Source organism: Taudactylus pleione, unplaced genomic scaffold (assembly GCF_031769625.1).
Source record: "Taudactylus pleione unplaced genomic scaffold, aTauple2 ptg001990l, whole genome shotgun sequence".
In the NCBI taxonomy this organism is placed as follows: Eukaryota; Metazoa; Chordata; class Amphibia; order Anura; family Myobatrachidae; genus Taudactylus; species Taudactylus pleione.
Genome location: NW_028286386.1, coordinates 3,083,896 through 3,660,611, shown reverse-complemented (window position 1 = coordinate 3,660,611; position 576,716 = coordinate 3,083,896). Strand labels below are relative to the sequence as shown.

The following is a 576,716-nucleotide window of genomic DNA, read 5'->3' as shown; positions in this document are numbered from 1 at the left end:
TACTTTTTAGGTTTTTTTTAAATAATGCTTATTAGTATTTTAGTACACTATTCTTATTTCTGCAGCATCCAGGAGAATAAAAAACTTCTACATATAAGTTCAATTAAAATAAAAATACATAACAGTGTTTGAGATGTGGTATACTGGTGTTTTACAGGTGTAGAAGATGACTCTAAAATGTTAGTATCATCCAATATAACCAAATCATTCCATGTAGGTAACAAATAGTCACACGTAATTTGGTACCTGATGTACCCTTACTGACATGATTTAAGATACAAATAAGGGTAAAATGAGTAGAGGTGAGCGGGCCCAGTTCTCAGAGAACTGACAACAGCCAAATTTAGGGGATCCGAGTCGAACCGAGTCCGAGTTCGGAATCACTTTGGGGTACCGAGTAGAACCGAGTCCCGGTTCGTATCTTCCCGCAGTTCAGAACACGGATTTAAAGGATGAACTCTGGATTTGGATTGCATGTAAACAGGTCAAAATTACGTCATTTTAGCTGTTTTTTTTTCTTTTTTTTTGAAAAAAAATACAGATTCAAAACCAAAAATCATGAGGGTAGCTTTGCAAAACCAAAACACGTCGATGAATCCAGAACCAAAATCAAAACCAAAACACAGGGGTCGGCGCACAGCTCTAAAAATTAGCCGTTTATTTTGAGGGTGAAAAGTAAATACTCAAAGTTGTTAAGGGAGTTGTCCAAATGTAACAGTAATAAGGCAGCACTTTAATGTGTACACACAAGGACATTTCACTCTCAGCCAAAACATTAAATGTCATTCACACATGCACAACTGCTTCTTGTCATTGTAGAGTGGGAGCATGTTCCAATGCATGCCAAAATAGGAGGCTTTGATCAAAATAATACCCTTAATTATTAAATTAGTTAATATACCCTTAATATCAGAATTAAAACCTTACCTGTAGTGGCAGACATTATATTACTATGGGCACATAAGGTGCTGTCATTAATGGCTATAGCACTTTGAAACCTCATCATCTGCTACCTTGGAAAATACTTTGATTAAGGGACCACTCATATATTATGTTTGGATTTATAATACCAACTAATTTTAATTAATAAATTATACTGAATTATAATGAAATGCATAGTGAAAAGAAGAGAGTGCTGCATTACATACAAAGGGCGGGATGAATGATGCATCACATTTGGGATCTAATGCATCCCGCCGCTCTTCGCATGCATGCCAGTGTTGGTAATGCCGGTATGCATGAAGGAATGTGCAAAGGACCAGTCTCTCAGTAAGAGTGACCCTTTGTGAATGAGGGACTTCTGGTTCTAAGACCCAGAAGCCCCTCAGGCGTCCTACTGCACATGCACAGAAGGACGCATGCACCGCAAGCAGCGCTGGAAGGGATCCGATTGGATACCTCTCACAGCACTCTCCCAATAGAAGCTCAAAGGCTTCTATAGGGTAATGCCAGTTGAAGATGGCGTTACCCACTGTATCCAAGTTACGGAATTCATCTCATTCCAAGGTTTGGTGCATATGAGAAATGTGGTCAAACCCACATTTTCGGGGTTTGACCGCATTTCTCCCCTTGCAGTGTCCTGCCCATAGAGTGCAATTTTTTTTAGAAAAGTTCAAGTGCTACTATTGTTACAAGATTGGACACAACTAATTTGAATGCAAGCAAAAGAATGTAAATCCTATGCAAAGTAAGAAATGTAATGGCAAAGATGAATCGCAGTCTAGTCACAGAAAATATTGATGGTATATCAATTCAGGAGCAACATGGCATTTCAGCTGCAATGAGGAGTGTTCACCATGTTAACCAAATGTGACCCTATCACAATCATATGGATTGGCAATCAAGAGTTTATAGATACAAAAGTTGTAATATTTAAAGCTTGCTTGAAAATTGGGATTTGAGCAAAAGTCACAGAAAGAGGTGCTTTATGTACCAGGGATGGGAATAAATCTTATAGCCATCAGTGTCCGAGAACAGAGAGGCCACAGCATTCACTTTGCTATAGTAAAGTGCATTGTGTGAAACAGGGACCATAATAGCTATAGGTACACAGTCAACAATTGTACTTCCTTGATACACAGCACTGCTACACGATGATGACAACTGAGTCACAGTCACTAGAACTCTACACAGAAGATTTGGTCACCTTGGAATACGACAGTGTCCAAAAGCTACGGATCAGAATGGTCACAGGAATATCAGTGACTGACACAGCGAAACATGTATGTGAGACCTGTTTTGTAGAAAAACAAAGTCTTCAGCCATTTCCCAAGTCAGTAAGCAGAGCTACAGCACCACTTGAATTAGTACATGCAGATGTGTTTGGTCCAATGGAAGTAAAGTCAGTAAGTGGATACAGATACCTTTTTGACGCTCATAGATCATAAGAATGACACACATATACTACGTCAGAGAAAAGTCTGAAGTAGTAAGGAAAATTGCAGACTACAAAAGATTTGAATAGAATCAATCTAGCCATAGACTCAAAATCCTGAGATCTGATAATGGTGGAGAATATCTGGGCTGAGAGGTAGAATTCTTCTTAAGAAAATATGTAATAGAGCATCAATTGACCATTGCCAATGCTCATAAGCAAAATGGTGTAAGTGACTAGTAAACTGTACACCAGTGGAGAAAGCAAGATGTATGTTGAAGGATGCAGGCCTAGACAAACAGGTTTGGGTGGAAGCAGTGTCCAAAACAGTTTACCTCAAAAGAAGTTATCCCTCTACTGCTCAAAAGGACGAAACACTTACTGAAGCTTGGTCAAAGAGGAAACCAAGTGTAAAGCATCTCAGAACTACAGATTACGGAATCCAAGTAACTAAAAGCTGTTCAAGTTGTTAGGAGCCGCAGTGGCCAGTGCGGCATTTCACTACCTCCTCAGGTCCTGCTGGTTGCTAGGAGGTCTGAATGCCAGTATCAGTAGCTGCTTTGCTAGGAGACCAAGACACACTGTATGTGCTCATAGACTGCACAGGAATGTCTGCAGCTGGTTTTTAATTGCTGGGATACTCAGTTGCTCTCCTATGTGCATCATCACAAATGTAATTTGTTTAACATGCAGGGGATGGTTTGGTCTGTGTGTGTGTTAAAAGGCAGCCAGCCTTTTATCACCTTACTTAATATTGAAAAGTGGCATTTTTTGCAGTTACTATTTACAAACTACCTCTTTTTATACAACTCCTTCTGTTATTGTCAAAAACCACAAGTTTAATTATACAATTTCATTGTACTTGCATATTGTATTCTATTAATCCAGCATTAACCCTGTGATCACATAATTATTGTATAAACCTCTACTACCCTGAGTTTAAGACCTGGCTGTATCTCAGTACCACTGAGAGCACATCTCTCTTTGGGAAAAGGGCAGTTTTTATAGGCATAAGACCTCTGTAGTGTGGTTGTAGAGGTTTTATGCAATTGTTCAGGTGTATAATAACACAAATCAAGAGATGTCACATTCAAGGAAACAGCACAAGTTACAGAAAAGCTGGAATCTGATACGTAAAATAAGTATGTGTCACTGGATATGCCAGGAGCTGGATATGAGTCTGAACCAGAAGATACTAGCCTGGCAATTCAGCCACAGAAAATGTCTTCTGCAAGATCAAATATCCAGAAGCCAAAGTCAAGATCTGATTGTTGTGAGTGAAAGTCCAAGATAGGCAAAGGGACTGTGCAAGATTTAATAGTCACAAGGGTGGAAGGCATCAAAAATTGTGAGAGTGACAGCAGTTCTGAGTTTGTGAATACAGAGACTGTTGTGATAGTCCATGCTGTCAGTGAAGGGACCTTTGCTGATGTGTCTACTAAGAAGTCTGGATCGAAGTCACATGATATGTTGATGTTTTCTACTGTGTTTAATCCTGCTTTTTATTAGGATGCTACAGAAAAGTTTTAATTTAATGTCTGTGCAACATAGGGAAGCTTGTAGCGTGGGTAGGAAGGTGTTTTGAGGATGGTGAGCGCTATTGCACAGACTTCATATTACTCCTCCAGATATGACACCCCACTCCACTCCATTCAACCAGTGTGTATAACAGTGAGTAGTACAGCTGTAGCTCATGCAACATCAATAAACCACTCCTCTGGTCAGGTAACTGGGCTGTTCATTGTCTCAGGGCATCTGCTGGTGTTCACAGTAACAATGCTACATCATCCAACCTGTACACACATATTTCTAAACCCCAGGAGGAGCAAAGGTAACCTAGCACCAGCAGTGGGTAGAGCTGTGTGTGTGTGTTTGTATGTGCATGCATGTGTGTCCGTGTAAAATACGCTACAAAAAAAAATCCTGAGTGACAATAGATACAACCATGGGTGAAGACACTCCCTTTGGGCGGAGCATGGCACACCATCTCGGCAGTGCAGTGCATACTGATGCTGACTATGATCTTCGTGAAACTAGTTTTCAGAAGTTGGCAAGTATGACCTCACTTAGGACCTCATTCAGAGCCGGTCGCACAGTGTGCGGTCTGTCTGAATGAGGGGAGGACGTCTTGAATTTTCAAGACGTCCTCCTTTGCGGTGGTAAGGCTGTGGGTTAACACCCACAGCCTTACGACCGCCTAAGGTGATGGTCGCGATGGTCAAGACCATTGCGACCATCGGGGCTTACGACGAGACCCTAGGGTAGGGTCTCCCTTGTCGTAAGCCCCGGAGAGCTTTCGGCTCTGTCTGAGCTGGAAGCTCTCCACTGACATCACTAGTGAACGCCCCCGTTTGGACTGCCACCCCCCCGGCCCCCCTTCCAAATGGGGGGGTGGCAGTCCACGGGGGCGTTCACTAGGCAGTCCACTAGACAGCTCTCCCTCTTTGGATCGAGACCCGCTACGACCGGCGCTGTCGGTCGTAGCGGGTCTCACGCATGCGCACGACGGTGAAGGCGCCGTCGTGCGCATGCTCTGTGGGGGGCCATCGACCCGGTCCGAGCGCATCGGCGCTAACGACCGGGTCTGAATTACCCCCTCATTCCCATGTACAAGGAGTACAAACTTCAGTCTATAATTGCTTTTTGTCTGAAACTAATAAAATGTGTTGGGTGACTTCCATGATTTCCAGCTTTATCAGATGATTAGCACTATACCACACTAATCAGGCAGTCTGAACAGAATAGAAGTTTCCCAGCTGGAGCAAACTATGCATCCATAAATCTGTTATGGATGTGTATGTGAAATTATTGGTAATGTCTATTCTAAGCTACAATACGTAACTTTGGTCTCTCAGTCGGAGATCTAACAAGACTTGGAGAAAGCTATAGTGAAGAAGTAAACCAATCAGCATCTAACTGTTCTTTATCTAGTACATTTATATATATTATTTTTATTAATATAACTCTATGGGGTTTATTTATTAATCAGGACTACCCCTTTCTCTGGCTTTTTTGCTGTCTACCACTAGTTAACTCCTCCCTCACATGTTATTGCTATGCCTCTTTGTTCACTGTGTACATCCACTTTGGCAGATGGTCACGCCCCTTCAGCAAGCCTCTACTATTGCATTCACCCGTGGACCCTCATGCCCCAGTCCCAGTGGCGGAACTAGTGAGTAGTGGGCATAAGTGCAAAAATATGCTTTGGGCCCCCTGCCCGCCACCCCGCCCCCACTGTGCAAAAAAAAAAAAAAAGGAAGACTCAGTTGGTCACAAAGGAGGTAGGGAGTCAACCAATCTCAGGCAAAATCAAAAGTACAGGGTTTTTGACTCACTATTGGCCCCAAAGTTTGAAAGTAATTTACGTAATTTAGTGAAATTTGACACAGCCCCACCTCAACGAACAACGCGTATTTATTGTCCAGACGTACTGGAAAACTGAGACGATAAAGGCTCATATCGGCACACAATACACAGACACAATGAATGTGGACACCTCAGTACACAACACAACTGTCAGGAGCAGGAATACCTACTGACTAGCAGTGGGGGCCCAGAGGTGGGGCTGCAGCGCAGTCCAAAATTCAATGGGGGAACCACACCAACTGCCATCCTCACTGACATCCTCACTGGCAGTTGGTATGGCTCTCCTATTTGACTTTTGGACTGCGCTGCCTACTAGGGTGGTGAACAGCTGGCCTGCAGTTTGCGCATGCGTGAACAGCTGGCCTGGATGATAATGGAGAACATTTTCAACACTTGCTGTGACTTCCTCATGTTTCTTGTATACCAAGGAATGTCAAATTTCAATAAATTACATCAATTACTTTAAAAGGTATAAGATAAACTTTGGGGCCAATAGCGAGTGAAACACCCTGTACATGCAATGTATGGTTCAGTAATGAAGAAAATTGTTCCCACCTCTCCAGTATTATTTCTGTATACAGTGCCTGATTAAGGGCCCCATGAACAGTATGTCACTGAAAGCATGCTTTTATTGTGTGGTTTTATTCCTTTGAAATGACATGTTTTTGTAAATGAATAAAAATGCATAATTATGCATAAATAATCAACATTAAATGCCATGATTGCCTCCAAAATAATGACTTTGACTAGCATTATTCAGTACAAAATTAGAAAAGTAAATATCATGTTTAGCATAATTAATCAAAGGTAAATGCTCTTGGTGTTTGTGTTTGGTTGTTGGATCCTGAAGAACAAGTTACTCCATACTTTTCTATTGTAGGAATATTCAGCTTGAAACTGTGCAACAGTGACTATTAGAGAAAGTTATAAATCCTGAAAACATATTTTCATTTGTGTTTTTTTTTTCTTGAACCCAAGTTCAGCCCAAAGGCGTCAGACATGGTCCAGAAGGGATCAAGCTCAGCAGGAAGATGGGGAACTAGCTAGTGAGTTTGCATAACATGACAAATGTAAACATATTAGAAACTGGACTTTAACTAATGTCATGCCCCACAGCTGCCACTAATAGGACATGCATCAGACATCTAGCCTACAGCTTTTTATAAAAAAAAAGGATTATTAAAACCAATTATTCTCTATGGGACCTATTCATCATCGGGGACCGTATGGTATTAAGTATCCACCTCGCTGTGGGGGATACTTAACACCGTAGCAATTTATCATTGCTCTTGTGCGGGGACAGCTGCTCTGAAAAGCAGCTGTCCCCGTGATTAGTAGCGCAGCTACTGAAGTGGCAGCGTTACTTACCTCTCACCAGTTACCGTGCCCAGTCCCCCAACACCGCTTCTACACATGTGTGACCTGAGGTGACGCATGCACTAAGCCTCCGGGAGGCCAGTGAAGAGGTGGCGGAGGGATCCGCTTCCCCGGAACTCCTTCCCATAGGAAGGCAATTATTTTACCCTGCCTAAAAGTTGTTTAAAGTTTCTTAACTGTGATTCTATGATGTATTCACATCATTTGTGGTGTTCATCCACTCATTGTATTGAATACTGTCCATGGGTCTGATTTAGAGTCGTATGCAAAAAGGCCACATTATGTGCTTGAAAATAGCCACGGATTTCCACCTGTACTCAGACTCGCCCACCTCTGTGTGACTGCACCTCCCTTATACATCCGCTGGTGAGAGTAGCCGTCATCATTATCAGCACTTCTGAAAATGCTGTATCTTTACGTATGGGCTGCATTTCCGTTTACGCGCTCACAACATGCCCACAGCCAATTTAAGCTAAGTTACACCCATTTAAATGTAGATGTGATAGACATCTGTGGTGCTCTATAGATCACAAATGGCACAAATGCATCGTTATGCCTCGTTTGGCCTTGTGAGTATGGGCAGTGCAGCTGGTGTCACTTTGGGTGCGACTCTGAATCAGGCTCTATGTCTATTGCATTCAGTCACTGTCACATCCTATTGTCTTTTTACATATTACTGCTGTTTGTGAATTGTGTGCGCAGTAGCCGCACGTGCATCAACAAAGTAGTGCCAAGCGTGCGCCTGTGTCATAAGTAAAGGGCCGGCTGGCTTGACCGTTAAGGGTGCTGTAACCCCCGAAAGTACACTCCAGTCCAAACCAAAAAAAAAATTATTTTCTGTGTTTGTGAATTGTGTGCGCAGTAGCCGCACGTGCATCAACAAAGTAGTGCCAAGCGTGCGCCTGTGTCATAAGTAAAGGGCCGGCTGGCTTGACCGTTAAGGGTGCTGTAACCCCCGAAAGTACACTCCAGTCCAAACCAAAAAAAAAATTATTTTCTGTGTTTGTGAATTGTGTGCGCAGTAGCCGCACGTGCATCAACAAAGTAGTGCCAAGCGTGCGCCTGTGTCATAAGTAAAGGGCCGGCTGGCTTGACCGTTAAGGGTGCTGTAACCCCCGAAAGTACACTCCAGTCCAAACCAAAAAAAAAATTATTTTCTGTGTTTGTGAATTGTGTGCGCAGTAGCCGCACGTGCATCAACAAAGTAGTGCCAAGCGTGCGCCTGTGTCATAAGTAAAGGGCCGGCTGGCTTGACCGTTAAGGGTGCTGTAACCCCCGAAAGTACACTCCAGTCCAAACCAAAAAAAAAATTATTTTCTGTGTTTGTGAATTGTGTGCGCAATAGCCGCACGTGCATCAACAAAGTAGTGCCAAGCGTGCGCCTGTGTCATAAGTAAAGGGCCGGCTGGCTTGACCGTTAAGGGTGCTGTAACCCCCGAAAGTACACTCCAGTCCAAACCAAAAAAAAAATTATTTTCTGTGTTTGTGAATTGTGTGCGCAGTAGCCGCACGTGCATCAACAAAGTAGTGCCAAGCGTGCGCCTGTGTCATAAGTAAAGGGCCGGCTGGCTTGACCGTTAAGGGTGCTGTAACCCCCGAAAGTACACTCCAGTCCAAACCAAAAAAAAAATTATTTTCTGTGTTTGTGAATTGTGTGCGCAGTAGCCGCACGTGCATCAACAAAGTAGTGCCAAGCGTGCGCCTGTGTCATAAGTAAAGGGCCGGCTGGCTTGACCGTTAAGGGTGCTGTAACCCCCGAAAGTACACTCCAGTCCAAACCAAAAAAAAAATTATTTTCTGTGTTTGTGAATTGTGTGCGCAGTAGCCGCACGTGCATCAACAAAGTAGTGCCAAGCGTGCGCCTGTGTCATAAGTAAAGGGCCGGCTGGCTTGACCGTTAAGGGTGCTGTAACCCCCGAAAGTACACTCCAGTCCAAACCAAAAAAAAAATTATTTTCTGTGTTTGTGAATTGTGTGCGCAGTAGCCGCACGTGCATCAACAAAGTAGTGCCAAGCGTGCGCCTGTGTCATAAGTAAAGGGCCGGCTGGCTTGACCGTTAAGGGTGCTGTAACCCCCGAAAGTACACTCCAGTCCAAACCAAAAAAAAAATTATTTTCTGTGTTTGTGAATTGTGTGCGCAGTAGCCGCACGTGCATCAACAAAGTAGTGCCAAGCGTGCGCCTGTGTCATAAGTAAAGGGCCGGCTGGCTTGACCGTTAAGGGTGCTGTAACCCCCGAAAGTACACTCCAGTCCAAACCAAAAAAAAAATTATTTTCTGTGTTTGTGAATTGTGTGCGCAGTAGCCGCACGTGCATCAACAAAGTAGTGCCAAGCGTGCGCCTGTGTCATAAGTAAAGGGCCGGCTGGCTTGACCGTTAAGGGTGCTGTAACCCCCGAAAGTACACTCCAGTCCAAACCAAAAAAAAAATTATTTTCTGTGTTTGTGAATTGTGTGCACTGTGGCTGCACGTGCATCAACAAAGGAGCAGCGCCAAGCGTGCGCCTGTGTCCCATAAGTAAAGAGCCGGCTGGCTCATTTCTTAAAGGGTGGTGTAACCCACAAAGTGCACTACTTTCCAGCAAAAATAAAATAATATTTTCTGTGTTTGTGTGCGCTTTAGCCGCACGTATATATATCAATATAACATAAATGGAGGACCAAACTTTCTCCGATAAAAATAAAATAGGGAAAGATCAAGAACCACTTCCTCCTAGTGCTGTTGCTGCTGCTGGGAGTTGTTCATCATCCCAGAGAGGAAGTAGGAACATCACTACTTTTACTAAACAATTGACCCTCCAACAGTCCCTAGCGATGAGGATGAAGTACGACAGCAGTCATCCTGAAGCAAAACGTATAACTGAGGCCTTGACTGCTATGTTGGTGTTAGACGTGCGTCCGGTATCCGACATTAGTGCAGTGGGATTTAGACAATTGATGGAGGTAGTGTGTCCTCGGTTCCAAATCCCGTCTAGATTCCACCTGCATCCTCAAAGCAGCAGCGACAAGCGTGCGTCTGTCTGTTAAAGGGTGGTGACACCCTCAAAGTGTGCTACACAAACAATTAAAATATTGTTCTTTTTTTTTCTGTCTTTGTGAATTGTGTGGGCTGTAGCCGCACCTGCATCCTTAAAGCAGCAGCGACAAGCGTGCGTCTGTCTGTTAAAGGGTGGTGACACCCTCAAAGTGTGCTACACAAACAATTAAAATATTGTTCTTTTTTTTTCTGTCTTTGTGAATTGTGTGGGCTGTAGCCGCACCTGCATCCTTAAAGCAGCAGCGACAAGCGTGCGTCTGTCTGTTAAAGGGTGGTGACACCCTCAAAATGTGCTACACAAACAATTAAAATATTGTTCTTTTTTTTTTGGTCTTTGTGAAATGTGTGGGCTGTAGCCGCACCTGCATCCTTAAAGCAGCAGCGACAGGCGTGCATCTGTCTGTTAAAGGGTGGTGACACCCTCAAAGTGTGCTACACAAACAATTAAAATATTGTTCTTTTTTTTTCTGTCTTTGTGAATTGTGTGGGCTGTAGCCGCACCTGCATCCTTAAAGCAGCAGCGACAAGCGTGCGTCTGTCTGTTAAAGGGTGGTGACACCCTCAAAGTGTGCTACACAAACAATTAAAATATTGTTCTTTTTTTTCTGTCTTTGTGAATTGTGTGGGCTGTAGCCGCACCTGCATCCTTAAAGCAGCAGCGACAAGCGTGCGTCTGTCTGTTAAAGGGTGGTGACACCCTCAAAGTGTGCTACACAAACAATTAAAATATTGTTCTTTTTTTTTTGGTCTTTGTGAAATGTGTGGGCTGTAGCCGCACCTGCATCCTTAAAGCAGCAGCGACAAGCGTGCGTCTGTCTGTTAAAGGGTGGTGACACCCTCAAAGTGTGCTACACAAACAATTAAAATATTGTTCTTTTTTTTTCTGTCTTTGTGAATTGTGTGGGCTGTAGCCGCACCTGCATCCTTAAAGCAGCAGCGACAAGCGTGCGTCTGTCTGTTAAAGGGTGGTGACACCCTCAAAGTGTGCTACACAAACAATTAAAATATTGTTCTTTTTTTTTTGGTCTTTGTGAAATGTGTGGGCTGTAGCCGCACCTGCATCCTTAAAGCAGCAGCGACAAGCGTGCGTCTGTCTGTTAAAGGGTGGTGACACCCTCAAAGTGTGCTACACAAACAATTAAAATATTGTTCTTTTTTTTTTGGTCTTTGTGAAATGTGTGGGCTGTAGCCGCACCTGCATCCTTAAAGCAGCAGCGACAAGCGTGCGTCTGTCTGTTAAAGGGTGGTGTAACTCTCAAAGTGCTCCAAAAAATAAAAAACTATTTTTTTAATGTGTTTGTGACTTGTGTGCGATGTAGCCGCACCTGCATCCTTAAAGCAGCAGCGACAAGCGTGCGTCTGTCTGTTAAAGGGTGGTGACACCCTCAAAGTGTGCTACACAAACAATAAAAATATTCTTCTTTTTTTGTCTATGTGAATTGTGTGGGCTGTAGCCGCACCTGCATCCTTAAAGCAGCAGCGACAAGCGTGCGTCTGTCTGTTAAAGGGTGGTGACACCCTCAAAGTGTTCTACACAAACAATTAAAATATTGTTCTTTTTTTTTCGGTCTTTGTGAAATGTGTGGGCTGTAGCCGCACCTGCATCCTTAAAGCAGCAGCGACAAGCGTGCGTCTGTCTGTTAAAGGGTGGTGTAACTCTCAAAGTGTTCCAAAAAATAAAAAACTATTTTTTTAATGTGTTTGTGACTTGTGTGCGATGTAGCCACACTTGCATCCTCAAAGCAGCAGCGACAAGCGTGCGTCTGTCTGTTAAAGGGTGGTGACACCCTCAAAGTGTGCTACACAAACAATTAAAATATTGTTCTTTTTTTTTCTGTCTATGTGAATTGTGTGGGCTGTAGCCGCACCTGCATCCTTAAAGCAGCAGCGACAAGCGTGCGTCTGTCTGTTAAAGGGTGGTGACACCTCAAAGTGTTCTACACAAACAATTAAAATATTGTTCTTTTTTTTTTGGTCTTTGTGAAATGTGTGGGCTGTAGCCGCACCTGCATCCTTAAAGCAGCAGCGACAAGCGTGCGTCTGTCTGTTAAAGGGTGGTGACACCTCAAAGTGTTCTACACAAACAATTAAAATATTCTTCTTCTTTTTTCTCTTTGTGAATTGTGTGGGCTGTAGCCGCACTTGCATCCTCAAAGCAGCAGCGACAAGCGTGCGTCTGTCTGTTAAAGGGTGGTGTAACCCTCAAAGTGTGCTCCACAAACAATAAAAATATTCTTTTTTTTTTCTGTCTTTGTGAATTGTGTGGGCTGTAGCCGCACTTGAATCCTCAAAGCAGCAGCGACAAGCGTGCGTCTGTCTGTTAAAGGATTACATCGGTGACAGCATCCAAGTAGGCATGTCAGACAGTCCGTACCTGTACTGGCAGGAAAAAGAAGCAATTTGGAGGTCCCTGTACAAACTGGCTCTATTTTACCTGAGTTGCCCCCCCTCCAGTGTGTACTCCGAAAGAGTGTTTAGTGCAGCCGGGAACCTTGTCAGCGAAAGGCGTAGGAGGTTGCTTCCACAAAATGTGGAGAAGATGATGTTCATAAAATGAATTATCAACTCTTCCAGGGAGACCAGCCTCCAGAACGTACAGAGGGACCTGTGGTTCCAGCAGGGACGAATTAATACTCTGTGAGGATGAGGATGTACACACTGAAGAGGGTGAGGAATCGGTGGATGAGGAGGATGAGGATGACATCTTGCCTCCGTAGAGCCAGTTTGTGCAGGGACAGATAAATTGCCAGCTTGTTTTGTGGGGGCCCAAACGAACCAATCATTTCAGCCACAGTTGTGTGGCAGACCCTGGCGCTGAAATGATTGGTTTGTTAAAGTGTGCATGTCCTGTTTATACAACATAAGGGTGGGTGGGAGGGCCCAAGGACAATTCCATCTTGCACCTCTTTTTTTTCTTTGCATTATGTACAGTTTGGGGCCTAGTTTTTCAATGCCATCCTGTCTGCCACTGCAGTTTCACGCCTAGATGGGTCACGTGTTTGTGCCGCCCACTTGTGTCGCTTAGCATAGTCATCCAGCTACCTCGGTGCAACCTTTTGGACATAAAAACACTATTGTGAGGTGTGAGGTATTCAGAATAGACTGGAAATGAGTGGAAATTAAGGTTATTGAGGTTAATAATAGCATAGGAGCAGAAAAACCTACAAATTCTGTGATTTTAGCTGTTTTTATGCTTTTTTTAAAAAAAATACAGATCCAAAACACAAAACCCAGAACCCAAAACACGGAAGGGTGGTTTTGGCAAAACCAATCCAGATCCAAAACACGAAGAAAGATCCAGATCCAAAACCAAAACACAAAACACGAAAAGTGGCCGGTGCACACCCCTAATTTATATATATATATATATATATATATATATATATTTATACAGCTCTCTATCCATCTCTGTCTACAGTGTATATATATATTATAATTAGAGTTGAGCGGGTTCAGATCTCAGAGATCTGAACTCACCCGAACTTAACGATCCGAGCCGGCTCGGGTTTTCCCGCCTGACTCAGATCTCAAAATGAGGCAAAATATCATAATCCCACTATCGGATTCTTCCTGGTTTTGGATTGTATAAAAGGTCCCGCAATCGCTGCCTTTTTCATTCTGGCTGTGGAGAGTGAAGAGGAAGGAAAGGAGCTGTAATGGCTGTGCTGTGCTGTTGCTGTGCAGTTGCTGTACAGTTGCTGTGCTGTTGCTGTGTGTTTAAGGGGCTGGCTACTGTTGTCACTTGTCAGGGGCTGGCTGCTTAATGTCCATCCATACTGCATAGGGGCTGGCTGGCTGTTGTCACTTGTCATAGGGGCCGGCTGGCTGGCTGTTGTCCACTCCGTCCATACTAGGGCTGGCTGCTGTGCTGGGCTGTGCTGTGCCTGTTGTCCATAAGGGCTGTGTTACTATATATTCTAGGAGCTGTGCTGCAGACAGAAGAGAGGGGCTTCAGTGGCTCCTGTGCCATAAGGGGTGCTGCTGTGTGGCCCAGGGGATGCTCTGTACATCAGGGGTGCTCTTCACCCCCAGTGTGAAAAAAATAAAGAAATTATTTTTTTTTTCTGTGTGTGTGAGTGCACATTAGCCCCACTTATCACCAGCAACGTAGCTGTGCAGGGGTGCTGCCTGTGTCATTTATCAAGGGGCTGCTGCCTCATGCAAGGTGTTCTCCCCCCCAAGTGCCAAAAAAAAAAATCCAATCAATCAATGTGGTTTTTTTTCTGTGTGTGAGTGCGCATTAGCCCCACATATCACCAGCAGTATAGCTGCGCAGGGATGCTGCCTGTGTTGTTTATCAAGGGCTGCTGCCTCGTTTAGGGTGCTCTCCCCTCCAAGTGGAAAAAAAAAATTAATCCAATTAATCAATGTGTTTTTTTTTCTGTGTGTGTGTGTGTGTGTGTGTGTGTGTGCATTAGCCCCACATATCACCAGCAACATAGCTGCGCAGGGGTGCTATCTGTGTCGTTTATCAAGGAGCTGCTGCCTTGTTCAGGGTGCTCTCCCCCCAAAGTGCCAAAAAAAATGAATCAATCAATGTGGTTTTTTTTCTGTATGTGAGTGTGCATTAGCCCCACTTATAATCAGCAATGTAGCTGCGCAGTTGTGCTGCCTGTGTCATTTATCAAGTGGCTGCTGCCTCGTTCAGGGTGCTATCCCCCAAAGTGCCAAAAAAAATCTAATCCAATCAATCAATATGTTTATTTTCTGTGTGTGTGTATGAGCATTAGCCCCACTTATCACCAGCAACATAGCTGTTTAGAGTTGCTGCCTGTGTTGTTTATCAAGGGGCTGCTGCCTCGTTCATGGGTGCTCTCCCCCCAAGTGCCAAAAAAAAAAATTAATCCAATCAATCAATGTGTTTTTTCTTCTGTGTGTGTGTGTGCGCGTTAGCCATGACATCACAAACGCCTCAGGTGAGATTTGCATAAACATTTTCAAAATGTGAAAATAGAAGATATGGTTTCAAAAATGGAATAAAGTGGACAATGAATCCCCAGTCTAAAAGGGAGTGCAGCTGTAATTTATACACAACACAGGATGGGATGACGATATAGGCTTACGTGATTGTATAATCTGGGGTGATGTATACATCATCTTCTTCCACACAGTATTAATTTGTCCCCACTGGAATCCACCATTACAGGTGCCTCTGTAATTTTTGCACTTAATTGACAGTAAAGGTCTTTCTCATAGAATTTGTAGTTCATTTTGATGGATATCATCTTTTGCTGAAAACTCTTTCTGAGTACACACTGGAAGGTGGGCAGCTCAAGTAAAGCAAAGGCAGTTTGTGTAAGTGCCTCCAAATTGCCTCTTTTTCCTGCCAGTAGTTCTTTACATCTCTTCAAATCTGTGTCCGTTGGGAAGACGAAACAATATCTTCATCCCTTCTGGGATGAAAATCCACTCCCAGCAGCAGGAATTCTCAAGAAAGACACAACATAAGACTTAAACCTTAAATCTGAAATGTTGCATCTGCTGCTCTGTTCCGCTTGTCCACATATCTGCTCTGGTTAAGTGGACAGTGGGTACAACGGCAGTTTGAAGGCCACTAAATTTGAGCATGTGGTAGGGAATATAGATTGTAAGCTACACTGGGGCAGGGAGTGATGTGACTGGATAAATAAAGTGCTGCACTTTATAAAAAACTGGTAATAAATAATAAATAAATAACTATGTTTTTTTTTTATGTCCCTGTACAGATTAGTAAATGCTTTTCATGTGGAAACTTTGCAAAGGATTATTTAACAGTCAATTGTTTTGGAAAGCACTAACTAGAAGTCTTCCTGATCCCCTTCTGGGATGAGAAAATCCACTTCCAGCAGCAGCAGGCATGGTGCTCAAGGATTCTTCTGGGGCAACGACTAATGTGAATGAGTAAAAAAAATTTTGTAAATTCCTCCACTGCTCCCCTCCCCTTCTCCCTCATAAATTTACTTCTGAATCAAAAAAAAATATTTAATTTACTACCAATCAACCCTTCCTCTCCCTGCCTTCAACTACATACATACATACTCCAACTCCCTCAGGCCTCTCTTGAATAATAAAAACATTTGTTTCCTGATGTGCCATGTTGGAATTTGAACTGCCATGTGATTGTGCCGCCCACTGCTGCCACTTAGCTTAGTCAGCCAGCTAGCTTGGTGCAAATTTTTTGCCTAAACTGGATGAAAACAATATAGTGAGCTGTGAGGTGGTCACAATTGTCTGGAAATGAGTGGAAATAAATGTTATTGAGGTTAGAAATACTGTAGGAACAAAAACAGGCCCATTTTATGTGATTTTAGCTGTTTTTATAATTTTTCCAGAAAAAATTCAGATCCAAAATCAAAAAACAAAACACGGAAGGGAGGTTTTGGCAAATCCTATCCAGATCCAAAACCAGAGGTGATATAGATCCAAAACCAAAAAACAGGGGTCGGCGCACATCTCTAATCTGTATATATATATATATATATATATATATGCAGGCCCGCCAAGAGCCGTGGCGGGCCCCGGTAATAGGGGGCGTGGCCTAATTGCAGGAGGCGTGGCCACACCCCCTCGCCGAGAAAAAAAAAGATTTGCAGGGGAGGGGGGGGGCGCTCTGAGCCCCCTCAGCCCGGCGCAAAGCCAGGGGGGGCGCGATCAGAGTGATCGCTCCCCAGCACAGGCATAGGAGACTGCTGTGGCTGCTGCTCAGCAGCCACGAGCAGTCTCCAACTGCAGCTCAGCACACGCTATGTGCTGGGCTGCTGTAAGGGGGGGAGTGGCGCCAGACCCGGGCCCCCACCGGGCCCCTCAGGAAGCCCAGGCCCGGGTAATCTGTACCCGCTCCCTCCCTCTCGGCACCCCTGTATATATGTACACTATAGATAAATCTATATATGTATAGATAAAAGAAGAAATAGCTTCAGGCACTTAATGGAGTGTAATGCAAAATGTCTCTGTAAGGGGTTACAACGCCATGCAGCTGTTCTATTAGGTAGCAAACCTAAAAGGAAAAACACTAATAATGCTAATGAACATTGCTGCGAATATAAAACCAATAAAGAGATGCAATCCTGCCCATATAAACACAAACGTTATCCGTTTGAAGAAATCCCTATGGGAAGAAATGCATTAGGGAAAGAAACAGATTTGTCTGCAATTCCCAGCTTATTCAGCATCATCCAGTCTTATTGAGGATCCTTGCAACTGCCTATTGCTCCACGTCAGGAGCCAGCGGCACTCTGACACCAGCACCATATCTTTAAGCCGTCCACCACCTGTATACGCAGCTACCTATGATCCACGACAAGAGTTAGCGGCACTCAGAGATCGGCACTCTATCCTTAAACCGCCCACCGCCTGTTCACAGTGCGGTGTTAAGAACATTCTGCGGAGCCTTATCTGAGCTGCTGCGTCCCTGCTCCATAATAGTGGACAAGGTGGAGGGGTTTAACATAGGAACTCCACGTAGTTCCAACCGCCATATGTAAGATGCTGTAAGTTACATTCAAGCAGCAGTCAGGGCTAACCTATTCATAAACGGCGGTTGACGTCAGTACAAACTGCCTGTTTTCACTATATACATTGAGCAACATAGGAGCTGATTGTCACATTTTTTCACTATAAAAACTATATATACTAAATTATCAGTGAGTATACAGAACGTTTGTTTTCATTTTTCCAAAAAGTGACTTTATGCCTGCAGCCAGACTTGGCTATATGGTTATTGATTATACTGTCTAAATCTTGATTTGGCTGTGGCTGGCACAGCAGAACACATTTTTTAAGCGCATTGATATGTATATTTTTTTCCAGTATGTAGATATGACACTTTTTCCAGTATGTAGATGTGATACAATATATATACACAATAGATTGACTTACGCATTTTTTACCAGATTTTTTATGTCGTTTTATTTTATTTTAAACATCTGTGCATAATAAACAATAAATGCTATATTTTGTGATTATATGGGCACAATTGCATCCCTTTATTGGTTTTATATCCGCAGCGCTGTACTTTAGCATTATATATATATATATATATTAGGGGTGTGCACCGGACACTTTTCGTGTTTTGTGTTTTGGTTTTGGATCTGGATCTTTCTTCGTGTTTTGGATCTGGATTGGTTTTGCCAAAACCACCCTTCCGTGTTTTGGGTTCTGGGTTTTGTGTTTTGGATCTGGATTTTTTCTTAAAAAATAAAAAAAACCCGCTAAAATCACATAAATGGGCCTTTTTTTGTTCCTACGCTATTAATAACCCCAATAACATTAATTTCCACTCATTTCCACTCTATTCTGAACACCTCACACCTCACAATATTGTTTTTAGGCCAAAAGGTTGTACCGAGGAAGCTGGATGACTATGCTAAGCGACACAAGGGGGCGGCACAAACACGTGGCCCATCTAGGAGTGGCACTGCAGTGGCAGACAGGAAGCCAATCAGCGTTATGGTGCCCATTTGCATGTAGCACGAACCCGGGAGATCCGTGCTACATGCATCTGTGTGATTGGCACAGAGCAATGACAGGTCCGTGAGACCCGTCTGTGCTGCTGTAGTAAAAAAAAAAAAAAAAAACCTGTGTAAAAAAAGAAAAAAATGGCGTGCACCCCCCCAAAAAAGAGCAACCAGCCCCGGGCATTAGTAACCCAGTGCTGGGTGTGCTTAAATACAGGGGACAAACGACGTAGGGGTCCCCTGTACTTAAGCACAACCAGCACCGGGCTAGTCAGAACCAGCGCTGGTTGCCAAAATACGGGGGACAAACGACGTAGGGGTCCCCTGTATTCTGCGCAACCAGCTCTGGGCTCTGATCCGGTCCTGGTTCTGGAAATATAGGGGACAAAAAATGAGTAGGGTTCCCCTGTATGTTCCAGAACCAGCACTGGACTTTTTCTAGCGGGGGGCTGATGCCACAGCCAGGGGAGCCCTTTCACCGGGCCCCCCAGCCGCAGCATCAACCCTGACCGCTAGTCAGCCCAGGCCGGGGATCCCTGGAGAGCTGGGGACCCCCCCAATAAAGGGGTCACCCTCTCCAGGGCACCCCAGGCCCAGGCTGATAGCCCGGGGCTATCCCCGCCACCCCTGGTGGCGGTGGGTGGCGGGTTGATTGTGTGGTGTGGTGTAAATAAAGAATATCAAACATTGTCTTTACAAGTAGAACTGCAAGTCCCAGCTAGCCTGCCCCGCATGCTGGTACTTGGAGAACCACAAGTACCAGCATGCAGGGCATTAAGGGCCCACTAGTACCTGTAGTTCACCTGTAAAAAAAATGTTTAAAAAAACACAGGACACACACACCGTGACAGTATAAGTTTATTAAACATACATACACACACACACATGTACACATACTCACCTATGTAACCCTGTAGCATCGGTCCACTTGTCCGGTAAAGTATCCATAGGGGACCTGTGAAAAAAAACATACTCACCATCTCCTATGCGAGGTTCTGTCCTCTTCGTTCCAAAGTAGGCATCCCCGGACTTGGCAAAAAAAAAAAACGAAAACGCGATCCACGAACTTAGTACCGTTCTATAGAACGGTACTTCCCGAATGAGAGCTTAGCGGCGGGGTATCACCATGGAAACCCCGCTGCTAAGCGTTCATTGGCTGAGAGAGGTCATCTCCCGTCTCTCAGCCAATGAACGGCTCCCTCCATTGTAGTCAATGGTGGGAACCGCAGGGTAAACTTTAATAACCTTGCGGCTCCCAGCATTGACTACAATGGAGGGAGCCGTTCATTGGCTGAGAGACGGGAGATGACCTCTCTCAGCCAATGAACGCTTAGCAGCGGGGTTTCCATGGTGATACCCCGCCGCTAAGCTCTCATTCGGGAAGTACCGTTCTATAGAACGGTACTAAGTTCGTGGATCGCGTTTTCGTTTTTTTTTTTTTGCCAAGTCCGGGGATGCCTACTTTGGAACGAAGAGGACAGAACCTCGCATAGGAGATGGTGAGTATGTTTTTTTTCACAGGTCCCCTATGGATACTTTACCGGACAAGTGGACCGATGCTACAGGGTTACATAGGTGAGTATGTGTACATGTGTGTGTGTGTATGTATGTTTAATAAACTTATACTGTCACGGTGTGTGTGTCCTGTGTTTTTTTAAACATTTTTTTTACAGGTGAACTACAGGTACTAGTGGGCCCTTAATGCCCTGCATGCTGGTACTTGTGGTTCTCCAAGTACCAGCATGCGGGGCAGGCTAGCTGGGACTTGCAGTTCTACTTGTAAAGACAATGTTTGATATTCTTTATTTACACCACACCACACAATCAACCCGCCACCCACCGCTACCAGGGGTGGCGGGGATAGCCCCGGGCTATCAGCCTGGGCCTGGGGTGCCCTGGAGAGGGTGACCCCTTTATTGGGGGGGTCCCCAGCTCTCCAGGGATCCCCGGCCTGGGCTGACTAGCGGTCAGGGCTGATGCTGCGGCTGGGGGGCCCGGTGAAAGGGCTCCCCTGGCTGTGGCATCAGCCCCCCGCTAGAAAAAGTCCAGTGCTGGTTCTGGAACATACAGGGGAACCCTACTCATTTTTTTCCCCTGTATTTCCAGAACCAGGACCGGATCAGAGCCCAGAGCTGGTTGCGCAGAATACGGGGGACCCCTACGTCGTTTGTCCCCCGTATTTTGGCAACCAGCTCTGGTTCTGACTAGCCCGGTGCTGGTTGTGTTTAAGTACAGGGGACCCCTATGTCGTTTGTCCCCTGTATTTAAGCACACCCAGCACTGGGTCACTAATGCCCGGGGCTGGTTGCTCTTTTTTTGGGGGGGAGGACGCCATTTTTTTCTCTTTTTACACAGGTTTTTTTTTTTTTATTTACCACAGCAGCACAGACGGGTCTCACGGACCCGTTAGTGCTCTGTGTCAATGACACAGATGCAAGTAGCATGGATCTCCTGGTCCGTGCGTGCATCTGTGTCATTGAAATACACAGCAGCACAGACGGGTCTCACTGACCCATCTGTGCTCTGTGTCACTGTCAATCACACAGATGCATGTAGCACGGATCTCACGAGTCCGTGCTACATGCAAATGAGCACCATAATGCTGATTGGCTGAGAGCCGTGACAGACGGCTCTGTCAGCCAATCAGCACTTTGCCCATTAAAGGCAAAGGCATTTTTTTTTAAATGGCCGCTCGAGGCAAAACCTCGAGATCCGACAGCAGATCTCGAGGTTTTGCCTCGGGAGAGGGATCCGGGGCAGACAGGGAGATCCGAGCTTGGGCTCGGATCGCCCCGGATCCCCGAAGTTCGGGTGGGTTCGGTTCTCAGGGAACCGAACCCGCTCATCCCTAATATATATATATATATAGTGATAGTATCACTGGCAAAGTGGTCTGTGACAGGGACATTTATCCCAGATTCCTGTCCTATGTGTTTAAAATCCCCAGGAGAAAGTCTGCAGTGTAGCAGGCTTGAGTTTCGGCTTTTTGAAAAGCCGGTTTGGGACCTGGGGGTTGTGGGTGAGAGGAGAGGGAGGGCTCCACCCACGGCCACTCCAGGTTTTGGTTCTCGCAGCCTGGTAACAGGTTGTTAGGGTTTCCACCTGAGAGTGGCCAATATAAGCCTAGTGTGTTGAGGGCTGATTGTCTCACCTGGGAGAGCAGACAGGGAGTTTGCTCAGAGACACTTGAAAACCTATCTGTGAGTACTGTGCTGTGCTTTGTTGCTGGCGAGGGCGTTAGGCCCTGCCAGGTTCGGGTAGTGAGGGAACTACCTGTGAAGTTAGTGCCCCGACAGGGCTAGGATTTATATTTATGTTTTCTTTATGTTTCTGACATTGTACAATAAAGACTGGCGCCGACCAGCTTGTACTTGCATCCAGAGTGGTGTGCTGCTTCCCTGCTGCTGTGTGTGTGTGTAAGGAAGGAGTCCTCTACCCAGGAGAGGGACCCCCTAGCCTAACTGTGTCACAATATGGTGGAGAATGCGGGCAACCACACACACTAAAGTTGCAGCAAGAGGAAAACTTTCCATTTAAAAATTAAAGGGACAGACACCCAATTTGTGAGTGTGGAAATAACACTGTGTCCTTGGAGTCCCATAGAGGAGGCGTCAGCCAATGCTCAGAGAGGCAAGGTTCAGCTTCCAACCTACACCCCAGGACAAAATGGAGGACATTATTAAGGCCTTGCTCCAAGCTACAGCAGCTCAGCAGGAATCTACCAGGGCTCAGCAGGAAGCTACCAGGGCTCAGCAGGAGACTAACAAACTTCAGCAGGAATCCGCCAGGCAACAACAGGTCGCCATTGAGGAAACCCGCCAGGCCTTAGCGGAAAACAGCCAGGCCATAAGAGAGGTGGTACAGCACCTGGTCGCCCGACCCAGAGATGTTAATACTGGTCCTCCCACCACCACTCACTCCATACGAGCCAGTCACTTCCTCCAAAAGATGACTTCGGGCGATGATGTGGAGGCCTATCTCGCCGCATTTGAAAGAACGGACGAAAGGGAGAGTTGGCCCAAGGAGCAGTGGGCAAGTCTGGTGGCACCTTTTTTGTCTGGGGAGCCACAAAAAGCATATTTCGACTTATGCCTGGCTGATGCCAAGGACTATAAAAAACTAAAACAGGAGATCCTAACTCGCTTGGGAGTCACCACCTTTGTTCGTGCCCAACGGGTCCACCGTTGGGAGTTCCATATGGACAAGCCTCCACGTTCACAGATGCATGACCTCGTCCATCTGTCCTCAAAATGGCTACAGCCCGAGACGCTGACAGGACCACAGATCGTGGAAAGGATCGTGATGGACCGGTACCTGCGATCATTACCCGCGACTCTGCGCAAGTGGGTGAGCCATGCAGACCCTAAGTCCGCGGACCAGTTGGTCGAGCTAGTGGAGAGGTACGTGGCGGCTGAGGAGCTGAGGAGTATGCCCCACCAAGCCCCGATGGCGCCCCGGCGAACTCCCACCGACACTGGTAAGACTGTTCCAGGGGAGAAGGGTGCTGGGTGGTGAGATGTACCTAGGACTGAGGGTGTAGAACCTGGAGACAGGCCTGCCAGGCCAGGAAGGTTCTTGCCCCGTAAACGACTAGACATTAATATGATTCAGTGTTTCCCGTGTGGTGACTTCGGCCATATTTCCGCTAATTGTTCACTTACAACTGAACCTATGCAATGTGATACTGCTCATGTCTACCGCAGGGGGTCTTTCTTTGCACAAACAGCCTGTACGGCTGACCGGCAGGCTGAAACTGATAAGCACATGTGTGTACTCACTGCAGATGGCAACCGAGTAGAGGTACTGTTAGACTCTGGTAGCTTGGTGACACTTATAAAAGCTGAGCTGGTGAACCCCTTGCGGCGTGAGGGGAAAACTGTTGGTGTGACCTGCATACATGGGGATACTCGATATTATGTTACTGCCGAGGTGAACATCGAGACACCATGTGGTTCGGCTATAGTTTCTGTGGGTTTGGTGCATGGTCTGATGTACGATGCAATATTGGGGAGAGACTTTGCTCACTTCTGGAAGTTGTAGGAAAGTCGTTTTCTTCCAGAAGTGAACAACCCCGATCCATTTGAGAAGGTTGTCGATGTAGTGGAGGAGGGAGTTTCTTCTGAGTCAGAGTTATTCCCTTTTTCTACTATGGTTGGCGAACTAGAGAATGCGGAGCGTGACGGTGGCCCGCCAACTGATGTGCCTCCCATTGAGGTGGGAGGTGTTGTTGGGCCAGTTGATCGTCTGCCTGATTTAGAGGTCAGAAGAGAGGTCTTTGCCGTGGAGCAGTTGAATGACCCTACTTTGGTAAAAGCCAGGGAGAATGTAAAAGTAGTTGATGGTAAACCCATAGACCCTGATAGTCCTTTGTCCTATCCCCACATGGCAATGTGTCAGGATTTGTTGTATCAGGTGACTAAGAAGGGGGAAGATGTTGTGGAACAACTAATAGTTCCCAAAGCCTACAGAAGAACAGTGTTGGATCTGGCCCATGGTCGTATAACGGCAGGCCATCTAGGGGTAGAGAAAACCACTGAGCGAATAATGCAGAGGTTTTTCTGGCCCGGGCTTCATAAAGAGGTATCTGACTTTTGCGCATCCTGCCCTGAGTGTCAGTATCATGCTCCCAGAACACATTTTAAGGGTCCACTAGTTCCAGTGCCTATTATAGAGGTGCCGATAGTAAGAAAGCACCTGGAACCGGCTCAACAGGCACGGCAGAGGGTATACAACCGCAATGCTCGGTTACGCAGCTTTGCTCCTGGGGACAGAGTGTTAGTGTTGGTTCCCACTGTGGAAAATAAACTTTTGGCTAAATGGCAAGGGCCCTTTGAAATCTTAGAAAGAGTGGGACAGGTCAATTACAAAGTTTACCAGCCGGGGAAAAGAAAGCCGGAACAGATATACCATATAAATCTGTTAAAGCCCTGGAAAGATAGAACGGTACTGTCGGCCGTCCGAGCCCCTCCAGTAAGTCCAGGGCCCTTAGTTCCCGAAGTGACAGTGGCAAAAACCCTGTCGGCAATTCAACAATGAGAGGTCAAGGAGTTTCTGGTCAGAAATAGGGTGCTGTTCTCTGATGTACCTGGGAGGACCTCGGTCGTTAAACATGACATCATCACTGACCCAGGGGTTAAAGTTAATCTAAAGCCCTATAGGTTACCAGAAGCACCAAGAGCATCGGTGTCGAAAGAAATTAAAAATATGCTGGAGTTGGGGGTTATTGAAGTATCACATAGTGAGTGGTCAAGTCCCATTGTGTTGATTCCAAAGCCCGACGGGAGTGTGCGTTTTTGCAATGACTTCCGAAAGTTAAACAGTGTTTCAAAATTCGATGCCTACCCGGTGCCACAGTGGAGAAGGAGGCGTTGGCCATAAAGTGGGCGTTAGAGGCTCTCAGGTACTACTTGGTTGGTAGAAAGTTCAAATTGATCACTGACAATGCGCCTTTGAAGTGGATGTCCAAAAATAAGGACAGTAATGCGAGAATTACGAGATGGTTCTTGGCATTACAAACTTTTAAATTTTCAGTGGAACATGTTGTCACGCGTTCATTGTTTGGGGGCTTCAGTTGTTCCGCCCCATAGGTCGAAACAAAGGGGGGGGATATGTGATAGGATCACTGGTAAAGTGGTCTGTGACAGGGACATTTATCCCAGATTCCTGTCCTATGTGTTTAAAATCCCCAGGAGAAAGTCTGCAGTGTAGCAGGCTTGAGTTTCGGCTTTTTGAAAAGCCGGTTTGGGACCTGGGGGTTGTGGGTGAGAGGAGAGGGAGGGCTCCACCCACGGCCACTCCAGGTTTTGGTTCTCGCAGCCTGGTAACAGGTTGTTAGGGTTTCCACCTGAGAGTGGCCAATATAAGCCTAGTGTGTTGAGGGCTGATTGTCTCACCTGGGAGAGCAGACAGGGAGTTTGCTCAGAGACACTTGAAAACCTATCTGTGAGTACTGTGCTGTGCTTTGTTGCTGGCGAGGGCATTAGGCCCTGCCAGGTTCGGGTAGTGAGGGAACTACCTGTGAAGTTAGTGCCCCGACAGGGCTAGGATTTATATTTATGTTTTCATTATTTTTCTGACATTGTACAATAAAGACTGGCGCCGACCAGCTAGTACTTGCATCCAGACTGGTGTGCTGCTTCCCTGCTGCTGTGTGTGTGTGTAAGGAAGGAGTCCTCTACCCAGGAGAGGGACCCCCTAACCTAACTGTGTCACAATATATACATACATATATTTATATATATATATATATATATATATATATATATAACAGTCCACGACCATACTCACATCATCAGCTACTTTGAATTTTCTGGGGTGTCACCCATGGCATCCACATGGGGAGTCCAAAAACATAGAAAAAATGAGGGGCACTCACCAGTTTAGCACGTATAGAAAATATCAATATTTATTCCTCACATAGTCCATGAGTAAACAGATCAAATCTCAATGTTTCGGTCCCATCCGGACCATTTTCAGGAGATACAGCAATACAACATCCACAGCAGTAGTCAACCAATCCTTGCGGATCCTAAATTTACGTGCTAAACTGGTGAGTGCCCCCCATTATATATATATATATATATATATATATATATATAAATATACTCTGCTGCATTTGACACTGTAGACCACCCTCTCCTCCTGCAAATCCTTTACTCTCTCGGTTTACGTGGCACTGCCCTCTCCTGGCTTTCCTCCTACCTCTCTGATCATTCCTTATCTGTGTCCTCTAATGACACCTCCTCCCCCCACTTCCACTAACAGTAGGAGTTCCCCAAGGTTCTGTTCTTGGACCTCTCCTTTTCTCCCTGTATACATCCTCTTTAGGTGAACTCATTAACTCCTTTGACCTCCAATATCATCTCTATGCTGATGACAAATTTACCTTTCCACCCCTGAGCTCTCCCCCTCGCTCCTTACCCGTATCTCCAACTGTCTCTCTGCTGTCTCTTCATGGATGTCCCAGCTCTTTCTTAAACTTAACATGTCTAAGACTTAGCTGATCATCTTCCCACCCTCTTCCATTACATCACTTCCCACAATTTCATTTTCCATTGATGGCACAACTATCTCCTCTAGGCCCAAAGTGCGCTGTCTTGGAGTTATCCTAGACTCCTCCCTCTCCTTTAAACCATACATTCAGCACCTCTCGCATTCCTGCCGTTTCCACCTAAAAAATATGTCTAGGATTAGACCTTTCCTCACCCAGGATGCCACTTAAACCCTCATCCACTCACTTGTCATCTCCAGATTGGACTACTATAACCTTCTCCTAGCTGGCCTCCCAGTCTCTCACCTCTCTCCACTACAATCTGTTCTCAATGCTGCTGCTCAGCTCATCTTCCTCTCCAGACATTCTACATCTGCTTCCCCTCTCCTTCAAGCCCTACACTGGCTCCCCTTCCCCTTCAGATGCCAATTCAAGGTTCTTACACTCGACTACAAAGCCCTCACCAAATCCTCTCCTGCATACATTTCTGACCTTCTCTCCCTTCACACTCCCGCCCGTCCAATTCGCTCAACAAATGCATGCCGCCTCTCTTGCCAACTGATTACTTCCTCCCACTCCCGCATCCAAGATTTTGCCTGTGCTGCTCCCTACCTTTGGAATGCTCTCCCTCTCCCCATCAGACTCTCCACCTCTTTACAAATCTTCAAATGGGCTCTCAAGACTCTTCATCAAGGCCTTCCAGCACTCATCCTAACCCACCTCATGCTCTTTCCTCCCTATCTTCCCCTTCTGCATCACGCCTGTCTGTCTGCACCTCCCCTTTAGAATGTAAGCTCTCATAAGCAGGGACCTCTTCCCTCATGTGCTCCTCTTTACATTTTCTTCTACTCTTTACTCCCCATAAGGGCACCCAGCTGCTTATTGTGAGTGCTTTAATCGCTATTGCAGCAATGTATATAAATCGTGCCCTTGTCCTGCACTGTAATGTACTGTAAGTTACTTGTTTCTTGTTTACCTATTAGTTCTATGTACTATGTAAGGCGCTGCGGAACAGTTGAGGCGCCATATAAATAAAGGATAATAATATATATTGTGATAGAAGCACTGGAGCAGTTTTGAATGGCTTCTATGTCTGTCCCAGATTCCTGTCCTATGTGTTTTAAAACCCCCAGGAGAAGACTGTTTGGAACAACAGACTAGAAATGTCGGTTTTAGTGAAAAGCCAGAATGGGTCCTGGGGGTGTGGATGTGAGGAGAGGGAGGGCTCCATCCACAGGCCACACCAGGTGTTGGGCCTTTCAGCCTGGTAGCACGCTCGTTAGGGCTTGCACCTGAAAGTGGCTCAGATAAGCTGGATTTTGTGATAGCTGAGTGTCTCATACCTGGGAGGGTAGGCCCGCAGGCTGGTTTGCTCTGAGACACTGTGTGATACCACCTGTAAGTACTGTGGATGTGAACTTATTTAGTCTTCTGTTAGTGAGGGAAGCTACTGTCTAGTTAGAGCCCAGATAGGCTAGAATTTTTGTTTGTGTTTTGTTTTATTTTTGTGTCCAGTACAATAAAGACAGGCTCCGACCAGCTTGCACAAGAAGCCCAGAATTGTGTCCTGCTTCTGCAGCTGCTATGTGTGTAAAGAGGGAGTCCATCTACCCAGGAGAGGGACCCCTATCCCAACTTTGTCACTATATATATATATATATATATATATATATATATATATACATATATATATCCACAAAGACGACCAGCACTCAGAGACTTTCATAGACGTAAATGTGTATTAGAAACAGGCCTGTTTCTAATACACGTTTGCATCCATTTAAGTCTCTGAGTGCCGGTCGTTTTTGTGGAAATATTGACATTGTATTCTGAGCACCAGAGCACATTTGCATTTATTACAGGGAGTGCCAACAAAATTTTGTTGTGTGTATATATATATATATATATATATACACAGCATATATATATATATACAGCATATATATATATACAGTATATTAAAAACAAATGTCCTGACTGACTGACTAAGTAACGCACTCACTCATCAATGCCCAGCCCAAACTTTTGGACCTAGAAACAAGTAATTTAGGGAGTATATTCCTCCATGATGTAGGCTCCCATTAAGCAGAGATTTAAAAAAAAATTACTCCTAAGGGAGTGAAAAGAGGTAAAATGTTTCCTCTCTGTGCAATGTCCTGACTGACTGATCAACACCCTGCCCAAAACCCTTTACCTAGGGAGTAAATTCTTTTCATGATGTAAGCACCCACTAAGCTGGGATTTTTCTAAATTTGACCCCTTAAACGGTGAAAAGTGGTAAAATGTTTACTCTTGACCAAGGTGATTGGGTGACAAAGACACCTGTCCCAAATGCTGTGGGACTGTAAATTCATTGTCTGAGACGTGTGGCAGCTTCAGAGGTGAGGCTGCAGCATGGTCTAATATTCAAATAATGGAGCCACACCAAATGCCAGTGATGTTTGGCAGCATTTGGGGTGACAGTTGGTCTTACTCCCCTATTTGAATATTGGACTGCGCTGTAGTCCCACCTCTGAAGGCGCCACTGCTAAGGACTTAACACTTTAACCAGGTTTTCCATTTGGATACTTCACTTGCTTTGTATTTGGATTTTTAATTTTCTTGAACATGGCAATTGAGTTTGTTCAATGTTACAGGAGAGATGGAGCCTCAAACCATTGTCCCTATCACAGGAAGCAGAGCCTGCCTGTTCCTGTCCCTCTCTTATCTCATGTATGACACACAGCTAATGACTAGGGAGGTGTGTGAACTAATTGTGAGACACGTGATGGACAACTGGGAAGAATTCCCCGTCATGTCCCAAGACAGCAAGGGGGACAACTACATTAGCTCCACTTAGTTTTTCCTTGACATGTCCCAACCCTTTACTTATGATGGTTTATGCGAACTGGTGATGTCTGGGCAACTGTTCGAGTTAGTTTTCGAGGTTTACGGCAATAGTGTGCTCTATGAGAGTTTCGGTGCTGAACATCCCCCCATGAAGATATACCCCTCAAGGGCCATTGCGATGTGTACCTGCCACATGAACATCAAAAGGTGTGCACCACACCACCCACCTCCAGCCCAACTGCGCCTCACACCTCACGCAGGCATCACCTCTTCCTGTCCCTAAGAAAGCTACTGTCAAACGACGTGTCAGATACAACCATGCTAAAAGGAGGAAGCGACTTCGGGATGCGGCAAGGAAATATGTTCAGAAGATCCTACAGTTCACCGTGCTGCGGTGGCTAAGTAATGGAAATAAAAATTGTTTGCAAAAAAAACATAAAAACCTTAAGTTTCTTAGTCTTGATATTAGCACGCTTCTTTAGTAAAATAAACTAAGCATATAAGTTAAGATGAAAATATCTAAGGTCTACCTAGGTGAAAGCGGCTACATCAGCTAATCATTTGCGGGCCATACTAAATTATCAACTTAAAAATGTGCATACAGTCAGGTGAAAAATATATATACAGTCAGGTGAATAAATATTGGGACATTGACAGAATTTTCATATTTTGGCCTCTGTTCACCACCACAATGGCTTTGAAATGAAACAAACAAGATGTGCTTTAACTGCAGACTTTCAGATTTAATTTGAGGGTAATTACATCCAAATCGGGTGAACGGTGTAGGAATTACAACGGTTTCTATATGTGCCTACCACTTTTTAAGTTCTTGATAAAAGTCGCCAGACTGAAACGTTGAACTTTGACCTGCTGTGTCGTGAGTCTTCTTTATCAAAGTCCTGTGAGTGCCGCTGTTATTTTTTATACATGTTTGGTATTTTTTCCATTGGATGGCACCCGGGCAATTATTGAAGTTTTTGTGGAGTGCCGGCCAGTTTTGTACTATATATATATATATATATATATATATATATATATATTATTTACTCAAATACATCATATATATCATATAATACATTTTACACAGGTGGCCAGGTCTGTGTCAGTAGGTGTCAAGATCTTCAGCCGAGCTGTGCCACTTTCAACATCCTGGGCGGCCACAGTGTGTAAGTATGAGGACCCCCCCACAGACTGTTCCTTTATTCCAAACCAATGTAATGTTGCTTTGATTCCTATTGGAGAAAACCGCTATATAAATAAAATTATCATTATTATTATTATTTCTTGGTGCATGGATTGGAACACTCTTTTAAATAAAATAAAAAAATCAAAGAATTTGATAGAAAGAGCTCGGGTTTAATTTAAACACATTTATGCTACATAGCTAAACTCCTATTTTTACACACACACTGAAAGACTATTATTTAGCCTTGGAATGGTATGTAGTCAGGAAGTCAAAATCCCAACGCCTATCATTATCCACCCACCGAAATCCTGACGCCCGGCATACTGAACAAAGGTAAGGCGGGCGCCAGGACCTCTTAGCCGTAGTATAGGGGGGTTAGGTTTAGGGACTCTCAGGGGGATTTAGGGTTAGGCAGCCCCCCGGGAGGGTTAGAGTTAGTTTAGGGGAAGGGGGGGTTAGGCTTAGGCACCCCCGGGGGGTTAGGGTTAGGCACCCCCCCGGGAGGGTTAATTTTAGGGTGCGGGGACAGGGGGTTAGGTTTAGGCACCCCTGGAGGGAGGTTAGCGTTAGGCACTATGGGGGGAGGTTAGGGTTAGGCTAGGTTCATTTACAGTAGTAGTTATATATTGCACTTGGGGCCTTTGTCTTGTTTGATTTATACTGTTGTATATCTGCTGTACACCCCCCTCCCCCCATTTTGTTCACTCTTCTTCCCTTGTTTTTACTTTATGTAATGCCTGTTTGAAAACTAGTAAAAATGTATTAAGTTAAAAATTTAAAAATCATTTACCATTGCAATTTATCAATAAAGTATCTGTCTGAAAGTGACAAAAGTTCCACGAAAGATGATGCTTGTCCATGAAAGATGATGTTTTGCCTCTTTCTGAGACACGAAATTTGGCGGGAAAGATCAGAATTTGGCCGGAAAATCCAAACCGATCCGAACCTGCACATCTTTACTAAAAAGTGCCTCATGAGTTACAGGATCTACAGATAATGGATGGAGCTTAAATTGTGCAGAGGTTGTGATTATGTTCTTACCTGACCTTATAAGTAAACACACAAGACTCACGTTCATGTGTCTAACCATGGGATTATCTATAATGGATACCTGTGTGTGGTGCATATGGGCTCCTGGATCCAGGGGGGCCCATACTGCACACCCTGCACCCATAGACTATACCTACTTCTCTGCTGGGGAGGCACAGAAATCACTGGAAAAATGTGCTGTAGAGGAATTACTGGGAAATGCTACTGCTGCCAGTGTGCCAGAGAACTGCACTGGAAATGGTTCCAGCGCCATTGTGGCAGAGAATTGCACAGGAAATGGTGCCAGTGCCATTTTGCCAGAGAACTGTGCTTGCACAGTCTCCTTTGGCACAGTGTCAAAGTCTACTTAGTGGTTGTTCCGGCGAGAAAGGGGGGACTCACATTGACACTGCACATGGTCCCTACCTTTATTAGACAGCCACTCTCTGTAACTGTTTCCTTGGTTTCTGGAAGAAAACTATTTAAATTAAGCCCTATTTCCTGTTAGTAGACATATAGGAGTATATCATATTTTCCACAGCAGACACATTTATAACAGAATCTAGTAAGCATTCAGTCCCCTAGAATCTAGGTAATCTCTAAACTCAGGATTTAAAATCCTGCACAAAACACATTTATTATTTTTAAAACTAATATTATTTTCTGCTGTTTTCATCTTCGATTTTCGCAGAGACAGCAGCACATTTTGGATCAATAGTAATATGTTTTTAACCTAAATCAAGAACATCCTGGAAAATGAGATGCAGGTGGATGTGTGTACAGGAGTGTGAAAAATAGGAACCTGGAAACAAGACAATAGGTGAACAGAAGCTCTGCTTGCTGGAAATGCATTGGATTGGGAATAACAGAGATCATTTTGGACATCCTCTAATTAAGATGATGTCAGTCTCAGTGGTATGAGAAGCATGTCACGGACATCTGATTTTCTATTGTAATGCTATCAGCTTAGCAGTTGTGATGAAATGATTTTGCAGTGTTGTACAGCTGTAGGTAAAGGAAATAAAATGACAGCTTGTTCACCTAGTTAGGGGAACAGGGTAGAAAACACTTAACTTATTGTTCATTAACCACTGTCCTGATCCAGCAATACCAGCAGCTGGAAAGCAGGGTATATACACAATCACTTATCTGCTCAATCATCAGTCATGAGACAGTGACAGGTGTATGTGGCTTTAATGGTGCTAACACACTGCATGGGTTCAATTATCAGCAGGTGAATGTACTCTCTCCATCCTTCAATGGAGTAATTGGCATGTAATCCAGCCCCTGTGCTGTTAAGGGGGTTCTGAAAATCTGGTTGTGAATGAGTTAAATCGTCTGCTCTTTCCTTGAGGCAACATTTTACTGTACACATATATATATACACCAAGTAACAGCTGCAGAATGTAATGTCTCTTGTACATCAATGAATTTTCTAGGAGAGGATAGACGGGTCCTTTGTCTGGCTTCCTTCCTCACGATTGCTGCTGCCTGCGATTCCTGTGAGAAAAAGAAGGTCTGGGGGGAAGCCATTTATGTTGCCTGAAATTTGTTTCCTGGCTATCAATAGAGTGCGCCAGACACAAGTCGGGCATTCGCCAAGCAGCATCAGTGGCAGTAATACGTGCCCAGCCCGCCCTCAGTGTGTTCTTCTGCCATTCTGCAACTAGACAGGTTCTGGCTGCAGTACCAACATTAGAGTAGCAGTAGGTCATAAAGAGGAGAAAAAGTAATTGCTGTAATATTCAGATTAACTAGATAAATGCTGCAAGCTTAAGGCACATGGGAAGACTGCTGTATAAGGTGTCAGTGCACTCAGCACATCCATGTGAGATCCACAGTGTTCAGAATTGTTCTGGCATTTCATACCAAGGTCATGGATAGTTTTCCAGATGCTGGTCATCCTTATCACATTAAATGCTGGTCACTGTGTCCTGTATTGTCACATGGCTGCCTAGGGCCATTGTTCCTTTTTTAAATATGTGTTTATACCTGGTGTCTTGTTTCTACCATAGTACAAGGGCAAAGTGACAGCTTTATGTGACCCATTCACGGGCAACTGGGCACATCCAGGTCAACACCAGGCTAAACTGGACAGGCATGTAGATGTGATTTATCCTAATGCCTTCCAAAGTATCTGCAGCTCATACTCACTGCCTGCATTGTAATGAACGTTTCTTTGCTTTCAGCTATATGATGTAAATAAATTGAGGACAGTAAATCGTTTTTATGACAACATTTTCTGTAAACCTAAAGTAAACCGTCCATGAGCCTCTGGGTACAACTCGGAAAGAGTAACCCCATCTGTGCTGGCACTGACAGCTGTCTGATGTAGCTTTGAGATTTGATGTACTTTGTTATGTCTATCGTAGACTTAATAATTCACAAGGTATTAATGTGAACTACAGCATAGCTAGTTCAGGTGCAAACAACTGTCATTGCTATATTAGGAAAAGAATCAAATAAAATAACACAGAAGGCATCCATGTACATCCTGTATGCGGCACTTTGTTTACTGTACGTACATTATGCAGAGAAGCGACTGTAGTGAGTGGAATTAGGGCCAAGCAGGAAATATATTTCCAGGGCTACTTGGGCTGGGCCTTAGTGTAAGGCAGAAAGGAGATGGGTGCTGTTTTACTCTACACCCTTTGCTCAGTCTGGCAGGAGGTAGTGATGGCAGACTTACCTGCTCCGTAACCTAACGCCTGTTAACTGAAACACCTTAAACATGACATCTTGGTGGGAGCAGCTGGGAGGAGGATTGTGCCAGACTGCTCCCCAAATCTCTCTACACCCCTCACCTGCCCCTCCTGTAGTCAGCCATGTGTCTCATGTCATTGATATTCAAAGCATTCTTTTCATCTACTGTATCAAACCAGTTTCTCATCCAGTTTCTCTGATACCTTCAAATAGGGACCACGTATTAATATTTCCCACACCCTGTGGATTGTACACAGATGAACAAATATAAGCCCCCTGTAACTCTTCCACAACACGGTGACACTGGTCTTCTCAATATCCCCAGCATGTGCATCCTCTTATTACAGGGCTATTAGGCAACATAAAGAAGAACAAAATTACATTCCTTTTAGCTAATTCATTGACAATGCCCCTCATAGACCTTCGTACAAATAGATGTCCTTGTCAATCCTTTATGCAATTTAACCTACACGGAAGCAAAGGGATTTATTAGGCAGCTGCTATAAAAGACAATGTTCAGCTCAATTTCACTCAGCGCTGTCTTCTTCTTGTTTGGTTGTTACAGTATATTTGCCAGGGACTTTCTACATAGAAGTAACCCTTTACAGTACGTCTCCCTGTCACTGAGATACAAAATGTTGTTTATATTACTTTATATATATTTAATATAGAGTATATATGTAATACAGCTACTACAATCCTACTGGCAAGCTTAGAATATTTTTACCACCCTGGCATTATACTAGAAAGTCTATTTTTATAGGATACTTCTGGCTCTGTCTTATATTATATTATATATCAATACAAAATATTTTGACCAACAAGATCATCCATCCAGAAATACCCAAGGTAGAACATAACTTAGTTGGTCTGTGCCACACGGTGCCATAAGGTTAATTGAGTTGCTGTATTTGGGCATGACAGTAGGTTGGAGAGTCGTTATTTTGCAGCTGATTAATGGTGTTTGAGAGCCTGTGTGCAGACCTAGCAGCAGCACACATAGATAGGGTTCCAGCTCAGTGTGGATGGAAGGAATGAGGCTGCAGAAACACTATATGAAGGCGCCTACACAAATACTTATTAACAAACTGTGAGATAGGGAGCTTTGCTCTTTAAATGTCACTGCAGCGGAGAAAGCTAATCATGTCACTCACATGAGAATGTCATTGTCATGACAAACATCACATGTATAGGCATTTATAAGCTCACTTATTGGATGCTTGAAATATATATGAAATAGAGGGAATGAACAAGGATTAAGTCATTGCTGGACTGCAAGATGACTTTTGGGGATAGATATAACACACAGAGAGGGAGATAAAGTACAGTGAACGAGAGGGTGGTACTAAATGCACGCACAGCAGTAGTGACAGACATGTAATAAGCAGAATGGGGACACGGACAGGGGCACGGATGGTTAGGCACCATCAGATGCAGAATAAGTACAAAATAACCAGATAAGCTGACAGGATATACAAAGAGATGGATAAGATGACTGAGATCAGCAGTTGATCAGTAGATTGTGTGGGTTTATACTGCAGCTACAGTGACAATTAAAGATACAATATGTACAATTGAAAGAATTTTGACAACATTAGTTTTCATATTCTCTCATATTATGCAGTGTCTGCACCATCGCATACAGATACTAGGGGCATATATGGGAGCAGGCTCACTGAAGCCCACTTGTGTCCAATCTTATGTGAACCAATCACCTAATACCTGATCACCTGAGTGACATCTACAGAGCACCTGTCACTAAAGGTGCCCACACACATACCGACTTTTCATCCAATTTGGGCGATTTCGACAAATCGTGACGACAGATCATGTAAAAAATGGCCAAATCGTGAGTTTCTACTCTTGATCACGATGCCGATGCGCGTCCCCGCTCGTCGTACCTCGCATCTTCAGAGCTACCGTGCTGTAGGGCAGATTAGGCAATCTGGGATACAATGCATTGGCTGCAAGATAGATCTTTAGTCAGATTGGACATTTTTAACTCCAAATCGTGATCACGACTGCCTGGGGAGAGTTCAGGGAGAGTTCAGGGGAAATCGTGTACATCGGCTGATTGAGAGCAAGTCGGTATGTGCGGTAAGGCGAGCTCAGGGAGGACAGAAACCTCCCGTGGAGAAGAAGGGCAATAACACACAGTGAGGGCAGCCATTTTGTGCCACATCCTGATTGAATATTGATTCAGCCCATATATGCTGTAAATTTTTGATACATCTAATAGAAAAGCGGTGGCCTTGTATGTGGAGGTGCTAAATCGTACACACTATAAACAGACGTTTACTTTATGCTCAGGGAGGTTGTTGGGGATAATGGGACCAAGACTTGCAGTTTACATCAGAGGAAAGCAGCCTGTAGCTCTCCGCCTGAACTCATACTTGCCGACAATCAGCTCCAGCCTTCCGGGAGGGAGCTGATTGTTGGCTAACAGCGGGGGGCGGGGCTGGCCATTGACTGCAAATTGGGGGCGGAGCTGGGGGCGGAGCCACACGATCGCATCATCGTGGCCCCGCTCCCTCTTCACAATGCCATTTTTTCGGCATTGTGAAGCAGGGGGCGGGGCCACGATGTCGTGATTCAGCGCGAATCGCGTCACTTGCCCCTCCCGCTGTGGGGATTTCTCTGTTATTCTGGGGGGAGGTCGGGAGGGTCACAGGCTTCCGGGAGGCTTGCCTGCCTTTCCGGGGGGGCTGGGAGTGGCACCCGAAAATCGGGAGGCTCACGGCCAAATCGGGAGGGTAGGCAAGCCTGGCTGAACTACAACTCCCAGCACCCGTGCTGTTTGCCGGGCCTGCTGGAGGTTGGTTGTCAACAACGGATGGAGTGTCTCACGTTACCTCAGCCTGCTTTATGCACGGTATGTACCATGTAAATATGTATGTATGTGACCAATATACACTACTACTTTTTGTATTAAACATATTTGCACTTTATTGCACACATCCTGGCAGGAAGATGCTCTGTGTTGCTGCTCATATTTCTGGTCTCTCGCATGACACCCACCATCTACATTATCCAGTTATTCCACTTAGAGTCACCAACATACAAAGGACGCAGGCATTTATTGAGCTTAACCATTATTTATAACAGCCTATCAATTCACAAGAGTCCTTTGGCAACCAGTTGAGGTGTTGGGGGGAGCAATTAAAAAAAAAACTGGGTAAATTTGAAAATCTACCGTGTTTTGCCCACCCAATCAGCTTGGTGGTTCAGAATTTTTTTAAAAAAATGAAAGGGGCATAAAGGAGATGCTGTCTGTGGCCTTAACAATTTCTGTACATTTTTGGGATTCATCAACCACAAGTAGAAGATTTCAGTGGCTGTGGCAGTGCAACTTCCAACATGGCACATCTAGGAAACAAAAGTTGGCACTGCAGGGGCAGAGAGGATATCAGTTTAATAAACTTTAAAAATGTTTGTTGTATATGTAAAAATACAGTCAGCAATGCCCCAAACAGAGCACAGTACTTCTATGGATACACTGGAGTACGGCCTGCAGCATCACAGTACTTGTATGAATATACTGGGGTACGGCCTGCAGTGACACAATACTTATATGGATACACTGGGGTACTTCCTGCAGCGTCACAGTACTTGTGTGTTAGGGATACACACTGGGTTACGGTCTGCAGCGTCACAGTACTTATATGGATACACTGGGGTACAGCCTGCAGCATCACAATACTTGTATAGATTAGGGGTGAGCGGGTTCGGATTTCTGAAATCCGAACCCCCCCGAGCCCCCCCGATCCGAGTCCGATCCGAGTCAGGCTCGACTTTTCCCGCCTGACTCGGATCTGACATCGAGGCAAAACGTCATCATCCCGCCTTCCGAGTCTCGCGGGTTTTGGATCCTATATAAGGTACCCGCGTCGGCGCCATTTTCTCACTCGGCTGTGGACAGTGAAGAGGGAGGGTGGGAGTTAGTGCTGTGTAGTGTAGTGTAGTGTAGTGCTGCTGTTGTCCACTACTTCAAAGTCCATAGGGGCTGGCTGTGTTGTGCTGTGCTGCTGTTGTTAATAGGGGCTGTGTCCACTACTTCAAAGTCCATAGGGGCTGGCTGGACTGTGTTGTGCAGTCAGTTCCAAAGTCCTGTGCAGTGTCCCAGTCCTAAAGGGGTGCTGTAGTGTTGTCCAGGGGGTGCTCTGTCCATCAGGGGTGCTCCCCCCAAGTGCTAAAAAAATAATATATTTTCTGTGTTTGTGAATTGTGTGCGCAGTAGCCGCACGTGCATCAACAAAGTAGTGCCAAGCGTGCGCCTGTGTCATAAGTAAAGGGCCGGCTGGCTTGACCGTTAAGGGTGCTGTAACCCCCGAAAGTACACTCCAGTCCAAACCAAAAAAAAAATTATTTTCTGTGTTTGTGAATTGTGTGCGCAGTAGCCGCACGTGCATCAACAAAGTAGTGCCAAGCGTGCGCCTGTGTCATAAGTAAAGGGCCGGCTGGCTTGACCGTTAAGGGTGCTGTAACCCCCGAAAGTACACTCCAGTCCAAACCTAAAAAAAAATTATTTTCTGTGTTTGTGAATTGTGTGCGCAGTAGCCGCACGTGCATCAACAAAGTAGTGCCAAGCGTGCGCCTGTGTCATAAGTAAAGGGCCGGCTGGCTTGACCGTTAAAGGGTGCTGTAACCCCCGAAAGTACACTCCAGTCCAAACCAAAAAAAAATTATTTTCTGTGTTTGTGAATTGTGTGCGCAGTAGCCGCACGTGCATCAACAAAGTAGTGCCAAGCGTGCGCCTGTGTCATAAGTAAAGGGCCGGCTGGCTTGACCGTTAAGGGTGCTGTAACCCCCGAAAGTACACTCCAGTCCAAACCTAAAAAAAAATTATTTTCTGTGTTTGTGAATTGTGTGCGCAGTAGCCGCACGTGCATCAACAAAGTAGTGCCAAGAGTGCCCCTGTGTCATAAGTAAAGGGCCGGCTGGCTTGACCGTTAAGGGTGCTGTAACCCCCGAAAGTACACTCCAGTCCAAACCAAAAAAAAAATTATTTTCTGTGTTTGTGAATTGTGTGCGCAGTAGCCGCACGTGCATCAACAAAGTAGTGCCAAGCGTGCGCCTGTGTCATAAGTAAAGGGCCGGCTGGCTTGACCGTTAAGGGTGCTGTAACCCCCGAAAGTACACTCCAGTCCAAACCAAAAAAAAATTATTTTCTGTGTTTGTGAATTGTGTGCGCAGTAGCCGCACGTGCATCAACAAAGTAGTGCCAAGAGTGCCCCTGTGTCATAAGTAAAGGGCCGGCTGGCTTGACCGTTAAAGGGTGCTGTAACCCCCGAAAGTACACTCCAGTCCAAACCAAAAAAAAATTATTTTCTGTGTTTGTGAATTGTGTGCGCAGTAGCCGCACGTGCATCAACAAAGTAGTGCCAAGCGTGCGCCTGTGTCATAAGTAAAGGGCCGGCTGGCTTGACCGTTAAAGGGTGCTGTAACCCCTGAAAGTACACTCCAGTCCAAACCAAAAAAAAATTATTTTCTGTGTTTGTGAATTGTGTGCGCAGTAGCCGCACGTGCATCAACAAAGTAGTGTCAAGCGTTCGCCTGTGTCATAAGTAAAGGGCCGGCTGGCTTGACCGTTAAGGGTGCTGTAACCCCCGAAAGTACACTCCAGTCCAAACCAAAAAAAAAATTATTTTCTGTGTTTGTGAATTGTGTGCGCAGTAGCAGCACGTGCATCAACAAAGTAGTGCCAAGCGTGCGCCTGTGTCATAAGTAAAGGGCCGGCTGGCTTGACCGTTAAGGGTGCTGTAACCCCCGAAAGTACACTCCAGTCCAAACCAAAAAAAAAATTATTTTCTGTGTTTGTGAATTGTGTGCGCAGTAGCCGCACGTGCATCAACAAAGTAGTGCCAAGCGTGCGCCTGTGTCATAAGTAAAGGGCTGGCTGGCTTGACCGTTAAGGGTGCTGTAACCCCCGAAAGTACACTCCAGTCCAAACCAAAAAAAAAATTATTTTCTGTGTTTGTGAATTGTGTGCGCAGTAGCCGCACGTGCATCAACAAAGTAGTGCCAAGCGTGCGCCTGTGTCATAAGTAAAGGGCCGGCTGGCTTGACCGTTAAGGGTGCTGTAACCCCCGAAAGTACACTCCAGTCCAAACCAAAAAAAAATTATTTTCTGTGTTTGTGAATTGTGTGCGCAGTAGCCGCACGTGCATCAACAAAGTAGTGCCAAGCGTGCGCCTGTGTCATAAGTAAAGGGCCGGCTGGCTTGACCGTTAAAGGGTGCTGTAACCCCTGAAAGTACACTCCAGTCCAAACCAAAAAAAAATTATTTTCTGTGTTTGTGAATTGTGTGCGCAGTAGCCGCACGTGCATCAACAAAGTAGTGCCAAGCGTGCGCCTGTGTCATAAGTAAAGGGCCGGCTGGCTTGACCGTTAAGGGTGCTGTAACTCCCGAAAGTACACTCCAGTCCAAACCAAAAAAAAAATTATTTTCTGTGTTTGTGAATTGTGTGCGCAGTAGCCGCACGTGCATCAACAAAGTAGTGCCAAGCGTGCGCCTGTGTCATAAGTAAAGGGCCGGCTGGCTTGACCGTTAAAGGGTGCTGTAACCCCCGAAAGTACACTCCAGTCCAAACCAAAAAAAAATTATTTTCTGTGTTTGTGAATTGTGTGCGCAGTAGCCGCACGTGCATCAACAAAGTAGTGCCAAGCGTGCGCCTGTGTCATAAGTAAAGGGCCGGCTGGCTTGACCGTTAAAGGGTGCTGTAACCCCCAAAGTACACTCCAGTCCAAACCAAAAAAAAATTATTTTCTGTGTTTGTGAATTGTGTGCGCAGTAGCCGCACGTGCATCAACAAAGTAGTGCCAAGAGTGCGCCTGTGTCATAAGTAAAGGGCCGGCTGGCTTGACCGTTAAAGGGTGCTGTAACCCACAAAGTACACTCCAGTCCGAACCAAAAAAAAATTTATTTTCTGTGTTTAGCCGCACGTATATATCAAATCGATATAACATAAATGGAGGACCAAACTTTCTCCGATAAAAATAAAATAGAGAAAGATCAAGAACCACTTCCTCCTAGTGCTGAAGCTGCTGCCACTAGTCATGACATAGACGATAACATGCCATCAACGTCGTCTGCCAAGGCCGATGCCCAATGTCATAGTAGAGGGCACATACAATCCCAAATGGCAAAGTTCAGGAAAATGACCTTGAAAAAGACATTTAAATCAGCTGAAGAGAAACGTAAACTTGCCAATATGCCATTTACGACACGGAGTGGCAAGGAACGGCTAAGGTCGATCCCTAGTATGTTCATGACTAGTGGTTCAGCTTCACATGACGATGGAAGCACTCCTCCCACTAAAAAAATCAAAAGAGTTAAGCTGGCAAAAGCACAGCGAAGAACTGTGCTTTCTAAGAAGATATCACAAATCCCCAAAGAGAGTCCAAGTGTGGTGGTGGTTGCGATGCCTGACCTTCCCAGCACTGGACGGGAAGAGGTGGCTCTTTCCACCATTTGCACGCCCCCTGCAAGTGCTGAAAGGAGCACCCACAGTCCACTTGCTGATATGCAAATTGAAGATGTCACTGTTGAAGTACAACAGGATGAGGATACTGGTGTAGCTGGCGCTGAGGAGGAAGTTGGCGAGGAGGATTCTGATGGTGATGTGGTTTGTTTAAATCAGGCTCCGGGGGAGACAGTTGTTGTCCGTGGGATGAAAAAGCCCATCACGGTCATGCCTGGGCAGAAGACCAAACATTCCACCTCTTTGGTCTGGCAATATTTCTATCCAAATCCGGACAACAACTGTCTTGCCATATGTACCATATGTAAAGGTGAAATAAGTAGGGGTAGGGACGTCAACCACCTAGGAACATCCTCCCTTATACGGCACCTGCAGCGCGTTCATAAAAAGTTACTGTCAAGTTCAGAAACTTTGGCTCAGACCGTAAGCAGTCCAGGGACACCTAAATCCCGTTGTCCTGTTGTATCCAAGCGCCTGCAAACCACACCGTCAACTCCCTCCTCGTCAATTTCCTCCTTAGTCAGGATCGGAAGTAGTCCTGCAGGCCATATCACTGGCATGACTGACTCTCCTATCCGGGATTCCTCCGGAGGATCCTGCATTGCTACGCCTACTGCTGCCGCTGCTGCTGTTGCTGCTGCTGCTGGGAGTCGTTCATCATCCCAGAGAGGAAGTAGGAACACCACTACTTTTACTAAACAATTGACCCTCCAACAGTCCTTAGCGAGGAGGATGAAGTACGACAGCAGTCATCCTGAAGCAAAACGTATAACTGAGGCCTTGACTGCTATGTTGGTGTTAGACGTGCGTCCGGTATCCGCCATTAGTGCAGTGGGATTTAGACAATTGATGGAGGTAGTGTGTCCCCGGTTCCAAATCCCGTCTAGATTCCACTTCACTAGGCAGGCGATACCGAGACTGTACAGAAACGTCAGAAAAAGTGTCCTCAGTGTCCTGAAAAATGCCGTTGTACACAATGTCCACTTAACCACGGACATGTGGACAAGTGGAACAGGGCAGACTAAGGACTATATGACTGTGACAGCCCACTGGGTAGATGTATCACCTTACGCAGCAACAGCAGCAGCGTCACCAGTAGCAGCATCTCAGAAACGCCAGCTCGTTACAAGGCAGGCTACGCTGTGTATCACCGGTTTCAGTAAGAGGCACACCGCCGACAACCTCTTAGAGAAACTGAGGGAAATCATCGCCCAGTGGCTTACCCCACTTAGACTCTCCTGGGGATTTGTGATATCTGACAACGCCACCAATATTGTGCGGGCATTACATCTGGGCAAATTCCAGCACGTCCCATGTTTTGCTCACACAATAAACTTGGTGGTGCAGAATTTTCTGAAAAGCGACAGGGGCGTGCAGGAGACGCTTTGGGTGGCCCGAAAAATTTCTGGCCACTTTCGCCATTCAGCGACTGCGTGCCGAAGACTGGAGCGCCAGCAAACACTCTTGAACCTGCCCCGCCATCACCTGAAGCAAGAGGTTGTGACGCGGTGGAACTCAACCCTCTATATGCTTCAGAGGATGGAGGAGCAGCAAAAGGCCATACAAGCCTATACATCCACCTATGACATAGGCAAAGGAGGGGGTATGCACCTGACTCAAGCGCAGTGGAGAATGATTTCCGTGTTGTGCAAGGTTCTTCAGCCCTTCGAACTTGCCACACGTGAAGTCAGTTCAGACACTGCCAGCTTGAGTCAGGTCATTCCCCTCATCAGGCTTTTGCAGAAGCAGCTGGAGAAAGTGAAGGAGGAGCTAAGACGGAGCGATTCCGCTCGGCATGTGGGACTTGTGGATGAAGCCCTTCATTCGCTTTGCCAGGATTCCAGGGTGGTCAATCTGTTGAAATCAGACCACTACATTTTGGCCACCGTGCTCGATCCTAGGTTTAAAGCCTATGTGGTGTCTCTCTTTCCGGCCGACACAAGCCTGCAGAGGTGCAAAGACCTGCTGGTGAACACACTGTCAGCTGAAGCGGAACGTGACATGTCAACGGCTCCTTCTTCATTTTCTCCCGCAACTGGGGCTGCCAGGAAAAAACTTAGGTATCCTAAGCAACCCGCTGGCGGTGATGCAGGGCAGGCAGGACCAAGTTTGGACATCTGGTCCGGACTGAAGGACCTGGCAACAATTTCTGACATGTCTACTGTCACTGCATATGATACTGTCACCATTGACAGAATGGTGGAGGATTACATCGGTGACAGCATCCAAGTAGGCATGTCAGACAGTCCATACCTGTACTGGCAGGAAAAAGAGGCAATTTGGAGGCCCCTGTACAAACTGGCTCTATTTTACCTGAGTTGCCCCCCCTCCAGTGTGTACTCCGAAAGAGTGTTTAGTGCAGCCGGGAACCTTGTCAGCGAAAGGCGTAGGAGGTTGCTTCCACAGAATGTGGAGAAGATGATGTTCATCAAAATGAATTATCAGCTCTTCCAGGGAGACCAGCCTCCAGAAGGTACAGAGGGACCTGTGGTGGTGGATTCAAGTGGGGACGAGTTAATACTTTGTGAGGATGAGGATGTACACACTGAAGAGGGTGAGGAATCGGTGGATGAGGAGGATGAGGATGACATCTTGCCTCCGTAGAGCCAGTTTGTGCAGGGACACATTAATTGCCAGCTTGTTTTGTGGGGGCCCAAACGAACCAATCATTTCAGCCACAGTTGTGTGGCAGACCCTGGCGCTGAAATGATTGATTTGTTAAAGTGTGCATGTCCTGTTTATACAACATAAGGGTGGGTGGGAGGGCCCAAGGACAATTCCATCTTGCACCTCTTTTTTTCTTTGCATTATGTACAGTTTGGGGCCTAGTTTTTCTAACTGCCATCCTGCCTGCCACTGCAGTGTCACTCCTAGATGGGTCACGTGTTTGTGCCGCCCACTCGTGTCGCTTAGCATAGTCATCCAGCTACCTCGGTGCAACCTTTTGGACATAAAAACACTATTGTGAGGTGTGAGGTGTTCAGAATAGACTGGAAATGAGTGGAAATTAAGGTTATTGAGGTTAATAATAGCATAGGAGCAGAAAAACCTACAAATTCTGTGATTTTAGCTGTTTTTATGCTTTTTTTCAAAAAAATACAGATCCAAAACACAAAACCCAGAACCCAAAACACGGAAGGGTGGTTTTGGCAAAACCAATCCAGATCCAAAACACGAAGAAAGATCCAGATCCAAAACCAAAACACAAAACACGAAAAGTGGCCGGTGCACACCCCTAGTATAGATACACTGAGGTATGAACTGCAGCATCACAGTACTTATATGGATACACTGGGGTATGGACTGCAGCATCACAGTACTTATATGGATACACTGGGTTACAGCCTGTAGTGTCACAGTACTTATATGGATACACTGGGGTACGGCCTGTAGCGTTGCAGTATTTGTGTGTTAGGGATACACAATGTGGTACAGCCTGCAGCGTCACAGTACTTGTATGGATACACTGGGGTACGGCCAGCAGCGTCACAGTACTTTTATGGATACACTGGGATACGGCCTGCAGCGTCACAGTACTTGTAAATGGCGCTGATCACCAGGGGGAGGGACTTATATGCAATCCAAAACCTGCGAGAATCCGACGCGGGATTGATGACGTTTTGCTTTGTTTTCGGATCCGAGTAATACGGAAAGACCCGAGCCTGACTTGGATCCGGTTCATATCTGGTTCTCGGAGAATCGGACCTGCTCATCTCTAGTCCAGGTTTTCTGGCCTCCCAGCCAGGTAAGAGGCTGCAGCTATAGTACACAACATGTGCTCCACTGACTGTACCAAGTGCGCAAACATCCCAGGTCTTCCCAGGTCCCAAATGTATGACCAAGAAGTTGCTACAATTTGAGATCCAGACAGGACAAATGATTTTTCACAGTGTCCTTTAATACCAATGGAGGCAGAGAGGTTGTAGGTTCAGGAACTGTCAAGACATGCCAGAACAATCCCCACCTTATATTTTTTAAATTATGATTCTGCATAAAACGCGATGACATGTAGAGCTATAGAATATCTCTAGTAGACTTTTAAACCAATTAATTTTTATGACAAAGAGTCCCTACAGATTGGTCAAAATATTGTCTATGTCCTGCACTAAATGTCAGTACAATGCCTCGGGTCACATGTTTAAGTCATTTGGTTTAATCACCAATTATAAAGATCCCCTTCAACAGAAGGGTCTGCCTAGCCATTTAATCAAATCTGCCTAAGGTCATCAACATATTCTGGTCATAATGGACTACACTACCCAGTATCTTGAAGCAATCCCATTATCAAATACCTTAATTAAGTCTACAGTTAGAATTAGTCAATGCCTTTAGTTAAGTGGGAATACCAAAATAAATTCTAGCTGACCAGGATTTGTTCGAGATGACCCACCTAACGACCTCAATTTACCATCCTCAGACTAATGGTAAATAAAATGATGATTTAATAAAACTGTAAAAGAGTGTGCTAAAAAAGGTGGTAAAAACTGGGAATATCTGCAGACCCTACAAAAGCATTATTAAGCCTGTATCCCAACTGCAGAAAAGGATTGCTGCTGTAATGTTGATACAGCGAGAGCACATGGAGCAGGTCAAACAAACTCAATAGAGAGTGTACAATCATGTGCTAAGCTTTGCTCCTGGCACCGGCCAGGAGTCATTCTTTCCATTCCGGCCATAGAAAGTAAATTTTGGTAAAATGACCGGGACTATTTGTGATCTTAGAGAAAGTTGGTGAGATAAAAGCCATGGGAAAGAAAACCAAAACAGATTGATAGTTAAATGTAATAAAAGAAAACCCTGGGAGGAAAGGCCCTGTCTGGAGCTCAAGAGCATAAATTCAAAGGGGCATAAATTTACTATTTCAAAACCACAGAAAACGTAGTGACTTTGAAGAGCGCAGCATAGTAAAGTGTTTGTCATGAGGAAAATTTAGATATTTTATGATATTGAGATATTTTTGGTTGAATAAGAGCAATTCAGCGTGATCTTATCACTGAGCAAGCAGTTAATGTTATCCCAAAGCCCTATAGAATGCCCAAGGTTACGCGAGATGATATATCCAAGAAAATCAAAATGATAGTCAGCAATCAAAGAGTTATTCAAAGAGTGAGAGTCAAAGATTGGTTAAACCCCATTGCCTTAATCTAGAAACTAGATGGCAGTTTATGCTACTGCAAAGATTTTCATATACTTAATGGGGGTTTTTTTATTTGATGCCTAACCTATGTCCAGTTGTGAATTATATATTTGTTATTTGTTGTTTGTTTTTTCAACATTAAATATTTATTGAGAATATGCAGAAAATAATATTATGGGGTACAGAAAAAGAGAGAATGATATATTTGAAGAGTGGTTACAGACCTCATACTTTATCACTTGATTTAATAAAAGGTTACTGACAAGTGCCATTAACCCACTACTGTGAAAATACAGCCTGCTGCTGGGTCCCGGCAGTCACTAGGAGACCGGGATGCTGGAGCATGGCATAACTAGCCACTCTCCCAGCTGTCACTAAGAGACCAAGACGTCTGACTATTGCACTTTGCATCTTGGTCCTGGCTGGTTCTAATCAGCTGGGACACTCTACATCACAGCTGCAGTGTGTTTATATCTAGGGGTCCTGTTCCTGCTAGGGTAATCTGATTGGCCTCTGTGTGTGATATAAGGCAGGTAGGGCTTAGCCTCCTTGTCAGTTATAGTTAAATGCCTTGGTATTAGCATGCTGATCCTGGTGCCTGGTGAAACTCTCTATTGTTGGTGTCCTGATTAAATTATGCCTATTCAGTCTGGTCTATGGTCTCCTGTCCTTTGCATCACTTTTTGTTAAGTATTGCTTTACTTAATATTGGAAAAGGGCCATTATCTGCAGTTACCATTGTTTTTACTACACTGCTTCAGTTACCATTGTCAAGCCACCTGTTTATGCTATACAGCTTAGGTTGTTATTTTATAACCACCTGTTTAAACCATATAGCTTCAGTGTATTCACATATTGTATTCAGCTACTCCAGCCTAAAATCCTGTGATCACTTGTTTAATTGTATAAGAACCTACTTTCCCGAGTCAAATCCTGGCAGCTTCTCAGTACCGGTGAGACCATCTCTCTATATGGGGAAAGGGCAGCTGTTATAGGTGAAGTGTGATTCTAGGGGTCGTTCAATTAATTCAGGTGTATCATAACACCTGTTCCTAGCCAGGACTCATTTAGTTTAGTGTTTCCCAACAGTGTATATTTTCCAGATATCCTAGTGGGTACAGAGGTTTATTCATTGCAGGCTGAAACATTTTAAAATATCATAGGGGTGGCGCAAATTATTTCTGTTGTGATTCTGAGGAGATCTATTAAACCTACACTGGTAGGTTTTCCGGAGGACTGGAGTTGGGAAACACTGGTATAAGGTTTAGCATTTTGGGTTACACAGGGCCCCAACCACATTCCAGAGAATATTGGCTATGATTTTAAGAACCCACAGAAACTTTAATGCCATCTTTTTGTGATGATATAATCATACATAGTCTAAATTGGCAGTCACAAGCAGTATTAGATTCCATCCGAGCAGCCAAGTTGACTATCAGCAAAAAAGTTTTGTACTGTACAGGGATAGAATATGCACAGTCCCTTGGGAACAACATAGGAAGAAGTGTGGTAAAAGCTCTACGTTAAAAAACAGAAGCTATTCAAAGCTATACCAGACCGATAACTAAGAAACAAGCCTTTTTAAGGATCACAAGATAGTATTGAAGGTTTATACCCAATTTTGTCACCTTAGCTTCCCCTCTGACAGACCTTACCAAAGTAAAACAGTCATGGTATATATTTTCTAGGCTTTAAAAATGGCTTAGTGTAATCAATTAGTGCAAATGTTTATTGCACAAACACCTTTGAGGTAGGTATAAGGACAGTCCTGTCCCAGAATTAAGATGGTGAGGAGAATCCACTGATCCATCTCAGCAGAAAACTAAATTATCATGCCAGGAAATATGCTGGTGTAGAGAAAATGGTTGCTAATTAAGCGGACATTATAAATGCTTAGATATTATCTCTTAGGGAGACAGTTTAAACTAATTACTGACCACAACACTTAGAGATGGATGTACGAAAATAAAGAGAAGATCAAGCGTGTTCCCATGTAGTTTCTGGTATTACACAATTGTAAGATTACTGTAGAACAGAGGAATGGACCTTAGCTAGCGAATGCTGATATTATTATTATCCTTTATTGATATGGTGCCACAAAGGGTCCGCAGCTCCTTCATTGTGGAGTTGTTTAGGGTCAATGTGTTCTGCCCCTAGGCCAAATCAGAGAGAAGGAATATGTGAGAAGCACTGGGAAACTAGAGGTTAGTGAATTTGAATGTCCCAGGTCCTGGATTTCTTTTTTTTTTGCAGTATGTTACTTATTCAATTTACTGTGCATTTAAACAAGATGAGACCTATACCCCTTTTACACCGGAGCTAAAACCCGGGTTATTGCAGGGTTAACCCGGGCAGCTCCCTGGTGTAAAAGGGGAGAGGGTTGGATCGCCGGGTCGAGTGACCTGGCAATCCAACCCAAATAAATAGCATTGTTTAACATGGGCGTAGCCCGTGAAACCCCGCTGTGAGAACAGCACATTCCGGGTCACGATGACCTGGAGTGCGCTGCAAGCCGGCCAATTGGTCCGGCTTCAGTGGCGCTTGGAGAAGACGTCATCTCCAAGCGTCCACTTTCACACCGGGAAAGCCGGGTCTATGCAGACCCAACTCCGGTGTGAGCGGCGCCGACTCGGGAATATCCCGAGTCACATTAATTAATGGACTATGTCGATGATGCACATATAAATGATCCACCAGCACTCATCTACTAGCCAGGACAACAAAAAATCGAATAAAAGCTGCCTGAACAACAGAAGTAAAAGCAGATATTGTTGCAGTTGCGTATAGTTACAATTACGAGTGAGACATCCACCACTTAAAAAGGGGATTGTTCCCACTCGGTCTAAAGTTGCAAAAAGAAAATAATGAAAGTTGCTCAATCACTTTATTATTTATATTAATTTTAGGGTATTAGTGCACCATTTATATACAGTTTTTGTTTGATAACATATGGTTTCTGTGTTTTTCATCACCAAAAGTCAGTAATATATGGATGTTTTGTACCAGAAAGTGTATTGTTATTTACTCTTTGGGAATGCTTTAAAATTATATTGTAATGGTGATTAATACTTTATAATGTTTTTTTTTTCTCATTATCCATATACATTTTGAGAATATGATTTTATGGGCATTATATAACTACATCATGACTGTTGTGTGCTAAAACATGGATGATGGAAGCGCTAACTAAGCTCAATGCTGTGCTGTCCTCAGTAGATGAGAAACTTATTGTTTCAAAGTTGGGCTTTACATGTGCTAAGTGTTATTTGACCAAACTAATCCCAAATCTTAACCTACTACAGATTAATCTTAAGGCCAGTGGTTCCCAAGCTGGGTGCCATGGGGCACTTGCAAGGATGCCACAGGTTGCTGGTCCAGTATCAAATTATTTACAGTCAATGTGATATGCTAAACCAGTGCTGGTGCCTGACAATTATAAAATATGGACAAACAGAAGTGAACCCTGTCCACCACCACATAACAGAACCTAGGGATGACATTGAAGCACAATTTACTTAATATAATCATTTTTTTCTGAATTTATTATATTATATATTTTTCTGAAACATTTGGTCTAGGGGTGCCATATAAAAAATGCTGATACCATATGGCGCCGTGATTCAAGAAAGTTTGGGCACCACTCAGGGGCATATTAAGAGAGGAGGGGGCCCATATGCATTCCCTGTCTGGGGCCCCTCCTCACTCCCCTGCGGCCGGCAGCGGACTGACAGCAGCAGTAGACTCTAGGCACTAGTCTGTGCCCAGAGTCTACTGCGCATGCGCAGGTCACTGGGAAAATATTGCAGCCGCCATTGTCCCGGCGATTTCCACACTGCGCATATGCAAAACGCTGGGAAGTGGCCGTGCCAGCCATTTTCCAGGTGTTGTGTGCAGGGCTGCTACAGCTGATGCGGGACTTCGGAGAGGTATTACAAAATATAGGTGCAGGGTGTGCAGTGTGGGCCCGCTGGACCCAGGTTCCCATGTGCACTGCACACCCTGTACCCATTATAAATACGCCTCTGGAACCATTGCTATAGACTGGACATTGGCAAAAACTCTAATCAAAAAGTCTTGACTGTCTGCCTGATTCTGAGTCAGATGCAGAGTGGCTGTATTTGTGTGATACCGCATAAGCTAGGTTTACTATCATATGCTAAGGCGTTTCTGTAGGCTTAATGCGAGGATGCATGTGGCTTCATGTAGGAACCGTCCACTATTTTTCCATCCACAGCCGCAACCATCACCATTAGTATTGGCACTTGCACCTGCCCTATGTTTTGTGCAAGAGATCCATCAGAAACAGGCAACGCGTGACTCAGAGTAGCACGTAAGTATAGCTACACCCTCATGACTCCCGCTGCACTCCCATGAGACAGGTCTTTTGCGCGTGGCTGCAATATTACCGCTTAGTTCCTCCTAGTACAGAAACACCCATTTCATGCAAAAAGAGAACCCGCCAAGAACATTGTGACTCTGAAAATGCATAAACATACTTCTGCACGTTTGTTGAATACTCGCGGTATCCAATTTTAAAAAAGTGGTTGCAGGGTTTTCAGCTCTGAAAACCCTGTGCCACGTTAAATTTTTTTTTTTTAATTCTGCACTTACCTGCACAGGGGTCTCCAATGGTCTCCGCGGTTCCCGGAGACCTTCCCTCTATCTTCTCACTGGAGAGGGGGCTGCTGGGAGGCTCCAGGGGCTGGCAGGAGAGGCAAGGGCTGCTGGGAGATGTAGTTCTCCCAGCACCCATTCCGGGGGGGGCACACAGACACTGGAGGGGCCACACAAACCGGGGGTCACACACACACACACTCATGTACACACACATTCACATATACACACTTACAAACACTCTCACACACTGACATACTTACCCTACTGCAGAAGACCCAGCTTCCGACGCTGGTTGCAGAAGACAGCGCTGCAGAAGGTAAGTAATTAAGGACTAATTAAGGTAATTGGAAACTTCCAATTGCTTAAATAGTCCTCAGGGGGGTTACCTCCTGGATGCCAGAGCAAGTCTCGCTGATTTTTTCTAAAATGAACGATTTTAGAAAAATTTCACGCTTGCTCTTGAGGTGCGTGAATAACAATCTCCCAGCGCGTAAAAAAAGAAAAATTCTGCACCTATTTGAATAGCAAAAAACCAGCACCTGCAGGAAAAACCTTGCAGGTGCGGGGTTTTTGCTATTCTCCCACCCAATTGAATATGCCCCATATACCCCTTTTACACCGGAGCTAAAACCCAGGTTTTTGAAGGGTTAACCCGGGCAGCTCCTTGTTGTAAAAGGGGAGAGGGTTGGATCGCCGGGTCGAGTGACCCGGCAATCCAACCCAGGTAACTAGCAGGGTTTAACACGGGCGTAGCCCGTGAAACCCTGCTGTGAGAACAGCGCACTCTGGGTCACGACCTGGAGTGCGCTGCTAGCCGGGCGATTGGTCCGGCTTCAGTGGCGCGTGGAGATGACGTCATCTCCAAGCGACCACTTTCACTCCGGTAAAGCCGGGTCTATGCTGACCCGACTCCGGTGTGACCGGAAGATCCCGAGTCGGTGCCGGCAAAATTTCGGGTCTGATCCGGATAGGAACTTTGGGGGTCATTCAGACCCGCTCGCGAGCAAATTTCGCTCGCCAGCGGGTCGATGTTGTGATACAGCGCATGCGCACAACGGAGGGAGCTCCGTCGTACGCATGCGCGAGACCCGGCAAGCGACGAGAAATACGTCACTCAGGGTCTCGCACTAAAGGGGGTGTGCTGTCGATGGTGACTGACAGCACGCCCCCTTTGGTGGGCATGCAGGGGGCGTGGCTGCCAGACGGAGACGTTCCCATGGGAACGCCTACCGTCTGAGTCCTGCCCCACTGACATCAGTAATGATGTCAGTGCGAGTGACTTTGGCTCTGATAGAGCCAAAATCACTCCTGGGCTTGCGGCAGCGAGACCCTACTGCAGGGTCTCGTCGTAAGCCCGATGGTCGCGATGGTCTTTGACCATCGCGACCATCATCATGGACACTCTCTATAGCTGTGGGTGGTCACCCACAGCTATACGAGCGTCCAGGAGGACGCTCCATTTTCATGGAGGAGGGCCCTGATTCAGAGCGAGCGCTCTGGTCAGAGCGTCCTGCTCTGAATCAGGCCCTTTGTTCCAACTCCGGGTCAGACCCGGAATTTAGGTGGAAAAGGGGAAATAGAAAGAAACACATTTTTCTTTTGTCTAAGGTTCTCTTGTGGAAACTTGATGTATTCTTGTTTGGGATACATTTGTAAATTACCCCTTCTTTACTGTAGTAGGGAACAGTGACATCTTAACTCATCTGAAGAGACGCCAATAAATCAAGTTCTTTTTATTTGAAAGTGACAGAATGAATGAAATAAAGCATGTTTTCTGTAATAGTCAGGGCTGGGGTAAACGCTGAGATGAAAGTAAGGTACAGAAGCATGGAGATGGAGCTGAAAGGGTGATGTGTGCAGGCAGACAGTAATCCATTTCTTCTGTTATGCAGATAAACAGGGCTGAGGTTTCCCAATCAGTATCATTTATGCTAATCTGTTTTTAATTGACTATTTTGTCTGTGTCCGTGCTAATCCTGATAAGTGATGAGTTGTGTGTGACTCAGCTCACAGGTCCTGTTAGTGTGGCAGACTGTCCCTCCCATGGGACACACGGCTCGGGCAGGATTATGGCTACCAGACATTTATATCAAGACTCAGCGCAGTAGTACTGCCACACAAAGCTTTGTCAGCAGCCAAAGAATAATTTAGCTACTTGTTTAGATTGTTTGGATAATGCAGACATGCTACAAACAATACTTACGGGCATATGAAATTGGGTGCAAGGTTTAGCGAGATATAAAAACCTTGCGCCCCTCGCGCCCAATTTTATATTACCACCGGTATGCGTGCTATCAATAAAAATAAAGTGGTTGCTGGAATTTCAGAGCTGAAAACCCTGCGGCGCATGGAAAAAAAAATACTTACGTGTCCGCGGGGCAGATATACTAAGCTCTGGAAAGTGATAAATTGGAGAGTGGTAAAGTAACAACCAATCAGCTCCTAACTGTAATTTTTCAAACACAGCCTGTAACATGACAGGTAGGAGCTGAGTGGCTGGTAGTTTATCACTTTCCAATTTATCACTTTCTAGAGCTTAATACATTTCCCCCCCATCTCAATGGGGAGGGGGCTGCTGGGAGGCTCCGGGGGTGCTGGGATGGGCAAAGGCTGGTGAGATGTAGTTCTCCCAGCGCCCTGTACAGGGGGGTGTACACTCACACAGGGGGTCACACACACCGGAGGTTACTTACATACACACACACACTCACACTCACTCATACACACTTACAAACACTCACACACAGTCAATACTAATTAGCTAATTGGAAACTTACAATAGCTTAATTAGTCCTCAGGGGGGTGCAGCTGACGTCCCAGAGCAAGTACCGCTGATTTTTCCTAAAATTATCAATTTTAGGAAAAATCAGACTTGCTCTGGAGGTACGAGAAAAGACGCAGTGATTTCTATGGAATTCACAGAGTCCCATTTTCAGGCACCTTGAATAGAAAAACCTCGGGGGTACTGGAAAAACTCTGCATTACAGGGTTTTTCAAATATCCCGCCCACAAGTGATATTCCCCTTAGTTCAAAATGGCCACTTTGTCTGATTACTTATTCTGACAAATTCTGTGCAATCACTTGTGGTCTGGAAACCCTGTAGTCTTGGAGATTTAAATACCATTTAGAAAAAAAACACCTACTTGCGTAACTGGTTCTCATTTTATTTATACAACCTTTACCTGATTTCTCCTTTGCTCTTATTCAGATCTTAATAACTGATGATTATCATGTGTCATGGGTGCTATCAGGAGGGGTGGACTGGGCCTCGTGACTTGGTTGGGGGAGTATGTACTGGATCACTTTGATGTTTTGGGCCCCCTAATTCTTTCCTGGTGCCCAATGGTGTAACATTCTAACTTGCTGCGGACGCTTGAGCAAATCAACATTGCTCCGGCGCAGAGACAGCTGATCCGAAAATCAGCTGTACTTGCAAGCGGCTTCACTGCTCCTTTTTGGAGCAGTGCATATTTTCATTGCTTCTTTCTCTATTTTGTGGCAATAGCGACGGAGGCCGATTTGACTGCTTTCCATTGCACACATTATTTATGGGGTCGTAGGGTTTGATAAATAAGCCCCTGATTGAGCAGTGAGCTTACATCCTGACCAGACCACTACAAAACCTTAATCTGCACAACTGAGTGCACTGGTCTTCAGCCTGATGGCGGATGGCCTCTCAGTATTGGCTGCCTTCCAGTATATCCCCCTGACATGCTTTGTGTCCCTACTATTGGTACTCTCTCCAGCTTTCACCTGTGTCCCTGCTGCTATTAGTAGTGTTGCTACTACTATCTCCCCACAGCTATCATATGTGTCACTAATACTACTAAAAATTAATAACCAGCTGTCATCTGTCCTTAGTACTACTACTATCCCCAGCTGTTATCTATGTCCTTACTACTACTATTACCCCCAGCTTCAATCTCTGGCCTTCATTCAGAGCCGCTCGCTATTTGCGGTCGTTCGTTCTAAAACAAGGGGTGGCTATTCAAATTAACCGTTCGCTAATTGCGGTCTGTTCATGCCTCTAAGTCTGAACGAGCGAGCAAAACTAGCGGTTGTAATTTTGAAAAATACGCCCCCTTGCCGCTCGCACCATACGTCATGTCCGCTATTTATTAGATTAATCGAGTACATCGAACAGCGTATGAACTGCTCGCTGTTCTTGTGGCTGGTTTTTTCAACCGCAATCATGCGAGCAGTTCTGAGTAAAAAAAAAACAAGTGACGTGGTCAATGACGCTGCTGTATTAATTATGCACTCCCTTAAAACGCCCGTTTTGACCTTTAAGCACGCCTGCGTTCGAAATCCACACCCCCGTTTTCAAGCACCTTCCCCTGTTACCACCCACATATGCCTCCTTCTGTCACTCAAAATAGCAAGCATTCGCTATATAGCGAACAAACGATTTTCGGCCGCACTGACTGGTTCGCGCATGCGTATTAAAATCCGTACGCATGCGCAGATGTGCGAACATCGGATCAGAACGAACGAGCGGCAGCTTACGAGCGGCTCTGAATCAGGGCCTCTATCCTTACTATCAGTATTATCCCCAGCTGTCATATGTGCCCTTACTACCACTAATAACCCCAGCTGTCATCTGTGTCCTTACTACTACAATTACCACGAGATGTCATCTGTGTCCTTACTGCTACTATTACCACAAGCGGTCATCGTCATCTGTGTCCTTACTACTACTAATACCACCAGCTGTCGTCTGTGTCCTTACTACTACTATTACCCCAGCTGTCATCTGTGTCCTAATTAATACTAATACCCCAGCTGTTATCTGTGTTATTACTACTACTATTACTCCCAGCTGTCCTCTGTGTCCTTATTACTACTATTACCAGCAGATGTCATGTGTGTCCTTAGTACTACTATTACCCCAGCTGTCATCTGTGTCCTTACTACTATTACCCCAGCTGTCATCTGTGTCCTTACTGCTACTATTACCCTCATCTGTAATCTGTGTCCTCACTACTACTATTACCCCATCTGTCATATGTGTCCTTATTACTACTATTACCCCAGCTGTCATATGTGTCCTTACTACTACTATTACCACCAGATGTCATCTGTGTCCTTACTACTACTATTACCCCATCTGTCATATGTGTCCTTACTACTACTATTACCCCAGCTGCCATCTGTGTTCTTATTACTACTATTACCTCCAGCTGCCATCTGTGTCCTTACTACTACTATTACCCCGAGCTGTCAGCTACTACCCTCAGCATAACCTGTGTCCCTTCTACTAATACCTGTCCTTACTATCAGTATTATCCCCTGCTGTCATCTGTGCCCTTACTACCACTAATAACCCCAGCTGTCACCTGTGTCCTTACTACTACTATTACCACCAGCTGTCATCTGTGTCCTTACTACTACTATTACCACAAGATGTCATCTGTGTCCTTACTACTACTATTACCACCAGCGGTCATCGTCATCTGTGTCCTTACTACTACTAATACCACCAGCTGTCAGTTGTGTCCTTACTACTACTATTACCCAAGCTGTCATCTGTGTCCTTGCTACTACTATCCCAAGCTGTCAACTATATTCTTACTACTAATATTACCACCAGCTGTCATTTGTGTCCTTACTACTACTATTGCCCCCATCTGTCATCTGTGTCCTTACAACTACTTTTACCACTAGCTGTCATCTGTGTCCTTACAACTACTATTACCACCAGCTGTCATCTCTTTCCTTACTACTACTATTACCCCATCTGTCATATGTGTCCTTACTGCTACTATAACCCCATCTGTCATATGTGTCCTTACTACTACTATTTCCATCAGCTGTCATCTGTGTCCTTACTACTACTATTACCCCAGCTGTCATTTGTGTCCTTACTACTATTACCCCATCTGTCAGAAGTGTCCTTACTAATATTATTAGCACCAGCTGTCATCTGTGTCCTTACTACTATTTCCATCAGCGGTCATCTGTGTCCTTACTACTACTATTACCCCAGCTGTCATTTGTGTCCTTACTACTGCTATTACCCCATCTGTAATCTTTGTCCTTACTACTACTATTACCCAATCTGTCATATGTTTCCTTACTACTACTATTACCCCCAGCTGTCATCTGTGTCCTCACTACTACTATTACCCCATCTGTCATATGTGTCCTTACTACTACTATTATCCCAGCTGTCAGCTGTGTCCTTACTACTACTATTACCCCAGCTGTCATTGTGTCCTTACTACTATTACCCCCATCTGTCAGTAGTGTCCTTACTAATACTATTATCACCAGCTGTCATCTGTGTCCTTACTACTATTACCATCAGCTGTCATTTGTGTCCTTACTACTACTATTACCCCATTTGTCATCTGTGTCCTTACTACTACTATTACCACCAGCTGTCATCTGTGTCCTTACTACTACTATTACCCCATCTGTCCTATGTGTCCTTACTACTACTAATACCCCAGCTGTCATCTGTGTCCTTACTACTACTAACACCCCATCTGTCATCTGTGTCCTTACTACTACTATTACTACCAGCTGTCATCTGTGTCCTTACTTCTACTATTATCCCCAGCTGTCATTTGTGTCCTTACTACTACTATTACCCCAGCTGTCATCTGTGTCCTTAGTACTACTATTACCACCAGCTGTAATCTGTGTCCTTACTACTACTATTACCCCATCTGTCAGAAGTGTCCTTACTAATATTATTAGCACCAGCTGTCATCTGTGTCCTTACTACTATTTCCATCAGTGGTCATCTGTGTCCTTACTACTACTATTACCCCAGCTGTCATTTGTGTCCTTACTACTGCTATTACCCCATCTGTAATCTTTGTCCTTACTACTACTATTACCCAATCTGTCATATGTTTCCTTACTACTACTATTACCCCCAGCTGTCATCTGTGTCCTCACTACTACTATTACCCCATCTGTCATATGTGTCCTTACTACTACTATTATCCCAGCTGTCAGCTGTGTCCTTACTACTACTATTACCCCAGCTGTCATTGTGTCCTTACTACTATAACCCCCATCTGTCAGTAGTGTCCTTACTAATACTATTATCACCAGCTGTCATCTGTGTCCTTACTACTATTACCACCAGCTGTCATCTGTGTCCTTACTACTACTATTACCCCATCTGTCCTATGTGTCCTTACTACTACTAATACCCCAGCTGTCATCTGTGTCCTTACTACTACTAATACCACCAGCTGTCAGTTGTGTCCTTACTACTACTATTACCCAAGCTGTCATCTGTGTCCTTGCTACTACTATCCCAAGCTGTCAACTGTATTCTTACTACTAATATTACCACCAGCTGTCATTTGTGTCCTTACTACTACTATTGCCCCATCTGTCATCTGTGTCCTTACAACTACTTTTACCACTAGCTGTCATCTGTGTCCTTACAACTACTATTACCACCAGCTGTCATCTCTTTCCTTACTACTACTATTACCCCTTCTGTCATATGTGTCCTTACTACTACTATTACCCCATCTGTCATATGTGTCCTTACTGCTACTATAACCCCATCTGTCATATGTGTCCTTACTACTACTATTTCCATCAGCTGTCATCTGTGTCCTTACTACTACTATTACCCCAGCTGTCATTTGTGTCCTTACTACTATTACCCCATCTGTCAGAAGTGTCCTTACTAATATTATTAGCACCAGCTGTCATCTGTGTCCTTACTACTATTTCCATCAGCGGTCATCTGTGTCCTTACTACTACTATTACCCCAGCTGTCATTTGTGTCCTTACTACTGCTATTACCCCATCTGTAATCTTTGTCCTTACTACTACTATTACCCAATCTGTCATATGTTTCCTTACTACTACTATTACCCCCAGCTGTCATCTGTGTCCTCACTACTACTATTACCCCATCTGTCATATGTGTCCTTACTACTACTATTATCCCAGCTGTCAGCTGTGTCCTTACTACTACTATTACCCCAGCTGTCATTGTGTCCTTACTACTATTACCCCCATCTGTCAGTAGTGTCCTTACTAATACTATTATCACCAGCTGTCATCTGTGTCCTTACTACTATTACCATCAGCTGTCATTTGTGTCCTTACTACTACTATTACCCCATTTGTCATCTGTGTCCTTACTACTACTATTACCACCAGCTGTCATCTGTGTCCTTACTACTACTATTACCCCATCTGTCCTATGTGTCCTTACTACTACTAATACCCCAGCTGTCATCTGTGTCCTTACTACTACTAACACCCCATCTGTCATCTGTGTCCTTACTACTACTATTACTACCAGCTGTCATCTGTGTCCTTACTTCTACTATTATCCCCAGCTGTCATTTGTGTCCTTACTACTACTATTACCCCAGCTGTCATCTGTGTCCTTAGTACTACTATTACCACCAGCTGTAATCTGTGTCCTTACTACTACTATTACCCCATCTGTCAGAAGTGTCCTTACTAATATTATTAGCACCAGCTGTCATCTGTGTCCTTACTACTATTTCCATCAGTGGTCATCTGTGTCCTTACTACTACTATTACCCCAGCTGTCATTTGTGTCCTTACTACTGCTATTACCCCATCTGTAATCTTTGTCCTTACTACTACTATTACCCAATCTGTCATATGTTTCCTTACTACTACTATTACCCCCAGCTGTCATCTGTGTCCTCACTACTACTATTACCCCATCTGTCATATGTGTCCTTACTACTACTATTATCCCAGCTGTCAGCTGTGTCCTTACTACTACTATTACCCCAGCTGTCATTGTGTCCTTACTACTATTACCCCCATCTGTCAGTAGTGTCCTTACTAATACTATTATCACCAGCTGTCATCTGTGTCCTTACTACTATTACCATCAGCTGTCATTTGTGTCCTTACTACTACTATTACCCCATTTGTCATCTGTGTCCTTACTACTACTATTACCACCAGCTGTCATCTGTGTCCTTACTACTACTATTACCCCATCTGTCCTATGTGTCCTTACTACTACTAATACCCCAGCTGTCATCTGTGTCCTTACTACTACTAACACCCCATCTGTCATCTGTGTCCTTACTACTACTATTACTACCAGCTGTCATCTGTGTCCTTACTTCTACTATTATCCCCAGCTGTCATTTGTGTCCTTACTACTACTATTACCCCAGCTGTCATCTGTGTCCTTAGTACTACTATTACCACCAGCTGTAATCTGTGTCCTTACTACTACTATTACCCCCATCTGTCATGTGTGTCTTTACTACTACTATCACCACCAGCTGTCATCTGTGTTCTTACTACTACTATTACCACAAGCTGTCATCTGTGTCCTTACTACTACTATTACCCCATCTTTCAACTACTACTCTCAGTATAACCTGTGTCCCTTCTACTAATACTACCCTACTAATACTAACCCCCAGCTGTCATTCTTACTACTTTTCCCATCCACTTGATACCTTTAGTTCTACTGCTACCCACCTATCATGTGTCCTTACTTCTACTGCTACCTACAACCACCTGTCATGTATCATTAGTGATAAGCACCCACCTGTCATGTGTCTCTACTCCTACTACTATAACTATTACATATCTGGTGGTAATAATTAAAACAGTTATTATTTGGATTCATTTGAATATTTAAAGGTCTTTCTTAAAATAAATTATTTTATTTTATATTTATTAGCCAATTGTTAATTGGATAACAATTTTTAAATGTAACCAAAATCCCAAATCTGTTTTTATAATTCTACCAACTCATATGTACAGAGAATGACAAAGTGAAGAGGTAAGTTAACCTTTACCACTCTGGGAGAGTTTTATACATTATGGTGAAAATGATTTTTTTTTATTGCAGTCATAGGTGGCAATATAAAAATGTTCCTTATATCCAGATAAAGTTTATGTGTTCTGTATACAGTATTACAAAATATTTTAAGGATGGACCTATGCTTATGGACCTGTTCTGTGTGCTGGCCCTCCAGTCCCTGGCTGATAATATTTCAAGTGCAATAAAAATGTGAACTGTAACAGCAAATACACGGGCAAACTGTTATCTTACTATGAGCAACAGTTGCCACACCTTATCTCATTCAGATTTGGGAATAGAGTAATAACTCTTTCACACCAAAATCCCGGGTCCGACCCAGAATTTTGAACACGGGTCAGTCCCTGACGAGAAACAGGTCAGTCCCTGTTTACAATGCAATTTTGACCTGGATTATTCCCGGATAGACCCCGTTCACACCGAATCCAGGTCTGCCCTGCTAAACTTGTGAGATCATAAAAATTGGGTGGTGAGTGTTCCACAGACGCCAATCAGCTCAGTTTAAGCATGACCCGGGTCAGATAACCTGGGTCGGACTGTTCACACTGCACCGTGACCTGGGTCATTCCCATGTCCAAAACTGGTGGCTTACCATGGTTGGATTCCCAGGTCACTCGACCCAGGTTATTTTTCATGGACCTTTTCACACTGAGCCACGACCGAGGTCGACCTGGCAATAACCTGGGTTGTTTCGGCAGTGTGAAAGGGGTATAAGAAAGAGCAGGTAACTGTGCACCTGGGTAAAACCATGCTGCACTGCAGGTGGGACAGATGTAAAATGTGCAGAGTTGTCCAAACTGCAATCTATATTGCAGTGTAAAAATAAAGCTGTGCATTATTTGTGGGCTACATGCAACAGCAGCCAGTATTTATCTCGCATGCAGAAAAATGTATGTATTAGTATTTGCACCCCTTGTATTGCAACATGGTATGTCCTGTTACACAGTTATTTGCTCTATCTTATTTTATTCACCAAATCTGAATCAGAACCCTAGGACACAACTTATCAGAAAAGTATAATGTACCTCCTTAGAGGTGGTGCCGTAATGAAAGACTTTGAAAAAGTCCTGCAACATCCTGTAAATTTGAGAACACCTTCAGGTTTGTGCTCCGCTCTTTATAGCTCATGTTAATATCTTGTGTACATAGCAAAATCTTGTCATAGTGATTTAGGCTGTTAATTCCAATTAGATAGTTCTGCATAAGGAATGCGACCATCTGCCAATAATCTCCGGCAAGAAAATCTTCCTTCAAAAGAAGCCATCTTGCTAAGAGCAATAAACCAGACGCAACAGTTGTGAAAGTAGTTAACAGTCAAAATTCAGCTTTTTTGTCACACCACACACATTTTGCTGCAAAAATGATCACTCGCATAACTATTAATAATACTTATAATAGCAGTCTGTTATCCTTGCATCAATACATACTAATTAAATGTTCAACTTCTTTCCAACCATATATTAGCTCCATATACAGGGCCATACTGAGTACGGTGCAACTGGTGTCCCTGCCCAGAGCTCAATGAAAGGGGTCACCACAGATGCTGCCCTGATGGTGCCTGAGCCCACCTTAAGATGCACCAAGCGCCCGAAGGAATATCCCGCTGATGTGAGGACACATACACTACCTGGCTTCCTGTTTCCAGCTTGCTATTCTCTGCAGTACATGTGACCTCATGACGTGTTACTGATAGTGAAGAGGAGCCGTTCAGAGCAAAGGGAAGAAAGAAGACAGAGGAGAAGAATTACAAGAAAAATAAATAATAATAATAATACAGGTTGAGTCTCCCATATCCAAATATTCCGAAATAAGGAATATTCCGAAATACGGAATATTTTTAGCATGACTGAGAAAGTGAAACCTTTGCTTTCTGATGGTCCAATGTACACAAACTTTGTTTAAAGCACAAATTATTAAAAATATAGTATAAATAACCTTCAGTCTGTGTGTACAAGGTGTATATGAAACATAAATGAATTTCATGTATGTACACAAACTTTTTTTGATGCACAAAATTATTAAACATATAGTATACAATGACCTTCAGGCTATGTGTATAAGGTGTATATAAAACATAAATGCATTCTGTGTATATATTGGGGTCCCATTCCCAAGATATTTCATTATTTTATGCAAATATTCCAAAATACGGAATATTCCGATATCCAAAATACCTCTGGTCCCAAGCATTTTGGATATGGGAGATTCAACCTGTAATAATAATAATAATAATAATAATAAAAGATAAGCAGACATTAGCCCTTTAGATGTTGAGGTACAAGTTGAGGGTGCCATGGGTTGCTGTGGTGCCAGAGAGAGGAAAGAAAACAGAAGGAGGGTGGCTGCACTTGTCCTGCTCAAGGCCCAAAAATATCCAGCTATGGCAAGTCCATTGGTATCAACTTTTTGCATCAACTCTCCTCACTCTTTGTCATAGCAAATAGCTGTCTTCACCCTTTTCTGTCAACCCTATTCTGATCCATACCAGTATCCACACTTTCCTTATCACCAATGTAGTTATGTTTTTCATTTAACACAATTAAACATGTTTTGAAAGTTTGAAAATACTCTAATTTAGATGTCAATTATATATTATCAGTCCACCATGATACCTTAGCGATAGGACTTCCAGGTTTATGACCTTTAAGTCCTCTGTGCATGCATTGTATGATGCACGCGCCGCAGTGATGTTGGGAGGGATCCGATTGGATCCCTCTCACAGCACACTGTGATAAGAAACCCATAGGCTTATATTGGACAACACCACCTGGAGATGGCGTTACCCAACAGGTCCAAGTTGCAGAAAGCTTTGCTTTCTGAAGCTTGTAGCATATAAAAAATGCGGTGAAACCCCTCAAAACTGCATTTTCAAGGGTTGACCGCATTTTTAACTTTGATGCATCCCGCCTCCAGAGTCAAGAAATTCTGAGAAGTCAAACCATACAAACATCTGACTTGTCCGTTACCAGGGACACCAAGAGGGAGGGGGAGCGCGTACTAATTGCCCTAGCCTGGGCTTGTTGGAGGGCCCAGGTTTGACGCCGCCCACTCACCTTAACTGTCAGCAGCCCAGCACACTCTGTTGTGTGCTGCGCTACAGGAAGACTGCAGCAGCAGCAAAAATCAGCCTGTGGGGGGGTGCGATCTCCCCTGGATTTTTACCAGGCTGAGGGGCTCTCAGTGCCCCTTTTCCCGGCGCGAATAGTGTATTAAATATATAGTGTATTAGTATATGTTTTTTCCTAAGTGGCATGGCCACGCCTCCTGCAATAAGGCAACACCCCCATCAGTGCCCAAGCCCGCCAACCCCAGCTGCAACTATTCCATCTAATTGGAGCGTAAGAATCTGGAATGAGGAGCAGTTTAGATATGGAAGAATATTCTATAAAGAAAAAAAACAATAGATCAATGTTCTGTGCTCAAAGACATTCTTGTGTTTATCCCACTTTTATGTTACTAAAAATATTACTTATGCATTTCCAACAAAACGGCAAATCACTGACTGCTACCAATTGCAAGTTGTATGTTTAACGTTAGAAACATCTGGAGAGATGTGTCCCATCGAGATTGATGGAGGTGTGATTCCAGCGAGTTTGACTGTGGTCATATTGTATTATATATAGCAACTTGAAACTCACAGAAAATCCGCACCAATGTTTTCAAAATCGCAAATTATTACATTTCCCCCTAATTTCACTCTGTCATGTCACTCCCACTTTAAAAATATTGCATGAATATCTCATACTATCTGACACTCTTATCACCCATCTATCCCTTATTCAATCCACAAAAAATGCTCCTCTGATCACTGCGGCACATCTGCCACGCCACTTTGCAAATCTCTTTACTGGCTCCCGTGTACTTCAGAATCGAATTCAAATTTCTCACACTGACTGCATAGTTCTTTAAAAGCCCTTATCAACACTACCTCTTCCTCCTGTATACATTTAAAATTCCATCTCCCTTTTACTCCCTTAGATCTACGTCTGACCTGTGCCTGGACTCATCATTGGTGGCCACTTGTCACTTCCACCAGAAGGTTTCCCACATGCCACTACCCACTTATGGAATTCCCTATGATAACTGATCAGACTCTGCAACAGTCTTCAAATCTTTAAATGCTCTCTGAAAACCCATCTCTTTTTTACAGTTTACCCTATTCCCATCTACTGTATACTACCCACACTAATGCACACTAACAATTGTCCAAATCTCCCCTGAGCAACACTTATTCCACTCTGTACAGATGTAAATTCCTCATACACTATTGCTGCAGTCGTGCCATACAGCACCTCTCAGCGTGCCAGGTCCTGTGCAACTCGACTTGCGCCGAGCATCTATTTAGTGTAGTTTTGTCTCAAAGATGCATCTAAAACACAAACAGATGTGACAAACCGCTTCAGGAGATTGCACTGATTCATTTCATATGCGACTGAGTGCAACTGAGTCTGAATCTGTATACCAAGTGCTACGAAGCAGCAGCCACAGCTTTTTCCATGCCAATTTCCATTGTGCTTTGTATGCAGATCCAGTCGTATACAGATTGAGATTACTTTACTTTCTCGTTTGGAGTTCAGCAGACCATACATGTGTGAGCAGAAGCGTCAAGAGGGCTTAGGAGTGGGTACTAGTTGCCCGGGCTTATTGGAGGGGCCCAGGTCCGATGCTGCCTCTAAGAGGGAGGGGCCCTCTTACCTGTCAGCAGCTGGGCTGCTGTGGGACCAGGGAGACTGCTGTCGCAGAGCAACAGCAGTCTCCTCTTCTCTGATTGTGGGAGGGATTGTTCACACTGATCATGCACCCCCGCCTGGATTTGCGCCTGGTTCACAGCGCCCCCCTCCTCAGCACACAGCGCTACGCATAGGGTCTTTTCTTTTATTTCTAAGGGGTTGTGGCCACTTCATCTGCGATTAGGCCATGTCCCCCATAGTAAGGCTCTCTATGGCCCTGTGTGTGAGCGGTCATTGCCAGGTAAGGATCATATGGGTACTCTCCTGGTGAATTGTGTGATCTGTAGCCCACAGGCTACAATGGATAACATCTTTAGCTACCATGGCCAAGTTCTGAAATGCTTTGCATTATGGAGCTTTGTAAATCTTACACTATAGCAGACATCATAGAAACCTATGGGGGCTGCTATTGCAATTGGAAATGGGTGATTGCAGCAGATATCTCCAATAACTGCTGTGGTACAATCTACATATATCCTGGGATGCTTACATTAGGAGGGAGTATCCATTTGGGGGGGATTTCCTGCAAAATGATTTTAACAAAAATGCCCCTATACCATGGTTGTTAGACCAATTGACTATGTAGAAGCTGAGTTTTGATACATATTAATGTATTCTGTTGCAAGCAGGAGTATTATGTAACTAGGGATAACATTTACATCAGGCATGTCAAACTCAAAATGCACCTATACAGTGCCCCTGTAGTTGTGCCCATTATACAGTGCACCCTGTAGTTGTGCCCATTATGCAATGCCCACTGTACTTGTGCCCCGTATGCAATGCCCACTGTAGTTGTGCCCATTATACAATGTCCTCTGTAGTTGTGCACATTATGCAGTGTTCCCTGTAGTTGTGCCCCTTATGCAATGCCCCCTGTAGTTGTGCCCATTACGCAGCATCCCCTGTAGCTGCGCCCATTATGCAGTGCCCTTTATACAGTGCCCCCTGTATTAGAGCCCCTTATGCAGTGCCCCCAGCAATGCCCCTAGCAATGCCTCTAGTAGTTCCCCTTATGTTGTGCCCCCAGTAATGCCCCTAGTAGTGCCCCTTATGCTGTGCCCCCAGTAATGCCCTTTATGATGTGCCCCCTCCCAGTATAGAAAAGGCCCCACTCCCCTGTGCAGTACTTACCTTTCTTCACGCTAGCCACTGGGCACCGCTCAAGTCCACGCCATCAGCACTCCTACGCAGACGCTGCTGCTGACTGGATCTAACTAGATCCAGACCAGCCAGCGCAGGCTCCTCTCATCATGGGTGACATGGGTGATGTCATGACGTCACCCGCACACTTGCGCACAGGCCTGCCAAGAGCCGCGGCGGGCCCGGGTAAATGGGGCGTGGTCTAATTTTGGTAGTGTGGCCACGCCCCTTTGAGAAAAAATGAGGGGGGCGCTCTGAGCCCCCTCAGCCCGGCGCATAACCAGTGGGGGGTGCTATCAGCTTGATCGCTCCCCCCACAGGCATAGGAGACTGCTGTGGCTGCTTCTTAACAGCCACGAGCAGTCTCCCAGTGCAGCCCAGCACACAGCAGCATGTGCTGGGCTGCTGTGATGTTGGAGGGGGGGGAGTGGTGCCAGACCCAGGCCTCCGTTGGCCCCTCCAGCAAGCCCGGGCCCGGGTAATTAGTACACGCTCCCCCCCTCTCAGCACCCCTGCTTCCACACTGCATCACTGGGAACGCTGGCCTCTGAAGCGATCAGAGGCTTATTTAGTCTCTGATTGCTTCAGAGACCAGAATTCCCAGTTTTAAATACAGTAAACACTGCCCGATCGGAGCAGAGCTCTGATCGCGGCAGGGGTGTGGGCCGCATCATATATGTATTTGGGCCCACACTGCCGGCCCGCATAACATGCTTATTTGGACTGCAGGCGGCCCGCGGGCTACGAGTTTGACGTGCCTGATTTACATAAACCATATTAGAGGTAGTTCCAGTAAGGGGTGGCCCTTACTTGTATGCTGTCTAAAGGGACAACTGCGTACTTGCAATGGGCAGCATAATACTGTTTCACAGTGCTGGTTTCCTGGGAACACATCTAATAAGTGCCTTGTTCGTGTGGAAATTGTTTGCATAGATGCTTCAGTTTCCTTTCACCCTCAAAAGATATAGCAATATTAATTGGCTTCTGATGAAATATATACTAGTGTGTGTATGTGTCTGTGTGATACATTATATATTCCTTATATATTCTTTAAGTTCCATTGGGGCAGGGACAGGTCTGAATCGTTAAATATTCTCTGTTTTACTCTTAATATGTATGCCCTGTATAAATGATAATAAATAAATTATGTACTTGTAATCTATTATAGAAAATTACTATGAACATGTTTATTTATGATATGGGTTGTTTAAATAACATAATATGTATATATTTTTGAGATGTGCGGGTCCGGTTCTAAGAGAACTGACAACTGACAGGGCCGTAACTAGGGTAGTGCGACCAGGGCACCGCAGGGCAGGGGGCGCTGTTTGGACCTGTCAATTTTCCTGTTTATTATCATTCTCACTTGTAGCTTCCTCTTCTTGTATCCCCAGCATCTCCTGGCCTCCCCTATCTCTTCCATTGCCCTTCCCCATGAGGCCATGACCCTTTTTCAGGTGCATCTTATGTCCCTATATAAAAAATGGGGGTGGGGCGCCAATGCTCTTTCTGGCAAAGGGCACCAAAAAGTCTAGTTACGGCACTGTTTAAGGGTGCCAAGTCCAACTATGGAATCACTTTTGGGTACCGAGTTGAACCGAGTCCCAGTTCTGATCTTCTTGAGATTCGGAACCCGAACTTAATAACAGAACTTGGGTTTTAGATTGCATGCTAACAGGTCACAATTAGGTAATTTTTAGCAGTTTTTTATTTATTTTTTCATAGATAAAATATATCTATGAAAAAAATATAGATCCCAACCAAAAAATGTGAGGGTGGTTTTGCCAAACCAAAACCAAAACACGAGGAGGAATCCAGATCCAAATCCAAAACACGGAGGTTGACACACATCTCTAATATATTTAGGTATTATCAGAACTATGTCCAAGGTAATTACCACTGATTAATACATTTGCATATAAATTAGCATTGCTTTAAATTATCTTCATTTTGATAGCAACCAAAACTTGACAGTTGCCTCATTATAGGCACACCCCCGGGTCAAGTAATTGTGCGTAAAAGGGAACTTCGTACATGTTTTCTTTCTCTTAATACAAGTCTCCTATAAATAATGTGATGACTTGTACGTTATCATTATTACATTTTTGTTGTCGTATGAAAAAAGTAATTAAATATAAGGATATATTTAAAGCTTCCATCACCCAACACAACTAGTTTTGTGTGGAATAAGTTAACTTAAAAAAAATATATACACTTTTACTGACTGATGCTTTATGGATCAGGTTATTCAGCGAATCAATACATCCATTTAATGGTCTGACCAGGTTTGTTAAAGTCCCTCTCTCATGAACTTCCCATACAAGTGAGTGAGAGTGAGAAGATCAAGGCCCTGATTCAGAGCCGGACGCTCTGACCAGAGCGCTCGCTCTGAATCAGGGCCCACCTCCATTATTATGGAGCGTCCTCCTGGACGCTCGTATAGCTGTGGGTCACCACCCACAGCATATACGAGCGTGCAGGTTGATGGTCGCGATGGTCTTGACCATCGCGACCATCGCCACTGCGAGCCGAAGCCTGCGGTTGAGTTTCTCAACCGCAAGGCCCGGAGTGATTTTGGCTCTATCAGAGCCAAAATCACACCCACTGACATCACTAGTGATGTCAGTGGGGCCGGCTTCTGACGGTAGGCGTTCCCTTGGGAACGCCTCCGTCTGGGAGGCACGCCCACCAAAGGGGGCGTGCTGTCAATCAACATCGACAGCACGCCCCCTTTGATCAGACACAACGAGCGAAGGAAAGTCCTTCGCTCTTCGCGTCTTGCCCATGCGCATGACGGAGCTCCATCGTGCGCATGCGCAGTGCACACCATCGACCCACTTGCGAGCGGACAGCCGCTCGCGAGTGGGTCTGAATCAGGCCCTAAGTTTGCAAGCAGAAAAAGGAAAAAGCACCCTGACCTACAGTAGCTGAATGTGGCCGGCTAGAATAAGTTTAACTTATGAACTGGATATTGCCAATGATGTGTACCGATTGCTTTCCATGATAGCAGTCAAGACAGTAGTTCTTTCACGTATAAATTATGCTGGCTAAAAAACTAAAAACTATGCAATATGTTGTTCGTACAGTAGACGAACAACATCAGATAATGCATCTGTGTGTACAGATGGTATGTCTGTGACCTACCTCATTCACAGACATATCAGGTCGGCCGTGCAGCACAGCTGATGCCAATATAACTTGCAGATATATCGATACGTCTGCCTGTGTATATGGACGACCCGCCGACCACACGTACACTGGCCACAGGAACCGCTGACATTGATATCTCAACTGGGTGGACAAATTTAATTAAATTATTGAGCTACCGATTGGTAAGTGTGTATAGCTTACCAAATTGGCTGCTTGGTCGGCAGGACGGCTGGTCAACAGCTGGGTTGCTTTAGTGTGTACCCAGCTTTAGTATATAGTCTGTAACGTTACATTGTTGCAACAATGTTATATCTGTGTGTAAATCAGCTAACCTAAAAGTGAATGTGCCTGTATACTATGCTGTAGGGAAGCTTTGGGTACATGCTTAGACCACTGTTACATGCAAGATGAAAGTAGATTTTTTTTAACAAGCATTGTCTTTAATGTCTATGGCCCTCATTCAGAGCCGGACGCTCTGAGCAGAGCGCTCGCTCTGAATGAGGGCCGTCCTCCATAAAAATGGAGCGTCCTCCTGGACGCTCGTATAGCTGTGGGTCACCACCCACAGCACATACGAGCGTGCAGAATGATGGTCGCGATGGTCTTGACCATCGCGACCATCGCCAGTGCGACCAGAAGCCTGTGGTCGGGGTTTTCGACCACAAGCCCTGGAGTGATTTTGGCTCTATCAGTGCCAAAATCACTCCCACTGACATCACTAGTGATGTCAGTGGGGCCGGCTTCAGACGGTAGGTGTTCCCTTGGGAACGCCTCCGTATGGCAGGCACGCCCCCGGTACGCCCACCAAAGGGGGCGTGCTGTCAATCAACATCGACAGCACGCCCCCTTTGATCAGACACAACGAGCGAAGGAAAGTCCTTCGCTCGTCGCATCTGGCGCATGCGCACGACGGAGCTCCCTCCGTCGTGCGCATGCGCAGTGCACACCATCGACCCACTTGCGTGCGGACAGCCGCTTGCGAGTGGGTCTGAATGAGGCCCTATGTGTATGAGCCTAAAGTAAGAAGAATAATGAATTTTCTGCAAATGATCTTATCAATTAGAAGCTACAATATCATTTTAAACATATTAAAATTTTTGTTTATTTTATGATTAGTTTTGCCTATTTTTTCCTTTTTTGGTCTGGTTATAAAACTCATACAGATGAGTCTACTATACCTATCCTTTTTGCACCATATGGCACAAGACACTTCGTGTGACTTCAACGCGCCGCCACAGACAGTGATTCCGGGGCTTCTGACGGGAGGCGTTCCCTTGGGAACGCCCCCGTCAGGGAGGCACGCCCCCGGCACGCCCACCAAAGGGGGCGTGCTGTCAATCAACATTGACAGCACGCCCCCTTTGATCGGACACAACGAGCGAAGGACTTTCCTTCGCTCGTCGCGTCTGGCACATGCGCACGACGGAGCTCCCTCCATCGTGCGCATGCTCAGTGCATAACATCGACCCACTTGTGAGCGGACAGCCGCTCGCGAGTGGGTCTGAATCAGGCCCTATGTCACCTGCCTCCGGGCAAGGCAGGTGAAAAAAATCCCTGATGGTGTCGGCTTCCTGTTAGCAGCCCAGCACACTGCTGTGTGCTAGGCTGCAAGGGGACGAGGGAGACTGCTGCCGCTGAGCAGCAACAGCAGTCTACTCTCTTCTGCAGTGAGAGGGAGTGTGATTGCGCCCCCCTTAAATCTGCCCTTGGCTGAGGGGGTCACGAGTCCCTCTCCTCAGCATGGACATTGTTTTTTCTTTTTCCTAAGGGGGACGTGGCCACGCCTCCTGCAATTAGGCCACACCCCCAATAAATTCAGAGTCTTTGGGACTCATTGAATTATCTCGGGGAATCAATGAGCGGGCGATAACGGCTAAATGAATTCCCCCTTAAGTAGTTAATAGTATACTAAGTGGGTGATTCAGCAGTGGACAGAATTGCAAAGCTACACGCAGGCAGCTTTTCAATTCTGTCCTTGCAAATGTGCAAATGCAGCAGGAGATATATGACACCCCTGCTGCATTTGCAATCCCATTATTGCGACCAAGGTCACAGGCTAGGATCATCATTGCGACCGATGGGCCGCCAGCCAGCCGAGTAAACCCCAGCTTACTCAGGCTGGCCGGCTTGTGAGGCCAGTAAAACTGCATCTGTCAACGCAGTCCCTGGCTTTGCCACTCCTGGAAAACAGGGCGGACACGTCCCCGTTTCCGGGAATGTCAGCCAACCCCGTTCCGGCACACCACCCCTTAAATGTCTCTGCCTTTCAGGTAGAGGACTCGAAGGGGCTGCTTGCGATTATGCAGGATCCATTCTGCACACTACTGTACTTATTTTTTGTAGCAAAGGAATTGATATAAAGTAGCATATTAAGCATAATCATGTGTGGCGTGAGTCACTCATAAAGAACCTCTGTCTTTTGCCTTTTACCCAGATTACATACTTTTTCTGGAATTTTGTATCTTAATTCACGAATAGTTTACTAAGAGCCTGATTCACTGTTCTATGCAAATCCGACAGTTTGTGTACTACACAGATCAGGGTTGCCATCAGAAATTGTGGGGCCCAGGACTGACAAAATAGGCAGGGCCCCTGGGTCCACCTTCCCCTTCCCCGCTAAGTCTCATGAGTCATGACTTACTTTATCACCTTGAAGAATGCTCCTTCCTTCTGGCTTCTTCTCCTCCAGGTCTGGCTGGCGCTGCTCCTCACGTGCCGCCGCTCCTCTGACCTCTTCCTTCCAGCGGCATATCATGAAGTTATGCGTGCTGACTACAAAGGAGGGGGAGTAGTGCAGGCTATGCAGCAGTGGTAGGAACGGGTGCGGACCCCTTTCTGTTCTGCCAGTGTCCGGGCCCAGGACTCTAGTCCCGGCAGTCTTCCCCCTGATGGCAGCCCTGACACCGATTGTGAGAGATCTGCGCATACACAGGATCTGTTCTGCACATGTGCAGGTCTCCCTCTGTGTGATTGCTCATAGTCCCATCAAGCTGCAGCCTGCCGTTTAGGGGCGGGGAGTGGGCAGGAAACATTGCAAAGTGTAACCCATAGGTTACAACGGCTAATACCATATTCAGATGGCATTACCTTAGGGGGCCAAATCTGACTGTCACATTGTGGTTCTCCAAACCCGCTTATATCACCTGACCCTGTCACTGTTCCTCATAGCATGTTCCTGCAGTTCAGAACTAAATGTCCTTCAACAGTGTTTCCTGAGATACAGCACGGCTGGGACGCGGCCATATTGTAAAGCATCATACTGTTGCTCCTATTCCCAAACCCCAACATTCCACATGAACTTTCTAGCCAATTTGAAGTGCCCTATTTAAGTTCCACAAGGTCACTGGTACATTGCCAGTACAACTTGTGTCACTGCTAGTTCAGTGGTTCCTTCTGCTGACTTCATCTGTATGTCCCTCTCAGAGTGTATCCAGCATTCCTGCATATCTCTCTGCACTTTGCTAGTGCTCTCCCGTGGTGCGTAGCCTTACCATACATAAGTGTGCTCCTGCATGCATTCACTTAGACCTACTGGAAGCCTTGTTGCAATACCTGTGTATCACAACTTGTAGCAACATCCTGTAATTTCTTGCACCTACCAACCCGCAAATTTATCGGTTCCTTCACCAGTATATTCCTGCAAAGAGCTACCATTGTCTGCTAATTCAGTGCAACTTCCTAACTACACTTCTTTGTGCTGTTACTTCAGCTAAACTAAAGCTGTGAGCTCTCACCTATGAGTAAAAACATAATTTGTGTATCAAGTTTTACCTATAACAGTTCTCATCAGTTTTGCTTAGTGGTACTAGTTCTGGGCCCACAACAAATACAGAATCTGACACTGACAGCTACACAACCTCCTTAGAAACATATGGGGGTTGCAGCTGCTTTCAGAAATGGAAGGACCCTCCTTTATACGTTGGGGTGATACTTATTATTTGCGCGTATCGTCCCAAAACTGGTGTTTTCTGGGAATATTCCGCAAATATTTAATGATAAATAGGCCCCATAATGTAGTATACTGCCATATTATTACAATCAGTTTAGAAAAATCTTATCTAAAGCCTAATGTGAGTCATCGTAAGGGTAAGCCTTGGTGGGGTCTTTCATTGGGCTAAATAAAAAGAGTGATAATGTTGAATTTGTAGCAGTCTTCAAAGTCTACAGCACTACCAACCTCAGATGTAAGATTTCTCAGACCGATGCATGTAGTTCCTTGATAGACCACGGCCCATACACAGAGTCAGCAAAACAGGAAGAACTGAAGCATGATGGTACAATTTAATGCATGGACAAACTTTATTGAGAGTTTATCATCAGGACAAGAAAAACAGAGAATCTGCTGAATTGTAGTGGAACCAGAATGACATAAAGGAAAAGGCTAATTAATATGCATTCCAAAAAAATGAAGAGTATGCGGTTATAAAAATGAACAAAAAAGAACAGCATTTCCTTCTTTCATAGAGAAATATTCTGACATTTTATTTATTTGCTGGTACATTGGAATTAGATTTGAGTGCAGTTATGACAAATTTTGAGAAAATCAAATTTCACCATGGAAAAGATAATTTCATAGAGGTGCTAAATTAGCGCAGTATGATCTTCGAACATGAACAATATCCATGGGTGGTTGGTTGGAGCTGGCCCAGTGGGAATTTTAAATCTTTAATAGACAAAGATGGAAGTGATCAACAATCCTTTACCTGGATATCCCACAAGATGGCCTACAATAGCATTAGAATGAAGGATGGCATACAGAAAAGTAATGCAGCATATATGTAAAAGGGCTGGTTATATGCCAGGGAAGACATGAAGAGGTAGTTATTAAAGGGTATGTGAGTAATAAGTGTGAGGGGAGCTGGAAGGCTTTAATGAACAGGTGTGGTTTCAAAGCACATTTGAATCCCTTCAGGCTGGTAGACATCCTGATAGGATGGAAGAGTGTTCCAAAGTCTTGTGGGAGTATAGGGAGGTAATGAATAAAGAGGTAAGACGATACTCAGAAGATGCGATGGAGAGGTGTGGGGGGATGGGGTGAATTGAGATAGGTCATTGGTGTAAAAGGGGGATGGGTGTTTTAATGCTTTTAAAGCAAGAGTGAGGAGATAAAACTGAATTGGGGAAGTGGAACCAATGAAGGAGTTGAAGGAGAGAAGAGGTTGAATAATACCAATGAGACAGGAATGCAAGACTAGCAGGCGTATTATGGATAGATTTAAGAAGTGAAAGGTGGGAAAGTGGAAGATCAGAGAGTTGTAGGTTGCAGTAGTCCAGATGAGAGATGACAAGAGCATGAATAAATGATTTTGGAGCCTCCACAGTGAGGACAGGTTGAATCCTGGAAATGTTGCAGGTAAAAGCGACAGGATTTAGAAAGAGCATGACTGTGGGTGACGAATGAGTGAGAGGAGACAAGTTGGACATCAGGCAGCCAACTTGGGGGGACAGGTGAGAGAAGGGGCGTAATTAGAACTGTTTGGGCCCCATAGCAACATTTTTAAGGGGCCCCCCTAACTTAGGTCTTGCACAATGCCCATAGTAGTTCCCCTAAAACATTAAATACCCACTATAGTGGTGCCCCTTATGCAATGCCCACTGTAATGGTGCCCCTTGTGCAGTGCCCCCAGTAGTAATAATACCCCTTATAGTAATGCGCCTGGTAACAATGCCCCCTGGTAATAATGCACCTAAAAGTAATGCCCCCTGTAGTAGTGCCCCTAGTAGAAATGCCCCCTGCAGTGCCACCAGTAGTAATGTTCCCTGTAATTCCCCTTGAAGTTCCCCCAGTAGTAAGGGCACCTGCAGTGCCCCCAGTTGTAATGCTCCCAATAGTGCCCCCAGTAGTAAGGCCCCTGTAATGCCCCCATATGACACCCCCAGGAGTAAGGCCCCTGTAGTGCCCCCATATGACACCCCCAGGAGTAAGGCACCTGTAGTGCCCCCATATGATTCCCCCAATAGTAAGGCCCCTGTAATGCCCCCATTTGATGCCCCCAGTAGAAAGGCCCCTGTAATGCCCCTTGTAGTGCCCCCAGTAGTAAGGCCCCTGTAATGCCCCCATACTATGCCACAAGTAGTAAGGCAGGCCCGTAATGCCCCCCTGTAGTGCCCCCATATTATGCCCCCAGCAGTAAGGCAGGTCCCTGTAATGCCCCCCTGTAGTGCCCCCATATTATGCCCCCAGTAGTAAGGCAGGCGCCTGTAATGCCCCTGTAGTGCCCCCATATCATGCCCCCAGCAGTAAGGCAGGCCCCTGTAATGCCCCCTGTAGTGCCCCCATATCATGACCCCAGTAGTAAGGCAGGCCCCTGTAATGCCCCCATATTATGCCCCCAATAGTAAGCCTCCCCCACCGCACACCGACATACACACAAACAAGAAAACAATACTTACCTTAAACCCCGCTCCAGTGCCTGCTGCTGTTCCGTCCGTCCCCGGCGCCCGCTCCTCGGAACTATAGGAGTGACCTCATGACATCACTCCTATAGTGCACTGCGGGACCCGGAAGCCGAAGCTCTCGGGAGTGAGCTCCGTCCTCCGGCTGCCGCTGCTGCTGGCGCCAGGGGGGGGGAGAGAGAAGAAGCCGGGCGCCCGCTGGTAACACAATCTCAGCGGGTGCCGTGCAAATGGAGGGTGCAGGGGGTGCGATCGCTGGGCCGGTGGGCCCCTTAAGCCACCGGGCCCCATAGCAACCGCACCCCCTGCACCCTCCATAGTTACGCCACTGGGTGAGAGGATAGTGTTAGATACATACAGAAAAAGGGAGGTGGGAGGGAAGAGGGACCCAATTGCAGGCTGCAGCATTAATTTATGGCTACTTTGAGGTTAACATCATTTTGGTGTAGTCAGTAGACTACCGTATACATATTTGGCTTCATGTAGAATTGTCCAACTCACAAGATTAAAAACTACACTTTTCTGTGCAATGCAGTAGAAGAAATACATCTCAATCTATATGCAGGTGGAGACGTACACCCTTCTTACCGCACCATGCTTCCTGCAATATAGTGATACACTTGACAGATGGGATACGTTCATTATTCTAACACAGGGAATGCCAGCGCTTAGAATACCGACGCCTGAATCCCGACACCTGTCAGAATCCTGGTGCCGACATCCTGAAGTTAAGTAGCGTGGCTGAGGGGAGGGGTTTACAGTTAGATTAGGTTTAGACTAGAGGAGGGGGAGGTTAGGTTCAGACACCAGGGAGGGAGGGTTAGGGTAGAGAGAGGGGGTGAGAAAGGATATCTAGCGACAGGTGTCGGTATCCTAACAATGTCGGGATGCCCGCGTCGGGATTTTGACCGTTGGGATCCCAAGTGCCGGCATCCCATACCCACAGGGCTGCCATCAGAAATGGTGGGGCCCGGGACTGACAAAATAGGCATGACCCCCCCCAGGTTATTAGAATCAGTCTCTGCCCAGCTTTTTTCCCCCACTCCACTCCCTCCTCTTCCCCGATTATTTGATCCAGTCTCTGTCTACTGTGCACAGCATTTTTTTTTTCACTTACCTTATTTCCTTGAAGAAACCTTCTGCTTCTTCTCTGCTTCTTCCCTAGCACTGCAGACACTGTTCCAGCTCCTCTCGATTAGCGGCTCCTCCTATCTCATGCTCTCCCTCCAGCGGCACGACGCGACGTAATGACGTCACACGCGCCGACTTCAAAAGAGGAAAACTTAATTGACCATAGCAAGCAGGCGGTGTCTATCATGTAGGTTGGTGGAGGAGAGACCCGAGCGGCGCCGGCGGCTGGTCCCCTTTTCTTCTGTTTGCAGGCTGTACAGTGATGATAGCGAGCAGGCCCCGGCGGGCCCCCCCTTCTTCAGCCAGGGCCCGGGCCCGGGACTTCAGTCCCGGCAGTCCCTCCCTGACGGCAGCCCTGCATACCCATCCCTGACAGATATTTTTTAACACAGCAGGTTATATAGTAGAATGGCTGAACTCTGTAAGATGTTGCACTATAGTGTTAGTAGACAGAACTATTCGTTTTGCAGTTTTTTGCATTTCTTAATACTTCAGGAACAAAACGTATGTTTCTGAACAGGACGTATTATAAATATTTCTTCACCACAAAGAGGATTTATATTGTATTCATTTATTCAATCTCTGATTTTTATTTCTCAAAATAGACCCCTTAGATATTTTCTCCCCCACAGCAACATATTTTCATGTCAGGGAGCTAACCAAAACAGCCTAATCTTATTCACAGCTCCAACATTAAAAGCTTTGAAAATGAGGGTTTAACAGGAAACATCTGGCCAGCCCATAACTACGTCAGTGTGATTGTACCAGTATAATAAATCTATCGTGCAGGCACAATTATGGGTCATCTTGCACTTTCAGTGTAAGCTCTACATTTTCAATTACAACATTTGACTCACAAGTTGCAAAAAGATAAATTTAGCTTTTATTTAAAGCAGAGTATTTTGCTTGTAGGTGCATTTTAAAAGGTTGGTAAACCAAAATATTTGAGTATACAGTAAAGGAAATGAATATGTTTACACACAATACCCCATAATGACAACGTGTAAAAAATTTTTTGAGGTTTTTGCAAATTTAATAAAAAAAAAAACTAAGAAATCACATGTACATAAGTATTTACAGTTTTTGCCATGAAGCTCAAAATTTAGTTTAGGTGCATCCTGTTTCCACTGATCATCTTTGAGATGTTCCTACAGCTTAATTGGAGTCCACCTGTGGTAAATTCAGTTGATTGGACATGATTTTGAAAGGCATACACCTGTCTATATAAGGTCCCACACTTGACAGTGCATGTCAGAGCACAAACCAAGCATGAAGTCCAAGGAATTGTCTGTAGACCTCCGAGACAGGATTGTCTCGAGGCACAAATCTGGGGAAGGGTACAAAAAATATCTGCCGCTATGAAGGTCCCAATGAGCACAGTGGCCTCCATCATCCGTAAATGGAAGAAGTTCGGAACTACCAGGACTCTTCCTAGAGCTGGCCGGCTGTCTAAACTGAGCGATCGGGGGAGAAGGTCCCTAATCAGGGAGGTGACCAAGAACCCGATGGTCACTCTGTCAGAGCTACAGCATTGGAGAGAGGAGAACATTCCATAAGGACAACCATCTCTGCAGCAATCCACCAATCAGGCCTGTATGGTAGAGTGACCAGACGGAAGCCACTCCTTAGTAAAAAGCACATGGCAGCCCACCTGGAGTTTGCCAAAATGCACCTGAAGGACTCTCAGACCATGAGAAACAAAATTCTCTGGTCTAATGAGACAAAGATTGAACTCTTTGGCGTGAATACCAGGCGTTATGTTTGGAGGAAACCAGGCACCGCTCATCACCAGACCAATACCATCCCTACAGTGAAGCATGGTGGTGGCTGTGGGGATGTTTTTCAGCAGCAGAAACTGGGAGACTAGTCAGGATAGAGGGAATGATTAATGCAGCAATGTACAGAGACATCCTGGATGAAAACCTACTCTAAGCGCTCTTCACCTCAGACTGGGGCGACGGTTCATCTTTCAGCAGGACAACGACCCTAAGCACACAGCCAAGATTTCAAAGGAGTGACTTCAAGTCACCTCTGTGAATGTCCTTGAGTGGCCCAGCCAGAGCCCAGACTTGAATCCAATTGAACATCTCTGGAGAGATCTGAAAATGGCTGTGCACAGACGCTTCCCATTCAACCTGATGGAGCCTGAGAGGTGTCACGCTTGGCGCTGGGGGAGTGGAAACTCTGGGTCCGGGTTGCGGAAGGAAATGAAGGCGAGGGGCCTGGATATATGTTCTCCTCATCCACAGCTCTCGAGTGTTGACGAGACCTGGGCAATGGTGCGGAGTCTAACCCACAGGATGGTGTTCGCCAGTGACCCCTCCAATCGGGATTTGGGCTTAGCTGCACCCTGTGAGCAGGTCGCGGTCCTTTGACCAGGTACCCGAGCTCAGTGGGAATTGGAGACACAAATAACCGTGGCCCTAATAAGAGATGCCTAAGGTTTAAGGCACTGTGGAGTGATCCACAAACAACGTAAAGAAGTCTGGCAATACTGTAGCACAAAGTTCACTAGTGACACGTTTAACACACAGGCAGATATGGTAATTCACTGTTGTATGAAGTTCACTAGAGGCTCGTTTAGCACACAGGCAGATGGTAATTAACTGTTGCACCTGGTTCACTAGAGACTTGTTTAGCACACAGGCAGATGGTAATACACTGTTGCATGAAGTTCACTAGAGACACGTTTAGCACACAGGCAGATGGTAATTCACTGTTGCACAAGGTTCACTAGAGACACGTTTAGCACACAGGCAGATGGTAATACACTGTTGCAAGAAGTTCACTAGAGACACGTTTAGCACACAGGCAGATGGTAACTCACTGTTGCACAGGGATCACAGTAACGTCTTGGCACACAGGCAGAGATGGAACACACTGTAGAGGAAATAGAACGCCAGGAACCTGGACCGGAACTCAACTAGGGACTAGGAAACAACTGTTGTTCAGGCAGTTTGCAGAAAGGTGGAAGCAGGCTATATACCCCACAGAACCCTTTGATAGGTGCACAGCGATCAGCTGACGCTCACCTATCCCAGGCCAGAAGTACAGTCACATGGGCCGACTGACATGGCGGCGCCCATGTCCAGACGGAACATGGCGGAACCCCGAGTCCAGACACCGGACCGCCCGCAGTCCCCTACGCACGGGGAGAATGCTCAGCGTCCTCTCAGCCGCCGCGCCAGCTGCCCGACCGCCCGGGAGATCAAAGGAAGCCGGAGAGGAGGTAAGGCCGCGCTGATCCCCGGCAGAGCCCTGACAAGAGGTGCTGCAAAGAGGAATGAGCAAAACTGCCCAAAGATAGGTGTGCCAAGCTTGTGGCATCATATTCAAAAAGACTTGAGGCTGTAGTTGCTGCCAAAGGTGCATCAACAAAGGATTGAGCAAAGGCTGTGAATGCTTATGTACATGTGATTTCTTTTTTAACATTTTTTTTTTTATGAAATTTGCAAAATTCTAAAAAAAACTTTTTACACATTGTCATTATGGGGTATTGTGTGTAGAAGTTTGACGACAAAAATTAATTTATTCCATTTTGGAATAAGGCTGTAACATAGCAAAATGTGGAAAAAGTGAAGAGCTGTGAATACTTTCCGGATGCACTGTACAGTAGTGATTGCTGGTGGCTTAATTATAAAGCTTACAGTGGTCACATTTCTGAAGTACATTACACAGACCTATGTTACTATACAATAGTGATGTTATCTCTTTTTTTCTGCTACGTTCCCAGGACTCAGTTACAGCATTGATGAGAAGAGCACGCAGGAAGATATTACATTCATTTTCTACCAATGGCTTCAAATATAAAGCTTGGATTCACAAACACTTTTGCAATTTAGATATCATTTTTAAGTATTGGCTTCCTGCGACTTCACTGCTGTAATCTGTTACTGGTGGATGAATACGATTTTCAGTCACTGCTTCATGTACAATTGGGCAAACGAACAATCCTTAGCTGTACATAGAAATGAAGCAATGAAAATTAGATTTGTGGTTTCAGTGCAGAAAAGACGTACGTGACTTAATCATGACACATTTCCAGGGCAGTACACATAACATTTACCTGCAGCAATTTTGAGCTCTAACACCCAGCACCTAATTCTGGTTCCCTAGACAGGATTGAAATCATGGAGCCATAAATCCTGCCCCATCAACACTAGCCATTCCTTCTTCTACCTTTGCATCCCACATAATAATATGCAGAGAACTTGGGGCCTGATTCAGAGTTGGGAATATAGAGAGATCTCACTCTCAACTGATCATCTTGGTGAAACCATGCTGCACTGCAGGTGGGGCAGATTTAAAATGTGCAGAGAGATTTAGATTTTCGAGGGAGGTGTCCAAACTGACATCTAAATTGTAGAGTAATAATAAAGCTGTCCAGCATTTGTGGGCTACATGTAAAAGCAGCCAGTATTTACCCTACATCACATGCAAAAAAAAAAATGATGTGTTTACACCGCTTGCATTGCAACATGGTTTGTCCAGGTACACAGTTAAGTGCTATCTCTCTCTCTATTCCCAACTCTGAATCAGGCCCTCAGTTACATACTCTCCAACTACTGATCCCATACCTGCCTCTGAGAACAGTGATATATAGAATGGATGTTGCTCAATCAATTTAGTGACTCATCACAAGTGCATGTAAGGGAGAGCTTAATCTATACAAGAAAGAAACAAAACAGTTTCTGCTAGCACTCTGCAATGGACCAGCAAAAGAGATTTGCATCCTAAATAATAATAATAAAATATTAATAATAATAATAATAATAATAATAAAATGCAGAGGACTTGGGGCCTGATTCAGCAAGGATCGCAACTGCTAAAGCGTATGCAGATGGCCGATTGTTTCTCACTGTGCATGCGTATGCATCGCAGTGTGTTGCGTGAAGGCACCACTGCAATCGGGTCTGCGATTGCCGTGACTACGCAAACCCATCGCAGAGTGATTGACATGAAGGGTCGTTTGGGGGTGGTGATGGGGGGGGTGGTCGCAGAAACGCCAGTGCATTTGAACGCCATTGCAGGGGCGTGCATAAATTAGCCACTGCGATGGCCTGAGCTCTCACTGCGTGCAAGAAAGTCAGCAATTTAGTGGTAGGGTCAGACCTGCCTAAAATGTGAGTGGCTCCGATGTACTTCGATGTTACCAATGTTTTGGCTGGATTACAAGGTATTACGGATGTGCGAGAGGGGAAGTGGACATCTGCATGTCGTCAGTGAGAGAGCTTTGTGATTGCAATTATTAGCATACTTTTACAGCAGAACTGCGTGCGCGATTGCTACCGCGATTGCAATAGCGATCCTTGCTGAATGAGGCCCTCAGTTACATACATTTGCAAACATATGGTAAGCCACCAGCCAAGTCTCTGCTCTGGTGGTCCTACAGTACATAATAATAGCACTACCTGGAGGCACCCCAAAATCCTCCAAAATGGTACTACAAGGATCAGCAGGCATCATGAGGGTAGGGTGGGGGTTGCGGGCCACACCCGGGTGTCACCTTCGGAGGGGGTAACACCAAATTGCCGGCTCCTCTGCAGTGACAGGAGCCGGGTGCTGCAGTGTGACATTCTCCTGCAGCACCCGGCTCCTGTCATAGAAAAGGAGCTGACTGTGCTGACAGTCCAGTCTCTGGGGGTGGCCCAGTATTTCCGGCGATGCCAGAGTGAAGTTATCGGGATCCCCCGTGAGGCCACATCCCTTTATTTTAGGCCACACCCCCTTTTTGGGCGCAGGCCTGCCCCCGGTGCGCAGGGAAAGTCAGAGTGAGCACCGGGTGTCACCAGACCCGGTGACACCTCTGCTCCGGCTACTGATCCCATACATGCCTCTTAGAACAGAGATACACAGAAATGGAAGTTGCTCAATCAATTTATTGGCCCATCACAGGTGCACTTAAATAAAATAAAAAAATAGGCACTCGTGGGACTAATCTTAAGCTTTTCATAGAAAAAGCTTTTTTAACGAATTTATGTGATACTTATAGATTTTTGGCTTCTGAACACAAAAACGACTCCCAATTTTGCATGTCAATTCACATTTTTCTGCAAAATATGTATTTACGAATAAGTAGTTTTTTTCATATTCTTTAAAGTGATAAATGTATTCTGCCTACATTTATTATAAAACATTGTCTTAAATTAATTCAATCGGTAGTATAGAACGTTGCAACTCAGTTCTTTTCATAAAACTTCCCCCGCCCAGTGCCAGATTAAGGTCCACATGGTCCTGGAGCTGAAATTTACAAAGGGCCTAAACCCCATACTGTCTAAAGGAACATTGCACACACACAACAACTACAACTACAAGGTGAGCTGGCGAAGGTGGAACCAAATACAACAGATGCAATACAGTTTTGCCCTGTGCTGGCTCATTTAAACCCCTACCACCTACCCCTACCGCCTACCACCACATACACACACACAGTACACACTACACACACACAGTACATATACAGTACACACCACTCATACAGTACAAGTGATTTAAAAATTTTTAGACAATGTCAAGCATCCAAACTACAAAAAAATGTCAGGGAAATGCTTAATAGTTACAGAAGTTTTGGCTGCAATATGAGTTTAAAGGTAAATTTTTTGAATTCCCATATTGAGCATTTCCCGAATAATCTCGGAGACTACAGTGAAGAACAGGGTGAATGGTTCCACCAAGATGTTAAAGATATAAAAAGAAGATACCAGGGTCGTTGGGACATCAGCATGATAGCTGACTACTGCTGGATGATACACAGAGATGACACAGAAGAAGTTTATAAGCAAAAAGCGACATAACGAAATTGGAAGTCAAAAAAACAAGATATTAATGATTTTTTCAATAATTATGGTTTTGTTTCTATTATTGTTTGATTTTATTGGTATTTTATTATGTAATTAAGACAAAAACACAGTGATATCATCTACACTACTTCATATTTCACAGTATATATGTCAAAAACAATTAAACTTCTTGTTTTTTCTTAAAAATGTATGTAACCCCCTTATAGGCAAATGTGATATGGTCATTTTTTTTAATATACTATTTCATGATGTACACAGGAGTATAATTAAGAATATAAAAGTATTTTTAAAAAAGCTTTCAATACCTTAAATTTTGCAGACCTGTGTAATTGGATAGTATGTACCTGGTTTTACAGTCCCTACTTTTTTTCTAAAGTGTTGTTATCAAGTATGTGCCCTCCTCCATGGATCACACAACTGTAGGGTAATGTTGTACTCTTCATCTGCAGTTTTAATGACAGTTTTATATTAGAGATGTGCACCGACCCCCGTGTTTTGGTTTTGGATCCGGATCTCCCCTGGTTTTGTATCTGGCTTGGTTTTGCGAAAACCTCACCCCGTGTTTTGTTTTTTGGTTTTGGATCTGGATTTTTTCTTAAAAATCATAAAAACAGCTACAATCACATAAAATGGGCCTGTTTTTGGCCCTGATTCAGACCCGGACGCAAGTGGCCGGACGCACGTACGGCGTACGAGGCGAAAAATGCAAATACAAGCGCTCGCTCGTAATTTCGTACGCAGCTATTCTTCCACCCCATAGTCTACCAACCCCTCCTCTAGCTAACGAGCGAGCCAAATTGCGACCGTACATCTCCAATTGTGCATGCAGGGAACGCTCGCACCAGTCCAAACCGGAAGTGGGCCTGTCAGTTTTCGATTACCTGCTCGTTCATTCTGCATACATCTTTTAATCGTATCATGCCAATCAACAGATCAATTAGCTTAATTGCTCTTCACCTTTTTTTTTCTTTTTTTTTCAGTTTCAATAAACTTTACTCTTGTCCGTGTTTGTTTTTTCACGCAGAATACGTACGGTTTAAACAATGGTTTCCTTTATCCAAAATACATGTTTTGGGCTTTTTTCATATTGTTTTCTGTGTTTTGTCTGACGCATATTTTACTTGTTTCATTTTTTGGTTTAAATTAGCTAATGCATGTCACTGCATTAAGCCAATCATAACTCTCATTTTTTAGCCTGTCGAACACATGACTCATACATTAACCAATAGAATGTTTCCTGTTAATTTTCCAAATACATTAGCCAATCAAAATTATTATCTTGTCTTTATTAAAACTGTTTTTTCATAAATCCACCATTGCCATCATGAGAGCCTCTGCGTTCACCAGGCGGGAGCTTCTCGTCCTGACGGAGGTAATGGACCGGCGGATAACCAGCCAGCCTCCCCCCATCAGCAACAGAGAAAAGCGATCCGCCTATGCGGAGGTTCGCCGCCGCCTGCGCTCCTTCGGCTCACGCCGACAGATTGGCCAGCTGGAGCGCAGGTGGTCTGATCTCCAACGACGCACGCCACGCTTGCTGGCATGTTTTTGCCAGCGTATAGCAGAAAGTAAGTTTTTTTTATTTCGCTTTCCATTTTTATTTTGCGGCACTATCTGTGTGTGCATGTTTTCATTCTTGCCCTGCTTGTTTATTTACTACATATCTGCGTGTGCATGTTTTCATTCTTGCCCTGTTTGTTTATTTACTACATATCTGCATGTGCATGTTTTCATTCTTGCCCTGTTTGTTTATTTACTACATATCTGCGTGTGCATGTTTTGTTTTTTTTTGTTTTGTTTTTTTTTATAAATTTATTTTTGCGGATGTTTTCAAGGTAAAAAATTAATCATAACTTAAATTGTTATCCATCATTTAGGGGCAGAGCGCAGTCTACGCCGGCATCGGCAGCGACGCCGTCGGCTTCGTCCCCTATCTCCAACTCCCAGCCAATCCTCCTCTCCCCACCCTACCCCTAATTCACCCTCAAACCTAGCCGGGCCAGACCCGGACGCCCATCCCTCTCCGATACTTCCCATCCCTCAAAATTCCCCCTCCCCTCAACCCCCCTCTCTCTTTTCATCACCCTCCCCTCCAACCACCCCTCCCTTTTACACCCCCTCCCCCCCTTCAGAAATCACCCCTCCTCCAACCGACCTGCATTTGCCGACCTCCGAGGAGGATGATGGTGGTGCTACAAGTCCAGGCGTCATTGGCAACGGTATGTTTCCCTTTTTTTTTTTTTTTTTTTTTGGGGGGGGGATGTTATCCTTTGCCTGTGCATTTTTCAAATTTTACTTATTTATAATGTTTGTTCTATATATCTTGATTTTAAAATGTCTATGATGTTTGGCCCTTACACATATCACACATGTCCAAACACTCATACTTGTATCTCTTGTTTACGGTACCAAAAAAAATTAGTTTTTCAGCGTACTTCTCAGTTATACCTTTTTTTTTTTTCAGAGTCATTTTTTGGAATTTACTTTGGCCAAGAATGTTGGCTTTGAATTGTAATGTTTGGCAAAATTGATACTTTTTCTAAAGTTGTATTTCCTTTGGAAGTTGTTGGTCAAACAAAATTTCGGTTTTTTTGTATTAAGCACCTCAATTTTTTAACCCACAGAGGACCAGAGGCGGCTGACGGAGGCAGCAGCATGTGTGCAGAGGCTGAGGGGCCATGTTATAGGCATGCTGGTGGTCCTCGATCACATGGCGGAGATCCTACTACATAAATTTTTTTGTTTTTGCCAAAGTTGGCCATGTTTTCTAAAAAAAAAAAAAAAAAAATTTCGTTTAAAGGCTCATTCCTTCTCTGTAAATATTATATTGTTTAACCTTACATAAGTCGACTAGTACAGAAAGTATTTTAAAGTAATGTAACTTAGATTCTAGAAAGCTGAATTATGTAAGCTGGCACATTCAACACCTAACCATACTAATAGTTTGTCGGGTTTTTTTTTTTTTTTTTTGGGGGGGTAAGGTAATTATTAAATGAAACCTGTTTAGGCCGAGATTAGAAAACATACTGATTAAACATAATACCTTTGGGTGTTTGTTTTGAGCCACTAAGCATGGTAAAATACTGCAAAATTTAAAACATTACAGGATTAGCCCTTAAGCAAGTTTACCTTTTTTGAACACGGTTACACTTGCATGTAATTTAGAAAGGAAATCTTTTTTTTAACGTAACCAACATTTATTTTCTCAAAATTAAGAAACACAAAGTGATTAAGGGCAATAAATGCACACAGTGAAAACACTCATCAAAAATCAGCCTACACACAAAATATACAAAAACAAAACAATCAAGAACTGTTTGACGAAGTAGCATGCCATCATGATTCCACAAATGAGTTGACGACAATTTTGGTCCAGAAGTTAAATCCAATGTGTCCACATGAAGTCATTTTTGACGATCAGGTAGTAGTCATGGTTTTCCCGAAAAATATTATGGAATAAAACACACAAACAAAACAAAAATTAAATTTGTTAATTACATTATTACATGTCTACATTGTGTCATCTCACTTCATTTTGGTCAATAATTACCTGAAAAAACGTGCCACAACATCATCACGTATGGCCCCCCCATATGCAGACCTCCGACCAACCTCGGGGGGGCCATCCTCAGGCAAGGCATCCTCTGGCTGCATTTGGACACCACTGCTTATGGCAATGTTGTGAAATATCCCACACAGGACCACAATTTTCGAAACCATATCCGGCAAATACATGAGCTCGCCACCAGAGTGGTGGAGGCATCTGAATCGGCCTTTTAAAAGGCCGATACAGCACTCCACCACTTGCCTGGTGGCTGTAAGTGCGGAATTATACTCACTTTGTGGCCCTGGTGTGGGAGCCAAATAAGGAGTGAGCAGCCAGGGCGTGCAAGGGTAGCCACTGTCTCCTGTGAACAAGAAATTACAACATCAGGATCACTGTTATCAAGCTTTGCATTACTTTCTAAAAAAGGTCTACACTTACCCAGAAGCCACGCATCACCAGCTTGTAGGTTGTTTAATTTATGCCAAATCCCTGATTGACGGATGACGAATGAGTCATGTGCACTCCCGGGTAATTTTGCATTCAGGGACAGGATCTGGAGGGAGGCATCACATACCACCATTACATTCAGTGAGTGATAGTGTTTCCTGTTCCGAAAAATGGCCTCCAGCCGTGCTGGAGGCTGAAGTGGTATGTGAGTACCATCCACAACCCCTATGATGTGTGGGAAGCCAGCAATTTGGTAAAAATTGGCCTTCGTCACACTAAGGGAACCCATATCCAAAGGCATTTGATTAAAATAATGGAGGTGCTTGAAAAGGGCCTCCATCACTGCCCTCAGGATCCTTGAAAAGGAGGATTGGGAGATCCCCGAAACTATTCCCACTGTGGTTTGAAAGGATCCTGAGGCACAGAAATGTAACGCCGCCATAAATTGCGTAAGTTGTGGTATTGCTGTAGGACTGTCAATTTGCCGCTCAAGATCACTCTCTTTTAATGAGAGTGTCTATGAAGATTTTGGGTGGAAGACGGTAGCGCCTTAACACCTCATCATCGGGCATTCCAAAAAGGGTGACACATGTTCTATATATCTGGGGCCAAGCACGCCTACGATGCCTATGCCTGGGACGAGATTGAGGTTGGTCGGCTTCTGGCAGCATGTCCACAATAATACGACCTACATCAACCTGAAATGGTAAGAATTGTAGGTAAGGTATGTTGCCCCCCCAAAAAAACCAAAAAATACTTATCTTTACAATACAATCCAAAGATGCTTACATGCCGGGGTATTGTCATGATTTCAAAAACCTACATTTCAAAAGACCATAATAAGTTTAGATTTTGTGGTGGCCATTTTGTAATTTTTTTTTTTGAAAATGCACAAAAATAAAGGGGGTAAACACACATTTCGAAAAATAGGAAACCGAGATTGAGAGAACTTCCACAATTTGCCCGAAACAAAAAAAGCCAGAATTTGAACGCTAAATGGTTCGCATTTTTACAAGGGGAATCAAGCCTACAAAAGTGCGCTAAATGGTTCGCATTTTTACAAGGGGAATCAAGCCTACAAAAGTGCGCTAAATGGTTCGCATTTTTACAAGGGGAATCAAGCCTACAAAAGTGCGCTAAATGGTTCGCATTTTTACAAGGGGAATCAAGTCTACAAAAGTGCGCTAAATGGTTCGCATTTTTACAAGGGGAATCAAGCCTACAAAAGTGCGCTAAATGGTTCGCATTTTTACAAGGGGAATCAAGCCTACAAAAGTGCGCTAAATGGTTCGCATTTTTACAAGGGGAATCAAGCCTACAAAAGTGCGCTAAATGGTTTGCATTTTTACCAACCCCAAAAACCCAAATAAAAACCGTAAAGACCACAAAATATGCGAAGAACAAGACATGAACATTTAACAAACAAGTTAAAATCAAAACTTACCAATACACGATAAAGAAGTCACAGAACAAAAAGGTCGTTGGGGCACAGCCAAAAGAAACCTACAAAAATCAAAAAAACAAAAAATTAATTTTTAGGCCAAACCAATAAAAAAGGAGAACCATATTTTACAAAAGGATGAGGGGAAAAAACTTACACAGAAAAAACACCACAAATAAAAAAAACCACACCAAAAAATGCGAACGGAAAGTAAACAAAAAAAAACGCCTCTAACACAATCCAAAAATCCGCCAAACACAACTCCCTCCAACAAACCACTCTGAACAACGTAACCTCCAACAAACAACAACCGCCACCTCAACTCGAGGCGCCAAAAGCCATAAATAGTGTTTCTTTTCCCGCTCAAATTAAGGACGGATCATAGGAACGCACAATCAATTATGCGGTCGAATAATAAGGACGCAAGTATAAATACGTCACGGAAAAAAACAAACGGTCTGATGTAGTTCTTGGTTTGGCATGAAAAATGGCTACAGACCAGCCAAACAATGGGCAAGAGGCGGCCGGTAAGTATTTCTCACATTTCTAATCAAGGCTGATTTGGAAACAGAATATAGTGAAATTCAAATTAATTTAATGTAAATAGGTGTTGAGGATGACATGGAAGAGGCTGCTGGGCCCAGTATTCCGGCCAAAGCTGGCAAAAAGAAAAGGCAGCCACAGTTCACAAGAAAGGAGATGGAGGTTTTGGTTCAGAAGTGTGTGGACATCCTGCCACAGGCAGACAGGAATATGGGTGTAAGCCAGAAGTGGAGAATGTGGGAGGAGATAGCCAGTGCTGTCAATAGGGTGGGTGATTATGTCCGTCTAGCCCGGGATGTCAAATGCCGGTAAGTAAAAACTTAAATTAGAAAATAAAAACAGGGAAAAAAAATGCAGGAATAATGCCTACTTTTTCACCCACAGATGGCAAGACTTCAAATATCGCCTTAAGCAAAAACTGGCTGACAGGGCTAGGCATGCAAGGGGGACAGGTGGGGGTCCCACCCCTGTGTCTTTGGAGCTGAATGATTTGGAAGAGCTGGCACAGGGGTGTGTGCAGGATGTGGAGTTGTTTGGCGTGTCCAACATGGATACGGACATGCCAGACTTTGCGGCTCCTCATGTTGTCCCAGGTAAATGTTGTGATGTAACCAACTCTGAAATGTTATTGTGACAATATGTAGTTTCTAATGTGACTCTTTTCTCTTTTTTCACACAGAGACACAGGCGGATGAGTCTGCTCCAGAGGGGAGCCTTGGCCGCAGAATTTCGGCTGGCTCTGCAGGGGAGGAACCAGTACATCCGGCTGAGGAACCTGCAGAAGCCAGTCCAGGGCAATCCCCCTCGCAGGCAGTGGCACTCCTCACAGAACTCAATTTTAAATCGGATTACCATACGGAGATTCTGCAGAGGATGGACGCCAGTCTGCTATGGGTGGCTGAGGCCCTGGAGCAAAATGCTGTGGCCAACGTGACCATTGGTCAGGCCCTGGCTGAAAATACCAGGGCCAACATCAGAATCGCCACTGCCCTGGAGCAGCTCGTTGGTGGAGCCGACCTCCCTTCCTGCCGGAACATCAGGATCCTCCACCTCTGGCACAACAACAGCCATTCCTCCAAATGTGCCTAGCCCTGTGCCTAGTCCAGAGGCCACAACATCTGCCTCTGGACAGGCCAGCCAGAGGACATCCCGGACCCGGTCTGGCGCCGACCCTACCCCAGCTAAACGGGGGAAAAAACGATGACAGCACTGGCTAATTTTCCCACACTCCTTCTGTGCTTGCCCCATATTCCTTTCTGGCCAAAACTTCCCTCTCCTTTCTTGTGAATTGTTTTTAATTTGTTTGTTTAAGTTGCCCAAACCTTTTAATATGTTTGTCCTAATTATTTGTTATTTGTGTCTAACACTGGCCAAAAAGTGTTTTGGCAAAATGGCCCCGAAAACGTTTAAAATGTGTGTGTAAAATTAAAAATTTGAAAAATGAGCTACATTGTATTGTGACATTATTTCATAAATGGTTTACAGTTAATCCTGGCCCACAAGCCAAAAACGACCTCCAAAAAAAAAAAAAGGGTTTTAAAAATAAGGGCTCTTTAAGGAACACTTTAAAATTAAAAAAAGGATGCAAATTCTCCTGGCCAAAGCAAAATGGTAAAATACACACAAACATGATGACATTATTGTTACAATAGCACAAAACCAAAATAAAAATAAAAAAAACATTCCTACAAATGTACGCTAATTGATTGTGTAATCCTGAAATTAGCAGCTGTGATTTCCACCTGCGTACGGTTTTGTGCTAACCAAAAAAACTCTTTTCAAAACACATTACAAGCTGGTTTTCAATTCAAAGTTGATTGTTTTTCTGACAAGCCGTGATTAATCGATGAAACATTGTGGAGGCCCAGACCGGAAGACAAGGCCATCGCCATTGTGGTCGAGTAATCCACACCCCAAGCTGTGCGAGCAGTTTGAACGGAAAGAAGATCAGCCAGTGACGTATGACTTGGTACGAACACATTTGACATTCGCATCTGAAAATTTATGTACATCCAAAAAACGCCTCGCCATGCCTGCGTTTTTCCATCTCCACCCCCGTCAACGCCCAAAAACGGCCTGTTCTGTTAATTGACATGTCACTTCCTGTTCGCAATTTGACGAACAAGACAAAAAAAGCTCACAATCTGCCTTACGCACATGTGCAGTGGAACACCGGCGCATGCGTGGTTTCCTAACATCGGAACGCAACGAGCGTACTGATGCTAACGAACGGCTCTGAATGAGGGTCTTTGTTCCTACAGTATTACTAACCTCTATAACATTTATTTCCACTCGTTTCCATTCAATTTTGACCACCTCACAGCTCACTACATTGTTTTCATCCAGTTTAGGCCCAAAATTTTCACCAAGCTAGCTGGCTGACTAAGCTATGCGGCAGCAGTGGGTGGCACAAAAACGTGTGTTCAACTTCCAACATGACACATCAGGAAACAAATGTTTTTATTATTCAAGAGAGGCCTGAGGGAGTTGGACTATGTATGTAGCTGAAGGCAGGGACAGGAAGGGTTTGGTAGTAAATTTAATTTCATTTTTTTATTCCAAAGTAAAGAGGCATTTACGAAAAAAAAATTACTCATTCAAATCAGTCTGTCACGATCCTGACTAGTTTGTACCTTTTGTGACTTACCTCTGCCAGCTGCTCCATGGATCTGTGTTTGTAATTCTCCTGGGACATATGCTCTGGCTGAATCATGCTGGCTGTAACATCTCTGTGTGTGCAGACTGCTCTACCCCCACACTGATTAAACACCTGGACTCTGCTCTGTGTGTGAGCATTGTTAGTCTTAATTGGAATCACAGGTGTGGTACTGATTCTCAAGGGCTGCAGAGATGATTTCTCCCTCTGCATGTTGTGCCTTGCTCCACTCTGAATGCCACTGCCAGACCACCTGTCTGTATCCACCAATCGCTACCAGACTCTAGGTATATAGATCCTCCTCTAATAGCACTCTGTGCTTGAACATCTAGTTACGTCCCGTGGTGTACTACTTGTGCTATAGCTGTACCTCTGTGTACCAGTATGACCCAGGCTCCTGCTGGTTCCTAGACCAGTGCTATCCGTAAGCCTGCTGCGCTCAGCTATCCACGCTACCATTCCTCACCTACGGCTCCCAGGCCGCTCCAAGTAGCTTCCACGCTACCTGCTTCTCCACACGGCTCCCAGGCCGCACCAAGTAGCTTCCACGCTACCATCTCTCACCAACGGCTCCCAGGCCGCTCCAAGTAGCCACCCAGCTACCAGCGTCTACCCACGGCTATCCAGCCACTCCACATAGCCACCCAGCTACCAGCGTCTACCCACGGCTATCCAGCCGCTCCATGTAGCTACCCAGCTACCAGCGTCTACCCACGGCTTTCCAGCCGCTCCACATAGCCACCCAGCTACCAACGTCTACCCACGGCCTCCCAAACCACAACAAGTAGCTTCTACGCTACCATCCATCTGCAAGCCCATCTACTAGTAACCCGACCAGCTTAGTCAGCCTACCTGCCGGTCCCAGTCCGGTCCCTCCAAGTTGCTTCTGGTCTCATTCCAATGTCTCCAGTTTCCAGTTCCAGTCACTCATCACCAAAGGCAGTTCTCACTGCTACCCACTTCTTCTAATAAAAGAGCTATTCATGTTACCCATGGTTCCAGTCCAGCCGGCCTCCAGTGATTCCAGTTCATCACCTGATACAGGTAACTCGCAGACACCAACTGTGACAGTATGTTCAAGCCTAACGATGGTGGCGGATCAAGCACCTAATCCTGGATCAAGTGCTTTCCATAACCTAATCACTCATTTGGATTCACAGGAGGCGGTACAGCATCAAGTACTACAGCTTCTGCAAATTCTGACCGGCTAGATGATACCCAAATCTTACCTGAACCCCTAACTACTTTCCATCAACTGCTGGAACAGCTACAGGCTCTACTCAGCAAAATCTTTCAGATCATTCCTGAATTTCTTAGAGCTACCTCTGTCTCAACTAAAAACTCTGTCTGGGAAACTCTAAGAACCAAAGATTCTTCCATGCCAAGTAAAGTGAGACATCAAAGTTACCCGCGCTCCAAGCTCTCTGTGGCTGAACGCCAGCAGCGTAAAGATTTACATCTCTGTCGCTATTGTGGAGCTTCTGACCACTTTATCAAAAGCTGTCCCCTTTGCAATTCCAGCAGTATAACTATGTGTCAACGTCTCAATGCCTGTTCTGGTCCCATCCTGGACTCTGCCTGTTCCGGTCCCAGCCCGGATTCTGCCTAATCCGGTCCCAGCCTGGATTCTGCCTGTTCCGGTCCCAGCCCGGATTCTGCCTGTTCCGGTCCCAGCCCGGATTCTGCCTGTTCCGGTCCCATCCCGGATTCTGCCTGTTGCGGTCCCAACCTGGATTCTGCCTGCTCTGGTAGGGGACTCCAGTTGGCAACCCCAGGAAGGGTCTCCAGAGTCTCAACCCCAGGAGGGTCCTCAAGTCTCGTAACCCAAGAAGGGGTTTTGAGTCACTCACCCCAGGAGGAAGTCTCTGTCCTCGCATCCCAAAAGGGGGGTTCATGTTCCATACCCCAAAAGGAAAAGTCGAGTCAGCTTCCCCAGAAGGGAATTTTGGGTCCCATACTCCAACAGGGAGTGTCAAGTTCTGTACTCCAGGAGGGGACCTTAAGTCTCTCACCCCAGGAGAGGGTTACAAGAATTACACCCCAAGAGGGGGTTTCAAGTTCCGTCCTCCAGGAGCAGATTTCCACACTCTTGGTGGAAGTTTCCACTGTCCTGTCTAAGAAAGAACATCTATCAAGTTCGGCTGAATCATCTAATCATCATGTTAAAGAATTTCTAAGTGGTTCCTTCTCAGTTCCTGAAAAGAATGCTGTAACTCAGGATGATATAGTGTCCATGACCTTCGATGATGATGTGTCCCAGTACACCATATTGCTTAAACATTATGATGCCCTAATGAGAACCAATCCAACCTGTGGTATTACTCCCACCAACATTGTCCTGTTTCTTTTTATGCACTTTAGAGGTAAAGCCTTGGAGTGGGCCAACCCACTCATTGAGTCCAAGGATCCAATTCTACAAGACATAATAGCCTTCAGTACAGCTCTGCTTAAAGAATTTGCTCCTATGTGTCCGTCTCCAGATACCCGTTCTGATAAATAATCTAGAGTTATTTCAGCACCTTCAGATATTAAACTCGCATACACCGCTGTTCTCCCTTCTCAAAATCATATGGTACAGGATCAATCAGTCCGAAAGAAGAAGACTCAAAGAACTTTTAGAGACCAACAACATGATACCATGAGAGTTGGTTGTGTTTCCCTCTGCCCATGTCTGGAGTCCTCTAGGTTTTCAAGTCATGTTAACTCCTCTGATGTTCCTTTGGACATGGATTCTGATTCTGAATTCGATCCTGTGCATGACAATACTCCTTTCCTCGACAACCATTTGGTATCAGACCATGCTCTTCCTAGTAATACGTTCTCCCAAGAATTACCAGTAAAAACTACTTTGCTGAAAAAGGAAAATTCTTCAGCTACTCTTCTTAACACTATGCAAATTCCTCTAGGGACAGAGAGATGCTTGAAGGGATTAACCTTTGTGATTGTGGGATATTTGGAGTCCATAGAAAAGGAGGAAGCCAAGTTGTTAATTGAGAGTTATGGAGGTAAAGTTTCCGAGAAGATATGCAGTAAAATCGATTATCTCATTATGGGTCGTTTCGGTGGAAAAACCAAGCGAGAGAAAGCAAAGAGTCTTGGGGTCAAGGTTATTAAGGAATATGGCTTGTTTAAGTTGATTGACATTATGCTCTCCAAGGAAAGATTTTTTGAGCAAATTACCTCAGGAAACAATTTTCCAAACACCTTCTAGAGTTCTCAAAGTTTCAAGTTCTTGAAGATATCGGACAGGCTCAGCCAAGGTTTTAGAAGTTTTCCTAGTTGTCCTGGTGTTTCGAGTTTCGAGTCTTTTGGAAGCTTTCTTGTATTTCTGAAGGAAGTTTTGCCTTGGTGTCCGGAGTCCACCCATAAAGAGGGGGGTACTGTCACGATCCTGGCTAGTTTGTACCTTTTGTGACTTACCTCTGCCAGCTGCTCCATGGATCTGTGTTTGTAATTCTCCTGGGACATCTGCTCTGGCTGAATCATGCTGGCTGTAACATCTCTGTGTGTGCAGACTGCTCTCCCCCCACACTGATTAAACACCTGGACTCTGCTCTGTGTGTGAGCATTGTTAGTCTTAATTGGAATCACAGGTGTGGTCCTGATTCTCAAGGGCTGCAGAGATGATTTCTCCCTCTGCATGTTGTGCCTTGCTCCACTCTGAATGCCACTGCCAGACCACCTGTCTGTATCCACCAATCGCTGCCAGACTCTAGGTATATAGATCCTCCTCTAATAGCACTCTGTGCTTGAACATCTAGTTACGTTCCGTAGTGTACTACTTGTGCTATAGCTGTACCTCTGTGTACCAGTATGTCCCAGGCTCCTGCTGGTTCCTAGACCAGTGCTATCCGTAAGCCTGCTGCGCTCAGCTATCCACGCTACCATTCCTCACCTACGGCTCCCAAGCCGCTCCAAGTAGCTTCCACGCTACCAGCTTCTCCACACGGCTCCCAGGCCGCACCAAGTAGCTTCCACGCTACCATCTCTCACCAACGGCTCCCAGGCCGCTCCAAGTAGCTTCCATGCTACCAGCTTCTCCACACGGCTCCCAGGCCGCACCAAGTAGCTTCCACGCTACCATCTCTCACCAACGGCTCCCAAGCCGCTCCAAGTAGCCACCCAGCTACCAGCGTCTACCCACGGCTATCCAGCCGCTCCACATAGCCACCCAGCTGCCAGCGTCTACCCACGGCTTTCCAGCTGCTCCACATAGCCACCCAGCTACCAACGTCTACCCATGGCCTCCCAAGCCACAACAAATAGCTTCTACGCTACCATCCGTCTGCATGCCCATCTACTAGTAACCCGACCAGCTCAGTCAGCCTACCTGCCGGTCCCAGTCCGGTCCCTCCAAGTTCCTTCTGGTCTCATTCCAATGTCTCCAGTTTCCAGTTCCAGTCACTCATCACCAAAGGCAGTTCTCACTGCTACCCACTTCTTCTAATAAAAGTGCTATTCATGTTACCCATGGTTCCAGTCCAGCCGGCCTCCAGTGATTCCAGTTCATCACCTGATACAGGTAACTCGCAGACACCAACTGTGACACAGTCCTTGCCCCAGAAGAATCATTGAGCACCATGCCTGCTGCTGGGAGTGGATTTTCTCATCCCAGAAGGGGACCAGGAGGAATTCTAGTAGTGCTTTCCACATGAAAAAGCATTTCCCAACCTGTACAGGGACATTAAAAAAACATAGTTAGTTAGTGGCCTCTAAACTGCCACTTAACCAGCACAAAGATATTAAGGGGTCCATTTAATTTACTAAAGTGAGTTTTTTTAGAAGTGCGTTTTACAAGTGATGTTGCCCATAGCAACCAATCAGATTCTACTTAACATCAGTTTCTACAAGATAATAGCTAGAATCTGATTATTTTCTATGGGCAAGCAACATCACTTCTAAAACTCACTTCTAAAAACTCCCTTAAGGTCTTACATTGTGTCTTTCTTGAGAATCCTGCGCCAACTTCTGCTGCTAGGAGTGGATTTTCATCCCAGAAGGGGACCAGGAAGACTGCTTTCCAAAACAATTGACTGTAAATTAATCCTTTGCAAAGCTTCCACATTGAACATTTCCCAACCTGTACAGAGACATAAAAAAAAACATAGTTAGTTAGTGGCCTCAATGTGCCACTTAACCAGCACAGATATGTGGACCAAGTGTAAGATCTATGATTTAAGCCAGTGGTAGTCAACCCTGGTCCTCCAGAGCTACCAACAGTGCATGTTTTCCAGGTCTCCACACAGAATCACAAGTGTAATAATAAATAATTAACTCCACCTGTGGATCTTTCCAAATGTGTTGGTGAGTAATGAATACACCTGTGCACCAGTTAGGTGGTCTGGAAAACATGAACTGTTAGTAGCTCTCGAGGACCGAGGTTGGCTACCCCTGATTTAAGGCCTTACGTTGTGTCTTTCTTGAGAAATCTGCACCTGCTTCTGCGGCTAGGAGTGGATTTTCATCCCAGAAGGGGACCAGGAAGAGTGCTTTCCAAAAACAATTGACTTAAATAATCCTTTGCAAACCTTCCGTAAAGGCATTTCCCAACCTGTACAGGGACATTACAAAAAACATAGTTAGTTAGTGGCCTTCAAACTGCCATTGTACCCACTGTCCACTTAACAAGATAAGGTATGTGAACAAGCAGAACAGAGCATTAAATGCAACATTTCAGATTTGTGGTTGAAGTCTTAGGTTGTGTCTTTCTTGGGAATTCTTGAGCGCCATGCCTTCTTGCTGGGAGTGGATTTTCATCCAAGAAGGGATGAAGACATTGTTTTTTCTTCCCAATGGACACAGATCTGAAGAGAAAGAGATACATATAAATAACTACTGGCAGGAAAAAGAGGCAATTTGGGGGTATATTAATATACTTACTAAAGTTTCTAAAAATGAAAAGTGTTCATGTTGCCCATAGCAACCAATCAGATTGTAGTTATCATTTCTCTATTGCATTCTAGAAAATGATAGAAAGGATCTGGTTGGTTGCTATGGGCAACATGAACACTTTTCATATTTAGAAACTTTAGTAAATAAATATACCCCTTGGAGGCCCTTACACAAAACTGCCTTTGCTTTACTTGAGCTGCCCACCTTCCAGTGTGTACTCAGGAAGAGTTTTCAGCACAGCCGGGAACCTTGTCAGTGATCGGCCTGAGACTACTTCCCCAAAATGTGTAAAAGATTATATTCATCAAAATGAACTACAAATTCTACGAGAAAGACCTTTACCGTCAATTATGTGCAAAAATTACAGAGGTATCTGTAATGGTGGATTCCAGCGGGAACAAATTAATACTGTGTGAAGAGGATGACGTATACATAACTCCAGATTATACCATCACCCAAGCCTATATTGTCATCCCATCCTGTGTTGTGTATAAATTACAGCTGCGCTCCCTGTTAGATTGGGGATTCATTGTCCACTTTAGTGGTTGTGAGCTCCATTTTAGTCCATATAATCAACACACCCCGTACACATCTCCTGACCTGGGCTACAGGAGGAGCACCTGCACTCTGAAATACGGTTGCATGGAGTTGCCCCTCTGCCTCGCTGAAATTCAGATAGAGGGGCCATGGGTAGGGACTGGGAGTAGGATCACTATAATCAGAGAACACGGTTTTAGCTGCTTTATTCCATTTTTTAAACCATATCCTCTATTTTCACCTTTGAAAATGTTTATGCAAATCTCAGCAGAGGCATTTTGTGATGCCATGGCTAACGCGCACACACACAAAAAAAAAAAAAACAGATTGATTGATTGAATTCATTTTTGGGGGCATTTGGGGGGGAGAGCACCTGAATGAGGTAGCAGCCTCTTGATAAATGACACAGGCAGCACAGCTCCCCTGCACAGCTATGTTGCTGATAAATGTGGCTAACCCGCGCACACACAAAAAAAAACACAGATTGATTGATTTAATAATTTTTTGGGGGGGCACTTGGGAGTGAGAGCACCCAAACGAGACAGCAGCCTCTTGATAAATGACACAGGCATCACAGCACCCCTGCGCAGCTACGTTGCTGATAAATGGGGCTAATGCGCACACACACACACAAAAAAAACAGATTGATTGATTTAATACATTTGGGGGGGCACTTGGGAGGGAGAGCACCCGAACGAGGCAGCAGCCTCTTGATAAACGACACAGGCAGCACAGCTCCCCTGTGCACCTACGTTGCTGATAAGTGTGGCTAACACACACACATATAAAAAAAAAATATTTTTCACTCTGGGGGGGAAGCACCCTGAACGAGACAGCAGCCCCTTGATAAATGAGACACAGGCAGCACTGCACCTTTACGCACCTACGTTGCTGATAAGTGTGATTAACACGCCCATGGATAAATGACACAGGCAGCATATCTGCGCACCTACATTGCTGATAATAAGTGTGGCTAACGCACACACAGAAATAAAAAAATATATTTTTATTTTTTCCACACTGGGGGTGAAGAGCACCCCTGATGGACAGAGCACCCCCTGGACAACACAGCAGAACAGCCAGCCAGCCCCTATGGACAACAGCCGGCCAGCCCCTATGGACAACAGCCAGCCAGTCCCTATATGGATTATGGACAACAGCCAGCCAGCCCCTATATGGATTATGGACAACAACCAGCCCCTGAGTGACAACACAACTGTAGCCAGCCCCTATGCACAGCACAGCTCCCAGCTCCCTCCCTCTCCACAGCCGGAATGATAAATGGCGGTGATCGCGGGACCTTTTATACAATCTAAAACCCGCGAGAATCGAACAGCGGGATGATGGCGTTTTGCCTCGTTTTGAGATCCGAGTCAGGCAGAAAAACCCGAGCCGGCTCGGATCTGACTCGGATCCCCTAAGTTTGGGTGGGTTCGTATCTCTGGAATCCGAACCCGCTCATCTCTATTTTATATTGATGTTAAAATCTTCTTAATGATGATTTTCAAAAATAATTAAGTGAAATGGTTAAAGGCAATATGTTGTGTAAGTAGATAGAGTTCATGTGAAACCTTAATTTTATGCAGTGGCTTAGATAGATGTGTCACATTTGCTGCCCAGACAGAGGGCCTGATTCAGAGGGTTAGGGGTCTGCATCTGGGCAGGACCCTTTCTGCGCATGTGCAGAGCGGGTTCTGTGATCTCGCTTGCAGACCGTCCAAGCCGCAGCATGATTGACATGCTGCAGTATTTGGGGGGTGGACCGGGAGGGACGAGGTCAGGGTCTGTGTCAGCGGACGCAGATTCCTGGCCTGTTGTGTGACCAGGCACCGGCAAAGCTGCAGGAAGCTTCAGCTCCTGCAGCCTGACCAAAGGAGCAACCCAGCGATGGAGATCCCAGCCTGCGATTGCGGTCGCAGTGCTGGGATCACAAATGCAGCAAGGAAGTGCCTGACACCTACGTCTGCATTTGCACCTGAAATGGACGGATTTGCACAACCGCTCTGTAAATCCGTCCATCTCTGAATCAGGCCAAGAGTGCGTCCTATCTCAGAGACTCGCTATGCTCAGCATATAGTATATGCGAATATACACAACATTTTACTGCTAACTCTGGTTCAGCACCTTAATCCTCACCTACAATCTTACACCAGTTTTGTGTTTTCTTATTTCAATATGTTTGCTGATAAAAATAAAAATGTTTTACCTTGGCACTCTGCAAGGAAGGAGACGTCTCTCAGCTTCTGCCACCTCTCTAATGCTAAATCCATCTCTGATCAAAACACATAAACGTATAATATTGTTTGTCATAGTGTTCTATCTTCTTTTTGTTTAAATGATTGCTTTCTTTTCCTTAGATGTACAGAAGAGCACATAAATATCCAGTGCCAAAACAAATCCTATGTACAGTGCTAGTAGATTTACAATAGCCAATTCAATCGCCTAATACCTTGCCAATAACATTATCCCAGGAATCTGCAGAATAATAAACCTTCATAGTCAGACACTTGTAGGAAAATTTGGTCTGAATTCAAGTGCGAAGCAGCGGTTACATTGTTCATGCTCATGCAAATAAAGAATTGCTAGTGTGCACTTATGTCTGCTATGGCAAAGCCGGCAGTCCTGTCATTATTTATGGAAGGCGGTGTATAGTAATGTTTTTGTGCTTATTGTGCTGATGCTATGGATGTGGAAATTATGTGTATGTAGTGAAAGTTCTGTAAACAGAAATCCACGTATGTTTATTTAAAGTAATTACAGTAATACCTGTATACAAGATTTCCACATTTCTCAAACATAGCTAGAGAAAGGCTAAGAACAAGTAACTAGTGTTTCAATAGAGGCTTTTTTATCCCCTTGTCAGCAAGAGGTAAAACATTATTGGAAGCAATTTCAGCAGGTAAAAGCATACTCACTTCATGCATAAATGCCCCATTATCACCAAGCAAATAGCACAAGGAGGGAAACAAGTACAATTGTCCATTACTATGGTGAGATTTGTCATTCTTTTGTCGTCCATTAGGAAAGCCCAAACTTTTTAATACACTTTTAGCCTCCACAAAACTCCACAAAATTAAGAAAAAAATAAACCTTTCTAAAAATAAAATAGATAATTTAGGGATGATGAGTGTTTGCGATATGCAGTAATATTATGGTAACCCAAGATCCAAGACTTTCCTACGCACCTCTATGGGGTGAAATCTGTGATGTTGGTCGTCACAAGGTGCTGGAAAAATGGTCGAAATGTTGGAACCTCACAGACATTGCCACTAATTATAACCCCCTACGGTTTATGAGTTACAGTATCTGCTTCACTTACATACCATCTTCAGTCAAGGTCATTTACACAATCCTTAAGTATATCAGATACCATGCCATACCTATGGAACTCCTGCATGATCATTCAGATTAAAGGGGTATATTTACTAAAGTGAGAGTTTTTGGAAATGGAGATGTTGCCCATAGCAATCAATCAGATTCTAGCTATTATCTTCTAGGGAGGTGCTAGACACTTTGGAAATAAACTGTGGTGCTTTATGAATTTCAGATTAAATCCACATAATTTAATTGCAGCTAAACTAAGGGGTATATTTATTTACTAAAGTGAGAGTTTTTAGAAATGGAGATGTTGCCCATAGCAACCAATCAGATTCTACTTAACATTTAACTTGCACCTTCTAGAAGATAATGGCTAGAGCAGAAACTTCATCTTCAATAGCAAACATAAAATAATTTCTGTAAGCAGGAGCTGCACTAGATCCCATTGCACAACCTGCACCTTGCAGGCAATAGCCACCGTCATAGAAAAAATATTTTTGTCACAGTTGCAGAATTGTAATTTTTTTTTTAATTAAAAATATAATCCATACAATGGTTTATGCATTAACATTGGTGATTTGGTGGCTTGAAGGCCTAGATGGTGAAAGATACACCGTACACTGGACCTGATTCAGACCCGGTCGCTAAGGAGTGATCTCTCGCTGCCGGGCAATTGTTGCTCAGTGCGCATGCATATAATTCGCAGTGTGCGTGTGCAAGCCAGTCTCAGCAATGGGGAATTGTGCGCTCGTAGCACACAGACTGCCCACTACTTTGAGTGACAGATAGTGCCGTTTGTGGGTGGTATCAGGGGAAGGTGCTTGTAAACGGGGTGGGGTGTTACGAAAGCAGGCGTGTCAGGCCAACAAAACGCTGTTTAAAGTGCGTGCATAATTAGCAAAGTAGCGTCATTGTACACGTCACCTGAATGTATTTCAGCCAGCACTGATCGAAGTGCCTGCGGTGGGTTAAGGCAACCTCAAGAGCTGCGAGCAGCTTCGATGGCTCTCAATGATACCGATTAATCAAACAATTCCAGGAGATGACGTGTGTTGCGAGGGGAAAGGGGGCGTCTTTATACACTTGCGAGCACTCAGTGCCGTAGCTCGCTAAAACATAGAGGTCATCCTTACACCACGCAGTGCGAGCATTTAATTTAAATATCCGCCCCCTATTTGCCAGCGAGCAGCCACATCTTGCGAGCAGGTCTGAATGAGCTCCACTGTACAAATTGCTGACATCCACAGAACATGGCCATGTCTCTGCAGGAAGGTCCAGTAATGGCTGTAATTTTATCAGTAGATCAGTAGAAAATTTAAGAAATATATTTTTAGGCTGTATACATGGTTGGATAGGTGAATCTAAAGATGCATACACACTTAACGATTATTTGAACAATTTAACTATAACGACGTCGTTATCATTCAATTGTTGAAAAAATCGTTCAGTTTCTGAGTTATAACGATGAACGATCATCGTTCATGCGCGTTCCCGTTTGTAGTTTGTAGTTCATTCTGACTGACCAACTAAACGATTTTCATTAAGGGAAGTTACAAAAATTGTTTGTAGTTCAAAATATCGTTCATTACACTTTAAAAAAATCTGACAGATAATCTGACAGATAATCTGACAGAAAATCGTTCAGAAAATCATTCAGAAAATCGTTGGTAACAAAATCGTTGTGTGTGTATGCAGCTTAAGTAAACTAGGATTGGATGGAATAGTGAGCCTCTTTCTGATACGAAAGGCCGTTCTGGTGGTTTTAGCACACTTTTGTGGACTTTCGTGAGTGTACATAACAATGTTTTGATGGGAAATTGAGTAGTCAGTGGTTTCTGAAGTACTGTGTTAAAACACAAATGACATTTGCTTGTTGAAAAATACTTGTATCATCCAATTCTCTTTTGAATTGTGAGGTGGGAATCAGATGGCATTGATCTATATGTTTTCACCTTAGACAGTTGGTACAATCTCAGATTTAACATTTTAAAAAAAGAACCTGGCGCTAATTGAATAATAAAAAATTAGAAATAAATAAATATAAATGTATAACACTTCAGCAGTAAATAATCAGTGTGCTTGTGGTTGCACACAAACACCTGAAAACCAGGTGTTCCACAATAATAACAGAAGATTGGGAAGATTGATGTATATGTGCCGTTTTAGATTATTGACTGGTCAATTCAATTTATTCAAATGTTATATTTTGTATAACTATTGAGCCACTTTTATCCAAGGAGCTGATAATTATATTATCACAACTTCCCAGACCTTTCAGAGCTTTACGATCAGCTACTGATTAGTTGATAGTTACATACAGAAGGATTTAGCACTCACCATGTCCATCAAGAGAATTTTTTTTTTTTTAATTACATACCACCACTATCAAACAGGAGACAGTAGCCAATGTTTCAGTGATATGTGGGACCTTTTTTAAGGTCAACAGCATCACAATAAACACCGACAGTGAAGATAAAGACAATCAAATACACAATAGATGTCAGTGCGTTGGGCCCTACCGACCAGGTGTATTTCATTATCTCAGCATCCACGTGTACATCGGGTATGCACACTCATCACACCACATACCCAGCATGCAGTGCCACATGCTGGAACAGACATCAGGAATCGCAACATGCTGGAACGCACATCAGGAAGTGCTGCATACTGGAACGCACATCAGGAAGTGCCACATGCTGGAACGCACATCAGGAATGCAGCCACTTAATTGCGTTGATAACATAATCACGCATATGCATTCCAAAACAAAAGGCACATATATGTTCTACAATGGAACGCACGTCACACCATAACACATAAATACCAAATACAATATATTAATTGAAAGTAAAATTAGAATAAGGGGTATTCTTAACCCAGTGGGTCATCCCTAGGTACAGGAGTGCAAACATTACAATATAACCACAAAAATGTTTTTGAAAATATTTTTCTAAAATAAACAAAAACTGCCAGAACCCACTCAATATTTTAAAAAAAGGGTTGGCTATAGAAGTAATGTAGAATATACATCTAGCTCCTTAACGCATAGAGGGTCTGATACAGAGCCGCTCGTAAGCGGCTGCTCGTTCGCTCTGAGTGATGTTCGCACAACTGCGCATGCGTATGGTTCGCAATGCGCATGTGCAAACCAGTCATTGCGGTCGGAAATCGTGCACTCGTAAAACAACGAGGGGCTGCTAATTTGATTGACAGAATGTACCGTTTGTGTGTGGTAACAGGGGAAGGTGCTTGAAAATGGGGGAGTGGAGATCCGAACGCAGGCGTGCCTAACGGTCAAAACGGCGTTTAATGGGAGTGCATAATTAGTAAAGGAGCGTCATCGACCACGTCACTTGGTTGTCTTTTAGCCTGAACTGCTCGCAGTGATAGCGGGAAGTAAATCCTACCACAAGCACTGCGAGCAGTTCAGATGCCTTTCGATGTTCCCGATTGATCTAATAAATAACGGAGATGACGTGTGATGCGAACGGCAAAGGGGCGTCTTTACAGAATAGCGAGCGCATTTTTCGGATGCTCGCTCAGACATAGAGGCGTCAACACACCGCAAAGAGCGAGCGCTCAATTTAAATATCTGGCCCCTTTTTAAGAACGAGTGTCCGCAAATAGCGTCCGGGTCTGAATCAGGCCCAGAGGTCACTATAGTTGACAGCTGTTTTTAAGTAATTGGGCAGCATGCACTATAGTGTTTCTTTGCGGTCAAACCTCCGAAAATTATGTTTTCGGAAGTTAGGCCGTTCACCGCATATGTACCAAGCCACGAAATGCGATACATTTTACGGTGCGTGCATATTTCTGCGTATGCGCAGAAGGATGCCAGGGGGACTTCTGGTTCATAGATCTGTAAGTCCTTCTATCGCAAAATACAGCTCTTACCGGGAGAGCTAACTGTGATTTAATTCATGCATACCTCCGTTATTTACACTGGTATATACATGTGATGAGTGGTGGGATGCATTGTATGCAAAATGAGATGCTTAATGCATCCCGCCCTTTATCTCCTATAGAAACTTTTTTTGACATCACTAGTGTATCGTGTCACCTACTGTAGTAGCAGCTTTTAATTCCTACAAAAACAATAAAGTCAAAATAAAATGGCAGAAAAAAAAGTTCACCAGCACCGAGCACTTCAGGGATTTCTGTAAAATCGTATTGCTCAAAGTTAGCAGAACAGTTAAAAAAATAAATTCAAGGACAGTAACGATTAGGGCATAATATTGTAGATGTTTTGATGTAAAATCATATGTCCACTTGTATTGTCCCTATGTATTGCACAGTGGACATCGTGTATTACAAAGATCCATACTGTTTCTGGAGAAAGATGAGCAACATGATAAGAACAAATTGGAACCATACCAGACACTTGTTTTTTTAATTTTACCTTAATATTTTGCATAAAAATACTTGCACAGTTAAAATACTGTTCAGGATAATAGGGCAATCTTTTATGTTGCTGATGCATGTTATGCACTCAACTGGATATGAGTATACCTTCTTTAGTTTTACAGTTTAAAAATAAAAACCTTTTGTGTTTTTATAAGCCCTAAAGACTAATAAAAAAACATTTTTTTAAGAAATCTTGCATTAGGTTTTCATAATTCATGCATAAAAGGGCTAGCAAATGCCATATATATTTTCTCATACAAGGAAAGATAAATACTTAAAATGTATACTGCAGAACCACCTACTGTAAGAAATTATTGTATATTTGTGTCTTCAGTTCTTTGTCTAGGTCATAAATCCTTATGTTCTAACAATGCTTAAGTGCTAGTTTTCTGTCACCACCTTTTACAGGGGCAGGGGTGGCTGCCAGTCTATGACCATGCACCATAGGGCTTCTGGTAAGTGTGTGGTACCCCAGACCTGGGTGTACTCACTCATGTTGGGTCCTATATATGTATCTGTATATATGTAAATACTGTATATATAACATGTAAATACAGCATGCACTATGTATGTGGCCAGTGGCGGAACAAGAGAGTGGTGGGCCCAGGTGCAAGAATATGCTTTGGGCCCCCTATGCAGTGCCCCCAGTAGTGGTCCCCCTATGCAGTGCCCCCAGTAGTGCCCCATATGCAGTGCCCCTATGCAGCGCCCTCAGAAGTGCCCCTTATACAGTGCCCCAAGACATGGTCCCCAAAAGCAGTGCCCCCAGTAGTAGTCCCCCTATGCATTGTCACCAGTAGTAGTGCCCCCTATACAGTGCCCCAGTAGCGGCCACCCCCTCTATACAGTGCCTCCAGTAGCGGCCCCCCATACAGTGCCCCTATTAGCGGCCAACCCCCTATACAGTGCCCCCAGTAGCACCCCCTCTATGCAGTGCCAGTGTCAGTGCCCATGCCCCTTACACACACACACACAAAAAAAACATAACACCCAACTTACCTGAATCCCCGCTCCTGCCGCGACCGCCACTGTCCGCTCCTCCGGCCCGATCTGCACTATGGGAGAGACATCATGACTTCTCTCCAATCACCCGCTGTAGGAGGAGCTGTAAGACGGGGCTAATGACTCAGTGGACTTAGTGGACTCAGCAGCCAATGAGAGTCTGTCTGACACTCATTGGCTGCTATAACAAACACACAGCCACCGCTGGTGGCGGTGTGTTTGTTACTGTGTAGTGCATTCTGCTCTCACTGTGGTCTGCACTACACTTAAATACTGTGGGATCCGGGGGACACTGGCAGCGGATGCAGCGGCTATGGACCCCTGCACCACAGTGGGCCCCAGTGCAAGCCACCGGCTGTACCACCACTAGTTCTGCCACTATATATGGCACAGAATGGTTAATATGGAACCATATTGTAACTGACTGTTAACGTGATTCCCCACCAGAGTCTGGAGACGGTTACCCATATACATATGTATACTGGTGAAGGTGGTATGTGGTGAGTCGGCAGCAGGTCACATGATTCAGAACCTGCTGGAAGCAGCTGGAGGTATATAAGGGGGACAGCTAGGAAAGTTACAGGGGGTCTCGCAAAGGACAGTTAGTGAGAGGAGACCCGCGCTGATACTTACCATCCCTGGGAAGTTAACCGGCAGCTGTCAGCGTAGTGTTCCCGGTAGTAACAGTGGAGCTGCATCATGGAAAGACTCACTGCCCTCTGGCAGCTGAATGACAGTCAGAGAAGGTGGAGCCAGAGGCGGGCAGGGGAGACCAGAGCCAGCCTTCCCCTCACAGACCTCAGTGACAGAAAGTAGCTGGGCGGTTCCAGACTGCCCTCTTACCTTGCTGATGGCAAGGCGGAGTTTCGTTGGCCCCAGACAGGCAGAGGGAAGCAGCTGAAGAAGCAGGTTCAACACAGGGGAGTAACAACAAGGCGGGGACGTCAGTCACATAACCAGCTCCTTCAGGAGAGATCTGGCACCGTTCCACACTCTCCTCATACACTTCAGCTGGCAACCCAGACAGGGTATAGAAACTGTGTCAGGGAGCAGATGACTGTCCCAGTAGCACCAGTTGCAGCCTCCTCTCACTTCTAAAGACAGCTGCATAGCCACATAGTAAAAATTCCAAGCAGGAGCTTCATATTGGAAAACTTGACAGGGGAAAACTAGTCACACCTCTAATTTCTTCATTTACGTCTTCAGGAAACCATTGCAAGGAACAGATTAAATATAGTTCTTCTGTTGCACAGATACTTTATTGTTAGTCTCAACAGTGATTTAGTTGACTGTTTTCTGAAACATAAAGGATTTTAGTGCTATTGAACTGTAATTCCCATTGGAGAGCTATTAGCAAACGCAGGGAGGCCTAACTTCAGTGCTAGGTTGCAGTTATTAAAATAAATACAATGGAAAAGGCAGATTCTTTTGATCAAACCAACCCGGCAAAGTCTGGCAGTAGATAACCCCTATTGCACTAATTTGAATATTAATAAGTAAAGAGTCATCCTCTAAAAAGCGCACCACCTGTAAAAGCGCTTGATCTTAAAATTGTCAATTTGTATGCTTGCAATACAAATACATTGGTCCAGAAGAGAATTCCTGGTAAAGATATCTGCTAGATGAAGACTGTGCACTATAACAAGTGGTTTTTGCTCACCTTTATTCTTATTGTTATATATATTCTGTGAATTATACCATATTGTATAATTTTATTGTATGACTGTTTCCTGAAAATATTCTCCCTGGCACCTATAGTAAGATGACAGTAACTCTGGTGAAAAGTATTAGTTATTAGAAAGCCAGAGCTGGTTTTAGAGGTACACGTAGCAGAGTAGGGTGCCACATAGAGGAGGGCGCCCTGGCCGCAGCCTGCAACATGTAAATTAAAACTCGGGGGCAGGCGGGTGGTAGTCAGACTGTGTTACTGTGACTCCTTTGGTTTGTATGAGCCAGGCGAGTCGGGCGACTTGACGTCATGACGTCACATTGCAACTGCTGTGTGCAAAGAAGGCTTGGGTAGGCTGCTGGGTGGACACCATGGCGGGCATTGGCGTCCCGAGCCAAACCTGAGGAGACTACTAGGCAATTGGCAGGCTCCAGACCCTTAGAAAAGTAAGCCCCCCCTAGTCCTAACTCCAATAAAAAAAATAAAAAATAGGCGGGCAGAAGCGTGTACACTGTCTGCGCTAATGAATTAGCCAGCCTTTAACTGCAGGTCAGCTTGTTTTGCTATTTTCTTTGGTGTTGGATTTAATGTGGATTAAGATTGGCACAGGAGGGGCACGCCACTGTTAATTCACATTATCTTTACCCTTTTAACCATGAGGTTCATACCTCAAGTGTATGAGCCTGTACTGCACCAAACTTAATCCACATTCAATCCCGTTTGCAAAATTTCCACTGCTACAAATACTTATATATAATATCTGTGAGCTGTACATATATGTGTGTATATATATATATATATATATATATATATATATATTAGGGGTGAGCGGGTTCGGATTTCTGAAATCCGAACCCCCCCGAGCCCCCCCGATCCGAGGCCGATCCGAGTCAGGCTCGACTTTTCCCGCCTGACTCGGATCTGAAATCGAGGCAAAACGTCATCATCCCGCCTTCCGGGTCTCGCAGGTTTTGGATCCTATATAAGGTACCCGCGTCTGCGCCATTTTCTCACTCAGCTGTGGACAGTGAAGAGGGAGGGTGGGAGTTAGGGCTGGCTGGGCTGTGTAGTGTAGTGTAGTGTAGTGTAGGGCAGAGTAGTGTTGTGCTGTGCTGCGCTGTGCTGCTGTTGTCCATAGGGGCTGTGTCCACTACTTCAAAGTCCATAGGGGCTGGCTGTGTTGTGCTGTGCTGCAGATGTCCATAGGGGCTGTGTCCACTACTTCAAAGTCCATAGGGGCTGGCTGGACTGTGTTGTGCAGTCAGTTGTCCATGGGGGCTGTGTCCACTCCAAAGTCCTGTGCAGTGTCCCAGTCCTAAAGGGGTGCTGTAGTGTTGTCCAGGGGGTGCTCTGTCCATCAGGGGTGCTCCCCACAAGTGCTAAAAAAAAAATATTTTTTTTCTGTGTTTGTGAATTGTGTGCGCAGTAGCCGCACGTGCATCAACAAAGTAGTGCCAAGCGTGCGCCTGTGTCATAAGTAAAGGGCCGGCTGGCTTGACCGTTAAAGGGTGCTGTAACCCCCAAAGTACACTCCAAACCAAATAAAAAAATATTTTCTGTGTTTGTGAATTGTGTGCGCAGTAGCCGCACGTGCATCAACAAAGTAGTGCCAAGCGTGCGCCTGTGTCATAAGTAAAGGGCTGGTTGGCTTGACCATTAAAGGGTGCTGTAACCCCTAAAGTACACTCCAAACCAAATCAAAAAATATTTTCTGTGTTTGGGAATTGTGTGCGCAGTAGCCGCACGTGCATCAACAAAGTAGTGCCAAGCATGCGCCTGTGTCATAAGTAAAGGGCCGGCTGGCTTGACCGTTAAAGGGTGCTGTAACCCCCAAAGTACACTCCAAACCAAATAAAAAAATATTTTCTGTGTTTGTGAATTGTGTGCACTGTGGCTGCATGTGCATCAGCAAAGGAGTAGCGCCAAGCGTGAGCCTGTGTCCCATAACTAAAGAGCCGGCTGGCTCATTTCTTAAAGGGTGGTGTAACCTACAAAGTGCACTACTCTCCAGCAAAAATAAAAAAATATTTTCTGCATTTGTGTGCGCCTTAGCCGCACGTATATATCAATATAACATAAATGGAGGACCAAACTTTCTCCGATAAAAATAAAATAGGGAAAGATCAAGAACCACTTCCTCCTAGTGCTGTTGCTGCTGCTGGGAGTTGTTCATCATCCCAGAGAGGAAGTAGGAACACCACTACTTTTACTAAACAATTGACCCTCCAACAGTCCCTAGCGATGAGGATGAAGTACGACAGCAGTCATCCTGAAGCAAAACGTATAACTGAGGCCTTGACTGCTATGTTGGTGTTAGACGTGCGTCCGGTTCCGCCATTAGTGCAGTGGGATTTAGACAATTGATGGAGGTAGTGTGTCCCCGGTTCCAAATCCCATCTAGATTCCACCTGCATCCTCAAAGCAGCAGCGACAAGCGTGCGTCTGTCTGTTAAAGGGTGGTGTAACCCTCAAAGTGCGCTCCACAAACAATAAAAAAATTCTTCTTTTTTTTTCATATTTGTGAAATGTGTGGGCTGTAGCCGCACCTGCATCCTTAAAGCAGCAGCGACAAGCATGCGTCTGTCTGTTAAGGGTGGTGTAACCCTCAAAGTGCGCTCCGCAGACAATAAAAAAATTCTTTTTTTTTCTGTCTTTGTGAAATGTGTGGGCTGTAGCCGCACTTGCATCCTCAAAGCAGCAGCGACAAGCGTGCATCTGTCTGTTAAAGGGTGGTGTAACCCTCAAAGTGTGCTCCACAAACAATAAAAAAATTCTTCTTTTTTTTTCTGTCTTTGTGAATTGTGTGGGCTGTAGCCGCACCCGCATCCTCCAAGCAGCAGCGACAAGCGTGCGTCTGTCTGTTAAAGGATTACATCGGTGACAGCATCCAAGTAGGCATGTCAGACAGTCCGTACCTGTACTGGCAGGAAAAAGAAGAAATTTGGAGGCCCCTGTACAAACTGGCTCTATTTTACCTGAGTTGCCCCCCCTCCAGTGTGTACTCCAAAAGACTGTTTAGTGCAGCCGGGAACATTGTCAGCGAAAGGCGTAGGAGGTTGCTTCCACAAAATGTGGAGAAGATGATGTTCATAAAATGAATTATCAACTCTTCCAGGGAGACCAGCCTCCAGAAGTACAGAGGGACCTGTGGTTGTAGATTCCAGCGGGGACGAATTAATACTCTGTGAGGATGAGGATGTACACAACACTGAAGAGGGTGGGGAATCGGTGGATGAGGAGGATGAGGACGACATCTTGCCTCCGTAGAGCCAGTTTGTGCAGGGACAGATTAATTGCCAGCTTGTTTTGTGGGGGCCCAAACGAACCAATCATTTCAGCCACAGTCGTGTGGCAGACCCTGGCGCTGAAATGTTTGGTTTGTTAAAGTGTGCATGTCCTGTTTATACAACATAAGGGTGGGTGGGAGGGCCCAAGGACAATTCCATCTTGCACCTCTTTTTTTTCTTTGCATTATGTACTGTTTGGGGCTTAGTTTTTCAAACTGCCTTCCTGTCTGCCACTGCAGTGTCACTCCTAGATGGACCACGTGTTTGTGCCGCCCACTCGTATCTCTTAGCATAGTCAGCCAGCTACCTTGGTGCAACCTTTTGGACATAAAAACACTATTGTGAGGTGTGAGGTGTTCAGAATAGACTGGAAATGAGTGGAAATTAAGGTTATTGAGGTTAATAATAGCATAGGAGCAGAAAACCCCACAAATTCTGTGATTTTAGCTGTTTTTATGCTTTTTTTCAAAAAAATACAGATCCAAAACACAAAACCCAGAACCCAAAACACGGAAGGGTGGTTTTGGCAAAACCAATCCAGATCCAAAACACGAAGAAAGATCCAGATCCAAAACCAAAACACAAAACACGAAAAGTGGCCGATGCACACCCCTAATATATATATATTTTTTTTTATATATATATATATATATATATATATATACTTACACATAAATATATATATATTCTCTGTATATATATTCTCTGTATATGTATAAGCAACAGTACGCCCGGTACTCCTTTAAATTGTGACAGAAACATCCCGGGTGCTCTTCCAGCAGCACTTGAATGCAGCAGTAGACAGCAAAAGATAAAGGAAGGCACTCCGGATAAAAATTGAATAAAGGTAATCCACACAATTAGTGTAAAGTCAACATTTCAGAAGTACAGCCTCTTTTATCAAAACATCATATATATATATATATATATATTAGGGGTGAGCGGGTTCGGATTTCTGAAATCCGAACCCCCCCGAGCCCCCCCGATCCGAGTCCGATCCGAGTCAGGCTCGACTTTTCCCGCCTGACTCGGATCTGACATCGAGGCAAAACGTCATCATCCCGCCTTCCGAGTCTCGCGGGTTTTGGATCCTATATAAGGTACCCGCGTCGGCGCCATTTTCTCACTCGGCTGTGGACAGTGAAGAGGGAGGGTGGGAGTTAGTGCTGTGTAGTGTAGTGTAGTGTAGTGCTGCTGTTGTCCACTACTTCAAAGTCCATAGGGGCTGGCTGTGTTGTGCTGTGCTGCTGTTGTTAATAGGGGCTGTGTCCACTACTTCAAAGTCCATAGGGGCTGGCTGGACTGTGTTGTGCAGTCAGTTCTCCATAGGGGCTGTGTCCACTCCAAAGTCCTGTGCAGTGTCCCAGTCCTAATGGGGTGCTGTAGTGTTGTCCAGGGGGTGCTCTGTCCATCAGGGGTGCTCCCCCCAAGTGCTAAAAAAATAATATATTTTCTGTGTTTGTGAATTGTGTGCGCAGTAGCCGCACGTGCATCAACAAAGTAGTGCCAAGCGTGCGCCTGTGTCATAAGTAAAGGGCCGGCTGGCTTGACCGTTAAAGGGTGCTGTAACCCCCGAAAGTACACTCCAGTCCAAACCAAAAAAAAATTATTTTCTGTGTTTGTGAATTGTGTGCGCAGTAGCCGCACGTGCATCAACAAAGTAGTGCCAAGCGTGCGCCTGTGTCATAAGTAAAGGGCCGGCTGGCTTGACCGTTAAGGGTGCTGTAACCCCCGAAAGTACACTCCAGTCCAAACCAAAAAAAAAATTATTTTCTGTGTTTGTGAATTGTGTGCGCAGTAGCCGCACGTGCATCAACAAAGTAGTGCCAAGCGTGCGCCTGTGTCATAAGTAAAGGGCCGGCTGGCTTGACCGTTAAGGGTGCTGTAACCCCCGAAAGTACACTCCAGTCCAAACCAAAAAAAAAATTATTTTCTGTGTTTGTGAATTGTGTGCGCAGTAGCCGCACGTGCATCAACAAAGTAGTGCCAAACGTGCGCCTGTGTCATAAGTAAAGGGCCGGCTGGCTTGACCGTTAAGGGTGCTGTAACCCCCGAAAGTACACTCCAGTCCAAACCAAAAAAAAAATTATTTTCTGTGTTTGTGAATTGTGTGCGCAGTAGCCGCACGTGCATCAACAAAGTAGTGCCAAACGTGCGCCTGTGTCATAAGTAAAGGGCCGGCTGGCTTGACCGTTAAGGGTGCTGTAACCCCCGAAAGTACACTCCAGTCCAAACCAAAAAAAAAATTATTTTCTGTGTTTGTGAATTGTGTGCGCAGTAGCCGCACGTGCATCAACAAAGTAGTGCCAAGAGTGCGCCTGTGTCATAAGTAAAGGGCCGGCTGGCTTGACCGTTAAAGGGTGCTGTAACCCCCGAAAGTACACTCCAGTCCAAACCAAAAAAAAATTATTTTCTGTGTTTGTGAATTGTGTGCGCAGTAGCCGCACGTGCATCAACAAAGTAGTGCCAAGCGTGCGCCTGTGTCATAAGTAAAGGGCCGGCTGGCTTGACCGTTAAAGGGTGCTGTAACCCCTGAAAGTACACTCCAGTCCAAACCAAAAAAAAATTATTTTCTGTGTTTGTGAATTGTGTGCGCAGTAGCCGCACGTGCATCAACAAAGTAGTGCCAAGCGTGCGCCTGTGTCATAAGTAAAGGGCCGGCTGGCTTGACCGTTAAGGGTGCTGTAACCCCCGAAAGTACACTCCAGTCCAAACCAAAAAAAAAATTATTTTCTGTGTTTGTGAATTGTGTGCGCAGTAGCCGCACGTGCATCAACAAAGTAGTGCCAAGCGTGCGCCTGTGTCATAAGTAAAGGGCCGGCTGGCTTGACCGTTAAGGGTGCTGTAACCCCCGAAAGTACACTCCAGTCCAAACCTAAAAAAAAATTATTTTCTGTGTTTGTGAATTGTGTGCGCAGTAGCCGCACGTGCATCAACAAAGTAGTGCCAAGCGTGCGCCTGTGTCATAAGTAAAGGGCCGGCTGGCTTGACCGTTAAGGGTGCTGTAACCCCCGAAAGTACACTCCAGTCCAAACCAAAAAAAAAATTATTTTCTGTGTTTGTGAATTGTGTGCGCAGTAGCCGCACGTGCATCAACAAAGTAGTGCCAAGCGTGCGCCTGTGTCATAAGTAAAGGGCCGGCTGGCTTGACCGTTAAGGGTGCTGTAACCCCCGAAAGTACACTCCAGTCCAAACCTAAAAAAAAATTATTTTCTGTGTTTGTGAATTGTGTGCGCAGTAGCCGCACGTGCATCAACAAAGTAGTGCCAAGCGTGCGCCTGTGTCATAAGTAAAGGGCCGGCTGGCTTGACCGTTAAAGGGTGCTGTAACCTCCGAAAGTACACTCCAGTCCAAACCAAAAAAAAATTATTTTCTGTGTTTGTGAATTGTGTGCGCAGTAGCCGCACGTGCATCAACAAAGTAGTGCCAAGCGTGCGCCTGTGTCATAAGTAAAGGGCCGGCTGGCTTGACCGTTAAGGGTGCTGTAACCCCCGAAAGTACACTCCAGTCCAAACCTAAAAAAAAATTATTTTCTGTGTTTGTGAATTGTGTGCGCAGTAGCCGCACGTGCATCAACAAAGTAGTGCCAAGAGTGCGCCTGTGTCATAAGTAAAGGGCCGGCTGGCTTGACCGTTAAAGGGTGCTGTAACCCCCGAAAGTACACTCCAGTCCAAACCAAAAAAAAATTATTTTCTGTGTTTGTGAATTGTGTGCGCAGTAGCCGCACGTGCATCAACAAAGTAGTGCCAAGCGTGCGCCTGTGTCATAAGTAAAGGGCCGGCTGGCTTGACCGTTAAAGGGTGCTGTAACCCCCAAAGTACACTCCAGTCCAAACCAAAAAAAAATTATTTTCTGTGTTTGTGAATTGTGTGCGCAGTAGCCGCACGTGCATCAACAAAGTAGTGCCAAGAGTGCGCCTGTGTCATAAGTAAAGGGCCGGCTGGCTTGACCGTTAAAGGGTGCTGTAACCCACAAAGTACACTCCAGTCCAAACCAAAAAAAAAATTATTTTCTGTGTTTAGCCGCACGTATATATCAAATCGATATAACATAAATGGAGGACCAAACTTTCTCCGATAAAAATAAAATAGAGAAAGATCAAGAACCACTTCCTCCTAGTGCTGAAGCTGCTGCCACTAGTCATGACATAGACGATAACATGCCATCAACGTCGTCTGCCAAGCCGATGCCCAATGTCATAGTAGAGGGCACATACAATCCCAAATGGCAAAGTTCAGGAAAATGACCTTGAAAAAGACATTTAAATCAGCTGAAGAGAAACGTAAACTTGCCAATATGCCATTTACGACACGGAGTGGCAAGGAACGGCTAAGGTCGATCCCTAGTATGTTCATGACTAGTGGTTCAGCTTCACATGACGATGGAAGCACTCCTCCCACTAAAAAAATCAAAAGAGTTAAGCTGGCAAAAGCACAGCGAAGAACTGTGCTTTCTAAGAAGATATCACAAATCCCCAAGGAGAGTCCAAGTGTGGTGGTGGTTGCGATGCCTGACCTTCCCAGCACTGGACGGGAAGAGGTGGCTCTTTCCACCATTTGCACGCCCCCTGCAAGTGCTGAAAGGAGCACCCACAGTCCACTTGCTGATATGCAAATTGAAGATGTCACTGTTGAAGTACAACAGGATGAGGATACTGGTGTAGCTGGCGCTGAGGAGGAAGTTGGCGAGGAGGATTCTGATGGTGATGTGGTTTGTTTAAATCAGGCTCCGGGGGAGACAGTTGTTGTCCGTGGGATGAAAAAGCCCATCACGGTCATGCCTGGGCAGAAGACCAAACATTCCACCTCTTTGGTCTGGCAATATTTCTATCCAAATCCGGACAACAACTGTCTTGCCATATGTACCATATGTAAAGGTGAAATAAGTAGGGGTAGGGACGTCAACCACCTAGGAACATCCTCCCTTATACGGCACCTGCAGCGCGTTCATAAAAAGTTACTGTCAAGTTCAGAAACTTTGGCTCAGACCGTAAGCAGTCCAGGGACACCTAAATCCCGTTGTCCTGTTGTATCCAAGCGCCTGCAAACCACACCGTCAACTCCCTCCTCGTCAATTTCCTCCTTAGTCAGGATCGGAAGTAGTCCTGCAGGCCATATCACTGGCATGACTGACTCTCCTATCCGGGATTCCTCCGGAGGATCCTGCATTGCTACGCCTACTGCTGCCGCTGCTGCTGTTGCTGCTGCTGCTGGGAGTCGTTCATCATCCCAGAGAGGAAGTAGGAACACCACTACTTTTACTAAACAATTGACCCTCCAACAGTCCTTAGCGAGGAGGATGAAGTACGACAGCAGTCATCCTGAAGCAAAACGTATAACTGAGGCCTTGACTGCTATGTTGGTGTTAGACGTGCGTCCGGTATCCGCCATTAGTGCAGTGGGATTTAGACAATTGATGGAGGTAGTGTGTCCCCGGTTCCAAATCCCGTCTAGATTCCACTTCACTAGGCAGGCGATACCGAGACTGTACAGAAACGTCAGAAAAAGTGTCCTCAGTGTCCTGAAAAATGCCGTTGTACACAATGTCCACTTAACCACGGACATGTGGACAAGTGGAACAGGGCAGACTAAGGACTATATGACTGTGACAGCCCACTGGGTAGATGTATCACCTTACGCAGCAACAGCAGCAGCGTCACCAGTAGCAGCATCTCAGAAACGCCAGCTCGTTACAAGGCAGGCTACGCTGTGTATCACCGGTTTCAGTAAGAGGCACACCGCCGACAACCTCTTAGAGAAACTGAGGGAAATCATCGCCCAGTGGCTTACCCCACTTAGACTCTCCTGGGGATTTGTGATATCTGACAACGCCACCAATATTGTGCGGGCATTACATCTGGGCAAATTCCAGCACGTCCCATGTTTTGCTCACACAATAAACTTGGTGGTGCAGAATTTTCTGAAAAGCGACAGGGGCGTGCAGGAGACGCTTTGGGTGGCCCGAAAAATTTCTGGCCACTTTCGCCATTCAGCGACTGCGTGCCGAAGACTGGAGCGCCAGCAAACACTCTTGAACCTGCCCCGCCATCACCTGAAGCAAGAGGTTGTGACGCGGTGGAACTCAACCCTCTATATGCTTCAGAGGATGGAGGAGCAGCAAAAGGCCATACAAGCCTATACATCCACCTATGACATAGGCAAAGGAGGGGGTATGCACCTGACTCAAGCGCAGTGGAGAATGATTTCCGTGTTGTGCAAGGTTCTTCAGCCCTTCGAACTTGCCACACGTGAAGTCAGTTCAGACACTGCCAGCTTGAGTCAGGTCATTCCCCTCATCAGGCTTTTGCAGAAGCAGCTGGAGAAAGTGAAGGAGGAGCTAAGACGGAGCGATTCCGCTCGGCATGTGGGACTTGTGGATGAAGCCCTTCATTCGCTTTGCCAGGATTCCAGGGTGGTCAATCTGTTGAAATCAGACCACTACATTTTGGCCACCGTGCTCGATCCTAGGTTTAAAGCCTATGTGGTGTCTCTCTTTCCGGCCGACACAAGCCTGCAGAGGTGCAAAGACCTGCTGGTGAACACACTGTCAGCTGAAGCGGAACGTGACACGTCAACGGCTCCTTCTTCATTTTCTCCCGCAACTGGGGCTGCCAGGAAAAAACTTAGGTATCCTAAGCAACCCGCTGGCGGTGATGCAGGGCAGGCAGGACCAAGTTTGGACATCTGGTCCGGACTGAAGGACCTGGCAACAATTTCTGACATGTCTACTGTCACTGCATATGATACTGTCACCATTGACAGAATGGTGGAGGATTACATCGGTGACAGCATCCAAGTAGGCATGTCAGACAGTCCATACCTGTACTGGCAGGAAAAAGAGGCAATTTGGAGGCCCCTGTACAAACTGGCTCTATTTTACCTGAGTTGCCCCCCCTCCAGTGTGTACTCCGAAAGAGTGTTTAGTGCAGCCGGGAACCTTGTCAGCGAAAGGCGTAGGAGGTTGCTTCCACAGAATGTGGAGAAGATGATGTTCATCAAAATGAATTATCAGCTCTTCCAGGGAGACCAGCCTCCAGAACGTACAGAGGGACCTGTGGTGGTGGATTCAAGTGGGGACGAGTTAATACTTTGTGAGGATGAGGATGTACACACTGAAGAGGGTGAGGAATCGGTGGATGAGGAGGATGAGGATGACATCTTGCCTCCGTAGAGCCAGTTTGTGCAGGGACACATTAATTGCCAGCTTGTTTTGTGGGGGCCCAAACGAACCAATCATTTCAGCCACAGTTGTGTGGCAGACCCTGGCGCTGAAATGATTGATTTGTTAAAGTGTGCATGTCCTGTTTATACAACATAAGGGTGGGTGGGAGGGCCCAAGGACAATTCCATCTTGCACCTCTTTTTTTCTTTGCATTATGTACAGTTTGGGGCCTAGTTTTTCTAACTGCCATCCTGTCTGCCACTGCAGTGTCACTCCTAGATGGGTCACGTGTTTGTGCCGCCCACTCGTGTCGCTTAGCATAGTCATCCAGCTACCTCGGTGCAACCTTTTGGACATAAAAACACTATTGTGAGGTGTGAGGTGTTCAGAATAGACTGGAAATGAGTGGAAATTAAGGTTATTGAGGTTAATAATAGCATAGGAGCAGAAAAACCTACAAATTCTGTGATTTTAGCTGTTTTTATGCTTTTTTTCAAAAAAATACAGATCCAAAACACAAAACCCAGAACCCAAAACACGGAAGGGTGGTTTTGGCAAAACCAATCCAGATCCAAAACACGAAGAAAGATCCAGATCCAAAACCAAAACACAAAACACGAAAAGTGGCCGGTGCACACCCCTAATATATATATATATATATATAAATGTATAAGGCTTTGACTTCGAGACCACATGCCATAAATTTTTCCCAGCTCGCACCTTTGGCGAGCGCAAAAGTACCCCATGGTGTGCTGAAGACAATATTAGCTTATCAAAACAATTGGGCTCAGGCCTGCTCTGAAAAAAGCTAATTGTTATCAATGGCCGTATTGGAAGAGTTCAACTCCATTGTACGATCCTTCGGCTATCAACCAGTTCCAGAGAGATAAAATTTTACTTTTGAGTCTAGTGTGAAACAATTTTAAATGTTTCCTTGGTAACATTGCACAATGCTGTGATACTATGTATCCGTTATGTATTGCTGTTCATTGCTTGAAAACTATCTTCTCAATAAATTGAAACTTTCCTTTAGGATCAAAAGTGGTGATTTTCTCTGGCTGTGTATTCCTCCTTACCTCTCTGACCATCCAAGAAGAAGAAAGGAACCTGTTCTAACGAGGGTAAAAGTGGACAGTACTACACCAAACTTGAATTACACCTGTGTCCATTCTCAAGGAAATGTTTGGCTACAGGTTTATTAATGCTTCCAGCGGTAAAGGCTTGATGCACTGATGAATGGTGGTTAGCTATCCTGCCATGAAAAGGCCTAGACGTGAGGCCTATATACACTAAGGCACAAGGACATGTCATCACTTAAATAACAGTCACTGGTGCACTGCTGCACCTGATTAGATTGCCTGTAAATACATAATGTAAATATAGAAGTTAAAACATAAATCACCACTTGTAATGAAGCTTACTCCCCACATTGTACTTAACAAAAGTCCTGTACCTTAAAAGTAGAACATCACTAACAAACAACCAGTACCCTCCCAGAGTTCCTGCATAGATTAAGTAAACAGAAACAGAATTTTTTATTTTTGAATAAAGGCGTCTGCTTCCATTGCAGCAAGAGATCCCGTCATGTGCGAATTTGTAATTTATTCCTGTGTCTATTTATAAAAAAAGATCTAATAAAATAGAACAAGGTTTTACTGACTTCATGTCAGCACTCTACAAACGTTACAGTGGAAAACAAGGTATTTGGAAACGCTACATCTGCTTTACAATGACTCATACTTGTCAATATCGGAAAATATTTCTAGGGAAACTTTGCTATTTGACAAGTGAACCTGTATATGCTGTATGAAGAACGCTAAGTCGTATGCTAAACAATACGAGTCACGTCTTAATAATACCATTCAATTACTCACAATACTGCTGACCCAAAATGACAAGAACACTGGACATACTACAATTCTACTACACTGTATACACCGTGTTACACCTCCCAAACATGACAACATGACTAGACATGATCTTTAATACAATTCTACTAGCCTCTATATAGACATAGCGCCTGATTCATTAAGGGTCGCAACTGCAACAGTGCTCGCAGTTGGCCGATTGTTGCGTACTGCGCATGTGTCTATGGAATTGCCAAATTCCAATTTTCTCAGAGCCCCAGCACTAACAAAGTGTCTAGTACACAATCCAACTAATTTCTCCTACTTCCTCCAACATCGCTATATTTATAATATTTGGATATTGGATTATTTATATCTTGTGTTATTTGTATTATTATAGAAATGCCCAGTTTTTATGTCTCTGCTTATATGTTTTTAAAGCTTTCAACATGGACTCAACCATCTGAGAATTATAGCAAATTATCAGATATAAAGTCTGCACTGGCTTTGGTAATGTATAATGTATGCTAAATATGTGGATATTTCTCTCTCAGAGTAGAATAATTTGGCAATCTAACGCCAAATGTTACCTGTTCTAAGTTATTTTTCCGATCATATGGATTTCGGTATGTTTTGTCGACAATCACAATGTCAACAGTCATTATGTATGTTATGTACAGTAGACACCATACTGTTGACGGGTACAAGGTGTACCTTCAGCTCAAACCCTAACCCTATAATTTCTACAGTCAACATTTCATATATTGTAATAATTTTATAAAAATACATTTTTACTGTGTCGACATTTTGCAGGTGTCGACATGTTTGATGTTGACATTTTTACCATGTCATCATTATGACATTCTACATTATGATGTCGATCTTTTGACTGTCAACATTGTGATTGTTGACAAAATGACTACATATCCATCATATCTGTTTATTTCATATGTCATTGTACCACCAGTGGCTGAAATGCCCTGGGGCGTAGAGAGCACTGACGATATTAGGGGATGGGGGAGGCATGACCAAATAATGGGGATGTGGCCACGTCCACTATGCACAAAAAGGAGGGGACATTCGGCCTGGGTCCTTTAAGCAAGCATGGCCCCAGGTAATTAGTACCCCCCTTCTCCTCCTGGCGCTCTGGTAATGTCTGATAAAATGACGGGAGTGGTGGTTCCCAGTATTACTCCAGCAGTATCAGTAACAACAAAAAATATGCAACTAGTAGTATTAATGTTTAACTAGGGAATCTCGGCGGTAACCGCCTTAGTTATGGAGGATATTATGAAAATTAGTTACTGGATATTATGGAGATAATAGGGTATATTTACTAAAGTGCAGGTTTATAGAAGTAGAGATGTTGCCCATAGCAACCAATCAGATTATTATTAATATTTATCTAGCACCTTTTAGAAGATAATAGCTAGAATCTGATTGGTTGCTATGGGCAACATCTCGACTTCTATAAACCCGCACTTTGGAAAATATACCCCAATGAGTCCATAATTTGTCATAAAGAGTTCTGCTAAATATGGTGGAACAACCACAATGTGACAGCAGTCTGAAAAATGGGCATAATATATTCTACCAAGAAGTGTAGGGAACCACAGTTGCATATTGCACATCCTTAGGACCCGTAGAGTAGTACTTGGGCGAATATGTCATGTCCAATACAAGCAGCATATCAGTTGATCTTGTTATACGTTGGTTGTCATGATAATATTTTTGACTGTAAGATTTTTGAACTGCATGCTTTGGGCAACCTTTAAGGGTTCCACCATGTCAACGTCCTTGAAGCCGGTGTTTTGGCCATGTTTGGTGTAAACAGAGTGTGGAGAAGTGAATAATGAAATAACATGGCTGTCGGTGATTGAGGCATCATAGAAATATGTCACTCATAAAAGTCGTCCTTCTGCTATTAATATATAGATAAAATGTCTATTGTGTTTGTAGTGCCTAGAAATATGTCCCCAATAAGTATATCAATACTCAGTTCCTAACTCCTGTTGCCGTATCCAGTCAATTGCCTCAACTAGTTTCCCAGCCAGTTACCTAACCTGTAGTAGCATTTCCCACATCGTACATCATTGCAATGAAAGTCCCTGATCCTAATAATTATGCAGAAACAACAGTTTCTACATGATTAAATCAATTCTAAGTGTGATGTAAAGATTTGATACAACTAGCAGGCAATTATAAACTAACAAAGAATATCCATCATCATAGGAGTGCGCTCGATGTGTGCAGGATGTGTGCCCGCACACCCCTTAGACAGCCCCAAACTAGACCTATAAGTGTCCTGCCCACATCTCAGCCAGCTCCCAGGGAAGTGGCAGCCTATTTTTGAATCCATGATGGCCAATGTGAAATCGCTGTATTTGAATAGAGCAGTTTCACATCCTGCCTCTTCTATGGGAGCAGGCTGAGAAGTGGGGACTGATGCCGGGCCATCCAAGTGTGTAGTCTATGTCCCAGGGGTGTGTTAATCTATTTCTTGGAGGGCTGTAGTCTATGATCAGGGGATGCTATATACAAGAAGGGGCATGGTCTACGTCTCTAGGTGCTGGTGGGCGAGAAGTCTGTTCTATGAGGGGAGGGGGGTTCTATGCTCCAAGGGAAATGGGGGCTGGTCTATGTTCTTGCCAGTCACCTACACATGCTTATGTCCAGCATCCTACCAAGTGATATGAGATCATTATCACTGCTCAGTTTACTATTGTCTCTCACCCTTCCTCCTCCACCTGCATGTAAATAGGGCGTCTACTCTCATATTCCAGGTTGCAGGGGAAGCACAGGAGTGCCTCATCTGACCTGTATAATACCAGTTCAGAACCAGGGTTCTAGCAACCAGCACCTCATTTCCTTTGTTCCACACTAATCCTAGGATTGAAGTCCTCAATCAGAATTCATCGCTACGGAGGATAATTGGGTCTCTTCCTCTTTGTATACCTTAAACATGAAGAAGATGAGTCTTCCCAATTGGTCCAGACAGACAGCAGCAGTGCAGCATCCAGAAGTGAAATCACCAGGCAAAACCCCTGCACTGCAGAAAAATCAGGGATAGTGGAAGACCTCTCCCAACATGGCTGCCAATAATTAAGGGGCATCCACGTAATAAAGATGGGGATCCCCTATTTGAAACTATGGGGCTTCTTAGTACTTATTGTCTAGTGATCACCGGCACTATGGAAAGCATACATTTCCTGTACATGGTTACGAGGGAACTACGTGTCCTATTAGCCCCATAATTGCTCCTCTACACGTGGGGCACTCACATTTGAAAGAGGGCAGCACCATTTTTTAAATTATGTGGACTCTTAACAACTATTGTCTGGTAGTCATCTGTGATCATCAGAGGTGGATATGTGTGTCAAGCAGGATCTACACATTTTGGCTTCATGGCTAGTTTTTTGTTTTTGGAAAATGCCCAAAAAAATGCTACAGGCATTACTAGTCAAAACGTAGATGTACTAAACACATTTACTTTAAAAAGTAAAACAGTAATTTGGAAATAAGAAGTTCTCAACAAGACTTATGAATGCAGGATACTAGACTAAATATGTGTAGAATATGATCTATGAGTTCAGTATAAATATATATTCCACAGTACATACTTGTAAGCTTTATATAACAAATAACATTTGCATTTACTTCACTTTGTTGAAACTTTTATTTAAAAAAAAATAAAAAATTTTGGTTAATTTTATTTGACGTGTTAGATGGAGAAAAAAAGACTAATGATATTTTCTAAAATTGTATTATCTTCTGGAAATAACAAGGTATAATTTGTGTGGGTACTGCAGAAAATAATTAGTGACATTAATGTTGGAATGTGTTAAATGAAAACCTCGAAAAATGGGAAAATGAGAAAACCTTCAGTAGCAAAGGGGTCAAATATTTTTTGTTTTGTTAAGATAAAAGAACATCACTAATCTTATCTAATTTACACATAACAATTAACAACCCTTTCCATTCCAATTCCTAAAGGTGGAATAAGTCACATGTGATAGACTTGCTGACTTCGATTGTCCAGAAACAGAATGCTTTGCACTGACAGAGGTTTATGCTATTTATAGTTAGAATATTTTTGGCTTTTGAGGCAGGTTCATGAAACAGAACATTATGATATTGTAGAGAAGCTTTTCTGAACATTCTCTGCCATAGCACTTGCTGTGCTCAGGCACTTTGTAATGCCTTAACCCATTTGCTATCTGAGGGGACTGCAACACATTGCAAAACAAGGATAGAGGATTGGTGGAGGGTGAAATGTGAAAGTTCTTAAAGCATATAAAGTTCTGGTAGGAACATCTCTTATTCTTCCAGGAGATATAATGAATTATTAGTGAATAAAGCAAGAAGGCAGACATCCAGGCAAAAAAGACAGGATAGCAGAAAGAGAAACCAGTCAAATGGATAAAACCAATGAAGGAGAAGAACATATTGCAATGAGACTGACACTGAAAGGATAGAGAGAAACAACAAACAAGAATAACAGAAAACTGAGAACGTTGAGGTCTCTAATATATGTGCTGTAAAAATGAGGTACATACATGAAATCAAATTAGCTCTTTAGATGTTATCAATGCATTTGCATGCACTTTACATGTGTTGGGTTTTTGTAGTACTATCTATTATACTGTTGTGTTAATACATAAGAAATAGGTTGTGCTAGTTTTTAATTGCAATGGGGGCATTATCTCTAACGCGAGTCCCGGTCATTGCTAGGCGGCCGGGACGCCATGTCTCATTGGCTGCACTGGATCATGGACTCACTGGTTGCTAATTGTGATCCCTGGCTGTGGCTTAGCAGCTGGGATGCCGGCTCTACTTGCAGCAATGCAGCTGCTTTCTATCATGACAATTAGGGGGCTGGCTTCTCTGCCTGCCTTCCATTGGTGCAGGTTCTTGTTAACAGACAGTCAGCACCACCCATTCCTGCCAGTGATAGTTTATACATTGGTGTAACCTGCTGCTCTTCTTCCTGTCACTTTGTTTCTTGGAATCTTCTACTGCCTGTGTCCCACAGTGTGAAGTGCTCCTGGTTGTCCTATACTGTACTTGGTTTGTCTTTAGCCCTGTCTCCTCTGCATTTATTATCTAATAGCTGATCAGTCTCTGAGCTATCTCAAGTCCATTCACCTCTGCTGCATACACCACCTGCAGACTACTCCAGCTTTAGGCCTGCTCAGTGGTTGTGTCTATTTCTGTACTTTTTTTCCTCTGTCCAGCTTTGTGATGAACTCTTATGGCCTTACTACCATTTCTCTCTGTTGAGGTCCCAGTCGTGCCTCAGTAATTGTCCTGTATTCATCTTCTCCAGTTTATCCTGCTATCTCCTGATAATTATATAAGCTGCTACTTTCCGGGAGGTTAAGACCTGGCAGCATCCTAAATACCGTTGAGTGCATCTAACTCTAAGGGAACAACGGGCGGCTGTTATAGGCAGAAGTCCTTCCTAGCATAACTTTTAGGAGGAAATGTGTCCATATAGTATGTTATATGTGCAGAAATAGGGAACATAAGAACTGCACATATTTTAGAAATAAAGAGTTAACACATACGGTATTGCTGGAATTATGAATAGCTGGAGCTTCTTTTGGAAACAAGGTATGGATAAAATGTATACTTTATTGAAAACATTCTTGAAAGAATATAAAATGCATAGCCTGATACTACCGTATGCTACAGGAAGCAACAAAAGTATTTTATATTGAATTCACATAAGTAAAATGCACTAATATAGCCAATTTTCAAGAAAATAAATCTACTTTTGTCAAGGAAATATATCTAGAATGAAAAAAAAGGAAATTGACAAGTAAATTAAAATATAACTAAACAGAGAAAATAAAGTGGCTAATTTCAGACACCAGTCAAATAAACTGCTAAGCATATAGGGGGTTTATGTACAGTTTGAGGCAACTATACCCAGAAAAAAGATTCACGCATGAAAAAAAGCATTTATATACTGTACATATGTGCAGTCGAACACAATTCAAGATGCTTCCAACTGTTCATAGCTAGCATTGGCGCCATGCGTAGAGTGAGTCAGGAGTAACAAGTATGTATTCTTACACACCACAATAGCATAAAGTGTAGAGATGCAGCTTAAGAGTGTTAATAGTAAATACAAAAGTCGCATTACCTTACATATAGACAGTTAACTATTACCTTACATATAGGCAGTAAAATAATAATATAATGATGTATTATATACAAAAGGGAGAATTGTATCTTGAGATGTTTATAACTTAAATGTTACTAAAAATATATTTAAGTCTAATTTTCAATATAATGATATATTAATACAAATTAAATTATATACAAACACTTGCTGTTTTCCCTTAAAAAAAAAAAATAATAATAATAATAATGTTCTTTCTTGTAGCCTATATCAATATAGTAATGTGAATAGATTACTGTGGCATCATATAACACAGCAGTCACACTAATGATGTAAGTACCGTCAGTCAGACTGGCCAATCTGCTAACCTACTGGCAATCAGGAGCGATTAGCTAGTGCTGCTGATTGTCTTCATCATCATTGTGTCTTGCTGCCCCAGAACTTGCAAGATGTGCCTTCTGACAGGTGTATTTGCTCCCATCACATTCATGAGTTTATGCCCTTACAGTACAGCTTACATTTTCTTGCCTCTTCCATCCACCATTCCATCCTCCAGTTGTAAGGAGGTGTAAGCACCTAAAGATGCATGCCATGATTTTTTAGGATGCATGTGCCATATGCAAGCTAGCATTTTAGACAAATAAAAATTATGTACATCCAACATAAGCCCCCTAATACTTACTTTCTAACATTACCATTGTGTTTGATGTGCTTTACTGACAAAAGCCAGCTTGATATTCTCATTCAACATGTACAATAATACACCCGTTTTTGGTTTGGAGTGCCTCCTCAATCAATGTAAGTGTTGTTCATGTCGACCATTTTGTTTTGTTTGGTTTATTTTTCTGAATCGGAGCATGTGTTTTTCCAGATTCTTCTGGAGCTATTCTGATTTTAGAGGATGACAGGGGTGTAACCCACCATAGAAGAGATGTGATCTCTCCAAATGGGCATTGTTTGAGAAGATTGTCCACTGGTTTGAGTTAATCAGAAACATGGGCTATTTGGTCTAAAACTGCTTATCAGAATTATTAGCAGGTATGTTATAGCATATGTCCATACTAGTTGGAATACTGCAAGACTGCAATTTCATTATTTTAACTTTGGAGGAGTGATTGGGCTTAACCTTGTAAAAGTATACACGCTGTACAAGAAGAACTTCTATGATGGCATTAAAATACACGTTATCTACATTATCCTGAAACTGATCCTCATTGTGGACACTGAAGCCATACAGGAGATGAAACCTATAGTAAAGTAGCCAAAAGGGCCGTAACTATGGGTTGGCCAGGATGGCACTTGTCAGGTGTTAGTCAAAGTCTGATCTTTAAACTCGTATTCTCGTATTCTGGTAATGTTTCCTAGATGTATGTAACAAGATTTAGGCAAATATTGAATGTGGGGAGCAATGGACAGTTTTGAGAGAAAAATGATACCCCTTCTCCCTACCCCTAACCCTCCCTCCCTGGTGCCTAAACCTAATCTCCCCACCTAGTGTCTAAACCTAACCTCCCCCTCCCCGCACCCTAAACCTAACCCTTCCCCCCTTCATTTCCAACCCTAACCCTTCTCCTAGGAGGACCCCTTTATTTGATGCAGACTATGTGAAATGAATAAGAGGTCTCCTAGGCTGTGTCCTGTGTGTTGTCATTGAAGGCAGTCTCATATGAAACTTGGAGGGTATGGGAGGTCAGAGATGGGGTAGTAATGTGAGAAAGAGTGGAATGAGCACAGGAGACAGCAATCTACTGATTTGTAAGGAGACAGTCAGTAGTGGACTGTCTGGAGAGGAGAGGAGAGGAGAGGAGAGGAAACTGTGCTTTCTTGTTTCTTTTGTATGTCATATTGTGATTAATGCTGAAAGGAGAAGGAGCCAGAGTCACTTGATCAAGAGCCATTGTCAGGATTTTACTAAGATCTGGTGCTACTAGATCAATAAAAAATAATGAAACAATTGGGCAAACGTTGTTGTAGATGCAGAAAGGTGTCAGTTGTTGAAATTTAACAGAACCGAGATGAGTATGAGAAGGCTTAGTGCTCTAAGGACAAACTAAATTAGCCGCAGGTTGATCTGCATGCTCTGTTCCCCTGGGTAATGAGCACAGAGATATTCAATTACAGACCCATGATCAACCCGCGATCACCTCCGAGGCTGCAGATAACGCTCATTTATGCTCACACCTCTGGATTTTACGGGCAGAAATAAGTTGAAACACCGCGGCTAACTGACTTGGCCTCTTAGAGTGCAAAGAAAGTAAAGTGGTGTAAGAGGGACTGCGGTTTAAAACTTGATGGACTGATAGAGAGCAGGTTGATATTATAAATGTATTATATAATATGCAAATTAAACTGTTTATACTGTTTATGCAACTTATTTTCACATGGGTTGTGGATTTTAAACTAAACAGACGTGCTGTGTCCAGTCCTGTAGCCATTTCTGGTGCACTTTAAACGTTTGGGGCCTATTTATCCTGCATAAAAAACATTACATTATACTTATAAGTAGGGATGTGCAGGCTCGGATAGGTTCGAGTTTGCACGTGGAGTTCGGATTTTTCCCTCCAAAAAAACGGAACTTAGAAAGAGGCAAAACGTCATCTTACATGGATGAACATCATCATTCCTGGACTTTTGTCCAGGAATGATGATGTTCGTCCATGTAAGATGACGTTTTGCCTCTTTCTGAGTTCCGTTTTTTTGGAGGGAAAAATCCGAACTCCACGTGCAAACTCGAACCTATCCGAGCCTGCACATCCCTACTTATAACCCCACCCCCATCCATATATTCCCTCCCCTATTCCTAGTATCAATGGCAGTAGTCTTCATCGTGGGACTCCTATGATTATTTCCCATGTGTAAGCCTATACATCAAGTACTGCCACAGAAAGCAGTAAAACAAATGATAGAAAACAAGTGTTTTTCTGCAAAGTAAACACTCTGGATAAATTTGGGGTGCATAAAAATGATTGTAAGTAGATATTTGTATTATTCTGCATTTTTTTTAAATTTCACCCCAAAAATGACATGTAATTTTTGCCCAAATTAAGCTAATTCCAAATCCACAATGCACCAAACATTGTGAGACTCCCAACCGGAAGTTCTGCATTTTCATTCTTGTGCAACTGTGGCACCATGCTGATGAGCGCGCTCCACGCTCACTGTAATAAGGAGCCAGAAAAAAGGAGAAGGATAAGGGAGACCACACTCCCTAAGGACTCGCCACCATCAGCACTCCTGGTCATCTGGTAGAAAGCAGGAAGATGACTTACAGCACCCCCAGCACTCCCATTCATCAAGGTAGAGAGCGCTGTGAGGACCCAAAGGACATTGCACCATGGAGGGTAAGAGAGTCAGTCCCAGAGGGATAGGATGCTGACCTCCTGACCACTCAATCAATAGCCAGAAACAGTGACTATCAAATAGGTGCTCTGCACCATCAGCACGCACAAATCCTATAATTATACTGACGAGGTGTTCACACTGGTGGAAGACCGTCAGTAATAGAGAGTACATTCTAAGACTTTGCTTAACATGAGCAACATTATTGTTTTTTTAACCCTTACCTAAATTGAAGTAATATCTTTACACTCTTGGTTTGATCTTTTGCACTAAACTATTTAGACACAGTAGGTGTGATATATACAGTTAAATAGATAGATGGATAGATAGATAGATAGATAGATAGATAGATAGATAGAAATATATTTCCACCTACCATAACTCTGTATCTACGCATATAAGCAGAGCGCAGGCATTTAAACCTTTTGCAAAAGCTTCTAAGGACTAATTAATCATAAAGAGGGTTCTGAACCAAGTACATTTGTACCTTAAAATAGGGATTTTCACCAACTTTTCACCTGCTCAGGAGGTCCCAAAAAAAGAAGACATGTTAACTCCTATGGAGAATTAGCGCACATTATAATTGAATTATTCCAATTCGCATCTTCCATGAAAAGTCAATTTTACATCCATTAATGGGTTATTGCAGCTAACTGAATTCAGTCCTATGAGTGTCAATAAGATATATTGTCATAGTTGATCAACTTCTATCCTAAAAGTTGCATGCTCTTTGAGAAAGGTATTAGGAAAGTATTTCAACACAAGTATAAATTGATACCATAAATTCTTCCTTTTAATTGTCTTTTTAATGACCTTATACAGTATTTCTCTTTGTATTTCAACTATAATTATATGAGTGAATCAGTTTTTAAATATCCCATGCATCTTATACCAGGATACAGAAACAGTTGCTGCCAAAGTTAATCCAATAAGTGGCTGTCCCAGCGAATGTAAAAACCTGTACTTTTGCCGCTGATCAAAGTGACAAAAGCTCACACTTTTGGTTTCTATCTATATTCGCACAAACAGAGTTGGACGGAAAGGAGAGTTCTGAGGAGATCCCTCTTCACAATCTGGTAGCTCTTACCATTGACAATTACCTGCTATCGCCCTCTGCAGGTGACGCTAGCAATTGGAGACAAGTTACAGAGCTTTGTATATTGCAGAATCACAACTGAGTATGCTCCAGTTATGTCAATAATGCATATCTCCTGCATACACAAATGATAAATAGGCACAATAGAATAACCATGTAGAAACTGCTATTTCTGCATAAGCTTGATAAATAGGGTATTAAGACCCCATGGGGCCCTAGGCCCGTCAGTGCTTTCTTGGACCCTAGGCATGAGCCTATGTTTACGGATGATCTGGCTATGGCTGCTGGGACATCTTTATGCTTTGAGTGTCCATGGTCATGGAACTGCTCCTTTACTGTATGTACTGTAAATTATAGATCTTCTGTATCTATAGCAAAGTGACATAATTCTGCAATGTGCTCCAGGCTAGCACTAAGTTCACTTTAGACATATACTGAATTTTATATTTATAGATCATTTTATGATTGTATTATTTCTTAAATAATCTCAATCTGGTAACAAAAGACACACACACAGGATTAAAATAATGCCGTTCAGTATCTGCCAACAGAATAACACAAAAACACACAGTGAACAGAGCATTTGTCATTCTTGTGCAATGCAGTCAGAAAATAAAAAAGAACATAAAGCCAAAATATAACATAAAATGTTTGAAAAACGATCTATTATGTGATGTAATGTCAACACTTCTAGTTATGTTCCCTTGCTTTTGCTTTGCTTGCAGTTGAAAGTGATTTAAAAAGTTATTAGATAGAGCAATAAGATGAGATAGCAGGAGCAAAGTTACTTGACATCCATTTCATTATATGTATTTTTTGTCTCCTACAATCACATTTATAAACCTTGCTGGTTCGCAAAAAAAGTCTGCCTGGAAAACTTGCATTGCACAATATGCTAGAAGCCATTAAACACTAATATTAAATAGTAGAAGCAAGCAGCAGTGAAAGAATGGAGTCTGCTGGCATACACTGTGTTAGGTATGATGAAGGTCATACAGAGTACACCCTTATGGCTGTCTAGTTAAGGAAGACGCACACCTTGGCGCCTATTGTATGATAAGTATATGTGTTCAGGTTCTTGAAGTATGTATACAGGCTGTAGAGAGAAGGGGTAATTTTATTAATCGGATAGATTAAGCATCTCTCTTTCTAATTACCAGTTTAATTAACCTTGGCACGCAGTGCTATCAGCTAGTGAGGGAGCCACTGTAAATTTACAGCTTACAAGGAAAAGAGCTTGGTGCATAGGGAGTGTGCACTAGCTGAAACTGCAGGCACAGCACTAAGGGTTAAGAGCCATATACAACAATCAGCATAGATTGTCAACTCTCGAGAGCAGGGACCTCTCCACCCCTTTTATTTGTGTGTGTCAGGCTATTCATGAATAATTATGCACGTTACACTCTCTTCTCTCTGATCCTTGCATCGCGCTACAGCATGGAAATTATGCCGCTGTATAAATAAATCATAAACAATACTTGTTATCGTTTATTCGTAAGGTGCTACTTTATTAGTCTCAGTACAATGTGGGAGACAAACGACGGGGATGAGCAACATAACAATATACATTATAATTAACGTGCTGTCAAATTCATTTACACCTCGATAGTGGTTTTAGATGGGAAATCTCATCTCAGCAGTATTTCTCCTAAGAAATAAATGAATGAGGAGAGATGCAGAAAGCTAGAACTACAGAGCACCCTTATATCGATGCCTATATCCCAGCCTAATACTGACCCACACAGATCAGGTTGTTGTCAAATGACCAGATATGTGTACAATTAGTGATACACATGTAGGGCTCAGATTTAAAAGATTTAGGGACTGATTCAGAGCCACTCACAAGCGGCTCAATGTTTGGCCACTGCGCATGCGCCGTGCCCGGCGTGCGCATGCGCGAGCCCCGCCAAGCGACTGAACTTCAGTCGCTAGGGGGCTCGCTACAAGACGGGGCGGCTGTCGATGGTGAGTGACAGCTCGCCCCGTTTTGTAGGCGGGTAGGAGGGGTGGCTGCACAAACGCAGGCGTTCCCTTAGGAACACCTGGCATTTGTGGGAGGACCTACTGACATCACTACTGCTGTCAGTAGTGAACTTCCTGCTCTTTTAGAGCAGGGAGTCCACTCGGGCTTGCGGCAGCTGAGATCCTACCCCAGGGTCTCGTCGCAAGTCCGACGGTCGCGATAATCATGACGGTCTTCAACCCACTCGCACAAGCTGTGGGTGGACACCCACAGCTTTGCGAGCAGCCTGGAGACAAAAAAAAAATGCCCACAGGCCCTGCGAGCTGACTGCGGCAGCGAGCGGGTCTGAATCAGGGCCTCAGTCATTTCACAACAAGGCCAAACAGCAGAATCACAAGAGGCCTGTAAAGTGCAACTAGTCAGTGACTACAGGGACATAGATATCATGGTAATCCTGTCAACCTGATATTGAGACCAGCCAAGCAGAAATCAGATTGTTCTTTTGGTCAAGAACAACCAAACACGATGACCGGATCTACACATTTGGGTAACATAGCAGAGCCACAATTTGGTTTAGTCTCTGAAGTTGAGTAATAAAAATAAGTAACATGATAAAACACATAATAGATATATTTATATTAAGTCCAGCACTCATTTTGACAAATGTTAAAGACAAGGGGTTGATGCTGAGAAGAACATGCCTGTAGCCCAAGCCAGGGCCGAAACTAGGATTTTTATCACCCGGGGCAAGACAGTAATTTGCCGCCCCCCTGGTAATTCCCCCATAGTAATGCCCCCTTCAGCAGGTCACCTATAGTAATGCCCCTGTAGTAGTGCCCATATAGTAATGCCCCTGTAATAGTGCCCATATAGTAATGCCCCTGTAATAGTGACCATATAGTAATGCCGCTGTAATAGTGCCCATATAGTAATGCCCCTGTAGTAGTGCTCATATGGTAATGCCCCATAGTAATGCCCCTGTAGTAGTGCCCATATAGTAATGCCCCATTGTCATGCCCCTGTAGTAGTGCCCATATAGTAATGCCCCTGTAGTAGTGCCCATATAGTAATGCCCCTGTAGTGCCCATGTGTTAATGCCCCCATAGTAATGCCCCTGTAGTAGTGCCCATATTGTAATGCCCCTGTAGTAGTGCCCATATGGTAATGCCCCCATAGTACTGCCCCTGTAGTGCCACTTACACAAAAAAAACAATACTTACTTTAAACCCCGCTCCTACATCCGCCGCCATCCAGTCCACCCTGGACCTCCTCAGAACTATGGGAGAGACTCCCATAGTGCCCGTGGGGAGAGCCGGAAGCTGGAGTTCAGGAGAGAACTCCAGCCTCTAGCTACGGCGACGCTGCAGGGTAGGAGCCGGACGCCCGCTGGTAATAAAATCTCAGCGGGCATCCGGCTTGGAGCCCCCCTGCAGCGCCGGGCTGGAGGACACTGGCGGCAAGTGCAGTGGCGCACCAGGTGCACGTGTAACACCCCAAATTTATGGGATAAAGCTAATGATAGGTGTAGTAATCCCTAGTTATTCCTTCTTTACAGAGAGGTAAGGAGGTAAGCACCTTGCACTTTGGTAAGCTGTGTTGATAGATTTATTTAAGGTTATTGCAAAGATCATTTACTGTAAATCTTCCTTTACATTTACTTTCACAATACATATAACATCAAATCACATTATAATAACATTTGTATTTTTATTTTACAGGAACTCAGCAGCTCGTGGAATCACTGGATGCACCTGGATCCCTGTGGAATCCCAAAGGTTAGTATATTTGTCAATTCATCCAATCACTTCAAACATAACATTTACTCAATGTAATATTACTATTCTATATATTCTGACTTAACCATTAACGTTGTACTCTAACTTAGTATTACACCGCACTAATAACAATCAGGTAAGTAAAGTTGCCCCAATAAAAGTCTAGCGCTTTATTGTTGGTGCATAATTAGTTACCGGAAAGGTAGGGTTGGTATACGTTGGTGATCACTTACTCTTACTCATTTCTGTATTTGATCACTAACTCATACCTCCCAACATGACCCTCTCCAGTAGGGACACGATGCTCTGGTCCAGGATTCCCTGATGAGAGGTGGGGCTGCAGCGCAGTACACAATTCAAATAGGGGAGCTACACCAACTGTCATTTCACACACTGCCAAACATCACTGGCTGGGGCTCACTGGCAGTTGGTGTGACTCCCCTATTTGACTTTTGGACTGTACTACAGCCCCACCTCTGGTGCCACCACCAATCCTAAATTACCAGGGAAGTCCAGGACCAGAGCATTGTGTCCCTCCTGGAGAGGGTCATGTTGGGAGGTATGCTAACTAGTAACGTCCGATAAGTCTGAATTCCACTGCCGGTGACTCTTACTGTGGCTTAGTTCGGTTTGTGTCAGCTTTCTACCAGCTACCAACTGTCCACGGCTTTTTGGACCTTCTTTCAGGTAACAGCGGAGTGACGAGTCTCTCTCCCTGTCAAGCTCGCCTCCTGAACTGTGCAGTAGCCCTGAATACTGGTCCTTAAACTGCCTCCATTCACTATTGTCCAGAAGGCAGCAGGTCTCACTGGGCAGCCTCTCCCAGCTCTGCTACCGGCAACTCAGAGCTGACCATCGTTGTTCCACTAAGTCACCCAGCACAGCTTTCACCAGGCCAAACGCTGCCTCAGCACTGTGCAATGGCCGGTGAGTCTCTATCCGTGTCCTGGATGCTTTCTGCTGGGACTGTGAGCTTGAGCAGCCAACTGTCATTTTCAGTAAACTGTCCGTTCTGCCCGCACGACCCCCTCTGCGGCCATCCTCAATGTCCACTGTCGCCAATGTCAAATAGTGCAGCGCCGCATGCATATGTGGTACCCCAGAACCTGGGAGTACCTTTGCTGAGTACTTTTGTTATGTAAATGTATTAATGTATTACCCCATGTTGGGATTCCCATATATACACAGTATAAATATGTATGTGGCTTTGTTAAATGTATGTGCCCCCGTCCTGTAGAGAAAATGGCGCTGGCTGCCTTCACTGGACTGAGAGAGCCGATGGGCGCGTGGCCAGGACCAGACTAAGCTGCCGCTATGGAGGGGAAAACTGTCTCTATGCAGACAGCATTGTCGGATAGGGGCAGAGCGGCATGTGCGGTCGGCGGGAAGCGGTGATATAAAGAGACCCGCGGGGGCTGCTGGGAGGTAACTGCCTGTAGTGACAGGATGAGGCGAAGGAGCGTCGCGCTTACCGGAGCGCACTGAGAGAAGCTGCTGCCGGGACCGGTGGATACTGTGAGCAGTCGCTGCTGTACTGAAGAGACTGCTGGATCCGGAGCTAACAGGAAGCAGAACGGGAGGGAGCCGTCCAGTGACCTCCCCAAGGGCTGGTGACTGACAGCCGGGGATCTGTCCGGAGGAGAGAGCGCTGTCCTCCTCCAAGGTACTGAACTTATCACTTACTATCCAGAGCTACAGGACACAGGTCTGACAGTTATATTACACTCTGATCAATCCATCACAGTAATACAGCAAGTTGCAGTAAATAATTTTATACAATCCTGTTAGCAGCTCCTTCCACCAGCAAAGGATTAAAATATAACCTGTATCAGCCGAAATTAACCCCTTGGTCCCAGCAAAAACAAAGAAAAACCTCAGTCAGAATAGCCAAGCAAGTCCAGAAGTGAGACATATTGTGACGTTAAATTACAAACAGAGTGCAGGTCCTGTCAATTTACTAAAAGGAAGGATAGTGTACTATAACTGCATTATAGCAATACGATATACTACAGAACCCAGTACTCTATAGTGATGTCCGGAGTTTAATCAGACACCAGTTTGAGACAAGGTTAATAAGCATCAGCCGTAGACCACTACGATATCTTCAAACCCGGGTTTGCAACATACAAGTCCACAACAACAATGGCAAATAGCATCCTTTATTGAAGTAATATAATTGAGAACATTGTTTCTTCAGAACTAGGATATTGTGAGCAACCTACTTCAAACGTGCATCAGCGAAAGGTTACTGGCCAGAGTTTAAGGGACTCAAGTGAGATAAAAAGACACGCGTATTAGTTTAGTTTAAAACGAAGACAGTAAAGTTGTTGAATTAATTTGTATTTACATGTGCTAGGAGAAAGTGCTAACCAGTTACCATTTCAGCTCCAAGAAAGAAGTGTTCCAGTTCAATAAACATTCTTCAGGGACAGAGTGTATTTAATGTATCTCTTGTAAAACTGTTTAAAAATTTGCCTGTTACCGCATATATTCTTTTTGGAATAAATACAAATTGTGTGAGTATCCTATTGCCGGTATCAAACACTCACCTTCTGATTGGGATCCAAACTATTCAGAGATGGGAAAGCAGTAAGGAAACCCTACATTACGCTACACCCCAACATACTACTCTTAGATTGGTGTTACACATACACATTACATTATATTTAGACACTAGGGCATACTAGCATAAGTGGTACTTTTAGTTTCTGGGGTACCACACACGTGCACCTCCAGCCCTCCCCCCCCCCCCCTCAGCCTAGTTGCGGCCCTGGCCAAGTGTATCTTGTATGTTTTCGTACTGTGCATGTTCTGGAACCTTGTGTACAGTGCACAAGGGCGGGTAATACACAGTCATATGCATTTCAAACACATCTACATTTGCAACTGAAGAGGCGTAATGGATCGTTCTCACATAAGCAACATTTACTGCAGGTGTGTTGATGACACTGTGTACTAGACAGTGTTGGCCAAATATGGAAATGTATACTTTTGCAACTACTGTATATAGGACTGGTGCAGGTGCCATGACTGAAAGAAAGCCAAGCATAAGGACAATTCTAGATATGGGCAATGCACGCAATGTACTGATTTCCATCCATCCCAGCACCAGGCCCAATTTGCAAATGTCCGCTTAAGAGATCACTCATATCATGTGTTTGTAGCACATATACTGGGATGGGCAAATCTCAGCTAAAAAGCCTAAAAATGTACTTGCGGCACTTAACTTTCTGGGTTTATTTCTGTAGATTTCTAAAAATCTCAATGTATTCACTAGCACTACTTTCTATAGCATCATTTTTATTTTAATCTTAAATTCTACATAATCTTGACAACCATGAACATACACATCCCAATCTGAAGTGCAATTAATGCATTTCCTGCTATTTAACTCCATGTAGAAATATCCTTATCTGCACATGCCACATGGCCTTTACATATTCAGTTCAGTTTAATACAGTACAAATATAAACATTTCTCCATCAAACACAACACATACTGTACCTATACGCATTTGGAAATGTTACTTATTGGCATACACAGCATATGTATATCAAATTGCACCTTGCATAACACTTATATTACCATTAAAACATGTAGTTACTGACCAATTGCTTAAGCATATTCATCAACCAACAAATATATATTTTTTATCTAATGGTACTGTGGTTTACTGTCTCATAGGAGATGTATATATATGTATATATATATATATATATATATATTAGCGACCCGCCCCGACTTCACACAGGAGCAATTTCATCTAGGCACAGCCCCCTCCTGCATCACATAACAACCACACCATGTCACTACTGCCCCCTGCAATTCACCACAGCATTCTATATTTCACCCCAGCCCCTTGTATCGCACCACAAGCTTCTGATTCTCACTGCTTTTACCACAGCCCCCTGCATCACAACACAGGCCTCCGTATCTCACCACAACCCCCTGCTTCTTATTCCTGCCCCCTGAATCTCTGCGGCTGGCTGTGGCCCAGCCACTGGGATATGCTGGGAAGGCAAGGAGGATCATGGATGAGAGATTTGTATTGCAGCTACCGTAAGCATCAGCAGCATGTCCCCGGGGCTGGGGCACCTGTGTATATTTCCGCAACCTTCATGTGCAGCCCTCCCCAGCTGCCGAACATGGCAATGTGTAATGTCCTCTTTGCACAATGTACCCTGTATTTCCTGGGCTTCCTGTTGAGCTTCCTTGCCATGGTGCCACTGTCCGAGAATAGCGCTGACTATGGGAGGTGCCTCCTGTTCACCGAGGGCGTGTGGCTGAGCGGGAACATCACGCTGGACAGGGAGAACTTCACATTGGAGGAGTGTTGGCCAGGGTGAGCCTGCAGGTTCAGTGTAGGGATGGACATTGGAATATGATGGTTACTAACCATCGAAGTTTGTGTTCTGATGGTGTTTTTACCATTTGATGGTGGCAGTCCCGTGTTTGCCACCATCAAATGGAAATCATTTGATAGTGTTCCCATGGTTGGTTGTTTTCATTAAATTCCTGATACCTATGCATGGTTCCTTCCTGGCTACTGCATCGGGGCATCTTCATGGATTCGTTGGAGGCTGTCTCTCACTCTCTGTCTGCCTCAGGCTCCTTTCCCTCTCTAGGCTGCTGCTAAGCAACAGGGCTCTCACTTTGCTAATTCAGCACCATGGACAGCCACTCCACTTTAGCTTGGTGTAAGAGTAGATTGTTTTCTGTGACTGCTTCACTAAAATCGGCACTGCTCGGCTCCCTTTTGTAACAGATAAATGGTACATACAGCTAAACCTTCCTCAACCAATGCTGTATAGAATAGTGAAAAACCCCATCAAAATCAGTACAATGGTTCCCAGACCTCAGAATCGTTAACTTATTATATATATATATATATATATATATATACGTAAACACCTTACAAATAATGCTGTACTGTATATCATTTAGAAATCATATTTAATTAAAATTTTGTTTAATTAGAGTAATTAAACACATTTGAAATGTTTAAAATCATATACATTGCTATTAGCTGTCATTGTGCATGTAGTGTGGAAGTTACTACTAATAAATACATTTAATTAAAGCATGCTTGTATGTTTTATTTAATCATTGTATGACTGTAGGATTTATGACAACTACAGTTAGAAAAGAGTGAAATGCGCTGTGTCATGCCCAGTTTTGCTACATATCTGGTGAGAAGTAGTAGGTGTATGTGAAAACTAATTCTCAACATAAAACAACTTGTTTCTGTTTCCAAACTATTTTGTTTTAGCTAATGTGAGTAAATGTGTCCATACTACACAAATGTGCAGAAGCTAAATAAATTATTACACAATGTGTAGCTATATATACACAAACAGATCACTGTGTGTGTGTTTTTTGTACAAATGTAGACATATATTTAGGAATACATTAGGAAAATTGACATTACAATTATATTTTAGAAAGCATATTTAGTCAGACCTCTTCTTCCCCCCTCTTTTACCCTCATTACCCAGATCTGACCTTATCCCCACTCTCTCCCTCTCTTCACTTCAAATCCAACAATCCACAAACTTCTGCAAACCTTCTAACTGTATCCATATCTTTCCTCATCCATGCTTGCCCTTCTTACTGTATGTGCCCCCTGGAATTCCAGGTCAGTTTGCAACAAGCTGACCACAACCGATGACCTCCTGAACTCTAATTCCCTTACTGTCATGCAGGGGCGTAATTAGGTATGTGAAGGCCCCATAGCAAAAGTTTGTAAGGGCCCCTATGTTCCACCCAATGGTGAAAAATGTATATAACACATGTAACTTTGACAAGGATGATGGACCTCCTAAGCTCTGGGCCCCATAGCAGCTGCACGCCTTGCACCTATGGTAGTTATGCCCATGCTGTCATGGAAACCTACTTATCTCCTACTGACACCAGCTCTTCAGCTGGTCTCGGGTGAAGGGGGCATGGCCTATTCGCAGGAGGCATGGCTACTCCCCCTCACAAAAAGTGGAGCGCCAGGGAGGGTGGCTCTGTGAGTCCCCCAGCCCGGTGCAAATCCAGAGGGGGGCACGATCAGTGTGATCACTCCTCACAGACAGAGGAGACTGCTGCTGCTGCTTTTGCTGCTGCTCAGCAGCAGTGAGCCGTCTCCCACTGCCGCCCAGCACACAGCAGCACGTGCTTGGCTGCTGACTGGTAGGAGAGAAGGAAGAACAGTGTCTGACCCGGGCCGTTGCTGGGCCCCTCCCCCCTACCCCCCCTTTTGCACCATTGTGTGGGGCCCCCCTCAACTGCACCTCCCATGTCACTCGCCCAGAACCATCTCTCTCATTTTTCTTCTCTTACCTTTTCCATCCTAATCACCTTTGCTTTGCCACCATTTATTGTCCCATTAGTCCAGTTTCCCAATTTCTTAAAACTTTCTCCACCTGACTCCTCCACTATCTCCCCTCAACCACCTCTACCTCCATCTCCAACCCTGCTACAGCCAGAAGATAAAAGCATGATGGCTCCTTGAGGCCTGCAGGTATAGTGGAGAGCAATGCATTTTATAGTAATGAGTGGTAGTGTTGGTATATAAGCAGGTACTACTGTTATAATGGTTACCATTGCATATTATTATGATGGGCTGTGCAGTTATACTGTAAGTTGCACACAACAGGTTATAACAATGGTCACTGCTAGTGTAAATGCTTTCACTGCTGGCATAATGGTGGGCAAAATAGTATATAATGATAGGCACTGATTGTATAATACTTTTTAATGTAATTCTATAATGGGAGTCATTGCTGAGCTAATTACCCTCTATGGTGTTTATTGCAGCTTGTTACAATGGGAAATAAAGTGCCAACATAATACTTATAACTGTACATTGAGGTAATTGTGACACAGATAACATATAATGACATGAAACACAAGGTAATGAAACGCCTGCCCAAACAAGCTTACAATCTAAGGGCCTGATTCAGCAAGAATTGCTATTGCAATCGCGAACACAGATGGCTGATAATTGTGTACTACTTAAGCATCTGCATTGCAATACACGTGCGCAAATGCTTCATAGCGGCCGCACGGAGATCATGCAGAGCAATCGCAGAGTGATTGACAAGCAGTTTTTGTTTGTTTTTTATCTATTTTTTTTAAGTGACCAGCTTGTGGTCTATTTAGACCACAGAACAGAGCACAGGGCTAGCTCCCTACTTTGTTCTGCCTGTCAGAGCAGAGCAGAAGTCAGGGAAACAGGGGAAAGCCTGGATAATTCCATCTGAAGATGGCGTTATTATCACAGGGCTTTCCCACTTATTTTTTTCACCATTTATATTTAGTACATTAAGATAGATCACATTTCCCATTACAAGTATTGAAGGGATTGGAGTAGTTTTTTACAAAAACAACTCCAATTGTCCTTTAATACTGTACATTCATGTGATTCTAAAATAATGTAAAAAAAAGGGTATGAAAACAGCCTTTTCAAACTATTTTTGTAAAAATAATATTGATATACAGGGCCCCTAGTGCTGATGTGATACAGCCAGGAGAGAGGTTATCATATGTACCACCTCTCTGGTGATTCTCTATACATCTCAGTGCTAAGACATCCTGCGCATGATGTTTCTTAGTGCTGAAAAAATGGGGCAGCATAATACATCTCCTCTTATATCCTGAAAATGGGCAGCTGGTGATGACAGGCAGCCCCTGGCTCCAGGCAGTTGATGATCACAAATACAGCACTAGTTCCTGGCTCTGAGCAGTTGGAAATTCATTTTTAATCCTGGGGAATGATGGTTATTGTATTGGTGGGCCCTGAACAGCTGCATCCAGTCATGTGCATGATTGGGCTTTCCAAGGCCATGTCTGCAGATACCACAATTTTTGTAGGACCGCTTTCTCTCATTCTCAGTGTGAAGCTACCCCTATGTACTCTACTCATGTGCATACACTCACTCCTGGGGGAATATGTATCAAAGCTTGATGTGAGATAAAATTGTAACATATATATCACCAACCAATCAGCTCCAAACTATAATTTCTTAAACACAGCCTGCAAAATGTAAGTTAGAAGCTGATTGGTTGGTGATATATATATCACAATTTTATCTCACATCAAGCTTTGATACATATGCCCCATGGATTCTCCACATTCCTCCTGTCAATCATTGGTAGAAATGCAATCCCTTGAATTCTATTCCTCAATGGTAAAAAGATTGTTAAAAGACTGATAATTTCAAGCATAAGCATCACCACTTCCTTGATAAAGGGGTTGGGAATGTCCTGGCTGAAACAGCTTATCTCACAATAATCTGAAAGACATGAGGACTTCTGATCAAAGAAAGAGGCATATGATCACATGAGAGCATAACCTCACATTCTTCACTTCACTCTATATTCAGCTACTGCTTCATTCTCCAATGGTCATTAGAGTTAAATAATGGGATTGGCTGCTTGGTGACCAACGCATTTGTAGCTATTAGCAGCGGCAGGCAAGGGTGCCTCTCAAGTAGATTTCCGTCAGTTTCAGTGACAGGAGGGGTGGGCCGGGCTTCCTGAGGTCACAGTGCATGGCCATGGCTAAGAGATAGGCAGAGGATGCTACCTGTCTTATCCAATTTTGTTTTATAGCCTTCTGCCTGTCTCTTGACTGAAGGTATGCTCTGCATTATTGGGTATGCTCTCATATCCACTAGAATGTACCTAGCATGCTGATTGGGTCATAGCACCAACTGTGGTCTGTATAATAAAGCTGCTAGAATTTGGATTCTGCATTATAAAGCCACCATCGCTCAAGAATCTGTATAGCAAACCCACCATAAGTCTCTACACTGACTTAGATTTTGGGTACGGCATTACAATGCAATAAGAGGTTTGAGGAGTCTGCACTGTAAAATCACCAGACATTTGGGATATAATATTTTACAGTATAAGGATATCCTTGCATATAAGCCACTAGTATGCATTGTGTTTTGACTAGTAGTCATATGAAATCTCTTTTTATTGTATATTGGTCATTAGAATGCTGTCAAACTATATATAGGTTGAATTCTGGTAAGATGGGGCTGCGTTGTATTTGATAATAGCGCTTTGACCTAGCATTTTTTCATATATCATTTGTTATTTAAAACCACCCCCATTTTACAGAAACTGCATGTAATGTTTTATTAATTCCCCATTTCCATTTTGGCAGTGGTTCACTTGTTGCTCCCTGCCAAATATTTCCATCTCTCCTATAAGTAACATTCCTGAATTTATTTTACCATTTCTTGTTTCTGACTTTATGTCGGAGAACTTTAGAGTACAATTTATAATGTTCAGTTACTGTTTTTATTCAGTTTTAAACATGACTTGTGTATAGCTGCTGGAGGTGCTTGAAGAGAGACTGGTCTCCATATTTGCAAGGGAGGGAGTAGCGCACATCAATGGGGAGTTCTGTGCTGCACTGACACTAAGACAATTGCACAGTAACATTCTCTTGCCCAGTTCTGCATAATACTCATCAGCGGTTAAGGTCGTATCACCCTGGAGTGGACTGCTATTTATTGGTCTGGGCAGAACACATGCAGTGCATAAACTCACCAGCCTAGAAGAAAATGCCCCTAAAAGGTTTACAGATGTTTGCTATCTGTGCCAAGTGCTACAGCAGAAGAATCAACTATTAAAAATTATTAGGGTGCATTTGTCATCCACCAAATAGCTGAAGAATGCTGAGCTGGCTCCTGTTCTAGAGTAACTGCAGTGTGCACCTGTATGGAAAACCTACATTACATGGGGACAATTACAGCAGGTGGTAGATTACTGTGCATGGAGGGAATGGTACATATCCTTGGCCACACCTTTTGATATTAAGCAATGAGACTCTACTACTACTAGCCTACTACAAAACTCAGTATAATCTGCAACCCACAGTTAAGGTTTAGCAGGCTAATATATTTTGGTTTCCAGGAATAATGTTCAGTGCAGCTTATGACAACATGGTCTTGGAAAATTCAGCAACATCTCTAGCTGTTGCATGCTTCAAATTTCCTAGTTGCAAAGTACAAATCCCCTGAGAGCATTTCATTATATACACACAGTACAACAGTATATTTTCCATTGCCTCTCTAGCAATTATGTATCTTTTGTAACATTTGTAATATTTGCATAAACATTGTACATTTCTTGCTGTGAAGGAATTCTTTGCTACCTTTCCTTGCATAAATCTCAATCTTCTCCTGCATTAAATGCACACCACTCCCTCCCTCATCACTGACAGACAGCAGCTGGGGTTAGAATGCCTGCGGCTGCAGCAATCCTGTTTCCTCCCATCAGCATCACAGAAGCTGCCACTTTAACCAGCTGTTGCATTTCCCCCAATCCACCCAACCAGCTGCAATCCAGCCCGTGTTTTTCAGCCTGTGTCTGCATGTCCCTTTCTCTCTCGCTCACTGGCTCATTCTCCTCTCACTGCTCTGCATTGCTGTGGATCCCACATAAGCCAACACTGGAGAGTCCAGAGCAGAAGGAGAGAAGAGATTGTGCATGTTATTTTCTGGAAATTGGATCTTTGGTATGTGCTGACGAACCTGGAAACTGGTCCAGGATACACACCTGGAAAAGTCAGGTGCTGGTGAGGGTCTGGCTGAGCCACAGTGAAAGGGTGCAAATATGGATCATTCAGCAAGACAGAGGTACAGCCGTGCACTGCGGAATGGAGGGAGACCCTAAAATCAGACAGACTTGAGATCTCACTCTCATATTCAGTGACAACTGAACTTCTGTCCTGCAATGGGCTCATGGCTGGGGGACTCCAGTCTGGACACCAGGATGGGGGCAGCATGTTTCTTACTGGTCAGTGGCTTCCTGAGTGTGCAGCTTCCTCCCTCTGGTGAGTCTAACCTTTCGAACTTATATACCACTTATAAAGGGAAGTTGGTACCTTGGTACAGTAGTTACTCATTCTCTAGCAGTGCTATACTGGCTGCCTGGTGAGCCCCTTTCCTGACTGCTAGCCCCCTCCTCTCTCTCACTGCACCGGCTCATGAAATGCTTTTCTCCTCTGATGCTTTAGCCTCTCACCTCTGCTCTCATGGGAAACACTATAGTAACAGCAGGTGTCATGCAGTCTGTCATAGACAAAGAACATTACATCAGGAGCCTGGGAAGTATATGTAGTAGACTGGTGCTTTTTTATGTCATTCTGCCAATTGATGAGTGACAGGCTATTGCCAACACAAAAGTTAAGGTTGGAGCTGGCGATTAGATAGTGGTCTGTATGCTGCTGCTGGGAAATGCAAAGCATTGTAATATAAAAGGATACTCACTATTCATGTATGTATGTAAGTGTGTGTGTGTTTTGAATATTGAGGTATACGTTCACAATGATAAGGGTGAGCCGCTTACATGCATTTATTGCACATTGGTAAGGGGAGCTACGATGTAGCATGGACAGGCAAATACATAAGTACGCATTTTTTAGTGTAAGAAAGAATAAGCATTGCTATCCTGGATGCCCTGTATACAGTATAGTAGGCAACGTTCATATCCTCTGATGAGTGGCTTCCACATGATTATATGTGCAGGAAGGGACAAGCTTTTCTAGATGAGGTCAGGAAGCCAAGGATTCACTTTGCTTTATTACTACTGGCTCATGCCTTGCAGAAAACACTGCTAATAACTCACTGCAAAAAGGGCCTGGAAGTACTGATTTAGTGCAACTCCCGGCCAATGTTTTACTATGTAGGTGACTGCAGACCATGATTTTCAGCGGTCCTGATGCTAGTAGGAGATCTTAATGAAATGATGTTGTGCTGGGCTACAAAATAATGATGTGCACTGGAGACATTGTTTCCTGTATGTGGGTATATGTGACAGCCGCTCAGTACATTTGTAGCTTAGCTCCAGTCTTGCTCCGTCTGTGTACAAGATTGTACGGGTGTTTGGTCAGCTGGGTACACACTACACTGGCTACACGATACTCTTTATAGGAGTGTGGTACTGTGATGTCCTAAAGCATCGTGTTTTGATGAGAGGCTATATAGTGTATACTATACAGTATGATCATACATGCTGTGTATATGGATGTTAGCCTATAGAACCACACAGATTTCTTTATGTTGTAGTTATGTCATTTTTTTATTGTTTTATTTGATGTGTATATTTTACATTAGTGTTGATTGTGTTATGTGAGTGTAGATTGTGCATATTGTGTGACAATTCAGCTTGCCATTGTTTAGTTTTGCTTTATTATGTGTCCAGGGTGACATTATTCTATGTGTGCACGTCTATGAGGGAGTAAGTGGCTGTGTGCTTTGGGTAAATCTTTATAAATGATGATGTTTTGTGGAATATGTTTATGTTGTGTTTTAGCGTGTAGCCAGCATGTATTTGTAAAATTGCAGTTTTATCATTAGAGAGTTACTGAAAGGATGTTTTGGATACTTCATGGTTCTGAATGGGGAGTATGTGTAGATTGTACAGCCATGTACGTGCATTTTGAAGTAGTAGGGGTAGCATATCATTAGGGACACATGTGACCATCTTGTCTGTGAACGTGATGTATCTTGTACTTTAGGTTTGTGCTCAGTGAGGCAGCGATGTGCAGGATGTACCTACAACATAAATATGCTGATGTACATATGTAAATATGCATGACTTATTATGCAGTATGTAAGTATATGTCATATATATTAATCACTGCATCACCTGCACAGTGCATGATTGTAAGTAACACGTGTGATTTCTGTATTTATACATATGTGCATATATTCATATGTTTACTGACATATCTCCCTGTACAGTGTTTACTGTAAAGTGTAGTATACAGTTACACAATACACATAGACACACGGTTCCTATGTGTACATGTGTGTGTCTTTGTGAGTACACATGTATTCTAAAAATGTACTGAGTAAGCACTTAGGACCTCATTCAGACCCGGTTTCAAGCGCTGAGCGCTCGTACCCGGGTTGTTTTGGTCCTGCGCATGCGCAGCGGCCGCACTGCGCGTGCGCAAGCCCTGGAGTGAGAGAGAAACTCTCTCCTCCGAAGCTCTCTACAAAAGGGCCGGCTGTCGATGTTGATCGACAGCTCGGCCCGTTTTGTAGGCGTGGCGGGGGGTGGCTACACAAATGGAGGCGTTCCTCACGGAACGCTTGGCATTTTGTGGGCGGCCGCACTGACATCAGCAGTGATGTTAGTGGGGAGTTTCCTGCTCGATCAGACCAGGAAGCTCCCTGGGGCTTGCGGTTGCCGAGACCCAACCTTAGGGTCTCGTCGCAAGCCCTGCGACCATCACCCTGGTCGGTCGCTAAACTGTGGGTGGTAACGCACAGCTTAGCTAGCGACCAGGAAGCTACACTAAAAAAAAGAAGCGGCCGCCCTCATTCAGAGAGAGCGATCGCTTCTTGCGACCGCCTCTGAATGAGGGCCATAATGTGTTGATCAATCTCTCTCCTTTCTGTAGTGTGTGTGTACATACTGTAGTAAGAAGTGGCACCTGTTCTTAATGCAGATTAGGGTGAAGTCCAACATTTTGCAAAACTGTACTAAACCAGATGTGCCAGATGTGCTGGCATCACACTGTAAGCCCTCCATGATCAGGTCTATGGGCAGTGCTCCAACCATTTACAGTCTCCTGTGAGGATATGTGTAAAGGTGCTAGATTCCTATGTGTTTCCAGAGGTGTATGTGCAGCTAGAAAGCGTGTAAACTAGCATTTAAATGATTAATACAAAACATGTAGAGCTGCTGGATTACAGTTTATGTGGCAAATAAGATGTATGTAAACCCCTATGTATACCACACATGCATACACATTTTGTCAGCCACTATATTTATTTTTTACAAAATTGGGCAATCATCGTACCTCTTGATTGTTCTAAATTATCAAAATCCATCCGGATCAGAGTTGAGTTATCAGATATTACAATTGGTTAAGACTCTCCTTTCCACTGCAAGAGCTGTAATATCAGTGTCCCAACAAGACCTGTGCAGACATTTCTTACATGAGTCATACATCTGCCGCTCATCTTCATCAACCATTCTACTCTTATTATAGAGAAGCATATTCAGCCTATAACAAAAATCATACTAATGCTGAGTACACACTGTATGATATATTGTTCATACCGCCGACAAACAAAATATCGGTCATTGCATCTGCGGGTGTGTGCGCACAATACATCTGTGTACAACGTTGTCCACAGATATTTTGTGACACAGATGCAATCTATCTTGCAGATATATTGTGTGCATCTGCCAGTGTGGATGGGCGAAGGTCCGACCAACCTGTTATGGAGACCACAGGAAACATCGACAACAACTTCACAACTGGGCGGGCAAATTTAAATGCCTGTACAGTTGTGATGTCCGGCCAGTTACATTGAGCGGCCGATTGGTAAGTGGGTATGCTTAACAAATCGGCCGGCCAGCCTTTGGGTTGATCTGTCATGTACCCTGCATTAACAAAAGCCAGAGTAAGCTCTATAAATGCAAAATGTAAGTCTCCAACTTTGTGAATCTCTTTCTCCATTTGCTTATTATTGTACTTAAAACTGCGGTTTTGTCCATAATGAAATAGCGTCTGCCAACATTTTTTTATTTGAGGTGTTCTAGTTGTATTGCTCAGCATAGGGGCACTGTCGTGCGAGTGACACCTGTGACCAGCAGCGTTATACAGACTGGTGGCAGCAGCACCTTCACCCACCACTCACACCAATGTCACTGTGTGTCCTGTGCACAGACTGCTATGTAGCCTGTCCTATTCACCCATCATTCACACCAATGTCACTGTGTGCCCTGTGCACAGACTGCTATGTAGCCTGTCCTACTCACCCATCACTCACACCAATGTCACTGTGTGCCCTGTGCACAGACTGCTATGTAGCCTAACCTATTCACCCATCACTCACACCAATGTCACTGTGTGCCCTGTGTACACAGTGCTATGTAGCCTATCCTATTCACCCACCACTCACACCAATGTCACTGTGTGCTCTGTGCACAGACTGCTATGTAGCCTATCCTATTCACCCACCACTCACACCAATGTCACTGTGTGCTCTGTGTACAGAGTGCTATGTAGCCTGTCCTACTCACCCATCACTCACACCAATGTCACTGTGTGCTCTGTGTACAGAGTGCTATGTAGCCTATCCTACTCACCCATCACTCACACCAATGTCACTGTGTGCCCTGTGTACAGACTGCTATGTAGCCTGTCCTATTCACCCACCACTCACACCAATGTCACTGTGTGCTCTTTGCACAGACTGCTATGTAGCCTATCCTATTCACCCACCACTCACACCAATGTCACTGTGTGTCCTGTGCACAGACTGCTATGTAGCCTTTTCTATTCACTCACCACTCACACCAATGTCACTGTGTGTCCTGTGCACAGACTGCTATGTAGCCTGTCCTATTCATCCATCATTCACACCAATGTCACTGTGTGCCCTGTGCACAGACTGCTATGTAGCCTGTCCTACTCACCCATCACTCACACCAATGTCACTGTGTGCCCTGTGCACAGACTGCTATGTAGCCTATCCTATTCACCCATCACTCACACCAATGTCACTGTGTGCCCTGTGTACAGAGTGCTATGTAGCCTATCCTATTCACCCACCACTCACACCAATGTCACTGTGTGCTCTGTGCACAGACTGCTATGTAGCCTATCCTATTCACCCACCACTCACACCAATGTCACTGTGTGCCCTGTGCACAGACTGCTATGTAGCCTTTTCTATTCACCCACCACTCACACCAATGTCACTGTGTGCTCTGTGCACAGACTGCTATGTAGCCTATCCTATTCACCCACCACTCACACCAATGTCACTGTGTGCTCTGGGCCTGATTCAGAGCCAGACGCTATTTGCGCTCGATCGTTTCGAAAAAGGGGCCGGCTATTTAAATTGAGCTCTTTGCGGTCTGTTGACGCCTCTATGTCTGAGCGAGCAAACGAAATACGCGCTCGCTATTTTGTAAAGACACCCCCTGGCCGCTCGCATCCTACGTCATCTCCGCTATTTATTTGATTAATCGAGTACATCGAAAGGCATCTGAACTGCTCGCAGTGCTTGTGGTAGCATTTTCCTACCTCAGTCATGCGACCAGTTCAGGCTAAGAAACAACCAAGTGACGTGGTCGATGACGCTGCTTTGTTATTTATGCACACCCTTAAAACGCCCGTTTAGACCTTTTGGCACGCCTGCATTCGGATCTCCACTCCCCGTTTTCAAGCACCTTCCCCTTTTACCACCCACAAACGCCTCATTCTGTCACTCAAATTAGCAGGCATTTGCTATTTTGCGAGCACACAATTTCCGACCGCAATGACTGGTTCGCGCATGCATATTACAACCCATACGCATGCGCAGTTGTGCGAACATCGCTCGGAGCGAATGAGCGGCCGCTTATGAGCGGCTCTGAATCAGGCCCTCTGTGCACAGACTGCTATGTAGCCTATCCTATTCACTCACCACTCACACCAATGTCACTGTGTCCTGTGCACAGACTGCTATGTAGCCTATCCTATTCACCCATCACTCACACCAATGTCACTGTGTGCTCTGTGCACAGACTGCTATGTAGCCTATCCTATTCACCCACCACTCACACCAATGTCACTGTGTGCTCTGTGTACAGAGTGCTATGTAGCCTGTCCTACTCACCCATCACTCACACCAATGTCACTGTGTGCTCTGTGTACAGAGTGCTATGTAGCCTATCCTACTCACCCATCACTCACACCAATGTCACTGTGTGCCCTGTGTACAGACTGCTATGTAGCCTGTCCTATTCACCCACCACTCACACCAATGTCACTGTGTGCTCTTTGCACAGACTGCTATGTAGCCTATCCTATTCACCCACCACTCACACCAATGTCACTGTGTGTCCTGTGCACAGACTGCTATGTAGCCTTTTCTATTCACTCACCACTCACACCAATGTCACTGTGTGTCCTGTGCACAGACTGCTATGTAGCCTGTCCTATTCATCCATCATTCACACCAATGTCACTGTGTGCCCTGTGCACAGACTGCTATGTAGCCTGTCCTACTCACCCATCACTCACACCAATGTCACTGTGTGCCCTGTGCACAGACTGCTATGTAGCCTATCCTATTCACCCATCACTCACACCAATGTCACTGTGTGCCCTGTGTACAGAGTGCTATGTAGCCTATCCTATTCACCCACCACTCACACCAATGTCACTGTGTGCTCTGTGCACAGACTGCTATGTAGCCTATCCTATTCACCCACCACTCACACCAATGTCACTGTGTGCCCTGTGCACAGACTGCTATGTAGCCTTTTCTATTCACCCACCACTCACACCAATGTCACTGTGTGCTCTGTGCACAGACTGCTATGTAGCCTATCCTATTCACCCACCACTCACACCAATGTCACTGTGTGCTCTGGGCCTGATTCAGAGCCAGACGCTATTTGCGCTCGATCGTTTCGAAAAAGGGGCCGGCTATTTAAATTGAGCTCTTTGCGGTCTGTTGACGCCTCTATGTCTGAGCGAGCAAACGAAATACGCGCTCGCTATTTTGTAAAGACACCCCCTGGCCGCTCGCATCCTACGTCATCTCCGCTATTTATTTGATTAATCGAGTACATCGAAAGGCATCTGAACTGCTCGCAGTGCTTGTGGTAGCATTTTCCTACCTCAGTCATGCGACCAGTTCAGGCTAAGAAACAACCAAGTGACGTGGTCGATGACGCTGCTTTGTTATTTATGCACACCCTTAAAACGCCCGTTTAGACCTTTTGGCACGCCTGCATTCGGATCTCCACTCCCCGTTTTCAAGCACCTTCCCCTTTTACCACCCACAAACGCCTCATTCTGTCACTCAAATTAGCATGCATTTGCTATTTTGCGAGCACACAATTTCCGACCGCAATGACTGGTTCGCGCATGCATATTACAACCCATACGCATGCGCAGTTGTGCGAACATCGCTCGGAGCGAATGAGCGGCCGCTTATGAGCGGCTCTGAATCAGGCCCTCTGTGCACAGACTGCTATGTAGCCTATCCTATTCACTCACCACTCACACCAATGTCACTGTGTGCCCTGTGCACAGACTGCTATGTAGCCTTTTCTATTCACCCACCACTCACACCAATGTCACTGTGTGCTCTGTGCACAGACTGCTATGTAGCCTATCCTATTCACCCACCACTCACACCAATGTCACTGTGTGCCCTGTGCACAGACTGCTATGTAGCCTTTTCTATTCACCCACCACTCACACCAATGTCACTGTGTGCTCTGTGCACAGACTGCTATGTAGCCTATCCTATTCACCCACCACTCACACCAATGTCACTGTGTGCTCTGGGCCTGATTCAGAGCCAGACGCTATTTGCGCTCGATCGTTTCGAAAAAGGGGCCGGCTATTTAAATTGAGCTCTTTGCGGTCTGTTGACGCCTCTATGTCTGAGCGAGCAAACGAAATACGCGCTCGCTATTTTGTAAAGACACCCCCTGGCCGCTCGCATCCTACGTCATCTCCGCTATTTATTTGATTAATCGAGTACATCGAAAGGCATCTGAACTGCTCGCAGTGCTTGTGGTAGCATTTTCCTACCTCAGTCATGCGACCAGTTCAGGCTAAGAAACAACCAAGTGACGTGGTCGATGACGCTGCTTTGTTATTTATGCACACCCTTAAAACGCCCGTTTAGACCTTTTGGCACGCCTGCATTCGGATCTCCACTCCCCGTTTTCAAGCACCTTCCCCTTTTACCACCCACAAACGCCTCATTCTGTCACTCAAATTAGCAGGCATTTGCTATTTTGCGAGCACACAATTTCCGACCGCAATGACTGGTTCGCGCATGCATATTACAACCCATACGCATGCGCAGTTGTGCGAACATCGCTCGGAGCGAATGAGCGGCCGCTTATGAGCGGCTCTGAATCAGGCCCTCTGTGCACAGACTGCTATGTAGCCTATCCTATTCACTCACCACTCACACCAATGTCACTGTGTCCTGTGCACAGACTGCTATGTAGCCTATCCTATTCACCCATCACTCACACCAATGTCACTGTGTGCTCTGTGCACAGACTGCTATGTAGCCTATCCTATTCACCCACCACTCACACCAATGTCACTGTGTGCTCTGTGTACAGAGTGCTATGTAGCCTGTCCTACTCACCCATCACTCACACCAATGTCACTGTGTGCTCTGTGTACAGAGTGCTATGTAGCCTATCCTACTCACCCATCACTCACACCAATGTCACTGTGTGCCCTGTGTACAGACTGCTATGTAGCCTGTCCTATTCACCCACCACTCACACCAATGTCACTGTGTGCTCTTTGCACAGACTGCTATGTAGCCTATCCTATTCACCCACCACTCACACCAATGTCACTGTGTGTCCTGTGCACAGACTGCTATGTAGCCTTTTCTATTCACTCACCACTCACACCAATGTCACTGTGTGTCCTGTGCACAGACTGCTATGTAGCCTGTCCTATTCATCCATCATTCACACCAATGTCACTGTGTGCCCTGTGCACAGACTGCTATGTAGCCTGTCCTACTCACCCATCACTCACACCAATGTCACTGTGTGCCCTGTGCACAGACTGCTATGTAGCCTATCCTATTCACCCATCACTCACACCAATGTCACTGTGTGCCCTGTGTACAGAGTGCTATGTAGCCTATCCTATTCACCCACCACTCACACCAATGTCACTGTGTGCTCTGTGCACAGACTGCTATGTAGCCTATCCTATTCACCCACCACTCACACCAATGTCACTGTGTGCCCTGTGCACAGACTGCTATGTAGCCTTTTCTATTCACCCACCACTCACACCAATGTCACTGTGTGCTCTGTGCACAGACTGCTATGTAGCCTATCCTATTCACCCACCACTCACACCAATGTCACTGTGTGCTCTGGGCCTGATTCAGAGCCAGACGCTATTTGCGCTCGATCGTTTCGAAAAAGGGGCCGGCTATTTAAATTGAGCTCTTTGCGGTCTGTTGACGCCTCTATGTCTGAGCGAGCAAACGAAATACGCGCTCGCTATTTTGTAAAGACACCCCCTGGCCGCTCGCATCCTACGTCATCTCCGCTATTTATTTGATTAATCGAGTACATCGAAAGGCATCTGAACTGCTCGCAGTGCTTGTGGTAGCATTTTCCTACCTCAGTCATGCGACCAGTTCAGGCTAAGAAACAACCAAGTGACGTGGTCGATGACGCTGCTTTGTTATTTATGCACACCCTTAAAACGCCCGTTTAGACCTTTTGGCACGCCTGCATTCGGATCTCCACTCCCCGTTTTCAAGCACCTTCCCCTTTTACCACCCACAAACGCCTCATTCTGTCACTCAAATTAGCATGCATTTGCTATTTTGCGAGCACACAATTTCCGACCGCAATGACTGGTTCGCGCATGCATATTACAACCCATACGCATGCGCAGTTGTGCGAACATCGCTCGGAGCGAATGAGCGGCCGCTTATGAGCGGCTCTGAATCAGGCCCTCTGTGCACAGACTGCTATGTAGCCTATCCTATTCACTCACCACTCACACCAATGTCACTGTGTCCTGTGCACAGACTGCTATGTAGCCTATCCTATTCACCCATCACTCACACCAATGTCACTGTGTGCCCTGTGCACAGACTGCTATGTAGCCTGTCCTACTCACCCATCACTCACACCAATGTCACTGTGTGCCCTGTGCACAGACTGCTATGTAGCCTGTCCTACTCACCCATCACTCACACCAATGTCACTGTGTGCCCTGTGCACAGACTGCTATGTAGCCTATCCTATTCACCCATCACTCACACCAATGTCACTGTGTGCCCTGTGTACAGAGTGCTATGTAGCCTATCCTATTCACCCACCACTCACACCAATGTCACTGTGTGCTCTGTGCACAGACTGCTATGTAGCCTATCCTATTCACCCACCACTCACACCAATGTCACTGTGTGCCCTGTGCACAGACTGCTATGTAGCCTTTTCTATTCACCCACCACTCACACCAATGTCACTGTGTGCTCTGTGCACAGACTGCTATGTAGCCTATCCTATTCACCCACCACTCACAGCAATGTCACTGTGTGCTCTGGGCCTGATTCAGAGCCAGACGCTATTTGCGCTCGATCGTTTTGAAAAAGGGGCCGGCTATTTAAATTGAGCTCTTTGCGGTCTGTTGACGCCTCTATGTCTGAGCGAGCAAACGAAATATGCGCTCGCTATTTTGTAAAGACACCCCCTGGCCGCTCGCATCCTACGTCATCTCCGCTATTTATTTGATTAATCGAGTACATCGAAAGGCATCTGAACTGCTCGCAGTGCTTGTGGTTGGATTTTCCTACCGCAATCATGCGACCAGTTCAGACTAAGAAACAACCAAGTGACGTGGTCGATGACGCTGCTTTGTTAATTATGCACACCCTTAAAACGCCCGTTTAGACCTTTTGGCACGCCTGCGTTCGGATCTCCACTCCCCGTTTTCAAGTACCTTCCCCTGTTACCACCCACAAACGCCTCATTCTGTCACTCAAATTAGCAGGCATTCGCTATTTTGCGAGCACACAATTTCCGACCGCAATGACTGGTTCGCGCATGCGTATTACAACCCATACGCATGCGCAGTTGTGCGAACATCGCTCGGAGCGAACGAGCGGCCGCTTATGAGCGGCTCTGAATCAGGCCCTCTGTGCACAGACTGCTATGTAGCCTATCCTATTCACTCACCACTCACACCAATGTCACTGTGTGCTCTGTGCACAGACTGCTATGTAGCCTATCCTATTCACCCACCACTCACACCAGTGTCACTGTGTGCTCTGTGCACAGACTGCTATGTAGCCTATCCTATTCACCCACCACTCACACCAATGTCACTGTGTGCCCTGTGCACAGACTGCTATGTTGCCTTTCCTATTCACCCACCACTCACACCAATGTCACTGTGTGCTCTGTGCACAGACTGCTATGTAGCCTATCCTATTCACCCACCACTCACACCAATGTCACTGTGTGCCCTGTGCACAGACTGCTATGTAGCCTTTCTATTCACCCACCACTCACATCAATGTCACTGTGTGCTCTGTGCACAGACTGCTATGTAGCCTATCCTATTCACCCCCCACTCACACCAATGTCACTGTGTGCCCTGTGCACAGACTGCTATGTAGCCTAACCTATTCACCCACCATTCACCCCAATGTCACTGTGTGCCCTGTGCACAGACTGCTATGTAGCCTCTCCTATTCACCCACCACTCACACCAATGTCACTGTGTGCCCTGTGCACAGACTGCTATGTAGCCTAACCTATTCACCCACCATTCACACCATTGTCACTGTGTGCCCTGTGCAAAGACTGCTATGTAGCCTATCCTATTCACCCACCTCTCACACCAATGTCACTGTGTGCCCTGTGCACAGACTGCTATGTAGCCCATCATATTCAAGTGTACGCAGGACCAAAGCACCCCCCATCCCTCACCAGCTGCATGCATGGTGCCACACCTATCTCTTGCATTGATTATGTCAATAAGATTTGTTTTTGTTCTTGCTCAGTTTTAACTTGATGGTTCGAGATGAAAAGAGTGCAGGTAATTTCTAGGAGCCTCCACTGCAAAATGATGCAGTTTTCATGACAATCGGTTCACTCATTTTTGCGCCAACTTGGATCAAACAGACAGACACAACAATCTTATACTGTTAGAATAGATGTATATTCAAAAAGTGTGAGTAATAGCTTCAATATAATAAAATGAGTTATTACTTAGAAATAAGAGGTTCAAAAAGCATCTTAGGCTGCATACACGGTATGATCTGTACAACCAACGATATCGCTGAACGATTTTCCTTGAACCTTCTGTAGTGCAGGACAAACGATATTGGGTGTACACACTGACATATCTATGATAAATATCTTTCAGTGAAGTCATCCTGCCACATCTCTGAACATGCAAATCGTGATTAAATCGTCCAAGTTGGCCTGCATGTACGGACGACCATAGATATCGTTATCGTCCATGCGGGAGCATGTATCATCGGTCGTACGTTGGTCATTCACTGCATAAAAATGAACAATATGAATTATGTATCATTGAACGATATCATTCATATCGTTCATAGATATCGTACTGTGTTTATGCACCTTTAGATTCAAGTCAGCTGTTAAATCCAAGTCAGCTTGTGTTGTGAAAGCTATGTGTAATTTATTTGTTTCAGTAGGGTGTCACTTATTTATTATGATGGGCAAAATATTTACTTTTTTAATTTTGTTTTTCATGAGTAAGTTTGATAATGGTTTGCAAAAATGTCTGGGTGGACATCCGGATAGCAATCACTGAGGTCAAAGGGAGTCCCAGCCCAATTCTCACTAGACCAGTGCTCGAAGTGTGCCGGTATGCAACGGTATGGCATACCGGCACTTCCAGCACTAAACATTTTTTTTTTCAGTTCAGCATGACAGCAGAGCTATGCTGCCCTGACACAGCTCACAAGCAGTCACAGGAGAACAGCCCTTAATACAACCCTCAGTTAAAGTCAGCTGCAATTATTGTGTTGCTAGCTCAATATTAACGCTGATGGCTGGGGGGGAGTTACCATGCTCTACAGTTCCCCCAGCCCCCAACTTTTTTTTTTTACCAGGTCTCAACCCCTGCCCGTCCGCCGGTGCTGCTCTTGCTCTGTCCCACTGCTGCTGCTGATCGATCAGACATGTGGGCAAGGCCTGCACCTTGATTGGCATGCCCCTGTGGCTAGGTCCGGTCCGTATGAGGATGGCAGTGCGCTGCACCCTGTGCATCATTGCCGCCCCTTCCCTCCCCCTTTAGCTTAAATCTTCACTACCAGCGCAGCTTGGTGGAGGACAGGAATCTCCTCCGGAGCCGCCCACGTTGATGCCGCCCTATGCAGTTGCAATGCTCGAAAGTCCATCAAGCCGGCCCTGCCTTCAGCAGACTGGGCTGAAGCTGCAGTGTGGTGGGTCCTGGGATTACCCAGTGATGATGTATACTGCGCATTTTCTGTGTGGCTGTGTCAAGTGCTCGAGTCGGGAGGAAGAGCCGAAGAGCCTGAGGAGCAGGCAGCGCGCATTAAACTAGCTGCCATGGCTGGAGCAGCAGAATGCCGAGCGGAGAGCAAAAGGAGCAATCCGGCTGCCAAAAGAAGGTAAAGTGGACGGGGCCAGAGAGTGGGTTGGTTGTTGAGATTATTACAGGGGCCTGGAGGGGAGACAGGAGGCTGGAATGAGTGGGGGCTGGAGGGGACACATGGGGGAGGCTGAAGGCTGGAATGACGGGGCTGGAGTTGTCAGGGTCTCTGGAATGATAAGTGGCTTGAGGGGACAAAGGGCTGGAAGCTGGACTGACAGGGTGCTGGAGGGTACACACTGCACTACACAGGAGTCTGAAGACTGGAATGAGAGGGGGCTGGAGGGCATAGATGGGGCTGGAATGACAGGGGGGCTGGAGGGTACACAGAGGGCTGGAGGCTGGAATGACAGGGTGCTGGAGGGAACACAGGGCTGATGATGAATGAGTGGGGGCTGGAGGGGTCACGGGGCTGGAATGACAGGGGGCTGGGGGGAACACAGGGGGCTGAAGGCTGGAATGAGTGGGGGCTGGAGGGGATAGGGCTGTTGGGGTCATGGGCCTGGAATGACTGGGGACTGGAGGGGACACAGGGGGCTAAAGGCTGGAATGACCGGGCTTGAGGGCACAGGGGACTAGAAAGACAGGTGGCTGGAGGGGACACAAAGCGCTGTAAACTGGACTGATGGGGCTGGAGGATACACAGGAGGCTGAAGGCTGGAATGAGAGGGGGCTGGAAGGGTCATGGGGCTGAAGGATGGAATGACGGGGCTGGAGGGGAAAGAGGGAGCTGGAATGACGGGGCTGGACTGTTCACAGAGGGCTGGAGGCTGGAATGATGGGACTGCGGGGGACACTGAGGCCTGGAGGCTGGAATGATGGGGCTGGAGGGAACACAGGGGGCTGGAGGCTGGACTAATGGGACTGGAAGGGACACAGTGGGCTGGAGGCTGGAATGACAGGGTGCTGGAAGGAACACGGGGCTGAAGGCTGGAATGAGTGGGGGCTGGAGGGGTCATAGGGCTGGAGGGGAGACGGGGCTGAAGGCTGGAATGACAAGTGGCTGGAGGGGGCAGGGGACTGAAAAGACAGGTGGCTGGCAGGACGGGGCTGGAGGGTACACGGGGCTGAAGGCTGGAATGAGAGAGTTGCTGCAGTGGTCACGGGGCTGAAGGCTAGAATGACAGGGTGCTGGAGGATGGAATGATGGAGGGCTGGAGGGGAAAGAGGAAGCTGGAATGACTGGGCTGGAGGGTACACAGAGGACTGAAGGCTGGGATGATTGGACTGGAGGGGACACAGAGGGCTGGAGGCTGGAATGAGTGGGGGCTGGAGGGGACAGGGCTGGTGGGGTCATGAGGCTGGAATGACAGGAGGCTGAAATGATGGGGTGCTGGAGAGGAAAGATGGGACTGGAATGACAGGGGGCTGGAGGGTACAGAGGGCTGAAGTCTGGAATGACAGGGGGCTGGAGGGGACACAGAGGGCTGAAGTCTGGAATGACAGGGGGCTGGAGGGTATAAAGAGGGCTGAAGTCTGGAATGAAAGGGGGCTGGAGGGGACACAGAGGGCTGGAAGATGGAATGACGGGGGCTGGAGGGAACACGGGGCAGGAGGTTGGTGGGGACACAATTCTGGTTGAACTTCTGTTGTATGATGATGACATTGATTATACTCCTACACAAACAGGAATCTTCCGGACCATGTGATTTTCAATGTGAATAGTGACTACTGATTGAGGACACTGGACCTCATTCAGAGGCGGTCATTAGTTGCAAGCAGTCGCTCTGAATCAGGGCGGCCACTTGCATCCTGAACGACCGCCTCCTTGTCGATCGCTAAGCTGTGGGTTAACACCCACAGCTCTAGCGACCGACATGGGTGATGGTTGCGATGGTCAAGACCATCACGACCATCGGGGCTTATGACCAGACCCTAAGGTTGGGTCTGGGCACTCGTAAGCCCTAGGGAGCTTCCTGCTCTGATCGAGCAGGAAGCTCCCCACTGACATTAGCAATGATGTCAGTGGGGCTGCCCCCCAAACGGCAAGTGTTTGGGCTGGCACGCCCCCTGCCCACCTCCCAAACGGGACGAGCTGTCACTCACCATCGACAGCTCACCCCATCTGCTGCGAGACCCCTAGCGACGGAGCATCCATCGCTAGCCGGGTCTCGCGCATGCGTTCGACGGAGCCGGCTCCATCATGCGCATGCCCAGTGGGGCAACATCGAGTCAGTTGCGAGCACTCAGCGCTTGCGACTGACTGTGAATGACCCCCACTGTCTGCCCACGGAGGAACAATTTCTTCAGAGGTTCCCCATTGCTGAGAAACCACCATATAGGTAAGGTGAAATTTTATTTAGTACACACAAAAACAGTATAGATTTTTTTTGTCCTTTTAAATGGGGTGCCAAAAGGAATATGATAAGAGATACAAGATCCCCCTCCTACAGATAGCTAAAACTGGATTAATGAGGAGTCTGAGGCCCCAGGCAACACGTACCTCACTCCCAGGGCCCACCCATTGGTATCCATGATGATGGATGGATCGCCGGCATGGTGGCAAGCACATCCTTGCTGCCACTGCACATGAAGAAAGGGGAGGGTGTGCTGGTTGGAGGACCTCCCCCTCACATGGAACCAATTTTTCAAAGCTAATGAGAGGAGCTCCTCACCTTCTGAGCAAGAGGTTTCTCTAATGTCCACTGTCAAGGTCAGCAGCATCACTAAGTTCTACTCTAAAACGTTCTACTGGTGCTGCTTACAATTCTGTTAAAGAGTAAACCCAGAGAATAATCATATATCTGGATCTGTGATCCAGTCCAATCATATATCTGTACAATTGTATTGGTGGATTTCATATTCTGTGCATAAAGGGCCTGATTTAGATGTGGACCGTCCAGCTAAAATAAAATGTAGGAAATAGACTCCTCCTGCATGCAGTTGCCATCCCAGTGTAGCGTCCGTAGATGCTGCTTTGGATCCCCATCGCGATCATCAGTCGCAATGTTCGCTGCCCCCTCATGACACGTAGCAACGCCCCACGTGACACATAGCCACACCCATTTTTCACAGCGTGTCTCCATACCCCCACTTCAAAATTCCCACTTCGACCACAAGACCTCAGGAATGACACAGTAGGTCACTTCTATGATGTGACCGATTGTATAAGATCAATTGTATAGCTTGAATTAGATCAAAGATTCCCAAACTTGGTCCTCAGGACCCCACACAGGTCACATTTTCCAGGTGACCCAGCAAGTTCACAGGTGTAGTCATTACTTAGCAACACATTTTTAAAGTTCCACAGGTGGAGCTAATTATTTCACTTGCGATTCTGTGAAGAGACCTGCAAAACATGCACTGTTTGGGGTCCTGAGGCTTGAGGGCCTGATTCAGACTCACTCGCGAACGCATAGCGCTCACAAGCAGGTCGATGGTCGGGCAGTGCGCACGCGCGGCGTGCGCGAGCCCCGGAGCGAGTGAGAACTTCACTCGCTCGGGTCTTGCAGCAAAACAGGGCGGCTGTCAATGTTGATAGACAGATCACCCCGTTTTGTAGGCGGGTCGGGGGGGTGGCTGCACAAACTGAGGCGTTCCCGAAGGAATGCCTGCCGTTTGTGGGCGACCCTACTGACATCACACATGATGTCAGTAGTGAACTTCCTGCTCTATTAGAGCAGGAAGTTCACTGGGGCTTGCGGTGGACGAGACCCTACCACAAGGGTCTCGTCGCAAGCCCGATGGTTGCGATAATCGCGACCATCGCCAGGCCGCACGCACAAGCTGTGGGTGGTCACCCACAGCTATGCGAGCAGCCTGGAGGCGGATTGTTAAAAAAAAATCCGTCCTGATTCAGAGCGAGCACTCGCAAATAGTGAGTGCCTCTGAATCAGGACCTGAGTTTGAGAACCTGTGCATTAGATTATGGTGGAGGAGGCCAATCAGTTTTGCAGGATTCATAGGGGGTCTATGAAACAGAGATGTAAGAAATAAAGATAATAAAAAATATAACTCAAATGCTGCTCCTAATTGGCCACTAGAAGAATATGTTATTCATTGTGTGCAGCATTGTGTGTCACCTACCCATGTTAGCCTTTGTGAAGCTGTATCTGAATGGAGATTACCTTAAAACTGTTAAGGTACTAGTCATCCAAACATTGGGCCTGATTCACTACGGATTGCGATTACACACGCAGGTATGCGGTGAAAATATGCTAATGACTGTAATGGCAAAGTTAGTATAGAGACGCCCAAAGCCAGCATAGAGACGCCCACTAGCACTTTCGCACATCCGTAATACCTTGCAATCCTGCGTATACATCGGGAACATCAAGTAGCATCGGCCCCTCACGCACAGTTACAACAGGTCTGACCTTACTCAGAAATTGCTAACCTCGCCGCACTCAGTGAGTACACAAGCTGTGTACGCCGTCGCAGTGGCTAATTTATGCACACCCAAGTAATTGCATTCAAACGGACAGGCTCACCTGTGTTTCTCCAACCACTCCACGGTCACCACCCTCAAACGCTGACCTGACGTCACTCACTCTGCGATCGCAATGCTAACCTACGCACTGCGATGCATACACATGTGCAGAATGCACCATCAACTGATCTTCGGACGCGGTTGCAATTGCGATCCATGATGAATTAGGCCCATTATTCCTTAGTCCCAGTTAAGTATTTGTGCACACAGATACATACTAATGTGCAATCCTCATATGCTATTGTAAAAATTACAGCCATGGCCAAAAGTTTTGAGAATGACACAAGTATTGGTTTTCACAAAGTTTGCTACTTCAGTGTTTTTAGACCTTTGTCAGATGTTACTATGGTATACTGAAGTAAAATTACAAGCATTTCATAATTGTCAAAGGCTTTTATTGACAATTACATTAAGTTTATGCACAGAGTCAATATTTGCAGTGTTGACCCTTCTCTTTCAAGACCTCTGCAATTCGCCCTGGCATGAGGTCAATCAACTTCTGGGCCACATACTGACTGATGGGCGCCCATTCTTGCCTAATCAATGCTTGGAGTATGTCAGAATTTGTGGGTTTTTGTTTGTCCACCCGCCTCTTGAGAATTGACCACAAGTTCTCAATGGGATTAAGGTCTGGGGAGTTTCCTGGCCATGGACTCAAAATGTCGATGTTTTGTTCCCCGATCCACTTAGTTATCACTTTTGCCTTATGGCAAGGTGCTCCATCATGCTGGAAAAGGTGTTGTTCATCACCAAACTGTTCTCAAGAGGCGTGTTTCCTGTTTATCTGTTTATTCATTTTAACTATTTTGTGTTGCACTACTATCTAGATTCATGCACTGTACTGTTTAGTAATAGTTGCCTACAACTCCTCAGGTGTGGGGGAAGCAAATTAATGTGATATTTATTAACTTGGATCAACTGTACCACTGGCTGTGTAATGGTAAATTAGAATAGAGAAGAGCCCAAGGGAGAGGTAGGCTAAATACAATGGAAAAAACACACACAAATTGTACCCCACATAGCCATGCTCCATATAAAATATTTGGCATCTATACAAATTAAAAATATGGAGGAATAAGATAGGGAAAGAGAGGATGACCAGTGTGCCAGGAAGATATTATACCAAGTAGACAGTACTATGGTGGATAGCGCTGGTCATTCATAAAGCATTTTGTACCCTCCCAGTTTTCTGGTGAATGCCCAGCACTATTCACCAATAAAACAGCCGGGTCAGCACTGACTGACAAGAAGAAACTGGTGTGGGATGAGAAGTCTTCCATCAGCCATGCCAGTCAGCCCCTGAGTAGAATGCAGAGCTATAGGGATATAAGATAGTGCACCTGAAAAAGGGCCATGGCCTTATGGGGAAGGGCCAGAGAAGAGATAGGGGAGGCCAGGAGATGCTGGGGATAAAGAAGAGGAAGCTACAAGTGAGAATGATAATAAACCAGAAAACTGACCGGCCCAAACAGCGCCCCCTGCCCAGCGGTGCCCTGTGCCATGGCACAGGTCACATCACCCTAGTTACGGTGAAAATAGCAATTGGCAGCATAATACGTACATGCTTTCTATCTTGAATCTGTATTATACAAATAGAAAGTAGATTTATTCCAATATGTTATAGTAAGAATCATTTGCTCCATTGGAATAGCCATCATATAACAAAAGTATAGAAGGTGATTTTATATAACATACCTGGTGACAATAAAGGAGAATTAAAGATACCATACTGTTTTGTTTGTTTGTTTGTTTGTTTGTTTGTTTGTTTGTTTGTTTGTTTGGCAGTGCCTAGTATCAGCACAGATATATTCTTCTGTAATTAGGGATTTATGTCTACTATATGACAGCTAAGGTGTCGAGTTTCCAGACCTTGAGACAGTGGCAGTGCCCCTCAGTGATGTCATATCCTGCCTCCAGTTGTGTCTTATCACACCTTGTCACTTACCATGCCTCATAAACTATTATATTGTGAGAGTTTTATCATCCATGAATAAGATTGTTTGGATGGCTCTGTAAAGCGATAAGGGATTATACACAATCTAAAAGATTTATAACATAAAAACAATATCATCAGATTGGCAGATCCCATTATCCAACAAATTGACATTTTCCAGTATTCTAGAATAGTCTCTATAAATAGCTAGCGGCTAAAATGAGAGTTCACTGACTTCACGAAATAAGAAGTGGCCTCATTTAACAAGGTAACACCTATTTTGCATAATTTCATCTCCATTGTAAAGCCGTGTTGTGGAATACATTCCCCATTTTATTAGTGATCTTTGCATATCCATTGTACCTTGTGGAGTGCAACTCATCTTGTGCTGGGCTGTAAAGCTGAAAAGGTCAGTTACAGCGCTGCCTATTTAGGCATTTAGATATTCAGTCTTATTATACATACAGTGGTCCCAATTTCTCCTATATTAGTGTTTGTGTCATTTAAAAAAAAAAACTCATAAGAGCACATCGCACCCTTCTTCGATTCGATTGTCATAATTATTGTTGTTATTATTATTATTATCAAATACTTTGGTATATAATTACAGCGCTGCTAGCCAGATGCATCTTGTTTTAATATTTTGAACAAATTCCATTTAAGGTAAATGATTCTGTAACTTTAGCTCCAAACAAGGGTGTTTTAAAATAATGACCCATTTGGTTATATTCTGCTAAAATGGGAATTCTTTATCTTTGGTTTTTTTCCTCACCTATTCCGACTCATATTAATATTTTGTGTGTTTAACACAATTTTATTATAGTGATATACCGTAAGACTAAAGACACACATATAATTAAACATTAAGCAAGTATAAGTAACATTCATGTCAGCCATGATCCGCTATCCTCAAGAACTAAAAAATGTTTCCCCTTTGCAAAAGATATACCGAAAATCCAGTATAATGAAAGATATTGAGCTGGGGCTTCCAGCATGTATGCAAAATATTAATACTGTAGATAATGAACATCAATTTTATCTAAATAATAGTAAATATTACATTCTAGATGCTGTTATTTAGATAAGGAAATGGAAGTGTGCTTGTTAAATATAATTAAATCGTGACTCCACCCATTGTGTACAGTAACGCTAAATAATGATAGGTTTGATGAGCATTCAACAATGGCTAAACTGCACATTATGTGCTTATTTATATATACAGTGCCATGCAATGCTCCCACTAAGTGAAAATAGCTCTGTATATAGTAAACATGTCACCGTAGAACATTCCTGAGGGAAATTAAAATATCTGACAGACGGTTCACCATAAAGATTGTGCTGTCTGAATTTTTTGCGGGAATCAGTATTCATATATCAAATTCTTTCTACATTTAATAAAATTGTATAAACAAGAAGAATTCCCCATCTCCTACTCATTTTGTACCTTGTCTGTGCTCTTTCACCTACAAAAATGGCAAGAGATAAAATTATGCTGGTGAAAGGTTCTTGGCCATATACATTAATAGAGATTACAGGTACAGACACCTTAGTATGAAATTAATATATTCATCATATTCACAAAAACGCGTTCTGATCAAAATTTTACATAAAAGACAAGAAAACACACACAGGAAAGGACATGATGGTCTGATGCTGCAATTTGAAGTAGTTGGATAAAAAATCAGGTTGCAAACTTGGATCTTCTCACATCAAAGCACAAAACTGTGGAATAGTATCCGGTAATAAATTAGGATACACTGTGTGTATTACGTCATAGACATACACTCTGGTAAACCCCCTGAGGAAGTCCATAAAAGGATGAAACGAGTTGGATTACTGTATTATTGGAGTTCACAAACCCGTTTTATGAGTCCTTAGTCAAAAAGTAAGGATATGGATACCAATTGACTGGGGACTCGTTTTTTGACTTTATGTGGAAAAAATAAAATGTAAGCTTGTTTGTCAAGTTTTTCTATTTTATTTGTTCTTATATGAATAAACATTTTAAATTACTAACGGAGGCCTTTGGACGAGGGTCTATTGCAGTAAAGAGCAAGAGGACAACTAAAACATTAGAAGGAACACTTAGGTGTTATCCTGGTTTCTACAGAGCATCCTGGAGTTACCAGGTCCACCTACAAGAAAGGAATCCCATTGATTTTCTCATCAATCCAGGACTGATCTATTTTGGACTTTTTTACATAACTGGACTATCTGTGAAATTGCATTTAAGTGATATCAAAAAACAGGTCTACCTGTCTAACGGGGTCAACGGAGAGGTGCAGCGAAATTTTATATGTGATCGAGATTGCTTGTATTTATAATTTTTAGCACAAATTAAGGGCTTTTCTGGTATAAAATACAATGAATTTAACTGTAGCTCTTGTGAGAAACACAATAGACCCTTTTAGCAATGGCATAATTTGGAAACGTAATGATCATATTAAATGAATTTGGTAAACTACATGGCTGTCTGTGTGATCAGTACTGCTATCCACAGCTTTACTTCTAGGGCAGAGAATAGCATTCTTTTTTTATTTTACGCATTACCATCTCAATGCTCACCATACCACGTGTCCTTATGTCTTACACAACCACGTGTCGGAGGATGTGGTAACTTCATCTCTACATAAAACTACTGACATAACCACAGCCATAGTCCCCTTATTCCCTGCAATCTACAAATATGTACCTTGTGTTGCTAGTAAATGGTTTAGAGAAACTAGTGAGAATTAGAGACTAATTCTGATTTGTATGCAAGCTTGTCTGCTGACAGATCTTGCGACTTTTAGCAAACTGCTCATGGGTTGGAGCGTGTATATATGACAGAGTAATTAAGGGGACTGGTGTGAATTATTTAACATTTTCTGTAAAGTGCTGTTGGCGCTGTATAACTAAAGTTTATTATTAATAATAATAATAATAATAATGATAATAATAATAAAACAGGGGCACATGTTGCCTTCCCCTACCTACCTTTTAAATCAGTGGTTCTTAACCTTTTTAAGTGCCCATACCCTTTTCAGTTTTCATCAATTTTTCTTGTACCCCTTGTTATTAATGGGGCCAATTTAGTAATTGCAGAATATCCCGCAAAAACATCCAGTTTCTGGGGATACTTGGCCACAACAGATATTCCCCGCTTTTGAGAGCAAAAGTTTCTATGGGGTCTGCTTTCTTGCCAGTATCTAACGCCATCTGAAGCGTTAGCCATTGTAGCCTATAGGCTACTAATCGCAATAAGTACAGGAGAGGGATCCGTAGGAACCTTCCCTGGCACTTGGCCTACATGCACAGTACCGTGGCCCCCCTCCGGAAAGTGAAAGTAAAGTGATTACTTATACCACTTTTACGCCGACCTGAAAATCCCGGGTTGATGCACTTTTACTCAGTGTAAAAGGATCCACCCGGCTCCAGGGACCCGGGGATCCAACTCGGGTAGTTTGCAGGGTTGACCATGGGTCGTTCCTGTGTCACCATGCAGTGTAAACGGCGTGATCATGCCACATGCTGCCTGATTGGCCGGCTTCAGTGGTGCTTGGAGATGACATGTCATCTCCAAGCGTCCACTGCAACCTGCACCAGCCCGAGCATCAAGGAGCAGCGCACCCCCCTGCCCTCCCTACCTCTGGACCACTGCAGAGTGAGGTAAGAGGGTTGGGGAGGGGGGAGGTAAGAGGGTCGGGGAGGGGGAGGGAGGGAAAGAAGTGCTGCTCTCCTGTACCAGAAGAGCCGGGTCAGTGCTGACTCGGCACCGGTGTGAACGTTTCCCGGGTTGGCGTCGTGGTGTAAAAGGGGTCTGTCCCAGGTCTGATCCAGGCTGGAAATGTGTTCAAAAATCCTGGGTCAGACCTGGGACTTTTGCTAGAAAAGGGGTATAATATGATCACTTTACTTTTCCACATCGCAGGGACAGGCTCCTATCGCATATATACATTGATTACAATACAGACTGTAAATTGGAACAAATGATCTCACATTGTAATAAGAAACGGGGGATATGGATTAGGTACAAGATCTTCTCTTTGATAATGGACCAGTCGTGTTTGAACACATATTAAGATTTCAGGAAATCACTCAGAAAGTAGTATGCTGATAGATGTCTGCTGTTCAGATGTTTGGCAGAATAAAATGCAGACCAACCAAAATTCCCCAATAATTGCACGTGCTATTTTTACACTACCACCTGTGTTAACAGCAGACAAGTGCAGGCAGACTGACAGTATTTTCTGAGTGGTTTTCTCTTGTCTCATTACAAATAAATTGCTGCATGATAAAATACTCCCAAAACGAACTGACTCAAGAAGCTGAAAAGCTAAATGATGGCAGAACTATTTCCGTTGCCGAAATATAAAATTTAAATCCTACATTTGTGACTTTAATGTAGTTATGCCTCATATTCCACCAAGGGGCGAAGTAATAATTTTCCGAGTACTGTACAGTGCATTGTAAACACTTTACACACATACTGTAGATGCAACGCACTGTGAAATTTGCCATTGCAAATCGCTGCTTAATACACGTTTCATAAATGACTGTGCTGGGATCTCTTCTCCTACTAATTGCTCCTGTGTCCTAGGGGCTTGGGAAACTGATCAAAGGTCTGTATCTCCTGTGTAGTGTCTACTCTCTCACCAGCTCACAAGCATTTCTGTAAACAAGCTGCTTCAAAATGCTTGAGGAACTTCTCAGCCATAGTTCATTTCATGTCACAGGCCTCCCTTCTCAACAACCCACAGACAATAAAGACCTTTATAATTTGATGTTTGTATTCAGGAAGACAGGATGCTGCTCAGTCTCCTCCTCCAGAGTATTTTTACTGTTCAGCCTCAACTTGCCTCTCTCTATTGACTTTTGATTTTTCTATTTCAATCTCTAGTTTTGTTGGATGCTATGTTTTCTTTTTTTTACTATTTTATAGCTGTCAAAATTCTACTTTTTATTATCTCTAAATACTTGAACAGCATAATTTTGTCTATGAGAGGCTTTACATTAGAACAGGAGTCTTATGTTATGGCTTTAGACCTTAAGGTGCCCACACACCGGACGATTTTAGGCGTCAGAACAATACATTGTTTAAAAACGTGCAAATCGTGCAACTTCCAGGAACAATAACGATCTGATGCACGGTCCCGCGGGTCTATCTTCAGATCTTACCTACTGCTGGTAAGATCTGGCAATCTCCTTAACAATGCACTGGAAATAATTAAGGACGCACAATAGGTCGTTAGTCACATAGCACAGTTTAGCAAGATATCATCTGTCCAGGAGTGAGTGAGTTGAGCGGGGAGTTCAAGGGAAATCGTTGACGACATCTCATCTTTTGCGAGTCGTCCAGTGTATGGGCACCTTAAAACAGTAACGAATAAGCCATTTAGGGCTGGTAAGCATGATACTCTCCACTGTTTTTGCTCTAACTCACTTGTAGCCCCTGGGATGTATAATAAAGGGTTACTTATCACACTAGAGCCCTATGCTGGACTTGAGCTTCTAGTACCACTGTAAAGATTATTGAATAGACTGTACTTTCTTTAGACAGCCATAGCCCTATTCATTTTAAGGGCACTGAAAGAAACAAATTATTTAATCAATTTTTCTTTGTATTAACGCCAGACACTGACTGTCTCCTTCTCCTTTAAACTGTGTGCCAATGATAACCATCAAATGTAGCAGTCTGCATTTAAAGGACAATTTGTACCATTTTAACGTACCTCTACAATAGAAACTAAGTGATGCTAAATGTAAATAATATAAAAAATGGGTGTAATAGAGTTTAAGCAGAACAATTAAAGGTCCTACCTCTTCTGGTCATTCAGAGTTCTTTGTCAATGGCATTTATCTTTTAAATTATGGTTTTCAAAAGACTTTTTAGATATTACAGTCAGTGCCTGTTTGAAAGTGCGGTATAAATAATCTGGATCCCAGATGCAGCTAGCAGCATTACTAACATGAAATCCATCTGCAAGTGAATGTTTATACAAGAGGCTAAGCGCTTGATGGACTCTTACACAAATTGGCTATGTGTACAATGTATGTGTCTTCTATTCTGACAAAGAGATGAGTGGTTATGGAGGTCCCTTATTTCATGTGACAAATATGTCTTGTGTTATATATGTGTACGCTGTAGAGACATGTGAAGCCTACAAGTGCCTCATCTCTACATCACATCTCCAGAAGGCTGACAAGGAATGTGTGAAGATTTTCCCAAGCTATGTTTCTGCAATATAAGTTGGGTTGTTGAAATATTATTTTATTCTCAAAGATCAGTGCTCTGTCCCTTCAGCTATAGGAAAACACTGCCAATGAATGGGATGACATTTGCTAACTCACAAGTGACATTGCACAGATATCTCAATCCATGTGACAAAAGGAATTATGTACATGTAACTGTGATTTTCATGATTTAGCATATAGGTGTGCATTCATAGAAGTTAAATGCACCTATGCAACCCCTAGCACTTAATGGACATAATTGAGATATGCATTGTTGGGTGATGACAGAACCTGTGATGAATTGTGATAACAGATTACTGAATTATTTGTCATTGCATGCTGACTTTCCCAATCTCTTATTGGTTGATTTAATTAAGTACATAGCTCTCCCGATAAGTGCTGTCTTTTGCGATGCCCCCGGATAGAGGGACTTCCGGGTTTAACACCAAGAAGACCCTCTGGCATCTTCTGTGACTGCGCAGAAGGACGCAGGGTGCGGGGGAAAAAACCTTTGATAAATAGGCCCCTTTGGGGCCTATTCATCATTGGAGAATGTGAGCGGTCCTTTTCTGACCCCTGATAGTGAATGGCCCGGTAACTAGAATATGCGAAAACTAATGTTTCCGCACGGTTACTGGGCCATATAGTGTTGATGAATAGGCCCTCTTGTCTGTTAAAATCAACCGAGAACCAAGCAGACTATAATTTCCAAATGTATTATTCAAATTCCCATGTGCCTAACAATCAATGTACATTAAGTGCTTCAACTTATGTTAATGTAAATCGCTAGAATATAAGGTCTTTGCAGAATGAATTTTACATATCTGCATTAAACACAGTTGTACTTTAATGGCCTATTTATCAATATGGACTAAAAAGAAAGAAAGTCCTTCTTAAATAGGCGATAGTTAGCTTCTTCATGCCCAGAATACTCTGTGATAGTCACTGTGGGAGGTTCTCTTTATTAAATAATAGAAAGCCTTTCTAACTACAGTAGATAAGAGATAAGGCTTTTTGATGCTTCATTAGAAAGGCTAATGAGTAATGACTTGTCACAGCTGTAAATACCCTCCTTAGATACCGGGGAGTACAGTGGAGGTGTAACCACACACAGGGGCGCCATGAGGGGAGGGGGGGGGGAAAGCTAATTACTCTGACCAGGCTGGTCTAAGGGGCCCAGGCCAGCTGTAAAAGGGAAACATTGCTGGTCTCCTTGGCTGTACGGTGGCACACATATCAGTTTGTTTTTTATTTAAATAAATTTGGGGTGGGGTTTGGTCACCCCTAGAATTTGGCCATGCCTATCATTTCACCTGGGCACACCATTGCTCTCTATAGCCCTGACAACACACCCCAAGACACTGCAACCATGTCCCCCTCAGCATGCACATCACTGAGACCAGCATAGCTTCCATGTGGTCATGCCCACCCTTCGTACTAAGGTATGCCCAATGTCTCGGCAGCAATGTACATACATTTTACATTTAGCAAGTATTGTATGCTTTATTCAACTGCAAGGAAACCAGGAGATTAGATAACATTTTGTGGCTTGAGATAGCTACTGAAATCACACCCCTATTAGCCCTTACCCAAACCACCAACAACATTTATACATGTTTGCCTACTTTTGAAAAAACATTTCAGGGATACTGTGAAAGCACCACCTATGAGCGCAGCGGTAAAGTGGGCGTGTACTGCTACATGTGAGAGGCGTGTCATAAAACTGACTTACATTCAAATGTAAACAAGCTCTAAAGCAGTTACTAAGATCTACATGTTGATGAAAAGACACTGATACTTTCCAGAAAATACATGTAGCCACAGGGACCATTGGGCCTTATAACCAATGCAGGGAAATTATACTAATGATCCCATTTGAATGTATATATCTCTGTTTTTTATATAACAGCTTCATAATCAGGGTAAGGTGCAATCAGGGAGATTGCTAGATTCTTCAGGGAGACAGGGAGATTGCTGCTATTTCAGGGAGTTGGCAAGTATGCATTTATTTTATATAGGTGCAGGGTATAATATAAATGTCCACTATAATCGTTGCAAGGTCAAACACTAGGTAAAATCTAAACTTGCATGAAGTAATGTGCCTTTTTTATTAATGCTCTATATCTTTCTAACCCACCAAAGCCTGTTGCCTGAGATAGCGGGTCCATTTGGCACACAACCTGAAAGTATAGTTCAGTTGTATAACACAGTAGTATTCTCCCTTTTGTTCAGATTGAACCCCATACTGTCTATTTATGGGTTATAAATTGGAATGCATGGTTTATTTGGCTGATTTTCTTTCCATGCCTGTGCTGTTGATATGAATGTATCTCAGACAAATCATTAGCTTTATTTCTGCCAGTGAATCTCATGCTTTATACAACTGTGCCCAGGAAGAGGGGATAGTCACAAATATCAAGGGAACAGCTTATGCCTCTGCTGATGAGGGAGGGGAGTCACTGTGTGCTTGAGACATCCCCAATCTGGCAGGCAGTCGTCTCTTGGAGTGGGCTATTAACACGGCTGTCATCATTACAGTACATTGTTAATTTATACTTAAACATGAAACCAGCCATTAGCACAACAAGGTTCCCACTAGCTGTTTGATAGGCAATGTCGGATGTTATTGTGTGTTTAACAAGAGAATTGAGTGATGGGCTGAGTGAGGGAACTGTCATCTTGGCATAGTAAATACACAGACCGAGGGGTGACAGCAGTACCCGCAGGGCATTATTTAAGGACAGTTACCATCGGGTGACATGGGCAGACGGGAAATGAGGCAGCCTGTAAAAGCTGGAAATATGCACAAGCTGAAGGTGAAATGACAGCTATCAAGGACAGTTAACACAATAGCAAAAAAAATAATACAGAATCCAGAAACAATAAAACAAAGCAACGGGCTACACAGTGAGAAATTGTCCACTAGCATATAATAATGAACACCCAGAAAGGCAGGGAGAGGGGGTAGGCGAATAGATCATGGCAAAGAGATAAGGACAGAAGCAGATGGCAGTGTGGAGTGTAGTAATGAGACAGCTAATAAAAACTATGGAGTGAAAAACAACAATAAAATCAGCTACATATCATGGAGATAGAGAAATAATGTAAGACAGCAATCAGAGATAAAGGTAATGTAAAAATGGGCTAACAAGCAGGTAGAGAATGATAAGGGAGACAGGTGACAATCACAGGCAGAGATAAAGAGTAGACTGTGCATGGTATGCATGAGAGCTAAAGGACAGTTGCTAATGCAAGACAGTTGGTGAGCACTTAAACTGAGACATCTCATTATTGAGAAAGGTAAAATCAGAATGAATCCACTGCCTGGTCTTGTAAACCAGGCCGGGGATCTAAACCATTCTGAATGTCAATTAAAGGAATGGGACAAGATAGAAGCCAATAGTTAATGATCTCATTACTGTGTGCTGGTTCCTGCTGAATCCAGTTTTGCATTATAATTTCTACACACCAGTGTCAGTGACATCGCAGACTCAAGCAGGAGCTACAAGACCGCATGATCGTGCCCAATATAAATGACAAGGAAGTGATACATCACGTGCGCCTACTTCTGCTATGCAGAGCAGCAGTGAAAGATACATACCTCCCAGCTCTCCAGTGTGTAGAACAAAGATGTCTGATCAGGGTGATGTAGCCCTCAAATTGGCAATGTCCAGCCAAAATCTGAACAGTTGTGGGATATGCTAAAGGCAGGACCTGTGGCTGAAATAGGAATACTCTTTGGCTATGTATTTTGATAGAACGTTCCAGTGATAGGCAACCTTATTATTAAGTTGAAACATTACGTTTATAGAAAGATAGACTCCAACCCACAATAACATACGGTATGAGCAGAAAGATAATTAAGTGTTACACGTTATAATAAATGCATCTGACAATTCTTCATACTTCTGGGTGACCACATTTTCCACAAGTATTGTAAAGTTAGGTGCATTGTAAAGCTGGAGGAGGGACAAAGCAATTCTGCAGAGATGTTTCCATCTGCAGCCGTTGTGCATTTTGCTTTAAATGTGCCTCATGATAGAGAATGTTTTTGAACCCAAAAATAGACACCTTTGCTGCATGTGGATGCATAAAAGGACCTGAAAAATTCTATACCGAACTTTAATGACTTAGGCTGGAATTCTGCAGGTTTTTTCCTGTGGAGGAAGGAGGAAGATAATGTGGTGCCTACTGCACGTCCCTTCCTCCTCTGATCTCTGTGTTGTGCGGTGGAGGTTACGTGATGTGACACTGGCTGCTCCGGGCAAAGAAAAAGATCAAGTTCAGTCTTATTCTCTGTTTTATGATCCATAGAGCTCACCTGCTGCCCCTGCTTTTATCTAATAAGAACTGTGGCCGCGGGTTCTACTCAGTGGGGCATAAAGGAGAGAAAAAGAGGAGGGTCAATAGGGCAAAAAGCAAAGAAAAGGACCAACGGGGCATTAAGCACGACAAAGCTAGAAGTCTGCAAGTGAAAGCTTGGAGGAGCGCATGTGGGATTGTAAGCTTGTGAGACTGGACCTCCTCCTGCTTTCTCTGTCCCTAATGCACAGTCTTGTTTTATTACTGCATTTGTCCCCAATTGTAAGTGCTGGGGAGAATGCTGACACTATAGAAATTTTTTTACTAATAACAATATTAATAATAGGACTATCTCTAACCCATCACTGTCCCAACTTTTCATCAGAACATCCATAGACTGTTATAGTATGCAAAAAAATCTATATTCAATTAGTATTTGGGCCACAATCATGTTGGTATAACATATATGTGGTTCTTTTCAAGTAAATATTTGTAAAACACTACTCCTGAACGTGAGAGAAACAACTTAAATAAAGAATATTTTTTACTTAATTTCAGTGCAAATGCCTTCTTGTTCTAATGTGTGGACTGAGGAAAGGGTTTATGCTTATATTGTAGTCTTGAGAGACATATCTGTTTCTTCATATAGGAGATGCTTTATTTCACATAGTACCTTGTGGAAGTATGGAAGATAAATCTTTCTAGACCTTTATTGAATACCTGCTCAAGGTATACCATAGTTGTCAGTTTTAAATCTGCATCCTTTGCATCCCTGGAAGAGCGCAGCCATTGGAAGTTGCAGGGGGCTTGGCACAGGCAGGAGGGAGGTGCAGGGAGGAGTGGCACCATATCTGTTTTATCGTGGTAATGCTCCGTATTATACAAAGCCATTATTGCTGGCATTGAAAACGGGGGGCAGGGTCACAATGATGCAATTCAGTGCAAATCGCATTATCAAGCCGCCTAGGCTGCCCACTTCACTCAGTAAGTGGGCAGCAGCGGATGGCACTGAGGGGCTGCCGGGAGACTTGCCCACTTTTCTGGGTGTCAGGTAGAGCCACCTGATGCATTTTTCCCAATTTTCCTTATTAAGTAGGTAAAGACCCAATTTGAGGAATCTGTCCAGCCGTCCCAATTTTGACAACGTTGTCACAAGGGCCTGAAAGTTGGAAGGTACAGTATGTCCAATTCACTTCTGCATAGCACAGCAATGTTGAATGGGCTCTGCACACACCTGCTGCTTGTGCATGTGGCCTTGATGTTTTTAGGGGGCAAAAAGGAGACTAAAAATGACCCAGTGCTTCGAAACCACTGGACATACACACATAGCAGGACATGGCCACCTTCCAGTAATGCATCTCATGCCTCAGTCTCATGCATGGGCTGTCATTGTGAAAAGTTGGAGTGATATGCTCAAGGTATTGTGCACTTTCTGCATCATTATACGAATAGCGGCTAATGCAGAGTTGGGAGTAAAATGGACAAGAATGACTCCAAATAAAAGTGCATGGAAAAATTGTGTTCTTCTACTTCTCAGAATGTCTACGCCTCTGCACCGGCAGCATATGTGTCTGAGCCAATACAAGTCAGCACCAGTATGGATAACTCTCACACATGCCTATAGTAGATGCAAAAGATATGTAACCTAACATAGCTTAAGTGCTAGTGTGCATAGGTAATTTCTGCATGAGTACATCCTTACTGAATTCTTTCTATGGGTTGGAATTCATCAAGCATAACATGTTACATGTGATGCATCCCGATACTCATCGTATGTATGCCGGCATTAATAACGCAGGTACCGTATGCATGAAGATAATCTCAAAGGACAGCTCTTCCTGATAAGAGTTGTCCATTGCGAGAGAGGGACTTACAGGTTTATGACCCAGGTGTACCTCTACGCATGCACAGAATGACGCGCGCCACCGGGAATGCTGGGAGGAATCCGACTGGATCCCTCTCACAGCACTTTGCAGAAAGAAGCCCATATTGGCAGTATGGCGCCGTTGCAGTGGTGTGTTTAAATGATCCACTGTGAAACCAAATGCAACATAGCGTGTGCAAAAGTAAGCAATTCCTGAGTAAGGTCTGGGCTTCATCAACTGTCCGATGTTTACTCGATGTTACCGATTATTTCCCTATATTGGCCAAGCATACGGATGTGAGTAAAGGGAAGTGGGCGTCTTTATGTCAGGCTGCGAAAGCAAACATTTACAAGTCACCGCTGATATTAGTAACTGCGGTGCGTGCGTATAAGCATAATAGCGATCCATAGTGAATCAGGCCCTGTGTCTATGTGCAATTATATCACTTTTTTGTTTGTTTCCTTGTTTCCAGATAAAATATCACATATTTATGCTTTGGAAGTGTTTTATTCCAGGAAATATTTACACTTAAATCAACATACTTTTTCCTTAGATGGTCGATACCTACAGTAGACCTTTTTAACATCCTTCTGTAACTATAAACCTTCTGCTTGGGTTATTTATCACTTCCATACTGGAGCAGATCTGGGGCAAAGTGATTGCTCCATATGTATCATAGAACACATTCCATCAATTTCAGTGGAACAATTACTTTGACAAATATGGATCACTTTCCTCTAGATTTACCCACTTTCTTAAATAACATATTAGCATAAGGTATGAAAAAATATACAATACATAATTATTAAAAGTACAAATGGTATGCAGCCAAATAAGTATACTCCTAGGGTTGCATTGTCAGCACAGTTTATGGGGACAAAATGGCCAAAATAAGTCTGCACATATAGTGTATTAAATTATAATACAGTTTATTTGACAATAAAAGCTGTTATATGAAAAGCATTTAAATAAAAAATTCTAAGTAGAAATCATTTTTGCTAAGGGGTCTATTTATCAATCTTTTTTCTACTAAAATAAAGTGAAAATGTTGAGTTTTTGTAAAAAAAAAACCTCCTCCATGCCCTGAAATTCAAGCCAGTGTCACTTGTCTGTTACCACGGAAAATTGTGGCCAGACACAGCTGGTCACAATCATTAAGCACCCGTGGTCGGCCACGGTGGGTGGTAATGCCTGACACCATAGAACGAGGAATGTTGAATGTCCGCACAACTTCGTAAACGGAATGTCCCATCTGTCGGGCACCTACGTCGCCTTGCCATGAGCAACCTGGCTGCTGCTCAAACTGACTCACCAGATGTCAGATTGCAACTGATGCAGGTCTGGAGCGGACATTTACAGGAGGGTGACGCCACCCACCATTACCTTTACATACTGCTATCCCATGATGTAAAAGAAAGAAAATAAATGGTTATAATAGAAAGTAGATAAAATAAAACTCACCTCCATCCAGGGATTTCTGATTGGTGGGCTGCTGTTGAAATCCCATCAGCAGAAGCTGTGTGGTCTCAGCTGTGGTGCAGTGAAAGTCCCAGCCGCCACTTCAATTGAACACACTGATCAGCTTGTCGGGTTACGGGTTTATGAATGGGTGAAGTGTGTACAGTCTTGGCCATCCTGAGACCATGTGCACTACACACCTGCACCCATTATAGGTACGCCGCTGCTACAGGTATGACTGGGAATATCAACTGGAGCTCCATTACTACCTCAAGGGAAACCCCCTAAATATTTCAGACAGTCTAAAATAACTGTACCTATGGCTTGTGCTTACTTCTGTCCTCTACTAGAATGTTCAGGAGACTTCCACATTTTGAAGACGTATCCCAAGGTCCAAGAGAGTAGGACAACCTCCCAGCAGCTCACAGATTTGCAGTGAATCATGTCATTGTGGCTTCACCCTCTGTGCTTTTCCCACAATGCCCCCCACCTATATCTGACCTCCGGTATCTCCCAGAGGGCATATTTAAATTTCAGCAACTGTGGACTGTTGAAATCCAAGTTTTGGAGATTTGGATTGGGAATAGTGGAGGTTTTGGTGTTCTAATGAAAGCATATGACATACATTTGTCTGGTTTGTTATTGTATAGGTCCCCTGTATAGGCTCCCTGTACTGTCACAATACTTGTTTTGTTATTGCCATCTCTGGTTGAGGATTACATATTAACATTATTGACACAATGCTTTACTCTATTAATGTTTAATCATTTTTATTTCATTTATTTTTTGTTATATTATGTATTTGTTCTAATTCTAGTTATCTATTTTTTATTAGTGGAACTGAGAGCCCAAATCTGGAATTTCAATTGCACTGCACATCTCTATAAACAAGTACAGCAATGGCACCCAGCACCCCCTCTGATGAAAGTTGGGAAATATAGTAGCAGCACGTTGGATTGTAGCTCTGGTCTCCTAGTCCATGGACATGGTGACAATTACTATGGTTGCGTCACAGCAGGCATACTTCCTGCAGACCTCCTCTTACAATAAGGGCCATATTCAATTTGAGGCGAAAAGTCCGTATGTCATTTTTGCCAGTTTCACTAATCCCAATATTCAATTTAAAATACTTTTTGCAGGTGCGAAAAGTCTTTGTTAAAAAAAGGGGAAAAGTTATCTCCGCTGAATAGGTGGTGAAAAATAGTACAGAATTGGGGTTTAGGGGTGCAGAATAAAAAAAAAAAGCCTGCAGACTTTGGAATGTCCCTTTAATGTAATCTGTGTCAATTTTCTTTTTAAAAAATGGAGGACAAACTTTAAAACTAGCGAAATTAACTCAGTGGGGTCCCCAAGTATGCTGCAGGTGTTTTCTAGAATGTGGCAGGTAACGTCAGATGGATTTTTGAAGAATTTTTAAAAATGACTTTAGGGACTTAAACATATGCTTGCACCCATTTTCATGTACCTCAAATTTGATGGGACTAGTTATTTTTTCCCAAAAAAACCCCTAAGTGCTATTTTTCACCACTTCAAAATCCGCATGTATGCACCTGCCACGGCTATTTAAAAACCCTGACTACCTTCAGCAGGCCAAATTGGGGGTACCCATAGTGATCCCCCATGTCAGAACATCTTTTTGGGGGGTGACAGCATGATTTCCCCAAAACTGACAGGACTTTTCGCTACTTACCTTTCCGCCGGGTCCTGTTTTCGCCGAATCCTAATTGAATACGGGGATAAGCGGGCACACACCTGATACTTTAACCCTGAAAAAAACGGCGATGATGGCTAAGAGTCCGCCTGCTGACTTTTCGCCTCAAATTAAATATGGCCCTAAATCTGCTATCATTTTTAAAGACAGATAATGGTAGTCTACACAGTGGATACAACCACTAGTCAAAATTATACCAATCCATCGTAGACTAGATAGATACTTGGCTGTTGTTATACCACACATCTTGTATGCTTTAGAAGAGAAATGCATTATGTAAGATAGCCTTACAATTTTTACAGCCAGAGGCTACATACTGTACAACTAAGCTAAATTTAAAATGAGTTTTATTTCTAGAAAGACTAATAAACATTTTAGGCTATGAATAAACTGTAAATTGAAGCAGAGTCTGATAAAGCAAATGAAATATAAGGAAGTATTAGAGAAACTGGCTGATAAGGGCAGACAGGGAGAGCTGGATGGCAGAGGCGACTGCAAAGAGCACAAAGCAATGACCAACCAATACTCTTCCCTCTGTGCAGCTCACTCACATTCTCTGCTGGCTCTAACAAGATAGCATGCTGTGCAAGAGAAGAATGACATAAAAGGGAAAGATAACAGCATTTTATAAACTGAGCAAATTATAAGCAGCTATTGTCTTTAGCGTGGCAAGAAGGTGCACAGCAGACTGCTATTCTGAGTGGCAGGTACTCAAGGTAACCCAAAACTGGAGTGTTATGCCGTACAAAACCAAGAGTCACATGTACAATTTGTCACTGCTGCAAGAGAATAATAAAATGTGCCAGTAAATATAGGGACTAGGGAGGTAATAAATTGTCTGTGTTGGTCTGACTGTGTGGCTTATACCTTGTGCTGAGTTTCTTCCTCAGTTGTGTCTGGTATGCAAACGCTCTCTTCATGACAACAGGGATCTGAGCTAGCGAGTGTCTGCCTCTCTCCCTACTGCCCCTGCTTGCCCTGTCTCCCTGCAAGCTGCTAGCACTCACTAGATCAAGGTGACCTTCAAAGTCCTTGAGGCAAGTATTCTACAGAATAAAAGCTGCAACTCTGCTTCCGCCTGCAGAGCGCCCAAGCCATTAACCCTTGTGCTGCTTTAGCAGAATACAATGTATTTAAAATCAATACATATTCCAACCTCAACAGAGATTACTCAGGTTATGCATTTGGTTTGAATAAATTAGCGTTGCCAGAATAATAATTTCCACTTGGACCTAAATTTTATAAACTGAACAAGTTAGTTTGTGGAATCTACACTGCAAAGAGAACTTCTTTAGAAAATAAAGCCGTTTAATCACAATTTGTACCGAACGCACTCTTTACAGGAATACACAGGTTTCTGCCAGTCTTTGATTTAAAATCTCTTGTTCCACTTCAAAACCTTGGCCTAGCTCATGCAAAGTAGAGCCAGGTGATCTAGTTTCTCTCTTTAAAAGGCTGCCGGATTAATGCTCTGAATTTAGCAGACTTAACCAATTAGTTCCTGGTATTTCATTCAAAATGGTGATCAGAACATAATGGCGATATGATTCCAATAACTTCCAAGTTTTGGTCAGATACAGAAGGCCTCCTTTAGGAAGTGCATTGAATTCACCAAAAAAAAAATACTTTGGTATTGTAACGGTACACCTAGGTCAGGGTTCCCAAAAACAATCATCACCTCCCCGACAGCTCGTATTTTAAGAAATTCTATTTCTTTAAGCAGGTAGGATAATTACTGACCAAGCCAAGTGGATTACATCACCTGTGCATGATTAAAGAAATCTTGAAAACATGAGTTGTTGGGGGGGGAGTATGAGTACCGGATTTAGGAAATGTGTGACCTACAGCTGTCTCCACATACAACTATCAATAAATTGCCCCATTTGGCACACAACAGACTAAGGGGTCTATTTACTAAGCCTTGGATGGAGATAAAGTGAACAAAAACAAAGTCCCAACCAATGAGCTCCTAACTGTCATTTTTCAAACACAGCCTGTGACATGACAGTTAGGCGCTGATTGGTTGGGACTTAGTAAATAGATCCCTAATCCACGCCATGTGTTCCGCTACATAGTTTTGTACTTAAAATGCATCCTATTCACATCAACAAAAGTACAATGCACAAGTATCCAATGCACTGGCACTCAGTTGCATTCAGCTGCTGTGTGCGACTTGGACACTAACCTGGGTAAAAAGGCAAAAGACTGACACAAGTAATCTGTACCATACATCACACCATGCAGCGTACTTGATCGACAACTTTATACCAATTCCACTGTAACAAAAATACTATTTCTAAGTGTCCAGGACTTAAGATGCTAAATTCAGAAATGAGTTCGAAAGTCAAGGAATCACAATGCGTCTCACTCCACATGGCACAAAAAGGATAAGTGTAGGAGGACATCTGTGGATCTTCCAAATAAAGCATATGAAGGTGTACACCTGTTCTTCACCCTCAGAAGATGCCTCCACAACCTAGGTGTCCATAGAGGTGGATAATGTAAAGAGGGGCACTGAGCAAACATACACTACCGGTCACTATGCCATTTTTACAGTTTGTATTTAAATGTTCTCAGTTTATTGTCTCGAAGTACTCTGTAATTAAAACACAGAAGAACAAAACAATTGGAGATAAAATAAAAATGTATTCATCAAAGTAGATACCTTTTGCTGATATAACTGATAAAAACATTTGTGGCATTATTTCTACAATGGGAATCAAAAATTGTGTGATGCTGAGTACTGCACAGCAATGAGCAGGTAACACGGAGATGCTGAATACTGCACAGCCAGGAGCAGGTAACACAGAGATGCTGAATACTGCACAGCCAGGAGCAGGTAACATGGAGGTGCTGAATACTGCACAGCCAGGAGCAGGTAACACCATACTTGCCTACCCTCCCGATTTGGTCGGGAGCCTCCCGAAAATCGGGTGCCGCTTCCGACCATCCGGAAGGCAAGGCAAGTCTCCCGGAACCAGCCGCAGCCATCCCACGCCCCCCATTGCCGGCCACGTAATATGCAGCCCAGGGGATTAGATGACGCGATTCGCGTTAAATCGCGTCATCGAAGCCCCATCCCCCGCAGTACAGTGCCTGTATAACGGGCTCTGAACAGCAGGGGGCGGGGCCATGATGACGTGTTGAGTCGCCACGCCCCCCGCTCCGCCCACCTGCTGTGAGAGGAGTGTCGTCCAGGCTGTCCCCTCCCGGAAGGGACAGCCTAAAGGTAGGCAAGTCTGGGTAACACATAGATGCTGAATACTGCACAGCCAGGAGCAGGTAACACATAGATGCTGAATACTGCACAGCCAGGAACAGGTAACATGGAGTTGCTGAATACTGCACAGCAATGAGCAGGTAACACGGAGATGCTGAATACTGCACAGCCAGGAGCAGGTAACATTGAGTTGTTGAATACTGCACAACAATGAGCAGGTAACACGGAGATGCTGAATACTGCACAGCCAGGAGCAGGTAACATGGAGAAACTGAATACTGCACAGCCAGGTGCAGGTAACACATAGATGCTGAATACTGCACAGCCAGGAGCAGGTAACATGGAGTTGCTGAATACTGCACAGCAATGAGCAGGTAACACGGAGATGCGGAATACTGCACAGCCAGGAGCAGGTAACACAGAGATACTGAATACTGCACAGCCAGGAGCAGGTGACACAGAGATACTGAATACTGCACAGCCAGGAGCAGGTAACACAGAGATACTGAGCACTGCACAGCCAGGAGCAGGTAACATGGAGTTGCTGAATACTGCACAGCCAGGAGCAGGTAACACAGAGATACTGAGTACTGCACAGCCAGGAGCAGGTAACACAGAGATACTGAATACTGCACAGCCAGGAGTAGGTAACACAGAGATACTGAATACTGCGCAGCCAGGAGCAGGTAACACAGAGATACTGAATACTGCACAGCCAGGAGCAGGTAACACAGAGATACTGAGTACTGCACAGCCAGGAGCAGGTAACATGGAGTTGCTGAATACTGCACAGCAATGAGCAGGTAACACGGAGATGCTGAATACTGCACAGCCAGGAGCAGGTAACACAGAGATACTGAATACTGCACAGCCAGGAGCAGGTAACATGGAGTTGCTGAATACTGCACAGCAATGAGCAGGTAACACGGAGATGCTAAATACTGCACAGCTAGGAGCAGGTAACATGGAGAAACTGAATACTACACAGCCAGGGGCAGGTAACACATAGATGCTGAATACTGCACAGCCAGGAGCAGGTAACATGGAGAAACTGAATACTGCACAGCCAGGTGCAGGTAACACATAGATGCTGAATACTGCACAGCCAGGAGCAGGTAACATGGAGTTGCTGAATACTGCACAGCAATGAGCAGGTAACACGGAGATGCTGAATACTGCACAGCCAGGAGCAGGTAACACAGAGATACTGAATACTGCGCAGCCAAGTGCAGGTAACATGGAGTTGCTGAATACTGCACAGCAATGAGCAGGTAACACGGAGATGCTGAATACTGCACAGCTAGGAGCAGGTAACATGGAGAAACTGAATACTACACAGCCAGGGGCAGGTAACACATAGATGCTGAATACTGCACAGCCAGGAGCAGGTAACATGGAGAAACTGAATACTACACAGCCAGGGGCAGGTAACACATAGATGCTGAATACTGCACAGCCAGGAGCAGGTAACATGGAGAAACTGAATACTGCACAGCCAGGTGCAGGTAACACATAGATGCTGAATACTGCAGAGCCAGGAGCAGGTAACATGGAGAAACTGAATACTACAGAGCCAGGGGCAGGTAACATATAGATGCTGAATACTGCACAGCCAGGAGCAGGTAACATGGAGAAACTGAATACTGCACAGCCAGGTGCAGGTAACACATAGATGCTGAATACTGCACAGCCAGGAGCAGGTAACATGGAGTTGCTGAATACTGCACAGCAATGAGCAGGTAACACGGAGATGCTGAATACTGCACAGCCAGGAGCAGGTAACACAGAGATACTGAATACTGCGCAGCCAGGTGCAGGTAACATGGAGGTGCTAAATACTGCACAGCCAGGAGCAGGTAACACATAGATGCTAAATACTGCACAGCCAGGAGCAGGTAACACGGAGGAACTGAATACTGGCGCATTTGAAGGCAGGATGGCATATATGCAACTCTTGAAGTGTATCATGCATCCTATTGTTGCTATATTATTTATTTATGATCTTTTACAAGTGCTACTGTTACATATTATACAGTCTTAACAGAGAGTATGTAATCATTCACATCCCTTACAAGCGTACAATCTATATTTTCTACAAGACAAACACATACTCACACTAGGGTCCATTTCATTAGAAGCTAATAAACCTAACTAGTTTATTGGAGTGTGGGAGGAAAGCAAACCACCTGGAAACTCCCACACAGATAGGCAGGGGCTGATTGGTAACTTAAAGTGGCCTTGGAAAAATTATGAAAGTAGCTTAATGTAGGCAGGGTCAAATGAACTGTAGCCGGTGCCATCACAAAAGTAGATGGGGCTAAAATGCATTATTTCTAGCAGTTAAAAAAATAAATCATGTTACCTATACCTATATGTACCTAAAAGTTAAGAGCATCCCAGTGAGCACCATGAAATACAGAGAACATTTGCTGACCACAATGCAATAGAGATAGCATCCTAATGACAACTATACAATACAGGAAACATCCTAGTGAGTGTTACACAATACAGAGAGCATCCTAGTGACTGCCCTATAATGCAAAGAACATCCTATCGATGCATATGCACTACAGAGAGCATCATAGTGACCATTATAATATACAGATAGCATTTAATTGACAATACTTAGAGAAAAAATACAAGAGTCACATCATTCCCCTGTTAATTCTCATTAAGGTAATTGCCTCTTGCACATATTCTCTGCCAGATCATGTCTCACTCATACTGATTTACCTCCAGATCGTGGCTGACCCCATTATAGAAAAAAGGCTGATCCTCCTCCTTTAAACTGATTTTCAACAATTGACTTACACACTCTCTCTCTGGACCCTCCATGCAGTGTGACTACCAGGCAGCAACTGTATTCTCTGTCAGCAAAAACTATGAACTGTGCTAAAAAAAAAGACTGTGATCCTTGCACATTTACAGACCTATTAACTGTGTTGCACAATTAAAGCCAGCTGGTACAGCTTTTCCCCATCATCCCCACCATGTTTGCTAAGGACTAATTGCGCCCTTCCTTACATATGTGGAATATATAGAATTTTCGTAGTACAGGGTAGATATTGTCTGGTGATAACCAGACAGCAGCAAAGAGGCAACATAATTTCAAATAGGGGACTCCCCTCTTTTAAATGTGGATGCCCCATATGTGCAAGTGTCATCATGGTGGGGGGTGTAATGTAAAAATTAAGTTTTTAATTACGCTGGGTAAAATTGACTGAGCACAGGTTTTTATCAGACTATAGTTCCTAGGGGTCCCCTGAATTTATGAAACCCAGATTGGAGGAGATCTTCCCCCATCGCTGAACTCCATTCTTTTTTTGCAATGTAGGGGTTAATATCTGGTGACCGCACTGATCAAGAGACACGTCTGCAGCTTTAAGGTATATGCAGACAATCTAACACTTCATCTGCACTCTGCAGTGAAGAGGTTATTACAGCAATTGCAGGTAATCTTCTGAAAACAGAACTTTTTGGAAGATTGGCATATTATTTAGTGCTGGGGCTATATAATATAAAGGTAGCTTTCTATGGGGACTGTGGAAATGGTCTTTATGCCAATCTGGCATCTGGTAGCTAACACCAATAGGTTACCTTCTCCAAACTTTTTGTCGTAGATTTACCTTGAGATCCCTCCCCAGCAGCCTGGCCGCAGATGCGCAGTTGATTAGCTGAGTCCAAACCCGGCAGTAATGTAATATTGTAAGCTATAAATTCACTTTTCACCCTTCGCCGATATGAGCTTCTTTAGACGCCAAGAACACTTTGCTAAAATTGGCAATAAAAATTATTTCTAATCACCACAATATAAGAAATGATAGTTTATGGGGCATCACAGCCACAATGATAAATAGGCCCCAAGATCACCTTCAAAAATATGTTCATATCCAAAAAAAATCTTGCTGATCTAGGGTTTACTAATTAATATGCAAATTACAATTGTTCTAGTGCTATTTTATGTGTAAGGATTTACTTATCAAAACCAATCATTTCTCTGGGGATTTTAGTATTCCCTCAGCTGCTGCAGGGGATAGTAATACAAATAAAAATAAGAGATTAAATGAAATAAGACTGTGCTTTATTACTAAGGCAATGCAAATGTAAAAAAAAATCTTCCACACTTCCACCCTGTTGGCATGCATCCATGACACCATCTCGGTAATTAACTATTGTTATTTCCATTGTCAATTTTTATATATGTTTGTAATGCTTCTGAAAAAAAAATAGCCAACTCAATAATTGCATAATTTGCAAGTGGTGTAAACAAGAAATAAAATGAGCGCCTGAAGAACATGTATTAAGAAAATGATAAATGCATCTTGAGTGATTTCATAGATGGCCCAGAACTCTAAAGTGACTTCAGAAAGTCCTACAACTACAGCAGCTGGTAATACCTGCTTATAATACATAGGATTTGAAGAACTGAGGATTTCACTGAGGACATTTACATAAAAGATAAAGCCCTCATACTGTGAGATATAAGGATATTAGAAGTTGCTAAGGAGTACGGAGACCAAGTTCAAGTAAGGGGTGCATAAATGCATAAGAAATAGTTTTATGACAAATGCAGTAAAACATTTTAGCTGCCATTGTATTAAATGACATCTAAAAAACTTTTCTACTAATTATATATTTTCTTTTATATAAAAAAAAGGGAAGCTGCCGGTTGCACAAATGTGTCTTGCAAGAGGATTCTATAAAAGTTCATCAAATGGGGTAGAGGTTTGTGCTAGACTAAGTATAGGTGTATTGTGATGAGTGCAGGGCTGGTGCAAGCTCTGTCCTAGGCAGTGTCATAAATTATTGGTAGAACCTGTTTGGTTACAATTTGTGCCAGCGGTATAAGAAATAGATGTTAGTCCACACAGATGTCCTTAACTAGTATGGTGGGTTTATTTGGTAACAGTAGTGTGCACAGGGTTAATAGCTGTGACAGTGGTAGTAACAGCAGGCATGGGGTAAACAGTGGTAACATCAATAATGGAGGTAGGTAATGGTAACAGCAGCAGGTCTCTACATAACAGTTAGATGGCACTCTACAAAGTGGTGCAAACAGAGTTTGCCCATGCTCACTAGCATGAATGTGATGTCATCCCATAGGCGCGTCACTGTACAGGAGGAGACTGTGCAGGAGCACTATCCTTTTCATTTGTCTCCACCCACTAGGAAGTGTTATCCTCCTCAGGAGTTGCGCAACCACCCCCACTGCTTCTTAGCAGATAAGAGGTGGGGGCAGAATGTTCTGCTACTCTGCAACACACTTGGAGGAATGAGGACATTTTGTGGGGGAAGGGGGGTTGGGAGGTGTTCCACTGCAGAATGTCAAAGAGGCAGTTGCCTCCATGGAATGTGGCATAAAAAAAAATGGTTTCTGAAATTCGTCCAATGGGGACATGGCCATGCCTAATGGAGATGTGGCCAGACCCCCTGTGTGCCGTGGTCATTCACCGATCTCACTTTTACCCCCATACGTTCCCTGCCTGTTGGTAACAAGAGCTAGCACTGTGACTGGAAAGAGAGCCAGCCAGGAGAATATGGAGATTCCTGAGGACTATTTATCATACACTGAATTTAAACAACATTAACTGAATGTTGTACTGCTGTAATATAACATAGATACCAGGGGCATTTCTAGAGAGGAGGGAGCCCGTGTGCAGTCTCCGCCACGGGCCCTCTCCTCTCCACCCGGCGGCCGGCAGCGCACTGAGCTGTGCGTGGCCAGCGCTGGAGTTATAGACTCTGGGCACTAGAGTGTGCCCAGAGTCTATAGTGTATGCACAGGTCACCGGGAAAATGGACACGGCGGCCATTTTCCCTGTACTGCGCATGCGCAAATATGGGAAAATGGACGTTGCGGCCATTTTCCAGGTGTTTTACAGCGCCGGACCCCCGCCCCGACGTTGAACTCTGGAGAGGTAAGTAATATTATGGGTGCAGGGTGTGTGGTGCGGGGCCCCCCTGGACCCGGGGGCCTGTGTTCCCCACACACCCTGCACCCATTATAGATACGCCCCTGATAGATACCCTCCCTTCCTCATGCAATGCGTAGTGAAATTAAGGGGCTTATGCGAGACCTTCACTGGTACCACAGAGTCCTAGTAGAAGCCTCCAATATTAATAGAATTGTGCATGGGGGGGCTGCGCATGACCATTTTAACTTTACTCTTATTGCACATGTGTGAGATGAAAAGTCGTGCATGCGCAGAATGTCTTTTTAAGATCGCAGATGTCTGAGGGTAAGTGTACATACTTCCATCCTCAGCAAACTCCGAATAGATTCACTTTTCTAAGTTGATGAAGTTGCTAGCACTCTGCAGTCTCCATAAAAGGCTACAAGTACGTGGTAAACAATGAAGAAAGAAAATTGACACTAGGGTTGGGCACTCACCTATAATTAGGTGTGACTGATGCCCTCAAATGAAACTGATTCCTTCTAGATATATGTCAGATTGTCTTCAGTTTGAGACCAAGTAATGAAAAAAAAACCCCAGTGTATGCAGTGATTCTAATAAATGTATGCGCATTTGCGGAGCGCATTTTCTGAGCTTTCGCAGTGCGCCAAATACGAGATATTTTCAGATTTTGATTTTAAATAGTAAAAACGTTATTGATCCATTCATTAAAAGAACGGAAGTCCTGGCCAATAATAATGAATGTAACTATCAATAAAGTTTTTTACTATTTAAGGAAGCCGTCTAAAAACTTCCAGCCATCCTTGAAAAAGTGCAACCAATGCATGAAACGCTTTGGGAGCGACCTGCGGGAGGCATAATATTAGCACACATCCTGATTGCATATCCGGACTGGGTTAGGTCTAGAATTGGGTGCTGCAAAGGACCTCTAACATCACACCCAAGTGACCCGCGACCAAAGGGGGAGGGGCAGGGATCTGAACAGGGGGCCAAAAGTGTCCCCTTGCGGGCTCGCCACGCTTCGGGCATGGTGGCTCGCTATGCTCACCACAGAAATATATTCCACCTCTGTGTCTACGTGGATGGTAACATTGGAGCAGTCCAGCGCTGCCAAAGCTGTCACATGGATGCAATGTCAGAGAGGTCCTTTCTCTAGTCTTCAACTAGAATCTAGCAGCAACCAGACAAAAGTTAGGGCTAGTTTAGGTACTTGCAAAGAGGCAATTACCGAAAACCCAATATCTATTCTCAAAAGAGCTACAGTATGTATAAACATATTTATGTTTTATATATTATTTGAATCAAGTAATTTTTATTGAGTTTTAAAACGTTTTCAGACAAACAAAACAAAGACGTCATCAAATCAAAACATGTTTTATATATTATTTATATATGTTTTTATCATTTCAGGTGCCTGTTAGAATATCATATTCACTTCAGTTTAGTCTTCACTTGTAGGAGGCGTCTACGCAACTGCTGACTGTGCAGAGTTGCACTGTGTAAATATGTCTGCCATTTCCAAATCCCCCCCCCCCGCTTTCCTTCTCCCTCATCCCTCTTGGCATCCACCTCCCTTCTCCCCCCTCCCCTTTCACTTACCTTATCTACACATAGCAGTTATTATAAGTCTACTCTTGTCGGCGAGCACGTTTTCTGGCTCAGCTGCAGTAGAAGCTTTTCTCAGTCACTCATTGGCTGGGAGCGTGCCGCACCACACAGTTGGCCTGATTCAGACCCGCTCGCGAGTGCTATGCGCTCGCAAGTGGGTCGATATTGGCCCAGTGCGCATGCGCATGTGCGAGACCCGGATTGCAACAGGCAAACCGTCGCTCCAGGTCTCGTACCAAAGGTGGATGGGCCGGGGGCGTGGCTGCCCAGACCGAGGCGTTCCCATGGGAACAAGTGATATCAGTGGGAGTGCTTTCGGATCTGGTAGAGGCGAAAGCACTCTAGGGCTTGCGGCAACGAGACCCTACCACAAAGGTCTCGTCGCAAGCCCGATGGTTGTGATGGTCTTGACCATCGCGGCCATCTTCCTGGTCGCTCCCTATAGCTGTGGGTGGTTACCCACAGCTATGCGAGCGGCCAGGAGGCCGCTCTGAAAAACAAGAAGGATGGCCTTGATTCAGAGAGAGCGCTCTGTCAGAGCGTCCGGGTCTGAATCAGGCCCCGTGTGCTCCCAGCCTATCAGTGACAGAGAGCAACTGTATCATGACACTCCATCTATTCTACGAGCAGCTGGGAGTGCTTGAGAGGACAAGATAATGCAACTGGAAGCAAGAAGGTAAGTATTATCCTTCTGCCCTCGGCCCAATCGACAGGGTGTTTTGAATTCCATAATACCCGGTAATTAATGATTAAAATCCTGGGTATTTTAGGAAATCAAAAACATCCGGATTGGCTTCCCTACACCTAGCCTCATGTGAGAAATAGCGTTACTCCGGACATTGTGGGGGAAATTAAATTAGGTGCGATCATCTTGCACCGCACACAAGAGGGGCGGTTTGTCGCATTGGAATCTGTCCCCCTCCCCCCGCTCTGCACTCGTACATTTTTGCTAAAAGACCTATGGGGCTGCAAACAAACATCTGTGTGAGTCCGGAGGTACTGTAAGTACGGCAAGATAATCGCACATAATGAAATTTACCCTATGTATGACAGGCATAATAACATTTCAGAACTCCGTACCTTATGCTGTTACTTAAACTACTTTAAGAGCAAAACATACTTTCTTTATGGTTGCATCTTTCCTCAACACTTTCACTTTTAAGAAAATAGCTAGTTCTTGACGCATGTATTATTTGAATATGTTCTCTAATATTTATACATATCAAAACTACACACACATTCGTTCCTGTGTCCTCACTTAGGCAATATCCCCCACAAATCTTCATTTAAGTGATTATTGGTGCAAGCCCTAGTTCCGCTCTTCTGCTCACGACCCCATACTTGAATGTGACAGCGCAATGTCTGTGTATATTTCAGTAATAGGCTTAAAAAACCAATAATCATGATGTGGTGTGAAGGGAACATAGTTTTGATTTGAATTTATTAACACTGAGTCCATAGTCCATGTGCAGTAAGTATTGCAGATTGTCTGTAAGCAGACCTTCTTGGCAAATACTATCTATCCCTAGTAAGACAATGACATAGAGGACATCACACTTGTAATGGCTATAGCACGTATAGACCATGTTATGTGTACCTTAATAAAATTGTATACCTCATGCACTTATTCAACGTGGAAGTGATCATCACAGTGTCATAAAGCAAATTCCATGATGTATATATTTTAGGGGTGAGCGGGTTCGGATTTCTGAAATCCGAACCCCTCCGAGCCCCCCCGATCCGAGTCCGATCCGAGTCAGGCTCGACTTTTCCCGCCTGACTCGGATCTGAAATCGAGGCAAAACGTCATCATCCCGCCTTCCGAGTCTCGCGGGTTTTGGATCCTATATAAGGTACCCGCGTCGGCGCCATTTTCTCACTCGGCTGTGGACAGTGAAGAGGGAGGGTGGGAGTTAGGGCTGTGTAGTGTAGTGTAGTGTAGTGTAGTGCTGCTGTTGTCCACTACTTCAAAGTCCATAGGGGCTGGCTGTGTTGTGCTGTGCTGCTGTTGTTAATAGGGGCTGTGTCCACTACTTCAAAGTCCATAGGGGCTGGCTGGACTGTGTTGTGCAGTCAGTTCTCCATAGGGGCTGTGTCCACTCCAAAGTCCTATGCAGTGTCCCAGTCCTAAAGGAGTGCTGTAGTGTTGTCCAGGGGGTGCTCTGTCCATCAGGGGTGCTCCCCCCAAGTGCTAAAAAAATAATATATTTTCTGTGTTTGTGAATTGTGTGCGCAGTAGCCGCACGTGCATCAACAAAGTAGTGCCAAGCGTGCGCCTGTGTCATAAGTAAAGGGCCGGCTGGCTTGACCGTTAAAGGGTGCTGTAACCCCCGAAAGTACACTCCAGTCCAAACCAAAAAAAAATTATTTTCTGTGTTTGTGAATTGTGTGCGCAGTAGCCGCACGTGCATCAACAAAGTAGTGCCAAGCGTGCGCCTGTGTCATAAGTAAAGGGCCGGCTGGCTTGACCGTTAAGGGTGCTGTAACCCCCGAAAGTACACTCCAGTCCAAACAAAAAAAAAATTATTTTCTGTGTTTGTGAATTGTGTGCGCAGTAGCCGCACGTGCATCAACAAAGTAGTGCCAAGCGTGCGCCTGTGTCATAAGTAAAGGGCCGGCTGGCTTGACCGTTAAGGGTGCTGTAACCCCCGAAAGTACACTCCAGTCCAAACCAAAAAAAAAATTATTTTCTGTGTTTGTGAATTGTGTGCGCAGTAGCCGCACGTGCATCAACAAAGTAGTGCCAAGCGTGCACCTGTGTCATAAGTAAAGGGCCGGCTGGCTTGACCGTTAAGGGTGCTGTAACCCCCGAAAGTACACTCCAGTCCAAACCAAAAAAAAATTATTTTCTGTGTTTGTGAATTGTGTGCGCAGTAGCCGCACGTGCATCAACAAAGTAGTGCCAAGCGTGCGCCTGTGTCATAAGTAAAGGGCCGGCTGGCTTGACCGTTAAAGGGTGCTGTAACCCCCAAAGTACACTCCAGTCCAAACCAAAAAAAAAATTATTTTCTGTGTTTGTGAATTGTGTGCGCAGTAGCCGCACGTGCATCAACAAAGTAGTGCCAAGCGTGCGCCTGTGTCATAAGTAAAGGGCCGGCTGGCTTGACCGTTAAAGGGTGCTGTAACCCCCGAAAGTACACTCCAGTCCAAACCAAAAAAAAATTATTTTCTGTGTTTGTGAATTGTGTGCGCAGTAGCCGCACGTGCATCAACAAAGTAGTGCCAAGCGTGCGCCTGTGTCATAAGTAAAGGGCCGGCTGGCTTGACCGTTAAGGGTGCTGTAACCCCCGAGAGTACACTCCAGTCCAAACCAAAAAAAAAATTATTTTCTGTGTTTGTGAATTGTGTGCGCAGTAGCCGCACGTGCATCAACAAAGTAGTGCCAAGCGTGCGCCTGTGTCATAAGTAAAGGGCCGGCTGGCTTGACCGTTAAGGGTGCTGTAACCCCCGAAAGTACACTCCAGTCCAAACCAAAAAAAAAATTATTTTCTGTGTTTGTGAATTGTGTGCGCAGTAGCCGCACGTGCATCAACAAAGTAGTGCCAAGCGTGCGCCTGTGTCATAAGTAAAGGGCCGGCTGGCTTGACCATTAAAGGGTGCTGTAACCCCCAAAGTACACTCCAGTCCAAACCAAAAAAAAAATTATTTTCTGTGTTTGTGAATTGTGTGCGCAGTAGCCGCACGTGCATCAACAAAGTAGTGCCAAGCGTGCGCCTGTGTCATAAGTAAAGGGCCGGCTGGCTTGACCGTTAAAGGGTGCTGTAACCCCCGAAAGTACACTCCAGTCCAAACCAAAAAAAAATTATTTTCTGTGTTTGTGAATTGTGTGCGCAGTAGCCGCACGTGCATCAACAAAGTAGTGCCAAGCGTGCGCCTGTGTCATAAGTAAAGGGCCGGCTGGCTTGACCGTTAAGGGTGCTGTAACCCCCGAGAGTACACTCCAGTCCAAACCAAAAAAAAAATTATTTTCTGTGTTTGTGAATTGTGTGCGCAGTAGCCGCACGTGCATCAACAAAGTAGTGCCAAGCGTGCACCTGTGTCATAAGTAAAGGGCCGGCTGGCTTGACCGTTAAGGGTGCTGTAACCCCCGAAAGTACACTCCAGTCCAAACCAAAAAAAAAATTATTTTCTGTGTTTGTGAATTGTGTGCGCAGTAGCCGCACGTGCATCAACAAAGTAGTGCCAAGCGTGCGCCTGTGTCATAAGTAAAGGGCCGGCTGGCTTGACCGTTAAAGGGTGCTGTAACCCCCAAAGTACACTCCAGTCCAAACCAAAAAAAAAATTATTTTCTGTGTTTGTGAATTGTGTGCGCAGTAGCCGCACGTGCATCAACAAAGTAGTGCCAAGCGTGCGCCTGTGTCATAAGTAAAGGGCCGGCTGGCTTGACCGTTAAAGGGTGCTGTAACCCCCGAAAGTACACTCCAGTCCAAAGCAAAAAAAAATTATTTTCTGTGTTTGTGAATTGTGTGCGCAGTAGCCGCACGTGCATCAACAAAGTAGTGCCAAGCGTGCGCCTGTGTCATAAGTAAAGGGCTGGCTGGCTTGACCGTTAAAGGGTGCTGTAACCCCCGAAAGTACACTCCAGTCCAAACCAAAAAAAAATTATTTTCTGTGTTTGTGAATTGTGTGCGCAGTAGCCGCACGTGCATCAACAAAGTAGTGCCAAGCGTGCGCCTGTGTCATAAGTAAAGGGCCGGCTGGCTTGACCGTTAAAGGGTGCTGTAACCCACAAAGTACACTGCAGTCCAAACCAAAAAAAAAATTATTTTCTGTGTTTAGCCGCACGTATATATCAAATCGATATAACATAAATGGAGGACCAAACTTTCTCCGATAAAAATAAAATAGAGAAAGATCAAGAACCACTTCCTCCTAGTGCTGAAGCTGCTGCCACTAGTCATGACATAGACGATAACATGCCATCAACGTCGTCTGCCAAGGCCGATGCCCAATGTCATAGTAGAGGGCACATACAATCCCAAATGGCAAAGTTCAGGAAAATGACCTTGAAAAAGACATTTAAATCAGCTGAAGAGAAACGTAAACTTGCCAATATGCCATTTACGACACGGAGTGGCAAGGAACGGCTAAGGTCGATCCCTAGTATGTTCATGACTAGTGGTTCAGCTTCACATGACGATGGAAGCCCTCCTCCCACTAAAAAAATCAAAAGAGTTAAGCTGGCAAAAGCACAGCGAAGAACTGTGCTTTCTAAGAAGATATCACAAATCCCCAAGGAGAGTCCAAGTGTGGTGGTGGTTGCGATGCCTGACCTTCCCAGCACTGGACGGGAAGAGGTGGCTCTTTCCACCATTTGCACGCCCCCTGCAAGTGCTGAAAGGAGCACCCACAGTCCACTTGCTGATATGCAAATTGAAGATGTCACTGTTGAAGTACAACAGGATGAGGATACTGGTGTAGCTGGCGCTGAGGAGGAAGTTGGCGAGGAGGATTCTGATGGTGATGTGGTTTGTTTAAATCAGGCTCCGGGGGAGACAGTTGTTGTCCGTGGGATGAAAAAGCCCATCACGGTCATGCCTGGGCAGAAGACCAAACATTCCACCTCTTTGGTCTGGCAATATTTCTATCCAAATCCGGACAACAACTGTCTTGCCATATGTACCATATGTAAAGGTGAAATAAGTAGGGGTAGGGACGTCAACCACCTAGGAACATCCTCCCTTATACGGCACCTGCAGCGCGTTCATAAAAAGTTACTGTCAAGTTCAGAAACTTTGGCTAAGACCGTAAGCAGTCCAGGGACACCTAAATCCCGTTGTCCTGTTGTATCCAAGCGCCTGCAAACCACACCGTCAACTCCCTCCTCGTCAATTTCCTCCTTAGTCAGGATCGGAAGTAGTCCTGCAGGCCATGTCACTGGCATGACTGACTCTCCTATCCGGGATTCCTCTGGAGGATCCTGCATTGCTACGCCTACTGCTGCCGCTGCTGCTGTTGCTGCTGCTGGGAGTCGTTCATCATCCCAGAGAGGAAGTAGGAACACCACTACTTTTACTAAACAATTGACCCTCCAACAGTCCTTAGCGAGGAGGATGAAGTACGACAGCAGTCATCCTGAAGCAAAACGTATAACTGAGGCGTTGACTGCTATGTTGGTGTTAGACGTGCGTCCGGTATCCGCCATTAGTGCAGTGGGATTTAGACAATTGATGGAGGTAGTGTGTCCCCGGTTCCAAATCCCGTCTAGATTCCACTTCACTAGGCAGGCGATACCGAGACTGTACAGAAACGTCAGAAAAAGTGTCCTCAGTGTCCTGAAAAATGCCGTTGTACACAATGTCCACTTAACCACGGACATGTGGACAAGTGGAACAGGGCAGACTAAGGACTATATGACTGTGACAGCCCACTGGGTAGATGTATCACCTTACGCAGCAACAGCAGCAGCGTCACCAGTAGCAGCATCTCAGAAACGCCAGCTCGTTACAAGGCAGGCTACGCTGTGTATCACCGGTTTCAGTAAGAGGCACACCGCCGACAACCTCTTAGAGAAACTGAGGGAAATCATCGCCCAGTGGCTTACCCCACTTAGACTCTCCTGGGGATTTGTGATATCTGACAACGCCACCAATATTGTGCGGGCATTACATCTGGGCAAATTCCAGCACGTCCCATGTTTTGCTCACACAATAAACTTGGTGGTGCAGAATTTTCTGAAAAGCGACAGGGGCGTGCAGGAGACGCTTTGGGTGGCCCGAAAAATTTCTGGCCACTTTCGCCATTCAGCGACTGCGTGCCGAAGACTGGAGCGCCAGCAAACACTCTTGAACCTGCCCCGCCATCACCTGAAGCAAGAGGTTGTGACGCGGTGGAACTCAACCCTCTATATGCTTCAGAGGATGGAGGAGCAGCAAAAGGCCATACAAGCCTATACATCCACCTATGACATAGGCAAAGGAGGGGGTATGCACCTGACTCAAGCGCAGTGGAGAATGATTTCCGTGTTGTGCAAGGTTCTCCAGCCCTTCGAACTTGCCACACGTGAAGTCAGTTCAGACACAGCCAGCTTGAGTCAGGTCATTCCCCTCATCAGGCTTTTGCAGAAGCAGCTGGAGAAAGTGAAGGAGGAGCTAAGACGGAGCGATTCCGCTCGGCATGTGGGACTTGTGGATGAAGCCCTTCATTCGCTTTGCCAGGATTCCAGGGTGGTCAATCTGTTGAAATCAGACCACTACATTTTGGCCACCGTGCTTGATCCTAGGTTTAAAGCCTATGTGGTGTCTCTCTTTCCGGCCGACACAAGCCTGCAGAGGTGCAAAGACCTGCTGGTGAACACACTGTCAGCTGAAGCGGAACGTGACACGTCAACGGCTCCTTCTTCATTTTCTCCCGCAACTGGGGCTGCCAGGAAAAAACTTAGGTATCCTAAGCAACCCGCTGGCGGTGATGCAGGGCAGGCAGGACCAAGTTTGGACATCTGGTCCGGACTGAAGGACCTGGCAACAATTTCTGACATGTCTACTGTCACTGCATATGATACTGTCACCATTGACAGAATGGTGGAGGATTACATCGGTGACAGCATCCAAGTAGGCATGTCAGACAGTCCATACCTGTACTGGCAGGAAAAAGAGGCAATTTGGAGGCCCCTGTACAAGCTGGCTCTATTTTACCTGAGTTGCCCCCCCTCCAGTGTGTACTCCGAAAGAGTGTTTAGTGCAGCCGGGAACCTTGTCAGCGAAAGGCGTAGGAGGTTGCTTCCACAGAATGTGGAGAAGATGATGTTCATCAAAATGAATTATCAGCTCTTCCAGGGAGACCAGCCTCCAGAAGGTACAGAGGGACCTGTGGTGGTGGATTCAAGTGGGGACGAGTTAATACTTTGTGAGGATGAGGATGTACACACTGAAGAGGGTGAGGAATCGGTGGATGAGGAGGATGAGGATGACATCTTGCCTCCGTAGAGCCAGTTTGTGCAGGGACACATTAATTGCCAGCTTGTTTTGTGGGGGCCCAAACGAACCAATCATTTCAGCCACAGTTGTGTGGCAGACCCTGGCGCTGAAATGATTGATTTGTTAAAGTGTGCATGTCCTGTTTATACAACATAAGGGTGGGTGGGAGGGCCCAAGGACAATTCCATCTTGCACTTCTTTTTTTTCTTTGCATTATGTACAGTTTGGGGCCTAGTTTTTCTAAGTGCCATCCTGTCTGCCACTGCAGTGTCACTCCTAGATGGGTCACGTGTTTGTGCCGCCCACTCGTGTCGCTTAGCATAGTCATCCAGACTGGAAATGAGTGGAAATTAAGGTTATTGAGGTTAATAATAGCATAGGAGCAGAGAAACCAACAAATTCTGTGATTTTAGCTGTTTTTATGCTTTTTAAAAAAAAAATACAGATCCAAAACACAAAACCCAGAACCCAAAACACGGAAGGGTGGTTTTGGCAAAACCAATCCAGATCCAAAACACGAAGAAAGATCCAGATCCAAAACCAAAACACAAAACACGAAAAGTGGCCGGTGCACACCCCTAATATATTTATACAATAATATATATGTGCTAAAGTACTTTTAAGTTAACCTGTTGCTGGTACATACTGTAGTAGCGGCTCCATTTTATGGATCTTGAAAGCAACTCACTATCATTGTCTTCTTTGATACCAATACCGCTATACCAATAGGCTAGAACTTGAAACTAACTGAAATAACATGCCGTAGTTGAGCAGCCTCCCCAGAACACGCACCGCCAACCTTGCCACCTGTCCTGCCGTTGAGAGGAATGTTCAGATTTGAGGGCTGTGTCCCTCCATCCAAATTGGAAAATTGGAACATCTGTGTCCTGATCTGGTTGGGAGGTTGAGGTATGTGCCGCTCAGCATAGCAGAGCAGCGATGATTAGGTGCTGGTATACCAGACATGGGTGAGATTTATCAAAGATTGGAGAGAAATAAAGTGGAGAGAACCAATCAGCTTCTGTCATTTTACAGGTTGTATTTAAAAAAAAAATAGGACAGGAGCTGATTAGTTTGTACTTTATCTCTCTCCAAGGCTTGATACATCTCCCCCATGGGGTGCGTGATGTGCAAGTTGTGCTTTTAGGGGAGGCAAATGGTTTATGAGAGGCAGTCGAGTGCATCAGAAGTGCTGGACTCTCCCCCGTGATGTGTGGTCATGCCACCTTTTTCTTGCTTGTCCAAATTACCCAACAGTAAATGTTGGAAGGTATGCAGTGGAATAGAGGTTTTGGAGGGGCACTTTAAATCCTTACACTTAATACTGCTAACTATGGGATATGGTCCACTAAATGGTGCTTAGCCAAAGGGGCATTACACATCTTTTCATCTGTTTCTTTTTTTTTTTTTAACAGGGATAAATGTCGTTAGAAACAATAATGGCAGACTTGTGCAGAGCTGTTAATTTGTCGGCTGCCTACGATTCGAATACATTAACATTTTCACTCCAAATGACTCCCATTTTTAGTGATTAGAGAAGTATTTGTTTAAAGCATTTGAATGATTTACAGACCCTTGCCTGTGAGAAGCAGGAACAGCTGCAGCAAGCAGAGAGCGGGGAAGCCCTTTCCTTGAAATGTCACCAGTGACCACGACCGAGGGTATGCCTCTTGCTTACAGTGGATGAAAGAGGATGTAGGTGTTGTGTCATGTCTTACTGCCACTCATTAGCGGAGCTATTTCCAGAATCGCAGAACATGCTGTTTTAGGATGTGGGAATTTATTTGCTGTTTCAAATATAAAAATAAATATGTATGATAGCAACTGAAAGCATTGACCTCTATATTTAAAATGTATCTGCTTTGTTATTGCTGCCAGTACAAGGGAGTTTGTTCTGATGCTATGTAGTGGCGGAGCCAGCTTTGACATGCGGGGGAGTGACGTTGCAAAAATAGGTGCCCCAGGTGTTTCAAAGTTGAAATATCAACATCTAAATACATTATTTGCATTCAAACTACATAAATAATTATCGCTGGCATTACATTAATATCCCCACACACATGCCTGACAGAATTCTGCAATTCACATACAGTAAGCAGAGCCTCCAGTGACGGCCATAGAGTACACACAGCATTGCAGTGACTGCCATACAATACAGAGAGAATTGTGTGACTGCTATACAATTGAAAACACATATTTATGACTGTCACACAATACAGAGAGCAATTTTAAGACCGCCATTCAATACAAAGAACGGTTTTGAGATCGCCATACAAGACAGAGAGCAATTTTGTTGTCGCTTATTAACCCCTTCTCAAAAATCATAAACTTTTTCAGTATCATCATAACAACCCCATTCAACATAACTAGTCCCTTAAATCATTAACTCCCTCATCTTAATCATCAATTACTACCCACATCTCCAATTATTCTCATTATTATTCATTAACACCTTCATAACCTCATAGCAGCGAATCAGCTTCTAAGTAACCACCTGCCTTATTCACCAGCACCTTCTCGGTTCCACCTTCCCAGATTGGCGCCCAGCAAAAAAAAACATATTAATTAGCCTCTGGGTATTTCTGCACTGACTGGTGCCCTTCTCAGGTAGCTGCTGTGTCCAACAAATCTTGCATCCTCCCTGGCTACGCCACTGATGCTATGCAGTAATTTTACACATATACAGTACATGATCCTTGGGGGGCAATGACTTACTATTTGTCCTCTAGAACTTATAACAGCACAATTAAATGTATTCTTCCTTCAATGTACTGTATGTGTTCCAGCTATTTAATATAAGGATAAATATTAAGAAATCAAAATGTACAGGTATGTTTCATAAAGAGCCAGAAAATATTTAGCAATAGCACATTGGATGGTACTGTATTTTGAATTTCATATCAGTGTCTTACTTTATAGGTCATCCCTTAAATATGTACATTACTGCTACAAATATGTGACAGGTGTTTTTGAAAAATACATAAAATGGCCTTAAGTGAAAACATGGGGAGTCCTCTGCACTGGAGAACAAATGTGTCCTTCCTCCTGGATAGTGCCAGTAGATTGCAGCCCAATGATAAATAACATGCCCTATAACCAGAGGATACATGTATCTTTAGGTAACCCATTTGGGAAAAGTGCATTTATGTGCACCAGCAACTGATGAAGAAAGAATGCAGCTACATATGGATCAGTTACCTGTGTCACACTGGTATTAATGTACATTAATTAGTGTTGCTCAGGATTTTTGGATTGGGCCACCTTTTGTGGGGTCAGAGGACAAAATGTTAAGACTCAAATAGTGCTATGGCTTGGTGAAACAAAATGTTGCTATGGAATCTAGGAAAGTTTAGTTACCTTTTCTTCCAGTACAGTAAACTTTAACAACTATAAAAACAGCACAATGGGAGTTCCCACCCATTGCAGAGCTCCCCTAAAGACTGACCAAACTAGTATTGCCTTGGTATTGAAAGAGCCATAAAAACAAACTTTAGCCGAAATAGAAGTTCAGCGATAATGAACAGATTTAATTATTCATATCACTTAAGTTTGTTGCTGTGGATCAGAGATGAAGTTTTAATAGAAAATATATGACCTGCGAGATTGACACTAGACTGAAGTTAATGAGACTTATGATAAGGTAAGCTGCATTGACTTTAGTCAAGTCAATGAGATTTGTGATGAAGTTAGGCTTCTGCCCAAATGAGTGAGATCTGACAGTGCTTTACAAGTGAGAATCAGCCAAAGAGATTAAGTAGCAGGTCTAGAATATAGTTCAAGCATGCTTACCCACATCTACTGTATGAAAGGATGACTTCTGGCTTGAATTTGTTTTTGACCTTTCAAGGTGTAAGATGAACTAGTGGCAGCTGTACAATATAATGAAAAGGAGAACTCTCACCCCCTCACCAATCACTAATCATAAAAAGCATGAAAAGAGGAGACGCACAGGCAATTTCTCACATCCTTTCCTCTGAACTGAGTCATGTCAGGATTTAATGGGATTTAATGGTCAATCATGGAGGTTTTGTATTAATGGAGATTGTAGAGATACAGTGTGCTGCTATAGAAGTATTGTATGGTTAAAAGACATTAGTTAGCTTATGCTGTGGAGCAGTGGTTCAGGGAAAGGAAGGAATTGTCCTGGTTCTGCATGAAAACGTTTCAGTAGAGATGCTGAAACTATTCTATCCAGTTTGAGATGTGATTGCACCAGTCTCCTGGCAACATGACCTTGAACATTTGGTCAAATCAAATGCAAAAATATAAAAACCCACTATTGCTTAGACCACCGTGATGTCAATATTATGACAGGTGTTTTACTCGAGGTTTGAATTTGAACCTAGTACAGGAGCTGGTGGTCATCTATAAAAAAAAAAAAATTCTACCCGGTCAAATATTAAGGTTACATTTTATAGCAATTTTTTTAATTATTTGAACAGCGAATATTGTTGTGTTCCAATTCATCATCGAATGCTAGAAATATTGTGCAATGCTCAAGCTTTTTAGTCTAACGTTCTTAAATTTATTGTGAGTTTTTGAACTTTAGAATTGATTTGATGAACAGTCAGGGGAACCACTTTAAAAGAATATCAAGCGTTTCTGCTTTTTATCAAGTTGTGATTTTATCCTTTGGCGTAAATGCACCGAGAGAAACAAAGGGCTCATGCTCAGTTGGAAAGGTTGTAAAAAGCTGCACATACAGTAAATAAAGCATATTTACACCCGTATACTGGTTAGGAGGCATATGAAGATGACTTTACAGTAGGTCTGCACCAGTAGCATATGCACCAGGTTTACTTCAGGGGTACATACATTCAACCAGGTTATAAGTACAAGATCAGTTTTTTTAACATGTTTTGATAACGAAAAAATACAATTGCTATTAGGATTGATTTTAATTAAGTAAACACTCTCTTGAAATTAAACAAATAAAATCAGCAAAACCATTCTAAAAAAAAAACACCCACAAAATCATATAATATAGGTATAAGGAACGTTTCAGAGATGAATAATCGATCAGCCAAAGAAAAAGGGCTAGCTAATGCTGACCACCACCATCATTGGGTATATGTACCAGCCCTCAAGCACCTGTAATTGAAATGGCTACTGACAGGCGGATCTGCCTCAGTTTGATGTCATGTGAACATACCCCTTTTGTACTAGATTGCTTTTGCATGTACTGCCCTCCCCTCCCTATTCAATCTCTGCAAGCACTAGGAGCCGCAAGTATGAACTGTACAAATAGACATAGGCGTAGGCTTTATTGGGATCATGTACAGAACAAAAATGCGTATTTCACGCTAGGTAGTTGGGTGAATGTCCAGCTCAGCATGAGCCCCAAAATGAGTAAACATCTTCTTTAAGTAATTTCTTAATTTATATCCTGGAGATTTTTGCTGTCTAGTATATAGCCGCCAAGAACCACGGACTTATTTATTTTGTAATTGTGAGACAATACCAATTCTCCTTGCCTCTGTTATAGGGAGCAGCCATGACAAGACAGCATCTTTGGGATGCTGCAAGCTCCATGTATTCACGTTCCCTGAAGGGCTCAATGGAAAGTCAGTTTCTGACCTAAATCCCACTACAAGTGCTAGCCCAAGACATACGTGTCAAACACATGGTTTCACTGACATGTTTTTTGCTGACCATAGGCTACTGTCATTTGCCAAAAATGTTTTCTGTGCATAGCATTTACTTGGGATGTATTTTTCCCTTACACACTTGGAGCCCAGATTATGGGTCTACACATGGCAGATTTTTATTACAACCAGACAGTCATTTTTCTTCACCCGTCTTATCTTTTAGTCAGCATTTGTCTTAATTTTCATTCTTTGCATTTAATGTAACTGTGATTATTCTCACATTAGTGCCTACAGACAGATTCTATGATCTCTCTCTTTTATGTACGCAGACTATAAGGTCATTGGTGTAAGGAAAAAATAGATAACAGAGCATTGCTGGAACACTGATACTTGGTGTAGTTTCTTGTGGTCATGGGAGCTCATTCAGATCCGCTTGCAAGATGCGATCGCTCGCTGGAAAAAAGGGGCCGGATATTTAAATTAAGCACTTGCACTGCATCGCACAAGGACGCCCTCTATGTCTTAGCGAGCTACGGCAATGAGCACTCGCTAGTGTATAAAGACGCCCCCTTGCCACTTGCAACACATGTCATCTCCGGAAATTGTAGGATTAATCGGTAACATCGAGAGCCATCGGAGAAGCTCGCAGCCCTTGAGGTTGCCTTACCCCGCCGCAAGCACTGCAATCAGTGCGGGCTGAAATACATGCAGGGGACATGTACAATGACACTACTCTGCTAATTATGCACGCCCATTAAACGGCGTTTTGGTGGCCTGACACGCCTGCATTTGCAGCACAACTCCCTCGTTCACAAGCACCTTTCCCTGTTACCACTCACAAATGGCACTATCTGTCACTCAAAGCAGCGACCTGATAGTGGCTTACGAGCAACCAAAATCAGATCGCAAATACTGGCTTGCGCACGTGCACTGCAAATTATACGCATGCGCAGATGGGCGAAAATCGCTCACAGCGAGTGAGCGCAACTTAGCGAGCGGGTCTGAATCAGGTCTATGGTTCATTTAGTATTCAATGTGAAAATTGTGTGTACTTTTTTACAGGGATCAATGCTCAATATTCCACACATGTTGTATGTAACTCAGACTGAATATATCTTGAGAACAAACTGGGATAGCATCAGGCAGCTCAGTGTTGCACAGTGTCTATACCATATTCTATCAGTAATGAGCGGGGCAGATAGGTACAAACATAGGGCCTGATTCAGAGCTAGACGCTATTTGCGGTCGTTCGTTCTGAAAAAAGGGGTGGCTATTCAAATGAACCGTTCGCTCTTTGCGGTCTGTTCACGCCTCTATGTCTGAACGAGCGAACAAAACTTGCGGTCTTTTTTTGGAAACTACGCCCCCTGGCCGCTCGCATCCTACGTCATGTCCGCTATTTATTAGATTAATCGAGTACATCGACCAGCGTATGAACTGCTCGCTATTCTTCTGGTTGGTTTTTCCTACCGCAATCTTGCGAGCAGTTCTGACTATAAAATAACCCAGTAACGTGGTCAATGATGCTGCTGTATTAATTATGCACACCCATAAAACGCCCGTTTTGACCTTTAAGCACGCCTGCGTTCTGATCTCCACTCCCCGTTTTCAAGCACCTTCCCCTGTTACCACCCACATACGCCTCCTCCTGTCACTCAAAATAGCAGGCATTTGCTATTTAGCGAACAAACGATTTTCGGCCGCACTGACTGGTTCGCGCATGCGTATTACGATCCGTACGCATGCGCAGTTGGGCAAACATCGCTCGGAACGAACAAGCGGCCGCTTACGAGCGGCTCTGAATCAGGCCTATAGTTACCTTTCTGGGGGAAGGGGTCATAAGTTGGTGGGGTGAGTATCAATACAGAATAATAACCCGAGAATCTGTTCAGAACATACCTTTTGTGTGTCTCTTTATTTAAGTACCCTGTTTTATCAGGGTTAATCAAACAACAATTAAAGTCAACTGTAAAAATCTAGGTTTGTTTAAATATGTTATAAGATACTGTAAGATGCCCATACATTGAAAGACCTCTCTCCAGTTTGGCCGTAATTTCATTGGGCACAACTAATAATCTGTGTTGATTGGGATCACCAGTTGGTCAGCTGGTTTGTACTAGGGGTGAGCGGGTTCGGATTTCTGAAATACGAACCCCCCCGACCCCTCCCGATCTGAGGCCGATTCGAGTCAGGCTCGACTTTTCCCGCCTGACTCGGATCTGAAATCGAGGCAAAACGTCATCATCCCGCCTTCCGGGTCTCGCGTTTTTTGGACTCTATATAAGGTACCCACGTCGGCGCCATTTTCTCACTCGGCTGTGGACAGTGAAGAGGGAGGGTGGGAGTTAGGGCTGGCTGGGCTGTGTAGTGTAGTGTTGTGCTGTGCTGTGCTGCTGTTGTCCATAGGGGCTGTGTCCACTCCTCCAAAGTCCATAGGGGCTGGCTGTGTTGTGCTGTGCTGCTGTTGTCCATAGGGGCTGTGTCCACTCCTCCAAAGTCCATAGGGGCTGGCTGGACTGTGTTGTGCAGTCAGTTGTCCATAGGAGCTGTGTCCACTCCAAGTCCTGTGCAGTGTCCCAGTCCTAAAGGGGTGCTGTAGTGTTGTCCAGGGGGTGCTCTGTCCATCAGGAGTGCTCCCCACAAGTGCAAAAAAATAAATATTTTTTCTGTGTTTGTGTGAACTGTGTGCGCAGTAGCCGCACGTACATCAACAAAGTAGTGCCAAGCGTGCGCCTGTGTCATAAGTAAAGGGCTGGCTGGCTTGACCGTTAAAGGGTGCTGTAACCCCCAAAGTGCACTCCAAACAAAATAAATAATATTTTCTGTGTTTGTGAATTGTGTGCACTGTGGCTGCACGTGCATCAACAAAGGAGCAGCGCCAAGCGTGCACCTGTTTCCCATAAGTAAAGGGCTGGCTGGCTTGCCCGTTAAAGGGTGCTGTAACCCTTAAAGGGCACTCCAAACAAAATAAAAAAATATATTTTTTTGTGTTTGTGAATTGTGTGCGCAGTAGCAGCACGTGCATCAACAAAGTAGTGCCAAGCATTCGAATGTGTCATAACTAAAGGGCCGGCTGGCTTGTCCGTTAAAAGGTGGTGTAACCCCCAAAGGGTACTCCAAACAAAATAAAAAATATATTTTCTGTGTTTGTGAATTGTGTGCACTGTGGCTGCACGTGCATCAACAAAGGAGCAGAGCCAAGCGTGCGCCTGTGTCCCATAAGTAAAGGGCCAGCTGGCTCATTTCTTAAAGGGTGGTGTAACCTACAAAGTGCACTAGTGTCCAACAAAAATAAAAAATTATTTTCTGTGTTTGTGTGCGCCTTAGCCGCACGTATATATCAATATAACATAAATGGAGGACCAAACTTTCTCCGATAAAAATTAAATAGGGAAAGATCAAGAACCACTTCCTCCTAGTGCTGTTGCTGCTGCTGGGAGTTGTTCATCATCCCAGAGAGGAAGTAGGAACACCACTACTTTTACTAAACAATTGACCTTCCAACAGTACTTAGCGAGGAGGATGAAGTACGACAGCAGTCATCCTGAAGCAAAACTTATAACTGAGGCCTTGACTGCTATGTTGGTGTTAGATGTGCGTCCGGTATCCGCCATTAGTGCAGTGGGATTTAGACAATTGATGGAGGTAGTGTGTCTCCGGTTCCAAATCCCGTCTAGATTCCACCTGCATCCTCAAGCAGCAGCGACAAGCGTGCATCTGTCTGTTAAAGGATGGTGTAACCCTCAAAGTGCGCTCCACAAACAATAAAAAAATTCTTATTTTTTTTTCTGTCTTTGTGAAATGTGTGGGCTGTAGCCACACCTGCATCCTCAAAGCAGCAGCGACAAGCATGCGTCTGTCTGTTAAAGGGTGGTGTAACCCTCAAAGTGCGCTCCACAAACAATAAAAAAATTCTTCTTTTTTTATCTGTCTTTGTGAATTGTGTGGGCTGTAGCCGCACCTGCATCCTCAAAGCAGCAGCGACAAGCATGCGTCTGTCTGTTAAAGGGTGGTGTAACCCTCAAAGTGCGCTCCACAAACAATAAAAAAATTCTTTTTTTTTGTCTTTGTGAATTGTGTGGGCTGTAGCCGCACCTGCATCCTCAAAGCAACAGCGACAAGCGTGCATCTGTCTGTCAAAGGGTGGTGTAACCCCCAAAGTGCGGTCCAAAAAAAAAATTCTTTTTTTTTCTGTCTTTGTGAAATGTGTGGGATGTAGCTGCACCTGCATCCTCAAAGCAGCAGCGACAAGCGTGCGTCTGTCTGTTAAAGGATTACATTGGTGACAGTATCCAAGTAGGCATGTCAGACAGTCCGTACATGTACTGGCAGGAAAAAGAGGCAATTTGGAGGCCCCTGTACAAACTGGCTCTATTTTACCTGAGTTGCCCCCCCTCCAGTGTGTACTCCGAAAGAGTGTTTAGTGCAGCCGGGAACCTTGTCAGCGAAAGGCGTAGGAGGTTGCTTCCACAAAATGTGGAGAAGATGATGTTCATAAAAATGAATTATCAACTCTTCCAGGGAGACCAGCCTCCAGAACATACAGAGGGACCTGTGGTGGTGGATTCTAGCGGGGACGAGTTAATAGTCTGTGAGGATGAGGATGTACACAACACTGAAGAGGGTGAGGAATCGGTGGATGAGGAGGATGAGGACAACATCTTGCCTCCGTAGAGCCAGTTTGTGCAGGGACATATTAATTGCCAGCTTGTTTTGTGGGGGCCAAACGAACCAATCATTTCAGCCACAGTCGTGTGGCAGACCCTGGCGCTGAAATGATTGATTTGTTAAAGTGTGCATGTCCTGTTTATACAACATAAGGGTGGGTGGGAGGGCCCAAGGACAATTCCATCTTGCACCTGTTTTTTTTCTTTGCATTATGTACTGTTTGGGGCCTAGTTTTTCAAACTGCCATTCTGTCTGCCACTGTAGTGCCACTCCTAGATGGGCCACGTGTTTGTGCCGCCCACTCTTGTCGCTTAGCATAGCCTTTTGGACATAAAAACACTATTGTGAGGTGTGAGGTGTTCAGAATAGACTGGAATGAGTGGAAATTAAGGTTATTGAGGTTAATAATAGCATAGGAGCAGAAAAACCAACACATTCTGTGATTTTAGCTGTTTTTATTCTTTTTTAAAAAAAAATACAGATCCAAAACACAAAACCCAGAACCCAAAACACGGAAGGGTGGTTTTGGCAAAACCAATCCAGATCCAAAACATGAAGAAAGATCCAGATCCAAAACCAAAACACAAAACACGAAAAGTGGCCGGTGCACACCCCTAGTTTGTACCCATGCATGATGCAATTTGCTACCTGTTATGTGTAAAACGGCTTAATTGTCCATCAAACTCTCAGTAGTTATGGTACCTTTTCATTTTATTTCGACTAAACACTTTTATGTAACGCCAATATGTTCCACACAGTGTACAATCAGAGAACTAGAGATAAGAAAAGAGAAGCACAATGAAGCAGAAGGTGTGAGAGCCCTGTCTTCTAGAGCTGTTGCTATAAGGGCATGCGGATGATTGGAATAGCCTGTGTAACCTGTCTATGAGAAGGTACTAAAGTCAGACAAAGTAACGTTGTTTAAGTCTCTGATCTCTAGTTCATTCTACTGGTCATAACTCTGTGACTCATTACGGCCTCGCAGTCCATTGCTTTGCTTACTCAACCCGATATAACTTCCCAAGTCTATTCCCATTTACAGAGATCTGCAGAGCTTTGCTCTCAATCCTCATGCCCTGTAGGTAATTTTGCAGGGCATTGTTTTGTAGTCTAGCTCCCTGTGGAGAAACCTAGAAAATGTGTTTTTACTGGGGTCATCCTTTGCAGAGATAACTGCATAACATTACTTTGCTATCTCTGCGTGATGCCTTTGGGGACTTCTGCAGAATGTTGCTGCTTACGTCTCTCTCTACCTGTATTAAAAGTTCCTTTGTATTTTCTCCCATCATCTCTGGAAAGGAAAATTGTAACATTGGTATTTTCATACAATGCTCATGGTGCAGTGAGTTTCAGGTCTACTATGACACTAAATTCCATCTGTTCCACATGAACTGCCCAACAATTTCCTTTTATTGGTCTCTATAATACTGCATCTCTGCTCATTGTTCCTTTACCCCTTTGTCATACTGGTTTTTACTTTTCAACATTATGTTAACTCTTAAGCTGGTTACACACTTTGCCATAGTGTACCCAGCTGACAGAACGACTTGATGGAACGATACATTGCTCCGTATGTACACGGGGCCTGATTCAGACCCGCTCGCAAGCGCACAGCACTTGCAAGCGGGACGATGGTGGCCCAGTCCGCATGCACGCCGCGCGCCACATGCGTGCGCAAGCCCCGTAGCGAGTGAGAACTTCACTCGCTCCAGGGCTCACAACAAAAACGGGGCAGGTGTCAATGTTGATTGACAGCTCACCCCGTTTTGTAGGCGGGTAGGGGGGGTGGCTGCACAAATGGAGGCGTTCCCGAAGGAACGCCAGCCATTTGTGGGCGGCCCTACTGACATCACTCATGATGTCAGTAGTGGACTTTCTGCTCTATTAGAGCAGGAAGTCCACTCGGCATTGAGAGTGCTGAGACCCTTCCTTAGGGTCTCCTCGCAAAGCCGATGGTCGCGATAATCGTGACCATCGCCAGGCCGCTCGCACAAGCTGTGGGTGACTACCCACAGCTTGTGCGAGTGGCCTGGCGGATGAAAAAAAATAAAAGAACGCCCTGATTCAGAGCAAGCGCTCGCAAACAGCAAGCGCCTCTGAATCAGGCCCATACTGCACAATGTGGTGTATGACAGTACAATGTGTCATTCTTTGCAGCATTCAGCATCATGGCATTGTTCATTGCATCGTCCCACCTGCTGTGCAGCACAGCAGATTGGACAATGCGATGAACGACCAGAGGGCACGCACAATCGGGCGTACACATTAGCGATCCGTACAATATATTGTTCCAATCCGCGTTGGAACAATATATTATTAGACAGATCGCATAGTGTGTACCCAGCTTTGCTATCCTACTACAATCTCTGCACATCTCATTTGTCAATTGGTATGTGTTTATTTATTAATGCATGTTATACAGGAGTTGTACAAGTCAGTCCTCAGGGGTCATTTAACAGCTAGAGTTTTAGGACTTCTCTAATTAAATTTGAGTCTGTCAATAGTCCTTAAGGGTAAGTGTTGGACAGATCTGCTCTCCATAAATTTCTTTTTGTGCAGACTGAAGAAGCAAAAAGTGGTGTGCCAGTATAGGTCATCAGCCAGAATCCATGATCTATGATTCAGCCAGAGGGATAGGGGGCATGGGAATACACATGGAATAATTGTGCAATGTAAAATACACAAATTGGATCTGCTCATGCCAACAAAACAGGACACATGCATATGTGCGAATGCAGATTACTCGCATCTGATACTTGATTGGTAGAAGGAAAGAGGGAGGACAGAGGGCCTGATTCAGAGCCGTTCGTTAGATGTGTTTGCAAATTGTATAGGTAGTGCTCCCGCACAGCAATGCCTTAGCATGCCCAGTATTTCTTAGAGAGCGATCACATGCTGTATGCAGACACCGACCAGTCTGTTTTAAGACGCCCACTTGTGTATGTCATGTTCGGGAAGTGTATGCAACTATTGGTACATCGGATGCTATCGCAGCGCTTGAGGTTGACCATACCCTGCCGCAAGCACTGCGAGCACTTCAGTGTAAAAACAAGCCAGGTGACGTGTACTATGATGCTGTCTTATAAGTATGCACACCTCTATAACGCAGTTGAGATGCTCAGGCACGCCTGCGTTTCCACCTCCACTCCCCCGTTTTTAATGGCCAGCCATGTTACCACCTACAAACGGCTTCCCCTGTCACTCACTCTGCTGGGCTGTCTATGTGCAGCGAGCGAATGCTTTGTGAACTTTCACTAATGTATGCGCACGCGCACTGCGATGCATACACACTTCATACCATCGGCAGCAGTGAGAGTATGCATCTTAGCGAGCGGGTCTGAATCAGGCCCAGAGTACCTTAAGTACTCGTATAGTCAGTACTAGTGTAGCATAACTGCTTGCTACAGATTGAGACCCTCTCAAAGATGGCCTGCCAAAGCCATATCAATTGCTGGTGTCTGAGGACAGGTGCAAATACATACATACCAATGATGATGACACAGCACTAACTAACCACTACAGAGCTGCAGAGTCATCGCTGTCATTTGTTTCACTGATCTCACCAATATTATATGACTTCTTGAGTAGATATTAGATTTTTTTTTACTTACAAGAGGATACAGTAGTTATACCTGCTGCAATCATGAGGTTTTTCTTAATGTCATTCACTAATAATAATACTGTAGTAATAATAAAAAAAATGTATTGCACATAAAAACAAAAGTTAACAAATTGGGTGTAAGTGTATGCGATGTATTTCTGACATAAACCTGACTCAGATACTGCTTGTGCAAAGCTCTGCACATCTAATGCTGGGCACACACTTGGGAATATATCGCTCATTCTATCAACGAGGGATATATCGCGAGTGCATCGGCGACTGTTAACACCAGATATGTCTGTAAATTCCGTCATTCTCTGACATATCAGGTCAGCCTTGCAGCACAGCTGATGCCAGTATATCTTGCAGATATATCGGTGTATCTGCTGTTGTGTTCGGGCAACCTGCCAACCACCTGTACACTGGCTGCAGGAACCGCCGACACCGTCATCACAGTTGTGATATCAGCCCAGACATAGAGCATTGAGCGGTAAGTGTGTATAGCTTAATAATTGGTCGCTCTGATGGCGGATCGGTCCGCTGATCAGTCTTACTAGTACGTACCAACTTAACAAGTTCTCCAAGTTGGTAAGTGCATTTGTTTTCTTAGTAAACGCATTTTGGGAATAATTCAGGGGTGGACGCATCCGCTACTGCGTCCTTATGCTCATGCCGCAGCCAATTGTCGTCCTACTTAGATACCCACCGGATGTGGCGCTAATCCGTCCCTGTGTGTAAGATGCAGCATCAGTCACACCATCGTAAAGTGTACCAGTCCTAAGCAAGAACAGAATCTCCATCACATGGCCATCTATGTCAGTACAACTGTGTGTTTAGACGCAGTCCTTGACCGCGACACACCCGCACTGGCAAGCCACGTCCATGTTACCTCCCAGTAACGCCCACTCAAATCCCAAGTATTTGCGGCCAAATTAGTTCTATGCTTAAAGTTGAGCGCTAGCCATCGGGGCATGTGCACAAGTTGACTTGGATGCATGCGCAGAATGAAAACATCGGACACTTGCGTGTGGCATCGACACGGCATGCACCTCTGAATCAGGCCCTTTATGTCTGTATTATTCTACTTAAAGGCCTGATTTAGGGGTCTGTTCATGGAGCTGAGGAAAGTCCAGTTTTGGGTTAAACAGGGGTTTTCTCTCCTTCTGTTATTCATAAAGCAAGTTACTGTGGAGAAGTTTGTCTCTTCTCCAGTGGTGCACTTGCTCCGTGCCCGAATCACATCACCATACTTACTGTACTGTGAGTGTGATTCATGAAAGAACGCTCCGCTTTCCGTTTCTTTTGCTGCATCGCATTCGCCATCTCAGGATGGAGTACGGAAGCTGCTATGGGGAGAAGAGCAGCGAAAACTGCTGTCTTCCCACCTCCGCCCCATCCTCTCCACCCCCTTCACTCATACTGGCCAATCAGGTGCCTCCCCACCAGTCACTCCGCCCCTTTCAGTGTCTGTGCACTGACCAGACTCTGCCATTTAAGCAAAGGGCAATAAAGAATTTATAGATCTTTTTAATCCATTTCTTCAGTTTAATCAGTCCCAACAGCTGCGGCATATGCTGGGTCGCAGTCACTCTACTGACTACTGATGCCCCCACCCCTGCATCTGCTGTATGCATACTCTATCTATGTCATATCTGTATCACTGTGCCTACCTCACCCCCCCCCCCTCTCCTCGGTCAGCCGCTCGCTCTGAATAGCCCAATAGTTGCACAGAATGGCCACAGTCACAGACACACTGCGGAAATGGTTGTGACTTGCTTGCATTTGAGTCGCAAACCTCCCCATTGCCGCCCACAAAAGCAGTCCCTGCTTGTTCATCGCACTGCAGGTAAAAAGTCGCTTTGAGCGACGCCAGTAATGTAACGTTGACGCATGCGCAGTTTGCAGCTGATATATAACTATAACTGCATTAATATCGGCTTTGCGTACATCTCTGAATCAGGCCTTAAATGCGTACAAACTCAGCAGGATCACCAGAGACTATACTGTATTACACAAATTAACCATGTCACCTTTCCACATGATGAGGTTCATATTGAGAGCAGCTGACTGTAAGCAATTTCTAAAAATGATATCCCAATCAGAATATCACAGAGTGTTGTGGGTTCATTTGCACTACAGAATAAAAAGTAATGTCTTATCCAGTGTCTTATCCATGTAAATTATACAGTAGCGGCAGGGGCGTTTCTAGAGAGGAGGGGGCCCACGTGCAGTCTCCGACACGGGCCCCCTCCTCTCCATCCAACGGCCGGCAGCACACTGAGCCGTACTTATACACTCTGGGCACTAGTGTGCCCGGAGCCTAAAGCACATGCGCAGGTCACCGGGAATTGGCCACTGCGGCCATTTTCCAGCCGTGTTTTACAGCACAGACACCAGCGCCGAGGTGGGACTCCTGAGAGGTAAGTATAATATGGGTGCAGGGTGTGCGGTGCGGGGCCCCCCTGGACCCAGGGGCCCGTGTGCCCTGCACATCTTGCACCCATTATAAATACACCCCTTAGTAGAGGTTATTATGGAACATGGTTGGATGTCATGTTTTTCTTTCATGTATAGGCAAGCTGGTCCTTATCAGCATTGCTTTTAGGTCACAGGGTCTCAAACTCGGTCCTCAGGACCCCAAACAGTGCATGTTTTCCAGGTCTCCTCACAGAAGTGAAATAATTAGCTCCACCTGTGGATCTTTTAAAATGTGTCAGTGAGTAATGAATACACCTGTGCACCTGCTGGGTGACCTGGAAAATATGAACTGTGTGGGTTCCTGAGGACTGAGTTAGAGAACCTCTGTTTTAGGCAATGGTATCAAAGGACAGGCTAGCATGAAAGCTTGCTCTATCTCTATGCTTGACAGAATTTATAGAGTGCAATAGACATTAAGGCAGAGGTAGCCAACCTTGGTCTTCGAGAGGTCACGTTTTCCAGACCACCTAGCTGGTGCACAGGTGTAGTAATTACTCACTAACAATTTGAAAAGATACACAGGTGGAGCTAATTATTTCACTTGTGATTCTGTGAAGAGACCTGGAAAACATGCACTCTCTCGAGGACCAGTGTTGGCTACCCCTGCATTAAGGGCTTAATTCTGAGTAGAAAGTGAAGCAAAAAAGAGCAAGTAATACCTCTTTTCCACCAAAAACCCAGGTCCGACCTGGGTTTTTGGACATGGTTCCAACCCTGGTCAGACCCAGGTCAGACCCATTTACACTGCACCTTTCATCTGGGTTACTCCCAGGTCAGCCCTGTTCACACTGAACTCAGGTCTGCCCTGCTAAACCTGTGAGGTCATTAAAAGTGGGAGGTGACTGCTCCACAGCCACCAATCAGCTCATTTTAGGCATGATCCAGGTCAGATAACCCGGGTTGCACCGTTTACACTGCACCATTACCCGGGTCCATCCTGGGTCCAACCCTGGTAGCTACCTGGGTTGGATTGCAGGGTCACTTGACCCAGGTTATTTTTCAGGGACCCATTTACACTGAGCTGCGACCTGGGTAGACCCAGCAAAAACCCAGGTTTTTGCTCTGGTGTAAAAGGGGTATAACTGTGTACCTGGACAAACCATGTTGCAATACAAGGCGTGCAAATACATCTATTTTTTTGCATGCATGGTAAATAATGACTATTTTTGCATGTAGCCCACAAATGCTGACCAGCTTTATTTTTACACTGCAATTTAGTTTGGACACACCCTTCTCAAATCTAAGGGGTCAATCCTATTACATGCGAAGGGTAAGAGTTGCCGTTGCAACGGACCGCCACCTCGCACCGTTCACAGCCCTCTCCGAGCCCGAATTCGCAAAATTTTGCTCGGAGCCCAATCGAGGTGCGAGCAATTTTCACCAAATCCAGGCTGCTGTAAAGTGCGGCGATGCCGCAATGACGTGTACCTGCGAGATCATCGTGGCTAATAGGATTGAACCCTAAATCTCTCTGCACAGAGCTGTATTAAGGGTTTGGAAGGGCCTGATGCACTTAAAACAGGGGGCCCTATGGTAAAAAATTAAGATCATAGTCAATTCACAAGATAGAGATAGCGAGTTACTAGTAGGTGGTAAGTATTAAGGAGCCTTTCACACAAATTCATCTACAAAAGAAAAAAATATTTAACATGTATTCAAGTCACACCATACTTGCCTACCCTCCCGATTTGATCGGGAGCCTCCCGAAAATCGGGTGCCACTCCTGACCTCCCGGGAAGGCAGGCAAACCTCCCGGATGCCGCCCACCCCTCCTATACCTCCCACATTTACCTTAGAAACCCCCGCAGCAGGGGGGGGGTGACATGATTCACGCTGAATCATATAATTTTGGCTCTGCCCACCGCTTCACAATGCCTGTAATATGCAGCAGGTCACATATGTTGAATCACATGTGCAGCAGGTCACTTATGCAGTAACACCATACATGCCTACTTTCCTGGGAATCACAGGAGGATAGAGATTTTTCAGGTAACCCCCACACCTCCAGAAGAGTAGGCATATCTCCCGCATCCCGCCCACTTCCTAGTGAAGTGGGCAGGATGGGGAGATTTTACCTGGAATTTTCGGGTCCGTAGGGGAGGGGCGTGGCTAAGTGGTGCAACGTTTAGCCCCGCCCCTCCTCACGGACCCGCAAATCACGGGTATTTTCTGTAAAGTGGGAGGGGCCTAATGTTGTCTATCGTCTGGCCCCGCCCCCCGAAGAGGAAAGCAGCGGGTCCCCTCCTGCTGCTCCCGGAAAGCTGTCCAGGAATGTCAGCAAGTATGAGTAACACATGCAGCAGTCACACATATTAAGTTACAAATGCAGCGGATCATAGATGCGGAGTCACAAATGCCACTTGTCACTTATGCAGAGTCACGCATGCAGTAGATTACAGATGCAGAGTCACACAAGCTACCGATCATAGCTGCAGAGTCTCACATGCCGCAGGTCACTTTGCAGAGTCACACATGCATCAGATTACAGATGCAGAATCACACATGTAGCAGGTCACACCTGCAGTGGATCACAGATGTAGAGTCACACATACAGCAGGTCACACCTGCAGTGGATCACAGATGTAGCGTCACACATACAGCAGGTCACACCTGCAGGGCATCACAGACGCAGAGTCACACATACAGCAAATTACTGATGCAAGAGTCACACATGCAGCAGGTCACACAAGCAGCAGGTCACAGATGCAGAGTCACACTTGCAGCAGATCATAGATGCAAAGTCATACATGCAGCAGACAATAGATGCAGAGCAGTGATGTGAGGTCAGGGGAGGCAGAGCCTTTCCTGTCATACTTAGGTATACTCCAGAGTTTTTACTATAAAAATTATAAGTAAATGTCATTTTTGTATTATTCTAATTACTTTTATAGTCAAAACCATGGAGTAAAAAGTGTATGGCAGGTGAGGCACTGCCTCCCATGTCTACCTTTTCCACACATCCCTGATCAAAACTCACCAAATTTCCAGCACTATATACTGCTGCACCTTTGTATAATGTCCACATGTACCCTCATGTTCATATACGTATGTGTAAATCTGGCTCTGATACTAGCCAGTGCCTCCCCAGTCATTTACCTCACCGCACATCACTGATAGCAGAGACACAAATGCATTAAGTCTCACATGCAGCAGATCACACATGCAATTACAGATGCAGAGTCACACATTCAGTGTTGCAAACAAATGTGTCCTGATACACCAAGCCCCAATGTGCCCTATGACGCGATACAGCCGACACATCTGAGCCAATTCCAGCAGTGTAGTATAGCAGCATTATGTTTAAATTTGCATTTTCTTCACACCCCAGAGAGAGGGAACCAGCACTCAATCTGTATCAGAGACACTGGGCTGCTAATTTAAGCGCATAGGAATTAGTTTTATACATGTGCAAGTGCCGCAGACGATGCACAACGGAACTTGGCATGAAAAAATTCTGTAGTCGTGGCATCATGGCACTTTGTACACAGATTCATTCGCACACAGATGTACAAGTGTTGCATATCAAATTAATTTGTGCATTCTCGTTAGGCAGTTTTGTTACATTTATGTGTTTACTTTGCACAACTAAGATGCACATTTGAGTAAAAATGACACTTGGCGAAAGCTGAGTTGCACCGGATCTGGTGTGCCCAGAAGGGCTGTTTGGCACTATTGCAGCAATTGTGTATGAGGAGGACACATCTGTACAGCATACATGCCGACATTTCACTCCCTCCTTCCGGGAGGGAGCTGTCGGGCTTCTCGGCGGGGGGCGGGTCGCAGCGAAAAGGGGGTGTGACCCGGCTATGATGAACATTTTGGGGCGGAGCATGGGGGTGTGGCAGCGCGATCGCGTCATCGCGGCTCCGCCCCCTCTTCACAATGCCGTTTTTAAAGGCATTGTGAGGCAGGGGGCGGGGCCGTGATGACGCGATTCAGCGCGAATCGCGTCACTGGCCCCTCCGCTGCCGGGATTTTTATGGTGAGTGCAGGGGGGGGCGGACGGGTCGCTGGTGCCCGGGAGACTTGCCTGCCTTCCCGGGAGGTTGGGAGCGGCACCCGATTTTCTCGGAGGCTCCCGACCAAATCGGGAGGGTAGGCAAATATGCTGTACAGCCACACATGCAGTGGATCATACATGCACGCAGAGTTTGAGAAACACACAAAAACTTATGGTTAAACTCTTTCTTATAGTGCCGGATTAAGGGAAGGAGGGGGCCCCCACACACATGGCCTCTAACCCAGCACAGCAATATCTGTTGGTTCTCCGCAACTGGCCCTGGATCCCCTTTACCAGTTAGAACTTCTGACATTGGGTGGCACGGGGGTGGTCTCATAGGTGTCAGGTAGCATGGGGTCACATCACATGACGGCACTGTGCAAGCAGTGCGGAGCCGGAGATCCGGCGCTATCATGCCCCTGCTGAGAGTGACTGTGTCGCTGTGTGGAGGGAACAGGACTTCAGAGTGGTAATAGTATCCTTTATTACTGTACTGCCCCTGCCTGGCACAGTGACCTCCCATGCAGTGTATCTGGGGTGCTACTGGGGCAGGGCAAGGGTCTGTGCATGCACTGCAGGAGATCCAGCAAGGACACACTGGTTAACCTGCTGCAAGTCCCCCCCAGAAATATGGTCACTCTGGAGGAGGTGTCATGCCTGCTGCCACCAACTGTGTGTGACAGAGATATGCCCGGCGGTAGAAGGGTTACAGAGGGAGGCAGGGACTGGTAGAGCACACTGCATGAGGTACAATATAAATCTGTCTGCTGTGAGATGAGACTCAGGGCCTGATTCAGAGCCGGACGCTATTTGCGCTCGCTCGTTCAGAAAAAGGGGCTGGCTATATAAATTGAGCGCTCGCTCTTTGCGATCTGTTGATGCCTCTATGTCTGAGCGAGCGAACGAAACATGCACTCGCTATTTTGTAAAGACGCCCCCTGGCCGCTCGCATCCTACGTCATCTCTGCTATTTATTTGATTAATCGAGTACATCGAAAGGCGTCTGAACTGCTCGCTATTCTTGTGGTAGCATTTTCCTACCTCAGTCATGCGACCAGTTCAGGCTAAGAAACAACCAAGTGACGTGGTCGATGACGCTGCTTTGTTAATTATGCACACCCTTAAAACGCCCGTTTTGACCGTTTGGCACGCCTGCGTTCGGATCACCACTCCCCGTTTTCAAGCACCTTCCCCTGTTACCACCCACAAACGCCTCATCATGTCACTCAAATTAGCAGGCACTCGCTATTTTGCGAGCGCTCGATTTTCGACCGCAATGACTGGTTGGCGCATGCGCATTACGACCCATACACATGCGCATATGTGCGAACATCGCTCGGAGCGAACGAGCGGCCGCTTACGAGTGGCTCTGAATCAGACCCTCAGTTCTCCCTCTCAGAGAAACACAGAGGTCTTAAAGGTTTCTCGTTGGAAATTGATGTACTTTGAAATATCCCCATTGTTCCAATCTGAGGGGAATTCAATATGGAGCGAAAACTCAGTTTTTGCGTTAATATCGCACCTATGACGTCATTATCGCAGGTTTTAGTTTTACACTGTATTCAATTTCAAAGACTTTTCGCAGGTTCGAAAAGTCTTTGAAGAAAAACGGGGATAACTTTTCACCACTGAATAGGTGGCGAAAAAAAGTGCAGAATTGGGGTTTAGGGATGCAGGCTTAAAAAAAATTATCCTGCACCCCTGGGAATGACATTTTAAAAAGAACTGTGTCAAAAAAAATTAAAAAAAATAGGGACACCCCAAAAAATGTATTTAAAAATTGGGGTGAAAAAAAAAGGGAAAAAAGTGTTTAAAAATAGGGAAATAGGTTCAGGGCTATTCTGCAAGTATGCGGCAGGTGTATTCTAGAATAGACTTATTAGCGGCAGGTGCATAGTTGCAGAATTTTTAAAAACTTATTTTAGGGACATAAAAATATGCTAGTACCCATTTTCATGTACCCCAAATTTGATGGGACCACCACTTAAAAAAACGAAAAAAATAACCTAAGTGCTCTTCTGCAACACTTCTTCAATGTCGGGAAAAAAACACCTGCTGCGGCTATTTATATCCCCGACTTTCATTTGCAGGCTAAAACGGGGGTACCCATAGTGATCCCCCATGTTTTTACAACTTTAGGGGGGTCCTACAATTTTTCCAAGGAAAATTTCGTAGTTTATCGCAAATCCCACTTCGCCAGGTCCCGTTTTCATAGATTTTATATTGAATACGGGGATAAAGCGCCCGATACTTTATAACTGAAAAATCTCCGATGTGGAGCAAAAAGTCCAGCACAGACTTTTCGCTCCCATATTGAATACCCTTTCCTGTGCACCACATTTCCTCTCATTCTGGGTGATTTACACAATTGTCACACTGTATATTTTATTTATTGAGATTTTATTAATATTCAATTTGGTGGTTCTTTGTGCCTGGCGGCAGGCAACGTCACCAGGATTGGATAGATACAAGCAGCATTCAAAGACTTCCAGGCTGGGGGGTAGATGTCCACAGCTTGCTTAAGTGTCTCCAGTGGGCCAATTGTCCAAACAGTAAGTATATCTGGTGGGCTTGGGTGATGGTGGGCAGGTGTTCTGGTTGGTATGGGGGCTCCCACAAACCTTAATATGGCCCGGCTCTCTTACCTTGCTGGTTGCTATAGTTGTCACTGGGGAAAGTGGGACCAGTGGCGTCACAAGGGGGGTGCGGGCCGCACCCGGGTGTCACCCGCCGAGGGTGATTCACATCAGTCCCTGCCCCAGTGGAGCTTACAATCTATGTTCCCTATCACACACACACTACACATATACTTTTTTTTTGTTGGGACCCAATTAACCTATCAGTATATTTTTGGAGTGTGGGAGGAAACTGGAGTACCCGGAGGAAACCCACGCAAGCACAGGGAGAATGTACAAACTCCACATGGTGGGAATCGAACCCACGAACTCAGTGCTGTGAGGCAGTAATGCTAACCATTACACCGTCTGTGATGCCAGTAGGCAGGAGGACTCTACAATGTACCATTTAGCCCTGCCCCCATCTTGGAACACCCCTCCTCCCTCTCCTCCTCTGCTTACACCTTAACCCACTACTGGCAGTCAAGATGCTTCAGTGAGTACTACAGAATTGGTTAATGTTGCAGTGGGTTTTGCCAGTTACCTGCTTTTTTTTGCTTTACTCCCACCCATATTTGCCGACTTTCAGCTCTCTCCTTCCGAGAGAGAGCTGTCAGGCTTCCACGGCAGGGGGCGTGTCCCGGCAGAAAGGAGGCGTGATGCGGCAATGATGCAGCATTGGGGGCGGAGCATGGGGCGTGATCGCACGATCGCATCATCGTAGCCATGCTCCCTCTTCACAATGCCAAGATTAATGACATTGTGAAGCAAGGGACGGGGCCACGAAAACGCGATTCAGCGCAAATCGCGTCACCGCCTCCCCCACTGCGGGGGTTTCTATTGTAACTGTGGGGGGGCGGACGGGTCGGCGGTCGCTGGGAGGCTTGCCTGCCTTTCCAGGGGGGCCGGGAGCATCAACCGATTTTCGGGAGGCTCCCAGACGAATCGGGGGGGTAGGCAAGTATGCTCCCACCTCAGAATCAGGCACTAAGCATCTAGGATTTTTCTATTTGAATAACTAATAATGGAGCAGATTATTTGAAAGAGGGGTCTCTCCATTCAAATAAGGGTGCCTCTGAGTGGCTGCTAGGATGGGAGAGATGAGGCATTTTGATTGCACATGATACATTCACTGATTCTGCACTATTATCTGCAGTGCTATGAGCGCTGACACTCGGTGACATTGCACATTATCGTGACAATGTCATTATTCTGCCATTTTCTCCTCCATCAGCATAATATACTGGTGAGGGACAGGCTCAGTGTTGAGTCCTTAGTACTGAAGAATATAAACCTAGTATATATTGATATAATGTGTCAATGAAAGACACTTGAAACAGCCCATTCTATTGTTTAGATCACAGGTTCTCAAACTCGGTCCACAGGACCCCAAACAGTGCATGTTTTCCAGGTCTCCTCACAGAATCACAGAAGTGAAATAATTAGCTCCACCTGTGGATCTTTTAAAATGTGTCAGTGAGTAATGAACACACAACGGTGCTCCCGCTGGGTGACCTGGAAAACGTGAACAGTGTAGGGTCCTGAGGACCGAGTTTGAGAACCACTGGTTTAGATTTATAATACAATCCTCCCCCCCTTCTTCCTCCTTGGGCTCTTGTTATTCCAACACCAACAGTAGTATCTAATATCTGCTTTATTATTGGTGGCTGATAACGCCACACACACTTCCCCCATTCCCCATCCCCGGAATTGTGATTCCTTGATACCTTGTGTATTAACTGTTAGCAGGTAAGCTTGGTGTTTTATAAACAAAGCCTAATAATAGTGGTTATGCTAGTTGGAGGAAGGAAATAGGCTGTTTTTTGTAAGAAATATAACATTAAGGTAGAGCTTTTCTTTAATATTATTATGTATTTATTTAACACATAAACAGTGTATTAGTGCATGCGACTTCCAATGGCACCTCCGTGGGTCGTTCTTGTGGTTACAAAGCTCACATAACCAGGCATGGTCAGAAAAACAAATGTTATTCTTTTTTTACTGCATTTAACTTAATAATTACAAGACGAACACATTGATTTATTTTCTGTTTTTAAGGACTCACAAGTCCTTTATTTAATTGACAGCATTTCTTAAGAAAACATTAAGTGCATGGGTGGAGTATAGAACAAGCTATAAACGTTACAGTTACCCACATGCTGCCGAGGAGAGAGAGAGAAGGGAAAAAAAAAGTTAGTTTTTTCTTTTTTATTGTTTTGCAAAAGCTACATCAGAAAACACTTATTGTTTTAATTACCTGCTGTCATGGTACAAGGCAGAAAGGTTGTAAAGCGAGATAAAATCTTTCATTTTAATGGAGTGTCTGGCCTGTCGTGTGGAAGGCTGGATTTATTGGCTTACATCTGGCAACTTAATTTTGCTTGTAAAAAAAAAGACTTTTTTGATTCATAAATGACTCCGGGGAGCTGGCCTGCAGGGGAATGCATCGTATCCCTTTGATATCTGCAGCTTTTAAAATATTCTCTGAAATTACCTTTTAAATCTTCTCCTTTTTTTCAGATTTTAATTGCTCTTTCATTCCTTAATTTCGTCACCAGCATGCCAATTCCACTCCGCTAAGAACTGCCACAAAATGGCATCAGCTGAAGATAAATATCTCCTCATCAACCTTTTCAATCCTTTCAATTTCCCTTCTATCCACTTAATGTGCTCATCTTGTGACCCATGATAAAATGCAGCAAAGCATTCTGGGCAGAGAAGAGCAAATGCACAGGGATACTTCTTGCAAATTGAGTTTTGCGATGTGCAAGGCTAGTTCACAGAAGTGCGACGTTCCAGTGATACAACCTTTGCGTTCTGCTTTGAATTGCCATTCTACGAACTACATTTGATAAGTGAATGCAGATAGGATGGCGACGGCCAATATATTCATCTAGGTGGTTTGCTTGGGGTCGGAGGGGTAACACCTTGCTACCAAAACGTGTCAAATTTCATAGGCAAATATTTAGCAGAACATTTTTTTTAAAATGTTGGTCAAGAATTCCATAAAGCAGCAGAAAATAAACACATACAATTGCAAAAATGTTACTGAAATGCCCTTATTATTGTAGTTTAAATACCAAAACAATTTAGTTGTCTCTGCAAAGATTTTTCAGTGCTGTTTACTCTGATTAAAGCTATGTAAATTATAGCTATTTGACATTTTGTTTATTTTTGGTGAAAAGAGAGTTTTCTTTCTCATTAGAATATCTGAAAGTGTGTTTCAATTAAATTCTCTTTCACATACTTTACAAATAAATGGGATTAGAGAAGTGCAGCTAGGTACAGTAGTTGCTATGACAGTAACTTATAAAATTTGTTAATGCAAGGTTGTTTTAGGCAGAATATATAAGTTTCATCACATCATTTCCAAACTCATTGCACTTGATACAAATAATGAATTTCACAACAAACCTTATTTTTATATTTTTTAAAAACTATCAAGAATTCCATTTAGTTAGTCCTATCTCTTATTACTTGACAATTTCAAAGTCACATTTCTTTGAAGTTTTCTTCACGATAGTAGGGGCATGGAGGAGAGTGCTGGGATACAAAGAAACGATGTTATGTTGCCCCTCCAACATAAAATGATTCCGATGCCCCTGATGATAATTAAGTAATCATTAATATACTATTATCGGTAATATGACAGTACAGTACCCTATTGGCGTAAATGCAAACCTGCAATATATAATGTGATGTAAACTACTATATTATGTACAAGGAGCATTTTAGAAAGTGATATCCATTTAATAAACAAACAAAAATAGAGATATTTTAAGAATTGCAATACAGGTTGAGTCTCCCATATCCAAAATGCTTGGGACCAGGGGTATTTTGGATATCGGAATATTCCGTATTTTTGAATAATTACATACCATAATGAGATATCTTGGGAATGGGACCCAAATCCAAACATAGAATGCATTTATGTGTTATATACACCTTATACACACAGCCTGCAGTTCATTTTATACAATATTTTCAAGAATTTTGACCATCAAAAAAAGTTTGCGTACATACATGAAATTCAATTATGTTTCATATACACCTTATACACACAACCTGAAGGTTATTGTATACTGTATTTTAATACTTTTGTGCTTTGAAAAAAAGTTTGTGTACAATGAACCATCAGAAAGCAAAGGTTTCACTTTCTCAGTCATGCTTAAATTATTCCGTATTTCGGAATATTCCGTATTTCGGAATATTTGGATGTGGGAGACTCAACCTGTAGTTGTAATAGCCTTTAGGCCATAATGTCCAATGTGCTGGTAAAATGGTGTAACTGTAACAAATTTTTGCCCTGGACAATGGATGGATCAGACCGTTCCTTGTGGATTTTGACCAGTAGGATTAGCTGCTCATAGGATATATTAAAGTGCAGGTTTTTAGAAGTGAAGATCTTGCCCATAGCAGCCAATCAGATTCTACTTATCATTTATCTAGCACAGAGGTTCTCAAACTCGGTCTTCAGGACCCCACACAGTTCATGTTTTCCCGATCTTCTAGCAGGTGCACAGGTGTATTAATTAGTACTCACTGAGACATTTTAAAAGATCCACAGGTGAGGAGACCTAGAAAATATGCACTGTTTGGGGTCCTGAGAACTGAGTTTGAGACCCTGTGTTCTAGAAGATATTAGATATAATCTGGTTGCTATGGGCAACAACTCCACTTCTAAAAAAAAAACACTTTAGTGAATATACACCATAATTTCTAATTTGCAGAGGAGATTGTAATATATTGGAAGATGTATCTCATTTGCTAGCCTTTGGAAAGTATTTGAATTGCTCATAAGGCTTACATTTTACTTTTGCCATGGGGATTATGTTTTCTAACTCTCATCCATCAAGGCCACACAGTGGTTCTTTGTATAGTATATATGTTCTCCCCATGTTGTGTGCAGTGCTGTAATAGGGCTTTTCTGCACCCTGCGCCAGCCACGCCCCCTGAGCGCATTACGCCATGCGGAGGAGGCACAGCTGGCAGTGCCAAGAGTAACTGCAGGCTGTAGGCACTGCTTTGTGCCATTCTGGAGCAGCACTTCTGGCTGCAGATTGCCGTTCAAGGCCCGCCAGCCAGATACAGGGGCCGTGGGTGAGCACCAGTGCCGTCCGCAGCAGTAGAACACGCAGGAGGGGTCTCTGAGTACCCAGAAACCCCCCCCCCCTACAGACGTGAGACAGGCACCATGTTATTAAGCCCCGCCCCACCTGTGGCAAAATGCCGCAATTTGCGGATCGGGAGGAAGCGGAGCCAATATGAGGCGATTCCATTAGAATCGTATAATGTGTCCCCACCCCCTACCGATTTACCTGCGAGTTGCAGCATTTTACTTAATAACATGGTGCCAGCCTGCCATGTCCCAACCCCATCCCATCTACAACCTGCGGATGCAAGGTCTGTATGTGTAATGTAAGTGTGACATATGTATGTGTGTGTGTATATATATATATATATATATATATAATATATATTTGTAAGGTGAGAGGAGAGCACACTCGTGATTATATGAATAAAAGCAATTTGCTCAAATACATTAAAGCTTAAAACATCAATCTCCACCATGGACGGCCTCCGGATCCTGGTAAGATCCACGCTGTAGATAACGCTTCAGTGGACCACCGCCGGCTCTGGGAACACCGGATGATGTCACACGTCCATGTCAGTAAGCCACGCCCAACGCGTTTCGTCATCGCTGTGTGGCTTGGAGCCGGGATGCAGCTGCACTACAAATATCTTAACTGACTAATTCTGGACATTTCAATCAAAAGACTTTATTCGCAATAGTAGGATTTCTCCCTGTGTCTTATATATATATATATATATATATATATACTGTACGCGTGCATGTCCGAATATGTGGGATATATATATATATATATAACACCCCTATCCTGCATTTGCCCCTATGCGCACTCCGGTGTAAAATGAACAAAAATAATTTAGCTGGGCCTTCCTTTGCCTTATACACAAAGAGAAATACAAGTACACAACTCCAAATTAACTGATTATATATAAATAAAAATTATTTTGCAGTAAATAGAGGTTTTTGGCATAATCTTGGCCAAGGTTATGGGCCTACCCACCACATCCGGGTAACCTCTGTAGGGCAGGTCCCTAACATACTAGGGATCAAATCCAGAGTGCAGGGCACCCACAAACTAGCCCAGCTAAGCCACCCCAAGGCAACGCTATAATAAAAAAAGTGAAGTGTAAAGGAAATAGTTAAGAGCAGCCGCAGCTTCATATAAAGAATAAAAATAAAAAAGTGAAATACATATATAAAAAACAGACAGTGAAGCATTAAAATGTGTTGAAGGAAAAATGTGTTATACTGCGGTGCCCTGAGGCAGATCAACCAAAGCAATCCAGGGGGACCCACACCCCAAAAATGTACCAAAGCAGCACTACACAGTCTAAATATTTGCAGGACTTACCAATATTGTGCCTCTGACTGGTGTGCATATTACTATGCCAGACTCCATGCTCTAAACCAGGGATGGGGACCTCCGGCCTACGGGCCATATATTGCCCGTAAGATCATTTTATCAGGCCCGGCAAGCTGTGGCTTACCAGGTATTGCAGGACGCGCTGTGTGCGCTGCAGCTCCCGGCCCAGTAACATCCCTCATCTCCCAACCAATGACTGCGCGCATTAGCGTCTCCTCAACCTATCAGCATGACCTCCGCCTCCCGGTCACGTGATGGCTCTCTTCACGGATCCCTAAGGTGGTGCTGAGCTGCCATTTTCCTCCAGCGGCTGCCGTACCATGCGCCGCACGGGCAGGCAATGTGCCTCAGGCTTCCATGCTCATGTATGCAGCAAGGTGATGCCGGAACCCTCCCTTCTCCTGCCGGGTCCGATCCTGTGCATGTCAGACGCCAGCCTGGAGTCTGGACAGAGCATAACAGACTGCAAGACAACCACCCACGAGATCATGGGCCCCTAAGAAGAAGCACCTGGACTGTGAGTAGGCCACATCTTGTGTTTTACCTGGGGCTGTGTGTTGTTATTACTGAACTGGGTTATCATTTAGGTTCACATGACATTATTAATAATGTTCTGCTTTAGTAATGCTATACAGTGTGTGGGTATATTTGATATATATATATATATATATATATATATATATATACAGTCAGGTGCATAAATATTGGGACATTGACAGAATTTTCATAGTTTGGCCTCTATTCACCACCACAATGGCTTTGAAATGAAACAAACAAGATGTACTTTAACTGCAGACTTTCAGATTTAATTTGAGTGTAATTACATCCAAATCAGGTGAACGGTGTAGGAATTACAACGGTTTCTATATGTGCCTCCCACTTTTTAAGGGGCCAAAAGTAATGGGACAAACTAAACAATCCTAAATCTAACTTTCACTTTTTAATACTTTGTTGCAAATCCTTTGCAGGCAATTACAGCCTGAAGTCTGGAATGCATAGACATCACCAGATGCTGGGTTTCATCCCTGGTGATGCTCTGCCAGGCCTCTACTGCAAATGTCTTCAGTTCCTGCTTGTTCTTGGGGCATTTTCCCTTCAGTTTTGTCTTCGTCAAGTGAAATGCATGCTCAATCGGATTCAGGTCAGGGGATTGACTTGGCCATTGCATAACATTCCGCTTTTTAGCCTTAAAAAACTCTTTGGTTGCTTTTGCAGTATTCTTCGGGTCATTGTCCATCTGCCCTGTGAAGCACCGTCCAATGAGTTCTGAAGCATTTGACTGAATATGAGCATATAATATTGCCCGAAACACTTCAGAATTCATTCTGCTGCTTTTGTCAGCAGTCACATCATCAATAAATACAAGAGAACCAGTTCCATTTGCAGCCATACATGCCCACGCCATGACACTACCACACCATGCTTCACTGATGAGGTGGTATGTTTTGGATCATGAGCAGTTCCTTTCTTTCTCCATACTCTTCTCCATCACTCTGGTACAAGTTGATCTTTGTCTCATCTGTCCATAGGATGTTGTTCCAGAATGTAATGGCTTTTTTAGATGTTGTTTGGCAAACTCTAATCTGGTCTTCCTGTTTTTGTGGCTCACCAATGGTTTACATCTTGTGGTGAACCCTCTATACTCACTCTTGTGAAGTCTTCTCTTGATTGTTGACTTTGACACATATACACCTACCTCCTGGAGAGTGTTCTTGATTTGCCAACTGTTGTGAAGGGGTTTTTCTTCACCAGGGAAATAATTCTTCTGTCATCCACCACAGTTATTTTCCGTGGTCTTCCGGGTCTTTTGGTGTTGCTGAGCTCTCCGGTGCATTCTTCCTTTTTAAGAATGTTCCAAACAGTTGATTTGGCCACACCTAATGTTTTTGCTATCTCTCTGATGGGTTTGTTTTGCTTTTTCAGCCTAATGATGGCTTGCTTCACTGATAGTGACAGCTCTTTGGATATCATATTGAGAGTCGACAGCAACTGATTCCAAATGCAAATGTCACACCTAGGATCAGCTCCAGACCTTTTACTTGCTTAATTGATAATGAAATAATGAGGGAATAGCCCACACCTGTCCATGAAATAGCTTTTGAGTTGATAGTCCCATTACCTTTGGCCCCTTAAAAAGTGGGAGGCACATATAGAAACCGTTGTAATTCCTACACTGTTCACCTGATTTGGATCTAATTACCCTCAAATTAAATCTGAAAGTCTGCAGTTAAAGCACATCTTGTTTGTTTCATTTCAAAGCCATTGTGGTGGTGAATAGAGGCCAAAATATGAAAATTCTGTCAATGTCCCAATATTTATTCACCTGACTGTATATATATTTTTCACCTGACTGTATGCACATTTTTAAGTTGATAATTTAGTATGGCCCGCAAATGATTTTTGAAATTTCCAAATGGCCCTTGGCATTGAAAAGGTTCCCCACCCCTGCTCTAAACCAATGTAGTAGGGGTGCTAGTCTGAGTGGATAGTGTCTCAAGCTTTCAGGTGTGCAAAGCAATGCACTGATTGGCTTTATATAGAAAGTGGACCTCAGACTGCACACCCTGAACAGAGGCACAATATAGGTAAGTCCTGAAAATACGTAGACTGTGTAGTGCAGCTTTGGCTCATTTTTGGGGGTATTTCACTTTTTTATTTGTATTCTTTATATGCAGCTGCGGCTGCTCTTAATTATTTCCTTTACACTTCACTTTTTTTTTATAGCGTTGCCTTGGGGTGGCTTAGCTGAGCTAGTTTGGGGCTGTCCTGCGCTCTGGATTTGAACCCTAGTATGTTAGGGACCTGCCCTACAGAGGTTACCCGGATGTGGTGGGTAGGCCCATAACCTTGGCCAAGATTATGCCAAAAACCTCTATTTACTGCAAAAATGTATTTATTTATATATAATCAGTTAATTTGGAGTTGTGCACTTGTATTTCTTTTTGTGTATATATCAATTGTCTCCAGAGGTAGCATCTCCAAATATATATATATATATATATATATATATATATATATATATATTAGGGATGTGCAGGCTCGGATAGGTTCGAGTTTGCACGTGGAGTTCGGAGTTTTCCCTCCAAAAAAACGGAACTCAGAACGAGGCAAAACGTCATCTTACATGGACGAACATCATCATTCCTGGTCTTTTGTCCAGGAATGATGATGTTCGTCCATGTAAGATGACGTTTTGCCTCGTTCTGAGTTCCGTTTTTTTGGAGGGAAAAATCCGAACTCCACGTGCAAACTCGAACCTATCCGAGCCTGCACATCCCTAATATATATACATATATATCTATATATATATAAATATATATAGATATATATGTCCAGGGTGTGCAGTCTGAGGCCCACTTTGTATATAAATACCTTCCTTTACCTTGTCATGCTTCCACACACTTTCTGATATCTGCAGCTTTATTTCTTTGGTAGAAAACATGCAATTACATATTTATACATTGAATAGTACAAAAACTATTTCACACATAATGCAACACATTTTATTACATACACAAAGGTGGAATATGTGATTTATATTTCAGTGACATTCCCACTTCCAACTGGTCACCAGAGGTAAGATGATACAAAAGACACATTTTTATCAGCAAAACAACATGCTTTAGCTGTGGATCATGAAAGTCTACAGGTAACAATAGAGCATGCGGGTAATATAGATTGTTAGCAATTTGTGAAGTTATCACCTGAATTTAGTGACAAAATCAGCTGGGTCATTTGTGCAGGCTTCAGCCTCCATTAAAAGGCCCCCATACATCAGAGTTTGATTGCAGCAATCGTGCAATTTGCAATCGATTGTGTATAAAAATCTTTCCCTTTTTCAATCGATTGTGGCAATTTTGCAACCTGCAATCGATTGAAAAAGGGAAAGATTTTTATACACAATCGATTTCAAATTGCACGATTGCTGCAATCAAACTCTGATGTATGGGGGCCTTTAAAAACTTATCTCCAATAACATCCGCCATATAATTAATAATAAAAAGAATTAGCAGCACATTTTCCATGTTATCTGTCATATTGAATGCAGTGCATGTAATATATATATATATATATATATATATATATATACACACATATATATATATATATGTGTGTGTGTGTGTATGTGTGTGTATATGTATATATATATACATATACACACACACAGGATATATAAATTCAAGGGTGTGCACCTGCAATTACCTAACATGTATTTAAGGCCCACCTATCTCTTCCCTATGCCCTTACATCCTTCAGCCTAATCAGTGGCAGAAATCTCTGCAGCGCTGTGTGAATAATTTGCTGTGGGACCTCTTGATAACAGAAGGATTAACTCCTTCAGTATAAAAACAGGCAGCTAAAACAAAGTGGTTAAAAAATGCTTTCAAAATATGTCTGACACAGCTAAAAGAAATCCCACTGGGGCAATTCATTAAAAACTGCAGTTTTCGCACAATATCCCCCTCTTCCCCGGTTACAAGGAGGAAGTATATTGGTTATCAGAAGTGGCTCCTTGAAACAAATACAAGGCATAGCGCCTTTTTATTTATTGGTCAACATTTCTGTTTATATGCTTATAAAAAAAACTGTTAAGAAAAGCATGTCCTTCAACTTTAAGAAGTATTTTCCCATTCTCCATAAACCAACCAATTGGCAATTAATTATAAGGGCTTTGCAACTATTTTTACAATGATTCAAGCAAGACGCGGAAAGCAATTTCATCTGGAGAGTGCAAAGTAGGATTACTTCCTTGTTAGCAAACATACTGTAGGTTTAGCAGTGCAACCATAAGACAGCTCTGATCTTGTACATAGTTCAATTTGCTGCAATGTTAACAACTTTGGTTTAATAGGCCAAAGCCTTCAAGAATGATTTGCCTGACTGTGGATCATTACCACATGGTTAACCCGGCGTCAGTTCACAAATATGGGATCATATAAACAATTAGAATACATCACTTAGCAAGACCCCATTGGCTGAGTAAACCATGGAGCTCAGATACAGGAAGCTTGTCTGTGTTTCATAGACATTTACTAGCCAGCCCTGTGTGTTAATGGAACAAGCGTGCTACCTCCCACTAGAGAGCATATTTATTTTATTTTTAACAACCTAAAAAGATATTAGAAATAACAAAAGTTTGGATTCACACAGAACGCTGAACTGTCAGAGCTGTCATTACAAAATGTTACATCATAACTTTGTAAACTGGGCATTTATTGTGTATATATATACCATTATATTACTTACCAATGTTTTCAAAAACATTTTCAGGGCCAATTTATTGCTGAGTAGGTCTCTCTAATACCCCTTTTACACCAGAGCTAAAACCTGGGTTATTGCAGGGTTAACCCGGGTAGCTCTTTGGTGTAAAAGGGGACAGGGTTGGATTCCCAGGTGGAGTGACCGGCAATCCAACCCAGGTAACTTGCAGGGTTTAACACGGGAATGACTCATCAACCCTGCACTGTAAACGGCGCAATCCGGGTCACAATGACCTGGATCGTCCCGCATGCCTGCCGATTGTCCGACTTCAGTGGCACTTGGAGATGACATCATCTCCAAGCGTCCACTTCAACGCCGGAAATGTCGGGTCACTGCAGACCCAGCTCCAGTGTGAACGGCGCCAACTCAGGAATATCCAGGGTCGGCGCCCTGTTCCAACCTCTGGGTCAGACCCGGAATTTAGGTATAAAAGCAGAATAATAAAGGTCTTGTGAGGTAATATTATCTTTCTGTACCTCATTGTGCTACAACTCACTTTATGGCCTGTACACAGAAGCCTTTTGTGTTATGAGGCTCAAACAAATGATAACAAATTACAATTAGAGAATGGCATTCAATATACACAATTAGAGTATATGCTGATGGCAAAATATCAAAATTTGGGACTGGAAATTATGGACAGGGCCATAACTATTAGTGTGTGAGCAATGCTCATAGCCCTATGGGCAGCATCATCATTGCCCCACAGTCCCTGCATCTGGTTAGCAGGGTGCCTGGAACGTCCTGTGATCACTCCTGGAATGCACACTGCAGCCTGTAAAGCCCCCTAGAGCATCCAGAGGAAGTGCTTTTCTTCCCAGCGCTGGCGGTCCTGTCTCCTTAGCATGTGGGTACGGGATGCCAGTGCTGAGAATCCTGGTGGTCAGATTAGAATCCCTGCGGTCATGCATGTGCACAGCTGCCGGGGAGTCCGTGAGAAGGCGGTGGAACAATCCGCTCGGATCCCTCTTCGCATCCCCAGAACTCCTTCCCATAGGAAGGAGTAGGGCTACAAGAGCAAGCGCCTTCTGAAGATGGCGCTTGTTCTCGTGAGCAAACTCCGAAAACTTTCAGTTTTCAGAGTTTGCTGAATATCAGGGGGTCCTATCGGACCACTGATGATGAGCGGCCGGTAACTAAAATATGCGAAAACTAGTGTTTCCGCATGGTTACCGGGCCATTTAAGTGTCAAAAGTCATATATTAGTGTCAAAAGTCAATAAATAAATTTATAGTCATATATTAGCGTCAAAAGTCAGTAAAAAAAAATTAGTTACTTAGAGGGGAAAAACAGCCCTACAGTAACCACAGTGTGTAATAGAGTTAATGTCTAGTAGAGCGAGAGATGTTTTTTAATCCTTTATTATTTTTCTTGGCTATTATTTCTCATGTATCTGTGTGATAGGTTTATGATATTTCCAGGTTACATTCTGGACAGTTTTGCAGTGAAGATTTGACGGCTTATGCATTAATAATTTAGAGGCAGAGGAGAGTGCCCTCAAACAGGGCTGTTCTCCTGCTCCATCTGCTGCCGCTTCTGTGACAGGTCATTAACAGCTTCTGTACAGCAGGGACGAATCAGCACAGTACTGGTTAGGAAAAAACAAGTGGCTTTATTTTTTACCATGTGCTACTGACTGCACGTCACATAAACCAACTGTAAACCAGAGCAGAAATCAACATGTCTCTGACTGACAGTAATCTTTACTGGCATCTAGGGGGGTCAGGTTTTATTTTTAAGAGCTTTTTTGGCATTAAAAAAATGATATTCCTCTCAGTCGTATGTCACTTGACAGGTTTAGAGCCTAAAGCTTTACGACATTTGACTTCAATATTAATCTCTCCTTTCCAATTCAAACTTTTTTTCTTTTTACGTTTGCGCAGAGATAGATCATTCCGGTCTTATATGTCACAATTCTATTTAATATTTACAATTGCACAGCAAGCTTTAAAATCAAAGCAAAACCAAACCGTGAGTAAGGAGAAAAAAAAAGAAACACTGAGTAATCGATAATTTGCAAATGTCAAGTGCAATTATGTCTTTTACGTATCCATAATCATTAATGATATGCTAATTTCCCTACCATATGTATAAGCACACTGACACAATATATCATTGTGAAACCAAGCTACTTCAAGCAAATAAAAAAAAAAGACAGTTATCGTAATACAGTGCAGCTTTCTAAAAAAGAAAGTACAAGCCGACATACCAAATAACACAGATCCATATTACTAATAGATAAGAGCATTATAATTATTATTATTATCCTTTATTTATATGGCGCCACAAGTGTTCCGCAGCGCCTTACATAGTACATAGAACTAATAGGTGAACAAGAAACAAGTAACTTACAGTACATTACAGTGCAGGACAAGGACACAACTTATATACATTGCTGAAATAGTGATTAAAGCACTCGCAATATGCTGCCGGGAGTTGGCAGTCACGTGTTAGGTGCCCTAATGGGGAGTAGAGAGTAGAAGAAAATGTAAATAGAAGCACATGAGGGAAGAGGTCCCTGCTCATGAGAGCTTACATTAAAACAAGACTTCATATACAGGATCTATATGATTTTGTATATGTTGAAAAGTAGTTATGCAGTTCGTGCGTGTGTATGTATATATGCATACATATACTTGTGTGTGTGTGTATATATATATATATATATATACACATACACACACACAGATGGGTCCTCCTTTACTGGGCATCTTTATACCATATGGTGCGAGACGCGCGGCGTAACTGAGACGCTCCGACTGAAGTAGCATATTGTATTTTTCTTAAAATGTTGCATCTTAGTTATAGTACATTGCAGATGCAACTAAAAGCTGCTTTCAGTACTAGAGACGCTTGGCTGCGACTTTAACCACACAGAAATTGGTTTTACACACATACATAGTCACAGACTAAGCACAACTTGATGCCTGATTCAGAGTTGTATGCTAATGCCGCCGCCGTTGCTGTGATGAGAATATATGCAGATGTTGCAGGCCCTGGGAGATGTATTGAGACGCCCACCTGCGGCTTTGCAGATCCAAGCATCTGCGTACAAAGATGCAGCATCGGTCTCAGATCAATCGATGTTAGCAGTCCTGAGTAACTCTATAATCGCGTAGAATGGCCGCTTGAACTGAGATGCCGGAGCCATGTTTTGTGTGTAGGGAATCGCAGATACAGGCAGCAACATGCCCCGAAAATGGTCATAATCTCCCCCAAATTGCCATTCATTGTCAATCACTCTGCGTGTAAAGAGTCGCTGCTTGTGACTACGGTAATGGACTTTGATGCATGCAAAGCACGACTCAGGCGCATGTGCAGATAGCTGATAATCGCTCGGTATAGCGTACACCGCTGAACCAGGCCCTTGGGGTGAGGAAAAGCTGCAGCTGCTCGCAACGGAGCCCTTTATACACAGATTCAGACCCAGTCACACACATATGTACAAATGTCGCACTCCCTACTGATCAATGTAACCTAGCAATGCAGTTCTGTCCTTCCCGGTTGTTTTATTGATGCAAATAAGATGCACATTTTGAGCAAAAAAGTTGCATGGGACCTGGCGCGCCAAAAGGGGCTATTTGTCGTGACTGAGGCCACAGTAAAAAAGGACACATCTGTATATTAAAATGTATTTATATAGCACCAGCATAGTCCTTTTAACTTTGTAATAAAATAAGACTGGGTATACAAACAGACATGCAGAGAAATATATATATACAGTATATATATATATACATATATATATATATACACATGTACATACATACATAAAAATACTTAAATATCTCATATTAACCACCAATTGACAAGGGAGGATTTCAGACGTGAAATGATTCAGAATAAGAAAGTCCAATAGGATTCTTTAATAGGACAGTCTCATTCACGACAAGATCACTTTTTCTCTTTAATATACTGGACCAACTTCAGTGTGGATGATTGTAGATTCCATAGGCTCCAAATTGAAAAAAAAAGACCGACTCACCAAAAAGACACCCAAAAAATGGCCCAATGGCCCACTGTTAGATTTGATAAACAATGAATTTATTAAAATTTCTTGTAAATTTTACATAAAAATATTTGAATACATAAAAACTGTTTACACAATTCCTTCAATAATTTAACAGAAGACAACGCTGTATATTCTGCTATTAACCCATAAAGGGCCAGAATCACTCTCAGCAGGTTTCTCTCTTCTGATATATGAATAGATTCACAACCCAATGCATTTCGTCCATGAGGACTTCAACAGGGGCAAATCTGGTTCTTTTAATTAAGGGAAAAAGTAAAAAGTGTCTATGAGGATTCCCTGCTACATTCGGGATCTTTCACACATCACTGGCACTTAAAGTAGCAAGTCCACCTCCTACTATCACTTCTGGAAAAGGATGTCAGTATATGACAAATGGAAATGTAGTAACTGTATATATACAATTAGCTGAAGTACCTGGGTTTAAATATTCAAGTTATTAAGTTTTATTATGTGATGTCATCCAAATCAATACAGTGGAAGGCCCAGAACAGGCTCCCTGGGTCAAAGGCCTTCCCAGTGCACTCCACCGTGAGGTCCAACTGGGACCCCAACCACTCCATTAGGCATCCCAGACCAGTTGCTACCCCTCTGTGAAGTTTTCATCCAAATCCATCCAGTGGAAGGCTCAGTAAAGGCTCCAAGGGTCAAAGTTCTGCCCACCATACACCAACGGGAGGTCTGACCTGGACCTCAACCTCCTAGTATGTCTTCTGGGATCCAATGTTACCATTCTGAAGTTTTTGTCCAAATCCATCCAGTGGAAGGCTCAGAATAGGCTCCCTGGGTCAAAGTTCTGCCAAGTGTACACGACAGGAGGTCCGACCAGGACCCTAACCCCCCCTCCACCCTAAAACCTGGCCAGGATCCAACAGGACCAACTCGTGTTGGTTTCATCCCAATCGGTGTAGGGGTGTCAGAATGCATAACCAGACAGACAAACAGTCCATTGAATTTTATATATAAGATTAGTTGTTCATTGATTTTGACATCATATCTCACAGCTAAAGACCAGTATTTTTATGCCATGCTGCTACATTGTTTAATGACTTTGTTACAATCAATTATTTGTAATCCTTTATTGGTGCTCTGGTTGCCATCCTTTTCCCGGACACTCTTTTTTTTCTCTCCACTCGTACTGTATCCATGCCTCCTGATACCTTCCCTTCCCCTATGTTACGTTACCCCTCCCCTGGGATCTTGTTTTTTTATAAAATAAGAACAAGCTAAACATCACATTCTATGGAGTTAGTAATGTTCTTTTATGTAAACAGGAAAAATAATACAAAGTTCCCCCCCAAAATAATGACTTACTGCATGCTATTGATTTCAGCACCTTGGACAGCAGTATTATACATACAGTACTGTATGTGTACAAATGGCAGAAATGTTTTGCTGTTTGCATAATACTTATTTAAGTCTTGTTATGTCCCCAGTTGGCTTGCACTGAAAACATGTTACAGGGTTGTCTGGAGCTAGACAGATGGCACCTACCCTGGAGAGGTGGTCAACACAAAAACAAGCACATGTCCTAACTTAGGTTATTTCTCAGTGGGGTGAGGTATGACTCATTTTTACATTCATTCACTGTGTCATATTTACACAGTAATTATCACTTCAGATGCATCCTATTCTCTGTGCAGTTATATACACAAGCCCTGCAAGTTCCTTGTCATACAACCTGTGAAATGATTACCTATCCTCTCCATGCCATTTTATTGATATGCTTTACCTCATCTTAGAACAGGTAAAGAATAAAGGTAACCACACACAAGTGACCCTGCTGCTTGCTGTGAGCATCACTATGCCAAATTGGATGAGACCCAAGTGGGTCACTACCATGAAAACATTTCAGATACATAAGTGTCTATTAAAAACATATTCCCACATATGGACCCCTTGCTTCAAATGTACTACCTTTGTGATTATATATATAATATTATAAATATATATATATATATATATATATATATATATGTGGAAGGAAATAGCAGCAGCACTTGGAGACTGTAAAAAAAACTTTAATGTGATCCCTCACATAGCTCCCACATTTCGGGGCTCACATGTTCCTTTGTCAAGGGGGCGTGTGAGCCCTGAAATGTTGGAGCTATGTGAGGGATCACATTAAAGTTTTTTTGACAGTCTCCAAGTGCTGCTGCTATTTCCTTCCATATTCTATTCACCAGAAGGGGCACAGGAGCACCAAATTGTTTGTTTAGCAGAGTGCCGGTCCGTCCATCAAGTCATGTGTATATATATATATATATATATATATATAGTCATTGAGGTCCCGAACAAATCAAGTCCCAACACGGCACTACTGGTACAATATTCTGTATTAATGGTTGTAGCAAGCTTGTTTATTAGCTATTTGCAACTTACAGACCACAGCAGCCTGAGGACGGGGTCTTTTGATCCTGAAACGTCACGTTGCACATTATGCTGTGGATGCATTATTCATTATGCTGAGGATTTCATGTAACCATTAATGTGTATTAACAACCATTAATACAGAATATTGTACCAGTAGTGCCGTGTTGGGACTTGATTTGTTCGGGACCTCAATGACTATATGTTAAAAATTACACGAGCACACTCAGCTGTATCAGTACGACCGAGTGCCGGATTTTCGGGAAATTATATATATATATATATATGCTCCAATAATCCGGCACTCCTTAGCTGTTGGTGCAACTTGGTGTGCTCGTGCTGTTTAAAATACGGTGTTGGTCCTGAATAATACAAGTCCATGCACGGCACTACTGATGAGCAAACTTTAATAAGTAGAAGTTTCTCATCAGTAGTGCCGTGCATGGACTTGTATTATTCAGAACCAACACTATATATATATATCAGTCATATAATCAGTCATGCCAGACAATATTTGCCGACATTACTTGCAATATTCCTGTGCATGAATACTACATTTAGCAGACTGTAAATAGCCCTACTGTTACCTAGCAGACTAGAAAACCAAACATGCCATCATCTCTGGCTTTTTAACTAAGTGATGCAAACGAGAAGCATCATCATTCTAAGCAATGTCTGTTTCAATGCTGTTTAGTAACAGCTTTGATTTATGTTAACGTACAAAAGTGACTTTACCTGCTTGTTAAGACTTTAACCCTGTACAATGCAGCATCTCTCCAGTCACCAACAGTTTTTGTCTGCTTATACATTGCTCAACCTCAATTCTTAAATCTTCTGATAAATACACCCAGAGCATGGGACACTTTGGAGATGAGAACCAGGGGAATTAAGCTTGGTATAAACTACAAAAATCATTTGTCCCCAACTATTTACAGATCATTAAAACATGTGGCTACATAAAAGCAGTACAAAATTACCACCACCTCTCTTCACTAGACAAGATACAGCTTCACTGCAAATGCATGCACGTCATAGTGTAAGAGTTAACTGGCCTTTGTGGACTACAGAAACATTAGCTAATTATGGTATGTTAATGTTTTGTATAATATATTCACTGACAATTTGTAGGTGCCATTGTGTTGCTCTGGTCCACATCAATATGCTAATGTATTTATAGAAAACTAAATGTTCAAAATAATTGCAGTCATTTGATTTGCAGTATCTTATGCCAGAAAAAAATAAAATACAATTTCCAAGTACAGTTTACAGCCCTTAATAAGGACTGTATCTTACATATACACTTACAAGGTATAGGGAATAAATACATACAAAGAAAATCCCCTATCTTGTGTTATAAAATATCCAGAATGGTTCATAGTGCCCAAAAGCTGCAGGATGAGTGACGTGCTACTGGCTACTGGAGGCGGCAACAGTGAGTGCTCCAGAAAAGGAGGGCATGTCGGCTCTGTTTTCTGAGCATGCCGAAGCCAATGGCTGAGTCCTTGGATGCAGCTTCACTGGCCATGGCAGTGTGATATTTCCAGACATCCTGACTAACATGAGGGTTACTCAGATGTCCTTGTTCACGCAGTTGATCTGATGCTGTGTCTTTAGACACACCAGCAGATCACAGAAACCAGCAGTGGGTGGCTTTTTACCTAAGACACCTCCTGCACCACTGCTGCGAACGAAGAAGCAGCAGAGGGAGAAATTAGCTGACATCTAACATAGGTTTGAGGTAAAATAACTTCACTTTACAGTTTATCTCTATTGCTTAGTCATACAAGCGACAGCCATTTTTCTGGAGACCAAAAATTCACTGAGACTAATGTAAATAAACTCAGCCTCTATGGCCTCAACATTGAAGACCAATACGAATGTGACCATTGATCACCAAATCACAAGTTAGAAAGATAGAGAAGGAAGAATATTATACCATTGTATACAAGCCCACTTCAAGCACTGATTGTACACTGACATTTTAAACTCTTGGCCTAGCAAGACAAAAAAAAATCTACTATCTAGCACCATTAATTAAGAATGAAACTGTTTAATTTTTAGTTTAGTATTTTGCTTTTTATTTTTCGGTTGGATGTATCATTTTTAACAAATTAGAAATAATTAAACTAAAGACATTGACACAGAGAATTTTTTTTTATGTAGATTTTTTATTTTTGTGCCTTGTAAGATAACAAAATGTGTATGAAAATTAACCCCTACTATTTAAATTTACCTTAGAATGACATTTTTTATTTTATTTTATTAATGTGTTTACTGCCAAGATATTTATGTAGAAGCCATTCTACTTACCAATTTGTTTTTGGACTGCAAGAATCTGAAGTGCATAAAGGATGCCTATAGTAGTAACCCCTAAAAACACACAACATAGACAGCACCCAGGTGGAATTTAATGCAGTCTCAGTGCTACAAAGCAACAATGCTAGCCATTGTGCCACTGTTCTGTCCAGTAGTAGTGTAATCCGACTAAATATATTTTGTGTATAAAAATAAACCTGCATTTTATAGACTTTTTGATGCCAATTAACATAGTGACATCACACACCACCAAAGTAAGTAAAAAAAAAAATCAAAAATGATTGGCTAGATGAATGGTTCCCACACTGGGTGCCTCGGGGCACCTGCAGGGGTGCCACGTGATAGTGGTCCAGCATTGGGTCAAATTAAATACTGTATGGTTCATGTGATAGACAAAACCAGTGCTGGTGGCTGCTAAGCGCAACTCTGTCCACCAGCACATAACTGTACCTAAGGATGACATATAAGCACAATCTTCTTAATTTATACATTTTTGCAGAATTTCTCAATAAGAAAATTGTAGCCTGGGGGGGTCATGAAAAAATGCTGATACTCTGATACTCTACGGCACCGTGAATAAAGAAAGTTTGGGATTCACTGGGCTAGATGCTACAATATGACATTTAGGAGGTAGAGTGACACATTTCTAAGCCATGAAAGTATGTAATGACAGAAAAAAAGAAGAGTACTGTAGAAATATTTAGAATGGATGGATTGATCCTGCCATACAGGGTCCGAAAGGAAGACTGACTGAAAGCAATGTACCAGAGTGCACCATATTAAACTTGCCCACTCCCATAGTGCTTGCTCCATGTTTGTGTCTCATGGATAGAGGCACATGGCGATGAGTGGCTTAAAATAAGTGATCCATTTGAATGTGTAAACCAAAACTCAGAATGTACTGAAGTGAACTAATCAATGTCCAAATCCATTTTGGAATCTATTTTTTCCTATCAATCCTTAATTTAATATTTGTTACAAATAGTACCGTTTATAATCAGAGGCAATAATTTATTTACACAGAGATTTTTCCCACTTGCTAACACAGGTTAGAGTGGAACATCTCAATGCATAAAACTAGTTTGCACCTAACGGATGGAAATGTTATCACAAAGTCCATTTACCAGAAAAACGACACTTTTTTACAGTCTGATATTTAATCTCATGGTGGGACATTAAGAGGAAATGTGACACATACAAAAGAACAAATTAGAACCATATGGAAATTGTCTATTAGTGCAATAAAAATCTTAACAAGTGGTTGCACATTTTCAAGGTGTTTGTTAAAGGTCATCGTATGACACTTTGGATCTTTTTGCACATTCAGAAGGGGAAAAAAGTGAAAATAGATAATAGAAAAAGGGAGGGGGCGCATGCAGCAGTGGAATATCTGCGAGGGTGAGTGAAGGAATGAAGAGGGGACAGATGTACTGTACTATATTTCTTGGAGCCAGAGTTGGATTAAGAACCCATGGGGCCCTAGGTACGATACTGGGCCTGAGCTCTCTCCGACACCGATCTGCTCCTTAAAATAATTTTTTTAGAGAAACTTGCAAGGATGTCATGGGCGAACAAAAGTCCAGGAATGATGATGTTTGGCCATGAAAGATGACATTTTGCCTCTTTCTGAGTCCCATTTTTTGGAGGGAAAAAATCCGAACCTGGCATGCAAAACCGAACCAATCCGAGCCTGCACATCCCTAATAAATATATATATATAATATATATATATATATATATATACACACATATATAGACATATATTTACAGTTGCTTATCACTGCTTTGATACAGTTGCTTATCATTGCTTTATATTGTCTAATCCAGTGATCTACTTTTATACAGCTTGTCTCAGAGCAGGAAACTCACAGATGTTTGATGGATGGAGGTATATACATTTATAACTAGTATAAAGTTTTTGTTAGTTATACATGTGCCACTATAAATACTGAACAGGGCCACTTCCACTTGTACACCTGATCTAAATCTCCCACTTCATTAAGTCTTTGTGCAGCAGCCAGTCCTGGGACCATCCCCAGACAGAATCGGTATGTAATGCCGGCGGCTGTTTAGCTGCTGGATCAAATACCGACAGTGGCAGCATGGTGGGTCGAATTCCCAACAGCTGATGGTAAGTACCCTAACCCTCCCCTCTCCCCCCTAACCCTAACCCTCCCTTAGGGGTGCCTAACCCTAACCTCCCCCCTAGTGCCTAAACCTAACCCCCCCTCCCCACACCCTAAACCTAACCCTCCCAGGGGGGTGCCTAACCGTAACTCCCCTAGTGGTGCCTAACCCCCTTTCCCCTACCCTAACCTTCCCGGGGCATGCCTAACCCTAAGTTCCCCCAGGGGTCCCTAAACCTAACTCCCCCCCTTCCCTGTGGTTAGACGCTATGACACCAGGCATACCTTCGTTCGGTATGCCATATCGATTCCTTCCTATCTATACACTAAAATTGTTGCTGTTTAGCATTATTAGTCGCACAAGAAATAATTGCTTTCAGACTTTGATTGTGGTTCCAAAGCACAAAAAGTTATTATTCACCATAAAAGCAGATAGTTACACGCTGTGATCTAAATTACAATTAGCACAAACAAATTATACAGTCACAAGATACAGTCGTTACATACGCACGCGCTCTGGATCCAAATCCCGGCATCAAAGATGAAACCTCCGTCAACAGCAAAGAAAGGATTACTAGCATCTAGTTTCAGAGAGCCCACATATATACTCTTACAGAGATAGGCAATACAATAGAATAGGTTGGCATGATTCCATTGGTTCTTCTTCTTAGTTCTTCTGTTACAGTACAGTTCATAGGTCAATTCGTATGGTCACAGTCCAGCCTCCAACAGCTCTTTGTGTCCATTTTCCCGCTGCATAACAAATCTAACCTGACTGCATTACAGGATACATTTTAATGCCTAACTTTCTATGATCCATAATTTGCAGACACATGTTGAGATCTCCTCACCGATGAAAACGGAAATCTGCAAACACACAGTGGTTTAGAATTACACCAAACACAGTCTGCTTATCATATACTAAACCTTAGATATCAAATAATGTGTTTCACAACATTACTGATAATGAATAAAACCTTAAATATTAACCTTAATGCTAGGGAACCTTTTTATGTAAGTGTGCACTGTGTAAGTATTGGGGTATTGAGAAAAGACGCTAGTTAGCGTTGTGTGACTACGTGTTTTGTGGAGTACATCGTGATACGTGTTTTGCAGGGTTGATCATATTATATGTTTTAGTAACTGTCGGTATTTATATAATAGGACTTTTAACATCTTTCTATTGTGTGGGAATCGCCCGACGCTAAATAATAGCATCGCCGTATGTACTTATAATGTGTGAGATTCGCTAAAATGGCGCTGGGTGGCCAGTCGCAAAATGGCGTCTTGTTGCCATTTGCAAAATGGCTTTGTGCAGATTTACTTATAAACAGATTCTGTCTCAGCCAATTATCCAGCTTTATCAGCCGGGTGTCAGGATTCCGTAGTGGGGCTAATGATAGGCATTGGGATTTCGACGCCTATCTTTAGTCCCATGTCGGGATGTAAGTGTCGGGATATCGCCAGCGGGATTGTGCTTGCTGGTATCCTGACTGCATCCCCTCAGACTGCAGCACAGTCTTCTCTGCACAGCTGATACTTCTCTTTTTGTAGTATGGGGTGTTTAGCAAGGGCTAAAGAAGAAAAAAATCCTTTTTTGGGGCACTCATTTTTTAAATGTATGTAAAGTAAAGTAAAAGGTTATGGATTCAATTAAAACATACCTTTTATTTGTACTCACTTAAAAAACTAGGGTATTCAGACTCCTTATATTTGCGTATCCACCCTTCACATATTGGTAATCATCAGTGTGGTAGATCAGTTATAAAAACTTGTTTATACACAACAATTAATAGGTCTGCTGCGAAAATATATAAACAATAATAAATACACAAATGTAGTCAACAGCAATGGAGATTGTATTGTTAAGGAATCTCCATCAACACCACTGTACCTCCCTATGTATGTAAATGAAATAATTGTACCTGTCTCGCTGTGTTATTAGACACAAATATCATAGAATAAGCCTGAAAAAGAGTAATAATAACAGAAGAAAAGGTCCACTCATAATATTGGTCCTTAAACATAGGTAGAAATAAATATAAATAGTCTACCAATTACAAACAGATCATCTTATAGTTTCCACAGAGGTCACAGGCAATCAAGCCACAAGGCCAAACGCTTATCCGGCTGCACAGTCCCCGACTTGTGATGAATGGAAAACACCGCACACAGAGGTGGGATATCTCACCCTGCACTTACCTCCTAGATAGGGACGCCATCTACAATGGGTGAATGGTGTGCTGTGCACACGGGCCTCTGGGTCCAGGGGGGCCCACACCACAAAACCCTGCACCCATAGTCTTATACTTACCTGTCCATAGTGCTGCTCTGTTGCGACCGTTTGCCTTGTGACTCGCGCATGCGCAGTACTGCTATCCCCGGGAAATTGGCACAGGCACCATTTTCCCGGAGACTCGCGCATGTGCAGTAGAATCCAGCACTAAGCCAGAATCTACTGCACTGCAGGACCGTCCCCTCCTCTCTTAAAACGCCCTGCTCCTAGGTACCTTCTTTCTGTGTGGGCAGACCTCCCACGAAGACTCTGGTGTCTGCAATGTCTTTTGATACCAGGAACCAGGGCCGGACTGGCCATCGGGCAAATCTGGCAAATGCCAGAAGGGCCGATGACCAGATGGGCCAGTCCGGCTGTGTAGAAGATCAGCTCAGCTGAGCAGATAATATGCTTTCCGATGCCCTGCTTAGCGGCAGGGGAAAAGTGCTACTGCTTTCTGGTCACTCAGTAGTCACAATCAGAGTGGCTGGCCCCGGCCATCAGTCATTGTGGGCGGAGCCATAGAGCACTTCTGTTCTGCTCCGGCCAGAGAGCAGTAGCAATAACCCCGCCCTGCGCCCCGATACATATCCGTCTGCGGGCATCAGTGAATAGTCCTGATCCCTGTTGCCTCATCTCAGGTCCCCGCAAATCGCGGAAGTATGCCGTGAGGGGGCGGGGCCTAATGGTGCAAGGTGCCCGCCCCCATCACCATCTGCAACCTGCTGCTTTAGCTGCATCAAAAAGTAAGTGTGAAATGAATCTGTGTGTGTGTGTGTGTGTACTGTGCTAGGGTGCATGTTTGTGCTGGTGTGTTGGATGTATAGTTAGTGTGATAGTGTTAGTGTAATGTGTGTATATTTATATATGGTGTTGTACACCAGTGGTGTCAAACTCAGGCCCTCCAGCTGCAATGGAACTACACATCCCAGCATGCAGTGCCACAGTTTTGCTATTAGGGCATGCTAAAACTGTGGCAGGGCATGCTGGGATATGTAGTCCCACAAATATATATATATATATATATATATAAATAAATGTGTTTGTGTGTGTATATATTAAGTATATATATATATATATATATATAAATATATACACACACACAAACTATACATATATATTAGGGATGTGCAGGCTCGGATAGGTTCGAGTTTGCACGTGGAGTTCGGATTTTTCCCTCCAAAAAAACGGAACTCACAACGAGGCAAAACGTCATCTTACATGGACGAACATCATCATTCCTGGTCTTTTGTCCAGGAATGATGATGTTCGTCCATGCAAGATGACGTTTTGCCTCGTTCTGAGTTCCGTTTTTTTGGAGGGAAAAATCCGAACTCCACGTGCAAACTCGAACCTATCCGAGCCTGCACATCCCTAATATATATACTAACTATACATCCTACATAGTGGGTTGGGGAAGGCAATATTGGGGGCATGGGGGTAGTGCTGGGGGTAGGGAGGGGGTCAGGATAGCAGCTGGGGCAGTGCTGGGTATAGGGGAAGGGGTTTATCGTAGATAGCAGTGGTTACCTCTCGCCTGGTGGGAGCTCCCCGCCGAGTAATTGTTGTCCGCCTCCAGCTCCTTCCTGGCCCCTGCGCGCAGAGAACTGGGATGCAGGCATCAGGGATGGAGCTCAGGCAGCTAGAGGAGCCCAGCACCACCACAGCAAGGAAGATCCGCCTGCTCCGATGGAATCTGCAAAGGAAAAGAGGGAGAGCATGCATGCTGGCAGTCAGGGAGGGAAGGAGGTGGTCTCCGGTGGCAATTGGATAAGACGCTGGCAGCAGCGATTGGTTGAGAGATGCTGCTGGCACTGATTGGTTGCTGCAGATATAGCACACACACAGTTCGTCCTGCAGGCCCGCTCTCTCAACCAATTGCTGCCGGCAGTGTCTCCCAAACCAATTGCTGCTGGCAGTGATTAGTTGGGGAGACCAAGCTCGGGCCTAGCCCAATTTTTTTGGAAAGGGAATATATTATTTGGCGCCCTAGGCGTATTGAGAACCCTGAAGGTGCACTGCAAAAATTAAAGGGGCTTGGTCTCATGGGAAAAACTGTACCCATGACCCATACCCCATTTTTGTTACGCTGGATGCATGTCCAGTTCTCTGGGAGCTGCTGGCCATGCCCCCAGTCCATCTCTCCAGTGAATAGATGCGGCGCGCATGCGCACGCCATTTATTCACCACTTGCTCAAAGCAGCTACCATTCTTTTTTTTTTTTTTTCTTTTACTGAGGATAGAAATGGCTACTATGCAGATGTACACATAAACACAGCAGTCATCCAGTGTCTCACACACACACACAGCAGTCACCCATTCTCTCTTAACACACACAGCAGTCAGACTGTCACACAACAGTTATCCATTGCCTCAAACTCAACAGTCACTAATTGTCACACACACATCACACATTGTCAATATCATTTCACCATTGGCTGAACCAGTGTATCTTAGGTTAAAATTGTTCTTTACTTACACATACCAGAAGGGGCATCCAGTGTCCGCTCCCCCGCACCCGCGCTACTGTATCTTCCCACTACAGCACAGCTGCAGCTTCCTTCCTGTTCCTACTACAACACTGCATGCACGCAGTCCAGTGTTCCCCATGTTTTAGTAGCAGCATCCAGCAGCCAATCACAAAGATAAGTCAGGGTGGGCGGGGGAAATTCCCAGTATTGTGTACTGGGTGATACACTGGCGTGAGGAGCCAAAGACATAGTCGTCTCCCTGCGCAGACGGCTTCAGGTCCAGGCATTGGCAGGCATGGTAATGTGGAGACACAGCAGCCGTGGGAAGCAGGCAGCCAGCAGCACCCAGACTGGAAGCAGCCTCCCTGCTCCTCCAAGAGCAAGCAGTCCCAACCAAGGAACACTGCCATCAAGAGGGCCTGTATGTGGATGCTGAATAAGGCATTTTCCTGGCTGAAAACCAGCCTGCCCTCCGAAACTGGACACCCTGTGCCTGGCCACGAGCGATTGGCGGCCGACCACCAAATCCACACCTGCTAATGGCACACAGGGAAGTTGAGAGACTGCTGGAGGAACACAGGAGGAGTTGAGTTACTGGGGGGACACAAAGTGTAAGGGGCATTACTGTGTAGCATAATGTTATAAAGGGCACTATTATGTGACATAATGTATTATAAGGGGCACTAGTACTGCATGGCATAATTTGTAAAGAGCATCATTGTGTGTGGCATAATGTGTAATGGGCATTACTGTGTGTGGCATAATGTGTAAGGGGCATTATTGTGTGGCATAATGTATAAGGGGCACTACTGCTGTGTGGCATAATGTGTATAAGGAGTACTACTATGATGCATAACGTGAATGGTCTCTGGCATAATGTGAATGGGTTCTACTGTGTGATGTAAAATCAATAAGGAACACTACTGTGCGGTGTAATGTGACAATGGGGCACTACTGTGAAGATTAATGTGATGAAGGGGCACTACTGTGCTGTGTAATGTGATGAAGGGGTACTACTGTGCTGTGTAATTTGACTAAGGGACACTACTTTGTGGCATAATTTCAATTGGTGGTACTATGGAGTGGTCATGCCCCTTCCCAGTGAGACCACACCTGTGTTTTTTGCGCACGCCTTTCGGTGCGCACTCTCTTTACCTCAATTTTTAATGGGGCACCAATGCTCTTGTGCACAGGGCACCAAAATGTATAGTTACTTCTCTACTTTGGTGTGCACAGATGTGTCGTCCTCTGTGTTCAGCACCCCTGCCCTCAAAAATTCCTACAGTGAACATTGTCTAATCCTCTATAACTGCTAAACTAGGTCTTGGTCAATTGAGAAAATGCCTTCCCTTTTCTTTGTGTGTGACCTCCACCAATGAAGTGCCAGCTTTACTTAACAGAACCAACCAAATACCAAATGTCTGATTATTGCATATGTTTGAATCCCCTGCAGGATGAGCTCTGTAATGTGTGTATTTTAATACAGAGAATAATGTACACTTGTATGTTGCTGTAATATTAATTATATTTGTAAGAGCATAGACTAGGAAGTGGGAGGAGTCAGGAATAGTAAGGGGAGGAGTCTGTGCCAGGAACCACATGCTGACGCAAGGTGGGCCTGTGTGCTTTAAATGCCAGGGCCTATTTTTAGTCCCAGTCCGGCCCTGCCAGGAACCACCTAACTACTTGCACATGAGTGATTGCCCTCACTAATCCATCTTTCCATCGACACAGTCACTAGTTAGTCTCTCTCTCATCTGGCATCCTCTCCCTGGAAGATGCCAGACAGCAGAAGGGACAGTGGCATCTTTGTGTTGTACTGCACTGCCTGCGCTTACACCCACATTAATTATGTAATTATTTATGCCTGATTTAAGTGTGTACTTAGGTCCCGCTATCGGTCTAAGTAGCTACAACCCTGTCCCCTCACTGCTAAGTGGCACACAATACACAGGGTGTGTTCAAATTTAGTAGACATAACTGGACCCTCTGTGGAAACTAGAGGGTGTTTCACTCGCTATTGGCCTTTTCATAACTTTTAAAGTAATTGACGTAATTTAGTGAAATGTGACACAGACATACCTTGGTCTATGAGAAACATGAGGTAGTCATAGCAAGTGTTTAAAGTGTATGCCATTAGCATACAGGCCAGCTGTTTGTTAATGCGTGAAGTGAAGGCCAGCTGTTCACCACCCTAGTCAGCAGCACAGTCCAAAATTCAAATAGAAGAGCCAGTGAGGATGCCAGTGAGGATGGCAGTTGGTGTGGTTCCCCTATATGAAGTTTGCACTGCGCTGCAGCCCCACCTCTGGAGCCACCACTGCTAGTCAGTAGGTATTCCTGCTTCTGACAGTGGTGTTGTGTACTGAGGTGTCCACATTCATCGTGTCTGTGTGTTATGTGCCGATATGAACATTTATCGACTCAGTTTTTCAGTATGTCTGGACAATAAATACGCCTTGGTCAGCTGTGTACAGGTTCATATCAGCACGTAACCCACAGATACAAAGTGGGTCTGTGTCAAATTTCACTACATTACGGCAATTACTTTTTAAAAATTATAAGAAAAACTTTGGGGCCAATAGCGAGTGAAACACCCTTTATAATTGGATCTGTTTGTAACTGGTAGACTATTTATATTTATTTTTGCTTTTACCTATGTTTACGGACCAATATTATGAATGGACCTTTTCTTCTGTTATTATTACCCTTTTTAGGCGTTTTCTATGATTTTTTTTGTGTCCAATAACACTTCTGGACAGGTACAATTATTTAATTCAAATACATAAGTAGGTGCAGTGATGTTGATAAAGATGCCATATAGATAATATTACCAATACAATCGCCATTGCTGTTGACTATATTTGTGTATTTATTATTATTTATATATTATTCGCCGCAGACTTAATAACACTATTGTTGTGTATAAAAAAGTTTTTATAATTGATCTACCACACTGATGATTACCACTATGTGAAGGGTGGATTTGCAGTCTGAATACCCTATTTTTTCAGTGAGAACAAATATAAGGTATTTTTTAATTGAATCCATATCCTCTTACTTTACTCTACATGCATTTAAGAAACGAGTGCCCCAAAATATGATTTTTTTTTCTTCTTTAGCCCTTGCTAAACACCCTGTACTACTTAGTATTACATATTTATTTATTCCTGGGAGCACCGCCAACCATATTATGTAACTCGGACATTGTGTCATAATAATTACATTGATAAGTTGGTTTAGTAGTAATTGTATCCGATTTCCCTTATCGTGTTCGGGACCATCCCATACACTTCTCCTTTTGTATCAAGCAGTGCCCATAAAATTAAGTATATTTATAATTGGAGAAGGTATTAATTAATAGAGCTCCGACATTGCATTATAGCCCCCACAATATATTAATAGCCCCCCAATCCTGCATTACATTAACATCCTCCAAATGTAACAATAATCTACAAATAACATTAGTTCTCTTATATTTTCAATAAAACTTCAACATGTAACAATACTTCCCACCAGCCCACTACATAATGCTAACACCCCACCCCCACATTAATAATCCACACACTAATCATTTCATAATAATATCCCCATATACAGTAACATTAAAATCCATCCAGAATAACATTATTACCACCACCCACATAGCATTAATGCCCCTAAGACACTTACCTATTCTTGAAAATTGTGGGAGGCTTCTATATGAGCACATGGGAAGGGGATGTGGAGATGACAGAAGAGAGCAGGACAGTAAGAAGAGAGGGGTTCAGAGGATTCCCCATTATACAGTATGAGTGGTTTCAGGCCAAAGGGGAGCACTTTATCCAACCAGGTCTTCAAACTAGCATCAGTTTAAGGACAGCACTAATTTCCATTTGTCTATCATGTAAACCAGCTAATTTCTTGAAACAGTGAAGAACAAAAATATCTTTTAATGTACTGACAATAGTACAGATGTACAGTATGTTCAGAGCAGTCCCAATAACATGTCAATCTGGGGGTTAACAGTAACGGTCATCTATGTCATTCATTCAAATTGTCTAAACTGATGTTCTTCAAAAAGTACAGGTACATGATCAGCAATTGTTATGCAATTATATTAGTGTAGGCCAATTTGCCCAGCTTATTTCCATCCTTTGGTAACACAACTGTGTTCATGGACTAACTCTTCAGTGAAGACATTTTCATCTCTGCAAACACCTAATTTCAGAGCAAATTGCAGGAATCCTCACAGCTGAGCAATTGTAATCCACTTTTTAAGACTGGATGAAATCCAAGACAAACAGTCTTGGCAAAATTGGAATTTATATAATTATCAGTACCTCCTTGTGAAATATGACATTTTAAATCCTGTAGCTCCCATATAAAATAGATAAAACCACACAAATAAAAGCATTGCCAAAATATACTTAAGAGTTAAAATGCATTGCTGGCTTTCTCTAAGGAGCCTAGATAAATTGTACCCACTATGTTAACATTGGATGCCACTGTACACATACATCTATCTCCCAGTGGGAGGCAATTCTCAGAGTCCCAGTAATAATGCTCCGTCAGTCCTCCCAGTGTGATGAGCCTGTCAGTGCTGACAAGGGGAATTACTGGGACCCTGAGACACTGTGTCACAGGAGGAGGGAGGAATGTTCTTCTTTATCAGATCTGTTTTCAGTTTAATTGCTTGAAAACAGACTTCTCAGTATATGGAATGACAAAGAAAGGATGATTGAGAGGGAAAAACGCAGAATGAATTCCAGTGGTGTGCTATGCTGTCCTTGTGCCCAGTTAAAACAGAGAGCCTATACTTTGTCACCATGGAGCACTCAGTGGGGGGGGGGTTTCCTGATGTCTTGCAGATGGTTTTTGTATTAGTGCTGAGGTAGAGTTGGGGTCCATATGGTTGTTGTAGGGGTAACTGGAAATAAGATGAGTTGCGGGAAGGGAAGTAGCTTGGAGGAAGAGAAGTAGCTTGGAGGACTGGGGGGAAATGTATTAGTGTTTAAGTCACTGCAAAATATATGTGGGATAGGACTAATATTATATAGCTATATGGAAATTAGGATAAGAACAGCGACAATAATGGGGAGAGACAAAGTCGGCATTGAGTATGGAGTTATGAATATGTATGGCTGAAGAGAGAAAATGGAAATTGCAGAGAAAAAGGAATGTAAAATCGGAGAGTGTGGATAAACAGGGATGTTCTGTATAAGATCATCTACAAAGTATATATATTGTTGATCTTGTTGACATTTGTTGATAATGTTATGATGACAACATTTTAGATAATTACCTATTGGGACAAAGATCAAGGACTGTCTTTAATAACACTTTGCGGTCAGTTAGATTGGGGTAGTGTCCGGGAACGTGTCACCTGTAATCAGGGCCGTAACTAGGGTGATGAGACCAGTGCCATGGCACAGAGCACCGCAGGGCAGGGGGCGCTGTTTGGGCCTTTCAATTTTCCTGTTTATTATCATTCTTACTTGTAGCTTCCTCTTCTTTTATCCCCAGCATCTCCTGGCTTCTCCTATCTCTTACCTGGTGTGCATAAATTAGGCATTACGAAACCCTATGCAGCCTCATTGCGTGCAGGAGATGTAGCATAATCTGCTGCAGGGTCAGATCAACCACTATTCTGCATATGGGTCCGATGGTTCGCGATGTTACCGATGTTTCCACTATCTTGCGGCCTACTCAGGTTGAGAGTAAAGGGAGGTGGGCGGCATTATGTATTGCTGGGTGTCTGCATCTTGTGCTGCGGTTGCCGTGCGTATACACTGATTAGCTTATACACGCAGCGGCCAAGTGCGTGCGTATGCAGCATTGCGTTCCTTGCTGAATCAGGTCCAATGTTCTAATTTTTATACAGTACTGTTCTAATTTTTATACAACCAGTGGCGGCTCAGTGGCAACTGTCCCATTAAGCAGCAGTTTGACAAACCGCAATGGCAAACTGTCATTTATTAGTTAATTAAAAAAAAATATATATATATATTTGGTTCTGTCAGGAAAGATAGTTCTTACCATCTGCTGCTGTTTGTGTTATCGTACCTAACAATGGGAAAAAAAATGAAACAAATAAAAGGGTAAAAATGTCCCCTGCTCACATTTTCTGCAATATGGGGTATTAGTAAATACTATATGTTATTAATAATGGTGACACTACTATTTACTCTGGCACTAATGGAGATACAAGTAGTTTATTGCCTTGGTTCCTACTGACCCGGAGTGCCAGGAGGGACCCAGTGCTGCTCAGAATTGGGTTAATCATTTGGGACTATTTTTCAGGCCCTGCCCCAAAGGTTCTGGCCTGATGATAAGTAGTACTGAGCTATCATACAATATAAGGGATGAAACTAGAAGATTTAAATCTGGTTTTACCATGCTGTTTAGCCACTTCATCATGTGGTTTAAATATTTACCGCAACACACAGCTGAGACTGGTGGAGATGTCCTGTGAGGCTTGTACAATTGAGAAAAATTATGTAAAGAGAGTCAATCGACGGGAGCTGCATGTGTCACCAAGAAAGCTGCCTGTTTGTCAGAAAGAGCTTCCAAACATACAGAAAGGACTGCCAGTCATGAATAGCTGCCAGATTATTAGAGTAGCTGGCAGACTTACAGGTGAAATTGTCAATTGCAGAGGAGGATTTGACATTGCTTGATTAAACTTCCAGAAACCAGTACAATAGTTCAGGCCCTGTGCAGATGTCTAGAGGGAGTCCATTTTTTACTACGTCACAGCCTATAAAGTAGAGTAACTAGAAAACTATCCAGGTTTCTTGTACTGGTCAGCGTCCAATGTACTGCACTATACAATGAGCTAGAATGGGTATGTAATGCCGGCTGTCGGGATGCCTCCTGTCAGAATATTGGCAGTGACATCCCGATGGATTGTATCCCGCTATACTCCCTAAACCTAACCCCCCCACCCGCGGCTAACGCTAAGGGCACCCCAGACTTACCTAATTTGAGCTGGCATCCTTCGTTGTTCCGGCATCGGGATTAAGATAGGCGTCTGTATTTCTACGCCTATCTTAAGTCCCTTGACGGTATTCTGATGTTGGTATTGCGGCCGCCGGTCACATAATGACATCCCAATGAGCTAACCTCATCATTATCTTTGTCAAAAATGTATGAAAAGAAAGCTGTACTGTCCCCAGTTACATCAAAAGTGAGGGCCAAAATGAGCAGTACTTTATCAAAAAAATGCTGCAAACAATTCCACTGAGCATACTGTATATAAATAGGAGAAAATACTTTGCATGTACATGTTTTTTCTTCATTTTCCAGACATTTTTAGTCAGTCACATTCCAACATATACACAGTGCCACAAAGAGCATAGAGAAACCATCTATATCCACAATGGGGGCGTGCCAAACACTAGTTTGCAGGAATTTATGATCTGCAAACTCTCTTTGTTCTAGGGAATAGAACAGCTGGTGGGTTAGGTGCAAGCCTCCTGACTACGCTGATAAGGTAAAGTGAAAGAAACTTTCACTTACCTTCTCACACAGGCTGGGGGAGCGCTGGTGCTACAGGACGCACATGCGAATCACCGCCACGCACATGTGCATCACGCGCACTACCTAGGCAAGTCGTGTGCGCTCACGTTGGTCACGTGCACGCGCGCAGGGCACATAGGCGCTAGTCTCTGCCCCCTGACTCAGATATTTCAGAAGCTTACAGATCGCAATCCTAAATACAACAAATAAGAATGAGGTCAACCTGATTCCTGTAATCTACAAACAAAGAAGACAGGAGACCATGTGTAGATGCAGAAAAAACTAGGGTTACTCAAAACCATTGTAAATGTGAACATAAACATATTTATGAGCCCAACTGGGAGTGGGTAGAAGGTGGGATTATCATGTTGCCTTGGATCAGGAACATCACTCAGGCCCCGAGGAACTTTGGGAACCTTCTAAAGAGAAGGGTGAGGTCTGTTCTGTTCTCTAGGTGGTTTTGCCTGCTGCTTCTTCTGTCCTCTTGGTGTACTTGGAACCAGAGATACAACAGGTATAAAATACTGAAGCTTAGACCTAGCAAAGTAACAGGGTGGGTAGGGTGGTAGCTGTTGCTAGGTGGCAAATCTATTCCCTAGAACATAGAGTTTGCAGATCATAGAGTCCTGCAAACTAGTGTTTGTTCATTGGGAGGCTTTCCACCTAGCAACAGCTGGTGGGCAGACTACCACATACCTGGTGGTTACTCTAAGAAACTCTATCCTCTGAGTGTCAGAAGGCCTCAAATAATGTTTCACAAAAATAACAGACTGCAAAGGAAGACCTCTAGCGGCAGCTGAAATAATGGCTGCTCCGTGTAGGGAGTGACCCTTGAATAGAGAGGTGTCTATCCCTGAGCTCTGCATGGCAGAAACAATCCATTCTCTGAACGTAGAAGGCCTAGCCGGACGAAAGGGCTTACGACACGTGATGAATAAGTTGGAAATGTTGTCTCTAATCGGTGCCGTGAGTGTGATGTAAGTGGATAAACAATCAACTATGCAGAGGTTGGGATCGGATTAATCTTTTACCAGGTCGAATTCCACCAGGGGGTTTCGAACAGAACTTGGTTTTGTGTGTCCTTCAAGAACTACATGAAAACCCTCTGGGATGGAGGTCATCCATGGCTCTGAAGTGTGGAACAGTGAAAGCTATGCGCCTCTGGCAGCAAAGGCCAAAGTCAATAATGAAGCTAACTTCCGTGAAAGGCAAAAAATTTCAGACAAGGAAGGGATAGTAGCTATAAAGTTTAGGAAAGAGTTAATGTCCCACGTGGAAGAGTAGCATGGGCATGATGGCCTGGAAAGGAAATGCCCTTGAGCAACCTAAGGTATAGCTTATTTTCTGTAAGGCCAGTGACAGGGCCGAGCCATATGAGCGTATCGTGAGAGAGGCTAGGTCTGTTCCGAACTTAGTGGTCAGAAAATCTATTGCCGAGTTGTGTTCGGAATGGGAACCTGAGGTTGGAGCGTGTGAGTTCTGCCAGGAAACAAACATTCTTGGAAGCATTTATCAAGCCAAGAAAGAGGCTGAGAGATTGGCATGGGCTAGCAGCCAAATAATGTCGTTATCCATATGCATTGTGGGAGCGTTTGCAGTAGATCTGGACTCCCTTGGTAGCAGTCCTTGGACAGTCCTAGGGGAAGTTTGAGTCCCTTCCAGAGTTGAGTGATCAAGGAGAACCATGTTCTGGAGGGCCAGACAGGGTACACCAGAATGAGGCAAGACACTCTGTCCACTCTCACCTTGTGAAGCACCTTCAGCAGCATGGCAGGAAGGGGAATAGTATATGGGAGAGTGAGATCGCTCCATGGAAAGGACATGGTGTCCATGTGTAGGGCTCCTTGGGTCCAGATTTTTGACATGGATGGAGTTGGATGGAGTTTCAAAAAATCCACATCCAGTTGATCGAAGGCTTTTACTATGAAAAGGAAGGTTTCTGGCCTGAGACTTACACGATCCAATATGAGGCGCTTTCTGGACAGGAAATCAGCCAGCTCATTAAGCTCCCCTGGGACATATATGGTACACAGGAGTATGGATCAATGCACCGCCCAGTTCCATATGTCTACTGCCTTTTGGCAGAGAGGACCTCATTCAGAGTCGTTCAAAGCGTCCGCACGGTCGTACGCCACCGATGTTCGCTATACTGCGCATGCGTACAGTTCGCAATGCGCATGCGCAAACTAGCCGCTATGATCAGAAATATCTCTCTCCTTGAACACAGCCAGGTCGGTAGTTTGAGTGACAGATTGAGGCGTTTGTGGGTGGTAACAGGGGAAGGTGCTTGAAAACAGGGGAGTGGATATCCGAACGCAGGCGTACCTAATTATGCGGACGGCGTTTTGTGGGAGTGCATACGGTTTATGGGAGTGCATAATTAACAAAGTAGCGTCATGGCACATGTGATATGGGAGGTTTTTACACTGACATGATCGTAGAGCTTAAGAGAGGGTATGATCAACCTTGAGCTCTACGACCAGTTTCGATGGTTGCCGATGGTCTCGATTAATCCTTATATGCCGGGAGATGACGTGCAATGCGTACGAGAAGGAGGCGTATTTTTTTCTCTTCTGACCGCTTCCTCCCCTTGGTCGGCCAACTACTGATCCGAACTTAGGGACGCAACTTGCGAGGGAATCATTTGCATATACGGCCCCTTTTCACGTACGACCATGCGGCCGCTTCGACAGACTCTGAATGAGGTCCAGAATGCGGGATAATGTGCCTCCCATTCTGTTGAGGTAAGAGACTGCAGTCCTGTTGTCGAGGCAGAGCTGAACCGAGGTCTCCCGAGAATTCGGAGGAACGAAACAGGATAGTGCTGGTTTGGCAGCCCTTAACTCCAAAATTTTAATGTGGGCTGTTGATTCCCGAGCAGACCATCTCTCCATTACCGCTCTTTGTTTTGTGAATGCTCCCCAGCCTGCAAGAGAGGCATCGGAGGAAATGACAATTTCCAGGGGAGGGGTTAAAAGGGGTCTGGGATGAGGTAGTGGAAGGGTCGTCCAACTGAGAATCGCCCTGTGAACTGTGGGAGGTAGGGGAATGGCATCTCACCAAGCAAACCCTTGCCGAAGGAGACGTGAAAGGTGGTCTTGAGAGATCTGCATACGAGGGGAGAGTGGATGAAACCTGGATCCAGCGCTCTCATTTTCCCTATGACCTTGGCTAAATCTCTAAGGGAAAGCTGGTGGTGAAGGACCTGGGTTACGAAGTCTTGAATGTCTCTCTATTTTTCTGAGGGAACTAAGATTGAGAAAGAAGGGGAATCTATGAGGAATCACAGAAAAAATATTGATTGACATGGCATCAAAACTAATTTGTTTAGGTTTACAGTGAAATTTAAATTCTGAAGGAGAGACAAAATGATGTCCCTGTGAGAGAGAAAGACTTCTACGTCTGGGTGGATAACCAGGAAATCTACCAAGTAGATGACACAGCGGACTCTCTTCTGATAGCGGTGTGTCAGAACAGCCTTCATGAGGCAGGTGAACGTGTATGGGGTGTTGGACAGGCCAAATATCATCACCGTCCATTGATAGAAGGCATCGTTCCAGAGGAACCTTAGGAGTCTTCTGTGGTTTGGGTGAACTTGGATTATATGAAAGGCCTCTTTGAGAACTATTTTGATGCAAAAATCGTTCCTGACAAGCAGGAAAGGCACGTCTGCTAGGCCATCTATATGGAAGGAACGAGGCTTTACGTACTGGTTCAGGGATTTGACATTCAAAATGGGCCTGTAGGAACCGTCTTGTTTCTTCACAGGAATAAGGTGGCTGACACAACCCTTTTTGGACATGTCCGCTAGCTCGATTTTGCCTTGATGTAAAGCTAGGGTTAGGACCCCGTTTAGCAGAGGACTGGAATTCTTTGTTCAGGGGAATACCTGGTGTAGAAATCGAAAAAGGTCGAGGGACAAACCCTTTTCTATGAACTTTAGCAACCACCTGTCTGTGGTAATCTGCTTCCAGACATCTATTGCTTGAGAAAGACAGGGGGAAGTGATTGTACAGAAGTGACTTACTGTATCCTCTGTCTTTCCTGGAGGAGTTGGAGTTGCTGGACACTGCTCTTCTGGCCACTCGTGTGTGAGAGAAAACTCCTCTATGTGCTTTGGGGGCACCTCAATGATCTCGAGTCGAACTGCTGGCTCCAACAGAACGACCCTCCTGATGAAAGAGCCATTTTGGAGGCTGGGGGCAAGGACTTACGAGCTTTATAACAGATTTTCACCTCATCTATAAAGTCAGGACCAAATAGGTCAGAGTCTGTCAGTTTGGGAATGTCCACAGGCCTGGGAGCTAGATTGGTCAGACCTGTACTAGCTAACCAGCGCGTTCTGCAGGTATTGGAAATTAAGTCAAAAGTTTGGCCAATCATTAATTTTGGCCTGCTAATAGCCTTTAAGAGGGCCATTTTGGAAGCTACCAGGGAGTCTAGAAAGCCCCTAGAGACTCCTTCTTTCTCCGCCTTGTCTAAGATGAATAAAAGTGGCCCGGCGGCATCTGAGACTTTAAACTGTATCTTTCTGAGAAATTTATCTATAGTCTCATTCTGGGCTTTATCCCCGACTAGTAATGCAAGAGCCGGATTGATCTCTGGAGGGAACAGGGCAGGAATGTCTAGAATGCCAATATGGTTTCGGAGAACCATCTCGTTCTCCTTAATGAGGGCGGTTCTAAAGGCCAATTGAGCAAACTGATATACCTGGGAGGGCTCGATAGCCCAATGGAATGTATACAATTTAGAAGATGGCATTCTGCCTGCTAAGGCTACTCGGGCCATCTGCAGGTCACTGTATTCGCCTCTGTGAGAGGACGCACTGGTTCTCGTGACCTCCTCCGACTCCCAGTCCATGGAGGGGTAACTGATATCTTTATATGAGTGAGCAGGGGATAATGAACGGTGCTTACTAGCCCCCTTATGAGAGCGCAGTTGCACATAATACTTGTTGGAAGATGTGCCGGCCACGGGCAGGAGAAGTGCTGTGGATCTTAGAGGTAGTCCAACTACAGGCAATACCTGGGAAAGAGATGTTTTTTCCTGAACAGGCATCTCTTGAAGAAACACCACTTACATGCTTCTTTTTAGAACTGCATTTTCTCACCACTCTGTGAGAAAATGGGGGAGGGGAAGGAGACTCCACAACCTGACTGACTCCCTCCTCCTCATAGGTATCCCTGCTGTCTTCCGACCTGACAGGGTTAATAAACTTTCTTTTGAACAGTATTTCATCCTCAGAAGAGGAGTCTGCTGCCTGAGAGGGCTGTCTTACTCTTTTGCTGTGGAATGAAGACAACACACGTGTCTGTGGCAGACACAGACACTGTGGAACTCATTCAGAGGCGGTCGTTAGTTGCAAGCGGCCGCACTGAATCAGGGCGGCCGCTTGCATCCTGAACGGCTGCCTCCTTATTGATCGTTAAGCTGTGGGTTACCACCCACAGCTTAACGACCGACCAGGTTGATGGTCGCGATGGTGATCACCATCACGACCATCGGGGCTTACGACCAGACCCTAAGGTTGGGTCTGGGGACACGTAAGCCCCAGGGAGCTTTCTTCTCTGATGGAGCAGAAAGCTCCCCACTGACATCACTGATGATGTCAGTGCGGCCGCCCACAAAACGGTAGGCGTTCGTAAAGGAACGCCTCCATTTTGGAAACCACCCCCCCGGCCCGCCTACCAAACTGGGGCAGCTGTTGATCAACATTGACAGCCGCCCCTTTGGTAATGAGCTCCGGAGTGACAGAGTTTCCCTGTCGCTCCGGGGCTTGCGCACGCGTGCACAGGCCAAACCATCGAGTCGGTTACGAGCACATCGGTGCTCGCGACCGACTCTGAATGAGGTCCTGTGTCCTCCATCTTCCTCGCTGAGGAAAAGTCTGAGTCAGGGGGCGGAGCCTAGAACCTGTGTGCCCTGCACGCGTGGGACCTGCCTAGATAGTGCACGTGACATCAGGGCTGCCATCAGAAATTGTGGGGCCCCGAGACTGTCAAATTAGGCAGTGCTGGGCCCCCCCTCAACCTGCACAAACCCCCAACGCAACCCCCCTCACAACCCCCTTTCCCCTGCTACCTTACTCATACACTATATACACATATATATATATATATATATATATATATATTTATTCTGTGCATGTTTTAGTTAAGACAGGCAGCAGGAGACCCATAGTCTAAGGCTGTGCTACCTAGAGGTCCACACACACTTTAACTTACCTTACCTCACTCACTCCATCCTTCTTCTGTCACTGTCTCACTTTCCATGCTCCGGACGGCTCCTCAGACTACTCACACCACCCGCCCGCCGCAGCTCCTCTGTCATTCAGCAGAGCGGCATAACGTCATGCATGCCGGCTTCATTGTAGAAAAACTTTGAGGGCAGTGGGCACACTAGCGATTGGTGGGCACACGAGGTAGGAGGTGGAATGGGAGAAGCCTAATATACGGCGGTGGCAGTGGAGAGAAGGCCCTGGAGGATAGTAGTGGCCGCTGGGTGCAACCGGACCTGTCACTGGGCGGGCAGTATGTAGCAGGCACTGGGTGGACTCGGGACTCCAGTCCCAACAGTCGCCCCCTGATGGCAGCCCTGTGTGATGTGCATGTGACGCGCGCACGGCGGTGACGTGCATGCTCGTCCTGTGGAACCAGCGCTGCCCACTCCCCCTGGCCTGTGTGAGAAGGTAAGTGAAGGTTTCTTTCACTTTACTTTCCCAGCGTAGTTGAACAAATATAGGTGCAATGGGCCTGATTCAGAGTTCTACATAAACCCGATGGATAATGCACAACTCCGATGTTTAATGATCGGTGCATGTGCAGGATCTGTACTGCACATGTGCTGATCACTGAAAGTGACAAGGGTCGCAGTCCCCTCTAAGCCACAGCATGATTGACATTTGTGGGCGTGACTGGGGCGGCGCTGTCTGCATTTTCTGAAAAGGAGGGGGGGGGCACTTTCATTTCTGCACCTTCCAACACAGATTTACTGGCCTTGGTAGTGCAGATGAGGTGGTCAATATGAGTAGCCTTTGGCTTGCGACCATCGGGGATCCATTAATGCGTCTTCGGATCTGTGATGACGGCAGGAGGCCTCTTTGTCCTATGGCGCCTCCTGCAGCATTAGCATATTTGTACAAAGCAGCTGCGTCCAAAGACACAGCTGCTGCGTGCATAGCGTGCAACTCTGAATCAGGCTATATGTACACAAGAACATTCACCTTTACATAAAAGCTGCTGGATGGGTTTAGATTCCAAACAGCTGAGTGGCAATGCAACAAAATAATGGGCCACAGCTGATGTGATTCATACAGAGACGCCCACCGGCTGTGGTGCTAATCCACCGCTGTACAAATTGAGACTTATCATAATTTGCACCATCGAAGATTGGACTAGCCCTATAGAGGCGCAGAAACTCCATCTACAGATAGCCACCAAAATCAGTGCATCTGCGTCAAAAGATGACCACAACATGCCCGTGTGGCTAGTCACACCCCTGTGACCGACCAGACACACCCACTGAAATTGCCTCTGTGTCCAAATGTGTTCTGTGGCTTACGGCGCTAACCATCGGGACACATGCGTAGTGCTGCTTGGAACCATACGCAGAGGGAAAACATCAACCGCTTGCATCCGACATCGCAACTGTGTCCACCTGTGAATCAGGTGCAAGGTGTACCGTCTACACTGCCACTTTTCCTTTGTACATAGAAAATATATACTTGTATTTGCATAGTGCTGGATAACCAATAAACCAAGTGATGGATATCTGAAAAGGAACAGGTTTGAATATTGTTTCTCTTTAAACAACATCTTCTTTAATTTGAGGACATTTTTAGTATTGTTGCTACTGTTTGCTTTCTGTATACATGCAGAGTTTTTATGTATTGCATACTATATAATATACATTTAAATCAATCACAAGCAAGAGCAATATATTTTATATGGGCTCTAGACTTACTGAATGAAGAGGTTGTGTGTCACTCTTCAGTGAATACAATGATGCATTAAAGATATTGAGTGTGATAAATGTTTCTTCTATTTGACACTCAAGGACAGAACGGTAAATCGTACATATCATATATAACAAAAACATAGGCTTCTCTCCATAGGGTTGTCTTGTCTACCTATATACATATACTCTACATACATGGATTTAGGTTTGTCTTATTTATACTGAGGACTGAAAATCCTTCAGATTAGGAGAACGTGTTTTCATATATGGCCATTTAGTACCAATTGCTCATTTGCGTATAAAACTGCTTAGAAATTTGCTAATTACTTAGCTTTCACTTTTTGTTCTAGCGAGTTTACAGTCTCAGAGCCCCCCTAGAAGAGAGACTAGGGTGAGACAAATATTAAGACCATCGGAATGTTTTATCATCCTATTAATTGCAACGCATAAATTTTCTCCCTAATATACTTCAAACTTCTACGAAAGAGAAGGAGCTGTGGATAATGGGTAATAAAGTCTGACTTAATGTTCTAGGTTTGCAGTGGGTAATTTATATCTGCTGGTAGCAGCTCCTGACTCCCAATTACCCATTAGCAGCAGAGATAACAGCATGTTCAATAAGCCCCATTCAGCTTTACGAGTGGCTGCTCCCATGCAATAAATACCCTGCAGAGGACAATACAGAACATGTAGCCCCAGGTTACCGCATTAGTTTTCTTGGTCTTGGTTTTAATTGTGCATGCAATTATTGGCGATTCATTAAGGAACTCTCTTTGGGACACACTCCGTGTTTTCTTAGCCTGGGACATCCATTGTAGTCTGCATGGTTGTCTTCCACTGATTAATGCAGAGACACCCTAGAGGAGGTCTGTTATCTGTTTTGTTTTTGTTTCTTAGGCTTAAATGTCTATCTTTAAAAATAATTTTTCAGATTTGGGCTACCATGTCATATGTAAGTGGGGAGTCATTGAGTGTAACATCATCTGAATCATCTGCAAATATTAAATGTCATTTTAATGCAATACTGTTGCTGTTTCATTTTTATGTTATATGCCATCTGCCATAAGCAGTCCTTGAATCGTACTTTATTACTACTCTTTTATTATTATTTTCTCAAGCGGTGCCCTCTCTACCACTGCTGCCGGATTGTAATTGCATGTATGTTTTGTGGGTATACATCTATGTCATTTTTCCCAAATTGTACAGTGTTAGAGAATATGTGTGACACTTATATACTTATAAATAAAGATTCATGTTTTGCAAAGGCTACTTCAACATGAATGAATAAAACAGCAAAATGATATTAAGAAGAATATACATTTAAAAAGTAGGCAGCACTATTTACTACCAGCAGAGCCCAACATGTTTTATTTGTATGTTTGTGTGTATGCATATAGTAAGGCAAGTCATAAATAGCAGGGGTAGACTGCAGCATAAGGTAGCCCAGTGATGGTCCTTATTTAGTTTGCTATACTCTGTTACATTGCAACTACAAGTGGTCTTTATTGAAAGCAGATAAATCTTGTCTGTCACTGTCATGCCATGTATAAAGCTGTCGGTGCGTACAACTGTTACACTGACAGTTACTGAATGAAGTGCTCCATCTGATACACTAAATATATTTTGTTTATGATATCTGGGCACACAGATATTCTGAGCGTAGACACATCATTAACATTCCTATGTGAATATTTTAGTAAATCAGAAACAAGTCTGCAGCTTGGGATACTTTGAATTGGATCAAAGCAACGTGTTAATGCGTTATACCACACTAAAATGTTCATGTAATGACATGGTGTCCATGGCACCGATATGCAAACAGGCGTTTGGTTTGATCAGTCTAGTGGTAGAAAGTGTCATAAAAAGAAATATTTGATGGATTACAACAATGTTTTGCTCACTGCTATGACCTTGGGATTTAAAGTAATAAGAGCCTTACAGGAGCCTTGTCCAGAGAAAAATCCCCCTTTCCATTCGCCTGGAGGGGGTACAGCAAGATGTGTGACTAGAATGCTAATTAAATCAGCTTGGCAGCATTCTGTTCCCCACCGCCAGCTCCCCTGCTGTAAGTCAGCGCACTCAGTGATATGAAGGAGAGGTGGTAGAGAGTGCTGCCCAGCTGAGAGATTAGTACACTGGGGACACTATTTACTAGACCCTCTACCAGGCGAATGGTGGGTTGGAGATGAAAAATAATGTAAGAAAGCTATTATTCTCTAGATAAGTCCTCTTTAAGTATGCTTGGCCATCTAACATTGTCTGGCTCTCTCTCCCCCAACTATCTACTCATTGTAGAAATAAAGTTGCAACACTCTTTGAACACAATTTGTGTCTTCCACAGTCAACACCGCTATTCAGCAACAATTTACCTCAGCTATGGTTACATGTAATAACGATATACACGTTTGGGCACTGATGCAGAGTTGAGCACAAGTCAGTTTTGCGCAAACATCTTGCGTGTTTTTGCTCCATCATCCTTTGAAAATGAGCAGACACATTTATGAGCGATTCGAAGCCAGACACAACTCTGGCGCACCTTCATCTGTGGCTGAAGTGGTGTAACTGGGCGGTAATGGGGCATTTGCAAGTCGGCGCATCTACAGAATTAGGGGCTGTGTAGGGTATACAATCGGCAAGCCAGCTGCCGGATTCCCGACAGCCGGCTTCCCGACTGCTTTATCCCGGCGTGGGATAAATGAGCGGCGTCTATATCTAGACGCCTGTCATTTCCCCGACGCTGGGAGACCGGCGCTCGGCATCCCGCTCGAAGGGATGCCGGGCGCCACGAGCGGACAGCCGCGGGTCGGAGAGTTAGGTTTCGGGGGGGAATTAGGGTTAGGCACCCCCCTGGGAGGGTTAGGGTTAGGCTAGGGGGAGGGAGGGTTAGGGTTAGGCACTCCCGTGGGGGACTTAGGGTTAGGCACCCCCCTGGGGGACTTAGGTTTAGGCAGCAGGGAAGGGGGGGTTAGGGTTAGGCACAGGGGGGGGGAGGTTAGGGTTAGGCACCCCTAAGGAGGGTTAGGGGGATTAGGTTAGATTAGTTGATACTCACCTTACCACGATCAGGAATTTCCAGCGCTGTCGGGCTTCCGCTGCCGGGCTCTGCTGTTTTGTCGGGCTGCCGGGATTCGAACTCCCTGCCATGCGGCAGCCGGGATATCATACCGATTCCCTGTGTAGAGTTGTGCGTACGGGAAGATATGACTATTTCCAATGGATCTCTTGCAGCAAGGACAGGGCGTACTGATAATGATGGCATATGGATAGAAATGGTGCAGTCACATAGGTGTGTATAGCTCTGAATATGGGTGAATATCTGCATTTATATCCATGCACGCAATGCTGGAGCAATTACAGCCGACTTGCGCACTACTCTTCATCAGGCCCAAGGTTTTCACACTTGAATTTTCACTCAATGCTATTCATCAGCCATTGCTAAGGTGTTTTTTATTTAAATCAAGCATTGTTACAAAATGAGATAAAACATCAAAAAAAGATCATATATAGCAATAGTCATAGGAACAATCATAAAGAGTATGATAAGTGATTGATAGTCGATACAAGGCCAGATATGTGGGCCTGATTCAGAGATGTACGCTAACCGGATGGTTAGCATACATCTCCGATGGTGGGAAGGGGCACATGCGCAGGATGTGTAATGACATGTGCAGCCCTCCATCTTAGAGATTGCTTGCAGTGTCACCATGCCGCAGCCTGATTGGGCTGCGGTGTTTGGGAGGCTGAGTAGGGGGGTTCCTGGCTAACGTTCCCAGAAACGGGGGCGTGTCTCCCCCATTTTCTGTGAGTGATGAGGTCAAGGTCTGCATCGGTGGATGCAGATTTTCTAGCTCCACAAGCTACTAGGAACCAACCAGGCTGAGTAAGTCTCAGCTTACACAGCCTGACCAAAAGGAGCAACGTCGACGAACGCTGCGCTGAAATCGCAAATGCAATGTGGAAGGTGTCTATTTCCTAAGATATTGTTGGACGATATCGCACAGCCGCTTCCTTAATAGCTGTGCAATACCATCCATCTCTGAATCAGACCCTGTATCAGTCTTGAACAGTTGCTGAAAAAAATAAATGTATAAAGCAAACCATCAAAAGTATCATGCATAGAGAAGGAGGCATCTGCCGGCACAGGCAATTCAGCAGTGGTCACGGTGTGGAGATTAGAAGTGTTCAGGGGAAGGAGGTTCAAAGGCATATATAGATTCCTGCCAGAGTTTCTATCAAATTTTAGGTAGCACTTCGCTTCTGATACATAAAGAGTTCGTAAGAAACTGTAACATTAACCAGGGACACCTAGAATTACATCCATGTGAGAGCAATACAAACACAGGCTAAGTTTAATAGATTACTCACATATAAGGACACATTGAGATAAGCTGCCAGGCCGAGGTTAAAAGGGCAAATACGGGGGACTAGCAGGGGAATCCGTATACCCATTCCTCGCGTACAAGCAACAACTCTACACCAAAAGGAGGCCACCTGATGGCAGGACCAAAGCAGATGTCAGAAAACATCAGAAAAGGTTGTACACTTTGGAGCGACAACGGAAGACAGACCACCAAATTTATAAAGCCTGAAGTGGATCCAATAGACCCCGTGTAGGATATAGAGTTGGATTTGCTGATGTCTGTCACACGTCATGGCATCCTGTGGAGCAGTGGCGTATTTATAATGGGTGCAGGGTGTGCGGGGCACACGTGCCCCTGGGTCCAGGGAGGGCCTGCACCGCACACCCTGCACCCATATTATACTTACCTCTCTGGAGTCCCACGTTGGTGCCGGTGTCTGCACTGTAAAAAACAGCTGTAAAATGTACGCCTTGGCCATTTTCCCATGGCATTAGCAGTACAGGCAAAATGGCTGCCGCGGCAGTGTTTCTGGTGACCTGCGCATGCGCTATAGACTCTGGGCACACTCTAGTGCCCAGAGTCTATAAGTGCAGTGCTGGCCGCGCACCGCTCAGTGCGCTGCTGGATGGAGAGGATAAGGCCCGTGATGGAGACTGCACATGGGACCCCTCCTCTCTAGAAACACCCCTGACAGGGAGGTTCCAGTAGGGACTTACAGTCTTCATCTGACAAGACGCCCATGTCCACAGTCTACCAGTATCTAAGGTGGCACAGCCCATCAGCCCCATAATGTGAGAGTAGAGCGGTGTAGGCCAGGGAAATATATTTCGGGCCAGGGAGGGCATGGATTAACAAGCGAATCGGAGATTCGGAGATACTAGGGGTATCACCCCCCCACTGTGCCCAGAGAGCATGCCGGAGTTGCAGATACCTATAAGGCCAAATGTGGAGCATAGAAAAGCATCGTGTGCAGAGCTGCCGGGGAGAGTTTCAAGGGAAATCGTACACATCAGCTGATCGTGGGCACATCGCTATGTCTGTGGCCAGCTTAAGAGTGCCTATGTACCCACGATCATGTTTTGTCCCAACAAAACTGGTTGCATCTGCGAATATCATTTTATGTTTATCAATGTCACGCAAACCTGGAAGCGTGGCGAGATATATATAGAGTGTGTACGGAATCACAAACTTTTCAGCAGATAATTTTGAGAGCTAATAGGCAGATTGTATAGTGCCTATGCATAAATCTGCACGTTCATCAGGACATTCAATAGTTAGTGAAATTATAAGAACAATCGCATCTCAAGTATAATTGTAAAAGTGTGTACTCAGCTTTAGACTTGAACACCCTGTCCACGCTGTGTACTGTGCTAGTTGAACACATGTGTAGTGCGATTAAATCTTATGTGAGTTTCATTCTTATGTGGTTCAAACAGACCGACATCCAACTTTAAATCAGGCCCATGGTGAACTTTAGTAGAATGTCCCCGTAATGCCCTATTGTTACTTTTACTATGGAGCAAAGTGTTTTGAAGATGAGGAGTGTGAAATTGGCCATTACAAAGTCAGAAAACAATGTAGATAAGCTGTTTTAGCTGATTACTTGCAGATCTCCAGGACATTCCAGGAGGGGGCAGGCATATCTGGTAGGTGGAGGCGTAGGGGTGCCACAAATACATCATCATGGCCCTACCTCCACTGTGCAAAGTGTCATTTTACAGCAAGGGGTGGGGCTAAGATGACCCACCTCAATGTGAATAGTGCCATCCAACCCTAGGGCTGCCCACCAATTGGCAAGTGGGCAGCATGCAGGGTGGCCATTGATGTGCCCCTATCGATGGTGCCACCTGTGGATCACATCAATGGCAGGAAACCATTGATGGTATACACCATAGATGGCCATCACTGCAGAGCACCCAACTGTGGAGGCAGGACTCGGTGGGACAATCAGGGAAGGGAACAAGGTTATGGGGCCCATACATCTAGCTTGTATCACTGCAATTCCAAGGTCTGCCGATGACGAGGACAGGTTGGACCTAATTAGAACCTGTAAATGGATGGAATCATCGAGTCTGGGATTTTTAACATGTTAAATTTCCCCGATTCCCCGATTGATCACCGATCATCAATGTTTACTGATCTCTGTTTTGATCGATGATTGGTGGATCATAAGAACGGGGAATCGGGCTGTAGATGTATGCCCCGCATTACCTGGGCTGCATCGGGGACAGAGCAAAGCTTCATCCCCTCTGCACCAAGGAATAATTAAAAAAAACTATAGCTGCATTTGTGCTATCAATGTGGACAACCTACCTATCGATGATTGATATCATGTGGGGGATAGGCCAACTCTGTTTGTGGTTGGGAGAGACACCCTAAATTTGGGACTCTGCTGGACATTCCAGGAGAGCTGGCAAGAATAGAGTAATGTTATCAGGGGCTTGTGAAACCTCTGCCAGCTGTACAGTACCAAGGAGATGTTGCCATGTGTTGAAGACTAGCTAATGCTGGAATGCACCAGAGGGCTGTGGAAAGCCTTATTTACAGTTTTATATTTTATCCGATGCAATGAAGTTTTCACTCCCATAGTTGAGATCAGAGATGGAGAGCTACATCGCAAACTTGAAAGATATAGATTTTCCTCTGGCTGGGAATCAGAACAAAGTTACCTTTCCTATGCTTCTGGCTGTGATAAACAATATATAAGACAGACATACATACAGTTTCTCATAAATTAAATACCTATAAAATGTAAGAGTGCATACTCCATGTCCTGGCAATCCACAAAACAACAATAACTAGTGAAAGGAGAGATACAGGCTCTCCATGTCTGCAATTTATGATAAATAAAAACTACACTAACTGCATCATTTCTCTCAATCAGAAAGGAATAGGTTATCCAGTGAATGGAGGCTAGTCCGTTATATTCTGGGCTATGAATCTGTGTCTATCTGCCCTTAGTTTCACTCATGTATTTCCTCCACTAACCGATGTGTTTCCTCAGGAAGCTCAATGCACTGCACTCCGTGTGCTGCTGATCCCTACCAGGTTCTTCTCTGCCTCCCTATCTCTTTTTTATTTACCTTTCCTACTGATCAGTGGTTGTAATTTTTCTCTCTTTGTCCATGGATTTGATATTCCCATTTTGCAGCCCTGCTTCCTCCCCCTTCACTGAAGGGAAAAATGTTTGAGATATACCAAGACGACATAATAAGCATTGTGCCCATTGCCATGACAACCCCTGAGCAGGTGAGAAAAGGCAGTGGCCTAAACTGAGCAATGCAGCAGCTCCTGATAATAATGCCCCAGACTACAGGGTCCATACAGAGAAGGCTACAAGGTCCATACTGACATATACAGCAGGTCCATATTGCTAGTATCAACACAAGGGCTATTCTCCATACAGTGTGAATTAAATAGATTAAAAAAACACACTACTAAAATGAGGAAAGCAATCTAATAATGAAATAGTATTAGTGAAACTGAGACATCTCTCACGTTTTCTGTAACATGCACAATTGCTGTACATCTAATCTGGCCACAGACAACATAATATAGTTTCATGGAACAGTGCACCTAGAGCAGTGTATTTCTATCTTCTATGTCATTCCATATTCTACATGAAATATACCAAGTTGCAATACAGACTAAACTGACCAATCAACTCCCTATCAGTCTGGGTACACACTATGGGCGGGATGCACCAAGCCCCGGAATGCGTTGCACTCCGGGGCTTGGTTGCAGTGGGTAACGCCATCGTCCTGATGGCGTTACCCATAGAAGCCTACGGGCTTCTCTCCGCTGAGTGCCCCCAGCACCCCCCACGGCATGTGCGTCCTTCTGCACATGCGCAGAAGGATGCCGGAGGGGCTTCTGGGTCATAGACCAGAAAGTCCCTCCACTACAATGGGCCGCACTTACCGACAGAGCGGTCCTTTGCAGGGATTGTCATGCATGCCGACTTGCCGTCCGCCCTATATGTCGCCCACAGTGTCAATTGAATATGACGTGAAAAGTTGGCGGGCATATTCATATGGCTCTGCTGGCAGACATATGGGCGCTGACGATTGGTAAGTGTATATGCACTTACCAATCCTTAGATAGGTTAGCAAGTCGGCCAGGTGTGTACCCAGCTTTACACTTCAGACTTAGGGCCTGATTCAGACCCACTCGCGAGCGGCTGTCCGCTCGCAAGTGGGTCGATGGTCTGCACTGAGCATGCGCACGACGGAGGGAGCTCCGTCGTGCGCATGCGCCAGACATGACGAGCGAAGGACTTTCCTTCGCTCGTTGTGTCCGATCAAAGAGGGCGTGCTGTCAATGTTGATTGACAGCACGCCCCCTTTGGTGGGCGTGCCGGGGGCGTGCCTCCCTGACGGGGGCGTTCCCACGGGAACGCCTCCCGTCAGAAGCCGGCCCACTGACATCACTAGTGATGTCAGTGGGAGTGATTTTGGCTCTGATAGAGCCAAAATCACTCCGGAGCTTGCGGTTGAAAACCTCAACCGCAGGCTCCGGCTCGCAATTTCGATGGTCGCGATGGTCACGACCATCGCGGCCATCAAAATGCACGCTCGTATAGCCTGTGGGTGGTGACCCACAGCTATACGAGCGTCCAGGAGGACGCTCTATGAAAATGGAGCCCGGCCCTCATTCAGAGCGTGCGCTCTGCTCAGAGCGTACGGCTCTGAATGAGGGCCTTATTGCATTAGAAAAGGCAATATCCTGGAAATTGGATGAGCTGAGCAAACATTTTGGCAGAAAAGATGTTTCATCAATGATGTAGAAGTGTTGTATCATGGTTATGGAGTGAATTTACAATCCTCTTTAATATATAATTAGATGACAAATGGTACAATTTATAATGGAAATTCACCCTTGCTACATGTGGTAAAATCAGTAATGTGTTTTTTTTTTCAAATGCTTAGAGCCTACAGGGTCTATATAAAACATTTACTTTCTTTAGCATTTTTCATATTTTATTTTCTTACATCACGGAATGAAAATACCACGAATCAACACAAAATACTGTGCAATGACTAAAGGAAAACAGCTGTAAAACATTTTTCCTGATTACAAAAAGCAACAACAGACAATTGTTTAAACAAGAACACACGTCTTCCACCTCCTTGTTTTAATATATGGTAGTACTTTTATTTGCAATTACAGCAGTCATGCCAAGATTCTACCAGTTTTACTCATCAATTTTTTATTTTATTCAAGCTCCTTTATGTTGGATTGGGACCATTTGCAGGTCTATAAGTGGTGTAGGGCGTGTAGTGCATTAATGGTAATTAATTAATTATACCCCCTTCACATTGTTCATGCTTCCATCCCGGGTGTGACCTGGCTGAGACCCCTTTCAGACTGGCAGCCCGACCTGGCTTAATGCCGGGTCAGTGACATCACCGCCATCATGTGCTGAACCGGTGCTTGGAGATGAGATCATATGCTGTGAACGGGACCCGGGCTACCTGTTCAGACTGTACGCAAGTCGGGTTAAACACGTGTTCAACCTTTCTTGTTATCAGGGTTGAAATGCTGAGTCGCTCGACCTGGCTTATTTCAACCTGACCTTTTCACACTGCACAGTTAATTGGGTCACTGCGCGTTCACATGCAATAACCCAAGTTATTGCAGCAAGTGTGAAAGGGGTAAATACGTATGTTATCAGTTATTGTCATTTTATCAGTGTTGTAATCAATTATAATGTGTTATTTGTAAGTAATTAAGAAGAATCTTTAGAGTTGCTATTTGTGTGTGTTTACAGAGTAGTTTACACAGTTATCTCGAAATGCGGAAACAAGATAGGAGAAGATTGCAAGATTTGCTTAGAAGTATCAGGGGCAAGCGTAGGGTTACCACCTGTCTGGAATACCGACAGCAGGCATGGCTGGATCAGCATAGAGGATCAGCCATAGACACATTAACAGTAACATCATCAGCTGGCCCTCTGTGCTGGTCCAGCCCTCCCCCTCTCTGTTGCAGGCAGGGCTGGATTTACCGCTAGGCAACCTAGGCAGACGCCTAGGGCCCGGCGGGTCCAAGGGGCCCGTAGCCGGGCCCCCCGGAATCCGACACTGGAGAGAACCTGTATTTGGAGCGGCTGCTGCTGGCACCTGCCGGCGAGAGGACACACAGCAGCAGCACGAGCCCTGCCCCTACCAGATGGGAGGAGGAGGCGGAGTTTCAGGACAGGGACGCCGGCTGACAACACGCTCTCTATTCAGGAGGAGCACTGCTCCGTCAGTGCGACGTGACGTCAACTAGTCACGTCACAATTATACTCACTGGGAGGTGGTGGAGCACGAGGATCCACGTAGGAGCGGGACAGCTCTGCTGTGCAAATGTCCCCGGACCGGGCCAGCAGGTAAGTTTCCTGGAGCCAGCGGGGAGGACAGAAATGTGCTGTGAGAGGTGAGGGAAGGGGAGGGGAGAGCGGTCTGAGCTGTGAGGGAGCTGTGCTGACAGAGGAGGGAGGGGTCAGTAATGTGAGGATAGAGGGGAGGGGGTTGTCTGTGCTGAGAGGGGTCAGTAATGTGAGGAAAGGGGGTCTGTGCTGTGAGGGGTGGGAGTGGTCTGTTGAGGGGAAAGACGTCAGTTATGTGAGGTAAAAGGGGGTCTGTGCTGAGAGGGGTCAGAGATGTGAGCAGGGGGGGTCTGTTGAGAGGGGAGGGGTCAGTAATGTGAGGAAAGAGGGGGTCTGTGTTGTGAGGGGAGGGGGAACTGTGCTGAGAGAGGTCAGTGATGTGAGGAAATGGGTCTGCGGAGAGGGGTCAGTGATGTGCGGAAATAAGGGGGTCTGTGCTGAGAGGGGAGAGGGGTCAGTGATGTGTGGAAATAAGGGGGTCTGTGCTGAGAGGGGAGAGGGGTCAGTGATGTGTGGAAATAGGGGGTCTCTCTGTGTTGAAAGAGGTCAGTGATGTGAGGAAATGGGTCTGCTGAAAGGGGAGAGGGGTCAGTGATGTGTGGAAAGATAGGGCCTGAGCTATGAGGGGGGGAGGGTCTGTGCTGAGAGGGGTTATGGTTAGGTTTAGGCTGCGGGGAGGGAGGGGTAGGGTTAGTATACTTACCGGCAGGTATCGGTAACCTAACCCTGTTGGGATGCTGGCATTGGGATTCTGATCGCCGGCATCCTGTACCCAACCCATACATACATAGCCGACGTTTCAAGGCCACAGCGGTCCGTTTCTTCAGGTGCTGTAAGGGGGCATGAATCAGATATTAAAATATAGTGCTATGGATTGTTTGAGGGAGGGGGGCCCCAAAACTTGTCTCTTGCCTAGGGCCCCATGAGGTCTAAATCCGGCTCTGGTTGCAGGCATGGAGCCGCGTGACTGGCAACATCATGTCACGCCATGCCCTGCCTCTGAAGGTCAGAGGACGTGGAGCTGGCAGGGAAGAGGAGAATGGGCTACTAGAAGACATCATAGGTAAATGTGGACTGGAGAGACACGTGCAGGCTTAAGCTGGACAGACAGAACGGGGTCTGGAGCTATAGAGAAAGAAGGGGAGCTGGAGAAACACAAGGGGGTCTGGAGCTATAGAGAAAGAAGGGGAGCTGGAGAGACACAAGGGGGGCTGGAGTTGACGTGGCACAATGGGCGTTGGAGTTGGATAGAGTGTTAAAAACAAGAAAAAAAATTCTGTCACCACCAACAGGGTGGGTAATACCAGTCCTGCATAATGAATTTACAGCTATATCAGTACATTGTGTGCACTTTCACCATCATCTAAAGGACATGAAAGTTGCACCCACATAATTAATGTACTAAATAAATTAGGAACCATTCTTATAGTATACAAAGTCATGTTTATACATAGAACAGACATTAGGGATAGTTTGCAGATATATCTAAAACATTCTGTATGTATCTACAAGTCAGGGCCGAAACTAGGATTTTTGTCACCCGAGGCAAGGCAGTAATTTTGCACCTCCCCCCCTCCCAAAAAACCCCTCCAAAAACAAAGAGGACGCTCTTCTGCGCGCATCCCTTTAAAGGGATGTGTGGTTTCATTACACATAATGCCCTTTACACATAATGTTACACTAACTAATGCCCCTTATAACATAAATATGGGTAGAACTCCGCTATGACAGAGCATAGCTAACTGATGCGAGGGAAAAAATCCTATTAATACAGTACTTAATAAAACATTTTGTTTCCCCCAGAATACAGGGCATTTGATGGGAACAAGTGTGCTTTAATCTTTCGTACATGAAATTGGAATCAGAGAGCTGAAAAAAAATTATAATAAATAATATATTATTGGGTTAGTTCTGTAGCCCACAATATTAATACATCTTCTATACACAAACAGTTTTAAGAACCTTTGATAATCATATTTCACGCCACACTTATTTATCCTCCAACCTCCCGCTGCCCACAACGCCTCTTGTACCTTGCTGTGCTCTTACTCTCGTTTCACGTTCCCTTCTTCTCCACCTCATTAAAGAGAAATAATGCCCCTGAAACTCAGGCCAGAGAGATAATGAATAAAAACAAAGACAAGAAATCATTACTAGCAAAAGATCCGTTTTGTTAAATGAAATAAACAAGAAGTTAATTATTCGGACACAGGGTAATTAAAGGTGGGTGAGGGCTAATTGGCCCCAGCGCCTGGACTCTGACAGGATCCTCTGTGATTTCTTTCTTTCTCACCACCAGGCAGGGAAGGGCTGTATCAATGCGAGGTCCCAACACAAGTGCTCTAATAGCCGTTTGTCACTGGTGGTGTGTGGTTAGTGATTGGTTTTGCTGAAACACTACACATTTCCCTTACACTATAATCAATATGTCTACTCCATCATGAAGTGTCGGAGCAAGTAGAGGGCAATAACACTGCGGTGAATGATAGATAACAGACTTCAGAACTCAGCAGGCAGCTCTACAGTGTCTCTGCATTGCCACAGTGCATTCTAAGTGCAAAATCACCAGCCCAAAATCTTGTCAAATCTCATTTTCCAGGAGGCTTCCGCATTCAGCAACATTTATTACAAATCCTGCTGTCATATGAAATAGATTGTTTATCTGGAAAATTATCATGGTTGCCCATATTTATATTTCAATCCCAATTAGACTCTGTAGCTAGGGAGATGCATACTGTATAAGCACATTACTAGCGGTGACGTTTAGGCAGGCCTGATATACTACAATCCCAATATGATATGTTCACATAAGACAGTCCTATCTGCTATACAATATTTGGATTCAGAAAAGAGACATGACCACCTTGCGGTGGGGACAGGAGGTGTCATGGCCATTTTGGGGATGTGGCTATTACCCCTGGCCATAGGCATGCGCAGGGTCTTTGTGAGGGGTGTGCGTGACCTAGCCACCCCACCTCACACATAGCTCCTCCTGAAAGATGGCTCACCTCCCTCTTCCACAGGGGCAACTGGTGATGTGGTGGTGCTGGATTGGAGTGCCTTCCGATGTCACAGCTGCATGCCACACCTCCAAACACACAGCCAGGATAAGTGCTGATCCTGGTGATTACAGTCAATGCAGGGTCTACACTGAGGGGTGGTGGCTGCCTAAGGGGTGCCTGTGGCAGCCCCGTCCTCTAGACCAGTGATGTCATGTCATCACAGCCAGTGGTGGAGGCTGTCGCTAATACCCCTGTCCAACATGCCGAGAATCCCGGGAATTTGGCCTCCCTCAGCCAAATTCCCGGGTTGCCACGTATGTCTAAAAGCTACCTACCCGGGAACACATTCCCTGGTAGCCGACCCTCCTATCGACCAGGGAATTTCCCGGGGCTTAAGTCCTGGGAAAATACCCTGCTTATGTCTGAATGGTGCTACCCGGGAATTTACTACTCCCGGGCTGCACCAAGCAGCTTTTACATTGAGTGAGCAGCGCAGAACGTCCTATAAGACGCTCAGCGCTGCCGCTCACCACCCTCCGCGCCGGTGGCTGTGTCGCTGTAGATCGAGTCAGCAACACAGGACCCCGGCCGGATGCTGGGGACACCCGCCTGCACTGGAGATCGCCGACTGGTCTCAGCCATAGCGGGCCACCCACACTCCGGCTGGACCACCAGGGCAATAAAACAAATAATTTAATAATAAAATAAGCTGCATTTTGATTGGCCGGCTGCCTGATGCACTTTGATGGCATCATCAGCGGCAGCCGGAGATGGGATAGGCTAGGAGGGGCAGCCGGAGATGGGATAGGCTAGGAGGGGCAGACGGCAGAGGAGAGGCAGGTAATATGAAAAACCCGGCTTATGTCTGAAAGGGGTCTACCTGGGAATTTCCCAGGTAGACGCTGTAGTGTGAAAGGGGGGTCTTGACCAAATACCTGGGACTTTGCACAGGAGAAATTTCCAGGTCTGTGCAGGAAATTTCCCGGGTTGTATATCTGAAAGGGGTATAAGTAGAGTACTGCCCAGAGCATCCTCAGAACGCTCTAGGCAGCTCCATAGACTGCAGGGTGACTCTGCAGTAGAGCTAGTGGCTGCAGTGTGCCATTCCAGGCAATTTGCAGGTGCAGTGGGGCAGCAACGCTGCCACCCACTGCTTGTACACCCCTAGTTACAGCCCTTATGGGTACACACCTCTTAGGCAGCAATGTGTGCACGCCTATGCCCCTGGGTTGAACTTGATGCATCTGACGAGGTTAGTTCATACCTACTCTCCTGATTCGGCCGCCAGCCTACCGAAAATCAGTTTGCGCTCCCAGCCCCCCCAGAAGAGGAGGGAACCCCCCCGGGCCCTCCGCGATTTTCAGGCAAAGCACCGCAGCGCGGGGGGGATGATGCGATTCGTGCTGAATCATGTCATCATCATCTTGGCATTGTGTAGTGGGGCGGGGCCAAAATGATGCAATTATGTGGCCACGCCCCCTGCCTCATGACCACTGCCAGGTAATATCCCCGTCCAAACACCCCTATGCCGCTCCACGCCCCCCCTGCCTGTCTGACCTGGATGGCCTCTCCCGGAGGGGGCTGCCAGAATATCAGCAAGCATGGGTTAGCTGCTCTCAAACCCTTTTCCCTTCTTCAAATCATGTCATCATAACCTTGTGCGCAAATCTCAAAGCTGTGTGGCGGGTAGTCCAAGACGTAGACAAGGATGTTATTGTTAGAGAGAATTCAATTTAATATAGTGACTAGAGAAATAATAATAATGTACAATTGGTGAGTACTGAATAGTAACATTGAAAAAGACAAACCATCAAAAAGCTGTGACTGTGGAAATTAGGTACAGTACATCTGGCAATTACAAGAGCTTACATAGGCCAAATATTCATACTCCTTTCATATATGCATTCAGCTTCACAATATGATGTTCGCCCAGCTGCCTCCTCACACAATCACTACCAACAGCATAAGACAGGGGTGACTGAGTGCTTTGATTAGCAATATGTTTAAATGAGAGACACATTCATAAAATGTTATAGAAAAAATCCCATTGAAAGTGGTGTGTCTTATCATAATGAATCGTTTTTTCTACATACATGCTGCGGGAAAGGGATTCTCAGAAATGTAAACCAGCATCCCCCTCTGCAGAGGATCAGGCTGACAACAGAACATTTCCACCAGCCAGGTTATTTTTCTACTAATACAGAGGGTAAAGGGCAGTAATTGGCAATCAGCAGAATGACCCTGGCAGGGAGTTTGACATTTCTGTTCAAAACAATGTTTCAAATATTTCAAAGTATATAGCAATTCATCACACCTTGATCTAGGCCACAGCACTTCCAGCAACAGAACTGGCGAGGTGATTGAAGAAGTTTATGCCGCACTAGGAAGTTTATTCCCATTTTAACACATGAGCAGTTCATTAAAAATGCTCATGATTTTGAAGCGTTGATCTAGACTCAATTCAAATCAATAGAGCATTCACTGTTGCGACTGGGATGAACAGATTCCAGGATTTGATTAAGTACTCGGCAGAATCCTAAAGGATTTTATCCAAACTTGAATTTAGCTGTTTCTCTGGGATTTGATAAACAAAAAACAAAACCTGATATCCCAGCAATTGCAATAATTAGAGCCTGATTGAGAGTTGCAGGTAGTGCATTTTGTGTGATGTAGAGATGGGGCATTATGCATAATTGATGCACTGCACATGTGCACAATTTACATCTGTATTTACAGTTGCACATATCCTGGATTTGCTTCATTTAGATTAGAGAGTTGAATCAAGAGTGTTAACATGCAGGGCAGTACACTAAGGCAATGCCAGTGGCATCACAAGGGGGGTGCAGGACGCACCCGGGTGTCACCCGATGAGGGGTGACACTAAGGTGCAGACTCACCCTCACTGACAGAAGCCGGGTGCTGCATTCTGCTCCTGACTGTGAGGGAACCGGCACAGCACACAGGGCAGCCTGCACCTCCGGCAACCCACCCCCCACCAGTAATAAGCATGGGACCACGGAGGTTTGGAACATGACCCTCACCGCATAGCCATGCCCCCTGCCTGGAGGCCACACCCCTTATTAATTATTGAAGGGAAACTATGCCTTTTTGCAGATGACACAAAGGTATGCAACAGGGTAGACACACCAGGAGGGGTAAAACTAATGATTGATGATATAAGTAGACTAGAGGAATGGTCAAGAACGTGGCAACTACAGTTTAATGCCAAAAAATGCAAGATCATGCACTTGGGTCTCAAAAATCTAAAGGCTAAATATAGTATTAATGGCAATATACTGGCAACTACTGAAGAGGAAAGGGATCTAGGAGTATCTATTTCAGGTGACTTAAAGGCAAGCAAACATTGTAACAAAGCAATGAGGAAGGCAAGTCAGATGCTTGGTTGCATAGGGAGAGGAATCAGTAGCAGAAAGAAAGAAGTGATAATACCACTGTATACGTCATAGGTACGTCCTCATCTCGAATACTGTGTTCAGTTCTGGAGGCCATATCTCCAGAAGGATATTAATACATTAGAGACTGTACAAAGGGCAACTAAAATGGTGCAAGGTCTACACCACAAAACGTACCAGGAAAGACTAAAAGAGCTTAATATGTATAGTTTGGAGCAGAGAAGGGAAAGGGGGGACAAGATAGAAACGTTCAAGTATATAAAGGGTTTTAACAAGGTAAAGGAAAGAAAGAAGTATCAGAACAAGAGGACATGTTAGGCAACTGGAGGGTGGTAGGTTCAGGGGAAATTTGAGGAAAAATTACTTCACAGAAAGGGTAGTGGACAAGTGGAATAGCCTCCCATCAGAGGTGGCAGAGGCTAAAACAGTACAGCAATTTAAACATGCATGGGATAGACATAAGGATATCCTTCAGAATAAGTAAGGATTAATAAGGGTTGAGGTAATAATATGTTTAAAAATGGGGCAGACTAGATGGGCCAAGTGGATCTTATCTGCCGTTTCTATGTTATTCGTCGTGGGGAGGGACACCACTACGTGATGCAGATGCAACTACAGCACCTTATTATTGTTCGAGATCAGTGCACTCCAGCTCAGTCTTCTCTCTCTACCGTAAATGCTGGGCACTAGGACCCAGAGTCAGCAAGAGGCACAACTTCCAACCTGATGACATCACCGCTGAGCTACTGCTCATGTGCATCTGGTTCCATTTTTACTGTGCCGAGTGTCACAGTACTTAGCTCCTGAGGTGAGATGCTTAAATGCTGTTGATAACACTAGCAATACCACTATTCTTCTTACTGCTAATACTACTGTGTTACCACTATTCCCCTGCAGTTATCAATAAACTGGCATCCAGGTGAAGGAATCTATGTGTGGCCTAACAGTCACTTTCACATTCTGTCTGACCACCACCCCAATAGGCTATATAAATAATTTTGAGTTACATGGATCTTGAAATACAGGTGCTGAAAGCATGGCTGCCATGTTCAGTTTCATGCCCTGGAATAAGAGTGCTCAGAAACACCATGTTATGAGTGTGGCAGCACTTCTTGGTGACTTCTTGGTGGCCATTTTGTACCAGCTCATACTCTCTTAGTGCCCCTGGCTCCAAGATGCACGTTTTGCATCTACATAAACCTGGGGCAATTTTTGAAGTTGATGATTGTCACAACTTTGCTCTAGACACATCTAGATGCTAGAGTTAAGGTTGCAACTTAAGATTAGTGCGACGCAAAACACAGACATGGAATCTCTAGTATGCAGAAGGATCTCTGCTCTTATGCAATCAGCCTTACATTCAACTGGAAGGGACCGTTCTGTGAATATCTCCCCTGTTGTGGTGGCAACTGTTTTGTTTTTATCACCCTAAAAACATACAGCAGATACAGACAAGCATTATCAATACAATATTGGAGTACCGACGTGGTATAAATGTTACAGATGATTGATCTTTTATTTTTAATAAATGTGATTTTCTATGAATATGAAATCCTGATTATAATGGATAACATATAAAAACATTTTTTAACTAAGACAATGTTGCTATGAGTAGGGCCAGAGTAGTTTTATTTTTGTCCAAACTGTCTCCAGACTCACCTCTAATATTTGATTTTAAAGCTAACTAGCGTTCCTCCTAGGCTGTTTCAGCAGGTCACTGCGCCCTGCCTGATTTTAAAAAGCTACAGCGCCCTTGCTGCGTTGATCACAGACAGATGCTAGCAGGCCCGCAATCCCCGGCCTCTCGCTGTGCTGCTGTGCCTCTCCCTGTCATCATTCTAATCTCGTCGACATGGCCAGTGTTGCCATGCCAAGCATGTCCACATTATAACCAAGTCGACATTCTCGTGCCAACATTATGAATGTCGGCATGATGAATGTTGCCAAAATATACCATACATCACAACTTCAATAACTCATTGGATTCCCTTAGTTTGACAAGGCATAACAGTTTTTCATGTTTGTAAAGCCAAGTCCTTCCCCTCTCTGCCGCTTCCTTGTGAGGTCACAGGCAAAACTCTATATATGCTAATGGTTTTTATGACAGTCTTTTATGACTTCCAGTACACACACAATGTTCTAGGGAATTATTTTATGTCTTTTTGCCCGTACAATACAGAAATATAGACTTGATTACTAAATCTTCTTTGTGGGGTTAACATGTAAGTTCCATATATGTCAGAGATCTATCTTCACTGATTATCTCCCAGGCTGGCGGAGAAGCCATGCAGTGTACCTAAGGGTAAAAAATCTTTATATCAGTGGACAGAGCAGGCCATAGCAGGGTGCCTGTATAGGGCAGATCCACAAGTTAGAATTATCACCAGAGGCAAATCAACCCTTTCATTACTTGCACACAGTGAGTTCACATGTTACAACAATTCATCTTTTATATTTTAACCCCTAATGGTGTCAGATGGAAATAGTCTTTACCTATACTGACCATGGTTGCATAGGCTAATTTGAAAGTAAATGTGATATTCTGCCAAAGCATATGATACTGTATAAATTTAGAAATAAAAAATAAATATTATTGCTACTAGTAATTATTAATATACATTCATTTTATAAAATAATTTTAAAATAGAGGTTACATTCCATGGTCACCCAGTGCAAACGAGTACTGAGCTCAGAGCTAGTATGGGCCCTATTTACTACAATCCGCTTTTAAAATGTGGCTGTTTTGTGATATTTTTGACTAAATTCGCATTTCAAATTTAGGAAATATCACGGCGATTTATCAAAAATCCCTTGCAGGGAGAGAGCTCGCGATAAAGCTCTGGACCTGATACAGACCCGCTCGCTAGGATGTGTTAGCTCATAGCTGGATGGTTTTTGCATTGTGCGAATGCATATGCATTCGCAGTGCACGTGCGCGAATCAGTGAGAGAGATCGGGAAGCGTTCGCTCGCTGCGCATAGACTGCCCATCAGAGTGAGTGACAGGAGAAGCCGTTTGTGGGTGGTGACAGGAGCTGGCCATTAAATGGGCGGGGAGGGGGGGTGGAGGTGCGAATGCAGGCGTGCTGAGGGTCTCAACGCCATTTCAGAGATGTGTATAATTTAGAGCCAGCGTCATAGTACACGTCACCTGACTGGTTTTTACACTGAAGTGCTCGCAGTGCTTGCCGTAGGATATGGTCAGCCTCAAGCGCTGCGATCGCATCCGATGGTACTCGATGGTACCGATGGTTGCATACACTTCCTGGAGATGACGTGCGCAAGTTGGCATCTTAAGACAGGCTGGTGGGTGTCTGCATACACAGAGCAATCGCACGCCAAGACATAGTGGGCGTACTAATGCCTTGCCATGCGATCATCTGCCTTCCCAAATTTGCATACGCATCGTGCGAGAGAACGCATCAAGCGAGCAGATCTGAATGAGCTCCTCTGTCCCTTGGAAGCGCCTCCGCGAATCCCCTTTTTGCAAAAAAATACAGTGAGAAGATTTCCGCACATGCGCCGCCAACTCACCATCATTTTTTTTTTCTAGTGATCAGCCTGTGGTCTATTTAGACCACAGACTGATCACAGGGGGCCAGCTCCCGACTTTGCTCCGCCTGTCAGAGCAGGAGTCGGGGAACCGGGGGAAACCCTGGATAACACCATCTCCAGGTGGCATTATTATCACAGGGCTCCCCCAGGTATTTTTTAACAATATATTTTTAGTAAGTCTTAGGCAGATCACATTTCCCATTACAAGTATGGGAAATGTGATCTGCATACTAAAAAATCTGTGAATTAAAGGGCATGAAAACTACTCTAGTATTGCCCTTTAATAAATTTATGATACTAAAATAATGAGAAAAGGGTGTGAAAACACACTTTTCACATTTATTTTAGTAAAAATAATATAGATAATTAGGGCCCATGTGTGAAATTACCTTCCCCAGCCCATTTCTACACTATGCGTATGAGGCCAGTTTTAGGCAATATGCTTATTTGTCTCTTTAGTGTTACTGTATCTCTGCCACCCCAGCAGAAATCACAGAATTGGTGTTGTGTTAGTGCTGGATTGGAGTCTGATAAATCCGGCTCCCTCCTGTTTTCACACTGCTACCACTTGCACTTTTTTAAATATACTAGTATTGCAGTGTTAGCATTTATTACAAATAATTAAAGGGTGAGAAATTTTGTTTATGCAGAAACTGCTCCAGATAAGTGGTACTTAACAGCTGGTCATTATAGATACATAGCTATATAAGGTAATGTACAGGGAATTGTACAAAACTATCCATTCAGATACTATTTTGTTACCTACAGATATCTAGCTATTTGTGTCACATTTAAGTGCAATTCCATTTAACTCCTGAATTTGAATTATTAACAGAAAATAAAACAGTGAATGTGGTTGTGCAGAAGTTTGGGTACCCTTCTTTTTGATTCATTATTACATTTTTGGAGGCCTCAAAATTGTTAAAATTTAAACAGGGTACACACTACACTAGTAGTTTCCAAGCTGAATACCGTGCCACCCTGGGATGTAGCAGGGCACTTGCAGGGGTGCCGTAGGTTAGTGGTTCAGGAATAAAATAAATTATTTATGGTCAATGTGATTGGCAGGGGTGTAGTATGTATTACAGCTGGCCTCGTGGCCAGCGGTTCAAATCGCGACAGCAGAAGCCCGGCAGAGGTGAAGATCCGATCGCTAATAAGGTAAGTATAACTTACCCTATTTTCCCCCCTAACCCTCCCTTAGGGGTGCCTAACCCTAACCTCCCCCCCTAAGTGCCTAACCATAACCCCCCTCTAAATGCCTAACCTAACCCCCCCTTCCCCACAGCCTAACCCTAAGTCTCCCGGGGGGGTGCCTAACCCTAACCTCTCTCCGGTGGTGCCTAACCCCCCCTTCCCCTAGTCTAAACCTAATCCTCCCGGGGGGGGGCCCTACCCCTAAGTCCCCCCCGGGAGCCCCTAATCTAACCCTCCCCCCCCGGCGGCTGTCCGCAGCCGGCACCCATCTTACCTTCGTTCGATATGCCAGGCGTCGGGCTCCCGGCGTAGGTCTAATGACAGGCATCGGGATTTCAACACCTGTCATTAGTACCTTGCTGGGATTAGACAGTCGGGAAGTCAGCGGTCGGTATTTAGACCGTCGGCTTCCTGACTACATCCCAATTGGCAGCCACCAGGTTTGCCTATCATAATCAGAAACACAACCCTGTCCACCACCAAACATAACTGAACCTAAAGATGAAAGATGAGTACAAGTAACTTAATTTAATCATCTTTGCTGAATTTCTCAGTAAGAAACTTTTGGCCTAGGGTGCCATTAAAAATAATACTGATATTCTGGGGTGCAGTGTTTCAAGCAATTTCAGGAACTACTGCACTATTCAAAATGTGAACCAGCCAACAGTACCATGTGATGTAATGATACATTGCAAGCGCCGTACACACCAGTGGCGTAACTATGGAGGGTGCAGGGGGTGCGGTTGCTATGGGGCCCGGCGGCATAAGGGGCCCGCCGGCCCAGCAATCGCACCCCCTGCACCCTCCACATGCCGGGCGCCCGCTGAGACTGTGTTACCAGCGGACGCCCGGCTGCTACTCAGACCCCCGGCGGCAGCCGGAGGACGGAGCTCACTCCATCTTCTGGGTCCCGCAGTGCACTATGGGAGTGACGTCATGACGTCACTCCCATAGTGCCGAGGAGCGGGCGACGGGGCGGACGGCGGCTTCACAGGAGCGGGAATAAAGGTAAGTGGTTTTTTTTGTTTGTGTGTGCGCGCGCGTGGGGAGGGGAGGCAGCTACTGGGATCTCACTACTGGGGGCAGCTACAGGGGGCTCACTACTGGGGGCAGCTACAGGGGGTCACTACTGAGGGCAGCTACTGGGATCTCACTACTGGGGGCAGCTACTGAGATCTCACTACTGGGGGCAGCTACTGGGATCTCACTACTGGGGGCAGCTACAGGGGGCTCACTACTGGGGGCAGCTACAGGGGGTCACTACTGGGGGCAGCTACAGGGGGTCACTACTGAGGGCAGCTACAGGGATCTCACTACTGGGGGCAGCTACTGGGATCTCACTACTGGGGGCAGCTACTGGGATCTCACTACTGGGGGCAGCTACAAGGGGTCACTACTGGGGGCAGCTACTGGGATCTCACTACTGGGGGCAGCTACTGGGATCTCACTACTGGGGGCAGCTACAGGGGGCTCACTACTGGGGGCAGCTACAGGGGGTCACTACTGAGGGCAGCTACTGGGATCTCACTACTGAGGGCAGCTACTGGGATCTCACTACTGGGGGCAGCTACAGGGGGCTCACTACTGGGGGCAGCTACAGGGGGCTCACTACTGGGGGCAGCTACAGGGGGTCACTACTGGGGGCAGCTATTGGGATCTCACTACTGGGGGCAGCTACTGGGATCTCACTACTGGGGGCAGCTACAGGGGGCTCACTACTGGGGGCAGCTACAGGGGGCTCACTACTGGGGGCAGCTACTGGGATCTCACTACTGGGGGCAGCTACAGGGGGCTCATGACTGGGGACAGCTACAGGGGGCTCACTACTGGGGGCTTTACAGGGGGCTCACTACTGGGAGCAGCTACAAGGGGCTCACTACTGGGGGCAATTACAAGGGGCTCACTACTGGGGGCATTACAGGGGGCTCACTACTGGGAGCAGCTACAAGGGGCTCACTACTGGGGGCAATTACAAGGGGTTCACTACTAGGGGCAATTACAAGTGGTTCACTACTGGGAGCACTACAGGAGGCTCATAACTGGGGGCAACTACAGGGGGCTCACTACTGGGGGCACTGCGTAACTGGTACCATTTCAGTGGGCATTGCATAAGGGGCACCATTACAGTGGACATTTAATGTTTTAGGGGAACTACTGTGGTTATTGTGTAAGACCTAAGTTAGGGGGGCCCCTTAAAAATTTTGCTATGGGGCCCAATAAGTTCTAGTTACGCCCCTGGTACACACCGTACGATCCGGTGTGCTTCGGTAGATTGTGTCATTAAATGCTGCATATAACAGTACCTTGGTTTTCACCACATCGTTTCATCTCCTGTTCAGCACAGGAAAAAGGACGATGCGATGAACGACCGTCGTACACATGCAATCGAGTGTAAACACTGCACTATCCGTATGATATATCGTTCCGATCCACATTGGAACGATATATCATACGATATATCGTATAGTGTGTACCCAGCTTTCATTTCATCCAGGGGAAGACTATTGTCCCAATAAATAAATACCTCTCAGTATGCTAGTATGCTATGCCTACTCTTAGGTTATTCTAAGCAGCTGTCTGAGAGCATGAAAATAAACATACTGTTTAAAAAGCAGGGAAAGCCACCGAAGATATCTAAATATTTTTAGCATGGAATGTTGTTTTCCTGCATATCAATAATAAATAAGATACGGAATTGAAGGGGAACTGTTGAAGACAAACCAAGACCTGCAAGAGACAGGACAATGGGGGTCATTCAGACCCGCTTGCGAGCAGCAGTACGCTCGCAAGCGGGTCGATGTTCCCCACTGCGCATGTGCACGATGGAGGGAGCTCCACCGTGCGCATGCGCTAGACCCGGGGAGTGACGTGCTTTCCATCGCTCCGGGTCTCGCACCAAAGGGGGCGTGCTGTCGATGTTGATTGACAGCACGCCCCCTTTGGTGGGCGTGCCTGCCAGACGGAGGAGTTCCCATGGGAACGCCTACCGTCTGAAGCCGGCCCCACTGACATCACTAGTGATGTCAGTGGGAGTGATTTTGGCTCTGATAGAGCCAAAATCACTCCAGGGCTTGTGGCAGGGAGACCCTACCACAGGGTCTCTGTCGCAAGTCCGATGGTCGCGATGGTCAAGACCATCGCGACCATCTTTTTGGCCGCTCGCATATGCTGTGGGTGGTCACCCACAGCTATACGAGCGGCCAGGAGGCCGCTCCATTTTCATGGAGGAGGGCCCTGATTCAGAGCGAGCGCTCTGGTCAGAGCATCCGGCTCTGAATCAGGCCCAATATCTGAACTGCTTGCAAACTGGTCAGCTCTGCAGCGAAAACTGAATTCACATATCATGACAAAGAACCTGCAGACAGGGTTTATCAGACACTGGGATATTCTGCAGGCCCACAGTACTGTGTTGCTTACACAAAAATCATCTACATTAAACAGTTGTCAGTGTTTGAAGTATGCAAATCAAACTTGTTCCCAAATGTTTCTGGATTATCTAATTACTGTGGTTTGATTAAACAAATTTAGAAATTTTTACCCACTGCGACAAAAAGATACATTTGAAAAAAAGAAGAAAAAAAGCTGACACATTTGTACAAAAAAACACCTCAACAACCATTAAACATGAGGGTGGATTATTGTGCTTTGAGGTAGCGTGACAGCCAGTGGTACAGGAAATATTGTCTTAGTAGAAGAAAGAACGGATTAAATTAAAGATCAACAAATCCTAGACGCTGATGCCCCAGAGTCGTTGAAGAAATTGAAGCTGAAAGAGGTTGGAAATTTCAGCAAGAGATAAAAAAAACATGCCTCAAAATTAAAGTAAACTACTTATAGGAATGAAACATTAAGGTTATGGAATGGCCTTCACAGTCCTCAATCTAGAATATGATTGGGGAGACTATAAGCATGCAGTGCACACAAGTAGACCTAACAATATTTCTAAACCAGAATCATTCTGCTATAGGATGATGTAAATGACAGGAGCTGATTGGTTGGTACTTTATATCTCTTCACTTTATCTCTCTCCAAGGCTTAGTACATCTACCCCTATAATAGATGTTTGGTATCTGCGAATTTTGCCATGGGTGATTGCCATAATCAGTTTTATGTTTTTCCAATCTGATATATTCTCTGTCAAAGTGTGTAAAAAAATATCTCTTGTTTAAGTTGACATACAGTGAAAATTTAAATTTAACCAGCGGTGCACAGATGATTGCATACACCTATATTTGCCAGTTAGCACCCACAATGAATTGCTCTTCCGGCCTGCCTCCCTCCCCTTTTACAAATAATGTCCCCATAGTAGTTATTATCTGGTGATTACCAACTATACTGTAACCTACAGAAAACATTACATTTTCCACAGATGGGGAGGTGACTATTTCTCCCAAACTGGCCCCTACACACTGTGAACCCTCATTTTGAAAGAATATGCCTCCATTTCAGTTATTGTCTGGAACAACATGTGATCACCAGAGAGAAGTGGCTCAAGGGGCTGACAGGGCTATCACCTGGGGAGCTGTGTCCTGGGGCGCAGCGCAGACATTTCACCAGCCTGGCAGCCATGGGCACAGTCAGTTGTTAAAGTGGGCCAGAATGGGGAGGAACTAGATTGGGGAAGAACTAGTTCCGCATTTGCCACAGCCCTGCACAGTGAGCTCCCAAGCTAAGCAAGGGACTCTTTTTCTAGGTGGAGTCCCACAGAGCGCCCACCATGCCTCCCTTATCATTAGATGATGTGGAGGATGCTAGTGTATTTTGGGCTGTGGTGCTTCCCCCATGCCAGCGCTACAATTTTTTTGTGGCACAACATCATGAAGTCACGCAGCTATTGCGATGAGAAGCAGAAGCCGCCAGACACTGTTGAAAACAAGAAGGCTGGGCTGGAGAGACAGAAGGGGAGCAAAATTTGGAGAGACAGAAGGGGAGGTGGAGCGACACAGGGCTGAGCTGGAGATATGCAGAAGGATGATCCCAGAGAGACACAGGAGAATGGTCCTGGAGAGATGCAGGAGAATTGTGCTGGATAAAAGCATGGTGGATGGTGCTGGAGAGACGCAGAGAGCTGAGCTGGAGAGATGCTGGGTGCTTGAACTGGAAAGATGCAGGGGCATAAGTTGGTAAGATGCAGGGGGGAGAACAAGAGTGAGATGGAGCTGAGCTGGAGAGTCACAAGGGTTGAGCTGAAAAAATGAAAGCGGTGAGATGGAGAGACACAGGAGGATGGTCCTGGAGAGACATAGGGGGTGAGCTGGAGAGCCGCAGGAGGATGGTCCTGGAGAGACACAGGAAGATGGTCCTGGATAGAAGTATGGTGGATGGCGCTGGAGAGACACGGGGCTAAGCTGAAGAGACACAGGGGACCGAGCTCGCAATACCCAGGTGGCTGAGCTGAAGAGACGCCGGGGGATAAGCTGGTGAAATGCAGGAAGATGGTGCTAGAGAGTCATGCTGGAGGATGGTACTGAAGACATGCAGGGGGGGTGTTGGTGAAATGCAAGGGAGATGGCACTGTAGGTATGTGCCAAACTAAATTTTTGCCCTTCGCTCCACATGGTCTAGAACTGGCCCTGTCACTACACAAAGACAACGTACACTATAGAAAACATGACTTATTCCAAAGATGGAAGCTCTAATGTCCAGATCTTCTCCATCCTGGGTGGTATGCCGTGTTGAGTTACCATATTAATCCTATACAGTTTATACAATTTATTCAAGACAGCAAACACTAGCAAAAACCAAAAAACATATATTATAATTTGCAATGTAGATTTTATTAGGAAAATATATATGCAGCTTAATGTTTTTTTCTGCTTTGGAAAGGTAGATTGATGCTAAAGCAAGAGCCACAAACTATTTCTTGGTAGTTGTATGGAAAAAAAATATCCATTATTTTTAGTCCACTTTCTTATCATTGTATTTGCCATCTCAAAAGGAAAAAGCAGACTTTATCATATAAAGTCTTCCGAAAGAAACGAAGTACAGTGTAATAGGCCCGATACAGAGATGGACGCAAATCCTGCCGCGACTGCATTTCCTTATGCAGATTTGAGAAAATATGCAAATGACTCAGACGTAGTTTTCTGAGTAAGCCAATGCTGTCTCAGACAGAGCGGCACTCCTAAGATGCAAGGGCCTCTGCTGCAAACAAATTTGCAGAACCTCACTAGAAAACTGTTTTGACACGCCAGCGTTTTTCTAACCACCCCCCGTTACCTACCCTTGCTACTTGTCGCTCACAATGTAAAAAAACCTCTCTGCAACCGTCGTCACTAGTTCAGCATCTCACGTGCTTAGGGGTAAGAAATCGCTCGGCTGCTGCAAAATCAACATTGCATTCATCTCATGGTTGCCAATGTTCTGGCTGCCCCTTCGGCATGGCAAGGGGGCGTGGCCAGGACAAGGGGACGGGGGCGTACAGCTCACTGTCATTTGTGGGCAGAGCGGGAGGCAGGGCCATGTGATCGCATCATTTTGGCCCCGCTACACAATGCCTATATTTAGCAGAGGGATGGGCCAAAATTACGTGATTCAGCGTGAATTGCGTCACCATCCCCCTCCCGCCCCCCCCCCCACTGTGGGGGTTTCTCAGGTTACTGCAGGGGGGTCGGAGGAGGCTTGCCTGCCTTTCCAGGGGCCGGGAACATCATCCTAAGTGAAAGTGATATTGCTCAAAGTCTGATATGAGCATGTACCACAATGATCATGCAGCAATAGGTAAATGTGCCGGGAGGTTATGTCACCCTGTATGTATGGGACCCTGACGGGTTGGGTATGGAATGCTGGCGCTCGGGATCCTGGCGGTCAGAATCCCGATGCCGGCATTCCGACAGGGTTAGGAATAGGATACCAACACATGTCAGTAAGTATCCTACCCCAAACACAATGTCTCTGCAGAATAGAGAGAATCTTTTTTGTTATCCTATATTAGGTTTCATTTTCATTTTTTTTTTACTCTTATACAATCGGTATCAGCGCACGTTATGTGTGCTGATACTGCTTCTCCCCCGTGTATTATTGTGGGGTTCAGTGTTAAATGACAGGGGAGCCATGTGCCCCTGTCATTATTGGCGCTGCTATCTGTCGATGTTTGCATGCTGAGCAAACCGGCCACTGCAATCGGGAATCGACCGCAGCGAGCACGCAGAGGCTTCATACAGTGATTGACAGGAAGTGACCGTTTGAGGGTGGTGAAGGGGGCTGGGCAGAGAAACGCAGGCGTGCCTGGGCATTTAGACACCGTTTCAGGGCCGTGCATATTAGGCCCCAGCGATGGCATATGCATCCTAACATCTAGTTACACACACAAACATTAGCAATGTCTGCGGTAGGGTCAAGTCAACCACAACTTGTGCATGTGGGTCCGCTGGTTCTCGATTTTACTGATGTTTTCGTTGTCTTGCGAGAATGTAAGTAAAGGGAAGTAGACATCATTATGTGGTGTTGGGTGTCTACTTATTGTGCTGCGGTTACATTGCGTATGGGGTCACTAGCATATTTTCACCTCAACAGGCTGCGTGCGAACACAGCCTTGCGACTGGGTCTGAATCGGGCCCTGAGTCCAAACAAAGTCACAAGTTACATATTTGTGCCGTATTACCTAAATACACGATGGGCCAAATGTAGTAGGGTTAGAGTTTAGAAAATGTGAGAGTTTAATAGGTAGTTAGAGGTAGTGTAAGGGTTAGAGTACTCAGAGCAGTGTATTTACCCATTCTCTTCCATGTCATTGTCATATTAGAAGTATACTCACAAGGAGTGAAGGAGGTGACGGTCACACCACTCAACGGAAGAAAACCACTTCTGCCGATGGGGTCACCCCTTCACTGCTACAGTGAAATCGATTTGTATACAGCAATATGAGAGCCAGAAGCAAGAAAACATTTACTATAGATCAAGTGTGTTCAGCATTTATTCACCTACAATCCTCAATAAAATGAACATGTAGTGGGCTAAACCTTTCTGTGTTCTCCTGTTCTAAATTTCAGAGATTTTCTCCTTCATTAGACCATTAGAGAACACTGTAACTTTCCAGAATTGCAAGGGCAAGTTAAATGTATTCTAATTAATACAATGAGGTTGTCAATTACATAATAGAAACTCATCATATAACATATGATCACAAGCAATCAGAGGAAACATAAATATTCACTAACACAAAAGAATCATAATGATTTGATATCATTCATACCAGGGGTGTATTAAAACGGGAGGGAGCCCCTGTGCAGACATCCGTGGGCTCCTTCCGCCCCTAGGAAATAAAACGGCGACAGCATGTGCAGATTATGAGGCTCTGGCACTGTTGCCAAGTCTTGTGTGCATGCGCATATATCTGACATAGCCTTCGGAAGCATTGTGCTGATGCCAAATTTCTGTTGATTGCTTCAGAAATATGGCGCCTATGCCATACAGTATATACGAAACTTGTGCCGGAGATCTGCCCATGCGGTGGACAGGAAGTAAGTAAAGCCATGTGTTCAGGCCAGGTGTACTTGTGATTAAAATAATAATTAAAACCTTTGGGTATTAGGGTATCTCTGAAACACATAGCAGGGGTATACAGAAAGGATTAACTCATTTTATGGCAGCTTGTGTAAGTATAATTTGTATTTTTTACCTTTGAATAAACAGTGAACATGCTAGGTCTATTGGAAGACTTTTCTTGCCTTTAGCGATCTGCCTTCTGTATACTATTAAACTATAGATAAAAACTGCATATCAGTTCTATGGGCCTGATTCAGCATATGTATGCTATTCCAAAGTTTACGCAGTTGAGCGATAATCGGCAATCTGTGCATGCGTCTGTGTCGCGCACGCAGTGTCTATTTACTCACATTGTGATTGACAGTCAGGGAGCATTTGTGCAAAGAACACAGGTGCGTCGTGACTCTTTTTGGGGCAATCCTGTATGCGGTGAAAGAGACTATGTGGTCTTAGTACACGCGGCCATAGCGCTAGTCAGAAGTCCGATTATTGAAAGATCTGTAACAGATGCTGCGTCTTTGTACGAAAATTCTTGTATTTACAAAGATGCAGATGGCCACCTCAATGCATTTCTCGCCGTCTGCGACAGCACCTGCTCGCAGGATTGCAGATGCGATGGCATTAGTGTACATCTCCAAATCAAGACCTATATTCAGTACATAGGGGTTTCATTATTATTATGCTTTAGAGGAATGACGTTGTATGTCCCGGGAGGTGGGTTAGGGTAGTTTGTGTTCCGGGGTGGGTTAGGAGAGAGGAATGGTAGTGGTTGTACAGTACGGGAGGGGTGTTTGTTGGGGGGGGGGGAATTGTAGCGCATGTCCCGGGGCAGGTGGGTTGGTGGAGCTTATAGCTTTGTGTTTTGGATCTGTATTTTTGGGGAAAAAATCATAAAAACAGCTAAAATCACAGATTTATTTATTTTTTGTTCCTACGCTATTATTAACCTCAATAACATTAATTTCCACTCATTTCCAGTCTATTCTGAACACCTCACACCTCACAATATTATTTTTAGGCAAAAAGGTTGCACCGAGGTAGCTGGATGACTATGCAAAGCGGCACAAATACGTGGCCCATCTATTAGTGGCACTGTAGTGGCAGACAGGATGGCAGTTTGAGAAACTAGGCCCCAAAGAGTACATACTTGGCGCTGCTAGTTTGGTGATGCACCTGCGGCTGAGGCGCACACAAACACAGAAAAAGAAAAAAAAGAAAATGTTTTAATTTTTTGGGCACTTTGGGGGTTACACCACCCTTCAACAGACCAGCCGACCCTTGACTTATGACACAGGCGCACGCTTGGTGCTGCTACTTTGTTGATGCACGTGCTGTTAATGCGCACACAAGTCACAAACACAGAAATATATATATTTTATTTTTTTTCCGCCACTTTGGGGGTTGCACCACCCTTCAACAGACGAGCCAGCTGGCCCTTGACTTATGACACAGGCGCACGCTTGGTGCTGCTACTTTGTTGATGCACGTGCAGCTAATGCGCACACAAACAGACTTTTGCACTTGGGGCATACTTACCTACCCTACCGATTTGGTCGGGAGCCTCCCGAAAATCCTGTGCCACTCCCGACCTCCCGGGAAGGCAGGCAATCCTCCCGGCTGCCACACACCCCTCTTATCCCCCCCGCACTTACCTTAGAAACCCCTGTAGCAGGGGCTGGACGTGACGCGATTCACGCCGAATCGCGTAATTTTGGCTCCAACCCCTGCTTCACAATGCCTGTAATATCAGCACGGGGCCAAAATGACGCGATCCTGAGGCCCCGCCCCCGCTCTGCCCACAAACACACATCATCTGGCCGGCCCCGCCTCCTTGCGATGGCCACGCCCCCCTGCAATGCCGACCTGGCTGCTCCCTCCCGGAAGGGGCAGCCAGAAAGTCATCAAGCCTGACTTGGGGGGAGCACCCCTGATGGACAGAGCACCCCGTGGATAACACTACAGCACCCCTTTAGGACTACAGCCTTTATGGGACAACAGCACTGCACAAGACAGCCCAGCCAGCCTCTATGGACTTTGGACACAGCCCCTATGGACAACAGCAGCACCAGCACAGCAACCCCCACCCTCCCTCTTCACTGTCCACAGCTGGAGTGAAAAATGGCGCCGACACAGGGACCTTTTATAAAATCCAAAACCCGCGAGAATCCGTCAGCGGGATGATGACGTTTTGCCTCGATTTCAGATCCGAGCCAGGCAAGAAAACCAGAGCCGGACTTGGTTCAGGGGGGCTCGGGGGGGGTTCGGATTTCAGAAATCCGAAACCGCTCATCCCTAGTTGCAACATGATCCTTCACTAAGGTGCCCATTTATTATGCTTTCTCCTCCCACAATCATGTGGAAATTAAATTTTTTGCATGATTTAAGTATCCTAGCTATTTACCAAAGTCAGAGAACTGTTCTGCCTTCACTTAGGTAATGTAGAAACCGCAGTCACCATTTTTCCAATGGGGACTGCTGAGCAATTTTCCAAGCACTGAATAGTTTATACAAGGTCATACTTACAGACTTCGTATAAATCCTTTTGCGGGAGCAGCCCGGAGAGCTGCTGCTGCAGGCCAGTTTGGGGGGAGTGGCTAGACTGTTTCCGTAATTAGGCCCCACCCCTTTCCCGGAAAAGTCCGTGATTTGTGGGGCCGTGTGGAGAGGGCAGGGCTAATTCCCCATTAAATCTCCCCATCTTGCCCGCTTTACTAGGAAGTGGGCAGGATGTGGGAGATCTGCCTACACTTCCGGAGGTGCGGGGGACAGTCTGAAACAAATCGGGAACTTCCCACGACTTCCGGGAATGTAGACAAGTATGTTATGTATACATTTACCTGTTAGGTGGAGATGTACAGTATCAAATCTTGGAGAGAGATAAAGTGTAGAAGTTGCCCAAAGAAATTAATCGGCTTTTATCTGCCATTTCAGGGACTGTGCTATATAATACCCCTTTGACACAAGAGCTAAAACCCGGGTTATTGCAGGGTTAACTTGGGTAGCTTCTTGGTGTAAGATGGGATAGGGTTGGATTCGGGGGCGTTTCGGGGGCGTTGGACACGGGTCTCTTCATCTCTGTCCGGCTGTGCACTGAGCGGTGCGCGGCCAGCACCGCACTTATGGACTCTGGGCACTAGAGTGTGCCCAGAGTCTATAGCGCTTGCACAGGTCACTGGGAAAATGGCCACGTTGGCCATTTTCCCTGTACTGCGCGAGCGCAAATGACGGGGAAATGGCCGCGGCGGCCATTTTACAGCCGTTTTTACAGACAGAGACACCGGAGCCCCTGGTTTTATTCCCGGGTAGAGTGACCCTGCAATCCAACCTAGGTAACTTGCAGGGTTTAACACAGGAATGACCCGTGAAACCCTGCAATGTAAACGGCGTGATCCGGGTCACGATGACCTAGATCATGCTGCATGCCTGCCGATTGGGCGGCTTCAGTGGCGTTTGGAGATGACGTCATCTCCAAGCGTCCAATTCAACGCCGGAAAAGCCAGGTCACTGCAGAGCCGGCTCCGGTGTGAATATCCCCTCTATTTTTTAAACTGCCTCTTTATAAACTGTTTGGGAAAATTCCCTTAAAATATTTAGGGGTCTATTTATTAAGCTGTGTTAGGAGATAAAGTGAACGGAGGTAAGGTACTAGCCAATCAACTCCTAACTGTCATGTCACTGGCTGTGTTTGAAAAATGGCAGTTGGGAGCTGATTGGCTGATACCTTATTACCGTTCACTTTATCTCTTAACACAGCTTTGTAAAAAAACAAAAATGTTGCCAATATATTTCTGCATGCAATCAGTAGCATCTTAAAATAGAGGATTCTGATTAAAGTCTTAGTTATACGTTAACTATAATAATGGCTACCACTGTCAGTATTATATACAGTTGCGTATGAAAAACCATGAATCGAACATTGTGCTTTGCGTTGCCAGAGTTCTGTTTCTGACACCCTATATAAGAATTCTGAATAAGAATATATTCAGGACCATTTTTCAGAGCCAATGAGCCGAGCTATGGTGGGGCGCTGCTAAGAGCTGGGCATGGGAGGGAGTCCTTCCTCTTGCCCTGTGTCCCGCCACTCTCCTCTTACCATGTACTGTGCCTTTACACGTCAACTGGTCTGTCAGGATCATAAGAACACAGTCATTATTTCAGGAGCAGAAAGGCAATACGGTTTGTATAAAAGCAATAATTATAGCACTTTAAGCAGCATTTATGTTGCTTAATGTGAGCAGATCACCATTTTCTTTTCAAAGACCATCATCTAAGTGCTTAGTGCCTGTTGTCTTCACAGTACTGAGAAAGGGACTTCAATTTTTCAGGTAATGCGTCTGAAAAGGATTTCACATTAATAAGACTACTTGTTCAATTAACAGAGGATGCATCATAAATAGCTTGTGTTTTGCTGCTTTCACACAGTCGTTCGCTTCTACAGAAGTGACAAAAAAACCCCAGTGTAAATTATAGATATATATACTATATCCCCCTGTGACAACGATCATATGGGTCCCTGGATTTACAGCCAAGGACATAATGGCTGTGAAATGATCATCAGCTCAATTTACAATATATGACATCTCCTTTTGTTTCAATGTATGGCTGCTATAACTATTCATTTAATCAGTTAAAGGGGGTAAATGAAGAAACACAGAAAGCACAAGGTGAAGACAGATTATGAACACGTTTATCTCTTTGTGGTTTTATTATACCATCTTAATGGCAGCTTAGCACTTGTTAAAAGTCACAATATTATGAGTGAAACCAGTAGAAGAACTGCAAACATAGTTATAGCCGGAAAATGCTATGAGTCCTGTCTGTGAAGATATTACTGAACATAGCAAATGAATGCGATTGCACTGCCCCCGCAGCACAAGATGCAGACGCCCAGCACAACATAAAGCTGCCCCCTACACCTTACTTACTTCCACATTAGTTAGCAAGACAGCGAAAACATCGGTAACATGGAGAACCATCGAACCCATACGTAAAGTTGTGGTGGACCTGACCCTCACTCACAATCTGCTGAACTTCCTGCATGCACGCAATGAGTACTCAGGCTGCATATGCAATCGTAGGGGCTTAGTTATGCACGCCCCTGTAATGGCGTTCAAAGGCATAGACACGCCTGCGTTTCTCTGACCACTCCCCCGTCACCATCCCCAAACAGTCACTTCCTGTCATTCACTCTGCCATTCCTCTGTGTGCTCACTGTGATCACATCCTGATCGCAGTGGCTGGTTTGCGCACACACAATGTAATACATACGCATGCGCAGATTGAAAACATCGGCCGGGTGTGTGCAAACGCAGCATTGTGATTTGTGCAGAATCAGACCAATAGTACGTGTTAAGCTGGGTACACATCTTTTGTGATCAATCTTTTGATACAATGTTTCAAACGACTTCCCTACCATTCGGATGACCCGACCACAGTGCCGATACGCATGTACACACCTGTACAATCTAACTTGCGATCTTCAACCCGCTATCTGCTGAAAATATCGGATGAAAAGACACAAAGGCACCAGCAGTATAGGCAGAACGGTCAGGCAGAATGATCGACAGTGCGTGCACACTTTTGGTGAGATATGGCACCATCGCATCGGATGAATATTAAACAACACGTAAGATGTGATCATTCAATTCGACCAGTTTTCATCCAACAAAAAACATAATGGAATGTGTGTACACACTCTTGTGATATCGAATGAACGGGTGTGTACCCAGCTTTAGTGTTAGGTGACCTTGGACAGGGCACACATCCCTCCACCTGTCAATAAAAACTAAACGTTTAGAATAATTACACCAATAATATTGTTAATACTAGCAATAAGTAATTATTCTTGCCATAAGATGTGGCTAATACTTGCTCAAATCTTTAGTATTCAGCATGTGTCAATCAGGGAACAAATAATCTCAAACATAGTACAGATTTGTCCACAGACATCTTACTTCCCTGCAAATGAAACAGCCCTTCTAGTTGTGCCATGTGACTTTTTACCTTTAAATGCATCTTACTGTGCAGTCGCTGACACTGTAACGTAGCACTTTGCATGCAGATACACCCGCAGTCGCACACAGAATATAGGCATGCAGCGTATCATTTTAATTAGCAGAAGCTGCTTATGCATCCCATTCGCTTTACCCTGCAAATAATATGCATTTGAAGGTAAAAAAGTTACACAAAACGATGCTCAGCGCTACCGAGTCGCACAGTGCTCACGCGTTATGTTTAACGCATCTTGTAGCGCATGGAGGTAAGGTGTGGACACATCTGTAATATTTTGGTCCATATCTGTATCGCTGTAGGATCAGGGACCTCTAACAATGTGGTAGGTGTAAAAATGATCCAAATAAGTGTTCTTCAAAAAAATGCCATTGTATAAATTGTGTCATTTATTAAACATATTTTAGAATGAGGCTATATGAAAACGAAATTTACAACGTAGTTATTTAAAAAATACCATTTAAAATATTGTTCTAAGGGCTCTTTTGTAAAACAATGTTGAGAGGTTAATAAAGAGTTGTTGATAATGTCAATTTAAACATATTCTTAAAGGTTATCTCAATGTATTTCTTTTAAGCAGCCGTTGTTGCTTATTTCGCATCAGTTTTCTAAATATGCTTCATTTATTTTTTATCCACGCTTATTAACCCACCACAGTTTGACACTTGTGTGATTCTTTTTTAAATTTGTTTGTCCTTCAAAAATTGTTTTAAAGGTCATATAAGATCATTTTAACTACAGTATCTCAACTAAAACAACTCCAATGAATGTACTCTGCCCTCCATTTACCTGTGATGTGGAGTTATTTTATCCTAGTGAGTAAGGAGTTAAATCTTTGGTTATGCTATAAGCCCTGCAACAGAGTAATCGTGTGTCCATGTAGTGAAGGCAGACCTCAGAGACAGCTTGGCAGAATTAGCCACTAGACATTATTAGAGTCTAATTTATGCACAGATCAGACAGGGTCTGATGTGTGCAAAGTGACAACCTACCAGCTAGTTTACCCTAACATACCTCTCTGCTGCTAGAAGCAGCCTCATGTGCTTAGAAACAAGTGTCAATGCTTATTTGCCAGAAGTCTGCAAAGTATGTATCACTTCATGGGTAGCAGCTTTGCGCTGAGTTCCCAAGTGGAATTGCCCATTACCAGTGCTAACATGCAGATAAATCAGCCATCTCTCCCTCTGCATGCAGATGGGGTCATGTTGTTAAACCAGTGAAATATGAAATGGCTTTCTACCCAGGACAGGTTTTTTTTAATTAAATTAATTGCCAACGACACTGTAAAAATGCTGATGGGTAGTAAATGCAGCATTATGGCGCCCATTTATCTTTGTGCTGTAAATTAAGAGCTACACCTTCAGAGACCAGTATGCGAGAGGTTGGGCAAGGAGTTGGAGACAGGGATATAAAATGGTCCTATAATGATATTGGACTATATACAGTAACTACAGCATATATGCAGTAGTTTCTGGAATAACTGGGTCAGTAATAACCAATGTATGGTAAAAGTCAGGAAGATAATATTTATTTGTAAAGCATTGTAATGTACATGGTCCCATTTTTATGGGGGGGTTCCCACATTTCACACTACTGCCCCCCCCCCCCCCTCCGCAAGGATAAGAATACATCCACCAGAGATAGTCAAGTGACAGTATATTCATTCAGGAACAAGTCTATAAATTGGCAGTTGGAAGCTGATTGGTTGGTATGGTTAAATTCCCCACTTTGGGCGGATGCATCAAGCACACCCCGCCTATGATCGCAGGCATTTATTAACACCGTATGCATGATCATTTAAGCAAAGACAGCTCTTCCAATAAAAGCGGTCCTTTGCAGTGTGGGGACTTTCGGGTTTAGGACCGAGTCACGGGGGACCCTGGCCATCGGCTTCTATTAGGCAGCGTCATCAATAGATGGTATTGCCTCTTCAGTCCAAGCTCAATGCTTATGGGAAATACGGTCGAACCTCTGAAAACTGCATTTTCGAAGGTTTGACCTCATTTTTCATCATAGTGCATCCCGTGCTTTGTCTCTCTCAAAGGTTTGATACATATCCCCAGACATATATTGGAATACATCTTGCTAGTGTCTTAATTCTAAAACAATCAATATATTACTACACTATAAAACTGAAAGTGGCAGATTAATTTAGCCACAAGCTCCGTGATGCACTTAGTGTGTTACAGTAGGTAAAACATTATCTATTTTTGCTTTCAAATCTGTGGCATGCAAGTAGAAATAAGCAATGCCATTGGCCGCCATATTGTTCCGGTACACATCGTCTCGTTGTGTATCCAGCATAACTCTATTCCCAAATCCGAATCAAGTCCACTGTTCATAAAACACTAAACAATCTATATAATATTCTTCTAATTTAATCAAACATTGATCTGAATAACATATTAGTATGTTTATGTTACTAATGTTAAGCTTTCTTTGATTCTGGCAGACTTGGATTTTTAAGTGACATCACAGGACACCTGAGTGAGCAGCACTGATCATGCCTTACAGACTAGCGAGATATCTAATATGAGTGACTATAGAAAGCATTAACAGTACTTATGGCCTGATTCAGAGGTGGATGCTAATCCTGTTGCCACTGAGTAGCCATACACAGCGGCACTGCGAAAATACGCAAATTCTGCAGTCACCGGGACTTGGGCATAGACACCCACCTGCAGCGTCTCTGATCCACCACTTACGCAGAAAGACGAACCATCGGTCGCACCAGCTAACATCTAAGCAACCCTATAGCAGCTCAGAATGTCAGTCGGAAGTAAGCTGCAAGAGCAAATGCAACTGTCTACACAGATGCAGTCGCTGGCAAAGACACACCCACAAAATAGTCGGGACACACATGGGTTCGTTTAGACACCCCCACCACGTTACCTCCCATAAACACTCCCTAGCGACCTCCATAGATAATTAATCCCGGCGCATGCTCCGTGCGAATCATATGTATGCACATTACAAACAAAATTGTAGTTTTACTGTTAAGGTCAGAAGTTTCCTGCAACAGTGGTTCCTCGTTTTTTTGTAACTGCGGCCACTAAAATAACAATGGGAGAGAATGTAGTAGCAGTGTGTGGTTCAATTTTGTGTATTGCATTTCCTTTTAATTATCTCCCCATTATCTATAACTTAAGCACATCATTGTTAGCACTGACAAAGAACACTAGCTTTCTAGAAGATTGGCTAGGAACATGGCTATGGAATGGGTAAACACAGATCTCATGTCATGATTTTCAAGAAACTTAATGAAAGGGAGAATGCTTTGCATCGAAACTGATAATTCAACAATAGGAATCAAAACTGAATGTCACTTTCACAAAATAACCTTTACAATAGCGAGTCATAGCTACTTTATTTGCTGACAGAAATTAATAAAATATGTAGATGGTACAAATGCAAGAAAATGGGCCTAATCATACTTTTTTAAAAATGTATTCATTTGTAAGGGATATGTTACTAATGAGATAATTAGTAATATATTTGTAAATTTCAATTTTATGGCACAAAATATAATACTTTATTAGCAACATAATGAAACATAATACTGTCTTGTGTTTCCAGCATTCCTCTTCATTTAAAAAACGAATACAGTTTTCCCATAGCAGATTTAATAAACACAGTTTTAAAAAAATCAGACCACAAATAGTTCATATTAAATGAAATATCAAAATACTGTAAAAAATCTTTTAAGAATGTAATATTCTGTAGACAACCAGATATGGTTGGATTGATTAAAATTCTACGTGGTTCCAAAGGAGAAAGGAAAAGAGACTCTTTTTTTAGATTGATTAAAAAAATACAGAAAATGTACAGAATACAATACAATTGCAAAATACAGTACAAGCTATACTGTAGGTAAGCGTAATGAATATAGGACCTGTTTCAGAGTTGTACATAAACCTGATGGTATACGCACAACTCTGATGTTTTCCGATTGGCTCACATGCAAGATATGTGCTGTGCATGTGCCGATATCTGCCTGCGATGACGGTTGCAGTGTCCCTTAAGCTGCAGCATGATTGACATGCTGGGGCGGGGGTGACATTGGTGAGTGTTTTACAAAACGTGGGCATGGCGCCCCCATTTTTTTGGCGTGTCGAGGCCTGGGTCTCCGTATTCTGATGCAGATTTCCTGTCCCCGGCAGAGGAGTTCCGGGGGACATACTGAGAAAGCTTAGGCTCACTCAGATGTGCGTTGGCTGTCCGGTGGTGATCTGATGCTGCATCTTTAGACTTCTGCATGTTGTCCACTTCCTGACTTAAGTGAACATTACAGGGCAATTGGATGATGCAATTTGCCCCAGTGTACAACTACAATGAAGTGAGTACTGTGCCCCTTCTTTACGCACCTCTAATATGATTTTACTTTCCAGGACACTGGACAGGACAAATATTCTCTCTGTTCCGTGCTGCATAATTGGTGGTGCTATATAAACAATCAAAATATACAACAAGAAAACACACTTCCTAAAACAGAAACATAAAATTGCTGTTTCCCATCAGCCCCTCTTTCTCCTCCTGTGCCATAAGCTCCTGATTAATGATGCCCAAGTAAATTTGCTAAATTTGGGTTTAAACGTTTACACGTCAATATTTATTTGTCCAGTGCTTATGCACTAAAGTAAGAAAAAATACTGTTACAAATATTCCTTTAAATCAACAAAAAAATTATGTACAGGAAGAAAAAAATGAAGGTTTGAAAATGACCTTCACAGTCCCTAGATTTGAATATGATTGAAAATTTGTGGACAGATCTCAAACGCGCAATGTAGGCATAGTAACCTTAGGATATTTTTCAACTAGAAGAGTTCTGTAACAACAAAATAATCTTATCTAGCTACAGGAAACATTTGGAAGCTTCTATTTCTGCCAAATGGGGTGTTACGAAGCACTGACTGATACCGAGCACACATTTTTGCTACAGTATCTAGAAATAAATAGTAATTTATAAAGTAAAATTTGTACTAAGATGTTATGTTTAACGCTTTACCTTCTAGAAGGCATGTCAGCTTCTGTTAACATACATAAAAAGTTGACCTGGGTGCTTAAACTTTTGCATGCACCTGAGCACACTTCAGACCCCCAATCCACATGTTAAAACACACTTATGTAGAAGTAAATACAGGTTGAGTCTCCCATATCCAAATATTCCGAAATACGGAATATTCCGAATTACAGAATAATTTTGGCATGATTGAGATAATAAAACCTTTGATTTTTGATGGTTCAATGTACACAAACTTTGTCTAAGGCACAAATTATTAAAAATATGGTATAAAATTACCTTCAGGCTGTGTGTATAGGGTGTAAATGAAACATAAATTTATTTCATGTATGTACACAAACTTTGCTTGAGCCATAAAATTATTGAAAATATTGTATAAAATGAGCTGCAGGCTATGTGTATAAGGTGCATATAACACATATATGCATTCTGTGTGTATATTGGGGTCCCATTCCCAAGATATTTCATTATGATATGCAATTATTCCAAAATATGGAATATTCCGTTATCCAAAATACCCCTGGTCCCAAGCATTTTGGATATGGGAGACTCAACCCGTATACATCTTATTTAGAATCATCCCTTGAAAATTCCTATTTGGGATTCCAACCCCTGTCCTGTGCAGATAAATGTGCACTGTATACAGTTTGACAATGCTGTTTTTTTTTTGTGCCGGTAATTACAATCACCTTGTATATCTGATATATGCGCCTTGGACAGTGTCGTACAGTTTGTTGCCTTAACTATCACTAGCAGACATGTGCTCAGTACTGAGTTAATCTGAGTCACCATATTTAGGCAAAAACAAGCTTTGGACATTAATTTTTTACATCCAGATATACTCCACACAATGATTTATTTTTGGTGACCTACAGTGCAATATACTCATTAGGTATACTGATACAAGTGACATCAGAGACTATTATATAGAGAATGTGAATGACTCTCCCTTACTATAGGTGCTCAGCTAATGAGCCCCCTTTTTCCTGGCTGCAACCCTTCCATTGAATTTATACCATTGTGCCTATGGCGCTAGTCACTACACAAATACAAATAAATGCACATAGTGTCACATGCAGCCACCTGACCAGAGTAAATTCATTTTTATGTAGCAGATTAATCGATTTAATTGTAATATTTTATCTGCATCTTAGCTAGTCACAGGCTAGCCTACTATTTAACCTCACCTAAAAGAGGTTAACACTGAGTAACCTATTTTGTGCCTCTTTGTCCCTGTAGACCTCAATGGGGATGGTGGCTTAAGTGAATTCAACAAGTAGCAAAAAGCCTAGCTTTGTGCATGTAGCTAACTCCATCCTCTATACCCGGCATGGGGAACAGCGAAGTTGGATAGTCTTTGCTGGATCCCAGCTGGGTCATACCAATATGCGCATGGTGGGACGTCAGCTGTATATGTGCTTAGCACTATGACCAGTAATAGAGAATAGTATAATCCAGAAGTACAACAATTTGTATTGCTGCGTGATACAAAGCTTATATAAAAACAAAAACAAAATGTCATATTTGGCCCCTTTTGAAAAAAAATTTGTAATAAAAAAAATATCATGTTTCCTACCTAGCATAAAATACATAATGTAGGGCTGTATATTTAATGCAGTGCTGCTGTATGTAAATTTTTCATAAGTGTCCTTAGAAGGGTACAGTATTTTGAGAAATTGTAGGACCTGTTAAGATGGTATGAACATTACTGAGAATTACACACACAGCGAAAATGCAGGTTTCTGTGCAAATGATGGTTTGTATAAGAACAACATGGTAATAATAATAATTATTATTATTAAATAGGTATCATGTTCCACCTATTTTGTGAATAACAGTGTAATGTCAAGGGGGTGAGCAGTCCTTCGTCAACCTCTCTCATCCTGCATTACTCACCCCCAATTCACTGAAGAGGAAGACGAGATCCATATAGAATTTATGCCTGAATTCTCAGGGGGCGGTTTTATTCTCTCTTTATTTGATGAAAGGAGAGCTCCTAATTGCTATGAATTCCATTCAGTTTAATTGCATGCTTAATAAATTCTAACCGGCTAATTATCAGCAACAATCCCTGTTTAATTCACTGACACGGTAACTAGTCTATTCTTTGGTAATCACATGCTTATTTAGGGCCTCAGACATTTTTAAAACAGTTTCGACAGCATAAAAAGTGCTAGCACTGAATTTTTTTTTGTTCATAATCACGGTGCACCAAGCAGGATATTAATAATTGTACATATGTACAGTAAACACAAGGGATAGGAGACAGAGTGGGTGCATAAGCATTGGCACTGTGTAACCCATGAATAATAATATGTAACTGGCTATAGCAATTGTGACTTGTTGTCTTTGTGGTAGGGGGTTATGGCAATTTAAAATAAACTAGTGTAACAGCTGCTGTGTATCATTATGTTAGCTATATAGATTTCACACTTTACATTTTTAAATCAGAAAAGACAAATTCACTGTAGTACAAAAATGTTTTCCTAGTAAATTTTAGGTTACAGTTAAAGCAAATACTGTTACCAGTCATTCTTTGCTAGTACTTCTCTAACTACTAACCTGACCTGACAAGATAACAAATTAGAAGGAAAATTCATTGCACTGTCAATATGCACATTTATTACATTTATCCTGCCTAATGCAACTTCTGTGTTCTAAAGGCAATTATTAACAACACATAAAAAAGTAACACTTATGTTTCCAAGTTGTATTCAGCCAGAGAAATGTAACAATCCAATTTCAAGCTGTGTTATTCCATCATATACGGATTGTGGGATGTAGTTATGAGACCGGCGGCCGCGATGCCACTGGTCTCAATCCCGACGCTGGAAGCCCGACAAGGGACTTAAGATAGGCGATGAAATACCGACACCTGTCTTAATCCCGACGCTGGCATCCAGGAGCACAACAGCCCGAAGGAAGGTATGCCGGGCCGCCCTTGGTGTTAGGCTCGGGGGGTTAGGTTTAGGAAGCATAGCGGGGTTAGGTTTTTGGGGGCGTTTAGGGTTAGGCACCCCTAGGGGGACGGTTAGGATCAGGCACCACTGGGGGGGGGTTAGGCACTAAGGGGGAAGGGTTAGGTTTAGGCGTGAAGGGGGAAACAGGTTTAGGCACTAACGGGGAGGGTTAGGGTGCTAGGTGGGGAGGGTTAGGCTACAAGAAGGGAGGGTTAGGGGGAGTAGGGGGGAGGGTAATACTGTTCTCTGTATTTTGACAGTAGGCATCCCGACAGCTGGCATTGCATACAGATTCCTTGTATTGTTTAGCAAGGAGGAATCTTAATATTCATTCCTTTATTCCGGTTTTTGTGTTTGGTTTATAGCTCCAAAAATCGGAGCTGAGAATGGCAAATGTTAAATAGTTAGTTATCCTGAATGCCAGATCTGTATTTTGCCTTTAATTAGGCTTAATATTTAATTATAGGGAGAGTATATTCCGAAACTGAAAACCTCTCCACTATTGTCACATCCAGCATATGTGATTGAACACCACATGCGGGTGACAAGTGTAACTAGCCAAACACAGTTTCAATTCTCATCACCACTCTCGCTATTAGATGTGGCTAGACACCTCATGCATGTCATTTCAGACGCCCATTGGCAATAGGCAAATAGAGTGTTAGTCCTCACCACTGCTGTGAAACACTTGCGGCTCAAAAGTTGAGATCCAGGGTGAAGTGCTGGCAGCGTTAGTGGTACAGGCACAATAGTCTCTACGCATTTCTCCACCTGTCTGACTGTTGGTGGCTCTCCGGAGGAAGATACTGACAGGCGGAGAAATGCATAGAGACTCTATTGTGCTTGTATAACTGACCGCAAACCACTGCCAACTCCCTGGATATCAACTTCTGAGTATTAAGATTAAGATTCCTCCTTGCTAAACAATACAGATATGACGGAATAACACAGCTTGAAATAGGATTGTTACATTTCTCTGGCTGAATACAACTTGGAAACACACTTTTTTATGTGTTGTTACTAATTGACACAAAAACACAGAAGTTGCATTAGGCGGATTTCCTCAGATACTCCTTCAAGTTAACATATTTTTTTTACTGAATGCTGATTTTTTATATATTATCAGAAAAACGATCACGTGATCCTTGCATTTTATAATATTTATATTGTTATGTGCTGTACTTTTATTATATTGTTTTTTTATTTTGTGTGTAGTAATAAATGTGCATATTAACAGCGAGCTGAATTTTCCATATGTTATACCGTTTATTGGTGGGTTAGGTATATCCTCCACACTGGATTTGGAACATGTTTCCCGGATCAGACCAAGGACAGACCCCTTTTACACCACGGCACCTTTCCCCTGGCGCCAGGTCTGCAGTTCCAGTGTTGCAGAGGACACTTGGAGATGATGTTATCTCCAAACACCGCTGAAGCCAGACACACTGGAGCCGGGTCTGCAGTTACCCAGCTCTTCCGGCATTGCAGTGGATGCTTGGAGCTGATGTAATCCCCAATCGCCACTGAAGCTGGCAATCGGGCAGCATGCAGCATGATCCGTGTCATCATGACCCGGATCAAGCCATTTATACTGCATGGTGACACGGGAACAACCCGTGGCCAACTGTGGCAAGCTACCTGAGTTGGATACCCGGGTCCCTCGATTCGGGTGGATCCGCTTACACTGACAAAAATTCTGGGTTGATGCGCATTCACGTGCATCAACCCGGGATTTTCAGGCTTGTATAAAATGGGTATAAGTGGGACATTTTGTTTGTAGATGTTGTGATTGATACTGAGTATTTGTTGCAAACCCCTCCTAACATGATTTGCTATAATAAAATCTGAAGATAATCGCCGCCTATGATTGGTCAATGTGATTAACTTCCAAATAGGCTAGAAAATAAGTTTACTACTATGAGTGTGGGTATTTTATATTTACATGGTCTATAGGAAGATGTATCAAACCTTTGAGATAGAGGAAAGTTGCCCATAGCATCCAATCAGCTTATGTCATTTTATAGTCTGTGCTACAGTAGATTGATTGCTATGTAGAGGCGCACTTCGTGGCTGCCTCTGTGGTCCCCCCCAACAGACCACAGAACCAGAGACAGGCCGGGGAGCCTGCAGGCAGAGGCCACTCCCTAGCCACTCCAATTGTGTTTGTAAATACAATGAGAGCAGCCGAGCTGCATCTTCTGCCTGTCACAAACACTCACCACTGACTGCACTGCAGCTGCAGCGCCTGGCGTGCAGTCACTCCATTAGGCTTCAGTCAATGGGGTGGCGCTGTGCAAAGCTGATTGGTTAATGACTCTGACCACCCACCAATCACAGTGGTGGGATGTATTCACACACTGATTGGTGGATGGCTGGAACTATCCACCAATTAAAGTGCTGTAGGAGTCAGGAACAGGACTGAGAGATGGCTAGACCAACCAAAGGCAGCCAGGTAAGGTTTAGACATTTCATTTTGCAGCACATTGATCTGAGGTCTGATGTTTAACAACTGGTAGGGAGAAAGAGCAGGGATTTTAATCAGAGTAGAAGTATTGCAGATCTGGGGCATGTTTTTCAATGATGGAGGGTAAATTGAAGATTTGGATATGATTTTTACGAGTGAGGGGGGAGTCAGACCTATAGTATCATCTTTAATAAGTTAAAGGGACAGTGACTTGGGGTGTCATTTTTTTTATGAGGGAGTATGAGTGTATACAGTATATATTTATATATTTACACAGCATGCAGGTGCGGCAATCAGGTCTCAAGTAATGGCAGACAACAGTAGTTTTGTAACTTAAAGTTCCAGTGCTGCTTTATTGGCATTGGCCCTCATTCAGAGCCATACGCTCTGAGCAGAGCGCACGCTCTGAATGAGGGCCGTCCTCCATAACTATGGAGCGTCCTCCTGGACGCTCGTATAGCTGTGAGTCACCACCCACAGCATATACGAGCATGCTGTTTGATGGCCGCGATGGTCGTGACCATCGCGACCATCGAAACTGCGAGCTGGAGCCTGCGGTTGAGGTTTTCAAACGCAAGGCCCGGAGTGATTTTGGCTCTATCAGAGCCAAAATCACTCCCACTGACATCACTAGTGATGTCAGTGGGCCGGCTTCTGACGTAGGCGTTCCCTTAGGAACGCCCCGTCAGGGAGGCACGCCCACCAAAGGGGGCATGCTGTCAATCAACATCGACAGCACGCCCCCTTTGATCAGACACAACGAGCGAAGGAAAGTCCTTCGCTCGTCGCGTCTGGCGCATGCGCACGACGGAGCTCCCTCCGTCGTGCGCATGCTCAGTGCAGAACATCGACCCACTTGCGAGCGGACAGCCACTCGCGAGTGGGTCTGAATCAGGCCCATTGTCTTTAAGATAGCAACAATATAAATGATTAATTTTATATCCCTTACAGACCACCACATGTGCTCAACAACTGCCGGAAGCAGAGATCCAGCATACGTCCAGCAGCGTCTGAAAGTGATGTCATCACTATACAGCAGGCGCACAGCACATGACCAATCCGTCCCCAGAGGAAACACCAAAACAAATTGCTCTTTGGTGGTTCCTATGGATATAGGCTGGTCTGCTGTTGAGACCTGAGTGCATTCTGATTATTGATTCCGCAAAGCTGTAATCTTCATTGGAGTGCAGGACTTTTGCTATGTTATATATTATACTGTATGTTAAAGGGCATATTGTATATGGAAACCCCTCCCTACAAACCTACAAAACCTGCGTTTGCCCTTATGGTTATCTTCTCCACTTTATATCTCTTGAAGGTTTGATACACCTCTCCTCTAGCGAATAATCTTCACTAGCGAGAAATCTTCACAGAGGGCCTGATTCAGAAAGGATGGCAGTTGCTAATACGCATGCAATCGGCCGATTGTTGCATTCTGTGCATGCATCACAGTGCGCATGCGTGAACTGGCCTCTGCGATCGAGGCTGTGATCGCAGCAGCTGTGCAGACCCATCGCAGAGTGATTGACAGGAAGTACGGTTGGGGGTGGAGTCGGGGGGGTGGTCGGACTCATCGAAACGCAGGCGTGCCAGTGCATTTCAATGCCGTTGCAGGGGGCATGCATAAATTATCCACTGCGATGCCCTACGCAGCCTGAGGCCTCATAGCATGCGATGAAGTTAGCAATTCCTGAGTAAGGTCAGGGCTTATGCAAGTGAGCGTGAGACTGTGATGGTACTTGATTGTACCGAAGGTTTCACAGTAAGGTAAAGTGGACATCCTTATATAGTGCTGCGGTGGCATAGCGATCGCAGTGGATTAGCATACTATCGCAGTTAAACTGCGTGCGTAATCGCTATTGCATTCACAGTTACGATCTGTAGTGAATAAGGCCCAGAGTGACACCCAATCATTGATTGTCTCAAATAACCATCATGCAAATACCTTCACTACTCTATTCCAAAGACAGCTTAGTGTGTGGACACCAGAACTGCGCTTGAAGTTGCAGATTAAGCAGGTAGCGATTGGCTGGGTCTGATATACTTATTTTCCTCTTTGTTCCAAATGACTATGAGAGCATGTAACATGGGTTACAATTAGGGATGTGCAGGCTCGGATTTGTTCGGATTTTCCCGCCAAGTTCAGATTTTTCCCGCCAAAAATCGGAACTCAGAATGAGGCAAAACATCATCTTTCATGGACAAACATCATCATTCCTGAACAAAAGTCCATGAAAAATGATCTAATCAGTGTATATGTAATCTATCGTGTTTGCACTGATGAAGCAGGTCATCCATTCTGTTCAAGGTCCTCAACCAACTGAAAATAAAACTAATTCTAGGACATGTTCTAGTTTAATATACTATATAAATGAGACAATTGCATTGTTACACGTGGTCACATTAACAAGTATTGTTTCATTCTTATGAGCTATTTCGATTGCTTATCACTCGTTCAGTAAAAGGAAAACAGGTATATAAATGAAAACTACTGTAATAACAACTGAGCCCACTAACATATTTGCTTGTAGAACAATGCACTTTCCGTGTTTTCATATTATTCATCTTACACTGAACACCAGACCAATCTCATTACCGCTGTTTCCCCTTTTGTGCTCCTAGGCTGAACATCTCTTTATGAGATCCTAGTTATATCTTTATGTAAAACATTATTTGTGGGGCTTATTATGATGGCGGCAATTATCCTATTTTTCACTCTATTTTCTTCTATATTTTTATTTAACTTTACTGCAATAAGGAGATAAGAACTTTCTGTAGCATATAATTTAAATTAGGGGTGAGCGGGTTCGGATTTCTGAAATCCGAACCCCCCCGAGCCCCCCCGATCCGAGTCCGATCCGAGTCAGGCTCGACTTTTCCCGCCTGACTCGGATCTGAAATCAAGGCAAAACGTCATCATCCCGCCTTCCGAGTCTCGCGGGTTTTGGATCCTATATAAGGTACCCGCGTCGGCGCCATTTTCTCACTCGGCTGTGGACAGTGAAGAGGGAGGGTGGGAGTTAGGGCTGTGTAGTGTAGTGTAGTGTAGTGCTGCTGTTGTCCACTACTTCAAAGTCCATAGGGGCTGGCTGTGTTGTGCTGTGCTGCTGTTGTTAATAGGGGCTGTGTCCACTACTTCAAAGTCCATAGGGGCTGGCTGGACTGTGTTGTGCAGTCAGTTCTCCATAGGGGCTGTGTCCACTCCAAAGTCCTGTGCAGTGTCCCAGTCCTAAAGGAGTGCTGTAGTGTTGTCCAGGGGGTGCTCTGTCCATCAGGGGTGCTCCCCCCAAGTGCTAAAAAAATAATATATTTTCTGTGTTTGTGAATTGTGTGCGCAGTAGCCGCACGTGCATCAACAAAGTAGTGCCAAGCGTGCGCCTGTGTCATAAGTAAAGGGCCGGCTGGCTTGACCGTTAAGGGTGCTGTAACCCCCGAAAGTACACTCCAGTCCAAACCAAAAAAAAAATTATTTTCTGTGTTTGTGAATTGTGTGCGCAGTAGCCGCACGTGCATCAACAAAGTAGTGCCAAGCGTGCGCCTGTGTCATAAGTAAAGGGCCGGCTGGCTTGACCGTTAAGGGTGCTGTAACCCCCGAAAGTACACTCCAGTCCAAACCAAAAAAAAATTATTTTCTGTGTTTGTAAATTGTGTGCGCAGTAGCCGCACGTGCATCAACAAAGTAGTGCCAAGCGTGCGCCTGTGTCATAAGTAAAGGGCCGGCTGGCTTGACCGTTAAAGGGTGCTGTAACCCCCAAAGTACACTCCAGTCCAAACCAAAAAAAAAATTATTTTCTGTGTTTGTGAATTGTGTGCGCAGTAGCCGCACGTGCATCAACAAAGTAGTGCCAAACGTGCGCCTGTGTCATAAGTAAAGGGCCGGCTGGCTTGACCGTTAAGGGTGCTGTAACCCCCGAAAGTACACTCCAGTCCAAACCAAAAAAAAAATTATTTTCTGTGTTTGTGAATTGTGTGCGCAGTAGCCGCACGTGCATCAACAAAGTAGTGCCAAGCGTGCGCCTGTGTCATAAGTAAAGGGCCGGCTGGCTTGACCGTTAAGGGTGCTGTAACCCCCGAAAGTACACTCCAGTCCAAACCAAAAAAAAAATTATTTTCTGTGTTTGTGAATTGTGTGCGCAGTAGCCGCACGTGCATCAACAAAGTAGTGCCAAGCGTGCGCCTGTGTCATAAGTAAAGGGCCGGCTGGCTTGACCGTTAAGGGTGCTGTAACCCCCGAAAGTACACTCCAGTCCAAACCTAAAAAAAAATTATTTTCTGTGTTTGTGAATTGTGTGCGCAGTAGCCGCACGTGCATCAACAAAGTAGTGCCAAGCGTGCGCCTTTGTCATAAGTAAAGGGCCGGCTGGCTTGACCGTTAAAGGGTGCTGTAACCCCCGAAAGTACACTCCAGTCCAAACCAAAAAAAAATTATTTTCTGTGTTTGTGAATTGTGTGCGCAGTAGCCGCACGTGCATCAACAAAGTAGTGCCAAGCGTGCGCCTGTGTCATAAGTAAAGGGCCGGCTGGCTTGACCGTTAAGGGTGCTGTAACCCCCGAAAGTACACTCCAGTCCAAACCTAAAAAAAAATTATTTTCTGTGTTTGTGAATTGTGTGCGCAGTAGCCGCACGTGCATCAACAAAGTAGTGCCAAGCGTGCGCCTGTGTCATAAGTAAAGGGCCGGCTGGCTTGACCGTTAAGGGTGCTGTAACCCCCGAAAGTACACTCCAGTCCAAACCAAAAAAAAAATTATTTTCTGTGTTTGTGAATTGTGTGCACTGTGGCTGCACGTGCATCAACAAAGGAGCAGCGCCAAGCGTGCGCCTGTGTCCCATAAGTAAAGAGCCGGCTGGCTCATTTCTTAAAGGGTGGTGTAACCCACAAAGTGCACTACTCTCCAGCAAAAATAAAATAATATTTTCTGTGTTTGTGTGCGCTTTAGCCGCACGTATATATATCAATATAACATAAATGGAGGACCAAACTTTCTCCGATAAAAATAAAATAGGGAAAGATCAAGAACCACTTCCTCCTAGTGCTGTTGCTGCTGCTGGGAGTTGTTCATCATCCCAGAGAGGAAGTAGGAACATCACTACTTTTACTAAACAATTGACCCTCCAACAGTCCCTAGCGATGAGGATGAAGTACGACAGCAGTCATCCTGAAGCAAAACGTATAACTGAGGCCTTGACTGCTATGTTGGTGTTAGACGTGCGTCCGGTATCCGACATTAGTGCAGTGGGATTTAGACAATTGATGGAGGTAGTGTGTCCTCGGTTCCAAATCCCGTCTAGATTCCACCTGCATCCTCAAAGCAGCAGCGACAAGCGTGCGTCTGTCTGTTAAAGGGTGGTGACACCCTCAAAGTGTGCTACACAAACAATTAAAATATTGTTCTTTTTTTTTCTGTCTTTGTGAATTGTGTGGGCTGTAGCCGCACCTGCATCCTTAAAGCAGCAGCGACAAGGGTGCGTCTGTCTGTTAAAGGGTGGTGACACCCTCAAAGTGTGCTACAGAAACAATTAAAATATTGTTCTTTTTTTTTTGGTCTTTGTGAAATGTGTGGGCTGTAGCCGCACCTGCATCCTTAAAGCAGCAGCGACAAGCGTGCGTCTGTCTGTTAAAGGGTGGTGACACCCTCAAAGTGTTCTACACAAACAATTAAAATATTGTTCTTTTTTTTTCGGTCTTTGTGAAATGTGTGGGCTGTAGCCGCACCTGCATCCTTAAAGCAGCAGCGACAAGCGTGCGTCTGTCTGTTAAAGGGTGGTGTAACTCTCAAAGTATTCCAAAAAATAAAAAACTATTTTTTTAATGTGTTTGTGACTTGTGTGCGATGTAGCCACACTTGCATCCTCAAAGCAGCAGCGACAAGCGTGCGTCTGTCTGTTAAAGGGTGGTGACACCCTCAAAGTGTGCTACACAAACAATTAAAATATTGTTCTTTTTTTTTTGGTCTTTGTGAAATGTGTGGGCTGTAGCCGCACCTGCATCCTTAAAGCAGCAGCGACAAGCGTGCGTCTGTCTGTTAAAGGGTGGTGTAACTCTCAAAGTGCTCCAAAAAATAAAAAACTATTTTTTTAATGTGTTTGTGACTTGTGTGCGATGTAGCCGCACCTGCATCCTTAAAGCAGCAGCGACAAGCGTGCGTCTGTCTGTTAAAGGGTGGTGACACCCTCAAAGTGTGCTACACAAACAATAAAAATATTCTTCTTCTTTTTTCTGTCTATGTGAATTGTGTGGGCTGTAGCCGCACCTGCATCCTTAAAGCAGCAGCGACAAGCGTGCGTCTGTCTGTTAAAGGGTGGTGTAACTCTCAAAGTGTTCCAAAAAATAAAAAACTATTTTTTTAATGTGTTTGTGACTTGTGTGCGATGTAGCCACACTTGCATCCTCAAAGCAGCAGCGACAAGCGTGCGTCTGTCTGTTAAAGGGTGGTGACACCCTCAAAGTGTGCTACAGAAACAATTAAAATATTGTTCTTTTTTTTTCTGTCTATGTGAATTGTGTGGGCTGTAGCCGCACCTGCATCCTTAAAGCAGCAGCGACAAGCGTGCGTCTGTCTGTTAAAGGGTGGTGACACCTCAAAGTGTTCTACACAAACAATTAAAATATTGTTCTTTTTTTTTCGGTCTTTGTGAAATGTGTGGGCTGTAGCCGCACCTGCATCCTTAAAGCAGCAGCGACAAGCGTGCGTCTGTCTGTTAAAGGGTGGTGACACCTCAAAGTGTTCTACACAAACAATTAAAATATTCTTCTTCTTTTTTCTGTCTTTGTGAATTGTGTGGGCTGTAGCCGCACTTGCATCCTCAAAGCAGCAGCGACAAGCGTGCGTCTGTCTGTTAAAGGGTGGTGTAACCCTCAAAGTGTGCTCCACAAACAATAAAAATATTCTTTTTTTTTTTCTGTCTTTGTGAATTGTGTGGGCTGTAGCCGCACTTGAATCCTCAAAGCAGCAGCGACAAGCGTGCGTCTGTCTGTTAAAGGATTACATCGGTGACAGCATCCAAGTAGGCATGTCAGACAGTCCGTACCTGTACTGGCAGGAAAAAGAAGCAATTTGGAGGTCCCTGTACAAACTGGCTCTATTTTACCTGAGTTGCCCCCCCTCCAGTGTGTACTCCGAAAGAGTGTTTAGTGCAGCCGGGAACCTTGTCAGCGAAAGGCGTAGGAGGTTGCTTCCACAAAATGTGGAGAAGATGATGTTCATAAAATGAATTATCAACTCTTCCAGGGAGACCAGCCTCCAGAACGTACAGAGGGACCTGTGGTTCCAGCAGGGATGAATTAATACTCTGTGAGGATGAGGATGTACACACTGAAGAGGGTGAGGAATCGGTGGATGAGGAGGATGAGGATGACATCTTGCCTCCGTAGAGCCAGTTTGTGCAGGGACACATTAATTGCCAGCTTGTTTTGTGGGGGCCCAAACGAACCAATCATTTCAGCCACAGTTGTGTGGCAGACCCTGGCGCTGAAATGATTGATTTGTTAAAGTGTGCATGTCCTGTTTATACAACATAAGGGTGGGTGGGAGGGCCCAAGGACAATTCCATCTTGCACTTCTTTTTTTTCTTTGCATTATGTACAGTTTGGGGCCTAGTTTTTCTAACTGCCATCCTGTCTGCCACTGCAGTGTCACTCCTAGATGGGTCACGTGTTTGTGCCGCCCACTCGTGTCGCTTAGCATAGTCATCCAGCTACCTCGGTGCAACCTTTTGGACATGAAAACACTATTGTGAGGTGTGAGGTGTTCAGAATAGACTGGAAATGAGTGGAAATTAAGGTTATTGAGGTTAATAATAGCATAGGAGCAGAGAAACCAACAAATTCTGTGATTTTAGCTGTTTTTATGCTTTTTTTAAAAAAAATACAGATCCAAAACACAAAACCCAGAACCCAAAACACGGAAGGGTGGTTTTGGCAAAACCAATCCAGATCCAAAACACGAAGAAAGATCCAGATCCAAAACCAAAACACAAAACACGAAAAGTGGCCGGTGCACACCCCTAATTTAAATCAGTGTGATGGATAATTGCTTATGCCTAGGCTTACCTTACTATCCCTTAAAATCGTGACATGAATTACACAGGTTCTGTGGCTGATTAAAACCAGGTGAAATCCAGGCTTGAAGGCAGCCAGCCACAGTACTTGTGTAATTCATGAGTGTCCCAGTTTAAATCCAGGCTTGAAGGCAGCCAGCCACAGTACCTGTGTAAGTCATGAGTGTCCCAGTTTAAAGGCCGCCAAGGGGGGCCCAGGTGTCAGCGGTGTTGATTTGTTGCTGGCCCGCCGGCTGATTACAGATGGCACACTGGCAGGCAGGCATGGACAGGCAATCAGAGCTGCAACTGTCTCACGACCAGCGCTGTCTGTCCACGACTACCGCTGCCTGCTGGTGCATTTGCTGTAATTATCTGGTGGCTCGGCACCAAATTCACACCTGCTGGCTGCTGATGACACACACGGGAAGGTGAGAGGCTGCTGGAGGGACATGGGGAGATGAGATGCTGGGGGGACATAATGTGAAAGTGGCATTACTGTGTGGCATAATGTTAAAAAGGGCATTAAAGTGTTGCATAATGTGTTATATGGGGGTACTACTACTATATGGCATAATCTGTAAAGGGCATTACTGTGTGGCATAATGTATTAGGGGCACTACTACTGTGTGGCACAATGTGTATAAGGGGTACTAGTGTGGCATAACCTGAATGGACTCTGTGTGGCATAACATGAATGACCTCTGTGTGGGAGCATTTTAAGATCTTGCTATGTGGCCCATAAAGTTCTAGTTATGCCCTTGCATGCAAACACTGAGGGCTGACTAATATATATGGTCACTTTAAAAAGGACTAACTCCTGATTTAATATGAACTTGCATGAGTCATAAAATGTGGCACTTGCTCAGATTGTGAAGTTAAAAGGATACTTTTGTAGCTTTCACACAGGTTTTTGTCAGACTGCCAATTTCCACTTGAGCCAGCCCCAGATTCTGTGTAATTTAAGAGTTTTCCCTGTTTTGTGTGACGGTGTGTTGTCCTGACAAAGTTCAAACCTAGACAAAAACCTAATCCTGGTCAAACTAAACCACCCTGCCAAATTTGGTGGAGCTTGGTCCAAAACTCTTGTGCATAAAGGACAGACAGACACGCTCGCTCATTTATTATATAGATATAGTAAATACTGGTAGTGCTTGAATGTACCAGATTAATAACAGGAATTTTCGGGTAATCCCCCCACACCCTCAGTAGAGTAGGCACTTCTCCCTTATTTCTGCCCACTTTCTGTGATGTGGGCAGACTGGGGAGAATTTCCACGCCGATCGGGGGTCTCGGAGTAGGGGGCACGGCTTAATGGCACAATTCCACAAGAATCGCGTCATTTGGCCCCATCCCCTACTTAAATATGTGCTAATCGCGGCAATTTACTGTGAGGAGTGGAGCTTAATGACGCAACACATCAGGCCTCGCCCCCATCGGTGCCCACCTGCTTCTCCACCCTGGGAGGAAAAAATAAACTTAGGCAAAGTATGAAATACACTATAGTTCTGGGAATGCAGTATACTGTAACATATGTGTAATAATTAAGCACATTAATGCACTCTACTTTGCTAAATCTCAGAGAGAGATAAAGCGGAGAGAGATAAAGTACCAACCAATCAGCTCCTGTCATTTTTCAAACAGCCTGAAAAGTGACAATTATGAGCTGATTAGTTGGTACTCTCTCCATGGCTTAGTACATAGATCAGTACATTATCTGACGGTCACTGCAATGCTCTCTGCATTATTTGGTGGTCATTGCGATGTTCCCTGTATTATCTGGCGGTCTCTGCAACGCCTTATCTGTTGGTTACTGTGACGCTCTCTGCATCATCTGGTGGTCACTGTGATGCTCTCTGCATTATTTGGAGGCCACTGCGATGTTCCCTGCATTATATAGTGATCACTGCGACGCCATCTGAATTATCTGGTGGTCACTGCGATGCTCTCTGCATTATTTGGGTGTCACTGTTACACTCTATGTATTATCTGGTGATCATTGCTATGCTCTCTGCATTATCTAGCGGTCACTGCGATGCTGTTTAAAATTGCTTGTTTTTCTAACGGCCCTGGAGATGGCAGAGAGAGTCACCCACGTGGGAGGTGTCTGTCGCCAGTGCCGCTGCGATACGGTAAGCCGGCCCTGTGCAGGGAGGTGCCAGGTTGGAGAGGCGCTACTGCTGCCCTCTCCATTTGTTACCAGCAGGCGCCCGTGGATCCCTCCCTGCAGCCAGAGGCTGGAGCTCACTTCAGTTCTGAGCTCCACCTTCCAGCTCCCACAGTGTGTGTAGGGAGAGACGTCATGACATCTCTACCATAGTGCCGATCGCGAGGAGCTGTCGGACAGCAGCGGGCGCAGGAGCAGGGTTTCAGGTAAGTATAGTGTGTCTGTGTGTCATTATGTGTAAGGGACAATATTACTGTGTATCATTATGTGAAAGGGGCATTAGTACTGTGGGCATTGTGTAAGGGGCACCACTATTGTGGACATTGGGCCTGATTCAGAGCCGCTCGCTGCTGGCGAGCGCTCGCTCTGAATCAGGGCGTGTTTTGGTTTTTTGTTTTTTTCTCCAGCCCACTCGCAAAGCTGTGGGTGACCACCCACAGCTTGTGCGAGTGGCCTGGAGTACGTCGCGATTATCGCAGCCATAGGGCTTGCGATGAGACCCTGTGGTAGGGTCTCGGCTCTCGCAAGCCCAAGTGGACTTCCTGCTCTAATAGAGCAGAAAGTCCACTACTGACATCACTAGTGATGTCAGTAGGGCCGCCCACAAACGCCAGGTGTTCCTAAGGGAACGCCTGAGTTTGTGCAGCCACCCCCCCTCCCCGCCTACAAAACGGGGCGAGCTGTCACTCACCATCGACAGCCGCCCCATCTTGTAGCGAGACCCATAGTGACTGAGCTGCAGGACGGGTCTCGCGGAGGCAGTTCATGCGCAGTGGGGGACCATAGTGTGCAGGGGGGCGCCGAACAGGAGGGTGAATCTTGGTGTAGTGTCTATGGAAGTGAGACAAGCAATCATGTTCATCCATGATCTTGCTCCACCAGGTAACTGACCAAAGAGTGTCAGTGTACATATTTGAGTGCTCAGTCTGGAATCTAACCCATAGAGGAGGGTGTGGGCCCTCAAGCAGTGGGTCCCACCAGTGATTGCCCCTGTATCCCTGTGAGCCAGACCAACCTCGCCTATAAATTACATATATACTGTCTATACAGGCAAAATACTATCTGCCCATTTCAGCATATATACTCATATCGTGGACATGTCTCTTGTTAGCCAACCACCCAAAAGCATTATGGGAAAATGTATAGAAGGATTAAGCAATATTTTATTATCACCAGCAGACTATGGTTACAAAGAGTTTGCAAATACATAAGCAGTAGTGTGTTTACCTGGACAACAACTTTATCTCACTTGAGCGTCTGCTAAGCATTACATACGGTGAGACATCAACAAATCATCCTTGCGTGCTTGTGCATATGTTTTCAAGAGAGCATAGGTCTCTTCACCAGATGAGCTAAGATTAAATGCTTTACCCTGGAAAAGAGAAGATTTGTTCATACCACACTAGACAAGAAATACAGGCAGACTGCAATTGCCCACTAAACACAGAGATGCTAAGACATGAAGAGAAAAGACAGGGCAGTAAAACAAACACTCAGGCAAAGAGACAAACAAAGGCCGGAGGTTCGGTGTCTCTGTCGCTGTCTTTGGCCTTTTGTCGATAAGGGAGGGGTCTATGCTCCATCAGGCTGGTGCTGGAGTCAGCATGCCATGACCATCCTCTTCCCCTGGAGATGTGAGAAATGTCCCTCGTTGGTCACACTACGTTTGTTTTTCATTAGAAGTTAAGTGCGGACATGAGCGATCGAGGAGAGTTCAGCTTCCAGCCGCCTGTGCCTGATTGAAAGGCTGCGGGCAGCGGGGGAGCCTCTGGCAGTATCAAATAGGGCGAGCAGCAGGGCCTCAAGTACCTGATGAAATGTATATAGTCTACCTGGGGGAAAGCAAATGCAGGAATTCCTACACAGCTGAAAAACATGGCTGTTGGTATAGAGATATCCACCCTGCAAAACACAATAAGAAATACATGTACTGATCTACTGTACAGTATGAACAAAGGTACCCTAGAAAAAATGTGCACCCAACCACACTACTCAAAGAGCAAAATACTAGTGAACTAGATGACAAACAATGGGTTTAAAATGTAATCAAACATATATAAAAGATGAGAATAGCACACTAAGGGGTCTATTTACTAAGCCTTGGATGGACATAAAGTTGACAGTGATAAGGTGCCAGCCAACCAGCTCCTAACTGCCATTTTTCAAATACAGCCTGTGACATGGCAGTTAGGAGCTGATTGGCTGATACTTTATCTAGTAAATAGGCCCCTAAGCCTTGTATCAAGGATCTAGAGGGATATATATAGTAGAATATATAAATTTCTTTGTATTACTCATTGAAATTGACAGGTAATGCAGAATAAAATCATCTACGCACATCAAAGGGGTCTACAGGTGGGCGGAGGAATGGGACTGTCCCTCCTAAATTGCCGTTGTTAGTTGATATAGATATGTACTGTACAGGGCCGTAGCTAGGGTAGTGCGGCCGGTGCCATCGCACAGGGCACCACATGGCGGGGGCACTGTTTGGGCCTGTCAAATTTCTGTTTATTTCTTGTAGCTTCCTCTTATTTCATCCCCAGCATCTCCTGGCCTCCCCTATCTCTTCCCTGGCCCTTCCCCATGAGGCAATTCCCCTTTTTTGGGTGCATCATGTCCCTTTGTACAACGAGGGGGGCGGCAATGCTCTTTCTGGCACAGGGCACCAAAAAGTCTAGTTACGGCTCTGGTACTGTATGTGCTTGTAAGTTTTTATTTCTAGTGCTTGCACTAGTTAATTTCTCTATGTTCAGTGGTACATATTGCCCAGCCAGCTAATGAAATATATATGATCTATTACTCACTTAATACTGTGCTACTGCTCCTATTGTACTGACTATCTCATACACCATTGTACACTGATATTCCACTGTGGCAGCTACTGGAAAATCATTCAGCACCTACCTGTTCAGGCATCATGGCATGGGGGTACAGCTGGAAATGCAGCATACGTACTTCAGTTACAAAAGGATGTATGCACTTTAGATCAGCTCTGGGCCCTATCTTCCTCATAATCCTATTCCCACAAATCACATAATGGTTAGTACCAAGGGGTGTCACCACACTAAGGATAGGGTCATTTGAATCTCTACAGTAATACCTGCTCAGTTCAGCGACTGTCCCCAGAGAGTTGCTGTTGCTACAATTACTGTGAAGATGAGAAGAAGTATCCTGTCTCTGTGTCCAGCAGTGAGCATGATACCAAAATAAAATAGCGTACACTAAGATGCTCCAAGCTGGTGCATAAATACAAGAGCACCCATCCAGCACAAGAGAGAAAGTCACATCTGCGACTTTATCCTAATGCTAATATCATCCCTTCCTGAATGTTTCTGAATGTGCAAGGGCTGGCATGTTCATCTTTAGACACCAGCATCGATCGCACCATCAAACTTGCACCAGCCCTGTGCTAGGTACAGATTCTCTTACAGAGTATGACCTCCAATGTGAGCGATTAAGCCTCTAACACGCCCGCGACACTCCCATAAGACGGACCATCTTTGTGCGTCTGAATATCCACCTTACAGTCTCCGCACAGGAATGCCCAGCACATTTCTAATATATTTCTGAAACTGTGCTTCTTAATCACAACTGCGCCTCTGTGTACACCTCGAGGGACTCATCCACTGAGTAACTGTTTAGGGACGCATGTGCAGTTGAAAAACATCAACCAGTTGCTGAAATCAGTGACATAACCAGGGTATTTGGAGCCCAGGGCAAGATGAAAAACGGAGCCTCCCCCCCATGTGCGGCACACTGAAAAGTGGGCATGGTCACAAGGGCGTGGCCGCTGAAAAATGGGGGCATGTCAACATGACACATCACCGTTTCTTGTCACTCTGAGAACATTTCTTTCCATTCCATATGCACCTTAATGCCCCCAGTAGTAGTGCCCCTCTTGCAATGCCCACTGTAGTAGTGACCCTTATGCAATGTCCCCAGTAACAGTGCCCCATGTAGTAGTGCCCTTTATACAGTGCCCCTAGTAGTGCACCCTTATACAGTGCCCCCAGTAGTGACCTTAATACAGTGCCCCCAATTGTGGTCCCCCCATGCAGTGCCCCTTATACTGTGCCTCCAGTAGTGTTTGCCCCTTATACAGTGCCCCAAGTAGTGCGAGTGTACCACCCAGCACCGGCAGCGATGTGTGTGTTACTGTGTAGTGCAGACAGCACTCACTGCGGTCTGCACTACACTGACTTTTCCAGACCGTGGCCGATGGCGCCGACCCCCCCCCCCCCTCCCAGTCTGATGGCACTGGTGCGAATATCGGCATTGAATGCGACTCATGATCAGGCCCAAAGTATTTTCCAGAACATGAAAATGAATTAGGTTCAGTTGAGATAAATGGTGAAGTCAATGTCGACGTGGTTACTGTCGACCATCTGGCCAGATACCCATTCAGAGCATTATACAACAGCAACAAAAAAGCTTCATTTAATGTGACATTTACACTTTTCCGCATTGTGCTACTGTATATTTTTCTGATTCCTTGCATTCCTAGAGACACAGCTACAGTAAGTTGCAAGGATTGGCTTTCAACTTCAAGTGCCATCCAGGTACACGGGTACATGCCAAGCCATTTTACGTTGCACATTGGGTGTGCTTTGTATGTTCTCCAAATTTGTATACTGACAGCTTTATCCAGGGCATTTGCCATAAATAATCAGGTAAAGTAGTTGTTAACAAGGGAATTGTACGCTAATTCTCCTGCAGCTGTGATTTTAATAGCTGTGGATATGTGAATGTATGCCAATGCAACAGTGGGCAGGACTTGTACTGAGACGCCCACCAGTGCCATCGCAGCTATCTGCAACTGTGCACAGAAACTGTACGCAGGATCGGATGCAGGTCATGCCAACATCAACTCCTCAAGTAAGCCTATTGTTACTCACAATGGCTGCCGCAGCTGAGATGCCAGAACCCTATTAACTGCATATGGGATCACAGACGCAGAATGCAACACCCCTCCAAAAACAGTCATGACACGCCTGCATTTTTAGTCAACACTCCCCAATGCAACCCCCAAATGCTCCTTGCCTGTAAATCACACTGCAATTAAAGACTAGTGGTGTGTGACTATGGTAATGTACATTGACACATGCAAAGTGCGACTCAGAGGGATGCGCATTGGTAAAAAGTTGATCCTTTTGCGAAGACATCGGCATTGGGTACAACTCTGAATCAGGCCCAAGATCTTGTATATTCACATTATAAAAGACAATGCCTCCTAGCTAAGCTGATGTACAGATACCTCAGCTGACTTGAGGTACAGTATCAGACTGAGACCAGGCTTGTGTGGAGAAAACAATACAAAGATATTTGAAGTTACACGTTGACACCTGTCTTATAACACTACTCATCAAATCTGGAAAAGCAGGACCTGACATATCCACTAACACAGTACCACATACTGTCATATACACACATGTTTACTCAAAAGAATATTGTATGAGATGCCAAATCTTTCAGTTATTCTGATATAAGGCAGTGTTATGGGACCTATGTTGGCACAATATGAGGAATTGGCATATGAGTTCTCTTCTTCTTAGAAAAAGACCTAGTAGAAAATAAAATCTGTAATATGCAATTTTTTATGCTGTAGATATAACTTATCATTTATAGTTTATTTTCAACACTAGATAGACCTGAATTCCGTAATTTACAATTAACTGGAATACATTAAATACAAATGGTGATTATAGGATTTGCACTTCTAATGTGTGTTTTATCCTTTAACAGTTTCTCTTTAGTATCTGATTGCAGAACACAATCATAGGCATGGGTTTCTGCAGGTGGTCAGGCTTTGATTTTATGTAGATACAGATGTGACCTTATTCACATAGCGTTTCTGCACCAAATGGCACAAAATCCTTGGCGTGACTCCATGGGTAACTATACTTAATTTTTCCTAAATTTTGTGTCTTATTCGCATTGTAGTCTCATATAATGTCGCTCACAGTGTACCCAACACACTAGATTAGTATTTTTGTCACAAAGGAATTGTTATGAAGTAGTAGATCAAGCATAACCATATGTTGCATGAGGTATGACTGAGTTGTTCACATAGGAACCTTTATTAGCGGCTTGGTCACACACAGAAGTATATGAAGTGCCAGCATTGTACAGGGTGGTCCATAAGTGTGGAAACACCCTTATAAAAAATAAACGAGTAAAGAAATATTAAGAAAATGTCTATACATATGATATGGGAGCAGGGGAAAACTTTTTAGAGTATATCACCAGTATGGCGGTCATCTTGAATTTGGCCATCTTGGATTCACCTCTAAGTTTTTAATTGGGAAGGTAGTCATGTGACATATCAAACAGATGCAGAATTTCATAAGAAACATAATGGTGTTCTTCGTTTTAATGTATCTTTATTCATTCTCGAGTTTTAACATAAAGTTTATAGGATATGTTCGAAGTGCTGTCCACCATGTGGCAGTGTTAAGGATAGTCTCTCTTCCCATTCCTGATGAACCTTGACCAACATGACTGGCCTAATCTGTGCACGAGCATCAACAACTCATTGTTGCGGATGATAACGATCTTGTATCTTCACAATGTTCAATAGGTGCCTGAGAGATCATTTTCATGCTCATTTTGTAATGATTTGTCCCCCAGTAGCTGTAAGTGGATTAGCGCAGCTGCCTTCTTTATTTTTCAGTCCCCAAGACCTTGATGAATTAGAGCCTGATTCGGAGGTGCACACAGTTCCTGCGCAGCTGCGATTTCTCACCCATCCACAAGTGCGAAAATATACAAATGTCAGTTTGAGCATTCCTCTTGTGTACTTCCATGTGACGGACTGAACTAACCCCGTGAAGCCCATTTTGCATATGTGAGCATTGCCAAACAGCCCCGGATGGATTCGATCTTTCCACCGTCGGTCACATAGACTCCCCGAGCATCCCCTGCCTGGCGCACAGCTTCCCTTGTAACTTTCCTAAAATATGGCCACTGTGGCTGTGGTGCTGTGATAGAAAATGCAGTCACTTGCTGAAACATCCCCGTGTAACTCCCATAACGCACCCATGACACCTCCTCTTTTTGCACCCACTTTAGGTCACCACCCAGTCTCTACCGTTAAATGCCCATGAATTGCTGACACCTTCTCAAGACATAGTGATAACAAGCGCAAATGCGTATGCCATCTCACACACTGGTTCACACTATTTGCGCTTAGACAGTAGCAAAGAATTACTCAACTGCGTAAACATCGGCACTCCGTGCATCTCTGAATTAGGTCTTTAGACACATGGGGCCGGATACTGAGTCTCACATACCCGCGGTCACTTTTCCTTATGGTCGCAGCAGCCTACTTACTTCTTTAAGTACAAGAATCCACCCATGTATGCTGAATATCTGTGCGTCTGCATGTGGGAGTCCATCTCGCGCACTGTTTCTACGTCCGCAGCTGAAGCGGTCATTGATAATATTGGGGCTTGCACCCACCCCATAATGGGTGCAAACAATCATCCTGAAACCTGACATACGAGCAATCATTGGAGTTAATTTACATGCCTACAACACTTGCTGGAGGCGGATCAGTTCCGTGCATCCGCATAGTTGCTGCCCAGTTAACACCAAAATGCGCATTTCACTGAAAGATTGCTCCAATGGACGGATCTATCCATATGCACTAGCAAACTCCATGTATATACATATGCCTTGTCCGTGGCCTGCGTAGTCATGATTTCTTTCTACGGCGCATGCGCAGTATGCAGATATCTGCGTGAGATCCATCCACATTTCCACTTGTGCCTTACACAGAATCAGGCCCATAGTTGGTTTCCCCATAGAAAGAGAACTAGATGAAATGGTCATTTTATGGGATTGCTCTAAGTAATACATAGTAATGTGGTTAAATGATGGAGAAGTATATTGGATTGTGAGCCTTTGTCTAGCTTCCCCTAACTAATGGATGGAAAATAGAAAGGTATCTATTTTAATCTCACCAAAGCAAACCCCCCACTTCTGGACAAAAAAGAAAAAACATTTATCATTAGCAAAGGATTTTAATAATAAAGTATTTGTTCCTGTTGATCACTGATGCTATTGCCATCCTGAGATGGTGATCGCATAGGAGCACAGGGCCTAATTGAGAGATGTACGCTAAGCCGATGGTAAGGGTACATTTCCGATGGTTTAGGGCCTGCGCATGCACAGCATCTATCCTGCCAATGTGCGGAATGGGTCCTGCGATCTCTCTCACAGAGCCCCCAAGTGTTTGGGGGGCAGAGCAGGGGCACAGCTGGCCACCGTTCCCATAAACGGGGGCGTATGACCCCTGCTTTCCAGGAGGGACAAGGCTAGGTGGATGCAGATTACCTGGCCTCACAGCTGCTTCATCTACCGCAGTCTGGCAAAGGAGCAACTGCGATGGTGAAACAAGGCTGTGACCTTGGTCGCATGTAGCAAGGAGGTGTCTGTCTCCTATAGACCCCTCCTGCTGCATTTGCATTTGAGATGGAATTGCACAGCTGTTTGGGTGTGGCTCTGCAATTCTGTCCATCCCTGAATCAGGCCCACAGCTGGCAGTTCATGTATCACCAGTCCAGTGGCGTAATTAAGGCAGGGCCACCAGGGCTTGTGCCCTGGGCGCCGTGGGACTGGTGGGGGGGTACCACCGGCCACGGTACAGGCCCGCCCTAGTCACCCAGTGTAGTGCAGACCGCTGTGAGTGCGGTCTACACTACACTGTTAATACACACATCACGCCGGCGCTGGGTAGTACACTCGTACTAACCGGCGGCGATGTGTGTGTTTCAGCAGCCAATGAGAGTCAGACAGACTCTCATTGGCTGCTGAGACCACTGCCAGTACCGGGCTGGAGCTCACTCATGACATCTCTCCCATAGTATCGAGAGGTACACAGCGGGAGGACGGAGCAGCAGACAGCGGCAGGAGCGGGGATTCAGGTAAGTCAAGTCAGTGTTATGTGTGCGTGTGTGTATGTCTGTCTGTCTGTTTTATGCACTGAATAAGGGGCAACTCATAGGGGGGATCACTACTGGGGGCACTATATAAGGGGCACTACTAGGGGCCTTCATAAGGGGGACCACTGCTGGGGGCACAGCATAAGTGAATCTGCATAGGGGGATCACTACTGGGGGCACTGTATAAGGGGCACTACTGGAGATCTGCATAGGGGTATCACTACTGGGGGCCTGCATAAGGGGGGCCACTACTGGGGGCACTGCATAGGGGGGACTGTATAAGGGGCACTGTATAAGGGTGCACTACTTGAGACACTGTATAAAGGGCCCTACTAGGGCACTGTATAAGGGTGCACTACTTGGGCACTGTATAAAGGGCACTACTACATGGGGCACTGCTACTGGGGACATTTCATAAGGGGCACTACTACAGTGGGCATTGCAAGAGGGACACTACTACTTGGGGCATTAAGGTGCATATGGAATGGTAAGGAATGTTCCCAGAGTGACGAGAAAAGGGTGTGTGTAATGTTGACATGCCGCATTTTTCAGTGACCACGCCCCTTGTGGCATGTGACCACGCCCATTTTTTGGCACACGCACATAGGTGGGGGGTTCCATTTGTTTATTTGCCCTGGGCTCCAAATACCCTAGTTACGCCACCGCGCCAGTCTCCGTGAATATGTGACAACAGGCTGTCACAGACTGCAGGGCTTGATAAATAGAAGGAAACCGCATCTCAGTCAAAAAACAGAAATGTTGGATGACATCACAGCCTAGACAAAAACACGCTCACATCAAATATGACACACAGACACGTCATCATCTTTGTTTTCAATATATGTTATTCAGTCATGGAAGAAATAGAAATGTAGCTGTATAATCAGATTTGCTTGAAAATGAATGTACCTGGTCTGTAAAAATAAAATAATAAAGTAAACCAACCAAATTTTCACAGAGATGAAAAATAAGCTAAAAACTCTACGTAGTTTCTTTGTGAGTAGGATTTGTGTTTTCCCATGCAGCAATGGAGTGTGTTCATCTCCACCTGTTCCCATTGTGATGTGACTCATGCCTGCCAGCTCAGTTCAGCACCGCTCGCACTGATTTCTAAGCCTTTCTGATACATTAAAGTGCATTATGCTTATCACATTCCTAAGAATGCTCTTGTAAAAGGTTTTTTTTTCTCCCTGACGGTTTATTTTTTGCTTTGTAGGTCTAAAAGTATGGTGATCTCTTAGTGCGCATTAACGGTAGCTAAATATGGTAATAATGAACAGTAATATATATTAGGATAGAAAGCCATAAGAAAGAAGCTCTGTCCAGAAATAGCTGATATGCATGCAGACACACGAAGGTTGATATGCAGTGCTTTCTAGTGCACTGCAGGTGGCGCTCCAGGTACTGCAGTCTATAGAATGACATGGTTGCAGTCCTAAAGCTTACTATAAAGAATATGCCTGAATTTCGGGACACTTAACATACTTACATTTATTCTTTTAAAAGATCATAGATCCTAATTTTTTGATTTTTGTTTTCCTTATAAGGCACTGAGGGCCTGATTCAGAGCCGGACGCTCTGACCAGAGAGCTCGCTCTGAATCAGGGCCCTCCTACATGAAAATGGAGGGGCCTCTTGGACGCTCGCATAGCTGTGGGTGACCACCCACAGCTATAGCGAGCGTCCATGATGATGGTCGCGATGGACCATCGGGCTTGCGACGGAGACTGTGCGGTAGGGTCTCGCTGCCGCAAGCCCTGGAGTGATTTTGGCTCTATCAGAGCCAAAATCACTCCCACTGACATCACTACTGATGTCAGTGGGGCCGGCTTCAGACGGTAGGCGTTCCCATGGGAACGCCTCCGTCTGGCAGCCACGCCCCAGGCACGCCCACCAAAGGGGGCGTGCTATCAATCAACATCGACAGCACGCCCCCTTTGGTGCGAGACCGGGAGCGACGGCTACCCCGTCGCTAGCCAGGTCTCGCGCATGCGCATGACGGAGCTCACTCCGTCGTGCGCATGCGCAGTAGGGCACCATCGACCCGCTTGCAAGCGTCCTGCGCTCACGAGCGGGTCTGAATCAGGCCCTGAGACTAATAAGGAAAGAGTGGCCTGTACGCAAGAGCATGCAATCTAATTACATATTTCTATAGCTATGTTGTAATGAATTAAGGGCCTGATTCAGAGTTGTACTCAAACCCAATGGTTTGCATACAGCTCCGATGGTTCCCAGTGGGTTCATGCGCAGAATATGTACTGCGCATATGGCGATCGATGTCTGCAACGATGGTCACAGTGCCCCCTAAGCCACAGCATGTTTGACATGAAGCAGCCATATGGGGTGGGGAAGACGCCTTCTGCGGCATTAGCACATTACTGCACAGCGTTGTACAATAACGAACAGCTCAGGAGTCAGGACCTAAGTACTGTAAATAGTGCTATAATTAGAATTTGGAATTCAGTTAAATTGGCAGAAGCCAACTTTACTACAAATACACCAGTCTAAGTATTTCAGATTTGCCCCAGGAATTGTCCTTTTTTTTATTAGATGCATCATGTATTGTACATTCTGAGATGTGACATGTTAGTATTTATTGGTGAGTAGCTCCTAAAGGAATCGGTATGAAATACGGCCGGCCTCATGGCAGCGGCAGCCCGATGCTGGAACAGATCCCGGCAGCGGCAGCCCGACAGCGCTGGAAATCCCGATCGTCCCTAGGTAAGTATTAAAACCTATCCCCCTAACCCTCCCTTAGGGGTGCCTAACCCTAACCTCCCCCCAAGTGCCTAACCCTAATCCCCCCTCTAAGTGCCTAAACCTAAACCCCCCCTCCCCGCTGCCTAAACCTAAGTCCCCCGGGGGGCTGCCTAACCCTAACCTCCTCCCCCCAGCCTAACCCTAACCCCCCCGGGGGTGCCTAACCCTAATTCCCCCCCGGGAGCCCTAAACCTAACCCTGCCCCCCCCCCCCCGCGCGGCTGTCCGCTCGTGGCGCCCGGCATCCATTCGATCAGGATGCCGAGCACCGGTCTCCCGGCGTCGGGGAGTTGAGCAGTGTCTACATCTAGGCGCCGGGCATTTCACCCTCGTCGGTATAATGTCAGCCGGCTTCCCGATTGCATCCCATTTCTAAATGCACCAAAAATGTTCTAGTGAAATCCAGTGATTATGACATGTAGTGATCAGTCACCAAGACAATACTGAGAGTGAAATTATTAGATTGAGTATCATAAATGCAAATGGTGTCTGAAAAAACAAAATAAATTAAAATGTCAGAGTCTATAGATGTAGTGTATAAACTAAATTGGGGGTTGTCTTGGTACTATTTGCAGTACTACCACTACTACTAGTTGGCTCCAAGGCATACTTGCCTACTTTTGAAAAATCATTTCAGGGAGATTGTGAAAGTAACACCTACGAGCGCGGCGGTAAAGTGGACGTGTACTGCTACATCTGAGAGACGTATCATATAATTGACTTCCATCCAAATGTAAATGAGCCCCAAAGCAGTCAGTAAGATCTACTTGTTAATAAAAACACAACGATACTTTTCAAGAAAATGATGTAGCCATAGGGATCATTGTGCCTTATAACCAATGCAGGGAAATTATACTAATTATTCTATTTGAATGGATATCTCTCTGGTTTTTGTTAAATATATCAGCTACATAATGTGGGTAAGGTGCAATCAGGGAGATTGGTAGTCTCTTCAGGGAGACAGGGAGATTGCTACTATTTCAGGGAGTCTCCCTGACAATGAGGGAGAGATGGCAAGTATGCGACAAGGATTATCAGCGACCTGTGTCACATCGGTAACAATACTCAACACATTTGTACAACATGAAGTGGTGGAATAGCTTGCAGTAGTAGCAACTCAAGCTAAGCCAGTAACAGGTCCAAGTGCAGCATAATGTGACTATTGTGCACAATTTGTGGTGCATACTTCCCAACTTTCTTGATTTGTGTGGGACAGTCCTGATATGAAGGCTTTGTTTATTTGTCCCGATTAAGACATCTTTGTCCGTGGAAGGAACGTTTAGAAGAGCAGCGGTGAACAAAGGCCGCGTTGGAACAGGTGAACTCATGTCACTATAATTAGGGGCTTAGGAACCCTAGGCAACCGCCTGGGCTCGCTTTGTAGTATCGTGACGCCAACCATGGGAATGCAATGGATTCAGAGAGAATGTACTGTCTTACAAGATTGACAACCCTGAACCTGTTTGTAACTGGCTAACAGCAGAGTAAGCAGCTGTGCAATAATGATGTCATTTCTAATTATACATGTTTCACTAGGATGCAGTAGTTCATTTAGAATAAAATGTTCATGGTGAAAAGATTTTCCACTTGACCTGAAGAATTACAGTATAAGGTTTCTACATGATTAACTATGTAAGAAAATAAATTGTGTGCACTTCAGGAGAAAACAGATTACATCCAACTGTAATTCAATATCAAGATTAAGTATAATATCATCGTCGCTTTTCACATTCCTTTTATCACCGTTTTTTTTTTTTTTTGTAAATGATAAAGGTCTGTCCCGGTGAGGAGATAAATGAGCCAAATGCTGAAAGACAGGCGCAAAAGAGTATCTGTGCAGCCCCCCTTGAAACCTACGGGGTCTGCAGCACTGTTATTAGAAAAAAAGAAAAGGCAGACAATTCAGTGATTTCTCCGCACCTTTCTTTACTCTAAAATGAAAGGCTACAGCCTTCATCAGGGGCGTAACTAGGTATTTGAAGGCCCCATAGCAAAAGTTTGTAAGGGCCCCTATGTACCACCCAACTGTGGTACAAAATGTATGCATAAAAATGTATATAACACATTTAACTTTGACAAGGAAGATGGGCCCCTCAGCTCTCTGGGCCTCATAGCAGCTGCACCCCTTGCACAAACAGTAGTTACGCACATTGCCTTCATTTAATTTACTAGACTGCCGTGTCTTATTTTTTTAATCAAAACTTTTAGCAATTACCTATTTCAGTTGAAAACAACAAACATTGGGCCTGATTCAGCAAGGATCGCAACAGCGATCGCAGCTGCGATTATGCACGCAGTCTCGCTGCGATGATATGCAGTGTATAATATATGCACGCCCCTGCAATGGCGTTGGAATGCACTGGCACACCTGCGTTTCGCCGACCACCCCCCCGTCACTTCCCACAAACTGCACTTCCTGTCACTCACTCTGCGATGGGTGTGCTTAGTCACTGCGATCACAGTCCGATGACGGGGGGTAGTCAGCAAAACGCAGGCGTGCCTGGTCATTTGAGCGCTGTTGCATGGGCATGCATAAATTAGCCATTGCGACGGCAGACGCAGCTTGTGTACTCACTGCATACAACGAGGTTAGCAATTTCTGAATAAGGTCAGACCTGCTGTAATTCTGCGTGAGGGGCAGATGTTACTCGATGTTAACGATGTATACGCAGGTCTGCAAGGTATTACGGGTGTGAGATAGCGGTAGTGTGCAGCAGTGGGTGTCTCTATGCTAGTTGTGCGACAGCATTGAGATAGCGGTCATTAGCCCATTTGTCTAATTAGCATTGAGTGTTGATTATAGCAACTTGTGACTATTTATATGTGAGCTAGGCGCATCCCAGCTATGACATATGCCAATAACTTTATGTTATTGGTAACACGCTAACTATGCATGTAGAAATTTTGTCATTCTTCTGTATTTAGTGTTTTAGACAAAATTACCTTGGCTGATGTGTGGAATCTAAAATGATTGAAAATTGTGGCTTCATTTGATTGCACAAGTCTGAAAATGTAGCTGGTAGGTATCCACATCATATGCGTGGGCATCTGCTGGTCTTACAGGGTTGCCAACAGGAAAAACAACTAGAGCACCACATTTGTAGCTGGCTCGTGAAGAGTTCCGACTCCCTGTTGTTTTGCCTGTTAGCTTGTTATCTTTGTTCATTGACCAAGTCAGCAAAAATTACCTTATCACAAAGGTCTCAAGCAAAACTTACAGTCCTCCATGAAAATTCTTCACTATAACGGAAAACACAGTATGGTGTCCTCAATTAAGAGATCGTACCAGGCTACCCAGAAGCATTGCTAGATATATGACCTATTAGCAGTCAATAGCAATGAACATGGCAAAAGGTGGTATTGCGGTACTGGAAATGGAAAAAAATGGTAAATTAATTCAACTTTTACTTCTGTTATTAACAGATTTTAATGTACATTTAATAAATATTGGGTAAAGGATTTTAGATAATATCTGCAATACTGTATGGTTACTCCGCCAAGGCACAATGAAATATTTAGCCATAAGGTTGCCATACAGTACAGCAGAATGATAACGTTCCAACCAGCCAACTAGTTGTCTGGTTGGAATAATGTTCATTTGCTCCCACACTGAAAAACAGCAAAAACCAGTTGTCACAACTTGTTGGAAAAAATCAGACATGTTTGATTTTTCCCAACTAGTTGGGTGACTATCTTTTCAGTGTTGAGGGAAAGATGGACCTCCCAACTGAACGACTTTACAGAATTAGATGGATACTCAGGGAGCAGGCTCCTGCTGCTGCAGAAAGGGGAAGAAGGTGCAGCCCTCCCGTGCTTGGCCCCACAGATGAAGCAGCGGAGCCACCTGTCAATTGCTGATGGCGCTTTGCCCTCTTCCTCCCCCAACACTGCCATTAGCCACTGCTTGCAAACCATTGGGGTGGCCAGGGCTCACTCATGCCGGCTCTCATTGGGCCAAGCGTCCGGGCGCAACTCAACCCCTCTCCTCTTTTCACTGCTTTGTTAAACCTTGGTATGCTGCAGTTATTTCTGTACAGGGAAACTGGTTCCTATGTGTAGGCCATGTAAACCAAGTTTTTTAGTTTATTTGATGTTGTTGTTCCTCCCTTGGAGGTAATACGCAGCAGTTGGCAGCTAAGTTTCTGTAAGTGTCAGAAAATTGGCTTGTCGTGTATATTAAGGGAGGCCCAATTTCGCTATTCCATCGGCTTGGATAGCAAGATGGAGGAACTAATGTGGCCACAATGCAGCAGGCCCAGCAGGACAAAATGCTAGCTATTGCCAAGGCCCAGGTGAAGAGCAACAGACTGTTGTGAGCAGAGCTGAGTCAGCTCCGACAGGGTGAGCACGGGCCTGGCGTCATGCAAATGATTACACCCTCAGGCGACGTCGAGACATTTCTGATGTCATTTGAAGGAACGGCAACTCGGCTTATATGGCCAACAGAGGAGTGGATGGAAAAATTGGCTCCTTACTTGATGGGCAAAGCACAGCGGACCTATGTGGACAGCGGGCCTATGTGGATATGCCCGAAGTCCAGGCAGCGAGTTATCTGCAACTAAAAGACGTCATTCTGGCATGGAGAGGGGTGACTGGGCCTGGGAAGGCACAACAATTTTATAACTGGCGATTTAGGCTGGGGTCCGCAACTCATGTCCAGCTGGCTGACCTGGCGAAGTTAATAAAGAGCTGGTTAGAGCTCGACCGGAATCTTATAAATCCTGGCAATTGGCCATTGTATGCGGAACTTAAACCGCAAAGATGTGTTTTACAGACCGATCCCCAGTCATTTAAGAGCTGGCGACAGCCATTGCCCAGTATAACCCCTTGGAAAACATGGCTCGGACAGCCAAGAAAGTAGACAGGCCGAAACTAGCACTAGATGTTGGAACAGACCGCAAGGTCACTACAGCGGGGTGCTTTGAGTGTGGTGAACTGGGCACTTCTGGAGAAAGTTTCCAAATCGGCAAGAACCAATGGATTGTTCGGTGGTATGACTAGGCCCTGCATTTCCTGCCTGTTTTACCATGTCCTTATCCATGGGTAGTCCGTTGCTGTTCCAAATGTCCCTCCTGATACAACATGCGGTGTTGGCATTAGTGGATTCGGGCAGTGAAATCACCTTGGTGTCCAGCACCATAGTTCCAAAAAGTTTAACGACCCGGCTACCATCAACAAAGTTTTATGCATCCACGGTAGTAATATAACCGTGTCTGTATTCCCGTTGCTGTGAGAGGACAAATGGTACAAGTTGTGGCAGCAATAGCACCAAGGCTGCCATACTCCCTTATTCTGGAGTGAGACTTTCCAGTTTCGAGAAATTATAGTGGAAAGTATGGGTCTGGAGAGATCAAGAAGCCTCAATATCTGGAGCCTTGGTATCAGGCTTTGGCTGTAACTACTGTAGACCAGCGTCATGTTCCAGAAACAAGAGGAAGAAGTCCTGGCCAGAGAAACCTTGGCAGCTGGTGAAGATTGGTCTTCAGATTCCAGGACTGTATCTCTCCAGGACTTTGCTCGAAAACAGCTTAATGATAGTGCATTGGAAAATCCCTAAAGACATGTGGTGAAAGTTAATTGGAGTATGGAAGACTAAGAGATCGGCCGAGGGACAACCATTCTTTATAGTAGAAGGGGACCTGCTATATAGGGTCAGTGGCGTAACTATAAATTTTGCTCCCCCCTGCCAAAAAAGTTTCAAACTCCCCCCCCCCCCCCATGGCTTTTTGTCAAAAATAATTACAGGGACATTTATACGCAATATGGCTCCCAATGCAAAAGTTAAAAATGTGCCCCCACCCCCCCTAGACAGTTTACAATCTTTTTCCTCCTTATAGTAATGCCCTTTACATATTATTCCACACACCGTAATGCCCCTTACATATTACTCCACACCCCCTGTGCCTTAACTACCTGCTTCTCTCACCCACCCCCTGTATCTCACACTACTTGCTTCCCCCCACCCCCTGTGCCTCACACTACTTGCTTCCCCCACCCCCTGTGCCTCACACTACTTGCTTCCCCCCACCCCCTGCTCCTCACACTACCTGCTTCCCCCCACCCCCTGCGCTTTACACTACCTTCTTCCCTATCCTACTCCCTACACCTCACAGTGCTCACACTACTTTGTCCCAGTTACAGTACCTCTCAGTCCCCCTTTGCTGACAGAGACGGGCTGCATCTCCTCCTTCCCATCCCCAACGCTCTCCGTGGGTGGCTCGGCACCAAACAGGGCACTTCTTTGATCAGCGCTGCCTGAGACTGGCTGCTTCTCCTCCCCCTCTCAAGGCAGGCAGTGGGCTCTCCGCGGCGGCTTGGCACCCAGCAGGAACACATACACACATCTTCAGTGCTGGGATAGTGAATAAGGCAGACTACAGTGGCAGCTTAAACTATGAGCTGGCTTCTGAGGATGGTTCCCATGCGGTGTCCTCATGAGCTGCATCAACGTTCCTTTCCCCGAGCGTGCATGCACACACACAGTGATAGCAGGGAGGCGGAGCTGAAGAAACTGACTGGAGGGAGCTATATGTGGTCCATTGGTAAAGGCACTTTTCAAATAAATCTGGAGTTTCAATTACTATTATGATCATCTAAGGTGCCACAAAAAAATAGTGCTGGCAGCCTCAAGAGGGTGGGATGTGGGAGGATCATCTACTCTTTCGTGAGTCAGTGGAACTTCCCGAAACATTGTGCATGGTACCTGTGGTTGCTGGAACCTGCTCCAATTTTTTGGTGATTTTTTCAGAAATATAGCGCATGTCCATATTTCTGAAGAGAGCACTAATAAATGGCACTGGTGGCCACAAGTAAATTCAATGTGTAGCAATCATTATAGATACTGTACACCACTGCTTTAACTATATGGTGCAAAAAGTAGGTGCTCATTAACACCAAAGTGGGCCCATGTGCAGGAGGCCCCTTCCTCCCTGGATCCTATGCAGCCCAGGCTGGAGAGGATCCAGTGAGGCAGCTGCTGCTGAGGGGCAGTAGTCTTCCCTCTCCCCCTGCTCGATGTGCCACTGCACTGCTATACAGCAACCAGCAGTAGTGGGTGGTGAGAAGTGTTTGGGGGAGGGAATCACACTGATCACCCCCCCCCCTTTCCTGGATTCGCCCCTGCATCGTGCATGAAAATCCCAGGAAATCACCAGTATCTGAGATACTCAAATCACCTTGATGGCACCAACAATCATAGTTAAACATAGTTAAAGTCACTTACATCACAGTTCTTCATTATGCTGCATGGCCATAACAATTAAACTTCTTGACCATGTCTGTCTTGCATAAAATTGGCATCACAGGTTTGGTGACTAATTCATTTCAACAATGAGCAGGGGAACCTAATAAAGTGGACACTGAGTATTCATCACGCGCGTATGTGTGTGTGTGTTGTTTTTGTTATTGCTCAGCTTTAACTTGACAGATCGAGATGAAACAAAGTGCAGGATATTTCTAGGAGTTTCTTATTTTTGCGTCAACTTGGAACAAACAGACAGACACAATGGGTCTCTTTCAGACCTGATCGCAAGCGCTGACCGCTCACAACCGGGTTGATGGTTAGGCCCTGCGCACGTGCAGCAGCCGCACTGCGCGTGCACAAGCCCCGCTCAAACTCTCTGCGCGTGCGCAAACTCTCTCGCTCCAGAGCTCACTACAAAAGGGCCGGCTGTCGATGTTGATCGACAGCTTGACCCGTTTTGTAGGTGGGGCGGGGGTTGGTTTAAGAAACGGAGCCGTTTTGTGGGTGGCCGCACTGACATCAGCAGTGATGTCAGTGGGGAGCTTGCTTCTCGATCAGAGCAAGAAGCTCCCTGGGGCTTGCGGCTGCCGAGACCCAACCTTAGGGTCTCGTCGCAAGCCCTCATGGTCGCGATGGTCTTGATCATCACGACCATCACACTGGTCGGTCGCTAAGCTGTGGGTGGTAACCCACAGCTTAGCTAGCAACCAGGAGGCCTCACTTAAAAATAGAAGCGGCCGCCCTATTTCAGAACAAGTGCTCGCTTCTTGCGAGCGCCTCTGAATGAGGGCCAGTGTTCTTACAATTAGAGATATAAATCACTATTTCACAATTCTGGCCACCCTTGCAGGGCCTTGCCATTCTGCAGTCAACTATTTTAGGAAATCATGAATTAGCTGGGCAACATGGGGTGAAACGTACCTGGAATTTGGACCCAGAAGCAGCTGCCACTCCTTACAATCATGCAGACCCAAAAGCCAGAGTAATGGGGTTCCCACGTCCTGGAGGCAGGGGCGACTGACTCAAGGCCAGCAGAAGAAACAGCAACAAAAATGCTGTTGTTCTCGGCTGCAAGATACACTGACAGTTCATCTCTGCACAGTGCTCAGTTCATTCTTCTCTGTGTCAAGTGGCGCCCATATAATTAACAAGTACCACTAATCCTTATCCTTCTATTGCAGGGATGGAGAACCTCAGGCCCGGGGGCAGTATAAGGCCCGCAGAACCATTTGATCTGGCCCTCTGAGCTTTTTTCAGCTAGTCTCATTTGGCTAGCAGGGTGCCTAGAATGGCATCCTGCAGCCAGAATCTATACAGCAGTCCCACCTGGAGCATCCTTAGGATGCTTCAGACAGTCACACCACTGCCCTTGCAGCTCCCCGGAGCATCCTCAGGATGCTCCAGGCATTGCTGTAATCACCGGCGATTGTGGCACCGCCCCATGTGGTGCGGGCCCTCCAATAATGTTATATATATCAAAATGGTCCCGGCAGAAAAAAGGTTCCCCACCCCTGTTCTATTGGAGGAGTATGATTAATAACTTATATTTGGAGATAAATTATGTACTGTATATAGAGGAAGGTATATAGATGTATCTGTGTGCAGCTTATAAAGATTTATGTGCATATGTCTAAAGAATGGATTGAAAGTCCTAACTTTGATAACAAAATAATGAAATGGCTGCTGATACTTCAAATCTGCCAAAATGAGGATAGGAATAGATGTAGCTAAATGAACAGAAATATGACCCTGAAAATCTATTTTATCAGAATCTATTTATGAAAGCTATTAATAGAATACTTCCCCATCTTGTAGAGAGAACCAGCCCTCTCTTTATTCACTGGGTTCTGCCTACTTGTTATTATTGGGCTTTGTATTCCTATTGTAAAGGACAGCTGAATTCTTCACTAATGTAACCAGATTTCAGCGTCTGTGAATTAATGGTGCTTGTATTTCTGAAAGCATAGAAAACGCTGAATCGTTGTAAAGATAATAAAGGTTCCCAGAATGTATGTTTTGTACAAATCATAAAATAATTATATTGGCATTAGTTAATAGTTTTTAGATATATAACAAAAAATTATTGTTAAAAGATTGAAGGAAATATGCATGCAAGTATTAAGAATATAATTTTTATTATTCATTCTCACAGATTGTGTTTTATGTTGAAAGTTATTTTGGAAAATGTTAAAGACCCAACAGGAAATGTTCCAACTAATAATTGGTCTGCATTATATATTCTACATAAATCTCAGTAACAATTTCAGGAATGACTTATTATATGGTGTGTGTCATAGTTTCAAGTAGATATTCTCTGAGATACTGTCTAGAAGGCAGACTTGGGTTAAATTACATTCTTTACTGTGACTCTATGTTTAAATAGAGAGCATACATAATAGACGTGGAATCATAGGCAAAGTTGGGAGTCCTTAAAAAAAAGAGTGGTGCCCCATGAACCGTAAAATAATCCCACTAAGACTTGTAAACCAGCTAATTTAATGAAAAATAGAGATGACAAGCAGTGATGTCCAGATTATGTTATAGAAGTAAATCATGTTTGAAAAGACAGTGGGAAAAAGTGTTTGTTTAAGAATGAAATGGACCTTTAGTAGGCCTTTAGATGTAGGGGTCTATGGTGTTAGGAAAGGGAGAATTAAGAGAGGAGGAGGTCAGTAAAGCAATATACTCCTTGGCTTAATCATATAATACGTTTCTGTACAGTAGAAAATAAAAATCCTAGTCATACGAATGGCATAATTTACAGCATACTGTGAATTATTTATATGATAGAGAAATTATGTGGCTATATATGATTAAACCAGGTTCGGAACACAACATCTCTGTGAAAAATGTAGGGGATGGCCTTGTAATGCCACTCCACTCTCAAGTGCCCAAGTGAATAAACTACCAGCCCACCCAAACCCTTACACTTGAAGCTCCAAGTTTCTCACACTAGTCTCTGAAGATGCCCTGTCTGAGGAATGCGCACAGTAAGGCTCTGGTTTGTGAGCAAATGGCAGGGAATTTATACTGTAAGCTCTACTACATCAGGGACAGATGTGCCTGAATATAGTTTTCTATGGTATGGTGCTATATAAATAACAGATAATAAATTGCTTGGGAATTTGATAGAAACCGTAAATAATAGTGCTCTTGAAAATGGGGTAATGTGTCACTTTGCAATACTGTAGCACAGCCATCACCAGTGATGAGACTGAGGAAATCCACTAGAATTAGCAACCAACAGAGGGAGAAATATAGGGCTGTTACTAGAGAGAAAGGCTTAACAAACACTGGCGCAGAGAGAAGGACGCCAGTCTGGGTGCCTGCAGCTTACAGTTTAGCCATATTATCTTACCATGCTGTTAAGATGGTTTGGCAACACTCCTCTCAACATGCCCCGCCATACAGTTGCTTCAAGAATGGCGCATTGTTCAATCATAATGTGGGGTGGCGACACGCCCATGCTTAGTCACGCCTCCCTCTAATACCGGCAGTAACATTATGCAGCCCCTTTTAGGCAATGGTAACTTTTTTATGTTGCAGGACTAATAGTCTATTGCTATTAATGCCAAAATGGCCATAACCAGAGGTGGGTATTGGAGTTGACTGTAACTGTAAAGCATTGTGGAGGGTGCTGACACTATTCAAATGAATGTTAATATGTTATGATTATAATTAATAAATAATAAATAAATAATACAGAAGAGGATGTGGGCTTATGGTACAATGTGCCCTGAACCCAGAAATGTACTCTTTAAGCCACAGACACACACATACATGGCATACAACATATCCAAATTTGATGTATTATATTTACGTTGAAGTGTTATTCTCTTTTCTAGATGCTATATTTATTGAATGGTACTGGTTGTGGCATTATGCTGGTCCTTTAAAGAGAAGGAAAGTGTTAACAAATAAAACATTTTCAAACCATTCATCTGTGAATGTGTAACACGGATATAGTTTAATTTAATGTCCAATCCTTTTATTGCGTCTTTTAATGCAACGTTTGTCATTGCTTAAAACATGAAAATCAATAACAAGATGAATATAGCAGAGTAAAAAGGCTTGAGGCTTGTAGGTGATTGAGAAAGATAAGGGGAGATGTGGAGCGGTGCTAATGCTTACAATGTGCAGGCAGCAGGTGAGCAGTGCACTCAATAGCCTCCTGTTCTCTGATTTCAGGATGCCAGCAGAGCTCGGGGCCAGCAAATCCTTTCCCCATGCCAATGCCCGGTGCAGCCAGTCTAGGAGGACAAGGGGGGGAGTTACTACCGCACTTCCTCCTGGAGCCCGAGGATGTCTTCATCGTCAAGAACAAGCCGGTGACCCTGAGCTGCAAAGCCACCCCAGCTACACAAATCTACTTCAAGTGCAACGGAGAGTGGGTCCACCAGAGTGACCATGTGATCCAGCACAGTGCAGACCGCAGCACGGGTAATACATGGGTTACACAATAACTACACAGAGTCTATGGAGCCTATTTATCAACGAGTTCTATTATACGCACCGGGTGATAAAACCTGTTTTGCGTATGATAATGGTGCTCTAGCCAATCAGCTCCCAACTGTCATCTGTTTGAAAAATGACAGATGGGAGCTGATTGGCTGGAGCACCATTTATCATACGCAACAAGTTTTATCATTTGTTGTGAATGATAAAACTTGTTGATAAATAGGCCCAGACCGCACTCTTCACATGTTGCACATCATTATTATTTTTATATTGCATATTAATTCATTGTTATTATTTACAAGCCATAATATTTGTCTCTAGGCTCCATTTTGGATAAATTATTTCCATGTATCTATTTTATAACAATTGTTGGCAGTGGGAGTTTGGAGTAGCATGAGAACATGGGGCAGCGTGAGGGAATGGAAGCCTGAGGGCATGGGTCAACACAGATTTATAATCCTAGCCTGATCAGTGCTGCTGTATAATCATGCAAAGGTGTAAACCTAATCACCTACAGATCTACTCATTATAACTCTATGTGCTTCCTCCCCATATGTCTATAACTTGGGCGATGTTAAAGGCATTTTATACTAAAGCATGACTCACAATTAATTGACATATGAATGTGTGTCTTATTGTAGATTAACCCATATCTAGCAGATTCTTTATTGAAAATCTGCCTACAAGGGTCACGGTTCTGTTTAACTCCCGGCTGATACTGTACGTCACTTAGCTTGATGGAGAAAGCTTTCAGGCTAAATGTATGCAGGGAAACGCAGCAGTACTGAATGACCTTTCTCCAACATGTTCACTGATTACTAATAGAACAAGCAAGTATAACCCTACTTATAAACGGACGCACTCTGAGAAAACAGTTATATATTTAGTTTTCCTTTAAACACTAATCAGGGCCTGTACGTAAAGCAATACCTACATAGTGCCATGCTTCAGTACATGCCCAACCTTCAGGGTTGCCATAAGAAATCGTGGGGCCCACTACAGTCAAAGAAAGCCGGGCCCCCCGGGGAATGGCGCAGAGGTGGGTGGAGCTATGTATAATATGGGAGGAGCTACACAGGGGGGGTTGGACATCAATTGTGCATAACCCAGTTTAAAAATTCTCAAAGTTTGGGGTGGGGAAGGCAGGATGGGCATGGGGGCACAGGGCTGGGAAGGCTGGACTAGGGGTGCACAAGGCAGGGATGGCTGGACCTTAATTGGGGGCACAGGGCAGGGAAAGCTGGCTGGACTAAGGGGGGGAGGGAAGGCTAGGTACACTAGGGGGGAGGCACAGGGCAGGGAAGGCTGGACTGGGGAGGGGGACAGGGCAGGGGAGGCTTGCTGCACTAGATGGAGGGGCACAGGGCAGGGACTCCTACCTTGTTTCTTCAGCGGGCTCGGCAGACAGCAGTGCAGAATATATGAATCGACAGCCAGGGAGACACAGCACCGCTGGAGGTATTTGAAATATGATGCTGCCGCGAGCCAATCTCAGCTCATTGACCGGCAGCCAATCAGGAGCGGCTGCAATGGCTGCTCCTAATTGGCTGCCGGTCCGCGAGCTGTAATGTCTTGCGGCCGGCACCATATTTCAAATACCACTGGTGGCGCTGTGTCTCCCCGGCTGTCGATTCATATATTCTGCACTGCTGTCACCCAGGCCCCCGCTCTCTCCAGGCCCGGGACTCCGGGCTCGGCAGTCCCCCCTGATGGCTGCCCTGCCAACCTTACTTACTTTTACAATGCCACTCCTTCACTACTGCATGTCCCCAGTGAGCACAATCAGGGCCCATCTACACACATGTGACCCGATATGGAAGAACATTGTGGTTTTAGGGGCATATGTATCAAAGCTTGATGTGAAATAAAATTGTGAGATATGTATCACCAACCAATCAGCTTGTAACTTACATTTTGCAGGCTGTGTTTAAGAAATGATAGTTTGGAGCTGATTGGTTGGTGATATATATTTCACAATTTTATCTCACATCAACTTTGATACATAGGCCCCTTAAAGTGCAGAATCCAGAGGCCCCTTAAAGTGCAGAATCCAGAGGACATGTCTTGCACAAGTGAATCCATCTAAGCACCACATTCCATAATATGAGTATGCTTTGGGGCTGATTGAAACTTACATGAAAAATAGGACATGGCGCACTGGCATTTACAGGTGTAATGTGCTGTGCGGCCTCTATTTAAGTGTCCTAAGGAGAGATGTATCAAGCCTTGGAGAGAGAAAAAGTGAAGTTACCCATAGCAACCAATCAGCTTCTAGCTGTCAATTAGCTAGCACAGTATTTGAAATGACAGAAGCTGATTGGTTGCATTGGGCAACTACTCCACTTTATCTCTTTCCAAGGCTTCAAACATCTCCCCCTCCAATATGTGCATTGTATAACTATATCAGATGTGTAGCAAAATGAGCTATCTCAAATTACAATAATTAACCTCCATACACATAAACGTGTATTATCCTGTGTCACCAGACACTGAAACCAGTACACCTTTGTTTATAAGGTATTAAATAGTCTCAACATCCCCCTCTGTGCGGTTTACTGCTTATAAACCACCTCAGGCTAAAGGTCTGCTCTGTCTGCCACTTGCTACATTCTAGGAAACCAGCACAATTGGCCATGACCCCTGTCTGCCTCCTTACTGACAGGATGAGTGATGAGAATTTTGTGAGCAGTAGTTATATTGTGCCTTAAAATGATACACAGTCTGCGTACTCTTCCTGCGACTTCTATCTGCTCCAAGCTGCCCCTCCCAGCTCCAGCTCTCTTCCCAATGAGGATGAGAAGACAGAGGTGCATGGCTTGTAGCCTGACAAGTGACAGTGACTGGGAGATATGCCACCAGACTCCGCTTTTTTTACTTTATCATATTTCACAATAGTATGCCGAGAAAAGGAGAAGAAAGAGGTGGAGGGGTGAATGCAGAAAGCAGCAGGTTTTTGTTATTCTCTTTTGTTAATTAATTAAACTCTAAATAAGGCTATTCTATTGCTCATCTTTAATGAGCTTAAAACAAAAGGCAGGCAGTAAAAACCAGATAGGCAATGAGGTGTAGAACATTGCAGCTACCACGTTTTCTATTCACAATAGCGTTAAATCAGTCTTTCTATGGATAAAGAGCAGTTTGGCTGCATTTGTTTGATAAACCTGAACTCTTCCATTAATGGAAAGCTTGCAGGAAAACAAAGCACTGAGGGTTCATTTAGCAAAGCAAGCTCCTGTCAGTGTCTATATAGGATTCCGAAGAAAAATGCATTTGACATAAGACCAATATTATAAAAAGAATTTAAAGGACAGCTTAACCTCAATTTAACCTCAACATTTTCATATTTTAAGCATGAAGGTAAAATGCAATATTCTGTCTTCATCGTTCTACTGCGACTGGTAAAGTACAATTAGAGATAATGCCACACACACTGTTCCTTATACAGGGGCTAATTCAGGGTTGGGAGCTAAGCAAAACAAGGAGGAAAATGTGCAGAGAGATTTATGCTGGGTACAAACTGACAGATACATAAACCGATCAATTGATCGGCCAATATATCTGCTGCCCGTCGGCCAGTGAGTACCCATGATATGTCGGTGAACGTCGGTGTTCACCAACATATCGCATTGGCTGTGCTGCACAGCCAATGGACAGATATGTCTGCAGATATATCTGTCCATCGTTAAGTGTGTACGGGTGGTTTGCAGACCGCCGTACACACACAGCGGCAGCCGCGAGGGCGGGGGGCGGGACATGCCCCCGACCTGCCCACCAGCCGCCGGGTCTCGCCCCGGCCGCCGGGACCCGAGGGCACCATCATCTGGAGATATATCTGTCAGGTGTGTACCCTCCTTTAGATTCATGTCCAAACTGAAATCTAAATTGCAGTGTAAAGATAAGGCTGTCCAGCATTTGTGGGCTACATGCAAAATCAGGCAGTATTTACCCTGCATGCAAAAAGAATAAATGCATTTGCTCCCCTTGAATTTCAAGTTTGCAACATGGTTTGTCCACGTGCAACGTTACTCCTTTTTCAACTCTGAATCAGACCCACAATGTCTACAGCTGGATTAATAGAATTATTCTAAAATGTACATTGTTGCCTCCCTCCAAGGCCACATTTTCTGTGTGCTCCTATAACCCCTCTGCCATAGATATCTATGTTCCTAACCCCTACTGCATTCCATCGGTATACAAATTAATTCATGGAAATAAGTTTCCAGCTGGTACATTCTAAGAACCCAGCACAATTGGCCATGACCCTTTCTCTACCTCCTTACTGACAATATGAGATATGGCGAAAGAATTTTATGAGTAATAGTTATATTGTCTCTTAAAATTATATGCAACGCATGGTTTTAATGTAGAAATATATAAATTATTAACATATAAACGAGAAAACAATAATGTTCAAAATGAGATGGCTGTAGCCCCATTTAGGCCCAGGCCTAAGTAACCATTTAATCTGGGCTGGTAACACAAAAAAGTGAAATGATGAACTATAGTATGTTACACCTGCTGTGGCTTTATTTGGATGAATAAATCAATGTGGGTAATACTTCTGTCACTGATCTTTTGCACTGCCCCAGAGCAATGCAACCTAGAGGGGATGTAGTCGGCAACATGGCGGTTGGGATGCCGGCAGTCAGGATACCGGCTCCGGAATCCCGACTGCCGGGACCACAAACCCAACCCACATAGAGATACCCTTAAGGTCATTATCTTTGGCAAATTTGGTGAATTACCATGTTTGGCCAGTATGTAAGTGTAAGTATGCAAGCTAGTATGTAAGTGTAGACAGTAAATATCAGATATCTGGATAAATCTGACATTATCAGGACATACCCACCTATTGTTGCTCGATGAGGAGAAGGTTCAGATGGGAGTTGTAAAGAACTGTGTTGAAGTTAATAACATCAGCGCAACCATGCCTCCAACCATAATGCTGCAATTCACGGCATTACAACACAATTCATAGGGAATCATCACAGTTCCTGCTCTGCCCAATTCATTGGGGAAGTACTGTAGGCAGGATTTGGAAGGATCCCTCAAATCTGGGAGTCTCCCGAATTTTCCTGTAGAGTAGACAAGTAGGTACCAAGATAGGCCACTCAATGTACAAATGTTCATTTTTTTAAATTATCACTAACATATTACAAGCAAGTGATACGTGTTGGGTTCTATTTTATGTAAGGTTTCTTGCCATTGTAGGTGTAAGATATTAAAGAACCCAGAATACAAAAATATTAATTCCTCCGCTACAGATCTCCTAGGGTGAAAAATGTAACTGAATGTACATACACATCTCATATATGCAGCTTGATATGATGGTGGGGGTGGCAGTTACACAAAAGAACTGCTAATCAATATTGTTTGTGCTTTGATAGTTCAAGGATAAATACACCGAATTTGAACAAATCATTTGCTGAAACATCTAACTTTTTGGCAATGGATGCTGGGATAAGCAAGATCTATTTTTTACAGGCTTTTATCCTATTTTACAGAAAACGACATACTAAAGCTTTATAAATTATCTCCCGTTTAAAACCTGTGGTGTAATCATCATTAATCCCTTCTAACAATTACTATACTATATGAGTACTTTTCTTTTCTCACTGCATTGGTAAAATAGAAAAGATTTCACCAGGGCAATGAAAACCTACTGCGACTAGTATTGCTTTATGATCATGGATTATAGTATAAGCTCTTTTTAAATTCCATTGTATAGTCTTATAAGTGGTTCTGCATCACTCCCTTTTAAGTAAATGAATTGTAGATGGTTGTAGATGCACACATATATTTATAATAATTGGAGACTATACCATATTTATAAGAAGGGGGTTATTTATTTTCATATTATTTTATATAAATGAGGCGGTTACATGCCCAGAGTCATAACAGGTCATGCATGATCCAGGTCTTACCCCTGTAATTTTGCTGCAAGTGGTCTGTCCACTTGTTGAAAGAGAGAAGAGGCAGATATTCACATTATTCACTTCTACCCCAAGTTGCTAAACGCTTGCTGCTGCCTGCAACTAGTCGGCATACATTTACTGCAGCTGGAGTGAGCTGGGTCCAGCTATGGAGGTGCTGGTCCCATAGACTTTAAAAACAAGTACATAAATACTGGGGAAGAAACTTATAAAGCACTGTATAGTCCATGGTCATGCAATGGAGGCGAAAGGAGTAAAGTGGTATATATGGGGTAAAGGAAATTTCGAGATGGTTAAGAGAATGAATGCCCATTGCGAGGAATGCACAAAAATCCACTACATTGTACTACATTAAAAAATAAAAATGTCTAATTTGACCAAAAATGACATTAATAACTATAGTAATTACAGTACAATAAATATTATTGTCATTTTTCTTCTAATTAAATATCATCCTTTAGTTGCTGTACTGTATATAAAAATGTGAAATGACTCTTGACAGTATATTGGACCATAGAGTGTATTTAGCTTCAAAGATTAATATAATAACACATACTACTGAATTATAGCATGTGTAGCTGTGCATAGTAAGCCACATTAGACAGCCTATTGCATGTGTTTATTTATGAAAAAAATGATTGAAGAGTAATAGAAGCATTACAGTTACGCAGTATAAAGACTTGGGTATTTAAACTGTTTTTACTGGGCTCAGTAACATTTAATTATGTCCGTAGTCTGATAATAATTTATATTGAACAGGTGTGTGATGTATATTCATGACCTGTTTCACGTGATGCCTTGCATGGTATTTGTAGATTTGTGGTCAGGGACAGTAATGCACATATCAGTAAAAGTAAAAACACATTACCTCTACATAGAGCTTTCTATCACACCAGGACCTCCTCATCAATTATTTAATTCTTTCTACAGATCCTTTGAGTACCATCTACGTATTATGTAAATGATAATATGGAAAGCCACCTCTGTAGGTGTGTAAAGATGTAACGGAATATTTAATCTTTCTCCTGTGTCTGTGAGAAAATATGTACTCTTGCATTTGGAATTCATGTTTGGTCAGTTACATTCATCATACCGTGCAAAACATTGCTCATGTTACAGAGGTACAAAAGTAGGTGCACAATGTTACAGAGGTGCAAAAGTAGGTGCCCAATTTTACAGAGGTGCAAATGTAGGTGCCCAATGTTACAGAGGTGCAAAAGTAGGTGCCCAATGTTACAGAGGTGCAAAAGTAGGTGCACAATGTTACAGAGGTGCAAAAGTAGGTGCCCAATGTTACAGAGGTGCAAAAGTAGGTGCACAATGTTACAGAGGTGCAAAAGTAGGTGCCCAATGTTACAGAGGTGCAAAAGTAGGTGCACAATGTTACAGAGGTGCAAAAGTAGGTGCCCAATGTTACAGAGGTGCAAAAGTAGGTGCCCAATGTTACAGAGGTGCAAAAGTAGGTGCACAACGTTACAGAGGTGCAAAAGTAGGTGCCCAATGTTACAGAGGTGCAAAAGTAGGTGCCCAATGTTACAGAGGTACAAAAGTACGTGCCCAATGTTACAGAGGTGCAAAAGTAGGTGCACAATGTTACAGAGGTGCAAAAGTAGGTGCACAATGTTACAGAGGTGCAAAAGTAGGTGCCCAATTTTACAGAGGTGCAAATGTAGGTGCCCAATGTTACAGAGGTGCAAAAGTAGGTGCCCAATGTTACAGAGGTGCAAAAGTAGGTGCACAATGTTACAGAGGTGCAAAAGTAGGTGCCCAATGTTACAGAGGTGCAAAAGTAGGTGCACAATGTTACAGAGGTGCAAAAGTAGGTGCCCAATGTTACAGAGGTGCAAAAGTAGGTGCACAATGTTACAGAGGTGCAAAAGTAGGTGCCCAATGTTACAGAGATGCAAAAGTAGGTGCCCAATGTTACAGAGGTGCAAAAGTAGGTGCACAACGTTACAGAGGTGCAAAAGTAGGTGCCCAATGTTACAGAGGTGCAAAAGTAGGTGCCCAATGTTACAGAGGTGCAAAAGTACGTGCCCAATGTTACAGAGGTGCAAAAGTAGGTGCACAATGTTACAGAGGTGCAAAAGTAGGTGCCCAATGTTACAGAGGTGCAAAAGTAGGTGCCCAATGTTACAGAGGTGCAAAAGTAGGTGCCCAATGTTACAGAGGTGCAAAAGTAGGTGCACAATGTTACAGAGGTGCAAAAGTAGGTGCCCAATGTTACAGAGGTGCAAAAGTAGGTGCCCAATGTTACAGAGGTGCAAAGTAGGTGCCCAATGTTACAGAGGTGCAAAAGTAGGTGCCCAATGTTACAGAGGTGCAAATGTAGGTGCCCAATGTTACAGAGGTGCGAAAGTAGGTGCACAACGTTACTGAGGTACAAAAGTAGGTGCACAATGTTACAGAGGTGCAAAAGTAGGTGCACAATGTTACAGAGGTGCAAAAGTAGGTGCCCAATGTTACAGAGGTGCAAAAGTAGGTGCCCAATGTTACAGAGGTGCAAAAGTAGGTGCCCAATGTTACAGAGGTCCAAAAGTAGATGCCCAATGTTACAGAGGTGCAAAAGTAGGTGCACAATGTTACAGAGGTGCAAAAGTAGGTGCCCAATGTTACAGAGGTGCAAAAGTAGGTGCACAATGTTAGAGGTGCAAAAGTAGGTGCCCAATGTTACAGAGGTGCAAAAGTAGGTGCCCAATGTTACAGAGGTGCAAAAGTAGGTGCCCAATGTTACAGAGGTGCAAAAGTAGGTGCCCAATGTTACAGAGGTGCAAAAGTAGGTGCTCAATGTCACAGAGGTGCAAAAGTAGGTGCCCAATGTTACAGAGGTGCAAAAGTAGGTGCCCAATGTTACAGAGGTGCAAAAGTAGGTGCACAATGTTACAGAGGTGCAAAAGTAGGTGCCCAATGTTACAGAGGTGCAAAAGTAGGTGCTCAATGTTACAGAGGTGCAAAAGTAGGTGCACAATGTTACAGAGGTGCAAAAGTAGGTGCACAATGTTACATGGTGCAAAAGTAGGTGCACAATGTTACAGAGGTGCAAAAGTAGGTGCACAATATTACAGAGGTGCAAAAGTAGGTGCACAATGTTACATGGTGCAAAAGTAGGTGCACAATGTTACAGAGGTGCAAAAGTAGGTGCCCAATGTTACAGAGGTGCAAAAGTAGGTGTACAATGTTACATGGTGCAAAAGTAGGTGCACAATGTTACAGAGGTGCAAAAGTAGGTGCCCAATGTTACAGAGGTGCAAAAGTAGGTGCCCAATGTTACAGAGGTGCAAAAGTAGGTACACAATGTTACAGAGGTGCACAGGAGGTGCACAGTGTTACAGAGGTGCAAAAGTAGGTGCCCAATGTTACATGGTGCAAAAGTAGGTGCACAATGTTACAGAGGTGCAAAAGTAGGTGCACAATGTTACAGAGGTGCAAAGTAGGTGGCCAATGTTACAGAGGTGCAAAAGCAGGTGCTAAATGTTACAGAGGTGCAAAAGTAGGTGCACAATGTTACAAAGGTGCAAAAGCAGGTGTAAAATGTTACAGAGGTACAAAAGCAAGTGCACAATGTTACAGAAGTGCAAAAGCAGATGCACAATTTTACAGAGGTACAAAAGCAAGTGCACAATGTTACAGATGTACAAAAGCAAGTGCACAATGTTACAGAGGTGCAAAAGCAGATGCACAATTTTACAGAGGTACAAAAGCAAGTGCACAATGTTACAGATGTACAAAAGCAAGTCCCCCTGAGGGGGGGAGGTTAAGATTAGGCACCCCCCCGGGAGGGTTACCTTTATGCTGTGGGGAAGGGGGGGGTTAGGTTTAGGCACTTAGAGGGCGGTTGGGGTTAGGCACTTGGGGAGGGGATGTTAGGGTTAGGCACCCTTAAAGGAGGGTTAGGGTTAGGGGGTAGAATAGGGTTAGTTAATACTTTTGTAGCTTCGGGATCTTCACCCCTGCCGGGCTTCTGCTGTCGGGATTTGTACTGATTCCCTGGTGTAGGACCTCTGTATTTTGCCTTTTTAACCAGATTACATGCTTTTTCCTGAAATTTGTGTTTTAATGCGCTAACAGTGTACTACATATTTAGGCTTAGTCATTTTTAGTTGAAAAGGCATTGTAAAGTAGTAGATTAAGAAGCATATTTTAAGAAAAAGTTGCATGGCACTGCTAATTCGGAAAGTCTGTGGCAAGCCAAATGGGGCTATTTGGAGCAATTTGAGGACACATCTGGACACATCTGTACTGCTGGTGCAATGAGTGAATAGGTGTTTGTGGACACATATGTACTGCTGGTGCAATTTGTGAATAGGTGTTTGTGGACACATCTGTACTGCTGGTGCAATTACTGAATAGGTGTTTGTGGACACATCTGTACTGCTGGTGCAATTAGTGAATAGGTGTTTGTGGACACATCTGTACTGCTGGTGCAATTAGTGAATAGGTGTTTGTGGACACATCTGTACCGCTGGTGGAATTACTGAATAGGTGTTTGTGGATACATCTGTACTGCTGGTGCAATTAGTGAATAGGTGTTTGTGGACACATCTGTACTGCTGGTGCAATTAGTGAATAGATGTTTGTGGACACATCTGTACTGCTGGTGCAATTTGTGAATAGGTGTTTGTGGACACATCTGTACTGCTGGTGCAATTTGTGAATAGGTGTTTGTGGACACATCTGTACTGCTGGTGCAATTTGTGAATAGGTGTTTGTGGACACTTTCTGTACTGCTGGTGCAATTTGTGAATAGGTGTTTGTGGACACATCTGTACCGCTGGTGCAATTTGTGAATAGGTGTTTGTGGACACATCTGTACCGCTGGTGCAATTAGTGAATAGGTGTTTGTGGACACATCTGTACTGCTGGTGCAATTTGTGAATAGGTGTTTGTGGACACATCTGTACCGCTGGTGCAATTAATGAATAGGTGTTTGTGGACACATCTGTACTGCTGGTGCAATTTGTGAATAGGTGTTTGTGGACACAACTGTACTGCTGGTGCAATATGTGAATAGGTGTTTATGGACACATCTGTACTGCTGGTGCAATTTGTGAATAGGTGTTTGTGGACACATCTGTACTGCTGGTGCAATTAGTGAATAGGTGTTTGTGGACACATCTGTACTGCTGGTGCAATTTGTGAATAGGTGTTTGTGGACACATCTGTACTGCTGGTGCAATTTGTGAATAGGTGTTTGTGGACACATCTGTACTGCTGGTGCAATTTGTGAATAGGTGTTTGTGGACACATCTGTACTGCTGGTGCAATTTGTGAATAGGTATTTGTGGACACATCTGTACTGCTGGTGCAATTTGTGAATAGGTGTTTGTGGACACATCTGTACCGCTGGTGCAATTTGTGAATAGGTGTTTGTGGACACTTCTGTACCGCTGGTGCAATTTGTGAATAGGTGTTTGTGGACACATCTGTACTGCTGGTGCAATTTGTAAATAGGTGTTTATGGACACTTCTGTACCGCTGGTGCAATTTGTGAATAGGTGTTTGTGGACACATCTGTACTGCTGGTGCAATTTGTGAATAGGTGTTTGTGGACACATCTGTACTGCTGGTGCAATTTGTAAATAGGTGTTTATGGACACATCTGTACTGCTGGTGCAATTTGTGAATAGGTGTTTGTGGACACATCTGTACTGCTGGTGCAATTTGTGAATAGGTGTTTATGGACACAACTGTACTGCTGGTGCAATTTGTGAATAGGTGTTTATGGACACATCTGTACTGCTGGTGCAATTTGTGAATAGGTGTTTGTGGACACATCTGTACTGCTGGTGCAATTAGTGAAGAATCTCTGATCTATAAGCAAAAGCTATTCTAATATTTAAGAGTTCTTTGTTATTTAAATATTAGCTTCACTGATTCCTTGCTTTTAAGCAATAACATTTTGACTAATTCATGTCTTCTACACAGGGGTGTAGGTTGGGCAAAGTACCTCAAGCAGGTGCTCTGAGCGCCAGCAGCATTGGTGGGCGCCATCCAGGCGGCTGTGGACCACACACACACACACACACACTGACTGCTGTCTGAACATGACTGTGTTGGTGTTAGTGCAACTGTGTCTTTAGACCGTGACACATCCACGTCTGGCTAGCCACCCCCATATTACCTCCCAGGAATGCTCATTGAAATCCCCAGCGGGTTACAGTGGTAGCCCTCGGGACGCATGTGAAGAGCGATTCGGATGCATGCGCAGACTGAAAACATCCCGAAGGGTTTCACTTCTCCTTCTGGGGCAGTGATTCTTTTTGCTGCTTCTTTCGAAGCAGTGAGACAAGTGCGCATGTGTGACCTACCCCCGACATCCAGCCGAAGGAGCTGCAACCCATACCTCTTTCCCATAGGGATGGAGCGGGTTGCTTGCAGTGAGCGGGAGAAAATGCCATCTGAAGATGGCGAATGCTCCCGCAGACAAGCAATGAAAATATTGTATATCAGAGTTTAATTAATTCTGTCTGCATACTAGTGTATGGGGACAGTGGGCCATTCCGCAAAAGGTAGGTAAGAAGAAGATATCTGTGATATCTCCTGTTTTACCTTCTTGATGAATGATCCGATAAGTTAATTAATCGGTCCTAAATTGGTACAATAGTCAATTCAAGTTTTTTCCAAATCTTCCTTTAGGCAGAATAGTTTATCATGAAATAAATTAATGTTACTCAGTTTTTATGATTAAGGCGCCTATTTTTTAATTATAGCGCTAAAACCCTAAAAAATAGTGGGCCTGATTCAGAGCCGTTCGCTATTTGTGGTCGTTCGTTCAAAAACAAGGGGTGGCTATTCAAATGATCCGTTCACAAATTGCAGTCTGTTCCCACCTCTAAGTCTGAACGAGCGAGCAAAACATACGCTCGTTTATTTGATAAAAACGCCCCGTGGCCGCACGCACCATACGTCATGTCCGCTATTTATTAGATTAATCGAGTACATCGTACAGCGTATGAACTGCTCGCTATTCTTGTGGTTGGTGTTTTCAACCGCTATTGAGTTAAAAAAAACCAAGTGACGTGGTCAATGACGCTGCTGTATTAATTATGCACTCCCTTAAAACGCCCGTTTTGACCTTTAAGCACGCCTGCGTTCGGATCTCCACTCCCCGTTTTCAAGCACCTTCCCCTGTTACCACCCACATACGCCTCATTCTGTCACTCAAAATAGCAGGCCCTCGCTATATTGCGTACCAACGATTTTCGGCCGCACTGACTGGTTCGCGCATGCGTACTAAAAACCGTACGCATGCGCAGATGTGCGAACATCGCTCGGAACGAGCGTACTGCCGCTAGCGAGTGGCTCTGAATGAGGGCCAGTATTCCTTATAGCTGCATCCTGTGGTGATTTAGAAAGCTTCTGAGCTATTTATTATAGGACACACATCAGGACATGGGCTGCAATAAGACCCCATCCCTACGAATGCTAAAAAGTAGCTGCTGCTAATACGAGGGTTGTTCAAAAAGTAATGCCTAAATGCTCATAACTCTGAAATAATATGCAACATTCATTTGAAACTTTGTCAGTTTGTAGTTTAATATGTCTGCTAACTATATATGTAGTTCTGTTTAGGTAGTCCAAGAAATACCATGGAATCCAAGATGAAGCAAAGAGCCGTAACTGAATTTCTGGAAGTAGAAGGCTGCAGTGCTACAGAAATCCACAGAAGACTGGAAAAAGTGTATGGTGAGCATACAATTAACTATAGCAATGTCAGAAGGTGGATGAAGCGTATTCAATTGGGAGAATAGTCCGTGTGCGACAAACCTCGTGGTGGCAGACCATCAACTGCAGTGACAGCAGAGAACTGACACAAAGTCGATGCCATGATTCAGAAAGACCATCGTGTGACCATCAGAGATTTCAGTGATGAACTGGAGTGTAGCCATAGCACTGTAAAAACACTAATCAATGATTTGGGATATCGTAAAGTGTGGGCTAAATGGGTTCCAAAGCAATTAACCAGGGATCATAAGGCCCAGAGAGTGGAAGTGTGCAATGACCTTTTGACCAACTTTAAAGCCAACCCTGAGACGTTTTTGGAAAATGTCATTACAGGAGATGAGACCTGGGTATTCCTTTATGACCCAGAAACAAAGGCTCAATCAAAGCAATGGAAACACCTAAGTTCACCTAGGCCAAAAAAGTTTAAATCACAGCGATCCATAAACAAAGTCATGGCCACATTCTTCTGGGATTGCCGAGGTGTTATTCTCATCGATTACTTGGAACAAAACCAATCAATCAACAGTGATCGATACATTATTACACTTAAGAAGCTGAAAGAAACCATCCGCAAAAAAAGGTCAACAATTCGACTGTCAAATGTCATCTTACACCACGACAATGCCAGACCTCACACTTCGATGGCAACATCTGCGGCCATTGCCAAAATGGAGTGGGCAATAATGCCACATCCACCATACAGTCCTGATTTGGCCCCTTCTGACTTTCATCTGTTTGGCCCTCTCAAAAACTGTTACCGTGGTCAACATTTTGAAGACATAGAGATTGTTAAAAACGCCATACGTTCCTGGGTCAAACACCAACCACTGGAATTTTTCCAAAGTGGATTCACAGCTTGGGTTGAAAAGTGGAGAAAATGTTTGAGGGCAGATGGTGAATTTTTTGAGTAGAGTCATTCTGTTACTACGACTTCAAAGTATTTTACTGCAAATTTTCAAATCTGTATCTATAATGAAATTTGAGTTGTGAGCATTTAGGCATTACTTTTTGAACAACCCTCATACTATAACTTTTTATTTCTGGGTTCGGCCTCGCTGGCTTAAAACACCTACTGTATGCCCAAACAGGAAAAGACAAAATCAAATTGCCTTCTTCTGAGTTAGTACTAACCATCTTGGTTAGGGGCAGAAAACTGGAAGTGATAGTACAGTAATTATGTCTGAGGATAGAAGTGAGAAGGTAAGAATCTGCTCCAAACATCACACAATATAAAACACTTTAGACCATACTTGCATACTCTCCATAAATGTCCAGAAGACTCCTGAATTTCAGAGTCCTCCTAGGGGAATGGTGGGGCTTTGAAGATATCATTTGATACAAATTCTGTGCCCATGGTTCCATTTGCCATTGACGCCCCCAACCCGCGCCTGTCCCTTGGGCCACTATGTGCAAATTGTACTTGTGAGAAAGCAGTTATTTTAGGGGAGATTTATAAAACTTTGGATGGAGATAAAGTGCAGTAATTGCCCAAAGCAACCAATCAGCTTCTAACTGTTATTTCGAAGACTGTGTTAGTTAAATTACAGAAGCTGATTGGTTGCTGTGGGGAACTTCTCTACTATATCTTCCCCCAAGGCTTGATACATTTGCCCCTTTAGCTGTTGTTTTTTTCCAGTCACTTTCAATTACTTTACTCTCTGCCAGTCAGAGTGACTAGGACAAGAGATATCATCAAGAAAAACATAGCAGCTGTGCAGAGGACTAATGGAGATATATAAAGCTGAATAAATGAAACAAAATATATTACCTAGATTTCTTCTTTTTATTTAGTATCAGAAAGTAATTGAATAACTGCATATTTTGGGGTGTTTCATTGGATTTATGAAATTAATAAACAGCCTATTAATTTTGCTCAAAAATATTTTAACAAATGACCAACAAGCCATAAAATCTTATATAAATAACACAATCAAAATAATTTTAATAAAGCACACTTTTAAGCTTTCATCTCACCTTGTGAATCTCAAGTACAAACTAGAGATGTGTGCAGATAACACCCCCCCTCCCCATTGTTGTGTTTTTGTTTGGGATTTGGCAGAGCCGGACCTAGGCAAATGCCTAGTGGCATTCCAAGCCAGGGCCGACGGATGTTTGGGGCACCTGGATGGCAGCTCTCTGACTGCCATGATTAGAGTTCAGCTCTGATCGGGCAGCGGATAGTGAGCAGCGGCGGGCCAGTTCTAGGGCCGGCAGCGGTTTGGGTCACCTGGACAGGCGGACGGCTGTTCTGGCTACCGCAATCTGCGTTCAATATCCAACCAGGCAGCTCAGCATGCAGCCGGCAATGGGGAGGAGATAGTGAGAGCAGCGGGCGGCAAATAAAATGGCCACTGGAGGAGGGCTGCTGCACATGCCCAGCTGCAGCAGCTCCTCCTCCCATGGGTCTTGCGGTGTCCAGCAGGCTGAGCCTGCACTGACTGCCTCCATTTGCTGAAATGCAGCCCCAAACTTGCAAGAAAAACCCACCATGCTTCACTGTTGTCTACAGACACTCATTATTGTACCGCTCTCCAGTCCTTCGGCAAACAAACTGCCTTCTGTTACAGCCAAATATTTCAAATTTTGACTCTTCAGTCCAAAGCATCTGCTGCCATTTTTCTGCATCCCAGTTCCTATGATTTTGTGCATAGTTGAGTCACTTGGCCTTGTTTCCATATCAAAGGTATAGCTTTTGACCACAATTCTTCTATAAAGACCACTTCTGCCCAGACTTCTCTGAACAGTAGATGGGTCCCACTGATTTCTGCCAGTTCTGAGCCGAAGGGCTGGAGAGCGGTACAATAATGAGTGTCTGCAGGCAACAGTGAAGCATGGTGGAGGTTCTTTGCAAGTTTGGGGCTGTATGTCAGGAAATGGAGTTGGGGATTTGGTCAGGATCAATGGTGCCCTCAATGCTGAGAAATACAGGCAGGTACTTCTCCATCATGCAATAACATCAGGGAGGCTTCTGACCCCAAACATACAGCCAATGTCATTAAGAACTATCTTCAGCGTAATAAAGAACAAGGAGCCCTGGAAGTTATAATATGGCCCCCACCAGTGCTTAAACTTGTCCTAGAGAAGTGGTGAAACTCACCCCCTCCCATCCCTTCCGGCGCTTGTTAAAAAAAAGAGTTAGCGCACACTGGAAAGGGTTGTGGTCTCAAAAGAAAGGGGCATGGTCACACAATAGCATGCCCCTATGCAAATGCAATGCCCATTGTAGTGGTGCCCCTTATGCAGTGCCCCCAGTGGTGGTGCCACTTATGCAGTGCCCCCAGTAGTGGTAGTTCCCCTTATGCAGTGGCCCCAGTAGTGGTAGTGCCCCTTATGCAGAGCCCTCAGTAGTGGTGCCCCTTATGCAGTGGCCCCAGTAGTGGTAGTGCCCCTTATGCAGTGCTTCCAGTAGTGGTGCCCCTTATGCAGGCCCCAAGTTGTGGCAGTGCCCCTTATGCAGTGCCCACTGTGATAGTGCTCTTATTCATTGCCCTCAATAGTGGTGCCCCTTATGCAGTGCCCCCAGTAATGGTGCCCCTTATACAGTGCCCCTAGTAGTGGTAGTGCCCCTTATGCAGTGCCCACAGTGGTAGTGCCTCTTATTCAGTGACCCCAGTAGTGGTGCCCCTTATGCAGTGTCCACAGTATTGGTGCCCTTTATGCAGATCCCATAGTTGTGTGCCCATTATGCAGTGCCCCTAGTAGTGGTAGTGCCCCTTATGCAGTGCCCACAGTGGTAGTGTCCCTTATTCAGTGACCCCAGTACTGGTGCCCCTTGTGCAGTGCCCGCAGAAGTGGTGCCCCAGTAGTAATGCCCCCTATAGTAGAGCCCCCAATAGTAATGCCCTCTGTAGTAATGCCCCCAGTAGTAGTGCCCCTGTGTAATGCCCCCAGTAGTAATGCGCCCTGTTTAATGCCCCCAGTAGTTATGCCCCTATAGTGCCGCTTACACAAAATAAAACAAATACTTACCTTAAGCCCCGCTCCTGCATGCCTCCGGTCCACCTGGCTGCCCCGAGTATTCTGAACTATGCCGGTTCTGGGAGCGGAGCCGGAAGCCGGAGCTCAAGAGTAAGCTCCAGGCTCCGGCTGCCGCTGGCGCTGCAGGGAAGCAGCCAGGCGACCGGCAAATGGAGTCTCCATGCAGCGCCGGGCAAAGGTGGGTCAGAGGAGGCAGAACTGGTTCCGTCTCCAAATAGAAGTAACGGAACGCAGTTCCGCCCCGCTCCGGCCCACTTTATCCCCTGGCCCCCACAAAGACCTGATCTCAACATCATTGAGTCTGTCTGGAATTACAAGTAGAGACAGAAGGATTTGAGAAAGCCTACATTCCCAGAAGATCTGTGGTTAGTTCTCCAAGATGTTTGGAACAACCTCCCTGCCGAGTTCCTTCAAAAACTGTGTGCAAGTGTACCTAGAAGCAAAGGGTAGTCACACCAATTATTGATTAGATTTAGGTTTCTCTCCTGTTCATTCACTTTGCATTTTGTTAATAGATAAAAATAAACTATTAACACTTCTATTTTTGAAAGCATTCTTACTATGCAGCATTTTTTCTGCACCTGTCTAAAACTTTTGCAAAGTAATGTATATCATTCAAATGCGGATCGTAACAATATATCGTACACATTATATAGTGTGTGCGCCCAATCCGTAGTTCATTCTGGTCTGCACAGCAAATGGGATGTTTAATGAACGACACGATGCAGTTACATGCAACATGTAATGATACATTGCACCGACGTAGGTTGGATCGCTCAATGTGTACGATGTGATTGTTGTATCGTTTCATCGCATTGCTAGGTCGCACCATCATATGGTATGTAACCAGCTTAACTTACATTTTACAGACTGTATTTGAAAATTGACAGTTAGAAGTTGTCATTAGGAAGGCGCGTGGAGGGGTGCAGACCTCACTGAGTGTCACCCTGCGAGGGGGTGACACGTTGACCGGAAACTGGGTGCTGCACTGTGATGTTATTGTGCCACGCCCAGCTCCTGGTCACTGAGTCAGTGCGGGGAGAGTCTCTGGAGGCAGTCTGGCATCTACGGGAGTGCTGGGCACACCCCCAGAGCGATGAATCAAGGGGGTGCCTTCCATGCGAGGCCACTCCTTTTTTTGGTGCTTGCAGCAGGTTTATTTGGTGCACTGGGTGTCACTGACCCCAGTGACAGCACTGGTTAGGAGCTGATTGGTTGGTATCTCTCTCCACTTTATCTCTCTCCACTTTATCTCTCTCCAAGATTTGATAAATCTCCCCAATTGCATGGGAGTTCTCTGGTAATAAATAAATATAGATCAAGCCATATAGCTCTGAGAGGTTAAAGGTAAAAGAAAAACTGCCATTTTAGAAGCACTATGTAAAAGGCTACTAAACATTAGCAGCTGTACATAGCTAAGCTATTAATATAACTTATCAATATATGTATATGTAAAAGACATATGTAGCTGCTATGCTATGTAACTGAGTGGAAAATATTGCTCTGCTTTATTCCATTTCAGGCTTTGCAGAGGCTGACTGCAGTGTCCTTCGTTAGGAGGATTATGCAGGTATTCTGCTTTGTGTAGAAAATACATCTGTCCACAATCACATCTTTAAGAAAAATATACAAGCTCAGGCAAATTTTCATATATACTTGTGAGAATCATTAGTTGCATTTAATGTTTTTAATGTCAAGCAGAATTCACAGCTCTTGATAGAAATCACAATAGATAATATGTTATATTATATGATTCAGCACACAAAGCAAAACCGTTTTCATTCAGCTGCTGAGCATTTTGAGATTGAAGCGGGGTTAGCCGCAAGTGCGCCACAAATCTCTGAAGCACTTTGCCTTCATTACATACTTGCCTACTGTCGAAGCATTATGAAAGCAACAGCTATGAGCCTGGCACCGAAGAGGGCGTCTACTGCCTCCGTCTGAGAAATGTATCATAAATCTGAATTATGTCCTACAACTGCAAATGAGCCCCAAAGCAGTTGCATAGCAGTTAGTTCAGCACACACACATATATATGCAGAGCCGGCTCCAGGTCTAACAGCACCCTGTGTGAGAATGACGTGCGGTGAGGTAAATGGCTGGAGAGGCAGTGGCTAGGATCAGAGCCAGATTTACACATACATACAGTATAGGAACACGAGGGTTCATGTGGGCATTATACAAAGGTGCAGCAGTATATAGTGCTTGAAATCTGGAGAGAGCAGAGCCGGATTTAGACCTCATGGGGCCCTAGGCAAGATACTAGTTTGGGGCAAACCACCCTCAAACAATCCTGTGCATATATTACAGTAGGTATCGCTGGAGCAAGATACACACATCAAATTATATACACACACATCATAGATATATATATATATACAATCAGGTACATAAATATTGGGACATTGACAGAATTTTCATATTTTGGCCTCTATTCACCACCACAATGGCTTTGAAATGAAACAAACAAGATGTCCATTGACTGCAGACTTTCAGATTTAATTTGAGGGTAATTACATCCAAATCAGGTGAACGGTGTAGGAATTACAACGGTTTCTACTTTCTATATGTGCCTCCCACTTTTTAAGGGGCCAAAAGTAATGGGACTATCAACTCAAAAGCTATTTTATGGACAGGTGCGGGCTATTCCCTCATTATTTCATTATCAATTAAGCAGGTAAAAGGTCTGGAGTTGATTCTAGGTGTGACATTTGCATTTGGAATCAGTTGCTGTCGACTCTCAATATGAGATCCAAAGAGCTGTCACTATCAGTGAAGCAAGCCATCATTAGGCTGAAAAATCAAAACAAACCCATCAGAGAGATAGCAAAAACATTAGGTGTGGCCAAATCAACTGTTTGGAACATTCTTAAAAAGAAAGAACGCACCTGAGAGCTCAGCAACACCAAAAGACAGGAAGACCACGGAAAACAACTATGGTGGATAACAGAAGAATTATTTCCCTGGTGAAGAAAAACCCCTTCACAACAGTTGGCCAAATCAAGAACACTCTCCAGGAGGTAGGTGTATATGTGTCAAAGTCAACAGTCAAGAGAAGACTTCACAAGAGTGAATATAGAGGGTTCACCACAAGATGCAAACCATTGGTGAGCCTCAAAAACAGGAAGACCAGATTAGAGTTTACCAAACAACATCTAAAAAAGCCATTACATTCTGGAACAACATCCTATGGACAGATGAGACAAAGATCAACTTGTACCAGAGTGATGGGAAGAGAAGAGTATGGAGAAGGAAAGGAACTGCTCATGATCCAAAACATGCCACCTCATCAGTGAAGCATGGTGGTGGTAGTGTCATGGCATGGGCATGTATGGCTGCCAATGGAACTGGTTCCCTTGTATTTATTGATGATGTGACTGCTGACATAAGCAGCAGAATGAATTCTGAAGTGTTTCTTGCAATATTATATGCTCATATTCAGTCAAATGCTCCAGAACTCAATGGACGGCGCTTCACAGTGCAGATGGACAATGACCCGAAGCATACTGCAAAAGCAACCAAAGAGTTTTTTAAGGCTAAAAAGTGGAATGTTATGCAATGGCCAAGTCAATCCCCTGACCTGAATTTGATTGAGCATGCATTTCACTTGATGAAGACAAAACTGAAGGGAAAATGCCCCAAGAACAAGCAGGAACTGAAGACATTTGCAGTAGAGGCCTGGCAGAGCATCACCAAGGATGAAACCCAGCGTCTGGTGATGTCTATGCGTTCCAGACTTCAGGCTGTAATTGCCTGCAAAGGATTTGCAACAAAGTATTAAAAAGTGAAAGTTACGTTTAGGATTGTTTAGTTTGTCCCATTACTTTTGGCCCCTTAAAAAGTGGGAGGCACATATAGAAACCGTTGTAATTCCTACACCGTTTACCTGATTTGGATGTAATTACCCTCAAATTAAATCTGAAAGTCTGCAGTTAAAGCACATCTTGTTTGTTTCATTTCAAAGCCATTGTGGTGGTGAATAGAGGCCAAAATATGAATATTATGTCAATATCCCAATATTTATGCACCTGACATATATACACACACACAGTATGTGTGTGTGTTTAACTTGCTTCGGTGACACTACTGTAATACATGCAGTTCTTATAGTTGGTGTAAACAAATACACACTGAAAACACTAATTTAAAAAACATGAGAGCAAGGCAAAGCATCAAATATGACACAGAATACTACTTGCGCACACGCATACACACATACACTAACAGTTGTAGTGTGATTTTAAGTGAACGGTCAAGGACCTCCTTTTGCAAACCTGCAATGTAGAATAGGAGGAATGGGGGACAAACAGAGGTAGACGGGAGGAAAGGGGAACAAACTGAGGTAGACGAGAGTTATGGGGGACAAACAGCGGTAGACAGTAGTTATAGGGGACAGAGGGCGGGATGTACTAAAGGAAAAATGTGGTAAAAACCCAGTTTTCGGGGGTTTTACCACATTTCCATATGTACTAATCCCCGCCCACCCTTTTTTCGGCGCGGAGGGTAACGTCAGAAAAACCTGGCGTTACACTATAGAAGCCTATGGGCTTTTTACCAGACCCCGCACCCGACGCTTCACCGCCGCCCCCCAGCGCTGACCCCCAATCACCTGCTGTCCATGGTCACCGGCCCGTGCTCCTCCTGGGTCCTCCATCTCCTCCTCCTCCTAATCTTCTGGGTGCAGGGAGGAGGAGGAGGAGGAGCCCGGGGCTTCCTGCACATGACCAGCAGGAAGCTCCCGGGGCTCAGAGGGGACGGGGTCCCACAGAGTCCTCATCACCAGGAATCGGCTGCCTCGCAATGGGTAGCTCTTGTCGCAAGAGCTGTCCTTTGCGATACTAATCGCATATGTTATATCGATTCCTACCTGTCTATACCTTCTAAAATTGTCATTTAGCGTTATGAGTCGCACAAGAAATAATTGCTTTCAGACTTTGAGTGTGGTTCCAAAGCACAAAACGTTATTATTCAATCTAAAATACAGATGGTTACACACTGTGATCTAAATACAATTAGCACAAATAAATTATACAGACCCAAGGTACAGTCGTTACATATGCACGCGCTCTGGACCCAGATCCCGGCATCAAAGATGAAATTTCCGTCAACAGCAAAGCAAGAACACTGGCATCCAGGTTTAGAGAGCCCTCATATATACTCTAGCAGAGATAGGTAATACAATAGAACAGTTTGGGATGATTCCATTGGTTCTTCTTCCTGGTTCTTCTGTTACAGTATAGTTCATAGGCCAATTCGTATGGACACAATCCAGTCTCCAACAGCTCTTTGTGTCCTGTTTCCCGCTGCATAATAAATCTAAGCTGGTTACATTACAGAGTGCATTTTAATGTTTAACTCTCTAAGGTCCATAGTTTGCAGACACATGTTGCGATCTTCTCACCGATGATACCGGAAATCTGCAAAGACACAGTGGATCAGTACAACACCAAACACGGTCTGCTTACCATGTACTAAACCTTAGATATCAAATTACATTTATTTCACAACATTAATAATACTGAATAAACATTGAATATTACACCTTAATGCTAGGGAACCTTTTTATGTAAGTGTGCAATGTGTAAGTGTTGGGGAATTGAGAAAAGACGCTAGTTAGCGTTGTGCGACTGCGTGTTTGTGGAGTACACCATGGTACGTGTTTTGCAGGGTTGATCATTTTATATGTTTTAGTGACTGCCTGTATTTATATGATGAGGACTTTAAACTTCTTTCCATTGCGTGGGAATCGCACGACGCTAAATAATAGCATCGCCGTATGTACTTAAAATGGGTGAGATTCACTAAAATGGCGCTGGGCGGCCAGTCGCAAAATGGCGTCTCATTGCCATTCGCAAAATGGTGTCATGCAGATTTAATTTTAATCCGGTCCTGTCTCAGCCAATTATCCGGCTTCAACAGTTAGTACATATGCGATTAGTAAGGTTGCGGTGACTGGCGGAATGGTCACCACAACCTTAGTACATCCCGCCCAGAGAGAGATGGGAAGAATGGGGGACAAACAGAGGGAGAAGGGAGGAGAGCAGGACAAACAAAGGTAGTTTGGAGCAAAGGGGAACAAACATAGGTAGACCAGGGTAAAGGGGGACAAACAGAGGTAGACAAGAGTAAGAGGGGACAAAGAGGTGGACAGGTCTAAAGGGGGACAAATAGAAGTAGACAAGAGTAAAGGAGGACAAACAGAGGTAGACGGGAGGAGATCGAGACAAGCAGAGGTAGTTTGGAGTAAAGGGGGACAAACAGAGGGAGACGGCAGGAAAGGGGGACAAACATAGGGAGGCTGGAGGAATGAGGGACAAACAGAGGCAGACTGGAGTAGAGGGGGACAAACAGAGGGAGACGGCAGGAAAGTGGGACAAATATAGAGAGACGGGAGGAATGGGGGACAAAGAGGGGGACGGAAGAAGGGGGACAAACAGAGGGAGACGGGAGGAATGGGGGGCAAACAGAGGTAGATGGGAGTAAGGGGGGATAAACAGAGGGAGAAGGGAGGAAAGGGGAAGAACATGATGAGACAGGGGGATGTACAGAGGTAGCCTCAGTGAATATATATATATATATATATATAAACAGTATTTTAATACACACACAGTATGTATATATATATATTATATATATATATATATATGTATATATATATAGTGTGTGTGTATTAAAATACTGTTTATATATATATATATATATATAGTCAAAAATCCACTGCACTCGCCACTCCCAGATTTGGGGTGCAATCCTGCACTCGCCATTTCCAGCCTGGGGTGCAAAGTGGCTTGTGAACACATTGCTTAAGTAAATAAAATCGGAAAACTCAGCACTCACCATTTTTAAATCGCTCACAATAATACATAAATAATGGGGATTTGGTTCATGTATTGATCAATGCATTTAAGCCTGCAGCCCACATCACGGGACCCCACTTCTCTGCAGGTCCTACACTATCCGTTGTTTGGTGACTGCCTTTCCTTGAAAAGCCATAAGTTAGTTAGCAGGTGAGCTTTAAACCAGTTAACATGTTTTCCAATTAAACTCTGTGATAGCAGCTACCAGGTTTCCATAAGTATGACGGATAGTGTAGGACCTGCAGAGAAATGGGGTCCCGTGATGTGGGCTGCAGGCTTAAATGCAGTGATCAATCCATGAACCAAACCCCAATTATTTATGTATTATTGTGAGTGATTTAAAAATGGTGAGTGCTGAGCTTTCTGTTTTTATTTATTTATATATATATATATATATATATATATACACACACACATACTATATATATATATATATAAATAAAAAACACAGCTAGATAGAGCTGTGTAGTTTAACACTATAAAAATAGTTTTTCAGATAAACTTACCCACTGGGTCATGTTGTTGCACCTGTCAGCAGAGCACCAGTGGTCGGAGCAGGAGGATGTTTCTCTTTTGGGGGGGATTAGGTGGTTGGAGCCGGTGGAGGCTGCTTGGGGAGGGGCAGGTGGTTGGAGCCGGCTGCTTCAGTGGGAGCAGGTGGTTGGAGCCAGAGGAGGCTGCTTGCTTCATTGCGAGGGGGAGGGGGGAGTTGGTCGGAGGCTTGGAGCTGGAGGAGACTGCTTGCCATACTGCGGAGGAGGGAGGGAGGGGGGCAAGTGGACGAAGCCGGAGTAGGCTGCTTGCTTCACTGCGAGTGGGGGTGAGGTGGTTAGATGCTTGGAGCCAGAGCAGGCTCCAACAGTTCACACTGACTTCCATAGTAGGGGCAGGGCCCCGGAATGTGCTGCTCCTGTGTGTCTCCCCTCTCCGGTCCGATGCTAGTAGCAGTAGCAGTTCAACTTCAAAGCACAGCTCAGCAGATTCACTTCAGGGCCTGATTTCAAGGGGTGGGGGCCCGGCCACGGGCCCCTTTGCACCTGACAGGCCCTAGGCGGGCGCCTAGGTTGCCTTATGGTAAATCCGTCCCTGGGTGAGAGGGGCGGCAGTGTTGCACAGGGTGCACTGCCGTCCAGATATGGCGCTGTGCAACAGTGCCCGGAGCGTCTTCAATATGCTCCAGGCAGCTGTAGCATCCAATGGATGTGCCCATGACTGGAGACTGTGGTGTAGCTGTCTCACCAATGTATTCACTGTTCCTAAGTCTTCAGCAGCGTGAATGCCCCAGGAATCTTGAGTAACCTGGGGGCTACTGTACTCAGATAACCAATGTTCACACAGATGATCCGATGTTTTCGGACACAGCAGCGGGTCAACGAAGCTGGCAGGAGGCATTTATTTACACAAAATGCCTCCTGCGGCATTAGCAAATTAGCACATAGCCGCTGCATACGAAGACGCTGTGGGTGTATGATTAGCGTACATCTCTGAATCAGGCCTTACATCCTTAATAACTACATGAAGATACAATATTTACCTCTAGAGATTTCAAGGCCTCTGTATCTGCTCTAATCTGCAGAGCATTGCATCATTAACTCGATGCTCCATTATTGGAAAACTAAACATGCTTTTTACATTAACTATATTACATTTAAAACCATTTACAGTAGTATTCTCGCATTTATTCCCATATTTCAGTAACCAGATCATATACAGCCATGGTCTAAAGTTTTGAGAATGACACAAGTATTGGCAATTAATTGCAGTTCATCTGATCACTCTTCATAAACACACTGAAGCAGCAGACTTTGTGAAAACTGAAAACCAATACTTGTGTCATTCTCAAAACTATTGGCCATGGCTGTAGGTAGTAAAAACAGTTAACTGTAAATCCATGTCCCTAAAGACTAAGCCCTGCTTTCTTTTAAAGCATAGTACCATAAAATAGTATTTACCAATTTAGAAAGCTGTTTTCAGCTTTAACAGAGTTTATGTATTTCCAAATCCATTATGGAATCGAAGAGTGGCAAAACAGTTTAGAATGTTTCCCCATCTTTTTCTTTTAGTGCAATATGAATACTGTTAGGATGTAGTTTATATCCCGGCAGTCAGAATGCCTGCGCCGGAATCCTGACACCCGTCAGAATCCTGGTGCCACATCCCGACCGCCGGCATCCTGTGGGGCTAGGGGGAGGGTTAGGTAGTGTAGTGGGGTTAAGGGGAGGGTTAGGAGTCAGAGTTAGGCATTAGGGGGAGTGTAAGGGTTAAGCACTAGGGGGAGGGTTGGGGATAGGATGCGGGGGGGGAGGTTAGGGATAGGCTGCATGGTGGGAGGGTTAGGTTTAGGGTATGATTAGGATACTTGCCGACAGGTGTCTGTATCCTGTCGGGATGCTGGCATCCAGATTCTGGATCCTGAGCGCCGGTATGCCATACCCAACCCATACAGTCACTTTGTTGTTGTGACAAATCTAAGTTACAGTGTCTTGGAAAAAGATGCAAAGACACACACATCATCCTACCACAAATTAGTTCAATCAACAAAAGGTCAATTAACTGAAAGATGCATCTTTTGTACCTGTTGTCAGGTCCGGTAAGAAATATCTTGCGGCCCAGTCTATTCATATCTTTGGCCCCCAACATCACTCCTAAGCTGATCAGCTTAAGCTTTTGCTTACCTTTATGGTAGTTTCTCTGCAACAGGGAACCTCTGATTAATCCTCCCGGGGCAGATGGTGACTTCAGTTGGGATTCACTAGTCATGTAGAAGATCACATTCTCCTGAAGATGCCTGTTTGCGTAGGAATATATTTAAGTTTTGTGACCTTACCTGATCAAACTTTATATTATTGCTAATAATTGTATAACATTGCTATCTATTATGGTGTCTTAACCCCAGCCTTTTCCTTCTAATCTTAAAAATTGTGGATAATCTCCAGACCCTTCCCCCATTTCTCTCCAGCCTAATCTCCCCTGTGTCTCTTCAGTAGCTCTCCCTCCCCTGGTGCTTTTTTCAATAGAGTATTAATATCTTGTTGTCAGAGGGGAGACTCAGCTCGTCACTGCCTCGCCTCTCGTCTCTCTTTGTATTTGCAGCAGAATGCTGCAAATTTGGGAAGTTTTGACAATGAAATTGATTAGATTAATACAAAGAAAATATTTATAATATAGAGGGTGAGATGCATGATGCATCGCACTTGCGGTGCGATGCATTCCGCCAGTCATTGCATGCATGTCGGCATTGGTAACGCCGGTATGCATGACGATCCCCGCAAAGGATCGATCTGTCGGTTAGAGCGACCCTTTGTGGTGGAGGGGCTTCCGTGGGGGGTGCTGAGAGAGATCCCTCAGCACTCTCCCGATAGAAGCCCATAGGCTTCTATGGGTAATGCCATCAGTAAGATGGCGTTACCCACCGCAACCAAGTCCCAGAATATGAGATATGCGGTCCAACCCGCATTTACTGGGTTTTACAACATTTCTTGGCTTTCTGCATCCAGCCCTGAATCTGTTATAAATATATTCTTGGTATTATTCTACTCATCAGATAAGACAGGTGAGGCTCTGCCTCCCCTGACTGCATATTACTGTTACGAAGTGGTCTATTCACTAAGCCTTGGAGAGAGATAAGACAGAGAAAGATAAGTCCCAGCCAATCAGCTCCTAACTGTCATTTTTCAAACACAGCCTGTAAACTGACAGTTAGGAGCTGATTGGCAGGGAATTATCTTTCTCCAGTTTATCTCTCGCCAAGGCTTAGTGAACAGACTCCAAATTCACTTATGCATTTGGATTTACAGGAACATAGAAAATCAAACATAGTACATTTTGTTCTTGATAACAAAACATTTAAAAGCATGATTGTTTCAGGTTTTTTTCTTAAAATATTTTGGCAAGTAATTTAAATGAAAACCATTTAGTGTAGGCAACCCACTGACCGGCTTTGTAGAGTCATAAAAGATGTAGTTAGCAGTTAAAAGCTGGAAAATCCCTGTCAATGACTATGTAGATGGGTTACAGCAGCTTTGCACCAGGGACTGCATAATTATGCAAGTAGGATGTCATAGGGTTAACTTGCTAGGGATCAGTGATTGGTTAATTGAAAAGCAGGCTGGCTTAGTAGGATAGGGGCTGAATCTGAGTTCTGAGTGGGGGTTTATAAAATCATCAGAATGACCATGGCTACAAGATGGAGGGGTATTGCTAACCAGCCGGTGACTTGCATAGCATTTTACAATTAGAAGCATTAGGCAACGCTTTAATTACCCCACACACATACAGACCCACACACACAGATACACAAATCTCCATAACAGTTTTGAACACACCATTCAGAGCCAGATCACCCCCACTAGGGTCCAACCAGTCAGTAGCAGTTTAGGTTGACTAACAGTGCAGTGCTTCGTTAACTGGTTCCATCCACAACAAGCAGAGCTACACCCCATCCACATAGAAGGGTAAAAGCATTACCATTGGAGTGGAAACTTTGATGGTTTTGAACCAATGTTTTATGATGGCCACCACTAGATCTTTCCCCTCTACTTTATTCTCCTCTGTTTACTGCTCTTCTTTGATTGGTTCAGTAACATATTTAGAAATCATTTTACGTATCTAGTGCAGGCATTCAGGAGGGAAATTAGGGATGTATCTAATGGTAACCTTTGACATTTCAGCACACAATCACTTTGGAAAATATCATGTCCTTGTTTCACCTCTCAGATGCAGACAAGCATTCCTGGGCCAGAAAGATGCAATTATATAAAGTCTCTAGATACTCTTCTGCCTTCCATAGCTAAGACAGACTCTGCCGTAAGTAGGACTCAGATGGAATTTATTGGTGCTAGGAAGATTGAGTTATGTATCAAACAAGTTTGCTGCAAAAGGAAATTACTAAAATAGAGATTGTCTCATTCAGAAACATTTATTTTATAATGTTGCAAGCTATATAGGAAATTTAATAAGGACACCTTATTAAGTATTAGATTTGTCGTAAAAGGTAAATCAAAGTGGCAGTATCAAAACGTGCAAGTTCAATGTGGTCCTACTTTTCTATTTTAAAACATAAATGGGGCACAAATAGTCTTCATTAAATTAAATGGGTCACATTTCTTTTTGTAACCCTTATACCCACTAGCCAGGGTGTCCAAGGAGGGAGTCAGTGCTACTTTTTACCTTCATCCCAAGGTGCAGAGGGCCAAACCAGGGACATAACCAGAGGTATGGGGGCCCCACAGCAAAATTTCCGCGGGCCCCATAGGTATAATTATGCCCCCGCTGACCCGAAGTCGCCCTTCAGCCCCGCACTCCTTTCCTCCTGAGCCTGGCGCGCCACTTCATCTCTCCTCAGTGAAGCTGGGAGGAGGTGTGGCCATGATCCAGGGATCCACGCCTCCCAGCATCTGTGAGGGAGAGCTGTATCAGAGGAGGGGGGCCCGCAGCACTGATGAACCGTGCATCAAACTGCTTCCTAGTCACAGGCTGCAGTGTGCCAGTGACTAAAAAGCAGTTTGCTGCATGGATTATTAGTGGCTTCTCTTCTTGTAATGGAGCATACACACGGTCAGATGTGTCAGATGAACGATTTGAACAATTGAACGATTTGAACTACGAACGATTTTTGACTGCATTAAAATGACTGAAATCATCCAAAACTGACTGCAAACACATCAAATGTCAGATATCGTTATCTGACCATCGGGAACGCGCATCGTTCATCGTTCATCATTCAGGCATGTCAGATTTTCCTTCAGATATGAACGACTGAACGATTTTTTAAATCGTTATCGTTCAGATCTGAAGAAAAATCTGACCGTGTGTATGCCCCATAATGCGCTGAGGTAGCAGTGGCTCCTGCCCTCTTACCTGAGGCTGCTACTGGTCTGGCCATGGCCGTCCGGGTCCCGGCGCCTGCGCAATAGATCTGATAAATGTACCTACTTAGAACTGACACCAAGAGATAGCTAGTTCAGTATACATTTTATTTTATTTACTCCAGTACCCCCTTCTCCACCAATCACTGTTCTTTAATTGCAACCAGAAGTTGGGCCAATCTATACTAAAATGAAAATGCAGCTCTCTGGACAAACAAAGCTTTCAATCACTGACAAACTGTCAATTATATTGTGTGAGTGTCTCCCAGTTTATTGAAAGCTATTCCCTTAGAAGACTTTTACTGAGAGTAACCAGTAAGTATTTTGAGAGGACTTTAATAGAATTAAGTCTGCTGTCACTCTGCACTGTGGTACATCAGTCACTGTTAACGTGCGTATACACAGTACAAAAAAAATGCATGATATCGATCTATATCGTTATCGTTCAGATCATTCATTTTTTGGTGCCCAACGACCAGCGATGCGCGGCACGTATGGTCGATATTGACCATCGCCCGTGCATGCAGGCCAACCTGGTCAATATCGACAAGTTACATAGAGACCTGCGATCATTGATGTGTCTCTTCACAATTACGTTGTACAGCACCTTTGGTATTAAGGTCTGTTATTCCTAATATGGATACTCCATATTAGGAAATAAGAGACCTTAATACCAAGGGTGCTGTTTTTGTGAAGAGATAGAAATAGTTATCTATCGGAGAATAACAACTGTGAAACAGGCAGACACATTGGGCATGATTAATTACCGATTGCAACTGCGATTACGTACGCAATCAGCCGATTGTTGGGTTCTGCGTATGCATCACATTGCACGTGCGCAAACACTCCACTGCGATCAGGATTGCGATTGTAGTGACTATGCAGACGCATTGCAGAGTGATTGACAGGAAGTGACTGGGGGTAGTGACAGTGGGATGGGCGGCAAAACGCAGGTGAGCCAGTGCGTTTGAGCGCCATTACAGGGGCATGCATAAATTACCATTGCGATGCCATACGCAGCTTGGGCTTTCACTGCGTGCGATGAGGGTAGCAATTCCCGAGTAAGGTCAGGCCTTGTACAAGTGTGCGTGAGGCTCAGATTGTACTCGATGTTACCGATCGTTTCGCAGACTTGCAAAGTGTTACTGATGTGTGTAAGGTAAAGTGAGCGTCCTTATGTTTGCCTGCGACGGCATAGCGATTGCAAACATTACCAAATTTTCGCAGTGAGACTGCGTGCGTAACCGCAACTGTGATCACAATAGAGATCCGTAATGAATCAGGCCACTGTTTTAAAACCATTTTTCTTTTTTCAAACATTTCCAGCTTAAATCACAAGCTATATTTATATTACGCTTCAATGTAACACAGTATCAGGCAGTTTAATTTTAGTTTATAAAAAAATTAACAAAACTAAATTGATAGCTGTATGTAAATTAAGTATGTGCACTGAGGGCCTGATTCAGAGCCGGACGCTATTTGCGCTCGCTCGTTCAGAAAAAGGGGCCGGCTATTTAAATTGAGCACTCGCTCTTTGCGGTCTGTTGCCGCCTCTATGTCTTAGCGAGTGAACGAAACATGCACTCGCTATTTTGTAAAGACGCCCCCTGGCCGCTCGCATCCTACGTCATCTCCGCTATTTATTTGATTAATCGAGTACATCGAAAGGCGTCTGAACTGCTCACAGTGCTTGTTGTAGGATTTTCCTACCGCAATCATGCGAACAGTTCAGGCTAAGAAACAACCAAGTGACGTGGTCGATGACGCTGCTTTGTTAATTATGCACACCCTTAAAACTCCCGTTTTGACCGTTTGGCACGCCTGCGTTCGGATCACCACTCCCCGTTTTCAAGCACTTTCCCCTGTTGCCACCCACAAACGCCTCATCCTGTCACTCAAATTAGCAGGCACTCGCTATTTTGCGAGCGCTCGATTTCCGACCGCAATGACTGGTTGGCGCATGCGCATTACGACCCATACGCATGCGCAGTTGAGCGAACATCGCTCGGAGCGAACGAGTGGCCGCTTACGAGCGGCTCTGAATCAGGCCCTGAGTAAGAAAACCCTTTGTCTCTCTGGACCCATAACTTTACACAAGGGTCATCAGTAGCACTCCTATGTAACTGGTAGGATTAAGATTTATATTATTGGTAGCATCCCTTTATAATTGATAGGATCAATATTTATATTAGATAAGTAAAATCTAATAGCATATATATGAATACCATTATTATCACAAAAAAGTGGAGTGGACAAATATTGGTGCGATCGTGCAGGAATAAAAACTTCTTCTTCCAGGCAGAACATAGGGCCTCATTCAGATGTGGACGCAATGCCGTTATGTATGCAGATTGAACGATTGTTAGCCATTGCGCATGCATGTAAGCAACACTGCGCACGTGCAGCAATTGAATTGCGATTACACTCACACGAAGAATTCACTCGCAAAGTAAGCGACAGGTAGTCGGCGTTTGGGGGAGGTAACAGGGTGGTTACAAAAACTCAGGCGTGTTGGGACCGTTTAAACGCTGCTTTCTGGGCATGCATAAATTAGTCACTTTGCCCTTGCTCGCAGCAGGAGAGCCCTCTGCATGTCTGGATGTCTGGAGACCCGCTATGTCTGCGACAGCTGAGACTTAGAAGGCTGATGGCCGAACCGATCTGCGTTCGATGTTTCTGATTTTGTGCGTGAGTGGTGGATGTGAGATGATTTTAGTGGGCGTCTCTAAGCACTGGACGGTGGGGGAGTCATTAGTATATTTTTGCAATTTGCAATCCGTAAGAGATCGCAGCTGCGATGGTATTTGCATCCACATTTGAATCAGACCCACAGTTCCTTAGAGTCTGCTCTAAATTTCATCCATAGGATATTCTACGCTTGCATCAGTGTCTGTATGTAAATTTTTGAAGGTTCTCCCCTGAGCATGCAGATAGTGATGATGAATTTCTTAAGCATCTTGTAAACATAATAGCATGAAATGTATCCATTTGTTATGCACTCTGTTAGTGGCTATTTACTTAAGTGTATCAATTTGTTTATCTGGGAAAATACACTATTGTACTCCCTCGTTATTTGTATTTATACTTACACCCATTGATGAAGGAATATATATATCTTACGAACAGCGCCGTATCAGGACGGCAGTGCGCCCTGTGCTGCACTGCCGCCCCTCGCACTCCCCAACCCCCCTGAGCGCTTACCTTTTTTCGCCAGGGGGTGGGCGGGATCCTCTTTGGCGTCGCACTGCGAGCGCCAAGCAACATTGCAGGAGGTCTCTCTACAGACCTCCAGAGCCGGACAGTTAGCGGCTGGTGACCTGGGAGGCTTCCGCCCTGTGCGTAGGCACCGGCCGCACCACCCTCCTACGGCCCTGCCTATGAATGAATATTGAGACCCGGAGGAGGCTCAAAGGAACTGTGGGCCTGAATCAGACATGTACGTTAATAATGCCACCGCAGCTGCGTCTTTGGGAAAATATACAAATGTCTCAGCCGCCGGGATTTGTATTGAGACGTCCGCCGGTGGCTTTGCAAATCCAAGCAGCTGTGTAGCTTGGTCACAGATCCGTCAATTATCAGACTTCTGAGTAACTCTATGGTCACACAGACTGGTCACAGGAACTGAGACACATGCGCAGTGCCACTCAGGTGCATGCGCACAGAAATGTGGTGGAACGTTACCCATTACCAGATGAAGACTTTAATACAGTCATTGTGTTTGTATAAGCAAATATTTCATTAAACTCTACTCACTTTTACCTCAGCAAAGTTCACAGGATGTGTTTCAGCATCAAAGCTGGTGGCCCACTGTGAAGAGAACCCAATTCTACAATGAAATACACAAAAATCAAAGTGCATTTATTTAATTACTAAGAATTTGTAGGTTATATTTTTCCACTCTACATGTTAAATCCATGAGATTTGTTTTATTGATGCTGTTCGTATTATAGTTCACAGCTCTTTATATTTATGGTTTTTTTTATTCCTTCAGAAAAATAAGTTGGTTTAAATTAAGGGCACAACTTACTTGTCACAAATTATTTTTAAACTTGAGTCAGCAAACGTGGATTTTCAATTATTTCTATCTATTGTCAGTTACGAGGTAATGGGCACAATCTAAGTATATAGAAATTATAGAAAAAGCGGAAGATCCAAGTTCTCACAATATAACAGTGCATGTACTGGAATTGGGCCTGATTCAGGTCCGGACGATATTTTGTTTCTTCACGCAGATTTCCGGTTATTGGAAAACTGCGCATGTGTAGGTCGGGTCCTGCATCTTGCACACAACGCAGCTGCAGACGTCAGGTGAGTGACAGTTTGTGTCCATTTGGGGGTGGGGAGGAGGAGGTGCCAGCAATGTCTCCCCCGTTTCATGATAGTACCGAGTCTGTGCCATTGGACGCAGATTTCCAGGCCTCGCAACCAGCCAGGAGCCGGCCAGGCTGAGTGAGCTTTAGATGACCGAGGGCAGCAACCTTCGTGACTGATGGTTGCAATGGTGATCTGAAACTGGGTTTATGGACACTGTACTCGGATGGCAGATGCATGCAGGTGTCTGTTTCCTACAGACACCTCTTGCTGCATTTGCATTTATGTGGATGGTATTGAACAGCCACTTTCCTATAGCTATGCAATTCCGTCCACAACGGCATCAGGTCCATAGTACATATATGTATATACAGTGCTTCTTCCTGATGCTGAGGGCTTCATTCAGAGGCGGCTGTACGGTCTACGACCGCACGGCCGCCTCGATGTTTGTCCAGTGCGCATGCGCACGAGGGAGCCGGCTCCTTTGTGCGCATGCGTGAGACCCGCTACAACCGACAGTGCCGGTCATAGCGGGTCTCTTTCCAAAGGGCGCGAGCTGTCGATGTTGATTGACAGCTCGCCCCGTTTGGAAGGCGGGGGGGTGGCCATGGGAAGCCTGCCGTTTGGGGGAGGCCCCACTGACATCACTAGTGATGTCAGTGGAGAGCTTCCGGCTCTGACAGAGCCAGAAACTCTCCGGGGCTTACGACAAGTGAGACCCTACCCTAGGGTCTCGTTGTAAGCGCCGATGGTCGCAATGGTCTATGACCATCGCGACCATCACCCGAACGGTCGTTAGAGCTGTGGGTGTAAACCCACAGCCTAACGACCGAAACAGAGGCGGCCGGTCAGGATGCAAGCGGCCGCCCAGTTTCTGAGCAACCGCTTGCATCCTCCGACCGCCTCTGAATGAGGGCCTGAGTCTTTTTATATGGTATAGTTTCTAATTCTTAGAACTAGATTCAGAAACAGGGATAAATCATTGAAATCATCTCAGAAATGCTATTTATCAAAGTCTGCCGATGGCACAGAGTATCACCATTAGTAACCATGTCCGGCAGCAGCTAGATATCACCGGATGCTCAGCTGATGCAGGGATTATTGATAGATTTGCCCAAAAAGATTTTTCTATCATCACAAAAATAATAAAAATGTGTCTCTGAGGTTATTTTCATTAAAACATAAAACTATTTTCTTTGCACTAATTAGAATAGTAAGAGATTCACTGCTTTTCTTCTCTCTCTTCATCTATTTCTCACTCAGGGGGAAATGTCTCAAGCCTTTGAAAGACAAAGTGGAGAAGTTGTGCAAAAGAACCAATCAGCTTCTGTCATTTATCTAGCACAGTCTTTGAAATGACAGTTGGACGATGATTGGTTGCTACTTCACGTTATCTCTCTCTCTCAGTTTTGATACACCTCCCCCTCTCTCAATTTTACATAGTGTAATGTGTGTTGCACATTTATGGTGAAATTGATAATCCTTGCCTTTATAAATACATGTTATAGAATATCAATATAGTATCCGGCATGTCTGATTGGATGGTAAAGTTATGTCTATTACAAGCAAATAAGCAATGTACTGTGAAAGTCTCCCTTCTAAGCTATAATGATTGTGTAAGCCTTATATAAAGATAGATCATGACAATGATTGGTGGCAGGGTCGTAACTAGGGTATTGCGGCCAGTGTCATGGCACAGGACACCGCAGGGCAGGGGGCGCTGTTTGGGCCTGTCAATTTTCCTGTTTATTATCACTCTCACTGTAGCTTCCTCTTCTTTTATCTCCATCTCCTAACCTCCCCTATCTCTTCCCTGTCCCTTCTTCATGAGGCATGGCTTTTTTCAGGTGCACTATCTTATGTCCCTATTTAAAAAAAACGAGGGGGGGCGCCAAAGCTCTCTCTGGCACAGGGCACCAGAAAGTCTAGTTACGGGTCTGCTTGGTGGTATACACATGCATATGCTGATAAGAGTGCGCATTGAGTATACAAATGGAGAGCATGCTGTTTAGACTAATTGCACAATCATGTGATTTCGGGACTGCAGAGGATACACTGGATTGTGTTGTACAAACTCTGGGCCTGATTAAGAGTTGGGAATAGAGTAAGATAGAGCAAGTAACTGATCATCTTGGTAAAACCATGCTGCACTGCAGGTGGGGCTGACGTAACATGTACAGAGAGCGTTAGATTTGGAACGGGTGTGTCCAAACTGAAATTTAAATTGCAGTGAAAAAATAAAGCTTTCCAGAATTTGTGGGCTACATGCAAAACCAGACAGTATTTACCCTGCATGCAAAACAATGTATGTATTTGCACCCCTTGCTCTATCTTACTCTATACCCAATGCTGAATCAGGCCCTCTGACCACTCCATAGTATACTTCCCTACACTCCCGGAAGTCGTGAAAGGCGCCCGGAAGTGTAGGCAGATCTCCTGCATTCTGGCCACTTCCTAGTGAAGTGGGAAGAATGTGGAGATTTAATGGGGAATTTGCGGGTCTGCGATGAGGGGGCGGGGCTAAATGGTGCAATTTGCGTAATTTAGCCCCACCTCCACATGAAGCCCATGACTTTTCCTGGGAAAGGGGCGGGCCTAATTGCATCACCAGACCCCCCCTCCCCTCCCCCCTTCCCCGAACCAGCCTGCAGGAGCAGCTGTCCAGGGTGCTCTCGGAAAGCATATCTACAAAGTAGGTAAGTATGCTATGGAGTAATGGCACAACAGGGTTTCTTTTAAATGCCCTGTGTGACGGATGCGGGATGTTGTCATTCATCTCAATGAATGTGCGCCATCTGTGTATGGTTGTTCTGTTTCATATAAGTTTTGTTACAAATCAGGAACTATGTAATGAAGAACCTGTTGATTCCTCTTTGCATACTGAAGGTTCCTAACCTGTTTTCATCTATAGCTGTTGTTTTTCTCTATCCTCCTAGGTCTGCCTGTCATGGAAGTAAGGATTGAAATCTCCAGGCAGCAGGTAGAGAAGATCTTTGGATTGGAAGAATATTGGTGTCACTGCGTGGCCTGGAGCTCCTCTGGAACGTCAAAAAGTCAGAAGGCATTTATTCGCATTGCATGTATGTATTCTATCTTTAACTGTATATTATTAGGTTTATATTATATTGGTGCTTAATCCTCTTTATCACAACAGAAACTGCAATTCCTGAGTAGCAGCTTTTATTTTAATGTAAAGCATTTGACTTGGCATTGGCTTGTTGTAGTCCATTGTCATAGTAACAGGATCTCTACTAATGGAATGTACACCAACTATATATGGAATGTACATCTACTATATATTCTGTTATGCATAACCAGTCTCTGGATTGTTGTTTTTCCTATCATTGTGCTAATATTGAAATATAATAATATGCCTTTCCATAGTAGAAATGTATTAGTACATTTATGGGATACTAAAAAAATGTGAAATGGGTGTGAAAACACCCCTTTTCACATTAATTTAGTAAAAAAAAGATTGATAAATAGAGCCCTTGGGACCCTATTTATAAAAAAAAAAATACTAAAAAAAAGGGTGTGTTTTCATATTATTTTAGTATCACATAAATGTATTAAAGGGCACTTGGAGTAGTTTTCATGAAAAACTACTCCAATCCCTTCACTGCGCATATTTTTAGTAAGCAGATCGCCTTTCCAATACTTGTAATGGGAAATGCAAACTGCCTGAGATTTACAAAAAATTAATTGTAAAAAAATAGCGGGAAAGCCCTGTGATAATATCGCCATCTTCAGATGGAGTTATCAGGCTGACAGGCAGAGCAGAGGCGAGAGGAGGTCAGTGCTCAGCGCCTGGTGCAGGTAAGTGTGATCTTGTTTTTTTTTTTACACCAGGGGCAGGGAGACTAGGCAGCAGCCACAGAGGGTAGGGCAGCTGGAGGGGGGATCGGCGGAGTGGGGGTCACCATTGGCGAATGGGTAGCGTCAGCAGTGGGGAGCAGCAATGGTGTGGCAGCGGCGATAGTGGGTGTCAGCAGAGCTGGGCAACTGGACATGAGCAGGTGGTCCAGGGTAGGCTCAGGGGGTGCAGGCGGAGGCAGAGAGCCGGGCTGCAGGACCAGGGGGCCAAGGAAGACAGGCAGCAACAGGGGGGGTGCATGCACATACACATTCTCCCTGTATTTTAAAAAAAAATACAGTGAGAAGTGTGCGGAGGGGATTCACAAGGACAGAACTTTATTGCAAGGGATTTTTGATACATTCCTGTGATATTGCCTAAATTTGCAACCGCATTTGAAATGCGGATTGTAGTAAATAGGGGCCTTGGAGACAGATAGGGCCCTATACTGTATATCATTATTTTTTTAATAAAAAAAAAAAAGGGTGTTTTCACCCCCTTTTAATTTTCACATTATTTTAGTTTCACATATAGGTTGTATTAGAGAGCCTCTGGAGCAGTTTTCGTGAAAAACTACTCCAAGCCCTCTAATTCACAGATCGCATTTCCCATACTTGTAATGGGAAATGCGATCTGCCCAAATTTACTATTGTTCAGTTGTAAAAAAAATTATGTGGAAAGGCCTGTGATAACGCCATCTTCAGATGGCGTTATGCAGGCTTTCCCTCGTTTTCACAACTCCTGGCAGAGCAGAGTCGTGATCCAGCTCCTGTGATCATCTTTGTGTGTCTAAACCCCAAACACCTATCTGCATCCAGGGACCGGTGATCGGTGCTACAATGAAGTCCTCTGTGGCTCCGGTCAGCTGGTTGCAGGGCTCCTGCTCTGTGACCCCCAGTCAGCTGATGTGTGCTGTAAACGGTATCTTAGTTTACAGCACACATCAGGTGACTGGGAACACAGTGCAGGAGCCTGGCGACCAGCTGACCGGAGGACCTCACGTGATCACTGAAGTGCCAGCTCTTACTGGGGAAGATGGCAGGTAGCGGTAGCTGGCAATGGCACATGCACAGACACCTTCTCACAGTATTTTTGGCGAGATGACAAGTGTGCGAAGAGGATTCACAGAGATAGAGCTTTATTGCAAGCTCATTCCCTGCATGCAGATGATAGTACGGCCAGGTGATATTTTCTAATTTCGCAGTGCAAATTTAGTAACAATTACCTCACTACAACCACATTTTAAATGTGGATTCTAGTAAATAGCGGCCTTAAAATTGATAGAGATAAAGTACCAACCAATCAGCTCCTAATTGTAATTTTTCAAAAACAGGGGGTCATTCAGACCCGGTCGCAAGCACCGATGTGCTCGCAACCGGGTCGATGTGTAGCCCTGCGCACGCGCAGCGGCCGCACTGCACTTGCGCAAGCCCCGGAGCGAGAGAGAAACTCTCTCGCTCCGGAGCTCGCTACAAAAGGGGCGGCTGTCGATGTTGATCGACAGCTCGCCCCTTTTTGTAGGCGGGCCGGGGGGGGTGGTTTCCAAAACGGAGGCGTTCCTTAAGGAACGCCTACCGTTTTGTGGGCGGCCGCACTGACATCCATCAGAGCAGAAAGCTCCCTGGGGCTTGTGAGTGCCCAGACCCAACCTTAGGGTCTGGTCGCAAGCCCCGATGGTCGCGATGGTGATCACCATCGCGACCATTACCCTGGTCGCTAGCTAAGCTGTGGGTGGTAACCCACAGCTTAGCTTGCGACCTGGAGGCCGCAGAGATAAAGCTAAGTGTTTAAACGGGCCAGACCAAAAAGGAATCACAAATAGCTTGTTCTATGTAAAATGCTTTGCTTAGAGATATGCAGCTGAGTTATAATTGTTGTTCATTTTTACAGAATGATAATCTCTATGCAGTGCTTTCCAGAATACATTGAATTATTCAGATTATTTCTTGCCCCATTGGAATTTACAATCTAAATTTGCTACCACATTAAAACACGCACGATAGGGGATCTTTATACCATTATTAATTGTAGCTAGTGGTATATTTCGTCTATTGTCGCTGAATCACCTGTTCAGCGAGGTCCAGTGGAGTCTCTCTCTTCTGCAGTGTCCTATTCTGTATTTCCGGCAGCCTAACGTTACTGGCAAGGGTTAATATGGAGTGAGCTTGAGCAGCTGCCATCTGCACTGGAGCATTTCTCTTCAACCGAGGATCCAGCCAAGCCAGGAAGTATTTGCTGAAGCTGAAATGGCTTTGCTGTGTCCCTTATTGCTGGCAATGGAGACATTGGGGGAGATGTATTAACCGCATGTGCGCTGATACCGCTTCTCCCCCATGTATGATTGTGGGGCTGGGTGGTAAATGACAGGGGCGCTATATGTCCCTGTCATTATCGGTGCTGCTATCTACAAGATAGCAGTGCTGATAGGCAGGGCTATGTATGAATGGCCAATTCACCTGGCCGTTCCGCCCACTGCAGCTGTCACTATCGACAGCTACAGCCTGGCAATGCCCTATCCCCACAGCAGAGACAGCGCTGTCCCTGCTGCGGTGGCTGCCAGCTCCAGGGCTGCACACAGGATCTTGCAATACTTGCGAGATCCCGCACATGCTCAGTAGAGCCGGCCGGGACTGAGACACAGCACATCATCACTAGGCTGACGTGCTGTGTACTCAGGCAGGGATCACCGGAGGGGGGAGTTATCACTCCCCCGCTCTGACCGATGAGATGTTCAATACATCTCCTCGTTAGGGAATCGGTCTGTTACACAGCCGGACCTAAGCCCGATGGATGAAATACCAACGCCAGAAGGCCAGCAGATGGAGATCCCGACAGGGTAAGTATTAACCCTATCCCTACCCCTCCCTTAGTGGTGCCTAGCCCTAACCTCCCCCCAGGGGTGTCTAAACCTAACCCCCCCCCGCACCCTAAACCTAACCCTCCCAGGGGGGTGCCTAACCCTATCCTCCACCGGGGGGGCCTGACGCCAACCGCCCCCTTCCCCTAGCTTGTCCGTATCCCTCCAGAGACGTTGACTAATCCTAAAACCTCCCGGGATCCCCTAAACCTAAAATCCCCCCGCACGGCTAACAGCTCCCGACGCCAAGCTTACGTACGTTCGGTATGGCGGGCGTCGGGATTTCGGCGTGGGGCTAATGATAGGCATCAGTATTTAGACGCCTAGCATTAATCCCATGCCGGGCTTTTACTGTCGGGAAGAAGGCGGCTAGCATTTCGGCCGCCAGCTTCCTGTCTACATCTCATCGTTAGTGCTTACTACTTCGCCTAGGTAAAAGAGGCGAAGCAGGAAGCGATATTGTGGCACGTTAAGTGCCACTATAATACATCTGCCCCATTATTCCTAACACCATAGATGGCATCACCTAGCAAAAACAGTAGCTGATGGTACCGTAAATAGTTTAACCTCTTGATAAATTGCTTAAAGCAGTGCAAGCTTTCACTGCTACACAAACTGCCCAATGGGTAGAGTACAGATGTGTCCACATACATCTTACCTCCGTGCACTACAAGTCATTTGAAACATAACGCGTGAGAGGCGTGCAACTCAGTAGCGCCGATCATCTTTTTGTGTGACTTTTTGCCTTCAAATGCATCTTATTCGCAATGTGAATAGGATGCACAAGCAGCTGCTGATGATTAAAATGATAAGCGGCATGCCTATATTCTGTGTGTGACTGCGGGTGTATCTGCTGCGCAAAATACTACGTTACCTTGTCATCGGCTGTGACACTGTAACGTAGTATTTTGCATGCAGATACACCCGCAGTCACACACAGAATATAGGCATGCCGCTTATCATTTTAATCATCAGCAGCTGCTTGTGCGCAGGGCCGGCTCGAGGGATGTACATGCAGTGCGGCTGCACAGGGCGGCATCAATCTGGCCGGCTCGGAGATGGTGAAGAGGAGCTGCATGAGAATCCCCCCCTTCACTCAGCCGCTGGTGTTGAAGGTTTGAGCTCGGGGGGAGTGGGATGGGGATGGGAAGGGGCTGCAGTGCAGCACAGGGAGCACTGCTGCCCTTATATGGACCTGCATAGGGTGCTAACACACCCTGGGCCAGCACTGCTTGTACATCCTGTTCACAGTGCTTTGCGAATAAGACGCATTTGAAGGTAAAAAGTCACACAAAAAGATACTCGCACTACCAAGTCACACCACGGCATGGCACGACTAGAAGGGCTGTTTAACACGAAAGGCAGTAAGAAGTATGTGGGCACATCTGTAGGTGAAAAGATATGTTTTTGCCGACTTTTGTAGGAAAGAAGTATCGGGGCCATTCATTACACAGGTAATGCAGGATATATCATATATATATATCCTGCTTATCTTGCAGCCCTGATACTGTCCGCAGTCCCCATACACTAGTATGGGGAACTTCATTCATCAAACTCATTTTGACTGCAGGCTGGGACCCGGCAGTGCAACGTTCCGGCGCTAGTAATTTATCATCACCGGCAGTGATAGGGATCGCGGCGACAGCTTCTTTTCAGAGCAGCTTTCCCTGCACCAGTGCAAAATTGAATTGCTTCAGTAATGTGCTATGCGATACCGAGTCAGATATTAATATACCAGGGGGCTAAGGGCATATTGATGAATATGCCCCCAAGAAGCTAATTAACCTACCAATATGTTTAGGGACTATGGGGCTATTTGAATGCAAAGGGGCGGGTAGTTACAGAAGCCAGATTACCTACCTAATGCTGATGCGAGATTCCATGCAGCTGATCCGAGAATTCATGTGTTTGCAAGAAGGAACCCATGCCACCCACTGATTTATGCCAACACCGCAACCTTCACCATTAGTATCTGCAATTGCACCATCCAACATGCTCGGTGCAAGATATTGTATCTGTCAGAAATAGGCCTCCTTTTCCCAAATCACACGTAACTCAAGCTACACACCCACAACACATACTTGCCTACCCTCCCGATTTGGTCGGGAGCCTCCCAAAAATCGGCAAGTCTCCCGGCCATGTGTCCGCACCCCCCCCGTGCGATTGTAATTAAAAACCCCGGCAGCGGGGGGGAACGGTGACGTGATTCGCGCTGAACTGCGTCATCGTGGCTCCGCCCCCAGCTGCACAATGCCATTAATCACGGCATTGTGAAGAGGGGGCGAGCCACAATGACGCAATCGTGCTGTCACATCCCCATGCTCCGCCCCCAGCTGCCGGGCCCGCCCCTTTGGCCGCATCATGCCCCCAGCTGTGTAAGCCCGACAACTCCCTCCCGGAAGGAGGGAGCTAAATGTCGGCAAGCTTGCCACAACACTCCCAAGAAACTCCCACAAGTCACAACAGTTTTGTGTGATTGCATTGTTGACTCAAAAACCCCGCCCCACGAAACGCCAACTTTACAGAAAGACAGATCTTGTCAGGTTCCGTCTAATATGACAGAGATACGGAAAATATTGTAAATTGGCATCTGCACATGCGCTGTATGCTTAACACTGACTGATCACTTACAATAAAGCAGTGAGTGGAAGGTCCATAAAACACCAGCAGACATGACATCTCTGAAGTATAAGCTGCAGAACAATCATATACGTTATTGATGATACTTTCAAAGCCACGTGAGGTTTTCATCAGGATATAGTCAGCAAGTGTCAGGGATTTATGTCACTATCCAATTAAAAATATTGAAGTGCAAATTATCATACTATTATAACATCAATTATCAAAACACTTAAACGCAAATTAACACACACTAATATCATTAATTGCTAAAAGAAATACATTAAGCTTGTATTAATGGTTGCAGTTATAGGAAGTAAAATTAAGGAAAACTAGCCGTATAGGACTGCGATTGGAATAACGCGCTACCTTTTGTTTGTCATTGTATTACAAATGACTATAGAAATGGTTTGCTTATCACAGCCCTTTTCACAAAATGCATTCGGAAATGCATTAGCACGCCCACTTTGGCAGTGCGAGCGATCGTTCTGTGCATGCAGACACCCATAAGCGTATGTTGAGATGCCCACTAGCGCACGTCATCTCCAGGAAGCGTTTTAAAACATTGGTACATCGAGGAACATCGGAAGCTAACGCAGTGCTTGTGGTTGCCTTACCCTACCGCAAGCACTGTGAGGACTTCAGTGTAAAAAACAGGCATGTGACGTGTACTATGACACTGTGTGTTAATTATGCACGCCTTAGAAACGGCATTGAAACACTCAGGCACGCCTGCATTCGCACCTCCACTCCCCCGTTATTAGTGTCCTTCCCCTGTTACCACCCACAAACGGCCTCTCCTGTCACTCATTTCACTGGGCTGTCTTTGCTTGGCGAGCGAGCAGTTTGAGATCGCACAGAATAGTTTGCGCACGCGCAGAACAAGGCGTGTGTGTTTGCATACCATCGGGCCGCTTTCGCGCGCACAACGCTTGCGAGCAGCTCTGAATCAGGTCCTTAGAGAGGTGCACACTAGCCGACCGCCCGATGTTACGGCCAATGGTGCTGATGAACGATATATTGGGTGGTACACACTGCACAATCTGTTCACCTACCGCCCGATATGTCGTTCACCGGCACCATTGACTTTGCCGGCTTTGGCAGCTGGGCCACTCTGTCGTCCGTGCATGTACGGACAACGGAACGACACCTATGTGGGCCAGCGGGAGTCCGCATCCTGGGTACACACTAGATGATGTGCCCGATATATCGGCCCGATCCGCGGTATTGTATGACATCGTCTAGTGTGTACCTGGCTTTATAAAACAAGACTGGATGTTCAGACAGACAGAGAGGTAAGACAGCCCTGCTTGCAATCTTACAACTATTAAACTGCATAATTCAATGCCCTTTTGAGCCCTGACAATCTGACATGGCTGACTCATTCCCAATGCCATGTATTCCCTAATTGTGATCTCCAATTGTCTAAAAGTCCTATTCATTATCCGATATGGGCCCATTACACATGCGGAAACGCTAGTTTCTACATGTTTTAGTGACAGGCCCTTTCATTCTTAGGGGCCCAATGGGATGGCTTAGTATTCATCAAACTTCAAAAACTGAGAGTTTTGGAACAACTGTCCCCACACCGGAGAAATTTCCGGTAGTTAGGTATCAACTGACAGTGAGATGGATACTTAATTATCGGGGGCTATCCGGTGTCACAACTCTGTCTAAGTTGTCACCTTTTTGCCTTGATACTTACCCCTGTCAGCTGCCCCATGGATCTGTGTGTGTAATTTGCCTGGAGGATTTGCTCTGATTATTGCACCTGGCCTCCTCTGTCTGTGAGCGGTGCTAGCCCTGATTGGAATCGCAGGTGTGGTTCTGATTCTCAGAGCTGCAGAGATGAATACTCCCTCTGCATGTTGTGCCTTCCACCACTCAAAATGCTACTACCAGACCACCTGTCCGTATCCACCAATTGCTGCCAGACCCATGGTATATATATCCTCTCCTGATAGCATTCTGGGCCTGAACATCTCGTCTTCCTGTGGTGTATGGTTCATGCTGTTTCTGCATTCAAGTGTATCCCTGAAACCTGTTACAGCTATACCTGGCAATTCAGTAAACCTGCTGACAGCAACACCTGGTGCATCCCGAAAACCTGCTACAGTAATACCTGGCATCCAGACGTCCTGTTACAGCAATACCTGGCCTGTGCTCTGCTGCTAGTCCTACTCCTGGTTGGTCCCTGGCACTCTGTAAACCTGCATCGTGTCACCCTGCCTTGCTTCCTGCTGTGGATCAACTCCTGCCCCTTTTACCTACCTACTCCCTCCCTGAACCTAAAATTCCCAAACCTACTCATTCCTTCCTGAAACCTGTTATTCCCAATTATCCAATCCAGCCTGCACCTGAGTTCCAGCCTTTGTCACAGAAATTACAGATTACCCTGTTTAGCCCTCGTCTCAGCATTACCTGACTTCCCTTCAGCCATTGTCACATTATTCCAGTCCAGAGTCAAGTTCCAAGCTCATCAGTTCTATCCACGTTGTTCCAGTCCAGAGTCAAGTTCTTAGTTAATCAGTTCAATTCAACAAGTCTTCCTGCCGGTCCCTCCAGTTCCTGTCATTTATCATCAAAGGCAGTTTTCACTGCTACACAAGTCTTGTAAATAGAGCTATCTACATCATCTGTGGTTCCAGTCATGCCGGCCTCCGTTGAAACCCGATCACCATTTGAGACAGGTAACTCGCAGACACCAATTGTGACATCCGGCCCCCGATAATGAATAGCACACTTAAAAGCAGTAAGAAATATATAGTGTTGTCTGTGGAATTGGAGGGACAGGAGAAAAGTGAACATGATGGTAAGAAAAGATAAAGCAGGAGCTTTCATTCAGGGCTAATTCAATAAAGGGACATTTCTGCTGGGTCCACCAGGACAGAGGGCCCGTTATTATTCTTCCTGTGGAGCCTAACTTAGAGAGATTCTAGAGGATATTCTATCTCAGCTCTCTAGGGTCCTATAAAGACAAAGACAAGTGAGGAATTATCAAGTGAGTTGCTTGAACAAGGTAGTTCTTCTGGGCCAACCTAAAAGGAATTGATAAAAAAATAGAACATTGGAAGCATTAGACAACATTCTTAAGGTAATTCATCTGATACACCAGACAAATAAAGAGACATACTTGTTTTTTCTACGGATCCAGAGCTGACGTTCAGTTAGATTGATTGGACCTTCATGGAAGCAACTCATCATAATCTAGGATAAGGCTCAAAAATATTGAAGTGGATTCTGGCATTATGCAATACACATCTCCATCAACAAGAGTGTAAGATAATGGTTGTCTCTCAAATTTCTTTGAGGCTGAAAATGGAACCAAACAAGAGAGACGTGTGCTGCAGGATAGTACATTACACTTTCATAAATGGCCCTCACAAAGTGACGAAAAAATTATATTTGAACAATACTTATAGTTCTTCTTTATTTCACAGCTGCTTCGCCAGATTTACTTATATTATATTATTAATTAATTATATACTGGTAGGTTAATTGGCTCCCCTCAAAATTGACCATAGTGTGTATGTTTGTGAGCATGTGGTAGAAAATATAGATTGTAAGCTCCACTGGGGCAGGGACAGATGTGAATGGTAAGATATTCTCTGTAAAGCGCTGTGGAATATGTGTGCGCTATATAAATAACTGGTAATAAAATAAAAAATAATAAATTCTACTGGTTTCCACAGGCACAGAGACAACAACGCACTTGGCGCAGCCCCTTCCAACTAAGCAATCCTCTGCAGACAGATATATTTTCTCTCATTAGTGGGTATATATCATGAATTTCCCCCCAATAAATATCTTACTACAGCAGTAAGATACAGTAATATGTAATTGTCAAATGTCTTTTGCCAGGATGAAAAGGACTGGCGAAAAGTAAGTCCGGCTACACATCGGAACAATATATCTTCTGTATTGCTCAATGCATACCCTCAATTGTGCGTTCACGTGCGTCATCAGCAACATCGTTCCATCTGAACTGCTGCACGTCAGGTGGGACGACGACAACGACATCGGCATGCAGGGGAATGAAAGATGGAAGGCTATATCGTGCAGTCGTACACCGGATCATGCAGCGGGTTGGCTGGCATACATGTCATTTTGATGTGTACCCGGCCTAAGAAGCAAAGATATAGCTTATGCAATCCCTTTAGTTCCAGGTACAGATATAGTTTATGCAATCCCTTTAGTTCCAGGTACAGATATAGCTTATGCAATCCCTTTAGTTCCAGGTACAGATATAGCTTATGCAATCCCTTTAGTTCCAGGTACAGATATAGCTTATGCAATCCCTCTAATTCCAGGTAATGTGCATGTGCGGCTGCCGATCTATGCATGCAATACTATAGGCATATGGGGAGGGATTGGATCTCTCTACCTTAAATTTCACAAGACGGTAACCCAAAATAAATAAATACATACATTATATAAAAATGATGGCTGCAATTTAGCTTAATAAATATGCAATTTAAAAAGAAAATACACAAAGATGAAAATGTTTTGTCAACATCATCTAATCATGTAATCAACTAATCATGTCAACATTTTATCAGTGTCGACATGATGAATGTCTTAATGGTCACTTTCGACATGCTAAGCATGATTGTTGATGTGACGAATGTTACCAAAATATACTGAACCCCATTTCTACTCCATAATATGAGCATTGTATTGTCTCAAATTATTTACGTTAAGTATTGTCTTGAAAGGCAAGCTACGTTATTGCTATATTACAGTACCCTAGTATCATAAACATCTGCAAATGGTGACAGGTTCCTTCCTTCAAATCTCTTCTAATGTAGATGAGATCAGTATAACAACAAAGTAGCAGCACAAGATCTCTGTCCATCACCACTCAGACCTGACAGTACTGCCACTGCCACCCCATGTCTAAATCAATGTTTGTCAATTGTCAACCACAGGTCACTGACTTCCCTGAGCTAGCTTGTGGATCACATGTTACAGCTGAAGCTGAAAATATTCAGAAGTGATATTTATAGATGTCATTCTTGTCCAGGTTGGGTTTGAAATGTGTTCAGAGAGGCTGGAGGTGCTATTATTGCTTTAAAATTAGACACTTCCAGAATTAATATAGTCCATGCTACCTAGGAGCCAAATCATAGGTACAGTACATGACTGCATGAAATGAGACACAATGGGAAACCGTTCCCATGCAGCTATGTGTTATTTTATGAGTGCCTGGCTTTAAAAGACGAGCCAGCTAATTTGTTTTGCTGATGATTGATGACACACCTATTAACAATCTCATGCTACAAAATTTCTCTGATGTGAAAATGTGTATTGAAGTTCTGCAGAAAGTGGCATCACATTCATCAAAAGAGCATTTCTAGTGGAAAGAGTTCTACTTAACCCATAGGGAGCTATACTAAGCAGTGCCTGCAATAAGGACAAACATTACAAACACAAGTGTCCCAACCATAAAGAACAAATAAACATCAAATTCCGTATGTTGAGGAGAGAAGAAGTGATCTCACTGTTAACTACTTCATGGCCAGAGGATGTGATTTTTTTTGTTTTTCTTAGGAGAGATAAGGTTTTCTGCTATTAATATATTTTAACAAATTTATTTTCCATTCTACCTAATTACCAGAGGAATTCATCATTCCTCCTCTCCATCAGTATCTATTCCGCAAAGCTGTCATTTTTGCGATGACAGCTTTTCAGGAAATAGGTCGTTTTCCCTATCTACTCTACCTTACTGCAGCTGTAATCAGTGCTGCGCATGCGCTGTTACATCCGTAAAAGCAGTGCATGCGCAGCACTGCCTACAGCTGCAGTAATTCTGTGTGCCCGCCCCCCCTCCCCAATCCGCTCATTTCCCCCCCGTCCCTGACTTATCTGCCCACTGTAGCCACCTCCGGCTCCATCCGCTGTTCTCCAGGCAGAACACAGTAAAGTTTAGAAGAAAAAAAAAAGTTTGTTTTTTTTTCTAAACTTTACTGTGTTCTGCCTGGAGAACACATGTCAGAGCAGCCACCGAAGCCAGAATAGAGACCAGGGAGAGCCGGTGGGAGACGCCGGGGGACTTGCCCACGCTGACACAGGTGTCACCTACTATACACCACCTCACAGTGGCGGATGGTAACTCCATCAAATTCCGAAAATACATAATTTTCGGAATTTGATGAATACCATAATTTCCATATCCCCATATTAATGTATGGGGAGTGTGGAAATTAACGCAGCCAGACTTAACCAGGAGATATCAGTGATATCTCCTGTGTTAAGTCTCTTCATGAATACTAAAATAACGTTAATTAAGGAAAATGTCCTTAACAGCATCGTTTTAGTGTTGATGAATAGGCCTGGAAGCCAATTCCAGGCTTCTAGTACAGTGTATATGTGTGACCTGGCACAGCTGGCTCACGCATGGGCTTAGGGTACATAGACTGGCCAGTGACACAATAAGGCACTCCTTTCAACTGTCAGCCAATATTGCTGACTAGATTAGCTTCACTCAGCTGCCCCAGCATAAGTTCATTTAGCCCAAAAAAGTCTTCGTAATTAAGCGATTTGATAATTAGGCCCCATAGATTTATTTGACCTTTTCCAGCTTATCTTATAAACATTGTGCCTCCACCATAGTTAGTTTCTCTTTTGAAATCAGGGTTCATTGCATTAGCCACCTGGGATTAACTAGGGAAATCTCTGACTCCCTAAAAATCACTTGTAGGAACAGATGTTAATGATAACATAGAACAGCAACTTAGTGTGCCCAAGATGTCTGCCTTATCTCTGAAATAATGTAAAGTGCTTTGAGTCCTATTGGGAGAAAGACGCTTTAGAAACAAATTAAATTCAAGAAACAAAAATAATTCATTATTATTATGATCAGGAAGCTTTAAGCATTTAGGGTAACAAAAGCAAGTACTTAAAGTAGGACATAAACTGATCAATAGCTTACACAATAAGAGAAAGTGCTGATACCGTAATACAGTACAATGGCAATAGAAACATGTGGCAATGTTATGGTCATTTCATGTAAATAGTATCAGTACTACATCCTTTCACTCTTGGAAGGAAAACCCTGCAATGCTAATAATAGGGGTTGAAGTTCCTGTGAGGATAAGGCTACGTGAACATATGGCCCTAACTGTGTGGAGTTTGTATATTCTCCCTTTGCTTGCATGGGTTTCCGCCAGGTACTCCGGTTTCCTCCCACCTGGTAGGTTAATTGGCTCCCCACAAAATTAACCCTAGTGCGTATGTGTGTGAGCATGTGATAGGGAATATAGATTGTAAGCTCCACTGGGGCAGGGACTGATGTGACTGGTCAAATATTCTCTGCAATGTGCTGCTGGCGACAAAGATGTACAATATTATATATATATATATATATATATATATATTAATGGTGGTTTACAATTGTCACATAATAAATGTCAACACATTTGGTTCCAGCATATATATATGCTGGAACCACATAACATACATCAAAAAAGTCAGACCTGCATAGAATACATTGAAAATGCCAGGTCCATATAAAAAAACACTGAAAAAGCCAGATCCAGATAAAATAAATACATTGAATAGCTGGATCCACATAAAATACATTGAAAAAGCCAAATCCACATACTGTACAGTACAGTGGCATAAGTTCATCCCAGACGCCCGGAGGCAATTTATCATTTAGTACCTCCCTATCCCCCATATTTGCATCCCTAAATGGGGTGAATATATTGTGGGTGAGGGAGGGAGGTGCCCCTTCAGTGCTGGCGCCCGGCGGCAGGCGCCTCCATTGTCTCCCATACTTCTGCCCTTGGTATAGTACAAAGCCAGGGAAGGCTGGCTGGCTACCTGGACTGGGTGGTGGGGAGGCACGGGGCAGAGAAGGCTGGCTGGACTATGAGGGCGACATGGCAGGGATGGCTGGCTGGACTAGGAGGAGGACAGGGAAGGCTGGCTGGACTAGATGGGGAAGCACAGGGCAGAGAAGGCTGACTGGACTAGGAGGGAGACGGGGAAGGCTGGCTGGACTAGCGGGGGGAGCACAGGGCAGAGAAGGCTGACTGGACTAGGAGGGAGACGGGGAAGGCTGGCTGGACTAGACGGGGAAGCACAGGGCAGAGAAGGCTGACTGGACTAGGAGGGAGACGGGGAAGGCTGGCTGGACTAGACGGGGAAGCACAGGGCAGAGAAGGCTGACTGGACTAGGAGGGAGACGGGGAAGGCTGGCTGGACTAGACGGGGAAGCACAGGGCAGGGAATGCTGGCTGGACTAGGAGGGAAACAGGTAAGGCTTGCTGGACTAGGAGGGAGGCACAAGGCAGGGATGATTAGCTGGAACAAGGCAGGGATGGCTGGCTGGACTAGGGAGGGGGTGCACAGGGCTAGATCAGGACTATGTGGTTTGAATCAGCCGCTGTACCGGCAGCACCATAATTGTCATGCCGCTGGCACTGTATCAATTCTGTCTGCCTGCCGGTGCAGCACCGCTGCACCCGGGCCCCTCTGTCTCCGGCGATCACCCCTGATGTCTGCCCTGACTAAGTGTTTGGTACAAAGTAAGGGTGGAGTAGTCTCAGGAGTGTAATGCAAGGCAGTACCTCTGTCCTAAACAAACCATCCCACAGATAGCTCTTGGTGTGATGTACTGTAATATTAGGTAGTGTATTCTGAACACAAACTATAGATATGGAATGTCCGTTAGTAACCCTCTTGACCATATAGCAAAGTGAAACAATAGCAGCAACAGGTACCTGGAATAAAATCAAAGTAAAAGGAAAAGCAGCAAACAACTAGTGTGTCTTCTGCTTTTCCTGCAGACGCACTAATTAAATCCACCTCTAAATTAGGCACTAGTAACGCCCGATGCTAGTGGAGTCTCGCGAGATCTGGCTCGCCGAAAGGGGCTTTTTAGCATGACTGCAGCAAAGATGTGTAAGTGCACATCTGAATGACAAGCTACAGTACGTCAGCCTTGCTGCCAGGGAGATTACAAATATGGTTGTAGTACTGTACATGCTGTATATAAGCACTTGGGACAGTCTGAATTCTCTATTTCTGTAAATTAGAGACTATTTACTAATTTATATAAGAAGAGGATTCTTAGTTACATACTGTAGGTATATAAGATGATTCTGCAGTTTTATCTTACAAGCTGCTGCTAAGTCTATTGTTTCCAAGTGTACCTAAAGCCATACTTACCTACTCTACCGATTCGGCCGGGAGCCTCCTGAAAATCGGGTGGCGCTCCCAGCCCCCCTGGAAAAGTAGGCAAGCCTCCCGGCCAGCCACCACACCCCCGGGCCCTTCCGCGATTCCCAGACTAACCACCGCATTTTCCAGGTGTTGACATTTATTATGTGACAATTGTAAAAATGTCGATTGTCGACATCATATCTGTCCACAATCTGGTGTCGACATTATGAATGTTGACATAGTCAGTGTCGACATTCTGAGTGCATATTATCACAAAGACATCATTTAAAGTTAAATGAGTTGAAAAAATACTTTCCATACCTCCTTGCAGTAGCTCTGCCACTGAATTGGGAGATACCTCCCATATGATAATGGAGACTACATTTAACAATAGTTCCAAATTGCATGTGTCCCACTTTGACCAGCTGAAATGTTGGAAGGTATGAATATAACAGATTGGAGAAGGAGCTGCATCTCTGAACAATGTCATAGTGCACTTTTCATACAATTATTAATTATCCTTCTATATTATAATAGGGTATTGCAGGAAGTACATTATTACCACTTACAAGTTACACAATACAATATAAACTATGTTTTTGCTTTCAATAGGGATGCCAATTATTGTTTTGATCTTACATACTTGCGTATCTGTAACTATTACTGGTCTCTGAGCAGGTTAAGCAATGAAACTGTGACACATGACGGCACCCTGAGGCTCACTGTTTATTCTGAGTTCACAATACCTTAGAAGCAAATACTTGAAAATGTGTACTTCAATAAATCCTGAGTAGTACATCTTCAGTTATGCAGTAATCCGAAGGTCACTCTTTGAAAACAATTCTTTGCTTTATTACTTATAGTACTTCTCGATGTTATGTATAATTCATATAGTGACTATTTTGAGAATTGCTTTATGTAGTGATTGCTGTTTTATTATGCTTCGAGCACAAATAGACATTTGTCTCATTTTATTACTTTTCCATCCCAATACAGTTTTATTTTATTTAGTGCTGTTTTTTATTTGTCTTTGCTTACAGGTTAGTTGACACTTGATATTGTGTGTGCTTATAATTTTGTTTATTGTGCTTTTATCCATTCCACATTAAGGCCTGCTCGCTATTTTACTGCAGAAAAAATAAGATTAATATATAAAGGAAAATACATTATGTATATGACTTGGCAGGTTTATAGTAATTTTGTAAAATTTGAGAACGTTTCCTTTAGTTGTTTAAGAACTAAATAATATCAGAGTATAAGCTGCTTCAGACATAATCCAAGCTTTGTGAATTTGGATAATTCAATAAAATGCCCAAATGAAACATATGTAAAATTGGCAGGGTGATAAAAGGCGACTCAAATATAAGCCGCGTTTAATGTTATCTTCAGGGTTTTTTATTGTAAACATTAGTGTGAAACATTGTAGCTTGCAATAGTAAAGCCTGTATCAACATTATTGTAACACATTATATGCCGCTGGTCACAGTGATTTCCTTTTTAAGAGAATTCATTTTATATAAAGTTAATCTGTCTAGCACAGTGTGACATGTTTCATTGTACAGCAAATGTGAGTTATGTTTTGTTAATAATTCACGGTGTTTGGAATGTTAGTTACGGCAATATAAAACAGATAAAACAGTAGAACACTTTTATTTTGTATAATGTAAACACTATTTTGTGAGCAAAAAGATGCACTATGTATTGCCACAGCTTGAATTCATACATATGACATCCAATCATGGCCCTAACGTTTATAGTATGACATCTAGAATCACAGTTTATCTGCTCCCAGAGGTAATATTTTGCAGCTGTAAATTACATGATATGTAAATAATAGAGTAATTTACATGGCATATCCAGGCAGTAATAAGATGCAGCAACACAACAAAATTATTGATAATCAGTCTAATCCATTTGGGAATATACAGGGAAGCATCCACATGGACCGTTCTGTTGCTACTACTTGCTGTTATGTAAATATAATGTACATTACTAAGATACGGTATGGACTACAGTTGTGCAGCGCAATGGATATTGCATTGGTTTTGTACTGATGCGCCCATATGGTCCACCCAGAGCACTTTAAGGTACACATTAGGGGTACATTTTACTAAAGATCAGATTTAGATTAATTTTAAAATCAATCTAAATCGATCTGCATCGATGGGACTTCCGACCGCAAAATCTGCATATTTATCATCTGTCAGGTGTCAACTGCAATTGGAGCCTGACATCGATGTCCGTCAGATCTTGTAGGTGTAAATGCCGTTTACACGGCATCAAAATAGACGGCAAAGAGAAGGTCAAACACGATGGCAAACTCTCCCAAAACAGAAGCACAAGCTCTTAGGATTAACAGAACTGAAACAGTTAAGAATTAAATTAAAAAAAACAATTATGTGGGGTCCCCTTCACTAAATCCATAACCAGCCCCAGACCTTTTAGCCTGTTCTAGTCATGTGGGATCCCCCTCCCATCACATTAACCATCCCCAAACTGGTCAGCCCCGGGCTGGAAATCCTCAGAAAGTGGGGACCCCAAAACTAATTTGGGGTCCCCTCTTCTGAGGATCTACCATCCCTGGGTTGAAAGCCAAGGGCTCTTCCTCACACCTCTGGAGGCGGCGGGTATGGGGGTAATGTGTAAAAAATAGATTTAATATTGTTCTTTACATGCCAGTATGCCTGGAAATGAAGTGCCCACTGGACACACACACACTGTTTGTTTTACATCTTTATTAAACACTCAAACATACTTCACACCTACTCCTTGGATGTTCTCTGTCCCCTTCTCCATGTAGTAGTCCAGGGTCTTGGTAAAACAAAAAACTGCAGTGATCCGAGCCATAACAAAAACATTTGTCCCTATCAAAGCAAAGGCTATATAACTTTTACTGGGCTTATAGTATATCATATAGCATATATGTGTGTAAGTATACCTGGTGTAAACCTGGCGCATACGCTACTGGTGCAGAGCTGAATGCATTCTCAGACATCTCCAACTCAGCATATGGCATTAATACATTCTTTTCAGAGCTTTCTTTATTGTCACATATGCGTTCAACTTAGCATGAACGTCTTAGTGCACAATGAGGCTGCTGAAAATGAAGAAAGTCACAATTTAGACTACCCAACCACTTACCTTACTCACTTTTAAATTCCCACTAACAGCTTAGTTGTATCAGGTTAATTTAAGATGTAATTTCCTTCTGGTGCGTGCCACTAGACATGTACCGTACAGTACAACCTCATTGATATGCACCTTCGGGTAAGAAAACTGTATTGCACATATAAGCTGTCTGCAGTGGTTTCCTGTTGAAGTAATCAGAAAGAAACCAACTTATTTAGTAGAAATAAGGAACTACAGTACATTTTTAGAAAACATACCCAGGAAATGTAGTTTCTATGGAGACTTAAAATTATTTTACAAAGCACTTGTTTGATGTATTAAATATAGCATTTATCTTTTGCAGTTCCTTAGCATAGAATAAGTTAACCATCACACATTGACATAATAAGTGTTAATCCTTATCCTGTCATTAACCCTACTACTTACTCTAAGTATCCCCTGGTCTTCTCTCCTCTTGGCACTGGCATTGAGAAGCACTGTTATATGGGAGATGTTTCTGAGATAGACTACCCACCAATTCAGCACCCCTGGTAAACATTACAAGCAGTGGGCCTTTAAACTCATGTGCATAGACTTTCTGGCAGTTGACCGTTATGAGTAGAATGCCAGCAATGTCCTTGTCACAGACCTCCTCATGATATGCTCAAACTTTTCTACTTGAGGCCCTCAACACTTGCTACAATCTCATGAGAGACATTGTTTGTATACTATGAGCTGCCAGCTTAAATCTATTCTGATAAATTAAAGAGCTGTGTGATACCTGTAGGATCAGAAAGTTCCACACCACCCCCTACCAGAAACACCAGAAACATAGAGAGCTGCGGTCTGACTGTTTCAACTCTACTTTTCACAATATGCTGAGTAACCTCAATCCTAAAAAGACAATGGAGCAGATAATGTACATATCTATAACTCTATCAACTGCTAATCACCTTACTGCTTAACGTTCAGCATAGAGACTAGTCTAGACCTTACCTGCAGTACAATTATAAGACAAAGGGGTATATTTGTTAAAGCTATTTTGCGAAAAATCCCCGGGAAAATCTAAGTAACCCCTAAATGTAACAAGGAGACCACTATACTGAACATGAACATAGGAAACACGGGAAGATTGTTATAATTCAGAAGCGTCTTTTGTGTGCGATATCTAGTCAAATGTGTAGATCAGGGGTCAGGGAACTTTTATACCTTTTACCCCAAAATATATTTAGATACGCCGACATTACCCCCTTGATTTGAAAGGAAGGAAATCATATAGTAGTGCCCCCATATAAAGCCCCTGTAGTAGTGTCCCCATAGTTATGCCCCTGTAGTAGTGCCCCCATATAATGCCCCTGTAGTAGTGCCCCTGTAGTAGTGCCCCTGTAGTAGTGCCCCCATATAATGCCCCTGTAGTGCCGCTTGTACAAAAAAAAACACTTACCTTAATCCCCGCTCCTGCATCGGCCGCCATCCTGTCCGCCCAGCTGCTCCTCGGAACTATGGAATAGACGTCATGATGTCTCTCCCATAGTGCGCATGGAGAGAGCCGGAAGCTGGGGGGAAGGAGCTGGGCGCCCGCTGGTAATAACATCTCAGCGGGCATCCGGCTTAGAGCCTCCCTGCGGCACAGCCGGGCATGCATATGAATCATTCTATATTATAGAATGATTCATATGCATGCCCGGCTGTCCATCCATTACCCTCAGGAATTTAATTTTTACCCCATGTGGGGTAATTTACTCCTGTTCCCCGAAAACTGGTGTAGATGAAAACCTGAGAAAACACACACTAAATCCTACTACCACTCGCATTTGTTCAGTGCGACAAGGTAAGAGATATATAATATACTTCTGAAAGTAATGCACAGCTTACAGCCCAAAGCCTCAAAGAAATAGTGCTACATTAAGCAGTATAAACAGATCCCAATCACTTTTCCCAGCTGAATTGGGAAGTCACCATTAAAATGGAATGACTGGAGTTGATGCCCTTTTCAGTGGCAGATGGAGTTATCCAAAATGTTAAATGAGCAGTATGATATTATTATGTTTTAAGAAAGTCAGACTCCAGACTTCATAGAGCCACTGTCGAGTAGAGTAAAAACTTGGTGGAGCCTCTCACTTGGTTCCCTGTTTAAAATATGCTGACATATTATTGCAGGGTTCAGAAGTCCCTATATAGGTCCACAGGTCTTGGCATCTCGATCACTCCCAGCCTGACTGGAGCCTGTTAATGGGATCAGAAGAGGACTACATACAAGCTGAAAGCGGTCATTCACAATAATCATCCTATTAAATGTGACAGTATTATTACAGATCTGCCCATACAGAGTTGTAACTAGAGTTTTTGGTGCCCTGTGCCAGAAAGAGCATTGGCACCACCCCCCACCCATTTTTCAAATAGGGACATAAGACACGCACCCGTAGGGGCCATGGAAGAGTTGGGGGTGGTAAGGAGCTGCTGGGAATAATAGAAGAGGAAGTTACAAGTGAGAATGATAATAAACAGAAAATTGACAGGCCCAAACAGCGCCCCCTGCCCTGCGGTGCCCTGTGGTCACACTACCCTAGTTATGGCCCTGTGCCCACATACATATATCCTCTGTGCGCTTACAAGTCGCGCCATACAATGCGGGAGCTCAGTGTGACTCGGTAATGCCGAGCGTCTTTTTTTTTACCTTCAAATGCGTCTTTAGTCTCACAACAAAAAATGACTGTATTGGCAGCTACAGATCGGTCCACCTACATATAGCCTCCTAGCGCGATAAACAGCTATTCTAGTCGCGCCATGCCGTGGTGTGACTCAGTAGCACTGAGTGTCTTTTTGTGCGTCTTTTTACCTTCAAACGAGTCGTATTCGCAGAACAATGTGAATAGATAGCACAAGCAGCTTCTGCTAATTAAAATGCTATGCAGCATGCCTGTGTTTTTTGAGCGAGTGCGGGTGGTATCTGTATGCAAAATGCTACGTTACATAGTCAGCAGCTGTAACACTGTAACATAGTGTTTAGCATGCAGATACACCCACAGTCACACACAGAACATAGGCATGCTGCATATCGTTTTAATCAGCAGAAGCTGCTTGTACTATCTATTTGCATCGTTGTGCGAATAATACGCATGGCGCGACTATCGCACCGGGAAACTATATGTATGTGGACCGATCTGTAGTTGCCAATACAGTAATTTTTTGGACCACACACACTGGGATCAGCGGGGCCATATTACAGAAGTTCATGGCACAGAGTTTCTTTTATGGAGCCCCAAATTCCCTGCCAGGGGCGTAACTATGTATTGAAGGCCCCATAGCAAAAGTTTGTAAGGGCCCCTATGTACCACCCAATGGTGAAAATGTAACATGTAACTTTGACAAGGAAGATGGGCCCATCAGCGCTGGGCCCCATAACAACTGCACCCCTTGCACCCAAGGTAGTTACACCCATGCTCCCCAAGTCTGCTCCACACCACACAAGTCCCATTCCATACTCTTTCACACCTAAAGCACATTTCTAGGTGATCCATAACAGAAATAGCATTTTCCACTCAAAATGTAGCACTACTGTTTAATATGAATTCATATTTATACATTTATTCAAAAGGTAGCTTACGCTTCTGTGGCGTTGATGTTTTTGCAAATAACTGAATGAGTGAACATTTGTTTTAACCAATGCATAGTTGGAGTTTTCTTACATATTCGACAAGAAGCTTAACTATAACAGACAGACCCATCGACTTTTTACTAGTTGCATCAAACCTTCCCAGATATAGGCAACATTGTGTGACTTCATCCTCTTCATGATAGCATTTGCATATTTCGGGTAATGAAAGATATAATTATCATCTCTGTACAAAGAAGTGTAGGGCCGGGGGGGGGGGGGGGGGCAGAGGGGGCAGTTGCCCCTCCATGATTTCTGTTGGGTAGGCAAAGACTGTGTTTTGCTTCCCATTGACTGTTCTTGTAAAGCTGCACTTTCCATTGACTGTTCTTGTAAGTTGTTCGACAATGGAACAGAGAGAACGAATGATTGCGGTCTGCGGGCGGTTTAATATGTTAGCAGCAGTCTCATTGTCGCCAGATCGTAGCACATACCAGATAATATAGCACAGACCATAACCAGTGATGCAGTGACAATAAATTTATAAATACTCCCAATCAAATGAGATTAGGATGCCAACGAAATCTGAATAAAAACTAGATGAATGACTATGAAAAATGTAGATTTTTAAGATGTACAATTAAATTTATCAATCTTTCTAACAGCTATTGTACTAAATGGTACTGTAGTTAATGTTAATAATAATATTAATAATTATTATTATTTAATAATGTATAAATAAATTTTTATAGTAAAATAAACAAATGAAACTGAGGTTGGCCAACCCCAGAAACACTGCCGAAAATGATCATAGGATTGGGAGTCTTTGTATATCTACAATCACTGTTGCAACTGTCGTAAAACAAGATACCAAACGCAAGAAAAAGGTGCTCCAGGCCCTTTAGTAGTCCTTGGCTTTTTGCTCCCCATGAAAATTTTAGTTCCTACACCCGTCTGTACAGAACGTTTGTATAATGTCCACTTGCAGACCAGCGTGTTCCATTCACACTCTGCAAAGTAACCCGTCTCACTTCTCAGACCAGAGCATTTCCCATGCATGTGTAGAGGACGAGGTCGATCAAAAATTCTACTAAACAAAAATCTCAAAAGCAATCTAACAGCTCTGAACAGTACTGATATCTATTTGTACTCTTTCATCAAAAGTGCATGTAAGCCATCAAATTTACCACACTTATTTCAAGTATTAGCTCAAGATTAGTTTCTAAAAATTGCCATTGCAATATCAGGGTCCTTATAACCAACAAAAGCTTGAAAGAAAAGCTCATCAACATATTGAGAAATTATTGACCGGTGGTCAGCAATTGAAGTGTCTCTAGCCGAATCACCTAAAGAAAAATATTTCACGTCACCAGTAATTACTTCTAGCACCTTTGTACTCATCAAAAGGATAATTTCTTCATAAACTGTAGAAGATAAGTGCTGCTAGAAAAATTACATTTACAACATAATAAATATTGATTTAGAGTTTCTACCTCCTATCTGTATTACTCCTGTTTCTCAAACTGCGAAGTTTTATTATTTTCCTACATGTGTTAATTTTGTAAGCTCAACGCAGTGCACACACTTCATGGCTACAGCTGGTTCCATGACTTTGAATACCAAGATGTCCATGGGCTCATTCACAATTACTAGCTTTAAAAGTGACGTTGAAATCTCCAAAATGAAACAGAAAATATTTCAAGGTGATGGAGAAAGTAATAGCAAATCCCTGTTCAGACTCTTTTTATGTGATAGAGCTGAATCAAGCAGATTTCTCAGATTTTTTATTTGCTTTGAAGAAAAAACTCATTGGTAGAGTTGTGTATGAAATTCTTCATGTAAGTCTTCTTTGTCAGTTGGCCATAGAGATTGGTCCTTTAAAAGTTGTCCAAGCTCTACATCTATGTAGTCAACCACACATTCCTGCTAGATATAGGGTGTGCAAGTGGCCCTTACATACAATGTAGCAGGGCTGGCTCCAGGGATCTGAGAACCCAGTGCCGACTCTTGAGAGAGCGCCCCGCGCGACTGAATTTGGGGGCATGGCCTAATTACCATCGGTCACACCCCCTGTGTGACGTTATTTGGAGGCGTGCCTGCATGGCACATCTCCAAATAACGTCAGGCTGGGGGTAAAGCCCAGCACTCCGTCACTGGCTGGGCTTCCCCCAGCCCTCTCCCATCAGTGAATGGTTGCCGTGCGCATGCGCGCGGCATCCATTCACCCTCTGGGGGTCTGGTACCGCTGCACAGCTGCGGCTGTGGGGGTCCCCAGCCTCCCACTTCGGCCTGCGGGTTGAACAGCGGTACAGTACTGTCCTGCTGAAATCGGATGCTGGAGAGGGGGGCCGCCCTCTACGGGTGGCGCCCCTGTGCGACCGCACTGGTCGAACACCCCTAGAGCCGGTCCTGCAACGTAGTACCATCACAATCTACATATAGTGTGAATGAGCCAGGCCATTCACCAGTGGCGTAACTAGGGTATTTGGAGCCCAGGGCAAATTTGAAAAGGGAGCCCCCCCCATGGGCAAAAAAATGGGCGTGGTCACTTAAAAATGGGGCGTGTCAACATGACACACCCCTTTATTTTCAAACTGAACATTCCTATCCATATGCACCTTAACCCCAGTAGTACCCCTTATACAGTACCCCCAGTATGCAGTTGTGGTCCCTCTCATGCAGGCCCATAGTAGTGCCCCTTATACAGTATCCCCAGTAGTGGTCCCTCTTATACAGCCCCCAATTACTTCCCCTTACTCAGTACCCCCAGTAGTGGCCCCCCAAATGCAGTGCCCCACGTAGTGTTCCCCCTTATGCAGTGCCCCCAGTAGCAGTCCCCACAATGCAGTGCGCCCAGTAGCGGTATCCCCTTATGCAGTGCCCTTTTATATAGTGCCCCCAGCAGTAGTCCCCCCCATGCAGTTTTCCCAGTAGTGGTCCCCTTATGCAGGCACCCTGTAGTGATCCCCCCTATCTAGTGCCCCCTGTAGTGGTCCCCGCAGTGCCCCCCTTATATAGTGCCCCCAGCAGTAGTGTCCCCCCCTCCCATGCAGTGCCCCCAGTAGTGGTCCCCCTGATGCAGGCTCCCAGTAGTGACCCCCCCCCTATCCACTGGTCCCTGTAGTGGCCCTTCCTATTATTGCCCCCAGTAGTGGTCCCCCGAGTGCAGTGCCTCTAGTAATACTAGGCCCCTTTTAGAATGCCCCCAGTGGTAGTCCCCCCCAAGTAGTAGTCCCCAGTAGAGTAGCCCCCCCCCCAGTAGAGGTCCTCCCAATGGCACCCCCAGTAGATGTCCCCCCCAGTAGTAGCCAACCCCTCCCCCGTTGTGCAGATAGGTTTAAAAATAAATAAATATATATAAAAATATACTTACCTGATTCCACGCTGCTCCTGTCCGCGATGCCGCTCCCACCCTCCAGTCCGCCCGGGCTGGCGCGCTCAGCATTATGGGACTGACGTCATGACGTCATGACGTCAGTCCCATTACCCACTGCAGGAGCCGGACGGAAGTCCGGCTCTTGCAGTGGGTGCTGCAGCAGTCAATGAGAGTCTATCTGACTCTCATTGGCTGCTGTTTAACACACGCATCGCCGCCAGCGCTGGCGGCGATGCGTGTGTTATGCACAGCCTGAGCCCGCCTCCTGGCGCTATTGGGCAAGCGCTCAGGGGGAGGGAACGGGCTCAGGCGTGCAGCACAGGACCGGTGCTGGAAGCCTAGCGCCGGTCCTGTGCAAATGTGTAGCGCTGACCGCACTCATTGCGGTCGGCGCTACACTGGCTATCTAGGGCGGGCGGGCCGGTACCGTGGCCGGTGGCACCCCCCCACGCCGCTGGTCCAACGGCGCCCAGGGCACGAACCCCGCTCGCCCTGCCCTAGTTACGCCACTGCCATTCACCCAATAGACTGGCCTGCTCCTTATAGCCATCTCCTGCAGCTTCTAACTGTAATTTTTCTAGTACAGCCTGTAACATGACTGGCTGGTACTATGTCTCTAGTTTGTTCAATTATAGAGGTTTTATGATGTTACTTGTACAATCATACTTTCGGTGGAATTTTACTTTTGATTACTCTTACTGTACGTTCGGACCCGTTCAAGTGCCAGTTCATGCATACACACCTTTACATTCTACAGTAACTTGCGATCCAGGAAGCTCATCTGTCTAAAATATTTACTGAAAAGACACAAAAGTGACACTGCTGCTGAAAGAGTATGGGCAGCCGCAGAAGCACCAGACAGAACGATCAAAGTGCAGACACACTTCACTTTTATCTAATATTATACTATCAAATTGGATGAAAATGAAACTGCACATAAACCCTGATCTTTCTATGCGACCAGTTTTCTTACGAGAAAATATGATCACAATCTCAAGATATTGCATGGATGGGGTGAGAATTGAAAGAACGGCCCGACGATTGTATAAGTGTGTACCCAGCTTTAGGGATACCACTGTACAGCAGACATAGGTAAGGCACGATACATGAGACATAGGTAAGGCACAATACAGGAGAAGAACAGATGGTGAGCTACAGGTTGCTTAAAGTTCCACAATGTAAATATGTGGAAATGCCTAGATAACATAAACTTGTATTTTTTCCCTTTCACATAGGTACAGTCATGGGCATCGGAAGGGGGGGGGGCAAAGGGACGACTTGCCTCCCCCAAACATTTAAATTGGTAGCGGCGGCCGCGGACTGTCAGGGCTGTGCAGCTTTATAGTAATAGGCTAAACAGCCCCTGCACCGAATGTAGGAGGAGGTGTTATGTGTGGTCTTTAAGTTAAAACACCGCACATTACACTCCCTCCTCTGTGAGGTGCAGGGGCTGTGCTGCCTGTTACTATAAAGCAAAGCCCCTTACAGTCTGCGGCCACCACTTAGGTAAGATGGAGGGGAAGGAAAAGAGAGGAGAAGGGAACGATTTTGTTGCCCCCGCCCAACATAAAATCGTTCTGACGCCCCTGGGTACAGTGTACATTGGCCCTGATTCAGAGCCGGACGCTCTGACAGAGCGCTCGCTCTGAATCATGGCCTTCCTTCTGAATTTTTAGAGCGGCCTCCTGGCCGCTCGTATAGCTGTGGGTGACCACCCACAGCTATAGCGAGTGGCCAGGAAGATGGTCGCGATGGTCAAGACCATCGCGACCATCGGGCTTGCGATGAGACCCTTGTGGTAGAGTCTCGTTGCCGCAAGCCCTGGAGTGCTTTTGGCTCTATTAGAGCCGAAAGCACTCCCACTGACATCACTTGTGATGTCAGTGGGGCCGGCCCCAGACGTTAGGCGTTCCCATGGGAGTGCCTCCGTCTGGGCAGCCATGCCCCTGGCACGCCAACCAAAGGAGGCGTGCTGTCACTCACCATCGACAGCACGCCCCCTTTGTAGCGAGACCTGGACCGACGGCTTGCCCGTCGCTATCCGGGTCTTGCACATGCGCACGACAGAGCCGCCTCCATCGTGCACATGCGCACTGGGCCAACATCGACCCGCTTGCGAGCGCTCAGCGCTCGCGAGCGGGTCTGAATTAGGCCCATAATCCACAGTATGATACTTGTATAGCTACAAATAGTGAGAGAGTAACATGAAGAAACTCTTGAGCTGGCCAGATATTTTTTTTATTAATCTTTGAGATAATCTAATTTTGAATTTGACCAATGAGCTACTGTTGGTTATCACTGCTTTCTGAATTAGATGATTGGCGATTGACTTTGCCACAGTTGTCATTGGACGCTGTGATGGTTGAAAGGATTCACACCTACATTTGTGCTCCTACTTGTATTAGGTGCTATCATACTTCTTGGCCACAATCTTGACTGCTAAGTGTGATTTCCTTGGCCAATTTTTGGAAAATATTATATACTAGTTTACTCCTATTGCATAATTGATTCAGATGTTTGATTCCTCCTCCTCTTCCTCCTCCATCCTCTTCATTCTACTTTCTCTTCCTTCCTCTCTCTTCTTCCTCCTCCTTCCTCTTCCTTTTTGCTCCTCCGTCCTCTTCCTGCTTCTTTCTTCTTCTTCCTCCTCCTTCCTCTTCCTTCTTGCTCCTCCTCCTTCTTCTTCAAAAACTCTAATAAAACTAGACTGTCTATTGATAAATAGACAAAGATTTAAGCAGTAAATAGTCTTTTTACTTAGTGAGCACTATCACATACAGTCAATTTTATGACTTACACAACTGTTGTTATAGAGTCATTCTTGTGTCTGTGTCTTATTTAGTATCTTTCCATTTGGAAAATATCACAAGATCACATTGTGACATGATTTTGTCCATACTAATGTATGCCCCCAGATATGCATGAGATTGTGCCCTTCCTCTAGTACATCCCAGAATGCACTAGGGTTTGCTATCTCTCTGTCTTCTCATGTCACTGCATCTGTGTCACCTCACTCACCTTGTCATTTACTCTGGACATGTGCCCACATAATAGTATTTAACTACTTATCTGAAAACCATAGAATGCGGTGTTCCATAAACTAATGTGGCCGCTGATAATCCCGGTGCCTGGTGCCTGCGTTTCCCTACAGTAACTACAAGCAAGCATTTCCTTTGCCCAAAACATGGTTGTCAGGCTCCTTTTCTAATACTAAAAACAAACAAGAGAAGACAGGTGAGCAATGAGGTGGCCCCTTGTTATTTCTGAGCTGGTGCGTCTTGCCACAGGACGCCAGTATAGCACTGCTTTGGGGGACTGTACATCCCACATCAATTTCTGTCACTAGCAATCCTGCCGTGTGAGCTGGAAGCAGGAATACAGCAATGAGAGACAAAATGTACAGGCTAAATGAATGAGGAATACAGATTATTTTAGACCTGCGTACCCCAGGGGGAGGGGAAGGCACTATGTATACATCCTTCTCTGTCACTCTCTATCACTGTCAGCTTATAATGTCTGGTTATACAGAGCTGGCAGGAGCTACAGCACAGAGCCAATAGATGCTCTAGTAGCCGGTACCATTCCTCTTCAGAAACACAGTGCTGCTGATTTACCTGCTATTGTTTGTACATCTCTTATTCAGATATCCACATGTAACTCTGCTATATCTTCTTTAACTCTGTTGTTTTTTTTTTCTCCGCTAAGACCTCCGGAAGAATTTTGAGAAGGAGCCAGTGTCGAGGGAAGTGTTTCTGGATCAGGAGGTAACTTTGTTATGTCAGCCACCTGAGGGGATTCCTCCTGCAGAGGTGAGTGCTACAAAAGTGACACCAAACATTACTCCACTGAGTGCATCCCTTACACATAACTAGTTGTCAAGGGGAGTATGTAAGAATTAGTTTTATCTTGTTCCCCTGTTACATATCACCCCAGATCCTACAATGCATCTGACTTTATCTGCTTTTGTAGCAGGCAGCATAATATAGATTATGCATATAATTATGAAAACATTCTGACGTGTGCTATCACAGATCAGATAGGCACAAACAAATTGTGAATTTATTAAAGGGTGTCAGTGTTTAAGGGCATATGGTACATGGAGTTAATTACCATTTACAACGTATAGTCTGCTCTGGCACCATTGCTTTGATGTGCCTACTTAAAATTATCTGTGTGTTTTGTTTCTTTCTCTCTAAAATGCAGTGACATAATAATACCGCAACAATAGAAAAAGTCATGTTCACAAAACATGCAAAGCAGTGACAAGAGAAAGACAGAGACAAAAAGAGGAGAGAGGGTTATGGTATAAAAGATAGATAGTAAAAAGGTCGTCAATATCTAGATAGACACCGATCTTAGACAGGCAATAGGTCGACAGGGACAAAAGATGGACAGGGACAAAATGTCGGCATGCTAAAGGTCGACATGGAAGAAGGTCGACCTGTACAAATGGTCGACGGGTCGAAATGTCACCACGGAAATAGTCCGCACACAAATGGTGCCTATCCCAAACCGTTGGGGTAAGTGCCTACCCCTAACCCTCTGGTAAGTGCCTAACTCTAACCCTAAAAAAACAAAACTAAAAACTAAAAGGTGTTGACCATTTGTGTCAACCATTTTCGTGTTGACCTTTAAACCATATCGACCATTTGTACCTATCGACCTTCTTCCATGCAACTTTTAATATGTCGACCTTTTGTCCTTGTCATCCTTTTGTCCCTGTCGACCACATCTAACCCTGTCCCTGTCGGTCTGTCTAACATCTGGTTTCTATACAGACATTGTCAACCTTTTTACTATCTATAGTCCGGATACCAGGAGGGAGAGGGGCCTATTTATCATTAAATATTTGCAGCATATTCCTAAAAAGCACCTGTTTTCGGGGATAGTCAGAAGTATTAAGTGTCCCCCAGATGTATTCATTACTAACAGTAGCCGGATCCCCCATAGTTTTCTAAGGGGGATGCGATGTGGTCACTTCACTCCGAGCACTTCACAGGGACGGAGCCCATGTTACTGCCATTGCTATTTAATATATCCTGGCGCTATCATCACATACTGCAATATGATCATGGGCCCTAATATCACCCCCAGTTAACATTGAGGATGCAATTATTGATAAATGGGCCTCAGAGAGAGTTGGGGAAGATACCAATTCTCGAAATAAATGAACAGAAGACATGAAACACAAACACACAAGATCTGCCGAGGTTTCTGTTGTTGTTGATTATAGTTGATTTACAAAAACAAACAGCAATATGTAAGTTAGTCAATTAGTCAAAGCATGATGCAAAAGCTATGGCTTTATGTAACATAAGCATCTATAAAGGCCTACGCAAATGCACAAGAATATGCTATTATTTCAAATGTAGCTGGAATACAGTGGTAGATTAAGTGGCTTTCTACAGTTCATGAGACAGGAAACCTGTATTATGGTGCCGATAGGACACGGCCTGTGCCTTATTATTATTATTGTTGTTGCAGCAGATACTTATTATTTTTTATTCACATAGGAACATAAACAGAACATAAACCAATTAGCCCTGCTTGTCTGTACATTAACCTGAACTGCAGGATGTCTCACTATACTCTCGCCTACTAAATAGACTTAAACCCAATATAGAAGGCCATTTATAGCTGCATCTTACTAAAGATACTGAAGAGTCCTTTAGCTTCAACTTTCAGTATCGAGTTTTACCCTACTCAGAGCTGGGGTCATGTACACACAAATATTAAGTATCCTCCAGATGTACTATGGAGCGATCACAGCAGATATCTATAATGCTTGTCGCAGTCCTTCCATTTTTGTCCGAAACTGCAGCCCCCATAGGTTTGCCCCCAGGAGAACTCCATCTCCAGATGCCCTATAGTAGCCTATGGGCTATTAATTCTGAATTTTTTTCGGGGAGGGAGTCTAAAAGATACCTCCTTAGCCTTGCTCGATGGTTTAGAAATCAATTTAGTAGCTGTAATGTCCTTTCTGAGCAGATAGCGGTGTCATCAGATGGCAGAATTAACAAATGCTGATAGTAGCCATCTCCTTCATTACCATAGCGATGTTCATGGTAAACGTTTTCTCTCAGTCAATCTCTAACTTCGGTCACCTTTATGTGAGACATCTCAAGAGTCGAGCACCACACAGCCAAAGCTATAGGCCGTTCTCGGGAGAGCATCGGGAGCGGTGTGATTACATGTTTAGGCATGCAGATTTTGCCCACCAAGGAGAATGCTTCCTTCAGATGTGTGTTTACACAATGATGGTACACGAAAGCCACACCTGCATGCTGGAGGTTGTGTACCCATCGCTGAGGTGGGCAGTAGATGTATTCTCAATACCTGGCCCATACGGATCGATGTGCTCCACTGTTTGGTATTTTGGCTCCCTCTCCGTCTCTCCCCGGTGACACATGCACCGTCTGACAGCCACACATGCGCTTTGAATGCCGGGGTGATTGCGTTACGCTATCACACTGCTTCCAGCTCTTTGCCAGGATGGGTTCTTGTTGGAGCCGTCTCCTGGTAAGAGGATTTTAGAAAATTAGCATGAAAATATTAATTTTCACATTGCAAATTTGGGTACAAAATATTTATCACATACTCATTAAAAATGCGGATTGTGATAAATATGCCCAAGAAAGAGAGAGCTACAGCTTATGACGAAAGCCAACAGAACCACAACCGTACTGAATTATGGTGTCGAGTCAGGTAGTCGACATTCAGAATTTAAGAGTCACAGCAGTAGCAGCTGCTGGAACCTTACTAAACAAGGTTGGAAAACTCAACAAAGAATGTCCCAATTGGCTGCAAGGTATGAAGAAGATAATCCAATGTAGGGGGTCCAATGCATGGGCAAAAAACAGGGTATCACCGTTGACCAGTTTTACCTCTTTTATGGAGGTTTTATGAAAAAGTTATATGAACCAAAGTCAATCGACTTTTAGGGGTTAGTTCAATTAAGTGCAAATTTGCGAATACAATTTTGTTTCATGAAACTAGCACACTTCACACTAATGTGTGCACCCAAGAACTGGGCAATCCATTGCGAAATGCCAATTTCTGCTACTCGCACCGAGGTTGCGCGTACAAAAAAGCAAACTGGGAGAAGAGCATGAAAAAGTGGGAAACCGTCCTAGACTCCAAACAAGTGACAACTGAGATAGCAGAACCATATAGAATTCTGCTAGTGGCCATAAGGAACTACTGGAGGCTCTTAAATAGTGTTAAATGGCTGATATTGCACTTTTTTTTATTAATGATTGAAAAATTATAGGAAGCAAGTGTTTTTCATCGAATTAAAGTCACATTTTGGGTTACAGGAAACTGCCTGTACATACATTTTTCAGTGTTTTGTAAAAAGTAAGAATAAACGCCTTTAGCGCCCATCAATATAATTGTCCCACATAATTGAACCCATTATTGAGCTTTTTATAGAAATTCATCTAAAAACTGACATCTTTATTGGCCAATTTATGCAATTTTATCCCCTCCAAGTGCATGATTATTCATTGGGAGGGATGTACCAGAGTTTCTGTACTATTTCCTGACATTGTTACCTTACAATAAAGATTGTACTTACCGTTTCACCTGCTCAGGAAGGTGTGCACAAAATAACATGAATTTTCTCTAAAAAAGCAATGCAATTGCAACTGAAATTCGCTGTGCAAGTTTGCAGTGAGGACAGCTTGTAGATCCCGACTCATATAGTCAGTAAGTACTGGGGTTAGGGGGAGCGCTATGGTTAGGCACTAGGGGGTGGGTTAGGTTTAAAGTGCGGGCGGGGGTGTTAGGTTTAGGCACTAAGGGGGAAGTTAGGTTTAGGCACTATGGGAAACGTTAGGTTTAGGTAGCGGGAATGGAGGGTTAGGGAGAGGGGGAGGTTTAGGATACTGACAACAAGTGTCGGTATCCTAACCCTGTCAGCATGCTGGCGTCGCAATGCTAACCACTGGTTTCCCGAGCACCAACTTCTTTTCTAATGACCAGTCTCTCTGGTATTTTTTGAAGAATATACTACTCATGTTACCAAGAATAGTCACTTTATTATTTGACACTGTCAATTGGCAACAAGTTTTTGGCAATATGATCATCAGTGGCATGGACCATACTTTTAGCTTAAATTGCCTCAGCTTTATGTTGTGGCACACTCTACGAGCAAGATCCTCTTTAAGAATATATTTCTCCTTCATAGCAATAGGAACATATTACCAGATGATTCATGCATTTTAGTATTCTTGGTGGTCGCTTAGCCTGGAGAAAGACTTCAATAGTCCTGTATCTCTCCACTAGACTGACATATTGTTCTGCATCTTTCGGTACATTTGACCAACATAGTGTTGGGTCATGGCATTAAAGACCGGGGGTGGGGGTATATTTATCAAAGGTTGATTTTAATTGATTTAAATATCAACATCGATATTGTGTTTCTGGGGCTAAATCACACATTTACAGTACTAATACTTAAAAAATAAATAAAGTGTCTGTTACTAAATGTGTGATTTAGCCCTAGAAACACAGCATCAATGTTGATTTTTGATGGATTTTAAATTGAACAAAATAGATTAAAATCGACCTTTAGTGGATATACCCCCTGATGTTCATGTTCAGCACCACATTCTTTATACCAGGTGATCTGGATAATAGATATGTGCCAACTGATTTGCACAATAATTTGTGTACAGCTATATTAATTCTAAGCCATACTAAAATTTTGCCTTTGAGAATAATTGCTTCTTGATGTCCTGTTTAATGAGTACAAAGAAAACCGTTTTGAATTCACCATCACAAAAGCTTGTGCAGGTATTTGGATACTGTTCAAAATAAAATTCTAAGCAAAGGAAATAGAACACACAAAAATAATGAAACCATTACAAATATTGAGAAGATACAATTATCAGGGCCATACTGATTATTGTATTCGTTAGAATTACTCTGTTATAATGTGATATCTCTTTTTCTTTTTTTTATTAGAATAATTGTCAGCAATTGTTCTATGATGCCTCAATAAAAAATTGTTAAAAAAGAAATATTGAGGAAGAAGAATTTAGAAAATGTTAAAACAAACATGCGTAAAACCATTCTGAAATCCCACACATATATTATTGAATGAGGAATGATCTAGCGGGAACAACTAGGAAGATATTAGTGTATGACAAGATAGTTAGAATTTTACAGCAGTAAGTAGCTTTTATGATAGTTTTTGCTTTTCTTGGGCCTGGTATTACACCTGCATGACTTTCTGGTGCTTGCTGTTCTTTGTCAAACAATAGTTGTGCATGGGTTTAGGCTCCAGAATGTCAGCAATAAGATTTCTTATGCACAAAAGATATTTAGACCGGCATGTACTAAAGGGTATAATGCGGTAAAACTCCAGAAAATGGGTTATACCACATTTTTCATATGTACTAAGCGCCAGAATGCAATGCATTCCAGTGTTTTGTCCCAGTGGGTAACGCCACCTTTAGGTGGTGTTATCCATGGAAGCCTATGGGCTTCTTACCAGGACGCTTAACCTGAGAGGGATCCGATCCCTCCCATCACCCCTCCGCGGCCTGTGTCCTTCTGACCATGCACAGAAGGATGCCATAGGGACTTCTGGGTTTTAAACCCAGAAGTCCCTCTGTCCAGGGGCATCGCAAAGGACAGCTCTATCAGGAGAGCTGTACTTTGCGATGTATATCGCTTTTCTAGATACATACCGCATTAATCATACGTGAAGAGAGACGGGACATACCGCATCACAGATGCAATGCTTAGTACATCCCGCCCTTAATAATTTTGCTGCCTCAACTGTAAACTCTATGTTGGTGCCTGTCACACACTTAGGTGGCCACCAATCAGGTGCAACTTCATACCAGGAGCCTGGTGGTGAGATAGTTGTTGGTGCCCCCTTCTGCTCACAATAACTACCAGTGCCCCAGTCCCAGCAGCACTCACACACACTCCCTGTAAATCACATTCACTACTAACACACCAGCAGCACCCAGACACACACTCTCCCCCCTGCATTTACTGCCAACATGACTGCAGCACCTCCCCCCTCGCATTCACTGCTAACACCTTAGCACAGGGATGGGGAACCTCAGGCCCGGGGGCCCTATAAGGCCAGCGGAATCATTTGGTCTGGCCCTCTGAGCTTTTTTCTGCTAGCTTCATCTGGCTAGCAGGGTGCCTAGAATGGCACCTTAGGATGCTTCAGATGGTCATACCGCTGCTCTTACAGCTCCCCGGAGCACCCTGAGAATGCTCCGGGCATTGCTGTAATCTCCGGCAATTGTGGCCCTGCCCCCATGTGACATCACAAGGTGGGGGCGTGGCATGCACCAGGCCCGCAAATATTGTTATATATATCAAAATGGCCCTCGGCAGAAAAAAGGTTCCCCACCCCTGCCTTAGCAGATCCCACAGCAGCACAAAGGCACACACCTTATCTTCGTGCATTAGCTGCTAACACACTAGAAGCCCCCAGACACACACTCTACCCCCTGCATTCACTGCCAACACCCCAGCAGAATCCACACAATCTCCTCCCAGCATTCACTACTACAATCCCAGCAGCACCCAGACTCCCTGCCCCTGTTTTCTTTGCCAACACTACAGCAGCACCCAGACACACATGCTCCCCCCCTGCATTCACTGCCAACACTTAAGCAGCCCCCAGCAACACTCCCCCCACCCTCATATATTCCCTACTAACATCTTAGCAAAACCCAGACACACACCTTCTCCCTCTGCATTTACTAGAATACCCAAACACACACTCTCCACCCTCATACTAGCAGGACCCAGTTACACACTCTCTCCCCCTGCATTCTCTGCCAACACACCAGCAGCACCCAGACATACACTCCTCCTCCAAATAACAACCAACATCCCAGCACACAAACACTACCTGTTGCTGATCATGGTCCTATGCTCTTGCTTTGTGCTGCTCCCACAGTACAACAGAGGCAGCAGGTCCTGAGTATGGGGAAAGAACAACAAAGGAATGAGGGGCCAAGCACTCCAGTCTCTGCCCCGCCCCTTTTATATACATTGGTGCGGTTTCCTTGCTTGAGATCTGTCCCTAGAGACCGGTCTATAAGCTGGCAGAGGGAGGACTGTGGCACACGTCTCCTGGAATCCCTACATATTCCTATTCCGGGCCAATGAAGGTCAATGTGCGCCCTTCAGGGTTGGTGTATTTCCGCGCCTGCCACCAATGTAGTATCTGCAAAAGTAGGCAACAACGTATATTCTTTTGCATTCTTTTACTCTGCAGCTTAGTACTTCAGCAAGTTGAGAAGCACTGGGCTCACAAGTACATAGTAATCGGATGGCTTCCTGCAAGCTTACTACTTACAGACATATGGAAGTATTATTTTAGGTTTAGAATAGTACATCCTCTGTACAAGTAGTTTTTGGAGCAGGCTTCTTCAGGTTTCTAATTCTAATTTCCACTATGGTTCTCACAAGAGGATCCTGCAGGGGACTGTGAGACATGGCCTCTCCACAGGAACCCTGCTAAGAGACTGGTGATTATTGGAGTTTATCCCAGTTTATAGTAATGCTCATCTTCAACAGTAATAATCCATTTATATATACAGTATATCCCCATCTCACAAGATAAATCCGTTCATTTAAAACCAATAAATACAACACTAGAAATAAAAGTCCTATTTAAGACTTTTGAGCAGTAGAGATTTACCAGGAGCTTCTAAAGGCTCATACACACTAGACGATGTGCTGTATGAATATTGGTGAAAGGTTTCCCTTGAACTTTCTGTAGTGCAGGACAAACGATTTTGGGTGTACACACTGAAAGATATCTTTAAAGTTAACATGTGGCAGGATGACTTCAGTGAAGTCCTCCGGCCACATCTCTGAACAGGCAATTCTTGACGATATCGTCAGATTGGCTGCATGTACGGACAACAAAAGACATGGTTAACGACCCACGTGAGCGCACATCATTGGTCGTTCACTGCATACACACTGAACGATATGAACAATATATTGTTGAACGATATCGTTATCGTCCATATCATTGATAAGAATCTTCTAGTGTGTATGCGGCTTTAGAGATGCGGTCCATAATAAACAATCTGCATGCATGGGCAATATGATTTATACGTCCAATGTAAAAGAAAAGACATGAGCCTGTAAAGATCACGTGACCAACTGTAGCCCAAGCAAAGCCTTACTCATGTGATTCATGAGCATTGTGTTCTGCATAAATAGCCCTACACTCCACAGGCTCATGTTCATACACTACTTCTTGAATGTGAAAGCAGGTTTACATGCGGATTAGATTATACCACAAAGAAGATTCATATCTATAAACCTACTTAGTTACAGTTAAGCATCTTATATAAAGTAAAAGTTTTTATTTAGCTAGACCTTAGTACTGACACTGGTGATCTACACACCACATAAATATATACATTCACATTGTTTATGAAAAAAGCTTCTATTATGGAAAAAAAATAAAAAAAGCATTTTCAATGCCATTTTTCTTTCCGAAATCTGCCGACATTATTACTACTATAATAAATAGACCCTGATGCACAGCAAATAAAACTGCACAGGGAAAACTGTATAACTCTATGAATGTGCTGTACCAGGCTCACTGATGCAATACAAGGAAGAGGAACTCTGACTCAAATATATAATCAATGAAAATTATGTTTTAGTGATACATGATAAACCACCAATGGCTCTAACATCGATCTGGCCATCTTTAAGGTTATGGTGACATGCTATGTAATTACATTACCAAGGAGGCATATCCAAGTACCAAATCAAATTCATCCATGATGATGGTAACATTTGTTACAGGCATTATCTCATTGTTGCTATGCGCTGTGGATACCTGTCTGCAATAAAACAAAAACAACTAGCACTATATTAATGTTACAAAATATGTGACAACTGTACAATAAAGGTTAATGCTCATTACTGGAGGTTTGTTTATTGTTTTTTGTGCATTTTAATCCACATAAAATATACATTGTTTTATGTACACATTTGATATACATTTACGAGTATGTTCAGTCTGTGACAGGGACAAGTTGTTGGCCTAAAACTACATACATACTATTGGACAGGGTCAGACTGGCCCACAGGGGTACAGGGGAAATCCAGGGTGGAGCAGGCTCATGGATGAACTTGGGTGCTTGATTTGTTTCTATAGAAACTACACTAAGATTAGCCTTACTGCTGATCAAAGTGGGTGGTGCTCACAAACCGCTACCACCTCTTTTGGGCGCTGTTCTTTGCATGTCCTCTCTAATGGTTGGCCAAGTCCATCTGTTGCAGCTGGTCACACCCCCTCTGGTGGCTGGTCACACTGCTTAAGCTTGGGCCCCTACCACTGCTTTCCCTACTGGGCCCTTCATGTCCCAGTCCGACACTGCTGTTGGAGCATGTTGACAGGTGTGAAAATAAAAATCATCCTACTAAATGAGACAGTACATATTAGTGTGTGTTTAACTAGTGCGTATAATAAGCATCAATGCAGCTGAAAACGTACATTCAGCTCAATGAGATGCATTAATGAGGTGTTTACAGATGTGTTCGGCTTTAACAAGATAGTAACTTCTTGTTTTGTTACAGATACATGTTTAAAATGAATGCAGCTTGAACACACTTGTAAATATATATAAAACATATAAAACGCAAATATTAACGCAATATGATTTTATGTTTGCACATATTTACCCATTCCACTTTATGATGCTTATTATTTTGACTTGAGTAGTCAAATCTAGGTCCAATTTGACCATACACCTATGTCAGCAAATAGTACAAATACTGTATCACCATCCGGTTGATTCTATGGACATAATCAGTGCAGTTGGATGATCATGTGCACATTGTAAGATCATGGACAAAGGGCCTGATTCACTACGGATCGTCATTCTGCTTATACGCACGCACCGCAGTTACTAATATCAGCTGTGCTATTTAAATGTTAGCATTCACATTGCGATCGCATCCTGACATAAGGACTACCACTTCCCCTTACTCACATCTGTATACTAGGGGAACATAGCGAAAGCATCGGTAACATCGGACCAAAATGCACACTTCCACAAGCCCTGACCTTACTCAGAAATTGCTACTAGCCACACATGCTATCAGTGGTTTGGTTGCTTATAGCCACACAGTGGATAATTTATACACGCCCCTGCATCGCCGTTGAAATGCACTGGCAAGCCTGCGCTCGCTCAACCATCCCCCCATCACCACCCACAAACGGCACTTCCTGTCAATCACTCTCCTCTGGGTCTGCGTAGCCTCTGCAAATGCAGTTCCCATCGCAATTGCTAGTTCGTGCACGCACACTGTGATGCATACGCATGCGCGGTGCAAATTATTCAACTTATTGTGTGCGTATAAGCTACTGCGTTTCTTGCTGAATCAGGCCCAAAGTCATTTGCATTTTCTGCCCATCCCAAACAGATGTTGATCGAGGTTAGCTATAATTTTGGGCCAATACACAATGCAATTTGTGACCAATTAGCTATAAATCAACTTAACTGGTGTAAATGCAGTGTGTTCAGGCAACATATATATCATTTTTATCTATACTTTTAAACTTATATTGCTGATGCCAATTTTCTATGAAAGATTTGGCCCTTCAGTGTTTATCAATTAGGATTATGGTTTATTTCAAGCTATGCTACATTTTGTTTTAATTATTATCTGTTCTGTCTATTCTTTCTCCCACATCTCACCACGGCAATGTAAGGTGGAGTGGCTGAAGAATGAGGACATCTTGAACCCTGATGTGGATTCCAACATTTTCATTGGGACAGACCACAGTCTGGTTCTAAGACAGGCTCGTCTAGCTGATACGGGGAACTATACCTGTGTGGCCAAAAATATAGTCGCTAGGCGGAGAAGTAATTCAGCAGCCATTACTGTTTATGGTAAGCTGGAGGTTATTATATGTACTATGATTGCCAATAATAGGCTGAGGGTCGCACAAATGGTCTAACATTAAGGAATCCCAACAATTGACTTGTATGAAATTTGGCCGCATTTTCCATATATACCAAGATCTGAAATGCGATACATTCCAGAGCTTTGACCCTGTGGGTAACGTCATCTTCCGATTGCATTTCTAGGTACATACTAGTGTTATTAATGCAGTTATGTACCCAATAAGTGGCAGGATGTTCCGCAACGGCAGTGAGATGCTTAGTACATTCCGCCCATGACTGGGTTCTTCAGTTTCCTTATCATAAAATGCCTTACTCCACAATGGCTGATGCTAATGCTGATGCTGCATAGAGCAATCTTATTGGAAACATCTTAATTGTTGACAGGTTCTTGAAACTTTTCAATATACATAGTATAAATGTGATTATTGTAATGCCGTGACAATATCTGCTGCTTTCTGCAGGCTAGTTATAAGTTAGACAGTAATAGTGAATTGTTGGAGCCCACCTGATGGATTATGCGATATAGCTTAAAGTGCCTACACACTAGACGATGTGCTCATGATGTGATATTATTATTATTAGTATTATTACCAGTTATTTATATAGCGCACACATATTCCACAGCGCTTTACAGAGAATATTTGGACATTCACATCAGTCCCTGCCCCAGTGGAGCTTACACTCTATATTCCCTACCACATGCTCACACACACACACACTAGGGTTCATGTTGGGAGCCAAAAAACCTACTAGTATATTTTTGGAGTGTGGGAGGAAACCGGAGTAAACCCATGCAAGCACACAGAGAATATACAAACTCCACAAAGTTACGACTGTGGTGGGAATTGAACCCACGGCCTCAGTGCTGTGAGGCAGTAATGCTAACCATTACACCGTCTGTGCTGTCCGATATCGTGAGCGATTTCCCTTGAACTCTCCCCAGCAGCTCCCAGGCTCTCCAGGACATGATATGGTGCTAAAAAGTGTCCAATCTGACTAAAGATCAATCTGCACAAAATTGTGTATGAGATTGGCAAATCTTGCCTGCTGTAGGCAAGATCTGAAGATGCGATGTACGACCCATGGGTACGAGCATCGGCATCGTGACACTCACGATTTGGACATATTTTACGCGATTTGTCGTTTCGTCAAAATCATTCAAATTGTTTAAAATATCGTTTGGTATGTACGCACCTTTAGGCCAGACAAAATCAATGACGTGTAGTGAGCAGGATGGTTGATGACCACGATCTGATAGTATGTGCCCATATTTACTGCTCATGCTACTCCGGCCCCAGAGGATCCATCTGAGCTACTTGGCATGTGTGTGTACAACTAGCAGTTTGTTTACCCAGTAACAGCCAAGAGAACTTAACACTCGCATTTCACGCTATTTTGTATTAAAAGTAAAGCATTTATGTGGCTTTTATTATAGCATCTCTGTACCAAGGATATAATCTGTTCCTCTGCTGGTTGAGTAAAGGTTGCATATATTGTACAATGCTGTGTATCTGCTTTTTCCAAGTTAATGGAGGATGGTCATCGTGGACTGACTGGTCTCCGTGCAGCACGACCTGCGGAAGAGGCTGGCAGAAGAGAAGTCGGAGCTGTACTAACCCCACACCTTTAAATGGAGGCTCATTTTGCGAGGGTCAGAACATCCAGAAAACAGCCTGTACAACCCTTTGTCCCGGTAAGATATGGGATCCTTGTGTCATAGCTCTCCCACTGTCTATCTGCCAGGATGTCTGATCATGCCGCAGGGAGAGATATTTTGATGGATAGATTGCTATTTTGACATACCCAAGCATACCAAGAAAATGCTGAGCTCGGTACATTGAGGTAATGGACCAGCATTATAGGAAAGTATGAAGGTTAACTCAGCACCTTGTAACAAGGGCAGGACTGGGCGTGGAACTAGACAGTCATATGCTTATTACCAGTGAATAACTCGGTGGAGATACCTGTGTGTTATGTAGTAATAGAGAAGAAAGAGAGATTATTTTGTGCTGAGGATAGACACGCATAGGGAAATAGCTACATTATGCATGATGCAATGAGGGGAATGGGGAAGGCTGCATCCTACAGAGTACGAGAGCAGATGGACCGTTTAGAAATGATATATAGAGAAAACCTGGCACTTGCATGAGATGGAAAGCGAGCTTTTAGGCTGTGCTAGACCTGCTCAGTTTATAATTGCTTTTCTTTTGAACGGCTGGCTGTGTACACAGTGAGTGGAGGATGGGCAGAATGGAGCTACTGGTCTTCTTGTACCTCTGACTGCACCCACTGGAGAAGTAGGGAATGTACTCAGCCTGCCCCACGGAATGGGGGGCTGCAGTGTCAAGGACCTGACACAGAGACCCGAAACTGCACCAGTGACCTCTGCATGCACAGTAAGTGTTACCTATCTGGAACACTGGCACTGCAAAAATGGCTTTCATCCTTTTCAAGTAGACCATAAGGCAACATTTATAATATGTAGGTAAATGATTATATGGCACATCATCTGCACCTCTTTAATTGAGAGCATGTAAATATTAATTGGTGACTTATTCAGCATAATTTATTATATTTGTAACAGCTTCATAAAATAACATTTTCACTTTGCCACTGATGCAACTAGGTTTAAAAATAATTGTCCATCTGTCACAGGTAATGCATTGATTTCTGTATCTAGTTCTTTCAGTTCAATGATTATATATTTAATCCTGACTTCAAAAGGAATTGAATCTAAAAACAATCTATACTTATTAACTTTGTTCTCTATGGAATCAGTTCTCTAGAGACATAATTTCACCTGCGAGAGTTAAGACGATGTTTCATGTTACTGGATCAAACTACTGTCTGTTTTGCTGTTGGCAATCCATGCAAGTTACAGATTGTTACTTTAGGCTGTTTCTTCAAGCTGCTCTTCCTTGGGGTACATGTTAGCAGGGTGCATAGATTTGGTTCTATGTTAGATTTTAATAGTGTCATAGAAGATTTTAGAAAGATCTCTTAATAGCAGATATTATGTGAGAACATTGAAATAGATTTAGACATGTATAAAGTGCACTTTTCGTATAATAATCCCCATGTAATTATGTAAGTGAATGAGCCATTATTCCTCAAATTATAGCTCCTATAAGCGAACTAAAGAGAAAGTAATGCTCTCACCTTTCCTTACACTAAGGGCTTTCATCCCACATCAACCTGTTTCTCATTTGCCTGCTGTAATGTATCTGTTTTGTAGTTGCTCTTAAATTACTTGTTCGGTTTAATCAGTGATAATTCATTATATAAACAATACTGATTAAGACAAGATAAATCATTTACTAATGTCTGCTGCATAGGAAGAGTTAAATGAATTGTACAGATTAATTAAATGCCCCCTCTCAAAATCTATTTCTGATTAAGTTCTCTCAGGGATTGTAATGTTGATTTTTCTACAAGTCAATATATTTTCTTTTCATTCAGTTGTAATCATGTCTTTGAATATTGTAAAGTAAATATAGCTATGTACACTGCTAGTTACAAAGGCATCTGTCATTGTGCATGACTCATTGTAGTCATTTCTTCTACAGTCTCAGCTGACTTTCACTCACTTTTAAAAGGCACAACACTGAATGGAGGAAATGTATATTCTGTACATACAATGCTAAACTGTATCACTTTCTCTGCTTTTTTTGCATATATATAAGAGCAGTAAAGTTGGTAGATAAATCAATTCTGTACTAAGTGGTGATCTAATGGGAATACTCAACTAATGAGGCATGGGTGGCAGTAATCAGATATGACTTTGCTTATAGGCACATGAGAGGTGTACAGTGTCTACAGGGCACGAGTGGGCTGACACACAAACAAAGCAATCACATTCTGTCTAAGAGAGACGGGCACATTGGCCTTGTGCTGCTTGTCATAAGTGAGCCCAAATGTCAGGCAGAACTGAGCTTTACTCTACAGTGGGCAGAGGATAAAGGGATTCAATTTGCTCTGTGGAGCCTTGGGTTCTGATAACTGTGGGATGATTTGAAGGAAAAGGAGCAGTTCCTCTTACATTATAACTGTTTTGTGCATTAGCATTATTATATTGGTATTACAATTAGGTAAATCAACGTCAATACCGTTATATTGAATCTATTCTAAACAGGTGACATTATAAGAGACGGTAGCATAGCCTGTTTGCTTATTGCCATATATCTCCTGTACAAATATTCATTTTGTCTCATTTTTCTTTCTTTGGGTGCTGCAGCTGTGGGTGCCCCTGAGGACGTGGCCCTGTATGTGGGAGTGGTGGCAGTGGCGGTGTTCCTAGTACTGCTATTAGCAGTGATACTGGTGTGCTGGCGCAGGAAGGAAGGCCTGGATGCAGATGTGGCTGACTCCTCAATCCTTACAGCTGCTTTCCAGCCTGTCAGCCTGAAGCCTGGCAAAGCAGGTGAAGTCTGCAGTGTGTTGTAATTAGGTTCATTTATTAACCCCTGCACAAGCATAATGCTTGTACATCTGGCTGTTTTGACATATATTTAGTTGCTGTTATATAATTGATGTAAATACATGTGATTGTAGAATGTTTGTTAGCTGCGGGGTAGAGGATAACTGCACTAAAAGGAGCAGTGGTCACGTTGGCTGCAGGCTCTCTCTACTTGTACTGTTGTATAGCTCGTGAGCATAACATAAGCCATTTCAGTGTACCACTGGCTGTATGTATTGCTTATTGTGGAACTACTTATGACATCTATAAATATTGTTTGATGACCTCAATAATTTAATAATTGAACATTATCTGTCATTTAAAAATGTAGTTCATTTTATAGTTACTTTATATTTTGGTTGTCAAAAGGCTTATAAATAATGCCCAGCAGTACATTTGTAGTGGCTTTTACAATGCACACACACATTATATAGAGAATATATATATTATTAATCTCTTACCTCAGATGCTATTCCTTTTCTGTCTCTACTTCTAACACCACCTCAACCCCTTCCTCTATATGTCCATGTTCCCCAAGGGTACATCGTTAGAACCCTGTTCTTCTCACTTTATAACTCCTCCCTTGGAAATCTCATCAGCTCCTTTGGTCTCCAATACCATCGCTACACTGATGACACTCAGATTTACCTATCCTCCCCTGACCTTTCTCTCTTAGTCCTCTCTTGGATCTATTCATCCCAAAGGGCCCAAAATTTTCTCAAATTAAACATGTCCAAAAGTTAAATCATCTTTTTCCTCTCTTCCAAGGACCCATGCTCTCTTTCCCCCTCTCTTTGTCGATAACATCTCCCTCCTGACCATCCTCCAAGTCTGCAGCTTGAGCGTCATCCTTCAAGTCCTTCACTGCGCATAATCAAAATATATCTCACTGTTGCCATTTCCACCTCTGCACCGTCTCTAAAGGTGCCCACAGACATAGCGATGTGCTCACGATCACACAATGTATACGATATCTCCTGAACTCTCCCCGGGAGCTCCCCGGCAGTCATGGTCACGATTTGGTAAAGAAACCTGCCAATTTGACACACGATGTCACGATGTATCTGATCGTACGCATCGTGAGATCGTGCATGATACATCGTGAGTTTTAAAAAAAAAACAAGAGCCTCTTCACGATTGGTGGGAAATTTAAATAATAATAACAGTGGGAGGGGCTAGCTAGGGGGTATAAAAAGCAGGAGCCATTTTAAACCTGTGCACATTCTGCTCTGCTACTAGTGAGGCTAGGTGTATACCTGCTGAACCCTGTACTTTGCTACTGTGCTCTTTGTATTTGGTTTGCCTTTTACAAAGTGTCTTCTACCTACAAGTGTGTGCTACCTGCATTCTATCCTGTTCCTGAATTCTGGGCTGATGGATCCCTATCGGTATAGAGTGTTGGTCGCTCAAGCTGGGGTCAAGGTGATCCAGGAGAGGGCCCAGCGAAGGAGGAGAAGAACATGCTGGACCAAGGACTGGCTGCAGCAAAGGGATACTCGCTTTTCACATGTCCCTGCTGATGGAGATCAAGGATAACAACCGAAGGACTATTGCAACTACCTGCGCATGGATGATGCCACTTTCCAGGAGTTGCTGCATCTGGTGACCCCCCACATCCGGAGGCAAGATACAAGATGGCGAAGTGCAATCCCTGCTGAAGAGAGGCTGGTGGCTACCCTGAGGTACCGGGCTACAGGAAGGTCATTTGAAGACCTGAAGTTTGGGACACTCATCTCACCTCAGTCATTGGGCGTCATCATTCCGGAGACCTGCAAGGCTATCGTTAAAGTGCTGCAGTACCAGTATTGCAAGGTAATGGAAAAAAAACACACTACACATTTGTTTCTTGTCAAAGAAAATTTTTTATTTTTTTTTTTTGTAGTTTTTTTCTAGTCAACTCTTTATCATACTTGTGACAACCAATAAGCCAGCATTAACAAGACTGTGCTGCATAGCAGTCATTAACATATGTGTGGCAACAACACTACATAGTAGTTAATTAAATATTAACTAAAAAATGTTTAACTCCTTATAAAAACTGACAGGCACTGTGGCAATAACACTGCTCTGCACTGTGTCAATAACAATTGTTATGTGTTTTTTTATTTAAACTCTTTATCATAAGACAGCCAATTAGGCTGCATAAACCAGACTCTGCACTAAACTGTAGGCAATAACATAATTTTTAGTTATTTTTTATATAGAAGATCAACATGTATATAAATTGTACAAAATAGCATTATCACCAAATTTTATCAATCCCAATAGGTAGCCAGCTGTATGTTGTCTGGTGGGTCAGACACCAGATTGAACAGGTCAATACACACATGGTACAAGTACAGATTGTGGCCGCGGCTTCCAGCAATCTGTGCTTGCGCCATGTGTGTAGTGACCTTGTCCAATTAGTGTCATCACCACCGTATAGCATACAGCCTGCACCTATTGGGAGTGATAAAATTTGGTGATAGTACAGGCAAGAAGAAGAAGAAGAAGAAGAAAAAAAATTTTAAGAGTAACGTGGCAAATCTTCCTCTGACTCCATTAGAGCATTATAAATGGTATGGCTTGTGCTTGGGGTGCTTGGTGGGCGGAATAGTCTCCAACTGGGTTGGGGGGGGCCTGACATAGGTGTTTGGGGCAGGTGAAAGCAGTGGGTCAGCAATATAAGTGGAGTCATGCAAATTTCTGTTGAGTGACCTACTTACAAAGGTCATAGGTGAGCCTTTGAAAATTTTTACTAGTTACATTTTTCTAAGTTGACTATTAATATGTGCAGTAAAATTGTCGATATCATCCGGCGGTCTATGAAGGATTCTTGCAGCTTGCTGGAGAAACAAGTCCTCCTGTTGAGTGTGCTGCTGCTGTCTTCCCTGGTTTTTTTTTTTTGGGTAGTAGTGATGAAGATGATGGTCCTGGTAGAATGGGTGTTTCCACTGGGGTCAAATTATCCCCTTCGCTGTCCCCGAGCAAACTTAGGTCCGGCGTGGAGGACATATCAGGCTCTTAGTTGGGAGTCTATATAGGAAAAAAAAAGAAAAACAATATTATTGTCATGTTTTAAAACATTTTTTTACAATTTTTCCAGTTTCCTAACACCATGGAGGAGTGGAAGAGCATCGCTGAAGAGTTTGAACAACGCTGGAATTTCCCTAACTGTGAAGGAGCCATCGATGGAAAACACATCCGCATCAACTCACCTGCCAACACCGGATCATATTAATACAACTAAAAAGGCTTCTTCAACATTGTTCTCATGGCAGTGGTGAATGCCAACTACAAATTTTTGTTTGTGGATGTTGGCAAGAATGGCCATGCTTCAGATGGTGGGTCCTTTAAACAGACGGCTTTCTACCAGAGACTCACCAACAAAACCCTCAACTTGCCGTCACTGGACAAGACAAAGCACGGAATGAATTACGTTTTCGTCGCAGACGAGGCTTTTGCATTACATGAACATGTGATGAAGCCATTTGCACAGAGGGGCTTGACCAGAAAGAAGAGGATCTACAATTATCGTCTATCATGGGCACGGCGCATTGTGGAAAATGCGTTTGGAATACTCAGCAACCGGTTCCGCATTTTCCACACCACCATAAACCTACGCGTGGAGAAGATAGACTGGGTTGTGATGGCGTGCTGTGTGCTGCATAACTTTCTGCGAAGGAATACTACACAGCGAGGACAAGTCACAGCTAGACCAGAAGATGTAAGACCTCCGGAGGACATTGCCCAGTTTACATCTTTGTCTACACAACCAATTTCTACAACATCGACAGCACGTGCCAAAGAAGTGAGTGATGAGTATAAGGCCTATTTCAGCGGACCAGGTACGGTGCCATGGCAGGAGGACTGTCTGTGAGATAAATGGCTATATTGGACAATTGGGATTGAACTACAAAAACAATAAAAGGTTTTGGTTTATGAACTGTGTCTCTACTTACCAAAACTTCCTCAGACAGTCCATTCACTTCTGCCACCTCCTCTTCTCCCTCTCGCTCGGCCATCAGGACAACTGACTTGCATTGTGGCTCCTGTTCACTAATGAGGTGATAGTACCAGAGTGTTGGCTGGTACAAGTCGTCCGTGCCTGCTCCAGACCTTTTTGAATCGTTTACTTTTTTATTTTCTTTTATGTAGACGGTACGCAGGTTCTGGATTTTTTGTCTGACTGCTTTTAAGTCAGCATCCGAAATTAACTTTTGGGTGTAGTCCAACAACACCCCCAAAACTGCCAATTTCTGCGTTTTGTTGTGGTACTGTCGACAGGATATCCGCAATAGACACTCCTTTGATTGGAGGATCTCTAGGAATCCCGTAACAAACTCCCGTTCACTATCGATAGACATTGCTAGGAATAAAAAAAAATAAGGACATTTTATTAATCTAGAAATGTGAATTTTGTAAATTTTTAATGTATATTTCTACAGTTTTCCAGATTTTTTTGGTAAGTATTGTAATATGTTTTTTTTCTGGTTTTTAATGTTTTTTATTGTATTTTAATATGTTTTTTTTTACAGGAATGTAATGTGGGCCTGATTCAGAGCCAGATGCTCTTTCAGAGTGCTCGCTCTGAATCAGTGCCCGCCTATTGTATTTTTAGAGTGGCCTCCTGGCCGCTCGCATAGCTGTGGGTGACCACCCACAGCTAGTGCGAGCGGCCAGGATGATGGTCGCGATGGTCTTGACATCGGACTTGCGACGAAACCCTTGTGGTAGGGTCTCGTTGCCGCAAGTCCCAGTGGACTTCTTGCTCTTACAGAGCAAGAAGTCCACCCACTGACATCACTTGTGATGTCAGTGGGGCCGGCCCTAAATGGTAGGCATTCCCATGGGAACGCCTCCTTCTGGGCAGCCACGCCCCCGGCACTCCCACAAAGGGGGCATGCTGTCACTCAACATCGGGTCTGAATCAGGCCCAGTGATTTTAACAGTATTTTAATATGTTTTTTTCTGGTTTTTAATGTTTTTTTTTGTATTTGAATATGTTTTTTTCAGGAATGTATTGTGTTTTTAAAAGTATTGTAATATGTTTTTTATTTTATTGGTGCAATGTATTTGATTATGTTTTTGATATACATTTGTTTATAGTGGTATATTCAACCATCATAAACAAATGTATCATAAGAAAAAAAACAAATTTAATATATGTATTGATATTGTTGTAATGTTTTATGTTTTATTTTTTGTTGCAGAACTAAATGTTTTTCCCATTTTATAAAATTTTTAGTGTTTGCTGAGTTTTAAGGTATTTTTTAGGCTGTCACACATTGGTGGGCAGTGGGAGGTTGATGCATGACCCAGCCACTGCCCGCCTCATTCCGGCGGGCGATGACTGGGTCATGCATTTCTAGGTGGGTGGCACACATTGGTGGGCAGTAGGAGGTTAATGCATGACCCAGCCACTGCCCGCCTTATTCCGGCGAGCGGTGGCTGGGTCATGCATTTCTAGGTGGGTGGCACAATTTGGTGGGCATTGGGAGGTTGATGCATGACCCAGACACCGCCCGCCTCATTTCGGAGGGCAGTGGCTGGGTCATGCATAGGTGGGTGGCACACATTGGTGTGCAGTGGGAGATTGATGCATGACCCAGCCACCGCCTGCCGGAATGAGGCAGGCAGTGGCTGGGTCATGCATTTCTAGGTGGGTGGCACACATTGGTGGGTAGGTGGGTGGCACACATTGGTGGGCAGTGGGGTTACATTTAATACAGTACCAATACTCACCAAAGTCCTGAAATCCAGATTTGTTGTGCAGGCTCCTGATCGTGCTTCCTTCTTCTTGCAATCACGATGCTGTACAAGATGGTGGATGGGCGTGTGCAGGCTCCTTTCTGTCAAATTTTGCGATGTATGGTGAATTGTACGATTAATCGTGAGTAAAAAAATACTCACGATCGGCACTCATCGTGTCCCAGATTGTCAAATCTGCCGTACAGCACGGCAGATCTGAAGATGCGAGATACGACGAGCGGGAATGCGCATCGGCATCGTGATCAAGAGTGGATACTCATGATTTGTCCATATTTTACAAGATTCGTTGTGACGATTCGTCGAAATCGGCCAAATTGGTTGAAAAATCGCTATGTGTGTGGCCAGCTTAAGATCTGACCCTTTCTTACTCCTTATGCCACCAAAATCCTCATCATTTCCTGGCTTGACTACGGTAAGCTCATCTTCTTTGGTGTCCCAAATAAATGCCATTACCCGCTTCAATCTAGAGATGAGCTGTCCGGATTACCTTGAATCCGTACCGCTCAGAAATGCTTACTCTGAGCCACATCCGAGTCCTGGCTTAGGATTTCCCAACAGGCTCAGATGCCAGATCAAAGCCGAACGTTATCCTCCCGGCTTCGGATTCTCACAGGGTTTGGATTCCCAGGAGCCGCGTCCGGGATTCGACGCCATCACTCCAGTCCAGTCACGCTTCTGCATGCTGCACTCTGCTCTGTGGTGTCCAAGTGGAGCTGTGTCTGTCTCTAAAAGGCTGTGTCCATCTCTAATGGGCTGTGCTGCTGTTTGTCCATCTCTAATGGGCTGTGCTGCTGTTTGTCCATCTCTTAGGGGCTGTACTGCTGTGGCTGTGTCCATCTCTAAGGGGCTGTGCTGCTGGGGCTGTCCATCTCTAAGGGGCTGTACTGCTGGGGCTGTGTCCATCTCTAAGGGGCTGTGCTGCTGGGGCTGTGTCCATCTCTAAGGGGCTGTGCTGCTGGGGCTGTGTCCATCTCTAAGGGGCTGTGCTGCAGGGACTGTGTCCATCTCTAAGGGGCTGTGCTGCTGGGGCTGTGTCCATCTCTAAGGGGCTGTGCTGCAGGGACTGTGTCCATCTCTAAGGGGCTGTGCTGCTGGGGCTGTGTCCATCTCTAAGGGGCTGTGCTGCTGGGGCTGTGTCCATCTCTAAGGGGCTGTGCTGCTGGGGCTGTGGCCATCTGTCTGTGGCTGTGCTGCCACTATGTCCATCTAAGTGGCAAGCTGTGTTCAGTTCCCTTAGTCTATTTAATCTAATTAATTTCCATAACAGTGGTTCTGCCCTGACTCGCAGGCCCCACCCACTGCATTCACAGTGTGGCTCGATATTTGTCAAGAAAAAACTTTAAAATAATAAAAAAAGTTTAAAAAAGTAAAAAAAAATAAAATTAAATTGTTGTATTTGTACTGTTCTGCGCACTGCACCCTAGTACGCTGTATTACCCCAGAGCATGTGCGTAAAAGTGGTCTGACTCCGTGCAGTGTTAGCCAAGCTGCCAATTTTAAACAATAAAAATTGTTACATTTGTTTGTACTGTGCACTGCACCCCAGAAGGCCCGGCGACAGGGGGGGACTAAGGGCATAGTCTTACCCTCTTGTCTGTGACATTGTCACATTGCTGTTGCCGGGGGCCTGACGTCGTACTCTAGTGACCGGCCCCGGTGGAAGTAGAGTCTGTGCTACCTATATGCTGTCGGTTAGGTCTAGCAGCAACCATGTATGGCTGTCCTGGTCTCCTCTGTCACTACAGATGCCTTCTGTAGATAGCGGCTGGGTGACAGGTGAGTTCCTCACTATTGCGTGTTTTTTTTTTTGTTTATTTATATATATATATATATATATAATATATATATATAATATATATATATATATTATATATATATATATATTTCTCTCTCTCTCTCTCTCTTCCCCCCCCCCTCATGGAGGGGCCTCTCTTACCCCCTACCCTTCATCACCCACTGCCTCTCACCCAGGAATATGGGGGGGGGGCATAAAGAGTGTGTGTACCGGGCCCCGTGTTTTCTGTTGCTGGCCCTGCACCCCAGTACACTGTATTACCCCAGAGCGTGTGCGTAAAAGCGGTCTGACTCCACGCAGCTGTGATATGGTCAAAATTGACTGGAAATGACTGGAAAGTAATGTTATTGAGGTTAATAATACTGTAGGAACAAAAAAAGCCCAAATTATGCTATTTTAGCTTTTTTTATAAATTGAAAAAAAAAATGCAAATCCAAATCCAGCAAAAATGGTTCGGCACACATCTCTACTTCAATCTATCGCGAACACTGCTGTCCATGTCATTTTTCTTTCTATCTGCATTGTGTTACACCTCCCCTCTGCAGCTTGCGTTATTGTCTGTCTATTCCCCTCAGAATCCAGTTCTTGACCCTCACTTACAAACCACTTATTTGGTCAATTTATTAAGTGGAGAAAAGTAATTTTCCCGTGTTTTTTTGCAAGAAAAACAGCCATGGAGGCGATATGTTCAGGCAATTTATCAAGCAGCAGAAAGCTTTACTTTTCATTGCTTGCCATATTTGAATAGTGTTATCAACTCTTATCTACTGTCTGGAGAGGAGAATCTGCAGAATAAGGGGCCTATGTATCAAAATTTGATGAGAGATAAAATTGTGAGAGAAAAAGTAATAACCAATCAGCTCCTAACTATCATTTTTCAAACACAGCCTATAAAATGTAAGTTAGAAGCTGATTGGTTGGTGATTTATATGTCAAAATGTTCTTTCTCATCAAGCTTTGATACATAGGTCCCTAAATATCTTCCCACTGCCTCACCTAGAATTGCTGGTCTAGCTCCTCCCCTGGTTTATGTCCATTCTGACTTGCGTATGCACAGTATACACATAGGGGTAACTAGAAAAAAAAACATTGCCGCATGTACGAGTTAGAAGGACACCTCTCTGGCAGAAGAAAACTTGATAAACATAAACAGCCATGCAGAGAAAAGGAGAAAAATTGCAAGACATGTGGCACCAAAGACAGGCCCCTTCTGCTGATGGTGCCGGGGCAAGCAGGCATATCGTGCATGCGCCAGTCTCGCCTACTCTATTTGTGTCAGTTAATACTTTATGACAATTATTTTTTATACATCTCCTGGATTCCAAATTCATAGGCATCAGATAGCGACATCAGTATCTGGCAGAATGTTTCTTGGCTGCAGGGCAGTACAGTAATTATAGCTACCTATAGTCACTAATTTCTGATGCACTACGCCACCATTGAAAAGTATAGTGTGCCGATATTTCCAGAGGGGCTCCAGGTATTTAGCGCTTCAGTATGTGCTTTGGTACATTTAGGGATGTGGTCATTTCAGCACATACCACTTTTTTCACCTAATTTTGCACAAACCGCCTTTGATATATCTTCCACATAGTAAGTTTAAATTTATTGATGTGTTAAGCTTCACTGTTACTTTGTATTGCACCACTATGGTTCTGCAGAAACTATGTGGCACCTTCAAAATTAAAGATAATAATAATTATAGCTAAACTGCCAGGCTCTATTCAGTAATTGTCATTATTTTAACAATAAAGTAGTACAACAGCAATCCTAAGCAGGATGAGTATTATAGATGTGGTCAAACGCTCAGATAAATAAACTATTAAAATACTTGTATCCATGTTCAATCATTGAACAATTTTATTAAATAAGGCTCTGATATTACACTATTGGAAAAGCAGATAGATATTATTTGTGTTTTGTTTATTCTAGGCCAGACTCACTTGCTGACCATCCAGCCTGATCTCAGCACAGCTACAATGACCTATCAGGGATCCTTGTGCCTACGACAAGATGGTGGCAACAAATTCCAGCTAACTAATGGCCATCTTCTACCACCTATGGGACCAGGTTTACCAAGAGAGCATAGCCACACACTACCACGTCTCTCCACCCAGAGCTACTTCCGTACCCTGCCTCGTGGATCCAACAATATGGCATACGGGACATTCAACTTTCTAGGAGGACGTCTTAAGATCCCAAATACCGGTACTATATATTTAGGTGTTAGCATGTTGATATTGATAAGCATCAGTAAATATATTGATGGTCTATGCAATTGTATTTATATAGTTGCATGTGAAAAAAAATCCCATTTAATAGATTTGCTTATATCTGATGAGCTGTAATTTATAAGTGACCCCAGGGCAAGTTACATTTTGAACATTTCCTACATTTTGTCCAGGTAAATTCATTTATTTAATCTTCAATGGTAATTTATTATTATTATTACTGTATTATCTTTTCAAGCAGTTTTTAGCAGTGGTGTACTTGAGAATATGTCTCAAATGTTATTCTCTGTATGCATGTCAGGTAGAGTGTGCGTGTAGGCCTATACATATGTTTGCATATTAGTGATAATCTCTCTATTTTACCTCAGGCCTCAGCCTGCTTATACCTCCAGATGCCATTCCTCGGGGAAAAATCTATGAAATTTACCTGACACTTCACAAACAGGAAGATGTGAGGTAGGTCCCTGCGGATATTTTAGATTTATCTGGCGTAAAAAAAATAATTTTTTTCAGATACTGAAGAGACTGCATATTATCTTACTGTATTCCAGGTTACTTAAAGCCCATATACTGTAGTAATAGGATAGTGTCAATATGTCACAGTGTAACCTGGTAGTTCTGGTTGTGCCATATTTGATTTTCAATTCACCTCTATCCCAAGAAAAAAATAAAAAGAATAATAATAATAATAAAAAAAAAATCAGACCACTACTGCCTAGGCTGTTGAAGGCTAGAACGGTAAATAACATGGTATTTGCTGTACAGCTTGTTTTAAAATTGAGAAATAAAACGTTTAAAAAAAATAAAATAAAAATAACTAGGACCAGCTAAATCATTAAGGGCTCTATTAATCAAGCACTGTTCGGCAATATTAATTTAGAGCCTGAATCAGAGACGGACGCAATGGCGATGTATTTGCAGAATGAGCGATTTTGTTTGTTAATGCTCATGTGCAAACGCCGCAATGCGCACACGCATCGATTACTCTCGTACACCGGAACCACTGACATAGTAAGTGACAGGTAGTTAGCATTTGGGGGTGGTAATGTGGGGGTGGTCAGAATAATGCAAGTATGTCTGACTGTTTGAATGCCATTTCATGGGCGTGTATAAATAAAGGTGCGTACACACGGAACGATATATCTTAACGATATGAACGATAATGATATAATTCAATGATAAATCGTTACGTGTGTATACAACGAACGACCAACGATGCGCGCTACTGCTGGACGATAACGATATCGACCATCGTCAATGCATGCAGGCCAACCTGGACGATATCATTATGTCTCCATAGGGATCCGTGATCGCTGATTGTGTGTCGTTGGTGTTTTTTTTGGTGTGGATGAACAATATCGTTCATCCAGCACAACAGGAGTTTAAAGGAAGATCGTTCAACGATGTCGTTATCGCTGATGATCATGCCGTGTGTACCCAGTATAAGCCATTACGTTCTCCTACACAGCATAAGACCTCTCTGCATGTCAGAAGAGCTGTAGTGTTTGCGGCTGGTCAAACTTGCCTTACATGTTGTGTGACTCCCCGATGTGTGTCGATGGCACCGATGTTTACACTGTTGCACATCATCAGAAGGATATGAGAAGGCAGCAGTGGGCATCCTTATGCTCAGTTATGATTTGAAGTACCCCAGAGTGTGTGCAAACAAACAGCTGTGAGGTCGTCCAAATGAACTGGAAATGACTGGAAAGTAATGTTATTGAGGTTATCGCAGCTGCGATTGCTTTAGCGCACTTGTCTGAATCAGGCCCTTAGTATCCAACCCACTATGAGTGGCAGCGGTGGATACTATAACACTGGAGAAATTCAACATTGCTCTGGTGCAGGGACTGAAAAATCAGCTGCCCCCGTGTTTCCTGTCAACTCTACTACCATAGCAGTGAAACGTACTGACTCAGCAGTGTTAGTGTACATGCGTGACCTGAGTTCATGCATGCATACGAAGATCCCGATGTCCAGCGGAGGGAGCCGAACAGGGGTGGAGGGATCTATTTCCTCTTCACAACCTGGGACTTCTTCCAATAGGGAGAAACAGAGGATCGAGAATGAACGCTATCTAAGGATTGCGTGTGTTCTTGCCATCAAATCCCGAAAATTATATTTTTTCGGAGTTTCAAGATTTTAGCAATAAGGAGGTCCCCATATTAGTGAGTGGGGACTACGCTCCGCTTCAGGGATAACAGGTAAGGAGGAGATTTCTGTTAAATCACCTGCGTTACCTGTCTAATGAATGGGGCCAGTAGTGACGCTTTACACAAGTAGGTGATACTTAATATTTTCACCTACTTTTAAGTATAATGAATAGGTCCCTAAATATCTCAACTAATGGTGGATAAACAGGAGTCCAGTTTGTGTATTGTACAGTATTAGAGTTTTTATTGTTTGTTCAATGTACAAAAACATGCCTGAAAGAGGAAAACATTGTTTCCAATGACCTTGCACCCATTCATGTTTTCCAATATTCCTGAGTATTGCAGCAGCATTGTACTTTTCTGAATGCTGCCAGCTGCATTCAATGCATTTGCCATATTGAGGTCAATAAAGTGACCTCCAGTGACCTTCCAAACACAAATAGTACAACTGGATATAAAGCATAAACGCAAGACAAATGCCAGTGAGTATACAGCCTTGAATTCTCTACTAACTTTGCTAAATAACATACCAGTCACTAATATTTAGTGCAAATATTATAAAGAAAATAAATGCCCATGGAACAAACAATACATTCTTACATAATACCTAAATACACAGTTTATGAGAATATAAATACAATAAGGAAATGCCAACCGGCTGCCATCGATGTTCCGTTTTCTGTCGGAGGGTCGATTAAATCATACATGTTAAATTTCACAGATTTGCAAAGTGATCAGCAAATCATTTCATCGATCCCGCAATGCAGGGTTGCAGGATCGTAGGAAAGCGGCGATCCTTCGGTAGTGTATGGGTCCCTTAATTCATGGTGTGGATTCAGCAGGGTGTTGCATAAAAGGTTTTTTAATTACTGCTTCATGATGAGATGATGAGTGCTTTGTGACTTTGTAGTACATTATCCTGCTGGCAGTAGCCATTACAAGATTCACATATAGTGTTGGGATCTTCTGGGAGGCTCAGGCGCGCCCGGGCCATGACCTATGGAGATGCGGCGGCAAGACATAGGTTCACGCATGCCGTGTTGCACACCCGTCTGCACACTGCTCCCAGCTCTGCACTGTGGGCCTGATTCAGACCCGCTCGCGAGCGCATATGATGTTAGGCCACTGCGCGTGCGCACGCCAGAGCCGGCTCCGACGGGCGCATGCACGAGACCCGGCTAGCAATGGGCGCTCCGTTGCTCCGGGTCTCGCACCAAAAGGGGGCGGCTGATGATTTTGATTGACAGCTCGCACCATTTTGGAGGCGTGGCGTGGGGGTGGCTTCACAAACGGAGGCGTTCCCATGTTCAGCAGTGATATCAGTGAGAGAGCTTCCGGCTCTATTAGAGCCAGAAGCTCTCTGGGGCTTGCGGCCACGAGACCCTACTACAAGGGTCTCGTCGCAAGCCTGATGGTCGTGATTGTCTTGACCATCACGACCATCATCCTGGCCGCACGCAATAGCTGTGGGTGGTCACTCACAGCTATGCGAGCGCCCAGGAGGCTGAATCAAAAAAAAAAAAAAGCCCTGATTTAGAGCGAGCGCTCTTTCAGAGCGTCCGGCTCTGAATCAGGGCCTGTGTGCTCAGTCACTGAGTATGACTGAGCAACCCCAGCCAATGAGGGACAGGGCAGGGACGACAGTGAGCCTTCTCAGCTGGTTATTTTATTTTTTTCTGTGGGAGCCAATGTAATTTTTTTTCCTGTGGGGAGCAATATTATTGTTTTTTTTTTCTCTGTGGGAACCAACAAATGTGAGTGCTTTTTCCCATGGGGGCCAATGTGTGTGTTTTTTTCCTGTGGGGGACTGACAGTGTGCCTTAGCAATTTTAAAATCTTGTTCAGTGTGCCGCGAGTTGAAAAAGGTTGAAAATCACTGCTCTAGAGAATCTTGTGCGTAAAAATCCAAGGAGATCAGCAAGTTCTAATGCTGGGTAGACACCCAAGCGATGGATCAGCCAGCGGCCGAATGGTGACCAAGCCAATGATTTGGTAAGTGGTATGCTAAAACGATATTGTGCATACACACTTAACAATACGCCGCCCGACATATCTGGCCATAGGAACTCATAGTTACGTCATTGCCGGCGGTTCCTGGGCCAACATATGGGTTGGTCGGTGGCAGGGCCGTAGCTAGGGTAGTGCGGCCACAGGTCAGGGGGCGCTATTTGGGCCTGTCAAATTTCTGTTTATTATCATTCTTGCTTGTAACTTCCTCTTATTTCATCCCTAGCATCTCCTGGCCTCTCCTATCTCTTCCCTGGCCCTTCCCCATGAAGCCATGGCCCTTTTTTGGGTGCATTATGTCCCTTTGAAAATGAGGGGGGCGCCATTGCTCTTTCTGGCACAGGGCACCAAAAAGTCTAGTTACGGCTCTGGTCGGTGGGTTGGCTGTACAGACTGCAGATGTGCTGAAACATCTGCAAAATATATCGGCATTGGCTGTCCTGCACAGCTGACCAGATGTGTCTGTGAACGATGTCGTTCACAGGCAAATCTTCTGTACACATGCACTATGTGATATGTCGTTCGTCGGGTGAACAAATGACATATGGCATAGTGTGTACCCAGAATAAAATTCTCAAACCACTCCGTCTGGCACCAACAATCATTCCAAGGTCAAAAGAAACTTAGATCACATTACTTCCCCATTCTGGTGTTTGGAGCCTCTTGGTCATGTCTGCAGGTTTTAGGCATTGAGCTGCTGCCACATGATCCTAGATATTTTCATTAATGAGCATGTGTACAGATGTACCTAATAAAGTGGTCACAGAGTGTATACTTTAAGGCCCTGCGGAACACTTGTGGTGCCATATAAATAAATGATAATAATAATAATCAGCAATCGATTGTGGAAATTCTGTGTTTTGCAAATGATTGTATAAAAAAATCTGCAATGTATGGGGTCTACAGATCGCTGATTGCAACCAAAAAGTGATTGGAATTGTTATATCAGATTGTCCAACATGTTGGATTTCACAGATGGATTGGGGCTGTAGATTGCTAGTGTATGGACATGATCAGCAGATTTGAAGACCGTTACTAGTAAAATGATGGGCCTTTCAAGATTGGCAGATCTGTGTTTGCTGCAATCGATCTGCAAATCACTGAAAAATATCTGTAGTGTATGGGCGCAGATTGCTAGATTGGGAATTCCTAAATCGAGCAATAAATCTTCAAATTGTTCATTTGTGGTTTTCAGATTTATTGATTGCTGATTGGTTTTCTGTATCTTGAAAGGCTCCATCATTTTACTAGTAACGGTCTGCAAATCTGCTGATCAACTCCACACACTAGTAATCTTCAACCACAATTGATTTGTGAAATCCAACATGTTGATTTACCAATTCCAATCACTATTTGGTTGAAATCTGCGATCTGTGAAGCCCATACATTGCAGATTATTTTACACAATCATCTGCAAATTGCAGAATTGCCACAATCGATTGCTGATGTATTGAGGCCTTTACTTTACCACACAAGGCAAATCTTTTTTTATTTTTCTGTTACAGAAGGTGAAACCTGTATGGGTGTATAACTATAACTAACACATGAAAAACAAAGTTAGATCCGATGGATGCAACATACCTGTAACTAATTACAGACAGCAGCATATATCTGGATGAACACTCACGCCTCACATCTTCTACCTTTCCCTTCTCTTCTTGAGGTTACCTCTAGCTGGCTGCCAGACGCTCCTGAGTCCTATTGTCAGCTGTGGCCCCCCTGGAGTCCTCCTTACCCAACCGGTTATCTTGTCAATGGACCACTGCCTGGAACCCAGCCCCGAGAACTGGACTGTGCGTCTGAAGAAGCAGTCCTGTGAGGGCAGTTGGGAGGTAGGCTACGCATACTGTATAATGTCAAACTGTTATCATCACTGACTAATGAATGAAGCTGGCTGCACATAAACATCAGATAAATGATAGGCACTGAGCTATAGATACACACAACTTAATATGATGTGCTACATCTAGATATTACCCCATAGAAGCAAAATGTGCCATTTGTTGTCTTCACATTTTGCATTAACATTACTTCACTGATTGTAGGTTGCAGTACCTACTTTAGCTGGCAGAGGGTGCTGTCCCCACAACAGTTTCAGGTATTGATAAAAGCAGATAAGTATTACTAATAGCATCAAAAAAGCAAAGCGTCTTTGGCAAGCACTGACAAGCCATGCAGCCCAGCGTGCTCTATTTATAAATGTGTTACTAACACAACAGCATTTTTGTACAGCTGCAAAATGCTACCTTGTGCATACCTTATTTGTGTTTCACGTATTTTAGTAATATGTGATATATGGATTTATTCATCTTAGGCTACATTAGTAGGAGATCCAAATCTACCTCAGAAAATCATTTGATACTTTCAAATTATTAGTTTCATTGTCTCTGTCACCTATTCACAGTGGTAGCAGCCATACCGTAGGCTGAGCAATTTTCATGAGATGCTATCAGTTACCTAGGAACTTGTAAAATAAATCCCACACAACTGTATGTAGGTGAATTGTACTCCTTAGCTCACAAAATAATAGCTATTTTTGGTTATACTGAATAAGGGGCCTATTTATTAAGCTTTTTTCCCCATAAACTGATACAGAAACTGCAGTTTCTGAATAATTTTATGTTTCCCCAAATGGAGGAGATTGTACAGAAATATTCAGCAAAAAGCTAATTAGTGCTTTATTATCACTGGTGACTAAGGGCCTGATTCACTACGGAACGCCATTCTGCTTATACCACGCATCGCAGTTGCTAAGCGGGGATATGCGAGTTCTAGCATTCACATTGCGATCGCAGTCTAACATTAGGACGCCCACTTCCCCTTACTCACATCCGTATACTTGGCCAACATAGCGACACAATCGGTAAAATCGAATGACATCGGACCCATAAGGCAGGTCAGACCTCACTCAGGAATTGCTTACTTCAGCGCACGCTATGAGGCCTCAGGCTACGTATGGTATCACGTGGCTAATTTATGCATAATATATTTTGATTAGTGTTTTATGATTGCCAAGTGCTGTAGGAATATATTAACTATTGAGTATTAAAAGTTAATCTAATCATTTGTCAATTTCAAGAGTGTTCACCCAATAGAGTTCTTTCCCCATTATAAATGATTCTCTAGTATACCCTACTCTAGTGAGCACCACCGCTACCCGCATATATGTCTAGCAATAGTGATATGGCTAGGGAATAGTGGTTCTATACATTACCTTTCTATCTTCCATTTTTTTGCCTGTGCGACGATCCTCCCATCCCCATTTCCTATTGTTCATAACATACACACGCCCCTGCAACGCCATTAAAACACACTGGCGCGCTTGCATTCGGTTGACTACCCCCCCGTCACCACCCACAAACGGCACTTCTTGTCAATCACTCAGCCATGAGTCTGCGTATCCTCTGCAATCACTTTACCGATTGCAGTGGCTAGTTAGTGCACTGCGATGCATGCGCATGGGCAGTACGCAACAATCATCCGATTGCGCGCGTATAAACAACTGTGTTCCTTCAGTGGCGTAACTTCATCCCAAGTGCCCGGAGGCAAGATACATTTTTGTGCTCCCCCTCAAATTAAAATTTAACACCGCCCCCAGCTTCCGCCGCCCCCCTATGCAGTCCCTTTTATTTTTATACAATGCCCCCAGTAGTGGTCCCCCTATGCAGTGCCCGCCTATGTAGTACCCCCCAGTAATGGTCCCCCTATGCAGTGCCCCCAGTAGTAAGGCCCCTGTAGTGCTCCCAATAGTAAGGCCCCTGTAGTGCCCCCAATAGTAAGGCCCCTATAGTGCCCCCATATGATGCCCCCAGTAGTAATGCCGCTGTAGTGCCCCCATATGATGCCTCCAGTAGTAAGGCCCCTGTAGTGCCCCCAGTATTAAGCCCCCTGTAGTGCCCCCAGTATTTAGGCCCCCTGTAGTGCCCCCAGTATTAAGCCCCCAGTATTGTGCCCCCTGTAGTGCCCCCAATATTAAGCCCCTTGTAGTGCCCCCAGTATTGTGCCCCCTGTAATTCCCCCAGTATTAAGCCCCCTGTAGTGGCCCCAGTATTGTGCACCCAGTATTAAGCCCCCTGTAGTGCCCCCTGTAATGCCCCCAGTATTAAGCCCCTTGTAGTGCCCCCAGTATTAAGCCCCCTGTAATGCCCCCAGTATTAAGCCCCCTGTAGTGCCCCCCGCACGTGTGCACACACATATACAAAACAAAACAAAAAACTTACCTTCAACCCCGCTCCAGTGCTGCTGCCGTCCGTCCCCGGTGCCCGCTCCTTGGAACTATGGGAGTGACGTCATGACGTCACTCCCATAGTGCACTGCGGGACCCAGAGCTCAGTAGTAAGCTCCGGCTGCCGCTGGTGCCGGGGGGAGGGAGGAAAAAAGGAGCAGGCGCCCGCTGGTAACACACTCACCCGGCAAATGGAGGGTGCAGGGGCACCCATTGCATCCTCCATTGTTACGCCACTGGAGGTGGAGCGCCGATCAGCGGCGCTCCTTCTCCATGCAGCTCCTCCTCAGCAGTGGCCGGATGACAATGGAGCCAGGTGCTCCCTTCAGGGCTGGCGCCGGGGGGCAAATGACTCCATTGTCTCCAGGAGTTCCGCCATTGAATCAGGCCCTAAATCGCTTAGGGAGGCATTCTCGCAGCATCCACCCAGCTCTGGAAACTGACACTGCCTGAAATCTTGAGGAGGAGTCTTGTTAAAGACTCCTCCTATGTGCCCGGGATGTAACTAGCTGGGACAGCAGTTATCACCACCACTGTCCATTCGAATTACATTTAGTACATAGAAAGGAAATTTTTGTTAAAAATTAAACAGTACGTTGCAATACGAACTGTTAATAATCGCGTCACTGTTGCAATAATTAATACATATGCCCTTTAGAGATGCTTTGTTAATTATTAGCATAAGGTAAACATTGATTCCTACAATTTTTCATGATAGGTACACTTTTATTATGGCATGTCAGGCTAATATTTCTTTTTAGCATTGTTAAGCAGCCAGAACTGCAAATTTCCTTGTTTGAGTAGAGGTATGCATGAACATAAGGTATAATGTGCTATTCCCTTATATTTTGCTTACCATTGATAGGAATAAAAGGAAAATAATTGATTTTATAAGAAGAGTATATTTTGTGTTTCTGCATCAGACACCTAGGGGTATGTTTACTAAAGTGCAGGTTTTTAGAAGTGGAGATGTTGACCATAGCAACCAATCACATTCTAGCTATTATATTATAGAAGGTGCTAGATAAATGTTAAGTAAAAACTGGTTGCTAGTGGCAACATCTGCACTTTAGTAAATATACCTCCTACACATAGAGGAAGCTAACATTTTGTGAACTGAACAAATATTTACAAAAAAATAGTCAGACCAGTTCCTCAAGAATGTTAGTTAGGTTTCCTGAACACTGGTTATGAAGTGCCTCAGTGATGTCACTAAGGGGTCTATGTACTAAGCAGTGATAAGTGACAGAGTGAAAAGTGATGTCTGTGATAAGTGCCAGCCAATCAGCTCCCAACTGTCATCTCACAGGCTGTGTTTGAAACAATACAGTTGGGAGCTGATTGGCTGGCACCTTATCACAGACATCACTTTTCACTCTGGGCCTGATTCAGACCCGCTCGCGAGCGCTGAGTGCTCGCAAGCGGGTCGATGGTGCCCTAGTGCGCATGCGTAGGAGGGCCCTTGTCAGAGCATCCGGCTCTGAATCAGGCCCTCTGTCACTTACCACTGCTTAGTACATAGACCCCTTCATTTGTAGGCTGCATTCTCACATCTGACTGCCTCCACTATGTATCGGCGAAGGGTCCTCTATATGCAGTTCGTGGGTTCCTATAGAGCAATGCTGGCCATACACCTGCACGATTTCGGACCGATTGCCCGATTTTTTACAAGTCCTTAGGATGGATCCTGTGAAAATCGTGTATTTTTGGAGTAAGATATGATCCGATGTGCATTCCCGCAGCTCCTAAAATGAATCGTATGATCAGATGTGCAGCACATATGTTCCATCCTATAGTGTGCAGATCGTACCGTGTATTTGTGCATGTGAAGCATCGTGTGCCCATTCATGTAATTTCAATGACTGTTTCCCTGATGAGCGTGTGAGGCACACGATCGATCATATGACGGATCCTGTGCCAAGTAAAACAACAAATATGCTGCCGGGACTGCCAGGGAGCTCCGGGGAGTCAGATGGTGAATCTGATCTGATGCTGGTCGCGCAGGTGTATGGCTATCTTAAGTTATCTCTAAAGTTGGCCAACTAATATCTGATTTCTACCAAGATTGTGGTCTCCAAACAATAGCAATTGGTAAATGTGATTTTATAATGCTCACTGTTGACCTGTGCAATAAATAATCTTCTGATTGCCCTAACAAGCCTGGGAGAAATTTTCTAAACTTTGCAATTGAACTCCCAGCGTGATTGCAGCGTTTTCCTACTAAACTGAAATCTTTAAAATTCCTGTTCTAAAATTTTAGAACAGGAATCCAGATTTTCACGAGTTGTTGTAATTGCTCTCCTACAAACTTGCATGTGCCATGTGCAGAGTCATACGCATCCCTGCAGTCAGTCCATCATATCCGTATGCTTAGTTTCATGGCCATCATCATTATCAGAGTGCACTTGTATCAGCACTACACCTGAAAACATGTAATTACGCATATGCACAACTTACCGCACAGACTGCAGTTCCGGTCACACGTCCTCTCTGAACGTTGCCTATATGTGAATGACTCTTTTCCAGCAAGTTACACCTCTGCTCTGCAGCTGTGAGATGAGTTGAGATGTGACTGCAATGTGTATGACTTCACATCACACGTACTTGCGTTGGCTAAGATCTGGAGCATGCGCAGTGTGAAAACACGCCAGATACTTCTGCAAAACTGACTTGTGGTTTACCTCTGCATCACCCCCTATACTTGTATTACTACTTACTGTTGCTTGCACAAATCCAGCTCTTATCCACAAAGGCTTTTTGATGGCTGCAGGTATTATATCTCTGTTACATATCTATTATATTAGGTACTTGTTAATTATATAGACATCACTATAACAATTCAGCAACTCTGCTTACACTTTATTCTTACTGTATATTCCACTTGGTATGCAGTCGGGATGCCGGCAGTCTAAATGCCGACCGTCGGCATCCCGACAGTCTAATCCCGGCAAGGGTCTAATGACAGGCGTCGAAATCCCGACGCCTGCCATTTTACCTACGCCGGGAGCCCGACGCCCGGCATCCCGATCGAAGGTAAGCCGGGCGCGGACAGCCGCGGGATGATTAGGTTAGGGGCTCCTGGGGGGGACTTTGGGTTAGGCAGCCCCCCAGGAGGATTAGGGTTAGGTTAGGGGAAGGGGGGGTTAGGGTTAGGCACCCCCGGGAGGCGGTTAGGGTTAGCCCCCCCCCCCCCGGGAGACTTAGGTTTAAGCTGCGGGGAAGGGGGGATTAGGGTTAGGCACCCCCGGGAGGAGGTTAGGGTTAGCCCCCCCCCGGGAGACTTAGGTTTAGCCTATGGGGAAGGGGGGGTTAGGGTTAGGCACTTGGGGGGAGGTTAGGGTTAGGCACCCCTAAGGTAGGGTTAGGGTAGGGAATTAGGTTAGCGGTACTTACCTTAATTAGCAGTCGGGATCTTCACCCCTGCTGGGCTTCCGCTGTCAGGATTTGAACCGCCACCCATGCGGCCGGCGGTAAATCATAATGATTCCATTCCACTTAATGTGATCCTCTTTTCTATGCTGTTATCAAATGCCCCTAACAACATTGAAAGTCCTGCCCCCCACCAAGTGGACATTGGCCCTCATTCAGAGCCGTACGCTCTGAGCAGAGCGCACGCTCTGAATGAGGGCCGGGCTCCATTTTCATGGAGCGTCCTCCTGGACGCTCGTATAGCTGTGGGTCACCACCCACAGGCTATACGAGCGTGCTTTGTGATGGCCGCGATGGTCGAGACCATCGCAACCATTGAAATTGCGAGCCGGAGCCTGCGGTTGAGGTTTTCAACCGCAAGCTCCGGAGTGATTTTGGCTCTATCAGAGCCAAAATCACTCCCACTGACATCACTAGTGATGTCAGTGGGCCGGCTTTTGACGGGAGGCGTTCCCGTGGGAACGCCCCCGTCAGGGAGGCACGCCCCCGGCACGCCCACCAAAGGGGGCGTGCTGTCAATCAACATTGACAGCACGCCCCCTTTGATCGGACACAACGAGCGAAGGACTTTCCTTCGCTCGTCGCGTCTGGCGCATGCGCACGACGGAGCTCCCTCCGTCGTGCGCATGCTCAGTGCATAACATCGACCCACTTGCGAGCGGACAGCCGCTCGCGAGTGGGTCTGAATCAGGCCCATTGTGCATTAGGTGGGCAGTGTAACAGTAAAGAACAGGTAAAAAAAAGTAAGATCCTCGCTGCGACTCAGGATGCAGCACAGCTAACTGTAGCTGCAATGACAACATGGATCTAGAGGCTGGATATGCTGGAACTATATACATACTGGATGCAACTGATGCGGAAGCCTTTCTTTACTACCTCCCCATCTCCTTAAGTGTTGCAGAGTTGACATCATGATGTTCTATGTTGCTGCTAGGATTGTAGAGCACTGCTAATGTGCAGAGCCCTGTTGTGCCGCAGTATACAAGCGGCATTCTTGGTTTTGCACCCTGGGCTGTGGCACCACTCACACCACACTAGCTATGGCAGTGCTTGTAACAGAGAGGAGAACTAAAAGCCAGCAGATATGTTATACTCAAGCAGAATGCCCTAAAGAAGCTTATGACAAGACACTGGGCCTGATTCAGCAAGGATCGCAAGTGCCGACGCATGCAGTCGTCCGATTTTCTCGATCTGCGCATGCGTATGCATCGCAGTGCGAGTGCGCAAACTAGCCACTGTGGTCAGGAATGAGATCGCAGTGTGTACGCAGACCCATCACAGAGTGATTGACAGGAAGTACCGTTTGTGGGTGGTGATGGGGGGGTGGTCAAGCGAACGCAGGCGGGTCATGTCAGTGCGTTTGAACGCCGTTACAGGGGTGTGCATAATTAAGCACCTGCGACGGCATACACAGCCTGAGCTCTAGATGCCGACAGGAGGTTTATCAGTTTGTGAGTGAGGTCAGATCTGCTTTAATTGTGCGTGAGGCTCCGATGATACTCGATGGTACCGATGTTTTCACAGACTTGCAAGGTACTACAGATGTGAGTAAAGGGAAGTGGGCGTCTTTATGTTGTGCTGCGGCGGCATTGCGATCGCAGTCATTTGCATAATTTCGCAGCAGAACTGCATATGCGCTTATTGCCGCGATCGCATCAGTGATCCTTGCTGAATCAGGACCACAGAGCATTCATTTGTGTTCCATCATTTTAGTCACATCCATCAGCTTAGTTAACACATAAACTTAGCTAAACTGTAGGTTTTATTTTCGCTGCTAATTTCCCTGAAATCACATCAATGAATGCTACAACTGTCCCTCTACTGATTCTTATCCATTGACAGAGCCAACAAAGGATCAACTTGCCCTTCACCTTGCTTGAGGATATCTTGTGAGGCTGTGAGAAAAACTACTTAAATCATTGAAAAGAGATTTTCTCCTTAAAAAGAACGATTGTTGACATGCATTGTAGGCGGTTTGTATAGAGATTCGTGTGGTATATACATTTAGTACAGAAGAGTCCTTCTGTTTATTCTACGATAAATAACAATGAACTTCCAGAGTGGCAATTATGGTCTTCTCAAATAAAGCAATCTTGCCTGGACTACATACTGTATAATATGACAATCGCAATAAATTCACCTTATTGCCTACAAATTTTATTGGATTAGGGTGAGTGAGGCAGGTGTTTTTTTTATCAAGATACGAAATATACAGTATACTTATTCTTTATTGGATGCTAAACTTTACAGACAAGTTAATGCATTATGAAAGTGATCTTGCAGTACTTAAAAATACTCATACTTTGGCACAGCTTGGTATATTTGAACTTATATATAAACTTCTTGGGTGGCAGAGACTCTAATTGCGTATGCAGGCATCTTAAGTAGATGTATTGTGTTAAAAAAAAATCTTTAAAACCTTTACATATTAATTATCAGTATCTGTGCACAGTAGGCTTCAGAGATGGCATACAATGTTTTTATAATTTCTGTAGCCAAACACATGGAACAGTCTATCCCCATAACAAGTAGAAGATACCTTAACTGGGCATGTGCAAGAGGATTTGTGACAGAGAGGAAAGGAATCAGGCTGCTTTGTTTTACACTGTATCTACGCCAACAATCTGTGCCAATGGATGTAACTACCATAGGTGCAAGAGGTGCAGTTACTATGGGGCCCAGAGCATGTGTTATATAAATTTTTCACCATTGGGTGGTACATAGAGGCCCTTACAAACTTTTGCTATGTGGCCTTAAAATACCTAGTTACACCCCTGATATGTGCTGTTACATAAAGATGACAAGTAACTTCTGAACAATATGACTTCTTCTACTTCATGACAACTTACTTAAGCAATTTTCTCTGCTGCAAGAGGAGATAGCAAAACTGCATGCTGAGATATGTAGGATGTCTGTGTCCTTGAGGCCACCACTGTCTCAGAGAGCCCCCAGAAGACATACTGCCTTTACTACTGTGGGCTCTGCAAGGCAGAGATTTCCCGAGGGACGCAGATACCTCCCACAAGCTGTGACACTGCAAAACTCGTATGCTGTTCTTGCAGGGCTGAAAGGTACAGCTAATATAGGAATACAGCGCAGGAAGATATGGGGTCTTCCACTGGCTATAGAAAAAGGAATAGGAACAAGAAAATGACATCTTCAGTTCAAATAGGACTACACTTCTCTTGGGAGATTCCATTATTAGAGGAGTACACCTGGGAAACACTGCTGAAGTAGAGAGACAAGTAAGGTGTTTGCCACGAGCCACAGCTCCAAGGGATAAAGAGCACATGCTGAGAATTGTGAAGGCAGCAAGAAAAGATGGAGAGGTGGATGTCATTGACCACCTAGGGACAAATGACCTGGCCAATAATGAAGTCATGGCAGTAAAAGATGAATTCAGGAAGTTAGTGACTGCTCTAAAGCAGGTGGAAACCACTGTAACTTTTTTAGAAGTATTGCCAGTACACAGAGGGGGAGATAGAAATCATTGCATCAGAATCTTCAATGTTTGGCTACAGAAGTGGTGTTATGAGGAGGTATTTGGAATGACAATCCATAGCCACGCCATCTAGCAAGATAGAAGCTTATACAAATATGATGGCCTACACCCATCTTCAAAAGGAACTAGAATGCTGAGTGAACAGTTTGAAAGCTTCACGAAGAACTATTTAAACTAGAAGAGGGGGACAGTGAACCAAACAAGAAAAAAGAAATCTGCTCCCTCAACCGAGAGGTAATATTTCTGCTGGCAAATGGAACAGGAAGCATAACCACAGCAACAGAAGATAATTCCGAACAAAACCAAATAAACATAGGCAGAGAGATGAACATACCTAGGAACAGGAGAAATAAGCAAACAAATAAAAGTCTAAGAGCAATGTGTGCAAATGCTAGGTGCAATGAAAATCATGACTGGGACATAGCTATACCGGGATATACTTTATTTAGGAAGGACAGAATGGGAAGAATAGGAGGAGGAGTAGCAATGTATGTCAAGGATAGCATAAATACTACATTAATATAATATTGAAGAAAAAACCGAGTCCCTTTGGGTGACTATAGAAACAGGGGAGAAAGTGATTCTTCGTATTGGGTGATCTACAGACCACCAGGTCAGGAAGAGGATCTGGACAATAAACTATTGCATGACATCACTAAAATGGCATTAAAAGGAGAGGTTATAATCATGGGAGATTTTAATCTACCCGATATAAACTGGGAGGTGTCTGTGGCAAGTTCCACTAGACGTAGGGACATCCTGAATTCATTGCAGGGAGCCTCCCTCCAGCAATTGGTGAGGGAGCCCACTCGGAAAGACGCAATGTTATACTTAATACTTACAAATGGAGACAGAATATCTGATGTAAGAGTGGGTGAAAACCTGGGATCCAGTGATCATCAAGCAGTATGGTTCAGAATAAAGACAGATACTGACTCACCCCATACAAAAACAAAGGTGTTAGATTTTAGGAAGGCTGATTTTGCAGGGATGGGAAATGTGTAAGCAAATCTTTGGCAGAGTGAAGGAACTTGAAAGGAGTGCAGGAGTGGTGGGAAAATGTAAAAAGTGCAATATTAAAGGCAATAGACCTTTGTATCAAAAGGGTTAGGAAAACCACAAGGAAAAGGAAGCCAGTGTGGTTTGGGAAAGAGGTAGCAAATATTGTGAAAGCAAAAAAGATGGCCTTTAGGAAATACAAGCAGAGCAAAATAATGAAGACAAAGAGGAGTATCTTGTAAAACAGAAGGAGGCTAAGAAAGTAATCAGATGTGCAAAGGCAAAAGCTGAGGAGAAAATGGCACAGTCAGTGGGTAAAGGGGGCAAAACTTTTTTTAAGTATATAAGCGAAAGGAGAAAAACAAAAGGTGGAATAAAAAGACTAAAGACAGAAAGAGGGAGTCTTGCTAAGGGAGACAATGTAATAGCTGATCATATTCATAATCATTTTTGTTCGGTATTCACTACTGAAAGAGAGGGCAAGGGGCCACAGTTAAGTTGCAGGTGTAATCAGAAAAATGAGGTAGGAACAAGCATATTTACAGAGGAGAAGGTCCTAACAGAACTCTCAAAACTGAAAGTGGATAAATCAATGGGTCCAGAACCAGATGGGATACATCCAAGGATAGTAAAAGAACTTAAAAGGCTGCTGGTAACACCATTAACAGAATTATTCAACCAGTCACTAGCTACTGGAGTAATTCCAGAGGACTGGAAAAGAGCAAACATTGTCCCACTGCACAAAACTGGAAGCAAGGAAGAGGCAAACAACTACCGACCAGTGAGCCTTACATCAGTAGTAGGGAAATTCATGGAAACACTCTTAAAAGAAAGAGTTGTAGATTATCTCAAATCCAGCAGAGATCATGTCAAACAAATCTTATTGACTGTTTTGACTGGGTGACTAAGGAAATGGATAAAGGGGGGGGTGGGGGGGGCATAGATATAGCTCATCTAGACTTTTGTAAGGATTTTGACACTGTTCCACATCGCAGACTGTTAAATAAACTGGAAAGCATGGGATTGGATACAAAGATAGTTGAATGGATAAGATCATGGCTGCAGGATAGGAGTGCAGTCTCAAAAGGGAAATGTTACCAGTGGAGTACCTCAGGGATCTGTACTTGGACCAGTGCTTTTCAATACCTTTATTTGTGACATTGCAAATGGTATTGAAGGGGACCTATGCCTTTTTGCAGATGACACAAAGGTATGCAACAGGGTAGACACACCAGGAGGGGTAAAACTAATGATTGATGATATAAGTAGACTAGAGGAATGGTCAAGAACGTGGCAACTACAGTTTAATGCCAAAAAATGCAAGATCATGCACTTGGGTCTCCAAAAGGCAAAGGCTAAATATAGTATTAATGGCAATATACTGGAAACTACCGAAGAGGAAAGGGATCTAGGAGTCACTATTTCAGGTGACTTAAAGGCAAGCAAACCTTGTAACAAAGCAATGAGGAAGGCAACTCAGATGCTTGGTTGCATAGGGAGAGGAATCCGTAGCAGAAAGAAAGAAGTGATAATACCACTGTATAAGTCATTGGTGCGTCCTCATCTCGAATACTGTGTTCAGTTCTGAAGGCCATATCTCCAGAAGGATATTAATACATTAGAGACTGTACAAAGGACAACTAAAATGGTGCAAGGTCTACACCACAAAATGTAACAGGAAAGATTAAAATATCTTAATATATATAGTTTGGAGCAGAGAAGGGAAAGGGGGGACATGATAGAAACGTTCAAATATATAAAGGGTTTTAACAAGGTAAAGGAAGGAGACATTCTTCAAAGAAAGAGAAGTATTAGAACAAGAGGACATGTTCTGAAACTGGAGGGTGGTTTGTTCCAGGGCAAATTTGAGGAAAAATTACTTCACAGAGAGGATAGTGGACAAGTGGAATAGCCTCCCATCAGAGGTGGTAGAGACTAAGACAGTAGAGCAATTTAAACATGCATGAGATAGACATAAGGATATCCTCAGAAGAAGTAAGGATCACTAAGGGTTGAGGTAACAATATGTTTAAAAATGGGGCAGACTAGATGGGCCAAGTGGTTCTTATCTGCCGTCAAATTCTATGTAAGAAGACATGAACCGTGGCATGTCGCTAAGAGACTGGATGGTACCTTATAACAATTAAAGTAGTCTTGGAACATATTAATGTGGATATTAATTCTATCACTCAGTTGGTAAAGTGTACACTACTACCACCCCCAGCATGCCTAGCACCTGCCAGCAAGCGTGTTCCACTAGTCTGCTGCCAGTGCTAGGAGATTTGGGGGTTGATGTATTAAGTAGTGAAAAGAGTGGAGAAATGGACCAGTGGAGAAGTTGCCCATAGCAACCAATTAGCTATTCCATATCATTTTATAGAATGTACTAAATAAATACTTCCTCAAAGCTGATTGGTTGCTATGGGCAACTTCTCCACTGGTTCGCTTTCCACTCTTTTCACTGCTTGATACATTCATTGATGCTTCTGATAGTTACTTATTCTTGTAATCACAAGGGAAAAAGGGGAATGAGGGAAAACCTAAGCACTGGTAAGAAAAGTTAAATAACACAATGATGACATAAATTTGATTGTAGATTACCCACTGAAAAAATTAGTCTTCTGATATGCAATTATCACCAAAAATCACAAATGTGGGGGTTTCCCCCCTGAGAGTATAATATTAGACAGAGCAAGAGATATGGAGAAAAGGAACTCTCTTTTTTGGGGGCGGCACTCATTTGTTATATTAAAACTGCACTTTTATTAATCCATCTAAAATATGCAAATATTCAAACCAACATACAAGAGTAAAAGCAACAATAGAGCTCAATATTATCTTAATAAGAAGCAATGAAAATATTACTAGCAATATGATTAAATTATAGAAGTGCAAATACTTCCATTGTGTAGCAGCGAACACAGTCACAAAAGAATTATAATAGAAATCTACGCTGAGTTTATTAGTAGATCACTATCTAGTGTCTGATCCACGGATACCTCTCTATATATGTTTATGTTTCTTGATTACACAGGGTACAGTTGATCAGACATCAAAGATACAACAAAAATACAGTTGCAGGTTCCTTATAATAGTCTGAGGTATTCAAAAGGTATCACAATTTGCCAAATGAATCAATGTATAGCGAAACGGCCGTCTGCTGCAGGGACCCGCTGTGCACGAGCGGGTTTCCCTAAGATAGCAACAGCACTAGCACAGCCGAGGGGAACAAGGATACCGGAGCCAGATCTACGCACTCACGGTTCTCTGTACCTAATGGTACAGTAGCAGGTACACTTTATCTTATTCAGTGGACTTTGTGTTTTACCAAAGTTGAGGTGGGTGTGGAACCTGGGATGTCCGTTTTACTCTTGTATGTCGGTTTGTATATTTGCGTATTTTAGATGGGTTAATAAACGTGAAGTTTTAATATAATAAATGAGTGCCCCCTCAATTAAAGAGAGTTTTTATTCTTTACAGAAACACTAAAAATAAAGTGAAAATAAAAGTTACCCTTGAATGGGCTGTATTTCCCCTTTACAACAAAATATTCTTCATACAAGTAAAAAAAAAATAAAAAACCCTATCAACTTTCCTTCTGTGATGCCTGGTCAGGCTGTAATAACATCATTGGGTAGCTTCAGGCTGTAGCATGATATAGATGTTGCCAGTAAATACAGTAGTTCCCTGGCTGGTGGTGTGTGTTGAACAAGCTGTGGGCTGATGAAGCCATCTATGATGTTGGGTATGAGGGATGAAGGAAATGTGCTATGTGCTCTCTACATTCATAATGTCATGTTTTTGCTGTTGGATAATGATGTCTAGACAGCAGGTGTGCAATAAAAGTTGATGATGGCTGACATGGACCAGCGGCTACTTAGAATGCTATTTTTCACTAGTTGCAATCCGATGTTTGGTGCCCCCAGCCAATGCTAAAGTAATATAATAACTGTCAATAATGTATGTGTATTTTAGGGTAGGTACACTCATCTAGTGCTGCTATTTCCTGTTTATTGTCCCAGCATTTCTAGAAATTCTGTGTTATAACCTCAGGCCCATTCATTAAGAGACGGATGAAGTTCACAGGGTGAGTGTTTTTCAATGAAAATGAAAAAGATATGATTAGAGCATAATCTGTGTACAGAGGCTGAAAGAATGATAGCTAGCAGAAAACAGTACAACAGTATATAGAGAGAAGTTTGGTACTAGAGTAACTTCACATATGGCCCAAACCACCCATTCGCAATGTAAGTGACGGGTACTGTAGTCAGCTTTTGGGGGAAGTAACGGGTGGTCTTACTGTTTATATGCCATTTCATGGGCGTACATAAATTAGTCATTGCATCTCCTATGCAGCATGGGAGCTCTCAGCGTGTCAGGAGAGCCGCTGTATTTAAGACAAGTCAGACCTGCTGCAAGGACTGCATGGCTGGTCGATGTGTGTTGATGTTACTGATATTTACGCTGGTACGCGATGTCGGACGCAGGTGAGAAGGCAGAAGTGGGCAACCCTATGCTCGGGTAAACTTTGAAACTATTAGCATATTTTCGCAGCTGCGGTTCATGCGGAATCATAGTTGTGGTCGCATTAGCATCCATCTCTGAGTCAAGCTGATTGTATGCCTCCACTCCAATAGATCCTTGAAGGAGATGTCCAAGTGGGACATTATGGGACATTATGGGGGGGGATGGGGAAGTGATTCACATATTTTAACCTGCGCTCCACTGTGCATTGCCATTTGGCATCAGTACAGGTGGGGTGTGGTTTATGGACTACAAAGTATTCTTGGGAAGTGGGTGAGATCCTGGAGGTTGGTCTTCTCTCCCAGGAGTCTACTAAATTTGGGAAGCTCCCGGAGTGTAGGGAAGTATGCTCTGCAGAAAATAAAGTCACCAATTGTTTGTGGTTATGTACATTGATTTTTGTGTCACACAGTACTTAGTATTTTGGCAATGACAGATAGCAAAGGCAATGATAAGTTACATTATAGATCAATAGCTAATGTATAGACTATAAAATATACATACTGTACCTGCTATTGTTTGAACTGCCAGCATCAGGTTATAAAGACGTGATCGAGTCATCACAGCCCCCCCCCCCCACCCCCTATACAATGGTGAGATTACCGTCATTATAATGCAGGGGGTAGGCCCACCATGACGCAATTCAATCACATCACCTCCCACCCGTGGACTACACACTTTCGCTCGGTAAGTCGTCAGCTGTGTGTTGGAGGCCGATCCGAGAGACTTGGCTCATCTTGCAGGCGGGAACGCCACCCGATTTTCGGGAGTCTCCTGCCTCTTCGGCCGAGCAGCCAAGAATGCTCCAAGTTCAGAGACACAGAATGCAAGGACATTATCAGGCCCTTCTAGCAACAGTCAGGCAGATGCATGACTAAGGGGTATATTAGTTTATTATCATGTTTTAGACCATCATTATAATTTCTTATCGCGGCAATAATAATTTATGGTTCAACCAAATGTATTAAAAATCACATCCTGGGCCAGGGGCTCCGGTAGGATCCAGTCCCTGAGATGTGTAAAATGTATAGTGATCGGAAATGCAATCGATTTACTTGCTGGTTCATGGGTCGGCTGCGCTACTGCACATCCAGTCATCAGACCGTGCATGTGCGACCAGCCATTGCAGAGGAGGTGTCCTGCGGGTTCTCCTCCTGGTAACTTCTGCGGTGTGTAGCCTATAGCAAATAGCATTCTCTACCGGCCCAAGGTTTCTATGAGGACTGCTTCAATGCCAAATTTACCAAATTGTGGCGTTAAGGAATCTTTACTATCAGTTGCTGGCCGCCATTATAATATACTGTACAAGAGAAAATAAATCATAGTTTCCTTTAATATCCCAAATATATCATGATACTACTGCTAGACTTTGTGCAATGGGCAATGTACATAATGCTGTACACATTAAACTACACTTAACTAAAGTTTATATCACTTGTAAAAATTGAGTCACAGACCCCCTTATTGTACTTAATGTCACACCAGACTCATTAGTCATTATGAATTCCGCCCTGCCTTGTTTATGGACAGAGTGGCACTAAATTTGCTATATGTCTGACAGCTTTTATCAAAGAACAAAGCAATATCTTCTTCTGTCACAGTGCATTTAATAATATATTGTGTCACAGAGAAAAAGGACAACACTAATTTGTACATTATGACAAGCTGCAGCCAGAGCTTCCATGGAGCCGTCCAGCAATGAGAGTAAAACATTTAAGTGACAACACAGAAGCGGTTCAAATTGCTGTTTAATTTGTTAAGATGATCTTTGGATCCTTGTTCTCATTATCCCAGCTGTACATAGTGTTTTTCTTTCCACAGAGTATTTTATTTGGCCTTAATCTCCCAGAATACAATACAAGTGGACCCAGTCACAGCTTCTGACAATGTACTTATTCTCTATTGCATAATAAATAATATGGCCATCTCATTGTTTTCCATCTAAAATATCTGCTAAATGAATAATCATAATAATCTGCATGGGGAAATAGGCTACAGGCAATGAATGATCCTGTCATATATGTGACTGCTGGTGTTTAGGTCAGTGATGTACTGTTCAATGGCTGTGAAGTCTGCTTTATTAAATCATTTCATAAGGAATAATAGCAATAAATGCGGGTGTGGATCTTCTCTCTGGCCATAGGGCTGTGGATAGAAATGAGTGACGTTCATTGTCAGTGTATAATAAAGCCTGAGCATTGCATAAAAAATAAAATAAACTGAAATTAACATTATATGCAATTCTAAAACTGGACGCAGTGCAAATGTTGGGCCTGCTAGAACAGAGGCTCTGATTTAGAGCCGGACGCTCTGACAGAGCGCTCACTCTGAATCAGGGCCGTCCCTCCCGCTGCCGCAAGCCCTGGAGTGCCTTTGGCTCTATCAGCCAAAAGCACTCCCACTGACATCACTAGTGATGTCAGTGGGACGGGCCCCAGATGGTAGGCGTTTCCATGGGAATGCCTCCGTCTGGGCAGCCACGCCCCCGGCACGCCCACCAAAGGGGGCGTGCTGTCTATCACCATCGACAGTACGCCCCCTTTGGTGCGAGACCCATAACGACGGCTTGGCTGTCGTTTATCGGGTCTCGCGCATGCGCACGACGGAGCCACATGCGCACTTGGGCAACATCGACCCGCTTGCGAGTGCTCAGCGCTCGCGAGTGGGTCTGAATTAGGCCCAGAGTGCCCTCATCCTCCTCTTTAGAATGTAAGCTTTCACAAGCAGGGATCTCTTCCCTCATGTGCTTCTCTTTACATTTTCTTCTACTCTTTACTCCCCATAAGGGCACCTAACACGTGACTGCGAACTCTCGGCTGCTTACTGTGATTGCTTTAATCGCTGTGCTGCACTGTAATGTACTGTAAGTTACTTGTTTCTTGTTCACTTATTAGTTATGTACTATGTAAGGCGCTGCGGAACACTTGTGGCGCCATATAAATAAAGGATAATAATAATAATAATCATCCAGTCCTACAGGTGAATGAACAGTTTTTACTATTAAAAAAAAGGTGTATGATTGTCTTGGTAGCCAAGTAGTCTCATGGTGATGTTGCTGTGATGCTGACTCTTTGGCTATAGTAATCTTGTATGTTACTGTATCTGTTTGTGTGGAAGCTATATGACATGTTAATAGCTTTGCATGTCCATGTCGCACCGGGCTATGTCTAGCCTGTACACAGGTTGACATTATTATAATAACATTGGGTGCCTTGAGGTTGTAGGGTGATAAGAGACATCCCTAGTGAATAGGATAGGCTCCTGGTTGGCTGGGTATATTGTAGGGCTGTAGGTTGATTCAGCGGACTATGAATCATATGAATGTTTTGAGGGATGCAGAAAATGTACTGTGTACTCTCTACATTGATAATATCATGTTCTTGCGGTTGGATAAGGATGTATAGACAGCAGGTTCACTATAAAGTTTGATGGTGGCTGACATGAACGGTCCGCTATGGAATCCAATCAGGATGCCGGAGGACGGGATGCCAGACGTCAGTATACCGACGCCAGAATCCCGATGCCAGTCAGAATGCTGACGCCGGCATCCTGAAGGGGTAAAGATACCGACGTTGGCATCCCGAAGGTAAGTATGGGATTTATGGTTAGGGTTGGGCGAGGGATGGGGGGGTTAGGTTTACAATAACATATATTTCATTACTTGCAAGTTGTCATTATGGGGTCTATTTACTAAGCCTTGAATGGAGATACAGTCGACAGAGATAAGGTGCCAACCAACCAGCTCCTAACTGTAATTTTTCAAACACAGCCTGTGACATGACTCATGACATTTAGGAGCTGATTGGCTGGTACCTTATCTCCGTTCACTTTATCTCCATTCAAACCTTAGTAAATAGACCCCTATATTAGACTAATATCATTACTGTCAAGATATTTGTGGTCGGCAGCAGCACTTCTTTCTGTCTCCATCACTTTTAGTTTCCATGCTTTTCCTTTGTGTAGGTGAAAGAATAACTCTTTCCCATGAGATTCTGTTTACCAACTCCGTCTGTGCTCCGCTGTCATCTTTGTGATGTTCTCTACCACACATCTACTATGGTGCTTACTTGTATTTGTTATTATATATACTTCTGTGTATTCAGGTATTGTTATGTTGTGTAACTTCATATATCTGTAAGCGGACTGCCTGGTGCTGTGAAATCTATGGTGCCTTATAAATAACTGATGTGATGACTTTTCTCATACAGGGGCCTATTTCTGGAACTAAATTAAGTATTAAAGGGTCTATGTACTAATAATCACGGTACTGCCGCGATTATTATGTATCTAACTCGCCATGGATATTTTAATGTTTAATAAAAATATCCCGTTTATATACTACGGGAAACTCACAGGGACAGCGGTGGCGGTACCTGCTGTCCCTGCGAGTTACATCCCCGGCATGAAGGAGAAGTCTTTAACAGAAGTGGAAACTGATACTGCACATGTGCACAGTGTCAGCTTCTGGGACCGGCCGAGGTCTGCGGGGGAGAAATCGAAAGATCTCTCTCCTGCCCCTGGAGCCCCCATAGACCTGTAGCAGTTTACACCATCTGAAGTTGGTGTAAACTACTGGTGCTAAACTCCGAAAAGCTTTGCTGCTGCCAGCACACTGGGGTCCGAGTGCCAGACACATACATCACAACCAACATAACGTAAGGATCTGTCTACTCTGTACAGTCTGTGCCATTTGCTAATTAGAGAAACTGCTATTTAAAAAGGTGTGCATGAAAAACCTTTGCAGCTGTAGTCAGCAGTAATGTGAGGTCTGTGCTGTATTATGCAAACAAGGCTCTCCTATTACTGTATATAAAAATATAACAAGTTTTTCTAGTTTCTGTTATATTACTTATGTCCCTATGGATTTCTGTTAACAGGATGTCTTGCAGCTTGACGGGGGAAGCCCATCACACCACTATTACTGTCACCTGGAGTCCCGCAGCTGTTACCTATTCACAGAACAGCTGGGACGCTTTGCTCTGGTGGGAGAGTCTCTCAGTATGTCAGCCACCAAACGCCTGAAGCTGTTGCTCTTTGCCCCCACCTCCTGCACAGCTCTAGAGTACAGCCTGCGAGTGTACTGTATCACTGACACACAAGATGCCATGAAGGTGAGTGAGAGGAGAAGGCCACACATAAACCACAGCTATTAAAGCCTGGATGTGGTTCACTGACTCTAATGATGTGAGACTGTTTATTATGAAGCATATAAAACACAATGTGATACAATAATTCATTGCTGATCCCACTGATGAAGATGTGCCGTGTAGGAGTTCTGATGAGGATTCTGGATGTTTGAGAACTACAGTTATAACATTGGCTTTTAAGGAAGCACCTGCAATAGCTATGATAATAATGAGGTACAGCGGAGCTTGGCAGTCACCAGACAGATGCTGGGTTACACAATGCTTTGTCAGGTAATCAAAGCAAAAAATACAATCAAAGCAAACTGCACTTCTCCAGTAATGAAAAGGCATCATAATTTAATCCCCTCAGAAGAATGCATTAAGATTAATCTTTACAATTCCAGTTGTGGTATTCGGGCTTTCATTGTTTATGAATGTAGTAACAAGCCACTTATCCTTGTGGCTCCATTACATCCGTCTGTCAGGATGTGTGCTTTTGGCCTGCTTAGAAAGCTCTCACTTGAACAATCTTGAATTGATGTAAAACAAAGTTCATCGGCTGTGTAAGGAAGACAGCTGTGCCCAGGCGTGTATTGTCTTCTCAAGGATGGTAGCTGTGGGGTCAAATCAACACATACGTGGCAGGCTTACACAGCCACAGATGTAGGGACAGTACACAGACAGGACCATGTCCTTGATGATCTGCAATAACAAAGAGTTGGGTGTATGTAGCTGTGTTAACGCATTCTATTTTCTTTCCAAACATAAATCATGTAAACTATGCTTCATTCCTTTATAACTGTAGATGTTTTTCCACAGGAGGTTATACAGCTGGAGAAACAACAGGGGGGGCAGCTGTTAGACGAGCCGCGGCTCTTGCATTTTAAGGATAGCTATCACAATCTGCGTCTTTCTGTGCATGACATGCACAGCACCATGTGGAAGAGCAAGCTCTTGGCCAGCTACCAGGTATGCACAAAACCCAGGCATTATCTGGCTCAATACCAACCATTCATACGGCAGGTCCTGTTGAAGACCAGATGTGATTGGTCACAATCACACCTGGTATTCAACGCAGCTTAAGTAATATTAGTCATGTATTTACACAAGATTAAACCTCTACTGAATTCATGTGTCTTTACCACTAATTAAATGTGAGCATTGTTGTAATTGAAATTAAATTGATGTGTAGAAACTCATAGGAGGTTGGTTAAAAGTTTCCATCTGCACCAGTGCAATTATAGGGGGCCTGGACAACCTGGGGCAGTTCAGGTTTTGAAAAATGACATGTCCCAGCATGCTCTGCCAGCAGCAGGATGTCAGGCTTGTTGGTAATTGCAGTCACAGGTTGTCCAGGCATGGCTTACAGCATTCTGGTTATTTAAAAAAAAGCGAGCTGTAAACGAGTAGTATATTCTGATTTACAAATATCGCAAACACTATATATACGTATATATCGCAAATATCAGCACAATATAACACAACCATACTGAACATCTAGACATCTTAGTCAAATGCATTGCACCTCAAAGCATACAGAATATAACCACTAACAAATACTAATAATAGAGACGGGATGATACAGTTGCATAAACATACTTTGATCTGACACAGGGAAACCGTGGGCTTATTTTACAGTGAAGACACTTTTTCACCAAATGTAACCTTTTGCCCTCACTAAGGGGTCTATTCAGTAACAGTGACTATGTTGCCCAGAATATTATCGGGCAACATCGTCACGATATTTTATCATTTATGATAATATGCTGTATGTAACCTATTCAGCAATATTTTGAGCAGGGACAGCGGCTGCAGTAACACGCTGTCCCTGCGATGTCACAGAAGGGATTGTTTTCGGGATTCCGAAAACAATCCCTTCTGTTTGTTCCCTGCGCATGCTCAGTCATGTGCTCGGGAAAAGTCTCCGTCCTGACCTCCCGGTGACCGCAGAGGGGTAAGTACAGCTTTAGCCTCCCGAAATTGATTGATATGTGTATACAGGCTTTATACTAGCCTGTATAGATGTATATTTATGTGCTTTTATATTTAACATTTATATATAAATGTTAAATAGCACATAAATATACATGTATACAGGCTAGTATAAAGCCTGTATACACATATCAATCAATTTTGGGGGGATTAAAAGCCTCTAGAGTGACTTACCTGTCGCCGATCACCGGGAAGCAGTGACGGAGGCTGGGCGGGGTTACAAGATGCTGCAGGGACCTATGAGAAATTTCCCCCTGTCCCTGCAGTTTTCGGGATATTTAAGTATTTTCTTCATGTAACACCATTCTGAAATGTCGTTATATAAAGTAAATATTTATCGAGTGAACTAACGCTTTTTGCTTTGCTGAATAGCAAAAAGTGTTAAAGCACTGTATAGATCAATGGTCTAATCCCTACAGTGCGGTATTCAGCGAGATGGGAATCAGACCCATGAATAGACCCATAAGCTTTCTACTGGTCTAATAGTGAGCAGGCACACAACAGATTTGCAGATCTTGTCCCAGACCAGTGGCGGGCTGGGCCGGGGGCAGGGTGCCATGTGCCCCCCGGGCCACAGTGTCATGCGGGCCGCGGGCCGGGGCAGTCTGTGTCACTGTGACACAGACTGCACCGCATGTGTAGCGCTGACCGGACGGAGTTCGGTCAGTGCTACACAAGTGACAAACACACAGCCGCCGGCTCCGGCAGCTGTGTGTTTGTTTTGATCAGCAGCCAATGAGAGTTTGTCAGACTCTCATTAGCTGCTGCTGCGCCCACTGCAGGAGCCGCTCCATCTTCCGGCTCCCGCAGTGGGCAATGGGAGAGGCGTCATGACGTCATATGACGTCTCTCCCATAATGCAGAGAGCCCGGCCCGAGAGGACAGACGGAGGAGCAGATGGCGGTGGCAGGAGCAGGGATTCAGGCAAGTGTTTTTTTTTATTTAGTTTTTTATATTACGTGGGTCCACTGGGGGGGGGGGGTCTGGCACTACAATGAGGAGACCACTACTGGGGGCACTACAAAGGGGGGGACTTCTACTACTGGGGGCACTACAAGGGGGGACTACTACTACAGGGGGCACTACAAGGGGGGGCTACTACTACTGGGGGCACTACAAGAGGGGTACTACTACTGGGGGCACTACAAGGGGGGGACTACTACTAGGGGCACTACAAGGGGAGGGGACTACTACTAGGGGCACTGCATAGGGGGGAGGGGACTACTACTAGGGGCACTACATAGGGGGGAGGGGACTACCACTGGGGGCACTGCAATGAGGGACCACTGCTGGGGGCTCTATATAAAGGGCAATACTGGGTGTACTGCATAGGGGGGAGACTACAACTGGGGCCACTATTTAAGGGGCATTGCATAAGGGTTACCACTATTGGGGGCACTGCATGGGGGGTGGACTGCTACTGGGGGCATTATATAAGGGGCACTGCATAGGGGGTACCACTATTGGGGGCACCATATAAGGGGCTTACTACTGGGGCACTGCACAGGGGGGACCACTACTGGTGGCACTATATAAGGGGCTTACTACTGGGGGCACAAGGGGCACTGCATAGGGGGATCACTACTGGGGGCACTACTGGAGGCCTGCATAAGGGTGTTCTCTCCTGTGGCACACGGGGGCACTGCATATGGACACTACGACAGGGGGCTGCCCCTAATCTTTATTTTTACCTTACATTAATCCCATATGGACCCGCCTCCTCCCTGGAACCCTTGAGGGGGGAGGCCGAAGCACGCACGCTCTTCGGGCACCCTGGCTACACACTACTCCTCTGCCAGGGCCGCCTGCATGCATTTTCCCCCCAGGCTAAAACTTGCCAGCCAGCCCCTGTCCCAGACACTTCTTATCCTCTCTGTGGGACCTGGCTTGTGTCCATTTTTGTTGCCTGGTCTCATAATAGATGCTTGTGATCCTTAGCTATTAGTGATTGTCATGATCTGTTCATCATCTCTTTTCTTTTACTGTCTTTGGTGCAGGAGATCCCATTCTATCACATTTGGAATGGAGTACATGATAACCTACACTGCACTTTCACATTGGAACGCTTCAGTCTCGGCACTTGTGACCTCTCCTGTAGAGTCTGGGTTTGGCAAGTGGAAGGAGATGGTCAGAGTTTTAACATCAACATCAACCTAAGCAAGGTGAGAGAACAGTAACTTTGTATAAAAATTTTCCCCATTATGACAACTCAGAAATTAAATATAGAATTTGTAGCTATGAACAATTTGCTAATCCCAGATGAAAGTAAGAGGACCTATCATAATTAGAGAATAAGCCTGATTTAGAGGTGGATGCAAATCCCGTCGCGGCTGTGATCCCATATGGAGCACTTGTGCGAACACATGCAATTGTCACAGCTGCAGGGATTTGTATTGAGATGCCCGCTGGTGGTGTCTGAGGTCCAGTGCTTGTGTACACAGATACACCATCAGTCACTGCATCGATGTTCCAATCCACCCTATGGTCGCCCAAAATGTCAGTTCCGGAAGTAAACCGCTGGAGGCTCAACCACTGCGTACAGATGTGTAGGCACGGACACTGCCCAAAATGGTCGCAACACATCTGCATTTTAGTAGCCCACCCCCCATTACCACCTACAATGCTCCCAGACTGCCAATCACTCTGTATCCATGTCCTCACTGCGACTGCTGGTGGTAATAAAACTTAGTGTATCTGCAATGCGACTCATACGCGTGCACAGCTCAACACCGCAAACAAGGTATTGCGCCCACCTCTGATTCAGGCCCTATGTCAGACGGGTGGATGTGATGGATTTTCAACATTTCTTAATGAACCTACTTTAGAGTTGACAAGTGCCTGTAGATCAATGAGGGCAGCGTCAGGAATAAGGAGGCCGGTAATGGAACTTAAAATTGCTATCAAAAGCGATAGCCTAGACCAGTAATAACAAGTAGCTTGCCAGCACTGTATAAGAAAATGATGAAGATTATGTAGTGAAGTTCAGTATGTGGCTTATAGCTAAAGAGGTCAATGCCAGTTGAACAGGTCAGCAATTCTCCTAACTCCTTAAGAAATAGGACACATTCTACTTTTTTGACCAACGTGTACCTGTAGGCAATATAAGGCAATTTTAAGTTCCATAACCAGCCTCCTTATTCCTGACACTCCTTATTCCTGACACTTACTTAAAACCAGGGCCCTCATTCAGAGCCGCTCGTTAGCGGCAGTACGCTCGTTCCGAGCGATGTTCGCACATCTGCGCATGCGTACGGCTTTTAGTACGCATGCGCGAACCAGTCAGTGCGGCTGAAAATCGTTTGTTCGCTATATAGCGAGTGCCTGCTATTTTGAGTGACAGAATGAGGCGTATGTGGGTGGTAACAGGGGAAGGTGCTTGAAAACGGGGAGTGGAGATCAGAACGCAGGCGTGCTTAAAGGTCAAAGCGGGCGTTTTATGGGTGTGCATAATTAATACAGCAGCATCATTGACCACGTCACTTGGTTGTTTTATAGTCAGAACTGCTCGCAATATAGTGGTAGGAAAAACCAGCCACAAGAATAGCGAGCAGTTCATACGCTGATCGATGTACTCGATTAATCTAATAAATAGCGGACATGACGTATGATGCAAGCGGCCAGGGGACGTTTTTATCAAATAAACAAGCGCATGTTTTGTTCGCTCGTTCAGACATGGAGGCGGCAACAGACCGCAAGGAGCGTACGGTTCATTTGAATAGCCACCCCCTTTTTCTGAACGAGCGAGCGCTAATTGCGAGCGGCTCTGAATGAGGGCCTAGGTCACTTGGAGTGTAGCACTTTATTTTCCCTTCACCCCTCCTCCCCTTATCTCTCTACTGTGACAACTTATACCTCTGGTCACATAAAGGTTCTGACTAAGAATGGTTTGGTTCAGGAAAGTCGCCCATCGCAGATACTGCTGGATGAAGGAGAAAAGGATGCAGCAGCTCTGGTGGGTCCCAGCGCCTTCAAAATCCCCTTTCTAATGAGACAGAAGATCATAACAAGCTTAGATGAGCCATCCTCCCATGGAGCCGAATGGAGAGTGTTAGCTCAGAAGCTGAATCTGGACAGGTAAGTTGAGCATTAAAATTTAGCTTTGCGGCTTGCTGTATTATACACTTCATTTGTGATTGGCTTGCTACAGGGGTATAACTAGATATTATAGCCACATTCTCATGGGAATCCTAATCTCCCAAATTCACACTTTATAAATACTTCTGCAGCTGGCATTTCACAATTAAAAAAGAAAAGCATGTCTTTATTTAGACAAATACCTAACAAGTGTTTTCTGCCTAGTGAAGCCATATCTGTTCAAGCAGAATTTTATTGAGTGAGCCTTACAGTGATGATCTAAACCAGTAGTGTCAAACTCGGGCCCTCCAGCTGCAGTGGAACTACACATCCCAGCATTCAGTGCCGCAGTTTTGCTATTAGGGCTGCTAAAACTGTGGCAGGGCATGCTGGGATATGTAGTCCCACAAAAGCTGAAGGGCCCGAGTTTGACACCACTGATCTAAAATGTGTATATATGAGTTGGCCAAAGATCAGGCTTTTCAGAGCTCAGGTCTTGGATCTGCCATGCATGGGCACCGTAAGAGTGGTATCATGCAGGTGCTTTACCCACGAGCACTTTTTCACCTAGAAAAGATCAAAGTTCATGTACTCAATAGTAACTGTAGTAACTGGGTTAAGCTAATGAATGTAAGGTAAGTTACACATCAGGATGATGTGTATCCGAGCTGACCCGACGCCCGTTGGAAGGATATATCGGACGGTCATATACATTGCACGATCCGGTATACAACTGACCAATATACTCCTCTTCCATCCTGCATTAACCTGCATGCGAACATCAGCCCATCTTATGTGCAGCACATCAGATGGAACAACATCGCTGATGACACACATGAACACGCCATTGAGGATACATGGTTCCGATCCAAGTTGGAACGATACTGTATGTCATCCAATATATCGCTTGATTAAGGTACTCTCCTGTTGCATAAAAACTATGTAACTTTTAAACTGAAGATTCTCCATGCAATGTTTTCTGACCTGAATTGCTCTCATATGATAGAGAAGGCACATTCCTCCTAAACTGCAAGGTATCACTAATGGAGCAATTCAGCACTTATAAAAGCTGTACTTTTGTAGCTGGAAAAGGCATTAGTGTTCACCAGCATAAAGAACATGTCCATTGAAATTGTGTTTTTCTTGTCTAAATGTATGTGCTTCACTTGATAATAAGATGATTTGCAAACAATGTTATTCATTTTTCTGATCCTTTATGGTTGAAAACAACTTTTTAAGTGACAGCATCAGCTCTGTTGCCTGCCAGCCATGTTCTATTGAGAATTGAGAAGGTATATAGATATGTGAGCTGCGCTATCCAGCTCAAATATAGATAGGTTAGATCATTTCCTGTAGAATAATCTTTTTACTTATTTTCTACCAGAATACCCAAAGGTGGTTAATAATAATTTAAATATCATTGTTTTCAACTGGGGATATGAATTATATTATTTCAGTGTTGATTGTTAAAAATAAGATTACAATGAGTACGGTTGGCACTCCTCCTCCTATATATTACTTGCCCAAGTGCTCATATGCAGAAAGACTCGCAGCAGGCATAGGCACTCAGGGAACTTGAAAAGAATGAGGGTCTCATTTATCAATGAGTGATATTCTTGGTATCACTCATTACTAATCTTAAATGGTGCTCCAACCAATCAGTTCTTAACTGTCATTTTTCAAACACATGACTGTTAGTAGCTGATTGGTTGGAACACCATTTAGGATTAGTAACTAGTGATAACAATAATATCACTTATTGATAAATGAGACCCTTATGCTGCCCATCCACTACTAGATGAGGGGACGACGGCATGATTACGACGCCGTCGTCTCCCGCCGGGTGAAGTGCATACACTGAACGTTCAGATGTTCAGTGTATGCAGATCAATCATCCCCGAACATGGCAACCTGACGGCTGTCTTCAGGTTGACCGTCATGCTCGGGCGATGATTGATGTGAAAAACGACCAGCGGGCGCGCGCATCGCTAGCCGCTTTTAACATTTTACTGCCCAATTTGCGGGCGATTATCAAGCGATGGAGCGATAACGACGGTTGTTATCGCTCAATCGCTAGGTTTAGTCTAGTGGATGGGCAGCATTAGTCAGCACTCACTGACCACATTCCAATGTTTCAGCTCTTTAATCTTTCATCAGTGAACTGTATACTGTATAATACAATATATATATATTTATAATGTGCGGGAAATTGTGTCAATTCTACCTGTTACACAGTATACCTCCTCATTATCTCCCATCAACCATTATCCTTTTTTGAAATTCTGGACACCTACGAATGTGGGGTTAACTTTTTACTCTTTTTTATTTAAATTATGTGGTCTATAGTGTTTGGAAGGTGCCTCCACAGGTGTGCTATTGTATTTTAAAAAGGAAATCTGTATTATACACTGATTTTCTTGTATTATACTTTGCCTTTAAGTAACATGTCTTTTTCTGCTAGGAAATGCTTGTCCTTCTCACCTGTATCACTTTTTACAATCTGCAGATAAGAGCTCCAATTCAAAAACCATAGCAACCAGCCATTTCCTTGCCCCTTTATGCACCCTCACACACAAAACTGTAAAAGAAAATGTCACAGTGATTAGATGTCCTATGTTCCTTATGCTTTATTTCCTTAGTCAGAGCTGTAACTAGACTTTTTGGTGCCCTATGCAAGAAAGAGCATTGGCGTCCCCCTCATTTTTCAAAAGGACATAATGCACCCCAAAAAAGGGGAATGGCCTCATGGGGAAGGGCCAGGAAAGAGATAGGGGAGGCCAGGAGATGCGGGGGATGAAATAAGAGGCAGCTACAAGTGAGAATGATAATAAACAGAAATTTGACAGGCCCAAACAGCGCCCCCTGATCTGTGGTGCCCTGTGCGATGGCACCGGCCGCACTACCCTAGCTACGGCTCAGCCCTTAGTAGTCTAAAATAGTTTTGCAAAAACTTCATACCAAAAGTTTAATGCAAAAAAATATATTTTTTAGCTGCTGCCTGGAAATCGTTGTCTGGTACAGAGGATTAAACAGACACATTACAGATAACCGGCCAGTGTTTCTGCAAACTAGTTGTTTTCTCTATGCAAGATGGTGTAGAGCAATTTCCAACTTCCAGAAACATATCCAGTTACAAAATGTTGGTTGAAATGTACATTAATTCCAATGGAAAGCCCTGCAAGGACTCAATAGGTCGCGGCAGGTCATGACTGTTGTCAAGAAGGCTTAGATGACCTTAGACTTAAGGTAGGCTTAGATAGCGGGTGCAGCTGAAGCTAGTGAGTGAAATACTATAGGATGAGATTAGAAAAAGTAAGTTATTATTTAAGAATTGCAGAGGTGGAGGTGGTCAGCGGCGCATGCCCGGCTGGGGTGAATGGCAGTAAATATAGAAGCCACTCCCACTTCCTCTTTCCAGAAAACGGGAAAACAATATACTGGGCCTGATTCAGAGCGGTGTGCTGTGCCGATGTTCACGGAACACTGTGAGTACACAAAATTCGCTAAAAGCTCTTATGGCGTATACGTTACACAGAGTGTATGCACAAAGGCGCGGTTGCGACTGAGATGCACAATGTCAGAGATGTCTTGGAAAAATGCTGGTTGATCTGGGACAGTGACTGGGAGGTGGTTAATCAGATGCATGGAGATGGTCTGTATTATGGGCATGTTATGGGAGTGTCATGGGCGTGTCGCTGAATTATTTGCATACACAGACGCTCAGTCATGCACTCTGGAGGCCATACTCAAATGGAAAAACTGCACCCGCCATAAACTGGTGTAAGTTGCCATGGTGCGACTGATTGTTACAGTATCTACAGATGCTCAAAGTGGGCGTCTCAGTCCTTGCACATTCATACGCACCGGTGTACACCAGGGAAGGGATCTGTAGCAGCATTTACATAAAGTCGCATATGGGCGACCGCCAAAAGACACCTCTGAATCAGGCCCAATATGTACTGATATAATGCTTCAGGTGCCCTCATGCAGTCTCTTTTGTGATCTGGGAAGAGGCATAGCGGATAAAATTGTGGCAAGTTGGGTGACGGTTACGGAGGCAGTGAGAGCAGGCTTGGAAGAAAAGGGTCTGGAGTAACAGCTGGTGTGTTTGTTCTTGTTGGTGGCCAGTGCAGAATAGACCAGTAGTAGTGGTGGTAGTAGTAGTTACTAGTGGCAATGCATAGTAAATGCAAAGTAGAGGGCCTGGATCAATTGATTTACTGAGTGGCTTAGATTCCAATAAAGGGTGGGAGCCCCAGAACTGCCCACCAGTAGCATGGAACCAGATAAATAATATGCCTGGATTTAAGATGTAATGTGATGCCAGGACAATGATTGTAATAGCAAAGCAGAAGAGTGTAAGAGAGGTGCAGGGTGCTGAGACATGACTGCTTGGCCTTCACATGCATCTAATAGATATTTTAAGAAGATCAAAGTGGCAGTTGCATCCCAAAGGAAAGGGCAGGACACCAATATGTTTGGGAAGGGTCACCCATATGCTTAAACTATATTGCTCCTTTTTTGCCTTCCATTCTTCCTTTTAATATGCCTTGTTCTACCACATCCTTAAAAATCCCTTTCTTGATCCTTCCTCCCTAATTAACTACTGCCCTATCTCTGAGCACTGTTTGCCTCCAAATTCCAAAATAGGTTTGTTTGCAATTGACTCATGACCTTCATCTCCTCTCACTCCCTTCTCGACCCATTCCAATTAAACTTTCGCCCTCTCCACTTGACCTCATGGTGGCTTTTGACACAATGGACCACCCATTCCTCCTGCAAACACTCTACTGTATTGGGCTCTGGGACACACAGCTCTACTACTATTTGTCAAACTGCTTCCTCTATGTCTCCAATACTGTCTCCACATGCCCTCCTTTCGGTCAGCATCCCTGGAGGTCCATGGCCCACTTCTCTTCTTTTCTCCATCAACATCTCTTCTCCCTCAACATCTCCTCTCTGTGTGAGCTTATGAGCTCTTTCAGCTTCCAATATGACTTGTAGGCCAATGATACCTAAATTCATTTCTCTTCTCCTGACCTCTTCCATGTCAGGCCATACCAGTCTGCATCTGTTCTTGGATGTACCATTGCTTCATAAAACTGAATATCTCAAAAATATTGTTTTTCCCCACCAAGACCGCAAACTTCCCACTTTGCCTCTGGCATGCTCTCAAATGCTCATAAATCTATCCAATCAACCATGCCATTTATATTTCTCCTTTCTTTGCCTACCACTCCTCCTCCTAAATATCCACCCTCTGCAGCCCCCAACTCTGCTCCACTCTACATCTATATGTCCACTCATAGCCCCATGAGAATATAAGCTCATACGAGCAGGGCCCTTTCCTTTTTTGGCTCTATGTAACTATGTAGTTATGTATATATGCAAAACCATGAACTTGTTTATCACTGTCCTGTTTGATCGTCCTTGTATTATTAAAAACTGTTCTGAATTGTTATTAACTGAGTCCAGGTTGGAAGGAAATGATCATGACTTCCCTTTTCAATGGCCTGGGAGGACTTTGTTTAGAGCTGATAGGACATTGAAGTTTGGCATCGGTACATATATATAATGGCTGGTGTACGGATGTTGCCTTAATTACTACTGTTTGGCTGGCTCAAAATTCTCATTGTTGAAGTGTAGACCATTTTATTTTCCTTGTGATTTTTCGGTGCTTCTTCTGACTGCAGTATATCTTCTACCACAAGCTAATGGCATCGTAGTTTTGGATCTTTGTTCAGTGCTATTTCCAAACAGCAAACTAAACACCCAGGGGTATATTTACTAAAGTGAAAATTTTTAGAAGTGGCGATGTTACCCATAGCAACCAATCAGATTGTAGCTATTATCTTCTAGAAGGTGCTTGTTAAATGTTAAGTAGAATCTGATTGGTTGCTATGGGCAACATCTCAATTTCTAAAAACTCTCACTTTATTGTTGCCTTTATTGTTGCCGGTGACTTTAATAAAGCTAAACTAAAATCAGTTCTTTCAAAGTTCACTCAGAACGTGGCTTTACCGATGGGTGTGGATAATACACTAGACCACGTATATACTAACATCAAGAATGCTTATAAGACCATTTTCTGATCCCACATTGTGCAGTCAGATCATTCGTCTCTTTTTTTAGTTTCAAAATATTTACCATTAATTAAACGGTCCAGGCCTGTTACTAAGAATATTACTGTTTGGCATTGGGGGCTTTAGCTCCAGTGCAATTTAGAATGTAGTGACTGTGAGATATTTGTGGATGAGGCCATGGTGGATTCACGTATTAATGTAGATTCATTGGCGTCTATGGTTTTGTTGTATGTTAATTGTTACATAGAAAGTATTACTTGTAATAAAGTAATTTGGTTATTTCCCAATGAGAAACCGTGGATGACTGGTGAGGTCTGTTCCCTGCTAAGATCTAGGGACAGGGCATTCTGATCTAAGGATAGTGTAGCATATAAGCCGTTCAAATTTGAAGAAAGGTATTCGATCGGCCAAAGAATTGAGAGTCACTTTAAAGAATGTGATGATTTGAGGGTTATGTGGCAGGGAATTAAGAATTTAACTGATTTTAAAGATTCTAATATTTGTACCTACAAAGTGGTGGTCCCTCTGAGGATGAGTTAAACAAATTATATGCAAGGTTTGAGAAGGCTAACCTGATCCCTGAAGTGAAATTATGCGAATTCCCCCATTAGGAAGCCCTTTAATATTATCTAAGTCTGATGTTAGGCTTTACCTATGCAAAATAAAATGCTAGGAAAGCACCCAGGCCAGATCGTATTCCAGGGAGGGTTTTGTGAGAATGTGCTATTCAGCTAGCAGGTATTTTTACAAAGTTTTTAATTTCTCATTAGAACAGTGTGCTGTTCCGAGATGTTTTAAAACCACTACGAGTATCCCAGTTCCAAAATTATCTGTGTCTGAGTTAAATGATTATCGTTCCATTGCACTGTCAACATTAATCATGAAGTGTTTCGAGAGATTAGTATTATGATACCTTAAGGCTAGCTTACCGGTGGGTTTTGACTGCTATCAATTTGCTTATAGGGCAAATAGAGCCACCAAGGATGCTGCTCTTATGGTTCTCCACAAGGTTCTCATTTAGAGTATAGAGATTCATATTCAAAATTGTTGTTTGTGGACTATACCTCTGCCTTCAGCACTGTTATACCGGCTGTGTTAATTGCCAAGCTCCAAGATACTGGTTATTAACTGGTTGCTGGATTTTTTTTGTCAGACGGTCCTCAGTCGGTCAGGATAGGTGACTCATTTGGATACTTTTATTTTGGGGAAAGTTCACCCAAGTGGCCCAGTGTGTGTTACCAGAAGGGGCATGGCCAAGTCACAGAGGGGGTGTTCCTAGTACAAGACCCTCCCATTTCCTCTGAATTCTCCCTGGAAATGCAGCGCAGATACATGAATACACACACAACAATTAACTCTACTTAAATATCCCAATATAAATTAAAAAAAACCTGTTTGTGTTACCTCACTGAAGACGGACTGATAGTTTGGGTCTCACAAGTCAATCTGGGTTCTAGCCAGAGGCTGGCATCAGTAGCGAGAGACTAGGACAGGAAATAGTATGTTGTGATCTTCACTGTCAGCCAGGCAACATGAAACAGACAGTCATTCTGAATTTAACAGAGGTGGTAATAGGTAGCATAACGTTAAATTCAAAATGATCAGTGAATGCCTCTCATTGACTCACTTGACTTACAGATACAGCAGCCCACTCTGCTGTCTAATGGCGGAACTAGAGAATGATGGGCCCAGGGGCTAAAATATGCCATGTAAAATCCATTTTATTCTTTTATATAATGCCACTGTCATTTTATAGATATTTGAAGCATAAATACCTATCCTTGATAGTGGCATTATATGAAAAGAATGACATGGAATTTGAAATAGACTATTTATTATACCTATTATTATTGAGATTTATTAACTGTCATAAGTTACCATTGCTCACAGTAGGCTAGCTCGCTACCCGCAGCGGCGACTTGCCGGCGTAGCTGTCAGCAGTTTTATACTAATAAGTCTCATAACTATACTACTGCTGAATGCTGTGCCAGCAGATCGCAGCAATGAAGGGGTCTGCAGCCGGATGTCCATGTACTCAAAATGAGGCTATGGCCGCCTGGCTGCACCGCCGCTGATAGTTCTGCGCCTGCTGTTATCAGTCATCCTCTGATCATACGGTTGGGCCATTACCTCAGCTAACAAAAAGCCCCCTGCACATTTTCAGTTCATACCCTTCCAAGTTCAATTCCTTACTCTTAGTTCAGATGAATTCATGCGTACCCAGCAAGCCCTAAATAATAATGACTCTCCCAGGTGAATTCATCTACACCCTACAGTTAATTAGGGTCGAATTCAATTAGCCCTGTTAATTTAACGAGGTGGAAAAGGGTGTTAGCCACAGGCTTTAATGCCTGGAGCTATTCAATTCCAGACCCTTTTTATCCCAAGTCCTTTTAACACCCAATAAATTAACGTGTTGCCGGGAGCTAACGCATAGAATCCATGATAAGTTTGCGGACCTATGTGTTAACAAGGTCGTGGCACCCATTAACATGCTAGTTATTGGGGATTTCTGATCAGACCTGAAAAAAAATCCCTGTTCAGTGCAGCCTGCAGGCTTCTGTCGGGGGTAATTGAATAGCCCCGGGGGATCAATTAGCATGCAGTAAATTACCATGGCTAATTGAATCCCCCCCATAATGCCACAATTTAATTAATTTCCCCACCAACACTATTTCCCTCAATACATTTCTAGCCTGCAACTGCAGCTCACCTCTTCCCCTCTACCATCCATCTCGGCTAATTTATACTCCAGCACCTTTCCTTTATTACAGCCCCAGCATACACACTTGTGTGGAAAATTAAAAGTTTCTGATTATCTCCATTCTGTGTCTTTCTAATTTTTTTCTCTCTGTCTTTAACTAATTCTGTGGAGTCAACATTATATGAGACCCATGAAGGTCACTCATCATGGATGTAAATCAGGGAGATACAGTGCTAACAGGCTCGACTCATCCAGGTGCAGATAACAGAGGTGACATGTCTGGGTATCATGGGAATTTACTATCTTTCCCTCGCTTTACTCTTCTTTCCATGGATCTATTCTCCAGAGAAGTCACACACTGTTAAATTTCCCTATTTAGGCCACCTACTGCCCCCTAGTTTCTACCATCATTTGTTCATTTGAAACATGTCCTGTGACCTTGAACTCATTCAATGGGCCTCCTTCTGCTGCTAGCATTTATACATGCTTTTCCCCTTCTCATCTCATACATCCACCCATGCATTAATGTACTTTCCATAGGGCTGCTCGTCACCTGCACATTGCCGTGATCTATAACTATATCATCAGCACATTGAAAGGAAACAGTTGCTGCCTTAAAGTGCTGAGGCCATGGATTTGATTTCAACCAAGGCCCAATTCATGTGTTTAAATTTTCTCCCAGTGTTCATATGAGCTGCCTCCTGCAGTCCAAAAAACATATTGGTAGTTTAATTGGCTGCTGGCATTATTAGACTAATGTGTGTTTCCGTAGTAGAGAATGATTAAATAGTTCCTGTACAGCTCTGCATATAACGATAATACATTACATAGATTGTTTTATTGTTAAATCAAATGGATTTAACCAATTTGTCTGATTGACTGTTTTTGTTCAGTTTCCAGTGTTTGATTGTCATTTGCTCCCATACATTACCGTATTTTCTTTCCAACCAGCCAGTTAGTTGAATGATAGAAAAGATAATCTTTGGGTGTATGACCAACTTTAGAGACATTTCCCAAAATATGACAGGTCAGGGAAGACTACGAACAATCAGCATGTCCTTGTTTATTGAATATCTGCTGTCCATTAGTAAGTGACTTCACATACTCTCTTCTGTCTTTCCTATTACAGCCATTTAGGTTTCTTCATCTCCAAGGCAAGCCCTACTGCCATCCTCCTGAATTTTTGGGAGGCACAGAACTTCCCCAATGGGAACCTGGCAAGACTGGCCGCAGCTGTGGCAGAGATTGGGAAACAAGACTCTCTCATGTACATGATGTCAGAGGCAGAGTGCTGAAACAGTATCAGTCACTTGCACATTTCCAGCAAATCCTATGTCCAGGCTTGGCCAAAGGCCTCTTAGATTCTTGATACCAAGTCTGTGGACTTTACTCTCTAAAATTCCCCCTTCCCTGGCAACTGTGGGGGTGGAGGGCTTCAAACACATCTTCTCTTGGTTATAAAACCCCTGCCAGTGAAAGGGTAATGAAACGTTCAGCTCCTTTATGCAGAGCAGGATCTTCAAAGTACATCATAGTAATGTTGCTCTCATACTAACACATTAATTGTGAGGTCAAACTTGAATAACAAAGAAAGATTCCACGTTTAGAAAAAAGGCATTACAAAGCCACTGTCTATAACGTTGTTTTGTTTCATATTGTGGACCCTTCTAAATGAACACTGACACCATCTGGTACCAAGTGCACTGGACTAAAAAAAAACAAATCACCACATGCCACTCCCAGGGAATGAACCCACCAATCACCACAGACTTTACTTCTAAACCAAGTGTCTTGTATTGCTACCTTGTCAGTGGAGGTGCGACAGTGACACCCAGTATTTGTGTTGTTCAGTTATTACCAACACCCATACCCAGGTAAGTGGGGAAAGGTGCAATATATTTGAAAAATGTTTCCCACTAAAGACAGATATCCCCTATCTGATAGCCATAAGGTCACTGAAGGGCACACAGAGATCATTTTCTACAAGTAAGGGAGAAATTCAAACAACTGTAGTTTATTGGCCCTTTCACCCCTCAAGCCAGCTGTATATGCAAAACGAGAGCATTCCCTGCTCCAGGAGTAAGTGAATGAGTGTGTTTGATTGTGGAAGTGTGCGCACAAGTGTTTTATTTATTTTTTATTTTCAGATAAGAAAAATCATTTGAACAATAAAAAATGTGTAATGACCAGTGTTTTTTTTTCTACATTCTGTATTAAAGTGCATTCAAGTATTTACACTTGGCCTTATGTATATATTATGTTCATTCCGCTGAAGGTGTATAGTACTTTTAGGTGACTTGAATGTAAATAAATTATATATATATTGCTAAAAAGGTTGTATGGTTTGATTACAAACAGAGATCTTAGGTTGTTGCACATCTTCTAGAGGGTTCTATTGCTCTCTTGCAATTTCGGCTTTATTTATTTAGTACAAAAATCTCCATCTCCGGCAAAGTGGCTTCTCCCGACTTATCAATAGTTGAGTTACGGAAGAGTACAAAACCTCTTCAGCAGCTGTACCTGTAAGTGATGTGAGTGAGGGCGGAAGTGGAGGTTTCTGCCCACACTTTCCAGGAAAATTAGAAATTCGGCCAATTGCGGGCTCTGTTTGCTCACCACGCTGCGGGCACGGTGGCTCGCTTCACTCACCACAAGAATATATTCATCCTCTATGCCCACTTGGTTGGTAGGGAATGACGTTGGACACTGGCTGATGACGTAATCGTACAGAAAGTGAAGGGGATCTATCCCATTCCGTTGAGTTACACCCAGCTGGGTAAGAGGTCTTGAAAGAAAATTAACTTTCTTTAAATAAAGTATTTTTTCAAGACACATGTGAACATTTTTATTTTATTTATTTTTTATTTATTTTTTGGAACTGCATGCACAGATGCAACAAAGACTGGCTGGCAAAGTGGTAATAGTTCTCATGTCGCTGCAAGCCAGTATCACCAAGCAATATTTTCTATGACTGTGATAAGGAGCTAAAGAAAACCAGACCTAATGAAACTTAATAGTAAATAGACCCATTAATGTAGTTTTACCAATAGCTGCAATGTGAAAATAAAAAAGTAGCATAACTGCATTCTTTGCCAATCATTTACTCTCAGGAGGATTAGTTATGTTTGTTTGGTTTAATCAAAGAGGGTTTTGATGAAGCTAGTTAGTGTCAATGTAACGTTGGAAGATATGAATCCATCTTGCGGGCCATCTGTTCTTGTCAACAGGTTTTTTATATAATATTCTTAGTGTTTGCATTGGGAAAGCTTACAATTTACAGAAAAGTCACAAACCAAAACTGCATACTCTTCCATTTTTTTATTTTAATCTAACAATTACAATCTTGTTAGTATATATTGAAGCAAGATGTATAAACAAAGTGTATAAGGTTTTGAGCTCCTGAAATTACAGTCATATATATATATAGTGAACCCCACAGATCAATAATTTAGATCAGTGGTCCCCAACCCATACAGTAGCTTGCAAGCTATCGGTAGCTTGCGGCCGTAATTTGGGTAGCTCGCCCAACAGCAGTACTGCTGAGTCAACTAGGAGGAAGCGACCTCTGACAAAGTCATGGGTGGAGCCACGGGGACGCACGTCAGATGAATGCCATAGAGCGACACAATATGTTACGGATACCGTCTCAACATCACAGGATTCGACTGCATTTTGGGCGAATGACTCCCACCCAGCTCTGCCAGGAAAATCACACAGCGGCCATGCTTAAATCTTTTGCTCCTCTACTGCCCTTACCTCCTTGGAGTTGGTAATTAAAGAGTGAAATGTGCAACGATATCACTCTATTAATTAATGCATATTTTTCATTAGGCTTAAATGATTTTACATTTTTCAGTTATTAGCCAAATTTTATTTATTTAATTTTTTTAAATGTTAGTAGCTCTTCAGGAGGTTTCGTTTTTTTGGAGTAGCTCACATCCCAATTAAGGTTGTAGGCCACTGATTTAGATGCTTAATATTAATAATACATGTTTAATTGGACAGATGCAAGTTATATTTTCCCTTTTAAAGTGTAAATAAACTGTTAAACAGAATGTTAATAAACAGAATAATAGTACATACATGTAAGGTTACAGGGGTATTTTTACTAAAGTGCCGGTTTTTAGAAGTGGAGCTGTTGCCCATAGCAAACATACATCTAATGGCCGGTACACACTAGACGATATATAGTTCGATCCGGCTGGTCTAATGTGTACCACTCAACGGTCTAATGTGTACACTCAATGTCGCTGACTATGCACACTGCCGCACATTGTCAGCATCATCACCCGTCGGACCTGCATGCAGGTCTGACGGTCGACATTATAAGCATGGGTCATGCTGCCAAATTCAGCATGGCCCCCGCTGTCACGATGTCAGCAAGTGTGTATGTGTGGTACCCCAACCAAAGACTATCTGTTTATATACAATGTGGTACAACTCTTGCACTAAAAAAGGAACATTTATGGCTTCCCTATATATATATATATATATATATACTAGATATGAGCGGTTATATATATATAATAGAGATGAGTCAGGCAGACTCTCATTGGCTGCTGCATCCCCGGAGGGAGCCGGCTCCCCCCGCTGCGGGTGATGAGAGAGGCGTCACGAGTGACATCTCTCCCATAGTGCAGAGAGGAGCGGATGGCTGCGGTCACAAGCAGGAGCGGGGATTCAGTTACGTTTTTTTTTTTCGGTGTAAGGCGGCGCTACTGGGGGCACAACTACAAGGGGCACAACTACTGGGGGCATACTACAAGGGGCACAACTACTGGGGGCACAACTACAAGTGGCACAACTACTGGGGGCATACTACAAGGGGCACAACTACTGGGGGTACTACTACTGGGGGCATACTACTAGGGGCACTTGTAATGGGGGCATACTACTGGGGGCACTACTCCTTGGGGCATACTACTACTACTACAGACACTACTACTAGGGGCATACTACTAGTGGCACTACTAATGGGGGCATTGCATAGGGGGCACTACTACTGAGGGCATTGTGTAAGGGACACTATTGCTGTGGGCATTTTATAAGGGGCACTACTACTGTGAGCATTGTATACAGGGCATTACTACTGTGGGCTTTGTGTATAAGGGTCACTAATGTGGGCATTGTGTAAAAGGGGCACTACTGTGTGTCGTAACATAAATAAGAGACACTTTATGCTGTAATGTGAATAGGGCACAATGTGCGGTGTAATGTGAATAAGATTATGCACTGTGACTCCTTGGGCCGTAGCCCATTGTGTATACAAGTACTGTGACTCTGCTCGCCGTAACCCACTGGGTGGGTGGGAGGGCCCAAGGACCATTCCATCTTGCACTACCTCTCATTTCTGCCACTGCTGTGTGGCAATGTGTCATAGATGTGCTTTAAACTGTGGTGTCTGTGCCGCTGCTCTGTCGCTTGGTAACCAGTCAGCTCACTGCAATCTTTGGCCAATAAAACTATTATTTAAACTGTGAGGTGGTCTAAATTGACTGTAAATGACTGGAAATTAATGTTATTGAGGTTAATAATACTCTAGGAAGAAAAAAAAGCCCAAATTATGTGATTTTAGCTCTTTTGTCAATTTTTATTAAAAAATCCAAATCCAGTCACTGCAGTTTGGCAAATCCAAATGCGGATGACGAATTAGAACCAAATCCAGATCCGGCAAAAATGGTCAGGCGCACATCCCTAATATATATATATATATATATATATATATACAATGGGACAAAAGGACCGGCGCTGACAGTCTATCTATGTATAGAGTCAATAGGTGAGTGTATATACAGCTCACCACATAATGACCAATGCTGGTCTTGAAGCACTCGAGTCCACACAATGAGCTGGGACCGCTGCTCCCCAAATGAGCGACAAATGGATCCTGAATCTCAGGATAATGGAATCTAGAAGAAAAATAACATATGGGGGCGCTCCATAGTGCATACAAATATTTAATTAGACACAGTAACAACGATGCTGGACATCACAAGGGGTATGCTCGTACCAATATTTAAAACAGGGTGGACTGGTTACCACATGATGGAATATAAAATAACCAGGCTAATCACCAGCACGGCCTCCGGAAATCTCACAGGTTTCCACACACCACTCCGCAGACCACCGTGGATGGACGCGGCATGTCGGGACCAACGTGGAGCACAGGAGCCGGGCGGTGACGCTGGAACGGGATGACGTCACATAGGCCACGCCCTAACGCGTTTCGTCAACAGACTTTGTCAGAGGGCTTGCCTAAGTGACGTGAGGACTTGGTATTTATTCACCAGATCCTCCAATCCCCAGGGGTCTTAGATTAATTAAACAACCTACCATGGGATATGAGAATGAAAAATTTCTTAGAGTGGCATCGCATTCTAGATGAATGCTCTTTTGAACTCATGAGACTGCTCATATTTGAAAAAAAGAAAATTTTAAAGGAGGTAGAGAAAGAATTAAATATACTTGAACCTGAAGTATCTAAACTTAAGGAAAAGGACCAATATCAGAAGGTGTCCCACAAGATTGAACGAAAAGTGGCAAATATTGAAACCAAAATTATTGATAATAAACATAAAAAATTCCAGAGAGATAAAGATGATTATGTGAGACAACAAGTTAGGACGTGGCACATCAAACGTAAACAAGTTCCACAGAGAACTTATAAACAATTTTCTTCCATTTATCCCAAAACACAAACAATATCGGAGAGGACTCAGTATGGAGGAACTAGATATAATCAGTGCCCGATTCCCACTAAAAAAGTGAACATTGGCTATAAACCGGAATGGAGAATACCGAAAAATACCAGTTCACGTGTTAGAATTGATTCTCACATTAAAAATGCAAAGAATTTCACCCACCGCAATAGATTTGAGAGACTTAGTTCTCTAAACGATGATGACCAACATCAATCAGTTTTTTTAGGTCAGGACAGGTCTCTAAAAGATCAATCCCAATATATACAACGGACTCCTCTCAGTATAAAGAGACGTTGGGGAGAAAAAGACCGCGAGGAAAGAGGACTTCTAAAAAGAGCACCAAAAATGAGGTTAATAAATTAGATAAAGATGTGAAAGGGATTTTTAATATTTCTAAGGTCACCTTATCTAACGAGGAAAAAGACCTCCTTAAAAGGGGTCTTTCGTTTGCGCCGACATGTGGTGCAAATAAGTTTAATCTTTATATCGATCTAAATTTATTTATCAGGAAACTTACTTTAAAGCGCCATTTCATTAGAAAAAATGACGCGGTAATAAGAAATTGGGAATCCGATATAAGTCACTCATCCTCAGGATTGAAGCCAAAATCCACGTTTTTCCCAGTAGAGTCTAAAGGACCGTACATTGAGATGTTCTCCAAATTGGTGAATAAGAATATTGATGGTTTAAATATCAATGTTTCACATAAGAATTTGAGTAAAAAAGAGTTTGAAGTTTTGAAAAATCTAGCAGCTAACTCTGACCTTGTCATTAAAAATGCCGACAAGGGTGGTGGCATAGTTATAATGGATCGTGAGTATTATGTCACTGAAGCTCACAAATTACTTGGGGACAAGGACGCCTATGTGAAACTAGAGAAAGATCCTACAATAGAATTTGTAGAGGACTTGAGAATATTATTACAGAAAGGGCTTAATGAAAAAGTTTTGTCATTAGAGGAATACAACTATCTTTTCAATAACTCTCCAACTATGGCGGTCTTCTGCCATATCCCAAAAATTCACAAAAATTTGTTACAGCCCCCCGGCCGTCCTATTGTAGCGGGCATTGGGTGTTTAACTTCGAGACTATCTGAATTTGTGGATGTATATATTAAAAAATATGTACCAATGCTGAATACCTATGTTAAAGATTCCACTCACCTGCTTCAGATGATGCGTGAGATAAAGTGGGACATTAATTATAAGTGGGGATCCATAGATGTTCAATCTCTGTATACTGCGATCCCGCATGAACTAGGTATTCAGGCTATTCGCAGTACGCTCACAGATGATGTCAATTTATCTCGGTCGCGGATTGATTTCATCTGTGACTGTCTCAAATTTGTTTTACAACACAACTATTTTGAGTTGTTGGGTGAATGGTTTCTACAGCGATGTGGTACCGCGATGGGTACGATTTGCGCTCCGAGCCTGGCTAACCTATATATGGGCATGTGGGAGCAGGAGATCTTAAAGAATGAAAAATATCATAATATAGTCTTCTTTAAGAGCTATATTGACGACATCTTAATCATATGGAGGGGTTCAGAAGAGGAATTCACTGACTTCGTATGTGAAATTAATAACAATTCTTTCAATCTGAGCTTCACCTCTAATTTTAATGCTGTATCTATTGAGTTTTTGGATTTAGTACTCACCACAGAGGGATTTCCAGAGACTACTACAGTAGAAAGCTATACGTATTTCAAACCAGTAGATAGTAATAGCTATTTGCAATATAATAGCTGTCATTTCCCGATGTGGAAAGATAATATACCTTTTTCGCAGTTTCTTAGGCTGCGTAGAAACTGCACTAATTTAGAGAAATTTGAGGAACAATCCAAAATATATATTGATAGGTTCCGGGAGAGAGGGTACCCAGAGGCTATTATTGAATCCTCACTCAAAAAGGCTAGAGCAAAATGTCGTTCTGAACTGCTAGAATATAAAACGATCCAGAAAACATCTGAAAAAGACAGTAAAGATTGTAAATTCATTACACAATATTCAGGCTCAGAAAGAGAAATATCTAAAATCTTGAGGAAAAATTGGCATATATTGAAATTAGATCCGATACTCATGGAACATTTACCTCAATACCCGAGTATTGTGTATAAAAAAGCAAGTAATCTGAAAGCTTTCCTGTCAAAAAGTCAAGTTCTTCCTCCAGCAGCGTTGAGTGGAAGTTCGTCTACTTTTTTAGATATTAAAGGGTGTTTTCCATGTGGGAGTTGCAAAGTTTGCCCTTATATAGAAAAGGGTAGCATTATTTGTAATAAGCCAGAGAAGAAAAATATAAAAAATACTCGGAACATCAATTCATTCATTAATTGTAACTCCACATATGTGGTGTATATGCTCATTTGTCCTTGTGGACTCCGCTATATCGGTAAAACCAAGAGGTGTCTAAAAATAAGAATATTGGAGCACCTGAGGAACATTAGGAATAGTGTTACTAACCATAGCATCCCAAAGCATTATGTATGTGTTTATTTACTATTGATAAGAGTTTCCTATGTGTTAATTCCTTATAGTAGTTTAATATAGTTGATTAATAGGAGCACCTTATGGTGCATGAGAAGAAGGTACCAGATGGTAATAGATGCATCTGGAGCCACTGCCAAGAGTGAGAGTTGGAAGAGAAGGCGCGCAGTGTATGAGGACACTAACCTGAGCTGGTCTCCTGTGGGGATCGGTATAAAATACCAGACGGTTCAAATCCCGATGCTGGAAGATCAGCAGTGAAAATCCCGACAGGTAAGTATTTTAAGTATTTACTAACCTAACCCCCCCCCCTAACCCTCCCGTAGGGCTGCCTAACCCTAACCTCCTCCCCAAGTGCCTAACCCTAACCCCCCCTTCCCTGCAGCCTAAGTCTCCCAGGGGGGGTGCCTAACCCTAACCCCCCCAGGGGGGTGCCTTACCTGAAGTCCCCCCCCAGGGAGCCCCTAACCTAACCCTCTACCCCCCTTCGATAGGTATGCCGGGCGTTAGGCTCCCGATGTAGGTAAAATGACAGGCGTCGGGATTTTGACGCCTGTCATTAGACCCCTGCCGGGATTAGACAGTCGGGAAGCCGGCGGTCGGCATTTCGACCGTCGGCTTCCTGACTGCACCCCCCCTTGTGTGTGTGTCCCTGGAGCTCTGGAATTTATCATATGATGCATATCTCCTGACTTTTGTGAAGGTGGAGTTTGGGGCAAATTCCCCTAAAATTAGTGGCATAACTTAGCAACAAGTAGGTGTGACCTTATGAGAAATTCCATACCCACAAACCAGCAGCCAACCTTTCCCAGAGCCAGCGGTTTGTGTGGATGATGTGCGCAAGCACGCGCCAACCATTCACTGCTGCTCTGCTGTGTACTCCCCAACCTACCCCTCTTGCCGGCAGGACACTTCACCCTGTAGGTGGGACAGTGCCCAAAAAGAGTGATTATTACGATGAAATCGGGACAGTTGGGAGGTATGAGGGGAGCTGCATATCCCCAGTCTCACATTGAGCCAACACCAAGGGGACCATCTAAAGACCAGACCCGCCTGTTCTCTGGTGCTCCAGGTCCTGGAGGGTAGAAGGTGTGATAAGAGGCGCCTCATCTGTTTGATGCAGGGATGTTTTATTCACGACGACTTATTCAGCCTGAGCGGTCTGCTGAATCAGGTGCTGAACTGACTGCTGCTCCCAGAGATCTGGAAAGGACAGATCCTTACACCCATCAGTTTCTATATCAGCCTGAGGAAGCACTACATCACAGTATAGCAGGTCTTATTTCTGACTGCCAGCAAGGGAGCAGGACACACCACTGCCATGCATAAAGATATATAAATAAAAAAGAGCATGTTTGCATAGACCCAATTTTTTATTTTTTACTAGTAACGGGAGTGGCACCAATTCATCTTAAAACTATATACACACACAGATGTTTAGATTGATAATTAAGTACACAATTCAGAGTGTCCATATCAGTGAATAATAGGAAGCATATTGGATAGTCTATTACACATACTGTATAAGCTGCCAGAGAAACAGGAGAGGCTGCTTTATGTGCAGTATAACTCTATACTAATTGGAGACTCCATTTATCATGGCTAGATTATCCCCAAGACTCAGCAGGTGTCCTAAACAGCCTTTATATATTACATATATGTAAATGTGCAGAGGCATTGGACTAATGGCTACACTGCCTATTGATATTTCTATACTGCTCAAAGTTCAGTCCATTGACTAAATAAGTGGAGGACCCCCTGCTACCTAAGCATATCAATAACTCTAAGACCCTTTGAAGAAACAATCATCATAAATATACAAGGTGTTTTACTGTAAATGTTGCCTTGAACTACAGGACCTCAATGTGCTATATATAAAATATACACACACACACACACAATCAAGCACAAAAATGCCTACATTTTGAGACAGAGGACTTTCAGCAGTTGCCAGTGATCGGTGATAACTAATGCAGACAGCTGTTTTAAGCTTGCACTCTTGTGGTGCGTGCACACTGGGTGATATTGCTGAGCGATTGCACGATTACAACATCATAATCGTGCATTCGATCAGTAATCATGCACTATAATGTAGGAAAAGACCAGCGATGCGTGCACCCGCTGGTAGTTTCCGACATTGTCCATCGCCTGAACATGCAGGCCAATCTGCCGATAACGACAGATTGGCCAGGTTCAGGAGTGATGTAGTGTGCCTGCACTGAATGACTGATCGTTCAGTGTAGGCACTGCAAGGGATCAGGAACAATGGTACGATTACAATGTCGCACCATAAGACATTCATTTTCTGAGATCAACACATGCTGGGGCAGCATAGATGGTGTAATGGGTAGCATTACTGCCTCATAGCACTGACGCCTTGGAGTGTGGAGTTTATCTGTTCTTCAAGTACCTGCATGTGTTTCCTCCGGGTACTCCAGTTTCCTCCCAAACACAGTCAAACACCTAAGAAAACAAGATGGCACCCTTACATGTGAACTTTGCAATTCATGTACTGTCCTCATCATCATGTGAAACCAGCCCTAGCCTGTCAGCATGAGGGGGCATTCTCTTTGGGAAGCAGTGAAAATATCCACCCTCTTCAACTCTGCTGAATAGGACTGAGGCTGGACCTGGCACCCCCATGGCCATTGGGTGTCAGAGTTATAGTACCAAGTAAAATAATCATTAAATAATGTTGTAGGATTACAAGTCCCGGCAAGCTCCAGCAGCCAAAGACTGTTTCAGCATAGTGGAACTAAAAGCACCAGAATGTTAGTAGCTGCCAGGCCATGCAAGGCTCACTGGAACATGTAGTTCTACAGGGTGTGGTATGAAAAGTCGACATTCAGAATGTTGACAGGTTGTGAATGTCAATATGGATATTAGGTTAACAGGAAATATGTTGACACTCACAAATGTTGACATGATTAAAAAATGTCATGAAGGACAAAGACTTTTGGAGGATGGCCTGGTGTCAAGAAGGGCAGCAAAGCAGCCACTTCTCTCCAGGAATAACATCAGGGCAGACTGATATTCTGCAAAAGGTACACATATATACATACATACATACATATATTTTTTTTATCACACCACAGTCTGGGTCCCTGAAGGTCAAATACAGGTTGAGACTCCCATATCCAAATATTCCAAAATACTGAATTTTTTTTTAGCATGACAGATATTAGAACCTTTGCTTTTTGATGGTTTAATGTACACAACCTTTTGTTTAAGGCAAAAAATTATTAAAAATAAAGTATAAAATTACCTGCAGGTTGTGTGTATAAGGTGTATATAAAACTTAAATTTATTCTGTTCTGAGATTTGGGTCTTATTCCCAAGATAAAGTTCAGAGAAGGCGCACATGATTTGCTGAATGAGATTTCATTTAGCAAAGAGAGAGAAAAGGAGTGGGGGGCACAACTAACATTTTGCACGTATTCACACTTAGGGTAAGGACTTGAATATTCTGCCAGCTCAGATTGGAAAAAAGGATTCGTTTTTGCACTTTGTCGCAGATACTATTAAATGCACGGTCCCATAGGATCTCACATAATGTGTTCCTGCGCAAACTTCCTTGCATCAAGGAATAGATACTTTGCTGACTTGCATGTGTGAACAATAAATAGCCAAAGTTTCTTACCAGTAACATCCTATGGAGACATATTGCACAAGGCAACCCTTAAAGTAATGTAACAATACTGCAACACAGTTGATACCAGTAATACAATATTTGCATGTATCCACTTTGGGATAGCGTCAAAATTAAGGGAAAAAAATACTTCAACTATTTGATAAAGACAGACAATACTGGGTAGTCTAATCTGAAGTAATGTGTTTTTCTACACTATAATAATGGACAGGTGTCTCAGATCACAGACCATTTTAAAACAGTGATGACTGAGGTTAAAGTGTCATTTTCCACCTTCCAGTTACCCTTATGTGGGAAAAACACATCAAAGGCTTTTCTAAGATTGTTCAAAAAGCCAAGTGGAACACTTGCTCAGAGACAATTCAGTTCTTGGCACTGTGCTGCTGGACATCACTTATGTGCACATTACCGCTTATTACAGTATAGAATCTTCACTCACTTTCCTATGCACCTTTGGGTTACAAGGAAAGATTAGCAAATATATACACTGCCTGTCTTTCAAAACTTCCGGTGGCACATCACCCTATCACGCTTTACTTGGCCCCTTGTAGAGTAGAAGTTAAAAAAAAAAAAAAAGGGTGGTGGTCTTAAAAATCCATTCAATAGTTTTTGCGCCAACTTGGAACAGAGAGACAACTAGGGGTACTGTCTTTTTTTTTTTTTTTATAGGATACTACGGGTATCAGGAGCATGCATAGCCAAGGTTATCCAACTACAAGCTATAGAATCACTTGCTAACCCATTGTGCTGTATAGTTTTTGCTCCCTATATTTTCCCCCCTCCCTATGGAATGTTAGTTTATCAAGCACAGAGCATAGGAACCAGACAGATCTACAGTAGAACTTGACTGGCATCAGGTTTATACCAAATTGTGTCCCCTTTTCCTTTCAAGTCATTTGTCTAACAAGTCTCTGATCATACTGTACTTCTCATGGGTAATGGGGCACCTCCACTAGAAGTCTTAAAAAAAAAAAAAAATGTATAAAAAAAAGTCTTAAGGTTTTAAAAACTCTGGGCACTGGCACGCTGTAATGCTGCACAGTGAATAGTGTATACTGTAGTTGGTCACCAACACTTGGATCATCAGAAAGTCTCAGGGGGTTCGGTATATTAGGGCGACATTCATTATCTCAACATGAGAAAGCCCATTGTGGACTGAATGTAAATAAAATATGCTTTTAAAAAGTATGTATATTACTAACCCCTATGTCGACATTTCATATGTCAGTCTGAAGACTGGATCACAATGGTACCTCTGCAATTTTTAATAGGGATGTGTATGCGGTCATCTGTCATTCAGAGTTCCTCATTAAACATGCCTGACAAACTCACATCACCATTTGTCTGGGGGGGGATCTAGCAGTCTCCGTAATTTCAGAAGAGCCCAGGCAACAAAGCTGTAATGTATGTAGCAAGAATTATCAAAGGCCAGAAGATATGAAATGTAAGAAACAAACACCCCCAATTTGTCATCACCCATTATTTTAGTGCTTTTGGCCAGACTAAAAATAAAACACCCCATATCAGTGCAAAAATATTTAATTTGTACATATTAAACAGCAAGTAAAATTATTCCATATAAATAGGACATTTTTATAAACACATTTAACATATGAAAGATTTGTTCTTTTAAATGATGTCTGCATATGGATATAAAGGTTCCTTTAAGCTGCCCGTGCCTCAGCACCAGCAACACGACAAGCCACCGCAGTAATCAGAGCCGCCCCTTTGCCAGAGCCGTCCTCAGAGATGTGGAAGGTGACATCACACTGAGGAGCCAGCATCTTCACAGCCTTCTGAACCTCTCCAGCAAAGCTACAAGAGAGAATTACAGTTGATAACCAACACTTTGATTATTGCATCTATAAAAGCCAGATTCTCAGGACCGCTCCTTTATTTGGCTCCATACTGACCAGCGTGAGCCAGATCTGCACAGTAGGGATGCCAGAAGTACAGAAGCTATGGGTCACATGAACTACACAAGGGGTTAAAATTATGGACAATTGAGAACACACACACATTACAGGGGCAGTTCCTTTAGAAGCTTCCACAGTTGCAAGTGATTCATCTAGGTGTTCATAGGGAAGCTAAACTAATTGCTGCAATAGATTTTGCTCTGGATATTTTTTGCCAACGCCGCCAAACCAAAGGGTGCATATATTTTCTATTTAGAATGTTTCTAGAAATAAGCACTAGTTTGACTGATGCATGTACAGTAGGTATTTAGATAATAGAAGGCAGATTTCTCAACTTTCCCAATGTGACTTGACTGCAGGTCAGGTTTTGGATCTTCCCTGTGTGACAGCAGCTTTTACTAAAGTGCGGGTTTTAGAAGCAGAGATGTTGCCCATAGCAACCAGATTCTAGCTATTATCAGATTGGTTTCTATGTGCATCACCACCACTTCAGAAAACTCACTTTAGTAAATAATCCTCTCAAGACATGATGTACTTAGCTCAAAAAATGCTGTAAAACCCCATTTTCGTGGGTTTCACCGCATTTCTCATATATACCAAGCACCGGAATGCATTGTTCTACCTGGTGGGTAGATGGCGTTACCCAATAGAAGCCTATGGGCTTCTTTTCGTGAAGCCCCGTAGAGCGATTCCTCCCAGCTCCCCCTGCGGCACGCATGTCTTCTATGCATGTGCAGAAGGACACCAGAGGGACTTCTAGGTCATAAACCCAGAAATCCCTCTATCACAAAGAACAGGTCTTCCTGAGAGAGCTGTCCTTTGTGATTTTCTAGTAACATACTAGCGATATTATAGTCAGTAAGTACCCGATAATTGGCATCACGGATGCGAGGCTTAGGACATCCCGCCCTTAGTCTGTAAATTTTTCCACATATACAGTAATATATAGCATGTGTGGACCTCAAATAAAATATTGCCTATTAGTACTCCAGCAGAAATGGATAATTAGGCACCAAGTGTCATCTGGAAGTGACCTGGGACACTTGTCCATCTACAGTCAACATTCAAAACCCCTCAAAAAACCTGGCCTGTTGGAGGGCATAATAAAAAAAGTTAACACATACCGGCCATGTTGGGAGTATTTATACATTATACATTTCAATAACATCACCAACATTATGGCAGTGTAATTGGTAGGGGAACAGAAACCTTAATCTGGTCCTGCTGCTATGTAGCCTAGAAATAACTGCCAAGTTTTTTTTTTTCATTATAATGAAAGCATCACTTCCATTGTATCCGCTACCATTGTAGATGTAATAGGATACAGACACTGTCTAGACATCAGATTATAGCCACTTGGGAGTAGGTAATGGGTTTTACAAGCCAAAGTGGGGCTGTGAGACAATATTAGAGAAAACAAGATTTAATAGAGTGTTCATACATAAACATTGCTACACCAAATACTAAACTTATTATCGTGCCCATCACGTACTACTTTAAGAACTGGAAAGCGAAGGATAAGAACTTAGACAGTTCATTAAGTATTGCATATAAGAAACAGTCCGTGATGCAACATGAGCAAAGATGGCGACTCCAGTTTTTTCATTTGTGGGGACTGGAATAAAATGTTCAAAAACATTGCCTGAGGAAAAAATTATATATTCAATACTGTAAGGAAAGACTAAAATAGAGTAATGATGTTGTTAATTTCTAACAATGACAAGATATGTCAAATTTATATAGTAAAGAATCTGATCTATAAAAACTGATCATTCACTTACTGGGGATGCTGCTTGTATAAAGTTCCATCTACCCCGACTGTGATCATGAGATTGTCAAGGCCTCGATTTTCTCTAATCTTTTCCACCACAGCAGCAATGCCGGCAGCACACAGCTGAGCTGCTCTCCTTGACACCTTCATGCAAACTTCTTTCACCACAATGGTGTCATCACATGTGCACTCCAGACCTAACCCGGTCAGGATGGCCCGAACCTCCAGTAATCCAAGAGTATCCCTATGAGGAATAATACTAATTTTATTTTACAGATAAAATTTGTGCAGTTGTCACCCTAATACAAAAAGGAGCAACTCATCGTTAAAAAAAAATAAAATAATGACAATCTAAATTTTTTTTATTTTTCCATAGCATGTTCAAGTTTTCCAGCAGCTTTATTAGAATACTGTGATAGTGACAATATTAATCAAAAGCTAATAATCTTTTTCCGGCAGTATTGCTCCTGCAAACTGATATGGAGCAGTCTGAGAACTGCATCAGTTACTGTAGCTAAAAAGACAGCAGAATATTTTAGGAAGTCAGGTAGATTACTGGCCTTTGACAAAAATAAGCCCTAGTGTGAAAAGGAACTTTAGGCTAAAAGTTCCAATGGATGTGTGCATCAACTAGACCACAGGTTTTCCAAACTCGGTCCTCAGAACCCCAAACAGTGCATGTTTTCCAGGTCTCCTCACAGAATCACAAGTGAAAAAAATAGTTCCACCTGTGAATTTTTTAAAATGTGAGTGAGTAATGACTACACCTGTGCACCTGCTGGGTGACCTGCATGGGGTCCTGAGGACAGTGTTTGAGAACCACTGAACTAGACAAACTACGGATTACTGAAGTAGTAAGTGCTTCAAAGTGTCACTTACCTTGACCAATCACAATAAAGGGGGGCATCCACTACACGATTTTAGCAGGCGATTGAACAATAACGACGTTATCGTTCAAAAATAGTTTATAAATCGTGCAGTGTTTGGTCGTTAACGATCAACGATGCGCGCTCCCGCTGGTCGTTTGATCGTCTCGTCAGTCGACCGAACATGCAGGTCAATTTCACTTGATCTATTAAAAATAGTTTGCAAAGCGTTCAGACTGAAAGATAAAATTTCAAGGGAAAAAAAAAAAAAAAAAAAAATCAAGGAAAAATCGTTTAGAGATTGGACAGGGAGTAGATCGTCTAGTGGATGTGCCCCTTTAGTAAAATTTCAAGGCAACTATGTTCCCCCCCATTTAAAATTCAGTGTAGCTCGGCAGTGTCGCATATACTGGTGAGGGAACAGCAGCATTTCTAAAACATAGGTTTAACTACAGGTAAGCAACTAAACATGGGGAAAAAAAATAGCATAAAGCAAATTATTCAAATGAATTATAATCCAACAATCCCTTACCTTTCAATGTCTGATAAAAATTTGGTAGGGAACAGATCTCTCGTATTTAACTGCTTAGAGATTTTGCCACCAAACAAGACTCCACGTTGAGTAAGAACAATTAAAACTTGCCGTACAATCTCTCCTAGGTACATTCCACTGATCATCTTCTCAAATCTGGAGGAAAGAGGGAATGTGGGCAATAATTATAATTGCAATATAGTAAAACCCATTTTTAGCTGAAAATGAATGAGGTTTTCACATGCAGATATGATTGGTCAATTCAGTCATTTGGCAAATATTGTAAACCATTGTACTGTGCAATAAACAAGGATGTCACTGCATAAATAAAAATTCCTTGTGTATTGCACCTTAAACTTGAGTGACCTAGAGTTCACGCAGGCGCACAAATCCCCGGCGTCCAGCGGAATGAGCAGAGAGATCTGAAGGGATCCATCTTCGCAATCCAGGACTCCTTCCCATTGGAAGGAGCAGGTGTGTGGGAGCAAATGCCATCTGAAGACGGCAAATGTTCCCGCAGTCAAGCTCCAAATTATATTTTTGGAGCTTAATGAATTTAGGACAGCAGGCCACATCAGGAGAGAAAGGCAAGCAGGAGAGAACGCCTTCGTTACAGCTATAATCGCAGATATCACTAGTACTGCCACAATAATTTGCACAGTCCCCAAGGGGATGTAGCAATGGTATGATTCAAGTTCCGAAACTACTTTTTTTTTTTTTTTTTTTAGAAGATGCTGATTAACATTATTTTATTTTTTTTTCAATAAATTTTTATTGAGACAATATGTATTCATAACATGAGACATATTTTGTACCATACAACATCCAACATAAAATCGCATTGATCACATATAATACCAAAATAATTTGATTTGTATGATTTACAATTACATATTTTGAAATATATCTTTCAAATCTATAAACAAGTCTGTCTTCAATTTAATCCTTTACATTTATATTTATATTATAATAAACCATTACAAAATTATTGATCCGGAGAGAGAGCAAACCAAATCTTCTTTCTAAATAATATTAATAGGAGGATCATCTACAGCGAACCTTGTGAGATACCATGTGGTATTTTTCAAACTATGGTGTATTTGTTTCCTTCTGGTAACTGGAAGTGTGTCTATGTATGTATCCCATAATGAAAAGAAATGTTCCACCTTTTTTTCTTTTTGTATCAAGGTCTCCACCCAATTCATTTTAAAAATAAAATATAATTCTGTCATGAACAGAGACCATTGGGGAGGTGAGCTATCCAACCAACCCTGCAGTATGGTTTTCCTGCCTGCCGCGCTCATAATCAACAGTAATTTCTTACTATCTAAGGTCATACGCTGTTCTGGGTCGAAAACCCCCATTATCGCCCACTCAGGAGTAAACGGAACATAATTTATACATTTTTTTTCTGCATATCTTCTTATCCGATGCCAAAAAATTTTTACTATTGGGCACGCCCATAGACAAGGAAAATTGTCTGCTTCCTCCTGTTGGCATCATGGGCATAAATGATTATTAGATGAACCCATTTTGAACAGTCTAATGGGGGACAGATAGACATTATGATAAACATTTATAAAGAGTTCAGTATACATACTGGCTGGCAAAGTTCTTCTAGAGAACTCAAATGCCTTTTCTAGCCTCGGGATCATCAAATTTGGGAAATAAATTAGCCATTTAGCCACACCTCCAGAAATTACAGCATGATCAATTATATCTCTTAAAAAATTATAGTGGATTGAGATAGGTTACGGTGTGGTACCTGATAAGACAGAAAAGTGTCCAACGTATTGTCCCAATCCTTATTGGAAAAATATTGTAGAACGTGTAAGATAGGAGCGCACTTGCAAAAATGCCAATGGATACGGGTTTATCATTGGGAAATTATTTGAGACTTCCGTGTATGTGAGCATACGTTTTTCCTCAACTGAAACCAGCGATTTCATATTGGTTATACCCGCCAGACGCCATAGTGTAAAAGGGTGAGCAGCCATGCCGTCAAGGAAATTAGGATTACGGATCAACGGGAGATGAAGAGTGTAGTAGGCATTTAATCCAGCCTTATGTTGTAAGATGTGCCACATCTTTCGAGTTGTCCATAGCAGGGCTGCAACTAGGGGGGGGGGGGGGCTAGAGGTGCACGTGCACCGGGTGGGGATTGCGGGGGGGGGGGGGTGAAAAAGCTGACTTGGCCATCTGAAAATGGCCGCCGCCAAAGAGGAGACTAATACTAGAGGTCCTTACTGGACCTCTAGTGTGTCTCTTCCTTGGCGGCGGCCATTTTTGGATGGCCGTTTTCAGCAGATTCTATGCGGACTAGCCATCCGCATGGACTCTGCTGAAAACTGCCATCCAAAAATGGCCACCGCCAAGGAAGAGACAGATGCTAGAGCCTAGTGTCTGTTAGCAGAGCGCAATGCACACAGCGTTCCCGGAAGTGCCGGGAATACTGGCGCTGAAGGGAGAAGATGCTGAGAGCTGCATCTACTCCCTTCAAAATCCCATGGCAGCAAGCATGGAACCCCCATGGCAACAAGCATGGAACCCCCATGGCAACAAGCATGGAACCCCCATGGCAACAAGCAGGTAATTTTAAAGTAATTAGAAGCATTACTGTGGGGCATAAAATGGTGTCGGGCAAATATGTAAGTGGCACTTTGAGAATAGGCATTACAGTGTGTGGCATAATGTGTAATGGGCATTATGGTGTATGGAATAATGTAAGTCACTATACCAGGGACGTCTGAGTAGTGCACTGCTTTATGGAGGAGCAAGGACAAACTCCAGGTACACGAAGGGAGGGGGCACAAAATTGCTGCCTTGCACCGGGTGACAGATATCCTAGTTTCGGCCCTGTCCATAGTAGCGGATTTAATTTATATATCTCAGATATCTCTTGTTCATGTTGATGAAGAAAACTTATTAGATCACTTTCTAATAGGAAACTTTGTTCCACTTGTACATTAGTATATATGAAGGACTGATGCAACCAATCGCGTAAATGTCGCAAAAGTGCCGCCTGATTACATATAGTTATATCTGGAAAATTTATACCCCCGTTGCTCCTAGGTTGGCATAGTTTTCGTAAGGCTATTCTAGCTCTGCCACCCTTCCAAATAAATCGACGTATCAGCCTATTAATTTTAAGTGTGTCAGCTTTTGTTAAGAGAACGGGGAGAGACTGCAAAGGATACATTAAACGGGGGATAGCCACCATCTTTAATAAATTAGCTTGTCCCAAAAATGATAAAGAAAGACGTTTCCACCCCCTAATATCCGCACTCAATCTATTTATCGCTCTTGTGATATTCGGTCTATAAGGATCGTAGATATTGTGTGGTAACAATATTCCTAGATATGGTATATATTGTTTAGACCATTGTAGGAGATATTGAGAGTCCCACCTAGGATCTAGCAGAGCTTTTAAATGACATAGCTATTGACTTAGTCATATTTATATATAGACCAGATACTAGACCAAAATGTTCAAATTTATGTAATAGAAGGGGCAAAGATTGTTCAGGATTACCTATATAGAGAAGAATATCATCCGCAAACGCGGAAATTTTTAATTCTGGTCTACACACAGAGATACCCTTAAGTTCTCGCCACGTCTGAAGAGTTCTAAGAAGAGGATTTAATGCCAAATTAAATAATGGTGAAAGAGGACAGCCCTGGTGGGTGCCCCTTTCCAGGTAGAAACGGGGACCTACTATGCCATTGACGGATTAAAATAAAAATACCGTATCAGATCAACAAAATTTGTCCCAAAGGCTCTTCTCTCCAGCACCTCAAACGAGTATGGCCACAAGACCATATCAAAGGCTCTCTGAATATCCAAACTCAATAATATATTCTCAACTCCCGACGTTCCCGCCGACACCACTACTGCTGCAATTGCCGTCCTTATAGCCTTTACTGCATGTCGCCCTTGTACAAACCCTGTTTGATGTTCTGTCACTATGTGAGGTAAGATTGTTTGGAGTCGTAGCGCCATGATCTTAGCCAAAAGCTTCAAGTCAACATTCAGGAGACGGATAGGTCTATAAGATGACATAAAATTTGGGTCCTTGTCTGGCTTTGGCAGCAGAATTGTATGCGCCTCATTAAATGTATCATATGGTGTGTTATTATCATGTATTGTTTTGTATAATTCCAACAATGTTGGGGATATGTGTGTTTGTAATATTCGATAGTATTCGCCGGAAAAGCCGTCCGGCCCAGAGGATTTGCCCGCAGGGAGCAAAGTTATGGCTTTATTAATTTCTTCCATAGTTATGCTACCTGCTGAATGACATTATTTCTTAATAAAATAAAGCCACATATGTAAAACTAAAGTATCACTAATAATTTTATCATTAAGGAAAGAACCCCAAGTCCCAACTATAAAGGGCAACAGAACATACTGGCACTATTTGAGTAAATGTAAATAAAAGAACACACAAGTGTACAAATATCACTGCCAGACTAACGGTCTGTGTCAAAGGGTCTTACAATATTCTATCACCAGCTAAAAAGGGTAAAACATTGACATCAAGCAGTGAAATATACAGTTGTCTTTGGTTTAAATTACACTTAAGCATTGTTTACACAGGACAATGTATGGAGGCAACATCCATGTATAGATCTTTGACACATTAAAGGGACAGATTCAGGGCCGCGTGCAAGTTGGCAACAGAAGCAGCTGATTTGCGTGATGAGAAATAACTGTGGATCTTTATAAGTATTCAGTTAATCGCATATATGCCACACCGCGCAGGGGGAGGATTTCTAGAGAGGGGTTTTAAAATGCTTGATTTTAGAATGTGTGGACAATCCATGACAAGGGCATAATTAGTACTTAACTAGCTATAATATGCATGCATAGTGCAGTGTGTTATAATTCCGACATACAGGGCCAGCGATCACAGTAAGCCATTGGATGCAGCAGTAGAGCCATCCTGCCCGAGCTGTATGTTCTTATTTCACATTTGGCCATGATTCCAGAGCATTAAAAAGCAAGTACTGGAGTCTGGGGGAGCAGCAGAAGAACCTACCACCCCTGGACATATACAGTACCTACACATTGGTCTCCTAATGCACTGGATAGTGTATGTTCTACAGTATTGATTAGAGAAGGTCTATACTGTAGCAGTGCACCCCTAATGGTGCATGTTTTCCAGATCTCCTAGTTGGTGCACAGGTATTCATTACTTAGGGCTCTGTTTATTAACATAATTTTTACTAAAATAAAGTGAAAAAGGGTGTTTTCACAGCCTTTTTACATTATTTTAGTATCACCTATGTTATTACAGGGCAATTGGAGTAGAATTCATAAAATTCTACTCCAACCCCTAAGTATCACTTATTTTTAGTAAGCAGATCGCATTTCCCATAATTGTAATGGGAAATGTGATCCGACCAAAGTTACTAAAAAAAAAATAAAAAAAAAATACAGTGGAAAGCCCTGTGATAATTACGCCACCTGGAGGTGGCGTTATCCAGGGTCACCCGTGGTTACCGGACTCCTGCCCTGCTCTAACGGGGAGAGCAGAGCCCGGGGCCGGTCCCAGTGATCAGCTGTGTGGTCTAAACAGACCGCAAGCTGATCTCTGCTAAAAAAAAAAAAAAAAAAAAAATTTTACTTACCTGACTCCAGGGACTGGTGGTCGGGGCTTCGGTGATGTTCTCCCTCCGGTCAGCTGGTCTCCCATGGTGCACTGCGGCCTGGTCATCAGGTGATTGGGTCCCAGTGCAGTATGGGATATCAGCTGACCAGAATCATGGAAGACATCATCGGAGCACCGATGACTGCAGGTAAGTGCTATTAAGGGAGGGGGGTGTGCGATCGCAGGGGGCGGGGCTTAATGACGGGGGTGGTAGCAGCAGCGGCCGGTCGGTGCATGCGCGGGCACTTTGTCACGGTATTTTTTGCAAAAATACCGTGACTAGTGTGCGGAGGGATTCGCAGGAACAGAGCTTTATCGCAAGCTCTGTCCCTGCAAGGGATTTGTAGTAAATCCCTGTGATATTGCCTGAATTCGCATTGCAAATTCAGTCGATAATATCACACTACAATTACAAATGCGGATTGTAGTAAATAGAGCCCTTAGACACATTTTAAAAAGATCCACGGGTGTACTAATTATTTCATTTGTGATACTGAGGAGATCTTCAAAACGGGATCTAGTTAGGATATCTACATACGGGATGCCGGCTGATGAAACACCAGCGCGGAAATCCAGACAGCAGGCATCCCTAACGCAAGTATAGCAGTCCGGGTTAGGCTACGCCCCGGGGATGGGTGTAGGGTTAGGTTTAGGCACCACTGTGGGGAGGGAAGGGTAAAGTTCTGGCATCAAGGGGGAAGGGTTATGTTCAGGCACTAATAGGGAGGGTTAGGATGCAGGAACAGAGGGTTAAGGGGAGAAGGGTTGACATACTTACACACCCATCTGGTTACTGAGCTTCGGGATGCCGCTGTTGGTATTTTGACAGCTGGCATCTTGCCGGCCAGTATTTCATGCCCAACCCTTTAAAACATGCAGCTCTATTAAAATTGTATTATATATCATTGCAGTTGTGGTCATTGTCTGGGCAACAGCCCCCCCACTGCGTTTGCCTATGCAGCCCCATCCATCCACTTGTAAAACTAGCCATCATATCTGAAATCAGATCACTGCGTTCATTCACCTCTAAATAGCCGCATCTCCACCTACACATCCTCAGAATATATTTTATCAGCGTCCAGATGCCGTTATTTACAATGTGGCCTCCAGGGGCAACCCCTAACATTACACTGTGAAATACAGGGAATTCGGAAAGTCCCTCCGCAGTGACTATACTAAGTGTTCGACAGTCCAAAGTACAAATGGGGGAGTCACACCAACTGCCAGTGAGCCTCCCAGCTGGCGAGGTTTGGCAGCATATGGGGTGGCTCTCCTATTTGAATTTCTGACTGTGCTGCAGCCCCACTTCTGGAACCACCACTGCCTGTCACACACTCACACTTAGCCCACAGTCACTGCGGAGGGACTTTCCAAACTCCCTGTATAAATGAAGACCTCTCAGGCAGCTAATTTAGAGATGCACTATGCTGAACAAAGCAAACCTCCGAAAATGCAGTTTTCGAAGGTTTGAATGCAACCACAAAGAAGCTTTCAGAAGCTTGGACCAGATAGACAATGCCATCTATAGATGGCATTGTCTAATAGAAGCCTATGGGATTCTTATCGGTGACTACCCCGACGGGCCGCGAATGTGCAGAAGGACTCCTGGGTCATAAACCCGGAAGTCCACACACTGCAAAGGACAGTTCTTCTCAGGAGAGCCGTCCTTTGCTTAAATGTAGATGCATACGGCGTTACTAAACGCCAAGTAGGCATGCGATCATTTGCAAGATGCATCACATCCAGAATGCGATGGTTGATGCATCCCACCCGCCGTCACCCAATTGTTATTCACATACAGTGCTATTCCAGATCTGCTGGCTTACTTAATGGGGGGCCACATACCTTGGTAGTGCAGCAGAACCCCATGTTTGGACTGAAACTTTGGGGTTGATTCAGTTATCCAAAAACACCAAGATTTATAGTTGCAACAGTGTGGAAACACCAGCATTAGCACATCAACTTGCCCCCAAACTTGTAAAATCAAGGGGTTTGGGGCTACCACAAGTGTATCATATATAAACTTACTTGCAGCTAATTGGAACAAGCCACTTATGTTTTACTAGCCTTGGTGCCTACCTGTATTTTAGAAGAGCCTCAAGTGATTACATTGTGACAATCATATCAAATGCTTAGTGGTCCATTTGGCACATTTTTCCTATACTTTAAATTAATGTACTTAATCTCATTTGTTAAAATACAAAAATCACCCAACTTTTTATTCTACTAATACTGTACTTACCAGGACAGTGCACAACTGCCAGAGAGGAGAACTTGGTGAAAGCTACAGTGATGGATTGATAAGGAAGGAACACTAATTAAAGTGGTGCCGGCCTGGACTTCACCTAGGACTAGAGTTATCACAGAAGCCATGGAAATCCAAACATTCATTGCACATGGGCTGTATGCTGCATAATATGCACAGCACGCACATGCACCATATGTAATTTGTGTGTCCGCATTTACATAGATGATCTGGTACCGATGGATTGTAACCGAAAGAGGTTACCTGGATATGGTGGGTAGGCCCATAACCTTGGCCATGATTATGCTAAAAACCTCTATTGATTGCAAAATTTTATTGCATTTATACATATTATTAATAATTTGGACTTATGAGATTTGTCTGTTTCTGTGCCTGCAATTAGTCTCATCAGGTAGCTATATATATATATATATATATATATATATATATATATATATATATATATATATATATATATATATATATATATATATATATATATATATATATATAGTGCAGTCCAGAAATCTTTCCCATATAAATCGTAGATGGAGCCTAGTAGCAGTCACTGTGCCTTTCAGTTACAGAAGTGCCCACAATAGCATCTATTCTAACTCCTAATTGCCTGTATAATTCCAGATTTTGATATATCCAGAGGGTGTAAATGTATGTACTGATCAATTAAATTACTACTAGAGTTAACGTGTGGTAACATATTAAGTTCATGCCATGCATGCACCGCAATACAGCACACTGTAGTATCGGTATTCCCAAATAACCATTACTAACCTCTGTTTGCCACGATTAATGGAGAACTGGTCTACATCACAATCATAGGGGGTGAGGATATCATGCAGACAGCCATTGTCTCCAAAAGCCCCCCACTCCATATTTACACACATCTGTCCCTCATCCCCCTCCAGCACCTTCACATTCCTCATCTCCTCCATGTAACAAGCATTTGTTCCTGTACCTGCAAGATAAGTATATGCAACTTAGAGATCCAGAAAACACATCACACCCCATCTAATCCGATAGAATGCACGGAATAATACAGTCTAAATTACCAACAATAGGCTAGCTGGTGATCCGGCTTCATATTCCAGAAAGGAGGGAAGGGGGTGGGACGAAACCCTTTTTTCTACATTAGAATGCTGAAAAATAGATGGCTTACCCACAATCAGCCCAATCTCACAGGCTGCATCACCATATCCACAGGACATCATTGTTCCCACTGTGTCATTCACCAGAGCTACCACATGGAAGTCCGGGTTCTGTAAAATAAAGTGCAGTGTTATCAGGGCTGATTACTGAAGGTTATGTTTTCAGCCACCAAGAGAAGGGAAAAAAAAAAAGCTACCACCTCTTAGGGATCCAATCATTATGTTAATTATCGGGGACCGGACAGCTCTAGATAATTAAGTATCCATCTCGCTTCGAGTAGCAGCGTGTTAATACAAAATCACTGGAGCAATTCAACATTGCTCCAGTGTGGAGGCAGCTGATCTGAAAATCAGCTGTCTCCACGATCCCCCTTCAGCGCTACTCCTATAGCAGTGCAAGTTAGTACTGCAGAGTCTGAACTGGGCTTCACCCAGGAACACAAAGCCCTGGTGTCAGGAGCCGGACAGGGGCGGAGGGATCCGAAAGGCTCCCTCTTCAGACCTGGAACTGGGGTACAGAAGACGCCGCCATCTGAAGCTGGCAAATGCTCCCGCAGTCAAGCTCTAAAAATATTTTGTTTGTTTTTGGAGCTTGATGAATTTAGGTCCCCATACTCAAGTATGGGATCAGGGCTGAAAGGTAAGCAGGAGATATCTACGATATCTCCTGTATTACCTTTATAATGAATAGCCCCAATCCTTCATTTCTACAAAAAAGTATGTGAAAATGTTAATCTGCGTTTGTAGAAATTAAGGAATGATGAATGGACCCCTTAAAGAACAAACACACACAAAGTAATGTCACAATGAGTTTGTGTGTAGAATTTGGAACATCTCATTTCCTGACCCCAACTTTTAGAACTCCAGATTTGATTTCACAGGATAATATGCCACTAAGGGCCCCATTTACAAACGAAAGATAAACCCTTTAGCACTCGCTAAAGGGGTTATGCCAGGTTTCTGTATTTAGTGAACAGCGGTAATCTTAGATTGCCGCTGTTTTTACAGGATCCCTCTCTCCATCTTTTAGAAGGCGAGAGCGATGCAGGCACCATTGCCAGCAATGGAGACTCGGCGATGCCTTTCCACCTTCAGCGAAGCCTTCCAGGCACTGCCGAATCTTCGTGTCATGCACATGCGCAGACGGACCGTCACGCATGCGCATAATGCTGGAGGCCCGTCGCTGGCAGCGTTAGGCTGCCAGCAGCCCAGCGGAGGACCCCGCTCATGACTTCGACTTCGCGGGACCTCGCCGGAGGGGTAAGTATTACTAAAATATATCAGTGGAATTTGTTTGTATCACAGGGATACTAAATGAAAATTCCCGCTGGTATTTCGTTGTGTTTGTAAATGGGGCCCTTAATACTGTAAGAAATCTTTAGAAATAGGCTGGTTGGTAAACGTGACTTCTGGTAGTTACTGTAAAGTGTTGGATCACCAATGCAAAAGAAACAAAGTTATGTTTAAATACCTTTTTACGAATAGCTGCCTCTCTGAGAAGCCTGACCACATCTTCTCCCACACATCCAGATGCACTGAACCCCTTTGTCCATGAAATCAGAATGCCCTGAAAGGACACAAGTGTGTAATACACTGAACCAGCATTTGGAGTGGTGAAATATGGGCATCATTCCAGCTCTTTACCTGATCCAGGCTGGTCTGCTTACAGGGAAAGGAGAATGTGAAGCCTAGAGGCAGCCTCTTCCCCTCAAGATCATTTTCTTTTTGAAATTCTGTGATGCAATCCACAATGTGATCAAAGAGCTGGAGAAACAAACTGGATTTATCCAATATGCAAAACACCACAACACACAGCCCACAAAACTACCAACACATCTAATTGTGGCAATTACTTAGACTGATTATGTAAACACCTATAACTGTAGGCCAGGCCTTTAAAATTACGACACCAATATATACTTGTTACTCAGTTGAAATTTCCTAGAGCAACATTTCTCAAACTGTCCTCATCGAGACCTAACTACAGGCTTTCAAGGTGTCCAAAGATCTATTGTATTAGTCCATTAACACAACTGTGCTTCAGCTAGAAGATATGAAAAACATGCACAGTTATGGTGGATACACAGTAGACGATATGTCGTCAAATCCGGCCGGATGACATCAGCAACATAGTCTAGTGTGTAGTTGTGTACACTCATAGCCAGCAAGGGCCACGCTTTCGAATGCAGCATGGCCCTTGCGTTGTTGCTCCCAACATCGGCAAGAGTGTATGCACTTGCCAATGCCCCTCCCCACCCCCCCAAATGGCAACAGTAGTAACCTTGAAAGCTTACACTCTAACCTCGATTTTTAATCAAACAAGACACCAATACAATTTTTTTTCTGCCTTTACCAATGGGAAAACATGCCAATTTTCATCAAACCTTCCAATGCCAACAGTCTTAACTATAAAGCACAACAGAAGGGCCACTGACCAGAGTCTTAACAGTGTCACAAAAGATTTTCACGCAGTAGAAAGATAGCCAAGAAAAGCAGCTCTTCAACATTTCTACATAACAGAAGTAGTTTTTGAGCAGATGTTCAAAATAATTCACATGATCGATATAAAAAAAAAAAAAAAAAAAAGGGGCTAGACTGCCAGGAAAAAACTCTTTTTGGAGGAGTGGAGCAGTTTTGCTACTGGCTCAAACACTGCTTGCAACTTTTTAAGCCCTTCTAAAACCTCATTTATTTCAATAGTGCAGCATATACTTGGGAAACTACCCTTAAGCACTTACAAAAATAAAGTTACTGTATAAAAACATTGTAATAAAGAAGTTGTTAAAGCAATACATATGAGAGACAAAATTTATGCACTAGTGAGGGGAAAAAAACAAAAACGTACCTTTTCTCCTGTTCCTTGGATCACATGAGGTGACAAAGTAAATGTCTTGCTCACCATTTGTATCCCTCCTTCATTTTTTATGCCCACGTGGGTATACAAGACTCGAAAGTTGGTTCCACCTAAATCCAGAGCTAAAAAGTCCCCTCTTTCTATAAGAGAAAGGTAATAAAACAACATTAAAAACACACAATAGGGTATGTAGATAAAAATGATATAGACCACATTTATTGTGTTCTGAGATTTAGGTGGGGAGGAACCCACCTTTAGTAAGGAAAACACAAAAATTGCCATTAACCACTACCACAAAAGGTGACCAACTTCACTCAATAAGACCAGTGGAACAGGGCCAGATTAAGGGTTACATGCACCTGGAGCTAAAAATGATCGGGGGTCAAGGGGGTAGGCGTTTCAAACCTTTAAGGGAGATAAAGTGGAGACTACTTCTGTCATTTTATAGACTGCTAGATAAAGGATAGCTAGAAGCTGATTGGCTGCTATGTGTACTTTATCTGAGGATTGATACATCTCCCCCTGTGAGAAGCGGTGAACAGTGCTGTGTGGGTATGTACACCCACTACAGTCCCAACATCTGCCAAAAACCAGAAGAAAAATAATTATAATTTTTATACTTGGGATGTATGGCCAACCACTTGGCAAACTGGTGGCTGGTCATGTCATGATGGGCCTATTTTTATTTGGAGGCCTGGAGCTATAGCCCCATTCGAACTACTGTCAGCGTGTCCCTGCAGTGGTAAACTGTAGTGACACAGCACATAAAAATTGGGTATATATAGTACACTTTTATATAACATTAGTTTACTATGATATATACCAGTTCCATCAGGTGTAGCAGACACATAGGTAGGGAGCATTTTCACAGTAGCCTCAGCTCCACTCTGTAGCCCTAAATCCATCTCTTTGCGCATGCGACTTTGCACCTTTTTTAACTGTGAGTCAGACATAATAAATGGAGCCAGGGTTTCATTGATGCAATGTCTTTGACCTACACGCCGTTGAGCTACAGCTGTAACTATAGCAGTGCCCTTTCCACCTCCATCCTCGGACACTAGAAATTTGATTTGGCAGTCTGGTGCCAGCTCTTCCAGAGCCTTGCTGAGATATGCACCAAACCTGCAAAAGAGAACATTCACATGGGTATTCCTTGAGGGAAAATTATGAAAATATATATCAGACAGAGGGCAGCATGATGTTGCCTTGGGAAAAGCTACTGTGTGAGGGATTCACTAGAAATGATTATATCAGCCTACATCGCCACATGTCAGTGATGAGAAGATGAAAAGGAGAAAAGCATACAAGGATAGTTTGTGGATTTGAGTTAGTGCATAGGAATGTGTGACATGTCACTGAAATGTGGCAGTGTACAGTAAGCAACGTCTTTCCCCAAACCCCATTAAATAGTTTTAACATTTCATTACATAATAGTATGGCTCACTGCTCTGTACCAGGTTTATTCTAGTTCAGAACTTAACCATGATGGCTTTCAGACTGTGAGGCAGGATGCATAGAGCATCACATTCCGCTACTGATCATATGCATGCAGTCATTAATAATGCTGGTATGCATGAAGAAAATCACAAAGGACAGCGCTCCCGATAAGAGCTGTCCTTTGCAAGAGAGAATTCTAGGTTTATGCCCCAGAAGTCCCTCTGCACATGCACAGAACGACGCACATCGGTGGGGGTGCTGGGAGGGATCAGATTGGATCCCTCTCAAAGCACTTTGTGGAAAGATGACCATAGGCTTCCATTGGGTAACACCATATAAAGATTGTTAGCCATTGGGCCCAAGCTGTGGAAAAGCTTTGCTTTTGAAATCTTGGTGCAATTTCAGCAACGCGGTGAAACCCCCGAAAAATTGTGTTTTTGGGGGTTTGACCGCATTTTTGATGATAATGTACCCTACCCGGAATAATGGTTATGCTCATAATATGTGAATGTAGACACCCAGATTTGCATAAAGCCATCTGTAAGGAAATGAAGGAGAAAAAAAATATATAAGCTGGAACTAGGGGTCCAGAATCTTACTTGGGGTTTGTTTTGTACACATATCCATCTACGCCCACAGTGATTCTGCCCACTGGGTCTTGGCGATTATTTTTAATGCGGTTGGCCACTGCAGCAAGTCCAGCAGCACACAGCTTGGCAGACCTCATGAGCACAGCATTGCACACACCCTTCACAGTCTCACAGTCCTGCTCACTTGGATTTAGTCCCAAGGAAGTCAACATACTTCTGGCTTTCTCCAAACCAAAAGGTTCACTGCACAAGAGAAAATTAATACATCAAGGAGATAGATCTGATCTCCCTGCTCTGTCCACTCTCAGTCTCCATCGCCCTCTTTTGCCAAAAGCCATCTACACGAAAACCCTTCCCGCACAGCAATCTTACCCTTGTGCTACTCTGACTGCTTACCCTCTTCCTCCTCAATTTTCAACATGGAATGCCAGACCACTGCCCCAACCTTCCTAATGTCTCTTACCCCTTGAATAGAAATTACAAACCAACGGGCAGGGTCATCTACCCCATTGTCTCGTGTTTGTCCACACCTTAAGATAAATTCTTCTATTTGATATTTAATTTGGGCAAAATTGCATACATTAATTTTATTCTGTAATTACTGCTCATGTCTGTCTTATGCAGAATTCTTCTATCTGCAATTTTGTCAGAATAGCATTGTTAATTTGTATCCTGTTCAACAGTATGCATTCACTATGCAGATCTGTGGGCTTATGCAATAGAGTGCGACGTCCAGATGCTGCGGGAACTCCTGCGAGTCTTCCCGTATTTTTAAAGTAGCAATCATTTTAATGGCAAAAAAACTGCTTGTTTTTGTCTTTAAAGTGATTGCAGCTTTAAAAATACAAAAAGATTTGCAGGAGTTCCGGCAGCAGCTGGAAGTCGCAACTATTACAAAAGCCCACTGGTCTTTATTGCAATTTGGTCATTAATTGCATCCATGCAGTATTTTGACTATACAATTTCCCTGTAGTTCTGTATAACACTACAAGATCTGTAGCACCTTATAAATAAACTTTGATGATGAGAGATGGATATAAACCTTACATCTGATTGTACAGCGAGAGAATAATGGCCATTTGTAGTCTGTGTATGGTTCTGTACTATGTTTGTAACTTTCCTATTGATTAAAGTACTACTTCAAAACCAGAAAGATAAGATTAGAGACTCATTGGGGTAAATTTACTAAGATTCAATTTGGTCCCGATTTACCGTTTTTCAACTCTGAAAGGATCGATCAAAAACGGACTTTTTTTCACTTAAAGACAAAAAAAAAAAAAAAGGAAAACCCCAGGAATTTACCAAGCTTCCGGTTTTGACAGGTACATTTTGATCGATGGTAATCCTGTCTGTTTTGAAGTCCAAATTTAAACGGCCGAATTTGTCTCCCGAACAAGCAGGCTGCACATAATCAGTGAGATATGTGCAGACTTTTTATTTTTTATATTTTTTTAGGGTTAATTTTTTATAAAAAAAAAAAGAAATGACGACGACGTGAGGTCCCACTCCAAAAAGGCTAACCAGCCCCGGACTTGCCAGCCTGTCCTGGTACCTAAATTTATGGGGAACAAAACGTGTAGGGTTCCACCGTAATTAGGTACCAGCACCAGGATGCAGGGCCAGTCCTGGTTTTAATTATAGGGATGAAAAAAAAAAAAAGCTTGGGGATCCCCCTATAATTATAACCAGCACCGGACCTTTTCTAGCAGGGGGCTGATGCCATAGCCAGGAGAGCCCTTTCACCGGGCTCCCCTGCTGCAGCATCAGTCCTGACCACTAGTCATCCCAGGCCAGGGATTCCAGGGGAGTTGGGGACCCCCCAAATTAATGGGTCCCTCTCTCCAGTGCACCACTGACCTAGGGTGGTGGGTTGAGAGATCTCTCTATATCTATACACATACATACATACACACCAACATTGCCTTTACAGTGGAACTACAGGTCCACAGCAAGCTGGTACTTGGAAAACCACAAGTACCAGCATGTGGGGCATTAAGGGCCAGTTGGTACCTGTAAAGAGATGTGTTAAAAAAAAAAAAAAAACACACACACACACACACACACACACACACACAGTGTCCCCTTGTCCAAAGTAGGCATCCAAGGTCTTTTTAAAACAAAAAAACCCAAACCACGCGCCAGATACCAACCAGGATGGTTGGTATCTCCAGAATGGAACGCTCAGATGCCGCTTCTGCCTTTATAGAGCAGTATCTAAGCGTTCATTGGCTGAGAGAGGTGAGCCCCCGCCTCTCTCAGCCATTGAATGGCTCCTACATTGAAGTCAATAGTGGGAGCCGTAGGTTACCAAAGTTTATTCTGCGGCAAGTCCGGGGCTGGTTAGCCTTTTGGTTTAAATTAACCCTTAGAACACACTTGCCATTCAGAAACATACACAAATCACACTGATTTGTGTATGTTTGATGGCAACTCGCAGCTCAGGAGGTGGCGCATTCAAAACTTCTATGGAGTCCCCGAATTGAGCATAAAAACATCCGACTTTAGCAAAACGAATAATGGTAAACTCCTGATTTGTATTAAAAAAGGGAAAAGTACATCCGATTTGAGCAGATGGTGATATCATTTCTATTGTTCAAAACGGCCGAATTTGCGGCATTAAACCACCCGATTTCAAGCTGAAAAAATGAAGAATCACTCGACTTTAATGACAGTAAGTTCCCGATTTGCAAAAAAGTGATATCATCACCCGAAAATGCAAATTGGGACCAACACGGATCTTAGTAAGTTTACCCCATTGACATAGGGGATGATAAAAAAAAAAAACAAACACACACAGTTATAGAAAAATAATAGTGCACGTTATATAAAAGACACTCACTTTTCAATTTCTAACACATCCTTTGTCCAGATTGATCCTTTGGTTTCAAGTTGCGGCGTGTTGACACCCCCAAACAGAAGACCTTTATTGGTAAGCTCCATGAGTACATAACGGACAATTTCACCCATGTACATTCCACTAGTCATCTTTTCAAATCTGTAGGGAGAAGTGGGAGATATAGGTAGAAATCTATAACATTTACGTGTATAGCACCAGCTAAATAGGGTATATAAAAGTATTTTATTTTATTTATTTATTTTAAATACATTTAGAATTACTGGCACTAATAAAAAAAGTAATCATTTAACAGTTATTTTATTACAAATAAAAATTAGGTCTGCATTGGTTCTTGCTCATTACTATGCAAGAAAATAGAAGACATTTTTACATACTTGTTTGTATGGCAAGAATAAATAACCTGCACCCTTGATGTAAATTACAGGCTCTTCGCTGGGTGAAAAATCAGGTCCCCATTTTCTGTAGAAGTTCGGCAGATTCATTGTAGAGATTACCAAGGTTGGAGAAAAACCACACTTCTAATTTGTCTACATATTTGAGGTATCAGCTTACTGCAGACACAAGACTAATCTTATTTTAATTTTGCATAATTGCATTGAATTACGTCCCTGCTCACCACAGTTGTTTCCTATTTCTGTAGAAAAAGCTACTTTTTATTGAAAAGTGAGTATTTTTTTTTTTTTTTTGATGCTTAAACTGTAAAAGCATTTCTTAAATTAGGTAGGAACCCTTCCTTTAAATCATTACAGGTGGCTTTGTCCAATACTTTGCTTCCTGTTTGACCACCAGCCTAATTACAATTTCGTTTGAGGTTAACACAGAGAAGTTCCATAATAGTAAAGTCTGCAGACACTGAAGTTCTCAATACTTGGATCATTTTGCTTTAGCTAATTAGAGATCAGCATAGTATAGCAAAAAGGTACAAAATGGGAGCTGGGAACATAATTAGCTCTTAGATGTTCAAAGACTGTATAGTGTATTATGTTCTACATTTGAAGATACAGATTTCCAATTTGAAAAGCTCCTTCCAGTTCTCTTTGGATGAGTTGACAGTGAAAAAGTTTAAATTAAATAAGATATAGATTCCATTCATATTTTCTAGGTCATTTACATTACTGACGTTTCTGGAATATAATAAGAATAAGTTATCGTGCCGTAATAACCAAAGCAGCTGCCTGATCAGGGGAAAACACAGATATAAAAAAAAAAAAAACCCTCATGAAAACAGCCTGGCCTTAGAGCAGGGGTGGGGAACCTTTTTCTGCCGAGGGCCATTTTGATATATATAACATTATTTGCGGGCCCGGTGCAGGCCACGACCCTCCATTGCACATCACATGGGGGCGGGGCCACAATCGCCAGTGATTACAGCAAAGCCTGGAGCTTCTTGGAGGATGCTTCGGGGAGCTGTAAGGGCAGCGGTGTGACAGTCTGAAGCGTCCTAAGGACGTTCCAGGTGGCACTGCTGCATAGATTCTGGCTGCAGGGTGCCATTATAGGCACCCTGCCATCCAGATGAGGCTAGCAGGAAAAAGCTCAGAGGGACAGACCAAATAATTCCGGAGGCCTTATACGGTCCCCGGGCCTGAGGTTCCCCATCCCTGCCTTAGAGCATAGATGCGCAGTTTATGCCCTGCCAGCTACAGGATGCTGCAAATGCTTATAGGGCACCACTAAAGGCTAGAACATAATGTCACAACATACCTTCCATATTATTGCTTGGCAATGTAATCTATGAACTGTGGGTTTTTTTCCTAAAAAGAAATCCCCGATAACTAGCATGTTAACGGGTGCCGCAACCATGATAACACATATGTGTGTGAACTTATCACGGATTCTAATGTGCTCTTGCACTGTAAGTTAATAAGCGTGATAAAATGGACCCTAACTGAATAGCCCCAGGCATTAATGCCCAAGGCTACCACCCTTTTTCACACCCGTTAAAATTAACGGGACTATTTGAATTCAGCCCTTAGTTTCACAGAGGTACACTTCAAAAGGAGCCCAATATGACAGCACTCTTGGAACCTGCTACTTCCACCATCTCACCATCTGTGGTTTCCCCACATATTAATGTGTATAAACATAGTCCTCATTCTGACAATTTTTAAGGGGCAATCAAGGATAGGAGGATAGATTAGTAAAATACGTCTAAGAATGACTTCTACTTTCATTAAAGGACTTTCGACAGCAAATCACATAATTAAAAAACAAGAATGAAATCTAGGTTCCGCCTACCGTTGCTTTCCAGGTAAACTGGATGCCTGGTCTACCTGAGCGTCATAGGTCGTCTCAATACTTAACGCTCCATCATCTCCAAGTGCTCCCCACTCCATGCTAATGCACATTGTCCCTTCATCTCCCTCTACAGACTCCACATTACCCATCTCTTCCATATAACATACATTGGTACCAGTATCTGAGGATAAACAATAGGACACCTTAGCGCATTGGATTGAGTGCTGAATTGAGTGCTGCCAAAATGGCTTTAAGTACACCCCATAGAACTTACCAATAATAAAGCCAACTTCACAGCTGTGATCTTCGTAGCCGCAACTCATCATTGTCCCAACAGTGTCATTGACAATGGCAAGAACATCAACTTTAGAATTCTGTAGGAGAAACAATCATCAAGTGACATGGCAGGGTTATTGCAGGGTACGTCAGATAGTGCCACTTTCATATAAAAAGAAATTGGTGTCTGACAAATGTGGCCAATACTCACCCCACATCTCCGAATGGCATCTTTCAACAACTGAACCACATCATGCCCTTCTACACCAGAGCAGCGAAATCCCTTTGTCCAAGATATGAGTACACTCTGGGGAGAAAAATCGGTCACAGGGTTACAACAGCTACACACTACTGCTCTATTTCAGAAAGATCAAACACGCAGTTGGCTTTAGGACGGCAAAAGAAATAGCTTCTTAAAGATATCAACTTCCATTGGGGTCATTTCAGTGATTCATTATAAAAAAAAGAAGAACCACTGCTTGTTCAAATGGGATGTACCAGCGATGTGCAGTGCATGCAAATCCTGTACAAATGGAAGGCTAAATTCATGAAATACACATCCATATGGAGCTGCAAACAAATATATGATATTGGGGTGATGTATTGTGCCAATAAGGATGTTCAAATGCCATCAATATAGTATGAACAACACTTTGAAGTATTTATGCAGTGGATATGCGTTAATCAGCCTCTTTACCATTATATATGTCTTACAGTACATCTATGTATTACTCATCTCACACACTAATCTATGCAGAGTTCCCAAGGTGACTGCCTCACCTGGTACTCTTGGGTAGGATGAGCAATGCATGGATATGATGATTTTGTAAGGATCCTGCATCTGTTTAGTATTCTGTAGCTTCTCCATTAGGACATATTTTCCAGGCATTGTCTAGTCTACCCAGTGTAACCTATGTAGTGTACACAAGATGGCTGCCTCGCCTAGTGCCTTTGTGGGCAGGATGAGCAATCCTTGGAATTTACTACCCAAATTAGCTGACTCATCTCTGTATTATGTTCTGGTTTTCTGTATTTTCTGAAAATCTAAACCTCTATTATGTTTAAAATTTTATCCAAAGCTTCTTGAGCCCTTTTGGAGAAAAGCATTCTCTACAAAAGTTTAGTATTGATGTGACCCATTGTTGAAGTCTGCAGCAGTCAGTGAAGGCCACTCTCACTGATGAGCCATTCCATGGGTGCGTACGTTATCCTCAAACTACAGTACACTTGTATTAAGAAAATAATTTCATTTTACTATAAATACAAGTGTGTCTTGTAACAGTATGGCACAATACAGTAATGCTTTATAGGAAGTGAGGCATCATATTATATGCCATTTTAATTAAAGTTAATTTTACATGTCATTGAGGCCGATGGACAAATGCTGCCTCCACAGGAATGAGACAAGACCCCAGAAGTTTAGAATACTCATGTACAGACCATTAAATCCAACTTTACCAGCACCTACAGTAACCGTTTTATTACCTGCTACACATGCACTAATGACACATTGGAAATAGTAAAGCCTCAATCTTAACATTAGCGCTTCAGGTTAAGGGCTCTATTAAAAAAGGAGAGCGGAAAACGCCATTAACACATCACTCTACTTTTATCTACATATTTATATTTTATTGGGTCCTGGCTGAAGGGCACAATGCAGTATGGGAAAGCAGGGAGAACGGTCTCTTCATGCTTTTCTCCCGTCAGGACACACATAATGCCATCCTCGGAATGCCTTGAGCCCGATTCAGCTTTGGGAATATAGTAAGATCCAGCAAGTAATGCTGGGTACACACTAGACGATCGGTCGTCCGAACCAGGCCGGATGACATTAGGCACTTAGTCTAGTGCAGTGGTCTCCAACTGGTAGCTCGCGGTCTTAATTTTGGACCTAGCTGCAGTACTGTCAAGTCAACTAGGAGGAAGTGACCTCAGACGTGTGCTCCCCCTGTAATCAACGCCATGGGTGAGGCCACAGGGAAGCACGTCAGGTGATTGCCGCTGCCTCTACAGCAATCACCTGACGTGCATCCCCGTGATTCCACCCACGGCGTCTATGCTACAGTGGAGCAAGCGACTCCCGCCCAGCCCTGCCGGAAAATCATACAGCAGCCTTGCCTAGATCTTTTGCTCCTCTACTGCACATACCTCTTTGGAGCCAGTAATTAACAGTGATATGTGCCCGTGTGTAAAATTGTATTTACAAACTACAATAATATCACTAATTAAATAGAAAATAAAAATGCATTTAACCATTTTTCCCCATGGTCATTAAGTTACCTTCAATTGTTCGGTTATTAGCCAGCTTTTTTTTTTTTCTACAATTTTACTAGCTCTTCAGGAGGTTGAATTTTTGTAAAGTAGCTCATCCCCCAAATGACGTTGGAGACCGCTGGTCTAGTGTGTGCCATCAACAGGGGCGCCGAGAGGGGTGGGGGGTGAGAATATCGGGAGCGGGTACAAAAATGCCAGTTTTCGGTTTTCTAAATAGTGACAAATGAAATTAAAGCTTTTATTTCATTTAAATAGACCCCCTAATGTTTATGGAAGTGTTTCAAAATACATTGAACATTTTTTTTTTTAAGATACATCACAGGGATTATCATTGGAAAGGTAAGTGTAGTGGCAGTGATAATTATTGGAACCCATTTTATAAGGTTTTTAAAAGACAAAAGGGCTCTATTAACATTATTTTTACTAAAATAAAGTGAAAAAGGGTGTTTTCACACCCTTTTCACATTATTTTAATATCACCTATAGTTATTACAGGGCAATTGGACTAGAATTCGTAAAATTCTACTCCAAACCCTAAGCAGTGGCGTAACTAGGGTATTTGGAGCCCAGGGCAAATTTGAAAAGGGAGCCCCCCCCTCTCTGATGTGCACGCGCCGAAGGCGTGCGTGTCAAAAAAATGGGCGTGGTCACTTAAAAATGGGGCGTATCAACATGACACACCTTTATTTTCACACTGAACATTCCTATCCATATGCACCTTAACCCCAGTAGTACCCCTTATACAGTATGCAGTTGTGGTCCCTCTTATGCAGGCCCATAGTAGTGCCCCTTATACAGTATGCCCAGTAGTGGTCCCCCTTATACAGCCCCCAATTAGTTCCACTTACTCAGTACCCCCAGTAGTGGCCCCCCCTTATGCAGTGCCCCATGTAGTGTTCCCCCTTATGCAGTGCCCACAATGCAGTGCGCCCAGTAGAGGTATCCCCTTATGCAGTGCCCTTTATATGGTGCCCCCAGTAGTAGTCCCCCCCCCCCTATGCAGTGCCCTTTATATAGTGACCCCAGCAGTAGTCCCCCCCACATGCAGTTTTCCCAGTAGTGGTCACCTTATGCAGGCATCCAGTAGTGATCCCCCCCTATCCAGTGCCCCCTGTAGTGGCCCTTCCTATTATTGCCCCCAGTAGTGGTCCCCCGAGTGCAGTGCCTCTAGTAGTAGGCCCCTTTTATAATGCCCCCAGTGGTAGTTCCCCCCCAAGTAGTAGTCCCCAGTAGGAGGTTCCCCCTCCCGATTAAGTGCCCCCAGTAGAGGTCCTCCCAATAATAGTGCCCCCAGTAGTAGCCACCCCTCCCCCATTGTGCCCCCACCCCCAGCAGAGGTCCCCCCAGTAGTAGCCACCCCCTTCCCCCGTTGTGCAGATAGGTTAAAATATATATATATATATATAAAAAAATATACTTACCTGAATCCACGCTGCTGCTGCGGTCCACGACGCCGCTGGCGCACTCAGCATTATGGGGCAGACGTCATGACGTCTGTCCCATTACCCACTGCAGGAGCCGGACGGAAGTCCGGCACTTGCAGTGGGTGCTGCAGCAGTCAATGAGAGTCTGTCTGACTCTCATTGGCTGCTGTTTAACACACGCATCGCTGCCGGCGATGCGTGTGTTATGCACAGCCTGAGCCCGCCTCCTGGCGCTATTGGGCAAGCGCTCAGGGGGAGGGAGCGGGCTCAGGTGTGCAGCACAGGACCGGCACTGGAAGCCTAGCGCCGGTCCTGTCTAAATGTGTAGCGCTGACCAAACTCACTGCGGCCGGCACTACACTGGCTAACTAGGGCAGGCCGGTACCGTGGCCGGCGGCGCCCCCACGGCCCAACGGCGCCCAGGGCACGCACCCTGCCCGACCCCCCCTAGTTACGCCACTGACCCGAAGTATCACTTATTTATAGTAATCAGATCGCATTTCCCATAATTGTAATGGGAAATGTGATCTGGACAAAGTTACTAAAAATAAATTGTAAAAAAATATCGGGGAAAGCCCTGTGATAATAACGCCACCTGGAGGTGGCGTTAGCCAGGGTCTCCCCCGGGTACCGGCCTCCTGCCCAGAGCCGGTCCCAGTGATCAGCTGTGTGGTCTAAACAGACCGCAAGCTGATTACTGTTATATAAAAAAAAATATATATATATATATATATATATTTTTTTTTTACTTACCTGACTCCAGGGACCGGTGAGTGGGGCTCCGGGTGATGTCCTCCCTCCGGTCAGCTGGTCTCCCATAGTGCACTGCAGCCTGGTCATCAGGTGATCAGGTCCAAGTGCAGTATGGGATATCACCTGACCGGAGGACATGGAAGACATCACCGGAGTCCTGGATCATGCAGGCAAGTGTAATTAAGGGAGGGGGGGTATAGCAGCGGCTGCCGGTCGGGGCATACGAGGGCACTTTGTGACGGTATTTTTTGCAAAAATACAGTGACTAGTGTGCAGAGAGGATTCGCAGAGACAGAGCTTTGTAGTAAATGCCTGTGATATTGCCTGAATTCACAATGCGAATTCAGTCGATATCATCCCACTACAATCTGCATTCAATATGCGGATTGTAGTAAATAGAGACAAAGTGTTAATTTATGGTCACCATCTAGTGTATTAACTTCCTCCATCTGCACACTTTGATTGGCAGTGCTAAATTTAACATGTTCTGATACACACCATGCAAACTCCTTGTAGTGTCCCTGTCCCCCAAATGCTGTTGACATGGTGGAATATTTACAACACATACAATTTATGTCACTTATCACAGTAGCCATCAATATCACACTGTTGGATGCAGAATAAAAGAGTTTAGTATATTAAGCTCTACATTCAACATGCTGACCGTGCCTCTCATGCATGGCATTACAGTCCCGGTTTTAAGGATATCCATGAGTGAGCATAGTATCTCAGTCAATTTGATTTAACTATCTGCACTCAAGCATGATCTCTTAACTGACGATTTTTCCAGAAAACGGGTCAGAAATTGCCGGTTCTGCAGGAGATTCAGATAATATCGATTCTGGACAAGTGAAGAACAAATTTCCTCTTCAAAAGCACAGCGGGGTGGTGCGGTCGCATCTTTTCAGCTGAAGCACAGCTGGCTTCATTTGCATCCCATACAAACACGTCAGTTAAGTGGTTAAAACCTGGACTGTAAAGGCGGAGTTTGGGAAAAATGGTTCGATGCAAATGTTGACATTTTAAGTTAACCATGTCAACATCATGAACAATGACCTTCTGGTGTCAACATTGTGACAGCATCCAGAATAATAATTAAAAAAAAAAAAAAAAAGGGAGGGCGTTTGTCAGCATACATAGGCTAGTTTATGCTGAAAAGGCAGTCTCTGGGCAAATTTAAGTGAGGGGCTTATTGTCTTGGGCCCAACATTAACTTTTTACCTAGGCTCCGTTACGCAAAAGTTTTCGCAGAGGTACCCGAGACACTAGGAACACTCAAGTCCACTCCATTTAGGGAGGTATATTTTCTCCAAATGTACAGTGGGCTCTGTGGTTCTGAACTCTTAACTGTGCTGCTGCAAAAAACATTATTTTGCAAATGTATGAAAAGAGGTAGCAAAGAAGATAGAACACAGAGTCCGATTTTACCTTGTCTAGTTCATTCTGCTTACAGGGGAATGAGAAGGTGAAGCCAAGTGGGAGAACATTATCCTTCAGGTTTTGTTTTTCAAGAAATAGGCCGAGACACACAGCAACATGATCAAACAACTGCGGAGACAAAAAAGTTCAAAATGTTAAGGTTCTATTGTATATATAATAGGCGTGACCGGCTAAAAGGTCGTTGTGTTTAAGTGGGTTACTATAGATTACAACAAAGTCCTTTTTATATGTAATTATATTGCCAAATGAAGAGATTATGCCAATTTTTTCTTTTGCTACCTTAAGCCGGGTACACAGATAAAATGTCGTCCGATCCCGCGGATCGGGTTGACATATCGGGTACATTGTCTAGTGTGTACCAGAGCCGGATTTAGACCACATGGGGCCCTAGGCAAGAGACAAGTTTTGGGGCCCCCCTCCCTCAAACAATCCATAGCACTATATTTTAATTTCTGATTCATGCCCCCTTACAGCACCTGAAGAAAAGGTCCGCTGTGGCCTTGAAACATCGGCTATGTATGTATGTATGGGTTGGGTACGGGATGCCAGCACTCAGAATCCCGACGCCAGCATCCTAACAAGGTTAGATTACCGATACCTGCCGGTAAGTATACTAACCCTACCCCTCCCTCTCTCCCCGCAGCCTAAACCTAACCATAACCCCTCTCAGCACAGACCCTTCCCCCCTCATAGCTCTGGCCCCATCTTTCCACACATCACTGACCCCTCTCAGCACAGACTCCCTATTTCTGCACATCACTGACCCCTCTCCCCTCTCAGCACACCCATTTCCTCACATCACTGACCTCTTTCAGCACAGAGAGACCCCCTATTTCCACACATCACTGACCCCTCTCAGCAGAGATCCCCTATTTCCGCACATCACTGACCTCTCTCAGCAAAGTACCCCCTCCCCTCACAACACAGACCCCCTCTTTCCTCACATTACTGACCCCTCCCAACAGACCCCTCCCCCGTAGTATCTCTGGCGCTTTCCTCACATCACAGACCCCCCCCTCCCACATCACAGACCCCCCCCTACTCACATCTGACCCCTCTCAGCACAGACCCCCTTTTACCTCACGTAACTGACGTCATTTCCCTCAACAGACCACTCCCACCCCTCACAGCACAGACCCCCTTTCCTCACATTACTGAACCCTCTCAGTACAGACAACCCCCTCCCCTCTATCCTCACATTACTGACCCCTCTCTCCTCTGTCAGCACAGCTCCCTCACAGCTCAGACCGCTCTCCCCTCCCCTTCCCTCACCTCTCACAGCACATTTCTGTCCTCCCCGCTGGCTCCAGGAGACTTACCTGCTGGCTGGGTCCGGGGACATTTGCACAGCGGACCTGTCCCACTCCTACGTGGATCCTCGTGCTCCACCACCTCCCAGTGATTATAATTGTGACGTGACTAGTTGACGTTACGTCGCACTGACGGAGCAATGCTCCTCCTGAATAGAGAGCGTGTTGTCAGCCGGCGTCCCTGTCCTGAAACTCCGCCTCCTCCTCCCATCTGGTAGGGGCAGGGCTCGTGCTGCTGCTGTGTCCCCTCTCGCCGGCAGGTGCCAGCAGCAGCCGCTCCAAATACAGGTTCTCTCCAGGGTCGGATTCCGGGGGGCCCGGCTACGGACCCCTTGGACCCGCCGGGCCCTAGGCGTCTGCCTAGGTTGCCTAGCGGTAAATCCGGCCCTGGTGTGTACCCATTATGCGCACTACCGAGGATCATCAGGGTAGTTCCGTCGGCCTGCATGCACGACCGATGGAGCGGCACAGCTGCTGACGCCGGCAAGGTCAATGGTGCCGGCGACGATCAATTGGGTGGTCATTCACCGGATAATGCAGTGTGTACCGACCACCCAATATCATTCATTGGCACCATCAGGTGGCGCATTGGCAGGTCACAGTGTGTACTCAGCCTTACTGTAGAAACAAGGAGAAGGTATAGAATTTGTTTTCTATATTTAAGTTGGTCTCCAGAAGACAGATGAGCACAGGGCTTTCCCAGCCTATAAACCACCGACAACATTGTTTCATTAGTTACAGGCTGGCAACTGCCAGCCTGTAACAAGTGTACAAACAAAGTTTGTAAAATCTACAATTCAGTTTTACCCCTGCACTGTCCACCTAAAAGACAGACTGTCTCTTGTCATTCGGTCACGTGGCTGAGCAATTGTTCTGATCTCCCATTCAGGCTTTGGGTATTCTGTACACACACCAAGAGGGCATCACCCAACCTGGTCATAGAGGATCACCACCAGAAAACTAAAATGTAGCCCCTAGTCAAGTAATGGATGCTCTATTACAGTGTGCCACCAATCATGCTTCATGAACCTGGGATCACTCCCCTGGTCCTGAACAGTAATCTTTCCATTACTCATACAGGAAATGGAGTACGAAGATATAAGCTTTTCCATCATCCTAATATTCTTAGCTATCACAATAATGACAGACTTTTGAGAGAAGTCAATGTGACAACTCCCAGACAATATAAGGGGAGATTGTAGAACAGTGGTATGGTAATGCAAATACCCATCTACTACTCATGTATATGAAGAGATAGCTTTTAGGTGGATTTGTTCATATGGTAGGTGTCGTGAGATGAGCAATATTTATAAAGACAGCATACAAACAGCTACGTATTTTTAGAAGTGGAGTGTGCTACTGTACAGTCTCCAAGAATATGGCTCCTCCTTATTCAGTTCCCTTACCAAAATGGCTGCCAATACAATAGCTGCTCCATCTTGTTTACGGTGCATGAGCGATACAGTGGAGGACAGCTGCTCTCGAGACATCTACCTGCATATGATTACTGTTCCAGCGCCTGCACAAATGCCGCTCCTGCTCTGGACAATCAGTGTAACAGCGAGTATGCCTTTATTCAATAAACCACACAACCTGGATAAATTCCACTGGACTAGACGCCTGGATTCATATTATATCTATCTATATCCCTGCTGGTTTGTATACAACTCTGCTATAATACCAAGTTGCACATACATTACACATGCCGGAAAAAGTACAAATATCCCTTCAAATGTACCAATTTAACTAACTTAGGGGTCTATTTACTAAGCCTTGGACGGAGATAAAGTGGACGTAGATAAAGTACCCGCAAACGAGCTCCTGACATTTTTCAAACAGCCTGTGACACGGCAGCTAGGAGCTGATTGACTGGAACTTTATCTCCATTCACTTTATCTCCTTCCAAGGCTTTGTAAATAGACCCCTTAGCCTGTTGCTCAGAGTTTCCTGAACAACTTTAGGACAAAATTATGAAACCACTTTGCAACTATTGTTGGAATATAATTACTGGTCACCAAAATAAGTCACCAAGAGGGCCTTTCAGCAAAGCAAGGATTTACACAGGTGTTTTTCTAACTGTTACAGCCTCTTCTACTCAGACGTATGCTGAAGCTACCAGGGTTGTTGGTTTTTTTTTGTTTGTTTTTTTTACAGGAGACTACTAGAGTGAAATATAATGGAAAATCACCAATAAGCAAGACTATGAGCAAAGTTAACCAAGCAGCAGGTTTGCAAACCGATGGGATCCACAGCTCAAATCCAAATTTACTAAAGGCCATTTTGGCCTTCTAAACGGAACCTGCCGTTAGTCACTATAGGTTTCCAAATAACCGATCCCACGGGAAAAATGGAGTAGTTTTGTAGTGGTGCATGGATCCCTAACAACTGCAATGAGAAGGTCCTCCTTGAGTCAAAGTAGTATTCATGCACTTGTTTCCCAAGAAAAAAAATATCCATGTGAAGATACATTGTTCTTAAGGCGCACATCCACTAGCAGATATTAATGGACGACTGAACGATAATGACATAGGCATTTGTGACTGGATGGGCTCGGGTTTTCTTTCCCACCCCATTAATATCCACATTTTATAGGGTTTTTTTGTGGTTAGCACTATTGGTCAATGATTATACCTAGCAGTTGGTCATCTGCGAATCACCGAACGCAAGTCAGCTGCGCACCAATGTGGTATTCACAGTTATAGTAAATGCCATATTGGCTCTTTCAACAGCACAGCTTACAGTTTAGGGCAATTGCAGCACTGCTTTGTTGGAGGATTCATGCTGCTGGCTAGCTGCCAGAGCATTGGCCAAGGACACTGTGCTCAGCACAGGACAACCAAGAGATGGACTACAGTGTGAGCTAAAGTCTAACGGTCACTGGAATACAAGAGTTACAGGGGTCTCAAAAGCCATTTAAGCACATACATACACTACTTGAAGTTAGTAGTCAGTGGCGTCACAAGGGGGTGAGGGCTGCACCGGGTGTCACCGTCCAAGCAAAATCTGCACACTCATGCCCGCACCCCCTGCCGCCACACTTCTGCCCTCTATTTGGAGGTGGTCACACAGTGGTATTTTGTTACCAGCGGGTGCCCAGTACCTTCCCCGCAGCGGCAGCCGGAGCTCACTCCTGAGCTCCAGCTTCCACAGTGAGCACAATGGGAGAGACTTCATAATGTCTCTCCCATAGATCAGAGGAGCGGTCGGGCTGGACTTAAGGTAAGTATTGTGTTTGTATTTTTAAAGGTGTTTTTTTTGTGTAAAGGGGCACTTCTGTGGCCATTGTGTAAAAGGGGCACTACTGTGGGTCATAACATGAATAAGGAACACTACTATGTGGTGTAAGGTGAATCAGGGGCACTATGTGTGGTGTAATATTGTGTGACCACGCCCCTCGAGACCACGCCCTATTGTGGGCTGCGCACCTTAGACGCACGCTGTCCTTTTATTGAAAAAAATCTTCAAGGAAGGGGGGGGAGAAAGTTCCACCATGTCTCTGGGACCACTGTAAGCTCTGCTACAGAGAATACTGTGACGTCATCATGCTCGCCTGGTGCACCCTGCATTCTGGGTGGAGAACAGTTTGACTGCTGTACTGGTAAGGAGGAAGAGTTTGCGAAGCTGCTCACCTTGATCCCGATTTTTTTTGTTTTGGTGGAGGAGGGGGGTGGGGGTGTCACCGTGCATTACAGCACCGGGTGAAACCAACCCTAGTGACGCCTCTGGTAGTAGTGTTGACATTTTACACGATATGCGAGCACTTCTTTTATATACAGTTGGGCTAGAGGGGTAATCTTGCCACTTAACCAAACCAGGCTTACCATTTCTAAGTGTATGAAGACTAACCTCAGGTTTAGTTTTCTCTTCCAGTAAAAAGAATGGTTGGGGAAGAGATGAGAGATCTTACTAAGCAGCTTTTGCAAGCCACCGATTCTCAGGAGGGTTTGACTCAGAGACCTAAAATGACAATAATATTAACTGCAAAACCGGCATGTTTTGCATTTAATATTGCAGATTTAAATTTTGGGTTCAAAGTCAAACCTGCCACTTCGTAAATCTATCCCTTAGAGTTTAACTAGTTCTATAAAATCTGTCCTACAGTGTTACAAGCTTGCACTCCATTACTTAAGCATCGGTCCTCCAGGATACACACATTTGGTAAGAATTCTACTTACCAAATAATTTTTAAATATCCCAGGTGATTGAAAAAGTTTATAGGCATTAATATCCCTCCCAAACAGAGCAATACTGGCTTTCCAATTTCCCCCCACTTGTTACTCAACTTTAATAATGTGAGCTGAATAATACCCCTTTTACACCAAAATCCCGGGTCCGACCCTGGAATTTGAGCACTGGTCAATCCCGGGTTGAACTCGGCTTCAGACCCCGTTTACACTGCAACTCGACCCGGGTTATTCCCGAGTTTGCCCCGTTTACACTGAACCCGGGTAATCCCTGCTTTTCTCTATAGAAGTCATTAAAAATGGTCTGCTTTAAGGTCTGACAAAGATGGTCACAAAAGGCAGCAAAAGAGAGGGGTGGGGACTGTTTCCAGCATTGCTACAGGCTGCTTTTCTGGCTGTGGCAGGCTGTGTATCAGCCTGCTTTTGTGGCTGCTGGTCAGGCTGCTGTGGTGCAAGAGGTTAGGCAGGCAAGCGATGGCTTCATGTGCATCTCTCTGCAGGGCACTGACAAATTACATCATCTGCCAGTGCCCCAGAATCTCCAATCAGCATCAGAGCTAGCCGGGTCAAATAAGCAGGGTAGCACCCGTTCACACTGCCTCATGACCCGGGAACAACCCGTTTTCAACCCTGCTCTCAACCCGAGTAAGATTGCCTGGTAAATCAACCCGGGTTATTTTTTTTGGAGCCGTTCACACAGAGCCTCAACCCGGATCGACCTGGCAATAACCCGGGTTATTTGTTTGGTGTAAAAGGGGTATTAAAGGGGTTCTTCATTTTAAATTGTCCATCCCAACTTTTTATAACATTTGGCCACAGTTTCCAGGATGAGTCAGTGAAAGTGCCCCTATTTGACAAAATTGACCAACTGTATAGTAATATTTCTGTTAGATGCTGTTCAAGTCAACATTCCTTATATATACAGTTACGAAAGAGTTTAGAACAATCTTTAGTGAAGAGGTTATAAATGGGGGCTCTAGTACAAAGCACATGTACTTCGATCAGACGACATTAACCTGGAAATTCTTTTTTCAAGTACTGGCAACTATAATGGAGAGAGTGGGCCATCTCCATAAATATCTGTAACCCGACGATTCATATGCAGCAAAAAAGAAAACAAAGAGCAGGTACTTGCACCCCAACTGTACGGATCACTGGTGGGGGACATACGGTTTTGTGGAGTAAAACGGAAAAAAAAAAAAAAAAACGCATAGAAAAAAAAAAAAACTTGGAGTTGGGGTAGAAACTTTTGGTTCCTATCTCTAACCCTGGCACCAAGAGAGAAAACTTGCCTTATAATAATTAATGTAAGGTGATCAGTGTGCCCAATGCTCCAAAAGAGGACTCTTGATTTAATGCAGTACATTTAATTTAAAAAAAAAAAAAAAAAAATTGGTTGGGGTGGTTGGACTTGGGCTAGTATATTATTCCTGTACATTATAAGACTAATTCAAGATGGCAAAAAAAAAAAAAAGAAGAAAACAAAAAGCCTAACCTAGAACCATAAAGTGATTTAACAATGGTGTGCCTATTTTACATTTTATTTGATGTGTTAGAGAAAGCAAACACACTAATGGTAATTGCTGCAAGGTCTTCTGAAACAGTCATGGTATCATTTGCATGGGTACTGCTGCTGCATAAGAACACTACTGATATGGACGCTGGATGTGAAAAGCGCAAACAATAAATAGGCTTCGAAAAGGATTGTGAAAGTCCTCAGTGAAGTTAGAGTTCTACATTTGAATTATTTTCAGCCATCTCCTAGTTACAATGGAATAAGCATGTTAACATACGCACACACTCCCCAATTATGCAAGTATAATATATATTTACCAATATTGGCTGCATGAGAGAAGGGTTTACTAATCACTGAATTTAAAAGGACAACCCTTTTTTACATTAAACAATCAAGCACATTTAATTGAAACAGGAATGTTGGAAAAACTAGGAGCAGACCATTATAATCCCACAGTGAAAATGCTATTTTTTTTTCTTTCTTAAAGCTTTATTTAAAATGTACCTGTTCTCCTGTCCCAGTCATTACATCCTCAGGAATGTCATATACTTCGCTGTCCATTTCTACTCCCCGAGAGCCGTCTAACTTCACCTTGAGGATACGGAAGTTGGCACCTCCAAGATCAAGAGCCAAGAAATCACCACATTCTGTAAAAGAACCAGGATAATAAACAGAACATAGACACAACAATCCTGAATCTTACTTTATGGGCAAACAAAATGACTCATTAATAAAGCTGAACTGGCCATTACAGTACATCATTTTGTGGTTTCCCTACATAAAAACCTGAATTTGTATTTGCCTTTTGTCCTTTAGCCCATGCCTGAATTGATTTGCACATAGGATAGAGCAGGCTACAAAATCCAGGCCTAGTACAGGTTGAGTCTCCCATATCCAAAATGCTTGGGACCAGGGGTATTTTGGATAACGGAATATTCCGTATTTTGGAATAATTACATATCATAATGAAATATTTTGGTAATGGGACCTAAATATACACACAGAATACATTTGTGTGTTATATACACATTACACACACAGCCTGCAGGTAATTTTATACAGTATTTTTAATAATTTTTTGCCTTAGACAAAGTTTGTGTACATTGAACCATCAAAAGGTTTCATTATCTCAGTCATGCCAAAATAATTCCAGATTTCGGAATATTTGGATATGGGAGACTCAAACTGTACATGAAGACAATGGTCTGGATACACTTGTGGCTAGAGAAAATTACCTCTTTTTTTTTTTAGTGGTATTTAAAGTTAAAATGCATTTTCTTCTATATATGTGGGGCTGTCCCTGGTCTCACACCCCTCATACCATCCAGCATTATGAAAACTACTATGTGCAGGCACAAATGAACACAAGATCATACAGTACCTCCCAACATTAACCCAGATAAGGAAGAACAAAATAACTCCATCCTTGATTTACACAGGATTAAATAAGTTTCACATAGATGTATATTTGCACCACAACTTTCTTGTAAGATATCATTACTATGTTAGTAAATAACAATACTACATCCATTTTCCCTCAGTCTGTGTATGTGGCTTCCTGATTGCAAATAACTTTGCCCCATACAACCACACCCTTACTCACAAAAGCAGACGATAACCTTCTAGAAACTTAGCCAGCTCACTCTGCCCTGTGCTGAAATACTGGGCTGTCTGTGGCTATTCTAATAAGTGGCTACAGGTTGTTCTATCCCCGCCCTCATTACAACTCACATACTGTACACCAAGAAGATGAAGATTGCTCTGCCTGTCCCTAATCAAAAAAACAGTATTAAGGCTGCTGTAATAAATATTGTTGCAAAAATAGCAGTTTAGCAATCTAAATCAGTGCAAAGCAGTGGCTCCCAAACTCAGTACTCAAGGCACTTTAACAGTCCAGGTTTTAAGGATATCCATGCTTGTGTACCATGTTTACCAACTCTCAGGAACTCTTAACAGTGCATGTTTTACATATCTCTTTAGTATCACAAGTGAAACGGGTCTATTTACTAAGCTGTGTTAGGAGAGAGTAAAAAGTGATAAGGTGCCAGCCAATCAGCTCCTAACTGCCATGTCACAGGATGTGTTTGAAAAATGACAGTTGGGAGCGGATTGGCTGGCACCTTATCACTTTCACTCTGTCTCCTAACACTGCTAATGCTGAGCACACATTATGCAATTATCTGTCAGATATCTGTCTGGTTGGAATGAAAATCTGGTAATGTATGGGAGCAAATAACAATAGAAATTTGCTCTGAAACACTAGAAAACAGACCAGATTTGACAGATAATTGTAGAGTGTATGCCCAGCATTAGTAAATAGACCCCCCAAGAGAGGAATGGGAGAAGAGACTAAAGCAGACTATACATGTCTGAGGTGTCTATTTACTAAGGAGTGTTAGGAGACAGAGTGAAAAGTGATAAGGTGCCAGCCAATCAGCTCCCAACTGTCATTTTTCAAACACATCCTGTTGTTGGCAGTTGGGAGCTGATTGGCTGGCACCTTATCACTTTTCCCTCTGTCTCCTAACACTGCTTAGTAAATAGACCCCATAATTAGTATCACCTGTGGATCTTTTAAAATGTGTCAGCTAGTAATGAATACACCTGTACACCAACTAGGTGATATGGAAAACGGTATGCAGTCGGGAAGTCGGCTGACCTAATCCCGACAGCCGGCTTCCCGACTGCTTAATCCAGGCGAGGGTTAAATGACAGGCGTCCAATCTAGACGCCTGTCATTTTACCGATGCCGGGAGACCAGCGCCCGGCACCCCGATCAAAGTGATGCCGAGCTCGGACAGCCGCAGGCGGGAGGTTTAGGTTTAGGGCTCCCGGGGTGTAGGGTTAGGCAACCCCCCCGGGAGGTTAGGGTTAGGCTAGGGGGAGGGAGGGTTATGGTTAGGAACCCCCCTGGGGGACTTAGGTTTAGGTGTCGGGGAAGGGGGGGTTAGGTTTAGGCACTTAGAGGGGGGGGTTAGGATTAGGCACTGGGGGGAAAGGTTAGGGATAGGCACCCCTAAGAGAGGGTTAGGGGGTAGAATAGGTTAGTGCAGGGGTTCCCAACCACGGTCCTCAAGGCACACTAACAGTCCAGGTTTTAAAGATAGCCATAGCTGGGCACAGGTGACTTAATTAGTACCTCAGTTATTTTGATTTAAGCATCTGTGCTTAAGCATGGATATCACTAAAACCAGGATTGTTAGTGTGCCTTGAGGACCGTGGTTGGGAATCACTGGGTTAGTGAATTCTTACCTAGGGACGATCGGGATTTTCATCCTTGTCGGACTGCCGCTGTCGGGATTTGAACCGATTCCATGGAAAACAAGCACTGTTAGGGAGCCATAAGAAGTGGAGCTGGGAAAAACTGGATTATATAGGTTTACCATTTTATCCCAAACGGGTTGGGTATAGGATGCTGGCACTTGGGATCACAGCGGTCAGAATCCTGACAGGGTTAGGATACCTCCCCCTAATGCCTAACCCCGCTACTTACCTTCGGAATGCCAGCGCCGGTATTCTAAGTGCCAGCATATAAACTGTTTCCCTTAAACTGGGACACTCGTGAATTACACAAGTTCTGTGGCTGATTCAGACCAGGTGAAATGCATGCTTGAAGTCAGTCAGTCACAGAACCTGTGTAATTCATGAGTTTCCCAGAAGTCTATTCATACTCATAGAGCAGTGAAGAGCCCTATCTAGCCAAAAACAGTGCTTTTCACTGCTTTCGGCAATTCATACAGGGGGTTACCGTGGAGAAGGGTATTCCTTCTCCAGCGGCACCCCTGCTTCATGTATGAATCGCATCATCATACTTTTGTATGGTGAGTGCAGTTCAATCTGTTCCTCTGCTGCGTGCAGATTCGCCATCTGAGGATGGCGTAATCTGTACAGAGAAACCAACAGAGCAGGAAATATGCATACGTCCCTGCTGTGAGCCCGGCACCTGGTGCTGGCTCCGCCCCCTATTACACAGCATCCATTTAAATAGGTTTGACCTGAGCTGCTGCTCTCAAAGGCGGGCGCATGCGCTGTGAGAATATAGACATATCGGGCACCCAATATGTATGCAGGGGTGGATTGGGATGCAAAACCAGCCCGGGAAATTTCTGGAAGCAGCCCTAATTGAGGTGGGGTTAGTTGAGGGGGCGGGGTCTGTAGAGGTGGTGAGATCAGCCTGTGCCGGCCAAGCCCACTAAGAGGGGTATTCAATATGAAACGTTAACTTCACTGTCGAAGTTAATGTTTCATATCGGAGTTTTTTCCTGCGTTAAAGTCTGGTGCGCGCTCACGCTTATCCCCGTATTCAATATAAAATTAACGAAAACAGGAAACTCCGAAGTTGGATTTGTGTAAAGTTACGAATTTTTCCTTAAAATAATTGTAAGACCCCCCTAAAGTTGTAAAAACATGGGGGAACACTATGGGTACCCCCGTTTTAGCCTTTAATTGAAAGTCGGGGATTTAAATAGCCGCAGCAGGTGTTTTTTTCCCGACATTGAAGAAGTGATGCAGAAGAGCACTTAGGTTATTTTTTTAGTTTTTTTAAGTGGTCCCATCAAATTTGGGGTACATGAAAATGGGTACTAGCATATTTTGGTGTCCCTAAAGTCAGTTTTTTAAAATTCTGCATTTGTGCACCTGCCGCTATAATTCTATTCTAGAATACATCTGCCGCATACTTGCAGAATAGCCCTGAACCTATTTCCCTATTGTTTTACAATTTTTTCCCATTTTTTTTTTTTGCACCCCAATTTTTAAATTAATTTTTTGGGGTGTCCCTATTTTTTTTTTAAAACTTTTTTTGACACAGTTCTTTTTTAAATGTCATTCTCAGGGGTGCAGGCTATTTTTTTTGAAGCCTGCACCCCTAAACCCCAATTCTGCACTTTTTTTCGACACCTATTCAATTGTGAAAAGTTATCACCGTTTTTTATCAAAGACTTGTCAAAACTGCGATAAGTCTTTGAAATTGAATAGGGTGTAAAAGTAAAACCTGATAGTAAAAAAAGTAAAAAGTAAAGTAAAAAAAAAAGTTAAAAAAAAGTAAAAAAAAAAGTAAAAAAAAGTAAAAAGTAAAAGTGATAATGACGTCATAATTGCGATATTAACGCAAAAACGATGTTATCGCACCCATATTGAATACCCCTGTAAGTGTGCAACGCATGACATCCTGGCGTTGCACGAAAAGGGGCGCAGCAGTCAAAATCCAAGCACCAGAATCCTGACGGTAAGTATTATAGTTAGGGGGAGGGTTAGGACTAGGGGTTAGGCACTAGGGGGAGGGTTAGACTGCAGAGGGGGAGGGTTGGGGTTCTTACCTAGCTGGGTTGGGATTCTGACTGTCGGGATGCTGGTTTTGGTATTGTGACCGTCGGGATCCCGTACCCGACCTAATTGAAAGTAATTGTTGTTTTCTTATTGTGTTTGTGAATGCTACTTAAGGGGTCACCAAACCTAGAGTACAAAGTAAATTATATAACAGAACTATCAAACTCCCTGTCAGTTTTCCCATTGAAGAATACTAGGCTTAGGGCCTGATTCAGAGCCGCTCGTAAGCGGCCGCTCGTTTGCTCCGAGCGATGTTTCCCCAACTGCGCATGCGTACGGATCGTTATACTCATGCGCGAACCAGTCAGTGCGGTCGAAATTCATGTGCTCGCTAAATAGCGAATGCCTGATAATTTGAATGACAGAAAGAGGCGTATGTGGGTGGTAACAGGGGAAGGTGCTTGAAAACGGGGAGTGGAGATCCGATCGCAGGCGTGCTTATAGGTCAAAACGGGCGTTTTATGGGTGTGCATAATTAATACAGCAGCGTCATTGACCACGTCACTGGGTTATTTTATAGCCAGAACTGCTCGCAAGATAGTGGTAGCAAAAACCAACCACAAGAATAGCGAGCAGCTCATACCCTGGTCGATGTACTCGATTAATCTAATAAATAGCGGACATGACGTAGGATGCGAGCGGCCAGGGGGCGTAGTTTCCCGAAAAACGACCGCAAGTTTTGTTCTTTCGTTCAGACCTAGAGGCGTGAACAGACCGCAAAGAGCGAACAGTTCATTGGAATAGCCACCCCTATTTTCTGTACGAGCGAGCGCTAATTGCGTCCGGCTCTGAATCAGGCCCTTAATTCACTAGAGGACTGGAATGCAATCACAGCTGCATTCTCTCACGGATCGCAGTTGCTAAAATATGCAAATGCCCTTCAAAGCACAGCCAAGCACAGGGATGCCCATTGCTGCCTTCTCATATACCTACAACGACGTACAACTATGTACACATCAGTACCATCGCCGTACATCGGGCAGTCACGCAGCATGTAAGTCATGTCTGACCATCTGCAAACACTGCACCTTTCCTGACACGCACAGAGGCCTCATACTCTGAATGCAATTGCAAGGGCTAATTTATGCACGCCCATGAAACGGCATTCAAACATTCAGACACACCTGAATTTTTTGGACAACCCCCCCCCCATTACCTCCCCCAAATGCTGACCTGTCACTCACTTGACGTGAATAGATCCTCTGTGCGAATGTAATCGCACTGCAATCACTGTGACTGCGCAATAGTAAACAAATGCTCGTTCTGCGTAAATATTGGCATTGAGTTCTCTGGTGAATTAGGTCCACTGAGTGCAGTTTTTTAACCATCTTTTACAGGCAATGGATGTGAATAGTACATTATACTGCACATAAAATGTGAATGTAAAGTCAGACATCTCAAGTTATGGTATGGAAACTTTTACATATACATGTTTAAAAACTTTAAATGTGATTAGCTGGGTTTTTTTTATTATTTATTTCTAATGGTTCTGTAAGGCAAGTAACACATGGGTGCTTTGAGTGTTTGCATGTTAAAGCCCCATGACCTCCAGCAATTACACTGTCCCCCAAATGCAGGTACAAGCAGTTTCTTCCTACCTTGTCCTCCTGTCCTGTGAAAAGAGCAGGGAGCCAGGACAGTCAGTGTGGTGAGGAGGGGACGCAGAGGAGGCACATGCAGTGACTCTATCGAGGAGCAGGAAGAGGAGGGCCGATCCGTGCAGCCCACTGAGCCCGGTGATAGGTAGGCTGGTGACCCCTGGGGAGGGGCCAGCCAGTGTGTAGCAATGTCGGACAGGCTGGCTCCAGTCCCCGATATGAGTGTGAAGCCTGGCCTGGCCGGCCTCTCACTGCCCTGGCTGCCGCGTGGCCACTGAGGGGAGCACGGGGCCCGGCCCAGCAGGAAATGTCCCGCTGTTCCGGTGGCCCTATCCGCCCCTGTATGTATGTATCCAGGGGCTGGCTGGCAACTTTTAGCCTGGGGGGCAAATGCATGCAGGCGGCCCTGGCAGAGGAGTAGCGTGTAGCCAGGGTGCCCGAAGAACTTGCGTGCTACGGCGCCCTCCCCCCCCTCAAGTGTTCCAGGGAGGAGGCTGGCCATATGGGATTAATGTAAAGTAAAAATAAAGATTAGGGACAGCCCCGTAGTGGTGCCCATATGCAGTGCCCCCTTGTGCCCCAGGAGAGGACCCCCTTTATGCAGGCCTCCAGTAGTGCCCCCAGTAGTGATCCCCCCTATGCAGTACCCCCAGTAGTGGTCCCCCCTGTGCAGTGACCCTTGTGCCCCCAGTAGTAAGCCCCTTATATAGTGCCCCCAGTAGTGGTACCCCCTATGCAGTGCTCCTTATATAGTGCCCCAGTAGCAGTCCACACCCATGCAGTGCCCCCAATAGTGGTAACCCTTATGCAGTGCCCCTTAAATAGTGGCCCCAGTTGTAATCTCCCCCCTATGCAGTACCCCCAGTATTGCCCTTTTTATAGAGCCCCTAGCAGTGGTCCCTCGATGCAGTACCCCCAGTGGTAGTCCCCTCCCCCCTATGTAGTGCCCCTAGTAGTAGTCCCCTCCCCCCTATGCAGTGCCCCTAGTAGTTGTCCCCTCCCCTTGCAGTGCCCATAGTAGTAGTAGTCCCCCCCTTGTAGTAGTAGTCCCCCCTTGTAGTGCCCCCAGTAGTAGTCCCCCCAGTTGTACTCCCCCCCTTGAAGTGCCTCCAGTTATAATCCTCAGTAGTGGTCCCCCTTGTAGTGCCCCCCCCTGTAGTGCCCCCGGTAGTGGTCTCCTTCTTGTAGTGCCCCCAGTAGTAGTCCCTCCCTCTTGTAGTGCCCCCAGTAGTGGTTCCCCCTTTGTAGTGCCCCCAGTAGTAGTCCCTCCCTCTTGTAGTGCCCCCAGTATTGGTTCCCGCTTTGTAGTGCCCCCAGTAGTCCCCCCCCTTGTAGTGCCCCCAGTAGTAGTAGTCCCCCCCTTGTATTGCCCCCATTAGTAGTAGTCCCCCCCTTACAGTGCCTCCAGTAGTGGTTTCCCCCTTGTGGTGCCCCCAGTAGTGGTCTCCCCTTGTAGTGCCAGCCTCCCCCCCCCCCAGTAGACACACATAGTAAAAAAAACAAAAAAACACTTACCTGAATCCCCGCTCCCGCCGTCGCCATCCGCTCCTCCGTCTGTCCTTCCCGGGCAGGGCCGCTCTGCTTTATGAGAGAGACGTCATATGACATTATGACGCCTCTCCCATTGCCCACTGCGGGAGCCGGAAGATGGAGCGGCTCCTGCAGTGGGCGCAGCAGCAGCTAATGAGAGTCTGACAGACTCTCATTGGCTGCTGATCAAAGCAAACACACAACTGCTGGAGCCGGCGGCTGTGTGTTTGTCACTTGTGTAGCGCTGACCGAACTCCGTCCGGTCAGCGCTACACACGCGGTGCAGTCTGTGTCACAGTGACACAGACTGCCCGCAGCCCGCGGCCCGCATGACGCTGCGGCACGCGGGGCACATGGCACCCTGCCCCCCGGCCCAGCCCGCCACTGTATGTATCCTCACTGTGTCCAGGGATCGCAGAGGGGCCGGACACCGCATGCACATGCCAGAGAGGTAAGTGTACATGAATGGCTACTAAACATCACATCAATGTGATGAGATATATAGTGATATTTTTCAGTAGCCACTTCATGTTCTTCATGAATAGACCCCCCTCCCCCCCAGTTTGAAGGGATATTATGGTAAGTCTAGGATTATGTAATTTGTGCACAAGCATGGATATCCTTAAACCCTGGACTGTTAGGTGCTATATGCCGGATGGAGCTAGACATAAGATGTGGCTGGGTGCCCGGCCTGTTCAGTAGCGCATGGCAGAGGTCGCACCTCCGGCAGTCTGCTCCGGGTCCTAGTGTCTGGTGGCAGCATACTGTAAGAAGAGCGCGCCTCTAACAATCAATGTCGTCATCATGGCCCCTTTACTGCAGAAGTGGACGCAATGCGAGAGGGTTGTTGTCTCGCTATCACAGGAAGTGCCCCCAGACAACACAAGAGAATAGGCGAGCGTGCCACTAGGACTAGTCATGAAAATGTCTGTAGTACTTTTAGCTTTACAGCATGAATCAAAATAGACAGGTAAATCATGAAACCCAAGAGGTATATTTCTGGCTACTGGCACTCTGAAGTATAATAAAAAATCATATGCTATTGATTACACTTTATCCTGCAATATAAATAAAGAAGAAATACAAATGCGGTAATACAGTATCTTGCCACACTTGCATCTATTGGTGATGAAGCTGACAAACATCTGTCAGATAAAGATGGCAGAGAATGACTGTCTCTCAAATAAAGAAAATAAGTATGAGGAGTCGCATATCTTGCAGAGCCAATCTACAAAGGGGATTGTCCTTATTTCTCATACCAGCACTGAATTTAATTACTTGATACAATGCACTTGCTTTAACCCTATGTTTGACAAACTGTAATAAGGCTTCCTATCCCATCCCAGATAGTTTATGCTAACAATATAATCAAGAGCACAGGTTCGCAAACTCTGTCCTCTGGACCCCAAACTAGGGGCTTATCTATAATGGGTGCAGGGTGCCCCCTGGGTCCAGGGGGTCCCCGCACCGCACACCCTGCACCCATAGTATTACTTACCTCTCCGGAGTCCCACTTCAGCATGGGGGTTCGGCGATGTAAAAACGCATGCGCAGAACAGCGAAAATGGCAGCCGCGGCCATTTTCTCGGTGACCTGCGCATACTCTATAGACTCTGGGCGCACTCTAGTGCCCAGAGTCTATAACTCTGGCGCTGTCCGCGCACAGCTCAGTGCGCTGCCGGCCGATGGACAGAGAGGAGGGGGCCCGTGGCGGAGACTTCACACGGGCCCCCTCCTCTCTAGAAACGCCCCTGCCCCAAACAGTGCATGTTTTCCAGGTCTCACAGATTCACAAGTGAAATATTTAGCACCACCTGTGGATATTTTAAAATGTTTCAGTCAAAGTAATGAACTCACCTGTGCACCTGCTGGGTGACCTGGAAAATGTGACCTATGTGGGGTCCTGAGGACCGAATTTGAGAACCACTGATCCAGAGTGATCTCACTCGCCCTTGCAGAGTATACTTGTTTTGTTTTTGTTTGTTTTTTCAGCAAAAAGTACATTGTAATAAATTGATAATTTGTTAAGTACCTTTACACCTGGAGAAAAGTTATTGCACTGCAAGTGGAGCAAATACATTGACTATGTTTGCATGCAGTGTAAATACTGGCTGCTTTTGCATGTAGCTTGTAAATGCTGGACAGCTTTATCTTTAAAATGCAATACAGATAATTTGGACTCACCTCTCCCAAATCTCAATCTCTACACATTTTACATCTGCCCACCTGCAGTGCAGCATGGTTTTACCAAGATGCAGTTACTATACTTCCTCTTTTTTGCTTTGTTCCCAATTCAGAATAAACCCCTTTGTCTGATTGTTCTCTTACCACTTTCCAGAATATGATATAAGTAACCTGCTCTGAAAATTATGCAAGGATCAATGATCAATGATCCCCATTCCATAACACCTCTGTTGTTGAAATGAGAAGTACAGATCTCTCTGGTCAGTGTAAAACACAAGAAAATCATGCTCACAGTTTCATGCTTTTTTGCTTTGTGACATCTGTAATAACTGTCAATCATCCCAGGCAATGGCGCAGGTCACTTTTGTAAATTTAGTGCTTGTGTGCATATCCAAAGGAACATATCCTTGTTTGTTCTGACTCTGTAGACTTATCTAACTGCTTTCAGAGTGCAGGGCATTAGAGCTGCATGGCTGAGTGCAGATGTAAAAGACGGTACATTTGGTAAAAAAAAATAAGAATACGATACACTCACTATTTCCTCACACAGACGATTACACACTGTACAGCTAACTGATTTGAAATGACAGCTTTAACAGGACAATGTTACTTAAAACATTTATTTGCAGTTAGGATCAAATGTCAAGTACAAATGACATCATATTTGACCTCTTACATCACTCCTTTCATTTGGTTGTGTAGCTTATAAATAAACGACATAGCCTAGTTTTATTATCGATACCCAAAATATAAATTTCAAAATTGCATTCAAGACTTGGCAAAAGATTGCTCACGCCACATTCAACAATGTGACATGAGCACACAGTGGCTTACTCTCACAGCTTGATCGCAAGTTTCCCAAATTTCGGGGAGTTCTCCCATACTCGTGGTAGAGGTAGGCCACCTTCGCAAAACATGTCTACTTCCCCAGTGGCCAGAGTGGGGGCTTGATGACGCAATTCACTGCAAATTACGCCATCATAGCCCCAATCCCCTATCTACAATTACGTAAATTAATTAACCCCCTCCACTAGTACATCCCAGAGGGTAAGTACAAAAAGTAAGGACGTATGCTTGATCAAAGTGCTGTAATAATCATGAAGTCATCAGACCTGGTGCCTATACAGCTCTGCCGTTCATGCAAGCTGTAGTATTATCTTCTGGTCACAGCACAGCACCAAAGTTTCCAGTACTTGCCACATCGCTGCCAGCAACATTGCTGTCATGTCATTGGGCTTTTGTAGATTCGGATCAGGACTTGTGTGGATGTGACCACAGCGCCTGTAGTACCGGTGTCAGCCTGCAGTAGATGATACTGGAGTATTGCACAAGGCCGGCGGTTCAAATCCTGACAGCGGAAGCCCGTCAGGGGTGAAAATCCCGAAGCTACTAAAGGTAAGTATTGCTGACCTTTTTTTACCCCCTAACCCTAACCCACCTTTAGGGGTGCCTAACCCTAACATCTCCCAAGTGCCTAACCCCCCTCTAACTGCCTAAACCTAACTCTCCCTTCCCCTAGCTTAACCTTAACCTCCCGGGGGCTGCCTAACCCTAAATCCACCCTTGGGAGCCCCTAACCTAACCCACCCCCCCGCGGCTGTCCATGCCCGGCTTACCTTCGATCGGTAAGCCGGGTGTCGGTCTCCCAGCGTAGGTCTAATGACAGGCGGCGGGGTTTTGATGCCTGTCAGTACCTTGCCGGGATTAGACAGTCGGGAAGCCGGCGGTCGGGATTTCTTCCATCGGCTTCCCGACTGCTTCCCGTACTGAGAGTAGGATGTAGATGAATGCACCAGCCTGTAGTGGCAAAGCTGCTGGAATTGGTGCAAAGTGCAGAACACCCCAGATGGTAGATGAATGCGGACTGAATGGATGCGAGATGCACCCATATGCAGGTAGCTGGGGATTGAGTCTGACACAGTATGCACTTGAATGCAGAACACTGAAGACTGAGGGCCTGATTCAGCAAGCAATGCAAGTGAGAGAACGCACAGTGCGAACCGATGTTTGTGACCTGCGCATGCGTATGCATCACATTGCGTTTGCGTGAACAGGATACTGAGTACGGTATGGTACTCTCAGAGTACGCAGGGAGCCCACATAGACCTTCGATGTTGATTAACAGGAAGTGCTGTTGGTGGGTGGAGACAGGGGGTGGTCGGCCGAACGCAGGCGTACCTGTTCGCACGCCATTACAGGGGTGTACATAAATTAATCTCAGAGGAGCCGCACGCAGCCGTGCTCCTCTCTACGTGCAGGATTCTCTCAGGTCCTGCAGCAGGGTCAGGTCTGCCCTTATCTTACATGCAGCTTCAATGGCACTCGATGTTCCCAATGTGTGTGCTGTCAATCATGGCATAGGTGGGTGGAATTATGTTTTGCTGGGTGTCTCCTTCTTGTCCTGCGGTCTCCGTGCATATGCATTTATTAGCAGCGGCTAGGTGCGTGCGTCTGCTAGCGTGCGATCCTTGCTGAATCAGGCCCTGAGTCTGCAGAGCCTGCCCTAGCCCATTTGGTGCCCTAGGCAAAATTTTGACTGGTGCCCCCTGACAACTTCCCATACCGAGCTGAACAGCCCCTCAGGAAACAAACAGGTGGCCCTGCTCAGTAGGTGCTGTCGATGTTTTAAGACCCATCTGTCTTTTCATCAGGACATGTCATGATGAAAAAACCAATGGGTCTTGAAACATCAACAGAACCTATGTGATTTGTGACAAAATATCACTTTGTTACAAGTTACAACTACTGAGGAGTGCCAACTGTTTTTTTCCTGAGGGGCTGTTCAGCTCGGTATAGGAATTTGTTTATTATGCTAGGAGGGCACCCTCGAAATTACCAGTAAATGTATCCAGTGTGTCGGGCTGAATGTATGTATGTGTGTATATATATATATATATATATATATATATATATTAACCAAACCACACCAACATACATCTCTTCACTCATCTCAAAATATCTCCCAACCCGACCTCTCCGCTCAGCACAAGATCTGCGTCTCTCATGCATTACTTGCTCCCATTCACGGTTACAGGACTTTCTTTGCGCTGTACCCACTCTATGGAATGAACTACCTCGCACAATAAGACTTTCCTCTACTCTCCAATCCTTCAAGCGTTCCCTGAAAACTCACCTCTTCAGGCAAGCTTATCAGATTCCAGAACCTCCCACATAACCTTAATAGCTTCCATATCTAATTACATCCCCTTTTACAGTCCACACACAATCTCACACATTGGGCTCTATTTACTACAATCCGCATATTGAATGCGGATTGTAGTGTGATATTACCGAGTGAATTCGCATTGCGAATTCAGGCAATATCACAGGGATTTACTATAAATCCCTTGCAGGGACAGAGCTTGCGATAAAGCTCTGTCCCTGCGGATCCCATCCGCACTCTAGTCGCGGTAGTTTCGGAAAAAATACCGCGACTAAGAGGCCGCGCATGCGCCGACCGACCACCGCTACTACCCCCCACCAACGCTAAGCCCCGCCCCTGGCACTAAGCCCCGCCCCCGCGATCGCGGATGGTGATCTTCTCCGGGCTTCCTGATCAGGTGATCTCCCATACTGCACTGGGGCCCGAACACCTGATGACCGGGCCCCAGTGTACTATGGGAGACCAGCTGACCGGAGAGGAGCCATCACCGGAGGCCCGATCACCGGTCCCTGGATTCAGGTAAGTAAAAAAAAAAATGTTTAATTTTTTTTTTCTTTTTTTACAGCAATCAGCTTGCATCTGCTTAGACCACACAGCTGATTACTGGTACCGGCTCCCGCCTCTGCTCTCCCCGTTAGAGCAGAGTGGGAGCCCGGTAACCGGGGGTGACCCTGGATAACGCCACCTCCAGGTGGCGTTATTATCACAGGGCTTCCCCCGGTATTTTTTTACAATTTATTTTTAGTAACTATGGTCGGATCACATTTCCCATTACAATTATGGGAAATGCGATCTGCTTTACTAAAAATAAGTGATACTGGGGGTTGGAGTAGAATTTTACTAATTCTACTCCAATTGCCCTTTAATAACTACAGGTGAAACTAAAATAATGTGAAAAGGGTGTGAAAACACCCTTTTTCACTTTATTTTTGTAAAAATAATGTTAATAAATAGAGCCCAATGTCTTTCTCTCACATCCTCATGACATTTGGTCGACATTCCTGTGTGTCTGGAACATGCAGCCAACCAAGAAACTGTGCATTCTGGCTGGACCAAAATGCAATATATAGCACCTATCCTATGTATCAATGCCTATTTCCCTATAGATTGTAAGCTTGCGAGCAGGGCCTTCCTACCTATATATCTGTCTGTTATTACCCAGTTTTGTTCTATTAATGCTTACAATTGTAAAGCGCAACGGAATATGCTGCGCTATATAAGAAACTGTTAATAAATTATATATATATATTAGGGATGTGCAGGCTCGGATAGGTTCGAGTTTGCACGTGGAGTTCAGATTTTTCCCTCAAAAAAAACAGAACTCAGAACGAGGCAAAACGTCATCTTACATGGACAAACATCATCATTCCTGGTCTTTTGTCCAGGAATGATGATGTTCATCCATGTAAGATGACGTTTTGCCTCGTTCTGAGTTCCGTTTTTTTGGAGGGAAAAATCCGAACTCCACGTGCAAACTCGAACCTATCCGAGCCTGCACATCCCTAATATATATATATATAGTGTGTGTGTATATATATATATAATTATATACACACATATATATGTGTATACAAACACACACACACATATACACATACATATATATGTATATACACACACACACATATATATACGCACACTATATATATATATATATATGTGTGTATGTATATACAATATGTGTGTATATGTATATGTATATATATATAGTCCCCCCCAGCAGTGCCCCTAGTGGTAGTCCCTCCCCAGCAGTGCCCCTGGTAGTAGTCCTCCCCTAACAGTGCCCCTAGTAGTGGTCCCTCCTTCAGCAGCGCCCCTAGTAGTAGTAGTCCCCGCCATCCAGCAGTGCCCCTAGTAGTAGTCCCTCCCCAGCAGTGCCCCTGGTAGTAGTCCCCCCTAACAGTGCCCCTAGTAGTAGTACCCCCTCCAACAGTGCCCCAAGTAGTAGTAGTCCCCCCTTTCCAGCAGTGCCCCTAGTAGTAGTAGTCCATCCCTTCCAGCAGTGCCCCTAGTAGTAGTAGTCCCCCCCTTCCAGCAGTGCCCCCAGTCATCCCCCCTTCCAGCAGTGCCCCTAGTAGTAGTAGTCCCCCCCATCCAGCAGTGCCCCTAGTAGTAGTCCTCCCCTTCCAGCAGTGCCCCTAGTAGTAGTCCCCACCCCCTTCCAGCAGTGCCCCTAGTAGCAGATACAGAAACTGGAACAGAGCTTGAAATCACTGCCGCCAGCAGACTATTCTCAGGGAGAAGAGTGTTATTCTAACAATGAGATGGACACAGGAGGTGGTTTGTATAGTGCGTTCCAAGCACCTATTGGACGAGCAGGTCATGTGAGCGCGGCTGCTGGAATTTGGTTAACAGATGTAGTCATGTGGCAAAATCCAAGATAGTCATGCCCTGAAACTGGCAGAAGGGTAAATGCCAAGCCCCCATGCAGCAGTGCCAGAGCAGGGATGCCAGAAACGACCAGAGAGAGCACAGATGGCAGTGATGTGATACCTCATACCATGTGTGACAATCGCTAGTATTTCCTCACCCCATATAGATGCGTGCTGGAAAAATAGTGATGTTTAGATTACCATACTATATATGTGCAAACAAACGTTTTGTGTGGATAGGCGGCACATAATTTCTAATTGAACCCCATAGTTTTCTATTAATTCTTGTTTGTGCAGCGTATGTGTGAGCAGGCAAGAACCAAGCTTAAATTATGCCGATGCCTACAGCATTTATGTGCATGCTTTCCAGATATCATCAATAAATGCTTAATGGCACACGCATACCTCCCTACTGGCCCCAATTTGAACTGGCCAGTCCCTATTTGAGGACTATGTCATGTTACAATTACACTGTCCTAATTGCAGGGCAGTTAGAAAGGTACATTACTTTACCCACCACTGCTGCATGCATCAGTTAAAGGTTTACAGGAGGGTGATCAGCACTAGACAAGGATCAGGCTAATGATTTTCAGGCCCAGACAGCATGTGACGTGGTTAATCCCCATCTCTCGAGATGCTGATCTCCAATGTTGGGAGGTATGGAACATATGGACAGGGCCTGATCAATCATTAGGTTATTTATGATGCAGCCTAGGGCTCCAGGACTTGGGGGGCACCATGCAGGTGGCAGTCGGACTATAAAATGAAGACCTAATTCATTACAGAGCTTAATTGAATAAGCTTGATGGTTATTCACCCGTCCCTACGCGGTGTTGAGTGACTAACAAACATAACAGTTGTATAACCTTTGTTACCTGCACATGTACAGTGTGAATGGTGATTTTCTGAGCATGTATATGTGCTCTGTGTTTAGCTGCTAGGCCGCTACAAGTAAATTAGCTTAGGGCATCTGGAACCTATAATCAGGCCCTGCATGTGGATATCATATAATGCACTACAGTGGCTTGTTCAGAAAATTGTTGCAAGCAAAAGAATGATCCATGATGAGCTACTGCCTCCCTGCACACAAATAGCAGTGTAATCAGTGGGTCAGTCAGAATGCCAAATTGTGCTTTGCTCTGACCGTAAGGCTTACACATCTACCAGTGCAAATACATGATGCGCAGAATCATCACTGGGGGTCTCCAAGAAGAACTTAGGCTCTGCCCTGGGGAAAAAAAGAAGAGATGCTGTGCTGACGATATCTCCTGGAAGAAGAGAAGTGGCAACGTGTTCGAGACAGATGAGACACTACACGCAAGTGAAGAGGAAGTGTCAGGAAGACAGAAGTTTCCAGGTGTAACTGAAGAAGACTCCAGAGATGAAGGCGCCAAGCAGACGGAAGACGTTGGATCAAAAGAAATAAAGATCAAGTCAGTGAAAGAAAAAGTATTGGAAGATAAAAAGAGCTAACATTAACTCCCCACTGTCTTCTAACCGGTTGCAGGAAGCGGGTAAGACCTCTATGTTTGCCGATCACTAGGCCCAAATATATTCGCTTTTCAACATGCCAACAACAATCCAGGCCCATACCTAAAAGCTCTAAAGCTAAATGTATTAGCCTGTGACTTGCAGGCATCGACAAGGTTACCAGGTTGTGTTTGACTTTTAAATGATTGCCCTTTTAAAACATTGGGCAGACTCCCCGGGACGTCAACGATGCCTGCAAGTCGCATTACATTTACCCTGTAGACTTCATAAATAAGGATGCTTGTATGTGGATCAATGAGCAATAAGACCTAAGATTTGTTTTCTAATATTCATCAATTTGAGAAACTCATACAACGAAAAAGCTACAAATTTGGTAAGATGCTGAAGACAATATGTACAAAAGATGGCACTGAATAAACAAGAATAACACATAAGGCATTTTTGAAATGGAAAACTATGTGTAGACCACAGCACCATACACCCTTGATTGGAATGGCATAGCAGAGTGGAAGTATACTCTCTAAGGGGTCTATTCATTATGTTAATTATCGGGGTCCGAAAGGCCCCCGATAAATAACATACTAATTTGGCGTGAGCGCCGTAGCAATTCATCATTGCTCCGGCGCGGAGACAGCTGATCTGAAAATGAGCTGTCTCTGTGAGTGGCTTCACTGCTCCCAGCATTAAATTACTTTTGCATTTTCAATCTGTATAGTGTCCCAAACCCGGAGGTCCCCTCTTCGCAAAGGACAGCTCTTCTTGTAATGGCATTTCTAGGTATTTCTAGGTACTAGGTTATTAATGCTGGGAGGTACCCGATACGTGGCGGGATATACCGCATCCATGATGTGATGCTTAGTACCTGTACATCCCGCCCATACACTGTAAAGTAATATCATTAACTTCCTTGGAAGCCTCTGTACCATTACTGATTGATATACCTGCCCTATAAAATATATCATATACTGCTGTTCTGTTACAGTGTAGACTCTCTTTATTATCATATAGCCATATACAGGAAACTGTTCTATTATTCCAACAAATGGTATGCAGTCAGAAAGTCAACATTCAGAATGTTGACATGGGTCCTGATTCATTACGTATCGCTATTGTGATCGCAACTGAGATTACGCGTGCAGTCTCACTGCGAAGATATTCTAATGACTGCAACCGCAATGCCATCGCAGCCAAACATAAGGACGCCCACTTTACCTTACACACATACGTAATACTTTGCAAGTCTGCAAAACCTTTGGTAACATCGAGTACCATGGGGGCCTCACACACACTAACATAAGGTCAGACCTTACTCAGAAATTGCTAACCGCATTGCATGTAGTGAAAGCCCAAGCTGCATATGGCATTGCAGTGGCTAATTTATGCACACCCCTGTAACAGCGTTCAAACGTACTGGCATGCTTGCTTTTCGCTGGCCACCCCCTGTCACCAACCCCAAATGGTCACTTCCTGTCAATCATTCTGCGATGGGTCTGCATAGTTAGAATGTCAAAAGCCAGGATGTTGATATAGGATGTTAGGGTTAGGCTGCGGTTTTGTTAAAGTGGAGAGAGATAAAGTACCAACCAATCAGCTTCTGTCATGTTACAGGCTGTGTTTCAAAAATGACAGCTAGAAGCTGTTTGGTTGGTACTATCTCGCTCCACTTTCTCTCCACGGTTTGATGCATTATTATTATCATTATTATTATTAGCCTTTATTTATATGGCACCACAAGGGTTCTGCAGTGCCTTACAAAGTACATGAACAAGTGAGCGAACAAGAAAACAGTGACTTATAGTATGAAACAATGCAGGACAAGGACATGTGTTTATAAACATTGCTGTGTTAGCGATCATAACACTCAACAAGCAGCAGGGTGTAAGGGAAGGAGAAACACATGAGGGAAGAGGGCCCTGCTTGTAAGAGCTTACGTTCTCCCCAGAGAACCAACCATTTAGCTTTTAACTGTCATTTTACAGGCTGTGCTTGAAAAATTACTGTTAGAAGCTGATTGGTCAGGGGCAGAAATACAGGAAACAATGGAAGGCAGTCTCCTCTGGGTGCCAACCCTGAGGTGGCACATTGATCTCCTCCATTGCTTCAGGTTGTGCTTTATGTTTCCCAGATCAAGAATAAGCAAGGAGCCCAAGGGGCATGTGCCGCAGTCCCCCCTCTGCCAGGGCCCACACCCAGGAGTCCTGTCCCAACCTAGGGATGGATCTCCAGCAAGGAAACCCCATCAATGTACATAAAAGGCAAATGCCGAGGCTGGAGTCTAAATGCATGGTTCCTCCTTCCTTGGTTAACTCTTCCCCCTCACATATGGGACCTGCTGCCCCTACCGTTACTGTAAGAGCAGCAAATAGCAAGAATGGTAGACCATGATCCGCAATGGGTAGTATTTGTGTACTGGGGTGTTGGTAGTTAATTGGGGGAGGAATATGTGTCTGTGTGCTGCTGGTGTGTTAGTAATGAATGTGGTAGTGGGTGTGACTGAGTGGTGCTAGGATGTTAGTAGTATATATGGTGTTGTCAGTGAATGCAGGGGGAGGAGAGGTGATGCTGGAATGTTGGCAGTGAACACAGGGGGGAGTGTGTGTAGGTGCTGCTGGAATGTTGGCAGTGAATGCATGGGGTGGGGGAGGAATGTATGACTGGATGCTGCTGGAGTGTTAGTAGTTAATGCAAAGGGGAAGGGTGTGACTGGGTACTGCTCGGGTGTTGGAAGTGAATGTAGTGGAAGAAGAATGTTCTGGGTGCTGTTGGAGTGTTGGCAGTGAATGCAGAGGTGAGAGTGTATGTCTGGGTGCTCCTAGAGTGTTGCCAGTGAATACAGGGGGGAGGGTGTGACTGGGTACTCCTGTTGTCTCGAAAGTAAATGCAGGGGGAAGAGAGTGTGCATGGGTGCTGCTGGAATGTCAATAGTGAAGGCGGGAGTGTGGAACGTATGCGTGGGTGCTGCTGGGGTGTTGGTAGTGAATGTGGGTATGGGGAAGTGTGGTGTTGGTAGTAAATGCAAGACGAGGGAAGCCTCAAACAATTGTCTCGCCTCCGGGCTCCTATTATGAACTTACGTAGCTGTAATTGGTTGGTATTTATCTCTCTCCAAGGCTTGATACATCTCTACCTTAGTTTTTTTATTCATTCTATTTGGTGGAAGCCACATTTAAAATTATAAAGTGAGTCCAAATGTGTCTGCCATCTTTGGCCTTTGTGATGGTGTATTATTTAATCTTTTTCTTGCCATAATATCACAATTTTATATATACTAGGGCCTAGAGCTCATCCATGTATTTTAGCCTTTCTGCACTTCTCTGCCTACTTATGGGTGGGCTGTAACAGCACCACTGAAATATATTCAAGTTCCTCTTAATGAACTACTCAATTATAACCTTTACTGTATGCTTATAATAATGATTGTGGGTGTGAAAGGCAAATGATCACTGCCATGTGTCTTTCCTGCAGCCCCCGGCTGCCTTAAATTCTGTTTGTTTTAATCATCTGAATGTGTTGAGCAGTCAGCATTTCCCCATAACCTCAGTCAGAGACCTCTATAGTTGTTTTAAACCAATCATGGCCCTTGCAGTGACCTCCCTCAGCATTTTCATTAACCCACAGTAAATGACTTTGAAGGGATGGCCTAACCAAGGCATTGCCCTGGTAGCATCACACAGTTTCCATCTCACTATATGTACCTAGCGCCCCAAGGGATATTCAATCTATATCCTTAAACGTCTTTGCCCTGGCTGTACTCCAGTCTCTTCATACCATAGAAGCAATTCAGCTTTCATGAAGGTGCTCCATGAAGCCATTCTTGTATTGGCGATATGATTTCATGGATATTACAATTACTTTTTCAACCTATATAATAAAGGAGTTTTGTCACCTTTTTAACTATTACTCATTTCTATTTTTTACAGTGTACAAGTGAAGTGTGTGACAGAACTCACACAGTCTCCTTTGTGTCACATTACTTTTAGGAAACAGCAGTATGCTAAGGGTGTGAAGAAATGTACAAAGAACCGTTTGTCCTTTTCATTACTCATTACTCATGTCTGCAGCAATAGCAAAATAAAGCACAGGGTATAAGTAAATGATTATTTCACTGCGCCATTCTTATTATTACACAGTAATGCAGTATAATAAGCTAACATTGTACATATAGGCCCTCATTCAGAGCCGCTCGTTAGCGGCAGTACGCTCGTTCCGAGCGATGTTTGCACATCTGCGCATTCGTACGCTTTTTAGTACGCATGCGCGAACCAGTCAGTGCGGCCGAAAATCCTTTGTACGCTATATAGCGAGTGCCTGCTATTTTGAGTGACAGAATGAGGCGTATGTGGGTGGTAACAGGGGAAGGTGTTTGAAAATGGGGAGTGGAGATCCGAACGCAGGCGTGCTTAAAGGTCAAAACGGGCGTTTTATGGGTGTGTATATTTAAAACAGCAGCGTCATTGACCACGTCACTGGGTTATTTTATAGCCCGAACTGCACGCAAATTTGTGGTAGCAAACACCAACCACAAGAATAGCGAGCAGTTCATACGCTGGTCGATGTACTCGATTAATCTAATAAATAGCGGACATGACGTAGGATGCGTGCGGCCAGGGGGCGTTTTTAACAAATAAACGAGCGTATGTTTTGCTCGCTCGTTCAGACTTAGAGGTGTGAACAGACTGCAATGTGCGTACGGATCATTTGAATAGCCACCCCTTGTTTTTAAACGAACGACCGCAAATAGCGTACGGCTCTGAATGAGGGCCATAGTGCATACTGAAATATATTGTATACAGAGCCCTGTATATGAGAGCATACAACTGAAATGATCACCATGCATCAGTAGAAATATAATTGCCTGGCAGTATTTGTAACTGGTAAGGATCAGTTTAGAGTTAGGCAAGTGTCTTTTTTTCTTGCAGCATGTTCCATATGTACCCTCAGGCAGGGCCGGATTAAAGGGAGGGCGACAGGGGCGGTCATCCCGGGGGCCCCAACACAGCAGCAGCAGCTGCACAAGAGCAGGCACCGTTGTTAAGCCCCGCCCACCTCGCAGCAAAATGCCGCAATTCGCGGGTCAATCGGCTGGAGGCGGAGCCAGCATGATTCAATTTCATTACAATTGTGTAATTTGGCTCCGCCCTTTTCTGATTGACCCACGAATTTGGCCGCGAGGGGGACGGAGCTTAATAACGGTGCCGTCCTGCCAGGTCCCCTCCAGAATGAGATAGATCCCCTTCCGCCCTCCCCATCCACAACATGCAGTGCAGATGGTGCAAGGTAAGTGTGTGTGTGACTTGTGTGTGTGACTTGTGTGTGTATGTATGTTTGTGTGTAATGTATGTGTGACACATGCATGTGTGGTGTGTATAGGTGTTTTTCTGTGTGAATGTATGTGTGTGTAAGTATACAAATATATGTGTGTGGTGTATGTGCATGTACTGTATATGTGTATATATAAATATATACAATTATTTTGATTGGAACCCCCACAAAGTTGTTGCCCCAGGGCTCCCTCAAACCTTAATCCTGCCCTACCCTTAGGGGCCCATTTATTATTGTATATTTGAGGTATAATCTCCGAAAACACCCGTTTTCGGGGGTTTACTACAAATATGAAGTTTCCCCTGGATGTATGAAGAAGGGACCGTAGCAGGTATCTCCGATAACTGCTGTGATCCCTCAATTGCCACAGGCAGCCGCATCACGCAAAGGTTTCTATGGGGGATGCGATGCTGCCAAATTTCCGATGCATTACAGATATTGGGCACCGCAGCTATGGGTTACACCGCGCATAATTAGCCGGCGGAGCCGTGTCCCCGCATGTGCCGGATTATACATCCGGGCGCTATGATCGCATATTGCCAGTTTCCCGCTGGGCCGGTCCCCTTGCGGCCGCCCAGCCCATTCTTCAATGACTGGCCCCCGTCCCGCTGCCCGCATCCTTCGATCGGGCAGCTGCACAGCGCAGGAGCTTAGTGGCGGCGGCCCTCCAGCCCACCCCAATAGTCTGACCCCCCTCCCCCGGGCCTCCGCTCCCCAGTCCCGCTGCCGCGACTGGAGCTTAACTTCGATCGGGCAGCTCAGTGCACAACTTTAAAAAAAAAAAAAAGGGCGGCAACGTGGGAGCTGCTGGCTGCGCATGCTCAGCCGCTGCAGCTCCTTCCATAAGCTTTTGCGGAGCACAGGGCCGACAGTCAACACTGACGGCCCCGCCTCCAGCCTCTACGCGGCTCGACTCCAGCCTCCTACACAGGCAGCGCAGCACAGCAGACGCAAACCGGAAGTTCCCGAATCCACGATGTGCGGTGGCCCTTCCTTACCTCACCCTCCGTCGCCTGCCATCAGCCCCTCTTATTTTTTGTGCCATCCCGTCCTGTCCCCTGGGGCTTCAGGAGATGATGAAGTGGACCACGCAGGGGGTAGGGTGCAGCTGTGCCTGGGACGGAGAGGAGCGGGCACGGATGGCAGGGGCTTTCCCAACACACTGTAGCTGTCAGCGCTGAGAAAACGACATCAGTGAGCTGAGGTGACCCTGGAGAGGAGGTATTTCATGTTCAGTTTTTTTCACTCCTGTCCAGCCCGCTTATTCCCACCACTACTCCTATCCTGCCTCTGCTTCCCACCATTACTCCTATCCTGCCTCCACTTCCCACCATTACTCCTGTCCTGCCTCTGCTTCCCACCACTACTCCTATCCTGCCCCTGCTTCCCACCATTACTCCTATCCTGCCCCTGCTTCCCACCATTACTCCTATCCTGCCCCTGCTTCCCACCATTACTCCTATCCTGCCTCTGCTTCCCACCATTACTCCTATCCTGCCTCTGCTTCCCACCATTACTCCTATCCTGCCTCTGCTACCCACCATTACTCCTATCCTGCCTCTGCTTCCCACCATTACTCCTATCCTGCCTCTGCATCCCACCACTACTCCTATACTGCCTCTGCTTCCCACCACTACTCCTATCCTGCCTCTGCTTCCTTCCACTACTCCTATCCTGCCCCTGCTTCCCACCACTACTCCTATCCTGCCTCTGCTTCCCACCACTACTCCTATCCTGCCTCTGCTTCCCACCATTACTCCTATCCTGCCTCTGCTTCCCACCATTACTCCTGTCCTGCCTCTGCTTCCCACCACTACTCCTATCCTGCCCCTGCTTCCCACCATTACTCCTATCCTGCCTCTGCTTCCCACCATTACTCCTATCCTGCCCCTGCTTCCCACCATTACTCCTATCCTGCCCCTGCTTTCCACCACTACTCCTATCCTGCCCCTGCTTCCCACCACTACCCCTATCCTGCCCCCTGCTTCCCACCATTACTCCTATCCTGCGCCTGCTTGCCACCACTACTCCTATCCTGCCCCTGCTTCCCACCACTACTCCTATCCTGCCCCCTGCTTCCCACTATTACTCCTATCCTGCCCCTGCTACCCACCATTACTCCTATCCTGCCCCTGCTTCCCACCACTACTCCTATCCTGCCCCTGCTTCCCACCACTACTCCTATCCTGCCCCTGCTTTCCAGTATAACTCATATCCTGCCCCCCTGTTCTGAACTACTACTCCGCCTGCCCCACACCGTTATTACTCCAAGCCTGCACCAGCTCTGCCATTACTACTACTCCCATCCTACCCTCAAATCCACACTACTACTCCCATTCAACCCCCTGCTTCCCACTACTACTATTTTCATCCTGCTCCTTGCGTCCCACTACTACTGCTACTCCCATCCCAACCCCAGCGGTGGTGGAGTTTATGAAGTTTGTGCTCCAGGTGCTATTTCTGGTGGGGACGCACCCTATTTTTTTTTTTCCTGCGGTGGCCAATGTGTTTTTTCTTCTTGTGGAGTCCAATGAGTTTGTATTTTTACCTGTGGAGGCCAATGTATTTGTTTGGGGCCGGTGTGTTTTATTTTCTTCTTGTTGAAGCTAATGTGTTTTTATTTTTTTCATGTGTGGACCAATGTGTTTTTTTTTTTTTTTTCCTGTGGGGGATAATGTGTTTTTGTTTTTTTCATGTGTGGACCAATGTGTTTTTATTTTTTTCCTGTGGGGGATAATGTGTTTTTATTTTTTTTATGTGGGGGATAATGTGTTTTATTTTTATCTTGTACGTTGTTTTTGATCTACACACGTGTCTGAGTGGCAGTGCAGATTCAGACGCGTGCACCAAGTAGTGTATTAGAAATGTGTTGGGTGTTCCTAGGCGGTTACAGGGGTTTGGCTACAGAGACACTGAATTGCTCACACTGGAGGCCATACTTAGACGGATGATCTGCACCTAGCATAGGGCTGTTGAAAGTTCCAATGGTGCGACCGATGGAGGTGTCTAAAGTCTTCAGGGTCTATTCACTAATCCTTAGAGATATAAATGGAGAAAAATAAGTCTCAACCAATCAGCAAGCAACTGTCAGTTTTCAAACACAGCCTGTAAACTGAAAGGAGCTGATTGTCTGAGACTTATCTTTCTCTCTCTCCATGGATTAGCAAATAGACCCCTTAGACATTGAAAGTGGGCCTCTCAGTCCTTGCATATTTGCTTAAAGTCACAGACGAAACTGTAGCAAAAGAAGCAAGGACGGCTGCAACTATGTCCACCTCAGAATCGGGCCCTATGAGAAGGGATCCCGCCCCCTCGACAGACCCCGCCCCCATGAGGGCTGCTTCCATAAATTTCCCGGGCTGGTTTTCCGTCCCAATCCGCCCCTGTGCGTTAGTGTACCATTTTGTTGCCCTTCTCCCCTGCAGGTGGCCCGGTTTGCTCATCCAAACCCTGATAGTTAATACCTTTTTAGAAAGCTATGTAATTCCATAGACAAAAAACATTATGGTTTCACATGTCCCATTAAGGTTGCTTAGACATGATCTGAAACTTCACAAAACCTATTGATTTTCTGCCACTCAAACTTCAAAAAGCAATGAAATTACGATCAGTAAGGCTGACACCTTAATGGACGTGTTCCTTGCGCAATACAGATATGGTATGCCATCACACCCTGTGGTTAACTGTAGATTCAGCGCTCTCACAGCATAAGATTTCTGCCACTCACAAAATGGTGGAGCTGCTAATTCACAGAATTGTGTACTCATTGCAATACACACATGCAGTCTATGCAACTGAGGTTTGAGCAGTTATGTGGCTCCACATCCCACTCAGTGCCCACAATCTTCCCATTTGATTACCAAAACAATCTCACTGGCTTCCAAAATCTTTCTCACTGCATACATTTATCTCATTTAGAATACACGTTCAGCTCCCTTATTTTTAAAAATATCATACTCTGTCTATGCATGTACACTTTCTTCCCCTATATGCCTCCATGCTGCTATATATTCCCCAATCCCTACTGCTGTGTGGTCTCCCAACTGTGATAGTCTGTGTTCCCTCATCCGCACCAATGTTTTCCCCCAGCCGCACTGCCCTGCATCCGTGCCTTCTCCACAGCTGCTGTCTTTCTCTCATCTGTGGGACTCTTTCTTCCTCTATCTGCACTACTCTGGTCCAGCAACCATGCAACTCTGTCTCCCCCCACCACCTGCACCACTCTGTCTTACTCCCCATCCACACCAATCTGTCTTCCCCAATCCCTACTGCTGTGTGGTCTCCGAACTATGGTAGTCTGCGTTCTCTCATCCGCACAAATCTGTCTTTCTCCATCTGCACCGCCCTGCATCCGTGCCACTCTGTTTCCTTCTGCACCACTGCCTTCCCCTAAGCCACGCCGCTGTCTTCCTTTCCTCTGTGGCACTCTTTCTTCCCCCATCTGCACCACTCTTTCCCCCACAACTTTGCAACTCTGTCTCATCCCTCCACCTGCACTACTCTGACTTCCTACCCATCCACACTAATCTGTCTTCCCCAATCCCTAATGTTGTGTGTTCTCCTATTTGTGCTAGTCTGTATTCCCTCATCCGCACCAATCTGTCTTTACCCATCTGCACTGCTCTGTCTTCCCATGTCCATGCCACTCTCTACCCCCATCCACGTCGCTGTCCCCCCAAACCATGCCACTCTGTTTCCCCCCAAACACACCACTGTTTTCCACCCATCTGCATTACTTTGGCTACCCCCCTCTGTACTGCTTAACCTTCCCTCCTCTACACGCCTTTGTGCCTCACCTATCCACGCTGCTGTGTCTCCACCCCCATCCACACCACTTTTATCCCATCTGCACAGCTCTATTTTCTGCTTTGACCTCAGTTGCATAGACTGCATGTGTGTATTCCAGTGAGTACACAATTCTGTGAATTAACAGCTCCACCATTTTGTGAGTGACAGAAATCTCATTCTGTGAGAGTGCTGAATCTGCAGTTAGCCACAGGGTGTGATGGCATACCATATCTGTATTGCGCAAGGAACACGTCCATTAAGGCGTCAGCCTTAATGATCGTAATTTCATTGCTTTTTAAGTTTGAGTGGCAGAAAGTCAATAGGTTTTTGTTAATTTTCAGATCATGTCTAAGCAGCCTTAATGGAACATGTGAAACCGTAAGGTTTTTTGTCTATGGAATACTTATATATGATTGTGTAATGAATAGGTTACAATTCAAGAAGCAAGAAGAAGGTTCCACTAACCAGTGCCATCTGGAGTTGAGCGGACATACATAGGAAGCATTTTCAATGTTGATGGTCTCTCCATTTTTGCCTTTAGTCCTCTCTCCATGTTGTCTGACATCAAATCCCTCACCTCTTCCAGCTGTGCCCATGACAGAAGAAATGGTTGCAGACATCTTTTAACCTGCACAAAAGAAGAAAATAATCACATAATAAAAAGAGACCATTTTTATGGGGGACCGTTAGAAAATAAGGAAAGTCGGTGTACTTTTTGCTGTGCATGAGGCAGGCAAGGAGTGTTATTGTTATTGGTGGTGTTATTGGCAACACAATGATGTACGATACAACCAGCAATATTCAAGTGGAGATGAAAACCAGTAGCCTAGAGATTATTGTAGTTTCAAGAATCAAATTGGCAAACTAAGGTAAAAGACATGGTGAGTTCTAACTAAGGGCCTGATTCAGACCCACTCGCGAGCGGCTGTCCGCTCGCAAGTGGGTCGATGGTATGCACTGAGCATGCGCACGACGGAGGGAGCTCCGTCGTGCGCATGCGCCAGACACGACGAGCAAAGGACTTTCCTTCGCTCGTTGTGTCCGATCAAAGGGGGCGTGCTGTCAATGTTGATTGACAGCACGCCCCCTTTGGTGGGCGTGCCGGGGGCATGCCTCCCTGACGGGGGCGTTCCCACGGGAACGCCTCCCGTCAGAAGCCGGCCCACTGACATCACTAGTGATGTCAGTGGGAGTGATTTTGGCTCTGATAGAGCCAAAATCACTCCGGAGTTTGCGGTTGAAAACCTCAACCGCAGGCTCCGGCTCGCAATTTCGATGGTCGCGATGGTCACGACCATCGCGGCCATCAAAATGCACGCTCGTATAGCCTGTGGGTGGTGACCCACAGCTATACGAGCGTCCAGGAGGACGCTCCATGAAAATGGAGCCCGGCCCTCATTCAGAGCGTGCGCTCTGCTCAGAGCGTACGGCTCTGAATGAGGGCCTAAATGCACAATGATAATTATTATTATTATTATTATTATTATTATTATTAATAATAATAATAATAATAATAATAATATAATAAAAAAAACATGCTAAAGACATTCACAAAAGAATACTGTAATATGGTCATATAAAAGTGCATTACGTGACACTAATAATGGACAGCATACCCAGACATTGCAGCAATTAAATTAAACCTTTTATTGTATACTATTTTTTTCAGTAAACTTACAGATGTGTCCTCAATCACGTAACGGTTCTTGAGCCATATCACGCGAGACGCAGATAGTGGCTTGTACTTTTTGCTGAATTTTGGGTCTTTTTCGCATTGAAACCACATACAGTACAAAGTCGCTGACTTTGTTGCAAAGGATTTTGTATAAAGTCGCAGAGGCATGAGGCATGGCGCGGGTCACTCATATCAGAACTTGAGGCCTGATTGTAAAATGTACACAATGCTGACATTTACGCTGATTGAGTGATTGTTAGCCATTGCGCATACGTGAAAGCTGCACTACGCAGCTCAGCGATTGATTTGCAATTACTTTCACACAGAGAATTCATTCGCTAAGGGAGTGACAGGTAGTCAGCTTTTGGAGGAAGTAACGGAAGTTGACTAAGATAACGCAGGCATGTCTGACCATTCAAGCGCTGTTTCATGGGCGTGCATAAGTTAGCCATTGTTAGCCATTGCTATCTCCTTCACAGCATGAGAGCTCTCACCGCGTCAGGAGAGATGCACTGTTTGAGATAGGTCAGGCGTATTTAGGGGGGGAGCGGAGAACATGCCCTGGGCGCTGTTGGACGTCTGCCGTCCAGGGCAGTGCGGTTCGCGGCACTACACACTAAAACATACAAAGAGGAAGCTGGGAGCAGCAAGTTGTGGGGTTTCTCCAGGCAGCTGGGTGCCTTTCAAGGGGCATCGGTTGCTTTGCCCTTGTTACGGACCTGTGAGATTGAAATAGTGGGGAAGGTGTTCTATGGTTTGTAGAACCAGGCCATGCCCTATACATTTAATGGGATATCTTTTCCACTCTGTATGGGAACATAGACGCATTTAAAGGAACATCAAAATAAAAATCAAACACATATGTGATCTATGTAATAAAGTGAGTACCAACATGCCCTCACTCATGATTAATTTGAATAAATACTTTAGCAAGTAGAGTGAACTTTGAAGTGACATTTTTACTTAGTCACTAATGCCAGTAAAAGGATGCACAGGGGAGTTCTTGTGGAGGCAGAAAAACTGGAAAATGGGCACACATTTTGCTGTACAGCAGTCAGTGAGTCATGTTTGTGCAAGTAGAAATGTATTATGAGCCCAGGTTTTTCTGTTTCTAAATGACCTTTCGAGAGTGAAAACGGTAACACAAATAAGTGGGAGTAAGAACAGACATACACTTACAGATTTGTTACTTTGCTGTCTGAACAAATGTTTATTTTAATGAGGAGACACTGTTTCAGATTTAGCAGTGTCTCAGCTGCTTTTTTATGTTTTAAAACATGTCAAGATAGTAGGAAAAAAGTAAAACGCATCTTCAAACAAACTGGAAACTGCATTGGACAGAATGGGCAGTGCTGTTATATAGTCTCATACAGAAATGTATCTATGCTAAATGAATGCATTTCATCCCTGTGTCATTTCCATGAAATTCAGAACGTATATTGACATTTAAATTTTAACTGCTAGTATTATTCTGAGAATTTGACAGCTTTCCACTGATTCTGCCAGTTGGTAACAATGGCTAAGTATAACACTGATTATCAAAAATAAACAAAACAAAAACCAATATCTTGCTAAAGGGCCTATTTATCAAAAACTGAGTTCCAGTCCCAAAAATGAACATTACTTATCACGGCAATAATGAATTAATTTTCTAATGGCTAGTTACCAAGAATATCTTGCTAGGACCGCAGCTCCAGCAAAAGGCTGGGTATGCTATAAGGACAAGTATGTGCAGTTTAATATTTTGAAATAACCATGATGGAGGATGCAGGACCAGACAGAGCTCTGATGGGCCTGGATACTAGGGTGCATGGCCAAATCTGGGAGGCGTGGCCATGCCCCCACCCCTAGAAATGTAATAAAGTATTATGCGTAATGCAACGCTGCACACTCAGCACGGGGGGTGGGCTCCAGGGGGGGCGGTCAGTGCAGTCATCCCTACCTGTAACCTCCTCTCTTCTCACTACCATTGGTAGCACCTGTATAGCAGTGCAGCTGCTGCAACACATTGGCAGTGAGAGTAGACTGCTGATGTGCCACTGCGCTGCTATACAAGGCGCAGCCAGCGGTAGTGGGCAGAGCAGTTAGGGCAGTCGCTGATCTGGGCCCCCACCAGCCCCACCAACTGGCCTGGGCCTGGGTAAGTAGTACCTGCCCCAACCCCGCCTTTCAGCGTCCCTAGGAGGATGGAGGAAGAAAGCCAGCAGACAGGATTCTGCGAGAATACACAGAGTGGCTAAAATCATCTCCAGATAGTATTAGAGGATGGGAACAAGCTTTGTAAAGCATAACTTATAAATAGAGATCAGACTACAGTCCCCATTGAGAATAATGGTGTATTTAGTGTCATTCAGCCTAGTTCATGAGATATCTCTGATATCTCCTGTGTTAAGAGGGGTATCTACTACAAGATCTGAAAACGACTGCACGATTACGACATTGTAATTGTTCAGTCATTTGTCATTTGTGTGATGAGCCTGCACTGAACGAGCAGACGTTCAGTGCAGGGTCAATCAATCATATGGAAACATGCTGAACCTGACGATATCGTCCGGTTGACCAGCATGTTGGAAAGATGATAGATGTCTAAACGACCAGCGGGCACACACATCGCTGGTCGTTTTAGACACTTGCAAACGATTTGCGAACGATTGAACGATCAAACGATCGTTATCGTTCAACTTAATCGTCTAGTGGATACCCCCCTTTAGACTTGTATAATATAGCCCCTATACCTAAATCATACTGAAATTTTAGATAAAAAGGACTTGATAAACATGTCATTATTTATCAAATGGTGAAAAGCTATAACTCTGGCTAAAACAGGTGTATTTGCTGGAGATAGGTCATTTTCTTTTTGCATTTTGCCCTATCTACTGTATTAAGGGGATAACCCTAGCGATAGCACGGCTATTGCTGGAGGTTACTGCTGCTGGAGAAAAGATTTGCTGGGTCTCTCATAAACTACCACAATTCTACTTATGTTTTTGCCATTCGAAAAAAGAATTAAAAACTGCTGTATTATTTGAAAATAGTTCTACAATAACATATTTTATATTGCTGCAAAAATAAATATGTCCCTAAAATATGGAACATAAAAATATATTGCATTTTCACATTCACATAAGAAAGAAAGAAACATTTTGAAGTTAAAACCCTTTTAAAATCTTAGTCTGTCCCTAAAAATTAGGGGTAATTTCATCTACACTCTTCACCAATCACTCATTGATCCATTTTCCTACACCTAAAACATATTTAATATATTGTATGCTACTTGCCCTTTAAGATATTCCCCTATTTCAAATGTGTAAATGAACAAATGCGATTTGATAATATTTGTAGCATGGAGACATCAGTCCTATTTTTCTAACACAGCTAAACTGATGTCTTCCGCTATATAATGTGGCATTCAGTCCCCGAGAGTTCCCACTGCATTGTACACAACTTATGAGATTGACCTTTCTCTCGCTGCCTCTGAGCCAGTGAAGCAAATGGATCAGCACTAAGAAATTTGCATCAGTCCCTTCTCATCAGGAATAAAATATAAGGAACGCTCCACACGGAATTGTAGCGGGGTCCGGCAGAGGTCGTGGGCATGGGGTCTGGTCACAAAACCACACTATAACTTGAAGTACGGAGATTGAATTGAAATAGAAGATATGAATAATTAGTGTTTAGTAACTCTCACTTAGTAGTCATTTAGGAATGATGTATGTTGCATTATGACACCTGGCATTGGCTCATTGCAAATGGGGTTTATTTATAGCTGTCTTTCACATCTAAATAAATATAAACAGCAAGAAAACTAAGTGAATAATGTCTGGCTTGTTCTGCCTTGCTGTGTTTGTAAATGTATTTAGTGTAAAGGCAAAATTAGATCATAAAACATTCCTATACTGAGCTAACGAGTTGCATTAACTACATGCTTATGAAGAGTTAACTCTTTGTATCCAGTATGGATTGCCATAACACCATTGATTCCAACTTCCAATGTGATATTAGTCATACTGTAGTAAATCTCTCATTCAGTGATCAAGTGGTAGCAGGGGATCATTGCCAAGAAGATAATAATAATAATTTTATTTATATAGCGCTTTTCTCCCATAGGACTCAAAGTCACTTTACAGGCATCAGAAAACATGGTACATAGGCCCTGATTCAGGGCCGGATGCTCTGACAGAGCGCTTGCTCTGAATCAGGGCCGTCCCTGCTCCTTTTTGGAGCGGCCTGCTGGCCGCTCGCATAGCTGTGGGTGACCACCCACAGCTATAGCGAGCGGCCAAAATGATGGTCGCGATGGTCAAGACCATCACGACCATCGGGCTTGCGACGAGACCCTGCGGTAGGGTCTCGCTGCCGCAAGCCCAGGAGTGCTTTTGGCTCTATCAGAGCCAAAAGCACTCCCACTGACATCACTAGGGCCCAGATGGTAGGTGTTCCCATGGGAACGCCTCCATCTGGGCAGCAACGCCCCCGGCATGCCCACCAAAGGGGGCGTGCTGTCAATCAACATTGACAGCACGCCCCTTTTGGTGCGAGACCCATAGCAACGGCTTGGCCGTGGCTATTCGGGTCTCGCGCATGCGCACGATGGAGCTCCCTCCGTCGTGTGCATGCGCACTAGGGCACAATCAACCCGCTTGTGAGCGCTCAGCGCTCGCGAGCGGGTCAGAATCAGGCCCATTGTACAAGGATTTGGTGTTGCAAAAAAATAGAAAACCACACCGAGATAATTAAAATCAACCGAAACCTAGAGAGCACAATAAGCATATTGCAGGGTTGGTGCAGACATTTTGGGAATTAACTTCTATGGGTTAAATATTGCACCCACAAAGGTACCAAATGAGGCAGCCATCTTGGGCGCACTACGTAGGACTACCATGGGTGGAATAAGTTACGCCTAGAAGACACAAAATGGGTGTGGTTGCAGCATCCTGACGCTAGGAGTAAGGTCCCACCATAATAGTCAGGTCCATGTATTTTTTATCCCATCCACGAGTGTACCAGGTGAGGCAGCCATGGTGGGCGCACTATGAAGGTTGCATTGTGGGAGATAAGCTATACAAGAACCCAAGGCATATGTGGGAAAATTGACACATGTGTAGCAGTATGATATACCCTGTATGAATAGATCCACATAAAGTACATCCTGCCCATGGAGGATGAACTTTAGTGGATGTATAGCACACCAGTATAGCATACAGTGGAAATACATTTTACAGAACAGGGAATAGTAAATACAGCAAACAGGTCATGACATTTACAGGTGATAAACATTTGAAATATGAAATGCACTGAATGATAGATCCACGCGTTTGTTCATCCTGCCCAAGAAAGAACCATCCGGGGCTGCTATCTGGGGCGCACTGCGTAGGTTACATCTGGCAGGGTGTGCAAGCAGCGGACGTATAACCTTCAGGTGGAGAAAAAAATTAAAAAAGAATAAATGGTGACCGCATTTTAAGTTAAAACCATGTTAAACTTAATCAGAAATTAAAAAATGATAGAGTGATCTGCAAAAAGCCACAGAGTCTCCTTCACATAGCAGCCGATCCCAGTCTCAGGGTAGTGTAAATGAAGGTGGAGTGGCAGCATGCCTGTGCTGCTATGTTTGTGAGATGGTTTAAATTTTGGTTACAAAGTAGTCCAAAGTCCAAATCCAGTTAAAACTCCGGTTCTAACTCCATGCTTCAGATGGCATGCTTACGATGCAGGCTACAGTGGCAGGCCAAGCCTGTGTGTGCAGGCTTTAAAATGACTCCCTTTTGCAGGAGAAGCTAGGTCAGCTGGTACAGGGGGAGGGAAAGTTTAAGCAGTTTGTTCAACAAGCTAATTAATGGTGGGGAAGATGCAGCCTCACAGTTGGAAAACAAACTTTCAATACAGACTATTCTTGCAGTGAAAAGCATCAGATATGGAAGATGGCATTAGTTTACGCGTGCGCACTGGTCCCAGCATACAGTCATCAGTCCAGAAGCCTGTGGTCATCCGAAAGAAAGAAAGATGAGAGAATGCTCTGAAAATATCCACATTAGCGCATGCCTGTCAGCTACACTATAGAGGTAGAATATGTGTTATGAACCAATCTTCAGGCTGTCGGCTGTCAGTTCTATCAGAACTAGTGATATCAATAATATATAAAGCTGAAAATGACTCATTCCTAGTGAATTAATTTGGTTCATCCAAAAAAACTGTCAGTCTCCATTGTGAGCAAGTTACTGTTCCACGTAGGTTAGGTCTTTCCAGCATTTAAGCTGTTGCAACCAATCACTATGGGATCTGCTTGATCTGATCTGCTTGTGGTGCCACAAGGCAGGGGGCCGTAGAGAGCCCGACCGGGCTCGGGTAAAGGAGGGGCATGGCCTAATTGTGGTAGGCGTGGCCACTCCCCCTTGACAAAAAAATAAAAATAAATCACTAGCCCGGTGCTAAGCGCTGGGGGGGGCGCAATCAGTGTGATCGCTCCCCCCCACAGCCATAGGAGACTGCTTCGGCTGCTGCAGCAGCCGTGAGCAGTCTCGCACTGCTTTGAGGGAGGGGGGGGCGGTGCCTCTAGCAAACCCGGGCCCGGGTATACTGTACCCGCTCCCCCCCCCTTTCGGTGCCCATGGCGGCACCTATTAATTTTCTCTTTTATTCCCTTCTGAGAATAACTGCACTACATCTTGCCTGCATGCCAGTATTTTGTACAGGAAGCTCGTACGGCTCCCGATTGTGACCGTTGATCCTACATAGCAGCTAGAGGTGGTGTGCCCGCTGTTGCTGTATTGTAAACAGCTAAGTCCATAGTTGCCAAATCCGCTTATAACAAGCGGAATTGGCCTTGTTTTTTTCCCAAGTTTTGGGGCTTGAGTAGCCGGGTACCGCTAATAAAGTAAGTACATGTTACATATCTGCTTCACCAATCAATTTATTTTTATCTGCCTCTATGTTTATCTCTAGTTATATAGTTTTGGCTAACTAGAACATAACTTGTTTAAACGATGAATAGAAGTTACATTTTCCAATGTGTCTTTTTTTTTTCTTATACCAGACAGTCCGAATTCTAATCTACATTATTAATAATAAGTGGTCCTACCTGCCAGTGTAATCACATATAAATGGCAAATACTGTATCATGCTGATTCTGTAGTACAGTTATTTTGTATTGAGGTGTTTGTTTAAATTACCCTTTTGTCCTGCACTTTGCCATGCACAGAGGGCCTGATTCAACAGTGCACGCTAGTGTGCTGCTGATTGCAGATTCCCGTTGCTTGGGAATTTGCGCATGTGAAGGACACGTTCTGCGCATGTGCAGTAAGAGTCCTGCGATATCACACAGTGTTTGTGGGGCGGTGAGGGGGCGGATACTTGTAGCTTCCTCTTATTTCATCCCCAGCATCTCCTGGCCTCCCCTATCTCTTTCCTGGCCCTTCCCCATGAGGCCATTCCACTTTTTTGGGTGCATTATGTCCCTTTGAAAAATGATGGGGGCACCAATGCTCTTTCTGACACAGGGCACCAAAAAGTCTAGTTACGGCTCTGCCAGGAAGCATGCCAGCAGGGAGTGCATATGTCTACTAGTGGTGATTGCTGACCTACTACACTGAGCACTGGCGCACCCGTTGTCACTGTACTCCAGTCTGACCCTCATAGAGGCCATACAGCTCAGTTGAAACCTGCCCAGCCAATTCACTTTGGCTGCAGGCTCTGGACCCTGCTAATCAGTTTCACCATCTAGCGAGAGTGCTGTGATTGCTGCAGAGCCATAAGGGTGACCATTACCAGGGTTCCTTGACAAAGGCCGTACAAGGCTGAAATGCGTTGGAGACACCTTTTGCTAGCAGCATTCACCACCATTTGATAATTTGGTCACATGACCCAGGATCTGCCAGTGAGCAGAGCAACATAACGAATACCAGGACTTCCAAAGAAGAAGCAGAGACCAGAGCACGGAGCGGAACCAACTGGACATCCACAGGAGGCGTGGGGACGTTATCAACAGCGGCGAGATCAGGGAAGTCTCCCCCGGGTTGTGGAGGGAGTACCCAGCAAACGGTCTTACGACCTGAGCTGCGGCAGCTCCCTCCCCTGACAATTGCAAATCCCCAACACCTGAGTCTAGCGGCAGGTGACTTTCCAGTACACCACCACTTTGATCCTTTTTGCGGATAGCACTGGACTGGGAGAGACACCGATCACATGCACACCCGTCCTCCCTTCTGTATGAAGATAACCCGGGCAACGATACTCACTAATAAGGAACAGGACACAAGCGCTTAAAACTTTCCACACTTTGGCACAGCAAGTATTCAACCCCAGAGAGATCACGGGACGCCATGCTCTCTGTTGCCACTTTTTCTCTGCAAGAACTGACTTTAGACACATATGGCCACTGTCAGGATCCAACCTGGGATCAGCCTTTACTCACCGCTGTACTGGTGTCTTTAGGCTCGGAGGCGTTCAGACGTCAGTGGCAGGTTATGTCTAAGGATTCTCCCCAGGGTCCGGTAGGAATTTCATGCGTGCATCCTGACTCTTGTGTTAGCAGGTATGGGCGCAGCCATGTTGGTTCATATCACCTGATCGGTCTCCTCCAATGGCAGTCCGGCAGTCTCTCAGCTGATTCCATGATCCAATGACCAGCTGCCTGAGGGTATTTAGGACCGACTCCTGCAATAGAAAGTTGCCTGATCATCAATTGTCACTCCTAGCGTACTAGTAGAGTCCTTGTTCCAGGTTCCCTTGGTTCTCACATTCAGTTTCCAGTGTTTCCTCGAGCAACAGTGCGACCAACATCCCTGCCTGTGTGCCTAGTCTCCAGTGTTTCCTTTGAGGGACAGTGCGATTACATCTCTGCCTGTGTATTAGTTCCAGTGTCTCCTTTGAGCAAACAGTGTGACCAACATCCCTGTCTGTGTATAAATTACCAGTGTCTTCCGGAGCAGCAGTGCGTCTACATCATTGCCTGAGTGATTGATCTCCAGCGACAGTGTATTTACATCTCGAGTGCTATCCCGTGGTGCTAAAGGGCATCAGCATGCCACTCCCTGTGTATTCCTCAAGTGCCACCCTGTGGTGTCAAAGTGCATCCGCACGCCACTCCCTGTGTATTCCTCGAGTTCCACCCCGTGGTGTAAAAGTGTGTCCGCACGCCACTTCCTGTGTATCCCTCGAGTGCCACCCGGTGGTGCAAAAGTGTGTCTGCACGCTACTCCCAGTGCATTTCTCCAGTGCCATCCCGTGGTGCAAAAGTGCATCAGCCCATCACTTCCAGTGTACTTCTCAAGTGCATTTCCAAAGTACCTCTCAAGTTCCATCCGGTTGAGCAAAAGTGCATCAGAACGCTATTCTTGGAGCACTCCTCAAGTACCATCCTCTGATGTAACCCCTTGTGTAACAGTGCCTTTGTTAGGCACTTCCCCATGGCCATTGATATCTTGAGTCTCTATTCCCACGGATCTTGGATACCTAGTCAAAGGACCGCGACCTGCCTGCAGGGTGCAGCTAAACCCATATCCCGCTTGGAGGGGTCACTGGAGAACACCTCCCTGCAGGTTAGACTCCGCACCATTGACTAGGTCTTGACAACGTCCAAGATCTGTGGATGAGGAGTTCTGATATCCAGGCCTCTCACCCTGAATTCTTAACAAGCCCAAGACCACAACCCCTCAGTAGAGGATTCCACAACGGCAAACTTGACAGCCACTAGATTTGTGTCGATATAGAGACAGACAACTCATTCTTTCCATCAAATGCTTCTAATTGACGGCAATATTGATACATGTGGCTGCTAACAGATGTCATATCAAGTATAACCCTCTAATACCAGATTGTGAATTTATATGTATACATACTGTTTTGATCTTATTAGTAAAGATTCTTACCTGTAACTACATTGTATGATTAACAGGATACGCATAGTGAACATATCCCCTTTAGGGTGTGTTACCCGGCGAGGTCCTACTTCTAACAATGGTATAGGATACACCACAGTACTCATAGATACACAATTTTTTCCCCGAATATTATTTTATTAGGTACTATTCTCTCTACTATAGCATACCAAAAAAATTGTTGGCATTATCTTTAGGTGCAGCGCTAGGCATAACTCCTTTTTTAAACACTATATACAGTATACTGTATTTCAACTGCATTTTTGTCCTTATTGGTACACTACATTGAGTGCATTTCTGATAACCACTCTGAGGTTTTCCTTTTCATAATGTGCAACCACCTCTTCTTCCCCATGCTGCCACCTTCAACTTCCTGTTCTGCCTTCTCCATCTCCTCCTCCTCCCCATACTGCTGCCTCTTCCTCCTTCCTGTGCCCTGTCTCTTCTTCCCCGTGCTTCCACCTGTGCATAGTAAAAACAATAGCAGAGTTGATAGGGGGCTGAGCCTGGAGTCACTCAGGGCGCCCGGCTGAGGCAAGTAATCAGAGTGATCAAAACAGGTAAGTGTCCATAAATTCACACACAAACACAGAAAAAAAGAATTGTTTATTTTTTGTGGAGTGCACTTTGGGGGTTACACCACCCTTTAACAGACTTATGACAGAGGCGCACGCTTGGCCCTGCTCCTTTGTTGATGCACGTGCGGCTACAGTACACACAATTCACAACACAGAAAAGAAGAATTTTTTATTTTTTTGGAGTGCACTTTGGGGGTTACACCATCCTTTAACAGATGAGCCAGCCGGCCCTTTACTTATAACACAGGCGCACGCTTGGCGCTGCTCCTTTGTTGATGCACGTGCAGCTACTGCGCATACATTTCACACACAAACACAGAAAAAAAGAAGAATTGTTTATTTTTTGTGGAGCGCACTTTGGGTGTTACACCACCCTTTAACAGACTTATGACACAGGCGCACGCTTGGCGCTGCTCCTTTGTTGATGCACGTGCGGCTACAGTGCATACAATTCACAACACAGAAAATAAGAAAATGTTATTTTTTTTGGAGTGCACTTTGGGGGTTACACCACCGTTTAACAGACGAGCCAGCCGGCCCTTTACTTATGACACAGGCGCATGCTTGGCGCTGCTCCTTTGTTGATGCACGTGCGGCTACAGCGCACACAATTCACAACACAGAAAAGAAGAATTTAAATTTTTTTTGGAGTGCACTTTGGGGGTTACACCACCCTTTAAGAGATGAGCCAGCCGGCCCTTTAGTTATGACACAGGTGCATGCTTGGCGCTGCTCCTTTGTTGATGCATGTGCAGCTACAGTGCACACAATTCACAAACACAGAAATAAATGGTTTTTTTGCACTTGGGTGGAGCACCCCTGATGGGCAGATCATCCCCTGGACAACACTACAGCACCCCTTAAGACTACAGCCTTTATGGGACACTGCACAACACAGCCCAGCCAGTCCCTATAGACTTTTGGAGTGGACACAGCCCCTATGGACAACTGACTGCACAACACAGCCCAGCCAGCCCCTATGGACAACAGCAGCACAACACAGCCCAGCCAGCCCCTATGGACTTTGGAGGAATGGACACAGCCCCTATGGACAGCAGCAGCACAGCACAACACAACACAGCCCAGCCAGCCCAAATCCCACCCTCCCTCTTCACTGTCCACAGCCAGAGTGAGAAATGGCGCCGACGCGGGGACCTTTTATAGAATCCAAAACCCGCGAGATCCGGAAGGCGGGTTGATGACGTTTTGCCTCGATTTCAATTCCGAATCAGGCGGGAAAACCCGAGCCAGACTCGGTTCCCGGCTCGGATCGGGGAGGCTCGGGGGGGTTCAGATTTCAGAAATCCGAACCCGCTCATCCCTAGTGTAAATACACTATTTTTGTAAAAATTTCTATAGGGCTTTTTTTGGACGCATACAGATCCAGTTCAGCATGAGCCCCTCTATTGGTATTTCACACCGGCTTTTTGACAATTACAATAAATCACAGCTCATGATGCATGAAATAATTATACAAATGAACTGTATATGTGGGGGACGTAAAGGTAAAGTGTCAGAATTAATACCCGCATGAACAAGGAGTGCTGTGAAAACACAGCTCAGATTGCAGAGCTTAATAGAAATGATCTTCAGTTGATGAAATTAACAAGCAGAAACGTGTCATATTGATTTAGGATCCAGCCCAGTCTAATTACAGAATGGAGCACTCCAGTAGCCATACAGTGTTAGACATAGTTGTTAATTATTATAACTACAGTAGCAGAGAGCAAGTTTTGGAGGCCTTTGTTCACAATTAGTCCAAATGCACAGTAAATATAAATAGCGACCTTATTTCATTGTACACCAGCAATGGTCCCTATTTTACAGATTGCATTTACATGTTAAATATTTTAATATACAAATGGGTAGGGAGCATCAGTGGAGTGTCATCTTGCTGCAGTACTACAGGAATCACTTGCGTTACAGAAACACTGTCTTCAAGGGTTGCATGCATTTCTATGTTACATGACCCCATAAGTTATGCATTTGCGGAAATTAAAGAAGTGAAACTGGACTTTTAAGAACAGATCATTCTGCAAAACTATACTTGTTATCGACAGAAAACTTATTTTAAAAAAGATATAGGGTACTCACACGTGTTAGAGATATAAAATTATATAGGGTACTCACACGTGTTAGAGATATAAAATGATATAGGGTACTCACAAGTGTTAGAGATATAAAATGATATAGGGTACTCACAAGTGTTAGAGGTATAAAATGATATAGGGTACTCACAAGCGTTAGAGATACAAAATGATATAGGGTACTCACAAGTGTTAGAGATACAAAATGATATAGGGTACTCACAAGTATTAGAGATATAAAATGATATAGGGTACTCACTAGCGTTAGAGATACAAAATGATATAGTGTACTCACAAGTGTTAGAGATATAAAATGATATAGGGTACTCACAAGTGTTAAAGATAGAAAAATTATTTAGAATGTCACTGCCTTATGCTTTTCATGTAATACACTATCATGTCACTAAACAATATACTGTAGATGTTAGTCAGCAGATGGCGCTGCTGATATTTTACTTTATGCCAACAGCACAACCAACATTCTTTAAGTCAACACCCTAATGTCGACATGTTGACATTCATCAGAATGTTTAATAGATGAAATGTCAACATCCACAGCATTGGCACCGACATAATGTAGACATGTCAGCATTCAAAACATGTCAATATTATAGTGTCCACATTTTGATCGTTGACATCCTGAATGTCGACATATGGACATTATGGTGTTGACTTAACGAATGTCGACATCCTGACTGGAACCAAATAAATGTACAATTGCTAAATAGGAAAGGTTTTATATGTTGGATGACATATGTTTAAGAGAAATCTATTTCTTTCGCCCTATATTATTAGACTGCTAAACCTTCATAGATTATTTTTGTTTCCATTTTATTTCGTTCTCTAGGCTGCATTATTTATAAAAGGATTTAGTTATGTATTTCTCAATGCTTAGAAGAAACTTCGCATACAGGGAAATCTAGCTCAACTCCTACAGACAAATAATGAAATGCTTGCCAAGATACCAAAGCCTCTCTCAAATATTGGAACAGAAACATATAATAATCTTATGTTATGACATTAGCTGTTTAAATCACATGACTAAGCAGTCGAAATTGTAAAGAAAAATCAGCAAAGCTGCTGTATATGTAATAAGTTATTTTTCTAGCTACATTCATCAATTTATGGAATGTTTTGGAGGATCATGGAATTAGCAGAAAAATGTATTACATCTTTTAATATCAAACATATCTACGTAGGGTTGTAGCTTGTTGGTGGATCGCTGATAACATCAATACTAGGTCTAAAGCCTGCTTTGAGAGAACACATTATGGTAGAAAGGAACAGTGGTCTTTGCTATAATATTACAAATATTAATTTAATGCTATATTACAATTATAGTAAAATTAATACTGTCTGTCAATGTAACTATTATTAACTGTTTGCTGTAATATGGTGTTTACAATTTGCACAGATGACAAATGGACACTCCTACATTTTTTCAGGTTTAACCTTGATCAAATATTAGCTGGCATATTACTATAAGTCCTGGGTTAAACCTAATGTATTAGAAGATATTAAAAAATATTAGAAGGCAAAAAGGACTTGTCAAAATTAGGCTATAAATGCTGTACTGACTCATTAATATTCCATGATAAAACAGTAAATAAAACAAAATGCATACCCTTGATTTTCGTCCCCCTGTGTTAGACATTGCTATAAAGAGCACATATATTCATAAAAAGTAGTGTATTACACTTTAGAATAACGTTCTGCAGTTACCAGAACTGCATAAGAGCAATTATGGACTAGGGTTTTTTTCCAGTTATTTTTTAAATTGATTTTCTAAATTTATATTTTCTGGTATGTTGCAATGTAGTTCACCTTTCTGTATCACTAAATAAATACAATGTAATTAGTGAAAACATACACCAAATATATATTTAGCGGCAGAGGCTGAAATGACAAATTAATATCTGGAAGCAATAACTGTCTCTCCCAGCTTCTGCTCACTAACATGAAGCGGAAATCAAGATTTAGATACTGTTTGACAGTCTTTTTAAAAACTTGTATTTGCTGCATATTGTATACGTATTTATTTTTTTTAGGATTTAATAGCATGTTCTTTTCTCTGTAAAAATGGTATTGTATTTACATAGAAATGGTATATTTTTTACAATATTTGTTCTTTTCACTTTACTTTCAACAAACAGACATTTGCATCATATGCAAAGTGTTTCATTAACTTATTTTCAACTTTAACATTTTTTTTAAGATGTGTCCTAAAATGTAGGAGTTTTCAATGCTAAATTCAGGTACAACTGAAAGCCCAAGAAAAAGCACACCTATGGGGGAGGTGTGGCCAGCCCATGAAGGGGGTGTGGTCAGAATTTAACTACCTAGTCCACATCAAACTCCCCCATTGAACCTCCCTCAATTAAGTCAGTGTTTGGTTAGGCACAGCTGTCTATAGTCAAAGCTAAGCCTGAAAAGGAGATTGTGGGTACAGTAGTTGTGACACTGACACAGAGGGGATGCAGAAGTGATTTCCCCGTATCCATTGTATGGGTACTAGATCTGCATAAAAGCATGATGGACAAATACTCTTTTATTCTACATTATTTGCTTTGTATTCCTATGTAAGGTACATACTTTCTGTAAATTGATTTCAAAGTTCACATTTTCCAGTATGTTGCCACATTATTTGTCTAAATAAATGAATAAATATTGCAACCAAACTAGAGTGTCTACTGCAGACAGTAATGCTTCCACAAATATTGTACAATGAAATATTCCATAAAAAAAAAGAAAAATAGTTAAAAATCATTCCATAGCCTATTGTATGTTACATTTCAGGACAGGTTTTTACATCAGGGTAATAAAAGACTCCAGTTTTTAACATATCCTACAATCTGCTTAAGTATTTTTACAATTGTACAACATGATTGTCAAGAAAATGGATACTATAATGAATAGCAAAGCAGATAGCAGGACTGATTCTGATAGGCAACTCAAAGTTTGCAATTCCAGACGTTTCCAGCAACGGGAAATCCATGCGATCAGCAGCCTGTGTCCTGAGTCGCTACATTATGCTACCACAATACTCCCAGCCCTCTACGTATGAGAGCAGCTATCATCATCACTATCACCTGCCTATCACTATCACCTGCCTCATCCTTTGTGCAGGAGATCCAACAAGGATCAGTGCAGTCCAACTACCATGCTTGCTTATGTTCTGGTATTTCTAAGTGCAATTTATTTTAATATTTACTTGAGGTATGTGACCTTTTCTTTTATCTAGCACTCTCCAATCAACATGTGTATGCATTACTGTAAACCTGATGCTAGCTCTGTAATTTAAGTTGCAATGCATAATTATATAAGAAATGATGTTTGAAAAAAAGGTTCATTGAAATATCAGGTTCCACAGTCAATGTTCTCACCTCTTCACTGATGGCTTGCTGAGCATTCCTCCCTGCTCCTGGCTTCTCCATGTCTTGATGTTTCTGATAGAAACAACAGCAGCACAGTATGATGAGAAAGCAGAGAATGGATAAAACAGGAACAGAAGAGAGACATTGGCGATGCAATAAATTACATAAACAAGAAGTGTCAACACTGAATAACACATGATTTCCAATCTCTGGGTAGGGATAGTCTTATAAGTCATACAGCATGTCCTGTGCGAGGATGAAACTTCACAAGAGGAAATGATAAACCGCTGTTATTACATAAGCACAAGGGAAATAACCTGCACCAGAGTACATCTAGCTACATACTGTATTCCCACATGTCCCGGTTCT

At 44.2% G+C, this 576,716-nt stretch overlaps 2 protein-coding genes across 8 annotated transcripts; one reads left to right on the top strand and one right to left on the bottom strand.

Annotated features, from left to right (window-relative positions):
- The first annotated feature begins 147,148 nt into the window (after positions 1-147,148).
- On the top strand, positions 147,149-483,140 carry UNC5A (unc-5 netrin receptor A). 4 transcript variants are annotated; one of them, XM_088465533.1, is made up of 16 exons: positions 147,149-147,606; positions 347,358-347,609; positions 385,235-385,378; positions 414,580-414,683; positions 425,603-425,783; positions 427,324-427,491; positions 428,030-428,194; positions 430,033-430,218; positions 439,733-440,008; positions 440,400-440,487; positions 445,855-446,023; positions 465,748-465,981; positions 466,816-466,965; positions 469,986-470,150; positions 471,884-472,062; positions 481,979-483,140. In XM_088465533.1, the coding sequence occupies exons 1-16, from the start codon at positions 147,507-147,509 to the stop codon at positions 482,142-482,144; spliced, it is 2,727 nt and encodes a 908-aa protein (XP_088321659.1). In that variant the 5' UTR covers positions 147,149-147,506; the 3' UTR covers positions 482,145-483,140. The 4 variants fall into 4 exon arrangements, with proteins under 4 accessions (XP_088321659.1, XP_088321658.1, XP_088321661.1 ...); XM_088465532.1 differs by having other exon boundaries at positions 471,857-472,062; XM_088465534.1 differs by lacking the exon at positions 147,149-147,606 and adding an exon at positions 249,843-250,002 and having other exon boundaries at positions 471,857-472,062.
- Positions 483,141-495,219: 12,079 nt separating this feature from the next.
- Positions 495,220-576,422, bottom strand: HK3 (hexokinase 3). Of its 4 annotated transcripts, XM_088465475.1 has the most exons (18): positions 576,357-576,422; positions 559,224-559,386; positions 531,487-531,629; positions 523,961-524,080; positions 518,293-518,388; positions 518,080-518,179; positions 517,806-517,986; positions 515,550-515,705; positions 512,720-512,953; positions 511,507-511,805; positions 510,675-510,823; positions 509,474-509,593; positions 509,301-509,396; positions 507,841-507,940; positions 507,456-507,639; positions 498,771-498,926; positions 497,383-497,616; positions 495,220-495,500 (listed from the first exon to the last, which is right to left on the bottom strand). In XM_088465475.1, exons 1-18 carry the CDS (start codon positions 576,405-576,407, stop codon positions 495,350-495,352), a joined length of 2,733 nt encoding a protein of 910 aa, XP_088321601.1. In that variant the 5' UTR covers positions 576,408-576,422; the 3' UTR covers positions 495,220-495,349. The 4 variants fall into 4 exon arrangements, with proteins under 4 accessions (XP_088321601.1, XP_088321604.1, XP_088321603.1 ...); XM_088465478.1 differs by lacking the exons at positions 559,224-559,386; positions 576,357-576,422 and adding an exon at positions 534,476-534,494 and having other exon boundaries at positions 495,222-495,500; XM_088465477.1 differs by lacking the exons at positions 559,224-559,386; positions 576,357-576,422 and adding an exon at positions 532,586-532,683 and having other exon boundaries at positions 495,222-495,500.
- Positions 576,423-576,716: the final 294 nt, after the last annotated feature.

Bases quoted from the DNA above. Each gene is read 5' to 3' on its own strand.
- UNC5A (XM_088465532.1), top strand. From the start codon at position 147,507: ATGGGCTCATGGCTGGGGGACTCCAGTCTGGACACCAGGATGGGGGCA. The intron at 147,607-347,357 runs GTGAGTCTAACC...CTCTGATTTCAG, and splicing joins TGTGCAGCTTCCTCCCTCTG to GATGCCAGCAGAGCTCGGGG. The intron at 385,379-414,579 runs GTATGTATTCTA...TTCTCCGCTAAG, and splicing joins GGCATTTATTCGCATTGCAT to ACCTCCGGAAGAATTTTGAG.
- HK3 (XM_088465475.1), bottom strand. From the start codon at position 576,407: ATGGAGAAGCCAGGAGCAGGGAGGAATGCTCAGCAAGCCATCAGTGAA. The intron at 518,389-523,960 runs GTAAAATCGGAC...TTTTCTCCCCAG, and splicing joins AGCAGAATGAACTAGACAAG to AGTGTACTCATATCTTGGAC. The intron at 511,806-512,719 runs GTAAGATTCTGG...TCTCTTTTGCAG, and splicing joins GTGTACAAAACAAACCCCAA to GTTTGGTGCATATCTCAGCA.